This window comes from Zonotrichia leucophrys, chromosome 1 (genome assembly GCF_028769735.1).
Source record: "Zonotrichia leucophrys gambelii isolate GWCS_2022_RI chromosome 1, RI_Zleu_2.0, whole genome shotgun sequence".
NCBI lineage: Eukaryota > Metazoa > Chordata > Aves > Passeriformes > Passerellidae > Zonotrichia > Zonotrichia leucophrys.
The window spans coordinates 71,214,772-71,791,487 of NC_088169.1; the positions used below are offsets into that span (position 1 = coordinate 71,214,772).

The 576,716-nt window shown below is 38.6% G+C and overlaps 6 protein-coding genes and 1 long non-coding RNA gene across 27 annotated transcripts; 5 read left to right on the top strand and 2 right to left on the bottom strand.

Annotated features, from left to right (window-relative positions):
* Positions 1-2,483: 2,483 nt before the first annotated feature.
* SPATA13 (spermatogenesis associated 13) lies at positions 2,484-147,947 on the top strand. Of its 8 annotated transcripts, none has more exons than XM_064717156.1 (13): positions 2,484-2,975; positions 103,401-105,197; positions 118,053-118,415; positions 121,489-121,633; positions 130,242-130,378; positions 130,950-131,129; positions 132,202-132,387; positions 134,448-134,627; positions 135,263-135,495; positions 137,883-138,012; positions 138,545-138,917; positions 142,660-142,734; positions 143,963-147,947. In XM_064717156.1, exons 1-13 carry the CDS (start codon positions 2,898-2,900, stop codon positions 144,142-144,144), a joined length of 4,059 nt encoding a protein of 1,352 aa, XP_064573226.1. In that variant the 5' UTR covers positions 2,484-2,897; the 3' UTR covers positions 144,145-147,947. The 8 variants fall into 8 exon arrangements, with proteins under 8 accessions (XP_064573226.1, XP_064573273.1, XP_064573257.1 ...); XM_064717187.1 differs by lacking the exon at positions 2,484-2,975 and adding an exon at positions 76,360-76,505; XM_064717174.1 differs by lacking the exon at positions 2,484-2,975 and adding an exon at positions 90,100-90,168.
* A 5,356-nt stretch (positions 147,948-153,303) lies between these two features.
* On the top strand, positions 153,304-157,477 carry LOC135449860 (complement C1q and tumor necrosis factor-related protein 9A-like). The gene is made up of 3 exons (XM_064717250.1): positions 153,304-153,488; positions 155,434-155,496; positions 156,417-157,477. Exons 1-3 carry the CDS (start codon positions 153,323-153,325, stop codon positions 157,220-157,222), a joined length of 1,035 nt encoding a protein of 344 aa, XP_064573320.1. The 5' UTR covers positions 153,304-153,322; the 3' UTR covers positions 157,223-157,477.
* A 1,321-nt stretch (positions 157,478-158,798) lies between these two features.
* MIPEP (mitochondrial intermediate peptidase) lies at positions 158,799-224,757 on the top strand. Of its 3 annotated transcripts, XM_064717232.1 has the most exons (20): positions 158,799-159,020; positions 161,997-162,170; positions 163,961-164,049; positions 165,043-165,129; positions 166,093-166,156; positions 167,831-168,013; positions 170,606-170,762; positions 171,080-171,128; positions 171,777-171,837; positions 172,443-172,495; positions 186,398-186,551; positions 187,468-187,545; positions 188,527-188,731; positions 191,497-191,606; positions 196,643-196,717; positions 202,304-202,423; positions 216,262-216,383; positions 217,263-217,336; positions 224,139-224,265; positions 224,679-224,757. In XM_064717232.1, exons 1-19 carry the CDS (start codon positions 158,844-158,846, stop codon positions 224,231-224,233), a joined length of 2,127 nt encoding a protein of 708 aa, XP_064573302.1. In that variant the 5' UTR covers positions 158,799-158,843; the 3' UTR covers positions 224,234-224,265; positions 224,679-224,757. The 3 variants fall into 3 exon arrangements, with proteins under 3 accessions (XP_064573302.1, XP_064573293.1, XP_064573308.1); XM_064717223.1 differs by lacking the exon at positions 224,679-224,757 and having other exon boundaries at positions 224,139-224,380; XM_064717238.1 differs by lacking the exons at positions 158,799-159,020; positions 224,679-224,757 and adding an exon at positions 161,616-161,669 and having other exon boundaries at positions 224,139-224,380.
* Positions 224,758-237,260: 12,503 nt separating this feature from the next.
* LOC135449885 (uncharacterized) lies at positions 237,261-240,715 on the top strand. Its single transcript, XR_010440874.1, has 3 exons — positions 237,261-237,585; positions 239,711-239,843; positions 240,528-240,715. It is a non-coding gene; the product is annotated as an uncharacterized LOC135449885 (long non-coding RNA).
* On the bottom strand, positions 240,708-297,699 carry TNFRSF19 (TNF receptor superfamily member 19). Of its 4 annotated transcripts, none has more exons than XM_064717261.1 (11): positions 297,558-297,699; positions 297,155-297,241; positions 285,807-285,891; positions 285,131-285,241; positions 275,799-275,977; positions 273,083-273,168; positions 250,146-250,310; positions 248,762-248,887; positions 247,873-247,975; positions 245,430-245,830; positions 240,708-242,994 (listed from the first exon to the last, which is right to left on the bottom strand). In XM_064717261.1, exons 3-10 carry the CDS (start codon positions 285,870-285,872, stop codon positions 245,437-245,439), a joined length of 1,230 nt encoding a protein of 409 aa, XP_064573331.1. In that variant the 5' UTR covers positions 285,873-285,891; positions 297,155-297,241; positions 297,558-297,699; the 3' UTR covers positions 240,708-242,994; positions 245,430-245,436. The 4 variants fall into 4 exon arrangements, with proteins under 4 accessions (XP_064573331.1, XP_064573340.1, XP_064573347.1 ...); XM_064717270.1 differs by lacking the exon at positions 297,558-297,699 and adding an exon at positions 297,449-297,520; XM_064717277.1 differs by lacking the exons at positions 297,155-297,241; positions 297,558-297,699 and adding exons at positions 291,921-292,106; positions 292,440-292,474.
* Positions 297,700-345,323: 47,624 nt separating this feature from the next.
* On the top strand, positions 345,324-402,971 carry SACS (sacsin molecular chaperone). Of its 3 annotated transcripts, XM_064717307.1 has the most exons (10): positions 345,324-345,511; positions 361,141-361,679; positions 367,861-368,011; positions 370,702-370,789; positions 373,780-373,865; positions 376,165-376,276; positions 377,388-377,534; positions 378,797-380,279; positions 383,191-383,282; positions 387,225-402,971. In XM_064717307.1, the coding sequence occupies exons 2-10, from the start codon at positions 361,657-361,659 to the stop codon at positions 398,783-398,785; spliced, it is 13,743 nt and encodes a 4,580-aa protein (XP_064573377.1). In that variant the 5' UTR covers positions 345,324-345,511; positions 361,141-361,656; the 3' UTR covers positions 398,786-402,971. The 3 variants fall into 3 exon arrangements, with proteins under 3 accessions (XP_064573377.1, XP_064573374.1, XP_064573386.1); XM_064717304.1 differs by lacking the exon at positions 361,141-361,679; XM_064717316.1 differs by lacking the exons at positions 345,324-345,511; positions 361,141-361,679; positions 367,861-368,011; ... (4 more) ...; positions 378,797-380,279; positions 383,191-383,282 and adding an exon at positions 385,832-385,848.
* A 1,895-nt stretch (positions 402,972-404,866) lies between these two features.
* Positions 404,867-512,077, bottom strand: SGCG (sarcoglycan gamma). 7 transcript variants are annotated; one of them, XR_010440892.1, is made up of 10 exons: positions 511,835-512,075; positions 481,359-481,450; positions 459,928-460,125; positions 447,602-447,703; positions 443,909-443,996; positions 433,581-433,700; positions 428,151-428,223; positions 407,682-407,805; positions 405,716-406,189; positions 404,867-405,248 (listed from the first exon to the last, which is right to left on the bottom strand). XR_010440892.1 is itself a non-coding variant. In XM_064717363.1 (10 exons), the coding sequence occupies exons 4-10, from the start codon at positions 460,120-460,122 to the stop codon at positions 406,016-406,018; spliced, it is 876 nt and encodes a 291-aa protein (XP_064573433.1). In that variant the 5' UTR covers positions 479,412-479,540; positions 481,359-481,450; positions 511,835-512,077; the 3' UTR covers positions 404,867-406,015. The 7 variants fall into 7 exon arrangements, 6 of the variants coding, with proteins under 6 accessions (XP_064573433.1, XP_064573416.1, XP_064573450.1 ...); XM_064717363.1 differs by adding an exon at positions 479,412-479,540 and having other exon boundaries at positions 404,867-406,189; positions 459,928-460,122; positions 511,835-512,077; XM_064717346.1 differs by adding an exon at positions 479,412-479,540 and having other exon boundaries at positions 404,867-406,189; positions 511,835-512,077.
* Between the last annotated feature and the right edge of the window lie 64,639 nt (positions 512,078-576,716).

Below are 576,716 nucleotides of genomic sequence, written 5' to 3' on the forward strand. Positions count from 1 at the left end.
TACCATGACAATGTCCAGTGGCCCTTTTCAGAAGTGATGATCTGGGGCTAGATATTTTGCTGTCCTAAGGTGGAAATTGAAGGTGTCTGACATTTAATCTGTGTGATTGAGATCTAGGAAAAGATGGTTGGAAAATGATTACAAAAATAGGTCCAATAGGTAATGAGTTACATGTCAAAAACTCTTTATAAATTTATAAATACTTATGCTTTTCCTTTGTAACAGTATCTCACAAAGATTTCTTCTTCCAAAAACCAGTTCAACATGCCCTGTGTTCTTTTTCTTGGGAAGTTGGGAACTAGTTAGATGTGGCTATGCATCTGTAATGACCTTATACCCTGACTATTGACAATTTTCTGGAATTATGGGGCTGTTGCTTTGATTAAAATCGAAAACAGCCACCAATCTGTGCTCAGCAGCACAGTGGGCCCCAAGATCATGTCAGCCAAAAAAACACATGTAGTTATGCTATAGATTTTCATCCCCAGAGCTCTGTCATTGTGGCACAAACTACCAGAGGACCTGCCTCCATCTGAGCCTGACTTTCTGCAACAACTATATAACATAGGAACAGCAGCATCATTAGCACACAGAAAACAGTTTCCAGTCTTGGAAACTCTATCATTTCTCACAAAGAAAACTTTCTCCATTAGATTCTCCATAAACATGCATCTTAAAGAAAAGAAAAATAACTTATACTAAATTGGAAAGATAGAAAGAAGATACTTCATGTTATTTTGCCTCTCCTACATCAACTGGTGCTTGAATAGTCCTAAAAGAACCTAAATAGACAAGTAAATTAAAGCAGACAGTAAGAAATCAGTTGTGGAAAGAAACACCTTTCACTGTGCATGAGTCTCTTTAGAAACACACAAATATGTTACTATCAGGATATTATTTACAGGGAGATTGATCTTATTTTATCTAAATGAAAATAACAAAGCTTCCCTATGGCCTAACCACAGGAAACAGATGACCTCTGTCTGTCCAGTTAAACCTGGCTGAAGTGCAGCACATATTGTTCTGCCCTTTAAAAATGTGCATCAGATCTGTATGCCTTTGTACGCCCCTATGAAAATCTACTTTTCTATCCAATCAGGTTGAAGATAATTGGACACTGGCTGTTTGGTTTGTTGAACTTCTTGGAAAAGATCCTGGTACTGGGAGTTGAGCTATGGGGTTCCTTTGTTAGGATTTCTAATAATGGTTTTGTGCTGTGGCTTTTGTCCCCTGTAAACTCTGCAGGCTTAATTTTTGCCAGTGCAGGCACTAATGTACAGGAATCCAGCCATATGCTGTCATTTACAGGTTTGGAGCATGCCTTGCCTCTTGCATAGTGCTTGGCTTTTTCTGGCCACAGGACCTAGATTATTGGAATAAATGAATTTTTACCCAGTCAGATTGTGAATACACTTATGACTCCCCTTGGTGAGTCTAATCTGTCCAATGTCAGTGCAACTTTTGGATGAGTAGGTATTTGTTGGCAAGAAGAAAGGGTTTTAAGTCTGGCCTCTTTCCAATACTGCAAAATGGTGACTCACAGCCCAGTTACTGACTAGTAGAAGGAAGCACATTCAGGACATTTTGGTGGCCTCCTCATTCAGGAGTGAACATCTGTCCAGAGCCACAGACCAGACTCACAGAGCAAGCAGGAGAAAGTCAATGCATCTTTGAATTCAGTCTCAAAACCCAGTAGCAGTTTTCAATATTAATCTCAGGTTACATCAGCATTCTGAAATGTCAGTACATACACTCCCTCCTTCCAGTAACGCTGAGAAAAAGGTAGTTTCAGACAGTTGATCACGCCTGTGTTTCTCTCTTGGCAAGGGAGAAAATTAGGTGACTAATGAACTAGAGACCTATTTTTGAAAAGATGAATGTAAATAAGGGACAAGTTACCCAAACTAAGTCTCTTCTTTACATGTTGGTGCTACGAAGTGATGGTGTCAATGAGAGATGACTGCATCTGCTGTGCCCATGGGGGAAGTGTCTCCCTTGTGTAGCATCTCCCACATCCTGTAGCACAGTCTGTGCATGCAGTCAAACACTGTTAATTGTGGATATCATGCATGGTTTCTCTTTTTCCTTTCTTCTTTTGTATTTTCCTTTCCATGAGGGTAAATCTGTCTCAGTAAAAGACATGGAAAAAGTACTCTGAAGCAGGCTGAGGATCCTAAGGTCATACCTTTTCTGTCCTGTCCTGTCCCATCCCTTTCACCCTTTTGCCCTAGTCTTCAGATTAGACCATCTGTGAATCTTGTTATCTAGCTCTGTGCAGAACAGAGTGTTTGACTGATCCCCTGGCACAGCCAGTGTGTTGCCTTGGTGGTTGTGTGGGATGAAAAAAGCACAATACATGCCTTTTCTGTCTGAGACTTGTTTATCTGCACAACATCCAGGCTGCTCTGGGAGAGCTTTCCTCTTGGTGATTGCTGACAATCAAAAACGAATCAAATCAAGGCAAAGTTAGAGAAATTCTCCTATACAAAGAGCTACTCTGAAACAAAGCTGCATTTTTGTTGTGCATTGTCCTGGCTCTGTGTGAGTCCTGTAAAGAGACAAAGGCAAGCAGGAAGGAAATCTCAGCTGCTTAGTAAATGCCCTAATTTGATTTATTTTCTGCTCCCTTCCCCCACTCAAACTGTTCTGCTAACCTGTTAGTCCCAACTCAGACAAGTAAGACCTGCTAATCTGATTAGTCCTGACACACAGGAGCAGGGCTGCTGGGAAAAGCTGGACCCTTACAGCTGTTTCAGGCTTCAGCTTTGATCATAACGTTATGGGGTAGCTGAATGTATAGTGCAGTGTGACAGAAGCCTGCAGCATGCACACAAGTGAGCAGTGTGACCGTCACTGAAGATTTCTGCCCTGGGTCTGAGGCCACTGGAATATAAACCATGTTTCGTGTCACCTTCAATGTAGTGACAGAGAAAGTAACCTTCACCTTGGCAGCCTGCCCCTCCGCCACATGGAAGGTAAGCTCAGATATGCATAAAATAAAAAGGTTGATGGCATCAAAAAATGTGCTTCTGAACATTTTTCCCAACCTTAGGCCATGTTTGAGATGTTTTAAGGGGAACAATAATGTTTTAAGGGAATTGCACTGCAATGCAACATATGCACAACTGGTTGGAATTAGACTAAATGGGTCTGGTTCTAGAGAACAGCTTACTTGTAGCATTTTAAAGTTGTTCTCATTTGACTTTTACAATAGCCAAATTCATAGTCATTCTCCTTATTCTGGTCTGGAAATGCTACTTATTTATATTAACAGCAAATTTAGAGAGATATATAAACATAAGCTACTCATTTCTGTAAGGAAGGGATACTGTTTTAAGAGAGCTTTCAAGCTTCCTGGATAATTTAGGAGTTCTAAGCATTTGTGAAATGCATACCACTATATGATAAATTAGAGCACAATGCACCTCTGTAATAAGGGACTAAAAGAAAAAAATGCATGATAATACTTGGATTGGGGTTGTGATAGAATTTGGCAGAAGTCAGAAATGCTTTGCACATCAGCTCCTTCTCCCATCCATCAATTCAGTTCACATCTTCACCTCCTTGAGACACAGATTCCCACCTTGTCTTGAAGACAGGGGCATGGCTGGGATGAGATGGGAACAGGTTCATTGCCTTTCTCTTTGTGTGTACTTTCACTGTAATGCAGCTGAGAGAACAGGTACTATCTTCTGAAGGGTTGCTTTTAAAGCTTCCTTCTGTAATTTGTTACTTATGTAGCAGTTACTGTAAGAACCTCATCTCTGTTATTAAGCCTTTCCAATGTGAGACAATTATGAATATCTAGTTACAGTGCCAGAGTAATTCCTCTTGCTTTAGCTGTCCATGATTCATTATGTGGTGCAAGTAGTTGTCATATATCTTTGCTGTATAATTTTCTCAATCTTGGGCCTGTCTTTTCTCTTGACCTGTGAGGTAGACACTGCCCAGAAGCTGTTATTAGAAGGTCTTTAAAGGGGCTGGTACAGTGTGGCCCCGGCCAGACCTGTGCTATATGTAGCACCGTGCACTAAATAAAAACCTGTCAACCAGGGCAAAGTGTGTTTGGAGTAAAATTCATGTGAAATGAATTTAACCAGGTGCTTTCTCTCTGGGGGAGGGTTTATGGTAATATTGCTTCAGTTTTCCTCTTTATTAGTAAAACTTAGTTTCCCAAATGTGTATTTATTAGCTAGCAATGAAAAAATCATTTCAACACAACATAAAATGGCTTTACTTATGCTTGCTAATTGTGTGTTTAAGATTTCTCTTCCTTTATATCAGGACTTAGAACTGTCTGCCTTTAGATTGCAGGGCACTTAAAAGAGGGAATTAAAATTGAAAAGGATCGTGGATCTTACTTGGCTCATGGACTCTTCTAACAGCAAATAGGGGTGCAAATATAACCCAGCTGTGTGTTGCATTTCAGTGATCATTTATGTTAGACATGAGTACATTGTAGTAAATGCCTCTGGAAGAAACTGGCAAGTACTGAAAAGTGCACCCTAGCATGCCTTTTCTTTTCTCCAGCTCTTCTCTTATTTGGATAACTTAAATTATTTGATATGTGCAGACAGAAGTAAGTGCTTAAAAGTAAAAGCTAAAAAAACCCTGTAGTACAGTATAACTTTGTAAAATGTAGTACATTTTTTGATGAACTAAATAGAAAACAGGTAAGAAAGTAGGCACAATTATATGAACAAAACAAGATGGGATGCCAGGCCAGCAGAAGAGATGGCTTTGCAGTAGAGCTTACATAATGCAAAGTTAATTTAGGGAAAGTTTTGTGGAAGGAGAAAGTGTGTTTTATTGGCCAGCTATTACAGCTGGAAAATATCTGACATGGTTTCAGGTGCTCAAGCCTTCTATTTTGACAGTAGGAGGCTAATGAAAGACTGTTCCCCCACAACCTCACTTTGCTTATGTCCTTGTGTCAGCCAGAAGAGCACTGGTATTGCAAGTTGATTTAAATCCTTTAAAGCTGAAAGAGGTCACATCTCTACTGGAGGAGGGAGGACGGAGATGTCTCCTTTCAGATTGCTAAGTCTTTGTCTTCAAGAGTAAGTGCCCCAGTCCGCAGATAACGCAGACACGTTCTGCTTTTCCATACAGCACAGCAGGACCAGCAGATGAGTCTTGCACAGTGTGGTGGGACAAGGATGCTGGGGCAACTCTGTAGCACGTGTCTTGGGGGTGGGAGGAGCAGAGCAAGTTCTGTCCCAAATTGTTACTTTTCTACCCTATGCTATGCAGTGGTAGCGTTAGTTTCCCTTAGAAATTAATTTCTGATTAGAAGTATTGGTGAAAAGTATTTCACCCTATTTAAATTATCTGAAAAATATTAATTCAATGATATTTTAATGAAAAAAGCCACAGTATTCCTGCTCCAGACGTTTCAATCTTTGGGGCATAAACCCCACTGCTTTTGCAATACATTGTTTTGAAAAACCAGTTTAATTAGAAGTGGGAAGGGTATGGGCATGGGACAACTAGAGGGAAGTGACAGCTGAAAAGGGCTCAAGTTGTCAAGCGAAAAAGGCTCAGAGTTGAACGTGGCTGTTCACACAGGCACCAATGCCTGAAGGCCAAAGCAAGAAGAATCACTACTATAAACTGGGAGCATCTTTATTATAAAGCCTGAAGGAGGGGACTGGACTGCTCTTTCTCACCTTTCTGTGTCACCCTGCCTCCGTGCATTTCCCTGCGCCTTAGAGAACAGGCTGCTGGTACTTCTCTCTCTGTTGACAGGTGTGTAGCGGGCCAGCAGAGCAAAGGGCTGAGTAATCTGAGATGTGTGTGGGTTACAAAAATTAGGCTGCAGCCGCTATGAGCTTGGCTAGAATCCCTCTTTAAAAGGCTTTTCAGGTTTTGCTCACTTGAATTACTGTTGCATTTTCAATCAGTTACTGCTAATGTTTGGGGAGTCTTGTGTTGTGCCTCTTTGTGTCCTATATCTGACTTTAAGAGCAGATAACAAGATCATGCAACTATTGATATACCTACAAACTCCTACCACTCATTTCCTAACCTGTTGCTGCTTAGATAAATGCAATTCACTGGGTATCAGCAGATTTAGTTACAGAATGTATTTGCTCATGGAGGCTTAGTTATGCTTGAATCCTATTGATTTTCTCTTACTGTTGGTGATTCGGCTTTGTTGAATCCTATCTGAACTGTATGGGAGAAAGCAGCAAAAACTGCTGGTTTGTGGTTTTCTATTCAAGGCCAGGAAGTTCACTTGATGGGGATCAACCTAACTGGGGGCTTTCGTGCCAAATGATGCTGCACTATATCTCCCTGACATGGACAGATAAATGAGCAGGGGGTGGCTTTGTAGTCAGTTGGAGCCTGACCCGAACGCGCATTGTTGCCAACTTTGGAACGCTGCACAATGGCCCTGTCTCCCGGGCAGTTACAGCCGTTGGGACAGGGACCTGTCGCCTGGAAGGCTGTTAGGAAATAATGATGTAAACCCCTCCCTAAGGATGTGGGAACAGTGTTCAAATCTTACGAAGTGGGCAATATCTGTGATAGGGAAAGCAGAAAAATCGGGGGCTTAGTGCTCATTTTCTCTCTGCAGCAAGTTGAACACAGTGTGTCAACATGAAAAGGACTGGTGGGGAGGGGGAGTGGGAGGCGTGGGAAGTGGGCAGCAGCGCTCAGCTTTTCTGGCTCAGATTAACCTCCCCTGTTGCTGCTTTGGAAACCTCCGTCAGACTTGCATCGAACTACAGTTGTCTGCTCTCTTCAGCAAGAGCAAGTGCACATTACTGAACCATCTCTTACTACTTTGTTGTCATAGTTCCTAAATACACCCCCAGCATCGAAAACTACCACAGTAAATACAGTACAAACAGAAACAGGCTGATCTATGGATTTAGTGCATGAAAACAAAGGACCAGACTGTGAGCAGAAAGGACATAAAGTGGTGTCAAATATCATCGTCATGTGATGGCATCTGAAAAAGCAGTGCAACAGGACAGCATGAATGTGGCACATACTGTAATGGATTATTTGGTGTTGAATTCACTGTAAGGTCTTGAATTGGTGCAAGGAGCTGGTTTGCTCCCCACATCTCGTTAAAGCTGTGGAGGCAGTGGAGATGAGGAGGCTCAGAACTCTGAGGGAAAATTTCATCTTGTTCTTTACATGGTCCTGGTTTTCAGCTTGTAGAACAGTACATTTCTCCTTGAACAGTAACCACAGTTTCTAACTGTTAAATACAGAGCTGCTAAACAGTTACAAATCTAACTTCCTTGAAAAAAAATTAAGAAACTTGTATTGCTCTCAGTTTTCATTTTATAAGTTTTTTGGTTTTTACTTTGATTTTAAAGAGTATTCCATTATGTACTATTTTTTGCCTATACTGTTTTCAACTGTACCACCAGATACCTGCATATCAGCTTCTATGAACTTTGTTCAAGGTTCACAAGCATGTGTGATGTGTCTCTTTATTTTCCATGACTGTGAGTGCAGACTCACATTTTGTATATTTGTTACTTCTGGATGCACCTCCAAAGGAGTTTAATGAAGTCCCTTCCCTCTATACAATGTTCAGAGTCCAGTAACAATCTAGGGCCCCAAATACTTGTCTCAGTAATGCTGAACACCACAGTAACACAACCACCTCTGGGATTATGATGACTAATTTGGGAGCTACTGCTATAGAAGCAAGTACTTTTTGAAGTGATGACTTACTAATATTTCCAGTAACAGTCTCAGAGCTTTATTTCCTTGAGCCATGATGAGAGATCAAGATTTTCTTCCTGTCATTATATTTCTGGGATTTCTATAGCTCCACATCTCCTCAAAGTTCTTTCTAGCACAGATTTCCACATCTTTAGAGAGCTTTCTCCCACTCTCTCTATTTTTCATTATGTATAGCACATCGTCCTTCACTAGCTTTTGCTCCTCAACAAAAATATCAGTATTATTTTAACCCCCTACCAAACCCTTGTATGAATGGATCAGCAGGTTCTTGTTAAGGGTTCAAGTAATGCATAAAATCAAGTCTGTGATGCTCCTTTGGTCCCCAACTCTAATTCACCAGCAGATGGTAGCAAACATCGCCTTCCTTGCGAGCTTTGCCTGGGCATCAGTGAATGAAGAAGGGCCGGGGTGCCTCATCGGAGTAATTTGTTTCCAGCTAGAAGAAATAAGTTGTAAACAAAGTAGTTGTGCAACTCGGAACAAGGAGGATAACCACGGAAACCATGGAAATATTGCTGCATTCGGGACAGAAGAACTAAGTAGAGGTCAGAACAAACTCACTGCAGTGACTTGCACTGAATGGCATGAGAAGCATTTTAGTGTCACTGTTATTCTCGTAGTGACAAAAAGGAACCATTATTTGCAATGTAGCAAATGAACAACATTCAGGGAGTCAAGATAAAATTGAAACTGCGCTGGGTCAGCTCTGCCTGTGTATATTGACCCTTTGTACTGAAGACATGGAAAGTTAAGGAAGGCAACTGCCTTACTAAAGGCAGTTTCTAACCATTTATTTGGTTTTATTCTGAGATATACCACTCTAGTTCTTTTATATTTGGTATTGGCTGCTAATTACCACTTTCTCTCACTCTCCTCTGTACACTTCTCATTCAAATGGCTTGTTATGGCAGTAACATCTCAGCTTCTTTTTCCCAGCAATGGCTAGAATGACAACAACTGAAATGAGACATAGAATGGACAGGGGGACAGGATAAAGCACAAAGTGCTAAACTGTGGTGTAATTCCCATATGGAAATGTCTCTTCACTTATAAGACAGTACAGTATAGATCTGGGCAAACTATTTGTGACAAATCATTGGATATTTTTTGCCTATACTGTTTTCAATTATACCACCTCTACTTTCAACTATCTAAATAAAGATTTGAAATTCTTTGACTTCTTCATTCAAACACTGTTTAATTCCATAAGTAGTTTTTGGGAAGCATTTCCTTTGTTCTCATTTCTTCATCAATAAGTGTTTGATGACGAAAATCCTAAGAGTTGCCTGACTGCATACTGAAATTGATTTGTATGTTTATTTACTGGAAATGAAAAAAAATAAAATATCATTTAAAATAAGATAATGGCTTTTTATGGGTATAAAAATTATTCCTTCTCCAGTGCTTACCATATCCTGGGCCAGAAAACTTTTATTGGTTAAACTTTTAGCATAGAAAGAGAAAGGAAGGACATCAGTTACCGTGTTGTGCTGCTCCTTTCCCAGGAAGACTTGATCTGGAAAGACCACAGAACACAGATGGAACTGGCTATACCTCTGTCAGTGCTTATGCCCCATACCTGAGGATTTCAGCTGAAGCTGTCAGGATTCTCCTCTGGCCTTAAATCCTCCTGTTTTCTTGCAACAATCAGAAATACCTGCATACTTCTGTGCCTTTGGCTGATATAACTGGCCTGAGTCCTTTTAGTTCCATTGGCAGGAGTCAGTGGTGTAATAGTGTGTTGAACTGCATGTGCAGGGTACAAAGTCCTCCCAGTGTAACAACACTTGTTTCCCAGTGCTGTGCTCTTGACAGAGGTATGATCAATCAGTTCAGGATTTTTGCTTTGGAGTTTTTTGCCCATATCCCTTGCAAGCAGATTTGCTGGGAAAGGCATGGACATTAGTTGACTCACAACCTAATTTGACAGAGGTAGAACTGGAAGAGGTCACGCTACAGTATTTGAATGTCATGGTTTGGCAGTATGGTAAATCTGCCTTCAGGGACCCTCACATTTGATCAGAAATGCCATGGCCATCTGAAGCTAAGCTTTGATTTAACATAAACTTGCTGCTCATTCAAATTTGTTCAAAACCACTGATGGATCTATTTTGTACTGTCAGGTTTTATGCCCAATCAGGTATAATCTGTCTGTACATTTCTATTCTTATGCTTAGATCAAGGAACATCTGCCTCCCACAGCCATCATAAAGCCTCCATAGGAGGATGAAACCATTACAGAGCTTAAACTCTCTCCTGTGTAGTGCATTTAATCTGTCTGAACTGCAGTCACCTTCTCAACTCTGATCAAATCCATTTTATACTGTGGGTGGGTGCTTAGATACACCATCATGGAACCACAGCCTAAATGCAGCCATACAGAAAGCTGGTGTCAACACTGTGAAGTCACATCTCTGCTTGACCACATTTGCATTCCAAATCCACATAAAGATGGATGTGACCTTTTAAAAATTTTACACTCAAAATGTCTGTATTTGCCAGTTAACATCAGTGCTACCTTTGGTCATCCTTTACTGGCCTGATGACATATTAGTAAAGGAGGTCTTGTAAGATGAATCTGGATAAGAAGAAGGAGGGAAAGAACAAATGTGAACTGAAATTTGTCACTGGAGAGGATAACTAGAAGCCCAGTAAACTGCGAGTGGGAATTTCAAGGTTCTTGTTGAACACGAAGAAGGATTGCTTAGAGCTCTATGGAGACTGGAAAATATGATGGCGCAGCACCAAAACAAAGAGGCATGTGTCTGGGGGAAGTTTGGGATTTATCTTGTAGAAGTTTGGATTCTGACCAAAAAGAATAAACTTTATGTGAAATACTGATTTGATGAGAATGCATTATGAAATTATAGCACAGCTATGTGTTTTGCCCATGGGATTCCCTTTCTGTTCCAGTGCAGCTGTTTAGCTCTTGGTAATCATAGTATAGCAGGGGTGTTATAACTCACTTAGCCACTTTGTGTCTTATTTAACAATACGAGAAGGTCTTCTTGCTATTACTGTTACAAAATGAGCAGTAGCAAACTTATTGTAGCATGTAGAAATCTTCTTCCACAATGGTAATTCACTCCTCTTTATATAGTATCCATTGTCTTAGCACAATTAAAATCATCCTAAGCGCTTTACAAAATATAAAAAGACATGGTCCTGGCCTAAAGTGCTTTCTGCTTTAGTTCAGACATGACAGAAGACATGTGAGAAATGAGTGAGATGGAGCAGGGATGAGTGAGACCCAGAGTTCCTCTAAAGAGAGCACTCTGGTGTGATGTTTATATAATCCAAGCATTAAATTGTGTCCATCCCACCCTCTCCTTTTTGAAGTTAGCATAACTTTTTCCAGAAGCAATTGTTGTATGACATTAACTGGCACTGCAAGAGTTCTGACTGATGACAGCTTCATTTTTTACTTTTGATAAGAGCTCTTGTGAGTCGCATTACAACTTGGGGCATTAAAGAAATATGTATCAATTTATCTTAATATGTCATACTGTAAATCAGAGTGATTTACCTGCTGCTTTAGAAGAACTGCAGCAACCCCTGCAGCAGGGACAGGCACTTCCAAGTGCTTGGGGGTGGGCAGTTGAGAAAACACATATTGCATACATCATTTATCTCCCAATATGGCCATAAAATGCAGTAGAGATATTTCCTGAGCTGTACTCTGTTCAAGTTTCTTATAAGGCCATCAAATTCTAATCAGACTAGTAAAAACCCCAGTGATCTTTGCAAAACTGGTCTCAACAGCAGGGAATGTTTAGGGGCGTCTTACTGCTGCATTGACGATAACAGCACTTCTCATAAAAAGTATTTCCTGGCAACACCTCCTCTCTGAGAACCAGAGAGAAAAAGAAAACTGTAGCTTGAAAATCTTTATTTACAGCTGGGGAAAAGTAGTCCTTTGCCTTAGTGAGCTTCTGGCAGTTACTGAGGTTCTGCAGTGCAATATTCATCTGCTTCCCAAGGAAACTGGCCAGATTATCCATGTGATTGTGGATCATACTGTGCTGGTTCCACTCCTGTTACTGATCCTGAGGGTTAGGAAATGCAGGATACTGCATGGATTTCCTCATTCCCAAGACAGGAATGTGTCCTTCCTACTGGCCATGAGGTCTCTCCGTGATCAGAGAGGAGGGGTGGAACTTCCTTAGACAGGCACTTTGGGTTCAGGGACAAACACATCTAACTCTCTTGGAAGAATTATGCCATTTGCTTCCTATCATGCCTTTAAGCATCCCTCCCTCTGTCATCTTTGACCAGGCAGTCTTGTCTGTCTCTGATTTAGATGTGATCAAATAATCATCCTAAAACCTAGCACTTTCCAAGGGAGGATTTCAGAGGCTTGTATTGATGGTGGCAGTGGGTATTCACTTAAAGTTAATGAAGAGAGATTTACATTGTACAGTGATCAGCAAGCAGCTCTGTAAGGGTGGTAGATTGGATCACCCTGGTGGTCACTACATCTCCTTTGGCTCTGGTTTCCAGCACCCGAGGTGAATGCTAAGACAAACCAATGCAGGGTCCTACACATTTGTCAAAAAGCTCTCAAAGTCCCATTGTTTAACTCCATATGGAATTTAATTAATTAGTGGATCTGAACATTATCCAGCAGCACACTGGCCTCCACTGGCCAGCCTCAGGCTTGGCTTCTGCCAGCTTTGCAGGCTCTGTTTCTCACAACCAGGTGGTGGAAGGGAATCTGTTGTTTCATTTCCAGGTTGGACTAAACTAAGGAGAGCTATACACCTTTCACTAGGGCTGTCAGCCCTGTAGCAGGGAGGGATTCTGCTGGTCCTGCTCACATGACACATCGTTCAGTAAAATGGTTCTGGGAAGAAAAAAGCTGTGCTTGAAAGAGGGAATTCAAGTGAGCAGAAAGTTTTCCATTTAAAGTTGGCAAATTGCTCGAATGAAACAGTGAGCTGTGCATAACTCAAGGTGTAGAGTATGTGATGTGACAGACTTCTTGTGACCTCTTTTCTGTCTTGCTGCCCTTTGGGCAATAATATCACGAAGCTCTGCAAGAACACTGTAACTCCAGGTAAGCCCAAAGATAAGCTGAGAGGCTTTCGCCATTTAAACCTCTTTAGAGTCCTAATGCATTAACAGAAGATTTACATAGCGCAAAAGTTACATAAGCTGTCCTTTACAGAAAAGTTCTCTTTCATTTGAGTGTCAAAATTTTACTTCTCTCTGAAAGCAAAGGCATTGTATCAGAATTTAACACTGGCTGCTGCTTCCCTCTCCCAGGGCTCTGAAGATGTGTTTTGGAAGACTGATAATGTGTCTGTGTGTAGTCTGCAAGTTTGGCTTTGTTAAAGAGTATTAAGGTATATAGAGTTTGATTCTTTCTTTGGTTCAACATTAAACCAAGCATTTCTTCACTATTTAAAGCTGCCATTTTGACCTTTATCACTGTATTAGAAAGCAGCAGCCAGCTCAGCTGTTTGCAGGGGTTTGCAGGGGTTGTTTGCCTTCTACGAACTCAGATTATCTGTTCCAGTAACACTCTATTATTGTACACCATTATAACCATTAACTAGTAACTCTTCAACACAATGAATCTCTGTATTCTGAAGAAACTAGAGCACTCAGGGTGGGTGCAGTGCCCATTACTCAAAGGATTTTGGACCAGGGTTTGTCCCTGAATTAGAGAAAATATTAACCATCTGGAAACTCATAATGAAACATTCTCTTTAGTTACTGAGTGCTTGAAATATCCACTGATTTTTCATAAGAAATAAAAGGTGTTTGCAATTTTCTCTCAGTGTTTTTCAAGAAAGTGGGTAAGTGGGCACTAATTACAGGCTTTAATGGCTGAAGAGTCTCATTAAAGAAGATCCATAGGGACCAACTCTCTGAGTTAGGAGACACAGTATTTTCACTTCTGGAGGAAGGCTACAAAGGTCTGTGTTAGTGCTTAGCCTTCTCTTACTTGACAGAGTCCTTGGTGTTTCTAAACTATGGGCCTGGCATGCTCTGCAGGTGGCCCAAAGCCCCTGGTTCCTCCATCATCTTCATAGGGAGGCAGTGGATGCCACCTAATCATATTTTACCAGTGAAAGCGGTGTGATAGTTCAAGGCCTGGAGGGGCAATGATATGTGTACATTAGAGTCTTATCTCAACAAATATTCACTAGGCAGACAGAGAATGGACCTTGATGCAAGAGTGGGAGAGATTCCCAGATTCCAGGTTAGTTATTGTCAAATATCAGATTTATAAAGCAGAATGACATTTCTACCTGTAAGAAACGCACCATTCATTTGTCCAGAAGCTGAAGGACTGTCCGTCTCAAATGATGGATAATCTGAGCTACTGTGTTTCTGGACCTAAAAGTGCTACTAATGAACATTAGTCAGGAGGGTGACTAATGTTCTTGTTTGTGCCAATGTTTAGCCAGTCTGAAAAGATGCAGATTCAGTAAATGATCTCCAGACTTTGAGACTCTGCCCAGTTCTACATCCAAAGCTCACCAGCAAGAGGGAATCCTTTATGCCACTCTCAAGTAAGGAAATAATGGAGTGAAAGCATTAAAGTAATAGGACAAAAGCCTGCCTCTACACAGGGTACAGAAAAATATTCAGCTGATTTTGAAAGCTGGTCTCCTCTCAGTTGCATTGCATACACTGCAAGATAACTCTTGCCTTAAATGGAGGAGACCATTTATAATATCCATAATTTAGAAAAATTCAGACATCAAGTATCATGTGTAGTTCAGTAACATGACCTGAATCACTTGGAATTTCAGCTGTAAAACTCAGAATCCAAGACTGCAGACTGAACTTTTCTGATGAATTTATTTTCCCCAATTAGAGATCTCATAGCTTGTGTTGTGAGCAGTTCAGATTGTTCCACTCATTACACTTTGTAGTTTTGTCAGCAGAACAATTTACTGCAGCCTGTCCATGTGTAGTGAATCTATAATGAATTATGGAAATTTGCTGTGAAAGCCTGACCTTTTCCAACGTTTGTTTCATGGTTTCCCAGTACTGCTGTTCTCATACACTTCAATGGTCTAGGCAGAAAGAAATAGTTTCAAATATTGTTAAAGAAGTTCACTTAGAAGTCTATCAAGACACATGAAAACTCATCCTTACAAAGGTATTATTTCCTTCTGCCTAAAGCAATGCAAATATTACACTAAAAGAAAACTTTGGAGAATATAACAGACTACTTACTATGTTTTCACCAAGGCAATTAGAGTTCTTGCAAACACAAAAAGTGTTTAAGGTTGTCTGCTGGTCCGATATACACTGTAGTGCATGTGGACACCATTAATGTGGCTTTCAAAAAGCTCAGAAGTGTGGCTCTGTTTTCTCATATATCCTGAAAGATGGTTTTTATCTCAACAGTTGTATTAGTGAATGCATTGGCAAAGTATTGTAAATGGAAAGATTAATTCTGAAGCAGATAATTAGCTGGGAAGGGAATCCTCTGACATTAGCTTATATGGCCTCTGATGGGCACAGGGTTGACTATCTCAGCTGGTGAAAGGATACTGTGCTCTGGACATTTGTGATTTGATATAAAGCCTTATAAATCGAGGGAGAAGCTTTCCAAACTTTGGATCACTCTTCTGATATCTGATTCAATATCAAGTCAAGCTGGATCCATTTCCTAAACAAAACCACTGATATAGACAGATAACAAAGGAGCTTCTGTATTTTTTAAGGCAAGCAAAAAGGGAGAAGATTTATTTCAGAAGCCTTGAGATAATGTCTAATGTTCAAAGAATCAGAATGGGTATGCAGATACATCCTCTTGATATTATTATGACCACAGTATGTTAAAATTTTTGTGACAGTATTCCTTGATTTACTGACAGCATGGTCAAACAAGAAGCACAGATCCATCCTCTTAAGTTATGTAGTAACTGCAATGCAATTTAAAATCCTTTGCTCTGAAGCTGACTTTAGCATATATGTTTACAAGACTTCATAAGGGATTAGAAATTTATCTCTTGGCCATTCTCTTCTTCCAGATAAAGGGATGGTCTTCTGATTTAGGATGCCCAGGTTGGACCATTTGTGCTTCTAAATCTGTCATGGGACGATGAGAAATCTGTGAAATCAGACCTTAATAAAGAAGCAGAAGTTACAGAGCTAGTAATGGGACAGGAGATGTAGAAATCTACAGTGCCATCTGAACTGAAGACCTTTGCTTTTTATAATGTAGCTGTGTCAGTGCAAACCCTTGAGGTTAATGAACCATTCCCTGGTGCTGTTGTTAATCTACTAACCTACAAGAGCAGTTTGCAGCATTAGAAAGTCCTGTTTTGCTCCTAGATAAAATCCATGTATATGAGAGGTTTGCTAGCACCTCAAGTAGGCAAGAATGATGCTGTTTTGGTACAGCGGGCTGGGTCATTTTCTATCCTAAAACTTCCTGGGTTTAAAACACATTTTGTGTTTTAAACTTGCAACAATTGCCCATTGAATAATGAAGAAGAAAGCAAAAGTGAACTCACCTAGTTTACTTACAGCATTACTTGATTTGAAGGCTAAACAAGCTATTGCTTGAATGTTACAATATTGCAATGAAATAAACCTATCAATTTGGGCAAGATATGTATGCTTGTGCAGGGAGAGGGACAGATTCACTAATGTACTCACCTCTTGCTTCAGAGTTGCAGACTGAATTGTGATGAACCGCAGCAGAAACAGTATCGGGGGCAAAAACATGGGGGCAAAAATGATGACCTTTATAGCATTTGGTGCATTCTACCAAATCTATGCATAGGGGTGTTTTAATATTTACTTATCATGGTAGTGTTTTATGTTCACAAAATATGTTCGTAATGGAGCTGTATTCTGTTAGATGTTATCTATGTTGATGTGAAGAGTTTCTGCCCTAAAAGATTTGTAAACCAATAATTCTAGTTCAGTTTAAACAGAAGTTATTTAGGAAAAGCAAAGCCTTTGGAAGTCTGTTTCCTGCTTATATTTTGTAGTGACTTCTATATTTTCAGATATGCTGGGAAAGGAATTTCCTGAGCTCAAACAAACTACTGACCAGCTTGTCTGACAGCTGCTCAATATATTTATTTCCCAGTGACCAAGGTTCATTTCACCTGGGGCTGGAAGTTCAGGAGCTTGGCAGGCTGGTGCTTGTGCTCCTGTTAGCAGAGCTCCTCTAGATCACAAAGGGAACTCTTGTGGAAGCCAGACTGCATCATCATGTTTCACCCTTGCTGTCCAAGCCAGCAGCAAATTCATTTAGTTTAGAGACAAGAAAGATTTTGCCTATGGTGGGGAGTGGGAAATTGTTCTGTGAGAAATTTTAAATGGTCTTAGTGTCAGGGATTTTTTTTCCTTTTCTTTTAAATCCCACAGTCTTGGCTTTTAGAAAATTCTTTTTGCTATTTTATGTAGTTTTTCCTTTACTGAGCTTTATCATTATGTCCCTACAAAAACCTACCTGAATGTGAAACCCTAAAGTACTTTTTTCTGCAGTTTATTTTCAAAATACTTGAAAAAATAGATTTTTGAACAGATTTTATTATTGACCCCTGAAACTATTAAAATCAGTACCAACTGCTCATGAGTTGGTCCTTATCTTTGTAAAAGAGTATACTGCTAAGGTTTTTTTTTCCTTCTATAATCTTTAGAACTACCTGAATTATTCAATTGCAGCATAGATTGTGTAGAAAAGTGTGGAAAACATTAGCAATGATCAAGGGACAATTTACTTGACTTCCAGTAAGACATTTTGCTACCAGATGTGTTCATACTCTTTGCACATGCACTTTGAGGGCTTACTGAATATTGCTTGCTTTGTAATGACCTAACATTATGTTTTATGAACTCCTGAATAAGAGATTTCCTTTAACAAGACTTAGGGCCCATTACAGTAGAGGTACAGTTCTATGAATTTACAACATGCAAGTTTTCCACCAAACTGGGGATGGCTCAGCTCCTGTCACAGAAATACAATTTGGCATACAAGGCTAAGTCAACTCTGCTTTCATCTGTCCTTAATGTAGAGGAATTTTGATATGTTGGATCAGTATTGGTGAACTGGAACTATCACTGTACGGTGGGTGATTTGAACTCATTGGGTTGGGAGTTGCCACAGCCCATGGTGCAGCAGAATCCTTAAACATGTGACAGTGCTGTGTCTTTGGAATATTTCCCCTCAGGAAATATTTGGATGCTTTTTGTGAACAGGTGCTTTGCAGGAGTTTTGTTTCCAGTGTTACACCAAAGAATAAACACATATTTTCTTTTTGAGGTATTTTGATGCTTCTACATTTGTTCTTTAATAAAGCTAGAAAGGGCAGAGGAGACTGGAAACTAACCAGACTAAGTATATAAACCTTCCTCTTTTGCCACACCGTAAAAATACCAGTTCCAAATCAAGTTACAAATGGTCCTTTAAGACAGATTAATTCAACCCTCCTCTCTCAACCCTATTAAACTGTCATCCTCCCCGGAGTGGGGATAGGCACAAATCAAACGCGCAGATCACAATGACCCTGGTCACTGTGTGGGAGTTGAAAACTCATCTGACGAAGGGCTTGTGAATGACCTTTCGCTTTGTACCAGGCTGCATCGCGCTCTCCAGTCAAATACCCATTTAATCCTTAATCTAGTGCAGGTGAAGTTGTTTACTCGCCCCGCGCTGCACGTGGGAGCCCGGAATTCCCGGCAGGAGCGAGCTGAGCCCCGGGCGAGTCCCCCCGGCTGCAGGGAGCGGGAGCCCCGCTGGAGGGCGAGCGGGGGAAGCGGCCAGGGCGCTCCCCGGCTTCTCCCGCTGCCCTCGGCCCCCGATCGCGCCTGCGTGCCTTATGCGAGAAACCTGGGCTTGTTTCGCAACCGCTGAAGCAGGTGGTTTTTTTTTTTTTTTTTTTTTTTTTTTTTTTTTTTTTTGTTTTTTTTTTTGTCTTTCTGACATTAACAGTATGAATTCTTCTTGAAGTTCTTCTCTTGTTTAGCTTCTCAAAGAAGAGTCAATGAGTCACATTGAGTCACTGAAGCATTCCTGGAATTATGCTTCTTAGACATTAGAAAATGTCAGAACAATAACAACATTTCCCCTCGTGCTTTTGGGAAGAACATGAAATATGAAGCCCATTAGTTTAAATAATTCTGGTAATGGGTAATTGTACTGGTCACAGGTTTTACTTTTTCCTTGATGCCACATGTTGCAAAGCTAAGTTGAAACAGTAGGAAGACAAAATGAAAAAAGTAGCATGGTATCCTGTGAACACCAGCAGTATCATTATCTTCTCTTTGTTTTCAGAAATAACCTAGTGAAAGGCTCTTTCAAAAGCTTTGTTGAATCCTTTCTCTGAATCTATTTACCAGCACAAAAGTCTTCATCCTAAGAATCAACACAAAACCCTGAAGAACAAGGACAAATGGAACAAATTTCTGCTGATCCTGTGCTATAATGTAGAACAACTTTTAATTTGTACATTGCCAGGAGTTGAGGTTTTTGAATTTATAAAGGCCCGGATTTTGGTACTCTCTGAAGTCCTGAAGATCTGTTTCTGATCCCTTCATTTAGAACATATTAAGAAGTGATAAATCTGTATAATTTGCTTTAGAAGTAGTAGTACATTTTAAAAGCATTATGAAATTATTTAGCTTATCAGTAAATCAACTGAATGACATTTCTACTTCTCTTTTCAATTTTTTCCTGTGCAATTAAAGGACTTTATTTATTTTATGTGACTCCCCTTCAAAGTTTGTATTTCAGTTGCTTTTAGACAACCTCTTAAGGCAACAGCAGTCTGAGCCTTACATTTTTCATCAAAATTCCGATTACATTTGAAAAAACTAACTTCTACTAATGCTGACATTAGGATCCTTGTGTTTTTTTCAGTTGGATATACTACCAGTCCCTGTAGAGGTGATGTTTCAAATTCAAAGCCAGAGTAACTACACTGTCTGCATTATTTGTTCTTCTTTCACCCTAATCCAGAGCGATGGTGAACAGATGCAACATGTTTCTTTTGATCAATGATTTCCTGTCCTCAAAGGACCTTGAGAAATTGCCTCTCCTTCCCATTTCCAGATGGTCATTCAGAGGTTCAGTTGGATTAGATTTTGAAAACATTAAACGTTATCTCATTCCGTTCCCTGTGATTATGTTTTTATTACTTTTATGAGAAAGGCTTGCTGTACACTCCCTGATCTGAACACAGACAGTTTTTGTCTGGGACTTGGATGGCACCACTTCCAAGTTGTCCATGAAATCTACCTGATACTTTGCAGACAAATTAGTCATGAAAGGTCTAGAATTTATAAGAGTATTTTTTGCTCAGGGCAACTTTATCTTACTATATCTCAGGGTTTTCCATCCTTCCTGTCACAAACTAGTGGATACCTGTGTGCTGAAGCTTTGGTGTTATTAGCAGTAGATATAAGACATACATTTTGGTGGTCCAATGGTTTATTTTGCACACTGACTTGGAGAAAATGCTGGCAGCAATACTTAAAAAATTTTCATTGGTAAGAACTTCACCAGCTATCAGTTTTCTATTTCTTGTCCACACAGTTTCCGTAGAAAGTTTGAGATGTGGATCACAAGAATTGGTTTTGACAGGCCTCCTATTAAAGCTTTTGAAATGTGGAGAACTACAGAGGTCTCTGTTTCTCAAAATATTTCCATGGATCATGTTCTGATTAAAAATGTAAGTATCCTATTGTGTACGTGAGCTGTCTCCCCTGAGATGTGAAACTTGTGACCTACTTTTAAAACAGCCCTAGTGCAGTTTCCCAAGTTCTGCTGGACTCTCTTTCTCAGTATCTGCACCAATTTCCTGCCCTATGCTGGAGTCTGCTTTGGACATGACCTGCTGCCCACCGTAATTCTTGCTGTCATCCATCTTGATGTTGGCAAATTGCCACTTTGTGCCAACATTCCCGCAAGAACAACTGAAGAATGACACTGAATCATGTCAAATAACAATAATTCTTCCTCTTTTAAAGAGATTATTTTGATAACCTGGAGCTCTGGACTTCATGAAGTATCTGGATGGCTGGGCCCTTGCTCCTCAGCCTTTGGTAGCTGGATGATTTCATGAATCTGATGCAGAGTTGAGCTCATTTATCTCATTCTTCCTTGTGTTCAGGGTTTGAATTGCTTTTCACTCCCATTAAAATCTCTCAGTTATTTTGTCATCTGCTGCCACAATATCAGAAGGAATTAATATTTGATCAGAGTAAACTGATAAATCTGATATAAGCTATCAGAGCAGTTCTGGACACAGTGTGGTGCTGGCTTCTTCTGCCCTTGTTATAGAGCAATGTGTACTAAAAGGGTAGAGGCTGCTTGCCTACCTGCCTGCCTCAATGCTCAAGGGACTGGATAGGTATTTCTGTAGATGGAAATGGACCATATCAGCAGTACAGAAGAGTGGGAATGGGACAAGGGAAAGCCTGGGGAGAGATTTAATGGAATACAGGGAGACTGGGGAGAAAGGAGCAGTGAGGAGCTAGGAAGGGTCCAAGGATTAGTAAGCAGAGAGCTAGAGGTGTTATGTGAGAATATAATTGAAGAGAGAGAAGGATGAGGAGGTAATCTGAAATGGAGAGAGTTTTTTGGTGAAAAAAGGTGGCCAGAAGTAGGTGCAAATCATTACAAGAAGCATCTTTGTTTTTTTCCTCTCCCTGGACAGGAGATGGTACTGGAGGCCCTGTTAGCTCAGCCAGCAAGGGGAAGAAGAGTGTCCTTCTGTGCATGTGCAGACTTCAATCTTGGTTAAGAGATCTTACTGTGGGGAAAGGGGGGACCTTTCATTTTAAAAGTTTACTGTAAAAACGTGGTGTGATATGATGATTTTATGTTGATCAGAAATTGGCAGCCACAGTCTGGTTTATTTCATAGTGCTTGTAACTTCTTGAAGTGCATCTACAGGAAAACAACATTTTCTGCCTCTGTACCCTTTATGAGTTTATTTTAAATTAAATTCACTAGGCTCTCCAAAGATCATTAAAGAGATTCTGCCATGCTTAACGCAGCCCCAGGTGCATTATCACATTAGTTACGATCTTTTCATTAGACTTTGCCTTCAGTTCAACTACAAACTCCATTGAGAAAAATTCCTGTAATTGAGTATATATTGATACAGAGAATACATTCTGTCAGTTTTTTGATAAAAGTTCTATGTGTACCTTAAAATTTGCTATCCCAAATTTAATAGAATAATAACAAAACACAATGAACTTAGTTGATCACACCCACTCCAACACAAAATTATCATGTTCTTGTAGATAATTATTTCAAGTAAAATTTCCGTAGAGGAGATAATAATGTGTCTTCTCATGATTAGTGCAGGTTATTTAATATTTTAGCCACAGTAAAATATTGTTTGAATATCCTGCTAGAAAAAAATTAATGTATATGTGGAATAAGATGAAGATGGAGTGCTTGGAAATATTGTTTTTTCTTACATATGCTTATAAATTATATGTGTATGGAAAAATTAAGGAAATCTATTATGTCCAGCAGCCATGCCAAAAAATGTTTTCCATCCCATCACCTGTAAAACAGTTTAACACACTTTTTTTGAAAGTTTAACACACTTTTTTTGAAAGTTTTCATTTTTTGTTCAGAAAATTGATTATTTGCAATATAGCAATTATTAAATCCAGGTTGAATGCAACCCTTAACATACATAGTCAAGATGTATGTAAACTTCACCCTTTAAATTCAGGGTTCATATTTTTTTCAGGAAATAGAATGTTATACTACATTTTTAAAATTTCTTTCCTCAAATGTTTTAAGATATTTTTTTTGCTTTTAGTAGCTCAGAGAATTTCAGAAGAACTTACCAATAAGGATGCATTTGTTAATCTGAGAAAATAATATTATTCTGCTTAATAGAGAAGAAACACCTGCACAGAGTAGTTTCATTTTGAATTTGATGTGCAAAAGCATTTGTATGTGTGCAAATCTGTAGCTCTTTCTAGATGCACCAAATAAGGGTTAATGTTATCTCTAGGCTAGAAGCAGTTTATTAGCACTGCTATGCCATTAAGTTCTAGCTCTATGCCTGATGAGTGAAAAAGATATTAAAGCTCTAACCTAAGATATTGAAGTAGCAAAATCCATTTATGAAGATCATCATTGTGACACATACTTTTATTCCAAAATAACAGAAACAAAGTAGTTCTGTGTAGTGTTGCAGCATGAATGTGCTGCTCCTTCACTTGGGTAGCCAGTTCTCTCCTGCCATTATCTCCACTGTGTGTTTTCAGTCACATATTGCAGCTCTGATTCTGCTGGATTTCCACAGCTCCTTACCACAGGGTCCCTCCAAGCATGCTGCAGAGCTCCAGATCTCTGAACAAGGGCAAAACCCAGTGAATGGGCCAGCAAAAGGAATCTTGAGGAACGCTTGGTAAATTGATTCAAGAAAGCAAACATTTCTAGGATAAAGATTTCAGATCAATATGCAGATCTGTAAGCAGGGTCCATATATTTGCTTGAGCTGGAGGATGAGAAAACATGTTTTGTACATTGCTTAAGTTCTTGTTTTATTGCTTTCACAAAGTTTATTCATAGTCAGAACCTTAGAAGCTGACCAGAAATGTTTTGTATGTAAAGGTACACACAATTTTATAAAATCTGTGTTACCTAATAGTCCTATAAATGGTCTGAGATATTATATAGATGTCCTAGGCTACAGAGAAACTGATTTGGGCATTTCCTAGAAATCAGATGAAGGCATTTTGTTGTTGCTGGGAGCCACTAGAGAGTGTGTGCTCCACACAAGAAGGTGTTTCCTTGCATGTAGTGGAGGAACAGAAGTTTTACCAGTACTGCACACAGCAAACCCTCTGGTTCATCCAACTGACCCCATCCTTACCATGCCGCTGCCAGCATTGCTCCCTTCTGGGCCCCTGGTTTTGGAAGAGTGGGGGACAGGACTATTTGCCTGCTGTTGTTTCAACAAAACCTAATAAACCAGGCCCTGCCTCTCCAAGGTGAGAGTTAGCAAAGAATCTCTGCCTGTGGCACAAAGTTTACTAATTAAAGACTTTGCCCAAGTAGCCAAGCTGACAGACAAGGTATTACTAAAGTGCTGCTGTGTTGAGCCATTCAGACTGAGTGACCAAATTTCCCCAGGAGGTGCAGAACAGGTTTGTGAGGACACACTGTATCCGACCACATAGCAGTGCCAGAGTAGTATTCACTATTGGAAAGAAAAAGATGATGCATTTTTCCAGCACAGCACATGGTTAGATGGGACAGTGGCCTTTCACCCTGACATTCTCAGCAAAAGTTGCACTTTGTGTAAGTGACTCACAGGACATGCCAGCTTCGGTAGTTAGGAAACGTGTCTGTGCCCTCTGGCTTCATTAGAAACCAATAAGCAGAACAGTAAACAGACTACGAGTTTTTGGCATTTTGGGTAAGGCTGCTTTTAAAATGTTCTTCTGTATTTGAAAGGAGGACATGACTCACTTAGCAGAGTTACATTATAAATGCTGGCTTGGAAGTGCCCCATAATAGCCCTTTTCATTGCAGGCTCTCTGCTCACAGGGCTGGGAAGAGTACACCCTGCCACTCAGACCTGTTGTCCTTTTTTCCCTTGTTAAAGCAATGCTTTGATGCTGGCATGCAGACAGCTGCAAACTTAGTAGGGCTAAACACAAGTTTCCTCTGATCAGATTCTTTGCCAGGGTCTTTGCATATAAGCTCTCAAAACACCCACAGGAAAGATCTCAGGAACAAACAGGAGCTGTAAGTTACAGTCGCCTGTAATTAGTAACAGTGTTATTGTCACTTTAGAGCACAGCAATTAATTTGTCAAGGATGGAGAGAAGTTTTTTTGTTCAGTAATTGCATTAAATACAATTTAAAGATACAAAAAATCTGTAAGATCAAAGTGAAACTGTTTAATCAGACTCCTTTGTTAGGCAGTTTCTGACCCAGTACAGTTTTTAGTTCCTGTTTATGTTCTGTGATGCTGTAGACTGTTAACTCCTCTGTCTTTGCATGTGGAGGAGTGAGACTCATCTTCACTTTGCCCTACCAATACATTTAAGGCTTAGATTAAAATAGCCCCTAAATGACACTCAGTGGTCTTCACATTTGCAGTGGCATCTTCCTGCTCTGAAAACCTGTCCTTTCAAATGATCTTTGAATTGTCAGATGACTTCACTGAATTTGTCTCATTAGGTAAATGGTTCTGAAAATTACCTTCAGTGACATAACTAAAGATTGTGACAGAAAGCAATGGGCAAACCAACCACAAAGAAGGATCAACATTACCATGCATTTGAGGTGAAGATTGCTAAGATCTGGAATTGAAATATGTGCCATTTACTGAAAACCCATGGTTATACATCAGTTTTCCTTATCTAAGGTAAATCCAATACAATTAGCAAACTTAATTTGCATATTTCATTTACATAGCCAATTACTGACTAGAAGCAACAAATTATTTCAGAAAAAGCACATGAGTAAATGTGTATAATGTAACTGCAGAACCTAATGAGGTAAACAAAAAAGGACTAATCATAAATTATTGGCAATATGTCAACATTATAAATTAATTTTTAATAGCACAGGCAAGGTTTCCTGAGCAAAATTTCTTACATAAGATTTGTATTCCCAAAGCATGATAATTTGTAACCAGATGCTCAGTGTTATTGATGATGATATGAGCAACTAGTAAGCCCTTTGGGGGAATATGAGAATAATACATTGAAGAAGAAAGGAATGGTTTACAGTGTGCATGAAAAAGAAATTAGATTATTTCTCTTCTACTCTGCTCTTAAGAGGTTTTCTACTTAACTCAGCATGGGGTTTTGTCAAAGGTTCAGCTATCACCAAACTGCTGTAACCATTCCCATTGCGATTCAATACTGAAAGGAGAGAATTATTGTGATTTCTGATCTTCTGTGGTCTGTGTTCAGAACAGTTTTAATGATAAGCACAGAGCACTGCTGCATGGAATGTTGAAGCAGTGAGAGAATTAGGAAAATATTTGAGATGCAAATATATTTAACAAAGTGTATCGCATCTTGTTCTACCTTGGAGGTAGATATTATGGATATGTTTGGTTTAATTTGAAGAAAAATTCCAACAAGGGCTTGAAAAATTTCAATACCAGAGACCACACTAGTGAATTTTTTTTACTTGAACAATCATATTATTTTCAAGAGGCTATTATAGATGTATTGATGTCTTTCATTGTCTGTTTGGCTGCAGAATCAAATTCTCTCTGTGAGTCCTGATCAAAAATCAGAGGTGGTTTGGGTTGAAAGGGACCTTAGAGATCATCTAGTTCCAAACTCCGTGCATGGGCAGGCACATCATCCACTAAATCAGGTCTGCAGGTCTTCAAGGCATATTGCAAGGTAGCTTGAACAACTGTAGAGTATGGAACCTGGGTAAGGCCTGTACAAATGCAGGATGCTTGAGGAAGTGCCTGAAGGGACCATTGTGAGAGGGTTTGAATTAACCTAGAACTTGAAGAGTTATCTTCTCTTCAGTTCCTTTTCTGTGTGCTTGATCTTTAAATAGAGTCTTTTTAATTTTTATATTCCTCTCTTTCTCTTATTATATGTTAGTAAGTGCTACAATGAGTTCCATGGCCTCTGTAGTTTATTAAAAACCTAATAAAAGTGACACACCGGGCTTATGTAAAGATATCATCTTTAGTGATTGCCTCCATGAAACTGATTAAAAATCCAAGAATCCTCAAATGTGGTTTTGCATCCTGAATAAAACCCTGAAATGAGAACACAATAAGCAATTTCAAATTTAGGCACAAAAACATAATATATCTAGGATATGTACAGTTTTGTTAGCTCTTTCATTTACTGAATTATCTGTTTGTACTGTTGTATTTTGGTATTGTGGGTATGAACCTTCATAAAATATCTACAGCCCCATGTCCTTTTATATTACAAAAATTCCCACATTTAATATTTCAATTAGTTTAATTGTACTTTTGCTATCATTAAGGTGAAACAACATACATCTCTCTCTCTCTCTCTCTCCTAAATAAATACATTCAAGGAGCAAGTTGCAAATTATGACACATAAAATATATAAAATACCAAGGGGAGAAGTACTCTATAATGAAGAAGGTGTTAAAAAGTGTATAATTAATTCATACAATGTTGTTAAAAACTCAGGTCTCCAGCACTGGATTCTTTTTTGCCCTTGGTTTTCTAGTGATGTTTTAGTTGCAAGGATTGGAATGCAGCCTGGTGGAAATCAAAACCTGAATTTATTTGAGATTTCAATGAAAATTCTATTGGTACAGTTGAATGAGAACATGGCCTGAAATGTTGTTGAAAAAGAAATACTGGATAAAATGTCTCTTCTTTCTCTGCAGAAAGATTGCTCAATTAGGTTATGTGTTGAGTAATACCAAGTGTGTTGAGAAGCTCAGAAAAGAGTCATTGATTCCAGCTGAGATTAATTCTGAGCTTCTGGCTTGCTTTGAGTGGTGATCTCAAAGTGAAACTCAAAGGTCTCGTTCCATTGTGAAGCCAAAACTCAAAGGTCTCGTACCACTGTGAAGCCAAAACATGAAATCTGTTTATTCAGACCTAGAAGAACTGAAACTGCTGCTTCTTGTACAGCTGTTTCACCTATCTTTCTGGTTTAGTGCCTTTGCTCAACGGTAAACAAAAATGGAAACTGAATCTCCTTGGGCACTGTCTGTTTTCTCAACTGCCCCCTGTAATGTCTCCCTACTGATTTACTTAGTTTCCTTAGGTTTTGACCAAACACTATGTGCCGAGATCAGTCAGGGAACAGGACAAAGTGTGGGGCAGGGTACTGGGTCAGCTGGGGGCTGGCCTGTTGTTGCATGACCTGGGACAGCATGCTGCCTCCGGCACCATTCCCACCTGGAACTGGGGCTGCTAAGCAGATCGATGAAAGTCACTCCAGTTTGTCTTCAGCCAGGTTGAGGATTTTGACATTTAGTGTGTCACCTGCCAGAAGACTATCTGTTTTGCTGACAGCTGGTGAAAAGGAAACACAGGCCCTCTAAACCCATTTCTCAGTAAGCAAAGGAAAAGCTGGTTATGACTGATTTTATTATCAAGGGTAGTCAGCTAGGCACTCTCACACTGCTGTTTTGGACATTAAGAAGCTCCATGGAGTTCTACTGTTTCATTTAGTCTTACTATTAGCAAGTTCAAGTTTATTGTGCACTCTTGCTCAGTCCGTGTTTACCAGAGGCAGAAACTCTGCCTCGTGAACTTGTCCTTAAAGCCCTCCAGAAGGCAGCGTGGGCAGGGAGCACTGAAACCAGAGGTTTCTACATCACAGAGACTGACTGTAGCTAAGTACATATCAGCTCTGGTCTTGCTGGCTCTTTTTTGGGAAGTGGGAATCAGTCAGAAAAATGCTGCAGCTTTGGACAGGGATCAATAAAACAACAAACATTGTGCTGGAGGCACTGAGAGTAATGTAACAAACATGTTTGTTGGGAAAGTCTTCTGTTTCACATCTAGAAGAGTTACATATGAGGCAGCAAACTCTCTGTAGATTGAAAAATAATTTTATGATGAGGGAACTGCATGAAAATCAAGTGAATGGCAACTTGTGTTCATTAATGCACTTGCAGTACTTGGAATAACAGTAATTATTATTAGTGTTGACCGGGCAAAATGCCAGCATACATACCTGCTTAAATATATTGCTAAAAATTGTTCTCTAATGCTACTGCAAGTATGTCTTGTTTCACTCAAGAAAGTGTTGCATTACACTGAGTCAATAGTACTCTAATACATGTCTTTATTAATAGTTTTCATCTAAATAATGCACATAGCCCATTATAAAGGTAAACTGATATGAAAAATGTGAGGTTGATCCATTCCCAGAGAGATACAGATGTTTTTGAGGTAGACCCCAAAACAGCTTAGAAATTTGCAACATTTTAAGTAGGAAAATTGATCACATTAAGCTATCATAAAAAATGCCAAGACTCATGGCTGAATGGTGACAGTTTGCTAATTAGTATTCTCATGATTAAAAGAAAATCCTTTTCTTTCCAATTGATTCCTCTAACCGTGAAGGACGTATGAAGCAGAAACACTTATCACCAGCAAAATTAGACTCCCTGACGAAGTGCTTAGGTGGTCATAATTTCCCATGGCTTCACATTTCCACATTTCAAGGAAAGGTCAGAACAGCAAGACATCTTTGAGATGACATGTTGAATTGAGCTGTAAAAACATTTTGTTGTTGCTTAGGCATGAACTCTGTTCCATAAATAGAGATAAGTTGTCTCAACTCTTGGCAGCAAGGAAGGAGCTGGTGGCAGCCCTGTGCCCAGGAGATCTCTCAGTGCTGGCTGGGCAGGAGGCCTGGCTTAGGCCTCCTTCTTACTGCAGAGTAGCCCTACGTGTGTCATGGCAAGGCGATGCTCTTCCATAGCCTTGTGCGTTCATGTCGTGTAACATCCACCACACTTTGGTCACCTGCCAAATTTAGGAGAGTTTTCCTGGCACACAGGAAAAGGTGAACTGTAGAAGAAGAGAAATAAACCCAAAATCCCAAACACCCAAACACCCATTAAGCCTTAAACAAAACAAAACAAAATCCTTTGAAATTGTCTGCAAAGATTCTGTGGACAATGGCATTATTTGCACACATTTGTTTGTGCTGTTGGCCCAGATGAAAAGTAAACACCTGAGTTTGTGGTGATTTTAAATTATTTTTTTAAAATAATTTTTGGTGAATGAAAACATTTCTGGAGTTTCTTAATATTGGTCAAACTATCCATGTAACCGTCTTACTAAACCGTCAGTGATTGCGGGTTTGTACGGGTATTTTGACCATGCACAAAGATATTTTGCAAGCAGAATATAGATTGCTAATGAGTTTTAACTAATCTTTTATTGGCCAATCAATCATGAGTGCAGTGGAGAAGTAAGCCTGTGTTGCACTTTGGAACTGTCTCTTACTCAGTTGCCATCTGCAAGTGCTCTGCTTTCTTTCCTTAGGGTTTTGTGTTGGTTCACTATTTTTTCTCTCACATGCTTCAGTTGTTAACTCTTACCAATTATTATTCAGTTGTTAACTCTTACCAATTAATTAATATTTACATCTCTCTCTGTGTTTTCACCTTGGATTTTTTGGGTTTTGTTTTTAAACTTTAGCTCATGTATTTTGTAAAACCTTAACAACTATTTTACCAATAAAATTAAATTGAGGTCATACAGCCTGGCTCCCAAGCCATACTTCTGATAATAGATGACTGAACCCTGGGGCCACAGGTTTCAGCTGCAGCAAGCTCTTTGTCGGTTTTGCAGAGCTGCCTGCACAGCAATAGCTGATGATTAATTTTACAGTCTTCTCTATGATTTCATGCTTTTCCTGAACAAGATGACTATTGGGACCTCTCTATTTTTTGATCTGGTTAGATCTGTAGCACAGAGTTATCCTTTGAGTCTGGTATGCTCAGCAGTAGTTACACGCTTCCAGAATGAAGATGTTCTAAAGCTTTTAGCTTTACAATGAGCCATATAAAAAAACTACCATAAAGAAAGAAGAGTGTTGTTTGTTCTGCTGAAGATAATCTTCCTGTTCTGCTGAAGATGATCATCCTCAGTTAGAGTTGGCTTTAACCAGGACAGGACCCTGCTTGAGGGAAGGTATAGAGAAGACATAGATATTCTTCTCTTACAGATACACAATGAAGGGACAAGATGCCATGGCAGAAAGCTGTAGCAAGGCAAATTTAACCTAGATATGCAGGAAAAATATGTGTACACCATTTAAAGAGAGAGATAATTAAAGTATTGTTATAGGTTATGAAGAGAGACTAGAATTTTCCTCCTCAGAACTTTTCATGTGACTGTACAAGACCTCAAGGAAACCAGTTGAGTAGGGAGTTAGTTCAGCTTTGAGTAAGAAGCTGGAAGAGACCTCTCCATAGTTCCCTTCCAAGTTAAATTTTTCCTATAATTCTATACTGATATATTACATACCTTACCTCAGAGTCTTTTCCTTTTTTTTGTCCCTGATGAGCTGCTTAACAGGAACTTGAAAGATAGCACATAATTCATAATTCTTCACCAAATTGAGAAGGACAAATAATCCAAAATAAAACTAGTCCTTCAGACTGTCAGAGTTCAAAGTGGTGGACTGATTCCAGCTTTTGAATCCTGTAGTCTTATTCAAGCAACTCACATATCTGTGCATATTCAAATTCTCACAAATTAATACTGGGAATGTAGAACTTGATTATCTAATTAAAGATTCATTTCACTCTGATAAATTGCCTTATTTTTAAAAGTCATCTGTGCTACTGAAACACAGATGCTAAATGACCAAAAAACCCTCTTTTTGTCCTAACTTTGTTTTAAATCATTAAACTTCAAAATGCTTTCCTCAACCAGCACTTGACCACCCCAACCCTACCACTTCCTTTGTAAAGCTGGGCATGAGATGATTCTCGGTAGGTGATTTGAAAAATGTTCTCCATGCACATGTTCCCAGATGTGTTTTGCTACATCCATGTAGGTTAAATTTCTTTTTTTCAGTCTACCTAACAGACATTTTGTGGTACAGATTTGACTTGACAAGCCCATTTGACTGACAGGACATGTCTCAATCTGGAGTGAGGCAAGTGCACTGGGACTCCAGGAAAGACACTAACTGCTGTGGAGAGCCCCTGGATGTACATAAGCACCACGCTCCTGCCTGGCTTTTCACTGACTTTAGAGAAGACTGATATTCTCCTCTGATCCTTTTCTAATTGCTGCCTCAGCTATTGTTGATATTAATATTAATGTGTTCGCATTCCAAAGAGAGCATAAGTATAACAACATTATTTTTTCCTACTGTATGTGAGAAACTTGAATATAAGAATTATTACATTTTAATATAATCTTGATATTGTCACTGATATCAAGCTTATAGTCTTCATCACTTGTCACATCATCCTGTATTTCTTTTAGAATAATGAGCCTAATTTGCAGGTGTGATTTTAGTGGGTGTTTTGAGAAGGAACCACTCTGTGACCTGAATACAAGGGTGACACATTCCTGTAGACTATGTGTTTTGTACCAGTTACCAAGAATGTGTTGCTCTAAAATTTTTGTGCTGTTCTGATAATTGCACATTAATTCCCTGGAAGTCCATGCTTTAGATGTGACAATAAGATTTTAGCTGTTACAATGGTTTCTACTTGATGTTCTAAAGCCCAGGGAAAAGAAACATTAATTTAACTGGACTTTGTATTATATTCTGTGGAAGGGATCTCACCTGAATATCTGAAATTAATTAGACACTGAAATGAATTAACATAAGCTGATTTTCTGGGTTCTCCTTCTCATCAATATGAGGAGAAATGCATCTCCAGAAGCAGATTCAGACTCCTGAATCTATATCTGTGGGAAGAATTCATCACACTTGCTGAACATATTCTCCTTATGTAAAACAAACTGTACATTTTCTTATCTGAACAAGATCTACATTATCCTTTAATTTAAGCATCTGTTTTTGTTTTAATCTGTAACAGTATCACCTCGGAGAGAGGGAGATGAGTTTGCATCACTATAAACCAATGATTAAAACTTTCTTCAAAATCTGATTTATTAATCTGTGATAGTGCATGCCCCAACAGACTGCCTGCTCAATCCCTTCTCTGCACTGAATGGCAGATCCAGCCCAACATTAAGTATCTGCATACTTTACCTACTGATGAATGGTAAAGGTTCTTTAAAAGATCTTCTGTAAGTTTAAATCCGTATAAGCATATTTTCCATCCTTTTTGCAAATTTTCTAGGGGCACATGTATTGAACTCTGGTGTCTAGCTTCACTTCCTTCCTGAAAGTCCCTCATATATTTTTGTTCAATGTGGGCTGGTGTCTGTCCCCAGGAAGCAGTTCCATGTCTCCTCTTTACTGTGTACAGAAGGCTCTGATGTGCACAGTGATCCCAGGTGTACAAGGGCTCCCCAGCATCAGCCTGTGCTGAAATCTTATCCACAAGACTGTCTGGACCCAACTCTGGCACCACTGCAATGCTGCTGTGGTTGTGCATAGAGATATGAACAGTGCAATTCTTCCAGCAATTCTTCACTTCCCTTGTGCATTAAAGGCTCATTCTGAGCCCTGCAGTTTGCACCAGGGTCTAGGAGTACACTGGGTGGAAAAGAGCAACCAAGGCCACACAGGGACACAAACTAACAGAACCCAGAACCCTGAGGCAGTAACACTAAACTCAGAATCCAAGAAAGTCATCAGCAGAAAGCAAAACTCAGAGGAAGGAATTCATTATGATCAGCAGAGGAGCCCGTGGGTTGCTGATATGTTATCTTTGCCAGCCAACCTGGCTCACCAGCATGCTGAGTCTGTCTAAAAGGCTGCTGATACGCTCAACTTGCCTTGTGCCCACAATCAGTCCCTCCAAAAGTCTTCTCAGACAGCGTGAGAAAAGCGTGACCTGACTCACGCAGAGCAAGGCTACTCCCAGGAAACTTGAGTGCTCCAAAATCTTACTGTAGCTGGGAGCCCTGCTATTGTCTGGGAGCTGAGGGGTGCCAGGACAGCCCAGAGCAATCTAGTGAGGAGTTAATTAAAAGAAAACAAGTTACAGTTTCATCTCATTTGCTGAAGAAGGTGATTGACTCTTTGTTGCACTGGGCTGCCAATGATTTGCTGCGCTGGGATGAAAGCCCATCCTCTTCAATCATTCCCCAGCAGACCAAAATTACCAGTGTCAGGAAAACTCATTTGGTGGCATTAATCAGAATGGATTAAAAAGGAGCAATTTCTGAGCTGCCCTGCAAGAATAGCTGTGGGACATCAAAGAGGGCCTGTGATCCACAAAACCAGAAGACTGTGTCTTCTGCTTTGAAATATTGTAGTGAGCCAAACATTTATTGGAATGACATGCTTACTGCATTGTGTATAAAACCACTTCAGTGTTTGATAACTTTTGTCCTATCTCCTCCGTTGTAATATTATAATTAGATAAGTAATTATAATTTGGTGTATTCAGGTGCTTCTGTTGGAGGAGTTTAATGATCCATTAAAAATCTTAGACTGCTTCTTGATTTTAAGTGCTCAGTAATGACGGGTAATGGGCAACCAAAGAGGCTATTCAATCCATTAGGAATAAGTGCATTGCTATATATATTATAGCTGCATGCAGTTACTTTAAACATTAATGTTTCCCTGGCTACTTTGAAAAGAATTTTTCCTCTTCTAAGGAAAGAAAAAGAAGATTTTGTGTAGAATTTTGGTATTTTATGATCCAATAATTTTCTTACCTTAAAAATCTGTTTCAGATTTTTTAATTTGAATTTGCTACATAGCAACGTATTTGACAAGAGTAAAAACATTTTCTTCCAAATCCAGAAATCCGAACTGTCTGCAGAACTTGGAGAAAGTACAAAATGTCCCGCACTGGTTTTTTGCTTGAAGAAAAAGAGTGCATGTACAAGCTACATATATAGTAGACATATGTGACACGATTTTCAGATGCAAAGTGAGACAAATATGTGTCTTTTCAGATTCTTTTCTACTTTATGTAACATCTCATATCTACTATAGTCATTGCTGAGTGGAAACTACTAATTTGTACTTGAGAGACCAACAGAAACCCTAGACCCACAGCATCTCACTGTGGTCATTACCATATTGTCATTAAAACAGTCTCTTGTAGAAGTTCATAGGGCTTAGTAGTATACAGTTGTGTGAAAAGATCAGCTTGATGCTCAGTACTAATCAAAGAACCAACCAACCAACCAAGTAAACCCCCCCAAATAAAATGTTCATAATTGCTAGGAAAGGAGAAAAGAACAAATATTGTGATGCCATTGTATTAAAAAAATTCAATGCTTCTCATGTCAAATCATGACAGCTGTGTAGAAGTCTGCTCTTCCCAGCTCAAAAATACACAATGCCATTGGAAATGATCCAGAGGAAAGTCACAAGAATGTTCAAAATTATGCAGTGGCTTCCATGCAAGGAGCAAATAAATTAGGATTCTTCAGTCCACGAAAAACCCCAAGCAAATGAAGGAAAGATACAACAGAAATCTATAAACTAATAAATGCTAGGCTTTCCTAGCATTTAATATGATAAATTAATCTAATATGATAGGTTTAGAATAAAGGGGGTGATTTGTCACCCAACATGAGTTTAACCTCTGTAGTAGTTCTGTCATAGGATGTTCCAGATACTTCAAATTTCAAAAAAATAATTCAAAAAATTCAAGAGAAATCTATGAAGAACTGTTACATATGAAACACTGCTTCTGTGTGATGAAGCCCCTGAAGACTGGGAAATATTCTGATGAATTTCCACCATCTGTTTGCTGGAGTTTTGCAAATTTTGCTAAACATTCACTTTTGGCTAGAGCCAGTTGTTGAACTAAATAAAACATCTTCTTGTCCCAGCACAGCAATTCTTCCCTAACCTGAATTAACCTGCAGTCTACAAGCACTGAAGCCTCAGTGTGGAGCACACATGGGGAAGGAGGGAATGGGACAGCACAGTTAGGTGGGCATGGCATGAGACTTGAAGTGCTGTCCCAGGCAATGCTGTTGGGAAGGCTGGAGCATCATTAGGTCTTCTGGCAAAATCATATTCATGTAAAAGGCAGATTTTCACCAGGAGAATGAGATACTTATGCCAGTATGGCTAAGACTGTGTAAGGTCTTCTTTCATTTATATGAATGGCAGAAACTGACACAGCTTTTGATTGCTGAATTACTATTTTAATTTTTCTACTAAATAATGTCCACTTTAGAATTCATTGGAAAAGCTGCTTTCTTGTTTTGCCATGACTCCTTCAATTGCAGCATTGCATGCAAAGACAGAATTTGACTCACATATTCTGATCTGGGAGGAAGTGTGAAATCTATGTGGCACTCAAGAAACACAGGAGACAAGTTTTCAGTCTTTTACTCCAGAGGTACATACCTGCAGTGTCAGAGCAGCAGCTCTGTGACGATGCCTCACAAGGTTCAGGACAACACTGGAAAGATGTTTGTGAACTCAACAAGATTTCATGGTTTGTTTGCTTTTATTGTCTCCACCCACGTAGGATCTGCACATAGTGTGAAGGAATATATCATGTGGGAGGCAAGGAAAAGTTTTGTAAACAACCCTACACAGGGTGATTAAAAAGTTGTTTTCCTTTGAAGCAGGCCTGAAGTTCCAGCTACACAAGCTTTGGAGACCAATTCAAGCACCAGCTTTTGAGAATGCCAAACTACACATCTCTACTACTGGTTGTTGCATTTAGGGATAGTCTCTATGTAGCCCTTCAGAGTCCCTGAAGACTTTCATTAACATTGGAACATTTTAGTACATCCGAAGTGGTAACTTATGGCATGAATTTTTCACATTAAATCACCCCAATCTGCACCCTTCCCTGTGAGTGGGGAATGTGAGCAAGGTGGCTGGCAGACACATTGACCCTGAGATTTTTATTCAAACTGATCTAGCTTCAATGATAGAAGATTAATACCTTCATGTGAAGCAATGGACAATTTCCTATCAACTGGGCTGTGCTGCATCACTAAACCTAAAAGATATTTCCATAGTGCCAAACAGGGTGGGTGAATCAGACCATTTCTGGAATTGTTTCTCTGGAAAATTGTTCAGTACTTCAAGATTCCCTTGCCTGTGGTACCCCATATGCATAAGTTATCCCTTTCAAATCAGCCTGCAATATCAAGATGAACAATTGTCCTCTGTAACTGACACTTTACAAACCATATCTTTTTTCTGCATCTTTGCATCAGAATACAGAATCAGTGATCCAATGTCTGCTTGTAGGAATGGCAGGATTAAAACAGTAGAGGCGCTCCCAGCTTCATCTGGACCAGATTCTATGTCTAATCAGGTCCTATTTAGTTGCAAACTATCACTTGATTACTGAAATCCATTTTACTGTGATGCAGCAGCTCATTTTATGCAGAAGAAGAATTGCTTCAGTTTCCAGGGCATTCAGTCTGATCTTGCCTTTGAACTTCATGAATAGTTCAAGGAAAAAAACCAGTCTGTTTTTGTGAGATTGGAGTCTCCATTTTATCCTAAAAAAAAAAAAAAAAAAAAAATTTAAATGGATATATTTTATTTGCCCTGCTCTGAGTCTGAATCATCCAAGGAAGGGATGAGTCAGTGAGCCAAAGTGATTTTGAAGAGAAGGCTACCTCTTGAAAGGGATGACTTGTAGCCCTCCCCACAGAGGTGTATGGAAGGGAGGAATAGCACACACTGACTGGGCAGTGCTAACCCCAAAATGCACATTTACATTGCAGTGGCTGCTGTGACTATAACTATAAGTGGCTCTGACTCCAAAAAAAGATTGATCTCCATTGCTGCTGTTTGGGCTGCTGTGCTAGCAAAGTGCTCAGCAGGAAGCTGCCCTCTGGCAGCTTAGGGTGGGCTTTGTAGCCAGTCCTGAACTCTGAAACGGCACCAGTTACCTATGGCTAAGAGGATCCAAGGCACTCTGCCTTAGGTGTGCTCCTGCCAGCCCCGGTGAAACAGGCAGAGCTCTGTGCCGAGCCTGTCCGAAAGGCCTTTGCTCCAACAATGCTGGGCCAGGAGGCACTGAGTGCTGAGCAGACAAATGCCCTTTGGAGATAATGCTTTTCTCATGCTGTTGCATGCTGAGGGAACTGCATTCCTTCTCTATGTTTCATTTTTTGATCCCAGAGGAACCCGGGGGATTGTCCATTAAACAGAAAGTTCTCTCACTTCAAGAGAATTCTAAGTGTAGCAGGCATACATGAAATTTTAGAGGGGACCATTCACCAAAGCCTGAAACATAGTTCTGAGTGTGGAAGGATGTGCAAGTCTCTGGAGGTCTCTGGATCAAGGAAAGACTGGTTTACTTCTCTACTCTGCTGCAATGTTTGTGCATGGGCTGTGGAAATAATTTGGGCTGGAATTTGTGAAAGCACTTGGCTCCCTAAGGACACAGATTTAAGACTGCCATCCATGTCGTCTTGAAGAAAAAAAAAAAGAAATTGGTAGAAAGAAATTGGCACAGGCAGCTGTGTTGGTGAGAATGCGGAAAAGAGGCTGTAAGAGGCCACAGGAGAGCTCTGCTAGCTTCTGTCTCACTCTCCTGTGTGTGTGTTGTATGTTCACCATTTGTGAAGATTCACCTGGATTACCACTCTTCTTCTAGCACAGAGGAGTCTCAGGGAGAAGGAACAGAGAAAGATAGCATGGATACTTTCCAGAACAGTCTCCCAGATGTCCAAAAGTGTCACAGTTGAGAGCCTGTCAGAAAGCTCAGTGCTTGTTGAAAGTCAGCCATCCTGCTACAGCCTAAGGTTTGCAGGAGCCTTTGATGCTTACATGTAAATAAACATATATACATTACATATATATATACATATAAATATATAAATCTTCATTATTTCAGAGGACTGCCCACAATGTCTATGATACAAATTTTTCAGCATTTTTAGAAATACACAAAATAGTATTGCAGTATCTGCCAACCTGTGCCTGGGAAGCTGATCAAACAAGCATGTTCCAATTAGGGTTTATGAAAAGTGAGGACTTAACTGGGATGTTTTCTATGGACAAGTACAGCAAAAACATACTAAGGTCTATTACCAGTGCTGAAAGGATGAAGTGCAACTCAACAAAGGAGCTTGGTCAATGCATGAATTGGTAAATAAATGATTGGTGTAGCTGTGATGCCTTTTAATAAATAAACCACTTGAGCAGAAGAAAAATTACTCTGAAACACAACCACAGCACTTTCAGGAACACTGAATGCCTCCTTCAGAAGTGATTTATCAGCTTCTTGATTTTGGTATTTGTCCTCATAAAAGAGCAGTAAACACTTTGGGCTCTTTTGGAAAAATCCAAAAAGATATTTCTGTATTTGCCATGTGCTAGCCCAGACTTTTGCTGCATGTCTCTTACACCAGTTCCAACAAGCTGAGGTACTGAAGAGGGCATTTCTTGTTTACTTCCCTGGAGACAAAAACAGTGTTTAAAAAAGCTCTGGCACTTGAGTATATGGCTCCTAATTTTAACCCACAAACAAACCACTCCATAACTGCTTGGATGACAAACTGTGAGGAAACGCAGCATGTGACAGCCTGGTTATCTGCCTCAACAAGTCTTTTGTCCAGTTTTCTGAAAATGATGGCTCCAGTGACAGGGAATGGGCATCAGAGCTTGCCACAATTCTTGGGATCCAGACAAGCAAAGCTGAGGAGCTCTGTGAGTTCACTTACCTGGTGAGTGAGTTGTGATGTCTCCTCCAGCCTCGCTCAGTGTCAGGGATTTGGACTAGACTGGTCTGCCACAAAGCAACCTGGATTCTTTGCACCTGAGCTCCTGTCTGGGATTTGAAAATCCTCCTGTCTGGGGCTTTAACTGAAGCAAATATGAAGCTTTTCAGGTTTTTTGCACAATGCATTTTTCATGAGAAAAATCTTAATAATATTCCTGTGCTATTGCGGGAAGGATTTCAGGCTTCAATCAGAATGTGGCTGAAGGGAGAAGCAGCAGGGGCTCCTTTACACCGGGGCAGGGCACACTGATGCAGAGCACAGGGAGAGGGAGCCTGTGCTGCTGTAGCTCCTCTTGTTGGAAAATGAACAAAATTGAGACAGTGTGTGATTCTGCATGCACAGCTACACACCCATCCCTATCTAGGCTGGAAAACATCCCATTTCTTACTTTAGGGGGTTCAAAGTCCTACTTTAAAAGGACAAGAAAGTATAATTTAATGCAGAGATCCTCACTTTCTCTGTAACCTGAATTTTTAAGGAGAGATTTCAAAGGGCACACTCACATTTCTCATTTCTGCTGTCAAATGAAATGTAAAAATGACAGCAGGATGTGTAAATTTTTTTACTTAAATTATTCCTCTGATAGAAAGGATCAACCCTCATAGTCTAAAAAGTATAGTACAGGACCTTTGGCATGCATTAATAATAAAAAATTAAGACTTTTCAAATACTTGCAAATTAGAGGATTTTGCAGAACCAATCTTAGAAAAAGACGAAGGTTGTGTGATTTTTCTGACTGCCTAAAGATAATGCTATTTGCAGAAGTATCTGTATTGAACAAATCCAGAAAAATTATTTATGAGAAAAAAAACTTGACAAATGTTTTCCTCTTACTGTTGAATTTTCTGTGGATTTGTTATATTTATTCTCAATTTAAAATTTATTTACTTGGTGATTTCTAAAGATAATCTTTCTTCTTATGCTTTGTTGCTCAGAAGAATTCATTGCATCAGTGGCTCCCAGACTCTTCTGAGCGAGCCTCCCACCCACACTCTCATCTTCTTCCCTGCCCCCTCCATTCCCAGCAGCTCTGGAAGTCTGGGAGATGAAAGAGGGGGAGGTCTGTACCATAAACCATCTGGCAGCAGTTCGCTGCTGTCTTGTGTCACTCTGTGCCCCTTTGCTGTTACCTGAAGGGAGTCAGCCAGCAGCGCGGGGGCCTCTGTGCTCCCCAGCCTCGGGTGCAGGGGGAGGCGGCTCCGGCTCCGGCTCCCTCCTTCCCTTTGCCCTTCCCGAGCCCAGCTTTCACCCGGCGGTCCGTGCTGAGCATCCAGGGTGCCTGTGTATGGGGGGACCAAGGGAATAAGGGCTACATTCTGGTTTACAGTGCTTTAGAGTACCTACCTCTCCTGCGGCTGCTGTAAGAGCACTGTTAATATGCCAGAGCTGAAATGTGGGGAGAACACAGCGCAGGAATGATTTTGCTGCTCAGGTTTATTTTATTCTTTTCCTGAGTTTCTGATCATAACTCTTAAAATCTGGTTTCCTATAAAGCACAGTCTGAAATATGTTCTCTGCACAAATCCATTCTATTTATCAATATAATTGTTCGCACTAATTCCATGGCTGCATATGTACCTTGACATTTGAATTTATTTTGGTTTTGACTGGTAGGGATGTAATTTCTTCTTTTTGAAAGTTAGGCACTCATTTTAAAATTAGTATAGAGCTTCCTTGCTTCTTGCCTTTGCCTGGCAAATCTCCTTGGCTTATAAAGTTTTATGGTTTGGGGATTGTCTCTTGCCTTCTGTCTGCTTATGAATACCACTGAGCTGAATCTGAATAGAAAATTTTAAGGGCAACTATAGCACAAGTATTAGAGTAGTGGTCACAGCAATTGCTACAAAAGCTGTAGAAACAGAACATAACAAGAAAACACAGTTCTAGCCTGTTTATGTGTAAGTAAAAATTGCTGCATAGCTTTTTGCAGGGTTTGTGCAAGCTGAACTCGGGTATTACATTTCAACTAGATTACGGAGTGAATCAGTTAATAGATGGGGATGGTACTTAGACTGTATTAATGAATTATGCTGTTTGGTGGTTATATAGGAAAGGATTACCAACCTCATGAATTTTATCCAGTGTGATTGATTGCCTGACTGTTTAATGTGAGGTCCCTGATTAGTCAGCCTCCCAGATGGTTTTTCTCTCCGCTTACATTTCTATTAAGATATCCTTTATCTATTTATTTTTATATGATTTTTTCCACTTATATTTTCTTCAGCAAAGAATTCTTTCCTCCTCCCAACCCCTTTTAATTCATTCCAAAGTTTAAATGACAAATAAAAAAATGCTAGATTTGAAAACTCTGGTAAGCTGCAAGAAGACTGACAAAACCAAAGTGCACAATGTCTTCCCCACACTGTGAGACATTGGAAGATAACTGTAAATAATCTACCATCTGTTTATAAGATGCACATAGGTAATAATTCTAAAAACTTTTATGGCATGATATGAGTTTATTTGCCTGGGTAATTCCAGTAAAGTAAATGGAAATATATACAGCAGTAAAGTACCTCAGAGTAAACTTACACACAGGCTGTGTCAAGCAGGGAAAAGTCATGGGCTTACACGCAGGGTCCCAGTGGTGCCAGCCTGTTAGGGTGTTCCCCTGTGTGGGTCAGGGGCAGACCAGCCAGCACTTGCTGTGCACCCAGGCAGTGTGCATGGAGCACTTGTGGGAAGGCAGGAAAGCATAATGGCATGGATGTGGTCAAAGCATGCCACTTGACTTCATGGCAAGGTACCAAATTCTGCCACTTTGCTGTACTCAAAAAATGTATCCTTAGGGGCCACTGCTATATAAAAGAAAGCTGCAAAACCCATGAGATCCATGAAGTTCTGTGTTCACAGATAGGTTAGGTGTCTGTGTCAGTTTTCATAACTCTGCCTGTCCTGAGTAGTTGAAATTATGCTCCACTTTTCAAATGTGATTTTGGGTTTTTCTGAGCTTTCTGGAGCTTTTTGAAACTGTCCTGCCCTTTGTCCTCATTCCTTCCTGCACATGGGCTTTATGATTCCCAAAAGCCCCAGCTAGTTCCCTGAGTGTGGCTTCCCCTGTTGATTTTCCAGCTCCAATATTGAGAGAAATCAGGCAACTTGGACAGTGTGAAAATTTCAGCACAAAATTTGTGATGCAAGGTAGTTGGGCTGTGGGGTTTAGTTTACCAGTGATGATTCTGACCCACTTCTCAGGACAAGAATGGAAAAAACTGTTCTCTTGCTGAAACTACTAACGAACTAATGTCTTTTTACAGAGAATGGACCTTTTCTTGTTCTGTTCCACTTTCCTAAAAATATCATGTCAAGTCATAATCATTAATGTTTTTCAATAAATACAGAAAAATATAATTAAATGTTCTTATTACAGGAATAGGTATACTTGTAGAGCCACAGGTCTTATTAATTACCCTCCTGTAACATGATAATCAGCATTAATTAAATGCTGATTATAAATAAATAAATACATAAATTAAATACATAAAAACCTGTAACAGCAGCATCACATGCTGAAAAAATGCCATTGAGATTAGGGGGTTTATATAAAGTAAATGCAAAATAAACCTGTAAGAAAGACATTTGCAGAAGTAGAGCCTAGAAATACTTATCTGAATTAACAAAGAAGAAAATTAGATTCTTGGGAGCAGTGAAAGACCTGGCTCAATATTTTAGCATCTCAGTTGCATAGTGTTTGAAACACATTTATCTTCAATGCCAGTTATGTTTGTTGCCATACAGTCTCAAAAACCAAATTGATATGTGCTTTGGATTGAGCCTGTAGCCCCAGAGGAAGTAGGGTTATTTCCAGGTACTTTAGAAGATCTCTAATAGCTGCTCTGGCTGCATAAAATCAGGAAGAGTCTGAACATTTTTTAATTACTTCTCTGCAGAAAGAGTGAGCCATCAGCCTTGTTTTAATCCTCTTCCTGGGAGAATGAGCTTATTGCTCTGTTAAATGGCCAATACAGGGAGAAATATTGTGAGCAGGTCATATATTTTCTCAGAGCTATCAATGTGATGAGCTGGAAAACAAGCTCTGACACTAAGAAAGATGCTGTTCTGAGGAGATTTGGAATCCCAGCCCAATCCTAAGGTCTAAGGCAGTTTCTAATGATGTCGGTTGCCTTTATTATTTAGTACTTTCATACTGTTCATCACTATTGTATTTTACTTATTCCTTTTCCAAGAGTAATATCAGATCACTTGGATAAAGTGATGAAGAAGATTTGCTTGTGACGCAGAGTGGTGATAGTAGCCTGTCACTTTACCATGGTACATTTCCACACATGCATGTAAAAATAGACACCAAAAGATTATAATAAATTAAAACTATAGAGAGAACTTCTGAAAGAGCTAGAAAAACTTCATACTTCAGTGTTGTTTCCCTTTGGTATCAACAGGCAGGCATACAGGAGTCTTCTTAGTAAAAATGTTATGGGACTATGGTTGCATGAATATTTAAGAAGGGAATTAAAATAAGAGAGAAATGGATACTACAATTGACAAGATATTTCTAGGAACTGATAATCTTCCTCTGTATTACAGAGGAAGAGATGCCAATTTTGCATAGTCTATCATAGGATAAAAATAACAATGCTTTTAAATAAATTATTTGGTACTAAGAAGAATGTCTTAACTATGATTTTGTTCTATTATAAAATTTTCAGTGCTTCCTACAGAAAAGATAGAATTTGCATATCTCTTAGTCAGTCTTTGACATGACTGACATATTTCATATATGTTTTCTTTTTCTTTCATTCTTTCCCCTGATAATCAGTCAGTGGTGGCAAAAACACTGTCATTGCTATTCTTTTAATGGAATTATCACACAAAATATAGTAGAGGAACTTTAACTTGTTTCAGGAAACTCCATATTGTTTGAAAGCTCAGAACTTTGGTTTCATCTATTTTTTTTTTTAATTTGTAGAAGACAGCTCTTTAACACCCACAGTGTTAACACACACCCATTACACAAAGCATGAATTTACCAATACATATCATACATATCCCATGCTAGTTTTCTTTCACAGTTCAGACAGTCCTAAAGAACCAAACACATAAATTTCAGACTGAAGAACAGTGTTAAATTACTCTATATTTAAACCAGAATGAAAAAGTTCTTTTATAATGTACTGAAAACAACATAGAGAAACGAGAGGAGCATTTTCAAGAACAACATATGTTAATGTCTACCCCATGAAAACAGTTCCAGATTACCAAATTTGAATGACACCCAATTTACAAGATCTTCGTCCATCAAAGGTTGTCAATCACTCTCCCAAAGGCAGCCTTGCCTGAGGAGGTTCACAAGTTTTCAGAAGAAACATTCATTAGTGATGGGATTGGACTCCTCATCAAGGCACTATTTTTCTTCACTTAATTGCTAATGGACACATATAAATCCCATTTGAACCCATTGAATCTTTGAAATGCTGTGGAAAATAGTTTTGAGCATCAAGATCACAAAATGACCCAGTGTTACCAATTCCTGCCTGACACAGTGTAAGTCAGTGAACAAACTAATTGATTTTTTTTTGTTATGCTCCCCCTAAAGAAAATGAAACTTGTATCCTGAAGGTCCACCTTCCTTACTTTCCAGAGTATTACTGAAGAGTATTTGCTGTGGGCCTTGTGGGTCCTGCTGCCTCACACAACAGGAGGGGCAAGCACAGTGGATGGGCAGGATCCCTGGAGGAAAGCTGGCACGAGTGGAACCCGCTGTGAAGCAGCTCCTCAGTCTGTCTCAAAACTAAACCTAGACAGTCAAGGATCATTCATAATAGAACTACAAAATTTCTTCCCTTTTCCATGACAAAGTTTGACTCTTCATACAATTGATATGTTAGAATTGCACTCCTTATGAGTTTGAGGAGCAGGAGAAAACCTGTGTGTAAGTTTCCCACAGGGATACCTGGATTGTAAAGGAATGCTAAGCAGTGCTGCAGACAAAATAATATATTTAATTTTGACTCAAGAGTTGGAAAAATATGCCCTCCATCACTACAAAAAGAGCTCAAAATTTGGTAAGGTATCTTTTATCCATCTTGGACTGTTTTCTTATTAAATGTTGCAGGTATTACAAATGGTCCACTGGCAGTTTAATTACTGGTGTATACTAAGGCAGGTCAGGAAACACATTATTCATACAGACAATTGCTAAAAAGGTACATGGTCCACTTCAGCTTTTTCACTATTGCTGAGGCAGTTGGGGATATACTGGGAAACTGGTATCTTAGCAGTGCAGAAAAAGGTAGAGAAACTCACTGGTTTTGTTTCCCAGGCTACGAAAAATGGATAAAATTTCTATTTGCCCAAGTAAAATTGATAAACTCTGAGCACCTTTACCTGCACAATTGCTTTTGGTAGGAACTCTGGAAAGTTTTAATGGGAAAGGACTAGCATAGCTGCAGGATCAAGAGATGAATGTCTACCTGCTCTTTCTGCAGATAACTGAAAACATGTGCTCAAGATAATGGACTTGTATTGAGCATTGTTATTATAGCTTGTTTAAGTGGAAAAGTAAAATAATGTCCATTTACATACATTGGCTGTACATTGTAGGGAAATAAACTTCACATTTTGTGCTCCTGCCTCTTTCAAGTTAATCTTCCACAAATGTGAGATAGTAACTTTCATAAGGAAGTGAATTCAGATATAATCTTAGGATATAGTTAATATTTTTTTACTGAGTAAATTTCCATGGAAAAAAAGATATGGAAAATATTAAAAATTATGAGAAAAAAAGATTTTGGAAAGCAAAATATTTGAAATAAAATTAGTTTTAATGTAGTTAGCTAATTTAATCTGTTTAAATGACTCACAAAATCAGAAGGGTTTCTTCAATTTAGAAAAAGGGATGAAAGGCCATTTGGGGACTTGCAGGTGATTATCCATTCTCACATGTTATTATGCTTGTAAGAAACTTCCTCATAGTTATAGCTGGGGCACTAAAATATGATTATGGTACAGGTGAGAGTATCTTTCTGCATGCTATAGCATCAGTGCAGGAAAATACAAGTATCTCACTTCTACTCAAAAAATGCCAGACTATCAAACTCTGGGGGTATTGTTTTGAGCTTTGCTTTTCCCTCATGTATGATGAACACTTCATCAAGCAGCAAGCTATAGTTTAATCATTAATCATGTGCATTTTAATAATCCTAATTTTAAAAATTTGCATATCTGGATAGTAATCAACACTAGAAAAACATTGTGAGTGTAAATGGTACTTTAATATGTGTTGCAGAAGAATATTCAGCGATTGAGGTGTGCTTCTTTATGCAGTCATGTTTGGAGGGATGAGACAAACCCTCTGAGGCCTGCCTCTTGCTAAAAGACACCCTGGTAGAGTATTTTACTCTCAAAGCCCAGAACTTCTGTTTTTTTTCTAAGTGCTTTTATGCCATTAAAGTTCTTGCCCTTGACAGTTCTTGAGTGAACATAATCCAAGACACACCACACTTCCTGACAGCCTCTTTTAACAGGCATTCCAATGCATTTTTCATACTTCGTCTTTCATGCAGCCTTAATCATCTTCTCTTGAAAGAGAAATGATACTGCTCACCTACGGCATTTCTAAGTTTACAGTTCTTTGTTTAAGTTCTCACTTTTTTAGATTGACAGTCAATTTCTAAGGACATAATTGGGTTCTAGTTATGTAAGCTTTGTGTTACTTTTTAGGAGGTTTGATTGGGTTTTTTGGGAAATTTTGCAGTTACATAACTTTTTGATATTTTTAGGAGCTTTAGTTTTACTTTTGTGGGAATTTTTTAGGCTATCTGCCAGTTCTGCTTTGTAGTTAAAATGATATAGTAGTGTTACAAAAAGTACCCTAATGATGTATTTGAAAACTACATGGTGTCAGTCAGTTCTGTTTGCAAACTAAGTCAACATAAGATTCCATAAGGATTCGGCCTCCAAAGTGATATCATAAAGATTTACCTGGTGTCAGCTGAGCTTTAGTTTATTGTTGTATTGGATGAGGCAGTACTCAGATGTGCAGCATTTGTGTGCCACAGTGTTCTCACAGCACCACTCCCATAAAGGAGTTTAAATGTACAGATTCTATACAGTGCTGACTCTTTGGGCTTTGGGCAGTTGTCAAGGGAGCTACTGAAACCTGTCACTGTCAGATGAAAGAATTTGGCTCCTCCCACCTCCCTGGCTGCTCATTTCTGCTCCAGGGCTGTCCAACCACTGAGCTAGCACAAGTTTCTTTGGCCTTACATTGGAGTGGACTGATGAAACATTCCAGGTAAAATTATACTGTCCAAAAAGCTATTTGGGAACAGCTTTGGTGAACTGGGTGAATTAAACTGAACAATCTTATTTGACTCAGCCTATTAAGTGCAGTAGATAAAATTATTTCTACGGGACCTCTTGCAACTCTGATAATTGAATCTTGACATTAAAAAAGCACAGCCACTGGTCCCTCTTCCAGCTCTATGCAGCAGGGTCATGATGGGCGGGGAGGGGACATGGGGAACCATCCCCTGACTACCTACCCTGCAAACGCTGTTCATGGACACAGAGACACTCACAATGCTGATACCTGCAGTGTGCTCCATGATCAAGTGCTTGCCACACTGGTTAAACAAGGGTAACTTCCCTCACATTTATTCAAGTGCAATTAGGCTGCACAGGAGGAAGAAGGAGCCAGGCTTTGGCTTTCCTCCCTCACAGCGTAACCGCTGGGAGTCCTGCAGTGATCCTCAGAGGTGTGGTGAGCCTGCCGCCTTCCCCCTGCAGGGGCACAGGTGGCCATGTGCCAGCGGGGCTGGTTCTGGCAGGGCAGGGACGGGACTTGTTTCACACACACTCCCTCAGACACATCTCTTACGGTGGCCTAACGTATTCCTCCAGGGGTTTTGCCAAGACTAGTTTCTTCCTATAGACATGTGCTTGAGGGAATAGGCAATAAGTATAATTAAAACTGCTTCTACTTATTTCCTGAGAACTGAGCCTTTCTAGCTTCCAGCTGTGTTCTCCACTAGAAGATGTGCTGGATGAAATTGTAAATGTCTTCCCTACAGCTGAAAAGGTAGAAGAAATCATTGTGTCTCAGTTTTGTCTTTCTGCTCCTTACGAACCTGAGAATTTTCAGGGCTGCCAGACCACTAAGGTAAGCCTTATGGTATCCCAGCACAGCATGAGTATAAACTGAATTCCTCAGAGTTTTGTTTGGGTGTGCTTGAGTTTTTCCTGTAAACCTGCTTGCTCCTTCACTCTTTTGAGGAAAGCTTGCACTGGCTTTGGGTGAAGTGTTCTCCTGCTTGGTGATGGTCTGGACCCATGTCCCAGACAACTCTTGCAGGGCACCATCCTATGGACAACCATGGCTTTGTGGTGTGGGAGAGGATGATAGCCCTTCCTGTTATAGCCACATGAGGAGGCATGAGGATGCAGCTCTGAGCCCTCAGTGTCCCTTTCTCCCTTCATAGCTGTGTCCTGGCAAAGCAAGGCTTTGACAGGTCTATCACATCCACTGAGTTCAGAGGAAGTGTCTTGCTTCGTGCTCGATATGATTTCTTCCCAGCATGTTTGTAACTTGCTGCTGCTGTGAATTTCAGAAACCTTACGTTACTCCCCTGGAAAAAATAATAAAAACAATCAGTCTCTATTAACATACAGCAATTCAACATCCTGACTTTTATGAGCTCACTGTAGGAGTTTAATTAATTAAGGATGATTCTGCATTCTTCCCAAGGAAGATTGGCTTTTTTGTTTTCTTTGTCATAAATAGTCTCATATGTTGGAACATTTTGGAAAATGCCAAGGAAATATGCTTCCCTCCCACTTTGAGAATATTCTCCCTCAGCACATTTGTGTCTTGTTTTTATTATCTTGGCCTCCAGTAAAAATCTTAAGATAAGCATGATTTTCAAGGAGAAGGCTTCTGTACAAACAGCCTTCAGTGCATGTTAGCAGATTTAACAAAAGATTAAAGATAAGATTAATAGGAAATATGAAAATAAAAAGCTAAATCAATGCTGCCAATATTTTCAGGTCCAAATTCAGGTCCAGTATATCTGCCGAAGTGGTGCACCCTTCAATTTTAAAAATTATTTCAATGTAAAATAAAATATTCTATTCAATATAAAACATTACTGCTTATAAGATTCAATTCTAAAAAGAGGAAGTGACAATGGGAATTGTGTCACAGCTGAGATCAGCTCTATAGGAGTAAGAGCAGGACAATAATCTCTGGTGACAGGAGAGAAAGAACAGGATAATGTAGCAAGACTCCAGATTCCAAGATTGCAGATTTGAACCCTCTGATCCTGTTGGCACTGTAGCAGAGCAGAGCAGTAGCAAGGACTGTGGTGAGGTTCTTCCCAGAGCCCAAACAGCCTTTTCAGATCCATCCTGACAAGGAAATCCTCTACTCTTCCTGCTCAGTGTAGCAGAGAGAAACTCTCCAGCCAAACCCAGTGAAGCTGCAGAGCCCTGCTGGGTGGCGTTTTTCATCTACCTGCCTTGTTTGTAACATGTCTAACTCTTGCAGTGCCTGGTTAATCCAGCATTTGAGGGTAAGTACTAGGCAGTGAAGTGCACAGTACCAGTGCTTTTCAAGAAAAGTAGGAAAAAGAAGGACCGCTAAAAACTGGAAGCACAATTTCAATTTCTTTAACAGTCACAACTTCATCCATATTTGTGGGTGTACAGAAATCAGAGAAATGAGAAACACCATGTACTAGTGTAACAAGCCCACCTCCTGCCCACTGTGTCTCTGCCTGCTCTCCCAGCAGAGAATGCTGCTTGGAGGAATGCAAGGTTGGCACAGAAGGGTCTTGGAGGAATGCAAGAAACATCTACTGTGTGCAAGGAGCTGCCTCAGGAGCACAGCGCAGTGTGTCTCAGCAAGGCAAACGAGCACGCCCTGAGCACCGTGCTGGCAGCAGGGCTTTACCAGCACCCATGTGAGCACATCTTCAGATGGCTTGGACTTGTCTGAGCAGCTCTATAGGCAGTGCAACTGCACTGTTACCGGTGCTAAGCTGAGGCATGCAGCTCTTAAGTTTTAGAGGCCTGAAATTTCCTTCCGATAGGAAATCCTGATACCAAAGCCTCTGCATGTCCCCGAGACCTGAGGCAGAAAGAAAGCCAGCGTGAAGGAGCATGTCTTGGCAGTCCATAGCTACAGTGCTTACCTTGGGAAGGGGTTTGGGGTTCCCTCCTCTACCCTCAAGATTATTTGTGGTTTTATACTTCAAGCATCCAAAGTAAGTCCTAGCCCATCTCAAGTGAGAGAGCCAAGCTTCTGGCATCAGGCAATTAGACACCCTCAGGCCTGCTCCCCTCACATCCCACAGATTCTTAGATTCTGGAACAGCAGCCCAGCTGCATTAGAAGGATCCTCCTACCTCTCTCTTCTGCAGCCTTGTGGTAATGAGGATTGCACAGGAGATAAAAGATATGGGTGTGAGCTCTACTCGGCCAAGGGATACAATTAGCTGTCTTAAACAATTAAGGTGAGAATGGTTTCAGGAGACAGGTTACCTGGTCTAATACATGAGTATCACTGAGAGGCAGAAGATCACTTGCTTCCATTACTGACTTTATGCCAAACCCACCAGTTATTGGGCAGATTGTAGACCCATAAACTCATTAATCCATGAAATTGAGATGAGATGAGATGAGATGAGATGAGATGAGATGAGATGAGATGAGATGAGACACCCCAAATAACTTCTTGCTGTATAAATTAATTAAATTGTCTGGCAGAAAAGTCTGAGAAATTAAAGGGGTGGAAAGGACCACTTTAATCTGGAAAGTGGGTGAGACCTTTCCTTTCAACAACAGCAGGCCAATGTATTAGGTTTACAGCTAAATCCCACATTTCCATTTCTGTCGAATCCAGCAGCCACAGATGGGCCACCCTTGGCATCTGGAAAACTTTTAGGTTGAACAGGAAGCTGAGTGTGAAAATGCTAAAGAAGACGCAGAAACTCCTTTTTTTTTTTTTTCACCTTACATACTTAAATTTTGCTTACATCCTATTTTAGACATCAAAATGGGCTTTATTTTGCATTTGCCTAGTTTCAGCTTTGAGACATTGATTCTTATGCTTCTGCTGCCAAATTAAAGGCTCCCCTAGTTCTTGTGCAACTCCTTTCTGATAAACTAAATAATTTGATCCCTTTAAGTCACTTACTGCAGGGCATTTTCTCCAATGCTTTTGAGGCTTCCTTTGTGTGGCTTTTCCAATTCAGTATAATTTTCATCCTAAATCTTCTCAGATAATTTGTAAATTATTTTGTTGTTCATTAAAAATGCAACAAAACCCCAGTGCACCCCTGGAGCGACTTGTTACTCTGTGATTGACAAGGGCACTAATCTGAATCCAGAATGTTTTCCTGTTAAATATATGCAAAGTCTTTTTGTCCCCATACCTCAGTACATATGAGCAAACCAGAAGCAAAATAACAGTCTGAAAACATCTTTGCTTCACAGGGAGGATCTGACACCAGAAGACACAACTGCATATGCAGTTCAAATGCTTTGTGATTTTTCAGGTGTTGCCTGGAAGCTGTTTTTAAATGTATTTTTGGGAGACACTTTTGAGTATGGCAAATTCGTACAGTTAGTCAAAATGATACATATGCCCATAGGATTAAAGTTGTGTGGAACTTAGCATTTTCTATTTTGTTGCTTGTTCTTGGTAAAACCAAAGTATTTTTCACAGTCTTTTTTATTTAAAATGAAAAATGACATCATCATGACATCATATAGATATCTGTTCAATCTAGTGACCCATGTATTTACATGTAAATGTCTGCATTTGGATAAAAACTGAAAGCATAGCACAAAACCTTACAACACAGACAAGATTTCATTTATGAAAGATGCTGACAGTGTCCTGGAATTCCAGGTGCAAAACCCCTAAAGCTAAATTGTTGGTTCTCACCCTTATACATTTAGGAAATGCACAGGTGCTTTTACTCTATTCTTCACTGCTTCCTGGTATTTTCTTCCACTAAAGCTATTACACAAATTGGCCAAATCTTTCAGTCTCTCAGTCTTTCTCACTATCTAAGCAATGCTGATATTTTTATCATGCCCTCTTGGTCTTCTGTGTTTCAAGATGATACACTGGGGCTCCCTGAAGTCTTGAAATATATTGCTGTTAGTAGAGCTGGAGGTGGCTATTCAGCTGCAACAGAAATTTCCCTACTCCTGGGGTGGTGGGAGAGGCTTTGGGGGAGTATAGCTTCTGCAAAAATCCCCTCCAGGAGATTGGACTTGCAGGTGACTTGCTGATTGTGAGTGTGTATCTTCAATGAAAGGGAACTTCACTGGATCTGCTTATGCTTCCCCAGCTGCCAGCAGCACTTCTGTTCTTGTTCTGCTGAGCTTTAACTCGTTGAAAGTGTGACTTACATTGTGTACATGTAATCTATGTAACTTCCTTGCTGATAAATGCCAGAGATAAGGAAGTGCCTTCTGTGCAGCCTGCACATGATGTGCTGCAGCACTGCCTGCTATGGCACTTCCCTAATGCCACCACAACATGGTTTCATAATGACAGATTGTTTCCTGTGTATTATCCTGAAATCAGATGAAAGCCACACATGTCCGTATCCATGTCAGACCCTGATTTGTTGTCTCCATATTAAATCATAGGTATGGTTTTGCCAGGTGAAGAGAGCACATACTGGAATCTCTAACTTGGTTGGGTTTGGTGTGCTGTGAGACCTGATTTGGGTTTGTACTTCTTGGTGTCCCACTAAATCAAGGCACTTTAAACTGGCAGTGTTTCTGTGCTGAACATCCAAACCAGACACTTTTAGAGTTACTGACTGGTATAAATTATGCTAGGCTGATCTCAGCACCTGATTCTGTGTTCATATTGGTCTTGCCTAGACATAGCCATATTTCATTTGCCCACACACCTGACTACACACAGTGTGACCTTTATTTACGTTATTTATGGCTAGCCCCACAAATGATAAATTCTGGCTCTATCTCAGATATTCATCTGAGGAGTGAGCATCTAAAAACCAGCTCTGCAAGACAGCCAGCCATCTGGAACAAGAAAAATTCATTTCCAAGGTGTAGTGACAAAGCAACCTCCATACATCCTCTCTGGAGTGCTGGCTCACAGCCAACAATAACTTTTCTATGTAATGTATTGTGAAATGTTTGTGGTTCTGTTTGTGGTTCTGTCCTTTTACTATTTTTCTCCTGGTTAGCTATCTCCTTGGTTGATGAGGATTTAGCACACCTTTGTAGAACACAAATTGTATACAGTAAAAGGCTTATTTTGGTTGCTTATCCACTACTGTTTGTCTTTTTAAAAAGGGATTCCACTAATGATCAATATTGGCTGATTTACTGTCTGAAACCAAATATGCAGAGTTGAGTGATTAAAATAGTAAATTAATCTATTGTTCAGAGCTATCTGAAGAAGTAGAACTACATCCAAGATGAATTTTATTCAGTATTTCTCTTGGTACATTTGCTTTTCTTTTTTCTGTAGAGACTTGAAATACTAGCACCAAATTGTCTGAAGCATTTATCTCTTGCCAATAAGACTATTGGTTCAGACCTAGTAAAACATGTTCAAGCTTTTCCAACACAAGCACTATGTACTTTATGAAGTCTAAATTAGGTTCTTTGTGAAATCAGCACCGGTTATATAACCACTGTACAGTTTCATTAAATATGGATTATTATCAAGAACATTCTTTTTGGAGAATTTCCAGGCTCCGTTCCAAGGGGAGCAGACTAACTGGAAGGAAAGAAATAACTGTTGATTTTTCATATTTAAATGCAGAGCGTTTCTGCTTGGGTCATGTTTCATTTGAACCTGCCTGTCTTCTGAGGATGTTGAGGAGGTACTCTGAGATAAGTTCATCTGAATACCTCCTCGATAATTTCTGAGCAACTCTTTAGAAGACTGGAATTCTCCAATACATCTGATTATTTTATAGCTCTTCCTGTGCTTAAGGTTCTGGGTAACATTGGTACAGTCTGGTCTTGGGCATGTTCCTTGCAGTCCCAAAGCCTGCTGATCTTCAAGGTCACACACAAACCCTGTGCACAAAGCCAGTAACTGTTTCCAGGAAATAATGAAGCAACCTTTTTTTCACTCCAAATTACTCACCAAATTTTTGTAGCTGACAATTCACACTCAGTGTGTTTGGATTTTAGGTTTTTTTCTTTAAAACTGATTTTCTATGGCTAGATCAGTTGTGCCATTTTCCTGGGACAGCTGCTGCTATTTTTAAGATGTGTAGGAGCATCAAAGTATCTCTCCCATCCTATTCTCCACTATCTTTCTTCCCTCTTCTTACTGTGAAGCCAGGAAGTGTTGATCTCACTCCAGTACTTGGGGACTGTATGAATTTGACTACTAGGATACTATGTAGACTAATCTAGAAAATGTAGATAATGGAGGTGATGTAAAGCTGGAATCCATGGAATATTTTCTCCTCCCTTAACTCAAATTAATTTGGCATTTAGTGTTTTTTGTAGAAATTAAATTTTTAGAAGTGATTTATTTTAAAATGTATGTGATAAAATATTATCAGCAAACAATTTCTGGAGGTAAACAATATTATACTTTGATATCAAACTTCCTGACACTGTCTTTCAAGACATGAATTCAGTAAAGCAGTAGTCCTTGAATATTTATGGGGCATGAAGACTAACAGTGTCTATAAAAAGATGTTTATAGAGGGTGAAGGCGTACTGGACTCTTTGGTGTATAAGCTGTGCATTACTGAGGTGTTTTGCTTTTCCTTCTAAGAGAATTCCCAGGTGATGGGGAATGCCATTTTGGTTAGGACTTTCTCTTCTGCCAAGGTCCAGCATTACAGCAATAACCAATTTTTCATATTGACTTTCCTGCCTTTAAAAGTCATCTTCTGCACAAAAATGCAGTGACAGGAGTATCGCCATAGGCTGTTTGAATGATTCCCAGTTGACTTGGTTTTGTAGGCATCATAAATCTAAGTATGTCCCAACAAGGATGGGAGAGAACAAGGATAACAAGGGTTTACATCATTACGACATCACAATGTCACTGAAGTTCTCACCAACCTCAGCTCAAAATACATATGGGGAAAGGGGGAAGGGAGAGGGGAGACATCTAAGGGGAAAAAGGAGCTGCAACCTGTATTATAACAGCTCACAGAGTAGCCAAAGGCAAAAAATAGTTATATTTACCGTCTCAGAAATATTGGATTCAGTAGTTGTTCTCCATATAAACCTTCTGCTCAGAAGTAAATGAGTTTTTATGGATATAGTAATGATCAAGTAGAAACACTTAGTCTGAACACACTTCAGGTGCCATTTCACAGCAAACAGGTAAAACTATTTCTATTGTGTTGTATTAAACCTGTAACCCTCAAGGAATGGCAGCAGCAAGGTATCAGTTCCAGGAATATGTAAGGTTTTATCCATACAAGGAATTTTGTGCTTTTAGCACATACCAGCATGTCTGTGGTGTTTTTCAGAATGCAAGCTTTTGTTTTAGTATAAGTAGTTTATACTCCTTATGTTTCATGATGATATAGACCAGTCTTCTCCAGGAACTGAGTTTGCAAGAGATGTCATTTAGAATTGGATGGAGAATCGCAAGGAAACAGAAAACCTTATAATTATTCATAGAAAAGACTTTTTACATGACTTTGGCGATATAAGGGTCTTAAGGCTGCTCTAATGTCAATGAAAGGCAGTCTGGAAACTGGAATAAGCTATGGTGCAAAAAATTCTTCCTGTTAATGACAGCTAAAGCCCTGTGTGTTTTCAAGTGCACAAATGCCAGGACTTCCATGAGATATGACACTACCACAGGGTGTAAGAAGAATATAGTTTGAAGTGAAAGAACAAATGAAAACTTCAGAGAAGAGGGAACATGTCAAAGAGCAAGAAGTGGAGGGGTCAGTCAGTGCATGGAGAACAAAGTGAGAGATTTCTCATGTGTGGGAAGAAAAGAGAGGACACTGGCCTTCTCATCTGTGCATTTGCACTGCAACCCTGACTTTCCCACGTTTGATCCTTTCTCCCTGTGCAAATTTGAATCTGTGGCAAGATTATTAACAAACATGTCTCTTATTCAGTCATTCAGAACTTTTCTGTCATGTAGCATCACAGTGACACAAATTCGACATAAAAAGGAGGAATCAAAGCAAAGGATGACCAATTCCATTACAAACTTCTTTGACTATATGAATAACAGGATGCAGCTCAAACCCCCACAACTCATTCTAGCCTGGAGGTCACTTGAGCAGCAAACGAGACTTTTAGTTTCCACCCAAACTGGGGTTGTTTTCCTATGGGTACAAAAGGAAGTCCAAGAATCTGAAATTTTCTGGAAGGGAGAAGCTCTTATTGAATGAGAAACTACACCCTATCTAAAGGGATAATCTCCAAGAATTCTGTATGTAGGTGGGTGAACGTTTCCACCCGTCTCTCCAAAGCATATGAACAAATGTCCTAGGTTTAAGAGTTTGAATCTCAAACAGATGTTTGAAACTCCCATTGTTGTTTGAGACTCCATTGATGTTTAAGACTCCCACTTCAAGTATTCATAATTTGCTCTGTGTTAGGACAAGGGGGCTTTCACAAGTGTCATGATGAAATAATAATTTAACATTTTATCCAGTGTGTCACTGGATGCAGATTTCTAACACTTAAACTAAGGCCTTGCAAAGCCTTAGAACTTGTGTATTTGTCTTTTGGTCTATATTTCCTCTCTGACAGCTCACCATAAATTTTGTGAAGGGTGGAAAGGTTGTATTCAAGCCCATGATATCATTGTGTGTTCTTTGCTGGGTACACTGTGATATGTGCAGTTTGCTGACCTGGGATAGGGCTTATTTGGCAGAATGATTGCTCTTGTAGTCTGATGAATCTCTGTTGTGCTTTCAGTTTCTGCAGTGCTAGATTACTTTGGAGATATTGTTGCTCAGAACTGAGCATCTGATCTTGCAAAGCAGAGGTATACTTCCAAGGAGATGCTGAGACAAAACATATTTTTGTGGCAGTTAAAGGCACATTTTGCATTTTTGCAAAGTATTTTTGTAATAAAATTACTATAGTAATAACATAATAGTTATTCTAGTTCTTTTGATTTTCTGAAATTTTTTATTACTACAGACCTCCTGAGACAAGAGAAGGCTTGGCATAAAGCAGTTTGTAGCTATTTTGTCTTGGGGAATCTCAGTATTTTCCACAGAGCAGAGCAAAGTCTTCATTAGGGAATATATGCCTGTTGAGAGTAGCATGGGTACAATTTCACCTTAATTACATGTAACCTGCAGTAAGTACAGACTTTTTCCTAAGAGTCTAACCAAATCCCACTTTTCTTTAGCTCTATTTCCTACTGCTTGGGTGGTTTGGGGGATTTTTGTTTTTTGGTTTTGTGTTTTGTTTGTTTGTTTTTGTTGGTTGGTGGGTTTTTTGTTTGTTTGGTTGGGTTTTTTGGGAGGGGGAGGGGTTTGTTGGGTTTTTTGGGGTTTTGTTTTGTTTTTTGTAGTCATACATAGAAGTTGTTTCCATTTGAAAGTTATTTTTCTTTCCAGGTGGGAAAGGGAGCTGAGCTGACTTTCCATGCAGCTCCCCAGTTGCTTGTGTCCTCTGGCAGCTGAAAGGCAGCAGAGCTCATAGAGGGGACAGTCAGGAAGCTCATTGCAGTAATTGCTTTGGAATTGTATTGGTTTGGTGTAATATGAGATGCTCCCACAGCTGTGGCCTTTCCAAATTCTTTAGAAGTAGATCCTTGCTCCTCAGGGATCTGTGAACCACAGAGGAAAACCACTGCTTAACTAATCGGATTATCAGCTAGCTCACTTGCATGTAATACATATCTAAACACTGCTTAATTTGGGATATTAATTACAGCCTGCACTGAAAGAATATGCATAAGTCTTTAATTACATGGAAAGATCTTCAAATTGGTGGTTGGAACTCTCATTTCAAGGGTTTAAGAAGCTGATAATTGCTTGTGATAACCATTTCACACTGTAAATAGGTTTTGGCAATATATTGGCAAAGTACTGACTGATCTGAGTCATGTTGCCAAATGCCACCCAGATGGAACCCAAAACAGCCTGCAAACTTGTAAATAAAATATTTCCTCATAAAGCTTCAACATTGTCCCATTTGTTGTCTTACATATCTGACTGACTGTGACTGAGCTCAGGCTAACAGGTTTTTTTCATTCTTAACTGTCTTTATTATAATTTCTTGTTGTGCAATGTAAAATGTGAATCCCTTTATGCTCTGGGCTAAACCAATGAGGGGCTGTGCACGGCAGGGTTTAGTGCATAGAAAGTAAATACTGTATGTCCCGTGACTGACTTCTTATCAAAACAGCACTGATGTATTTACTGATCCTATTTGTAACCCCATTATGTGTGAAAGGATGCCAATGACATTCTGACACATGGAAGTGCATTGTTTTTAGAAAAAATGCTGACAGTTTTTAGAGAATCCATAAGGTTGAAAATGGTTCTTTTAATACTTCTTGAGCTAAATTGACATGTGGACAGCTTTCACATTTAGCAAGGATAAAGATGGGGATTGAGATACTTTTAGTAATTCAGTTTTCTGTGCAGAATTGATCCCACTTTAATAATCCATAGATAAGTCCTTAGAAATTCTTTGAAGAATACGAATTGTAGGGTAAGAAACAATGAAAATTTTCCTTGACATAAAATAGTTCAAACAAGATTAAATCTTTTATCTCAACCTTTCTGAAGACATTTTTCGGCAGTTATATTAATTTGGGGGGGGTAAAAATTAAATACCCTTAAATTACTTGAAACAAAATTCAGATACAGATCCAATAGAGAGCACAGAAATGCAGAGAGACAATCACAAGCTTTGCTAGAACTCTTAGCAGGATGCATATTCTAAAATGAATAGGCTGAAGCTCATGGTGAAGGGAGAGGACCTACATAATTGCATTTTTTACATAACTTTTTACAAAGGCTTTGCAGGAGGGACTTTTGTAGCAGGTTTCTTCACAAAAGAAGGTAATTCTGAACTATATCTGATGCACTGGTAATAGCTTCCCTGTGGAGATTATTCAATTCTGCAAGTTTGTTCATGGAATTAGTAGAGTATCTGTAATATATACAACGAAATTTATCTCTCAGTTGCTGGTTAAAAAATACCAAACTGTATTGTTTCCAGACTTGTGAATGTTCTCATTTCAATAGCATATTGGATGAATTCAGTACTAATTAGTGAAACTAATAAAAAATTAATTATGAATCTGGTAATCAGTAAAAGATTCAAACCTCCTGTCACAGTCTACAAGTGTAAGAAAAATTGCAATATTCACAAAATATAAACCTAGCGATTTTGTCTGCCTGCAGCTGTCCAACCTTCACCAAATTAATACAATCATCAAATTAGTCCGTCTAGAATATTTATAAATATTTCATTGTTTACTGTTGTACTTTCCTGTACTTCTCCAGGATGCAACAAACTTCTCTCAGCTGAGGAAAATCCAACAGTAAATAACACACAAGTGACGCGAAGATTTCTCTCTGATACCTAATATCTAGACAATGGGAAAGTCATAGCGAAAAGAAATAAATAATATCCAATTTAAGCTACATACATAATTTTCTGATATGAAAACCTTCCTAAATACAAAAATATAATTTAGTAAATCTAATTAGTAAAAATACATTTCTTGACATATCAGCCCAGCAACTATACACAGAAACCCTTCTCTCAGTTCTGCTCTGGCCCAGCCCCTCTGTTTTGAATTCAGTAATAAACTAACAAATCTGCTGTTTCTATTCTTGCTATAAGTGGGGTTTTCAGGGCTATTTAGTTTTACCTTCCATTGAAGGTAATGGCAATATTTCTCTTCTAATCAATTTAAATAAACCAGGCCAGCATGGATTATCCTCAGAAATCTGACTGTGTTGTTATTTGAAGAAGCCACACTTAACAATGAGAACTAGAAAGAACCCCATATAGACTAATTTGCTATTGCTTCCCTCTCTAATTTTTACTTTGACACTTGGCAGTAAAGAAATGCAAGCACTGCTAGAGCTGTAAAATAGTCCTAACTGGCTGTTTGACACCTGGCAGTGATAAACTCATAGAGAAATCTCTCTAATGGCTTCTTCAAAGCAGTGAGCTCTTGTGATTCTCAGGTAGCCTTGCTTGAGGCCAGGGGTGGCAAACTCAGCAGAGGAGGTGGAATGGAAAGGGCCTCTAACAATGATCATAGACATTTTTCAGCTAATTCAAAATCTACAAAGAACTGATGTTGTCTCTGAGGCAAGAAACAACTGATTTCACTCTTGTCATAAACACAGCACCTTTTCAGAAAGCAGGAGAGCTTAAATTCACTGGCCTACAAGTTCTACATTTACCTCTAAAGCTTTTATCAGTAATGCATGGTCATTTTAAAGTAGCTGACTTCACACTGTAAACCACTCTACTGGTATAGTTTGTACTTGCTGCCAGAAAGGAAAAAAAGAGGCCCCGGCTGAACTACAGCTTTGAAAAAAGAAGCAATGCAAATTAGCCTGTGTTGCAGTCTCACAATTAAATGGTTCCTGGTATCTGGTGTGGCTTCTGAGCACTTAATGTGAAGGCATCTGTCCTATGCTGTCTGCATAACATGGGTACACCCACAGCCTCTGGAACTCCTCGTTGAGAGTCTTCTGGGAAGCTTTCCTCTCCTGTAGGAGTGTATGAACAGGAATATTTCTAAATAATCAGGAAAGCTGGAAGTGACCTCTGGAACATGTGGAGGTCCATAACCCAGCCTCCTGCTTGAAGCACCTCCCATGAAAGCAGGTTATTCAGTGCCTTGTCCTGTCAGCTTTTGAAATCTTCAGACATGGAGGTTCTGCCACCTCTGTGCAACCCAAATCCTCAGGAAAAAAACCTTTTTTCTCTATACGAAGTCAGAATTTCTTCTGTTACACATTGTATCCATTTATTTTGCTTCTGCTGTGCACATTTGAGAGTAATCTGGCTCTGTCTTCTCTTCAGTCTCCCACAGGTAGTTAAGACAGTACTAGTTATCCTTTGTAGCTGTACCACACAAAATAGAAAGGGAACCTCTTCAAAACTTCTCTCCAGTTCTGACATTGTGTAGAAAAGACTGAAGACTTCAGAAACCCGGAGAAAAGGAAGAAAAAGTGGGGAACCTGGCTCTGGGATTCTTTTCCATTACAAATTTTGCATGGAAAAATCATTGAGTAAAAATGTATCAGTGGTACTGTGAGCAGAGGCTTGGAAGCTGTAGAGTCATTAAGATAAGCAGTCAGACTTCTCCCTTTTGCTCTCTCATGAATCTTTCCATCACTGCATCTCTCTGCAATGGCCCTGCTAGGGGGAGAGGTACCTACCCACCATAAGGACTCGTGGGTTGAAATGTTTGCAAAAGAGCTTTGAAAAAAAAGGAAGTCTAGTTAATGTTTCACAGAATGCTGTGTAACAGAAGTGTGTTATTAAGCATGTTTGTCATTAGACTGATGAAACAGTAAGCTTGAAGGATTCTTCTGCTCTAGGCATACAAACTGAGGATGGCAGACAGCCCTGCTTAGCCTCATGGGTTTAGAAAACCAAAGGCAGCTAGATGTCTGCTAGACATCATAAAAAATAATTTCTTCCTAGAAATGTCTTTTTCTCCCTAGTGACAGGGAATATCAGATGCTACTGAAATGAAGCTCATGCCATGAGCGAGGGGGGCATTACTAGAAGATGCAGATCACCATGAATTTGCAGCAGAAACCACCCATGTTGCCTTACTTAGGGGAAATGAAACAGCTAGAGACGTAAGTGAAGAAGGAATAACATGGAGGGGGCCCGTACAGAGGAGAGAGCAGCTCTAGGAGATGCAATGAGAAGGAGGCTATGATGGTGTGAAGAGAGAAGAGAGGCAGAAGGGGACTTGCTGGTCTGTGAAAGATGTACAGAGCTCCCTGGCCGTTCAGACATTTCTGCTTTGAGATCTTTGACAGCTGTCCCTCCTGTCTGAAGACAAATCTCCCCAGCAGGCTGTAAGCATATCTGGAGGGCATAACCCCAGCTTCCAGTGTCCCCCAGTGGGCCCCTCTCCCTGCAGACTTCTTGGCTGTGTGGTGGCACCTTTGCCTGTGTCCATTTCTTTTCCTTGCTATCTCCACAAGCTGCTACATTATGCTCCTGCTTAGCACCTGTGACTCCATCAGATATCTGGTATCAGGTTTTTTCCATCCACTGTGTTTTGATAACAGCCTGCCTTCTGTGTGAAAAGGACAAGGAGGTGTCTCTAGTTTTAGATGTTGCTCTCCACATATGGGTGCTGTAGTGCCGGCAGCAGGGGGAATTTCTCCCCTTACGACTATTGTATCTCCAGCCAGCTAGACTTCAGACAGGGATATCTGGTTCACCCAGAGATATCGTTAAATGACTCCTTGTTTAATGCACACATGACTTAAGGTGATAAGATGGTTTGCTTCAATATACAAAAATAACAATTGCTTTGAGCTGCCTGGAGGCACACACCTTTCCCAAACTACCATTTAAATCTTACCCAAGGAGGGAATTTAAAAACACCTGTCAGTGCACTGCATTTTAAATTAACGCCTGTGAAACAAACACTTGAAACACAGAGCTCAGTACTTAACTCCTGATACAGACTCAATGACTCAATAAACCAGAAAACTGTTCTGAAGGCACAAGGAAAGAAGCTGATGGTCAATCCTAAATAAATGTAGTGATAGGCAAAATTTAGGGTAGTAAAAGTCTGTGCCACAGGTGTAAATGGGTAGTGTAAGTCTGTGCTACTGTCCAGTCTTCCATCCCTGCAGAAGGTGAAGAACTGAGCTTCACCAGGGCTGCAGTAGCCCCTAATTAGCCCTGGAAAACAGCATGGTTGCTTTAGATTGGTCCTCTGAGTTCTTCAAATATCCCAGTGGTAAATCTCACACAGCTGTGTGTCATGCAGAGTCCATATCATTTGGATTCCTAGAATCCCAAAGAAAGATCTCAGCTGCCTATTCTGTACTGTCGAATGCCTAGGGCAACTCTCCAGGCAAATTGTAAGTGCACAAAGTCAGCCTGGAGAAATCAAACTTCATGAACTAAATATATATAGTGCCTTGAAAAAACCGACTTTTCCTGCAGACAAATGGGCACTTGATATGTTGGTTGGTTTTAGAATAGCTGATTTGACAATGCTGGATTAAATAATTTTTTCTTCTCCAAGCCTTTGACAGTTCACTGTAAGCTTTGAATTCTACCCCATAACCATAAGATGTCTCAATAAAAGTCAGGTAGTTTCAGAAATAAAGATGATTTAAAGATAAAGCCCATGGTTAATGGGCTGCAACTTGAAGACAAGCCACAGGTTCCAGGGTGCTCTGTGACCAGCCTCCCATGCTCCCATCTTCACAGCTGTGGCAGGGAGCTAATATTGCTGTGTTCTGAATTTCTTAGGCCATAATAATTTTTTTTCCACTCACTTGAGAAACATGGAAAGACAAACCGCATTGGTGAGGCTCAGCAAGAGTAAGATACAAATTTTACATTTTGTTTTGACTTGTAATATAGTAATTATGTAGTCCATGTCACACTGCAGTCTCAGAGGCAGTTCAGAAGACCTGAACTGCAGAGCTGTCTGTATTTGAAATATTCCTGCATGTGTAATAGACTATATCTCATGAAACAAACTGCCAACCATATTGCTACCCATGCCTGCTACAAAAAGGCAAGCTTTTTGCAGGATGCTAATGTCTCATCCTGCACAGCTTGTTCTGAGGAGGGTTAGGGCACAGGGGTGCAAAGCTCTCATTATTGTCTATTACCTAATGCTAAGCATGCAAGGGGGGAATCTGCTCCTCTGTAATCAAGACCAGATGAAAAGCTGTCTGACCTGCAGATGTCTGAACAGTTTGTTCTCATTCTACAACATACCTTGCAGGTAGTTGTAATGATTTGCCCAAAAGTCTGCTGCTGCACTGTGTATAATAAGGTAACTTCACTCAATTTGGAATTAGACATTTAGAATATCATCCTCCCTGAGCAGAGGCAAGAAGACCTTTGTTACTTTTGATATCTGAGCCACTATATCTAACCAAAATATCTTTAATTGATTACTTAATTTAAGTCATCTTCAATTCAGAGTAAGAAAGCCAGCTCTTCATATGTTAGATTTCTACAATCCCTGTAGGACTTTGATGTTGTATTTTTCTGTATCTGCATTCCCTCTGGAAATGTGGGATGTAATAAAAACTATTTTAAGGAGAAGAAGAAAAAGGTATATTTATGTTTCCTCGTATATCTTCACATCTAACAGATGCTGCAGTTCCATATTCAAGCAGTGTCTGAGAGCCACTGTGGTTTTGGAGTGTCACAAATAGCTGTGGTGCATTATCATTAGGCGTCAATATTAAGTTGGATCATGATTTGCCAGTAGATGTGAGGAATGGAAGTATGGAAGTATTTTTGACTCTTGGCTATTAGGAAGAGGACGTGGGTGGTTTGTATCTATTCTGGCCCTGGAAGGGCTGTTCCTCATATGAATATTTTCTGCCTGGTTTACTCAGCTGGGGCTCTTGGTCCCCTCTGGCAGCTCCCAGTTCACCTCTGGGACAGCTTGTTCTGCCTGAGATTTTGCAGGTGTTCCCCAAAATTTGTGGCTCCAGGGGCTGAGAATAAGACAGACTGTATTACAGACAGTGCCTTCACCCTTTCCTCAGAATTTCCTACATCAGTAGGAGTAATAAGACTGTAAAATATAAAACAATCCACAAAGAACTGGATAATTAAAATAACCCAGTGTTATGGGACTGGAAAAGAAAAGGAAATGTCTTTCAGTCTTTCCCTTTAATCTTTTTCCAATTGTTGCTGAATTTTGCCTGGGTTTCTTGGAGTGTTTGCTCAAGGTGACACAAGATGAGTGTCACATCCCTGGGATGTAGTTTGCAGTGTGCAATGGCTGGTTGCACTTCAGCAGAGGAGGTGGAAATGTGAGTAGTGGGTCACTGCAGAAAGATGTCCACAGGCCAATGACCATATCAGCATGTCCTCTCAGCGTCACTGGGCTTAGAAGGGGCCTTTCCAAGCCTGGCTGCCACTCTGAGGCAGCAGGGGTGGATTTGAGCTGCCACTACTGGCATTATCTTTGCTTTCTAAGATAAAGAACTTGATTTTGTGGCACAGTCAAGTCTGATACTTCTCACAAGTGCTACATTAAATCATTATTTATTGCTGTTGCTTATTATTTGTGAGAAGCTGGCTTTGTGCCCAACATTTTGATGAATTCTGACTCCTGTCGATATTGATTCTATAAGAAATATGACAAAATGGAAAGGAAGTTTGTTGTTAGTGATGATTAAAAGATACTGTGGAGCAAAGATGAAAGGACTGTTGTCACTCAACATTCCCATTTAAAACATGAACTATTTGTATTTATAATGGGATACCAAAGAACCATGCCATTAATAACTATTAGGCAGGAAGATGCTATAATGGCACATTTGCTTCTATTAACTTCTCTGTATTAGCTCTTTTGGAAGCTCTATTAACTTCTTTTGGATGAGAAAATCATACATAAATTGCCAGTGAAGCAATAAATAACTATCTACACTTATTTTACTAAAGCTAAAGTTAGTTTCTGCCTAACTCCAGACTCTGGAGAGGGCTGCAAGGCAACTGTGGATTTTGAGTCTGATCTCCCAGGTGATTTCCAGCTCAAAGCCCTCTCCTGAGTCAGTCATGGTCTTTCAGCATGTCACCATCTAGATGCAGGTTTTTCACCTTTAATCTCTTACAGCATAATTAGGCAGGCCTGGATTTATCAGAAATGCCAAAAAGTTGTTAATCCTTACTCACCCTGCCCTCTGCTCTCTTCTGACTGCCACCCCAGTCAGGACTGAGGACACAAGTGACACCCAGGCAGGAATGGATGTGATGCAAGAGTTCATGAGGAAGCTCAAAGCCTTCCCTCATGTCCAAGGCAGTTTTGAGCAGCTCTTCTACCTCCAGAACCATAGTACAAAACCAGAGACCCAAAGACAAGTGAGGTGTTTCTCCTGACCCTATGGCCAGAGTGGCTCACTGTGCTGTGGTTTGGAGTTCTGCTAAATTGCAAAGGAAAAGTGGGATTCAGCTAATGGAGTCCCTGTTATGTCCAGGTCTCCCTTCATCCCTTTCATAGCATCTACAGATTCAGGGCTGCATCTGACACTTCCTATTGACTTGGCTGCTTTTCCTTTGTCTTCTGTAGATTTTTAGGTTCTGCCTCATTACACATTAAAAGACCTATATCCTCCTTTCACTGACCCAGGCTTGACCTCATTTGTCCAGGGGCCCTCTCCCAGCATTTGGGAAGGAAACCTGTGTTTGGGAATTGATGTCTCCCTGTGGCTGAGGGTGGCACTGGTGTTTGTGCCTGTCTGAGGCAAACCTTGTTTTTCTCCCTATTACTTTCTCTCCAGCTTAGTTGACTGTGTGCTCCTGAAGACTTTGAGGATACTTTTTGCATAGAGGTGACTATAGGCATGCATAAGAGAGGGAAAGAGGGCAAACACAGCTGTCCTCTGAGCCCCAAACACTCCCAGCTCACTGTGCAAATGGTGCCTGCAGCACTCATGGAGACAGGGGGGGGAAGTGTGACTTCTGCTCCCAGCAAGTGTCCCTCCATCCACCTGCAACGCTGCAGAGGGAACACACTAAGGAAAACATGAAGCAGGTTAGGATAGGTAGTAGGAGCAAAGTTTCAGTGCTCTTTTTCTGTTACTTCCTAGGGAACTAACTGCTGCTGAAGTTCAGTTTCCAGAAATGTAGCTGCGATTGCCAAAGTGTATTCCAATGTACATCACTGTGTTTCTGTCTTTTGCTGGTGTACATAACCAGAACCAAAACACACATCTGTGCACTGACGTAAAATAGTGGGAAAGAGTCTTATATAAAATTATTTACAAAAGGCAATTACTCCATGACTGCCTTTTCTTTGAGCTGTTTGAGCTGTCTGCTTTGACCAACTACACTGCCCTGTGAGTAAGGGTAGGTGAGGAAAAAGCACATTTCAAGAATGGGTTACTCTGTGCCTGAAGAATAGTTGGCATGGGTCTGAAAGGTAGGCATTGTCAGAAATCCTTCATCCCACAGAAAAGCCTAAAGCTCCAGTACAGCTCAGAGGACTGGAGTTTGTACAAACAGGAAGGATGCTGGCTGGCAAACTCTGCATCTTTTTATTTTCTAGGTATAAGCAATGCTATGTTTTCTGAAATCAGCAAATATTAGCCAGAAATTTGGGCTATTTGTGTCCAAAGTAATAAAATATTATTTTGAAATGGGCCATTTGGCCTAGTTCAAAAGAGGCAGAAGTATTTTATTGTAAAAATAAATTATTTTTATTGTAGTTGTTAAATTAGAACCTATGGAGTTTCAGAGGGTGATAATTTGAACTGTCCTTTTTAAAGAATCAGAGGAATCTTAAGCATATTTAATGTTTGCTATATATAACAGATCTGTGTGATTTTATCTGAGTCATCCTCCTCCTACTGGGATGGCTAGTTGTTTACTTAAAACCAAAACACAAGTCTTTGGGGAAGTCATTGCCATAATCACTCTTTGGGTGGTTTGATTAGTGCAGTCACTTCTCTGAGGCATCTGAACAGTGTAAATTCTTGTCCCCACTGGTAAACACCCCAGGGTGTGCCAAGAAAGCTAAAGTAAATGGCACGAAGTTGAGGGTTTTAAGAATTTTTCTTTCAAAAAAAAAGATGATGTTGTCCCTCTGACAGTAACATACTTCTCTAGAAAACCACGGTTTTCTGTGTAGCTTCCTGTGACTTTATAAAAAGTACATGCTGAGCTCTTTGCCCTTCTACAAATAGAGAAAATCATGTTTGTAGGAGGCTGAAGTCTTGTGTCAACTGACATTTGGTTGTAGCACCAGTGTGATTATAATCCAACAGCCACTGTATTTGACTCACTGACAGCTAAACCGGTGGCCCAGTGTAGGAGCCATGACTGCTACTTAGCAAAACAGGGTGTGAATGCCACTGGGGCCCTTGCAGTTCAGAGAACTATTCCAGCAAAAGTCCGGAGTAAGCTTTGTGAAGGCTAGGCTGAGCCGTGTTTCTGTGAGCAGGGATTAGCAGGCAGTGTCAGCCCCTCACAGAGGGGCAGAAGATAAAACCCTGATGGGATATGCTCCACAGATCACAGTGGCTTTGCTGACCTTAAGGAGTTACAGAGGGTGAATTTCCAGAGGACCAGAAGGACAGCAACCTTGTCTTCACACGGGTGATGTTACCAAACTTTGCAGGGGTCAACCCCTCTACTAAACTTTTATGATCTGTAAGAGGTTCTGCTTAACTTTCCTTAATAGACTAACATTTCTACAGCACTTGTCAACAAGGTAATTAAGTACCTCCACATAGGAGTAAATATCTTCTAAATAACACAGTCCATTTAATTTGATTTTGACTTGCTGAATACACTCACACAGTGTGATGTCAGTACAGGTGCAAATGGTAAATACAACCCCCACAGTGTGTCACCCATGTCAAAGTAAACATATTTCTGTTCTGAATAAGGAACCACTTTGTTCCCCATACCTGCTCCTGTCCTGAAATGCCAGCACATGAGTTGTGGCCCTATTCTGGGCTATTTGGTCACAGATGTTGTCTCGCCTTGCCAGTCTCCAGGAGCAGACTGTTTGGGAAGCCAACTTCTCACCTCCAACTAAAAGCTGGGGCTGGAAAAGAAAACATGGCTATAACTCAATAATAGCCATCAGTGAACAAGATTATGTTCAGAATAATTTTGGTTGCCAGGCAACCAAAAAAAAAAAAACAAAACCAAAAACAAAAAAAAAAAAAAAAAAAAAAAAAAAAAAAAAAAAAAAACCCAAAAAACCCCAAAACCCAAAGAAACACCCTAAACCACAAAAACCAAAAATTCTCCTGACTTTCTTGGCATCCTGACAGTGTAGTGGCTGGATTGGATGGTGGCTGTACCCTGCTGATGTACTGAAGTCTTCCTGCGGTCCTGAGGTTCAAAGATTTCTCTGGGTAGTTCTAAACAACTCTTCTCCTTTGGTCCCAATAGGCTTGCAACCATCTGGGCTGCAGATCAGCTGTGCAAAAAGCTCTGTGTTTCTTGCCCTGGTGAACAGATAAGAGTAAAGGTCACCAAATTCAGATGAAGCAAGGAATAGTGAATTCCAAGGACTCTCCACTCTGTGCCATAGCTTCAGCTGCCAAACATTTAAACTCACAGGCTGTGAGCAAGAGATGGCATGTAAAATATGACAGGTGGCCAAGTTTATTTAATATGTTGGCTTTTCCACTGCTCTTAGCACTGTTATCAGAACACTTAATTTAGTTACATGGGGCAACATGGAAAAACACTGGCGAACATAAAAGAAAAAGCTGCTTCCAGGTAGCTTCCAAATTAACTATTAGTCCCTTTGCATTGCTGGAAATCTAATAAGGCACTGATTACATATAGGAGTAATGAGTTTTAAAATATGCTCAGCTTCAGCTTTTACATACATATTGCTCAAAAAGCCTTGGGGCAGGAAATATGAAGTCATCTTGTCAGGACCTAAGCACAGATACTATGAGGTCTTTTGAGTCGGCTCCTCAAAGGCTTTCTGTATATTCCCATATGGCATTCTTTTGGGATGGGGCCACTCTAGCAAGAATATGAGTTAATTAGCCCTCCAGTCCAGGACAGTCCAGCTAACTGGAGATTCCAAGTAAGTCAGCTCATGTGGCAAGTCCTGGGAAGCATGACAGCAGCCACCAGCTGAGGTCCAGCAGGTTCTGCGAGGGTTTGCTGTCCCGACTAGTATTCCCAGGGGCCTGAGAAGCCAGGCTTATCCATGCCAAAGAGTGAGATTTGCTTTGTAGAAGAGAAGACTTATTTAAAGGGACTTAAATGGACAAATTATATGTGCTTCCCACAGCCACACACCACCCTTTCCTCCTGTGGTTGCTTGAACACTCAGTGCAGCATGACTAGAAAGTGCTGGAGCTGCCTAGAGCATGAAGGTGGATGATGGTCAGCTCCTTGTTGTCATGTTGGCTTGAAGCTGCATTTAACCAGACGAGGAGCATCCGCTGCAGACACAGGCACAGCATGATTTGCTACCTTCACTGGAACTCCAGCTTTTAGGACCTTCGTGCCCTGCCCTGCCTTCTGGCTGTTGATTAGGTTGATTTCGGGCAAGATTTCACTCTTCATACCTTCTTCACCCATTCTTCCTCTCACTTCTCTTCACCGTGCATCTTTGCTGCTTGCCTTGTTGCCAGCTCTGGCACTGCTCCAATGACAGAATAAGAATAAGCCAATTCAACTCACAAGAATGGCAGAGAATTAAGTCAGGACAAGTAAATACGGAGAGGGAGGAATCTGGAAATGGGGATGGATGGAAAGGGAAATTGGTGAGGAGGACAGTAAAGGCCTTCTTTCCATGGCAGCCAGATTTTAACTTCATTCAATGGTCAGAGGTTACTGGTGGAGTTGGTATCATAGCTTGGGCTACATGCAGATACATTACCCATTTAAAAAACAGTATTCCAATATTGATTGATTGGTGATGTGTCGCAAGAAGGCTGTGCTTGGGAAAGCATACAGCTTCCAAGTCCTGCCTCTCTGAGCACTTCTCATCCAGAAGATTCATGGCTAGAAGAGGAAATTTAAAACTGTCAGTCAAGGCAGGATGCAGGTCTTTCAACTTGTTATGTCAGCTGAGCAAGAGATTTGAACACTAATGTTGGGAGACTTTTGAAAGGATTTTCGTTTTTAGAAGGCAAACTACCTCTTCAAAATGTCACCTTTCTGTAAGCAGACATTTAAAAAGTAATTTGAAATCACTCCCACAAGTGTTCAGCCCTGTCTGAAACATGACCAGCTACAGTAACCTGCACAGCACAAAAGCCAGCAGGGAGGAGGCAGAATGTCACCCTATAAGTATCTGCTACAAAATATAATACAAAAAGAAGTGACATTCCCCAAATCCTTCTGAAGAAAAGCCAGGGGTGATTGCACCAGCCTGCTATGGTATGCTGGCACTCGGGCTGGTATTTGACACTCCCTGAATTTCCTTCCTCCTCTGTGCAGTTGTATTTCATTAGCTGGCAAGTGCCAGCGGGAGGAGGAAGATGATGTCAGCATCTGTACCTGGGCTGGAGTGGAGCTGGTGTAGGCTTGCAAGCAAAGCAGTCAAGAATCACCAAGGTAACTTGGTAAACCAGAAGGCAGGAGCTCAAATGAATGTAACAAGGCCCGATGAAAAGAGAGTAATTAATCTTCCACTGGTTTTCCCGATTTTTCTCCTACTGTCCTCTGGCAGTGTATCCAGGTACAAGTATTGCATCATCTGAATGGATGCCTTGGTGATTCAAAGCTCTCAGGTCCCTGAAGGGCAAAGGAGCTGCACAGCAGCTTTAAACAAATTAACACTTTCCGGGGACTTGTTCCTGTCTATGTCAAGAAAGAGCTTTTCCTTGAGAGGAGATGAAAGGTCCCCAGCATTGTGCAAACCATCCATCTATCCTCACCACAGCTTGTAAAGTATGTGCTGGGACAGATCTCAGGCTCAGCTAGGAAATAGCAATAACAGCTATTGTTCAGGGGAGGCTGCAGATGACCCATGTAAAGATGTTATTGTACACTGAGCCCTTCTTTCCCATCACAATGCACTCCAGCCCAAGCATGGTCCGGGTTCCTGACTGCATGTTCTGAATGCTCCATCACACCTCTGTGACCTGGTTCATCTCACAGGCTATAAAAAACAGGAAAAATAAAAAAAGCATTTTCTGTCACTTAAGTGAGCTGAACTGGTTCATCCAATTGTTCAGAGGAACGGTGGAGTTGGCATGAGGTGGGGGCAAAGACAACTGTCCATGAGAGAGAGAGGAGACTCTGCCCTGTTTCAATGGTAATAAGGCATTAAGCAAGGCATGCACCTGGTGAAACCTTACCCTCTGATGCAGTGATATAATTGCTCATTTCGTCATTCCCTGGCACACTTCTGTGAAAATGATCTGTACTTGCCTCAGGGATTTTCACAGGAGATTTTTTGTTTTCCAGATCATTTTGAGACTGAGGGGATACAAAAGCTGCCACCCTGTTGGCAGGTCTGAGGAGGCAGTAATCTTCATGGAAGTGTGAGAGGGATAAAGAAATAACCTCTTAACCCTGTTAATCTGTGGCCTGGACAACATCTCTAGCTGTGTCCCAAGGGTACAGTCAGGCAGTATATCTGAGTCGGGCTTAAAGATAACTGCTGCCAAAAAGTGCCAGGCAGCCTCTCTTCCCTTTCCACTTGTGTGCACTCCTACTATTGCCCTTGGAGCATCACTGATGCTCATCTTGAATCTGTGGTGAGCTGGTAAAGGAGTTACTACAGGGCAAAACAATCCCACGGGAAGAAAATGAAGATTTTTCTACTCATTGAGAGGGAGAGATCAGGTAATGGTAAAGTCAGACCAACTCCAGCTCCAGCATAGAGGACAGCTGTGTCATCACCAGCTGCTGCTGTGAGTTGTCACAGCATCATCATCAAGAGCTGTGGGCAACAAACACATAGCACTTGCACTCCCATTTGAATATAGGATGCTTACCTCATCAGTCATGGTCTATTTGCTGTAGCTGATATATCCACTACTGTTGTATTTAGGGGCCACCATCAATAATGATCAAAAATAAGATAATGCTGAGATACTTTCCAGAACAGCATATTGAACAGAGGTATGTGCACAAAGTTTAGAAAGCTTGAGCAAGTGAAACAGCCACAAAATGAGCTCAGTTAATTGGCCTGCTTTGGGTAAGGGGCATCCCTTCAAAAACCAGGAATTTCAGCTTTAGCTTTTTAAAGAGTGGACCACAAACCTTGTTTGTTTCCTGTATGCTTTTATTCTAGGTTTTGCCTTTTCAGTTTGCCTCAGTATTTTGTGGGTTTTTGTGAGCTGTGTCTGGTGGACTGAGTAGGACCCCAAGGAAATAATTCTGTGAAACTCTATTTATGGCCGGAGCACCTGGGAGGTCAATCTTAAAATGGGAAAGAGTTCTCAGCCCCAGCTCTGACAATCTGCTAATCCCTCCAGTCACTGTTGAAAAGATATTTGAGACTTCCATTGCTGGACATAAATCAGTATCACATTCTATAGCAGAGTTCAAGAATGCCTATAGAAAGTTTATGATTTGCATTAAGGGCTTTGTGGGTTCCTGTGCTTTCCTTGTACTGTTTTGTTCCCTATGGCTAAGGCCGTACCCAAAACTCCCACCCCACCGTGCATCCCCCAGCAAATAGGTCTTAGGCACCCATTGCAATGTAAATAGATTCCGAATACGTGGCCAGAATAATTAAGCTTTAAAATTCTAGCTGAAAATCCATTGTCACACAAAACGGACCATACAGATAAGAAGGAGGTAATGAGAACAGCCTTTTACTGTCTGCACTTAACCATAAATGCTGGCCAGAATTCAGGAAGGATTAGGTGTTTCTACAGGAACCCAGAGCATTTGCAAACATAGCACTAAGCAGCTGCTAATGGTTCTGGGCCAGAGCCCATTTCTTGGGTTCATTCACTCCTTTCCTTTCTGGAACACCGTTACTAAAGGCCGTAGGAGTTTTCTGCCATCTCATCAGTGTAGAGGTTCATCTTCAATAGCAGGTCTAGTAAGTGTGTTTGTGCAACCTTCTGTTATCTTCTTAAATCCTGTTGATTATGTTGTCAAATTAATACAATTCTTAGTTATCTATGTGCGGTAAGACAATCTAATTATTATATAATTTTTAAGTAAGCACTGCAAGCAGGTTATTTTCACATTTTGGTTAAAAGTTTTCAGAAAAACAAAGCTAAACAGACTTAGCTCAAACGATATTGAAAAATAATATAGAACATATGCGATTTCACACCCCACCCTTACTCCCAACTGACAGCTTATTTCATGGATCTGGGCTCAATTTACAAAAAGAAGAGTGACTTTAGTACTTACAATTTTGCTAACGTTGGAATATTTGTTTGGTATGCACAATGTACAGTAATAAATCAGTTTAACTTCTTGTATATTTTATCATTTTTTGCTAGACGATGATACATTATTTGAAGTTGAGGTTTTGAGTTGGTGAAAACTCTGATTTTCTATAGCCAGAGGTTTACAATCTGTAGGACAAGGAAAGAGTGTTGTCCCACTTGACTGGGAGAGCTCAGGCACAAACAAGCTTAGATGGAAATTTAAAAATACAAATAACCTAGAGAACTTGGGGACTGCTGTTCTGCTGTCCCACTGCACAGCCCACCCATTTGCCTGGACTGCATCCAGCAATTGCACAACTGTAGCCAGGTCAGTTTAACAAGCCGATGAAATAGGAAATTATGGCTTTTGGGTCCATTGGTTTTCAACTGGATCAACCCACTGAACGGCTGCCTCAGTTGCCCCAGCACATTTGCAAACACAGACTGGGGGCAAGGGATGCATGGAAAAGATGAGGGTGATATTCACCTTGAGCCTCGCTGGTCAGGTGCAGTGTCAGACCGAGCTCAACAGCAAGTCCAAAGAAGATCTGGGCAAAGGTGTAGCTCCCTCCCACCACCTTGGAGCCACCAGAGCTACAAACGCTTTCAATAATTCCATGGGTTTCACTGAATGGAGCCAGAGTACAGGGTTAGTGGTCCACCCTTTTAGACCTGCTGTGAAATATATTAAAAACTGTACCAAACCTTATCTACTGAAAATATTTTGTCTTCATATGCACAGTGAAATATACAGCAGAGCCAGAGCTTTACAACAGAGCTTTACAAACTTCATAATACATATCACTTTCTTAAAACATATAAGCACCTATATGGTTGATATGGGGTCAGGATATCAGCTGGTGATAATTTGAGAAATATGTACTGATGCTGGGACTATATTTGAGTATCTATCATTAAAAAATCTAATGAAACGTCATCAAAGAGTGTGACTTCCAAAGCTGTGAATGCGCATTTAAGCTTCCCCTTTCTTTCCGCTTCTCTTTTCTCATTTAAATGACAGCTCTGGAAATGATTCTCAGCTATTGCCCGTAAAAAGATGTGGATTAAGAATTTACCTGATTTTTTTGTTTCATTTTGTTTATGTTTAGTTTGTTTTGCTTTGTTTTGTTTTCGGAGGGGAGGGGAGAAGAAGAGGATGGGCATGATGTGAAGAAAATTAAGCTGCCTGGGTTTTGAGGGGAAGGTTATGGTCAATTGTAATGAATTTCAAGGCTGGAGGAAAATCCTAGATCTCTCACTCTATGTGCTCTGCTGCTTCCGAGCTTAAGCACGCATTTAACCCGGATCAGAGAGAAAACTGTCCGTAGTAAATAATACACAATTAGACCCTGAAAGATACTTGTAAATCAAGTAGTTTTTAAGGCAACATTGAGTTAAAACATTGAAACGTTGCTTGTAAGACTCCTTTCAACTCGAAATACCAAGGTTCGGGTTTTGTTATTTTACCCCCCACCCCCATCCTTTTGCAACTGGGGTCAAAAAAGCCCTGCAGGGTAGCATGGTTTGCACAAGCCTGCCAGGCTGCTCCCATAGCCTAAATTACCAGTAAAAGGGCTGGAAATCTGCATGCAGGTCTGTGTAGGGTAGCAGCACTTTGGATGAGGGGATGCATTAAAACCCATTAAACCCCACGTGATCCCTGCAGCACAATTCTCTTTTATCTTTCTTCTCTCCACTGCCCGGAGACTAAAGAGCTCATCTCCATAGGGCTCATCTCCATAGAATTGGGAAAGCAAAGTCTTCCACAGGCTTTACTTGTTTCTGACCCTTTGCTCTTTCTCACAGAATCTGCTGTAGATTTACAAATTTAGTTCGGAACTTTTAAAATGTTCTAATCATCTTTGAAGAAATCAGATAAATATATCTGAATAAGTTAGGGGGAAAATACAAAACATTTTGTGACCTCCTGAAAAGTTCCTAAAATTTTGCTTCACTTAGGTATTAGAAATGGGCTGTTTATCTGAATAATTATTTCCCCCCCCTTTCACTTGGTATTACATTTCCTTCAAAGATTCGTGGAAGTCGTTAATGTTATCTGCTGTAATGAAGCAACCCCTTGGTCTTGGTGGGAAATCTAGAGTATAAACATCCAGTCTCTTTATTTCTTCCTTGGAAAAATAAAACCACACAAACCAGCACGCTACACTGGATAAATCTTTTACATAATGAATTGTTTTATGCAGAGGGCTTCTGAAAGGGGCAAAAACTTAAATGAGGTTACTATGTCAACAAACGACGGGATTTAGGCATTTTTCTCAAGGACTTAGGTCTGCAGAAGACCGGGGGAGAATTTATGGAGCGTGTTGTGCTGACACCCTCCCAGCTGTTCCTGCCCCCGAGCGGAGCAGGCAGGGAACGGCTCTGGGGGCGGCGGCGCCTTCGGGACCCGCGGGCGCTCGGCGGGCTGGGAATCCTCACGGAGGGAAAGCCTAAAGGGCTGCTCGCAGGCAGGGGCGGTTCGGGGAGAACGAGAGCGCCCCTGCTTTCCTCCCTGCTCAGCGGAGAGCCTGACGTGATTTCTGGGAAAGCTTTGTGCGTGCAAGCGACTGCTGCGCTTTCCGAGGAGCCGGCAGAGCGGCAAGGCAGGTATTTTCTCTCACGAGTTTCCTTTCGTGCTTTTTCCCCGCTCCCTCGCCAAGTTAGGAGCGCCCACCAACATCCCGCTCCTCCGAGCGTGCCCGCCGGTGCCGCGTCCCGGGAATGGCTCTGGGGACACCCGAGGGGAGCGGGGGCTCTGCGGGCTGCCAGGAGTGCCCCTCGGAGCTGCGTGTCCCGGGAATGGCTCTGGGGACACCCGGGGGGAGCGGGGGCTCTGCGGGCTGCCGGAGCGCCCCTCGCAGCCGAGCCTCGGCCCAGCCGCGGGGCTCTGCGGCTCTGGGCTGCCCTGGGACTGCGGCCCGAGCAGAGGCATGCGTCAGGTCTTGTATGTGCGTGTGGTCATTCCTGTTCATGTCTGATCTCTTAATATTAGAAATTAGTTAGGATGCCTGAGAATAGTATAAGTTGCTGAGGGGATTCAAGTGTTGTCTGGGACATGAGGAGATGTGCTGGAATCCGCACATGTGTAGCTGGAGTTGTTTTGTGCAGATGCTCTACATCCTTCTCCTGTAGAGCTGCCCATGGCTCATACCTCCTTTTCCAGCCCAGATCTCTGGCAATTCCCCCACCTTATCCTTATGTATCACAGCTAGTCTCATTTGGATAGTTAGCTCACGGGATTTTGAAATTCATCACACAAGCACATTTTTTACTGTGAAAGTGAAGCCAGTGTGTAGCATTTTCTTCTTTCTTTACACCCACAAACTCAGAGTCTTATAAAGCTTCTGCCTCCTCAACTCTGAAACAGAAAATGGGGCCTCATGTATCAGACCAAAGAATAACCATCACAGTGCTCCTGTAGGAAAAGAACAGCTGTGTGGAAAGATCAATAAACACCACCAGTTGCTTCAAAAGTTGTAAAATGGAAAGACTCCACAAAATAAAATGTGTGGCAGGAGACCCTGGCTCCAGACACTGCAGGAGAACTCCTGGGAAATGCAGTAATTAGTGGGAAGTCTCAGACTTGTTTTCTTTCGGTGGTTCCATGCATAAAAATATTTGGTTTAGGAGATGAAATCACAGTGGTAGGAAGAAATACCTGCGTGAAATGAAAGCCTGTTTATGCTTAATGCATTGGAGAAATGGTTAATGAATGGTTTATGTCAGTGAAAATAAAACACTCACAATGTTGCCAAGGCCACAGACCTCAGGTGAGCTGTGTATATGCTGACTGGTCCTGTGAGCTGAAAGTGTCTGGAGTTGCTTTGGTTTTTTTCACTTCTTAAACAAACAAACAAAAAAAAAGTGATAACCTGTTCCAGTGATATTTTCTTTTTTCTACGTGCCTTTTCACAATACTGTAGCTCTTTGTTACTGTAGCTCTTCACTCCTTTGCTTAATCTGCACATTTCCCTAAGTTTTCCTTCATTGCCAAGGGAGAAGAATCATTTGGGAAGGCCCAGCTTCTCCTTGATGGCTCTCTCTTGCCTCTCCAGTTCACCACTTGGCGGCCCCTCTGTCACCTTCGCAGATCTCTCCTCCCCACCCCTTGCTCTCCTCAGCTGGTCAGGATGTGAAGGTCCTTCCTCATTGCTTTCACATCTCCTCCAGCCCGGTCCACTCCTGCTCTTCTGCTTGGATCCTGCTGCTGCTTTCATGCTCACATTGGCCAGCCTGTGCCACCTCCTTCCAGCTCTGTCACCACCTGGGGGACTGTTGTTTTCCCCGAGAGAACCCTGTCACTACTACTTTCCTAAAGAATGCCACAGGTTCCACAATGATGTCCTGTAAAGGAGAAAGAGCTGCCTAGGATTCTAGATTTGCTTCCAGGCGCGGTGTGCAGAATTCATGCAGAACTCTGAGTCTATTTACTCCATGCAAGTGGCTGTAGAAGTACCCAGTGAAGGGTTGCTTTTCTTCCCTTTCCCTTCACCTTTCCTCTTGAAGATTTTTGACAGCTGTGTGCCCCTGAGCTTGGACCTTGAGGTGTGATTGAGAGACAAATTAAGTTTTCTAAATGTTAATAAAGCTAAATCCTAAAATGAGAATAACTTGTGTTGTGTAGGGGTTTGAATACATGTGAAAACTTTATAGTAGAATAATGGCAGTAACTTAAAGCTCTTCAACTCACGTTGTAGGGATTTCCAAGGGGATTGGAAGACGTGGGTGAGACCCAGATGCAGTGCTTGCTCCATGCTGTGTGCCAGGGCAGTCGGTCCCTCCTGCCTCTTCCTTCCCCAACTGTTTCCTGCCCCTAAATCATGATATGGAAGCCTGCAGTCCAGCAGAGATGTACACCAGTGTGTTCTGTCACTATTATAACAGTATTAGTAGTAGAGTGAGCCTGCCTGACTTTACTGTAATGGCCAGTGGTCTGCTTTGCGCCTCACTTCTGCAACCTTTTGCTCTTATGGGATCTCATCCAAAGCTCTCTGAATTCCCATTCACCTTGGTGGGCTTCCACTCTGCCTCACTGCAGCTAATATCACAGATAAGAGCTCCAGGACTGAGTTCTTTGATTCTGCCTGAAATTAGTATAAAGTTCTTCTAAGAGAAACCCTGAGTACCCCTTCATCCAGATAGCCAATAAGGATATTAAACAGGGCTGGCCCCAGTAGCGAGCTCTTGGAAACACCGCTGTTGGCCATCTGTCAGATGGATGCACATTCACCACCACGCTCTGGCCTCAGAGCCTTTACCCAGTAAACAGTGCACCTGTCCATGCCATGAACAGCCAGTTTCTCCTGGAGGATGATGTGGTAGACGTAAAATAGTGACTGCACTCTGTGGTGTGGGCACTTGTCACGCTCTGAAGTGAATGCATTGTTGGAGATACAGGAATCCTGAGAAGCTCTAGGAGAGACATGTGTTTCTGCCTATGGACAGGGACTTTGTCTCATGGACATGATGGGCTATGCCCCACATCCCGTGTGCAGGATGTGCACATGCATGGCCTGAGGGTCTCATTGGCTCACTGTGGCCTCTGGTAGGCTCAGTCATGGGTTATGTAGAAATCCTTGGCAAGTGGTCTAATTCCTCCTTTTCTAGTAAGACTACATTTTTCAATGGAAGAAGGTACTGTTTGAGCAGGTAAGGCTCATAAGGGAATGCAAAACCAAGTTAGTTTTTCCTTGCCTTCTTCTTTCATGCCCTTAGGTGAAACAAATTGATGGGCATAATTCCTGAAGACATGGGGCACCAAATATGCACTTCTCAGTGAAATGAGGATTTCCTTGTACACATCATAAATCCTTTCCAAAGACTTTTCCCTTTTTGTTTATTAGTGCGATCAGCAAGCAAATCTCAAATGAATAACAATCAAATATGCCCAAGTTGTGAGTGGCTAATTGGTACTTGTTGCCTTTCTTCCAATTTGCAGTGGCATTCCTGATAGTGGCATAACATGTCATCTGTTCTCAGAGGGGCTATAAATCTTCCCAGAGAATCACATATTTAATTACAAGTTTTTGTTTTTCCTCTCACTGAACACCCACATGTTGTCCCATGAGGTTTGAAAAGAACATAGTCTATTTACTGTATCTGTTTCAGTCCCTGTTTCTCCTGCAGTTTTTGTCTTCTAAATATAACTGTCCTTTAGATTCCAACACACAAGGAACAGAGTGGTTTGCCAGTCCTTGATGCCACTTTCTTTGCATATTCTGTTTTCAGAGTCCTAGAAGTGCGTAAGCAGAACTCATTTCTAAGAATTTATGAAGCTAGTCTGATAAACTAAGGCTGTTACTCAGAAAAAAGTTGGTGCCTCTTAATGAGTTGCATGAATGCTTTTTGCATGCAACATTTAAAGGGGAAGGGGTAAAGGGAAATTATTTATGATAAATTGAACCTTTTAATGTGAGTGTATCAGAAATATTTGTGGTTTTTAATGCTTGAAAAATTATTATGAGCAAATGAAGATGCAGTATTCTTGTCTATTCCAAGTGTAAAATACATAAGTGTTTATGGGAAAATCTAAGAGCTGGACACCATAATGCTTTTCCTGCCTGCTGTGATATAGCAGACTGCCATACCTATATGTGTTCCAGCTGAGGGGAAAAGGTCAAGGGCTGAGAGAAGGACTTGAATAAGGCCATGGAGGGTTTTAATGAGAGGATTTTAACAAGCTTCCCAACCAGATGAGAACTACATCTGTGGCTGAGCTCCTGCGGCAGTACAGAGCAGCAGCAGCAGCAGCAATGCTCATGTGCTTTGTGAAGCGTGGACAGCTTTTGAATGGCAGTTGTGTAATGAATTGATTTAGTAGGGGACAGGCTCAGGACTCTTTTCTGCACCTGTCAAAAGCAAACCCATCTTCAAGGAAATCAGTGGCTATTTTGTACTGCTGGGACAGCTGACAGATCATTTGCTCATGGAGAAACTTTTGGTTTTATGAGCCAATATATTCAAAGACTAGCTAAGACAATGTAAATCCCCACCATGTAAAACCAGCAAGTCAAATTGCACAGCCTAACCATTGAAAAGTCATTTTAAGCCTTTCTGGTCTGTTTTAGACTTAAGCAAATTATCTGGCACAACTGACCAATTAGTAAAGTGAAGCAAAAAGAAAAATCACACAAGTTGGAATCTGGTGATGAAGAGATTTTATTTCTAGTTGTGACAGGTTTACCACTCTATTTAGAGATTTAGTGGCTGGCACACCTTTTAAAAGAAAAGAATTTTTTTTTCCTGTATGAAATTGTTCTTCCCTAGCATATTGTAGAATTGTGAAATGCTGAGACAAGCATGTAGTCAGGGAGTGAACCTGGCCCATGTCATGTCTTACACTGTATTAATCTAAGAATGCTCTGATGGATTACTGTATACACACAAGGACAAACATGCACATATGATCTTCAGGACAAAACACTGGTACCAGATGTGGTAGGCAGGTAATGAGAACATGAAAGGTATTATGTTATATTGGTTGTAAGTCTTCCCTTTGACCTTCCTGGAAGAGTTTAAATAGCTCCTGCGTGTTAAACCCTATGTGCGTGAGGAGAGGTGTGACTTTGGATCTCAGGGCTTTAAGAGTGCCCATTTGAGCAGCTCTGTGCTGAGTGAGGCAGAGACTGGAAGAGCTTTGCAGCTTTATTTGTATGCTTTGCTTATGAATTTTGGGGAAAAAAGCAAGCCAAATTGATTCTCGGGGCCATCAGCTGAGCCATACTGACCTTGTGTAAAAGAATCCATGAAGGAAAAAACCCAAATACTTTTTGCTCTCCCCCTAAAAACAAAAATTATGCAGAATTCATTATTCCTCTATAAAACCAGGTTTATTCCTCTATAAAACATGTTACTCTGCAATAACTGTGTTTTCTGTCACTGATTCCTGGTCTGTAGCTCCATATAGAACAGACCTGTTAAACTTAAGACCGGAAGAAGGGGTCATTGTTGTTCAGGGAACGACAGCCCTGCATCCCTGTAGAGGCAAAGGCCTCTTTAATTACAGGCTCAGTGAGTGATCTCTTTGGGCCTCGGTGTTTGCCCTGACTGCCTCATTCATAAAGACCACCACATCACTTTTTCCTCTTCCTGATTCTTCCCTGATTGATCCCAGAAATTGCTCAACCTTCTTCTTTTCACTGTGCACAGCTACCACTCCTCTTTACTGTTATCAATTTCTTTATGGTACATTATTCCTCTTCTCTTGGAACAGAGCTCCCTACATTTCAGCCAATCCTGCCTTCAGATTTGACTGTAAAGACTTGTGAAGTTCAGATTCAGACTAAAGAGTCTGTAATTTCCCAGACAAACTTCCTCCTTTACAAATACAAGCATAACATTTTCTCTTCTGTAGTCACATGGTTATCAGTCTGTATTTAACTGTCCCTGCTAATGCACATGAAATGTCTTATTTTGGTTAGTGTTCTGTTCTGGGAGAGAGACAGTCCTTTGTATTATTTGGTCTTTTGAGAATTTGATTTTGCTGTTGTTCTGAAAGTATTAACATTGTATGTAGGTATGCAGTTCTGGAGAAGTTGTTTCACTTGTATTAGCTGGATTATTTTAAACAGAAGGAAAATTGTTTATGGGTCTGAAGCCTCCAATTCATATTAGTCAAATACAATGGTGATCCAATAGGAACACAAAACATGGCTTACTTTTGCTACTCAAAGTGTCATTACTTGAAGCCATGACAACAGATTATAATACACATTATTGTGATAAGAAGAGTTACTTGTCACACAGTTTTAATCAAGCTGCAAGTGCAGTGCAAATTTCAGCAGCCATCTGTTAAACAGACAGAGCCTCCTAAATCTCTATGTACTTATACTGCTGGCACAGAGTGCCCAGTTAACAAAGAAAGCACCTATATCATTAAGACGAATTATGTGTCTGAGGTATTACATCATTTAATATTCCACTGTCTCTTTCCCCTCTTTGTCTTCCTGGAGGCAAAATGGAAGAGAATAAGAATGTTATGCCTCTTGCTAATGAAAAGCACCAAAATTTTTTTCAAAATCCATCTTTGTTCTAAGATCTCTGTTCAGGACGTCTAATCCTTGAAACAGTCAATTTTCTCAGCACTGCTCTCACCACATGTTCCATAGCAACCTTTGAATTTGAATTTGACTAAATTTTGTGCATGTTTTATGAGAATATTTTGAGTCTGAAGTAGGTTGATCATAAATGGATACAACAGTAATGAAGAGCTTGTTTTGATTAGTTCTTTGATCTAACAGTTCCATTGAGCCTGAGGTTCAGCAGGAGAGCTGAGGAGTACTCAGCACACAAGAACTGCAGAGAAAGGCTGGTACCTACTTTGTCAGCAGCTCATTTAGCCTGGGTCCAACCAGGAGCAAATTCAATCCCTGCTAATAAACACAACTTCCTCCAAGCTGTGTGCTAGCTCTTGCAGGGAGAGGTGAGGGATTAACACTTGGACAGTATCACTTATGTCTGAGATGTTTGTCTCTGTGTCACATCTGCCCTCTCTACCTGACTCAGCTGGAAAGTACCTGACCTGCAGTTACAGCGCAGTCTGTGCGACCATTGCTTGGCTTCAAGGCAAGGCTCATTGATCTCTCCTGGCATTTGTGTTACATGATCAGAATGCCAAATTTGGCATTTCTGTATTTTTTTTCATATTTTTATTTTGTGTTATGGAAATACTTTGTGGTCTCTGAAAACACACTGGATTTGGTTAATTTTGTTAAACAAATTCGAGACCAGTTAAACCACGCTGTAACCTGGCTTTCCAACAGAGGGCTTCCCTTACATAAGCTCCTGGCTACCAGCACTGCTATTGGGAGGCCAACTTCCCACTGGACAGGTAGCATCAAGTAAGAGTTAATAGGTGTGGAAGAACCACCTGTCTTATTTAAAACCAACTCATGTCTTTCATTCACCCAAACCATCCTATCGGACTCGCCCATCGAACTCCAGCTAAAAGTAACTTTGACTTTAACTACTAGGCCCTATCAGCTGCACCCTATTAGCTTTAATAAGTAATTGATCATTTTTCTTGGTTACATTTATAATTTGTTTTCTGATTAAATTAAGGAGTAGAGATTTTCACAAATTAATCATCCCAGTAATTTCTATTTTATTTGTAATCTCTGGCTCTAGATTAAACTTGCCAGCACTGCTTACGTATTCTGAAGGTGTTCTCTTTCATATGGCTTCCGTTTCCTGGGATGAGAAAATAAAGGAGGCTTTCATGCACGTGTGGCAATAGAAAGTAAGAGTCTGTTGTAATGTTCAAAGTTCAGATGTTCAGCAACTCACCCAGGTACCCTCTTGAGGCAGCAGTGCAGAAGCTCCTCAGCTTAGCAGCATTTTGTCAGTTTTCTTCTTTCTAAGGAAGGAAACTTCTCTACAAAAGCTTCTGGATTCATTTTTACCATGCTTAACACTGCTATGATGAGAAGCGCACTTCCTTATTCTCTTGTATTTTCAACTAGGTCCTAAATATGGTAATTTCATGTTTTACTTCCACAGGGAAGAACTGCAGCTAAGAGTTTCAAATAAAGCCAGGATCTGTCCCTGCATTAATACAATTGCAGAGACTGAATTACAACCAGAATGCTTTTTCTAAGAAACAGATAATGCTGCCTCTGGGAAAAATGTGTGAGTAAAATGGTTCTGTCAGTTAACAGACTAAATAAACTGGATTTAAATAATAATGATAATGATAATAAGGAATAGGAGGAGAAAGAGGAGGAAGTCATGCTAGGTTGCATAATAAAAAAATCAATTCAAGATTTAAAAAGGAAAATCCTGTACAGAAACCTTGTTTAAAAATAAGTATCTGAATGATGCCATCAGTTTGAGATTTGGGCTACTAAGGGGAAGAGTTTGGCTGTTTATGGTACTACAATATTAATGTTTGAAAGCTGGCTTTTATAGATTACTGTGTTTCTGCAAAGTTCTGTCATGGAACTTGGAATTCACTCAGAGCCAAAACAGTTTTCTTTTGGTTTTGTCACTTGTCCTTGCTTATGACAAGGGTCAGCATTTTTAAGTACAATGATTTGGAACTGTTTGAAGTAAGTTATTGCCTTGTTCCAGTGTGTTAATCAGGACCTTGTAATTAAAAGTAACCTCCCAACAATGAACTTGGCACAGTGCAGGGTTTGTTGCTGTGTTGTTTAAACATTTTTATGTTGCTGATGGAACAGCTTAGCTATCCAGGAAGAAAATAGCCAAGTTTGCTAAATACCTCACTGTCACACACTTGTGGAACACACTGGAGAAAAGGTTAACATGGAATTTATACTTCCTGGTGCACTGGCTGCTGAGACAGAACAAGTGAATTTTGGGGAACTGGTGGCATTCAGCAGTAGGGCTTTGACTTTGCAGCTTGTAAGAAAACAGAGTTAAATATGTTACTTTAAAACATGAATGACAGCATAAAATACAAGAAGCATGTAGAGAAGCAAGAAAATAAAAGATTGAGAACATCATGCTTCTAAGGAATTAATTATTTGTTTATAATTTATGTATTACAGTCACTGAGATTTTAAAAAACAGGAATTCCCTCCTAAAGGTACAAGAAGCAAGTATGACCACCATTTAAATATTTAGGCAATAGTCCAGAAACCTAACTTGCATGTTTGCCTATATGTTTTCTTGCCAGCTGTGCTGTCTTTTCTCATTTTCTCCTGGCAATCTATCCTTCTTGTTTGTTCAATACCCATATTTGGGAGGCTGGAGGCACCCAGCTCTCAGCACTCTGGTGCAACTAGGTTTTCAAATAGACATGGCATCACCTGGGCAGGAGATTAAAATCAAACCAAAGGAATATATTTCACTTGGGGTACCAGTTAGCTGTGGGAAATAATTATTGGAAATTCAGTGAAATATGAGGATATAGAATCAAAAGAATTAATGCAAACAGAGAGGAAGCAGAAAAATTTGTGGAAAACTGCCCCAAGAGTATTGGAAAAAAGTGTATTCTGAATGCAGCCTGTGATTTAGGAGGAGTCTAAATTGTAGACTCCCAGAAAATGGGAGAGTAAAATAAAGGGAAATTTTTCTGTGTTCATCTTTTTTCTTGTTCCTCCTTAAGCCACTTTGATAGCTAGATGGCCTTTTGTCCAATTTAATTGGACAGCAGGTCCTTCCTAACAATTTTCTCTTGAGAACAAGATTCAGAACTAAGGCTAAAGACTTTGTCCTGGATATTTCACTATTTATTTCCAGTGTACTTTTTAATTTTAGTTTTAAATATTGACATCTTATCTGCTATGTTTCACAATAGATATATTTATTGTATTTTATTCTATTAGCTGCATTTTATCTTCAGTGTAAGAAACTGTCTCATTTATCCTGTTAATACTGCATTTGTATATAATGTACTTGTTGAAGGTTTTACAATCTTCCCTATGAAACAGGGTCTCACGATTGAAGAACATACATTAGCAGGTTTTGCTTTTATGGATGTAATCTACTGTGTCTTTTCTGCATGAGAGCATGAAAAAGATAATAAGGAAGAGAGAAAATTGTAGGAACCTTTTCATCCTGTTGCAAAGAAATCAAACTTTTAGGGTGGAGGAAAGTGGTGTTTTTTGTACACTGACATTAGCAGCATCAAAACAGTCACTCCCAAGTCCTAAAAAGAAAATTCCTGTGCTGAGAACTCAATTAGTACATCATTTTACCTTGGCAGCAGCAAGGGAATGCAGAGGCATGGGCTGAGGAATTAATCTTCTCAGAGGCTTTAAAATATTGTTAAAAATAAACCAGGATCACTTAAAACATCTTGGTGGTTGTTAATCTGCTCCCCTCTACATCTAGTGTCCAGGCCTGATTGCCTTGTATGACCTGGTGATGAATTGGCCTTATGAATAGTGCTGTGCCTGGATTACTTTGCAGTTGCTAACCTAAATATTTGCAGGGGGAATTGCCCTTCTTTCAGAGCCTGCTTTGTATTGTATTGTGTGGGGCTGTTAAGACTGAGAATCCTTAATGTAATTGATACAGCAACATGCAGACATGCTTACTTTTGTCTTGTTTTCTTTCTTTTTTTTTTTCCCAATTTATTTTATTGCTGTTTTGCTGTGTTCTGATCATAGTAGAAGATTCAGCATGAACTGTTGGTAGGTGAACTGTGTATTCCATGTTTCCACATTTCTCAACTGAGCTTTGAGATAGCAAAAGGTAGTGGGAGAAAGGCCTGAAAGACAACTCTTGTACTTGTGGAGCATATACAGCATGGGAAAGATATATTGTTTTGTTAACATGCCCAAACTCAGGTCACCAGTACGAAAATTATACTGTGTGTTTAGTGTCCAAGCCTTCTTAAGACTTCTTAGCTTTGGTTGAGACTGCTGGCAGTGGTTGCAAAATGCAACAGTAATTTCCAGAGAGGAAACAGTCTTCTGAAAATGTAAGAGATTTCCAACCAGGAGTAATCAAAGACAGAAATTCTGCAGCTGCATGACTATTACCAGATGTTAAACCACCTCATGATGGAAATCCTGGTTGTCAGGGGCAACTTAAACCATTCCCATATTCACCAGAAAGACAACACTGGAGGGCACAAGCAATCTGGGAGGTTTCTGGGGTGCATTGAGGATAGCTTCCTAACCCTGGCAACTGAGGGGCCAATGAGAAACAGCATTCTGCTGGACCTCCCTGAACTTACAAGCAAGAATACATGGCTGAGCATGTGAAGGCTGGGAGCAGCTTTGGCTGCAGTAACCCATAGTGATGGAGTACAAGATTCTTAGAGGAGGGAACAGGACAAATAGCAGGATCACAGCCATGGGATCGAGACAGCAGGCTTTGGCCTCTTCAGGGATGTCCTTGCAAGATTTCTATGGTATAATATCTTGGAGTCAAGATAGGTAGTCAAGATTCTTGACTGGCAAGAATCACCTCTGGAATGCTCCAGTCCTACAATCAGGAAATCAAGCAATGATGGCAGGAAGCCTGCATGGGTGAACAAGGAACTCCTGATAACTTAAACATAAAATGGAAGAATACAAGAGTGTAGTGGGTTTACATGGCAGGGTTTGGTCTGTGGAGGTTACAGGGTGGCCTTTGTGAATAGGAATGAAGAGCTGGGAAAGTGTAGGGTAATCTGGGGCTCAGCTGAGTCCCCAGGAAGGAGGTGGATCAAATCTTCATGGAAGCCATTTCCAAACATATGAAGGACAAGAAAGTGGTTTGGAGTAGTCAACGTGGATTTGCAAAAGGGAAATCATGTCTGGTCAAGCTGATAGCCTCCCAGAAACAAAATGACCAGCTCAAAAGACAAGGGGAGAGCACTGGGTCTTAGCAAAACTTTTGACACTGTTTCTGATAACATGCTTCCAGGCAAGCTGAAGAAGCCTGGATTAGGCAAGTGGACAGTCAGGGGATGTAAAACTGGGTGAACCACTGGGTTCTAAGATGTGTGATCGATGGTATGAAGTCCATCTGGAAGCCAGGCACTAATGCTGTGTCTGAGACACCAGTGCTGTGGCCAGTACTGGTCAACATTCTTGATGGGACTGCACCCTAAGCATGTTTGCAGGGGATATAAAACTAGGAGTAGTACCTGTTACAACAACTAGAGCATCTGACATATGATGAGAGGCTGAGACAGCTGGGATCATTCATTCTGGGGAAGAGGATGCTGAGGGGATCTTATTAATGTGCATAAATGCCTGATGGGACAGAAACAGTAAAGAGGATAATGAGAACAGAGCCAGACTCTTCTCACCGGTGTCCAGTAAAAGGGCAAGAGACAATCTGCACAAACTGAAATACAGGAAATTTCTGAAATTGCTGAAATACTGGAACAGGCTGCCCACACATGTTCTGGAATTTCCATCCTTGTAGACTTCAAAATATTATTTAAAACTTGACAGGACACAGCTCTGCTTGCCTGGTCTAACTGACTCTGCTTTGAGCAGGGGAGCTAGACCAGGTGATCTCCACAGATGTCTTCCAACCTCCACCCTCCAGTGAGGGGAGCTGGAGTGGATGGTATCCAGAGGTGTCTTCCAACCTCAGCTCAGCCTGCTATTCTGTGAGTTGCAGATTGACTGGAGATCAATTTGTGCAATGTAGTATTATTCACATTTCAGTTTCTCCTAAAATTTCAAACAAAAATGATATATTTAGTATTTTCTTCATTTTCTCCCCTCCCAGCACCATATAATCAAAATCAATATTTACATGTCAACACTCTAGATGTGCACCCTGATGAGTGACTTGAGACCAAGAAAATTGCTTGAACTTAGTTTTTTTAATAATCTTTACTTGCAGATTTATAGAAGCAGTGGAAAGTCCCCTCAACTTTTGTGGACCTTGTGTCTGACTCAGAAAGCTTAATCTTGTAAAAGCCCAGTCTTGCATGAGAAGAGCATGGCTCTGAGGAGTTTGCTTCCTCCTTTTTAGTGAAGGCCTTGAGCATAAGCCAGACATTGTGGAGCTGTAGTTCTGCCTTTATCCTCTTATACAGTTAACTTTCTTGGTACTGGGATCCCAGCAGAGCATTCAGCTAAAATGAATTTATCTAGAAATAGGGAGTTCCATAATGTATGAGTTTCAGATTATTGCATGAGACATAATATGAAGCCTTGTTCTTCATTATAAATTATTAATTGGGTTTTGAAAATTATATTGGATACGTAAACCCATTATTAAGGAAATCTGCTGGCATTTCCACTTTTAAGAAATTAATATAGTATTGCCATTAAAGATTCTCATTTTGATTATTTGTGGAATAACTATGAGAACTGCAAGACAGAAATTAATTTCTCTTTGAATTAATGTTCTCTTGCATTCACAATTGCAGTTATTCTTCACATCTTTCTAACTCAGAAAAAAATGCAATTGAAAGTCGATTATATCTTCTATGGAGAAAAAGGGAAGATTGAATGACATTCAGCAGATCTTCTGTAACACAGAACTGTGTCTTCTACACAGGGATGTACAGGAGAGAGCTGTACAGGTCCTTCTGACTGGAGAGCATAAAGCCAGGGGCACTCCATATTTCTGTGTGTGGTGCCCGGCTCTCGGGATTCACGTGGGTCTCTGGGAGAGTGGAGCTGCACCCCCACTGAAGGCCAGGCAGGAAAAGCAGGGAGGCGCATGTCCCTGGCGCATTTCTGGCAGGCGTCTATCTGCTGTTCCACGCTGTTCTGCCACTGGGATAGCTCCGCTCCCCGCCAGCAGTGCCTGCTGCCCGCCCCATTGCCTTCCTGTGCCACTTCGCAGCTCTCGGAGACATAAATGTACCTTTGAGTTCTGCCTCTTTCATCTGCTTCAGTGTCACCAGGTATGATTTTGGCATTTGGCTCTGCTGCTGACACCTGCCAGTATTAGAGCTGCGTGATAAAGTTTTGAGGTTCCTTGTTATTTTCACTTTCACGGATATGTATTCAGTGTGTACCATTCTGGGTCATCCATTTTGTCCTTGCTGTCAGGTGCAGCTTGCTCAGGGTAGATTCCAGCTGATAATAACCAGACCACAGTCTGCACCATATTTAACTAGAAGGCTTTGGTTGCAACTTTAGATTATTTCTGCCTTGGCTACTTAATTTTACTTTCATCAGCACACTCCCAAACCTTATCTTTTTATTGGAAAATATATAGGAATGCTGCATACAAGATTCTTCAAGACAAAGATTTTAATGAAATGGTCCTGTAAATATTCTTCCTTCTGTGTTACAGTTATTCCAAGTGCATGTTTAACTTGCTGATTTCACACACTGCTGTGCAGCCGTTTGTTAAACATTAACTTAAGGCTCAATCCCACAAGGTACTGACTGTGGATCATGCTGAGTCCTTTTTCCTCCCAGAGGCATTTAAAGGCTTACAGGGGGCTCAACAAACTGAGCCAGAATCCAGGCAACAACAGGCTCTTTCAAAAAACCAAGCAGGTTTCCTGGAACAAGGTTTGTACTATAACTGGACAATATTTTGTGCAATAGATTTTCATATATGCAGATTAAATATTATCCACAAGAGCCGACATTGTGGTTAGTGGCTGCTGGAAGGCATAACCATTTAGGTATATATGGTGGTAATTAATTTCATTTTATAATTATGGTTTTATTAGTTTTTTCCAGTTAAGTGCAAAACCATGACTGAGACTAATATCAAAATATCTAAAGTTTTGTGTGTTGGCTGCAGTGTGGTTTGTCCCCTGTTAATGTGTATATGGTTTTCAGAGTTGCAGATAATCTGTGCAGTTTATCTAGCAAAGCCATTTGGGCATTATTCTGTGGAGCTCACACACTGCGCAGCTGACTGCTTGTACTCTGACTTCAAGGAGATCCCACTGGCAGTGGCATTGGGGGGCAAATTCCCTGGCATTACTCCAGCTTCCTGGACCCACCTTCCTTGGGCAGAATCCCATCCAGCCATAGAGCTGAGCCACTGGTGGCTGTGTGTACTGGTGTGTCATCACTGATGGCACTGGGCTGGAGCGCTGTCCTCCACTGTCACTCAGAAATTTTGAAAGGCAGACTTTGCCAAAGGCTACTAAGCTGGTCTGTTGTGTACATTTTGGGAAGCCAGGAGAAATATGGAGTGACTAAATGTATCTTAATGTGATCACACTACAGTGTAGCCTGTGCAAATTACAGTATTAACTATTATCTTTCTACGAAACTTTTTTCAGAAGATGGCACCATTGGTCTGTGTTGTAACGTATTTGGCATTGAAAAAGTGTTGTAACATACTGTTTCTAAAAAGCTGTTCTCACTGCTTTGTACGCAGATAAAAACAATAATCTCCCGTTGTTTGCAAGGAAAAAGACAGGACCTGAAAGCTTTAAGTAATGTGTTTTAATTCCACAAACAAGGCAAATTACTTCCAAAATGGCAGCTCCTGCCTTTCCTGCTAGGCAGGGAAGGAGATACTCTTTGACTTCATCTGCAAACAGAAATTCAGAAATACAAATATAACCTGAATTTTACTTTCAGGCTTATGCTTAAGGCTGGCCAAAGCCAAAGGCACTGTTCTGCTCTAAGAACTGTTGGAGCAGTCTCACTTTAATTCAAGTACACTTGTGCGCTAATAAACGTATCTTTTTAAAATAAACAATCACGCTGTTGGCCTTTGCCCTTACTCCCCCAGTTTAACTATTAGGTGCACACACATTTATTGTAGATTATCTCTTGAGATCAGTGTGATTTTAAGCATGCAACAACAGAGAATCACCTACTTAAACCATTTGCAAGATCACAGCTCTAGCAATGCACTCTAACTGAACTTGCGGTCTGAAATCAGCAAGGAAACTGAGGATTAAGCAACTTGCTGACTGCCAGTTTTCTTGGAGTAATGGCTGTCAAGTTGGCTGTTGTGCTTTTCTAGGGAAATAAGCAAAAAACCCAAACAAAACTGAGCTTTTGGGAGTCTTTGGTAAATTAGAGAGGTTTCTCTGTAACTTTAAGCATAATTAGCCAAGCTAACAATTTAAAAGTTAAGAGTTGTTTACCCATTAAGGGAAATAGGTAGAAGTTTATGAGAACAAAAGTGGGTTGTTGATGCCAGTGAAGTATTTTCCAAAACTCAGCATAGGATGAAAGCATCACATGATTCCATGTAAGAATATTGCAGCAGAAAGTAGTCACAAGTACTCAATAGCCTCCCTGGGAAAACAGTTCCTGGTTTAAGTGAAATGAGCCTGGACTTGGTCGTATGCTAATTGCTACGTGTTAGCAAAGCTGTTTAATACTTGCTATAAAGCCTGGATTTCACTCTCTCTCATTTAATACCAGGTTAAATCTGAACTAATAAGCTCTCAAAAGCTTAGAGGTTCCAGTAAAATGAGATTTGGCTAAAAATTGCTTGTTGGTTTCTACTAGTAACAGTGCTGTGCTCCAGGCAATGAGAGGAGCAAGACTCAGAAGAGAGAAAAGAGAATATGCTTCATTGGGATGCTGAATGGTTTAGTCGTGGCGTCTTACTGTAAACCTTAGGAAGGGTTTCCTAGCCTTTGGAACAGTGAAAGATGTAACAGTCGATTTTGAATAATTTCCAAGTTTTTATTTGTATGATGTACTTTGATTAAGTGTTGGAAAATCAAGCCACAGAATATTGTGCATGGAGCAGCATGATTGTTATTTCAATGTTTCTCAGGCAGCAGTATCTGTGACTCTGAGGGCTGAACACTGAGCAAGAGCTGCTTATGAGCTGAACAACAGCAGGATTTCTCACAAACAAAGAATCTTTTGGCCTGGTACAGTGAAGAATAAAGATGATGCTGCAGCCTGCTGAAATTGGCTGGTTATAAGGGTGCACCTCTGGCTCTTTGGTTAAAACAATTATTCTGGAATGTACTGTCTGTGGCTCTTCAGGACTTTCAGAGTTAAAACTTTCATGTAAGTCTTGTTGCTGCTAGGAAAATTACCAGATGCTGACAGGGGGTGTCAGCAGTGCCTCAGCTGAACATATGCTGCATATGGTTTGGCTGCAGGCACAGACAGGGAGGCCCTGTTCCCTGCTGCTGCAGAGACTGGTGAAAACAGGCTTTAAACCGACTGATTCCAGCACAATACTAAATATTAGCCTCTATGCAGTGTTCATCCTACCAATAAGACTGAATAAACTACTCGAGTATAGATTGGCCTGCTAAGGTTTTTGCTGCATCAAAAAAAGAGTTAGGCAGCATCCTTACTGAGTTATTTTACAAATGATTGTTCTGAGGTACACAGCAATCCTGATTGCTGTGCATTGTGATTATATTTTTACTTTTTTGTGGTGAGGCTGGAATTTAAACTGAATCAGAGATTGAATACAAAGCAGTTTAAAATGTCTATTTACCATAATGATTGATCATAATCTCTGAGTCTGACACAACAATGCATCATAAAAAATTACATTAACTGTTTTCTGGAGAAAGTATTTCCCTGCTTTTCCAGAGAACACAGTGAAATATACTTACAGTTTGTGATGTTTCCCCAGAATTTGGAGATTATTTGTCTCTTGTATGAACCTGCTACATGCACCCACCCAGCACCACCACTCAGACACCCACCTCCCACCCACACATTCTGGCACCCTGTGGCAGAAACAACACATGGGGAATTGCTGAGGGCAACTGCATGTTTCCCCAGCCCCTTCCAATACACAGCACTCTTGAGAAGATCCTGAGAAAAATTTCAAGTCTGGACCCATTTCAGGAGTCCTGTTGCTTGTGGAAAGCATTTCCACCCTCATTCCCATGCTTCCCCCCTGCCCTTGGATGCTTACTTCCACCTCCTGCCCAGCAACAGCTCGGGTGCAGCCAGGGGAGCTGCTTCAGCTCACAGCCTGGCAGGAAAAAGCAGAAGGCATGGCCAGCATCTCTCCCTTTAGGTGGTAGCATGCTCTTGGATTGGCAGGAAGCACCAATTCTACCTTCCTACTCAGAGACCAGGTAGATCAAAGGAGATGATGTGAACAGGATCAGGTGATCTGTGGGGAGCAACAGCATCTCTGGGTCACTGTGTGGTAACGAGACAAAAAGGCAGCCACTCCTCTCCTGGCATAGAAATGAAGTTTCCTAAATTATGTAATGAAAGGCAAGAGGTGGGAAGAGATCTGGCTCAGCTATTCAGTATTGCTTAGATAAAAGACAGACCCTAGGACAGAATTTGTGCAAACTGACTCCCTTTCGTACTGGAACTGGAAACATGGCTCATATTTCCAGCTTAGTAGCTTAATTATGTACCCCAGAATGTTGAGGGAATGGCTGGTAAGGTTTTCCGCAATTGATTTTCTGAACCTGAATCATAGGGACTTTTTAAAAATGACAGTGTCACTGACAGGAACCAAAGCAAAGACAGTTCACCAACATAAATTAACTTTTTTAGTAAGCCTATATGTAATCTTTCAGGTTCAGGGCTATCCTGTGCTCTTAGAAGACATAAATTATTAGCCAAATCTGCAAACTCCAGTTTAGAAGATTAATGGACCATCATCAAAATAGTCAGTTGAAAATTGAAACAGCCACTTGAATCTGAACTCCTTTCAAAAAATGGAATTTAGGGTTTGTCCTCTGCACGGGTAGATAATGGATTATTTTCCCTATGTGTACACTTTTTATAGCTATCATCATTGTAAGCATCAAAGTGCCAGAGGAGCATTGATGGATTGGTCCTTGCAGACCCATAGGTTATAAGGCACTACTCCTATCATCACATATTTTACACATATGGCACTTAAGCTGAGAAAAGTATGCTGAACTGCCAAGGTCAGAAAGAAACAAAATCCAGAATCTGTCTTCTCCAGCCCCAGGGAAGATGTCATAAAGACATCTCTCCTGCCTGAAATGGGTGTTTCCCTTTTTCCAGATAATTTACCATTACTTTTGGTGGTAAAAGAATACAGAGTTGTTTTACCACTAGTTATAGGAATATGGGTGTCTGAACCAATGGCCATAAAACTTGGTGCACTGCTTCCAGTTCCCCCACTTCAGGCAGTTATGTAATTTGGTACTATAGATATACATAACTAGCTCCATCTCAGGCTACTAAAGCTAGAATTTCTTCCTTGCTGTTCTAATAGGAAGGAAGTTGCATAACTACAGAGTTCTGATTTTAAAAATAATCTGATTTCCTATCAAAATGTGACTAACTTGTGAAGCTGCCATGGCTTACAGAGGCAGTCAATATGTGTTATTTGTATTGATTCCTAGAAACAATTGAAATATTACAAAAAACATAAGACTGCAAGAGATTTAAGTATACTGCAGATAAAAAGTTCTAATTTAATATGTATGGATCTCTTTAAAACAACACTAGGTAAGCTAGTCCAAAATTTATAAATTTTTGTCTGATTCTCTGTCCAGACAAATTTTCAAGTGAGTGGCATTGTGTTTTTTCTGCATCTTTAAAATTAGGTAACTTCTTTTCTGGACAAAATGAACAGACAGTTTGCTTAATGTGATCATCCATGCTTTAAAAAATATTTTTGAGTTTAGTACTAATAATGAAGAAAATTTGTTACTACAACAGCAGAAAAACTGAATGATAACTATTAGATGGAGGTTTGTAATTGCTTTGAAGTTTTCTGGCTAAATTCAGAGAACAAATGTTAGTGAAAAGACCAACCACATAAATGTTGTTGTAGCCCTTGTCACCTGCTCTGCTCAGATTATTCTTTCCTTGCTTTTCAGATCCAAGGCATTCTTGATAGAGGAAATTCAAACAAAAAGTAGAAATTGACAAACTAAAGGTAGAATTTCAAGATGACTTTTTTTGTCTGAAAGAGAAACATGGTGGAGATGGTAATTAAATCATCTGGCAAAAGAAATACAGCCATGAATGTTAATTTTTCTTCAGACTGTAACAAAGATAGCAAGTTTGTAATTTTGGAGAGAGACTAAATAAAGAAAAGTATTGGTACTAATTGAGAAATAAATCCCAAGCAACTGTGTGGTTCTTGAAGGCCCTGAATCAATACTACCTAGGAACCTCCTAACAACAGGATGCCCCAATCATTCCCACCAAGAGCAACCTGTTTGTTTTTTCCTTAATCTTACTGAAATATTCACTGTTCTGCTCTCATGAGCTTATCAAAAGCTGTAATTGTAATTCAGGGGTTTTTGGTCTGGCCAGCACAAAAGTACCTAAGGTCTGCAGCCACAGTGTAACCAGGTGGGAATTTCTGTAGTGTCACACTGGCTAATTATTCTGTTGACCTGTTATTTTGTTATAATAAGCATGAGAAGCAAGATGATCTTATGTAGCTTTGCATAATTTCTACTACTGAGGCATCATTCCTAACACAGTCCACTACCTGCTTCACTTTTCTAGTATCTGATGGGCACTGCGCCTCTGCAGCATTGCTGTATCTGTCCTCCCTTCAGCACTGCTCAATGATTTAAGTGAGCACTGAGTGCCGCTTGTGATTCCTCCCTGAGCCCAGGGAGAAGCATCATCCTTCCAAAACCAAATAAATCCATGCACGGCCCCTTGCTATGGCTCACACACAAAAATGCTCCTCGCTTTCACTGCAGCCCCTGGTCTGAAACATTCATTCACTCACTGCAGGTGGTCCTCAGCCTTCAAACTCCGCAAGACCCTTTCTCTGTGTATTTATTTTTCCATTTTTTTCCCCCTCCTTGTTGCATAACAAAGTGCCTTCATATCCTCAGGTAATTTTGGAAGAACAGTTTTGAATAGGGAAGAGGGGATGGCAGGGTAATTAAGCGGGTGGGGAAGAAGGTTGATAAAGAGCTGCTAATAGTCACTTTTACATGCTATTATTTCGAGCAAGGAAAATAAATACAGAATGGCTGCAGAGCCATCAGATTCTGCAGTGAGTGTGACATAGGAAAGGACGGCAGCTAGAGCAGAACAGGAAGAGAAAGCAAAAGGCTGCAGAGTAGGACAACTCCAAGTCTGAAATCTTGCCCCTTCTTCCTGGCTGGTCCATATCACTTAAAAGTACATCCATCTAACAGAAAATCTAACATTTTTAAAGATAAGAAGAAAATGAAAAATATATAGTGAAAGGGAAAAAGAAAGACAAGAAAAGAAAGAAATTCTTGACTAATCTCTTTTCCTTCCTATTTCTGTCAACTTTTCATCTCCACAATCCTTTCTCTTCCTACTTCTTATACTTTGTGAGACTCAAAATAAAGGTGGAATTCAGCCTTCCTAATTGGTAACTGGGAGTCTTCTTTATGTTAAAACACAATGATCTGTTTATTGGAAACTGCTCTTCTGTAGTACCAGCCATCTCTCCATGTCATGCTGTCTGAATAATGCCTCTTGAGGATGGGGAAGAAGAATAGCATCACAGTCAGACCCCGTGGGGTTATAAATAGCATTCTAGCAGCCTGAAAGACTGAAGCCATCATTAAGTTGCATGCAGCTGGAGTGGTGTAGGTGGGTGAGTAAGAGCAACTCAGAGATGGGATAATGGTAACCTGGTACACAAGGGTCATTTTTCATTGATGGCGTCACTCCACTGGGTTGTTGTGCTCTCCCTAAATTAGCTCCCTGTGTTTAAGAGAGCTGAGCAAGCTCAGCCTTGCAAAGCACATTTAAAAGAAGATTAGAGGGGAAAACAGTTTGTTGTGTATTGTGATTTATACCAAACTGTGATAAACTTTTCTCACTTGGGTCAGTAATTGCTTTTATCAGCAGCAAAGTAAATGCAAGCGGGAGAGCCTTTAGGAAGCTGCACACCAGCCTCATGCATGTGGGCAGTGAGGACTTTCACTGGCCAAATCAGGAAGCTGATGCAGCAATTTAGCTCAGGCTGTCCTTTCAGTGTTTTTCTTAGCAATGTGATTAATTCTGTCATCTTGGACATTTTCAGTGCCAAGACGACAAAGGTCTTGGCTTTGGAAAATCCGTTTCCATTTATTACTATTAATTTGCTTGCAGATATACAAAAATGGAAAAATCCTACCCTAATTTCACATCCTTTATATTAAAAAAAAAAGAAACCCAGATGAAAGTAATTAGCTGCCTATGTTAGTTTGAGCTTACATACACAAACATACTACTCTTCATTCATTTCTAACTAAAAAAAATTGAGATCTTGTTTCTACTCCCAGTGAAGTTGTTGGGGGAGTTGCCTTTAACTTCAATAGATATATGACTCAGCTTAATTCCTCCTGTGGGACCTGTCAGTATGTAAAGATTCCTTGGGGGTTAATTGCTTGCAGAAGAGACTTTGCCTGGGATCTAAAAGGAAGGCGCAAATTGCACAACTGGAGCCTTAGTTATGTACTGCAGCCTGGAAAAGACACTGTCATTTAAAGCAAAGGGATCTCTTTTTTCAGCAATTCTGCATCTTAAATTTGGTCATTCATTAATTTAGCGTATATCTTAGAGAGCCACTTCCTTTGCCATCTTGCCCAGTAGCTGTGGAAGTAGGACAAGTGCTTTTATGTTTTACTGAAATTATTCCTTTTGGCTTTTTTTGTTTGTACTCTATTTCAAGAGTCCTTTGTATAAAAAATAAATTACTACTTTGAAGCAGACTTTTAGAAAGTATTTATAAAAGAAACATGAAAGAAATAACTGTTGCAGGAGTGGAAGAGAGGATTTCTAAACTAAGTAGATAGAAGCATTCTTATTCAGACTTTTCAGATTTATGTATGTGACTTCATTATATAAATGTGCCCTTTGCTATTCTGAAAAATCTAAGATATGTATCACTACCAATTAAAAGCCGGGAGAGGTTGCTCCTTCATCTTTAAAACTCTATATTCATTCTCCCATGTCACATTTTTTGTAATCCTTTCCCACCTGTATTACACTTGGAATAATCCTTCTCACTCCATGTCACATGTGCATTAAACCTCTTTTAAAGAACAGACTTAGAGCTTCTAAAACAAGCATTTCATTTTTGTTGTGCTAAGTGTGATGTCAAATCACTATTAGAAGTCTCATGCATATACCAATCTGGAATTTCTTCTGGAAGTTCCTTCCTTCATAAATTGCTGTACTTGGTCAACCATAACATGTACTGCTGGCACTGCCTCTCTGCTCACTGCAGCTTTTGTTGTTCATCTGGAGGCAAAACATTAGCCTGTAAATAACAGAGTATATAGCTCAGTCTTCCAGAAATACCCATGCAAGTGTTATGGATTTGTTTGCATTAGCAAGGATTCTCAATGGCAAATGGTAATAGTACTCTTATTTTGCTTTTTTAGGATTGTAGAAAAACCTTAATATAGGAAGGACTAATCTCCGGGAACTTTGGTTTGTAACTTTGAGGAAATACTATGGCTTGTATGAAACTGAAAGGGTTTAAGTTTATAGCTGGAAAAGGGATTTGCCTTTTTTCTAATGGCAGTTCAGTTGATAAATTCTGTTTTGAATCAGTTTACTAGATCTTGGTGTGATGGCACCTGAACACTATATACAATTTATCAGCCTTCAAAAAAAAATTCAGATTAAGAAAAGATTTTGTTAATGATTGGTCTCCAGTACAGGAAGTTAATCCTGTTCTCAGACACACTCTTTAGTGCACTGCATCCAAGCTTCTCTGAATAGTACGCACATGTGAAAGGGCTGACTGAATCAGTGAACCTGCAAGATTTGGAAGAGGGTTTTACTGCACTACCAGCAGAAAAGCTATGATGAACAAGTCTGGAAGATTAAAACTATTTACTTTCAGAAACTTGACAAATGTCTAATTGACTAGATACAGTTGTATCTGTAACTGCAATTTTCTAGGTATTTTCTTCCTTAAATGTAGTGACATTTAAAAAATACAACATGCAATATAAATTCTTATTATCTAAAGTGAGTTTTAGTGTGGCTTTCTAAAGAAATTAAGTTTTTGTGAGCACTTTGTTAATCTGTCAATACCTTCTTTGGTATCTTTCTAGCTCTTCAAGACTGTTTAATCTGTTGATGAACTTCAACTACATTTAAAAGATGGTTTCAGATCTCAGTTATCAGTTATTTTTTAAGTTTCCAAAAAACTGTTGGCTGGATAAAGGAAAGACCCAAATGAGTGGCTCAGTTCAGCTCAACATTTTTTTGTGCTTTGTCTTTTTGTCCAGCTGGTCGACAGAGGACACCTGAGGAACTGAAGGTTCCTTTCTCTGAGAAAGCAGAGGTTGTGGATTAAAAAGTATACTCAGAAGGAGTGTGATGCATATACCTTGGATATCTCTGGAAAGAAACTTAAAGGAACATAGGAACACAAACCCATTGAAACTCAAGGCTGAATAACACTATTAGAAGTTTTTAAGTGACCAGCACCAATCCTTACAGATACCAGGGAGGCTCTGCATTTATTTCTCCTTTGCTTCCCATGCCCAGCACTGTAAAGCAACCACCTTGCCCCCTCATTTGAGTCATTATTCCAAACATTCCATGGGATGTACCAGAAAGCTGTGGCTGCAAGAGCAGGGGCGGTGGCAGGCTGTGCCTGCTGCTACTGACTGCTGGAGACTTCTGTGGTCACTCCCAGTTATTTGCTACCTCATTTGACCTGCATCCCTTAAGCCCATTTGTTTGCCTCACCCCCTAACTACACCTTGCCTTTGAGAGTGTGTCTGTACTGCTCTCCAGAGAATTAATTACACTGCATGTGCAGTCACACCAGTGTCGGAGGAGAGGCAGTGGGGCTGATGGCCTTTGCTAGTTCTTTAGGGATCTGCTCTGCCATGCAATCTGTCTTGCCCCAATTTCTCTTGGTATCTTACCTGAGCTTCAATAAAACTGTTGAAATTATATTTACAATTCCAGTCCAAGTGTAGAAATATTTTTTGAACAATAAACTTTCTGAGCAAGGTCTACCAGTTTGTCCAGGTCTTTGCCAGGAGTCATGACACAGGGCTTTTAGACACTGTCTTACAAAATTTTTCATGTAATATACGAACTCTGTTCAGATTGTGCATAAAATGTTGTTTCTCCTGTTAAGTTTGACGAATAGCAGCAAGCCAAAAAGTTGTCCAGGTCTTGGACAGAAATGGAGCCTGGTAACCAAGCGTGAGTTTGATCAATGAGCCGTGCAAACTGCACTCGTGAGCGGGGCATACGGACCTAGGGACGGCGAGGCGGGGCGGGGCACCATGGAGGAAATGTTTAAGCTCCTAAACGTGACCATCGCCGCGCGGCCGCTTTGCTCCGCCGGTGGAAGGAAGGCAGGCTCCTTGCAGCCAGCGGCACCGGCGGGGGGTAGCGGCGCGGGCGGAGCGGACCCTGCCGGGCGCGGGGGCGGCGGGAGCAGCCCAGCCCAGCCCAGCCCAGCCCGGCCCGGCCCGGCCCGCCCCGGCCCGCCCCGCCGGGCGCCGCTGCCATAGCGATGCGGGAGCGGGCAGCGGCCGGGACGCGCGGCGGCGGCGGGGAGCCCCGGCTCTGCCTAGGTAAGGGCGCTGCTCCGGGGCTGCTGCCGCAGGCTCCGAGCTACGAGCTGGGTTTTTAATCTCATCTCGTTGTGTTTGTTCTCCCGCCTCCCCCACCCGCGCCCCTTCAGCCCGCTCAGGTGCAGTTTCTCCCAGAGCCGCTTTCTCTGGGAACTTCTCTGGCGAGAGCAGCGTCTTGTGCTCGCTTATCGTTGGGTGTTTTCTTTCCGCGTGGAAAGTTGCGAGCGGTTCCAGGGCTCAAGGGCCGGCCGAGGGTTGGGTGGCCGGCGGGCTTTTGTCCGGCCGAGGTGCCGCGGCGGCGGGGCTCGGCCCGGCTCTGCCCTGCCCTGCTGCCCGGCAGGCTCCGCCGCGACCCCGTCACTAGCGGGGATTAACAACTGCGGCGGGGATGTTCCGGGCGTCTTGCTGAAGCGCGAGCAAATCCTTTTATCCGCAGAGGAGCAGAGGCTCGCAAAACTTTGAAAGTGCGCTCAGGAGGAGGGAGCAGCCCGAAAGGCAGCGGGCAGGGCTCCGCAGCTGCCGCGTTTCACGTGCAGATGGGACTGGCTGTGCGGGTCCCGCCGGGCGCCCGGCCGTGTCCCCGCGATGGAACCCCCGGCTGGCTCCTGCACCTCCTGCCGCTGCCCCTCCGCCTCGCCCAAGCCCCCGCGGCCCTTGCGATGGGAAAGAGACAAAGAAGGGTCCGGGGTCTGCCGCCTTGCCCAAAGCACAGCTGTACACGTTCTCTCCTTGTTTCGGGTGAGGGGGAAATCTCCCCCGCCGCCCCCAGGACCCCGCAGACAGCGGCAAGTTTTCGAAGATCCCACTGTCCCTTGCTGAAAGAGCCGTGCATAAGCTTTGTTTTTAAGGTGGAGCCAGCTTCAGACTGGGCATCCCAGTGGTTTTCGGGGCATTGTTTATCATGGTGGGGAAAACGTCTGCCTGGCTAAGATCCCTGGCTGGGGCAGGGGACACATGGCCGGTGGTCCCCCCACAGCTTTCCCAGGCACTGGAGTGTGATCTGGTCTGCTGAGTCTCCCAGCTCAGCTGAGGAGGAGATCCTTTACAGCATGTCCCAAATGCTCTAGTCACTTTCAGGTTTAAGTTTTCATTTTGTTGTCACCATAGCATAGGGTGGCTTCTGGATGTACTGCTTTTAATTCTTGCTTTCTTTTTTAGGGAAAAAGACTTTGCTGTGCACTTGATGTAATTTCTTAGAATTTTATGTGCCAAGGGACAGACAAGTCAGTCAAGTGTCACACAGCCTTCCAACAGAAGCAAGTGTAGGAAAAATAATGTCTGTTTTCCTCTTCCTTGCCTCCTGTTTGAGAGTTAGGTGTCCCTTGATGAACGTGTTTTTGATGAAAACCTCCCATGTGTCTTGGGGCTCAGTGCTGAGCACATGAGAAGGAACACTGGATTGGTGTTACTGGGAGTTTCTTTCCCTTACGTGCATATGAGGATTGCATTTACTATTGTAAGGTAGCTGTGCTAGTCATAATGAATTTATTAGCTGATTAGCATTAGAGAAACAAGTACATATTGAAATTATTCTGGTCTCTTAAATTGCTGACAAATGCAATTATACTTTGAGGGAGTGACAAGTGCCTTCTCTGCACCCCTGCAACACACCTTTGTTCACCATGAAGAGCTCCTTCATTTTGTGTCTTTATTTCCTACAATATAGCTGAAACTTCTTTTTGTAGGAGACTTTGTAAGAAAACTTTTTAATGTTGGCTTTTGTTTTCTTGATGCAGGCAGCACCACCTGAGGAGCTCAGCTCACCCAGTCGATGTGAAGGCAAGGCAGACCAAGGTGCAGCAGATGAAGGGGAGGCAGAGAGGTCAGCTGGTGGGGACAGCAGTGTTGCTTTGAGCTACCCCAGCCTCCACCTCCATGCCTACAGCATCGAGAGCATGACAACATTTCCGAATGGCTGTGGAAATGGCACCACCGTTACTTGTATAGTTATGGATAATAAAGAGCCCCAAAACCAGACTACCTGTGCCAGTCATAATGGGGGACACAGCACCAGCAACAGTGTTGAGGAGGAATTTCAAGAGGACAAGCTCAGCCCTTCCAAAATCATGCGCTTTTTCACCACCCCTCGGAAACGGGCTAATTCCAGCTCTGACAGGCCTCGTTCTCTGGTTTTGATGGGCAACTCATCTACGTGGAATGCCTTTTCTTCTATCAGAAAGATGGGATCTTTCAAGAAGTTGAAATCTTCAGTTCAGCAAGGAACTCAAACAAGGGAATGCTCAGACGTTGTAAACGACAACAGCATAGGCAAACATGGTTCAAATGGAGCAGTGGTGCAAGTTCAGACTAACAGGTATTCCTATTCGGGGCCTCTGCATGATTTCCAGAATGCAGTGGATGGTTTGGCTTCTGACTGCTCTGATGTGGAGGAGAGCGATGAGTCCTTCCTGAGGAACACTCATCGCTCACGCAGCATCAGGCGGGCTTACGGTGCTGGCCGCATCAACTTGTTAGACACAGATAAAATTCAGAGTCGCCACAACTGTGTTAGGCCAACGTCACCTGTCATTGCAGAGCCAAAGATCTGTGAAATTCTGGTGAAAGACTCCGAAAACAACAGGATCATTTATTGGAGAAGCAAAAGTTCTGATAATTTGAACTTTCTGAAGAAAAGCTCATTCAAACGGAAGTCCACCTCAAACCTTGCTGATCTGAAGGTTGCAAATGAAAAACAGATACCAGCAAGGACCGCCAGTGTTCCTTCTGCTGACTCCGACAAAAGTGATGGAAACCCTGAGAGGCGATCCAAGCGGTGGAAGAGCCCTATCAGAGCAAAGGATTTTGATCGAGTTTTGAAACTCGTCAGTAACGTTACAGACGTTGCAAGGAAGAAGGATGGCCTCAAGAACGTGGCTCCTTCTCCCGGTGAGCTGTCCCAGAGAACAAGGTCAAACAGCAGGCTGCATGATGACTACTCCCGCAGGGTTTCCAGCAGCACGGACCATGACAGGAAGAGAGGCACCTCCTCAGTATCCAGTCCAGACTCTTCCTTGCCAGGAACACCTTGCCTGCAAAGCCCTGTGATTGCTCAGGATAAAAAGGCTGAAATGAATGTAGCTGTCACTGAGGATAAAAGCCCCAGGACGTCATCAGGTATCCCAGACTCTGATAGCTTTTCACCTACTCTGGATGACATTAGTCCATTTCCAAATGAAGTCTTTTATTCGGACTCAGATGAACCAAAAGCTACTCAGCACTGTGCAGATGAAGCCGAAAACCTTCATGTTCCAGTCAGGCCAACTACTCCAAAGCCTCAAAGTCCAACTGCAGGGAAGGTCAAGTGCAGTATGAATTTCCAGTGTCCAAACCATCACAGCACGTTGTCACTGAGCTCATCGGAGAGCGAGGAGAGAGTTGAGGTACCGGGGCTGAAGCTGGGCAGGAATCCTGTTTGCTTCCAGGACTCAGTGAAAACTGTGTATTATGATGATGGAAATGAAGACAGTGGCATAAGCAGCCACTCTCAGCTGAGCCTCAATTTAGCCTCTAGTACTGAAGAGAAAAAGGAAGAGGTAAGAAAGAAAGAAAAATCCTTCAAAAGTGATGTATATTCCCTGTTGGGTTTTGTCTTTATTAATGCAAAACAATGCAAAGTAATGGCTGCTGCAGCTTGTTATTGCTAAAATATGCTGACAGCAATTATTTCCTTTAAATATTCTCTTTGGATGCTAATATACAATTATTTTTTCTTTGCACATTAATATCAAAGGAAGTTTTGGCTGCAAAGGTATTCGTGTACGTTTTCAAGGGCAGTTCATTGCACCGTGAAGATACACCACCTTGTCATGTGGCCTTGTCAGACTTTACCAGCCTGAGCAGGGTCTGACTGTGTTTTCTTCACAACTGAAAGGTCTTTTTAATTTTAAAGCGTCCGTGTATTCTGAAGTAGTGTTGACTTACTGTAAAGCACTTTTTCTGTGGAAACCTTGCAGAACATGGTAATATTTGTAGAGCAGTGGGGTGTGAAAGACACAGTACGGAGGTTTAAGCATTCAGCTGTATCCAATGTTTTCCCTGTGTAGTGATGACCATACTGAGGGTAAACTGCTTGCTTATTCCTTTGCTTGCCAACTGCAGACAGCAGTGCTTCAGACACTGGGCTGAGTCTTTTGCTACTGTTGTTTTGGTGAAGACACGGTTGTTCTCACTGCACCTGATGAGTGATTTCATACTCTCAGTGAATGGGTAAATGGATATATTGCAGCACCTCTGAGATAAATTCACATGATTACACTGTGCCCCCACCTAAAATATGGTGTGAATTGGCACCAGAGAAGTTGCAATGATTTGGCAGCCTTGGTGAAAAGCTGTCAGACATACCCTGCACCTGTCTGAAGTAGTGAAGTTTAGCTCAGCCCCAGCTCACTGTGGCAAATATCCATCTGGATCTGTATAAATATGCAAGTCATTCACAGAATGAAGCTGACATATCTTTTAAGCCACTTCAGTTTGACTAAAGTATCTTAGACCTTAGGTATGAGATAGGCAAGGTGATGCTGCAGCTGCACAAGCTCCAGCCTTTCATGCTGTGAAGTTTTAAAATGTCTGTGAAGCTGTCCTACTTTTAAAGGCTTGGCACAGTTTTTGCAGACTAACTGCAAAAAAGTGGTTACAGAGCTTATCAGTATTGTCCTTCTGCTGGAGAAAAGCAATTTTGTTTACTGTTGTGTTTGCAGCGATGGTAAGATTGAAAAAATAAACTCAGTGTGTATAAATGTCTGGGATCAGAGTTTATTCCTCTTCTGGAATCATAGAATTACTCCAGCCATCCATATTTTCCAAAACTTCCACTTACATGCAAGGAGAAGCTTTCACACTGCCAGAAGAGGCAAGAGTCCTAGTGTGGATAGATGCCAGTTGTATTTCTCAGGAGTAAAATGGGAGGTGGAATTAATGCTACTCATCTACCATCTAGTGGTGAGCTGCTATCATGACCCAGAAGAAATTGATCTGGTCCTTCCCAACAAACCAGTACAGTTTTTACATGAATGTGTGTATGTTGGGTGGATAAAAGTTACTGCAGTTTTTAGTTTTAACACCACATTCTGTTATTATCTAACATGCAATTTAAGCTTTCTCTTTATATTATAACATTTTTAGGGTAATTGTGAGTGTCCTTTAGTGCTTGCTTCAGTTGTCTAAAATACAGAGTGTGCACTGGTGGCAGCTCTGGGTTTGTGTAATGGGCAGGCAGACAGTATGGGATAGATCCCAGCAAAAGATGGAGGAGGTGGTGGCCAGGGAACAGGCCCTTGGCTGTAAGCCCTCACTCTGCTGTGACACTGCCTGGAGCCCCTGTGCTTTGTAAAAACAGGTGTGGCATAGCTGCATCCAGGCAGAACTCTCTTCTAATGGAAAAAGCCAAAATTTTTGGAGGTGGTAGGTGTGGGTTGGAAGCAGGAGCTGTGCAGGAGAGAGTCTACTTTTATCTTGCTATACAAGGGGCATAAAGTCTGTTATTTCTTTTTTCCATGCCTGTTTCTCATCTCATACACAACCCTGAAGCTGTGGCACTCAGAGTGACTGCCAGACACGTAGAGTGGTATTGTTTTTTCCTACCATTTCTTTGGAGGATTCAATTTCCTGCTTTACAGCATGCTTCCCTCAGCATGGAACTAGCTTGGCACCAAAGATATTTATGCCAGGTTATTTTTTAATTGGAATTTATTCAGCCTGTAGGCACTTTTATGAATGCCACATACTCACACAATGAGGTCACTGGGGTTTGAACTTTTGACTACAATTCATTTTTACCTTACACCTCCGCATTGCAGAGCTGTGCCTGCCCAGCAAGTTGTTCTGTGATGGCTGAGTGCTTAGTTTACTCTCAACAATCATTTGAGATGTGGTGTGGAGCGATGGACATCACACATTTTCAATTTTTTGTCTGAATCTTAAATACACTGTGTTGATGGACACCTCTGCACTGTTTCCATGTTTCATGGATCTGCCTTTCTGTCCAGATTTCATGTATAAGCCAGTATGTATTCCAGTACAGCCACTAAAGCTTGAAGACATATTTTGATATAAAGCTTAGAAGGTCCTAACCAGTCAGGCTCAAATAAGTTCTCTTTTCGGGACTGGCTGCTGTAGCTGGAAGCAAGTATAGTTTATTTCCTTACTCACTGATCTGATAGATTAGTCAGCAAAAGAAATCTGTGGTAATTTGGACCATCTCTATATTTTCCCAAATATGGAAACTAAATATTTCTACCTTATGTTTCCCCACTACTGTAAAGCTGATTTTGCAGTATTCCTGCAAGGGCACCTATTTGTTCATCAGAATTGATATTTTGCATTGGTTTTTTTTCCTTACGTGATTGAGTCTTGCGATCCTGTCACTTCTCTTTGTTGGTTTCACTAAAATGCAGGATTTGGACTGAAGCAGGGGAAATTTATTGGTTTTTGGTCCTGACAGAGGTTGTTTCCCAGGGAAGAGCTAATTAAGTGCAGCATGGATCCGTGCCTCAGCACTTCTGAGGCTACAGAGGTGTGAGTCACCAAAGCTCACCTGTGACATCCCATGCTTTGCCACCGTCTGCTTCATGCTACTGTCATTTATATTCAATATGTTGCTTTTAAATGGCATGAGGAGATGATTAAATACAAGCTTGTACTTGTGTGGAGTGTTTCACATAGTCTTTGCTTTCATGAAGGAAGAGCCCCATGTCACTGGAGTAATGAAAACTTAGTCTGTTTCAGACTGGCATGTGTCAGCCACTAAAGCTGCCTGAACAAAATACTGTTCTGAATTTGTTACAAAAAAGTAAGAGTCAAGTTACTTGACATTTCACCTAGTCTTTCACAAACTCTTAGATCATGTGGTATTTAGGTTGCCTTGCTGGCATCTGGCTTCACAGTACACCAGACTTTTTATTACTTGAGTACCTTATCTGCATGATAAATTACAGTGAAGAGGTAACTCTGCTGTAATTACGATTGAGTCACAGTTTATTTGCAGACAATATTTTACATGTTCTAAGACCTGTCTGTCAACTCATTTATGTTCATGCCATATAAAAGTCACTGGTCCCAGCTAGTCCACATCATAAAGTGCCCAGTGCTCAGCTGTTGGCGGAGTTGAGCTGGTGTGTCCTGGACAGGTCTCTGGACTCTGAATATTGAGCACACAGGGTTTAACTTGGAGGATAGCTTGTAAAGATGAACAGGAAGAAGGCCTTTAGGGGTGGGGACTCAGATATGTTCTCACTGTTTGTCTTCACTATTTCTAGCTTCAAAAAGTGTCCTCACAGTGAAGGACCAAAGGGTGGTAGCTGGATGTGGTCGTGTTCAATGCCTGCAAGGAGCAAGCAGCAGCCAGGATCTGAGGGTGATCATCTGTAGTACATGCCTCAAGTTCCTGAGTGCTGTGGGGCTGGGCATGAGCACACCTGCTGGCTGCTAGCTGCTTTCAGCTCTCTGAACTCTTCTTTTTGGATTTATTCACCTCTGGTTCATCCATGTGCAATTTAGAGTGTAGCTTAATCAACCTAATGTGTATAACTGTAAATATGATAAACTGTGAGGGATAATTAGGTGAAGTAGTGGGAGAAATTTCTTAAAGTGGGTTTACTCCTAAGGGGCTCGTAATTTGGAGTGAGGGCTCACCACTCCAATGGCACTCTGGTCTCACTGGCTGCAGCGCCTGGGGACAGAGCAGCAGAACCCCGACACAGGGTCTGAACAGCTTCTTGCAGAAAACTGAGGTTTCAGTTAGACCAGACAACACTGGATTTGTACTAAACTCTGAGCTGCTCTGCGCAAGTCAGGGTGCATTCACACAATGTCCCCACAGTCACTCAGTGAGTGACTTCCAGATGCTTTTGCCCTGAGCTAGACTAGAAACCACTGCTCATCACTACAAACCTAGATTGCAGAATCCATTGCTGCAGTAATGCAGCAGGGAGCCCTCAAATGACAGGAATATCTTCCTATAGCAGCAAAAACTCTTTCAACTCCCAGCAGCAGAGCTGTCATCTCTTGGGTGCAGCCCATAATCATTTGTTGCTGTATCCGCTACTAGGAAAAAGAAAAAGCAGTAGTGACAATGATCTGAAATCTGGATTGGCCTGAATTTTAGACCAAGTAACTCTCCAGTTCTTAATAAAATTAGCCATTTCTGAAATCTGTAGGATAATATAGGAGTTACTGTCATTCTCTCAGAAATGGTTTGGATGGTGACAGGGAGAGCTCAGGGGCACTTCACTGCAGTTAGCCTGGGGCAAGCTGCACCCTTTCTTTATTGCATTTGTGCATCTTTGCCTTTCCAGAGCGTCCCATATTTGACTCTGCTGTAGCTGTCCAATGGCACCTCAGTAATACCCAGGTGTTGCTCACTCTGGGATCAGGAGTAATACCCAGAAAGTAGAGCAGCACTGTGCCCATGTGATTTGGTTTCTTACATCAAACACGGTGTTGAGTTATTGGCACTGAGAATCCATCTCAATGCTAGGTGGGTGAGATTTCCAAAGTGAGCAGAGGCAGCTGCAGAATCTCCCCCGAGCCACCTGCATTTTCCCTTTGTGATGTCTGGAGGCTGCCATGGTGCTGGTGCCAGGATGCTGTGGCAGGCTGGGAGAGCCCAGCAGCCTTGCCCCCACCCCAATCTCTGGGAAGTAATAGTTGGCAGAGCTGCCCAAGGCAGCTCCTCCCCTCCCAGGCTGGGGTTTGTGTCTGCTACTGGGACTTGCTGAGGGCAGGGCTTGGGCAGGGACAATGAAGCTTTGCTCTGAAAGGGTGGAGAGAGTGAGGAACCAGAGGACCTCATTTTGGAGAGACTCTGAAGAGAGGCAGAGGCTTATGGCTTTTTAAGTTTTGCTTTGTTAACATGAAGTTCTGCTTCCAACCTGTGGTTATCATCTGGCTTTTGAGATCTGCCAGTGGGTATTACAAAGATAGCCTGAAAGAAGAAAAAAAGTCCCTCATTTTGCCAAATAAAGGGATGTTTTTTAAACCTGTTACTTGTTCTGGGGTCTTCTGAGTCAATTCAGAAAATACTAGGGATTTATTTAGGATTTATTAATATCTATGCGTCTAAAAGAAGCAGAGAATATGAATACCCCTTCACTATACATCACAAGTTTGCAGTTCCAGTTCAGATACTGAAGGAAAGAATGGACAGTATGAGAGCATCATTCACCATCCTCAAGTATTGAGTCACCAAAAAACTAGAGGAAACAGTTTTCTGGTTTTAGCACATTTGCATTTTTATATGACTGATAAGACTATTTCTGCAAAGGAAGTACATTTCCCTGCAAACTCCTCCCCTGTGCCATTTGGAACTATGTTAGCTGATTTGGATTTGGAAATGAATTAGAGGAGAGGATGAAGGAAATCCTTGAGGCTGAGGAACAGATTTGAGAATCATGAGATCCTTGTCATTGTCATTGTCATATTGTCATTTCCAGTCCTGCCCTATGCTTCTACATGACTTAAGTGCTTTGTATCTGTTCCTTATCTGTGAAATGTGGACATTACCAAGGTGAACTTGCTAATCTTGGTGAAGCATATTGCTGAGAGGGAAAGCTTTATGCTTTATCATTGATTGTGATAAGCAGGCTTTCAAGGATCAGGTTAAATGAAGCAAACCTGCATTAAAAGGCCTTAGAAAATAGATGGCTAAATTTTCTTTGTATCTATATAGCCTGATCTCTTAATGTGGTTTTATAGGTGTATTTGTTAGTTAGAATACCACAATTGCTTTGGTGTTCACAGATCCCAAGTGGAAAATTATATAAATTTTTTTCCCAATTTTTAAAACTTCTAAAATGAGTGTTTCACCACAGCAGTTTGTGTTGCTAATGGGGGTTGCTTTTGCTATGTCACAGGGCACAGTAATATTGTTTTTCCTTACTAAAATGCATAGTATTTCCTGCATTTATTCTGTGAGCTTATACTGGTGTAGTACAGTGGTATTCCTTTAGGGAGTCCCCCTCAGAAGCAGCGCTTTGCAAATTTTTCAGCTGTGGCTCCACACAATTTTTGTTTGAGGGGAGGAGGGGGAAAAGAAAAGGGAGGTTATCGTCCAAGCAGCTAAAACTTATGTAGATGTTGGCCATGGTTGTATTGCATTGATTGCCTCTGCTTTGCTTGTGTATATAAGTGTAATTTAAGCAGGTTTTTTTTGCAGTTGTTTTACAGATTGTGTTTTGTTGTCTTGCAGACCACTGGTCGAATTGCCCTTGATGTTCCAGGGATAGATAATCAATGCATTTATGTGGGGTCTTCTCAAAGGCTAATTAAAAAGAAAAGACATTAGTGGCAGAGGAGGCAGAGGGATGTAAAGAAAAAGAATATAGTGCAGTTTCCATTTAATTACAAAGGAATAGATGGAAATTTTATTGAATTGGACTGGTTTAATAATTCTTGTTTGTTTGTGATTGAACATGTAATTACTGAAAGTGTGCTTTCTTCTGCAGTAAAAGCAGTCAATTCCATGGTAGCTCTTGCTGTGGTATCGCTGTTTGAAATTGTCTCTGTTGGATCAATAGGGGATCACTGGGCTCTCTTGAAACTTGAGAATCTTTTTATAAAACCTAGAAAGAAAGCAATGAATAAATTTTCTCTGGGATACTTTATTTATCCAGAGTCTCATAATCTGTGTCTGTCGCAACAGTTTGCAGAAAAACTAAAGTATTGATCGTGTCCATGAAACATAAAACAAGCTTTTAACCTCATTTGGTATTAGTGATAAATGAACTTCAACTAATGCTCTCACAACTGCCATTTATCAGCAAGAAAAAGTGCAGTGGTTTCTTTTAATCATGTACCTAGGTGGAGACATGTCCAGACTTTCACTCTGTTAGGTCAAGGTGGTGAAGTAATTTATATCTACTAGGTCACAATCCCTCGGCCCTTTTTGTGTTTGGTGGCTTGTATAAACTGAAAAGCCACTTCTAATATTACTGTTGAGTTCCTAAGATTTGGCAGTTACTGTCTTATACAGAAATAATAGCTGTTTAATAGTCACCAATTAAAATATCTTATATAGCTGTCATTGCTAGTGAAAGAAATTTGTACATTTTTATATAGATCCCTAAATATATGCAGAAATGTATCTTCTTGCTCAAAATAAAAAGATATCTACATGACTTAGCACAAGTATTGTGATAGTTTCAAGCCTTGTCATTTGCAGAAGAGCACGACTGATTACCCATCAAAACTTTTCACTGAGAAGATGTAGTAATTATGTTCTGAAACTTCTCAGCCTACTCAGGTTTTCCTCATAACTTATTCTCGGTCAGAATCATCATCCATTTAATTTATCACACCTTTCAATAAATTGCATTTGGAAATTAATGTGCGTTTTTGTAAAGACACTATTAGATTTTGATTTTCTGTTTTCTCTAGGTTAGAAAAAGGCAGTAGTAGTTAGCAAAATTACATTTCAGCCAGGCAGCTCAAATATACAGAGATAACAGAAGAAGTATTGCAATTTATTGCGTAGCTAATGAAAACAAACAAACCCTCCCCCCCCCAAAAAAAAAACAAAAGAAAAAAGAAAAAAGAAAAAATGCAGAAGCATAGTCAGGATGCTTTTTTTCCTGGGGAAGAGGAATGCTGGGGGTCTTTGTCCAAGATGTACCTACTTGTGACTTCCCAGAAGATTATCAGGTAGGGAAAACTTTTCAGGAGAAAAGTGTCCCCTTACACCTTTGAAGTTGTCTGTATGTACATGTTATGGAACATCGTTGCATTCGGAACTGAAAGGTTAAATTTTGAAAATCTGAATAGGTAACAGTAGGGGTTGAAATGCAGATTAATGGTCAAGGACTCTCAGCAATGTACACGTCATCAAGACCTTTATAAAGTGGGGATTTTAATTAGGGAGTTTATTGGCTAAACACATTGAGCAAAAAAAAACCCAAAAAAATCAGAGCTTGTTTTTCCTTTGCTATCATGGTGTCAGCCCTCAGAAGTGTCCCAGCAGCGGGAGGCTGACCAGCAGCATTTTCTGTTGGGTCAGACTTGTAGTTTGGGCTTTCTCTGCGGCAGAGAATGGGGTCAGGTATAGAGGATGAAGGGTTATTCATGGTTGGTGTAACTGCACCAGCAGAAGTCCTGCCATGCAGTTTCAAGTACTGGCAATTTCTTTGCCATATCACTGATAAAAGTTGCATCCGCATAAGCAACATTTTATCAGTACTGTGCAATTCAGGTCTTGTGCTCCTTGGGCAGCACTTCCTCTGAAATCAGTTCTGAGTGCTGAATATATCAAAAGTACACAGTGGCCTGAGTAATAGCTGGAGAACCGGGCTCTAAAGACTAAGCTAAGATTTCAGTGATTAAACACCTGATGCTGATGTTGCTTACCTTGGCTATTAATGAGTACAGGGAATGCCAATAGCAGTCATGTGCCATTAAATGGAACAGGGTTGTACCAGGGCCAAGTTGAGCTGAGTGAGATCATTATTGAGTCCTTGAAGTTGCTGTAGCTGGATTGGGAAATCAGTCTGGGCCCAGGCATGGGAGGGGTTTGGTCTGGCTGGGCACAGACTCTGTGGTGTCATTGTTTACCTGGGAGCAGCCTGGGAGAGCTCCCACTGCAGCCTGCCGGGCGTGGTCAGGGGGTCCTGGGGAACACAGCCTTAACAGCACACCTGAATGTGGCACCTGGAGTTGAGCCCAACTAAAAATAGCTGTCAAATGAAGTGAGGGGCAGCTATCAAAGACAGCTGGAAAAAACCTCGTGGTGAAGCTGCACATTTCTGGAGCAGGAGGTGGGGACCAAGCAGGGCTGTCCACAGCACTAGGGAGCATAGTTGTAGCTCCATCTAAACCTACCTGCAATCCAGTTGACACCTGGTTCTTGCCTGTAGTGCTGCCTGGCTGGTCACTCAGTAGGCTTGGCTGATGCTCTTGTTTAGGGGCTCAGCTTGATTCCTGGAACATAAAAGATCCTGCACTGCTGGAGATGTCATGACAGGCATCCCTTTGTCCCCAGGGTCTGCTTCTGGATGGCCCAAGCCTCCCATAGGTGCTGTGTCATACTTGCATGATGCATGGCACGTGGAGATGTCTTAGATTCCTTTGGACGTTTGAAATAGCCCTGGGTGTTTATGTTCAGGCAACAAAATTTCATTCTAGATTTCTCCTGGCTATGATGACAGCTTTATTATCTAGTTAATGTACAGACAGCTCCATTGCAGAATTGAAATTAAAATACAGGAATCTGCAGCTAAGAGTGACATATTGAAAGGGATCAATAGCAAATATAAGTGTAACCTGGATTGAAGTAGATATTAATTTTAAATGGTTGTATTTGTAGATACAGTGCTGTCAGGAATAAGGAAAGCAGTTGAAATACAATGATTTAACTAGTTTGCTGTTGTAGGAGTTTAGTTATCCAGATAAAATTAATTCATTTGCATCAGCACAAACAAGCAGAGCTGTTTGCATTTGCACTCTCAGAAGAAACCTAACTGAGGATACAGCCTGAAAGGCAAGATAAATAATCTTGATTTCTAGTATTGGTGTTGCTAGCAGGTATGAATTTCAGAAAATCCAATGTGGATTAATCTTAGACCTTAACTTCTCAGAAATCTCAAAATGCCTTGAAATTTTTGACCAGCACTTAAAATGCATGAGCCGGTGCATGAGATTTTGATTTTCATCCTATATGAAGTGCCATGTGTATCTCTGGACATCTGTAGATGTTCCCAGTAATGATTGCACAACATCAACCTGCTTTCCCTTATAAAAGATTCATTAGGAGAAGGTGATTTGAGGTCAGCAGTGGTGCACCATATAAAGCCAGTCACAGGTGGAGTACAATTGTTTTCTCAGAATTTTTAATTTGATGTCAAGAATCACACTTATGCTTAAGTTACTGCAGTACTGGAGCCTGTGAGTTGTGTACTGGATATTTTTATTCCTGCTAGTGAGTGGTCACTTGATAAGGTCCTGCTTGAGCGGGCCACTTAGAGGAATGTGAGATTATTGGTCTGGTTTCCCCTGTTTTTTGTAGTGACAGGGTTATGCTTTCTCTTTTAGTATTTTACAGTGCAGTTTATAGATCTAAGACTAAAAACACACATCCTTCAGCATTGTTTGTTGTACAGCAGAGATTAATGTGGCTGTCATTTGGATCACTACTTAAGGTGGAGTCCTGCAGAATGCAAGCAGTCTTCTGCAAATGTTATTGCTCAAGATAAGGGTGTAAGCAGCAGATTATGAGATGACGTGTGACGTGTCCTTCCTCAGTCTAAAAGTACAGGATCATGGCATGAACTTTGCCTGACTGGTTATGCAGAGAGAGAGTGTGCTCACATTTGTAGCTCTTATGGACGAGACTTTGCGAAACAAAAACAGAAAATGACTCTCATGAGCTCCTTTCTCAGTCACTGCATATGTGGAGACCCTTTACCTGTGTCTGATTCTGAGGTAAGAACCTTATTTAACCTGTGACTTTGCTGCTCAGTCTTGGAAGGGCTGTGCTTAAGGGACAGCTTTGCTGAAGCTGTGTTAATGCACCAGCCGGGGAGTGACTCTCTGCTTCATTAAATGTACTGTTAAAACTGATCCTGAACACAAATCTGTAGAGAACCTGAAGTTCTTGCTTGAATGACAGGTATAGAAACAAATTTTTTTTAAAGTACTCTATTTAGAATAAATGTCATGCTGTAAGTGAAATAATTGAATGTAGAACAATATACTTGGGAATATTTGAAAAGTACCATTTTCATAATTGCAGTAATCATGTTAAAATATTGACTGTTTAGTAACTCTGCTTACTGGCTGAAGTGCTTTCATACCATGGAATTAATCTTAAACCTGTCTTTCAAACAAAAAGCAACATCTGCCCACTGTATCACGAGACTTAAAAAGTGTCATTAGATTGGTAGTGGCCTGGCTGAAAATGACAGGTAGACAAAAAGGTGCCAGAAGATAAATCATCTGGCACAGACATCATTGCAAAAGGCTTCTTCTGGGCTGCATGTTTGCTTTGGTTATTCAGTATCTGAATGCCTTCATCTGATCTGGAACAGATGAACAAAATATAGTTAGAGAGAGACAAAATTATGCTTTTCTCTTTTGGAATACTTACTAGCTTTCTCTCTTTTCTGTTTTTATGAAGGAGCTGGGAAAAGCCAAGAAACACCAAGAAATCAGAAATTTGAGGGAAAAGTGAACATAAATTTTTGTCTGCAGATTTTTTTCTGAAAATTTGCAAGGGTTTTGCTAGAAAAAATTACAACAGTATTACTTAAAATGCTTAAAAATGCTCCCTCTACCAAGTGTTTTGCTGAGGTTATTTTATTTCCAAACTCATAATACCACTGCAGTTGTGATACTTGCAGACATTAACCTCTGTGAGCCAGGTGCGCTCTTAAATAGGAAAAACATGGTCATTTTCCAAGCCTCCTATCTAAGCCCATAGTTTTTTTCCTGTGTTTGTGCTATAATATATCTCTTGATATGATCAGCATGGCTTGAAACTCCCAGAGCATATGGGAAATGAGCTTCTCTCTTCCAAACTGGACGAGCTTGCTCACATAATTCACTCCTGGCTGCAGAATCTCTAGATCTGACCAAGTGGCATTGTGGGAGTGAGTGGTAGGAGGGAGTGTGACCGCCCAGTCTGGTATCAGATTACAGTTACATGGATCTGCAAGCGGTCAAAATGCAGCCTTGCTGTTTGTTTTCATCACTGAACAGAGGTGGAGCAGAGAAATACATAGGATGGGTTGGCTTGGAAGGGAACTTAAAGATCACCCAGTTCAAGCTCACCAGCCATGGACAGGGACACCTTTCACTAGACCAGGTCGCCCAGAGCCCCATCCAGCCTGGCCTTGGACAATACCAGGGTTGAAGCATGCACAGCTTCCCTGGGCACCCTGTTCTGGTGCCTCACCACCTCATGGTCAAGAATGTCTTCATAATATATAATCTAAACCCACCTTCTTTCAGTTTAAAATTGTTGCCCCTTGTCCTGTTGCTACAAGCCTTAGTAAAAAGTCCAATACCACAGCTGAGTTATATTTACTGGTGTTACCTGTGATATCCAACTTGTGCGTAGAAAAAAGTTCTGTGAGCGCAGAGCTGTCTTTCTAAGAAACTATTCCATGAGTTCAGTGTCTGTGATAGGACCTATCTGTACTGCTGAGGTAACAGGTTAGTTTTTAGTGTTATTAGTCTGGTTTGCCAAAGAGGTACTGATTGTTGGGTGCTTACCTTACTCAGCACAAGCATCATGATGTCTCTGCTTTGCAAAGTTATCTCTTCCTGAATTGTCAATTGCATTTATTATATTTGTGGTAACTCCTTCTGTTTTAGACACGTTAAGTTGATCTGACATATGACAAACTCACAAATTATTAACTGTCAGAAAATTCTGTGGCTTATTTGACTTGTTCACATTTAAAAAGGTTGTTTCTGATGACCACTGGAAGAGGTCCACATCCCAGGAGGAAGAAAAGGCAGACTCACAAAAAGTCACACCAAGGAAATGGGGTTCTGGAAAAAGATCCCGGCCCAGACCTCTCTCAGACTATGGCCAAATGGCGATCCGAAGTTTGTCTATACCAGAAGATGCAGTTGCAGTGGAGTCTCAGAACACAGACTGCACAGATGGAGAATATCAGCCGGGACTGGCATCCCTTGGGTCTGGGATCCAAAGCAATACTGTAGGCTACCACAGAGGGAGGAAGAGAAGACCCATCTCCGTAATAGGTGGGGTCAATTTCTATGGAGACGATCAAGCAGAAGAGAGAGAAAATCTGCTGACACAAGTAAGATAAACAGATGTGCTCTGCAAACTGCAAAAGACCCTTTCACTTCCTTGTCTCTGTCTTCAGCCTAGAAAATAGAATGGATGCTTCCTTCTCTTCCTTCCCTTTTGTCAAGCTGACATCGTGTACTTAGAATACTGTTTTCCTGGTCACTAATTACTTTGTCTTCTTGCTAAAAATACAGCATGGAACAAACCTGATACTGACTTTGGGATAATATTTTCTGTATTTTAAATTAATCTGATTTCTTTCTTGGCATGGTCATTATGTCTTATGTTGGTCTATACGGGCTTATTTTTGTGTAAAACAGATGTGTGTTTAGTCTCCTTATAGAGGGCCTGAGGAACAGAATAGTGCAATCAAAGAGAATGATAACACATTATTTATTGGTCATTTCAAATTATCCAAAAGCAGGCCTGTTCAAAAACTGTGGCTTTATAAGTGGTGTTTAAAATCTTGGTTGATTTGATCTAAATTCATTTGATCTACTAAACTGATCAGATGAAACAAAGGTAGAAAACCTATTAGCAAGCAGTGTATACTTGAACAGTACCTATATTTGCCATCTCTGTTGGTTTAAGTAAAAGAGTGAGAAATTAAAAACTTCTGAAGGGTAAAAAATTGCTCCTTTCTCCCTGGAGGTAGTGCTGAGCAAGTACAATGTGTAGAGGAACTTACTGTTGTGTTGGTGGTCGTGGCCCCATCTTGCATTTGGTTGCAGAGCTTCAGCTTTTGTAAGACTCCACTCATCAGGTATTTTCTGCTTTCCCTGGAAGCTGGAGGACTTCTGCCTAAAGCAATTGTCAAGCTGATAAAGCAACAGAAAAAAGAATTAGTATTTGCATCCTCAAAAAAATTGATTCTGGTGGTTATTAATGAAATTTGAGTCCTGTTAGTCTTTCTCAAGCCGCTTCATCTACTGCTGGGAAGTTTACTGATAGTAAAGTGCTGGAACAATGTCAGGATTTTCAGTTTCCTGTGAAAAACATTTTGTAACATGAACACTGTTATTGTGTATTACATACTTTTTCTTTATAAGTCCCTGATGAAAAAATGCATCTTAAAGCAAAACTCCAGCTGAAGCCAGTGAACCTTTTACCCAGGCAAAGGCCTGTGTTTCAAATCATATGTAATTAAGATATTTTAAAATTAATTCTATTTCTTAATTTGTAAGGTTAAAAAAAGAGGAAAATTATTATTGTTAATTCTATGCCATCTTACTCAAGAATAATAGATGGATTTCAAGAGATAGTAAGTATGGGCAACTTGCTGTACTGTGTAAGGGATTAAATACTCTCCAGGCCCTTCATGTAGTGCTGACACCGGAGTGATCTCTTTTGAAACCTTGTTCACATCAGTTTAGTAGTGAAGGAATGTGCATCCAGGCAGCTTTTTGAGTTGACTCTTTCCATGCTCCAGTGCTGCCATAACAGCTTGGCTGGGGTTAAGTTGGCCCATTGCTGGATCACTGTGGTCAAGACCAAAATGATGAAGCATTCCTAACGTTATTAAACCAAATTATGGCCTTCCCAGGCCAATTTCCCAGGGCTGCCACACATCCATGTCTGTCCAGGGAAAGGATTTGGACTGAAGCCTTAAAAGAAAATTTTAATTGCCCAGAAATAAATAGCTTTTTTTTACTTACTCAGCCAGTTATTTGCATACCGTAGTTGCCATGACTTTTATTAGCTATTTGATACAACAAATCAAACTTTCTGTGGTGAAGGATCCTGGTATACTGATAAAGCACTTAGGAAATGGGGTTTAAAGATGAGGTTGTAGATGAATCATATTCCATACACATTGAGGTTTTTGGCAGTCATAACAAAAAGGTAAACTTTTAGCTGGAATGTGAAAAAGGACTCAACAAACAGGCATATATGCCCTAGAAGTATTTTATGTGGGGCTGTCAAAGACTGCTCTTCACACTGGTGATTTTTTTTTAAAGCTTTGAAAACCCTTGGGAATATTTGAGAAGCACAAAGCGAATTCCTCTTCACTGTATTTTGTTCTGGTCTGACAGCTTAGGTGTGAGAAAACATTTTCAAACAATACTGTCATGGGTTTCGTAACAGAGTGTCAAGAGATAGTTCATTAAAAACCATCCCAGATGTTTCAGATTACCTGATAGAAGAACAGTAACAACTGAACAATAAGAGAAGATCTAGAGCTGAGTTTCTCTGAAGTTCATGTGCTGAAGCCTGGTTGTTTATTATGTTGAATGCTTATGCAAGATCATTCAGCCTGGCTAATGTGGCATTGTTCAGGGACAGCATAAAATCAGACTCAATTTGCAAATAAAACAGGGGCAGGTTTTCCAATCGTAATTTAAGAAATGAATGATTTATCCAAAGAAAATGGCTTTGAGATAATGTTAATAATAAACTTAGTATTACCTCTTTCTTACGAGGCTTCTGGGAACTCAAAACAGAGCATCATTTGGACAATTATTATTGTCTTGTTTATTTTACTGACAAGCAATACATTTTACTTATGAAAGCAGAAATCCACCACTTCTGCAGAAAACCTGTTCTAGTGTTTTACCATCCTCATCCTAGAAAACCTTTTCATTAATCTAAATTAGTCTTCCTTCAGCTGAAAGCTGTTCCCCCTTGTCCTATCTCTACATGCCATTGTAAAAAGTCCCGCTCCAGTTTTCTTGTAGACCTCCTTGGGTCCTGAAAAGCCATAGTGAGGTCTCCCTGGAGCCTGGTCTTCTCTAGGCTGAACAACCCCAGCTCTCTCAGCCCAGTCTTCATAGGGTAGGTGTTCCCACCTTCTGATTGTCTTCAAAAAAGCATATTACAAGATGAAAATTAAAGAGCATGTCTGACCACAACAGAAGGCTAAGGAGTTTTCAATGTAACAAAGAACAGTAATGTAATAAAACTTGTTCTGTGGTGCCGGTGGACGTGGTATGCAGTGTTTAAGCAATGTCCCTTCAACATAGGAGATTTTACTGCCTGTGTAATTACCTGGACTATCTGGAGAAACCTTACTTCATACCTGAGCTTTGCTCAGTTGGACTTGCCTGTAGCTTTACTAATACTGGATTTTCCTGTTTCCTCGGTAGCCTGTGGTGCGGCCACCCGTTCCAGCACACAAGGTGCCCCCGTACAAGGCTGTTTCAGCCAGGTTCCGGCCGCTCACCTTCTCACAAAGTACCCCCATCGGTCTGGACCGCGTGGGACGGCGGCGGCAGATGAGAACATCTAATGGTAAGATGAGTATTTTTAACTGTGTAGATCAGAAAGCCACACTCCAGGCTAAGCAAGAATTAGAATATAATGTGGAGGACAAAAGAGTGCACAGCAACTCAGTGACAAAGTTGTACCCAGCTAAGTTGCTTTGTTTTGTGAATTTCTTACTAGTAGCTGCTGTTCTCATGTAAAACATTTTTTTCACATTTGCTCTTTGACATTGCTATGGTTTATTGTTCTCTACCACTTACATGCCTGTATTCTCTGCTCTCTTAGTCATATACTTGCCTAAAGTCAAGAGATTATGAAGGAAGTAAGTTCTAATATGCTTGAGTTCATACCTGAACCCTAGCCACACCACACATGTATTTTTAATTTTTTGTTTGCCGTGCATTCAGCTTTACTTAAATAGGCAAGCCTTAAGTCAGTAAGTGGCTTGCTGATGAGTGTAATCCAACCAGAACTCTGGTACATGAGGGACAGGTTCTTGGTAAAAATTGCCTTTTTTGGAAGCACTGTGCTTTAACAGGCTCGCTGATATGTCCTGTGTAATTTTGCTGTAATTGTTTACTCTTAGCATGGAATGCTATCTGGAATTAATAGAAATAGTCTATTAACTAGTCTAGATGTAGTGGAACATTTCTTCACAGGTGGGTCCAGAACAACCTGGGTTAACACCGTTTGTTTTCCTTCTGGCAAGATTTGTAAATAAAAGCAAAATTCTCACTTTGTGTCTTTCACTGTTAATAGTGAACAAAACACTGTTGGGAACCTTCACCCTGAAGGTTCTTGATCAAGGCTTCCCATGACTGAAGTAGGAACCTTAACAAATAGCATTTTCAATGTTTATTAAAATTTATTAAAATTACTGACTTGTGTATGTTTACAAATCAGTACTTGGCTTCTATGGTTCTTAGCTAAGTTTTAGCTGCAGAGATGTCCAAATTGTACCAAAAATGCTTTAACTACAAATTAGTTTACATAAGAATGTGTTAAAACTGAATTCTCCTGTTTTAAATAGAACATGACAGTTTTTTTCAGGAGGTGCTCTTCAAGAAGCAGACTTGAGAATTTCTAACTATGGCAGTAAGAGGGACATACCCAATAAGATGAGCTCAGTTTGTTGGAACATGGTGTTGATAATGCCTAGGCTGTGGGTTTGATCCCCTTATGGGCCATTCACTTAAGGGTTGGACTTGATGATCTTAGCGGGTCCCTTCCAACTCAGAATAGTCTGTGATTCTGAGATACATTATTGTGCTGGTTTAGACAGCTGGTTTAGGGAACTAACCTCCAAATAAGCCACTCCCTTTCCCCCTGCCCCTTTGGAGAGAACAAGATGACAATTTACTAAAATTGCAATGACAACAGCATCATCAATAGTAAAAAGTATGCAAAAAGAGGGTGCCCTACCCACAAAAAATGGCATTTACCACTGTGAAAAAAACTCCAGATCTTCCAGAAGACATTGCCTGCTGTGGTCTCCACACAAAGGCAGTATAATTACTGTTCCTGCCTGTGGGGCATGTGGTATTTGGGATACAAAGGCAATATGTCAAAGAGAGCTTCCGCTACTTAATGTTCTCCCTCACTGCAGTCGGCCAACAGCGAAGGAATAGGGCAAGCAAACCCTTGGAAGCGCGATCATCGCATTGTGCCACAGCACTGCCTCAGACCTCTGCTTTGCTGGTTCCATTCTGCAAAGCTGCCTCTGGCACTGATGCCGCTCCAGTTGGGCTCTCCTGGAGCTTGGGCTCTGTGTAGCTCAGCTGGGCTCGGCTCTGTGCCGCTGCCTCTCTCTCTTACTTTTTGTTCCCTTGGAGTGGCGTCTCAGACCCATCGTTGCTGTCCTTCAGCACCATGTTTTAAAGCTGCGACCTGAAGGGATGGGGAGGGAGAGGGGCTGGATCCACTTGGCTGATTCCAGTACCTTCTTCCTGGAGAGATCCAGCAAAATGGCAAACTTTGGTTTCCAGTGCTCGGCTATTCCTGCCAAAACCACGCCCCCAGCAATGATGTGGGTGGTATGGAATAAACAGTGCTAAAAGCTCCACCCCCTCTTCTCTCAAACCAGGACAATTATATATTGGTGTTTTCCTTGAATTTATATTGTAGTAAAATATTGGGAACTACTTTAAAACCTATGTCTGGAGTGTGTTCTGCTGTATGCTTCTTAGTACACTTAATGATCAAGATCAGGCACTGAGGTAAATTGGATATCGAATGCTGTGACTCTTGCCGAGATTCTGTGGTGTCTCAGTCCCTGATTCCAGAAGGACCACTCACAGAATAACAGGTCTTCCATAATGTAGTTTGTGAAAAAAGAGGCTCTTTTATTATCACAGAGCAGGAATTATTTTTTCTATTTTGAGTTGTCCTTTCCAGTTGATGTTTGGAAACCACATAAAATAGTATTAGTTACCTAGACTACTGCCTGAGAGCAATATCTCCCCAGGTATTTAGGTTTTGAATAACCAGTCTCCTGAACTTAAGCATCAGGATGACAAATACACAAACTAAGATTGCTGCCACTTTTCAGGACAATTAAGCCAAAGCAACCCTGATTATGTTAGATGTGACTTTTATGAGACCTTACAATAAACATAGAAGTGGAGCAGGAAAAGTCTCTGAAATCAAAACTCTGAAGGCAAGTGTGGAATATCATGGACTTCACAGTTTGAAAGCAGTTGCAAAAAATCTGTTTGGTAGCTCCAGAAGAAAATACTAAAGTGACTAGTGTCACAAATTCTGATCCCTTTTCTTTTTTCTCTTAAATCACAAGGCACTTCCTTGTCTTTGAACATGTGAGAGTTTTTTGTTTGCTCATGCACAGTGAAATTTGATAGCACAAAAGCCCTTTATTATAGAAAGTAATTCTAAACTCAAGCACTGAAAACCAGTGGTATCTTATTTTAGTTACTTGCTAAAGCCTAATAAATTACTTGCTTTCTTCTTATAGTGATGGCAGATAAAAGTGGAGATATAAAATTTTAGAAAAATAGATGGTACAAGACAGTAAATCATCATCTGTAGGAAAGAGAGTAAGAATCAGACAACACACAGGAAACTGCCCTTGAGACTTGCATTGCTACTCTTGTGCTTGAAGGGTTACAGGTTTTAAATTACATTAAACAGGTTGTCTGTTTGTCACTACAGAGTAATTTTTATAAGCCTCTGAAAAACTAACCCCCTTTTTTTTGCATATTTTTGGGTGGGACTAGAGTTTGGGCTGTGTGGAGCACAGCTTGGGAATGACTCAGGAGAATGGTTGGTTTTCTTAAAGAGAGAGCTGATGAGTGGAATCAGATGTTCAGTGTCTGCACAAATGATGTGGCAAGGGAGGTATAAAATGAAATGGTAATTCTTGCTGGTGTGCTGAATTATTCACAGTAGTTGAAGTGAGACATGAGGCACTGCTCTGGCTTCAGGTGTTGGTAAAGCCAAGGTAATGCATGTGGAGGAGGAAAAGAGCCTGATGTGCTTACAGAAGGATAGACTTTGAGCTGGATATTGCCATTCAGGAAAAGATCTTGCAATCTTAACAGACATTTACAGAGTCAGTGCAGTGCATAGTAACAGTCAAAACAGTAAATAAAAGAGCAGGAGTTTGTAGGAAATGAATAGAGAACAAAACAGAAGGCCCAATTGTGCCACTGGTGTGTGTGGGGGCCATCTCCCCGTTCCTTTCCATCCCAAAAGGCATTTTTTACAGGGGACAATATAGAGAAAAGCAGAAGGACAAGAAAATCGACTCAGTGTGTGTCTCTGGGAGGAGTGATTAATGTGGCTTGGGCTCTGGAACATGGAAAAAAGGACAATAGGAGAATAAAGTCTGTTTGGCACAGGCAAAATGAACAGATAATAGTTATTGTTTCCAGTAATTTAAGATCTAAAGGGCACCAAATGAAATCACCAGAGAGCAAGCTCAAAATAAAAGATAGTTTTCGCAGTCTGTAAAATTAAACTATAAAAGTAATTGCTACACATTGCATTTCACATCCCAACAGTTTAAAAAAATCAGAAAGTGGTTTGAAAAATCCAGTTCATTAAACATAAGGATATAATTTCTGCCCCAGGAGGGATCTGACTGATCTGGAAGATAACTGGAATTTAGAAAAGTACATCAGAAAAATGCCATCACACGCCTCATCTATTTTTATGTTCCTCCCTGGCTGCTGTCAGAGAAGTGGTTGGGGGTGACCTGTGGTCTAGCTCAGGATGGAGGGTTCTATGATACCAGGGTGTTTCTAGAACTGAATTTTCTTGAGGTGGATAAACTAGCTTTTAGTATTTTAGTAAGTGCTACCCGCAGCCTTTTCAGAGTGCCCTGCCCAGTGGCTAAGCCAGCTCAGCATGCATTTGGGCAAGGTCACTGTGGACTGCCACTTCAAAGGACAGCCTGTGCCTCCTCCTGTCCCTGGCTGATCTACAAGGAAATGAAGCCACCACCACCTCGCCCCAAATGAGCACTTTTGTGGTGGTTCAGTTTGCCAGATGTGCCCATGCAGAGGAGGGAGGGCAGGCCCCCCTCCATCCAAGCAGCATCCCACAGTGGCATTGGGTTAGTCATTGGGCAAAAGCACACAGCCTGTTCCTTTCTGCAAAAATCAGACCAAAAGAGTTTTGAGTTGTTTTTCAGAGGTTGTTTTTTTAGTGTCTTGTAAAAGAGCTGTGTGGGGTTTGATCTGGTTTTCCTTTGGCAGCTGAACTGTTTTTCCCCGATGGGAAGGGGTCTGACATGGCAAAGATCTTGTGATGTGGCTGATTAAAGATGCGAAATTTTCACTTGCGAGTCCCGGGATCATCAGCACTTCAGTGACACTATTGTCCCTTTTGTTTGCCAGCTTGCTTTTTTTTTAAATGGTTTATGCCAAGAAAAATGCTGTGTGTGAAGATCTTATGTAGTAGCTTGTTTTTATTGAGCCATCCAAGTAGAGTCCTTGCAGCAAGAAATAATAGGGAAGTTTGAGAGATTCAGAAGATGATTTCTGTCAGTCTCCTGTGGAGTGCAGCAAAATAGGATTTTTGCAGAAAGACAGCATTAATATTTCAGGGTGATGTTTGGCCTTTCCTTCTATGTCTGAGGCAGCGCTGGGGAAAACCATGTGATTTTAGTGGGTGTTGAGAAGTTGCTGTATGCAGAAATGCCTCCAGGGTTTTGTGAACACATCCCTGGAGGAGGCAGTCCCCAGTTACAGGACAGGCTCAGCTGAGCAACAGTTTTCAGCTAAAAGAGAAGCCAATAAGTTTTTGGGGCTTTCCAAACTGTAGGTGTAGCGCTGTGTACAGACATAGGTTGCAGCAGGCTTTGCACTCTCCGGACGGGAACAGCTCCTGCCTTTGCTTCCAGTGCATGACCTGATCCAGCTTCAGTGAGGGAGGACACAGATGTGAGGTGAATGCTGGCCCATGGTGAATGAATGAGGTTGTGGTCTGGCTGGGTCAGACCCAGAGAAAGATGGATGGTTTCAGTTCCTTCCTGCTTCATTCCCTATTTCATAGAGCAGCTGAATTAAGTTTGTAGTTTCAGTGGGAAAATGTCTCCCTCCTCTCTGTTTTCCTGGGAGCAGTCTGCTGCAGCCTTAACACTTGTGTTGCTTGTGCCCTAAAAAATGTTACAGCATTTGCCTGTGAAGCAAGATAAATTGTGCAAAAAATACCTTAATTGTTTACTTCTTCTGGAATTTTAACTGGTATAGTATGACAAAGATAGACCGATACTCTGAACAGTGTTGTAATACAAGGAACTCCCAATTCCTATCCAAATAGTCTCTCCCTCTGGATTGCAGTCATTTGAATATAGATTGAAATCGCGTTTAGCTGCTTTAATGAAAAACAAACGCACTCCCTGGCTCGCCGTGTTCGGATGTTCAGGCTCTGTGGGAGCGGTCTGGGTGGCTGCAGGCGCAGCGCGGCCAGGGCCAGGCAGCGGGTTTTTGTTTCTTTTCTGGAACTTCCTCCCTAAGGGCACCCCATGATGTCAGAGAGCCGGGAGCTCGCGCAGCCAGGCTGAGCGCTGAGTGCGCTGCTGGCAGTTCCCAGCCGGGCTCGGCCTCGGAGGCACTGCCGGGAGCCGAAGGCAGCTGACAGCCTGTTCCTCTGAGCTGTGCGCAGCTCAGAGCCTCTTGTGATCCTCCAGCAGCCCTCCCTGTAGGAGTGAGCAGCATCACCTGTTAGAGGGCTGACGGCAGCATGGTAGCCAGGGGGGCAATGGCACGATTTTGGAGTCTGGAGAGCCTTCAGATGGGTACGTGTGAGTAGAGCATGCTCGCTCTTGCTTTTTTCATGGTGTTTTTTGATCTAACTGGTAAGCAGTGGCAGTCGGGGGGCCTGATTCTGATGACACTTACTCTGTGTCATCCATGGGAACTGCAGTACTGGTGAAAAGGTGCTAGAAGATCGGCGTCAATTCCAGGCTGTCTTAAGTTTTTTGCATCCCATTGGTGCAACTGGGAAAGCACACCCCTCCCTCTGTATTTCTGTCTGTATACAATAGAGGAAAAGATGCAGAATTCAAGATTTCACTTGATTCTACCCAACAAAGTTAATGTAAGCTTGTTGATTTGGTACAGAGTAACAAACAGCTTTCTGTCCCAAAATTGTAGTTCTTTTTTGTCTGGAGTCAAATGAATTAGGTTATTTTGTAGTTCTTTTTTGTCTGGAGTCAAATGAATTAGGTTATTTTGATGTGCCATTATTGCTGGAACAACCCCACAGGCAGTACGGATAGTGCAGTGGAAATGTGGAAAAGATCACTGGGATAAATTCTTTGGATGTTGCTTTGTAAGATAAAAATTGATTTAATGAAATGTTTATTTGCAGATCTTTTGATAAAGCATTCTCGGTAAATTTTGCAAGATGTGTTTTAAAAGTTCATCAGTGCTCAGATTAATGAGTTTGTATGGGAGAAAAAGTCTTGATTTTTCTAAATAGGGGTTCTGCATCCTTCTTGCTTAAGAAGATGATACTGTTAATGTGAATGTCTATTTAAAATGCTAGGGAGTAGAACAGAATAGCCATGTTCTCTTGTATCAAGACTATGCCATATTTTTCCATTTTTAATGGAAAAAAAATTTGTAAGTTTTTAATTGAATCTGTGTGGTGATCTGCTTTGATCTCTCTGGCAAATTAATGCTCAGATGAGTGAAGATGCTGGTGATGATATGTGTGCCCTGAGGAGGGGGTTGCAATATTTCTCCCGATAAGGTAAATAGCAGATGGCAGCAGGTTGCCTGGTGGTAGTAGGTGCATGGAGTAAAGCCAGGAGTTGCCTCCTTGCAGCTCTTACTCATCCAGAGCTCAGCAGACAGGCAGTGCCCAGGTCTGAAGCAGAGTAGAGAAGAGGCAGTGTCAGGATCCTGCTGCTTAGCCTTGCTGCTTGTTGTTATTGGCAGGTTCAATAATTCTGCTTAGATGTCCCTTCCCAGGCACTCAGAAGTAAGAGCTGCTCTGTTGACTGTGTGGCAACTTACCTGGGAGATGCTAACCTTTTACAAAGAAGTTCAGGGCTAGCAACCTATTTTGAGTTTGACTTTTTACTTTTAAATGCGTTTTTGAGCATTGTATGATCTTCAGACTCTAGTTCACAGCTTGGGCTTGCCATAAGAATAAATCTTTAGGACTAAATTAACAAGGACCAGAGAGTGCACTCAAGTATGGGGCCACTGGTCATGAATGCTTCTTGATCCCGGGTGCTTTGAACATTACAGGCAGCTTTCAGAGGCAAACCCACTTGGACAGGGTCCAGCACTGAGCAGTTGGGTGTCAGTCAGTCAGACTTGTTCCTGAGGTCAGCCCCCAGTTCTCTTCCTCTGCCAGTGGTGATCACCAAAAGAATCTGTCACCCAGTGGTGTACCCCAAAGGAGTTTTATAGTTTTATACAGTAAGAGTGTTTCTTATGTGGCTGTGTAATAAGAGGAAACCCATTTTAGTCCTGACCTCTCTTTCCATACAAAGCTGCCTCCTTGGTCAGAAAATGTACAATTGTCAAACCAAGAAACTGTTGTGAGTTGGAAAAATGGGAACAGGTTTTTTGTAGGGCCATTCCACCATGCCCTGTCTGGGCTCCATGTCCCCTTGAGCCTTGCTGCTGGCAGAGCCTCCCCAGTTCATGGGAGAGGTGGCAGCAGCCAGCACAGAGCTGGGGCTGCACACAGGCTGACCACCCCTCCCATGGGTGGGCACAGAACCATTGGGTCCTTGTGTCCCTGCAGGGGATGTGACAGGGTGAGGGCACCCAGCCTGAGGGTGACAGTGTCCTCCCCACCACTGCTGGGGACTGCTGGGGCTCTCACATCTGCTGCCTGGAAAATGGCATCGGAGGCTTTCCTTCTGATACTGGCCATTTAAGGTTTACTGATAACAAATAAGCAAGGAATTGTTGTAGTTATGTGTTTTTTGTGTACAAAAGTTTAATCAGCTGCTAAATGTGAAATTCTAAAAATGAGTAAAACATATTTAATGACGGAAAGGTGCTTTTCCTGAGAGCTCTGCTACCCTCCACTCCTGCTGTTACTGTTTCATTTGTGACAACAAAGGCGATTTCTCAGCAATTCCTCTTTCATTGTTGTCTTTCTTTGAATCATAAAATGATGAAGCAAACAGCTGTTGCACTTTTGTTTTTAGTTGCTGCAGATGGTGGGACTGAATCTTCAGCCTTAGTGGATGACAATGGCAGTGAGGAAGATTACAGCTATGAGGAGCTCTGCCAAGCTGCTCCCAGGTACCTGCAGCCCGGAGGGGAACAGCTAGCAATTAATGAGGTAATGTCGGGGGCTTTGCATTGCTGGAATGATGACACAGGGAGGGCAGGGACAGGGGTGGGGGATGTGGAGGGATGTTTTCCATAGTCTGAGATTTCATAGTCATAAAAAATCCAATGGCAGTAGCTAGTTTCTTTGGGAGGGACTTTTGTTTGCTCAGTGGTAAATACCATTTTGTGGGTAAAACTTTGTTTTGTACACTCTTTTACTAGCATTATTATGATTATTGCAGTTTTTCAGTAAATTGTGATTCCTTCTATAACTTCTCCTAGTGTTTCCAGGAAGGGAGTGGGGGAAAGGGGACAATTTGAGTGGGTTTAATTTTCCCTCTGGGTTTTAAACTGTCACAGACTGTAACTGTTACCCTATACAATCCTGCTCTGGAGCAGGATTCTAATTGTTTTCACGAATGAGAATATGCGGAGATTTCTGAAAATCTGAAATTTTAGTTTTATCCTGTAACAGGAGTAATAGTAAGCAATCTAGTGACCTATATTGATATCTTTGTAGTTTATAAACACTTCATAGTTTATCTCCTGTCCTTTGCAATCTCATTTTCTTCCTATCTTAGCTGATAAGCGATGGCACCATCGTCTATGCAGAGGCTCTCTGGGACCATGTCACTATGGATGATCAAGAGCTGGGCTTCAAAGCTGGAGACGTCATTAGAGTTCTAGAAGCTTCCAACAAAGACTGGTGGTGGGGAAGAAATGAGGACAAGGAGGCCTGGTTTCCAGCTAGCTTTGTCAGGGTGAGTAACTCTTTTGCTTCTTGCTTTTGCACCATTGCAAGATTCCTAGCAGAGTGCAACAGTTGTCATGGCATTACATTTCATACCTGATCCTCATCATGTTTACAGCTGAACCTCAGTGGCATAACCCCTAAGGAGTTCACAAGGAAAAAGGCAGTAGAGAATCACATCCCTTAGCTTCCCTGACAACTTTTACTCTGTCTTCTTCATTTGGTCTCTTTGTAACCAAACAGCTTTCTCAAACAGAGATTACAAGAGCAGAAAGCTCAACCAGAAAGTCATCAGTGTACACAGAAAGGACACAACAGTTCTCATAAGGGCAGGGGAGAGCTGTGCAGCAGGGATTTCGTGGTGAAATAGGGTTTAATTTATTATCAAGGGCTTAATTTATTATCAAGGACATTGTGTAGAAATCTGGTTCACAGTCTGAACTCCACAGTCAGAACTCACCCAGATTAATACCAGTGCAACTCTCAGATAGTAAAAAAATTGAAATATATTTTAGAAAATAATTTGAACTGCCTTTTGATAACCTGTAGTGAAACTTGGACTGCACTGCATGAAGTACTACATACACAAAGTGCAGCAGGTGGTTGCTCTCTTTCCCTCTCCTAGATCTCTAGGCAACCTGGGCAATCAGAGAGAAGTCAGAAAAGGAGGTGCTGCTGTGTACACCATACAGATGGTGCACAGGGAAACTATTTAAAAGTGGTTGAGTGTCTGCTTTTGTAATTTTTACCCTATGCTAACTTGGCCAAACACATTAACTATTGGGTATGGGTAAGGGTCAGAAATAAGTTTAACTCTGAAAACAACATGGACAGCACAATGGTCTCTCTCAAATACTGTGAGTAGAAGTCATGTATTTAACCAGACAGAAATCCCAACCCTTTATTTGAATATGCAGTGAGTACAATGAGATAAATCCTGTTGTGAAGCCCCCTCTGTAAGATAAGAATGAGAACATGTCTGTACCCACTCTTCTCTTAGGTATAAGAAGTTTATAACAGTTTTACCACACATTGTAAAACTTTCTGCTTCACTCTAATTGCTTTGTTTGTTCTGGCTGCAGCTGCGAGTTAATCAGGAAGAAGTGCCAGAAAATTGTAGTAATATCCAGGACGAAGAACAAGATTCAGATACTAGCAAGCATCGCCAGAAAATAGCTGAAAACAGGGATCAGATGAGAACCAACGTTATACAGGAAATTATGAAAACAGAACGAGTCTATATCAAGCATCTCAAGGACATCTGTGAGGTACATGCTTTAACCCGAGGACGTTCTACTGACCTAATGAGAACAAATCATTCCATATAAGTTGAGAACCGCAGTGGTTTCTTATTTCAAAATACTCCCAATTGCGCTTCTGACGCTGTCAGTCCAATTCTTCGTTTCCTCTTACGACTTTCCTCTCTGATGACTGCCATGAGCCATTGCTTCCTTTCTTTTAAAAAACTTCCATTTTTGACAGCAAAAAAGTGCCCCTCTGACTGCTATTTCTATAATAAATGAGAGAAGGAAGTCCAGTTTATTTAGAGCTTTTTGCCACTGTATAGAGAACTTTGGGTAACTGTAGTAAAATAATTTGCAATTCAGTGACAAAACTTCTTGGAAGTAACTTAGAAAGAGTATTTGCTAAATGGTTTATCCCTCCGTTTTCTCAAGTGAGGGGATTTTTACTGGATGCCTAGGAGTTATGAAGAAATCTAAATGTGTTTTAGATCTGCCTTACTTGTTTGAACCATAAAATGAGGGTGGTCTTCTGTTTTTTTTCTCAATATTTGTTGGAGGTTCACACTTGGGCAAGAAGCTTCTTAATACTTTTCACTGAAGTTTACCTCTTATGACATGAGTTATGATGCATTTGACCTGTATTTGACTTGTCTTTGAGGTTTGCATCTGGAATGGTGCTAAGCAACCTACAAAAATATTCTTAGTAGCCTTAGTTTGCTAGGTCTGTCCTTGTATTTGTCATGCTGTCATCCTTTAGTCCACCACTTACCATTAGATCATTTAATTCACAGCAAAGTAGACAAGGCATGGGTAGGTTTTTATTTGTTCTTTTTTTTTTTTTTTCTTTCCATTTTTAGATCAGGCCCTTTTCTTGAAGAGAGAAAAAAAAGAGAGAAAGGACAAAAATTGGTTACCAGCTGGCTAATTTTAAAACATTAAATGTAAATTTTGTTATTTATATTCATTATTTACTTAAGCTAGATTGTGTTCATGAAAGACCAGGGAAAAATTTGTACACTTGCTATGCTGCTGCCATGGCTAGCTGAGTCCTAGGACATGACTCTCATATTTTACTGACCTGTTAAGTCTTAGGCAAATATTAATTAATTAATTTTCTCTAATACGTATATCCTATACCTGGTTTTTAATATCTGGCAAGCCTCTGAGTTTAGTACAAGAGAGCAAGCATACATTTTCCAATAAGAGAAGCAATGGGCCATGCTTAACCTGTGGGGTAGAGATAGTCTGCTGTCCTCAGAGTGAATCTGTAGGGTAGTGCACGTAGCACATAAGGCTGAAAATACACTCAAGTAAGACTAAGCCAGAAAAGCTACACAGATAGTAACCCAAATTTGCAAGCTCAGCCCTTGTATGAATCACTCAAGCTGGTTGTAGCCAGGATCATGAAGCTAAAGTGTACCCATAAAACATGTCTTACATTCAAGAAGTGTCTGCAGTCCACATTACAGGAGCCGCACAGGAATTAGCTTTCCCTGTTGGTGCAATAGGAAATGCGGTATCTGGCTCGCAGCGTAGCCACTGCACAGCTCTCAGAGCAGATGGCTGTGGAGGAGACAGGAATATTGCTAACAGTGCCAGCAACAGTCAGTGTTACTTCCTGGTAAACCTCACCAGAGCAACTGCAAGGCTATTTCAGCTGTCTACTCCCAAGGCTGTTTGCGGGAGGCCTGCCTGCCAGCAGCCAAATGGAGGAGCCTGGCAGATAGCCCCTATCCCATCAGTTAACCTTTGCATTCCCTGAGCCCTGTAACTGCTGTGAGACTGTGAGCACAGCAGCTCTTCTGGGGGTTCAATCCCTGCAGTGCATTCTCAACAGGGAGATGCAGGTGGCTTTACACTTGGGAGGTTCCCTGCTTTGCTTGGGATACCCTGAGACGGGGGCTGGACGCCAGGAATCCACATGTGAACATCTCAGGTGCAAATCTGAACTTCTGGGTGTGTGTGTCTAGAAAACCACTCCCTTGCCTGGAGACCGTGGGGGCCTTGGCAGCTCAAATGATTTTGTTCAGGGTAGGACCTGTCTCACATCCTTGGACTAAGGAGTGTTTTTTATTTCATTTCAGGGTTACATTCGGCAGTGTCGCAAACATACAGGAATGTTCACCACAGCTCAGCTAAGCACCATTTTTGGAAATATTGAAGATATTTACAAGTTCCAAAGGAAGTTTCTGAAGGATCTTGAGAAACAGTACAACAAAGAAGAACCTCATCTAAGTGAAATAGGGTCATGTTTTCTTCAACATGTAGGTTAAAAAAATTGATTTTATTTATGAAATTACCAAAATATGATAATAAAAAGCCAAGTTACCGTACTAGGAGGGGATTTTACTAACAAGCGCTTCTTAAATAATAAATTGGCAGCCTTTTAAAAGGTAAACTAACTTGGAATTAATTATACATTTGTTTTAGATTTCTCCTCATCTTTAGCAATCATGTTATTTTGTAAACAGTTTTAAGTTTCTTTGTTGAAACTCTAATGATCACAGATGGGCTGGATTGTTTGCAGTGATCTCATATTCAGCAAGCAGAAACTTCATACAGACATTAAGAAAGGTAGGTAATGGGGAGATAGGCTGTGAGTTCTTGATAGAGACTTGTAAGCCTATAGCTGTCTTCCCCAAAGAGAAATACTTCTTAAAGTGAGTTTGATTATCCTGACTCAAGAAGAGACCTTTATTTCTGTGTTCTGACAAAGAAGGGTACATGGTTTTGACAGCTGCAAAGTAGATTTCTGCATACTTTCAAGGCTGATCAGCCTGGAAGCAATATAGAAAATGGATTACCTAATCTAATTATATATAACAGATATTACAAAAATTGCTTTTCTCCTTTATAGACAGATACTTTAGTAAAGTTGTACCTTTGTTTTCTTTAACAGCAAGAAGGCTTTGCTATTTATTCAGAGTATTGTAACAACCATCCCAGTGCCTGCATTGAACTCTCCAGACTGATGAAGCAGGGCAAATACCGCCACTTCTTCGAGGCCTGTCGCTTGCTTCAGCAGATGATTGACATTGCCATTGACGGTTTTCTTCTTACGCCTGTTCAGAAAATCTGCAAGTACCCTCTGCAGCTTGCAGAATTGCTCAAATACACCACTCAGGAGCACAGGTGAGAGAATGAACATAACAAATTCTGTAATAGTAGTGACACCTAATTACTCAGGTTTTCTGGGTGACACAACACTGAAGGTTTTGAGATCAGGAACAAAACTGCCATGGACCATGATAAATGGGGCTTTTTGGAACCATCACAGTCAGTCACCAAAACAGTATCTGAAAGTGCAGCACAGGGGACTGAGAGGATGCATGACATAATGAGGAATAAGTCAAAGAGGGAGAAGAAGAAGGAGAAGGAGATGGTGTGTAAACAGGATGCAGGGAGGAATGTGTTATTCAGAGTGAAAAAAAAAAGGCCAGAAATCAAGGAGAAAGAAATCTGAAGAGGGGAAGACTCATAAAAGTTGTGGATGTAAGAAAAAGTGAAGAGTGCCTTAGAAAATAACTACAACCTGAATAAGTTTGGAGGAAATTTGTTTTAGAAACTTAGTAGTAATAAACATTACCTTAGTTTGCAGTAAAGTCCAGACACTAGATTTTCAGCTGGCATAAAGAAAAATTGAAGTTGCAGATGGCCTTTCCAGTATACCCCTGCACTGATTCAATCTTTGACTAAATTAAGATTTTATCTCTAAGTGTCTTTTTATCTTGTATAATTGCAAGAAAGTATTCCATTGTGACCCCTGTGCTCAAAGTCCAAATGAAGCCTGAGGCAATGTTTCCTTGGCGAAAGTCAGTACTTTAACCTTGAGAAAACTCCCCTTGGAGACCACTGGATTTTTGCCAGAGGCAAAATATGAGGTCTGTGAAGCACTGACTGTTTAGATGTGAAATGCCTCTATTCAGTTCTGTGACTACCTGGGAAGTGCTGCAATAAGAATCACTAACTAGAGTTTCTCTTTCACTGCTACTAATTTTAGAAAAGTTATTCTGTGAGCTATTAAACCTGCAGATAAAGTGACAGCAAGGTCTCACCACCTTCCTCCCGCAGTACCTATTTTCCTCTTGTGTGACACAGCACCCAGAGATGCCTTCAAGCACAGAGAGACACCCACTGTGCAGAGATGCTCACAAACAGGCAGATCTGCACCCACATGGAGCCTTAGGAAAGCTCCAGCCAGCTGGGGGTTTTGGTAGCATTTTGTTTTCATAAAAAATTTGAAGTTCCAATATGCACAGCCTGCTGTGAAGGCCACAAGTTGTGTAGCAAGTGTGGAATAAATACCAACAAAGAAAAAAGGAACTGAGATAAGGAAGGGCAAGTGTAGCAGTATGGATATCATGTGGTCACCCTGTGGGACATCTCCCTGGCGTTAGTAGGATCCTGTTATTGTTAATCTCACTTTCTGTATTCAGTGTGGCAGAATAGAGTTCCCACAGATGTAAATAAAGAAAGGAGAGAATGCACACATTCAGAAGGGAAGCACATCCATCAGCAGCAGCCAATGAAAACTGGAACTGAGACAGAAGCAGATAAAAAGGACAGCAAGGCTAACGCCTTGGCAGGATTTATTTCTGGTTCGTGCTGTTTTCTGTCTCTGGCTCCCTTTTCTGCAAGAGGCATTCTGATAAAAGAGGAAAAGCAGCTGCTCTGCTGGGATTCCTTTAGCAAGAAATATGTCTCTTCCCTTCTCCCTCTTCTGAGAGACTCCATTTGATGAAGGTGAAGGAGAGATGGATGCTATTCAGAGGGAAAAAAGAAGCCTGCCTGCAAACTTGGGGAGATTCATACACATGTTGAGTTCTCAGGAAAGAAGGAGGGGAGCAGAGCATTGCAAGAAGGACAGGAGGATTGGCCTGGGTTAATTGCATTAGTCCTGAAGCAGGAAGAGGCAGGTGACCATCATGGCTTTCACACATTTGTCCTGTAGAAACAGGATGCTTTCTTCATATTGTCTCCTTTAATTCCTCTCTCTGGGGCCCTTGTACTTGGGTTCCTCTCATATGGGATTGATTTTGGTTTTTTTTCCTGTCCACCTAGCATTCCCCATTTGTGTTCATTGGGAACAAGAAGGAAAAAATACAGTTGTTAAACATGGTCAAAAGACTGCCCTTCCCAAAAAGTCCCACTAAAATCTTGCTAGAAGACACAGTCCTTAGGTGAAATACAGCCATCACTGAGCTCAGTGGGAGTTCTGCCATTGTTTTCAGTAGAGACAGTGTTGCAGTTCATTAATCGATCACTTCTGCCTCCTTGCACCAATCTAGTAATTTGCTCCTAGACAAGCCCAGCAGTACAGCAGCACTGAATTGTACAGGCTGCTGTGTGGGGTTTGGGATAGCAGGAATCAGGTTCCTCTTTTTTAAGTACCTGAGTAGATGGATAAGGGGGTAATGTGGGCTAATACCGCAGGCACTGTGGTTGCAAAATTTCCATGGTTTGTGATTGCATCATGTCCATTGTATAAGTGATCCTTGAAATGTGCTTACATTTCCCAGTGATTACAGCAACATAAAAGCTGCATATGAGGCCATGAAGAACGTGGCATGCCTGATCAACGAGCGAAAACGGAGACTAGAAAGCATAGACAAGATTGCCCGTTGGCAAGTCTCTATCGTAGACTGGGAGGTGAGTGACAGCCTGTGCCTTTCCTGGGCAAAGGTACTGTGTACAATACTGATGTCCCCTGCAGGAGTCTTTCTGCGTAGGTGCTTGTTTATGGTGCCTACTTTTCAAGTGGTCGTTGCTCAGTTAAAAGTCCAATTGCTTCATTTACAATGTTTCTGTTACTGATTAACCTTGTTTATAGTTCAGGAAGAGCAGTATGTAACATGGACACTTGCCTTTGAGATGAGGTGACAAAATGGAGCTTTTAAAAATGTTGAATCTCATTTGGAAGTCTGGTAGTTCTGTCAGAATGGGAACCTGTTTCACTGACTTAAATGCTTCCCTCTGTTTATGCAGGACCACATTGATTGAATTTACCTCTGTGATATTATTTACATTGTATGACATTTTCAAATCTAATAATAAAAATACAAGAAAAGCGAGTGAACTTAAGATTTGATTATATAGTGAGACTGGTTAGACACACACTGAGATCTTAAAATATTATTTACTTACTACATATCTCTATATGTCTATATACCTGTCTTCCTAGGGACCAGATGTGTTAGCCAGAAGCTCAGAACTGATCCACTCAGGAGAACTGACCAAAATATCAAAACAAGGCAAAAGCCAGCAGAGGACTTTCTTCCTTTTTGACCATCAGCTTGTGTTCTGTAAGAAGGACTTGCTGAGAAGGGACATTTTGTATTACAAGGATCGTATTGACATGGATGAGACAGAAATTGTGGACACCGAAGATGGCAGAGACAAAGATTTTAACATCAATGTCAAGAATGCTTTTAAGATAATAAACAGAACAACAGAGGAGGTTCATTTGTTCTGTGCAAAAAAACAGGAGGATAAAAAGAGATGGATGGAGGCTTGTGAAAATGAAAGGAGAAGAGTTCGAGAAGACAAGGAAATGGGTGAGTGAAACAATTTCTAAACAGTGGTTAAAACAAACTTGCTTTTGCAGTTCTTTGTTTTGTACAGGTGTGCACTCTGCCTTCTTGAGCTGACCTGATGTTTAGCTGTGTAAGTGAAGCCTATTCAGGTGTGTTTGACCTGTCACTGTGGGCCAAAGGTCCAGGACAGATAGCGTCGTCCATGTGATTCTGGTGCTTGGTGGAGCAGAATGAGAGATGAGATATGACAAGATGCAAGTCACAAAAACCAATCAATATTAAAATTCCATCTAAAATCCTAGCACTTTTGTATAAACGATTGGTCAAAAATATCTGTCCATAAAGGATGCTTTTTTAAAAAGCCAAGCAGCAATAATTGTAGATTTATACTGTCTGTGTGATGTAGTAGCACCTCCTGTGTCCAGGAGGCCCATGCAGTTTTATGGTGCCATTCACTACAGACCCACCAATAGCACCACTGGGCAGTGAGTTGCACTGGCACATTTCTCTGGCACTGGCCAGAGAAATGATGCCAAACCTTGAGTGAGCAGGAAAAAAGGTAATAAATCCTAGGAGCAGTTTTAGACCTGCAGACTATGGGACACTCCAAGGACAGTGTGTCTTCTGTGTCAGTGTATAGTTAGGATTGCTTTTTTGGTTTTGTGTCATTTCATGTGTCCTTTAAGATCAGTGACAAAAGCTCCAGCAAAATTTAATTTGCAAAACATATACAAAGAAAGCAGCAACAGTAATTTTAAAAAAAGAAAACTCTTTTTAGTGTTTCTAAAAAGTCATGTTACTGCATCTGTGAATGTTGGCTGCATGAGAACTTCTCCTTTTCAATGAAATTCTTGAGACTAAGGCTTTGGATTGACATCAGGTTAACACTGGAAGTGCAGTGAAGTGTATGATACAACTCAGATATTATTAAAACTTAAACAAGATGCCAAACCTTACATTCCGTGGTCATGTAAAACACATGGTCAGAATAATAGGAAGACAGGAATAACCCTTGCATTACAAAACTAGGATCAAACCCTTTTGATCCTAGTTGCTTTCTCTTGTTTGATACTGTTATAAGTATGACAAAAATAAGGCCTCTTCCATGTGTATTTTAGATAGTCCATAAGTAGAAGAAAATATTAAAAGTTTGCCCGTTGATTATCAATTTAAAACCAGTTTTAACCCTTGCACATTGCACCAACTGTTGCAATTAGTCCCAGTCATCTTGAATCTAGAGTAAACAATGAAGGAGCCACAGCTAAACTTTCCTCAGACTTTGGAAACCTGACCCTTCTCCAGTGCTGAATGTCACAGTGTGACATTGCAGTCAGCGTTGGTGGGCACAATGCTGATGGCTTTTGTGCCTTGCTCTGTGTGGAGCTTGCTCTGTCACCTTGTGCTCATGGGGATATGAGGTAGCTGCCTTTCCTAATTCACCTAAACAGAACTCTAAAACAGTGGGTATTGTAAAAGGGTGAAGGTGATCAGAGGGTAATAGAGCAATGCTGAGGATCTGATCGTAGTTGTCCACACAGTCCCTCTTACAACAAAATTACAGAACAACTCCACTCCAGTATACAATGAGCACCATAATTCAGTGACATGGAAGGATGCTACTGAGTAAAACACAGCTCCTGCACTTTTGTGAGCAAGACTGAGGTAAAGAAGATAAAAACTGAACAAGTGAATGCTTCCATTTTTTCCTTTCTAAGATGAAGCATTCTTGAACTCTGCACTGCTTCCTGGGTGGTTACTTTATGGAGCACTGGGAGAGTATGTTGAGCAAGTTAGATGCTGTCTGTCAGGAAGCTCCTGAGGCTCTGCCCTGGGCAACCACAGGTCTGTCTTGGTGTTACCATTCCTCCTAAGTGTCGCTGCTGCAGAAATCCCCAAGCATGAGGAAACTGCAAAGGTGTAGCAGCTGCAGCCCTAAACTATTTATTCTGCTGGGACCTCATGAAAATCAATATATGATATTTAGAAGAGTGACCATCCAACAGTGGTGGTAGCACTGGCAGTGAGATTTGTCATAAAAGCACTGAACCTTGTTTTGGGGCTGGCCACAAATTCCCGTGGTTGCTGAGTGCGAGAACTGCACAAGGAGGGTCCAGTGTGCTTGATGCTCTTCAGGCACAGTGCAATAGAGTGGGGGGAAAAAGCCCAGCTAAAAGAGAAACTGTGTGTTTGATAATGGCACATGCAGTCTTCTCTGCCCATGTAACATCCAGCTTTCTGTACAGTTGTTTTTCAAGTGTTGCAACTCACTATTCCAACATTCCTGTTTTGGGCCAGGTATGATGAACCAGAAGAAAGATAGTTGAGTTGTAATAGCTAATGTCCATCTGGTTTTGTGAGCCACAGTGGCTTGGATCTTTTCTCCATTAACCAGAAGACTGCTTCTTTTCTAAAATTTCTTCTTTCTTTGGCATAATTAAACATTTCCTTCAGCCAAAACCAGTGAAAAAATGCCACTATTCTCAACCTCAGGTTTAAATTTGTCTTGTTGATTTTGTAAGCTATCTTGCTGGGCTAAACATAAAGCCTCTAATCTGACCACTCAGAGAACAAATAATACTCTTTCAATTCAGAACTGCAAATGGCATTTTACTTCTATTTTCAAAGACACTTTGGTGTGAGTCATTGTCTCCCAAACCATATCTAGCTTTTCTTAGCTTTTGTGAATATATGAGAGAAAAGACCACAGCCAGAAAATCCTTCTCCAAACCACTAATAGTAACCCTAAGAAAGTGGTCTGATCTCTCTTGATGATATTGCTTTCATTTTTAAAAATCTGCTTCCTTCTTTCTATAAAGGAAAAAAAAAACCCTGCAGGATAAAATAAACTACTGCTACCCAAAAAATTATGGATGTTTTAAGTTAATAGGCTGATCTGTAATAGCTTGTTCATAAGTTCAGGATAAAAAAGGGAGTTTTAAAAGTATAGAGAAGTGAGGGAAGATGCAAAATGGAACTGAAGTAGACACTTCATTCAGCCTCTGTGCTCTTTCTGTGCATATGTGTGAAATGAGTGCAGCCTTATGCACAGCATGTTGTCACCTTGTGCAAATGTGACATTTGCATGTATCTCAACTGTGTTGTGCACAGGGGGAGGAAACTGGAGTGCCTCTACCTGGGCTCCAGGCAGCACCAGTCTGTGGTGCCACCTTCTAGCAGATGTCTGGCACCTCTGTACCCCAGCTCAGCCATACACCTGTCACACGGTAGTAAATAGCATAGGGTTACCCATGTGCTTCATGTGAGTTACACAAGTATGCATGAGAAACCCGAGTGAGGGATCCAGCCCCAGAATGATACAGCCAAAACCACATCACAGCTTGCTTCAGCATCTGCCAGATTTTATGATACTTTCCTCTGAGTGAAGGGAAAGACACCCAAATTTGTACTAGCAGTGACTCCAATCTGTTACCCAGGTTAGCTCAGAGTGAGTGAAGCACAAAAGGATTCTGCAATTGTGATCTATTACTTGGTGACTTATAGATTTCAAAAATTTTATTTTACACCCTTTTTTTTTTTTAAATCTCTTGTTATCTGGATTTATCTGTCATTATCCCAGTGGAAAACCCTCTTTAAGTTCATATGACAATATAAAACATACTTCTAAAAACTTCAGGTGTATTGGTACTAAGATTTACTAAAAATTACTTAAGATACAGTTTACTTATTTGTTTTAATTTAGTGCAATCAAGTATTAGATACAGTAATTATGTACTAGTGCCCTAATTTACACTTTGATGTGTAGGTATGGAAATCTCAGAAAACCAGAAGAAACAAGCCATGCAGAATGCCCGTAAGTCAAGGCAAGGAAAAATTAAAGGTGGGTGTTGAGAATTGCATTACCTTCTTGCTGTGTTCCATTGATCTTTTCATTAGGAAATAGCACAGTCTGGCTGTGGCTGACTTCTTCAATCTTTTAAAAACATTTTTTGTGGCTTACATGGAGTCAAATAATTGCCATCAACCTGTATTTTAATATTAAATTCCAATTTCTCTCTAAACTGTCTACTAAATCAGCTCCCTGAGCTTTTTCAAACAGACAAGTCAGTATTCTGTATGTTAGAGAAGAAACTCAAGAGGTAAGGCAAGGTGTTTATTTTTAAGGTTGTGATGAATTGGATGCACAGGTTAAATTATAAATTAGTGCTACAATTCCTTCCTTTGCTTTTACTCAAAGACCTTGTTCTTCTTTACCAATTCTGTGTCTTGTTTAAAATATCCTAAAGTTCTTTTTGCAAATGACATTGTTATATTATTTACAATAACAGTCAAAATGGCTTCTTCTGGCATCCCTCTAGAAGGAAGGATGGACCAGAAGCTTGTTTGCCATGAAATGGCTTTTTTATTCATTTCCTCTCTCAGAAAATAATCACAACACAAACAAATCACAATGGATTTTGTCCTTTTATATCTTAAAATCAAACTCAGCTAAATCTCTACTGTGCTGAGAGAAAAGTGGAATACGATTTAAGTCTGAGTTTAGGAGTGAAGGAGTTGATGTTAGGTTGTCTTCTGTTCACTGGGATTAATGTTCTTAAAGCATTTTCTCTTAATCAATCAATAGGTACCCCTGGAACCTGTCTGGATTTTCAGGGGAGTGGCTAAAGTTTGTAATAAGGAGATTCTGTTCAGAATCCACAAAGCTCAGTCTTAGGAACATTAAGCCAGAAAAATATATTTCGAATGGAAGAAACAACAGTCTTGTTGGTAGCAGTATTTTACCCAGCCTTGCTCTGAGAGTGGACTGAAGTACCAGGATCTTCTGTTTGAAGTCATTCCTTTGAAATACAAGGATTTATTTGTGCAAACAGTATAGTCCAGCTGTGTGAAACTGCTGCTTGTTTTTGGTTAATCTGTTATATTATTTTTACTGGCACTGTTGTCTTCTTAAGCCAAATCAATGCATCAATTAAAAAGTCAAACATCAGAAAACATGACCTTTAGTAGCTGTGCCATTCAAGATCATGGCAAAATTCATCTTGTCCCCTGGCTCTGTGCTTAAATTTCCCTGGCTGATTCAGGTGCTTTCTCCAACTGTTCTTCTGCAGGTGTGAGCTATAATGGGTGTCCTCTGCCTCCTCTACACCAAACCCTTCATCCCCTTCACCAGCGACACATCACCGTGCCTACCAGCGTCCCGCAGCAGCAGGTCTTTGCCCTGGCAGAGCCCAAGCGGAAGCCATCCCTCTTCTGGCATACCTTCAACAAACTCACTCCCTTTAAAAAGTGAGAGGCCAAAGGACCTGGAAGGGCATCAGCACAGAGGGAGACTCACTCCAGAGAAGGACCTTGGAGACATGGTCAAGCTTGAGCTCAGTGAATCTCCCATTTCAGAGGCAGAACCTTGGGTTCCCTTGGGCCAGGAATGCAGCCTTTGTCTTGGATAAGAAGTTTGTCAGGGCTGCTCTGAAGTCCATGCTGCCAAGTGTCAGCATTGCTGATGAAGAGCAGTCTCTCTTCTGACAAAGTCAACTTGCTGTTACTCAGAAACAGCAGTATTTGATCTCTGTTTCTTAGTTATGTTGAGGTAGTGATGGAATTGTGCAGGTCATTGTAACATTTCATTTTTCTTAACCTTATATTGATGGCCAAATTTTGGATAGGGAGGAATTTTTCTATAGGGATGTATCAGCAAGGAGTCTTAGGAGAGTTTTCTCCTTCCTTCTGGAGCACTGAGCACAGATCACCCATTAAAATCAGGTGGAGCTATCCCATGTGATTTACCAGCTGGTGCAGAATTTAGTGGACCCTAATCCTTCCTGTCTTTTTTTTATTACATTGCCAAATGGCAGGAGAACATCCCGCAAGGCCTTACCATATTCCAGATTGGAACAGGGAAATTTTATTCTGTCCTATAGAAACAGGAACAGAGTGTGAAATGGACTGTAAAGATGTGTGCATTTATTGCACACAGGTGGAAACAAGAGGAACCCAGGGCATCTCAGATTGATTCATTTCAGTCAGAGCAGATGCATGCGTGTATGCTCTTCAGTGTAGAGCTTTCACATCGCTTTTTCACTCATTTCTTCACCTGGGAGACTCTTCTTTGTATTTCCAATATGTTTATTTCTCTGTGTAAAAAATACATTTTTATTTTCTCACGGAGATAAATGTGAATGTACAAAATCAGAGTTGAGACAGTACGTTGTGACTGCTGGCTATGTTACATAGATCTCATGATTTTTATTCATATAGCTGGACTTAGAAAATGAATAAATTGTAATGTAAATATATTGAAGCAGTCTGGATCCATACTTCTTGTACACATTCAATAGACAATGGGTTTTGACCAGTAACTTCTTCAAAAAGAAAGAGAAATCCTTACTGGAAGGGACAGAGAAATCATGTGGACCAGAGATGGATTTTTGTCTTGGTGTCATCAATCCCCATTGGAAGAGGAAGAACCTGACTTGATTAAGGTCAGTTCTGCCAGCATATGCAATCCATGATTTGCATTGCTTCAATTCCTCTGTGGCATGAAATGGATCTGGGAGAATAACTTTTAAAAAGCCACCAGGAAGAGGATCTGATATTTGTAGCACTGATAGTTTCTGCTTGCTTGCTCTCATCAAGGATGACAAGACTGCTGGGAATATGGAAGGAAGTAAAGACTCAATATGATTCAGAACTGACTTGTTATGAATGTCTTTACAATACTTTATCCTATGCTGCTGATTAGGGGCATTACCTGATGATTAGGATAGATCTAAGGGTATTCTTTGACAGTGGGCACAATCAGCTTTGTCATGGATCTGTAATATATGAAAAATAAACAAGGGGCTAAACGCCAGGCATTTTAACAACAATGTAAAAAAGCCTTATTTTAAAGATGCATTTGTTCCTACTACTATTGTTACCTCCATATTTTTATTTACCATCAGTGTTGTGAAGCCCACTATTAACTAGGTTTTGTGATTTCATAACTTTGTGGCTACTTCTGCAAGGCACAGGTTTATGGTTTTGATTTTAAATTACATCTTTTTGACAACTTAACATTTCAAATGCCTTGTGTATATAGCTCAGCAATAAGGCAAAGTCTGGTATGCTCAGCCAAATTGTGCCCTGCATAGTGAATTTCATTGCTTGTGCTTTCCCATAGCAATGGGAGATGATGTAAACTAGTTAAGAACTGGAAGTGCACACTGACATTTGCAGTGATCCAGCTGAAAGAAAATGCACAGGGAAGTCAGTGAAAAAAGCTGCTTGTATATTTCTCTTGATGTTTAAGCCAGCCATTGCTGCTCAGATTTTTAAAAATAGATAATTCTAAATGCTCAGTTTAAACACAAGGAGCAGACTTCCAAATGCAGGCATGGATGCACACCCTTCCCCTCAAATGAGTAAGCCTTTTGCATTTCTTACATACCCATTCTTGTGGGTACTTGCCACGTTCAGGCCTGTAAACCAATGAGATGCATGTACGGTGCAAGTGAAGATGATGTTTTTCATAATCACATTTTGAAAGACTTCTTCTAAGTGCAAAAAAAAAAAAGCTGAAGTTGGATTGCAGTGCTCACCCAGAAACTTTGCTAGCTGGACCTGAAGATGTTATGAGATCCACACTTATATGTGTCTTTGCTGAAACCTACTTCCTTCCAGCGCTCAGTTCTGCGGGGTGCTGGAAAAAAAAGGTTTGGGGATCTTTCTTCTGACATGTCAGTGTCCATGAAGGCTCTTCCCATGTATTAGTGCTGGTGCCTTAGCCCTAAAAATGAACAGAAATGTTTGCATATGGTTTTGGATGCAGTAGATTTTTTCTCAAGAAGTGAATTTCAAAGAAATAAAGAGAAAATATTTCATGGTGCAGATTACTCAGGACAGTTTTACATATAGTACCCTTCATGTAGACATGGTTGTTTTGTAATGCTCTCTCTGTCTTTCTTTGCAATATGACCTTGCAACAGATTGAAGATCAAATATAGTAAGACAGGCCAAATTTACACTACGCCATAGTCTTTTAAACAAGTTATAGTGAAATGAAAACATGTATTATTCAACAATTAAGACAAATATTTACTTGGGAGTTAGCCTCACTTCAGAGTCTCTGGGAAGGAGTTGCAACTAAAATGTAGAAGTTTGAATTGTAGCAACTCTTGCCCTGATTCTCCTTCTGGTGACAAAACTTACATATAGATCATCAGAAAGCTGTGATAGCAACATCTGTTCTTTTCCACTTGCATGCTTTAAGTTACTATAAAAAATTCTAGGGCAACAACTAAGAACATTTGTGCCTCATTTTGATAAAGCCCAGCCAGAGCCTTCCTGATGGCCTGCTGAGCAGATAACCTCAGACTTTTTGCATGAGATGCAGTAAAATATAATTGTCCTCAAATGTGTTCCCACTGAGTTAGGAAATGCCAAACCATAATTGCATCCAACTCAGAGCATTTGATGTATAAAATAATAAGATTGTTTTACAAGTGGCTCTTGCCATGCTAAATTTCACATTGAATTTTAGTGGTCAGCGTAAGAACTGAGTTCAAAGACAGACTTCTAAAATGTTCCATATTTTAGTTGTCTTTTGGAAATAATTATATCACAATTTTGGAGCCAAAGGTCTTTAGCCATAACTAACACAGTACCTTTCTCTGACTGCCTTTCTGCTTTCTTTTCTATATGTGTGGCATTTGTATGTAGCAGATGCCATCTAAATGATCTCTAATTTAAAACTCTTTGTTGTAAATACTAGGGATAACTTGCATATATATTTTATTTTGATAAGTGTTTTGTAACATTATACCTTCCATACATTGCTTTGTGCACCTCACCCTGTGTGTGTGCTGTTACACATGTTCTAAATGAAGTGTCCTGGCTGCAGAGCAGAGGAATTGGCTGTTGACAGCTGAAGTACAATGTATAGGACAGCAGTAGCTTGATGTGCATTTCTTCTGGAGTAACTGCATTGCAAGGTTTATTTACTCTTTGAATGTTGTTTGTCAAATGAATCTATTTTCTGGAAATAAGTACAAACTTACATTCCTATTATTTTTCTCTTACTGTACATGGTTGAATTAAATAATATACAAAACTGAATTCCTCATCTGTGTCCTATAAAACTTTATGTGCAGTTTTAAAATTGTTGTGGTTTTTTTTTATTGTCTACAAAATTTCCTTCATGATGCAAAAATGTCAGGTTTCTTCTAGTATTTTAAAGAAAAAAGTCACACCATGCTCTCTTGTTTTCCCAGTAACAGCTTCAGTACTTCCCAGCACAAGTTCATGTTAACAATGCCTAAGCCTGGTTCTGGTATTGAACTCTTCATTGTTCAGGCAAAGCCCGTGCCCGTTGCTGTCTCAGCCTGTGATTACTGTGCTTTACCTTGTCCTGGCAGAGGCTTCACACAGTACCTTTGCAATGCGTGCAGGTGCAGCTTCTGTGCTCATAAAGCTCCTGCTAACAGGGGATGGTGACTTAGGTATTGCAGGGCAGGTAAGGAGGATTTAATTTCATTTTCTTTGGAACCAAAGCAAACCCATTTTAAGGGGTTCGCCCAAAAGGCATGTTCTGCACATGTGTGAACAGACTTACCTGTCTGCTTGATAGAGCAATGGGCAACACAGCTGGGGATTTCACTTCTCTGATTCAGAGAAATTTTGTGTCTTACTATTCTGATAGGGAAGAGGGCCACGTCTCAAAGGTGTGCCTGTGTTCTTCCTGCTCCAGGCTGTGTCAAAAATTGTGTTTTGCTGAGACACACCAGCTTTAACAAGATAACATACTTTGCTGAAATCTTTTCATCAGAAATGTTTTGATGAGCGCAACTGCTGGCACAATAGTTGGTTTGCTAATTCTTTATCCCTCTTTCCAACATCTGGACTCTTATATTTCTTGGTTAATCTCACAGCTGAGAGTTTCTGCCTCCCAAGATTGCTGCTGTGGTGGGATGTGTGCTGAGTGCCCCAACATTAAAGTGTAAGGCACAATTTGAGCACTTAGTGAGATAGATTGGATGACATAAAAACATACCCTAAGCAAACATTGGAGTAGGATGTAGCAATCAATAGGCTTTCTAAGGACCCTGTGGTTCAACTGGCCAGGGTGAGCTCATTTGTGCCTTTTATTTCATGCTTGGGCAGTCAGGCTAAATCCTCTAAATTGTTCTTACTTTCGGCTTTTAAGTTCCTTGAGAGCAGATCTATCAGATGGAGCTTTTAGTTTGCACAGAAATAGCACTGCTTGTCTTATATTTTTTTTGTTGTTTAGGTTTTTCCAAAGGCTGCAAATCATCTGTGCTTGGTAACAGAGACAAGGACTCAGGCTGTTTCATGTTCCAGAATCAAAGAAGAAATTAAAAACTCAGCAGTGAAAAACAGCACACCACATAGTTTGTAAGGAAGGCACACAAATACTCCTTTTACAAAAAAATGTGTTTCTAAATGCTTTACAAAATCTAGTTACTCTAACTAGAGGATATGTAATTGTGAGAATATGATAAAGCTGTATAAACTGTTAGCACACTTTTTTTGTTAATCTTAAGTCCCTGTTTAGTTCACTGCAATCAGAACTTGTCCAGTGCTTGGAGCTGAGAACTCACCTATTGCCACTATTAGGTATTTAGGCTCTGATTTCAAAAAACAGACATCTGTGTGTCTGTGTGTCTGTGTGTCTGTGTGTCTGTGTGTCTGTGTGTGTGTGTGTGTGTGTTCACACCTGCACCTCCTTTGTAGACTCCTTGGGGCATCCCCAAATGTCTCTGCTGGCACCTACAGCAGGTTGCACCAGACAAGTGACCCAGTGATCCATCACACCTTCCCTCTGTTTGCATTACATCATTGTCTGTTTACAGCTCATCATTACATCCTACATTTCTGTTGTGCATCTTGGGGGGGATTGGGGGTGTGTACGTGTGATTGACACCGGGACAGCATTTATTTGAGTAATTTTAATGTTTTAAACATTCTGAGTGGGACACCTGCATTGGCAGCCAAACCACTCTGTGGACAGGCAGAGATTGGAAAGTGTCCATCTGCATTACTGGAGCTGTGAAGTTCAGAAGAGAAGTTGAGAAGAAGGAGTACCACTGCTCTTCACGGGCTGAGTTTCTGTCCAACCACAAGGTGATGTAGGATTTATCCACTGTTTTTCCCAGGGATTTTTTTTCAGGAAAGCTGAAACTGCATAAGAGGAAAGGAGGAGCTGCAGGTGCACCATGGCCTCTTCCTATAAGCACACCCCAGACTTTAGAGATACTGACTTACCGAAGAAGTGTCTGGAAACAGCTCTGCTAATAAGGTCAGGTATATCTAATTAATCATCATGGTCGTTGCTGTCATATTCATCTCCTAACAAAGGTAATTAGCACAGCAGTCAATCTAAAATCCTCTGCATCTCCTGCCTTTCAATGTTTTTTAAGAGCAAATTATGAACTCTTGCTCCCTTGTAATTATTTTCAAATAATTATTCTGTAATGAGACAAGGCACTAAAAAGCAGCTGAAGGAAACATTTGTCTTTAAGGGGCTTTCTACAGCAGTTTTCTTGGTTGTCTGCTAAAAATGCATCAAACCAGACCAACTGCAGAGTCCATCAAGGTATAGGTAACTAATGAATGACGTTATTCTTAACTGGCAGGATGGGCTGTTTTTTAATGACTCAAACTTTTAAGTGAGAAAGGAGGCTGAGGCTAAGCAGGCTTAGAAAATTTCAGATGGTGCTTAATGGGTAAAGAGAAAAGGATTGTTCATTGTGGGTCTTGTTTCTTCTTCTCAATTAGCACAGCAGCAAAATTAATTTGGCTACAGAAGTTCATTCAAGTAGAGCAGCGAATTGCTGCCCGGGGACCCTCCTTTCCCCAGAGCGCGGTGGACACCATGCCCCGGGTTCAAGCCAGGGCAACTCAACTCTTGCAATATTTTGACGTCACCACAGGGTGGTGGTGAAGATCTTACAGAAAACTTCGTTTCTCTGCGGGGCTGAGATGATTACAAACATTCTTTGATGTTTGAAGAGCACACGTGTCACATCTTTGCAGTGTGGTGACACCCTCAGACGCTGTTTGCAGTCACTTGAACCAACAAGGGTGAATTAAGGCCACTTCCTCTAACACATTAACTCACGTTACTTTTGGTTTTGTCCTTCGCTGTTGATGATCAGCATTTAGGGAGTTGATGATAAGCTCAGTTGACTTCCACTAGTCCTTAGACAACAGCAGTTCCAGTAGTTTCAAAAAGACACAGTTAAGAATTGAGTTATGGCTTTTTTCAAATGAGTTACCACTAATACATAATTTAGTAGCCCAATAGCTTTGACTGATGCTTGAATAGGTAGATAGGGAGCCTGCTTATTACACATTAAAAACTTTGTAATTCTGTTTATTCTATTTTTAATTTAACCTTGTTACTGCTTTTCCATAATCACCTACTAATTGTAATGCCACATTCTTAGAATATTTTGGTTTAATTTCTATAGTCTATGTCCCTAAATCCATTGTAAATTACCTGATTCAGAAATTACCTTCATTACATATTTTAGCAGCACAATAATGGTGTGAGACATGCCTTCCATCCCACAAATCATCCTGTCAGAGCTAACATTTGTGTGATATATTTGTACAAAGGAACAGGAAAACAAAGCCTTATTAATCCATTTTAATAACTTCCTTTTATGTAACAGTGGTAAAAGCCAAAGTACAGAGCACTTCAGCTTAATATTGGAATAAATAGAAAGATTCCACTTTAAACCTCTGTTTTAATTATTGAACAGCTCTCAAAATTAAATCACTGACCTTTGAGAATTTAGTGACCAAACAAGGGCTTGTCCTCAAGGCACACATCGGAGTGTGCTTTCCTTTACATGAAGTTTCTACACTCAGTTAAAAGATGCCCAAGAACACTGCAAGTACCAAGTGAACAAGGTAAGAACAAAGGTCCTATATAGATGATGATGATGTCAGGTTGTAGAGAGGAGTGTATGTATGGGGACCAACCACACTGTCTATTCTTTAGGCAGGAAATGCTTCCCTACGCAGCTGGGAATGGGGTTCTCTGTAAGGGGACAAGGACTGTCAGACTTCTCCATCATAACCTAACAGTGTCATACAGAGCCCTTCTTCCTTTTGAACTCTTATGGTGCCCTTTGACTAAGGCAGCAAATATTTATATACCTCAGAAGGGGCAAATGTTTTATCTGTTTTCACCTGTCTTCAGTGCCAACCAGCAGCAGCAAAGTGGGATTTTTCTGGTTGGTGATCAAACATGTCCAAGTAAATCCATTGGCAAAGACACCATAAATCATTTCTGATAATGATTCCAAAATGGGGAACTTTTCTAAACACAGAATAAAAAGATTAAGGAGGATGTCCCAAAGCTAAAGACTGACTCTATAAATTAGATTAAGGGTGTAATTATTCTTATTGTGGACATACTGGTGTCTCTCTAGATGGTACTTGTGTGCATTTTTTCATGAGAGTGAGAAATTGTGGTGAAGGGATTAAAGAGAAGACATAATTTTTTAGTTAATGCCAGTTAATATTGCAAAAGAAATACTGATCTTACTCCTCATTAATAAAAGAACTAATTCCAAAGCCAGTTGTGTAACATTTACTCATACTAACAATCACTTCTACCTGTTTAAGTACTTAACCTATATAGCTTCTGTGCATTACATATTTCTGGATATTAATTACAAATAAAATAGGCATTAATTTTGTTGCTATTTGCTTTTTATTCCTCAGTCTAATCTCTTCCAAGCAATTGCTCTTACACTCAATTAAACCATCTGTGTCCAGGATTAAGCCTTAATGTATTTCAGTGGGCCTATATTAAAAAACATTATATAGGAGGGACTCTCTAGTGAAAAGATAAATATAAGATGGAATTTTAGTAGCAAAGTTACATGAATTGGGAGCACCCAGCTAAAGACTTGTTTTTGCCAAAAAACTCTCTTGATCTCTCACACCTTTGCCCTCATCTCACTCTGCACCAGCTCTAACCCATCTGAGGTCATTCACTTATTAACCTAGTAGGGGACTAATTTGAGTGAATAATAATAATTTTTAAAAATTTAAAATTTTAAAAGTGATTGCTTTTGCTGAATGAGGGGTTGAATTGCCTTAGGTCACCTCCCATAAGACTATATCTTGGAAGATGAAAGGTACAACCATGCAGTCACAAGTAGGTGCAGGGAGAAATGTGGATGGAGAATTGTGTAAAGCTAATATTTTAAATGTAGAATGATGCCAGGACTGATATGTCCATTAAATAATTATTTAAAATAGCACTCAGTAGTCTCCAGGACTGTAATTAATGCTATAGAAAAATTTATAAATAAAACTAAAAAACAGACATGGTGAAACCCCATTTCCTTATTTTCCTCCCTGCACCACCCTGCATTCCTTTCTAAGGTAGGCATAGGCAGATGTACTTTTTCTTCTTAAACATTTCAGCCAAAGTCATATAACCTATCTAAGGAATGAAAAGCTGGATTGTACTGCTGGCTATTGTGGTCAGCACAGCAGAAACCCAGAGCCAGGACGTCTGCACCCAAGGGTATCCTGGCATCCCTGGCAATCCCGGGCACAATGGCATACCTGGTCGGGATGGACGTGACGGGGCAAAAGGAGACAAGGGAGATAAAGGTACTGTGTTCAGAATGAAAGATTTAATATATCAAATGCAAGGGCATTCACTCTCAAATTTGTCTGTAGTAACTCTGCATGAATGGGATTATTCTGCCTAGCTGAAATGAAAACATTTCAGACATTTGTCATTTACCTGTTTGAAGAAGGAAATATAAAAAAGGGCATAATGAAAGCAAGACAGCAAATACTATGGAGATGTCAGGCTCATCGGATAAAAACTAAAGTAAAAAAGGCTTTACTTTCTATCATGGGAGTATTTTCAAGTGTATTTGAAAATTTTAAGGCCTGCAGACCTACTCCTACTCCTCTAAGATAGAAATTATATTTCTGCAAAGAGCTTCAAGCCCACTAAACAAAAAGGCAACAACTGATACCTTGTTTGGTGTAGTAGGAAGTATGCAGTGGTAAGAAGACTTCTCTTTCTTATCTAAATTATACATTAGTAGGACTTGATTCTGAGTGTGCCTACTTGCTGTAACTCAAGAGTCACTAGAGTAAGTTCAGAAATGGAGACTATTGAACAACAATGTTATCAGGCTATAGCTCTATTATAGCAGGCTATAATAGAGATTTGTGTGAGATATCAAAGCCAGTGATAATCTCAGCATCCTAAAGCTAATCACCCCCTTAACACCTTAAGCCTTAGTTTAATGATGGCCCTTGTGTCCATGCTGGAATATCAGGCCAGGGTTGCACAAGGTGATAAATCTGCAGGCATATTGACATATAACACTTCATCACCTTTTAAAATATAGAAAGAAATAAAGATTTCCATTAGCATCTTAATAGGCACATACATTTAACTGCCCTCTTTTTCTGTATGCAGGGTTCCAGAAAGGTGGGAAAACCAGAAAACCTAAAGCTTTCATATTTTCATTTATTTTATAAAGGCCCTTCCTGCACTCCAGTGAGTTATCATGATACCATTAGATTCTGATAAAATCTCCAACATTTTTCCTAAATTCGTCTGTTATGATGACTGTACTGACTGTTCTTTGTTTGAACAAAGTGTGGTGAATGTACCATTTTTACACTCTATATAGATACGTCTTTGTGGTTTAATACATGAGAATTAATTTTGGTCCTTACCAAGTCAATGAAGTTTCAGCAGATGCTGGGATGCACCCAATGCACAGGAAACTCCTAAAGAACTGTTCTCTGGTCCACATGACTCGAAAGCTACTCTTGGAATATGATTACAACCAAACAGCCAACTCTGTTTTTCTTCTGTTGCTGCACTCAGGATGTATCCAGTTATTTGATCATGGACTTCTTGGGCATCTGTACTACAAAAATCATTTCTATAATTGCTTTCTGTAGAGCACTGGAAAGTCCATATCATGCTAGGTACAGGGATCAAGAGTGTGAATGCCTTCTTCAGCTTTCTAGGCAATATTATTCCACTGTAATGACCCATTGCCATCAGTTAAACTCCTGCATGTCTCTTCTTGAGGTGGGAGTTCACCATTCTTAGAATCACAGAATCATTACAGCTGGAAAAGGCCTCTAAGATAATCCAGTCGAATCATTAAACCAGCACTGCCAGGCCCACCACAAAACCACATTTTTGTCAAACTGCAAGGCTTGCTGCCCCAGCAATGCTTCTTGCTGAATTTCCATGGATGGAGGCTACAAGAGAAGTTTTTACACTGGTGATCCTTGCCAAATTATAACAACAGGATATGTCTCAATAACTCATCTCATTATGCCAAGGATTTCATCTGCACCCCAAAAGCACCATCCTCAAGCAGAGTTTCTCTGCTCTTTGTCAATCTCTCTGTAAGATAAAACTACTAGCAGTGGCAGACACTAAAAGTCAGGAGTAAGCTATGCTTTACATTACTGTTTGGCCAGGATTGAGGAGGAAAGATTAAAGAAGAACTCTTCCCAAACTTTCTGGTAATTTGTTTAATGAATATCTGTGTTTTTATTTCTGTACTAGGTGAATCAGGAATTCCTGGAAGTCCAGGAAAAGATGGTGTCAATGGAGAGAAAGGTGAACGAGGTCAGAGAAGTACTTAAACTTAATATTTGTCTATGAACTGCTGCCCTTGTGTTTGTGAACTCATCATACAATCTCATCTAATTTAGATTCTCTAATTTCTAAATTGAGAACAACAAACTGTACAAACAGCATTATTCCCAACAGAAGAAGCCAAAGGCTGTTGAGCAGAATTGACCAGCTTCTTTTCTTGATGTATTGAGCATAGTTCTTTATGGTGTCTTTTGTCTATCAACTGCTAAAGTGCCTTTCACATCATGAGATCTTCACTTTCAAAACCTTGTGCAGCAATCAGAGCAGTTTTGAAGGCTTTGATCTTCTGATCAGTGATGGGTGAAGGATAAATAAAGCATAGGGTGGCAAGTAACCAGGACAAAACACCTTTAGTTGTGCTGCAGTAGCAACCTATGTGACCCAGGAGAAGTAGAAATTATATGTAGAAATTATAGAAACATGTGACAATTCAAGTAATGTCAGGGTGTTGTAAAAAAACCCCCTTCCTCTTCCTCTGATTAAATTGTGAACCCTCTCATCCATTCTATACACCTAAGGCTCTAAAAAAGTGTGGACAGATGTTGCTTTTGTATGAGATGATGTGAACTGTCCGTGTTATCATCAGCCCATAGATAACCTTCCTTTCTTTGAGCTTATTCTTGCTGATGCCAGCCAGAGCACCTGTTTTCTTACAAAACAGCAGGCTCTTCAGATATTATGCTTATCCTGCACTTAAATGTATGAGAGAAACTGTGTGTACAGTGAGCACAGTGGAGTATGCACAGTGGAGCTGCACACTTGCCCATGTGTCTCCTCATGATGAACCTCAATTTATGCCTTCCAATGGAGGATCACAAGAAAGTTGTGGAGTTGTTTTGTTTTGTTTTAATTATTATTAGGTTTTGATTTTGTTTTTTTTTCCCCTTTAGGAACCAATGGGACTGTTGAAGAGAAGGGGAACAAAGGAGATAAAGGAGAAAGAGGACCACCTGGGAAACTGGGACCAAAAGGATTTATAGGATCAGTGGGTTACAAAGGTCAGAAGGGAGAGCTGGGGCTGCAAGGACAAAAGGGTTTAAAAGGAGACATTGGACCCATAGGTCCAAAAGGGACAAAGGGTGAAATTGGCCATCCTGGAAGAGTTGGTTTCCCAGGGCCGATTGGCCCGATTGGTAATCCCGGTCCTAAAGGCAATACTGGAGGTATAGGGCCACAGGGTAACCCAGGAGTTCAGGGGGAAAGAGGCTTGAAAGGAGACCGAGGAGACAAGGGGGAGGTAGGAGCCCCGGGAGTCCTGCCAAGGAGCGCTTTCAGTGTCGGCCTTACAGCCAACACCAAGTTTCCCCCTCCGAATCGCCCGATCAAGTTTGACAAGGTGCTGTATAACAGTCTGAATGACTTCAGCTCGGCTACTGGCAAGTTCACCTGCAAACACCCCGGCGTTTACTATTTCACCTACCACATCACTGTCTACTCGAGGAACGTGCGAGTAGCTCTTGTGAAGAACGGCATCAAGATGCTGCACACGGTGGACAGGTACCAGAGCGGGGAGGACCAGGCCTCGGGAGCCGCCATCCTCGAGCTGCAGGGAGGAGACGAGGTGTGGCTGCAGGCCCACCAAGGAGAGGCTTTCAATGGACTCTATGCAGATGGTGATGATGATACCACCTTCTCTGGGTTCCTCCTGTTCAGCACCGCTGACCCACTGGAGCCACTGCTGCTGCACAGCCCATAGCTCTGTGTTATCCCCGAATGCTGCGTGCCTGAGCCCTCCAGCCCTCCCTGAGAAAGCTGTTACCTGCTGGGAAATTTCTGCTGGATTCAAGAGAAAACACTTGATTTCAGGAACAGCTTCTGCACAAGAGAGGACAAGAGACTACAGTGCTGGGCTTAACATTAGTGGTTTGGTGACTTACTGTAGGCATTCACAGGGGTGTGTACCCCAGTACTGAAGAACAAATTTCAGAGCAAAGTGAAATAAAAGACAAAAGTTCCGGAATTATGTTGTGTGGGATATCTTGTATAAACAAGAAGCAACAGTTCCAAGCCACTTTCATATCTTCCAAGGTGGCATGTGTAGATGGACTTGAAACTTGGTTAGTTTCCATCCAACCACTTTAAAATAAATTTTAAACTTGAAATTAGTGCTGTTTGATACCTCTGCAGAAGCTGCTTGCCGTGTGGTGCAAGCAAGTTTCATTGTTTCATTTACAGCTTTTAAATATGGTTATTTTCTCTCTGTGCAGTCACAGGTCTGAAATTGAACAAAATGGAGTGATAGGAGGAAGGGCCATGTGGATTCTCTGATGTGGTCAGATATTCAAGGCCAGTGCAAAAATAGAGCATAAATCTGCTGTACTTCAGAATTAGTTGGTGCAAAACAAATTCTCCCAGATTAAAGATAACATTTAATCAATACTGAAGCAGCCATGCCAGAGAACTGGTCAAGAGTTATTTCCTGTGCCATGAACCAGGAAATAAAATATACATAAAAATTCTGTCATTTTTTCCCCCCAAATTTTCTTTTTTCTTCTTCTTCCCCCCTCCCCCCACTCCTTTTCTTCTAAAATTAAAAAAAAAAAAAAAAAAGGAAGTCTTATTCACTTCTCTTAGAAGAGAATGAAGTGGAGATGCCGATGGAGATGGATCAGCATCATGAAATTCAGGAGAAATACAGTGTTAAGAGCTTAAGGCCTGGTAACCCATCATCACCTCAGGGTACCAGGGGAATGTGGGCACGTTCCCACAGTAGTTGAACCCGAGTGTGGATCACGGAGCCCAAACGGAAAGGGCACGGTGGGTTAATTCAGGAGGAACAGCTGCACTTCTCAAATGACAGCGAGGGAGATACAAGGACACTCAGGCTGAGGAAAGGGCTTTGTGAAATTTTCAGCAAGACGAAGCTTCCTCCCGTAAGCCACACGCCGCAAGTTTGTATCACAGAAATATGTAGACCGAAAACCCATTTTAAAAGGGCCTTAGGTATTACTGGAGAACGTGTAGGACAGGTATCAGCCGGCAGAGGCCCCGGTGCGGCCGGGTCGTGCGCTGGTGACCCGGGAAGCGGGGCAGGCCGGGGGAGCGCTCAGAGCCCGGAGCAGAGGCGCCCGGCGGGAAGCGGGGCAGGCCCGGGGAGCGCTCCGAGCTCGGGGCAGAGGCGCCCGGCGGGAAGCGAGGCAGGCCCAGGGAGCGCTCAGAACTCGGGGCAGAGGCGCCCCGCGGGATGAGGGCCCGTGGGGACCCGGAGCTCCGCCTCGCTCCGCCTCCTGCTGCCGCTCCTCCCCTCGGCGCGGACGCGCGAAGGCCGCGGCCGTGCCGGGCCCGGTCCGCTCCCCGGCGCTGTGCTCCGCTCCGCCATGCTGGGCGGCTGCCGGCGGGCGCTGCCCGCGGCGCTGGGCCGGGCGCTGCGGGGCCGGGCGGCGGGGCAGGGCGGCCGGGCCGTCAGCACCAGCTGGTGCCCCGTGGGCACTGCCTTCGATGTGAAGCAGCAGCAGCAGCAGCCGCTGCGCGGCGGTGCGGCGGGCAGGGACACGGTGAGCGGCGGGAGGGGAGGGCCGAGCCTGCTGCGGCAGGAGCCCTGGCAGCCTCGTGCTTTCCTCTGCTTGTCTCAACTGTTTTAAGGGAATTTTTGGGGGTAGTTTTTCTCTTGTGTGTAATATTCTTTTTATAAGCGTTTATATTGGTTCTAGCAAACCCAAACGTTGTTGGTTTTGGACACAGAAGCGTTTGACAGTGACGGCCTTGTGCGTGGGAACGCTTTTTCAGTGGTGCCCATGTCCATAAAGTGAGACTGCCCCTTCCGTTCCCCCTTCATGCCAGCTCTCTCCCGGCTGTGTCGTCCTTCCCGTGCCAGTGCCGTGCCCCTGAGGTCGGACAGTGCCTCGAGAGCGGCCACGCTGCTCTCATCCCCTTGCCTGGGCTTATTCTTGATGTCTTGCCTGTGGCGAGAAAAGGATTTCTTTGCTGATTTGGTGACAGCTGAGTTTTCTGATGCGTATCTTTGTAGGGTCAGGAACGTTTGTTAATGTGTCTTACCCGGAGAGGGTAAGGTGGCGCAGTGCATACAGAAGAGGTGCAGCTGTAAAATCCAGGTGTTTGCCTGCTGACTCAGCTATTCCTGCCATGGTGCCCAGCCTGGTGGAGCTGGTGAACTTTGGGTTTTAGAAAGGACAAATCTGACCTCTGTTTATAATCTGGCACCTGCTTGGGAAACCTTGCTTCAGGTTCTCATGCCTCTGCAAGCACACTGGTGGAAGTCTTGCTTCGGGAAATAATCCAGTTAAATATTGTCCATTTGGCTGGTCTAGGGAATGTGTTCCAGGTGATTCACTTGGCCCACAGTTCTTTTGGAATAGAGGTGCATATTTCAGCCTCCCCAAGAGGCTGTGCGAGGTAGGATGTAAATGCTGAGACCAAGCAAAGACAAAAATGTTTCAGCCATGCAGCCAATAACATTAAAGAACAGAGAGAACTACACCAAGCTTCATTTTTTGTAATTTTTATTTTTTTGCGTCAAACTTGATATCATATATAATAGGAGTTCTACAGTTAATTTATCTCCAAGAGAAGATATATCTTGGTCACAGAGCACTACATGTGCTGGATGAGCTTGCTTGGGGGGTGGGTGATGATGTCAGGAAGACCTGGAGCTCCCAGGATATTGCAGGACACTGCATCCTCTGGCTAAGGATCCGAGTGAAAGAGCAGTCTTGAGTGTCTTACACAGCAAACATTATTTAAGAGTGCTGTGACACAAGTATATTTATGTTTTAGGGACATGTGTAAAAATATAAAAATACCTATTTCAATGTTCACTTTAGTCCAGTTTCTCTTCCTGAATAATACATTAAAATATGGGAAGTGTGAGGAAAGGTTTTCTTTCATTAGCAAATAAAGAAGGTGCTTCTAGCAACAGTGACAGAAAGAAAATATGAAAAAGCAACCCAAAATGTTCTGGATGCGTACTTCAAGGGTTGCTTTTGCTTCAGAATGTATACTTGTACAGAAAGCTGTCAGTTTGTAGCTTTTTGATTTATTTGGTTAAATCTTTGCAAGCTGCGAACCTGCAGCTGACTGCTATAATAGAAAGAGTTTTCAGAGTGTGGATTATAAACTGACTGGACTGCAGATTTGAAAATCCAGATTGTGGTTCTTAGATACTGAAGTTGAATTTGGAAGGGATGGATTTTGTTTGAAATCACGTACCTTTCACTGTTTGATGCTGTAGTCAGGAAGTGAGGAGATGCTCATGTTGTAGTTGGGCAGTTGCAAAGGGATGTATTGCTTGAAGAGATGTTGCTTTAATTTAAATGAAATTGAGGAATTACTAGGATAAGATTTTTCACCCAGGGTGTGGTTGGGCACTGGAACAGGCTCCCCAGGGAGTGGTCGCAGCACTAAGCCTAACAGAGTTCAAGAAGTATTTGGACAGTGCTCTCAGGCACATGGTGTGACTCTCGGGGAGGGTGCTGTGCAGGGCCAGGAATTTGAATTCAGTGATCCTTGTGGGTCCTTTCTTCATGTGGAATAAAACTCAAAGCTTTTTCAAACAGGGTTAAAATGATAATACAAAAGCAAATCTTTAACTGAAAGCCTTCAAGGTGCACAACATGGTGATATGTACACATATGTACACATATGTACACATGATACTGTAGTTCTTAATTTTTATAAGGTCAGTTGATTAGTATACCTATCAAATATTGTCCAATCAGAAGAGCAGCTGGGTTAGATAATTTACCCCCTGGGTTCAGCCTCATTGGAGCTCCCCCAAGCCTCCCCCAGTTTTCTAACTCTCATTTTATTATGTCTATGATACATGGTGCAAAATAAAGTGTCCTTGCTAAATTAACAGGCAAGACTAAACAGAATTTCCAGAATGCATCAATAGGAGTTTGTTAGCTGTGAGAAAGAGAGCTGGGAAATTACTAGAAGTTATAACTATGTATTAACAGTCTACAAAGCTACAAATACATGAAGAATACATAAAACCCAAAAGTCTTTAGCCATCACTTCCAACTCAGGAGTTCTGTGAGTCTTTGAAATCTTTTTCCTGTTGTATGTCTGCACTGTGGAGCTTCTCTTTCTGTTAGGATTAGTAATTTTGTTTGATCAGTGGTAACCTCTCTAAGTCTCTTCCACAAATGCAGAACATAAGTGCCATCTGCATTGACCCTGCACAAGTAAGTGTATTTACCTTGCCCTGTGGGACAAGTTCCTTGATAGGAACTTCAGGAATAAAACTGTTCATTCCACAAACATTTTCACTTGTTGTTGATTATTCCTTTGAGGTCTGCTTCCAGTACAGGGGGCTCATTTAGTGAGCCTGAGACAGCTGTCCTGTTACCTGCAATCTCTTGATATCTGGTGCTGCTGTCCAGTGAAATGTTACAGTGTGCTAGCTGGGGTCATTTGGGTAAAATTCTGTAGTGATAATTCAGTCTTGAAAAAAAGGTGCAGAAATTAAGGAGGGCAATAGTGATGTGTTTTCCCTGTGTTTTGCACTGCAGGGTCTGTTTGGTGTTCCAGAGCTGAACTGTCCAGAAGGATTTCAAGAAGCACAGGACAAAGCATTGCAAGAATCAGAGCAGCTTGTTCAGAAGGCATGTTCAACACCACCTGGGCCAGAGACTGTAAAGATCTTTGATCAGCTTTCAGATAGCCTGTGCAGAGTAGCAGACTTGGTATGTTACTTTTTTAAAATTTTTACATAAATTTTTTTTAACTGGCTGAGCTTACACTATGTTCCATTTTATGGTTTTCTACACTGCAGTAATAGTGCAGATAGCAGATCAGCTCCATGAAGTTTTGTGTCAAGACAGAAAATTAAATTGATTGAAAGTGAGTTACAAAGGCTTTTACTAAATGATAGTGAAGTACAATCCTGTCAAACTGTCAAGCTATTTTTAAGACAGATGCAAAAATAGTATAGAAGCCACAACAAGAAAAACAACAGTGAAATTGTACTTGTGCTTCTGCTGCAATATTAACACATAAACTCTCCAGCGTTACTTATATTGTAGAAAAGAGGGTTTTGATTTCAGAGTTAAAGTTGGAGTGGCAATGCACATGTTTTAAGTTACGATCATTTTTAGATGAAGGTCCATAAAGAACTTCCAGAGTAAAGGCAGCAGTATCTTATTAACACAAGAAAAAGGCAGCAATTTCTTAGATTGTAGATTTTGTCGTCCACAGATTTAGAGTACTTGGTCTGATATTCTGCATCACAAAATTTTATATTAGAACATTTCATATTGCTCTCTAAAAGATATAAAAGAAGTATATCTTTTATCAAAGCATCATTCTTTGGTTGGAGGAAGCAGAACCAACCTTCATACTGAAATCAGTTCTTAGTGAATAGGTCACTGAGTTTTTTGAGGTCACTTGGGTTTTCATGTTTGAATGTCTCAGTGTGTTTTCAGTTCTCCAATCTTGTTTCTTATTCTTTTATAGATTTAAGACATCTTTTGTGCCAGGCACTTTTTCCTTCTGAAAGTACTTACAAGCTCTGTCAAGTCAGTAGTTCTTATGTTTTGTATAGACTGTGCCTAATTCTGATTAATCAATCAATACCTAAGTAAAACTTTAATGTCAGAATTTAATGGCCATAGTTTTTTTATAAGTTTGCTGAGCTAAAATTATCTCCTTTGTATTATATTCAGGCTTTTTATGTTCACAGCTGCACAGCTTGCAGAACTGTCTGGAAGTTATTTGGTCATTGTTGTCTGTTGTTAGAAATTTTGATACCTGGCATTCAGCACCTTTTCTGTCAGTATTGTACAGGATTTTAAAAACGAATTCTAAGAAATAAAGATGTTAAGTTCTAAGGCTGCCTTTTCAATCAAAAGGCAATGTTTTACACTATCAGCTTGTTGCATGTATTTTCTGTAAAATCATGCTTAATATCTTCAGTATAGTCCTAGACTTTAAATATGTTCCTAATATTTTAAGTCTATCATTTCAGTGCTAAAACCACCCTGACTTGGTGTCAGCAGTCATGGAAGCCCCTAGCTCCCCAGCCCCTTTTAGCATCCTTCTAGCCTTGTGAACCCCCAAAGCATTTGGAGATTTATAAAAAATCAGTATTTCTTCCTATTAGGAAATGTGCACATTTAGTGGTGGGCTTTCATCTTAACTAGAAAATTTAGTTTTAAAAATCTTTTTTGATATGTTGGAGTAGGTCTGTATAATGAGGATTCTAAGATACACACTGCTTAAAATGTTTTAAGAAGGGTGTGAATTAATAATGTTTATTGGAAGGATACAAGGCACTGTGTGGTTTAATAATTGTCAGCAAAGTTTTCTAGTCAACTTTATATTTTAGCCGAAAAAAGGCAAATTCTACAAAATGATTGCATAGAACTAAAAATAAATGTTAATATAAATGGAACTGCTTGAATGCAGTTTATTTATAAACTGGGAGGTTGTTTTATTTGTCTTTTTGCCTCACTGTTTTCTTCTTCTACTGTGTCAGGCTGATTTTGTAAAAGTTGCCCATCCTGACTTTGCATTCAGAGAGGCTGCTGAAGAAGCTTGCAGGAACATTGGTACTGTGGTAGAGAAGTATGTTTTCTTCTTGTTTTCTCTTTTTTGTTTTCTGTTTCCATATGAAGCTTTAAAAATTACAGTATGATCATCTATGAAAACAGCAATCAACAAAAAATATTTGTGCATGGGAACAAAGTGTCAGTCTTCTGTTACAGATATTTAAGGATTTAGTTTTGTTACAGTATCTCATGAAAGGCTTTTCTATTTTAGTTGCGGTTTATGACTCCGTGTCCCTGAAGCCCATCAAAGTCTCAAGTGGCATTTTTCTAGGGCTTGTGACAATTCTCTAGTGGTTGTAAAGTTTATGGACAAAATGCTTGAAAGTGGATTTCTCAGGACTTTGATTAAGCGTACTATATATAACAATATGACTTTAATATCTGAATACCACTTCAGATACAAAATTTGTAGAAATTAGAAATTACTCAGGCTCATAAACTGTTGTGTGCATGTGTTTCATTGCCCGCTGTATCCCACCTGGGAGTGCAGGATAACATGCCAGCAAATCTGATGGGCGCAGTGTTACCTGCATGGGGACAGTGCTTGGTGTGTGGAAGTGTTCTGGGGATAGTAAGCTCTTAGTCTAGCCCAGTGGCAGTCAGCAGCACATTTATCTGATGGCAGACTTGAGCGCAAGGTTTTCCTTTAATGGAGTCCTTTCAAAGTAAGGATTAGAAAACATTCTCCCACTCTTATGCTCTCACCATGATTATCTTTGTTTATAAAAAAATAGGCCGTGTTAGCCTTGCTCATATTGCCACAAAATACCATCCAAAAGTATTTTTCTGTCAGATGCATAATGCCTGTTTCCATGCTGGTTTGTCCACACATGCTCTGTATAGAAATTTTCTACTTTTTAACTGTGATTGTGATCCAGAAAGCATTTTAAAATAAAGTCCTTGGCTTTTAATGTTGTTTCACTAAATACTGCCTTGAATGAGTAATAACAAGAAACTGAAATATTAGTCTGTTGTTAATGCATAATTCTTTTACCCTGTATCTCTTCAGATTAAATACAGATGTTGAACTATGTCAGAGTCTGAGACGTCTGCTAGCTGATGAAACTGTATTGAGTTCCTTAGATCCAGAAACCAGGTACTTATTCATACTTATAGATCTTCATAGATTATAAATAGAACCTTGCAGATTTAGTTTCTTAGATGCTATATGTTGTTCCTTATTGTACTTATATTTTGTGTTTTCTTAAATTAATAAATGACACTTTTGGAAAGCAAACCACATTTCCATTATTCATTTATTAGGCTCTACCAAACTACCTGCACAGGAGTTAGGAAGTTTGTAGTTGTGTAATCTTGGAGAATGTGACTGTAGAGCACAAGATATATTTATGCTGAATAACTGAGATCTTGCAAGAACAAAATAAAAGAAAATTTAAGATTTTCTTCAATAATATTATTTTGATTAAAATTATATGCTGTACAGTGGTGTACATATCAATGTGCTTAGGAATAAAATAAGAACAGTCTATATAACTTGATTTCACTTTATAGAAATTTATTTATATTTTTCAAAATTAGATTAGCAGTATATTTATTGAAAGCGTACTTTATGGTTGCTGTAATAGGTTTAATTAGCTGCTTATGCAGTTACAGTTTTGAATTATTTATTCACTGATATGGTTAGATAAGCTTAATGAGTAAGTTATTTCCTTCTTCCTTCTTTCACCACAATCAAGGATATTAGATTTAGAAAGATATATTTCTGATGTTAAAATAAATGAAGTGTGAAAGGAAATTAAAATGGTAATTTGCACAAATTGTTTGAACATCTAGATTCAGGTACTGGAATTATTTTGAAGGATATTTTCAAAGCAGATGACTAAACTAAAAACAAAGGACAAATTGTTTCTCACTGAGTGAATTATTAAGGACCTCAAATGTAGGAAATCTTTGTCTGTAATAAAGACATTCATATAACTGTGGTGTTACTCTCTGTGAAAGACATGAAACATAAATAACCACTAAAGGCAAGATCTGTTAAAAAATGCTGCTTAGTATTAAATGAGGCTGTTTTAACAGGGATTTACTGTATTTTTAGGCGAGTGGCAGAACTTTTTATGTTTGATTTTGAGATCAGTGGCATTCATTTGGATGAAGAAAAGGTAATTTTTGGCTACAATGTATGAACAAAAGACCAGATAATGAAACATGTGGGACATGAAATTTCATGCTTCTGGGTCAGTTTGTCCTATGTGGAATTGTGTTGCCTTAGAAGTGATTAATTTTGACTATTTTAAATCACTTCTAAAGGTAGTTTTTAAATAGTTGGTTGTTCTTCGTAGTTTGGTCCTCATCATTCCTTTCTGTTCTGAGGAGTTAAAGCAAGTCCTGGGATCCTATTTTCTTTCTTTGATGTCTGCATCAGATATTTAAAATAGCTACTCAGCTGTCAGAACCAGATATTTACAGAGATGGAAAAGCAGCACTCCATGCACCTTGATGACCTTGAGGTTAATCAAGTGGAGTGTGTTAGAAGGGTTCAGGTGTGTGTCCAGGCACTCCTGGGGAGCTCACATAACCAGAAGTTGTAAATCTTGTTCAAAATTGAGTATCTGGGCATGGTCTGATTACTTTGGGCTGTCTTGGAGCTTTTATATACTTTTACAGTAGTTAGTGATGGATTTTTCAAACCCAGCAGCTTACACCATGCTTTGTGGTATGGATGATCTGTCTGTTCAGAGTTCATGTCACTGTATGAAGTTAATTCCTTGTTTATTTGAGTTATGCCCTCCAAAAAGATCCATACAAAAGCTCTTCTACCAGACTGATGCTTAAGAGTTATTCTGAAGATAATGGTTTTAATGGTGTTTTGTGACCTAGAAAATGGTTCTAGAATATATTTTTACAATTACATTGTCCAAAGAACAGCCCTGAAACTTCAGCTCTGGAGTTTGTCTGATTTGGCTATTGGTTCTATGATGCTTCATCTCCTTTCAGTTATAATTTCACTTATTTTTGCATGTTTTCCTCTTCCTCCCCTGCCTATCCCACTTTTCTTGCTTGCTGCTCAGTATTTCTTTTCATTTCTCATTTAAGATTTTAGTAATCCTTCCCTGTTTTAAGCTGAGGTTTACTTCTGCTACAAAGACTTCCTGCTTTTTAAAATAAAACTCAAAGATATATTTTCAAGAGAAAGGGTGGGAATGGGAGGACAGGGATCATGTTATGTCATTCTTTGGATTTTACAAGATATGTTGTGTCTGTACCCTCAGCCTTTGTTTTCTTGAGCTATGAACCCACAGACAATAGAGACCACAGTGTACTAATGTGAGCAAGTTCACTGAAGCACATCTTGCATGATTAAGTGTATGAAGTATTGTGATGATGATAAAACTCTAAATCACAAACTCCTAAAAGAAGGATTGAAATACTGTAAATAGTTTACAGTTTCCAGAAAACAGCACAATACAAACAGGAAAAAGAGAATTTTATTCTATGTCTGTTTTAGGGTATCTCTCTTAAAAATGCTTCTTTTTTTATTCAATGTTTTACATAGCAATCAGTTACAAGTTAGCAAAGCTTGTGTAATTTCTACTTGAACTCCACTGTATATTTTCGTGCTGCAGAAACGTGGGCCTTTTCTTTGGAATTTCAATGCTTTATGAGCATCTGGTCTTGTTGACTTGCCCTGCATTATGACTTTATTGATTCTGTAGGTATAATCTCAAGTGTTGTACTTTCTGCTTAATTTTTGAAAGAATCCTTTAAGGTTTAAAAACTGAGTTCTGCTTGTACTCTGTCTGAAGATATTGTTTTGTACTTTATTTTTCTTACAGCGTAAAAAGGCAGTCGAGCTCAATGTCAGAATATTGGATTTATGTAATGAATTTCTGATAGGAACTCACATTCCCAACAAGATTGACAAACACGTGTTGCCAGAGCACATTCGGTATAATTTTACAGCTGAAGGCAATTACCTACGAATTGCTGGTCTGCATGCTGATTGTCCTGATGATCTGGTTTGTATTCCCTGACTTTACTTTGGCATCCTTTATACCAGAAGTGCATATCAGTTATTTGACTTGTTAGTGGGTCAAATCTATGTGGTTTGTGATTATGCTGTAATTGCTAACAAGGAAAAACTCTGTTAGAATGTAATAATCAATGGCATACTTGATAGTAGCAGGTATGAAATAATGGCTGTGCAGATCCTGAATGGCTGTAGGAAGAAAGGGGGCAGAATACAGACTGGATTTTAGGCAAGCACACTTCAGTTTATTCAGAGGTGGGATCCCATGAATTGCAATTCTGAAGGGCAAAGGAGCTCGAGAAAGCAGGCAGTTCTCTAATGGCAGCATCCTCCCAGTGTGTGAGAGGATTGAGATACTCAGTGCATCCTGATCCTTAGAAAGCCCAAGCAAATGTGTGAGGAACCAGGCTTGACAAGCAAACAACTCTTAACAAAGCTTCATCTCCAAAAGATATCATACATGGAGTGGAAGGTACAAGATCCAGAGGAGGAATGTGGAAACATTGCCTGTATGTGTAGGTATGATGTTGGGAAAGTCAAGGCTCAACTGCAGTTGTGACTTGGAAGGGACATCAAAAGCAATGAGAGCAGTTACTGTTGCATTGGTACTAAAAGCCTGAGCAAGGAAAACTTAGGCTTGGTGTTGTGTAAGGTGGGTGACAGTGGCAGCAGACAGATAAGGCTGAGATGCTCATCACTTGCTTTTGCCTCAGTGTTCATCAGTGACTTTAGTCCAAGGCAGGAGATTACAGTCTGGATTGGTGGACAACCAGATAGGTAAAAAAACAAATTTCATGATCAGAGAGTGGTGGTTGAAATGCACCCTACAGGAGGACTGGTAATGGAAGAATTCTTGCAGTAGTCTATCCTGGGTCCCCTGTTTAACAGCTTTATCAGTGACATAGAGGAAGTGACAAAAAGCTTGCCTACCAGATGTGCAGGGGAGAGCAAATAGGGAGGAATAATCAATACACTTGATGGTGAAGGCTGACATTCAGAGTGGCCTAAAAGCTGAGATAATGGTTCAGTGGCAGTCTTACATAATTCAAAAAGGACAAGAGCAAAATCATACACCTGGAAATGGAGAACTCCTGGTTATAGGTCAGGCTGGGACTACCTGGCTGGGTGTGATGTGTGGCAAAGGCCCACAGTGCTGGTGAGCAGCAAGCTGAGCATGAGCCAGCAGTGACCCTGGCAGCAGAAAGCCAACAGCATCTGGGCTTCCCTTGGACACTGAGCAGTGAGATTGTGGCCCCACTCTTCAGGAGTGTCTTCAGCAGAGGCCACCAAGATGGGCAGTAACTGGAGTGCTTCCACTGTGAGGAAGGGCAGAGGGATTTGGGCTTGTTCCCCCTGTTGCAGGGGTGGTTTGGGGGGACCCTGCCAGCACCCTCTCCTACCTACAAGGAGGTCATGGAGAAAATAGAGCCAGGCTCTTCAGCATGGGGCATGACAGGAGAACAAGCGTCAGAAGGCAAAAGTTGAGAAATGCCAGTTGGAGAAGTTTTTCCTGCTGATGATAACCAAGCAGTGAAATAGTAAGATCATCCTGTCTCTCCCATATGTGCAGGTTTCAGGACTAGACTGGAAAAAGCTTTGTGTGACTTGGTCTTAGCTCATAGCTGTCTCTGCTTTGTGCAGGAGGTTGGATTAGAGACCTCATGAAGTCCCATCCAACCTCAATTATCCTGAAAAAAAACTTAGTTTAGTTTTTGTTAATGTTGTTTTTCTGAAAAAGAATTAATTTAGAGTTACAAATTTAAAATTAATTTAGACTCATTGAAATATGGCAGTGGCACCCTAGACTTTTAGTTACAATTCTAGGATCAGGAGCATATTGAAACATTTCAGGGTTCTTTCTTCACTTATGCTATGTAGAGAGCGGCTTAGTTCAGATGAAGGCAAATATAAGTTGTTGCTGGATTTCTTGAGCTTATTCCAAATGTAGAAATAAAATTATTGGTGATTGGTTTGTGAAACATAAAAACATTTTATTAAATTTTGAGTCTTCAGGTAGTTTTTTTTCATTTATGAAAAGACCCAAACTAAAGACTCTAACTAAAAATATGAGAAAAGGAAAAAGTTTGTGGGCAGATGGGCAGACTAATAGTTTCCTACTACAAAAGAAATAAGGCTTTTCTCTTCCTCTCTTTTCTCTCCCCTTACCCTGTCTCTTTTTCTTGTCAGATTCTACCATTAGCAAACTTAACTGATATGCAGAGAACAGCTTGGGTTTATTTTCAAAAGTTTTAATGAGTTAAAGCAGCCCACAGAGTGGTCTGAAAAGCACAGATGTTTGCAGAAAGAGAGAGGTGATGAGAGACTGTTGACAGGAGTAGAGAACAGGACCCTTTTTGGCATTCTTGATGTGTTAGGTTGTCTCATTGCATTTCCTCATTCCACTTTTAATGGGTAAGAGCTGTAATTGTCAGGCAATTGTAATTAGTATTGTTAAAAGACTTCAGGCCTTTTCCCACCAATATCAGTGGAATACAGCTGTTATGCCAATCTTCAGTTGCATCACTTGTTTCTGTTAGGAATCACTCTGTAGCAATGTGACTTTTTTTTTTCCATGTATTAGGTGCGGGAAGCTGCTTACAAGATTTTTCTGCACTCAAACTCTCAGCAGCTGGCTCGATTGGAGGAGCTGCTTGCGAGCAGGAACAGCCTGGCACAGCTGGTTGGCTATGACACCTTTGCCCACAGGGCTCTTCAGGGAACAATGGCCAAAAATCCAGGTAGTAAGGCATGTATGGAAGGACATGTTGAGAAGTCAAATGTGTAACATATGAGATGAAAGGTTGTCCGTTTCTTTAGCTAAGTTTGCACATAATTCTTCCAGTGAAGTGTTGTATTGCAGTTACATTTTGGTGTATGCCATACTCAGTGATCACTGTAAATAACAGTACTCACTGAGGAGGATCTGGTGTTTTGGTTCAGAATTGATGCTCACTCCTTTAAATTTAACATCCTTTAAATTTAACATCCATCTCATGTAAATTTAACATCCTTTGGGAAGGGAAGAATAATTTTAATATTTTTTCTTTCCTTCTAGAAACAGTAAGACAATTTCTGGAGAAGCTTTCTGAGCAGTTGTCTAAAAGGTATGCCTTTTTTACTACATTTTTTTTAAACCATACTCTTTATTTCAAGAATAGAGGGACTTGTGCAATAATAAGCTAGTCAGTGCTGCTTATTATGTGCTTTGATTAAATAAAAACCAAGACTTCCCCAGAATTTTGAGAGGAAGAAAAATCTGTGTGCTTAGAATACTTTCTGTGTCTGTGATCAGAGAACACCGAGGACTGAATGCAAGAAGTGCAGTTAACAGCAAACAGGAAGACCAAGTTGAAGTGTGGAACACCTCTCCTGGTCTTACCATATGCACAACTCCATATGTTTTGCACCTATAAACAAATTTCCATCTTTGTCCCTCTTGCCACCCTGAGCTCCACACAGCACAAAACAATTTCATCACTGGGTATAAATGGGGTGTATTGTAAGAATGAAAATGCTTTTGAGCTGTACAACCACAGGAAGAGGGACTGAATTTGAAAGTACCTGAATGGCAGAAGCAGAATGAAAATATTTTTCTACTGTTGTATGTGGACCAACGATTTTATCTCGTCATTTTATATAGTACTATAAATCTCTGATGATGGACATTTTATTAGGATGCAATATTATCATGTACTGTATTTCACTGCTCAAAAATCTTTCATTAATGTTTTCATCATAAAAATATTTTTCAGAACTCAAAAAGACTTTGAAATGATGACAAAGATGAAAATGAAGCTCAATCCCCACAATTCAGTAAGTTACATTTAAAAAATATGTACAAGGTAATCATGTTCTACAATTACTTCTACTTCAGTGTATAAGATTAAGTAGAATTAGAAACATTCTTTCTACTGGCTTCAAATGCTTTCTGACCACTTAGTTGCTGTATTAAAACTAAATACTGAGTATTTGCTGTTGGTTTATACAAAGTGATACTGAGATAACCAAAACATAAAGCTGTGAAAGGGACTATCACTTTGCTTTGAATTAATTGACTCATTTGATAAAGGTTCTACTTTAGGTTAGATTCAAGCCCAGTTTGTGTACTACATTGAGTGTATCTTAATGCTGTACATATCTAGATTTATCTTTTTATTTGAACTGAGTGTATTTCTTGAAATCTGGTATGAAATCCTATCATATAGTTGAATAAGAAGACCCGTCTTCAAGAAGTGTTATAAAAGTTTTCAGGTTATGATTTTTGATGCTGTTTTTGGTTTGAGCCCTTATTGTTTCAGATTACTTTTCAAAATTCTGTGACTTACTGAAACTGCAAAAATACTCAAGTGAAACAAAACTTTTACTCTGGGTTCACTTGTTGTCTGTTATTGTAATTATAAGCTGGAATTCTCTTTCAGATGCTGATGCCATGGGATCACCCCTATTACAGTGGAGTCCTTCGTGCTGAGAGGTAAGCTCCTTATGTTCCTGATTGTAATGTAAATGAGTGTCTTTGCAATAAAGACAAAGAAAGTCCTCAACATAAACAGGCTTTCTTTCTTTGAAGATGTACCTCAAGATGAAAAAATAAATATTTTATCTGATGGGAGAGTTGTTTGTAATATTTTTTAGTTACTGCTCAAATGCCTGTACAAGTTTTTGGCTCCTGTGTTGTTTTGCAAGGAAATATTTGCCCTCTGAAGATAAAAGAGGACGAAGCAGTTCTAGAACTGATAGAAAATCCTTATTCTTGTTTTGCTTTTAGTTCTTAGCTGGGCTGTACTAATGTTTAAAAATAAATTTTGAACCCTGAATACAATTCAGCTTCATATTTTATCTTCATTGTGCTTCTTACTGAATGTGCAACTTCATCCTCTTTTGCAGACTTGAAATAGGAACTTCTTCCGTAAATCTTTACTGTTTATGGATAGAATTCATTCTTATCTCTCTTGCAAAGACTGGGAAATAAATCCTTTACACAGACTTAAATAGTGCTCAGGGCCTTTGCACATAATGAGATGTCAGCCCTGAAAGATGTAAGCCCTGCATGTTGCCTTTTTTAGATCAGCAGCAGTGACCTTTGAGGTTTCTGTTGGAAAAGATAATTGAAAGATGTGATGCTCTCACAAGGGGGTTTAGAAAAAAATTCTTCCTTCACTGCAGATTTACAGTTTTTTGGTTTTTAAACAAACACAGACTGGTTGTATCTGATTAAAATAGTAGTTTACTCTGGATCAGAAAGCTGTGGTAGTATAGACAGCATGAAAGGATTGCTAGAAGCTGGCCTCGTGATTTTCAGAATTGGTGTGTACCATAAGGGTTAGAGCATTAGGTGTAGAAGGCACTGTGTTTTTTACTTGTCCTGGAAGAGTCTTCTGGTGCTGATTGTCCTTAATCTTACTGGTCTTACTGTCCTTCTTAGATCTCCTCATGAAGCTAACCATCTCATGGTAGAGTTGCTGATGATCACAAGTAGATTATTCTGCTCTTTTTGGCATTAGAAAGAAAAATATTTCCTTTCCTTGGAGGGCTTTGTAAGAGACCCAATTAAGTTACTTTAAGAATTGCATGGTGTCTTTGTGAAGGGAGAGCTGCAGGTAAAACAGACCTAGACATTGGCAGTATATCTTTGCTATTTTTTTGTATTCAGGCACCAAGTCTGAAAGTTGGGTCGGTGTGAAGAGTCTCCTGAATCTGTGTAGGGCCTCCCTGATTATAATCCAGGATTGGGGCCCAATGTTTTTCTCCCTCCATTTTGGGTAGGACTATTTGTTTCTGGCCGATATGCAAGCGTCTGCAAGACAGGGGGAGGGAAAAAAGTAGTTTTCCTTTCCATTGTGTGCAAAGCTACTTTGCTTTAACACAAGAGTGTAGATCTTTCATGGGCCTGTTTTCTGGATGCCTGTCTTTGGAAACAAAGTGTTTGATCTAACTGCCTGAACAAGGCCTTACATTTATTCTGCTCATATTGTGGGTGGTTAACAGGATACTGGACACTGGGTAATCAGCTCTGAAAAGTAAAACTCACTACTCCCCTGCACAGTCTCAAAGACTGTGCTCTATGAGTGAAACTAGGCAGGATGGGAATATACCTTGTCGTGTCTCTGCCCTAAATGCCCTGTTGCCCAAATGGGAATCTCCTATTCTTTATCTTCTGTTTGTACTTTCCTTGTTTGACCACATCCCTTCCTGAATGCCCTGTGGATACTATGGTATGTTCAGTTCAGCACTTTTGTAACTGGAAGATGAGAACTGTATCTGTCACACAAACCTTGATGCTTGGCTGGAGTTTGACTTTTGGCTATTTGTTGTTACTCCTTTTTTAACTGAGCCAGTTATCTCATAGTATTAAATTATTCATCTAAGGAAAAGTGATGTTATTTTCCTTAGTTGGTTGGTTGGTTGGTTTTTTCCATAGGAAAATTATGGAATGCTTTTAAAAAAATTGTTTTTCTTTGTTTTATTTATAAGCTCAAGAAATAATTTATTTTTACTTATGTTCTATTATATTTTGCACATTTTCATCTTGGAATCACAAAATATATTTTAAAACAAGATGCACTTAACTGTCATGCATTTCTCCTGTTCTTTATTTAGTCTGTTAGATTTTTTATTTTGTCTGTTAGATTTTTTTATTTTGTTCTCCAAGGGTTTCTTTCTTTTGGAAGAAATTTACTTTTAGCTTTAGGTCTTTAACAGAAATGCCATGGTTGTATTTGTAGTAGTACAGTGCACATAGCATGGCTTATGTATTTGTCTCTCATGTTTTGGGACTCAGTAGTAGTTTGCATGGCAGGTTTTTGTATTAGGAAATTCTCTTCTTCTGCTTAGTAAAACATTTTTGTTGATGAGGAAGCAAATGTATGCTTTTGAGTATTCCCTTTGGACTACTGATGTCACCGTGGCTCCAGCTGAAGTACAGACTCATCATCTTCTAGGTATCGTCAGGTACAGGAGATGCAGATTATCTCTACAAATGTAGGTATAAAGAAAGAGACTATGGGGATTCAGTTCTTAGTTAAGTAACTCAGCACTAGGGGGTGCAAGAAATATTCGATGGGACCGTGTGTCTGCTGGAAAATGTTGGCCTATTCAGCCATTCCTCTTTAGTCCTTCAGATTTTGACCAGCTACATCTCACATGACTCTAAAACTCGTGACATGTTTTTAATGTGTCTATTTTATATTTGCAGCATGTTGTGTATTTTAAATTTATGTATATATTTTGTCTAGTAAATATACATTTAGTCTTTACTGTAGCAGTACTAAAGAAACAAATCCTTCACCAGATTTCTAATAACTAGTTCTAAAAGGTAGATGTTTACTTCTGAAGGATGCAGAATGCCCTCATGCGTTTGGACTGTAGAGTTTTGATGCTGTTTGCTGTCGCATCGGGTTGTTTTTTGTCACTTCTTTCCTCGGCGTTCCCGACCGTCGCTGCTGTTCTGTCCCTGGAACAGCAGGAGGCGCTCCAGATTCAAGCCGCAGCGTTGCGGTTGTTCTGTCTAAACCCGGCCACAACAATTTTGTTTCTGTCAGCTTTCACCAAGTCTTTTCCCTGGAAACTTGATCCTACTTCAAAAGTGTAAGCCTGCTGTTGATGGGAACAGGATATGTTAATTTTTTTTTTTTTCCCAGCCTATGTTAAGTAGCCTCTCTGGCTTTAAACCTACACTTAAGACAGTGTAATGTTTTTGTAGCTATAGTTTAAGAGGCAGGGAAAATACATGTCGGTATAAATGTACTTTTAAGAGAAACAGGAGACAAAAGTCTGAAATTCATGATAGTAGTGTCTTAAAAGAAGATAGAGTAATTAGGAGAACCTCAAGAATTTTGGCAGGCTAAGGGTAATAAACCAGTGAATGCTAGGACATGCTTCGGCGTCTAACAAGTAAGAAGCTGTCTAATATGTATATTATAAAAATAATAATGTTGCATTTTAGTGCAGACAAGTACCCAAGTATTAATTAAATTGCATTACTTCTCAGTAAGTGCAGCTGTAATTCTCAAGGCCCTGGTCTTGCAAAGATGTGGTAGTCCTGCTGACTTCCTCCAGGTCAGATTAAAAAACACAACAGAAAATCACCACAACATGCTGTGAGAGACTTTTTGAGATCAGCCATTTGCCTTGAAGGTAGGATTGGCTGTGCTTAGTCACTTCTGACAGAGGTGCAGAAGTGTTCTTCAGAACCATCAGCAGTGAGCTTTGTGTATTTGGTATTGACTTCTGTTTCCTTAATCTGTGGTTCTTGCCAGGCTGAGTTGACTTCACTGGCTATAATTCACTGTTAGGATTTTTGCCAAAATGTCCCAGATCTTATTCCACTTAAAGCTGTGATGTGCTTGCAGAGTACTTACAGATCAATGCAAAAATAAGCTTGTTTCCTGATGTGTAGGAAAGAGAAGCCACCATGACAGCTGCAGGCATTTTGGATCCGGGGGTGCCAGTTTAGCAGAGATTAGGAATAAATCACTTCCTTTCTTGTTGGGACTATACATGGTTTACTGGCTTCAGGGGAGGGTGGGCACCATTTCTGGGTTTTTTCAGAGGCTTACCAAGTACCAAGGTATGAAAATGTGACTGGATGTTTCACAAGTTCCTAAAAGCTGCAATTAATATTGAGATTTGCAAGTTACTAGTAAAGAAACTTGTTCATGGCTGCTTTTTGTAAAATTATTTTTAGTTTTATGAAAGACTGTTCTCTCTTGGGAATGCCATGTGGAAGTATAGCCCAGACTTTTTGCAGAACTTGTGAGAAAACTGTCACTGTTCAGTTTTAAAGCTGAAGTGGAAACGTAATGCAAAATGTAACTAGGAAATCTTTCAACCAAAGTGCTCAGAGAGGAGAACTTCATTTAACAAACTGTAAGAAAGCTAAGGCATCCCTTCTGTTAAATCAACTAATGAAGGTATAGAAAGTCTACTTTAACTCACCAGTCACTAAAGCTGGTGGATTAAGATTTTTGGAGGAAAATCTGAAAGTTACTGAAAAGCATTGCTGTAAAGCAGAATTCAACTTTCAAGAATTATTTCTTTATTCAAAACATTGTGGAAGAACAAAGAAATTGTTGATTTGAGAACTAAATCAAATCTAAAAGCTGTGTGCAGTGTTGATACCAATATTCCAACGTACCCTTGACCTCCTCCAGAATATTCTAGGAAGTACAGTTAACAGAAAGAAAAAAGGAATGTGAAATACAGGTGCTACTTTATAGTTGATGAGAGTACAAAGGCATATTATTATTATTATTGTTATTATTTTTAAGAAATCCAGAGTCTTCTATAAATTATGGTTCAGAGCCTCCCTTTAGGTAAAGAATTAAGTTTCATAGTCTGGCATGTAATGAAAATTGGAAGGGGTTTTCCTTGTCTTGATCTCTTCAAGTTAACCTGAGGGGTTCATCTTACTTTTATCTTTACTAGCAAGATCTTTTCAGGTTTCTTTGAAAGTTTTGACAGGATCTGTTTTATTAGAGATAGTTAACTTTGTCGTCTGTATTTTTGTGGATATCAACAGGATAATAATTTTTCTCACAAAACCCCCCAAAGAGGTCAGGATATATCAGGGACTACATATAATAGCCACTGATAAGAATTTTTGCCTGGCAGCTAATTTGCAGTTGTTGAGTCTGAATGCTTGTGTTCTGAAGAACAGTGATCCTGATTCAAATATCCCTAATGTTCAATTTTATAAAAAGCATTCTTAATAGAATAGATGAAAGTCATGTTGCACAAAACAGTCTTAGCCTCATTCCATAGACACAGTTTAAATGAAAGTGATTTTAGGAGTCTGCATTTTATTTAGACTCAGTGAAGTCACAGAAGCTTAGAAATAATTATTTATAATCACATACTACATCTTTGTTTCTCACAGAGGCACAGCCTTTTTGTTTGAAGCCTGCTGTTCTTGAAGAATAACCAAACCTCATTGTGTCAGTTAACTTCTTTTTATAATCGTTTTTTTAATTGGTTTGGCTACTTTGCTTCTCTTAAAAATACTGCTGGGCTGCAGACTGTGAAAGTAAAGTGTCTGGATTTCTTCAATGTAGTTTATCCTTTAATAAGAAGTAGGAATTTACATTAAAGAAACTACAGCTTTCTTTGATATTTCTACTTTTGTTAGGAGGCTACTGAGATTACTCTTTGTAAAGTTACTTAGCTCACATTCTGACATAGAGTATAAGAGAATTTTCATTATTTCTTGGGCTTTGTTATAAATACAAATGCTTTGGCATTTGAAATCAGATGTTCAGAGTGAATTAAGTTACTGGAATATGCAAAATGAATACAGAGCAAACCTATTATGTTCAAGTTTGTGTCTCAGTTTTCGACATGTAAGCATGAGAGTTATGCAATTCTACAAGAGAAACAATTAATTTAAGGTTCATTATTACAATAAAAGGGACCTCTGAGTCTTGATTTTTATCTTTCTTAAGTCAAAGCAGCTTAACTGAAAGATTGGCACAGAGGAAAATATTCTTTTCCATTGTAGAGGAGTTCATGTCTATATTTGTTGATGCTGTTACTGATTTATGCAGGGTGAATGTGTGTTGCTGTCCCCTTTTTTTTACATAAATGCTATATTTCCCACATCAAAACTAAAAGCAACCTTTTAAAAATAATTATTAATATCTAGGCATGTACAAAATCCTTGATTTCAGGAAGTCTTCTTTTAGATTAATCATTGTGTTTTCTAATGGGTGTGTGTATGTCTGTAACGGATAGAAGTTTTGATATTTCCTTTTCCTGTTCTTCCAGAATTACATTCAGATCCTTTAAGTTTCACATAATGGCTTAAAAAAATTTATGTGCTCAAGTTCAGGAGTAGTTGGGAAAGTCTTTTTGTAGCAGAGCAAATTGCAAATATCAAAAATCAATCCATACCCTGTGGATTTTTTTACCCAGGATATGCTGGAGGAAATGTTACATGGTAAGAAATCTTTTTGACTGGAGTATATAGTTCTGTGCAAAGTTAACACCATCTGAGATCCATCTCTTTTGCCTGCATTTTCAAAGGCAAATTCCCATAGAAAGTACTGTGCTTTTCATCCTTTTGGGATTCAACTATACAACATGCAGTCCAGTCTGGGAAGCCTAAGTTCCAGCAAGAAGCAAGAGCTCATAGCTGAGCTCTAGACTTGTGCTAGTCTCTGACTGGTACCTTATGAAGCTTTGAAAGTGTCATAATGTTTGTGTCTGCCCTTCTCTGGTGACATGGGCATCCTAAGGCCCACAACTCACATTTTAAGCAAAAGGGTATCCAGACAGGGTGTTTAGCTGCCCTGAATCCTTTTTCTTCCTTAGGAAATACTGTAGCCATGTTTCCATGTGTTTGCCAGCTTTGGAGACAGCAGTACAGTGTCTTTCTGGTGATCTTACTCTGCCATGTGCAGAAGAGTCTGTCTGCTCTCCTGGGGCTGCAAATTACAGCAAACAAGAGAACCTGTCTTCCAGGTCTCCTTTGCAGTAGTTATTGTCACTAAATGCTATCTGTCTCCTGAACATTAACCTTTCCTCCTAGTAGCAGTAACCCTTAGCAGAAGTTTTACTGGTAACAGAGTGCCTGTTACTGTAGTTCAGTGTGGGTCATGATAATTTCCTTTCTGATTTCTTTTCCCAAAAATACTTGAGTGCACTTCCTGTTGGAGATAAAATCATAACTTGTCTGAATAAATGTGTAGGCTGCTTGCCAAAGAGTGTGCTCGTAATAAAGCAGCTGCTTCTTGCAGTTTTATTTCAATTTTTTACTATTTGTTTTAAATAGAAGTCACAAAGCTGTACAACTGTTCAAGCTTACAGTTAGATAACAGCTTGAAAATTGTGCATAAAGTGTGTCTTAGATTGGTTGCTGCTTTAACATGTAGTATAATAAAAATAATTATATGCACAGTAGGGTCATCAACATTTATTAACATGTAGATTATGAAGATAGCTTTACTCAGGCTAGTGAGCATCTCAAGGACAGGCTAAGCTAAAGCACTTTGGAAATTCTGCTCCTTTCTATGTAGAGTCAGTCAATATCAGTTAATTCATTGACTGAAGTTGTACTTTCATTCTCTCGATTGAAAAGTAATATATGGTGGAATCCCAGATTTGTTAGAGTTGAAAGAGACCTCTGGAGATAATCTAGTCCAACCTCTTGCCAAGGCAGGTATGCCTTGATTTTGGTAGGGTTTTGTTGGGAAGCTTTAGTCTGCATTTACAAATACACTTGGTTTCATGTTTGTAAGAATAGGGATCAAAGAAGCACCATACACCTGGGATAGAAGATGGGGAACTTTGAGTTTTCCTTTTAGCTTCAGGAGAAATTACTTTTACAGTCTTGGATCAGCCCTCAAAAAGGCTCTGCATCGTACACAGACAAGTTCTGTCTTTGTTACTGGGCAATTTAAAATGCTGAAAGAGTGTATTGAGAGAAGTCTTCATCTTAAAGTTTTACGTGGTCTTTTACAAAATCTAGCCCAGGTCAGAGTGTGTTTTGAAGATACAACCTGAGACCCTTTAACAGCATGAGAATTTTCTTTGAAAGGACTGAGGGAAGAGATGTTTCGATTGCTGTCACAGTCACAGTCCCCATTGCTGCCCAAAGTTGAGCTACCATGTTTTTAGATTGGTAGGAATTTGAATGCCAAAATACTGTGCCTGGGAAATGTGTTCTTGCAGTCCCACTATGAGATGAAGCTGTCAGTAACTGAGATTGGGTAATCATTTGCCAGCTAACAGATGCTTTTTTCTTGTCATCTGGAAACAATGAAGTTGTTAATGACTGCTACCATTTGAGTGTCTGAAATCAACCAAGAATCTTCAACAAGGGAGCATCTACTTGGTAAACTCTTCCAAATAGTTTCCTACCCACACCCATATGCCAGATTTAAGTTTTAGAGATCTAGTAGAGATTGCAGCATTTCCTGTTCTTTTATTTTTGGGGAAGGTGCAAATCTTTTCAGTTTTCGCCTCTTCCCCATTGTCTTCTAATCTTACCTAGTGTTACACATTTTATGTTTCAGTGAGTAGCATTAAATCTTGAAGGTGGGGGCTCAGAAAAGAGTTGGTCATATGCTTGCTCTTGCCACTGAAAGGCAAGATCATCTATCAGTAATAATTCCAGGAGCTGAGGTTTTGGTTATAGAACATCAATTTCAGATAGCTGAGGTTTCAGCTAATTGCTGTTCCTAAGTAAGCCCAAAAAGAAAGTTTTCCTGGAATCAGTGCAAGTTTGGAGTTAGGTTTTCTTCACTTAGAGTTGGTTGTACTTAATTTGTGAAAATAGAGTTCATGTATGAGGTAGGACCAAATTCAAAACTTAGATTAGATCTGTGTTTTGGTGTCTGGAATTAGATCTGTGTTTTGGTGTCTGGAATGATTACTGCTTAGTGGGTATATACTGGATTTAGACAAAGATTTTTGAAGATGTATTACACACTTTTTGGTGGAGTAGCTTTTTTTTTTTCACTACCCAGTACTCATTTTGAAGTATTATTGGTTATTATAATCTGATTGTGATAATTGCACTGTATTATGGGTTTTAATTCCTTTCTGCATAACTGCTAGGACATTGCATTGGCTAGCAAACAGTGGATGCGAGATAACTCAAGGTATAATAATCTCTGCTGACTGCTGCCAGGTGTGTCCAGATGTAAGTTAAATATTGAGTCTGTGGCATAAGACACTAGTGGTATTTGAGGGTTTTTCAATATCTTCTGCTTTGATTTTTTTTGCCCACTGGTGTAATAGGCAAGGCAGAAATGGACAATTGAGATCAGAAGTAGAAACATTTTTGTTTTGGCATTCTTTATAAAAAAATGTTGTTTTTCAAAACTTTTTTCAATTTTCCATTGGCAAGAAGAACATTAACACGCATCTTTCATTAAATGTGGGAGAGGTTTGATCCTGGCAATGTTGTAGCAGAAGGGACCGACATTAACTTTGTGTAGTTTCTATTAAAGTGGTTTTTTAGTCAGGACCTCATTGTACTCAAAATGTCAAGATTGTGACATCTTCAAACATTAGCCAGAGTAGGGGGCTAGTTCCTCTGAGGAGTCTGCCTTAAGGCATTGTAGTCTATTGCTACTATTTTTCTGAGGGGGTGGATAAGTATCATGCTTTTTTCAAAGGACAAAACTATTCCAGGCTGCCTTCCTGCCACCACCCCACCCCCGCTCCCACTTTGGACAGTGACAGTGTATTACAAAGTATTTATCAGAAGGCCTTCTTCACATACTTTCATCCTGGGGTGGGGTCATGGGGACATTGTGCATGTTCAAGGAGTGCTGAGAATGAGAAGTAGGCATTGATCTTCTCCCTGCAATATATTAGTGTCAGCTGTTCTATCAATGAAGAAATATCATTGCTTTGTCCTACTAGTACATATCTTTGTATTTGACTGACATGAAATCAAACTTTGTTTCAGAGGTTGTTTTGTTCCACCCCTCCAGCAAACACATTATTCCAGTATTTCAACTGAATGTGGTAATCCTTTGTGATTAGTATGAAACATTGTCTTCCTCTGATTAAGCTGGCATCTATCTCATGCTGCAGCTGTGTGCTCTTAGTCCTAGGTTCCATATGACATCTTCACAAAGTAGTTGGAGTTGGAAATTTTCTCTGGAGGTCATGTGGTCCAGCCCCCTGCTAAAGCAGGGTCTCCTAGAGCTGAGTGTCCGTGATTATGTCCAGGCAGCTTTTTCAGTATCTCCAAGTTGCAAGACTTTGTAGCCTCTAAGGATAACCTGTGCCAGTGCTTGCTAATCCTCACTGGGGGAAAAATGTTTGCTGATATTAAGATGCAACATCCTGTGTTCCATTCTGTGCCCATTGCCTTGGTCCTGTCACTGGGCAGCACTGAGAAGAGCCTGGCTCTCTCCTTTTTGCACCCTTCCTTCAGGAATTTGTACTCCTTATTAAGATCCCTCTGAGCCTTCTCTTTCCCAGGCACAACAGTGTGGCTGTGCCTCTCTTCCTGATGAACTGGGCACAGCACTTCAACACTGGACACAGTGCTGAGTAGAGCAGAAGTGTCACCTCCCCCAGCCTGCTGGCTGTGCTCTTTCTAATGCACCCAAGGTGCTGGTCACCTTCTTTGTGGCAAGGGTCCCTCACTAGCTGGTGCTTAACTTGGTGTCCACCAGGACCCCCTGGTCGCTGTCTGCAAAATGCCTCTCTTGCTGGGTCTGGCTGTCCCCCAGCACATACTGGTGCCTGGAGTTGTTCTCCCCAGGTGCAGTGGAGAAGTTCTTGAAATTCCTGTCTGCTCATTTATCCTGTAAGCCTGTAAAGGTCCCAGTGGATGGAAACAAGACCCTGTGACATACTGGCCACTGCTCCCAGTTTGGATGACAGTTTGGTGTTATCTGCCAATGACAGGACAGGACTGGACCAGGCACTGACCCCTGGAGCACAGTGCTGGTCCTTGGCCTCCAAGCAGCCTTTGTGGCACTGATCACCCTCTGAGCCCTGCCATTCAGCCAGTTTTCTGTCTGCTCATCCAGCCCATACACTGACAGCTTCTCTGTGAGGATCTTATGGGAGACAGTGTCAAAGGGCTCACTGAAGTCCAAGGAGGTGATGTGCACTGCTCTCCCCTTTTCTGCCAGGCCAGTTAGTTCATTGTATAAGGTTATCAAGTCTTTTTAAGCATGACTTGTCTTTGCTGAATCTATACTGACTGCTCCTGGTGACTTTCTTGTCTTTCATGTACTTGGAAATGGTTTCCAGGGTTAGCTGGTCCATCAAAAAAAAGTTCTGCTCTTAGAAAATTTTGAGCAGTCTCTACACATCTTTTGATTTTTCTTATTTCTTGTGTAAAAGTTGTCTAATTTCATGAAATGTTTTCAAGGGGCTGTTCTTTAATTTCTTATTATTTTCATGTTCTCTTATCCTGCAGCTGAACTCACTGTTGGGAGTAACACATTTTAGTTTCCTGCAGCTGTGAAAATCTGATGTTTTGTTATGAATGTGAGCTGTTGGTAGTGTTCAATTTTGATTTACTGGAAGTCTGTGTTTGTAGTACTGTATCATATGTTTCTTTCCTGAAATACCTTGTACGCTTGTCTCTCTTCTCCCACTGGGCAGGGAGGACATAGCACAGGAATCCTGGATGATACTGGATGTCTGGGGGGAGGAGGGTGTGCAGACTTTGCAAATAAGCATAGATTTGGCAGGACTGATTGAAATGCACTCAGCAAAAAAGCCCTGCAAAGAGCCCTTGTGCAATGAAGCCCCTTGAGCTTGTCTGTGGTGTGTATTGAGACAGTACTTTTGTAGCCAGATATTAGTTAAAGAAGCAATTCTTTGAATTACGGCTTACTATTCATAGTGGCATGTAGAATGATAGTAGAATGATAGTACAAGATTTTAAAGTGATATGACAAAAACCAGTTTTAAACTATTATGGATGTTGTTGTGATTTGCTGCCAAAGATGGGGTGTTTTAACTGGTCTTGTAGTCTGTATGCAGGGAGAGCTTCAGAGCAGAATCAGGAGGTCTGAAGCACTTAGTGGTGTGTTTCAGTTTTAATGGTAACAGTCTGGCAAGAAGGCAATCACTGGGTGATTCTATAAAAGTATGGAGACATCTGAGATTTACCTGCTAAAGCTTTCCAAAAAGGGCCACTGTTGAAAGCATTAGGGCCGCTGTAATTCTGTATGTTGCAGTGGAAGGGACAGTTCTCTGTGTCAATCAATGTCCTTTGTACTCCAAATTTCTGTGATTTATATGAAAATTAACTAATCTCTTCTGCTTTCTTTTAAAGACTTGCTTTCAGTCTTTCTCTCTAACTTGATCTAAAGTGATTTATATTATGCTTATTCCTTGGGTGTAATGACTTTTTGAGTAAGAGGGAAAACATGTCCATAAAAGTATGCAGTGAGTGGATTTAAGTGTGGAGTTCTTGAAAAACTGTGTTTGTATGGTAGAAGCAAAATCTGCTTTATTTTCTATGTTCTAGTATAGTTTAAAATAGAATGGAATACATGACTTTAGCTTCTTGCATTTGTGGTGTGAAAATAAGCAAAATCTTGTACCTCACTATATCATGGCTTAGAAGAGTAACCCTACCCTGTTGTGCCTCACAGCTCAGTGATGCCCATCAGTGAATCAGAGCTGCAGTTGTAAGCAGCACTTCAGCAAATGAAGTATCCCCAGTGGGTCTCTTTTTCAAGTCTCTATGGGAGTGGGAAGGAAGGAAGGGTAGGTGTGTGGGTCGGGACTATCTGGTGCTTTCACAGCTTGTCTGTAACTAAGCCTTTTGATCCCAGGCCTTAAACCAGCATGGTTCTCATATTTGGTGTCCAGCTATTGTAGTCTAGCTGATGCATGTTTAAATTTCAGTGACTGTGATTGTCTAGAGTTAAACAGTCTTTACTCTCAGACCCTAGAAAATAGCATAAAATAACGCTTGGGCTTTGTATGTGAAATGAGACGAGTATTTTTTGCCATTTGGGGTGCACACACAGCTACAAGCAGATTCCAGTTCTGATTTTGCTATTGTCTCAAAAGAGTTGCGTGGTGCTGATCAGCTGCTGAAAGGTGTAATTTTGCAAAGCATTTATTTGCTTGATACACTTGTAGTGTGTTTACTTTTTAGGGTCAGAGTCTCAGGGAGTGTAAACCCTTCTGCAGACTGCATACATCTCTGAACTCCTTTTTGAATTTTTTATTCATTCTGTGTATGCATGCAGATGTATGATGTCTTCCTCCCTATGAGTGTCTTCTGTACTACATCTTGAACCTGGTTGGTTGAGGTTAGGCTCGGGAAGCTGTGTTGGCCATGTTTGAAATCCATGTCACATACTGAAATTTCCAGGTGGCTTGCAGCTGTAAGATATTTTCTACATGGTTCAAGAGAGTCCCCAGAGCTTGAGGTGTGATTTTTGTGTGGGAGGTGATTGTGTCTACTTGGTGTTTCTGTTGCTGCAGTGAAAGGCAAGACTGCAGAGTCAGCAGTGCTTACCAGTTGGTTTCCTGCCCTAGCTGGGGATTTGGCTTACACCACAGCCAAAGCCAGCTTGTTTTTCTGATCAGTCACACGATGCAGCCTTGGCATGGGAAAGGCACTTAAGTGCCAATGGCCTCTTGAGTATCAAAAGCCACTGCTTGGCCACCCATGGTCTATTTGGGCTGCATGTTCACCACATTTCTCAAAATCATAGTCAACATCTGTTGAATTTGGTATCTCTATTTGAAATAATTGAGGTACTACAAAGCACTGTGCCTGTAACTTGGTTTCACTATTTGAAAAATAAAGCCAAACATGCTCGCTGAGGGTCTTTGGGCTGAGCTGGTGTATTTTGTGACATCCTGTGGCTTGAAGGTGAGTACTGTAGTTTATGTAGCTCTGCTGACTGACTGTTATGGGATTCTTGTATTCACTTAGGTACAACATTGATCCTGGCTTGTATTGTCCATTTTTCTCTCTTGGGGCATGCATGGAAGGTTTGAACTCTCTGTTCAGTCAGCTCCTAGGGATCTCTCTCTATGCTGAACAGACAAAGAGAGGAGAGATTTGGTCTGAAGATGTTAGAAAGTTGGTAAGTATTCTTGTTCCCAGCACCTGAAACCAAAGGAAAATAATCAAGATAGTGTGTTCCTGTGAGCTATGAATCAAACTTTTTAAAAATAATTATTTGGATACCTATCAAAAACACAAACTAGTTGTCTAATTTGAGTTGAAGTTAGACCTCAAGAGCTTTATCATCTCTTTAAGTGCCTTTTGGATGTTTGGTATTTTATGGCCTTTTAATAGATCTGTGTCAACGATGCCTGAATCAGAAACATTTTCTTTTTGGAGATTATTGTTGCACCTTTCTGAATGGGCCCTGTTAGTTTTAGTTTCAGTTTGTAGATGACCTTAGATGACTAGAGTGCTGGAGGTGTGTCTTTGCCTCATTTTTTTTTGCTCTTTAAGTCATCTTGACTTTGAGATTGATTTTTGTCTTTCTGCCCTCTTTTTAGGGGAGGGTAGAAATCAAAACTTGGGCAGTAACTTACTCATCAGGTTCCCAAGTTCCTCTGTTGTCTTCCTACATTTATTCATTGCCAGATCTTCTCCACTGCTCTTCTATCCTCAGCCTCCAGCAAGAGATGCTGTTCTTTATATACTGTGGGTCAATTTATAATTACTCCTTACTCTTTCTGTTTTTATTTCTGTGGTAAATCACTTCTGTTTGTCATTTGTGGGCTTTTTTAACACAGAAAGTACTTTTAATACTAATCTGTGACTAGCTAGTTTTCAGTGAAATGCAGAAATGTCTGTAGTTTGAGATACAAGATGTGAATTTTGTCCATATATTTATTTTCAAGTAAAATTAAGAACAGATTTTATATTAATTATTCCCAGTTCGTTTGTTATTTCTTCATTATAAGTCTTGGGATTTGAATATTACATCTTCAGTTTGCACATTATCAGTGCTTTCACTGTGGAAATGATACCCTTTTTTTCTTCAGGCTGTTGTTCACGAAACTGAAGGTTTGCTAGGTTACATCTATTGTGACTTCTTCCAGCGACCTGATAAACCACATCAGGTAACATTTATGATCTGACTTCAGCTTGGGTTTTATATAAGTAATAACTGTAGCATTAGTGCTATTTGCATTCAATATAAATTTAGTAAAATTTTCCTCATGTTAAAATAAATTTAAACAGAGAATGTCTGTAACTTCATGTGTGGGTTTAGGTAAAATATTTTTTAGAGCAAGCTTTCATTTAAAAAAAAACCCAATAGGCTGAGCTTAGACTCTGTGGTGCAAAATAACAGGTGCTACAAAATGTTTAGAGAACTCTGTTTAGAGAAATGGTAGAGATTTAAACACTTGTTTTCTGGCCTACTGTTTACAAGTAGAAACAATCTGACATTTATACTTTCTAATCTTTACACTCAACTAATTTTATTCTAAATTGTCTTTAAAACTGTTGCTGGTTCTAAGTGTTGTGGCTCAGTCACTACCTAGTGCCAGTATATTTGCAATAGGATGCAGAACAGTAGACACTTCACTCAGTAGAAGCATCTGCAAATTGCCACCTTTAGTGAGGTGATGAGTGGGCAAACTTTAAATCTACATTAGTTAAAAATATAACTCTTTTGCTAGCAATTCACAATATACTAGTAGTGCTGTGTGGTATATTTTATAAAGAAGTTACTGCTGAAGGTTGAGGAGAGAATGTAATCTGTACATTATGGATTTGACACATCAGTAAATTTCTTGGCACTAGTGATACCTATTGGAAAGTTTCAACAGTTTGGATAATTCTAAAACATAAAGAAATAATTTTATTTTCTAGAAGCGACACAGACTTTCCTTTATGGAATAAAGTAATTTCTTTATGAGTTTGAGGTATATGGTAAGGATGGAGGAACAGTGTTATTCAGTAGCAGCACTGAATTCTACTTGTGTAGCTGAGTATATGTTCTGATTTGATTGAATAGTTTAGTTTAATTTAATCATTGTTTTAATATCACTGATATAATGACATTGGCTGTCCATGTTTGTTTTTACCTTGAAAAGGACTGTCACTTTACAGTTCGAGGAGGCAGGCTAAAGGAAAATGGAGAGTACCAGCTACCTGTAGTTGTTCTTATGCTGAGCCTTCCCAACTCAGCAAGAGGTGCACCAACGCTACTGAGTCCTGGCATGATGGAGAATCTGTTCCATGAAATGGGTCATGCCATGCATTCTATGCTGGGGAGAACTCGCTACCAACATGTCACTGGTAAGAAAGTTATAGTCGAGATTTTTTTTGTTTTAGTGAAATGTTTACTTTCCAGAAGAAAGGTGTAGATTAAAAAAAAAAATAGAACAGAACAAAAGAATAAAAAGAGTATGAACCAAAAATCGTTGTCATGTTAATAGCTCTGTACCCTTGATGATTTGAGAATACAGTATCGAATCTGCAGATATTATGTAAAACTCAACCAAACAACATTTGAATATTCTTGTTCTAATAAGAATTAGGTGTTTGTATCTCTTTTCTATGTACTGTTGATCTTTATTCTGTTGGTGATATCCACTCTTTCAAGTTTATCTTATGTGGATTTCATAATCATTGGAGTAGTTGGAGGTTGGGAAATAGGTTGTACCTAATGTAAAACCACATTGAATCCTGAGTTGGAAATGACTTAGAAAAATGAACGAAGGAAAATCAGTGAATTAAGTCTTGCAAAGAGTAGTGAGGGCATTGGCTGGCAGGTCTCTGGCTTCTATAGCCTTCTGCAGTTGTGGCAAACAGGTCAAACACCCATGCCAGCCAAGGCTGCTTGGCATGCTACGTTTTTTACCTGTGGACAGCTTGGTATATTTTTTCCATAATAGTATGCTGGAAATCTCAAGTGCAGTAGACATTTACTTATTAAAAAATAAAACCAAACTACAAAACAGGTGAGATTGTGAATCCCTTGTCTGAAGAATTAGTTTTTTAATATCTTTTACCATTTTATGCTAATGATACAAAGGGGTCTTAATGTTGAGTTAATGTTTTGTCGATAGATACCTTTGCACCCAGTGGCAAAATACTCTTTTTTTAAGTTGTCCATTTAAAATTAAAGTTGACTGAACTATTTTATAAGTATGTCACTACTAGACATTGTTAAAACAGATGAACACTGCATAATTCCTTGAGTATAAGCTCTGTATAGTCTTTGGGACAGCTAAGGGCACTCCTTCCACTCATACAGCCTTGCTCATCTTGAGCTACAGGAATACTTCTATGCCCAAAGTAGCCACTTTGGTGTGAGTTCTCCTCTTGTGCTGAATCGTGTTTCTGCATGTCAGACCCTTGAAGGGGCAGGAAGTGCCTAATTGTGAGGCTCAGATTTTCCAGGAGTCCCTGTGTATGGTTTCTGTGTTGCCTTAGCTCCAGGCAGTCCTGCATCCCAGAGGATTTCACTCCAGATCTAGCATTGCAAAAGCAGCATTGGAGGTTGGAGGTCAGTGCTGTTGTTTCTGCAGAGAATCCTTTTTTAATGGATTTGGAATGTGTAAAAATCAAAGGGCTTGTCTCAGGGATGTCTGTTAGGGACTGTCTGCTCTCATGGAACATGAGGGTGGTAAAGTATGGAAACAATATGACTACAAGCTATTGTGAGCACAAAAAAAATTGACATTCTAGTTGAGATGAGCTGAATAATTTGACATCTTTCCTGCTCTCTCTTGCCTTACTTTTCTTTAATTCAAAACTACACAGTGCAGATCATGCATTTTCAGACTGTAAGGAGAACTTTTGCTATCAAATGGATTTTTCAGCAGTGGTGCACAAACAGAATCACAGATTTATGTGTCAGTGCAGAAGTGCATATAGCTAATGTGTCTGTGAAAAGGTCCAGTGTGATTTGAAATTACATCAGAGCTGTATCTAACAGCAGTAGGTATTAGAATGGTAAAGGTACTGGTGAAACCTCATGCAGTGTTTGGGCATGTTCATTTTGTGTGTCTAGTCTGAAGGTGAATTCAAACTGCAGCAAGTACAGAGAATGTTTCTTAGATTTTATCTTGCCTTTGGATAATGATGCTCAGAGAGAATATAGTTTCTCTCTATTTAGTAGGTAAAAACCAGTGTGATAAATGCTGTTTGTAATAAAGAGCAGTATCTGTCTGAATCACTGAGTGTAAACAGATTATAAATTAAGATTACCAATTAGAGAATGGTTTCTAAAATCACTCCTTTGACCTCTACAAACCTATCTTCAAATTATAGTAAAAGCAGACTGGGATTTAAGACTGATTCTGAATGTTGACATTGTTTCTGGCAGACCAGGATGGAGGTGGTGACCCAGTGGGTCCGCCATGAAAGCAACTTTTCCACTGCTAACTTTAATATAGAAATTAGAAATTCAGCTTTGATTTGGCAATGTGTTGCGCTTTTTAGTCACTTCCATTGGGTAAGATGCTGATAAGGATTAGAGTAAATAAGGTTTTTGGGAAAGGGCTTTTTGAAAATAGTAACAGCTGAGATATTACCTCATTGCGCGTACATAGAACACGTCTTCAATCTGCAAGAGTGTTCTCTGAGTCAATGACTCGGTGTCATAAAGCAAGGTTAATGTAAAGCATAAGAAAGCTCAGCAAACAGATGGAAGCTAAAACTTGTAACTGTGAATGGGATTAAGGCAGAGTTTTATTTACATTGTAGTTTAATTTAGGTTTAGGACACTTAAATAGATTTGGTATTTCATGTAGGGCCAGTTTGGCTACAGTCTGGTTTAGTTTAAAAAGGGTGTGATCCAGAGCTTTATAAGGTGCCTCGCCCAGCTGTTCAAATATTTTGTTTTACTTTGTGATTTATAGTAAAATGTGTAGGATTATAATGAAGCTTTTCTGGCAGTATGTACAATAATGGAAATAAAATATTGACTTAATAAATGAAAGAACATTAAAGTTCACCAAAAGTCCAAATTGAAAGTTGCAAAACCTTTTGGGAAGAGTTAACTATTTGTTAGTGAAAATAGCAGATGCTAATGTGTACAATTATTCTACCTCTAGGAACCAGATGTGCTACTGATTTTGCTGAAGTTCCCTCAATTCTGATGGAGTACTTTGCAAATGACTATCGAGTGGTTAACCAGTTTGCAAGGCATTATAAAACAGGACAGGTAGGGGAAAAAATGTAAAATTTTGAAAATAGGAAAAAATGTCTGTAGGAAAAGAATCATCTTTACATGTGTTATTAATTAATAATGTTTAAAATAGAAATAAACAATGGATAAAGTTATTTTAGTACTACAATTTCAGTTATTCAGGAAAAAAATTAATATTGTCATTGCAAAAAAGATAAATGTAAATCTGTGTAAGAATACTAAGTTCCTATATCCTAGATTTCAATTACATGTTTAAAACTTTCAGCCTTTTTTTTTCTACAAGGTATAGTAGGTAAACAACTTCTGTGTGAATCACATTGTTTGGAATGATTTAATATCATTACAGGTAAGTTATGACAAAAATAGCATTTGTCATTGAACTCTCTAAAGTCTGTCTTAAAATAAAGCTCAGATAACCAATCATGGATATAAATGGAAATTATCTGCAGTGTTTCAAAATTTCCATTTTTAGCACAGTGTAGGGCAGTGAGTGAAATATTTTGTGATGAAAAATATACTGCTCTATTTAGGATTATATTAGGATTAGTTAGATTCTGTTAGTCATGAATTTCTGCTTTAAAACCTTACATGAAGTTCTTCTTTATCAGTGTGTTACAAGGATCTGCTTTCTGTGGGGTGTTTGGAAAGCAGTGCTCTTTGGAGCAAGGTGACTTTTGGTGGTCACTTTAAGACATGTTAATACAGAATGATTTATATTTATACAGACATTTCAAAAATTCCTCCTAAGTTGTGTAGTGTTATACTTCATTGGAGCTTCTTATCCAGTACTAAGCATTCAGTGCATTTCAGTATTATGGAAGTTGAAATATGTTTGCCTCCCTTGAACAGTTAGGAAAATATGCTATCCAACTTCTGCTTAATAGACACTGTCTGAGAAATTTGCTCTGTAATTTTTCTTTTTTTTTTTTTCTTTTCAAAAGAGCAATTGTTTCTGCAGAATTGATTGCACTAAGAAAGGTCTCTTTGCAACCTGGGAATTAAACTCAGTTCAGGAGTGTTGATCATTTATCTACTTGAATCTACATACAGAAATAGGACTTTGTAATGTTCTCTTGTTCTCTATAAAGTTCATGAAGTGTTTAAGCAGCATGGAGTTAATCTGATTGCATACGAGTTCAGAGAATGAGCCTCACTAAAACATCTGAAAGAGATTTGTAGAACATTATTTATGGCTTTGTATTTTCAAAATGACTTGACAAATCTAAACCATGTTTAGTTTCAGTGCAAAAGCTAAGGACCAGACATTGTGTCCCATTTGGCATTTCCATAAACTACTTCTGTTTATTGGTGGTGAAATCTTCCCTTTTCAGACAGCAATTGAGAGAGGCTTGATGTAAAAGTCCAGTCTTGAAGAATGGATTATGCTGGATGATGAGAAGAGCCTGAAACTGCTCTGTGGCTCTTGAGAGTGTTAGATTCCTTCCTTTTAATTGCTTTTTAAAAATTTTAGAATGCATTTTTAAGCCATTATCCAACATATATAAATCTGCTTTTGCTTATGTTGGTTCATCTAAGCTGACTTTAAGAATCTGATATCAGATTTCTGTGTTTGTCATTTAAATACAAATAGATTGAAGCAATGTTTTCTGTTGTGTATATGTTATGAAGTAGTTTGACTTTAAAATCCCATCTCTCTTACATTTTCAACTACACAAAGATCTTTTTGGGGCTTAATTTCTCTGTTTGTTCCCTGATTAATTCTTTTGTGGTGCAAAAAGGAAATTCAGGGTTTTATTTTGTTTCTCCAGTTTTTGATTTATTTGAAAAAAAAACGAGTCCACTTTATCTCCTTTTCAAGGGGAAGTAAGGAAAATGGACAAAAAAGGTAGAATGTGAAAATTGTGAAACCATTTAATCAATATGTTGTTCTCTGTGAGAACATGCATTAATTTTCTTCTTATGAATTAAGAGACTGAGCTTTTCTTTGCTAGAAGGCTGCTAGAAAGCTGTGTTCTGCACCAGCTACACCACACAGCTCTGCTGGATGTTTGCAGAAGGTGGACTTGCTACTGACCCAGTTTGTGTTGGAGGCAATGCAGATAATTTTACAAAGCATCCTTCTTTTGGCATTGCTGCATCTGCACTCTAGTTTTTGCATGGAAACTTAAGGTGGTGTGGTTTCTAATATTCCTACTGAACATAACTGCATCAGAAAAACTTGCTAGTGTAATCTCCTCTTATATTAGCCATTGCTATTAAAGGCAGTTGTAGAAGGACTCATCTTTGAGGATCTGCACTTGTAATCAGTGCTTATGCTTGTGGGAAGAGAAAGAAGTGTTTTGATTATTAAAACATCTGAACTGATGAAAATTGTATTTTAGTAGCATTGCAGGAAAAGAAATTGATGGGCAGACCTTCAAAGATGAGAGCTCATTTAGATGTAGATCATGAGGTTCTGGTCCAAAATATCTTGAAGTTTATAGAAAGCTTGTCTCTGCTTTCTGTGTCTTTTGAAAGGTTGTGCTGTTGAATGTTGAGGAGTGAGAAAGCTTGCAAGCTGTCCTGTCAAAAGGAGCAGGTCTTTTGAACTTAGTTGAAAAAGCTGGCCAGAACAAATCTATTTGTTTCAAGAAAAAAGCAAGCCTAGTTTTCCTTTCATCCAAAAGATCACTCAAACCAGAAAATCCCTGAGATAAAATGAATAAATAGAAAGGACTGTAATTATTAGTTACTAAAGTTGGATTAATCAGGTAAGCTCATGAAGTCAAGCCTTACCAAAATGGGGACATTGCAGCACTTAAGCAGTCAGGGGCATGGGTGCCATTCTGTATCACTGTGATTTTGTTTAATTTCATTTGTAAAGTGCAGAGATACATGGTAGGTCTGAGCTAAATAATTTTAAGCTTTTGTGTTTTTGGAGGCTCTCTTGAACACTGGCCAGTGTTTCAGCTGTTCAAATTTGAACTGAGTTCATTTTTCACAGAGATGGAATTACAAAGACAGTATTGTATTAACATGATTGAACGAATAAGCCCACAGATAGTACAGTTACAATGTGTTGCAATTACTACACAACAGTAAGGAGTTAAGCATGCTTTGGGACACAGGGAATTCTTTTCTTTTAGCTACCATGAAAACTGAAAAATTCATTCCAAGATCTTAAGTTACTTAATGGAGAAGAATAGAAGAGTGGACTCAAAGTAAAGCATGTAGTATTTAAATTTTAAAAATTGAATGGTTATTCAATGACATAGTTTTAGGCAAAGCTCTGTGAAGTCTTTCTTTTAGAAGGAAGATGACAGTCTCATTCTGGTGTTATCAGAGAGTTCATCTTTCAGGAGAAGTGAAGTAAGAATGCTGATACCTTTTTTAAAATTAATTCAGCTACTTATTAAGCAACTGTGTGAGATTGTAATGGAGCAAGGAGGAATAGTTTCTGCTGCCTGAAACAGTACATGCTCCAGTTCAAGACCTGAATGTATCTGTGTGCATGACATTCACAGAAACATACTTTGGAGTGGAGTTGTGATCTTTGAAAAACCCTCTGGAGTCAAATTCTGCTTCCCTGAAATCTTAAGATCCCAAAGGTGTTTTGGGAAAAATAAGTGACTTCTTTATCAACTTAAATGCTTTCAATTTAATCTAATTTTGGCAGTGTTTTTCTGGTGCCAAATTCTACTTGGCTTGTGAATTATGATCACAACACAATCTTTGAGCCAGGTTAGTAACACAGATAGATTTAAGAAAGACATAAATATTTTTTCTCCTTTGCCTTTTTGTCAACAGGTGGTTATAAGAGTGACCTGTACTTTCTTCTTGATTTCACTTTTACTTTCTTCTTGATTCTTTTGATTTTCTGCCTTATTAAATTGTCTGGCTCTATACCATGCTTGACCTAGCTAACTTTTGACTTGGAGAGGAGGTTGCAAGCCTTAGAAAGTACTGCATAAAGCAGCTGCACAGGCAGAGAATTTTTCTTACCTGCTTCAACTTTGAGATTCTAGAGTCAATTGATAAAGTTTCTTCACTTAGGTGTACCTTCTCTAGAGCTGGGTTTTATTCTGTGAGCATTGCTTGTCTGGAATTCATATAATTTGCATAGAATCTAAACATATGACTCTGCCATATCTTGTAGACTTTCTTGGTTTATTTCTTGAATGCTTCAACACACTATAAAAGCATAGGTGTGATTTTAGAGTCAAGTTTACTACCTAGCATCTCTATAACATAGAGATGCTACGTATTAAACATAACTCTATACATGTTGTACAACTTTCAGTACCTTTTTAATTTTTTAGCAAAAATGCAGTTACTTTAACTATGTTCCATTTGTTTGGTTAAGGAAGCTGCTAGGGAAAAAAAAAGAAAATATTTGTTAGGAAAACAGCTCTTGAAAAACTTCAGCAAGTGGTGGAAGAAGTGTGAGGTCACACATTCATAGACAGATGTTCTTAAAAATGTGGCATTAAAAAATCTGGATGTTTTTGCAGACATCTGGATGGAAAGTCAAAAGGTTTTTTTATAATTACTTGAAAAGTGTTTCTGACTTTTCAGTATGTGGTGGCATGGATAATTTTATTGCCATAGATGTGGAATAAATTTAACTTTGTTAAAAATTTCAAAGGGTAGATATTTACTGTTCAGTACAACTAAATATTTTTATGTGGGTTAGGGCAGAAGGTCTCATGCTGTCTCAGTTGAAGTTATGAAAACCCAGTATTATTAAGCTCAGTATTATGAGTTATATTATGTGGGAGGGTTTTAACTGCCCCAGTCTGTTCTTTATGTCTAAAAATAGTAATAAGATCTTTTACAGGCATATAAGGGAATATGGAATTAGTTTATAGAAAAACAAACAGATTTTGCTTAGTGATTTCTCTCTTGCTATGTGGATTAATGCTGATATCTTAATTGGCCATTTAATGCTTTGTTCGAAAAATATTTCCTTCCTCAATGCAAAGCATTTCAAATGTGTTTTAGTACTATAAGGGGTTTTTTTGTATCTTCAGCCTCTTTTAGTAATTAGCTATTTAAACACAATTTACAAATAAACAATAAGTCTAAATGTGACCTGTTTGGTTTTTTTCAAGCCACTACCAAAAAACATGGTGTCAAGACTGTGTGAATCCAAAAAGGTGTGTGCTGCAGCTGATATGCAACTCCAGGTATGTGTTTTGCCTTCTGATTTCAACTCTCTATTCAGCACTTGCAAAACATATTTTTGTTTTTATAATTTTGACCAAATTTTTTATTTTAATGTAGATGTGTTATCTAAGTATATGATAATTTAAGTTAATTCTTACATTAATTTTATGTTTGTTTTTCTGCACATATTCTGTGTTGCCTCTTAAACCTAAATGCTTCTATCTATAGGAAAATATCATGAAAACCACAGCTTTTGAAAATCATTGGATTATCAGAATCCCCAAATGTAGTTTAAGATTGAATTCTTGAGTTGATGGAATCATTTAAGGAGAACTTGAAGTAGAGGAAGTATTGTGTACCTTGGATCATTAAAATATAGTAGGAGTGGGAGATACAGGCTATCACAGTAAAATCAAACCAGCACATCTGTTTACTAGAATGTGATTTGAGTTCCTTGTCTTCTGCAGCTCCAGATGAAAATGGCCACTTGTCACATCAAAATTGCTGGCTGAGCTGTGAGAATGTAAGACTTCTCTCTCATAGTGTTAGGAAAAGTAACTAAATTCATAAACCTTTATTTTCTGTGGGTAGCTGTGATTGATCAGTAATTTCTGTAAACAACCAGTGATGCTGTTCTTCAAAGGAAGTAAAGGAAATCAGATTTCTGTCTAAAATGGTATTTGGCCTTTTTCAGTCCTGCAATAGCAGTTCTCAGATGTGTACAGTAGCTTTAGCATCCAGTAAGCATTTGGTTGTGCTTAGTGTGCTACAAGGTTTTGCTGTTTGATTTTGTTTTCTTCTTTGTTTTTCTTTAAGCGCAAAGCATATAGTTTTTCCTTCTACAGTTAACCTGGTGTTTAGGTGAAATAACTCTGCTAGTACCTTAGTGAAGGTTAGTTGCTGAGATGGGAAAGAAACAAATTTACAGATCTTTGGTATGTCTTCCTTTGCGAAGTGGCCAAATGATCACAGCCCTGTCTACAAACAGGAGTTGGGCTGGTTAATTGAAGTTGATCTGAAAGAGAAACTTCAATATTTGCAGTTTTCTCTGTGCAGTTACATAGATTTTAAACTAATCAGAAGCCTCAAGTGTGGACCTGTAAGCTGTATACATGTCATTGACACTAGTCTAAACACTGCCAGACTGAACACTGTTTTCAGTGTATACATGTATTTTTCCTTGGTTAAATGTAATGGGCTTTTGAATTGGACTTTTGCATTGTGCTTTCAGTGCAGTGCTGGCTGTCAGCAGCCAATGCTGGCTGGGCAGGTGCTGCCTGTGCCTATACCTCTGTGACATGAAAATATAACTGCACTCTCTCTACAGGTCTAATTTTAAAATGCACCCTGCTGGCTCTGAAAGATTCTCATAGACAGGTCTGATAATCCAGAAAGAATGTGGGACAGAATATAAATAATTAGTACAGGAGGTTTTTATAGGGGAAAAAATTTCTGGATTGAAATAAAATTTATACTGTGAATGCTTAATTGTGGACTTTTACTCATGGGGGCACAGCACATGTACAGATTAGTAACCACCAAAATGTTGAGGAGCTCCTTTGACCTGCACCCTTTCTTTTCTGGCGTCTCTGTCCATAACAGCTATGTATCAGTCTGACAGATTTCTTTCAACTTTTTGTATGTATTTGCTATGATTTTGTCAAGATTTGAGACCAAGTTGGCATTGTGGAGGCTGAATGGGCTCAGATATCGAGCAGTATAAGTCACAAATATATTCACAAGTGCCGTGGCCTCCCTGTTCTGTGGTGCAGGAGTGAGTATTCCAAAAGGAGAAGTGATTGCATCAGTTGCTTGTGGTGGGGCTGTGCAATGTCCCTGCCGTTGTTGGCCCTCAGCTCTTCCCTGGGCCTCTTTAGAGTCTGTCTTGGAGTCATTCCACAGCCTGTGGCTCAAGAACACCCACTTCTGGTGGGCTCAAGTTCCTGTGGGTGCCTAATGATTGACTGCTGCTGGCAGTGATTTAGCAGGCTGCTTGCCATCAAATTTTTCTTGTGTAAATTAAGTTAAACTAGTTTCAACACATGGCAAATGACCACAATGCCATTCTGAATAATATTATTAATTTCCTACTTTCAGGCCTATGTTTTTGGAGATGCCAGGTGTAAAACCTGCAGAAGTGTGCACTCATTTCAAAGAGACAAATTGGCAGAGCTATTCTGTTGAATAATTCAAAAATGTCCCAGAGAAGTTGACTACATGGCAAATACAAAGTTAATATTCCATTTTAGAAATGCATATTGTAAGTCATGCAAATTAAAAAGTATAATAATTAATTGAAGCAACATATATTTTAATTTCCAGATGCCAAAATATATACATGCTGCTAGCTGTATACCTGACAATACTGTGAATGATGATTCTAATACTGTTCCTTCAGACTTTGCAAAGACTATATTCTGTATTGATGGCTAGATGCTATGTTAGCTATATTTGACCTTTAAAAGTAGAAAAAATGCTGACAAATATTCCAGCAGTGTGGAATACACCTGGAAGTTGTTCTTCTGTGGTCTGTTCAGGAAATGAATCTATTGGCACATGAAAGTAAGAAATATTGCTGCTTTTTCATAACTGTAATACCTCTGAATTTTCTTTTAGGTGGTGTAATCAGTTACTCATAAGGAAAGATAGGAGAGTCCATACATCTCCTAAGGCTTTTGCCAGGCAGATTGAGTCCCAGAGTCTTTCAGTCAGTAGTAACTTCACTGGAAAATGCCTGAGTGTGTGCATATTAATGCTATTAAGCAGACAAGGAGCTAGAAAGAACTGGAATGAAGTGAAACTAATAAATACCAATGTAAGTGCAAAATAGAGACAATATGAAAATTAATGAGCATTTGATGGCATTTTTATTTTTTTTTACATCTTTTGAGAAATGTGTTTTACTAAAATTAGAAATCATCTTCTGTCTACTGCTTGATATTAAGTATTAGCTTGCTCCTCAGCAGTATCATCTAAAATCCTGTGGTCCTCGGATGTGTTTCCCATTCCTATTTCAAAGGCCTCTGTAAACACACAGAACTGTGGTTTGTAGATGGAAATGCATTGTGGGTATAAAGTTCATCCAAGTTTATTTTCAGGGATGTTTTTTTTAACCGTGCTGTCCAGGTGGCCTGGCTCACAGCTTTCTTCCCACACTGTACATGTGCCAGGATCAAGGGAGAACTTATAGCTGACTTCAGTGACTCATTTCCCTGTCACCACATTGTTCTTTAGACAGAACATTTCACTGGCCTTTCTTTGACATTTCCCCACTTCCTAGCTGTGAGTTGGGCTTTTGCTCCTTGACCACAAACTACTTCACTCCAAATTTTACTTTAGAGAAGGTCCCCTGCAGTGCAGATGCAGTTCCCCCATCTTGTGAAGAACACTGAAGAGCAACTGCAGACTGGTCCAGACAAAGATGGGAGATAGAAAAAAGAGATCAAGGCTGTGCTGAAGCTTGAAGCTAAAGTCTGTTGTCAGATGCTGAAGTTCCTCATGTTTGATTTGGGTTTTGTAGAGAGGAGAGGGGAAGTTAGTGTGAAATGACTACTGCAGAGTTTAAAAGGTCTAAGGTGACAGGAGAAAGTGACCTTTTTAGGACTATTACATGAGGTAATTTTCAGGTCTATTCATGGTACTTACTGTGGGTCATACTCTTAGTTGCCCTTGCTGTCATAAACCTGTAGCTTTTGTTAAAAAAAAAAAAAAGAATGGGATTCTAGTGACTGGGAATGCAAAGCCATTGTAAAGTCTCTTTCTCTTCTCAGATAAATAAGAGTAAAGTATTTTTGCAGTCTAGTGTAGATTTCTCTGTATATTTTTAGTCTGAACAGATGCTTTCTGGCTACTCTGCATTAGTAGGTGGACAATGTTGAGTGCTTCCATGTCTTGTTCAGTGTTGCTACCTGAGACATAAAACTTGCAGTGTCATTAATGGGTGATTGTGTGACTTGAGTCTTACTGACATCTCTTCTGCTCCTTAGCCATGGCTAATGAGGAGCAAGCAGGAAATCTATGAGTAGCTCCTGCAAGTCACAGTTTATTCACCCCCCTGTTTATAACATTCAGTTTTTCTTGGAAAAAAAACCCCAGTGTCTTGTTATTTGCCAAGAGAGATTGTCAAAGGGTTTATCAGAATTCTGTATGTTAGAAGACAGCTTATTCAAACAGAAGGATTATGCTCTTCTAGAAACGGTCACATTTTTGGTGAAACTAGATGTTGTATCCAGAACAAATAAAAATATTCTGAATTCTGATAAATTGTTAAGGAATTCAGAATTATTTGTACTAACATTTCATAATAAAGAATCTTTTCTGAGGTTCAAGGAGTTTTGGTAATTAGGTAACATAAAACATCCAAACAACTTTTTTTTTCATAAAATTTCATGGTTATAGTTCCTGGAACAGTGTGTTTATGTCATTGGGGATGGTCTTGCACATTATAGGAGTGTGACTGGGCCTGAATCTGTAGCCAGATTATTTGCTTAATTCCTTGCAAAAAAGCTTTTTGAGGCTCCTTATTGTCAACTTTCTTATGAAGTGTGCTGACTGCAGGATGACCTGACCTCTTCCCTTGAGCATCTGGATCGATCAAACTACTTAAAAATATTTTATGTTGTAAAGCAGTGGGTGTCCTCTGTCTTCCTTGCACTTCCACAAAATACAAAATCTTCATACTAAAAAAAAGGCTGCAATAATTTCCTCTGTCCATGCCTCTTTCATGTTTTTTCTTACCGTTCCAGAGACTCTGCCTTGCTGTCTTTGCTTGGAAAGTCTTTTTAATGGTGCTGCTTTCCCACTCTCTGAACACCTCAGTTATATGGTCATGCACCTGCATTCTGCTGTAGTTCACATGCATAAAAATTGCTTATGGATCAGCTCTTACCTCTGGCACAGTACCCTCCTGGTGCAGTGTGCTCTCAGCTAAGCTTACACTTAAGCAATTTATTGCTCTGATGGTGAGAGCTAAAATAAAGGAAAGATTGGCCTTGGTACTACACTGATGCAGGGCTCTGACAGAAACTCAGTAGTGTTTACAGCTCTGTGTAGTGGGCATGGTGCTTTTAGGTCAAAGGTTGGACTTGATAATCTTGGAGGCTTTTTCCAACCTCATTGATTCTGTCATATTCTTAACATAATTCTCATGTTCGCTGCCTAAGCCATAAGTTGCCCCTGCAGGGGTGAGGTGTTCTCATGGCTGCATGTACACATCTTGAAATAGCTTATTTTGCAGTGTCCACTTAAATAACTTCAAAATAGAAATTTAAAAATACTTTTCTTGAAAAGGGGAATTGCTGGAGGACCTTAGGGACAGATCTTAACTTTTTTAAAAGGTGCAGACAGTTTAGTGCTCCCAGTGTTATAAATGACATAAACATGGATTTATGAAAGGTCATGATGGTGGTGGTTGATGAACTCCAAAAATCTGTTTCTCTCCTCATATAACATTAGTATGTTATGCTAATTATAGAAGATTTCCAAACCATATATATTTAAACTATTCCCTCTCCCTAGTCCATCTCTCATGTTCTTTTCTTTGTGTCTTTTTTGGTTTTCATATGCCAATAACATGTGCCAAAGACAAATGTGTTTTCTCTCTTCAGGTTTTTTATGCTGTCTTGGACCAAATCTACCATGGTAAACACCCTCTAAAAAAGTCAACCACAGAAATTTTAAAGGAAACACAGGAGAAAGTTTATGGATTGCCATATGTACCCAATACAGTGAGTAGCAACAGAATAACTGTATAAACTGCATCTTCTCTTTGATAGCATAATAATGCCCCTTCCTCTCTATGACCCTTGCCCTGCACACTCATGTGTTTACTGCTGTATTGTTATGTACTCACTATATTGTTATATACTCACTTTATGCAGAGAGTAGGGATGTTTTTGTATAAATGTAGTCTTTTAATGGTGAACTTCATTACCTTGCCTTTATTTTCTTAATAAAGAAGGCACTGGAAACAATATATTGGAAAGAGGGTTTATTTGAGCTTTTCAAAGGCTGCTTATAAAAGGCAAGCAAAACACTGTGGTGCAATTGGTGTGTGTATGCTGTCAGCATGAGAGAAGGTGTGAAGCAGGAAACAGAAGTGTGTTCTTCTTCTCACTGTATTCCTGTGACCTTTATCATGTCATTTATACTTTCATGTGTGATGTGAAAGTGAAGAAGTCTGGAGTTCTACTGAGCTATCTAATTTTGATCTTCATCACGACATGCATTTGTTCTGTACATCATGTGACAGCCAAAGATGTAGTTTGTATACGGCAGTTACGGGGTTTCCTGGTCTGTGTGAAGCTGAATTCCTGCCTGGAGCATGGCCCCCTCAGTCACTGTTTGACACTGTGGTCAGAATACCTAAATGCTTTTGCTGCTTCTCAGGAAATGTACTTTCCTCCTTGGCAAAATGTCTTTCCTTCTCTGAATACAGTGTTGGGAGATCTGTTCCCTCATCATAACTGTACTGCCCCTGCTCACACCTCCAAAAGAGTGTAACATCTTGTCGTGAGGCTGTGATCATTTTGAAGTGGGACAGCAGGTTTTGGCCTGGAACTTAATCCCAGCAAAATATACTGTGAACTTCTGAATAATCAGAAAGTCTATATTTATATTTATATTTATTGAATGTAAAATTAGTGTCAAGAACTGTAACACAGTTTAAATTTTCAGTAAAATAGTGTGGAACAATGCATTAGAATAACATTACTACTCTGTAGAGTATTTAATGTCTGTAGTTTTTCTTGCTGTCCTTCGCTGTTCCTCCCTCCAAACCTGAGACACGTTCGCATGTTTAATTTGTAGTCCAGTTTAAAAAAAAAAAGCCTTGAAGTAAGGGTTGGGGTTTTTAAGTGAAGAGCATATTTCTTCCTTACATTTGATTTCAGAGCTAGACATTGAAATACAGTAGTAGGGACCAGGTTTTTTTTTTTTTTTTTTTGTCTGTTATTTGGCTAGGTGCTTACAGAGCTGGTAGAGAAAACAAAGTGTTTTGATTATTTGAATTTATCTGTTCTCTATACTTTTAGATTCCATTATGTATTGTTAAGTCAGGCTTCTATGTCTTAAGTTAGTGGTGTTGGATAAGAGAATTTCTTCCTTAGTGAAGATCATCTTCCCTGCATTAATGTGGTTTTTCTGTAGCAGCATTGTCTGTCAGGGCTGCAAGCATCCATTATTATCTCTTCCTGATGAACCATAATTCTCTTTTACTGCTCTTGACAGGCATGTAAACGGAGTATATATCCTCTGAATGTACTTGGTTGGGCTTCAGTCTTATTGTGCAGACTTATTTTCTGGAGTAGAGGCACAGCATGTGTCTTCTGTCATTCTCAGGCACAGCTCAGATAATAGGACAATTTGCACGTGTCTTTTTGTTACAATGCTTTTAAAATGAGGCATACAGACTACACCTAGTAAGTAAAAGCTACTGCTGCACCTATGGGCTGTACTTGTTTAAGGTAAACCTAAGCATTGTGTGTTACATGCTAACAGTAGAAGGGATAGTGCAAAAGAAGCTCTGTTGGGGGACAGCAGAAAATAAGTCCCGTTAAAGTCTGTATTTGCCATTCAAACAGATTTTGCAGGCACTGGGGCAGCTGGCATTGCACACAGCCATGTTTGCTTTGGCTGCTTTGATGCAGACGGGCACGGAGCTGGTGCCACATGCAAGGCAGACAGGAAGTCAGATGGAAGCACGGAGAAACAGCACCCCACTAGACTTTGTTTGTCTGAATAATGCAAATCTCAATATCTGGCTGGCCACTGCTTATCTGTTCAAAAGTATACAGGGTTTACTGCTGGCTCCTGGAAGATGAAATTCCACTGGGATTTCATTGCTCTGTTACTGAATCCAGAAGCTGATGATTGCCAGGCAGGGAGCAAGGAAATGTATCTGCCTGTTTTTGTAGAGTCCGGCAGTTTTTGTTGCCAGAGGAGATTAGTGTTACTGAGTTTGGAAAGCGAATAGCAATTTTGCTATTCACTGGATTCTTGAGTCCTTGTGATCCCTCTAAAAAGCAGCCAGTCTTCTTTTTGATTCTTAGGTAAGCAAGATAAACATGCTAGTAATGACCATATATTTTCCAGCCATTCCTTCCTGAATGTACATTTTGTCAAAATCTGTGCACTGTGGGGAATTCAGTACTCTGCTTTTGCTCCAAACTTTTGTTCAAATCATAGCTTATTTCTTATCTCTTGTGAAGTCAGTTTTCATTAATTATGGCCTGCCTTGCAGTTGATGATACTGTCTGCTTTTAGAGTGTCTCCCATGGTCTCTTCTACATTTGTCCCCAGGATGCCCAGAGAGGCTTTTGAAAATGTATCGGGTGACCCTTTGATCAATCTGAGACATGATCAAAGTTTCTCCCCATAATCTGTTGCTTAGTGCACTCATGTCCCCCAAGTTCTGACTTGAAAAGTACTTTCCTTTGAGACAGTTATCAAAACTTAATGATATGCCATTGCTAGTCCTTCGCCAAGCATAATAATTCCTATCTCCTGCTGGGGGCTTGGTTCAGTATTGTAACAGAAAATGACACACAGGGTAAACAGACTCTGCAATGATAGTGGAGTTTGCAGCCTCCTGCAGTTACAGAAAGAGCTCTCAATAATGAAGTAGTAGTACAATAAACACCACCTGCCCAGATCATCATACCTGTATTTTCTATGTGAAGTAGTTTGAGTTATTAATTCTTATTTTCAGAAAATTATGGACTCAGTATATTAATTGTCTTTCCCTTGTAGTAACCTTTCCTAATCTGGAATTTTGGTGGGAGATGGTTTGACTGTGGCTGTGAGGAAAAATTATTTTGAAGAGTGAGGCACAAGGAATCTGGGTTCCTTTTCAGATGACTGCCAAACAGTCCCTTTTGCATTTTTCAAAATTACATGGTCTTCTGGTAGGCTTTTTTTCCAGAAACAGCTGAATTTCTTGTGTGGTACTTGAATACAAAGTGAGATGCTGGAATTTAACCACACACATCATTATAATTACTTTTGATAGGAGGCAACATGTTGGTATGCAGGGCGCCTTTGATATTTTTTGGAACACTGAATAATTTGCTATATGCCTTTTTGTTTTAACATATTAAAAATACATATTGCTGCAGAAGAACCACCTTTACTGGTACCTTAAGGTGTGCATCAGGTTACAGGTTTAATTATGGCTATATAGTTTTGTCCAGAGTGTAAGTTTCTTTGGCAGCATGGCCTATGGTTACTAGTGTTTGGAAAGACCAAAACACCTGTGAGACCAAAAATGTTAGCCAGCCAAGTTTGCCCACAGAAGACAAGGCAGGTATTGTGAGAGATACCCTAGAGCAAAGATGTGTTTGAAAATGGTGTATCACCAGTGTGGTTGTTAGTCTGTCTTCTTCCTGCAGCTGGGAGGACTCTGCCCAGACAGGGATCCTGACCTTGGAAGGCTCCACCTAGGTCCTTGTCTTAACTTGCTGTGGTTGTGTCTGTCATGTTCCTGACAAAGGAAATCAATGGATGAGATGCAACCTAACATTTGGAGTGCTTGCTCAGGGAGGCTCAGGAACTATGGGAAGATGTGGCTTGCCATGGGAGCTGAAAGCACACGTTTTTCATTAACAGGGAACATGCAGAGGCATGGGTGTTTGGTCAGCTGAGGAGGAGTTGATGTCAATAGGCAGAACTGGCTTCTCTACAGAGAGAAAATAGTTTTTGCATCACACATGGTTGCCATGAGCCAAAGCCTCCTGTTCTGTTGTTGTTGAAGAAAATCTGTGTGCAAGAGAGTGTAGTTTTAACAGGCTTATTCCTCAGCCTACTGAGGGCTGGCTGGCAGTTTGAGTGAAGTATCTTATTACAGAATTTGCCATCTGTGTTCTTGTGGCATCTGTTGTCTTAGGATTTCTTGTTAGGTTTTTGGAGTGACTACTAATGTGCAGTTGTATATAACTCTGTTTTTTGTATAAAATTTCATGTGAATATCAGTAACGCATATAAAAAGAATAAATAGTCAGACTGAGCAAGCAATGAGGCAGCTGGCTTAAAGTAAATAAGAGATAACCTTTAACCTCTGATGGTAAAAGTGGTTTTGAATTCTGAAAACTTAACTCAAGTGGTGAACATAAATCTTAAAATTATTGGTAAGGAAGGCTAAGTAGTGGCCACCTATTAAATTTTAAACTGCAATTTCACTTCATATTTATTCTGTCTAGAACCTTCCAAAATTCGTTTTAGATTTATTAGGCTAAACTATGATGTAACCTGAGAACCTAAGGAAAACTGAAAGCCAGATTAAAGAAAACATCAAAAACCAGTTACAAGGTAGAGTGGGTACTATTAGCAAAGAGCTTTAAAAGAAAAAATTCTGGGTGGCAGATGAGAGAGTAAAATTTATGGTGCTAATCAATAAGATGCTAAAAAGAACTCAGTGGAAGAAAAAGCCTGTATATCTGACTATCTGAGAAAGGGAGGTTATTGGAAAAGTAAAAGCCAATAAAAGTGTGAAAAACAGAATACAGGATAAGTTCTAACAAACCAGAAGTAAAACTGTGGAAGTTTCAAGCAGCTTAGAAACCAAACTCAGCAATAATAATTAAAAACAATGCATCAAAAAGAGGAAGGCTGCCAGATATTTGCTGGAACTGGAACATAGCTAAGTATGATGATTCAAAAGACATTATGTAGTTATCCAAGAGACTGAACAAACCATACAAACCATCCTGATGCAAAAAAGATTTGGCAGTAAAGGACCAAGCCCTGTAAAACTTTATTAAGATAATAAAAAGTAGAAATCATTGTACGACTAGAGATAATTAATAAAAGAATGCAAGAATTCAGAACAAAAAAGGCTAGAAATGCTGAGTTGAGATTTGCAAGTAGAGAAGGTAATAGAATTCCATAATTACTCAAGAAACAAGAGGAGAGTGGGAGAAAGAGCAACAGTAAATGTCAGAGAAAGCAGTGATATTCTGTTCTGCCTCAACATTTTTTGAACAATAAGTGAATTTTGATTAGGTAAGTAATACATGCAGGTTTTGAGATGGATTAAAACAGTAGTGAGATTACAGAATAAAACAGAATAACTAGATTAGATGTAGTCAGATTTTCAGAATATTTAAGCTTGTCAGAACTGTCAGTGACTTGGAGTAATTATCACTCTCAAACTCATGAAAAAGTAGTAGTGTTATGATAACTGCTCTTATGAAGGGAGAAGAACTTGGGAACTGTAGACTAATTGTTCAGATTTTGTCACTCAAGTAATTGCAGCAATTATTAAGCAGCTCGTAAGTACCTTGAGAACAGTCAAGTGAGCAAAATAACTCCAGTTTTGTTAAGAACTGCCTCAGATGGAAAAATCCACTTTCTCCCTAAGACATTGATTGATCTTGGAAACAGGATGTAAGTAATTGATAGCATAACTCTATGCTTAACAAGCTTTCTAACACTTGCAAGTCATAATGGCACTACCAAGCTGTAGATTTGTTGCTGAGTCAACACACAGAAAACATGCTGACAAAGCAGGTGGAAGCTTAGTTTCAGACAGGGACATTTTAAGTGGACATCACCAGGAATCTGTCCAGATTGGAAACAGGAACTACGAGGAAAGTTAAGGAAATCCAGTATTGGGCTAGCAAAGAGAAATTTATATGGGCATACGTGAATGGTATTGAAAATCTTTACGAGAAAAGTATTTGGAATTGAGTTGGTGATTATTTGTTTCTTATTAATGAGAAAATAGTAGGAGAGGAAAACTTGTGTAATTTATAGCAAGTGTGATTATGGGTAGTATCTAATCTTTTAAAGTATTGTTAATTTTTTTGCTCATTTGTTGAAGAGGGAAGCAGACACCCAGTATGTCTCACATCTCTTGTAAGCAGTTTTAGAGAAACCACTGTTGCAGATCACAGAGACATAAGTTTCATAGTAAAGCCAGAGAGCCTTTATAGAGGATGGCTTTTCCACTTCTCCCTCTGCAGTTACTTGAAAGGTAGTGATGTTGCTCATATTGCACTTTTTTGAGTTTTGAAGAGGGATGAAGTCATATGTTATTACTCAACCCCTTGAAGTTTGTGTAACCCCTTCAAGGTAATTTTTTACCTTGCCATGTTGGAAACTAAAGTTGTTTATACAGAGTGCAAGTCCCTGGATTAGTTTTCATATGAGCCTTTTTAAAAGTATACTGTAAAATCAAATTGAAGGGTCTGGGTCTGAGGAAAAGATTAATAAAGGAGTGCACAGTGAACTCTGGGGAAGTGATAGTTCTATAAATAATTAATAGCTAAAAGCCATTTCAAGAAGATTGGTGCCCTGCTGAGGTCAGTATTAAAGTAGATGCTGGGACTTTCAAAAGCTCTTAAAGTCACCTTTCAAGGTTTGTTTAGGTTTCTGTCTTTGTGGAGTTGAGTTCATTTTATGATAAAGAAAATGCTGATAGCAAATACTCTGAAGATTTGTTTTCCGGGGGTTATATGACACTATTCACTGGGCAACTATCTACAGCAGTAGAGTGTTTACAGATATCATAAGATATGAAGCACTTTTAAGGAAATTCTTTTTCCAGGTGTTAGCCCCATGAAACTCAAACATACTTTAGTGATAGCATTTGCCATATTTACCATGTGGGAGACCATTTTAAGAAGCAGTGCAAGAAGCAGTTGCATACATCTCCTGTTAAAATTCTGAATATATTTAGGTGTATTGTGCATATATATGAAAGCACAGATAGCTTCATCTAGTTTGATATAGTTCTGTTTTCATGGCTCACATGTTCTTTTTCCCCCCTGAGATTGCATTACTGGAGCTATATTTGACAGTGATATATACAGCTGAATACGTCATTGCCATAAACACAGCCTAGAGAGTCTGAAATGAAATTCTCTTCAAGTGCTGTGGGGGACTATCTTTTCTGTGAAAAGTCAAACCAGAAAAGAACAAAACAGAGGAACTGTTAGCACCCTTGCTTCACAGGAGGTGGCTGAGATGAGATGAACGTAATTTCTTTAAATTCACACTGCACTTGTGGCAGATTAAGGATTAGAGTTGTGATCCCTTCAATCCATTTCTAAAATTACTCTAGTAAAAGATAGTAAATAAACAGTAAACAGGTAGTGATTTCATCTTCCAGTGTTGGTTCAGATACTTTACTTGATTAAGTTGTACTTGCAAATACATTTTGCAGTTACCATGTTGCTTAAGGTATTTCTTGGTTTTGTAAGGGCTTATTTTAAGCAGTGTTCATGATGTTTATTTTAAAATAATAGGTCAATACTTAAAAATAGGTTTAATTGGAAAAGTAGTGTAAAAAATTTGTGCTTCAGTGCAGGTCTGTATGCAAAGGAAACAGTGACCTGATTCTGTGTATCTCAGGCTTATGAATTTAAAGCTTAGGCAATTAGAGAAATTACTAATTATAATTGAAGAGGGAGTTATTGCATGTGTTTGTATATCTGTGTAGAATTGCATGGTAAGACATGAAAGATTTGTTTGAAAATCATATGTTTGCAAATTTCTTATATTTTACTTCAAAGACTAGCTCTAATTTTTACAAGTAACACTGTCTCTTAACTTGTCCAAATAGGATCGGTTAAAGGATACAATAAAGAAACAATTTTCATATCTCTGTGTCTTGAAGATTTGAAGCAATGCAAATCAGATGTACAGATTTTTGATGTCAATATTCTTTATTATGATCTCCTTCCCTCAGTCCATTTCTGGGGAGAAGAGGGTATAGAGTAAATAGTTCTAAATGATTTTGCTGTAAGCAGCTCAAATTCATGAATAGTTTATAAGTAAAAATGAAATATTTTTCTTTAAGCAATTCAAAGACCATATGGTACATATCTAGAATCACCTAAGTGGTTAATTGAATGTTAAATTCCTTTCCTCTTCCTTAGTGTAAACAACTGCAAAAATATTTACATTTCCTCCCTTGCTAGATTTATTTATCATTTTATAATAAAAACACGGAAGTGTTATAAATTGAAGACTTAATCTCTTGCTTGACTCACTTTCTGAAATGTCAGCCCTGTCTCTGGTTTGGTTTACTTTGTGTTCTCTCCATTCCTAACACAGAAATGCAGAGCACTGGAAAACTGAAGAGTAATGATATTAGGCGAGTTAGAGATGCAGCATGAGATGAGGTTTCTTGAAATTAGTTTTCTGTTATTCTAAGCAAGATTAGAAACTACAGGAAAGAAAGTGGTTCTTTATTGCATTTAATTATTATTGTGAAACTCCAGAAGAATGATGAAATAATTCTATAAAACTTAGAGGGCTTGAGGTCAAAAATCCAAATGTAAGTTGACCATGCAAGCTGCTGCTTACCTATGGAGAAAGTTGTTTCTGCAGTCAGGGAGTGTTACAGCTTTTCTCCAAAGGTGGCACAAACAGTTTGCAAACTGTGCACTCTGATACTCATCAACCATTTCAAAGCACTGGCCAAAGTCTGCTTGTCTGCATGGCAGAGCAGCATTGTCCTGGATTTCTGCTGGTACTGACAAAGCTCGGCCTCAGCAGAGGGAAATGGCCTGTGCTGATTCCCATGCTATCTACCCTTCTCTCCTGGCTCCAAGGAACCAGAGCCTGCAGCTTCCCCTTGACCTCCCAGAGTTATCCACCCCTGCTGATAGCTGAATTCAAGGGCGTTAGGAGCAACAGTGTCACCTGAGTGCCAGACACAAAGGCTTCTCCACCCAGTAGCCCCTGAAGGAGATAAGTTGGCTGCTCCTTTGTTGGATTTCTTGCCAGAATAAAATTTTAATTAAGAAGGGAGAGAGCACCAGATATCATCTCCATCAAATACTGTTCTTCACGGAAACAATTCAACAGCTTTCTCATTGATGTAATTACTGTAGCACACTTTTTGTAATTAGAAGTCTTAAATGACACGAGTACTTCCCTTAATTTAGTATTGAGTCTTTTCAGGTTCTCACTTGTGTTTTTTGTCTTAAGATGCAAAGCAAAGTGGACATAAATGTACTTTAAAGTATCTGAAGCAGAAACTGTTGGAAGAATGTTTTGAAAAGTCCAAGCAATAGTCAAGAATTTCTGTAGGATTTCTTTTCAGAAGGTGTAGTAGGATTTTGTAGAACTGATTTATGATGAAATTAGTGGAACCCTCCAGAACCATGTTTAGCCAGTCAAGCAAAAGCTAGCTTAGTATATATTAAGATGCCTACAGATTTTCTTTCAATTTTGTCTTTTTACCATCACATATAAATTTTTGTATCAGATTATTTTTGTGACAATATTAACAGTTCTAAATTTAAAATTCAAATAATTGAATCCTAAAGTAATGTAACCTTTAAAATAGTTTGGTTTAACTGATCCTACCATATTGTTAAAATGAACAAAGAGGCTTAACTTTTGAAGATGGAAGGTGTAGTAAATTATTCAGATTCCTCCTAAAGCAGTAATCCTATCTTCTCAAAAGATAACAGGATAAATATTTCTGTCCTCTACTACAAGGGAGGCCTATGTGACTAGTTTGGGCAAGACACATATAGTTGAGGTAGCTAGAGTAAAATGAACTGAATCTTACCCTAAGAATGTATTCTACAAGGACTTTAAAAAAAACTCCTGATAAGGTGTGAGAATACAAAGTATCAGTGAGGTATTTTTGTATTCACATGATGGGGTAGAAAGCCATTGCACATGGAATTTTGGAAATGCTTCAGACATGGTTATAAGAAAAGATTGATAATGTTGGTGGCAAGAAAGTCTGTTTAATAACAGCAGTGGATCAGTCACACACCTTTATTGCAGTCTGTTGTGCTGAATAAAAAGCAGGCATGAACATGACCTGTGGATGGCATATTATCATAACCCATGGGCTATGCTGTAAAATGCACTGTTTTATAAACTCCTGGAATGGGTTCATGGAACTTTTTGAAGTAAGCAATTACCCAGAGTCTTCATTAACTTTCTAGCTGCTTACCAAAAATATACCATTTAATAAGGAGACTGCCCTAATTCTGCATGTCTAGCCTTTACCCTGTCCAAAAGAGAATTTGATATGTCTTTTTTTTTTTTTTAATGAAGAAATATCTCCTTGTTGGAAATAACATAAGAAATCAAGACATCTTATAGCTGAATTTATTACCATGGAGAAATGGAGTTTTTTGCTACAAGATCAATCATTTCGTTTTAAATATTTGTGATAATCTTTTAAAATGTCTCTCTTTTTTGAGAGAAATATTTTTCATGTTATTTGTGATAATCACCCCAGTAATGGGGGGTGTATTTTTATTAATCATAGAACTTTTTAATGGAGCAGTAGCCTATATACTCTTGTGGATTTTGAACATGTTATTGCCTAGGTTATAATCTCTCCTCTGTATGAAGTAGGAGGAGAGGAAGAAGTTTTTTTATGTGGGCAGGTCACGTCTTGTGAATTAGGGTAGAGGATGGGGTTTTAATGTTTAAATATATTTTTATAGGTAGCTAAGTCCAGTCTTGAAAAGTTAATTGTTAGGACAGAATAGAATCAGAAAATGTACTTGAATAATGTAATGGTTTGTGGGTAATATTGAACATTGGGAGTTCCTGATCAGGAACTTAGTGTGAGGACTTGGACAAAAGTAGTGACAGGAAATGATGACATGCTAGAGTTATTCATGCTCTAGAGTGGGGAGAATCTGTACTGATTAAAAAAAAATTAATTACAGGCTTCAAATTTCAGTAGGGAATAGCACTGTTTGTTATTGGTTTTCCTTTACTGCTGTTTGCAGTGGGAAAACAATCTTAGTTTCAGTTTGACTCACCCTCCATTTCTGTTTCTTGTTTTAGATACTGTTCCGTTCCGAAATAAATTTTTGAAATTTCCACTTCACCATATTTGTAAGTCTCCGCAGATGCAGAGAGGGAGATGAGCATTGTCATTCCTTGGTCTTTCTGTAGTTTCCTTTTCTCTTATGAAAGGAAACAATGTGACATTTGTTAGTAAATCCTAGCAAAGACAAAGTGAAAAAAAAATTGAGCAGAGTGTACTGAGGCCATTTTAGGTGCAGACTTCAAAATCAAGCTTTTGGTCTTGGACAGATTGCTGAGAAGTTGTTGTTTTCTCCTTGCTTAATTGTGATACAGAGTTTCAACAAACCCAATAAATTGAGTAGTTGATCAACCTGGAAGCGCATATGAGCTGGTTCAGGTGCATACCATTAAATGCCAAGAGATTTGAGGAAACAGTATAATCTGAGGTTTCAAGTAAGATATACTGTCTTAGTTACAGCTTATATGATCATCAAAGTAATTCCTTTCTGATGGGAGAGGTAGAAATATCCTTCAGTATGCCAAACACCTGGAAATTATTTTTGTTTGTAGCCTAAAAACCATTTCTGAGTATGTGAAACCAATTCATCAGTAAAGTTTTCCACATTCCAGAGAGAGAGAGAGTAGAAACTTCTAATCATAACTTTTAAAACTTATTATAAAAGAAACTGACATGTTTTCCTGCTCAGTCTTCTAAAAATGTAGTCTCTCTGCTCTGTTTCAAAATGTGCTTTTAGTTTAATGATTATGGTTGTAATTAAGGGACTAGTTAGAAAAACTCTAGCTATAAAGTATAAACATATACCAAACTAAATACCTTTCAAAGGCAACCAAAATACCTTTCAAAGCAAAGTGGAGACTCTGTGTCTGAGCTAGATGTTGTAACACACTTGCATTACAGTGAGATTCAGTACAGTGCTTTACCTTAAAGAGAAAAAAGTCAATAATTTTAAAGAATTTGCACCATGCATCAAGACCCATAGGAAAATTGAAGACTTTTTTCATCTCATTTAACCTTGCTACTCCTACTTTGGTTGTGTAGGTCACCAGTACAGGATCAATTGCTCACTCATGGCAAATTCCATTTGTTTTGGGCACCTGTCTTAGGGTGGAGTAACCATCTTGTAAAAAGTAGCTTTTGAATGGCTGAGTTACAGCTGACTTGGAGAACTTTATTTGTAGCTCTTGCTCAGAGAAGGTCGCATAGCTAGCAACTTGTTTCTCATCAGCTGTTGGAAGTAATTTAGATTATGAAGCACTGTTTGTTCTCTTTTCTTTTAAGGAAAAAAGACTAAATAAAAGCCAAATACTTACTTTTTTCCACCCTTTCAGTTGATCTTTTATTTTTAGAATAGACATACATCTTTTTGGGTAATAGAGAGTAAGATAATAATCAGGAATTTCTTGAATAAAGAAGTATAGTTTATTTCAGCTGTAAAAAAGAAGGAATTTATTAATTACAGTGTGCTAAAGAATCACAAAGACAAATAGTTTTGGAAAATTACATATGTCCTTTCACTTTTTTATTTGGCTTCATCAGAATTTCAGCCATTGACTGTACATAAGAACAAGTATCTGAGAACCCATGGACTTAAATTTAAAACATCTGTTATGCTACATTATTGTTTATCTTTTAGTTCCTCTTTGAAATTCTGTTTTTTATAGTACCTGCAGAAATTTTGACAACAGACATATCACAAAAATGGTAAGAGTTTTGACTTTGGATAGGAAGGCAAAGAAGATAGGGCACTTGTTTTCTCTTTGGAGTTTCCTCAGAACCAAAGGGCAGAGGAAGTTTCATATTCCTTCCTTTCTACAGTCATCTATTTTCATTTCAATCTGTTGGGAAACAGCATTTCAGTTTGGAACTACTTGCTTGACACATCACACTGGAGAGGTGATGAAATCTTCATCCCTGGAGACTTTAGACAGGGCCCTGAGAAATCTCTCCAAAGCTGGCTTTGCTTTGAGTGAGGGTTGGACCAGATGACTTTTGGAGGTCTGTCACAATTTAAATTATTCTGTTGCAGTCAGGGAAATAAAAAGAAAAAAGTATTTTGATTTCTGTGAAGATAAGGCTGATAGTTCTGATTTTCTTTGCAAAGAAAACATAAGGAAACAGTCAACACTAAAAAGCATTAAAAAAAGTCTATCATCACTTGAATGAGTCACTATGTGAAGTAACAATCCATAAATGAATAGCAATATAATTGTGGATTATAATCTGCTGTATATGCACACATTTAAAAATGTGCAGACAAGTCTGTGAATTATGGCATTGCATGTGGATGGAATTTGTATACTTCTAAGATGTCTGCCACATGGAAAGCTGTATTTTTTTATAGCATTAAACACAAATCACTATTACCATTTTGTTTCTGACAAAAATTATAAGTTGAACTTTTCTGAATGTGATACTGCACATACCCACATGGAAAATTAAAAAATACTGTGTTACTTGTAACAAGGTAATTGTGGGCTTTGTTCAAGACCAGTAGAACTACACAGCTATTATCAGATATGAGTAATTTATTTTACTGCTTTATTTTCTCCCCTTCTGATCCTGTTTATATATAGTTTCAATCCTGATGATCAGCCTATTGCATGCACACCATTTAGATTGAAAAATGCTTCTTCTGATAAAGTATTGTTCATTCTGGGATTTATTTCTGGTGACTTTTTTTTTTCTTTCTTTTTTTCCTTTTTTGTTTGTCATTAATAGGATCAGATTTCTTCCATCATACATAAGGAAATGTTGAACAACGTAAAGAATTTAAAAGATAACATGGGGTTTGGGCTCTTTTTCATTTTACAGGCCTGGCAGCTGAGATTCAGTCACCTTGTGGGCTACGGTGCCAAATACTACTCCTACCTCATGTCCAGGGCTGTTGCCTCTATGGTGTGGAAACAGTGCTTTGCTCAGAACCCATTTGACAGGTAAAAACACAGAAATGTTAAATAGAATGAAATGCTAGTTGCTTCTGGAAAACATGAAACGAATTAGGTGGTGGGCTTTTTTGACGCAAATTAGTTTTTAGTGTTTTTCTTGATTTTAAGATACTACAAAGCTGAAAATAACCATAGAATGTATATGTAACATATGCAATAATAACCATATGTGTATATATATATATATATATATATATATATATATATATATATACACACACATACACACACAAATATACGTGTGTGTGTGTGTGTGTATATATATGTACTTTGGGACATGTTCATTGGTGCAAAAAAATGTGTCAATGTTTTAAAATACAGGTGTGTCAGTTGGGAGACACTGAAATCCTTATTTAGATCTAATTAGAGAGCTTGAAATTCATAGATGCCTAATAACTTGTAATTTTCTATTGAAATCAAAGCAACTGTGGGTATTAAACAAGCTTCATGTCACCAACATCAAAGCTTAGTGGAGCTTTCCTACTCATTTTGCTTTGTGAAATTAAGAAAGCAAATTGTGAGGTCACAAATTGTAAGCATTCTTGTACCTTTGCTGAATGTTCAGGACATAGTAACAGAGCAACTTTTCCCTTGGGCACAATGAAGCCTGAAATGCTCTTCACAAATTAACTTCTATAGACACCAACACACACTCCTATGAATAAAATTTTTCTAGTTCAGTTCCTCATAATGGGATTTTACATGTAATTTGAATTTGAGGAGCTAATGTGGCACTAGCCATTGTTTCAAGGTGGAAAATTTCATTTGGTCTCTGTCTGTGAGGTCTGTAGAGATCCTAGAAGCAAACCTGAGTGAAGGCTGGACAGGTTGTGTTTGCAGATGGCTCTGACACCTGTGTTTCTCCAGGGCAATGGGGGAGCGCTATCGTAGGGAGATGCTGGCACACGGCGGTGGAAAGGAGCCCATGCTGATGGTGCAAGGTAGGAAATCGGTTATAACTCTCTTATTCCCCTGCAAAAGGAAGAAACTTCAACTTAACTGCATTTCCCAACTTGGTCTTTTTACTTTAGTTATGATGTTCACTGGATTTATGAAGGAAAAATTTAAGTGGACTGGTCATCACCTTTGTATCATGGTCAATAGAACTCCGTGTGGTATGTGGAGTACACACAGATAGCTGGGCTGAAGTGTTGGAAAGGTTTGTGTTATGAGGCTGTCTAAAGAATTCAGAATAAACTTGAAGGAAGATAGATTACATTATTTCTTGGATACAATAAAGTAGTAACTTTTCCATACATGAAATTCATAAAATCTGTGGCTATTTTGTATAGGAGAAGTTGAACTTGTTTTGGCCACATCATTTCAGTGTCATGAAAATATCTTTGGCTGTATCAGTATTTCGAGTGTACATTTTCATGAAATGCAACTCTGACAACTGTAATAAAGAAACACAATTCATTATTCATCTCACTACAATATTTGCCTCTTGAATCTGGAAAATAGCTCCTAAAAATCATTCATACCCATAGCAAAAATACTCTGTGTGTTCATACCTTAAAAAATAGTGCCAGGAGAATGAAACAAGTTTGAGAAACTGCTGACTTTGTCCCAAATCTCTGAAATCAAGGTAAAGACTTTCCTGTGTAATGTTGCAGAATTCAAACCAAACATTACTTTTGCTGTTCCTAAGGTGAGCACTTGCTAAGTCCTGGCACAGCTTTCAACTTTCTCTGAAATCCTTAGTATTAAGAATGAATATGAAAATATGAATTCAGTGGCCTCTGTAAACTCCGTTTTAGCAGACTGGAACTTCTGGGACTTTTTTCTACAGATAAGGAAGACAGTGGTAACGTGTCTGTATTTCATCATGAGATTGGCACAGTTTCATGACTAGAACATTTCAGTTCTTTGACCCATCTGTTTATATTTGAGGCCATGACCTCTGCTCTCCTTAGACTCATCATATATTAAGCAACTATATATATATTCTTTAGGTTGTCTACTTATGTTTCTGATCTACAGGGTTACTTTTAATTCAATATGACTTCCCAAACTTACTTCTCTTTACTGTTCTTGAAGAGTTTGTGTTTGTAACTTTGAAAAACTGTAGCCCAGAACTGTGTATTAGAATTTGCAAGACAGGAATGTGCATCTTTACAAGCATATCCAGTTTTTACATTGAAAGTCATATGGTAGAGAAAGAAAAAATGTTTTTAAATACCAGATATGCTTATGATCTCTTTCTGGGATATATTCTTTATTTTACTGAACATGGAATTTTCCTGGAATGTCCTCGAAATTATGTTGAAGTTGCTGGCAGTGTATTTCTGTGAATCAAGTACTATTTGAATGAAGTTTCAAAATTCATCTGTTGATGCTCTTACAGAAAATCTATGGAAATAAAACTGGCTTTCTCCCTTGCACGTGGTAGGATCCTATGGGAGACCATGTCAAAGGGCTCACTGAGGTCCAAAGGAGGTGACATACACTCCTCTCCTCTTTTTTGCCAGAGCAGTTATTTCATCATATCAAGTTACTTAAGCATGACTTGCCTTTGGTGAATCCATGACTGTTCCTGATTTTTTTGCCATTTGTGAGTCTGAAAACAGTTTCCAGGATTAGTTGGTCCAGACCCTTCCTAGGGACTGAGGTGAGACTGACCAGCCTCAGTTCCTTAGGTTCTGCTGCTTGCTCTTCCTGAAGATAGACATGAGTTTTGCTTTCTTGCAGTCTTATAGCACCTCTCCTGTTTGAATAGATTACTGAGAGTTGCCTAGCAATGCCATCTGCCAGCTCCCTTAGCACTCAGGGTGCATCCTGCCCGGGCCTGTGGGCTTGTTTATGCCCAGTTTTCTTAAGTGTACCATGATCTGATCCTCTTCCATCAAAGATACACCTTCCTTGCTTCAGATTATCTCCCTTTTGTATTCTGAATTTCACTTTTACACTCTTTATTCAGAAATCCTTACTGATACTCAAGATCATAAAAATAACAAGTGTTCATCCGCAGATTCTTTGTGCCTATCATGATGTTCATTTGTAGACAGTAAAAGTAGTTAAGTAAAAAACTTAACAAACGTGCTTGAGTGACTTCCTGAAGAATAAAATCAGGGTGACTCAGGTGTTCTGACAAGACAATAACTTGGTTGCTGATTTGGGATTATTGGAAGCTAAATAATAGAGCACACCTGATGAAAAAAGTTATTTTTGTACTTGATTGGTCTGTATTTCTTACAAAAAAAGAGAATTTATGGAGAAAAGTAGGAACAATTCAATTTTTTTAGGTTCAATGAGATTCTGATTTCTCTTGCTGTTTTTTTTTCATTATTGATACTCCAGACTACTTGACTTCCATCTCCTGTTGCCTTCCATCAGTTGCAAAACTGTGCTCCCATAGCAGATAACAAAACATATCTGATTAAAGACAGATTCCACTTTAAAGCTTGTTGATTTTATTCCTCTTCAGAGAAACAGTCAAGAATCTGTGCTCATTGGTACCTTATTTTAAAAAGTTCTTTAGGTTGTTATTTCAGGTGGTTTTTATATGGGCTTGCACATGTCTGGCTTTTGGATGCACATCTGCAGCCTCACCCTTGAAGTGTTTCCATACTTCATTAGGAAGTTAGCCATGTTCATTGGCTGTTTGATAGCAGGTTACTTCACGAGCACATTTCATTAATGCAGCTTCTTTGTTATGGTTTTCTTCTCAGAAGCTATCTATTGTTTTTCTTTTGTGTTTGGATATGACCCTAGCTTTTCATCTTTCTCCAACATGATTCCATAGATGTACTGATTAGGAAAGATAAAGGATCTGACCTTTGGAGTTGCTGACAAGATTCCTGTTTGAACTAGTCTTTAATTAGGAAACACAATATACTTTTTTGTTGTTGTTTGCATTTGATTCTCTTGGTATTTGTTTCCTTTTAAAAAGCCAAAATCATAGAGGTTTTTTGAGAACTTTTAAAACATTTTCTGAAGAGATCCCTTTTATCTTACCCCCTTGATAGTCAATGAAATACAGAAACAGCCACAAATATGGATATCAGGAGCAATTGAAAATGGGTAGACAATGTTTTGTCCAGGAGGCTTATTTTCTTTTAATTTTTCCTTAGAGAAAAAATATGTTTTAAGAAGAACTTGATTCCTCTGTGATTTTGTGTTGATTATGTGGCTCTTGCAGATTTTCTCCTTCCTAGGATTACATGGCATTAGGGAATCCAAATTCCTTTGAAGTTATATAACCCAGGTGTCCCTTCCAGGTCCAGTTGTGTGCTGGTTGCAGGTCTGAACAAGATTCAGGTGTGCACCATTCCTCCCTCTCTCCCTTGGCAGTCTCTGGCTGGAAAGAAACCCAGGTGCATAGGCAGAAAGTGAATTGCAGTGTGAAAACTACTGGGTTGGATGTTTTGGGAACTAAGCACATGGAACATATCCTGGAGTACACTTCTCCTGCAGCTTTGGTGCAGCCACGTTGTCCTTGGGGCTTTTGAAGAAGTCCTTGTGTGAAATGTGTGTGAGATTGCGCTCCTGCTTTGTTGATGCCGTATTACGTTGCAGACAGTCATACTCAGCTCTGAGCCTACATGGTAACCAAACCAACTGACTGTACAAATAAACGCCCGTTTCCTCCAATGCTGTTTGAAAATTTGCTTTTCCATGCCTCAGACTGTACTTCATGGAGTAATTATAATTTGAAGAGGCTGCAAAAATCTTCAGATAATGATTGTATGTCTCTTTGAAAGTGTAAGAAATACGCATAAATCCTAGAAGTTGATGTGAATGGCAACATATGTTAGCTCAAACTACATGGACCCAGAATAATTAGTGTTCCAGGGGGGCAGAGGCCAAATTTTGCCACAGGCTTTATTCTTCTCTCAATTTTCAGTGATTGTAGGTTATAGCTAACCATCTCTCAAAAGGGTGTGGTTAACCACAGTGCTGTAATGTGAAAGAAACTTCAAAGCGGTGAAGATAAGCTATGCAGTTGCCTTAGGCTTGGGAGAGACTGAGCTGAAATAGGAGTTGGGCTGAACGTATTAAAATACACTCCTAAATTTGAAAACTGCAACCATCAGACCTTGTGGACATCTTACTAAATCATTTAGACTGAAGTGCTGAGTACTAACAATATATCACAGCTGATCTTGCTTTGATATATTTTAATGGGGTTGGAAGAGAGACGACCACTCTTTAGCACATCAGAGTAGAGTAAGAGGTTAAAACACAGAAATGCCATCATTGCCTGTTTCTTTTGGAACTGTCTTACTCTAAAATCTGTAGTTATTTATTTAATGAGAGCATGATCATTTCATTACAGTAGGAGTTCTTTAGCAATGACCTCGGTTACTCTCTGTCTCTTCTTTGCAAAAGTGAAGTCTATTGGTGTCTGCTTTTGATGTCAGTGTTGGGAAAATAGGAGTGCAACAAACCACTAATGCAAGAAATCTGAAATCTGTGTTTGTTATCAAAAGCTGGATCGGAGGTCATTAGACATCACCATTGCCAGAATGATTTTGGAATCTCCTACATATTTAAAGCAAACTTGGTTTTAATAAATAAATACAATTTGTAACAAGTTTTGAGTGATATTTGGTAAGACTGCATTCAGCTGCCCTAAAGTATATCCAAGTATACTGTAATTAATTATATTTCTCTTATTAATTTTGTAATATCGAGGGTTGGAATGTTTTTGTTATGATTTGCCATTTTTATGTAAGAGGGAAAATTGAATCTCCTTGAAGATAATCCCAGCTTTCAGTTTTAATGCCTATCATTATACTGTTGGCTCTTGGTTTTTTCCAATGTATTGATAATTGGCAGAGTAGTTATTAGTGTGTCAAAGAATTGGCTGAACATCATCCAGACTGGCTGTTTTTTATTAAGTCGGTAATGGCAGGAGAGTTTTGTGTAATGGGGCTCGAGGAATGGTGGTTATGTCTGTTATGGCCATCTTTATGTAACATCTCTGCAGTATTTTAGTAATCTCTCAATCATGGTATCTGGTGAAAAAGGAGTGATTGTACATGTTCCAGTGGGTTGCCATCCCTGTCACCTTCTTAAGGCACTCTCCTCTTCTGTGAAAACGGCAGGAAAATATGAGTCTAACTGGAATTTTTCCAAGGCTGCTAGGGAGCAAATATGCATATTCCCCAGCCAGGAACCCGAGAGAGGGAGTCTGCAAGAGGCCACGGCTCTCTGGGGAGCTCAGATCAGAAGCTGGCTATCTGCACACATCTGTTTCTCAGCCCAGCACATAGCAAGCCATTTTTCATTGTGAACTACAAATAATTCCACTGTGATTTTTCTAACATTAGAGTAGATGACAAGTTTACTAAGTACGTGGAAATGTTAATTCTGTTCTCTTTCATTTTGAAAATAGCTTGATGCAAACTTCATTTAACAGCATTTCAGTCAATCTATATATAGTGTGAGATTTGTTTTCCTTTTAGTGCTTGCTATTAATCTACTGGGCCATGGCAGTTTGTGTTGACACTTGTAACATGTTTTTAAATCAGATTGAAATGGAATTCTGTAAGGTCTTAGCAACAAAATTCTTTTTGGTTGCTCACACCAATTTACTTTGAGCTGATCTGTTTCCTGATGGGTTTTGAATCATTGTGTTATAGTAAAAGATTATAGTCTTTTAGCAGCATGCAATAATGATTTCCACCAAAAGCAAATATTGTTGAGGATGTGAAGGAATATAAATTTATGCTCAGTAGGTACACCGATCAGAAAGGGTAGAACAAGGTTATATTTACATTGGCAGATGCCAGAAAGATAAATTCAAAGAAATACAAAGATTAAATTTTACATTTTTGCCAGTTGTACTGTTGGTTTTGGGTTTTTTTTTTGTTTTGTTTTTTTGGTTGGGGCTTTTTTTCTGGTACAAGTTATGCAGTAAATTTTCATGTGTTATCTTGAAAATGTTAATAATAGTGAAAAGACCAACTGTAGGTGATGTTAAGTACAAAGAAACATCTGAAAATAATTTAAAGGATATATTCTCATGCCATCTAAAAATTGGGATTCTGGAGAGGAAGGGGTGAAATTTTTAGTTTCTCTGTTTCTAAAATTACCTGACGAAGTACTTGGGCATGATTCTAATTCATGATGCCAATTTTCTTGTGTGTTATCATGTAGCCAAGTGCTATAGCTAACAGATATAGTAATTTAAATTCTTGAAAAAAGGTAAGTCCTAGTACTGCAAAAAAGCAAACCCAAAACTGCAGTATATTAAAAATGCTTTTGTTTATGTTTTGTGCCTTGTCAAAATTTTCAGATATAGCTGTATTTTAAATGGCTAAATTAAATGGTTCTAAGGTGTGTGTAATGCTTTGAGAAAATACATTTTTTTCTGGCTTGGTCAGAACTGAGACTTAGCAGATAAGGATTTATGTACCTTATCTGCTCAATCACTATTTTATTTCAGTCATTCACCTGCTCAATCACTATTTTATTTCAGTCATTTAGGAATGGCTGAGTCTACAGTTACATTGCTTTAAAACAGATATAATTCCCTGCTTAAACAAGGTCTTAATGACAAAAATCAGTTAAAAGCCTTGAAATCTGTCAATTCTGTGCAAATGTGTAACAGGTATCTTGAAGAAATTAAATAATCCCTCTACACTGTAATTGCACTTTTTTCTTGACGAAGAAATCCGATAGCTGTTTCTGCTGTATAGCGACATTAAAAGATAGTTAGCAGTAAGTGCTGCCACTGACGAAGCTGTCAAGGTCACAGCATCCTGATGAAGAGTGTCTTGTCTTGTTTTTTTGTAGGTATGCTGCAGAAATCCCCTTCAGTTGAAGATTTTGTGGATGCCCTTGTTTCAGACTTAGACCATGACTTTGAAACATTTATCATGGACTCATAACAACACAACCGAATTCTTTTGTGGAAGATTGTGTATGTCTTTATAATTGTGGATAAAATATTGTTGTGACTGGTTTTGCTTTTTGGTGAACAATTTTAGAGTTTGACTGTTCATGTTGGTGGAACGGTAATAAATACTTTCATTGGATCACTTGGTTTCATTTATGAAGATGACTGTTTTCCATTGCATAGGAGTTTAAGCATGGAATTTGGGAGAACAAATCCTCTAGCATGGTCTGTTAGAAAATTTGATCTTGTTGGAAGAGAGTAAATGGGAATTGAACTCATGTTCAGGGTGACTGGAGGGGTTTGAAAGGTCTTTTGGTGCACACATTGATTCACTATTAGGGTTTACCTCTTGATGTTATGGCCCAGAACTGCTCACACAGGTCTTTCTCACATGCTCATGGATTTTCTTTAACTTTGTTTAACCATATTTTTTGTAGGAGTTCTGCATTGGGAAGAGCAAACTGTGTTTGAAACAAAGGGAAAATTGGAAAGAAAGAAACTAGAAGCTGTATTTGAGATAAGGAAGAGAAGGATGGGAGAAGTAAATCTGTGGTCCTACTGGTCTGTAATGGAAAATTTTAGGTGAGGAGGAAAGAGATATGTTGCAACACATAAGAAAGACAAAGGAGTAAAATAGGTACCCTACAGATTATCTGGTCCTTTTAAGTTTGTTCACATGCAGTTTCCTTTTAACGATGAGTGGACAAGTTTGGGGAATTGTTTAAAGTACAAGAGGGTGGGTTTTGGAGGGGAAACAAAATAATTTAGAACAAAAATGTTTTTCCAGGATAGGCTGGAGCAGTTTGGTAAGGTTGCGTATTGTATAGTGAGTGATGAACAAAGGGAATGTTATCAGTGGGTTTTTCTTTTTCCCTCTAACAAAATTATGAAATGGTATTTGAGGATGTTTTGGGGAAAACAAACAAACAAACAAAAAAACCCAACAAAACCCCCCCCCCAAAATAAAAAAAATCACAAAAAAAAAAAAAAAAAAAAAAAAAAAAAACAAAAAAAAAAAAAAAAAAAAAAAAGAAAAAAAAAACAAAACCAAACTGCCTAAAAAACCCCTGGTGATTTTTGCGGTAGGAATGGCCTTGTTTAGAGGTCCTCCTTAGGTTGTTATAAAACATATTTTAAGTGTCCTGCTCAGCGGAAATGCAGTGAGAGAAGCAAGACAGGACGAAACCAAAGGTGAGACGTGAGAGCAAATAACAGAGAGAAGCAAGTAAAGGTAAAAGATCCCAGCCAGAAAAAGTGGGTGTTTGGGAAGGGATAAATAAGAGTGAGAGCTGATTGGATGATTTGCCCTCTTTTTAGCAGAATCTGTGCAAAAGGTATTTGATATTTTACCCAGTTTTTTCACTGCCTGTTTTTGCAAGGTGGAAGTTGCCTTGTGTGAGTAGCGCTGTCATTCTGGTAGAGCTGGGTTTAGACATTCTTAGATGCATTGGTTAAGCCATAGTGGGTGCCTTTTCAGATTTGTACCACAACTAGGCTTATTTCTTGTACCACTGACTCACTCCACTGTGGGTCTGCGGTTGGTTCCTGAGAGGAAAGAATGAATGGTTTGGCTTAGCAAACTAGGTGGGCATTTTGCTGTAAGTAAAGTCATTAAAAAACCTACAAAGTAAGTGTCCATTTAGGTGTGAGAAGAACCACATTGTGAAGATGGGAAGGCCTGTAAAGTATACAATAGCTGATGAATGTAAATTTAACAGCCCATAGTGGGGTATTTAGTGGAAGTGTATTTCAAAGGGAATTCAAGGGTGTTGCTAAGGGAGCCTCTCATTGTTTGTTGCCTGGGTTTTGTACTGGAACAAACTAGCGATTATGTTTATCTGGAGCTGGCACACGTTGAAAGATTCATTGTGACAAAAAGAACTGAGTAAACGGAAATCCTCGTGCTGACACGGCTCTGGAAGTGCTGTGGTAAAGAAAATAAAGCATCATAATTGGCGGAATAAGCAGAGCATTGACAATTAAGAGATTGCTCCTACATTTTAATTTGAAAGAAAATTCAAGTAGTATTGGATTTAGTGTACAGATACCTCTTCAAACTATATGTAGTAGTCACATTGCTTTATGCTCATGGCTGCCATTACTTCAGTAATTCACCATCTCATTTGATCCTTCTGCAAACAACAGTCTTTTCAAGGTTTTATCAAAGTGGCATCAAACAATATCTTCCTAATATGAAATCAGATGTCAACAAAGAAAGGAAGAAAATCTTGCCTTTAGCCTGAGCACGCTGGATTGCAGCTTATTGCTCAGATTTATAACTCGTGAGATATCTGACAAAGATGAGAGCTGGTAGAAAAATAAATACATCTCAGAATGACAGCTTCAGGTTCTTTTGTGAAGAAACTGTTGACTCCATTGATTTTTTTTTAAATGAAATAACCTTTGAGGATTGAACAGTAGACATGATTAAGCCTCTAGGGAACATATTATATACCACCATAATGAGGCTAACTACAGAAGGAGAAATATTATTCTAAATTTTTTCTCTTTTTTTGATAGTTTCTAAAAATGCTTCCAGCTGTTCAAATGTCTGATGCTTTTTCTTTTTTTTTTCTTTTTTTGCTTTTCAAGAGACTTTTATTTTCCAGCAAATAATGTGTACTCTCAGTAACATGAGAGCTCTCTTGTGACCAGCAGTGTAACTCTTCATAAATGTAAAAACCACTGTAATCCTTTTCCAGCATTCCATGCTTTCCCACTGGGGCTGCTGAACCAGCTATCCAAAAGTTTGGTTTATTATACTGTAACTCAGCATCATGCTTTTAATCTGAAATTTTACAATGTTTTGGATTTTGGCTGCTATGGAAAATAAGTAGTGAACATCTTCAGAAGAAATTATACCCTTATGCAATCCTGAAATAATAACACATAATTATAACACATCAGAAAAGCACAGGTGGATTACATTTGAAAGTCTGAGGTGTGAACTTTGCTGCTTTCATTTTTTTAAATGTTTGATGTGATTATTTTTCTGATTCACTTAAGATAGACTGAAATATTGTGTAATAATTACTACCAGGTGACATAAATACAGCTGGTGCTGGATGAAGTTCTCTAAACCTCAAAGATGATAACAGGAGGAAAAGGCAGCATTCAAGAAGGCAGGGAAGAGAAGGGAAGAATTTAATATAGATTAGAAACCAGGCATGGGAATGAGTTGATACAGAAGCAAAAAAACCTCTGAGTTAAAAGCTTGGGCAGAGAAAAAGAGGGCTTTCTTTGCAGAGCAGTAAGTCTGAAATGGAAATTACAGGACTGCCAGTAACAGAAAAGGCAGAGGTGTTCAAAAATGTTTCTGCTTTTTGTTCAGTGGAATGCCAGATGGAAGAATTCATATCATATGCTGATAAAAGCTTTTCTGCAGATGTTAAATAGCTGCTTGTACAGCAAGTCAGAATCTAAATCATTGTGCAAAAAGAAAAAATGAATTTATATCAAAGTAAGAGACTTTACTAATATAGATGACACTAAGATGGAAATGTAGAGAAGAGATTATTGTAGCAGCAATATTGATGGCTTAGAAAATACACATCTTAGTCTATCAGAAGATTGATGTAATGATGATGCAGAAGCATAAATTTGAAAGACTGAGCATTGATCTGAAAACAAGTGTTTAACAAGAGCTGGTAGCTGAATTTAGACAAAGTTGCACCTGATTTCTAGTTTATATTGACAGCAGGGACAACGTATGAGAAGAGCTGGGGTTGACTGATCAGCACCAGAAATGTACATCAGAACTGGACTGTTTTCTGAAAAACCAAATTCAGATTAATTCAGAGAAGCCTTGTAGCCTCAGTTCCACCAGGGAAGAGCCACCTTTTGTGGTCTAACAAGCTGTGGGTGAGGAGAGTGTCTTTAGATGGAGGTTTTTCCACAAGGGTAGCAAGTCTGTGCTTGCTGGATAACTGTCCTGCTGGCAGCTTCCCCTTGTCTTCTGTGGAGAGCTGGAAAAGCAGTGCCAGCCAAAGCATCTCCTCTGCTTGCTGTGAAGTGGGAGGCACTGTGTGTCTGCTATTTCAGATTGCTTCTGGGCAAAGTATTGGAGATTTTGTGTTCCCAGAGCCAGGGATTTATTTGTGTGCTCTTGGGAACAAGTTCAAATTGGCTCTTTGCCCCAGCAGGTTTGCAGTGTACCAAAAGGGGAGTATTTCATTAAAGTTAGAAAGAATTTAAGAGTTAAGGAACTTGAGAATTGAAGATGCATGATAGCAAGAGGCAAGCACATGGATTTCCCTGGGAGAAGGACCGTGGGAGAGCAGCTAGTGTGCGCGGGGAGGAGAGGGAAGGAGATAAAAGATAAGGAAGTATAAATCAGCACCAGTAGGGCGGTCTGTCGGCCCTTCTGATCTTCCCCGGTCTGAGATTTGTTTATTTTCAAGTCCGCTGCGGCTGCTCCTCAACAGCTGGCATGTGGAGCTGCACGGGTGTAGGAAATCATTACAACTTCTTGTTTGGAGGAAGTATCCAAAAAATCTCTTGGAGACAAACTGCTTAAACCAGAAGCAAAGTGGAGATACAGATCTGACAGGATGACTGGCTGGTGCTCTGCTGCTGTGGAGATTTAAAAGCACACTGGGAAGGGAGTGGGATGCCTCTTGCCAGCAGTTGCCAAAGAGCCAGTAGCTTCTAAGGCAGTTTGTAAGTGGCCAAAACTTGCCATTCTGGCTGCATTCACTCTTCATGAGAAGAAACAGATATCTTCAAAATGGAATGTATCCTACCAGTCTGAGGATGGGGTTGAACCAGTTCTTTTATGTGCCATTTCTTGCTCCAGTAACTAGAGAGAGAGCACAGATGACTGGAATAGAAGTGTCAGGAACTCTGGTTTCTGTCCAGAACACCTCGAAATACTGGACTTTTTTTAACGTTACAATTTTTCAATTTTCAAATGCCATCATCGTTTGCTTTTGCTGTCTGCCATACATGACTGAGTTCATGCATCATTGACAGCACCACGTAGTACAATACTAAAATAGACACAGAAGATGCTCTGAATTAATCTTCAGGACATTGTGGGTTTTATGAAGTGCCTTCTGGATGTTGTCCCTCTGACTCCTTATGACCTTTTCACTTCAGTCCTTAGGCACCTCTAAGTGGCCCCATCTCCACCTGCTCTTACAGCTGCACTAGGACATGACCTAGAGGGTGGGAGGAGATGATGGATGCTTTGGGCTGTGACTGACCTGGGGGTTGTGATCATGTCAGAGGAAAAGCAAAATGGCACCATGGCGGGTGCTTCCCACCCTGTCCACAGCTGCAGCTGGTGCCCATTCAGCCTGGGGTTTGTATTGTGCTCTAACAGCATTTCTCATCCACCTTCCCCATGCTGTGGGAAAGATGGGCCTTGGGGAAATGCCCTGAATATGACCCACTAAGAAGCTGAAGCATTGCCAAGCTGGGCCAGTTTGGGGTGGATAAGCCCCTTTAGGTTACAGGCCACAGGACAGCAGCTCTCAATACACTGCAGGCAGCTGCTCCTCATGAATAATTTATCAGGTAGGTGTTTGAAGGTGTTTGGCTGATGTTTGCAGCAGCCCTTAACCTCATCAAGCATACTCACAGCAGATTACCAGGGCAGTTGTTAAAAATAGTCTGTTTATTAATGGTGCTCTTCTGAAGTAGCCACAAGGCTCAATCATAACCTACATTCAGTATTTCAAATACATATGAAATAAAAAAAGCATGTATGAGATCAGAAGGGCTTGCTGGTTTCACTTAGTGCACTCTCCTACCAGCCCCACTTTTCTTCCTCACAAAGATGGAATCCAGTTAACTCACCTTGCATCTCCCTGCACAGAGACAAATCATCTTCCAACATACCTTTCTGTAGTTCAAATGAAGTTATTAAAGACTTGTGTTATTTATGCTGAGTGTTTTCCCCCAAGGTCATTTGACAGCATCCCAGCTCCTGGGTTGCTGATCTGCAGCATCTGCTGTGGGCAGCCAGAGGCTGTGTGGAGGTGGCTGAGCCACAGCCTGGAAGCAGAGGCTGTCTTTGGCTTTGGGCAGCTGATAGGGCTGCAGCCCACAAGTGCCTGCATTTCTTCACATGGGTGTTAGAAATGAAAAAGGCATTAAAATTGCTTTGGATGCCTTGGCTTACAATGCCTCTGACATACAGATGTGCTCAGTTGTCTGCAATTCACTTCCAAGGAGAATACAGTTGTAACAAAATCATTTTATAAGAGAACCCTGGGGGAACACAAGTGATAGAGCAGCTTTTATAACATCCTAAAACTTCTATAAAACTAATTATATATGTTATCAAAATGATTCATGCTAGCCACAGTAAATCCTACTCATTATAAATGAGAGTGGAAGTGACAGTTCATTGTCTCTTAACATTTGCACAAATATATTGCCTTTTCTCCCTGTGCTGTCACAGAGAGGTTGGGGAAGGAATTCCCCAAGAACTGGAGGTGCCATTCCAAGGAAGAGTCAGTGCCATTGGGGTCTCTAACCTCAGCTGATGGTGACAAGGTAATTTCTCATCACTCCTGGTTCCTCACCATCATGGCAAATTTTCTTCTTATCTCTTGTAAGTTTAATTTGTTGTCTTGCCCTGAAGCCTGCCCAGCAAACGTGTCCCTCATGCATGGAGAAGTGCCATGTGTGTGTAGGTTTTGCTCTCCTTGAAACTGTTTAATGTTGGAGGTCTTTTGCAAAACAGTGCTGAATTGCTGGCGGTGTTTTCCCTAAGTAGGGATTTAGATAACTTGTTCTGCTTAATCAAATTAGCTATCTTTGATTTCATCTGGTGTTTAAGCCAAATTCCCAAGACAAAGTGGTTTTAATAGTCTGTTCAGTTTGTAATCTCTGTTTTCCAAGAAAATCAGCTTTTTTTTTTTTTGTTTCTTTGTTTCTGACAGTCTCAAATGTACGTGAAAAACTGATGTAGGCTGGCTGACTACAGGGAAGTAGCTAATTTCACATTCAGTGTTTTTCTTTGTGAGCTATCCCATTTCCCATGCCTTTCCCTCATCTGTCAGAAGTGTCTGTCAGCTGGTCTGGCACCTCTGCCTCTCTGGCTATAGCCTGTTTTTTTTTCTTCTTCTCTGCTTCAGGTTTGTTTCTCATCCCATCTTGCAACTCCAGCTTTTTCTCCTTATTTGGAAAAAAAAAGTTTTGCAAATTTAAGTGGGTCAGTAAAAGCTACGAACCCCTTTTTAGAACTTGTCCTCTGTCTGTCAGGAGCCTGTCAAAAGCTCCACACACTATGGAAAAGGTCACTTCAGGAGTGCAGGACTTGCTGGAGCAAACAGGAGCCTTGAGCTTTGCTCTTCTTTTTCCATTATTCACTTGGGCTTTTAGCCTGGAGCAGAGAGGCTGTGCACATCTTATCAACATCAGCACTGGGGAAGGTGACCCTCAGCTCACACTGTGCTCACCCAGAGGTCCCTCTGGTGCTCCAGCTCCAGTAGAAAATCCATCAGTGCCCTCAGTCAACTAAAGGACATATATGTGAATGCTGCATTAGCTTTGGACCTCTGAAACAGAGTTTAAAGGCCAAAGTCAGCATGGGGCTTCTGTGGTTGTTGAGAGGCTTTGTTGAAAGTGAGCTCCTGGATAATTTATTTATCAAGACCTGGAACCTCAGTCACAGTATGAACATGGAAATAGGAGAAATAGGAAGTTTGATCTGGTGCTTTGGCTGATATCCTGTAATTCTATTTTATTTCCCCCTGAATGTTGGGGAAAATTATGGGGTAGGTGAAAAGCTTTGTCTTCTGCAAAATGGAGAAAATTCCTTGTTATGCCAGATTATCAACGCCAGTTTTGGTTCTTTCCATTTGTACTGCTACTGCTCCTTACCATCCTCCACTGAACTGAAATAAACCTGAGTAAATCCGCCAGATAAATTTACCCTGTTTATACTAACTTACCCTACAGAGAAAGTCCATCTGGACTGATGGTGTTGCTCTCCAGCCCTGCAAAGCTGGTCCTGAGAAAGACAAATTCTGTCTCTGCAGCCAACTCATTCTCCTACCTCTTGTTTGCCTTTTCCCTATTACTATATCATAAATACTACAGCCTCCTGGACACTGCTATTTGTACCAAAAAAAAAATACAAACAGAACACTAACAGAAAGGCAGGCAAGTGTCTGGCAGGGGTGTCTTTAATTTCTCTCTTCATTATTACTGCTCTAAGCAATTTAAATGTGAATAAACCAGCTCAAAGTGGAAGGAAGCACTGGTTTCAGCATGACATGGTTAGAAAAGAGTAGGTGTTGATATCCCCAGAGGTCATCTGGGGCTCATAACGTCCCTTGTCAGGGCCCATGGAAGCCAAACTGGTATTTTCTTACTCTTCAGGAGCGCTGGGGTGTTTGCCAGCAGCCTCCACATCTCACTCCACTTTCAGGATCACTATCAGTGAGGCTGCTGAATTGCCATCTCTGCTGCAGGGACTGGAAGATGTCCACAGAAACGTGGGCACTGGTGACACTGAGGGGATGGAGTTGTTGGTAATTGGTGGATTTTCTATGAGAGGGCTGCACCAATGGAGACTGGGCCTGCTCTTGCTGCTCAGCAGCACAGCCACAGTGTCAATGTCCCAAGAGTGTTGATGCCTTCAGTGGCTTTTCCTGTTGGCCTGAGTCTAGCATGCCTCTTCTCTCTCTCCCAGAAAAGGGATGCTGAAGTGACAATAGTTGTTGGCTGGCTCAGCTGGGAGTTTACAGTATTTAATTTACAGTTCCAGGTCTGAATTTCACACTCAGACCACTGAGGTGGGATCAGCTAACAATGAGGAGGTAATTAAAGGGCCATTACAGCAAGCTGGTCCCAAGAGAGCCACAATGGTCCTGGTTAAGCTGCTGCAGGCACACTCAAGTCACATCCTCAGCTGTCGTGCTGAACTCAGGGCTCGGGAAGCATGTTCTTATGGGCTGGTTTGAACTGAAATGTGTACAGCACAGCTGTGCTCATTCAAATAGGAATTCACAAAGCTCTAAAGAGGGAATTAAACCTTGCTGAGGCCCGCCAAGAAAATGTTGAATTTTTTATTTTGACTGGAAACATGTAAATCACCTGAATACCTTACTCAGACTTAGTTAAAAACTGCTTTGAGAAGCGTTCATAGAGTCCACTGTCACTGTCTTCATACAATCCCAGATGGCATGATACAAATGTTACTCTTTTCTAGGATCTGTTTTGTACAGCCTGCTTTCCATCTTGATTTTCTTCTCTTTTGGTGCTGCTGATGAATATGTTTCATTTTCCCATGGCTTCTACTCCTCAGTGCTGCACCGAGTTGGCTGCCAGCTCTGCCGGCTCTCTGTGGTGTTTGGAGTCCCCCTCCTTGTCCAGGTCAGCCTGAGACTTCACTTTTTCTTAATTAAAGCGAAAGAGGAGCAAAAAAAATCCCAACCCAGAAGACCACTGGAAGAGCTTGCACATGGCAGTGGCACCATTTTCAGACAGTCCTGTATCTGGGCTCCCACACACCACAAACTGATGGATTAATTGCAGACAGAAGTATTCTTCAGCTGCTGGAGGTCCATGGGCAGTGCTAAGAAAAAGACTCACTCATTGACCCAGTTTGCAGTTTCCCACTCCATCACCTAATAAAGAGTTTGAGACAAGCAGGCCAAGTGAAAATGCTCCTTTGTGGCCACATGTCACAGCACAGCAGGACACTGCAATGGTGTACATATTTCCTGTGTAAAAGCCACTCACCCACTGCAAGACTTTGAGCAAACAAAACACTTTGCAAAAGCCAAGGGAGGGGCAGATGCCATGATAACCCAGGATTGCTCCTGCTGCAGGGACAGAGAGAGGAGCTGCTGTGAGCCGTGGCCACGGCATCGCTGCTGCCTGCACTGGGGGCAGGTGAGGAGCTGCAGAGGGACTGGAACAGCCAGAGCCCAGCCCTGATCAGCAGCTGAATGAAGGGGCTCTTGGAAGCCCTGTTTTAGGGCTCTGTAGTTGTCTTTCCTGTAGAAGTGTAAAGATTGTAACAGCATAATAGAAAAATATATAATTCTATCATTTACAGTGGACCTGTTCAGCATCAGTATCTGGGGAGGGTGAAGGGATGAGGGTGTGAGGTGGGAGTGGAGCGCTGCCAGCAAGCCTGCAGGCAGCGGGTGCTTCCCTGCCCAGTCCCCTCCCAGTGTCCCTGAGGACTTTTGCCTGGTTTGGCCAAAATTAGATTCTGTCTTCCACTTCTTCCATCTGGCTGTTCTTAAGTTTTTGAAGAGTTTTAAAACATTATTGTTAAAATAATTTCTGTTTAATTGAGTGTAGCCAAATAACTTACAACCATTATAACTTTGGGCTGATTTATAATTAGCAGTTCTAAGCAGGAGACCAATTTAACGGTGTCCTCCTTTCTGCTGTAACTTCTTTGCTCTTTGGTGCTGTTTTCCACCAGCCTAAGAGCACAGGAGGAAATGCCCTGCTATGTCTCAGCTAACAGGTCAGCCCTACCTGCTTTGACTCACCCATTTAGGAAATTGAGTTGAATACCAGGTGTGCAAAGTAGATCTGATATGAAGGATTATTTGTTTTGCTGCAGTATTTTGTGGTAAGATTATCTCAGGGAAGAGAAAGTGAATGTTCCACACCAAAAAAAGAGGACAGCTTTGTGTTTCCAGTCAGTTTAAACCATTACACTTCCCTACTGACCTGTCTAATCTTTTCCACAGATAATTATTTTGCAGCACCTGAGGGTAAGTCCTGTTATCAGCAATTTTTACATACTGTCTTGGATAGCTCTGTCTCCTGCTGTGACCAGCTCTTGTCCCTAGTTTTCATGGAGGGTTCTTGCAGAAAAATCCCAATCAGGGCATGTACTTAAAAAAATTTTCCATTTTAAGCACTTTACTTTTTCTTCCATTTCAGAAGCAGCTGTCCACAGATAAGAATCCAACCAAATGAATCCCTGGGTAGATTGCCTTTGAATTGAGCTCTCTGCCTGTCTAAAAGCAAGCTTTACCTTGCATGTGTTACATCTTCCCAAATAATGAATTTAAACCCCCAGTTCTGTTTTCCAGTGGCGAGGGGAGATCAGACCAGGCAGTTGGGGAGAATGGGAAATGCAGACCTGGAGGAAAGCAGGCAAACAAGTACCTGACAATTGCAGCGGTGATAAATAAGGCAGAAGGGTAGGAGGGAGCCATAAAACAGGAGGAGAGGGGATAAGAAAGAGAGACATTCCTTTCCTGAGTGGAAAGAGTCTTCACTGTGTTACTTATTTCTGACACGGGGCAGGGGATGGGGAGGACAAATCCTCCTGTGTCAAGAAAAAGGGGTAAATGCAGCATCTCTTCTTCACAAAATGGATATTTTATGAAGACTGAGAAGATAAAATGCTTGGTATGCTTGAGGGGCAGGGTAATTCTAGAGAATAGAAGAGTTTTCTTTCCTACTTGTTTTCCCATGCAGCCCAGAGTTATTTAGTTGAGCTTTTAATACACAAGTGGGAATTTTGCTGAATGATTCTCCAGTACAACTTTTATGCAATTTTTTCTCCTGTTTCTTTCCCCTCCACCCCTTTTTGTTTTCTTTTGTTTGAACTACCCATAGGCAGTGGTTCAATAGCAGACTTTTAAAGAATGGGTTGTTGGTGTGGGTTGAGGTTGATCTGGTCAAAGATGTGGGTATTTTTGTATTTTTTCCTGGCCTGGTTACCAGGCCAGAGGACAGAGCAGCAGTAAGAGAAGCAGTAGCTGATTCCAGGGCCATTAGGATTCTGGGTGGCATTAGGTTTGCCTTTCTTTTTTTTTTTTCCCCATGAGAAAAAGTAATGCAAGTTAAGCAGAATCTGAATACAGTCTTTTTATTGTTTTGTCCAAAACCTGAGGCAATTAGGAAAAGAACAGAGATTGTCAGGCATTTAAACCCTCCAGCTCTCACAGCATGGAGTGTGACAAGGCCGAACTGGAAGCCAACTTCTCTTCCCTAAGATCAGGTAAGAACCACAGGGGTATCCTCAGAGGAACAGCAGCAGCTGTAGACCTTGGACTGGATGAAAAGCAAACATCAGAAAGCAGATCCAAGGAAGCCTTGAGTCCAAAACTTTTAGTTGTTTTAGGTTCACCCCCCCAGCTAACAGATGATAATAATCGCTTTTTACTAACCTCTCTCAGCTGCTGCACTTACAACACTGATACATCTGCAGAAGGTGCAATATTGCATCTTTGGGGATTTTTGGGCTTTTACAGCTTATGTCTGCACCCCTAGACTTGCAGAGGGAAACCAGCTGCAAGAGGCTGCCCTGTGCTGGAAACGCCAGCACTGCTCCCTGTTCTCCCCTGCCTCCTGCGGCTGCTCCTGCTGCCCCCAGAGTCCCCTCGCTGCAGAAAGGCAACCAGAAGGTTTCTTCTCTAGGAAAGGAAAGCATCTGGGCCATAAATGCCACAAGCCCTCCTCAGTGACACTCTGTCTATTAGGAAACATCATCTGGCACTCAGGTATTTTTCAGGAATTGCTCCTACAGCACTTGCCAACACCTTGAGTCAACTCCAGCCCCTGTCTGTTTGTTGTTGAAAGCCACAGGAGATGTAATTTATGGCATTCTTCAGCTCTTCCCTGAAGATCCCACAGCTTCTTCCATTGTATTAATGAGAAGGCTGAACCCACAGGGCTTGCTTCTATTAACCCATCAATACAGCAGGCATTTTATCACCTAAAGGATTTCGAGTCTCTTCTGCCTGAGTCCGTCTGTTCTGCCAGTTAAAAAACTGTGTATGAAGATAACTTTGAGGTAGTTCTTGCCCATAAAAAATTGATTGGTCCTTCTTGAGTAAGCAACAGATCCTCCAAGGTTTAAAGTACATTTAAAGGTATATTTAAATTGAGAATTTTATTAGACTGAGGGTTTAACATGGAGAGTAGCTGCACAAACCTTCCCAAAGAAAGCTTCCTCATGTAAATTTTCATAGCATTTTGTCAAAGTGTGTAATTTTTCTGATCAAGGATTTTTGTCTTTTTGTCATCCCAAAATATAAAAAAAAGTGTGATAAATTTTGACAAAATGCAAGTGTTATTTGCATTTAATAATATTATGAGTCGGTTTTAGCGTTACAGTCAGAAAGATATTCTCACTCTTGCACTGGTGCTGTGTCCCCTTAGCTTTAGTTGTTGAGCATTCTTAGGGAAAAGGTTTAATAAAGCTGAAATTCTGATAAAGGGACAAAATTACTGTTGTATCTAACAACATAAACCAACACCATGTTGGTCAAAAACTTTCTTTTTTCTCTTGCAACAGAGAGACAACAAATGGCCCAGCTGATACTTGCTGCTGAATTTCTTCAGGTTAAACTCAGCTACCAGATGGTGCTGGAATCAAGATCAAAATGAAAAAAGCACATTTGCAAGGTATGGACAAAACTGGCATGGTAAATGCTGTTACTCTGCTGATTCCAGATCTGCCTCATTTTGCTTTGGGCTGCTGCAGAGTTTATGTGTGTTTAGGTGAACATGAAATTAGAGAAGTAAGGTGGCTGTAGACTAGTGCTTTACTTTGGCTTTTAAAGTATGTTTTGCAACGTAATGGCCCCTTTTCGCTCTTTTTTTTTTTTTTTGGTGCACTAAAAGCTAGATATCCTTTTCTTATTCTTGTTTTAATGACAAATAACCTCTGCTGCTGCAATTTTGTTCAATATTGGTCTGTAGAACACCCTTTCGCTCTTTTTTTTTTTTTTTTGGTGCACTAAAAGCTAGATATCCTTTTCTTATTCTTGTTTTAATGACAAATAACCTCTGCTGCTGCAATTTTGTTCAATATTGGTCTGTAGAACACCCATTGTGTGCAACTTTTCCCCCTAAGGCTCCCATATTGGCCTGTGAAATGTCTACTGTGCTTGGATGCCTGGACTGAAAGGCATTTTAAAAAACTGAAACACAACCTTTAGTATTTTTTTTTAATGTTCTCAGTTCATTTTGTAATCTCTGCCACATGCAGAATAAGTGCTTGCATGGTGGATGTACAGGCCTCCCCTGAATTGGTCCACAGTGTTCTGTAGTTTCCTCAAATTTAAAGACTTAGGAATAAAATTACTAACTGACCTGGACAATGCCCTGCCTCAGGTCATGTGCAAGGTGACAAGTTCATTATTTGGTACACATTCTGTATTTATATTTGTTTATTGTTATGTTCCAATTAACTGTGTGATACAGATCTGGGGCAAATCAAAATGATCTCTGGAATTCCAATAGTTGAATATTTTTTCTAAGCTGTAAATTGGTGCTCTCCCTGAAACTGTTGGTTACAACCAGATTTTGATATATTAGCTGCTATATTTAAGGGAATTTTTGCATGCTAAGTAGCATGTGAATTAGCCATCCATAAACTGAGACTGAAACCTGGGCAAAAGAAAAGGAAAACTCCACAAAGACTGAGGCTCAGGGGAAGCAGTTTCTAAAACCTGCTTTCTCTTTTTGTCTGCTTTTCCACCAATGCTTTAGAAAAATGTCATTTATAACCTTTTAAGCAAGCCAAATCTCCTTTTGTCAGATCAACCAAAAGGAAAAAAAAAAATCCAACTGTGATAAGGATTTAGAAAATCAAATGATGGGAAAACCCCCTCAGTCCTCCTCGGCTGACCCTGCTGTTGAAGTTGTGGCACTGTGTAGAAGCCTCAGTGTGCCCCCAATCTGCCACCCTCTCTGTCAGCTGCTATTAGAAAACATTTCCTCTAATCCCATCATTCAGTGCTGTGTGGAGAGCAGCAGGATCCCCAGCAAATCCCCCCACGATGATTTTTATCCTATTGAAAGCGCCACCTTATCGGACATAATCGAAATGGCTCATGTGCTGCTATGGGAAGAGCAAGTGGGTTTTACCATCGCTCAGGCCAAAACTAAATATGGATTAAATTGCACCCTGCCAGCACAAAGTGTGCATTGTGTGGCTCTGCCTGCAGTGCCCAGCCTCAGCTTGCTCCATGCCTGATAAAACACTGCACCCTCCTTCAATCCCCATTTCTTAAAAGGGCAAAACAAAGCAGCAGTGTCTGTGCTGGAATGTGCTGCAGGTAGTGATCTAAACCTCCCATCACCAAAGACAGTGAGAGGATTAATTTAATGCATGGAGGTTGTTGCTTGGAGGGACTTCATAGGAATGCAAACCAAAGGCCCTCAAAGAGCCCACAACAAAGGGAAAAGCCATGTGATCTCAAACTCCTGGTAGGATGGGGAGGACTGGATTAAGGGCTTGGTCTACCTTTTAGAAAAGGCAGGAAATACTGTTATATGAATAGGAATCCAAGCAGGGAAAAGATTTTGGGGTGGGTGGCTTTTTTCCTAGACCTTCTGAAAAGCTTGGATGGGAAATTGCAGCCTGGTTAATGACATTTAAATAGTAATTGGTGTGAGCAAACGTCTGTGCAAATTTTGTGGTCATGTATGTCATGTGTTCTGAGTTGTGCTTTGTTTCCAGATAGAGTAAATATCTGTTTTTCAATTCCTGTTTATTGATTATATTTTTAAAAATTGTTGTCAGGGGCACTCCATTGCAACCCTGGCAGTGCTGAGGGTTATGAAGATCCCTGTGTTGGCACAAGGTGACCTCCCAAACAGGCCACGTGCTGCTGTGCAGCCTTGCAGATCTCCACGTGAACTCCAAGGACACTCAGGTGGGCTGGGCATGTGGCAGTCAGAGCAGAAAACAAGTAGAAAGCTGCTCAGGAGTGCAGCACATGGACACAGGAGGATGAGGAGTCCTTGCTATTCTGAGCAGGGGATCCCCAGTTAAGCTCTGAATTATGTACTTCAAAGAATGTAGAAATAACAGCATTACACCGAAAAGAATCAATGTGGAATTTGTTCAACTAAACCAGAGACAGGGACAGAGCAGCTTTTGAGTCTCCCCCCAACTTTCCCCCCAAAAATCACTCCAGACAAGCGCCCTGGCTTTGTTATCTGCAATCCCTATCTGGATTCAGTTTCCAGTCACCACTTATGGCTTTATCATAAGGACCAATTTTATGCAATTATCAAAATACTCTTTCTCCTCAGTCTTCTACTCTTCTACTCAGTCAGTCAGACTGTGCCATTCCTTTCTTATTAATTTTAATTGGGCCCATGACTGCAATCCTGCTCCAAAAATACAGCTCCTCTCATTATTTGCTTATCTGTCTTGTCTGAAACAACCTGGTGGTGTGGAGCACCAGGTTGTCTTTTCTAAGACATTGTAAAGAAAGCAATTTGACTTTTTCCCCTCACCTCTTTTCCCTCTCCCTTTCTTGAGAAGCAGAATTTTTAAACAGTTTTGAAGCACTATGATTTTAAGCATTGATACTAATTTTCTGCTTCTTCAGGATCCTCCTGCTTGAAGAATGATGTTACTGCTAGACTGCAAGCATCTCAAGACAAAGACACACCAAATTCTACCATAACCTTAATGTAATTACCCCTTCATGAAATTCTAAAAGAATTAGAAGAATTCATCACTAAATTTGTACAGAAAGCTATTATTAATTTGAGGTCAACAAACCAAGACTGGTTCACATAACATTTTATTCACAAGTAGAAAAAGTATTACAAAACAATTTATACAAGGTTGTAATTTACATTTGTTAAAGGAGTATTTAAAACAGCACTGTAAGTCCCTAGACATGACATGTGGGCAGTCTAAATGCAGTGATAGTGGATGTTTTCTATTGGCATGTACAACATTGCTTGCCACAGGCAATATACAAAAGACCAATTTGGTTAAATAAAGGAAAAAAGTATATACAAAATATACACATATATCTAAAAAACACTCTCTTAATTTTTTCTCCCAATTTTCTCTCAAGCTTTCACTCATTAAAAAAAAAAAGAGTATCTTTTTCTAGGGTTGCTGGATAAAAGCAATTATACAAATTTTAAATTCCAATGGGAAAACACACTGTGGCAGATGCTGGCAAAATTTTTGAACATTGCTTTTTCAAGAACTGTTATTAGTGAAAAGTTAAATCTCTGTATATTCTGGAAATATTTTGCCATATACTGAAATGCACATTGGATTTTTTTCTATTTACAAAGTATATACAAAGAAGCACACATCTCTTCATGCACATGTAGTGAAAAATAATGTTTTGTAACTTCTTAAACGTATGAAAGTATACAAGGAAATTATTGAAAACTACTCATATATAACTATATATGTCAAAGTATTTATCTGAGTAATTGTACTGTAGAACTGCTTATTATTCCATCAGTGACCAAAAGGTGGTACCTACTACTTCAAACACCAAACCCAACAACAGCCAGAAAATCACTTGGGTAACTTGTTCACATTGGTCTGAATTTGGGAAGTGTTATTCCTGGCTTTTGCACTAAGGAATAATCTCAGTGGTGAAGAGCTGGAGCATCTCTCTGCCATGGCTGCCTGTGCTGTTTTTAGATATTTTTGTGCAGGTCCAACCTTCTCTGTGTGCTTCAAAGCAGAAGTCTTTTTCCATAATGGATTCTGAATGCTGTCTCAACATTTCCATTGCCACACAAACCATGTGTGGAAAGATGAGTAATATTTATTGCCAATTTGTTGGCATCTGTTTTGCTGATTGCTTTGCTTTAGTCAAGGCACATTGGGTACTTTAAGGAATAATTGCTAGAGTTCATCAGAGACAAGTGTGAGCCTGTTGAGTGTCATAAATCAGTGGAGGTTACTGACATTATCCACAGAAGCAAAAACTATTTTAGGGTTAAAAATGTCTGAAAAAAATGATATTAAGGGATGTGATAAAGCAAACCACTTTGCTTTTTATGCTTCTTATGTTTTGTGTGCAAAATTTGAATTTGATGCAGTACTACAGTGAGAAGGACAGAGAGTCTTGAATGAAAGTGACTTCTAAATGAATCAATGAGTTCACCAGAGAGATTGACCCTTAAAAATAATGCACGAATAAAAAAATCTTTGTAACAGTCTCACTGTATAAATACTTTCATGGCACACCTGCTATAGTCTGACATTTTGATCTGACAGTTGATTACAATTATTTCGACATTCAAAATTATATTCTATAACAAGAAGTGCTGTATTCCAATACTGAGACTACTAATTAAACACAATGTCCTTATCTATATGTCTGACCTTCATTAAACTAAATCTAATTTAAAGCTAATCTCCTGCTACACTTAACAGAACAATGCCACCTCCCAAAAATGTAATAATTGGATGGAGGGGACTTCAACCACACATACTGTAACATGCTAATTCTCTAACTCCCCAAAGTAGCTTATTGACTATAGTGTAATACATAATAAAAGCTTCAGTTTATTAATACGTGATCCTTTTATAAACAGAAATGGAGTTATTTTTACAGATTTTACGTCCTTCAATAGCAGGAATACTATTTAAAATTAAAACCAGCAGAAAAAAAATCCCAAAGCATGCACAAATCTGCAGGCAGAGTAACTGGCACCATATTATCCCACATCTTCTGACACCTGTAGCCATATCTGAGACCCCCCCTAAACACTGAAGTATTTTTATTTCTTGCTTTATTAACATATACTATTAAGCTTACTCCATTAGACCTTTTGAGACTCTGAGAAAACAGAAATAGATTGGAAAGGTCATAAATCCACTTTCAGGGTCCTCACAGGATGCTCCTTGAAGTTTAACTTCACAGCTGTTACAGCTCAGACACAACTGCTCAGAAGGTGTGAAATGATGCCATTTTTTTCCAGCTGGGTTGGAAACCATGCAACACTGAAGACCTGACTATGTCTGATGAGAATCAGCAGGGGAGTGTAAGGGAAGCATTCGGCTTTAGTGCTGAGAAACAGCTCCAGTCCCTAAAACAAAGTGAAAGAAGAGTGGTTACATAAACCCATAAGAAACCTGTATGCACTTCTGTGTTTGACTAAACACTAAAAGAGCAGAGGTATACTTACTGCTTGCTGTAAAATTCACCTAAACCTGAAGATTAAACCTGTATTAAAACCCACATTAAAAAGCTTAGAATTTTGTGTACATATATAAGATATGCAATATTCTGATTTAGCGTTACTCTTTTGAAATATAATAATAAAACATTGACCTATGAAAGACTGTAATACATCCTCAGGCAGTACAAAGACCATCCTTGACTCAAAATATTTCAAAAAGACATGAACGATGAAGAGCAGATAAGGAAAAATGCTATAGACTGAGATGAACTAATTGTCTTGGAGTTGTACAGCTGGCCAGTGTTCATCCTGAAAGTACATCTCAAGTAAGCCTAGTCCTGGTCTTGTCCTGTGAACACTACTGAAATTCCTCTGCCAAAAATGCACACATAATGATGCACTGTAGAGTCTGAATGGGGAGAAATTTAAAAAATTAATCAGTAGGGTCTATTATAGGAAAAAGAATGAAGAAAAAATTAACCCTCCTGAAGACCTTGATTATTCAAAAGGATACACAAATCTCAGTAGTAATAGAGGACAGCAGAAAACTATCAAAGCATACAGGATTTTGAGATGCTAGAAAAGCTGTCTCCATACACATAGAAATCAGTAAGAAAATTTACAGTTCATACACCGTAACAAGTATAGTGAAATAAAAGCTAATTTTTGTAATCATATTTTGAAATCCTGTGGTTCTTTTGATCTAAGAAAATTCTTAAATAATATTAATTGCATACCTCTGAAGTTGATGCATGGTTTGGTGGGAAAACACCCACAAATTTCTGATTTTAAAAATCTTGTTAATATGGAAATGTATTCCCTTAAAACTGCTAGGATCTGGCAGTGCTGAGATCTCAGGTTGTATCCATGTCACTGTCCCTTCCTACACACAGCTACAGAGTACAACTGTCACCAAACAATATTGGGCACACACCATAATAAAACAGTCAGTGCTGCTATCTGACACAAGGGCAGGCAGTGCCCAGCATTGTTACAGACGAAACTTTACACTGTAAATAATACATTGAGAGAAAGATGTGCCACCTGGATAAGGCTGATGTTGTCAGTGACACAGCAGATTTTCAGGTTACAAGTTCCACTGAAGTCAATCGCAAAGCCATTCTAGATTTAGCAGTTCCCTTCCCTTTTGTCCTCTTGACAATGTCACCTAAACAATTAAGGAGTTACAAAGAAACTACTGCACTTATATGCTTTCAGAATATGTGTGGTTCTTGCTAAATACTAATTACTTCCTACTTCAAATTTAGGAATAACATAAAAGTGTTAGTGCAAACCAAATGGAAGAGGATCAAAGGAATGCAGTTTTACTTCTGTAGATGGCCCAAAATGCTGGTAATTACAGATAGCATAATTTTCTTAATTAAATTTGGTGCATTATTAATATTAGTGGCAACTTCTTGTGTTCCTGCCTCTGAGTTCATGCACAGGAGACTTTCTCCTTTTCAGCCACAACCTGCATAGGCCTGGAGTAACAACACCATTTGCCATCAGAAGACAGGCTATAATTTGGGATTATGTTTTATTTTTGTGTATGCCCAATATTAATGTCACAGATTAGTTACTTGAGGCCCCAGATTACTTCCAAAAGTAGAAAATTCCATTTTAAAAGTACGGAACACAGGTAATATTAAAAAAGATATAAGGATGAAGCAGCAGCAATGTGACTTTTTGCAACAGTTCCATTGTTACATAGTTGAGACAATTGTTTATCACCTCTTTGCATTTTGACCTCAGACCTGTATTTTCTCTGAGCTTTTATACATGAAGTTGCAATTTATGGACTAACTTACATTTTATCTGATGACATGGGAATATAAATGGCATTATAAGGCATTTGAGATTCCCTTGTGTTTCTAGCACTACTGCAGTAACTCCACAGAAAGGCTTTGTAAATATTTTTAAATGAACACTTGTATGTCTTTTATGCTTTGTTTGCAATAAGCAAAGCCAATTCCTCAGTTCTCACTCATAAACAAAGGCTAGCCTCACACAATGGTTTGGTCACAAGGCTATTAAACTGAATTTTTCTCTTAAAATTTAATGAAAAAAATCCTTGATAAAAGCTGACTGATGTACAGACTTACCCCTGTATTCTGAATAATATTTCAACACCACAGTTTGCGTAATTACACCTTTCAAATTTAGTTAATGATTTAAAAATGTGAAACTGCTGGATCTCTTGTAGAGGTTTAATTTATTTCAGCAATAGCTAGGTGTAACCTATGGAGAAATATAACCCTAGAACTTCTACAATTTTATATTTATCTAGCTCTACATGCCTGGAGCACTTATTCTCATTCCTTTGTAGTTATGTTTTTTACCTCTTTATCAGTCCGTAGAGTCATTTGTTGTTCCATTACACTTTGTCTTTGGCTGGCTTTCAGCAGTCACCGAGTTCTGAAGTGATGAAACTTCTGTGCATGTTCTATGTTCGGAGATTTCAAAGGACTTTGCGACATTTCCATCAAGAGACTTAGCTGAAAGAAGTACTTCACTTGGTTCCTGGTTATTTTCCAATTCAACAGCGGCTGCATTTTCAGTCTCAGGGCTGCAGGATTTTGCAGATCTTCCAGCCAGTTCTGAATATGATTCACAGATAGAAATGCTGTCACAACAAGCTGAGTTTTGCATAAGAGGCCAAGCATCTGGAATGTCTCCACAGGCAGAGTGTGAAAGAGAACCAAGGAAAGCAGGAATCATTTCTCCAACAGAATCAGCAGCTCTGCAGAAGGATAAAAGGCACATGACTTACAAACCATTCCAGAAAATATTATCAGTATTTTAATTACTGATCATTTGTAATAGGTATTTCAAGAAGGTTTAACAGGGTTATACTAATACTCTAAAGACATCCTGTACAAAGTAATTCTATGGAGAAGGAATACAGTCTGTTCTTTGGCAGGAAATGACAAAAGCTCTGGTGACCAATACTCTGGCCGGTGAATCCAGGATTCCACAAAACATGAACTACAGTTGGAGCTGTTTAGGGTCAGAAATATGACAAAAAATAATATAGTAGTGTTCAGGCATAAACACTGTCACAAAGAAGAACTTTTTTTTCTCAGTGCATAGATAGGGGAGTACTAAGACAAGATGTAACAGGCTTAAAATGCAGCAACAAAGATGGTTTGGAATCTTCAACACTTAGAATCTTCAACACTGAGGGGGTTTGGTTGGTTTGGTTTTTTAATTCCCCTAATTGTAGACAGACAAATATCTAATGGAAGTAAAAGAAGTAAAGTTGCTTCAGACTGAGAGAATGGAATAGGCAACAAGGCTTCTTGAAACTGTATTTGCTTTAAACCTGAAAACGTATACACTTTAGATTTTTCAGTTTGATATGTCTAGCCTTCAAAATGTGAAAAGTTTTTCTTCTATTCTCTTTTACATGTAAAGGACATAATGTTAAAGAAGAGCAAGCATTATTTTCTTTTTATGGAAAATGGAAGAAAGTATAAGTGGAAACTCAGTATTATCTACCTCAAGTGTATTTAAAGTGCATGATAATAGTGACATGTGCCAAACACCGTTGAAAATCCAGTAGTGTTTTTCACTATATATACACCAAAAAAAGTATTAACAAAGCCAGGAAGTTACAACAATGTTTTATTTCCTAAAACTGTCTGCAGATTTTTAAAAATGCAAGGGCTATGTTAAGTCTGATATGCAGTATGACAAAACTCGTCCCATATTAACACACCTAGAACGGTTTTTAAATAGCTTTACTCATTTCCAAAACATGACACTTTAATAGCTTTGATACACAGACAAAGCATTTTCAGAGATGAGGCCAAAAGTCAGGACATTGCACCACAATTGAAGGAAATACATTATTCTGGCAAAGGAAATTGGCACAATCTCCATTTCTACTGGAAGGAACCACAGGATCTTTGATGTCCACATAGCATGGATATTACAGTTATTTTTAAAGCCTTAACCAAAAGATTCCTCAAAAAGTACACAACTCTCAATTTGTCAGCTTTGGTGGTATACAAGGATGACTCAAGCTTGTTGGTATTTAAACAAGTTGTTATAGAGAATTTAGATATTTGCACTTATGTCGCTAAGTCACCTTGCACAAACAATACTTATGAAGAAGCCGCCTCTACATTTTTAGTAACATGTGGCCATAAGGACAAAACAGCTGAAGACCAATTTAAACCTTATATGGAAAATCATTCTAGCTAAAAGAAATAAATACATCCTGTATTAAAATCTGTAACCAGGAAACTCTGAAGGACACCATAAATTTTATGTATTTAGCTCGTGGCTCTGCTGTAAAAATAACTACTACTATACTTATACTCAGCTGATTGGGAGAAAATAAAAGCTAAAATCTGCTAGAAATTCAGAAATAATAGATACTTCAAATCTTGCAGTCCTAATGAGTTCCTTAAAAATAATCTTCATGCCACTTGTGAACTGTACCTTAATCCCCTCAGATTTATGAGTTTAGGCAGCAACTTGCTAACCATTAGCAGAAGAGGGGACTTCTAGTCCCCTCTAGTTCCACAGACTAGAAGGAACATTATCTGCTCGTGAGAGAAGCCACTTCTTCAGAGAAACCAAGGATCAAGTCAGCATTTACTAAGTAATACTTAATTTTTTCACCATAAACCTATTCTTGCACAACATGGGATGATGATGGGTACAGCTCATCAAAATTCCTCATTCCACTTCAAGCAGCTGTTGTCTCTGTATAAATATTAATTTGACTGCATAAAAATACTCCATGTTTAATACATATTTGCAAAACTAAGTTACCTTTCATTGAGTGTGGTCTGTGAGTGGAAAGCACAACTGTGACTGCTGTGCTCCATGCTACAGGTTTCATCACAGCACAGTGAGGGAATCAAGTGAACTGGTCCTGAGGAATGAAAATTAATTTTAATAGTGTTAAAAATCTGTATAAACTTAGTCTTCGATCTTTTTCAAACTTGAGTATAAGTTTGCCAGTTACATTATAATACATTAATTGAGGAAATTCAGCAAGAGATTTCTTTCTGCAAAAACATTTTAAAAAAATCTTTATTCCTTTAATTGAAATATTTATAAAAGCCAAGTCCTTCCTCTTGTAGTAACATAGAAGCCAGTCATGAGTACCTATTTTTTAAATTAATTTTCTTCTTCTCAGTTGAATATACATAAGTGGAAGCTTTCTGAGTAAAGCTATCAGGATGATATTTAATCCTGTGCTTTTGTGTTAAATTATGTATTTCTTAATTATTCTTATTATTTCTTCTTATTATTATTTCCTAATGTCATAACTGCATCTGTTCTGATAGGACTTTACAAAATGGCAAGGATTTGAACTGTCCAGGTTGTTAATGTCCTTTAGCATTCATACCACATTCTTAGATACTCTCTGGTAAATCCTTCACACTAATTTAAGTCTCAAAGCCATATGCAGTGCTATTTTTATCAGGAATAAATGAGATAGACATTTTAATTTCTTTCACGTGAAGTCACGGAAATGAATACAGGAAGAAACAAAAAAAAAAAAAAACCCCAAATAGCTACTTAAAAATTCTTTCTGTTTATTAAGAAATTAGCCTAGGACAAAGGTCAGTTTGACAGTGTTAGCTCTGCAGTTGAATTGCCACAACTCAAGTGTTAGATAAAATAAAGTCACCTTTCAGCAGACATAACATACCACATGTCTGTGATGCACTTCTTTGGCACTGGCAGCATGTTCTGTGGTCATACTCACTTAGCCGTGGTCTATCAAAACATGATAATTCAGAGCCATTGTAGTGAATGTCTTGTGATCTCAGAGACCCTTTGAACAAAGTGAATAAAAGTCCATGTCAGTAAGTGCTACTCTTTTTCCTGCTCAGAGCCCTCTATCTTTACAAAATGTGTAATGTCATGCTATAAAGTATGTCCATACATTTTCCAGCTGAAAGACCCACAGTGACCATGTGGCTTCCAATAATGTAAACCACAGATTTTGCAACAAAGCCTAGAACAGCTGGTTCAACTACAGCCTCTTCTAGGAAGACATCTGCTCTCATTTGGATGACTTGAGAGTATATCTTATTCACTGTTACATTTCTGCAGTGTTTAATGATTCTCAGTGATTCCCATCTGAAATTTTCCAGAGTCAGCTTTCAGCCACTGGGATTTTGTATATATTATCTTAAAGAGCTTTATATTAACAGCAGACTACCTTTAATCTCTATAATTGCAGGCCAAGGCAAACAAGTTACTGCACTTCACTAAATGATGTCTGAGTTCACTATGTCAGAATTTCTCAAAACTCATGTGTAAAGCAAATTCTAGGTTAGGAATAATTCTTACAATGCCTGTGAAAACCTCTGTACATTTCTGCTTGTGCTGAGAGCAGCAGCAACATCAACGTATCCAAGATAGTATTCTTGTTTGGCATCCAGGGTTCATTAGATGCTATAAACATATTTTAATAAAAGTTTTATAAAACTATAAATGGGAACTAGAGTGCTTTTCACTTTTTTCTGACTTAATTTAAATTAAGAGGCAGAAAAATATTTATTATAAACAAATTACATTGATGAGCTGTTAGGGATTTAAAAGAAATTTACAGATCTGTCTCAGGCATTTAATTCATCTTGAATATGCCCATAAAACCAAAACTGTTAAGGACAAATCTCTCATCTACACTGGCCACATTCATTATCTTGATGACCTAATCTGTGTTTCACAATAGCATTTGATGCACAGATCTTCCAAACTGGTATTTCCACATTGACATTGCAACTGTAATGCCCCATCTTGGATCATGAATAGTCCAAATGTATCTGTGCAGCCTCTAGCAGAGTATGGCATGGGGCTGATGTAATTGGAGTATTTCTGGGCATTTACACAGCATTTTCTCAGTAGCAGCTGGAACTTTTGAGTTGGCAAACTTGGATGGAGTCCTGGGCTCTGCTGTATTGACCATCTCAATCTAAACTTGCTTAAATGATGTAGACATTTCATTTCGTTACCTACAGAGGGATCTGCCAAACTAATACCACTCCATAAGTATTACCATGAAAGAGTAAAAACTGGAAACTCACAGCTTGGTTTCTTCTCCATGAACTGCCTCTTGCAATAGATAACACAAAGGATGAGAAGAGCCAAGAGCACTGTTGCAAGTGCACTGCAGATAACAGCTGCCAGAGCAGTGTCTCGAGGGCTGGAAGCAGTTGAAGGAATCTTCACAAGATTTACCTTGGTAGTACCTGAAATATAATTAAATAATTATTAAACCAAACTGCAGACATTTCCAGAACATAGTCATGTAAATGAAAGTCTGGGAAACAGAAGAAATTTCTGGCATAGAAAAAAAGAGAATGTTTTTCAAAAAAAGAAAATGTATTTCTATGTGCAACATTAGTTGCACATGTAGATAGATATGATCATCAGCACCTTCAGTATGAAAAGGAGTCTTAGAAAAGATATATTACAAAATGTGCCATAATGAGTGGAGATGCACACCAACACATTCAGAATGTCCATGAGAATGGGAATCAGATCTTCACTATGAAAACAAGGACATTTGAATGTTTAATGCCACATGAATTTCATATGGAGAACATTTCCTAGGGCAGAGCTGAGACAGTGATCCACTAGAGGGAGGCACAAATACATGAACTTCCCTTAATAATGAAACTTTCTGGGCACTGAGACACCCACAGAAGTTCAAATGTCGTCAAAATTATCATCCTACTTTGTTACATATGTCATGACACCATGGTAATTTCCAAGATCAAACCCAAGATTTTAACTCCGCAAACTCTTTTTCTTCAGTGATTTTTTTAATACTAGATAATACCTCTAGTCAACATTCAACAGATTAACTTTATACTCAAATTAGTGAAGACTTAAGCAATGTTTCCAGCTACAAATGTTTTCACCTTTAGGTGTAAGGTGAAAAATATTTTAAAGGATCAAAACTTTAACTACAACTGTTGAAACTGTCTTTTGTACTTTAATATTAAATTATTTTTTAAACAATCTATGAATTTTGACAGCCCAACTATTTCAATCTACTGTGAAGTCTTCCTAAATTCAATAAGAAAAAAGGAATAAAACATAAAGAACTTCTATGACAGCAAAATTTTAAGAAACCCCAAACCATATTTTACTAACTTTCAAAAATAGATTACCATGCCTATTTACCCCAGAAGATATTTGGTAAAAACCTAGAGACTATAATATCCTAAGAAATGGTCCATGCAGTCATAAGTTTAAATTGTGAGATAAACGTCTGCCAGAGTATATTAAAACCTCTAATCAAATTGTACATAAATACAATTGTTCAATATCATTACTGCAATTTCATGATGGCAGGAAAGAACTTCCTAGCTTAGCTAGTGCAATCAGTGGAACTGTATTACTAAGGAATAATTTTCTGGAATAGTTATGGTATTTCCTCTACACACATCAAACATGGGTACCAAAGTGTTTGTGATACTTTATTGCTTTGTTATATAGGGATTGACAAAACCTAGGCATTTTGAAAAATTGACTTAATTCTATGACTTTAAAGCACTTAATGCCAAAGGAAAACACTATTCTATGAAATAAAGAATCCAGAAAATTAAAGAAATAATCCAACAAATGAATTAAATAAAAACAGTTTCTGCAGCTTATAGTATCATGTAGTTGCTAGTAAATAGGGTAATATAAAAAAGTGGAGAGATCAGATCATGGCCATTATACAGAAGAAAGTTAGTTTAATTGCTTATTTACTGATTTCAGCATGAAGATAAACAAGTATCACTGCATTTTCATCTGCTTAAATATTTTCATTTGTACTATTATGTTCCACTGTCACATCAAAATGTGAAGAGTAAATTCATAGCAGATAATTTTTACACGCTTTCAACTTGCCTAATTGCACACAGTGAAGCAACTGGGGCAAGTACAACAGAGAGCCACAAAAATGACTGAGGAATGGAAGAGTCTCTCTCTTATCATCAGTTTGAGAGAGCTGGGATGGCTCAAGCTCAAGAAGGCTCAGGGGAACCTCCTCAGTTTGTATAAATCCTTGGAGGGAGCATGCAGACAGGACAGAGCCATGCTCCTTTCTCAGTCAGAGCTAAGTGCTATGGCCTCTTTTCCAAATCTCCAATATTACTTTTAAAGAAAATGCAATAAGTGTCATAATAATTTGTCATTACTTGAATGCTCTTGGCAGGAGCACCTCAATCTTCCACAGAAAAAACTTTTCACTCAGTTTCTAGGATTCTTGCAGCTGTAGTTTACAGTTTATAGTTTAAGCAGACTGAAAAAAAATTCTGCATGAAGTTCCAGGATTTTTGTGAGAAGCAGTAAATATATGTAAAATCCTGTCTATATAGCTGGGTGTGCTGGTTTTGGTGTGAAGATCAGACTGTGCTTTGGTATCAGATTTTCAGTTTTAGTTAACTGCCTGACTAGTCTTTAGAAGGTTAAAGACAGACTGGAAAAGTATTTAAAAACAAGACAATAAAAAAAGTGATCTGAACATCTTCAAATATTTTTCATATCAATACATCTATTTGTATTAATGTACATAAGAACACTAAACATTTCTTAGCAACTAGGCCTTCATAATTTGCAGAAAAAAGAATTATGAATTTTGAAGGGCAAAAAAGAAAAAGAGCACAGGAGATGAAGCTTCTATGTTTTTGTCTCTGTTCATTTGCTTACAAAATACATCTATTTTCAAGTATGGTTACATATTACATATTCTAGGCAAATATAAATTATGTATTTCTTTAACGTCCACCAGCAATATTCAAACTGGAAATGCAGTGATTTCATTTTAAATAGGGATAGGAAAACTGATTTTTTTTTTAGCCATCTAGCTATTTAATATAATTTTGTTGATTTTTTTTTCACTTGAGAAAGCAATTTTCTATTCCTGAGAATGTCTACCACTCATCTTCACCTTCAAAGAACTTTTTGGAATAGCTACTCTGAGCAGTCCATTGTAGTCTAGCTCTAATTATAATGATAGTGATCTTCCCTGCAGAGACCAACATTTCAAAAGTGGATTGCTATTGTAGAAGTGGCCCGTTGGGCATTGCTGAACTCTGCTTTCAGTGTTACTCAGACATGTATGCATTTTCATAAACTCTTTCTTTTCACAGACTTAATGGTCCCACTTCAGTAAAGCAAGGAGTTGCATTTTAAATTTAAACTTGTACTTACTTACATCTATTAGATGATTACATGATTCAATTTAAATATTCAATTAAACACTTTGTGAACTGGATGGGATACATTCAGAAAGGAGGGAGGAGGTGCACACGTTTTCTGATTGTGGAAAGCATGTGCATATTATCTGTATTTATTTAAGAAGTTGATTTCCTTTTTTAAGTCTTAGTTCTAGAATATTCTGAAAATGTGCTAATGTTGAAGGAGAACTGCCCAAAATATCAAACTGTCTGCTGCATAATTTTGAGCAGTAAGCCTAAATACGCATTCTTCCCTTAATTAATCAATATTACATTATAATGGCAGTATATGCAAAGGTGTGGTCCTTAAAAACAAGTAAAGTTTCTGTTAATCCAAGGCAGTTAAACAGCAGTAACTCAGCTAATATGGAACATACGAATCCCAGCTGTATCACTAAAATCTCTGCCAATAAACAGAATAGCTGAATTTTCGGCCTATTATACCAAACAACAAGAGACAGGGAAAAATATAAAAATACTTCCTTTGTCACTGATTTCATGTTTTCTCCACTTTTATTTATTTATTTTTTCAGAACAGTAATTAATTACAGTTGCTACTGGAATCAGCAAGCCTAAAAGAAAGCTTTTTGTCCTAGATCAACCATGTGAAAACAGAACTTGCAATGCTGTATGTTTCTTCCATGGATACAGGAAACATATAGTTTCCTATAAACTAGTAAAGCTGAGGAGGATTAAATGTGGAATATTATGCTTGGGTTTCTTTCTCAACGTGTCCAGTCAATGCTAACCTAAAGAGAGTTTACTCAAAATAACAAAGCTGATCTTTCACTTAAAAAGCAGTAAAATGGTAACATTGTACAGACTGCCATCTGTTACTACCAGGATTGGAAGTAAGATGCAAAGCTTAAAATGCTGTTAATTCCTGGAATATGGGTATTCCTGGTTGACAGGGGAAAGGAATATTTGCCTATTACAAAAGCTGTTTTCCCATTACCTTTATGTTGAATGGCCCAACTCAGTTGTATCAACCTTAATTTGACAAGAATTAAGGGCTCAGACATACCCTCAAGTTATGTAATTTAACAAGTTACTGCTTGTCAGCTGCACTGCCGTGGCTATCTGTGTGTGTGCCCTTGATCCACGGAAAAGGCAAGGCAGCATAAAGCAATGTGCCTCACTTTGAAATTCCTCCATTTTGAAAAAGAAAAAAAAAAGTTTATATTAATTTAAAAGTAAGAAGGCAATATGCTTACCTTGCCCCAAACAAGCAGAAGGATGTTTTATATATCCTTATATATTATATAGACAATTCAGACACTACATGTACAAGATCTGTATACATAGATTAAATACATATGTTTAATGTACTACTGAGCATCAACATAAATGGAAAGCAAGTTTCCCCAAAAATATCTTTGAGTCTTTACAAAGCAGCAGATTGCCTCCCTTCTCCTGGTCTTTCAAGCAGGAGGTAAGAAACTTTATTAAATTACTGTTGGAGACTGTGGTAAACAGTGGGGACAGAGTCTCCCAACATCTGTAAAAAGACAGCCTTTTGCGTGCACAGCCTACACCCAAAGTTCATCATGTCAAACCACATTTTTCAAATGTGCTCCAAGTGCTGACTAGAATTTTTTTCTTTTTGTTAGTTTTATTTTGCTGGTTTTGTTACTTTTTTAATAAATGTACCAAAAATCCCTGGGGGAGAAAATGACTATTCAAGTATTTATCCATTGTTTGGAAATCCTGAGAAATATGCTTATAAATTAAAATCTTTGAAATTTGATTTATTCATTTCCAAGACCATTTCTCTTGCACTGTGTATTTTCACAAACTCCAGCTGCTGACAGGCTTTTATGTTTAAAATAGTAGAACAATTGCACTGTGTATGTGAATTTAAAATACATATTAACTCCACAGTACTGGATATACACTACAATGTCTGTAAGGCATAGTCAACCTCTGCTACACATTTTTCTTTTAGCAATTCAGAGATGTGAAATCTTGGTATTACCATGGTGATCTAAATTGAGCCACTGTAGGGGCACAAAAGTAACATTGTTTCATACACACAACTTCCAACTTCAAGAATTGTCTAGCATGTGAATATAAAAGTCCATGAGAATAACAGCTCAGACCACTGCTACCCTCAAATAACAAAAACCCAAGAGAAAGAAAAAACAATCAGAGGAAGTGGGAGGAAATCTGTGTCACCACTGAACTACACATTCTACCCCCCAACATAAGAGGCTGATAATAAGAAAAGACAGATCTCTCCTGCATAAACTGGAAACACCCAGCATGATCTGATGGCACCAAGTCTGTGTTGCTGTTAACGACTGTGGTGTTGTCAGCAATTTCCTTTCTGACTTTTGCTTCTAGAAGCCAACTTTACATTGCTGACAGTTGAGGGTGGGCAACACCTATTTTCTTGAAAATGCAACTTCTTTTTTAGGTGTTTTCATATGTTTATGTCCCATAAAACCTATGTCAGAACATATGAGATTGCTTGATACAGCAGAAAATCTATTTTCTTACATCACTTCTAACTTGTAATTTTAAACACATTCTTTGCCAGATATGTTCTGTGAAATAGAACACACTATTTTAGGCTTTGTATTTTTTCTTGTTCAAATCCAACTCTAGAATTTATCCACCTCACACAGGCTATGAAAGGTGTTTCATCTTTTCAACAGAAAACGAAAGCAGGAAGTATTTTTTGTATTTTTGTACTCTGTATTCTGTATGTGCAGTCTTATTTAATCTTTAGGACTATCCAGTTAGATAATAAAATGTCCCTGTGCAGAATTTGAGTCAATTCGGTCTGTTTATGACACTTTCTGCTCTATTCAGTCTCTGTACACACTCCGTTGCTCTCAGTCCCAAAACACTTCCACAAGACATGGCCCATATAAACAGAGGAGTTTGCACTGCTGAAAAGCAAATCATGTTCATGGGGGCAAGTACTGCCATCACCCTTTTGCTAAGGGAGGAGAGGGGAGCCATGAACCCTCAGAATCAACCTGCATATTCACCAGTTATATGACAATGGCACGCATGTAAACAGAAGAGTCAGCACATCTGAAGGTTGTCTCCTTAGTCCACAGAGAATAACCCACTTCATTAATCAAAACTGTAACAGAACATTGTGAATCCCATGCATACAGGTCACAGATCTGTTCCAAATGGTTCGAACAAGCTCTTAAAGCTGCTGGGTGATGAGGTTGGATTGGTGCATATATTGGTTTTCAGTAGGTTGAAATATGAGAGAGCACAAAACTCAGTCCTGGGTCCGTGGGTAGTCCAGGGCTGGGAGAGCAGCCAAGCCTTCCCCTAGGCAGGGAACATACATGCTCTTCCATACACACCTATGTATTTATTTGTCCAAATCCCAGTAAAGCAAGAAATTATATGTAAATCAGTCATAAAAGGGCTTTTGTCCCTCACTGATTCAACAAGAAGTAATTTCTAACACCATCCCAAAAACTTCCCTCCTTATCCTGGTTCAGCTGTGGTAACACCCAGGGAGTAAAGCTAAAAGTTTCATAATGATTGCAAGACTGTGCCCTAAGTTTGTTGACACAAATTTCCATAAACATCACTATGCAATAAGTATTGCATATGTCTATGCAATACATTTTCAAGAACTATGGCTTTTGTCCTTGCTTAAAAAAGTCTTTGTAAAGGTAACAATACTCAGCTATGCCACTTCACAGAGCAAGCTGCTCTGTCATCACAATAGCAGAGTATACTGTGTTATAACTAATTCATAGTTTCTAAAGCTTTAGAAAATAGTGATTATATATTCAAAAACAAATATATCAATAAGTGATACATTAAGAAAAACTACTCTATTTGGATATCAAATTAGGTGCAGGAATAATTTCCTTATTATGGTCAAAAAGCAGCTTCTTGAATTGGCCAAATAACTTATCGAGTCCAGACATCTAGATGTTCCAGCAGCTACCAGAAAATTCAATAAAGTTTTAGTAACTTTACATTGTTGCCTCTTGGCCTAAAATTAAAATCTGAAATAACTGGGAAAGGAAAACAAAATCCTGATAGTTAGAAACAACTTCACTCTTCCAACTCTCTGTAATGTACTTACATTTTTTGCTACAAATATGAAAAATATAAATGCCAAGGAAATTCTTTGAAGTATTAGAAATCCCATGCAGAAAGAGCCTAGTTATTAGATATGAATAATAAAAATCATTTCTCAAAGAGATCTGGAAATACATAAGTATGTGCATGTGTGTTCAACACTGGACTATTTATTACATTAAAATTTTAAAAGCTTATTTCCAAATTGAGAAAATATATGAGAAATAAAAAAAAGAAAACCCACAACTTTCAGACTGCAGATAATTCAGGGTAACCTAAAAGTCAATACACATAAAATATTGATGCCATTGTATTTTGGTATCCATTTTGAAAAGTGACAAAGGAACAACGCTTAAGTTAAGCTGTAAAATCTGTAATTTTAAAATACAAATCTATCTGGGAAGCTAAAGGCCTGTATTAGGTCACATACTTCCTATACCATGTGAAGAAAAGGTTAAATACAGAATAGAATCTGAAATATCTGTCACATGAGTAACACAGTTCCTTATGTCACCATGCTCAGCCTATAGATACAGAAACCTGGAGAAGGATAATGTACTTTGCTCCTCCCATAAATTACTCAGAGGCAGAGAGGAGTCTCCACTTCTCTTAAAACTCTATGGAGAACAAAAATCTATGATCTTATTTTGAAATTAAATTAAGAGACAAATCACATGCATGGCTTATAATGCCTTTCAGATGCAGCTCTTGAAAGAGGAGGTAATGATGGCGTTTCTGCCTTCTGAGAAAGCTTAAGAGTTCTTTGCCAAGACATATCAAATGAAGACTCTTCTACCATCTTCATGGAGGTTGTTTTAGCCACTAGGCTAGAAGCTGAGCTGGGTAAAAGCTTATTTCTCCACCCCAGCTGAATTTGTCCAGTTGTAAAGCTTTGGCAGAAGGAGTAAGGGCCCTTCTTTGCACAGCCGACAGTCACGTGATATGCAGACGGAACAAAATTAAATAAACTAGACTTAGGCTTGCTCAGCAATTACATTTTTCCTGCTTACCATTATGTTTAAATACCACTAAGTTACCTTAAATTCTCCACACAAGGCACATGTTGGGGAGAAAAATAAGGGAAAACTAGGAAAACAAAAAGTATGCTTATGCACTAGGGAAAACAAAAAGTATGTTTATGTAATTGAGACAGTTTCATAATGCACTCCACTGAGATGAATTACAATTCTGAATTAAGGTTAAGAGTTGCATAACCAATGCTACTTGTATTTTTAAAGGTTTTAACATTGCAATCCCAAGATCTTTTAAAACCACTTTTTTGGGAGGAGTAAGTAACACAAAATACATGGGATTAAATATAAATTTTCAAAATTTTCTAATATAGAGGATAACACCTTTAGAAGTTGGGCATGCATCCGCAGCTTGTTCTGTTAGTGCAGAAATCATAAATGCTGTAATTTACTGCAAAGAAATTACCTAAATGCATCAGTGTGCATGCACATGCAAACTGCATTACAAATGAAAAAGCTGTAGCTTTGACATCAGAAATAACAATAGCTTATGAAAAGCAGTTATTAATTCACCACTTAGAACTGTGGGGATCAGAAAATCAAGTTATACAGAACAAAAGGCTGCTATATACCAGATCCTTGCTTTATTACATTACTTAATCTGAAACATCACACCTCCCCTCTTTAACAGAAGTCAGTAGGAATTAGCCATACAATACAGAAGATATTCTGAAAGGTTATCTTTGAAAAATCAAGCTTTAAAAATGAGATTAATCTGACCAAAGCAAATATCTGCTTTGGAGGGAATCACCTGAACTTTCTCTACAGGGGATGGGGAGGGCTGGGGGGGTGTGTGGGTAGGAGAAATTAGGGTGTAATTAGTCTGATTTGTTTAAACACCACACTTGAACTCTCCATATAGAGAGAACTTCAGACCACCAGCTCACAGATGTAGCCACTACACATATTCACAGTCAAGAAGGTGGCATCCTACCCTGGTTTTGTCAAGAAACAATGAAGGGTTGTGAGGGTCTTTGACTTCCTCTGTTTCAGTTTGCTAACAGACGTTAAACGTTTTACGCCACTTCCATTGAAAGGATAAAAGTCACTCACAACAGCAAAATCTGTAACAACTTCTTTATAGTGGCAAAACCCCAGAAAAGTCCAGCAATATTTAATACCTCACATTCTGCACAGAATATAAAATAGCGGGTAGCAAATCAAGTGAGACTTACAGAATTCCAGGTTTTGCCTATCCTGTGCTTTACGAACAAAGGCCCAGTGGGAAATAATATGCAACAATGTAAATACAACCTGTATTAGAGTAACTATATATGAGAGAATCTCATGGTTGCAGGCCTCAGTTCTGGCATATTCTAACTTTAGCAAGTTCTCTTAGAATATGGGCTTTGGTTTGTAAGAGACATTTTATCAAAAAGTAAGAAAAATATTTTTCTAAATTCTTATTTGTGTTTTTACTTATATAGCAGGAGTAAAAAAAAATCTACACTATGAAAAGTAATTTTCCTCCTTAAAATTAATTTAAAAGAAAAAAGAGCAAGATAGGTTTTAGGGAGTCAGACACAATCATTCAATGTTGAATTGCAGTTTTCATCTCACCAGATATTGGCATCTAGGTGAAATTCATTACTATAGAAATCTGAAGGTCTGAACACAAAGCCAGAGCTAGACACCTTAGACTCTCTTTCTAAAACAAAGCCAGAAACAGAATCTCCTGAGAAGTAATTATTCTGAAAAGGCTTGAAAGACTGCTTAGTGTTAGTCACTGAAGCTTACCTTACCTTATCTGGCTTGCCTGAACTCTTGTGGTACCTAATTCTCACCCCTGATTGGGAGTTTGGGCAGGCAACTCCAGTGCTAAGCATTAACTTTTAGATGCCCAAATTAGGGTGCACTAATTCCATCTTAAATTTCCACATGCAGACAGGGTAACTATAAATCCCATTCAGTAATATGCACATAGAATCATACCACTGGACTGAAATGAAACTTCACCAAAACTGGTGGACACCACCCTTTAGTTAAAAAAGCTCTAACAAAGAGCTCATGCTTTTAGGAAACAGTCACAGACTATACCTCAAAGGCACATGTCACTGCCCAAAATAACATGTGAGATTATTCTATGATCTTTGTAAAAGAGGAGTTTGGCAGTACACTGCTTTAGCACAAGTGAACCAGTAAGAGTGAGAATGTGTGAGGTCTATCACCCAAAAAATTAAAGGTGAGCAAAGCAGAGGACAATAACTTGAAGGATACAAGTGATCTGTAAGAACATTAGGCCCTTCTTCTATAAGGCTGCTCCCAGCTCATGAGGTGCAGGTTTATAATGAATCTTTACTGCCAAGGTGCTCAGCACACAATTCCTGTTATAAGGCTATTGTATTTTATCCTACTTCCAATACATTCCAGTCCTCCAGGTAATTCCAGTGCTCTGGTGTGATATTTCAGTACCCTTTTGCTTGACAATGATTTTCTTAACAGGGTTGGCAGTATGGAAAGTTTGAGCCTAGATGGATTCTGTATTTTCTTAAGAACAAGAAATTTAAGTGGAACACAGCCAAAGAATTTTGTAGCTGAGCAACTTAGAGTCATTGAATCCTTAGAAGTTGAGACAGAGCTTTAAGATCATTGAGTCAAATAGTACCTATCAACACCAAGCAGAATAAAAACCCCAACACACTACTGTGCACTTGTTTGGCAACATTTTATATTCACGTGGCCAGTCACAGCTTGGACTCTGTACCCAAAGTCAGAGCAGTCATGGATTTATACCAGAGGGACCAAAACTCATTGCTTCTGAAGTGGTGCTAATGCAACCATTCCTTGTATGATTAAGAGAGATACATTTGAACCAGTATTTTCAGTCTGAATGCAGCTTAAAAGCATGTTATTAAATTAATATATTTGAAACAGTCTAATGCTTCTGTAATTAGAAATTGTCAAAAAAATACTGAAAAGCTGTAACCAGCACTTATTCTTTTCAGATTGCCCCTAAAAACAATAACGCAAAAGTTTACTGAAAAAAAAACCAAAAAATGTTCTTCAGCTTTACTGCAATGCATGCAGTCCTGGAATAATTTTGAATAATCTAATGGCCAAGTTAAATAAGAGCCTTGCAAATCCACTCCATACAGAAAATTGATAATTGCTTATAGCTACTGCAAACATGGGCTGAAGGGCTACCCAGACTAGTAAGTGCACATAAGGCAAAAACCATAGGAAACAGTACTTATTCACTACAGGTCACAGATTAGCCCCTTCTCTGTAACTCAGGAATTTCAAGCTCACTTTAATCTAGTGTAATTGAGCTAACCAGCTCTTACATTAAAAAGTAATGATTAAGTTAAATTTCTTGCAGACTTTCTGTACCTAAAACAAACATGCAGTATGCCTCTGGCAAAGAAGGATACTAATTATAGGATTGACTCATAAGATGAAAGGTTGCACAAGTTACTACTAGAAACTGAAGTATGGTAAGCTGCTTTGAAAAAACACATGGAAATTCTCATAGTCTGCAGTTGAGAATTTAATGTTCTAACTGTACTTAACAGTGTCAAGAAACAAAACTAAATATGCTTGCAAACTGCTTGTTCACATTTTAAATGAACAAGCTAGAAGTGAACACAGTGATTACTTCATCATTGTGTAATAAGGATTTTTAAAATGCAATAAAGAAGTGAGCTCTACAGTGAGTTTTTATTACATGAAAACATGCAAAATTCTGTATTTTTGGTCATTCTTAACTTTCTTTTGTTATATAAAACATGGTCTTACAATGGGTATTCGAGGATTCATTGCTTGACTTCATTCTTAATACAATAATTAATTCCCTAATTTAATAGGAATCACAAAAGAAACACATCTCCAAGGCTTCAGACATCTCTGGGAAAGGATATGCAAGTTCAAAAGTAGTTTTGCATTTCCAGCTGCAGCTTTCACTGGGATTAGCAGATAGAGTTGCCAGTTGAGAGCTAGAACAAAGATAGAAAACATGCCCTATGTGTTGTCATGAACTGACCAGATACAACCTTCTGAAGGCCAGACGGGTACTGCTTATGTGAACTCCTACTATCAGCTGCACGAGCTTGGGATGTGAATTCATGAAATAAATGAAATTTGATTCAATTTATTTTAAAAATCACATGTTGACATTTCTACTTTGATTTTAAGATATATACTTTCCATCATATTCTAGCATGAAACAAGGAATGTATTTTCCAAGAACACTGTGGAATACAGTGTTCTCTTCAAAATACATTAATACATGCTTTAGTAGATAAAAATGGATTACATATAATTAGTGCAATTGTCATGCTTAAACTAGACAGCCAAGGCCACTCTGAGCACTTCAGCTTGGTCAAACTTCACATCAACTTCATCTATTTAAAATTTTACTGGATTATGACCATATATATTTTATATATTACACTTCCAGAGATTATGAACAAGTAGTGTTAAAAAAGACATTTCTATTCCTAATTTATTCTATGATTTCCATGTGTATTATGGAGCCATTTACATTATATTTACTCACTCTGAAATGATTTTATATTTATATTGCTAACACCTTACTAAGTAGAGACTGCTAATACTAATCTAGATTTTATATTAGATAGACGGTTTTCTTAAAGTTTCAAACTTTAGTATTCAAATTTTTCTGTTCTTTCCCCCAGTCATAATAAATGCATGGTTTCAAGAGGTTCAGAAATTATAATTTTGTTGTCCATTATTTTCTTTTCTGTACATTTTCTGCCATCAACAAATGTGGTAGGAGTTTATGCCACAACCTTCTCATCTCAGTAAGTGCACTAATGTGGCTCCCTCTTCACTATTCATTCATTTGTTTTTGTAAAATCTGAAAATTCTTTGTCCAAGATCTGTTACTCTGTCAGCACAGACATATTAGTCACCATGGTCAAAAGGATTAAAAAGGGATAAACGACAACAATATAGATACACTGTGTTCACCTAGGAAAGCAAACTGAAAAAAGCCACAATTCTGTTCTTAACACATATCTTAAAAAGTTTACAATAACACTTAAATTTACAATTCTGAAATTATTTTTAGCAGACAAAAATGACAACTGTCACACCTATGAGCCACTGCCAATATTGACCATGCTTAAATACATAATAGTTAAAAGCAATGGAAGGCAAATTCCCCCTTCTCAGAAATCTGGCCTTACACAGCAAGGGAGGAAAAAGCAGTTTTCCCCAAAGAATACAAAACTGGCAGGAAGGAAAATTCTTCTACGGACCCAGAGATTAGAGTGATGCAGGCATTAAAGAAATGATCCATGTCCTCAATAATAACCACCAAGTGCTCTGATAGGTGTTCAGTCAACAAAGCCAACCCAGTTCACTCAGAACTTAGAGTAATGTAGAATGACAGGAGATGTTTGGCTGTGAGCAACAAAGCCTTTTGAAACTGCAGCAGTGTCTGTGAGAGACAACCTGCACAAGTGTGGGACACAAGCTCATCCAGTTCTGGAAGAGAAAACCTTATGGCTGCATCCCACTTGTGCTACATCACAAACCTGCACAAAGTGACAGCAGGAAAAGACTAGGAAAGAACAAGGCTTCTCCACTTTGGCAGTTTTCCTCTGTTGCACAAACTACAGCATTCCTTCATATATAAAAATTCTTCAATATGGAAACTTTTATCTATATTTTGATCCAGAAGAACATGTCACAATCCATCTCACACAGCTCTAATTATGGAAACCTGCGTGAAATCAATCTAACAAACCATGTTCTGTGTAAAGAAAAACCACATATTATAATTACCACATGTAGTTAAAGGAAAGGTTCAACCATTTGCTGGGAAATTAACATGCAGAAAAGGGGGATTCAAAGCAAGTTCTCTAAAGCTTCCAGACATACTACCAAGACATATGCATTAAAATACAAATTTTGTTTGGCTTTGTGTTTCTACTGCAAATTCTGTTACTGAACCATATCCTGGTCTTGCATACTCCACAGAAATATTTATTTTTACCTCAAGGATATTTTATCTTTTTACACAGAAAATATTTGCATTTCAGAAGTGTAAATGCAATTATAATGAGGGAAAGACAAGAAGACAATACATTTCTGAATTAAAAGGGGCTAAACCCACACCAGTTAACACAGCAGAATGTCATCTAGTGATTCTTTTGTGTAGATTCAATCCCTTATGTAGAGGATTACTCACTATAGTGCATGAAGCAATGCATTAAACCTTTGCAAAGCCTTTACAGTGTCATATTCAGCTTTTTAAGTTTCCATTGGATATTATCAACAGACCTCCTTTATGACTTGCTGGTCAGTCTCAATGCATCTAGTAATACAAAAGTAGTAACAACCAAAACAGAGGACTGCCCATTATTTGAGATTAAAGAGGAGAATAACTGAAAGAGAAAGTCTGACCCAATCATCCGTACTTTACACACATAAAGCAGGAAGTATGGAATGGAGCAGAGTTGATTAGTCAGATAATAATTTAAATGGAAATTCACTATTTTATAGCCTGAATTGTACTTCAAAAACCAACTCAAATTCTTAACTTTTCTAGTCCAAAAAAGAACAGTCTTACTGGTATACTTTCATCAGGATATCCAAACAGGAAACAGAGCAGATATGTTTTTCCCCTCATTTTGAAAAGCTGTGAGTAGTAAATTAGATTCTATTATTTAACCATGACTGGGTTGCAGTCAGAACGTGAAAATGATAAACACTGTAATTATCTCAACAAGCAATCTTAGAGCCTGTTGAACTGTATTGAACTGTATTGCAACTTGCTATTTTCAGAAGGCATGAAACCAGGATCTCAAACAGGCCCAGTGCCTGCAGTGCCAAGCAGGCATCACCTGGGCTGCATCCTCAGTGCTGGGAACACACCTGGGACAGGAACACACTGGTGATGTAAGAACCAAAGAGTAATGGCACAGCCAACACACAGCCAGTGCTCATGGTAAGGGAAGAATTCTGCATTCAAAGAAGGCACCCAGAAAAGGACACCCAGACATTATCCCAGCCTGCTCTGCTGAGTTTGCCATCAGAAGGCACCACAGAACAGATTGTTCAGAGATGAGCAACAGAGCAATTAGCTCGTAGATCCTGATGGCTTCAGTGGCAGCACATGTCACTGGTCGGTGCTGCAAAAGCCTTTGGATGACCATGGAAGGGTACAGAGAAATTTGGAGGGGCCTCATTAAATTCCAATTCCATTACCTCTTGGATCAGCTGTGACAGAGAAAGGGGTCTGTATTGTCCAGTTATACACCTGTTTAGAGCATCCTGCTCACTCCATGCATATGTACTTCCTTGCAGAGCAGTGAGGGCAAAGCAGGTAAATCAAAGCTTTTGGCCTAAACTAAAGCTGCAATGTGTCCAAGCCTCCTGGACCCAGAATTTGTGGAATACTCCTGGAGACCAAATGAATTGTTGTAGGTCCCTTGGGCTTTTAAATGTTTGCAGAGTTAGGGAGCTCTCAAGCAGGGCAGTTGGTGATGGAATTTTGGAGTCAGAATCCTGGGTCTATTTGAATATTTACACCTTACATACCTTTTAGATGCTTGACAGGGCTAATGTTACATATACTGAGATACCCCTAAAGCATTTGCTACTAGCCTAGTTCGTTAAGTTTGTAGCTTGAACTGGGCTACTTGAAACAAACTTAATGAAATGAAATTTCACTGTACAAAGAAATCTAAGTTAGACTTCAGGTAGTAGGCACAAAATAAGGACCCTGCTTATTGTCATTGTAAGTGCTTCAAAGAAGATAAAAAGATAAAGACATTTCAAACACTCATTACTTGAAGTTACTGTATATTTTCATAAGAGAGCAGACATGCTATACTGAATACTTCTGTCCCACAGAAGTTACTAGTAAGTGAATCAATTCCTTGGAAGAGCCTTCACACCTACACTTTTGCAGAATTAAGCTGTAATAGATGTGATTAGAAATCTTTCTGTACAAACAAATTTTCAACTGTAAAAAAAATTAACTGAATGGTAGAAAACATTTAAGGATAGTGCAAAAAAGTGGGCAGAAGTTCAACACTAAACTGATTGGATGCCCTGAGAGCTTCAGCTTCCAAATCTTGATTCCTTGGTAAATCCCTGGTAAATTCCTTCCTCCTTGCAATGTCACTTCAATTCATAAGCTAAATTTTCTTCGATGGAAAACTTGTGGTGTTTTTTGGTTTGTTTAGGCTTGGTTTCATTTTTTAATTTCCTTTTCTTTTTAAGAGGCATATACTGGATAGCAGATAGAAACAAGGGAAATACTTCTGACCATTTCTGTCTACTAACTGTAATACATATGTAGTGTTAACAAGCTACATAATGAAGTGTTTCCATACATATAGGCACAGAAATGAGAGGTACATGCAAGGAAAGTTGATGAGAGTAAGCTGGGAAAGTTTTAAAACATGATTAAACTGCAATGTATTTGAATTTCCTCTCCATTAAGTAATGCTTCAGAACTATTTAAACTCATTTTAGTGGTAATACCTCTGTTATTAAAATAAATAAAAATCTCCCCTCTTTTTTTACAACTTTTTTTAGAGGAGGAGCCAAACATGTAAATTCAGAACAGCAAGAAAAGGAGCTGTTTTACTCTAAGTTATACATGAACCCTAAAGGGTCAGAACCAACTCAATACCAAGGACAATGAATTAAAAACATTTAGGTTTCCTAAGTTAACTCTCTTTATGATGAGTGAAAGAAATGAAATTGTAATAAAACTTTTTAAGACATGAATAGCAATTCTCATCTCTCCTAAACACCTCATGGAGTTTGTTTCAGACTTCCTGAAGATAAGTTACTCTATCATCAGGTCACATATGGAAAATATCAGACTGACTTACTACATTTTTACAGAAGTCTATATTTCAGTTTTGAAATAATGGGAAGGCAATGTCTCTGCAATAAAAAAGTAATGATATTTATAAGCTAATGATGCTATTATCTGTACTTAAATTAGCTGTCACTGCTTATGAATGTTGTGAAAGGTTTATGCAATACTCCAGCTGCTTTCTACCACAGTGTTCAAAATGGCAAAGACGACTATGGGAGATGCTGTTAGGTAATCTCAAATCAGAACAAATACTGAAATAAAAAGGGATATATGTTGGAACAGAACCAAAAAATTAGGAATAATTTCACTTGCTATGTACTTTCAGTTGCCATTTGCTTCATGCACATAAGCAGCCTTCCCTGAAAGGCTGCTTGGCATTAGTAATACAAAGTTTACTGTACAAAGCAACCAAACAAAATTACAGAAAAACTCAATTGATGGAAAAATATTATCTGGAGCCTGACAGCTTTGAAATCACAAAATTCTGTAAACAGAAAGCAGAAAGTGACACAAATAAATTAACAATCCACTATATAAACAGTGGAACTAATGTGGAATTGAACGTCATCCAAAAGTTACTCACAAGTTGAAAAGCTGTATTTATGTTTAATGAAATAATATAGAAAGTTTCAGCAAAGCTGAGACAATGGGATTTTTTCTGTTTTACCACTAGTGAAATTATTTTACAGAATACACATGTAGCCAGCAAGCTTCCAGCTCCCCCCTTACAAAACAAGATAAGTTCTAACCCTGCAGACTGCAATTTCTAGCTTTTCAGCTTTGTTCTGATGTTTAGTCCTTGCATACCCCCAATACCCATTACACTCACAGGAAAGTTTACAAAGTCACAGATCCTAATCTTGGTAATGTAAATAAGTAGATCTATGTGAAATCTGACTTTTCCTACACCATCCTACACTTTTCCTACCCATCCTACACCTTTAACACCAGGAAGAAGGAAAAACCAGCAAATTTTGTCCCCTAAATAGTACTTTTCATTAGTGAAACAACATACCTTGTGGATTTGAAGAGTGACACAGCTCCAGAACACTTACATTTAGTTCCCAGATAAAACAATACTGTAAACCTTCAGAAAGTAACTAATAAAAATTCTACACAAGAAAACGGTAAAGGGAACTTTGTGATCAGCCTTAGTTAAGGCAGTCAAAATGTCATAGGAGTTCCTTAAAGGAACAAAATTTAAAGCAGGTAAGATATGGATGCCTCAAGAAAATGTGATGTTTTCACATTTAATGATCTTTTTTATGTATTTTGGCTCAACAAGCCATAGTCTCTACTTTTATTCCACACCTTAGTAAAAAACTGTTTCTTTTCTAGTTTGAGACCTACTTTATAATTGAAATCAATCTGGTTCATGGCAAAGTAGCAATTTTAGACCTGATTGCCAGTTTATTTCAAATGCACATGATGTTACATTCAAACTGGAGATATGTCCACTGCTGGGACTTACCCAACAAAACATTTCTGCTTCATTGAAGCAAAGAATGTGTTTATTTCCTGGAACATGTAGAGGCTAGTTTCCCAAGCTCCACATGGAATGGTATCCCTCCCCCATCCTGTCCCCCCCAGATTCCCATGCTCCTTGACCTATGCCATGAAGACAAGCAGAAAACCTGAGAAATTTTTTGGCTGGAAAAGCTGTGCAATTTTTCATGATGTAAAAAAATTTGTATTGTAATAAATGTAACCGTATGGTTGCTAGAGGGAAAAAAAGCACAAGACTATTCTTTTGATGGCCGATTGGCTGTAAAATACTCTCTTGTGCCTAGGTGTTCATTTTCTCATTTCCTTGACTCTCTAAATTTATTCCAAATTAACTGTTGGTACAGCCAAATTCTACACTGAATTTGCACATAAAAGAGGAACATCACTGATTTTAGATTGATACAGAAAAGAACATTAATGTGGAAGTTCTAGGAACTATTTTTGTAATACATCTCAAAAAGGTTTCATGCCACAGGCTCTTCTGCTTAGCAGAAAGCCTGTCCAGAAACAAAAGGATTCTTGTGACTCTGGGGCTTCTCTGCATTTTGAGTTGAACAATACAAAAGGAACCACTTGTAAGAATATCTGACATATATCTCTTGATTCAATTTTAATCTGCCATCTTCTTATGACTGAAAGAAGGTAATTATGATTTCTAATTGTGTTTTTTTGTTTTGCTTATTTGCTAAGACGGACTAGCTGAAAACATAATGGTTGTTCCAAGAAAGCAATGGTATCTTCACAAAATCTGCTCATTACCTGAACCATTCCCACATCTCTCCTTAACTTGTGCCACCACAAGTGTTTTGAGGTCAATGAGCTAATTAGATTTAAAAATAACCTTTAGAAGGGAATTATTTTAATTCTGTTCTATCACAGATAGATTCACAGTCCAGCTTACTGAGCAGTTTCAGCAACAGTTTAAGCATAACTGTGGGGAAAGCACAACAGTGGCCTGAGCAGGAGAGTGAACTCTGCAAATCTAAACTGGTACTGAGAAAAAAGTGTCATTGAACCCTATCACACTTACTGTTTCAACACTTTTGGACAGTCTACATTAGCTTCTATTTCAGAATTTGCATCTATGATAAATTCTAATTCCACTCTAATTCCGAGTTCAAAGAATTCATATTCTGTCATTCAGATGAGAAAAAAAAAAGTCTTCAGGTGACAAAAATGTCTCCAGTTTACAAAGTGAGCATAAATCACAATTTTAAAAACATGCTTTCATTTCTAATGTTTAGATGCTGACCAAATACATAAGATTGGTCTGTATAGTTTATTTACCTGAACTAAGTAAATTAAAATATAACTATATAATTGTGTATTTAATTGTCTGACATTTTAAAAACACACATAAGTCATTGTGTCCCCCTTTAAAGTTTGCACAAAGGTGATAGCGATTCTCCTGGCCTCTAATACTCTCTTTACTTGTTCATTATAGAATCCTTTCAACTTTGCCTCCAGCAATTCGCAAACTCATTTTTTCATGAGTAAATATTTAAACCAGATCTGTTTTAAAATGTCTACAGAAAAGAGATAAAAGCAAGTATTTAGATTTATAGCTAGCTGGGTAATAATCAACTGCTACTAGAAAGAATTTGATCCATGTCTCTGCTTTAACATGAGCCTGTAGTCCAGGTAGGGGGCTGTGAGCCTTTGTGCCCTTCTGGTAATGTTCTTAAGCAAACAAAAGATTGCCACACACCTTGGAGGACAATTAATTCATTGAAACAGGACATTTAAACTTTTCCTTTTCATCTGTAACATAAGAGCTAGCTGCACTAATATTTGACTTTCAGTTTCACAGTGGAAAGAGAGAAGGATAAGAAAAGCAGAGAATTAGAACTTAGTTCTCTGATCATTGAGAGCTTGTCCCACACACTTAATGGTCCGCCTCCACTTGGCTTCAAGTAATGCAGTCTTAACTATCAAAATACATCCATTATTGGAATAGACCACTAACACTTTTAGCATTACATTATTTATGTACACTTACAGAATCATGGTTTTTACTCGGACCTAAATTTCCCCCTATTTGATGGTAAAACTCAAAAGTACTTCAGTTCATTTAGCAACTGTTGTAGGAAAAACTTCCTAGGCTGCTTGAGAAAGGCATATACACTTTCCAAAACTGAGGCAGCTGCTGTTAGTACCTGAAGAATCAACACACAAATTCTGAACGAAAGCCTCATGAAAACCACAGCAACATATGGCAACTGTACTTCATGTAGGATTTCTGTTATTTAGGATTTTAATGGGCGGTTACTACGCAAATAACAAACATTTTAATGATTTCAAACTTTTTATTATTGCTTCTGTAAAAGCTAGAAATACTTGCCAATTCTCACAACTTTGCTGTTACCACTTCTGTCATTTAGCCAAAGGTGGTGTGCCAGCCATGAGAGTAGGGAATGAAAATGTCTCTAATCTGGATTTACCACTTCAGCTTGTGCCAGAGAAAATGCTCTTTTCCATGGGGTTGCCTGTTGTCCACTTAAAATGAGTAATAGCTTCCTAATGGTTCAATTTAGGATCCAAGCTCAGGCTCAATTACAAAAGCCAAATCACTATAAACTAAACAATCTGAGTTATTTCAGAAGACTTGGCAACTGTTCCTTCATCACCTTTTCAAAATAATAACTTGTGACTTTGAAAAATATGAAATACACAAGTCGCTAACTACAGTCAAAGCTGAATGATAAGGGAGATAATTTCCTCTTCCCTGTCTTTGATTGTGCTAGAGAACAGAATTCATGTTTGAAGAGCACACTTTCTTAGAAGGGAACAAACAAGAGAAGAGAAAAAATCCCCATAAAATGAATTTATGAATTAGAGATCCTCCGTTAGAATAACATTGTTCCACTTTACATTTCACTTTTTTTTTCAGATAAAAAAAGATTAAAAAGATATGAAGGGGATAATACTGAATTATCCCAGTTGAAGGAATTAAAATACATACACAGATGAAATGGCCTGGCTATAATCTGTCTAGAATAACTTCTGCAACTCATTGAATTTGAGTGATTTACATCAGTAAGTTGAGATCAGCTTTTCATTCTTGGCATGAAACCCAACAGTGTTTGATATGAAGAACATTCTTTCTAAACACACTAAGATACTGTCTAGACTGCAAAAATAGTTGAACATTTTTGAATTTACTTTCTAGGCTTATGTTATACATGGGCATGAGTTACTGCTGCGAACATTAGAACTTATTTGACTTATTCTCTGATTTACAGGCTTTGAGTGTTGCAGTCCTCAAATGTTTTCATAGATGTGGAACATGTTTGAAAATCTGGTTTTACAAGTTTATTACCCAAAAGGCACTAAAACTAGGATGGAAAAAACAGAAGAAAGTTCAGTTCATTTGTAAAAAGACTATTAAAGCAATATATTAAATGTTGAAGAAGATGAATTATTTCATTGAAGTTAATGCAATATAAAACTATTGAAAAGTATGGGTTTAATGCACAATAGTATACTCTTGGTTCTATTTTAATTTTACACAATTAAAAAAAAAAAGAAAGGATATTTATAAGAGACTGTGTGTATTTATTAAAGTAGCATAAAGTATTTCAGGACCCTGACAATTTATTCTTTCTATAAACAAATGTTCCAATTTGAACTAGGGGGAAAAAACCTCCTAAAACGTAACTTCACCGTTACAGAAACAAACAAGTAACCCCAAGATTTTCCACATAATTATTTTGAATCACATGTATTTTTTTATTTTAGAAAAGTAGACAGCAATAAACACAAAAAAGAATAGTTCACTCTTTTAAATTAATTAAAAACATGATGCAATGTAGACCACCAACAGTCTTGGAAGAAGTGGTAACAAGGATTCTGCTACAGAATAAAGAGGTTCTCTCATTTTGAAGAGACTCTAATTCTCTCATTGGCAAAAAACAAATAGACAAACGAATTACTTACTTCCTTTTAACAGTATACAAGAATATAAAGTTGTTGTCTATATTGTTCTCTCTCACTGTAATCATAGTATAAAAGTTATTTTTAAACGTATCAACAAATACCTTTTTGGGTGTCAGGAAAGGATACTATCCTACCTGACAATTATCAGAGGGTCTAGGAAGATTGCTTTTCTTTTGGCATTGACACAGAAATTAAAAAATTATAAGACAAGATCAGAAGTGGAATCAAGACTCCCTGACCATGTGGTGTGACAGGAATGTTGATCAGCATTGGACTGGCTATTTGTGGGAGCTTCTCAATGATAGTACTGGACCTTCTGAAATGTATGAACAAAATAATTTACTAACAAGAAAATGAATTTTAAAAAGAGTTTGTGACTGTGACTATTTTTTTTTTTTTGGCCAGGCATTAAAGTTAAAAGAGAAAACAGCAAAACCAGCACTTACAGTGAGGCTCATATGGAGGAGGAGGATCACCACAAGGAACACATTCCATGTCTTGAAAGCCTCCAAGTTTAGTCTTCCTATAAAATCTAGAAGATAGCAGAATGTGAAAAAATAGTTAACCGAAACAAGCTATTATTCCTCACAAAATAATTCAGGTGTTTTAACAAAATCTTCTATAATTGCAAGTTTTGTTGATCTGTGTCTCAATGCAAACAATCAGGAAACAGAAGAAAATAAAAGTAAACAAAAGTACAGTACCTATTAATTAATAGGACAAGACAGATTGAAAATAAATAGGAGGAAAACATCTAGATCTGTTAGTCCAAATCTTATATTCACAGAAGAAAAACAGTTCTGGAGATTTTGGACAGAAATCAATATCCCATTTTCCACACAGATCACAACATACATTAATGACATGCATTAAGAACTTACCTTATGCAGGCTTAGTTACATGTCTAAAAACTAAAAGTGAAGTGATTGATCTATATATTACAAGGTAATTATCACCTCTAAAAATATATAACAGGCTGGATATCAGTGACATTTTATTTAAAGACCCTTCAAGAACTTTAATACTGAGCTAATGTTTGAAGATCATATTGACTACAGTGACTGGCAAAACCCTACATTCCCAATCAGGGAACAAGAGTAGCACCAAAGAAAAAACAGAAATTTATAATGCTGTATTTCACATTTTTATGTATGACATCCTCTAAAGAACTTACCTACAGCCACTAATCAAATAGGTCTGTCTGTCTTTCAACCATTCATTAGTAGTAAGGTATTAGTAAGACAGAATCAGCAGTAGTGGCCTGTTCAAGATGAGTACATGTAGTGGTAGTGGCACATTAAATAAAAGGTGCCAACTCTACTGATGTTACATTCCTAACACTGCAAATGCCATTAAAGTATGAAGCTTTTATCAGATAATGCAAACAGCTTTCCAACTGCTCAAGAAACTCCCACTTTATCAATGTGAACTGAAACAGATCCACAGGCTGCAAGACTGAAGGGGTCACTATGATCACTCTGAACAAAATATGTTAATATTTGTTTCTAGCTGACATGCTCACTGCAGTATTTTGAAGCTGAACAATAGAGAATGGCACGTTGGAAACCCATGCAAAACAGAAATAAATAAGACTGCTGAGAGGTGAAACATCAGTTAAACCATTTGGTTAACCTAGCTGTATCCTCCATTTGTTTGGGCAGCATCTAAACTGAAGGACAGGTATGAGTGGTGGTATGTTTTAAAGTTCTGTTACTCAAAATATTCAGACCAGGGGTCCCATGACTACCCTTGCCATGGCCATGACTCCCTCCCTCCTTCCTCCTGTTTCCAGCTATGCTGTCAGAAAACTCAGGTTGTGGAAGCAGTTCTCATTTTAAAACATACTCAACACACCTATCTAGGAGGCATTCTTGACTGGAATACTGAAAAGCATTCCCATGTCCTCCAGCTTAGCTTTACCTTTAATTCATGTTCTAATGTGGCTTCTCTTTTAATCCTTTCTCATCTTCCAAAATTCAGCTTATATTGTTAACAGAAGAAGAAAATCTTCTCCTTGCTGACAACCAAGTAGGCCCTGCAATAATTATGTATTAATATGCTATAAGAGCATTAATCAATGTACCATGTGGCTGCAAGTAGTATTAAAAGTGGTTGTGAGTAACATCTATAATACCTGGGGCTGCACCCTCTTGTACAGTGACTTAAGCTAAGATTAGACCTGTACTAAGTGCTTTTAAATGAAGAGGATTCACCACTAGCTTGGGAAGGAGTAATGGCAAAAGCTTCAACAGTGTTCAGGTATTTGATAGTTGGCATTAAAAAAAAAAAATATATACAAATAAAATAGAACAGCTGAAATATAGATACTAATAAATGTATGAAATTTTTAGCATGTCTGAAATATATACTCTGAAAATACAAAGACTTACAATTTCAAAACGATTCTCATACACTACTACTGTCAGTTAAATTACTAGTTCAAAAAAGCAACAAAAGTGTCTTTTTACAAATTCATGGCAGGTGTTTATAATATCAGAACTTGGCAACAATGGAAAGAATAGCCTTTTAGAGATCTTAAGATTTAATAGTACAAACAGAGAAAATTAGTAACAGAATTTTGGGATGACTGGACAACAAATGAAGCACAGGTCTTGATTTATAACAGCAGTTTCAGCACACAATTCTTTCAGATTAATTTATGATTTTCAGCTAGGATCATGCTTTATGAATTTTAAAGAAAAGAAAGGTGAAAGAAATACCAGAAAGTAAACCACAGCCACTGCTTTTGACCTAAGAATCTATGTGCATGAGAATTATTAGGCATTGACCTAAGGAGGGAAAAAATGCAAGCAAATAATGTGATAATTTTTGAAGAAGGTTGCGGTGTATGTTTTCAAATGTTTAAATGTTTATAACAGTGAACTATATCACCAGTAACACTGTTTGAGGTATTTTGCTCAGGCGCTGTACAGACAATACTCTCACAGACCAAGTAGGTAATTATCAAACTGTTTTTGTAGTTAATCACTCCTGCAATTCAGAAATTATGTGCTCAGATAACATAGTAAAGCCAAGATTAGAACACAGAACCTTCATACATACACAAAGGGTACCAACATTTTTCCAGAAAACATGAACAAGCAATTTTAATGTAGATCAGGTTAGAATTGGTTCAATTCTCATCGTCAGAAATGGTCTTACCCTGGTAAACAGTCCCCACATAGTGCATTGCTGGTGGCAGAACAGTTGGCCTTCTGAAACCTGTTAACCAAGGCACAATCCAGACAAGGCTTGCACTTCTGAAAGCCCCAGTCTTCCTTGAATCTGTTTGGCCTGCATGTCATGCACTGTGCATCCTCCCCGTATCCAAAGCCGCATTCCTGCAGGGATTAACAAGCAACAGCAAGCTATTCAGTCACTGAAAGCGTGAACAAGAGGAGAATGCTGGGATAAAATGAAGACCTGGTGTAATTATTACTGAGAGTAGGTCTTTCTCTAGACAAAAGCCAGCCTTTCAGCAAGTTCAAATGTGTCTTCCACTGCTAATAATCTCCCTTACTTCTATAAGTAATACTTAGTCATCCACTTTATTCATGAAACCACTGTGTATTTGAATGATAAAGGGCTTCAAGGACTCCCACAGTTTTATTATTACTAGCTTATGGTAGAATTATTGAGCTGTCTGTTTTTTAATTAGGTCAGTCATGTGAAAGGGAAGAAACTGGGACAAGTGAAGTATGAAGGCACTTACTCAGTTACAAAAACAGCAAAGAAGCACTTTGATATTAAGGTTCATAGCTAAGGCGAACAAAGTTAATTGCCAAAGAGAGTGCACTGATCTTCAAAAGCTTAGGACTTCTGTTACCAAATAAGCCAGAGCTGGCTAATGACCATCAGCTAGGCATAAAATGTTGCTTAGCCAATAAGAATGTCAAAAACTCAATCCACTACAGCTCTCACAGTTCTCAAACTGTCAGAAAAGTTTAATAGATCTGCAGATCACAGGGGGCACAATATTTTACTATACAAGTAACGTTGTTATAGTTGGTTATTTCTGCCAAATTTAGCAGTTTAAAGGCATTATTTCCATTAATTTGCAGAAGGGCATCTAATACAATGGACAAGCTGCAAAGATAAACACCAAGCCATATGTAAAATTTTGGGGACTGAATCCTATGAATTCATTACCAAGAACTATCAATCAACTTCTTAAGAGTTATCAAGTTACTGGGAGCTGCTATTCCCTCTTATCCTCCAAATATCCTATCAGTTTTGCTTGGTACTTTGAAGTTTGGTTTGATGTATTAGTGATACACCACAAAACTGCAAGGGGAACACAACAAATTGCCAGAAAGAATTAATTAGGAAAGGCACAATATGGGGACCTTGCTCTTCCATTTTCAGTGGAAGAACAGGGCATCTTCCCAGTGGGAAGCTGCAGGAAATCTTCAACTAGGGCAACTTCAGAGGAGGTTTCCACCAATGTGATGCATATAAACATGCATGTGTGTGATGCATATAAAAAACTTTTTTCAAAGTCACCAACCTAACCAAATCTGCTGTAAAAAAGAAAAGCTTTTAAACTTTAGAAACACTCTCAGATTCTCCAAGATCCAACACACTTGGATCTTCCAAGGCTTTGTGCTGAGAAAGCATCTATGGGAGGAGCTTTGTGATCAAGCTGGCCAATAGGCCTCTAACCTGAAATGACAAAGTAACAATAAAAACTTCATTTTATAGGACATTCTAAGAATTTCTAATTTTCCTTTATGTTAAGAATAAACTTTAATCTCCTCTGAAGAACAGCCCTGAAGTATGCAAAAATGAACAATTTATGAAAGCAACTACTAAAAGATAGTAAAAATAGATCCACAAACTTAGTCAATAATTTTTAGTTTTTGTTTTGCTTTCTTTTAGCTAAAATGTAGCTTATTACTACTGAATATTTTTCAGACCAAGGAGCAGACAGGCAAATCATTGCAGTTAGTAACAAAACCAAAGACCCTATAGTTTCATGCACTGTACAGCATGGTCCTCCTGTGATATTCTGGGACCATATTAAAGCTGGTAGGCAAAAAGTTTTAAAACTATATATAAACATTTATTTTCTTTTTTTTTACTTACTTCAGATATAGAACATTTTACACAATTTTATTTCAAACTGACAAGTTTCTACTAGGAATCAATGCCAAAGCAATGTCAGTTTTAGCTTATCTTCCTGTGTTAATTTTTACACTCGATTTCGTGTATGTACTTGTAAAACTGTACACAAAGCTACATGATTACCACCAGAGACTGGAACCAGACAAACTTGTGTTAGATTTTGCACTCCCTAAGTCTAAATAAACTTTTTCATTGAATATCATTAATGTTTAACACACTCTTTCTAAATACCTACTCCTTCTAGTTAGCTTATCCAAACAGTAGCATTATGGAATATATTATACCCCTCAGTTAAACCATTTACATTTGGATTTTTTGATAAATCACTTGGAATCACGTCCTCCCAAGTCCTATCAAACTTTCAAATATAAGGCTTGAATTAACTTAATTATTTTCCTCTCCAGACTACCTTTGAGGCTTTGGATCAAAAAACAAGCAAGAAGCAAAAGTTAGAATTAAATGCTTTCACTCACTGGCCCAAACAGAGTAACCAAACCTGAGTAAATTGTTTCTAGATCAGATCTGCTTTGCTACGGCTGGATGTATGGACACATCCTAGTGGTCCTTTGCATCATTGAATGGTTTACTTTAAAGCTATAAAACAGTGGACGCAACATAAAGAAATCTTCTGCCCAAGGAATTTACAGTCTCCCATCTTTTCAAAGACGGTTTCTAAGTCCTTGCCAGGAATTCCACAGATACCAATTCATAACAACTAAAACTTTTAAGTATGTACTTTTTCTGTTCACATAATATTTGAGGTAGTTAACTGCCTGGCAGGTGCAAACAAACATTTAAGCTTGTAAACCAGGCAGAACTTCAAAAAGATCTGTACTCATAATTAACCACATTCCCCAAACTGAAGGATATGATTTAGATGATGGATTCAAACTCTTTGAAATCTTGGACTTTATAATTTAGCAGTCCAGCAAAGATGCAAACAATAGACTGTTCATTTTTTATCAGTGCATGTGCAAAAGTGTTGTGCACCAGTTTTTTCTGTGTTCTATTTAAAAAACTGTCAAGTTATATGGCTGATGAGATCTGAATAGTTCCCAACTCCCCCTCACCCTCTCCATCCTTCCACTCTTAACTTTAAAAAGAGTTCATCTCCTGTGGCATTTGAACTTAGGACTGCAGAAAAGAAAAATAAAATTTATAATAGCAATCAGCTAGATTTCAAAAAAAAAAAAATTATTTTTGTGCCAGAAAAAAAAAGCACAAATAATTGCTACCTTTATTTTTGCTGTTGCAAAGCTTTCTGTGAAGAACACTTAGTACATTCCTCCCTTTCTACTTTCCCTTTACAATGAATGAAAATTTTCTCTCTCAAAAGACACACAGTACAAGCCATTAAACTCAAACACTCCTTTAGAAAACTGAATTTAAGTTAATTTAAAAAAAAATCTTCAAAATTCAAACGCACCTCAATTTTCTTGATATCCATACAGCTTTCACTACCTCGGTAATGTGCCATCTCTTGACCTTTAACTTAGGTATCTCCAGAACAACTCTGTTCAGAAGTGTTTCACTGAGGTATCAAGTGGGGTGACTGGTCAAGGCTGCCTAGGAATCTGCAGCAAACCAGTTAACCAAACTCATAATTCTGTTTCTAGATAAAAATATTAAAAGCACACAATAATGCAGACACCTCTTCAAGAACTACCAGGCCACTGTTAAAGTTTTCTTTCACTATGTACTACCCAAACATTGATCCAGACAGAATGACTGTAAAGGGTACTGGAGTTAAGTGGTATGGTTTTTCCCTAAAAGTTGAATCCAACACAGACAGTAAATGAAGAGTAAATTAGATTTTAAACATTATTTCAATTAAAATAACTTCAAATTTCATTTAAAAAATGCTTTCAGGCATCATTAAGATCATAATCTGCAAGTATATTTTAGAATTGTTTCTAGTCCCACTGATTATCCACAAACTATGCAAATCCCTAGACAACACAGCCAAAGCAGTTCCACTTATGCCATGATGATGACAAGAATACTTGGTATTCTCAAGTAAAAGTCTACCAGGCATTAAGACACTTAATTGGTGTTGGTTCATGTAACAGGTTGCGGCACTACGCTGGTGCTGGGAAATGAAGCTTTTCCTAATACCTTTGAGTACATGGCCTTTTTAAATAGCACACAGTTTTAGCTTCCTAAAGTACCTCAGGCAGTGGGTCAGCCTCATCTAGAATCCAATAATGAGCTGGATCTATCAGCAGAAGTCTCTGAGCAGGACAGGCTGTAACAGCATGCTGCAAACATCAGGCTTAGCTACTGTGTCAAAGTGCACAGCTAGGGTCAGAAAAGTTTCATTCTCAGTGAAGATGATTTGACATGCCTACATGCAGCTGCTCCAGTTTCCAGAAACACATGCTGGTCTCTCCTGAGCTGAGATCTGGCAGGCTTCCTCACAAGCAGCTCTTTGCTTTGAAAATTTAAGAGTGACTGCAAACATGGCAGCAGCTGCTCTCGGTGCCCTCACTGTGACAGCTCGTCAGTGGCAGCACAGCACGCTGATGTTCTTGTGTCAGGACTGTCACATCCAGGAGAAGCTTTAAACAGTACCTGCCTGTTTCATTCACAATTCCTTTTTCTCAGACAACCTGCAAGTCTTCTCTTTCCTCATCATACACCTGGTACAAGGAAGCAAGCTGTGACACACAGCCCCACCTCAGCAACCACCAAGCTGTCTCTGTCCCACCAGCTGTCTCTCAGTGACACTATTTATCATGGCTCACTTGATGGCACTGCTGGCTTCAGGCACTCTCCCTTTTACCTCTTGGTTTCTATTCCTTCCTTGACATATGTTGTCCTCAGTGCACTGGCTCAGCTGATAACTTTAAAAAAATGGTGGTGAAAGGACTGGAAGGACTTCAATTCTGTACTTGAATATCTTTAAGAAAATGGCTGAAACATGAACTGTCATTTTTTTTTCTGCATTAATTGTGATTGGTATAAATGTCAATAGTATATAAGGCTTGATTTATTTCAGAAACATATATAAGATAGGATGAAATGCTGTTACTATCAATCCAAACCAATGACTATTCAGGCACTGGTAAACTGAAGCCACTTAAAGAATAAAATGTATTACATTATTTCTGCTTAACTATGGGAAGCTTTGCTGTCTACTAAATGAATGAGAAATGCAATAATGCTGAGCCACATGAAGCAAATTCTTTCTTCTGAATCAACACAACCATTTCAGTCTCCCACCCCAGAAGAAAGCACTGCTTAACAAAAAAAGGAAAAAAAACCTGAAAAACCTAACAAAAATCCCCAAACAAAAAAACAACATGAAACAAAGACTGCTCACACTGAAAACTTAAGCTAATTCAGTGATTCAATGGCTTCACAAACATTACCAAAGACATGTTTATGAGAAGAGAAGGCTATACAGAGATTTTTTTTTTAAATTAACAAATAGAAGCAAAAAAACATGGGAAGCAGCTTTCACTCTCTTCCCCATCAATTCTATTGATACAAGAATAAAGCTTCCTTTCTTCTGATGGCAATATGTTAAAAGTACTTAATAAAGATACAATTAACATAAGTGATCAATGGATTTTAGTTCTAAGCTAATGTAACATTGCAGCATTGTTATTAGAACAGCATATAGGCAATCAGAAAGGAAAAGCTGTGGGTGGTACTATTGCTTTCTTACTTGAAGGAAGAAAAATTAGTTTAAAAACATTTTTGAAAAAGAGCTCCATTAAACTGTGAGAGCAAAAGCTGAAAAGGATGGTCTAGATTCAGAATTAGTTACATGAAATAAGGCTGTTTTTTTGCTGGTTTTGTTTTGTTTCATGCTATCAAGAGTGTCTGAAGTTGCTTACCTATACAGGAAGGTCAATCCAATAGACTGAGCATTGGTTTGCAACCAAAATTAAAAGACTCACCATTGAATCACAGAACAGACAGGTCAGAAGGAGCCTTGAAAGAACATCTGAAGCAAATGCTCATGGGTCAGGGACCTGAGCTGATCTGAGATGATCTAGCACCCTGTCCAGTTGATCCCAGAAGCTCCCAGTGATGGGGACTCTAGGGAGATTGTTTCAGTGAATGAATGCTCTCACTATAAAAAAGAAATTCCCCTGGTACAATTTGTGCCCATCACCCTTTGCCTTGTCTATATGGTGCCTTGTGAAGAGAAAGCTTCTGTTACACACTATGGCCTCTGTCTACTCTACCAAAATATTCCTGCATTACCACAGGCAAGTTGATTTATGTTAGTGTCTCATGTATAAATTGAGAAAGGGCAACAGAATTCCCCTCATTTAGAAAGGTGAAATGCTCATAGAGTATAGCAACAAAGATAGATATATCTAACTGAAGTTGTAAAAATAAGTATACACACACATATGCAGTCTGTACAGCTGGGTTTTTGCCCTGTATTTCTGTAAAGTTATGACAAGAAAGAAAACTACATATTTTGATTGTAACTGAGGTAATTTCTCATACACAAGGTGATAAAAGCTGGGCTTTTGCATTCAACCATACAGGCTGATGTGTTTTTTTACAAATATAAAAATGAAACCTGTCTGTCAATTGCTTAAAACACTCAGGGAGAACTGAACCAAAAACCCCACCACTAACATTGCATTTTACAATACACTTAGACACACAATCATGCTGACACATCCAGCAGTATATCTAGTTTTATGCAGGAGCACTAAATATTCAACAGGAAAACTGGCATATTATTAAGTGTTAAGAAATTGTTATTAAACTGTAGCATTATTATATCATTGTTTTCTCATATGTAAAAAAACCAAGCAAACAAAACTTCTCCTGGGCTGCAAGTTACTTCAAGTGTATCATTAAAGGCCTCTTCCCTTTGCATTTTGACCTTTGACTTTACATATTTGTTGCTTCAAGCTGTAGTTCTGCATGACTACTTTCAACCACATTTCAGTTACAGCCACAGCATCACATCCTTCACTATGATTCACAGAAAATTGTACCTCTATTTATACAGGAAATTATAATTCCAATCATTTAGGTTTGAACAAAATCTGTTATTTCATTCCTAGTATAAAAGAAAAATATTTTTGAAAGCCTATTATTGTCTGTGACAAGTAATTGCTTACATAGTGAAATTAACCATCATTCCTATTTTCAAAAACACCAAACTAGTCCTAGAAGAATCAGGACTGTAAACAAAAAACCTATCAGTTTTGTAAACAATCTGTAAACTAACAGACTGTAAACAAAAATAGGTGAAGCAAAACCATAGCTTCAATAGTGTACTACTGCAAACTATAATCTTGTTTAGTTTAGCAGTTCTCTTTAAATTGAGTGTAATTACTGAGGGTCTGAGTTTTTATGCTTTTGGGTTTTGTTTGCCAACTAGATAAGTATATTATCTAACTATATAAATGCACATAGTACTGGCCCACTGTTACAAAGTGACATATTTACAAGTGCCTTTATAAATTAAAACACCCCCTAGAACATCTCAAATTTAAAGCCAATCTGAAAAACTCCAAACTGAACCACATCCATGTCATAAGTCATGTCTAAATCTCTGCTTAAAGAGCATTGCTTGTATGACTAAACCTTAACTAATGCTGCCCAACATACAAAGGGATTCCCACTAAAGTGTGAAACTAAGTATTTCTGTTAATGCACTGAACAATCACCACAGGGGGTCAAGAGATAGAGAAAAGGTGTCACTCAATTTCAGTAAATCCCTTCAAATCTCACACAAGCCACAATACTTAACTTGTGCTTTTTTTCAGAGCTGAACATAATAGGAACTACAGAGCCATAAACTGAAACTGAACTTTTCTTTTTCCCCCTGCAGTTTGAACACACATACACACCAAACTTAGTAACGGTTCATGTTAAAAAATTTTCAAAATAAACATTTCAAATTCCCTTAAACACCCTAAATTCCCCCTTCAGCATCCTTTTCACACTCTCAGTAGAAGTACAAGACAGAGTCTGCCCTTCTGCATGCAAATGGATGCTCTTTGTGGCCGCACCTCCCAGGTGTGGATCTGACTGCACAGTTATGTCAGGGTCACAGCTTCACACTCCGGCAATGGGCAAGATGTGGGTTCAGAGCTGGGCACTGCAGAAAGGGTTTTACACATGCATGGGTCTTGGTAGGTCTCCTCACCCTCCTGACACCACCCCGCACTGTTCTTTGCCTTACCATCCTCAGGTTTCTGGCAGGACACTCCTGCTCCCTCAAGACATCCAATCTCCCAAGACACATAATCCATTTTGTTGCCTCCTTCACCTCCAGCAGCTGAGTTAATGAATACCAACATATTCCTCCCTTTCAGCTATGTTTTCCTTCATTGTTCTCTATCCCTGCTCATGCACAGCACCTACTTTCTCTGAACTGAAAACAACTAAGATCCCCCTCGTGACTTGCATTCAGACTTGGAATTTTGTTGAAAATTTTGCCAAGTGAACTTTCTATTCTACTGAATCCCAGCCTGTAATCACAACCAGCATTCATCTCTGTTGATTCATTTCCATTGTCCTCAAATCCTAGTAATTCAAAAACTTTTATGGGGATTTGCTTTTGGAAGAACTGCAATTGTTATAAAAGCAAAATGCAATTGCCTAAGATTCACTGTTGTAGTGTGTTGTATTTCCTTCTCCATGAAATAAAAAAAACTTCCTATGTGCTTTCTAAATATTATCTTGTATTTTTCTGGCCTCAACTTTTTCAATTATTTCACATGGCATAAAGATTAGAATTAAGTTTATAGCATTTTTAATGAATTGTAAAACAAAGAAATTGCTCAAGCCTGACTTGAATCTGGCTTCCTAAAGTGCTACAACCATAGACCTAGTGAAAACAGAACAATCACCTATTTCTTCCTGTTCTAAGGAAATATATTAGCTCTCATTTGAATCTTAATCTGTATTTATTTGTGTATGACCCATTCTGTTAAGACAAAAAAATAATATATAAAATATTTAAACTTTGTCACTCAAAATCCAGAACCAATTGTGAATGCCAGCACTGTAAAAATTAAACCCCTCCATGTCAGCACTCGGTACCAATCACTGGTTTGAAATTAATTTTTCGCATTCTCTTCTACAGAGTAAGGTTATGCAGTCTTAACTCCCTGTAGTTTTTTCCCCTCCTTTGCTGTTACCTTTAAAACAATCATTTGAGAGCCCATCCAGATGGTACTGCCTACTTTATTAGTGGCATAATGATTTTCTGAACTGAGCATTTCATAAAAAATGAAACAGATAACATGGTTCTTGAACAACTGCAGAAGGCTCAAATGCCAAAAGCATACATATTTTCATGTAAGTACAGACACCCATAATTTTAGATCAAATGCATAAATGCACTCATCAGAAATAAATTCAAGAAAGTATGATTTCCTTACCTTTGAGAGCTCCATTCCAGGACCACATTGTTTGCAGAGGATACAGTTTCCAGTCTGGTCCCTAAATTCTTGCTCTCTGCAGTCTCCAGTCTCGCAAATTACCTTACTTAGCTAAAATACCCAAAACAACAACAAAACAAACAAACAAACAAAAGTAAATTCATCAAAATATACTAAATCTGAGAAATAAATCCATGTTTTGATCTTAAAAATAACTTTCTGAATTATTAATTACCCTTAGTTCTACAGCAAGCCAGAGTTAAGTACACTGAGCAGGCAAGGTAATTGTGTGCTGTGCTACAATCTATCCATAAACTGAATACTCCAAGCACCTAAACTATGTACAGCACACTGGAGTAAGAGATGGCCACCTCTGAAGTGGAGCAGCATCACCTCCACAGCACTATATTCACTTATATTTTCTGTTCTAGTCCACTCCTTCATCCATGAAGAGGCTCACAAGGTAAAATTTTGTAATTGTGTATGAGGAGCAGCCAGAAATTATATGAATCAGTGGACCAAGCTTAAGCTCACATCAATAAAATGTGTAAGCATTGTCTGCATGCAGCATTTGAAGACTTTTAGTGTTAGCAGTAATGTGTAAAACAAAAGACACAGTTTCTGTGTCCAGTACAATTTTTTCAACATGGGGGAAAAATATTAATCTTTAACTTACCAAATACACTAGCAAAATGACAAGCACCTTCAGTTTATCATCTCTTTGTAATCCTTTAGCATCCATTTCTTGTGATGCTTTCTCCCTAGAAAAATATAAAAAGGAAAAAAAATATTATATTTACATTGTTTAAATTGCGGAAGTCATGTGTCCATTGTACTTCATGACACTTGGCATGTAGAAATACAATCTGTCAATGCCATTAACATTTTCAAATGGATTTCTGGAAACTGCTAAACAACAAATATATGCTTTAAAAATCATATGCCTTTTGAAGACAAGACAATAAACACAAAGTTTCTCTAGTTTTAAATCTCAAAAGAAAAGAGTCTTAACTGGCTATCAATCCAGATTACAGAATCTAAAATCCCTAACATATGTTTCTTGCTTGTAAAACACTCAACTAAGTATGTGATCAACAGAGAAAAATTAATTTCTTCAAATACACCATGTTGTTTTTATCATTTAAGAGTAGAGACTGACAAATGAAACAATGGAACCCAATACAAAAGGAAAATACCAGAGAAAAATATTAAGAATAATCTCAAAATGCTTTCCAACATGGAACTACTGCAAGCATAATATGCTTTCAAAAATATACAACCAGAATGAACAAAAACTATAATAAACACACAATTCCACACTTTACTGCATGAATACCCTAGTTAACAAATTCTAATCAATAAGAAGAAAGCATACTTCAATTACTATTGATATTTTTTAAGAGAAGCTGTATCTTGAAGTGCAAAAAGAGCAAAAGTCTACTAGAAAGAACAGAGCAGGTAGAGAAGTGTCAGACAGCACTTCACAGGAAAGGCAAGATGACATTTTTATGATTATTTCTCACTTAAGTGATGGCAATGGTCTATGGGCCAATGACAATTACCAGATTAAATGCATGTCAGCATAGGTAAAAAAGGAGACGTGGTTTCAAGGAATACGAATACATACAGATATAGTACTTGATATAGGTTTCTTTTTTAAGTCTGAGGGAAAAAAATTATGCAAGAAACACTAAATGGAAAAATCTCAGAAAAAAATCTGGATGACCAAAATACAATTTCATGTAAAAAGCACTGTAGGACAAATAGAAAAATGAAAAAGGAAAGTCAACAAATTTTAAAAGTTCTGAAGTCATGAGAAGCTGACAATTCTAATGCTGAAAAAATATCAGGTACGCATGAACAAAACAATTTCTAGTAATAGCAAAGAGCAAACGGTAGACAGAGACAGTAAAAATACCGTTAAGAGAACTCAGAAATTTCAAGAAACGTTTCTCATCTGTTTTTAGAAACATAGAAAATGGGTAAATACATACACCATACATTATATCATGTACTGGCCAACAAGTAACCAAATCTTTTAAGTAAAACCAGATTAGATAAGAGACAAATTGTGACACTTTGCATCTCAGTAGCCTTGAAATAATTATCAAGTCTTAATTTTGATCCTGTTCAATTTTGCTGTTCATTCTCTTTGGAATGCTACAGAAATCCAAGAGTAATATATGAAGAAATGAAAAAATAACTTAGACTCATCATACAATAAATAAGGCTACACTGCATTACAGAAAAGCAGTCCTGTAAAACAAGCTTGACTTCACGTGATTCAGAGAAGACATGACAGAAAAACTAAAAGTCTAAGCGTTAAATTAAATAAACTGGTTAAATACTGATCCAAAGAATCATGCTGAAATTAATGGGACTTGGCAGGAAAATCCCCATTAACTTTTTTATTTCACATAATTCTGTTTAGTGGAAAAAATAAATACTTCATGTTCTTTCTTAGTTGCTATAGGACTTAAAACTTTACAGAAGTGTGAAAGGGAAATAAAGTTGTAAACATAATTGAATTTCTTAGATTTGAATGACAAGTGATTATTCCAAGTCATATGATTCCTTAATAACTAAAAAATAGCTAAACCATAATATAGTTCTAATGTAATTATGACCATCTATAGAATACTACCAAAACTTCAAAACCAGGATTCTTCCTAAGATTAAAAGTAAGTTTCATTTAAAGTTTCGATATTTACTTTCGCTTCTGAAAGTAGATGTGTAACATATCAGAAAGAAACTGACAATTGTAAAAATTGTATATTTTTGTGTCAAGTTTCACATTGAATTTTCAATACAAAAAATACTGCTGAGCTGTAATAAGCCTAATGATCTAAAATGTGGAGCTGTAACATAATCTAAGAGGCCTATTTTTTCTGTGCAAGCTGCCTGAAGCACAGAAAAAATAAAGCAAATTAAGGACAGCCCAATTAACTGCCCTGCAGACTAATTATCTACAATAAAACTACATTAGCTTAATGTAATCCAGGTATAGTATACCTTTTCTCTAATACACTTGAAGATTTAATATTGTTAAAAAACAGTATACATACAACTTATCAAAATCAATACTGAAACAAAGCTAATTACATATTTTCATCTTTTAGTATTCTGGAGTCACAATGGAATAAAAATGAAATGCCAGCACAGAACAAAAAGGAATATAAAAAATCTTGTATTTCAGTTTTGGAATTGCCCTATCTGTTATAAGATGATCTTCTTATAGCAAGTATCTCAAGGACTTTTAGAACATAAAAAGCACATGGCAAACCATCCTGTACCACAATACATTTTGTACACTTAGGTGTAAAATTTGATCACAGCTGTGAAATATTCTTTATTTAAAAGAAAAACTACTGCCTTTATAAGTCTTGGCAAGTCCAATCACCAGGAGTTCCACAACCCAGAGTAAATTTTTAAAATCAAGTGTTTTATTACTGGCATCAAACTAGCAAGGACTTCTCCAACTTGCCCTATGCTTGACTAAGGTTCAGTTTAATGACTGATCATTACAAGCCTCATGAGATTTTACAGCTTTAGGCCTATAATATATCTTCTATATAATGAGTCTTCTATGATCAATATGATTCCAAAAGAGGCTTGCAGGTCTATGGACCTTAAACTTCAGAGCACTTCAGCAGCACCAAAACACATTTAAATAATTTCAGCAGACATGTATGAATGCCTGTGGTACTCTATCATGCCATCATTGCATCCACTGTCACTACTCCTGCCAAAACAACACCAAAGACTATACTGACTAACGTGAGAGAGAAATGAGACAGTGTACAAGAAATAACAGCTGTTAAGAGGACAAATAAAATGTTTCTTTCATGACAACATTTTGATAAAAAAAATGGAAAGGCACCTTAATAACTCAATGTATTGAATGCAAGTCCCAGAGGATAGATAACTGCATCAGCTGCATGTTTTCTGCTTTAATCTCCAGTTCGGTAAAAAGCCCTGCTTGAAAAGCAGAGACTGCAGCACTTAATAATAGGCTGTCATTGGGCAAATTTCTTCTCTTATGATATCAAGTGGCATTATACTGATGTCTGTTGGATACTAGCCATTCACTTCATGCTTTCAAGTAAGAGGTTATTAGAAGTTTTTTGCCTCTAAAACACATGTGAGCAAACAGAGGTTCCATACCTTTAAAGACTATTTGCTCTTGTCCAGATACTGATATTAAACTGAGTTCAGTTATACTCAGTTTTATTAGAAGAATGAAATCTGTGGACAGAGTTTTTTGAGGTCACTAAATCATTCCAAATACATCTTATTAGGTTAACAGTAATGTGCTTGCCTAAAATACTCAGGGAAAAGCAATCATTACTGGTAATGTACTGAACTCAGGATAGGAAACTTGCATTAGGAAATGTAGTTGCATAATTTCAAGGTCATTTGGGGCCTACTATGCATATGTATAAAGAGGGCAATATCAAACATGTAATAAATGTATTGTGGAAGTAAGAACTTCCAGCCTTTGAAGGTTATAGAATCCATGGCCCTCTAAAATTTACTCCTACATTTACCAGCTTGCTTGAATAGTACTCATCACTTTATTTCAAAGTCCATGTCAGAAAAATATGTCATTTTTCTCTCCAAAATACTTCAAATTCTCCCATGAAAGACACGCCACCTCAAGAACCAAAGCAGGATGATTAAATGATGGCTGACTAGCAGGTTTCTCAGACACAGAAGCATCAAAACTTTGAAGTCAACACCATTCATCTTCTAAGGTAAACTTTAGAAATGGTAAAGACTCTCAACTTCACATTGACTTAACTTGAAGTTGTGAATTCTCAGTTAATGCACAACCAGGTCTTTGAAATTTCCCATACTTGATTTGATATTTTTACTTGATGACCACTTTTCACACACTCTATAACACTGGCAGAGTACTCTGACAAGTTCTGGGTGAGAAAGAGGGCTGAAAATATAATCATTTTATCTTGCCAACAGAGGTCTCTGGTATCCAACAAACAGGGTCTCAGCTCCTTTCTAACCACCTACTTCCCACCCGCAGCTGTCAACTGGCGCAATAAAACAAGGAGTGGCAGATGGCTTCAGCAGTCAGTGCCCCAGGGGCAAGAAACAAGAGAAGGGAAAGTACTCATGCTGCTGCAATGACAAAGACAAAGCAAGGGAGCAAGTTAGGGACAAGAACTTCCACTACAGAGCTGCACATTGTTATTTCTGTCTCACAGGTCCAGGACACCTTCCCCTTAAACCCTGCCCACAACCCTTGTAGTCTTCCCCTTTATGAAGTAAATGAGGTCTTGTCTGACCACATTTGCTCCAACTTTTCCAAGAAATGTGGGGGAAAAAACTCCATACTGTCAGTTATGGCACATTCGTCACACTATCACGTTGAAAAGATCTGTAATTTACAATCCTGTCATACATGAAATGTACGACATTAGGCCGCTATAGATTTATTTCTAATTTTGTAAAGACAGAGGTAGCAGATTAAAGTTAGAACCTTGTTGGTGATCAAAACCACTTAGATGTATTTTTGGGGCTGAGGGAGATGAGAAGAAAGGGCCATAAGACACAGCCAGGAAATATTTGTGCTGCTTCTGAGTACCACACACTTCAAGTCATGTTAATTGAAGTACTTGTCTTTACAGGAATAATGGTGATAAAGCAGTTTATCATTTGTGTTCTTCAACATATCCAGCTTATCATTAATTAGATATTAGAGTGAAATAGTGTTACAAAGGTGCAATGTGGCAACAATTTTCCTACACATAAACAAAGCATTTTAAAGGATCAGAGCCTGTGATTCACACAAGAACTCCCACTCTCACCAAAGCTGATGAGCCTACTCACACAACATCAAAACTGTTGTGAAAAAAATGTTGCTTCTTCTGTTTAATATGTCTCACCCATCTCAAGTTCTAGGAGACACTGGTTTGCTAGATGAAAGCTCAGTGTCAAGATGCATTTGTACTTTTGTACTCAGATATGTGAATAAATAATACATTGAGAATGCCAGTATTATATTCATACTTCACTTACACCAAAATATACTAATAGTTCTTTTTCAAAGTAATTTTTAGGGATCATGAATTATAAAGCACTGGGCTGGTTAATATACCTTGCAATGGTGCAATGCCAACATGCTACATTTATTCAGCCTTGAGCAGTTTTGGATGGCATGCAATGTCTCAAAAACCACAGACATGAGTTACTTTCATTCACACCATTCTCTTTTACTAGGATTGCAAGTTGTTCAAAGTGAGAAAAAGTAAGTTATTACCTCCTTAACTGACATTTTAAGCATCTTACTGGAAAACTAATAAAGAAGCTTACTTCTAGGTCTAAAAGAAACAAACAAAAAAACCCAAAAAAAACAAAAAAACAAACCAACCAAAAACAACAACAGAAAAACCCACTCCAAAAACCCAACCCTCTTCTCTTACAGTAACAAGCTTCCAGGTAACACGCCTAAGTACCTCAGTAACTCGCTTTACACCTGATGGTGAAGGTGTGCTTGAAAGAGATTATGCAGTAGTTAAGAAACCTACCTACAGACTGAGTCAATTTGCCATTACTCATATTAAATGCTACTGGACCACTTTATAAACTTGATAAAAGCATCCTTCTAAAGTAGTTGTAAATATAAAGGTGGTAAATAAGTATTTAGACTTTTCACAAATATCAGGTAAAGCTTTCGGTCCAAGATCAGATTAAACAAGGACAGGAAAGGAAGTCAAACAATCAAAACCTTTTCAATAAGCCGAACTGTAATTGGAGCTTTTAAACCTCTTACCAGCCAAAAGAAAAAGTGGGGAGCTCCTACTCCTTCAACTCCAGCTCTAACATTGTTTGAAGCAAACAGCAGCTTATTAATGCAGCAGACACGAGAAGCCCTTGCGAACATGAAAGCCCGGCTCTCAAGGGCTTTTTGTTCGCCGCACTCCGGGGCGTGGAGCAGCCACTCCAGGGCTGTCGAGACCTGCAGAACCCACCACCACCATGAGCAGCAGCTCCGTGGCTGCGCCGTGCCCCGCGTACCCACCGCGCACCCACCGCGGGGGCGGCTCGGAGCGCCGGAGCGGCCGCGGGGATGCAGGGCCCGGCCGAGCCCTGCCCGCGGCCCCGCCGCCCCTCAGCCGGCGCTCTCCGCGGGGCTCGCTGCCATCACCGAGCCCGCCGCGGGCCCCAGGGGCGGGCGGGCGGGCGGCTCGGTGCCAGGCGGGGCGGCCTCGGGGCGGCGGTGCCCGGCCAGCCCGCGGTGCCCCGGCGGAGCCGTCGCTTCCCCCGCGGCCCGGCTGCCGCACGCACCCACCTGCCACGGCCGGCCCGCAGCGCCCGGCCCGCAGCGCCCCCGCCGCCGCCTGCCCGCGACGGGCGCCCCGTCACCCCGGCAACGCCGCCCCGCCCCGGCCCGGCCCGGCCCGTCAGCTGAGCGCGGGCAGCCAATGGGTGGATGGATGGATGGATGGATGGATGGATGGATGGATGGATGGATGGATGGATGGATGGATGGATGGATGGATGGATGGATGGATGGATGGATGGATGGATGGATGGATGGATGGAGCCGTGTGTCCGCACTGGGAGGGCGTGAGTGGGGAAGTGTGCCCCCTACCACTGGTGCAAAGCCAGGGGGAATTGCAAGTGAGGGGCTGGTGTCCCTTTTATCCCACCAGGAGGACAGGATAGCAGGGCACTCCTGTGCCCACCTCTGGTTCCAGATGCTGCCCAGTGTTGGGACAGTGGCCTTGGCGTTGCTGGTCCCCCGCGGAGGGAGCTCAGGCTTGTGGCTGCTGGGCTGTTCTAAAAGTACTGGCCCTTGGCCACTGTTCAGGTGAGTGTACGATGAATCCTTGTAATTCAGCAAAGCCCTTTCCACCTCTCCTGCCCAAAAAGCATGACAGAGGCTTTCTGATAACACACTGCAAATTCTCCTTTCTTGAGTAGCTTTTTCTTCCTGCTAGCTCAGAGCCTGAAATATTCTATCCATTCTGCAGGTAATAAGTTACCCAGCTGTAAGCACAGGCCCAATACCAAATGCAAGTATCCATGGAGAAATGGAGAAATCCAGCCCTTCACGGATCGTAAATTGATAGTATGTTTTACTATGATAGTAAAACACTATTCATAGTCACTAGGTTGGGTGTTTCTGCCACTTACTGTGACACAAATTAGGAGCTTTTCTGAAGGTAGTGATACTCCAACCACTAGTTGGTGAAACTAGTCTTGGAGACCTTGGTAAAAGTACTGCTGCTGCAAGGATTTCATGTTATTAGTTTTACTTCTAATGAAAAAGTTAATGATCCGCTTACAGTCTAGACAACTGTATGGACACACAAGGAACAGGGTTAGGCTCTGAAAAAATGAACAAACTATTATATTGGGAGGTAAAGCATTTTCAAATAAACAGAAATTTTGGATCTCCTCACCAAAAAAGTTTGAAGATCACCAGCCAAAGTGCTTCTCTAAAAACAAGGAGTGCTTATTGAAATCCAGCAAGTTGTATGCAAAGAGAGAAATGACTGCTGCAAAACTAGTTGTTTCCAATTATAAAACCCAAACAACTCTGAGTGTACAGGGGTTTTCATGTAATTCTCTTCTGAAGGGCCTTCAAAGAAGAGCTTTGCTTCAGGACCCTTGCCAGGAGGAGCTCTGCAAGGGGCTGGAATTTCAGCCAGGAATGGCATGCTGCGGCGCAACAGCAGCGCATCTGTTGTGAATAGCAGCTGCTGCACAGCACTGAGCACTGCACACTGTCGCACTATTTACAGACAATCTTTTGTGTGTTATCTGTTTTCTGGAGCCACCAGTGAAACTGTTGCATGAGTTCTTCTTAGTAGAATCATCATGTGTGTTTCAGACACTTGTTTTAAAGCAGTATAGTTAGACAATGGTATTAAAATATCTCAGAGTTCTTGAAGTGTTGACTAAACACTCAGGATTACCATATAAAGAAACATTAAGACTTTCATCAGACAGTGGGTTACTATGCTAATGAACTCAGAGCAACGTGTTGTCTGTAACACTGGAACTTAAACATTTAAGTTCTTGTTGTAGCATGTAAAATCTTTCCTCTGAATGTAAAATGGATGAGTTAGTTCCATTCATCATTGAAAGGTATTGAAAATTGTAGAGTTTGCATTGTTTTAAATCATGATGCTTCTCAGGAAACTGAAGAAGTGAATTGTTAGAACTAGTACAGAGATTCTCACTACAACAGAGAAAGCAAAAAAGAAATACTTGGAAAGAAGTTTCAGCTGACCCCTTTGATAAGACTAAGTTGCGTGACATATCTGATGTGGAAGCAGAAATTGTACAGCAATAGGAAGTTGTTATCTCCATATCTCAAATGCTAACACAGTTCCCCCAGTCAACTGTGAGATAGATCTACTCTTGTTATGACAGCTGTTGGAAACTGATGTCAGTATAACTGTGCAATGTCTTTTGATAATCTTAACTATTACAAACCTTAAAATATGTTTATGATGTTATCTAAGGCACACTGTTTGAAAATGGCTCTATTTATAATCAGAAATTGCTCAAGCTATTTTAATAAATAAATCATACACTTGGGAGTTTCCTAGTCAGATCTGCTTGAAAAAGCATTGTGAATTTTTTGTTTCTGAAGGCTTAAGCCTGAGGATTAATTAATGTTTATACAGCTCTTAGTAAAAGCAAAGTTACTAGTGCCAAGAATTATTACTATTTAATCTTTAAAAGTCAGATCAATGACAGGCTAAACTGTCAGAGAACTGCTATTTAAAACAACAAAATTTGCTGAAAATCCTCTTCCCACCATGCTTGAATGTGTTCAAGTGTGCTTTCATTTCAGCCTCACTTACATACAGATGAGCAAAGATATTTTTCAGCTTAATTGGGTTGACGCCTATCTTGGTTTAAATATCTGGTGGATTACCTAAAATCCTAGGGGCTTTTTACAAAATTTAAAAAAACTTTGTTTCTTAAATGCATTTTCAGAGCCTAAATGTTGCAAATAATTATCTATACAAATCCTACTCAACAGTGTAATCTATCTGATTAACCAGTGTTTCTCCTGTGTGCAACTTCACCCATTTGTGTGATAGGTCAGACCCTTGTAGTGATAGTTTAATTGCATTAGACTTGCACAGCTATTTTGACTTCTGAGGAAAAAGACTCCTTGTGTTATTTTTTAAAATTTGCTTCCCTTTCTACTTTACACCAAGGAGAGGTAAAGTTTAGAAACAATTTTCCTCAGAAAATATATGTACATATTGGAAAGCAAGCAACAAGCAAGAGGGGACTGGAAAGGCAGAGAAGCTCAACAGCAAAGCATAGAATTAATAAATAAAGCCATCTTTCCAGGGTTACAGGAACATATTTTAGCACATCATTGTTACTTAGGGAGAAATACTATATTTTGCTTTGGCTATGCCTTAAATTATATTCTTTCTTGACAGCTATACACATATTATTCATACAGTGCTAATTACTTTCCTTATAATATAATTGACTTGTTAAGTAAGAATGTGAATTAATTGGTGGCATGGAAAACTAAGTGATTCCAAGTCAGGCCTAGTTAATCTGTGTCTGGCATATTATCTCTTGATATTCAGTAAATTGAAGTTTTATATATACAAATACTGTTTTAATTAGAAGAAACAAACTTTGCAGACTGACTAATGAAAGGTATCTACATTTATCTGGAAGTGTTGATAACTTGGTCTTCCTCAAATGCAAGCAGCCTGTTAAAATTGGGGTTTGCATGTTGCAATAGTGCATACTGAAATATGAATATCTTCAAGGTCCTGTGGACTGGTAGACATCTTAAAGAATAGTGTTCAAGTGATGCTTGACTGACTTTTAGTTGCAATTTCTTAATAAATGTATTTAAAATTTATATACGCCTAAATTTTATATACACCTAAGACCTAAGACTATATAAGTCAGTATTACTAGCCACCATTAAGACTAGATTTTCAAAGACCTCAGTGTCTGGAATGTTTGCAAGTCTGGTCCCAATTATGGGTTCTAAGTTCTTCTGAAAATCTAAATTATATTTAAATACTACAGAAGGAGTTTGAGTCTTATTTTAACAGTCTGACTCCAGCTGCAGGCACAGAACACTCATGGATTTGGCCCAAACCCGCACAAAGATCTGGCCCTTTAAAACTGCAAATGTGTGAATAATCCTAAACCTTCAAAAGATTGTTCCCTTAGAATGAATTTATGGAGTAGATGTCTCAAAATTTCTTCAGCACAATACTTTTCATAAATAAGAGTTTGAGGAACAGAATACAAAACACTGTGAGTGGAAATTGCATCACTGAAATGCAGCAAAACTTCTATGAAATTCAGCAAAACTAGCTGTTGGCTCTAGACAAACCTAAGATTTCTTTAATATATTTATTAAAATGCCTTAGAGGAAATTTCTATCATCAGGTCAGAAGATTACTTTTATTTTCAATATTTCATATGGTACAGCTGAACTATAATCCCTTCAACCTTAAAATAAAACCATTTCCTTTTGTGGATAGGGATGTTATGCTTATAAATTTAGTTCTAAAAACTTGTGGAAGTGGAGACTTTTTTCATCTCAAGTATGGAACTGTTAGGCTTAAAAGTGTTGTCTGAAGAAGGCACAGTTTAATAAATGCACTGAGAGCAAACAAAGTATTACAGTGTGTAGGAGATATGGTTGGTCTTTCCTCAGAAAATAAGTACTCCCCTGAGTCTTGTAATACATGTAGTCAAATACAAATTTACAAAACTATAGATGGTATGAATGAGCAGTGCAACCCCAAATCTTATGTGCCCCAAAAGCATTGAAAAATACTGGGTTTGCTTCTGTTTTTCAATCTATTATTCTAGATAATCTGTTCTCTATATAATTCTGCCCAAGAGCTGCGAACAAAATGCTGCATAAATTACAAACAATCTTTTGAACTTTGTACACACAATGATGTGCAGTATTATTGGTTATGTGAACTTTATAATTCCTTAAATTCTTGCAACACAAAACTGAAAAACAACCCCAAAATTCAGTACCTGTTATCTGATGAAGTTTTCCAGTGCCAGAGTTTCTGCAGCTTAATTTCACACCGCCGGAGCTTCTGTATTAAATGCTTTTACCTCCTTAAAAAAAAAAAAAAAAAAAAAAAAAAAAAAAAAAAAAAAAAAAAGAAAGAAAGAAAGAAAAGAAAAAGAAAAAAAAAAAAAGTATGTCAGCACAAGCCCAGACGAAACTCCAAATCCGGGAAAATAAAATTAACCATGCAGATCAAAGGCAGACGAGCACTGAGACCAAATGCCTGTAATCTGATCAGTGATCAGTTGCCGTACATCAAAGGCAGTGCTTTGGCGAGGAAAAAGAGCTCCTTTTCCAGCAGGTAGCTGCGCTCAAATTCTGCCTTTCAGTGCTCTGCACTGGCTCTTTTCCCCCTCTCCTTACTTGTGCTGGGAGAATGCGCACGATTCTGAAATGCTTGGGGTTGAGTGGCTGGATCTGTAGCTTTTGAGTTCCCAAGCTGTGTTGTGGATTGTGTGTTGGAAGCTTTCCCCAGTGCCAGCGGGTTCCGCTTTATCCCTTTCATCTCGCTGAGCTGCAGATCCCATGACATCATTCAATGCTGTGGGACTGGTTAGAGAGCTGTAATACAGCCTGTGGGGGAATGCAGCTAAAGAGCAGCAAGAGTTTGCATGATTTCTAATCAGGTTAGTCCATTGTAGCAAACCCAAGGCTCACTTCAAAGTCTTCACTACATTTAAGTTTCCTCCCAAGAAGAGAGAAGAGTGTAGCTAGAAAGTTTTCTTTAAAAGATCCTTTATAATTTTGACTGCAAAAGGAAGTTACAGTCTTTCATAAAGTTCTGAAGTAAGACATGAAGGTCGGTTTGCTAGGCAGCTGTATCACATGAGAGAAACTACTTTTGTTTATCTCTTTGTCGAGATTTGGAGCAGAGAAAATGGTGCATTTTGCACGCTGGCATTGGATTTTTGCACTGGCAGAACCAAGCACAATAGAGCATGCTCTTAGTCCCTGGCTCACGTCCTCCCTGCTGCTTACTGTGTGGCCTTTTGCAAATCATTTTATTTGAGCCTGATTCATCCGCGGCTCATGATTCCTTTACGTAAATGAGCTGTGAAGCTGCCATAAGTAACTCACTGAAGTGTTTTGCAGTGTAAAGGCATTTTTTAGCTAGAGCAGATTTGAAGTGGTCACCACTGCGCTTCCGCAGAGAGAGGGGGAGGCTTGTGGGTCATGGCAGTGTACGCACAGACATTCTCTGTGCTGCTGCAGGTCACAGCTCTGAGGATTGCTGGAGGGTCCTGTGTAGCCCTGGCGAGCAGGGAAATCCTCAAGGCTGCTGTGACTTTCTCTCTTGCAGTGCAGAGGAAAGGCAGAAGAAATGTACGACTGAATTTCATATTCAGTGATCTGAGGCTAAGTTAGCTTTTGGCACAGAGATTGATTCAGCCCTCTGTACTTCAGCTGTTAATAGAACATACACATATCAAGCAGGATGGATTTTAGGATAATCAGCCGTATTGAAGATGTCACTGAAGCTCCCATCCACGCATACCCCGTACTTTGGGCATACCACATGCGCAGATGAAAGTGATACGAGCCTGTCAGCCGGGAGGTACGCATGCAAATATCTGCACACCGAGTAACCGAGAATTCATTTAAAAGGCTAAAGTAGAAGGAGGCAATATGCTGGTCCCGTTTGCCTTAAGCGTTAAAACAAAAGCAAACAATCAGCGGATAATGGCACTGCATAGCCGAGCGGGAGCGATGGAGGGTCCGGCGGGGATCCCTCGTTCCGCTGCCCGTGGGTGGGCTGCAGCTACTCCTTGTCCCGCCTCGTCCCCGCTCCCTGCCCTGCGCCGCTCGGGAATGATGCTCCCGCCGCACTCTCTGGGATAGGGAGCCTTCTGCTGGTGGCACGGCGCACTGTGCGCCGGCAAGGAGTGCTCTGCTCCTGAAGATGGCAAGAAATATTTCCAGAAATGCTCGAGAAACCTACAAAAGGTGATCCAGAATGTAATTCTGTTGCTGGCAGGATGGAGTTTAATTATTGGTTTGTGTCACCTGTCCAGGCAGGCCTTTGATGTTCTGGCAACTGAGATGGAGAAGAACTGATGCACGTATAAAGAAGTTTGGGGCAGGTAATGAACTGACTTTCAGGTATACACTGCTGGAAAAAAAACATGAAAAAACCATGAATTTCTCTCTTTCTCTAATTTCCACTTCCAACTATTATAAATAAAAGAAAATTATCCAGGCTGGTTACTTCTCTTTCAACATTCATTTGCATTCTTCTAACATACAACCTTCTATCACCAGAAAGCTTTTTGATAAGACTCCATTTGTAGCTTTTGTGGTAAAACTGGAAATGCTTATATTGAAATAAAATGTATGGGTGGGCTGTGCTGAACTAAAATAACCCCTTCAATTTCAATGGTGCTTTAAGAACAAAGCTCTTCAGAGAAAGCGCCTCTTATTTCTCTGGATTTTAAGCAAAAGCAAGTCCTGATGGTTTATTAGAGGTCTTTGATCTTTATTTCATACATATGAACAAGAGAAGTAAGGTTAATTATTGTCAATCTAACCTTCTAAAGCTTAGGCATTGCATTTTGCATATACGACACTACTTTTCACTGTGGACTCTGTCAGTCTGAACTATCTGCTACTTCCTATTTTATGGCTCCTCAAAATTTGGCCAGATGTGTGTAATAATAGCAACAGCTGTTGTTTCCACTGTTCAATATTTTTCCAAAAACTGATAATGATTTTTACTCCTTACATAAAATGACGATAATATTGTGATTTGTATAAAGCACACAACAGACCAGAGTCAGAAACAGAACTTACCTAAGGTGACACTTCACTTTTACGCTTTTTGATCATCAGCTCACTCTTTCTCCTGTAGTCACTAAGCTAGCAAGGCATTCAAGCACAAGTGGTCTGAAATCCATTAAGTTCCTCTCTAGAGGCTTTATTCTAATCACTGAAATTACTGAGATAGGAAATTACTGAAACTGGGGACCCAACTTTTACTCACTCTCTAGTATCTAAAAAGCTTTTCTGGAAGAAGCACTTGTGATTTCTGTGAGAAACCAGAGAGGTGTCTCTGGAGAGGAAGTCCTGCAGAGGGAGATGCTCTCTTCCCAATTAATTGCTTTAGTTTTTCTAAATGTAGACAGAATCTTCCTTGAGAAACATTTAGTGGGTTTATCCTTCTCTTTTTACCACATGAGGATCTCAGGCTCTTAGATTCCTCTTTAAAAATTTTTCAGGAAACAGAACAAAGTCCAGGGCTGCTATTCATAGCCAGTGCTTAACTGGGTCAAAGCCATAAAAGATTCTCAGTTGATAGAAGTAATACATTTCTGGAGAAGTTTCTTAAATATAACCAAATCTTGGGAAAAATTTTTTGTGGAAGAAACAATCTAGCCAAATAAAGGGGTTTGTAGCCCTGCTCTATTCTTAATACATCTAATATTCATAATATTCAAGCTATGCCTTATATACTTGTATCATATACATCAGATGATTTACCACGTTGCTTTGTACATGAGCTGTCTGCACCTTTTCACTGCACCTCTTGCCTTTGCTTTCCCTCAGTACACAGGAGCTCCAGCAGATGTTCAGAGAGGAGGTCAGGAACCATCAGAGGACAAGCAGTGCCATGGTCACAGCCCACTCACTGGCCATGCAGCCGCTGCTTGTGCTGCCTGCAGCCTTTCTAAGGGTGGCATAATGCTGGATATCCTCTTATAAACACCACACAAGCAGCATTGGTGCTGTTACAAGTTTTCATCCTGCACATCTACTGTGGCTGCTATCTCCTGATGATAAGTGATAACAATTTACAGAGGTGGAAGACCATTTTCAGAACCTTTTATGGCAGATCAGCACTATCTCTGAAGCAATGCTTATCTATCCTGGTCCCAGCTGATGTCAGAAGTGCTGATCATTGCTCTCCTAAAGCATTAGGGGGATATTGTTCCATGAGGCAAGGCAGCCCTGTGGTGAGGAGAGATGCTTTAGAATACCCAAATCCAAGCACCTGCATTATCTGCGTTGCCATCCCGACAGAAGCTGGCATCCTGTTCCTGCTGGATCACAGGGCTGCTGCTAGGCCAGGTGTTGCTGATACCTACTCCCACTTCCTGCTCCAGCACTTGCAAGCTCCTTGAGAGTCATAATGTGTAAGAACTTCAGATACAGCACCTTTAGGCAGAAAAATCAAGACCCTTTGGCATATCCTGAAAAACCGGCTCGCTGTTAACACCTAGTGTGTCATCAGACTCACCCTGATCTGCAACACTCTGCACTGTCAGTTGCAGTGTTCTAGTTAATAATAGCTTTGGATGTCGTTCCATTAAATTTTGATTTTTCAAGGAGAAAAATTCTGTCTGCCTTTAATGTGTTCTGAAATAGCAGGTCTCTGACCTCATGATTTGGGTGGAGAAAACAGCTTTTTTTGCCTGTCTTTGGTCTTGAATTTTTATTACAGTTTGCCTGTGGGTTTTTTTCCCCCATGGGTCTTTATAGGAGACAGCTTTGACTTGTTCCCTTATGAGTACCTTGAGATCTAAGCAAAATGGAGATTTTTAGTTCTTGGCACACCAGGTGGATCGCTCTGAGGGAAGCCTCACGGGCATTGCCACATCTAGATAACATAGAGAGTTTTGAATTTGGCTTTGAGGTTGTCCTCAAGGATAATGTAGATGCATGCTGTAGGAAGTAATAGCTAATTTACCTGTGATTGGGAGTCAGAAATTGTGGTTTTATTCCTGGTTCTATTACATGGCTATGACTGGAGGCAAGTTACTTTTTCTCACTGTGTTAGATCTTCAGTTGCGTAAGTTTCTGCTAAAATTAAATCAAAGGAACAGTGTTGGTTTATGCTGTATGGCCATCCAGTTTCCCTCAGTATGTTTTCCTATCCCTTTAGAATAATGTAAAAATAGTTCTTTGTAATACTATACCTGAAATAATGCAAAGCAATTCTGCATGAATTCCAACCCAAAATAATCTGGTTCTGAAACTTCAAAAGTTTCTCTATTGAAAGTGTTCTTGAAGATTAATAAGAACAAGCATCCCTAGGGCAATATTGTGCTTTTCACCTTGCTATGAAATGAAGTTTCACAGCCCTTACCTGTCCTCACACACATCCAAGAAGTGAAGAAAGAAGCTTCTGCCGTGTCTTCATTCTTTATTGTTTCACTAAATGAAAACACAAAGTTTCTTCCCTCTTTTCACTTGTACTGAAATGGTCCACTGTGATTTTCTGCCTCTTAGGGTGGGTGAAGTTCTGCACCAACCTGCAAACTTTAATAACGTAGGACTCTTTCCAGAGGTGCTGGTGGAGTTGTGTCAGTCAATTGACTCCCCCAAGGCTGCTGAAGCTTGATTAGAAGTATTGCTCATGTAGCTGCAATGGGAGATTCAATGATTTTGTAATTTGTATTTCAGAAGTCAGCAGATATTTTTGAAGCACTGTATTCTCATCCTACTTTAAAGAAAAATTACATACCTTGTAGCACACCCTTTTCTTCAAAGCACTTAATTACCAAACCTTTACTCTTAAAACATTCTGAGGTTTCACCCATGAGATGTCATGTTTTGCAGAAAACAATAAAATCCCCCCAAAATCCAAATCCAATTCCAACTCCTCTGTAGAAGATGCAATGTGGAAAGAAAGGGATTGGAGAAACAAATCTGAGATGTGCAATTCAGTGATCCAGAGTAGAGATCCTAGTTGGCCATCTGCCTAGTTGTTATCAAAACACAGAGTTTCACGAGCATACCCTTAAGGAAACTCCAGCAAAATGATTTCTAAAAGATCATGAAGTTAGTTGCAGCTAGAAAGAATATTCTTATTTTAGACAAGATGTTGTTTATAAATACTTATGTCTGATCACAGAGACACTGCAAACATCACCGTGCTTCTATCTTCAAGCATTTGTTCAGTTTTGCCCTTTATTCTCACTTCATACTTCAGAATTTTCCCCATTTAAATAAAACACCCACAGTCTACTTCACAGATCTCATACTTCTTTTCCCTTCCTCTTCCCTTTTTTATGCCAATCTTAAGCAGAATTGGCCTTCTGTCCCAATCTTTATTTTCCCCACAGATACTAAAGAGCAAACTAAGAACGAGTTTACTGACTTCTTTTTTGGTCAGTGTTTTATTTGAAATTGGTTTTTTATGGGTGCCTTATTTGAAATTGTTTTCTAAAATGCTCTTTTATACCAGGGCTTTGATTCAGTACCCATTTAGTTGAAGCATGAACCTATAGGAATGCAGTAGTCAAGATGCTCAAATACTTATAGTTTTATGTGAATTATATTAGTACAGACCTTAACAAGACAATTCTAGCTTCCCTTGCTTGTCATTGCTCTGATATCTGGGAGTTCACTTCAGTAGCTCAAATGAAAAATCCTGTACTGCCTAAATGTTATATTCCTAAATACACATACTGCAAACAAAAATTGAAGTTTCTCTGCTGAGCAATTCAAGTTCCTTATGGAACGACTGCAAATTCTGGGCACTCACTCCCTCTGCAGTCAAGAGCCTAATCTTAGTCAGTCAAAAACTTATAATCATATTCAAAAGTCAAAAGGGGGAGAGACTTGAGATTTCTTTAATTCTATCTATATATCCATACAGCAAAGCACTTATATGTCCATATCTTTAAGAAGGAGACAGTCAATAATACATAAATAAATGCATATTTCTGAACTGAGGCCTTGCCTGTGTGTTATTTTTGGATATTCAGACATAAAGAACCTGTCCTCAGATGATGATATATAGTAACTGACTCATAGAGCAACATTAGTGTAATTTTTGGCCGAGTTTCACCTCTCAGAGAAGAGTAGGCTTATTTGAAGAAATTAAAGACAAGAAGATATACAGATTGTCACCACTCTTAAATAGCCAGCTTTGATAAATAGCACTATCATTAAGAAGACATCTGAACAGAATCAATGTCTCAGAAGAAATAGTAACTAGATCTAATCCCTAAGCAATTGTCTGCAGTCCCAGTTGCAATACATCATTTGTTTCACATATTCTACTTTGAAGGAGTTGATAGATTTGCTAATTTTTTTCCCCTGTTTCCTGGTTATAGATGATAAACTATACTTTTCTTGTGTGAAGTATTCACAGCTTTATCCTACTGTCCTTAGGAAATCTTCCATATTAGCTACAGCCATAAAAATACCAAATGAATAAGGAAAAATATAAACAAAAGAGCAGAGGTTATAAAAGACATCAGGCTCAGCTGATCTGCTGCCAACTTTTTTCAAAGCAGATGTTCTTCTTCTGACATTCATCTGTTTTCAGTCTGGAGTTCTGTATCTACTTTAACGCATTTCCTAGCTCATGATTTGCAAAGTTTCAGTTTATTTTCCCTAGACATATTTTTACACTCTTCCTCACCTTAAAGCTCTGTGCGCTCTTCTAAAAAACAATGAGTTATGAAAAGATAGTTGAAAATAATGGAAAAAACAAGAGACTCTAAACTTGAAGTGAAGATGACTCAGGAAAAGTAATCATAAGTTCTAATAGTATCTTCAAAGTCATCCTATAAGTGATGAGAGGGAAAGTTTTTAAAATTCCTTACTGAATTTTCACAGAAAAGTAACTTCTTAGAAGCCTGTTTATTCTGTGGACCATGCCCGTACATGACAAAGTGTTTTATTCCTTGATTTATTTTTGAGTGATGTACTTGTTTGCTCTCAAAACATTAGAAACATGGATCCATTATTTATGTGATATATCCCAGCTTCTGACCTATTCTATGCACTTGTTTATTAAACATACATTTTCATCAAGGAATGAACTTCATAGCATAGCCAAAGCCATCAGTAAAATGAAAATGCCTCTATTGTTCTGCAACTTCACATCATGCTGGATGAAGCAATTTCTTTTTTTGTTTATTCTGGACCTCGTGACTTGTTTTATTTGATACCCAAAAATTCTCATACTGAAATAAACAGGGAAAATTTGTTCCATGCCAACACTTGGGATTTTGTTTTTAGTAGTTATAAATAGCAATTGAAGGGTGCCATGATCTATGAGATATTGTATTCCTATATGTTCCACAAGATCAAAGCAAATGTCCAGACTAAGCCCTCTGTCTCATTGGATTCCTTTTGTAAGCAGGAACTGTGTGAAGATGCAGTCTACAAGAAGCTGCAGAATGGGAGTAGATCTACAGGGTAATTCTGGGGTATATACTCACCATCATGAGCAGCAAGTGTTTTCAGAAATTTTAGGTGCTGCAGCTATGTCAGTGTAACAGTTTACAGTGATTTTTTATTCTGTTCCTCCTGAACCTGCAGCGTCTGGCCCTACAATTCCCCTGCCTTTCTCCTGCAAGCCAGAACAGATGTTACTTGCAGAAGCTCCTTTTTTTAGGAAAAGAAGAAGAGCCTTGAAGCTCCCTGTGTTTTCACATCCTTTTCTCTGTCTTTTGAAACACCTGCCTCAGAGCAGATTGCAGATTTCAGTAGAGAATCCTTATGTCCTAAAAGAAGAAGAGGATGACAAAGTGGGTCCTGTGAGACAGGAGAGGTGAACACAGAGGAGACCTCAGGCCTCTGAGAACCAGTCTGCTTTGTGGCACCCACTGTCAGAAGTCATTCTCAATCATAGAGTCAATCATAAAATACCAGGTTAGAAGGGACCTGAAGGATCATCTGGTCAAACCTTTCCTGGCAAAAGCATGGCCTAGAAAAGACGGCCCAGCACCTTGTTCAGCCAAATCATAAAATTGTCCAATGTTGGGTAATCCACCATTTCCCTGGAGATTTAATTCCAGTGATTAATTTTTCTCATTGAGAAAAATGTTCCTCTTGTGTCTAATTGGAATCTCCCCAGGAGAAACTTGTACCCATTACCTCCTATCTTTTCCATGTGACTCCTTGTAAAAGGGCAGTCTCCATTTTCTTTGTAGCCACGTTTTAAATTCTGGAACATGATGATAATGTCTCTCCTAAGCCTTCTTTTCTCAAGTCTGAACAAGGCCTGTTCTCTCAGTCTTTCCTCAAACAGCAGGTTTCCTTCATCAGTGTGGCCTTTCTCCAACCTGTCTCCAACATCTTTTGTCATGTAGTGGGGATCAAAACTGAGCGCAGTATTTTAGATGAAGACATCCTGTATCCTCCATGGTACAAAAGTGACAGCTCTGGAATGGTGCCGACTGTTTCTGCAAAAGATTGTAGTATGACTAAAACACTTATGACTTCATGATACTTATTGATACTTCATGATACTTCATGATACTGGTCCTTGTAGATGTGAAAGGTTTACAAAGTATCACTCATCACTACTACAGAAAAAAACATGTATGAAGGGATTTCTGAGAATGGTTTGCTCTTATTTCCTGATCTTTGATGATCTTTGCTGTATTTGCCTAAAGTGAATAAAACTTGTTATTTCATCAGCTTCTGTATGTCTGTCCCCAGTATTTTATTCGTTCAGATAAGGAAAAATAAATAATTCAAAGCAGCTGTAAGTAGCTGTTCTGTACAGCTATGCTGTGGTCCCGTTCTAGTAAACTGCAGCTGCACTGACTTCTCTAGCCTTGGTTAGGCACTGGGCTTCCTACAGAGATATCTTTTGTGCCAAACAAAAGTGTGCCAGTATTCAAATTTCTTTACTGAGAGTCTAATGGAAGAACCTGTCTGGCCTTCCCTTTCACATGCTGAAAAGTGTCTGTAGCATGCCATCAACTTAAGTTCAATAAAACACATAAGGCAATGCCCAGTCTTACTTCACTCTATGACCTGAGTTACAGCCACAGCCAAAGAGCAGTGCCTTATTGCAGGGTCTCCTTCTGTAGGTAGCAGAAAGGCCATCAATTTCAAGAGCTTTAGTAACTTTTAGTAACTAATTTCAAGAGCAGAAGTAACTTGTAAGAGCTTTGGCTTTCCCTCTGGAGGATTCAGTGAGGGGCTGGTAGTACAAAGTGCAGATTTGCCTATGAACTTGGCATTATATCGACACCAGGTGCTGATTTTAATTAGCAGTGTCATCTTCTGAGATAAACAGTGGTTGGCTGATACTACATGTTGTCAGGCTACATGCAGGCTGCCATCGGTTCTATCATGCTGAGCAGCAAGCGCTTCTGTCAAGTGCTACCTGGAGATATTCTGGTTGGAGAAAAAAAAATTGTGTTGCTGGCCATTTGTGAGACAATTATTTGTGTGATTTATCCAACCTGAGTGAGCAGGGTTGATGAACAAGCACCTTACTGGGATAAGAGAACAGCTAGAACAATCCATTTTATATGCGTGCTCTTTATTTCACTTCGTATTCCACTGGGTAAATATACATAATTAAAAATTAAAGAATAAGTATTATTTCATTTTGTACCTCTTCATCAGCCACGGAAAAAAGAATGAACAAACACTGATAATGAGGCAGTAATGGGACATTTGATATCTCTGAGACTCATATATCTAAGGGAAGAGGGGGGATCTTGCTACCTGCCAATAAATGTACAGGACAACTGTTCATTGTTCACTCAAAGAGCCCAACTTGTTTCCAGTGCCCTGCATCACAAAGCTGTACGTGTACCTGGTGGAAGATCTCATTACTCAAAGTCTTGGTGCCTGGTGCCTGGTAGAATTCTGGCTGATTGAAAACAAGAGGCTTTTGTTCTGTAAACCTGTCCGAATAGTGACGTGCTCAGTACTGTTCATGCTATTTATGAATAGGAAAAAACTTCATCCAGCAGTGGGTTCAGGAATACTTGATGACAGGTGTGGTTTCAGGAACCCTCTGAACACCACTGCTATCCGGATGTATCAAATACCAGCCATTTGAGGCATTGTGGTGTGATTTCAGATACACTTATTTCCTACACTCATTGTGTTGATAGGAGTGTGCAGGCACAGGCCAAATCCCATTACATAGAGTTTAACTTCATGAAAGCTGTCTTCTCCTGATGATGGCCCATACATCACTTAAGGAATGAAAGGCAGTGGAAGATGCTAAATCACTGGAAAACATCTCTAGCACAGAGTAAGTCAGTGGGCAGAGTGGCAGGTGAACACAGAGGAAGATGTGTTGAAATTTGCATTAGGATGATAATCTGCAATTAAGAGGTTTGCTGTGGTATTTGTGAAAACGCACAGAGATTTACAGATTAGTGCTACATTTTCAGGCAAGACTTACAGCACAGCAACCTTGAAAGGCATGGGACCTTGCATAATGTTACAGTAACTCAAAGACAGAATTACAAATAGCAAGTGCTATAATAAAGACCCTATCTTTAGCAACATAAAATGAAAGGTTCTGATGTAAGAACGTTTTAGGATCCTCAGTGCTGTAAATATGTTTGTGTATGCTATTGGCACTATGATGTACTACAAATTTTCCTACTGTTAGAAGCTTATCTTTCAGCCAGCTATGGGAGAGTGACTGAATTGCCAGCAGTTTGGGGCAGTACCAACACCCTGCGTAGGTCAGCTCTGCACATCTGCTCTTCCTTCAGCCCTGCTGGTTCAGCCTGGCCAAAGCTCACTTGTTGTCACACAAAGGTTCTGTGGGGGTGTTGACTCCTTTGCTGAAAAGCAGCTTGCCTGCGTATCCTGCTCAGCAAAAAGCCCTTCACCCTCCTGTCCCCAGCCACAGCCTGTGCAGGCTCCCTGGGGCCCTGCCTGCAGGGACAGATGCTGCCCTGGGTGGATGGTCAGCGAGCGTGGGCTGTCTGGTGGGGCAGGGATCCCCTCTGAGCCAGGGAGCAGATGCTGCCTGCCCTCCTTTGGGAAAGGCAGTGTGCAGTACATTATGTGCTCCTTGATTCCTTCTGCCTGGCAGCATTTCACACCACTCTGAAATGGACAGAATCAGTATAAATAATTGTATTACTTACTGGATCTTTAATCCTTTGAAAATCATGTTAATATGTGTCTTGCCATTTTGATATCCACAGTTTTCATGTGCCTCTTCCTCAGCATACACACTTTGAAAAGAGACATGTGTGTTGGAAGACTGTATAGAAGGAGGAGAGTATAAGCTTTACATTTTGGGAACTGGTAATCTCTCTGGTTTAAAAGGCTTTGATAGCTACCTTTTAATTAAGGATGTGCCAACAGTAATTTTCATCCCTATTTCACAAGAAACGTAGTTCTGTTCAAAGCTGTATTTTAGTGTCACGGTATAGCTGCCCCAACTACTTTTTAGAGTTAGGCTCTTTCTCTTTGTGCTGAAAACATACAGAAACTTATGTTGAAATAGAAGGTACTGTGGATATGATTCAATTTGTCTGTCATTATGTCCATTTCACCTTCATCTTTTGTGAATAGTATTTTGTATTTCCAATAAGTGATTTAACTTAACCACTGCCTTCCACAGAAGCTCACAGTTAAACTCTAAATGTTATTTACTTCCCTTTAATTATAAAAATACATCAGGTTAGTTTGTAATTAAAGATAATGATAATGTTGTTTGATACCTTGTGGGGAAAAGTTTAAATATTTCATGACCAAGGAGTTCTAGAAAGGAGGGCAGCAAAAATAGCCAAAGGTTCTTTTTTCCTCTCTCTCTCTTCTGGCACGGAGAACAAAGGCAACAACCCCCAGGGAATTTGATATGTAAACAAAATGCAGCAAGTTGGTGAAAGATGAAGATTCACTGGATGCAAGAGAAGAGAGGTAATACTGAAAACCACACAGATGAGCTCACACAGATCTTGAGCCCCACCTCCAAGTGGTCACCACACCATTCCCAGCTAACAGCTTGTGCTCTCCCAGCAGAGACAGCAGGAACAGCACATCAGGGGCTTCTGGCCAGACCTACCTCTTAGAAGCACAGAATCACAGAATATCCTGAGTTGGACGGGACACACAGGGATCACTCAGTCCAACTCCTGGCCCTGCACAGAACAGCCCCAGAACTACACCATGTGCTTGAGCACACTGTGCAAGCACTTTTTGAGCTCTGTCAGGCTGCTGCTGTGACCCCTTCCCTGGGGAGCCTGTGCCGGTTCCCAACCACCCTCTGGGTGAAGAACCTTGTTTTAATATCCAGCCTAAATGTCTCTGTGAAAGACACAGTTCCTTTCACTTGATTTAAGCTGTGTGTAAAAAGAGGTTATCAAAATGCTAGACTTGTCACAAAAGTGGCAGAGACTTTTAGATCCCCCCTGAAGGAATCTTCTTCCAAAGAAGTAGAACAGACAGTTGAAGCTCCTAGTTTTGCTAAGCCACCACAGCAATGTGCACTGGAAATGCTCTGTCAGCACTCTTGAGCAGAATGGAGCACTGGTCAATGACATCTTTGCATCCTCATAATCAGAATTATATCTACTATAGATAGAATTATCTACTATAGATATAGAATTATATCTACTATATACTATATCTACTTTCACATGTATATGTGAAATTATTTTGTGCCTTGTCAAGTCTGAATATTTCTTGAAAATATTGTTTTATATCTGATATTCAGGCATAATGATATTTTCCTGCATCTGTGCTAATTGTGTCTCTTTAAAAGGGAAGAAATAGTGAGTCAATGCCATACTTTCACAGCTATCACTATTTGAAAATTCAATATATCTTCCTACCATACAAATGAAAAAATTGCCTTGGCCATTCCTATTGTTTCAAACTATGACTGCTCAGCAATATACTTACTTTATGTACCTCTGAAGGTTTTAAATTCCAGCCCATAAAACAGTTTATGGGGGATGACTTTCCTTCCTTATCTAGTTAGAAGAGGATAAATCTGAACTGGTATTTTTTAGTTTGCTGCTATTTCATCTCTTTCATATGAGTATATATTACTAATAATCTCATGTGGGAGTTAATCCATCTCAAAGGAGTTCATTTTTTACATGTGAAGTATGCTGATATATGTGGGACACAACGGAAGAATGAAAGAAAATAAGGTCCCTAACTCAGCTGTAAAGAATGGACCTAAATCAGTCTGTTCTGACTGTGTGGGTTAAATGTCATTTGCTGAACCTGTGGGATGGACTGAAGACTGGATAACTTTCACTGAGTTTGGAAAACTTGATAATTTATTTTGTAAAAAATTTTTAAAATATGCTTTGTGAGACATTGAGAATCTTTAAAAACTGTTACAGTAATGTTTTGTCTACTGCTATTTTAGAAGGTAATAATGTTTACAGCTGAGATCACATTTAAACTAATATTTGTAATATTGTCTGGCTTGTTTTTTTAAGTGGTTGGTCCTTTGTGAATGCTCTCAGGCAGGGGAAGTGGGGCCATTAGTCCTAATTCCCTACATTCTTGAGTTTTATTGAATATAAGGAATGAGAAAAATACAATTGTATGCTGACTCTGGAGGGATTGGAGAGGACAAAGAAATTTAAATAACACTTTCTGTGAAAAGACCAGAGCCTCTCCCTTGATGTGGGTTTGCCAAAGCAGAATCAGCTAAAAAGGTTTTGGGTATTCCTGTGAGGATACACCATTGCTCTGCCATCCTCAGTACAGGTAGACTACACCCTAAGTAACAAGTTACTACTGTAAGCAGGAACAATCCCCTTTGCAAAAGTCCTTTTACAACATAAAATGGTCTTTAATAACATAACACGTGAGGTTATCCACACGTTGCCATTGGCAGGTGTGGTTGCAGTATGTGTGGGCATGGTGAGATGCTAACAGACTTCTTGGGGTCTGCGCTGGCCTTGGATGCTGCTGTTAGTCAGTGCTACCTCACAGGGGTCTGAGGCAAAAGCCCATCTCTTCCCTTTCTGGCAGTTGCAAAGATCCTTTTGTGTATCCCAAAGAACTGCTGCAGTGGACAGAAGTGCCCTGAAACACCTGAGAATACAGCTCACAAGGGCTCCCCACACCTGTCCAGCTGTGTGATCTCAGCCCACAGAGAGGAGACTGCTCTGAGCAGATGTGCTGAGGGTGGCACTGGCTGCAATTGTCACGTCTCCTGTGTAAAGGGCCAGCATTTCTATTTAATGCTTGTGGCATTTCCTCCAAATAATTACAAATATACTGGTAACTGGTACTGGTAACTGCTACAAATGCTTGGCAATGGTTAATCACATTTAATGGTGTTGCTGCTACACTTCACATAACAGTGGCAGCTGTAGTATCTGTAATGGGTTAAATCCATTTGAAACCAGTAGTTGAACTTTTCATCTTGTTATGTTAACAGTTGAAACAGAATAATTTCCCCTGTGTATGCTGCTGGATTATAGCATTACTGCATACTTGGACGTAGATTATTTTGTTCTGTTGAAGTTTGCATTTAGAACAGGCATAAGCAGCTACCACAGCTTAGTTGAGACACAGCAACTTCACTCCTTTCTCAGCTCCTAGTGCAATGACATCCTTCTTTTAAGGTAAATAGAAAAGAAAAATAAACTTATTTGAGTTGGCTGTCTGAAAGAATTGGAAGCATCTTACAAATGTTTTTCAGCATGAAGAGCACTGGGGATGTACAGGAGGATGTATTTTTTGATGACTACTACAATAGAAATACTGAAGAAACTCTAAAATAACCAATAAAAGGCAGAACAGAATAAAGGCTACTGTGGTCCAGCACTGCAGAAAAAGATGGGGTGAAAAAGCTTTCAGGTTAAGGGCTAACTGGTGCAGAATTTCTGCTCTAGTTCCATTGATTGAATTATGCTGTGCCAGGGTTCTGAGACCCTGCCCAATTTTTCTATCAAAGAAATTCTCAGTTCTACTTAATAAATTCTTTAGCCCCCAAAAATGGATAGCTGTCAAAACTAGCTAGTAGGTATGGAAATATGTAAGAATTTTATGTTGATACTAATATGAAGTATATTTCTTTTTTGATATCTGGAAATCATTCTCAGTACACTAGGGAGAAAGGGAACAAAGGAGTCTCCTTGCATGAAAATGATTTTGCTATTTTTACAAATAACATAGAAAGTGGAGGCATAAAGGATAACTAATTTCAAAAAATAGTTCTTATATTTGCCCTACTATAATTTTTGACCTTTTTACTTGGGAAAAAATCTCATATTTGAAAACTCCATTGCTTGCAAAAATAAATACAAGTTTTGACAAATCTGTACTTATTTGGTTTTGCTGGAGGACTTATTTTCTACATCTTTCATAAATCACACTGTGAAGTCTCCCACTGTCCTCACGGGGATATGACTGCTAAGTTTTCTTCAAAGAAAACTTTTCTTCTTTCTCTGACTTTTTACTACTCTGGGAGTGTAAATGGATGATAACTACAGCAAGCCCAAATTTTTAGTAATCTGACATTTCCTTTCTCATTGAATTGCTCTTCACATGCCCTGATGGTATACAAATCCTACACAGCCCAAAGCCTCAAAAGAAGCTTCAAAAGGAAACACAAATTCCTGTAACAGATCAGAGGGAAAAAATCCCAGCACATAAAATCCTCACAAATATTCCTGAAAGCCACAAACTGACTTGTGCTTGACATCCTAACAGTTTCATAGTCCATAGATAAAGAAGTGGGTTCTGTCTAAGGTAGACTCTCTACATATTTTTATTAAATGTAGGGATTATGTCTGGGGCTTCTTTTGTAGAAATGTTCTTGCTCAAACAAAAGATACGGTATGCTGTAAAGTTTGAGTTAATTTTGATCCCTCAGTTTAATTTAGTTTTTCCTTTTCCTTTCTTCAGAAAACATATTAAAATTATTATAAATGCCTTAAATTCTTATTTGGCTTATAAGCTTCTCTTTATGCATAAGGGACACAGACTGACAGTAAAACAAAATGCAGATTCTTATGTTTATGATGGGGGACAAAATGTTATCACTGAACAAAGAACACAGATGCTGGAAAATAAAATACATAAGTGTTTTAAATTTAATTACTTAGGACATTTGAAAGTATTTAAGTTGCAAAAGAAAAACACAGGGAATTTTTTGTTTTATTTTTTTCCTTGCCGTATCTGCTGGTTGAACTAAATAGACCTATTCACTTTACTAGAAAGAAAGTTTTTATTTATCTACTTTAAATTGAAGACTTCCTAATATAAACTTTAACTTCAAAGTATCATGTGTATAGGGTGCTGAACCACTTTTTCACATGTTTCCCAGTAAGTAGCTGCTCCTTTCAGTAGGAGGGCAAGATAGGAGATACCCTGAGCAGAATTAGAGGCCCTTCAATTAGTATGAAAAATCAGCCCTGTTCCCATATTTTAAGTCTTGTACTTCCTGATGGATTTCAAAGTCTTTTTCATTCTGCCCACCCATAGAGTAACTTGAGCTCTTACTAGTTAGAATTTCTGAATATTACAATTGGTTAGCGTGATTTATGTTCTCTAAGTGCTGCTGTCTTAGCTGTCATTTGTCTGGCAGGAATCTGTAACCACCTGCTATGGCATAAAAACAGCTTTCTACAGTTTTATGCTGTGTAGCCTTATCTAAACTGAAGGTGTGTCATGGTTCCATGCTTTATCATTATATTTCAATTTAGTATTCCAAGTCTCGTGCCAAAGTAATTTCCTGAATCTTGTGTCTATCTTGATGCAGACAATTGTAGTTCTCTCTTTTAAATGTAGCCTCCCTCTTTTGCATGTGTAATTTTGTAGGAGGTGGAAGTGTGTATAATCTGATGTAGTTGTTCCATGCATACACCCACCTCTTAAGAATATTTTATATGCAGATGCCCTAAGCTCAGAAGTTTTAAACAGGTTTTTCTGGGTTATCAGAATTCCCCAGGTTTCCCCTTCCCATGGTAAAATTTATGTGATATCCTCTTGGTGAGGAAATGTGTGTGAAAATCTCCTGTAAAGGTCTTTTAAGGGAAATAATACTTTTTATGCCATTCTGTAAGCCCAGAGACTCCCTCTCAAGCTGGGCAGATATCCCATATCCTCCCTGGTTCATTGGGAATTCTGTCAGTCCCTACCACTTCTGTTTATTCCAGGGTCCAGCCAAGTGCTCATCCTAAGGTAGCTGCAGAAATGTGTGACTAAGCCAAGGGTGAGAAGCAGTTTGCATGAACAGCATGGTGAAGAACAAATTATCCTGGACTAAGCACTGTGCTAAGTTGCTGTTGGGGGTCCAAAGAAGTTCTCTGTAAGCAAGAGAGGTTATCTCCTTTTAACATGTTGGTCTGCAGTCTGGTGGTGCACTGCTGTCTGAGGACATTCCGACTCTGTGCAAAGGACAACCTGTAGCTGTACCACTTCTTTTTTGGGGAATGCTTCATGGCCTGTGGAGGAAGCCCTGTGTGATTCTTAGTCCTGACTTTGCTGTGCAAGCACTGCCTTCTGCCACCTGTCACAGGTTCTCTTGGGGTGCCCTGAGAGAGGGGCTAGTGGCAGACAAACCCTCAGATGTCTCTTTTTCCAGAGCAGGCAGATTTGGGGGTGGAGTGACAGGAGCTACATGTGAGGAGCTCCCTGGAGGCACTGGGGTGGGCCAGCAGTTTAAGCATGGTGGAAGATCATGTTCACTTAATGAGATCTTGGCTAGTTTGATATTCATGGTGGTTTCATTCCTCTTGCCCTTTCCCACCCTACCAAGGAGTAGTGATTACGAACTACTTTTTGGTTGATTGCTTTTTAATTCTACTACTTCAAGTGGTAAAACTGGATAAGATAAACAAAATGCATTATGCTGCTTGTGCTTTATGACTACTCAGCTCTCTGGAATTGCACTAAGGCCAAAAGGATCAGGACCAAAAATTACTCTGGCCTTTGAAATCAGCTTTGTTTAAACACTTCCATACATCTCATAGCCTGGGGTGAGGAAGCTTGTAGCCTTTCAGCTGTGCCTTGCATGTGCTTCAGATGCAGTTCTCATGATAAGACCTCAGCACAAGGCTGCCAGCAGTGCTGTGGCTTCTGGCTGCAGGAGGAGGCGAGCAAGCAGGAGGTGGGGGGACCCAGCATCAGCAGGAAATGTAACACCAAGCTCTGTGCTCTGCACTTCCCCAAATTACTGCAGGATAGATGAATTCCCACTGCAGTAATACCACTCTCAGCCTCTGAAATATGCCTGGAGTTTCCTGTGTCCTTCAGATCTCAGGGTATACAGTATGTGAGATTTGGCCTTTGCTCCTGAGAAGATTCTGAGTGCTTGCAGGAGAGCAATGGGCACCCTAATAGCAAGTCTCTAAAGCACTTTTAGGTAAAGAAATTAAAAGCTATCTCACCTTGTTTTTAAATGCACAACCAACATTTCTCACTTTTGATCATATTTTAATAACAACACCTTGCACTTTTTTCCACTGCTCTAAGTCATCCCTTGTGTAAATGATTTTCATTTGGTTCAATGGTTGACTGAAATATCAACTTTGATCAAAGGAAAATGTTCTTGAGACATTCTGTGTGCAATTGCCTTTAAACTAACATTTGGGATGATAAAATGTCATAATTACCTGTGTTTACATTGGCAAATACACGTGCACTTACAGATATGTGCATGCTCGTGGACAAATACCATGTGGCAAAATTTTGCTATCATTTATTTCACTGCATACTTGTCACATTGTTATGTTTAAATATGCTTATGAAAATTTCAGGAAGAAAAAAAAGGTATATATTTTTAATATTATTTATCTGCTAAAAAGCTTAGAAAACCATCAAAAAGGAGTCCAGAAATGAATGCTATGATAGGTGAGCGTACTGGGCATGGAATGCAACCAGTTACACAAAAGACAGCTAAACTACTTCCAAAGTAATAAAAGTGTTGAAAAACAAAATAATTACTGTAGAACAAGGGCACACTATTGATGTAAAAATAGCAAAGAGAGCCAGTTTGTTCTTACTGTCATGAAAACAACAAATAAAATTTCCAGTTAATACAAGAGTAACTATGATAGTAATGTCTTGAATTGGGGAACCCTTCAAAGTGATGATTCTCAAATAGTTTTAAAAAGGAATAGGTCAGAATTATTACCAGAACAACAACAAAAGAGGAAAAAATCAGCTCATATCAAAAATATCCATTTGAAATATTTTGGCAGATATTAAAAACAAGACCAGATGTGTAGATGTAGAGGAATTGTTATGTCCTTGCTGAGGCAGTAATTTATGGAGAGGATTTGTTGTGGAATTTGCCCCTTACTGCAGAATTGTTGTCTCCATTCCGAGGGTGTGCCCACACTTGTGAAGCTACTGGAATTTATTGAAGTAATTATTCCAGAATAAGTTGGTAGATTTCCAGAGAAACTCCCAGACCTAGTTTTAAAATATTTCTGGCCCTGAAGTTTGAGAAACTATGTGAATTTATTTGTATGGTTGTAAGGAAATAGAATTGCCTTTCTGAGGTCACAGAGGAAACCAGAAATAATACAGTGGAGAGATGGGATCTGCCTTGTACCAGGCTTGTTTAAACTTAAAAAGGCAAGTCCACAGAATAGTAAAGATGAAATGTAGACAGAAAGATCAAATAAAAACAACTTACCATCAGATAGCACAGAGGTAGGATTATAGAATGGATGCTTCATCATCAGACTAAAACTTCAAAATTCTTGAAAATTTAAAAAAATTGAAGGCTCCTTGAAGTCACGGATTTCTGGCAATTTTCCCTCATGTGCTGCAAAATTTGGGATTTTTCCTGAAAAAAGAAATAATACCCAGCTTTCTGCAGAGCACACTAAGACTCCAAAAGAAGCTGCATGTCATGCTTGAGGCCTTGCTAGGGAGATTGTCTGACTGGGTAAAACTACACACCCTCTCAAACCCAAAATGCTACAGCTCTGTATAAGAACCTTATGCCCTCCAAACACTGCCAGGTAAACATCTCTTGATAAAGGTGACTCAGTCCTACAGGGGCAACCAGAAAAAGATTGTTCAATTTGAGTGCCTCAGGATGTAGAATTTATATTATATTGGCATCACTAAACTCCAGAGATATTATTAAATTCTCTTCCACCTCAGTGAAGCAAGTAGTTTGATTTCAAACATGTGCACATATGGGAGAAGTTATATAAGAAAAGTTTGGTGTATTAAGGTGGGCAGTAGAGGTTTACTGGTAGAGTCAATTCTGATCTGTGGGTTGGGGAGTCTGCGCTCTCTAAGAAAAGTATCCATAATCTTTATTTCCCAAGCTCAGCTGTTCTCTTTGGGTGTTGTTTTGGTTTACTTATTTATTTTTTAAAACTAACTACTTTTGATCATCGGAAAATAGCTATATTGTACAACAGTGAATTATTTTTTCAATTTTTTTTTTCAAAACCTGTGAGTGAAGTATTCCAATCCTAGTGTTAAGGGACTGGCTCACAGACACTGAATTGGGGGTAGTTCTATTGCTGATTTCAGCAGATTTTGAGGATCTGCAACTGGTTTGTCTTAACTTGTTCCTGTCTAAAATGTTTACAAGTCATGGAAGGAGCAGAACTTTACTGCTGGGGATATTTATGTTCTTGTTTCTAAATTCAATTTTGCTTTGATGCACAGCTATGGAAGAATAAAATTGAAAATATTCTACAGAGCACATTATGAGTGAGTGATATTTTTCAGTTCAGAAACCCATGATATACCGTTTAAAGACACTTTTGATATATTTCAAATGTCAAAGTTTCTAGAAGTTTCTAGGAGCTGTATAAAAATGTGATTTATTTTCCACCCATGATTATCATAGTAGATGAAGATATATGGTGATTAAATACCTGTAATGGACTCAGAATATGTAAGGCTCACTTCAAGTTCTTTTCGGGGGAGGGAGAACATGTAAAATCAAGAAATTCGCTTTAAATACTGACATGTATGTACATAATTTAATAAGCCTGTTGGGATGATCTGTGTGAAAGATAATGCAAAATGATTCTCAGCGCTCCTATATGAAACTTTGTTCTGATATTGAGATGCTTGGGGAAGAAGTAAATTATGAAAAAGGCAGATTGTAAATGCAGGATCATCTGTGTCTCAGTACTTGAGTGTACCATTACCTGCCATTAGTAAGAACAGCTTGATGCTACCAGTAGTAACACTTCAATTCATAAATGGTGTCCTGATAGGTGTTGGCTGTGTCTCAGTCTCCTGTGCAGGAAATTTTCAAGACAATTGTCATCAGAACATGGTGCTTTGTTGAAAATGAAACTTTCTATCCTTGGATGTGCAAGCAGTGGAGTATAGACCGAAAACTCAACCTGAAATACTGTTTGTGGCTTTAGATAGTCACAGAACTTAGAGAAAAAATACCTTACTTAGAGAAAAAGAGTCCTAGGGTTTCATGTCTACATGTCAAGAAGGTGAAGGGCTGTAGTAATGACCAGAGTCCTCAAAAGCTTGCCTCGGGGTGAGACTCAATGAATGCTTAAGTACCTATATCAAAACCAGAAACTCACTATGAAAAGGCTTTTTGAACTCTAAAATGAACTAGGCTTTAATAGCCTCCAGTTGGTGCAAGATAAAGCAGATAAATGCAAACTGCAAATAAAGCACACATTTTTAATAGAGATGTTAATTAAACCCTGGAAGAGTTTATCATGGGCTGTGGCGGATTTACCATCACTGGAATAATTTAAATCAAGTACATATGTGTTTCTAGAGGTCTCTTCTAGTTGAGAGGGAAGTTAATTCAAGGCAGTCCTGTGGCCAGTATTATTCAGAGACTTAGCTTAGATGATCCCAGTCATTACTGGCCTGGTTAAATATTAATCTAACAAACTCCACTTTGTCTACATAGAATGAGGAGAATTAGCTATAATCTGAAACAAATAGAGCATCACAAACTATTTCAGAAAAAAGGTAGTCTCAGAGATGGAGCACAAGCTGGGGGGGTGGATAGGGATCTTGGAAGACAAACACCTAAAGATGTAAAAGGAAACAGGGCAGTAAAAAAAGCCAAATGAAAATGGAAAACAATAAAAAGCATTTATCTTCTGGAAAAAAGAAAACAAAAACAACAAAACAAAAATAAACAAACAAACAAAAACCAAAACCCAACCGACCAACAAACAAAAAACCCCCAACACCCCCCCCTCCAGCAAACAAAAAACCCAAGATCCCCCCTAGCAGACAAACAATATCCCCCAAAACACCCAACATGTTTTCCCACAGGCTTACATGAAATGAGTGGAAGGAAGAGGATAAGTAGAAGACACAGAAAGATAGCATGGTCAGAGATTGTTTGCGTTATGTGGCAATGGGGAAGAAATCAGCATAATAATCTGAGTCACAGTTCCTGTCAGAATAAAGTGAAAATTAGTTGCACTGGTGTTGAAACACATTAAGTATTAAATGATAAATATTGGAGCAGCAGTGATCTTTTGGTTGGCACAAGTTGCTGATGTGTATAAAGTGTTGCAAATGTTGTTTACTGAGGACTAACAGATAACAGTAACATGCTTTAAAAAGCTGCTAAAATTTCCTGAATGTTTCCTTAGATGATCAGCAAATTTTTTTTGGTGGATATTTACTTGGCTAGATTGTAAGGTTATGCAACCCTTGAATTATCTTGTGTGCCATCTATTTAATGATGTGTTTTCCTGGGAATGTATTTTAATACATTTTCTTTTTTATTGGGTGTAAATTGTAATGGCCTTATTCTAATTTGGCAGGTTGCTTCCCAGTAATTGCCATTAAAGTAACAGTTTTCAGCCAACCAGGATGTACAGTGCTAGCACAGCAATGAAATCAGGCAGCCTAACCTGTTTTTAGTGTCTTTAACCGAACAGACTGCCAAAACCAGCCAAAAAATAGTACTACAAAGTAGTGCAAAGGATCAAATTTCTTATAAAACTGGCTAATTCCTTGTTCTATAAAAGAGCTGAGTAGAACCCTGGGCAGTATTTGATGCTCATGGAGAAGTGAGATTAGCCCATCTCACTGGCATTAGGCTTGTGTGCTGGAACTCACGGATGCCATCCACATTTGCATCTGATCCCACTTCTTCTGAAGGGAGTGGATTAACTTGGGGAGATAACTTTCAGCTTATATCTTGGGGCCTACCTGAGGTTCCCAAGGAAAAATGTGGATTGGGGATGCTATATTTGGAAAGGATCTCCTACTCCAACCCAAGCTTCTGTGGAAGAAGGTCGCAGCAACACAGTGGTGTAGCTTGTAAGTGCTTTCTCTAAGATAATTGTTGGGTCTTGAAATTAATCTAGAGGAAAGTTTTAAATGTAGCACCACTTAGAAAACCTTCAAAGTTGAATTTTAATCCAGGCTGTGGATCAAAGGCACTTCTGCTTTGCAAAGAAGAGCAAATTATGTCTCACATGACAGGCAGCCCTGCAGGTTGCACTGCACTGCAGCAGGAAGCATAGCCCCAGGAGATGACCAGGATTCCTCTTAACCAAGGGTGGGCAGCTTTCTTTTGTGCCATGAGAGTCCCATGCAGCAGCAGTGGCTGGAGCTCTGAGAGCAGCCTGTGGCTCCTGCAGCTGGGGCATCTCTGCAAGGAGGTGGCACCTGGGGAGGCCTGTGGCTGCTTGTCACTGCCACTTTCTTCTTGGTGCCCCAGCCCTGCTCTGCCACAAGGCACCTGCAGTTTCCTTCTCCTAAAGAAGTCAGGTGGGAGCCTGAGTGATGTTCACCCAACGCAGGTCAATTCCTTTGGTCTTTACCTCAGCCTTTGTGTGCTAGCAGGCTGCATGAGGTGCTCAAAAAAAAAAAACAAAAACAAAAACAAAACTGTCTGGGGGCATCCATAGCGTGAAGAAATATGTGTCCATTGGGACAGGGATCCCAAGGACATGGGACAGCCTGAGTGGTACCTCCCATTGTGGTTTTGCTCTAATTCTGTAGAATTAGACTTACTCATATGTGGTACTGGGGGTTAATTTGGCCATCAAGAAGCCTGGGACAAAGGAACTGGAAAAGTGGTGGATACTCATTTTCTATACCCGTATCTCCTCTCCACCAAATGTGATCATTGTACACACTTACAGATACACATCCTCTCAAGGTTAGACTTCAGGAATGCTACAGACACAACCCACAAAACCTTGGGATTTTTTTAGTTTGTTTCTTTGTCATTTTTTCTTTATTTATTTCTCATAGTGCCCGCAGGTAGTATCTCGGCAATTTATTTTCTCACAGAGATTGCATTTTTGGGCACAGGAATGACAGTGACCCAGTGGTATTAACTTCTCTCAGTTATTATTCTGGGACAGCAATGTAGCTAGTAGCAAAACACATGTAAAGGTGGAGCATGGAGCTCTCATTTTGGTGGTCAGCTGAGGAGAGGAGAATGCACTTATCTCAAAAGCTTAACTTGGGAGGTAAGTAGGACAAGCATACAAAACATGTTGACTCCTTTTAAAAATGTAGATCAAAGTTGGCATCCAAAGAGTTAAATATCATACAGTTAACTAACTATTTCACTCTTGCAGCTGCTTCTGTTAAAGCATGTCAGGGAAAGAGAAAATATTCATTTAAAACCTGTTTTCTTAGTTCTTTGCTCTTTTGCTAGTTTTCATGGCATAATGAAGATAAAATTTAAAATCTGAGGTTTTAAAATTAAGTAATTTTTAAAATTGTAAACAAAAAAGTCATATACTTTAAAAGATGTGAAAACAGATGGCATTTTTATTTGCATCTCACTTAGTTTGATGTTTTTCCTCAGATGGAGCTGGGAAAAATGCTTAAAGTACTTTTCTGTGTTCTGGCAACAAACAGGGAAAAAAGAGGCTGTGTGGTGGTGGGTGCAGGGGAAAGGAGGGCTGAAATAAACAAAGAAAACTGAACATTTGAAAGAAGGAAACCTCATTTCAATGTGAACTTTGATTCAGCAGATGCTGGCACAGATGCAAAGTTTCTTCTAATTCAGGGCTTCGGGACTTAGTCTGTTACAGATGCATTGTTAAGCTCTTAAGGAGGATTTTATTTTCATACTGCAGAGATTTTATTTTCATGGACTGCAGAGATGAAGTTAACAGTCATTTTATTTTTCATTAAATCTTGTATTTTTCTCACTTTATTTCACAGGTTTTTATTAATTACATCTTTCTTAAGTTTCTACACATGGTGACAGGACTTAGATCTGCATTAATTCACCAAGACATACCAAATTTACCTTCTTCACTCATTCACATTATATATATCTAATAATTGAATACATAATTTGGGACAGTTGTCCAAAAGCATGATGAAAAGATGTCAGTATTGTAAAAATCATAAATTGATTTCCCTTCAGAATTTAAGCAATGAATGTTTCTCAGAGAAATGTACATCAAGGCCACAGTAGTTTATTCTTTCCCAGCCTGAGTTTTCTCTAGGTTTCACAGAGTTTTTCCTACAATATTATTTCTTTTATATTAATAATTGCTACAAAATTATCAAGAAATCTGTGGCATGTGTTTTGTTCCTGTCAATGGTCAGACTAATTTTCATTAAAGTCATTTCTGTGTGAAATTCTAGCACCTTCTAGCAAATGATCTTGTTCCCAGTTGTCAAAGAAGGCTGTTTTTCTGCACTATTTTATGTGGCCTTAAAATGATCAAGATATTTATCTTTATTAAAATGTGTAAATATCATTCTGGGAAAATATTCAGCTCCCCTTCGCCACCTTGTTAACAAGTTATAAATGGTTTTGAATGATAGCAGAACATGACAGGTTGGAGAGTGTCATATAACATAGAGAAATATCCATGTATCCAAGACAGAGATTAAGCTTACAGGAATTTTTTTTTCTGCAGTTTCTGTTCCAGTTCAAGACAGTGAAATAAGAGACTAAGGGCTAAAATTAGTCCTCACAGTGTTTGCACTTGGTCCTGTTTATTTTCTGTGTCCTAAACCCTGTGAGATACTTTGTAATCAGAGTACAACATCTCATGTTGAAGTGGCACCTAGGTCCTCAAATGCACAAACTGCAGTTTTATTTTTGTATTCTTTCATCCCACTCTTGACTAGCACCTGGTGGTGTAGCCATAAAGTGAATAATTTAGGAAAAAAGAAAAGCACAGAGAAAACAAACAAATAAATATTTTGGTGTGTTTTCTAGGTTTGGCTCCCATTGCTTTCTTATGAAGCATGCATCACCCCCATTTTCAATCAGTATTAAGGCACAATTTTAAGGTCAGCAACATATAACTCATGCAAAAATTCCTGAACTAGCTGTTTGTAGATGTTACATTCAGTTTATAATTTATGATTTTCCTGCCCTAAAAGCAGGAGAGACATCCATTCACCACTTCACCTCTGCTGACCTGTGATATTGAAATTACGGCTACTGGTGCCAGCATTGGCCAAGTGAGCCCTGGGGGGATTCACCTGACTGCCCCAACTGCCTTCACAACTTCTGGATGAGTGGAGCAGCTGTATTTGGTGAAAGCTCCTTAATATTCCTTCATTGCATAAAGACTGATGAAAGGGCTAAGCTTCTTGATTTCCAGCCTTGCTTTCCAGCCACTCCACTTCTGCTCTTGTCATAGCCAGTCCTGGCATTGTAGAGGATCTCATGAGCAATGGTTGTTCTCTGGCGTGGGCAAGTCTAAGCAGGCTAAATTTAGGTAGGCAATTCAAAATCTGCAAGTAGTTTCCCTAAGTGTTCTGCTCTGCTATACTGATGGCACATGAAACAGTGAATCTGGCTGAATACAACTAATTCACCTTTCAATCCCTTTGCTTGAAAGATGGGATAATCTAATCCAAAATTCTTATGCCTTTTGAACAACCATTTTTTAAACAAAAGGCATCCATACATGTTTTTGGTTGGAGCTGGCTGCAAGCAGATCTGGCAGCAGGGTGCTGACACTGGGGCTTACCCTTCTCTCCCCGTTTTGTACTGATTCATGTATTTGGCTACACAGTCAGCATGCTCTCCTGTAAATATCCTATTTGTAGATGCTTCATACTCCAGCATGTAGTGTTAACACTTCAATATCTAATTTTGGTTATGAATTTGATTTTTACCCCATCACCTAGAGGTTCATGTGGCCTCACTCCACAGCAGGGCTCCAAGCATTTAACTCGTCTGTGCAGTTTGACATTGCTGGACATTAAAATGACATAGTCATGGCAGAAGTGCTAAAGATCCTAAACATTATCTTGTAAATTCTGTTATAAACATTGCTGCACAGCTGAGTTAGTTTTTTTGACAATATGTTTCAGTGAAGTCAATTATTAATATTGGTTTGGGCAATACACTGGGCAAAAGTTCTCACAATTCTGGGCTCCTTTTACATCAAGCACAGGGGATGTATCTTAATCACTATATTAAAAAAATAAACTGAGAAATCTAACACTGTCATTAGAGATAAAATTTTTGATTTTACATTTCATTTTTCACAGTAACTGTATCTACAAATTTTAAGGCCTGAGGGCTGAATCACAATATAAAGTATCTAGTTTCATATATCAGATAAGTGCTTAGGAAATATTAAAATCAATTATGCTATTGTAAAGTTTTAAAGTTCAGAGGGATTGAGATCTGTAAAAAAATGTTCAGATATAATCTCAAGGTAAAGAATTAGGCACTTATGGCTTCATTTGAAAGTCTGCTCCATAATCAAAAGCTATCTCATTCCATCAGTCTTAGCTTGGGACTCGTACTATAGTGTATTAACAGAGGATTTGATAAACCTCCTTTATGCTGAATTGCAGGAACCTCATAGCTGAACTGGCATTGCAGCAAAAAAACTTTTTACTTCCATTTAGTTAGCTTAATCCATGAAGAGATTGAAATATCAGATCATGAAAGATCTGATCATGAAAGATATGATCATGAAAGATCTTTTGTTTTGTTTTGTGGGCTCACAGGCTCTTGTGAGTCCTGTTTCTGAAGTCTAAGGATCAATGTGCCAGCAGCAGATGGATCATAATATTCCTGCAGCAGTACTAGAGGTACAGCACAGAGAGTTTAGGAGAGAGCAGCCTGCAGTTTAGCATTTGCAGACTTAGACCTTCATGTCCTGTTGCCAGGCACACTGCATGGCTCTGGGGATCCCTGACTTCACAGCAACACACTCCCAAAACTGCAGGCTGTAGCACTATGCAGCAACCAAGCAGTGGAACGGAGAGTTTTCTCCTAAGAGTTTGAGCTACTTTGGATAATCCTGCAGTCCCTTTTTCTGCAATCTTTTAATCTAGAACAAGATGATATATACAGCCATCTGTACCAGAGCTGAATTTCTTCTGCGAAGACTAGAAAAGGAAATAATGGTTTGCAGGTTTATATCCAAATTCATCATGAGAGAATTTGGTTTAATGAAAAAGAAAAAAGTGAAGGCTTTATCTTACAGCTAGTGATGGTAAATTAATTGGAAAAATAATTCTGAGGGACTAGGAAGGAATGCATCTGCATATATATGTACATATGGAGAGCAGAAAAAAAAAATATGGGAAGCAGAAAAATACAGACCTTTGTGCTGTGTCTGTATGGGCAGGCATGGCCACTCGCATTTTGAACCGGCCAGACAAGGGCCAGCTGAGGACTGTCATCCATGCAAACATGCTAGTGTAGCATGAGATACTTGATACTTAATTCTTCTCAGAAAAATTTTTTTCCCTTAAACTCAGGACTCTGCTTATACAGATGCCTTGAAGGTCTGCCAGGCTTGGGAGACGGGTTTGGCAGATGTGCAACCACTGGTAGCAAAGCACAGAAACATGCCCACAAGCCTCTGTGCAGCTGTAGAATGAGTGGCAAACTTGGCTTTCTTTTGATTTTTTACCTAGCTACTTTTATTTTAAATTTTATTCCACCCCTTTTATTATTACAGCTGTATTCCTAGACCAGGATGCTCCCAGCCCTGTGGGAGGCAGAGAGTGCCTTAAGCTTCTCCACAGCTGGGTTGCCTGCATGGTTTGAGGGAGCTCAGAGAGGCGCCTTTGGCTGAGCAGAGCATGTGCAGCAGAGCCCAGCACCCTTTTATCTTTCCTTCCCCAGAACCAGCTGGAGTGAAGTCATAAGGAAAAGAGGTTTTGCTGGGAATAAAGGCAAAACTTGTCAGGGCATACTCACACGTTGCTCATTTTATGTGAATACACTTTGCTTCTTCTGTGTTTGCAAAGTAGCACTTAAGAGAGTTTATAATTAATAACAGTAAATTATTCTACATTTTCTTATCAGATAATATGAGATGAAATAGCTGTCAAGACATGTTGGGCAGACATATACAAAACTAATGATATCTAAAGATCCACAACAAAAAGGAAAAATTTGGAAGGTCTTCAGTCAGCACGTAACAGCTGCAAATTTTGCTTAGGATGAAATAATGAACCCATCTAAGGGTCTCTCTCTGAGAACAGTCTTGCTGAATTATTCTTGTCAGAAGCTGTACTTGGCTTCTGACCTTGACCTATTCCCAAAAAAGGAATTGGAACAAACACCTCAAAATGGGTATGTCCATGTAACATCAGGGTATAACGAATAAAGAAAGAAAGAATAAAACTGGCCTTATATGCAGCTGTTTTGCAAAACCAACACAGTGCTGCAGTTGCTTTGGTATTGCTTATCTAAATGCCTACACTCATATTTATATTCAAATTTTAGACTAGATGATATGATGTGCAAGATAAAACTCCAATCTAAAATCAGCCAATGGCCTTAAGGCCATAATACAAATGCTTCTATTTGTATAGTATTTGATTAACTATTATATTGCACTTGTTTCACAGTTTAGATTTCTGTAATGAAAATGAGTTGCTGTACTGGCAGCTAACAATGCAGGAACTAGTGAGGAGAAAAAGGACTAGTTTAGGTGCAAACACAGTGAAACAGAGACTGTCCTGATTTTGGCTGAGATAGAGTTAATTTCAGATTCAATCCTTTTTTTGTATATTTGAGGTTGTTATGTCCACAAACAGAAGTAATGTCTTCTTCACAAGCGCAACTGTTTAAGGAAATAAATATTTAATTGCATAAAGAAGGATTTGCCTTAATTTTTTTTTGAGACAATTGTGTCATCTTTAACAATGACTTTTTACTTGAGAGTTGTAACCCTTTGTTGAAAAAATCATTTGAGTGATGTAGAAAATGTGATATGTTATTTTTTCACTGTATAAGAATGTAATTTATTAACTTCTGGGCAAAATACTGATACTAATTTGGAACTATTTATATGTGTATTTACTTATTTTGCCAAACTTACTGGTTGAAAGCACATTAATCATACGGACATCTGCATAATAGATGCATGCTAGCTGAAGGCAATAGCTATGGCTTGTTCATACAGAGAAGGATGAAAAATTGTCACACAGCTTTGTGTGTGACAGTTTTGAGTGTGTGACGCACAGGTGAGTGTGGCAGCCTGGCCCCTGCACTAGCATCTTGTTTTATATGTGTATCATTGATTCAGAGTAATAAATCCCTTCTGAATGGGGAGCCAAAGGAGTTTGGTTCGAAAATTTGCTGGTAGAAAAGACTTTAGATAGTCACAGAGTTCCCCTGTTTACAGAACTAAAACTCAACATATTTTGTTCTTTCTCCTTCTGGCCCAGAAAGGGCTGATCTTTAAAAACAATATTCATATATTAACTGGGAGGTAACTACCTGTTCAAATGGTCAGGGCTCCTTTATTAAAATGTGTGCTGATATGTGTTGTCTAAATGTATAAACATCAGTTAGCATTGTGGGATGGGTGTCAGGCCAAGTTAATCAATAATTTAATTACCAGTGACCCATTTTGTTTACTTCTAGTTGAAAGGGAATTTCTGCATTCTTGCATAAACTATCACTTAGTCAGTTTTTCTCAGATGGATTCCAATGATGCTTTTCCTGCCTTCAGGATGAGAGGAACTTAATCCAATGTTATAAATGAAAAACAGGTGTCCAGACACACACTTTTCCTGACAGCTTGAATTGAATTTATTTACCTAGCATAATTCCTGACAAAATTTGCTGCCAAAAGTTGAAGTTACATTCACTTAAACAAAAGTTTAAGTTACCTTCACTTAATGTCACTTAAGTTACCTTCACTTATGGATGCAATATCTGCAATGACTGTCAGCAATGTTTTTTTAAAAGTTGCAAGCCCTTGTGAGAAGGCCAGTGTTCACATGTTGTAGTGATTATTATTACTCATTTTTATTGAGAAGGCAGCTGCTGGACCTCCAGAAATAGAACAGTTTTAAAGTGAAGCAGAACTTTTCATTTGTCTGTAAAAATAGGTCATCTTCCAGAATGGAATTTGAAACTACCAGGTTTTGTCTTTTTGAATTCCCAGCGTTATTCCTGTTGGATTTCTCTTCATACAATTTTAATATGAACCCTTTGAAATTGGATGCTGGCTGAAGTGTTTCTTTGGCTTGAAAGTCTGCGCTTCACTCGCAGTTGCTTTAGTTAAAAAAAGAAAAGCTGGATGAGAACAGGTGGTATGACATACTTTTTTTTTTATAAGCATTCTGCATTTATGTGATATGTGGCATCACCACAGTCATCACCACAGTCAGGTTGTAGCAGAGAAGCACACATTACATATCCTTGAGAGATCAAACTTCAGTTTAATTGGCCCTTTTGGTTTCTCATAGTATGCAGTATGATATGCTCTTTTTAGATGCCCTAACACTTTGCAGTAAATTATTGTGCATGCGGTAATTATAATACTGGCTAAAGATCTAGACAGAAATTAGGGTGTGCATGTCTCAACTCTCAGCAAGAACTCAGGAGACCATTCTTACCCCCAACAGCAAGCAACATGGACAGCACCATTTTACCTCCACTATGGAGATGAGAAACCTATGCGCAGGAAAACGTAAATTATTGTCCCAGAAGCACTAAGCCTATGTCTAGACACCATAACCTGGCAAACAGCTGAGTTTCTGACTCAGAACATGCACAAAGGCCATGTCTGGAGCACATTTTGGGGTGAACCCATGTGCATACTAGTCACCTCGCCTCGGATACCTGGATTTCGTAGGAAGGACAACTGGGGATGTCAGCCAGGCTAAATCTACAGTGAACACCAAGAGATGCCTGGCCAGTCAGGGAGATGGATGCAGATAATGAAGTACCCTCGCAACGAGTTGTGCTTCAGGCAGAGCCACAAAAAATAAAAATAAAACCCTCTAAACTTTACAAAGGTAACTCTAGTGCTTGGGCATAAATTTGTCCTCTATGGGTCCAAACATTTAACAGGATTAAAATGTTTAAATGTTCCTCAGTGTATGGATACAGTTTTAAATAGTGTGATGGGGTAATGGTTGGAATATTTCCACTATTGTTGGGAACCGTTTGCTGGATTCTGGGAACAACACTTCTGGGCAGCACCACTTTTCAATAAGCAGAGGCATAGAGCAGATTGATTAGGCATTTCAAATGTGTGATGATTTTTAAAAAATAAAATGTCTGCTATGTCACAGGTGGTTTACTGGTGAACTCCTAGATGTGTCAAAACTTCTTGAATGTATTAAAGGAAAAAACGAAGAGGCATTTCAAACTGAGACTCCTGCCTTTGGGCAGTGTCTAGTGCTACAGTAGCAGTCACCATTTAAGGGCATATGCAAGATGAAGTATATGAATAGAGGTAATATGGTCTGTATTATCCAGATATGGTCTTTATTACCTCTTCCTAAAAACACTGTCTTTATGTATTTCTTTCTGATCTACCCTATTCTCAGCACAATGGTCCGCAGGCATTTGTGAAAGTTTTTATGATAAAATATTTTATGTAGAATATTTTATGAAAAACCTTGTGAGCATCTGAAGACAGAGCTTTACTGTTATTTGCACCTCAGACTTCAATATAGCAGAAGGATTTATTCCTGCTCAACGAATAAGATCTTCAGAGAGCACATTTGTTTAATTTAAAAATGCGCCTCAAAATGTGCAAATTCGCAGGTGTTAATGATTACACACATGTTTTCCCTTACTGCTTCAAAGCCTGCAAAGGCCAAATTCAGCTGTAATTTGTACTGCAGTGATGGGATTTGAATTAATATCAATGACATGAAAAAAACATTCAGGGGCCTGGGGGTTTTTTGCAGATAATGGGGCATTTCTAGAAACGTCTGTTTTGGAGAAGTCAGTCCTACACTTCATAAAGCAGCAGGAGGGTCTCTCCCTAATATGAAGTCAAAGTTGTGCAGAAGGTCAAGAGAAAGGACAGAAGGCACCTTCTGCACCCCATGGCAGCAACGGCATCTTGGAACCACTGTTTCCATGTCATGGAAGAGAAGACAAGAAAAAAAGAGGAAAGGAAGTGATGGGGGGAAAACATAACACCCAAGAGCAGTGCAGTGTAGCACACACTCTGCTACATGAGACTTTACTCATTCCCTCTATATCTATTTACATATTCCATGTGCTTCCATGCATAAATTTTTGCTGATATATACACTTTATATGATATATAGTAATTATGATGCCAACCATTGTAAAGTAATACACTGCAATATGAAAAAAAATTTAAAAGCCCTTCTATACAAATATGTAGGATCATAAATAGTTTAATAACACACAGAAATGTGTGCCCTAAGAAGAAGCTTCTCATATGTTTTCTTTCTTCAAAGCTGATGCAATCATATGGGTTTATTCAAGTTCTTTCTACCCAACTGCTAAGACTTCTAGAAGACACTTGGCTTCAAAACTCCAATCTGTGTTTATATGTTTGTATATAAATTGATGCCTTGAGAAGGCTGACCTAGAACAGAGTCTAGACAGATTTAAGGAATAAAGTAGGTATTTCTTAAAAGGCCTTAATGGATACACCTTGGGCAGTAAAAGAGTCTGGCCAGGGCAACACCAAGATGAACCCAAAATGGTCACAAAATGGACGACCAGTCAAAAGGCTTCACTTTTATAAGTTTTGGTCCATTTGCATATTGGAGTTAATTAATTGTCCAATTACAGATTTAGGTTATGAAGTTCCATCCTCTTTGTTTTTGTCTCTTCAATTCAGCATTTGTACTTTTTTGGCCTGGAGCTTGTAATATTTGTCCTTGGTCTCAAGTTGGAAAGGACTGTTTTTTCTACCTTCCCTGTGAAGAGAACTTGCTAACAATTAATATGAAGCTCAGAGTTACACACTGCAGCACAGAATCTGAAAAATACAAAAGTTAAACTTAAGGGATCATAAGCCCTCTCTTGCACTTTCCATTAATGTCAGGAATATCCACTAAACACAAATTTTAGAACTTTAAATTGTTTAAGTACAAAGCTGGCAGACTGAGGGCAGCTGCTTCTGAAACTTGTGCTCTAATCTCTGCAGCAGCCTCTTTTAAGGGTCAGATTCTATTTTCTCTGAATGGAATATAATGCCTGTAGGAATACACATGCACACAAACATTTTTTCTGTCTCTTTGGTATATCCAAATAGAAAGCTGGTGCCGTGGCTGAAGGCACTACAGTAAGGCATCAGCCTGGCACTTCGTAAAGCTTCTAACTCACTGCGTGACTGAGCTCCAACACAAGTTCGTGCCACCAGTGTGCCAGTGCATTTTGGGAAGGACAATCCTCACCCACTCCTCCCTGGTGGCAATTCTGTGGTGAACTTGACTCCTGGCTCACCACAGGAGCTTTGCAGCAATGGCCACTGTCCATATGCCTGATATACTTAGCATCAGAAAGGAATTCAAATTCTTTCAGCTCGTGTCTTCAAACTGGAAATTTATTCCTCTCTTCAGTCATTCTTTAATGACAGGATAACATTTTCCCCTTCTAATCAGTCACTTCCCAGGTTATTTCATTCCCCCCTGGGTCATCCAGTGCTAAAGCTGAAGCGTTTATGACCAGTGCATGCAAACACACACCCTGTGCTTTGTGTGTTGCAGAGTGTCTCTGAGGTTTGCTCCTGAGGCACCTGAGGTGTTCTGTGCATTCCAGCACAGCATCACTCCCCAGTTTCGCTTGCTAACAGTGCTCTGCACTTACTGAACATTTTTTATCTGGGAGGATAGGTAAACAAACATTTATGTCTACTGGACTGTATTCTTAATAGTGTCCTAATCACAAGTCACAGAATTTTGAGGCTGTAAGTGAACAGGGCATTTTGTCAAGAGGCACTGCCTAATTTTTACACAATTTTAAAGTTGTTCCCCTGATGCAGTGATGATCTTGAATTACCTGAAGTAGTTTTGCCATATTTCCAAACTCAGTTTGATGGGGAAAGAGTGCAACAGGCACACGGATTCATCACTGCAGTTAGGGCAAACAGACTAAGATATCTGGGCCACCGAAACTCTTCATGGCTCTGACATCTGCCTAAGGGGAGCTCATGGCAGGACTGGGCCCAAAATGACCTGTTTCTCATATGAGGCTGTATCACTGCAGGCAAAGGAAGCTGAAGAACCAGATTTTCTGAAGCTACAAAGAACATGATTGTGTGAACACTCTCAGGGTATTGAAGGGAGAGGTCCAATCCTGTATAGCATTTTTACAGGTGCATAGTTTCAAACATGAGAATAATCATACTGATGTCAATGAATTGCTTAAAAACTTAAAATTAAATGTATGCTTTGTTGGATTAAAGCTAGGGTACAATCTCACCCAATTTAGCCCCTGGTTCTTTCTAGCTGTACAACTAGGCCAATCTGTCCCTCTCCCATCACCTTTTGCAATAGCAACTAATTTGCAATGAGTTGGTCTCTCACATTATTTTAAATTAATTTTTTAAAAATGAGTGACAATCATTGAGATGCAGCATTGACCAAACCTAACAGGATGGCTAATTTGCTGCTGCCTGCACCTGCCTTTCATGTTGATGAATATTGCAGATGTGTCACTTTCACTACCACAGACCTTTATTCATATTCACAATTCAGCTGGACCACACCCCTGCCCGAAGTCATCTCAATGCCTACCAAAATGCAGCTCGAAATATGATTCAGTGGCAGGTGCTGTGTGAAAAAGTTTAACACACATCATTTTGCCAGGGGCCCGCACTTGGCAGCAAAATGTTTGCACACCCATTATAATTTTAAAAGTAGCTTTGGAGAGAAGAGACAATAATTGGGTTTATTTGAGGACTTACCAGAGACAGAATATTTTTCTAAATTATTCTGAATATTTAGTCAATGTCTTTTTCCCCCTCCTAGTTTTAGTTTTATTATTTTGTTTTTTTCTTTTTTCCTAACTTACTCTGTTAAAATACCAACACATGTAACTCCAGTCTTTCAAACACAGGCACATATAAATGCAAAGATGAGACTACGAGGCAGGAGTTTGTGAATATCATTATTTTAAACACCTTCTTAGGTAAAAGAACCATAAATCTACCATTACACACTTGGCTGGATAAGCTATGAGCAGACTCTGCTCTCTGCTGGATCTTAGTAGTCCTGTTCTTATTCCCAATACAGATGCATCCATTGTGTGGGGAAAAAAATAAAAATAAATTTCGTGGCCAGGTGGTTCATTTTATGGGGGCAAGATGACGAAGAGGCTTTGTCAAAGCTGCTGTGAGCGATGCGCGCCCGGCTCCAGCGCAGCCCGGCCGGCATTCCAGGCTGGCGGGGCTGGGGGGACCTCTGGTGGTGCCAAAGGAGGGAGCAGCCCTCGGCTCCCGCGCTCCCGGACACCCACAGCAAAGCTGCGCTCGCCAGGGAAGCCGACTGGAAGTGAATAAGGGAATGCAAGCGGAAATTAATGAGAAGAAATTAACGCTGTGACCGCAAGACGTCGAGGTGCTGGAGCGTGTCCAAAGCAAAGCAGCAAAACTGGCGCGGTGTCCGGGACATAGTTCCCATGAGAAGCACCTGAGGGAACTGGGTACCTTAGCCTGCAGAAAGGAAGGCTCGAGGAGGATCCTTGTCCCTCTCTACAGCTGCCTGAAAGGAGGTTCTAGCCAGGTGGGAGTTGATCTCCGAAGTAACAAGTGACGGTGAGAGGAAATGGCCTCAAGTTGCATCAGGGAGGTTTAGTCTGGATATTAGGAAAAATTTCGTCACTGGAAGAGTGGTTGTGCATTGTAAGAGGCTGGCCAGAGATGTGGTGAAATCACCTTCTCTAGAAGTATTCAAATTTGTGAATGTGGCACTTAGGCACACCTTGCTTTGGTGGACTTGGCAGTGCTTGGCCAGAGCTTGGATATGATGATCTTTTCCAATATAACAATTTCATGATTCTATGATTGTCATAGAACCATAGAATGGTTTGCGTTGAAGGTACCTTAATGCTCATGTCATTCCAAATCCTCCGTCATGAGGAGAGACAAGCTGGTAAAAGCCTCATCCAGCCTGGCCTTGAACATATCCAGGGATGGGCAACAGCTTCTCTGTGAAACCTGTTCCACTGCCTCACCAGTGGAAGAATTTCTCCCTAACTAATGTAGAACAACTCTGTTTCGGTTTAAAAACCATTTGCTCTTGTTCTATCACTACACTCCTTGATAAACAGTCCCTCCCTCTCTTTCCTGTAGATTCCCTTTAGGTACTTGAAGGTTGCTCTAAGGTCTGCCCAGAGGGTTCTCTTCTCTAGAACAACCCCAGCTCTCTCTGCCTGTCTTCACAGGAGAGGTGCTCCAGCCCTTTAATCATCTCCATGGCCCTCCTCTGGACTTGCTCCAACAGGTCCACATCCTTCTCATGTTGGGAGCCACAGACCTGGACATAGCTCCAAAAGTGGGATCTTATGAGAGAGGAGCAGAGGGGCAGAATCATCTCCCTTGAACTGCTGGCCACACTTCTGCTGTGCAGCCCAGGCAATGACTGGCTTTCTTTGATTATGAGTCTTGTATCTATGATTCTATGACTGTTACTCAATGCCAGTGCTGGTGCAAACATGCATTCAGCAGATGCTGGCACAGATGCAAAGTTTCTTCTAATTCAGGGCATCAGGAGCATGAGCACCTGCCTAAATTTTAAAAACATATAGCATGAAAGTTCATAGTTTTATGAATAGTGCCTATATTAATTGCACAGATCTAATTTTCAGTCCTTTCAGTGACACACAGTCCCAACATGACAGTTTTATCATCCCAGTTCAGGGACATGCTTTCATCCTTCCTTCAGCAGTAATGTTACAAGTTTTTATGTATTCCTGTAGCATTAGTTTTGTGGAATAAAAGAAATATCAGTGTACACTTATATAAGTCAATATTTCTTCTTTTTTTCATGCATTCTGGATTTTTTCAATCAATAATTCCTAAATTATAAGTTTGAATAAAATTGAAGATTCTAGTTTCATAAAAAAATTATGAACACTGCATTTGGTCAGGGAATAAAACTCTTTAGCCGTGACATGAACTATGCATGAGATAAACTGAGAACAGAACCAGATACAAAGGTAAACTTACATACTGCTCACCAGTGGGATTTTTATTACCTTCTGGAGTATCTAATGGAAATGCACCTACATGTGTGTCTTCAAGGCAGATAGCCCAGATTCCCATTCAAGCTTCTTAATGGAGTGATAAAGGGGCTCGCATCAATCATTTTTTACCTGTTTGCATGCATGAAACTAAGATAAAGGTGCAGTGTTTTGTTTATTTCTTTATTTGTTCATGATTTTTTTAACCAAGAGCTACCATGAGGAGGGATGAATAAGCTTTTCCCACTCAGCAGCCCAAGAAATCTGTTTCAGCCAACTTGGTGAGGGGCAGCTGCAGTGCTGAGACTGGACCTCAGGTAAGTACAAGGTAAGGTACGGCAAGAGGTGGCTCTGCACGTGCTTCCAGGATAGAAGTGGAGCTGGTGCTCTGATGTCTGCCCAGAATTTTTAATGGACTGGAAGGATGCATTTTCAAGAGGATGGATGTGAAGGATCATGGAATCACAGGACTTTAATATAAACAGGGAGGACAACAGGAGGTCTCTGGTCCGACTTTCTCTTCTAGCAGAGTCAGCTGTAAGGTCAGATGAGGCTGAAATGGGCTTCATTCAGTCAAGGCTTGAAAACCCTCAAAGATGGAGAGTGCATCACCTTTTTGGACACCAAACATCAAAGAGAGAGCAAAATAAAACCCATAAACAAAAAAATTATGTATGAAGATGAAGAGTTGCTTATCAACCACCGATCAATGCACAGTCAAGCCCCTGAGCAGCTGCCTCCCTGCCAGCCTCCATTCACCTTTTTATTGCTGAGCATGACACCATACGGTCTGGAATATTCCTTCAGCTAGTTGAAGTCAGTTAGCCTGGCTGTGTCCCTTCCTAACTCCTTGTGTGCCCTCAGCCTCCTTGATGGTGGTGTGGGATGAGGGGAAGAAAAGGCCTTGACCCTGGGCAAGCCCTGCTCAGCAGTAAGGAAACATCTCTGTGGTATCAACACTGTTTCCAGCACAAGTCCAAAACACAGCTCCTACCAGCTACTGTGAAGAAAATTAACTCTATTCCAGCCCAAAGCAGCCCTCCATTTTAAACTTTTATTTTTTCAAAATATGGCTGCTCATTCCCATCTTCCTGTTCTTCATTGCTGTGAAGAACCTGGCTCCCCCTCAGTGACCTCCCTGTTGGCACCAGGAGCTGATAGGTGTGCTCAAGCCGTCTTGGCTCAGGTGAGCAACCCCACTCCTACAGCATTTCCTTATAGGGCCAGTGCTCCATCCCTCACCAAAGGGGTGCCTCTGCTGAACTTGATCCAGTTACAGTCAATGCTTCTCCTGTATTCGGGGCCTGGCAGTAAGTGCAGAGTAGAGGGGAATAATCTCATCCTTTGGTCTCTGGCTCTGCCCCAGCACAATATCTGTTGGCCTTCTTTGATGCCAGAGCACTGATGGCTCATACTCATCTTGCTTCTCCACAGAGCTGCCACTGGCCAGGCAGGATCAGCCTGCAGAGGTGCCGGAGGCTCTTCCTTTCCAGGAGCAAGGCTTTGCATTTGTCTTTGAATTTCACAAGGCTGGACCATTCTTCCATCCTGTCTACATCCTTTTGAATGGCTTGAACTCGGGTGTATTCGCCAATTTCCCCCCAAATTGGTGTCATCTGCAAAATTTGATTAAAGTAGATCCATGCATGTAGGCAAATGATATGGCTTCATGATTTTTTGTAGACCAGCATCTGCTCATTCCTTTCCTGCTCCAAGTGTTTATGTGGCATCCTGCCTAACCTAATATACATTGCCTCTAAGGAGAGTTTAAATGATTGAGATCAAGATTATTCTAATCACAGCTGAATAGTCAGTATTTGCTCTGTTTTAGTGTCCTGGATTCTCAGAGGCTATAACTCTACTGTGAAAGCTCTGAATTGATGGATGCAGTGATGTGGTTCATTTGCTATAATCTCCAGTTTTGCCCCCTAAGATTCTACACACCATTTAAAGTCTTGCTAGCCAGCTGCTATTGCCAAACAATTCCCACAGAGTGCACAAAAAAGCAAACAAAATTTGTTTTGACAAAGGTACCAGGAAAAAATATGTGAACTCTTGTGTTACCACTGCAGACAGGTTTCCTGAGTTCACAGACTCAAGGTGGCTCAGAGAGGGGCCCCATTCCTCTTGCAGGTGACTAAAAGCCTTGCGAGTATCAGCACTGTTAAAGCAGTTCAGTTTCTTTTGCCAGCAGACCATTGGTGCCACTACCTCTGAATGGTGAGGAGGATCTGTTTTCTCCAGGCTCATCACAGAAGTGCCAAGGCCTTCAGAAACTGCACCTGAGAGAGCCAGGTGTGTAACCTGGAGCTCTGACCAAAAGTCCCTGCACTGACAGTGCTGATCTTGTGCCTTATGAGCTTGGCATGACTCACTGGGACAATTCTCACAGAATCACAGAATGGTTTGGGTTGGAAGGGGCCTTAAAGATCATTCAGTTCTGACTCCTGTTGTGGGCAGGGACACCTTCCACTAGACCAGCTTGCTCACAAGCCCTATCCAACCCGGTCTTGAAGAGCACTTCTGAGCACAGGGCATCTACAACTTCTCTGGACAATCTGTTCCAGTGTCTCACCACTGCCATAGCAGAGATTCTCCCCAATATCTAACCTAAACCTGCCCTCTTTCAGTCACTGGCCCTTGTTCTGTCACAGCATGCCCCTGGAAGGTAAAAGGCAGAGCCAGTTATCAACAAGTTTGTGAAAACTGATTTAGGAAGGTTGTTTGGGAGAGAAATACTTAACTTTGCACTCAAGGATAAGTTTTGCTTAAAAATTTGTGAAATGTGGAACAGAAACAAAAAAAAAAGGAAAAAAGTGCATGAAAAAATGAGAAGAGTGTTTGTGAATAAGAAATTAGTGCTGTCCAGTAGGTTAAAAATACATTCTGCTTCCCGACTAGTCATATTTTTTCACCTTCTTTTGATAAACAAATTAAGCAGGTTTAATCTCTTAATCTCTTTTAGGGTGAATCTTGTTTCTCTAACTGTATTGCTAGGGCTTCTCTGAATCTGTTCTCTATGTCTTTTTGGCAACCTGCTTAACTGGGACTAAATCAGAATTGGACAGAATCTTGTAATTAGCTCTCACTCATTAGTAACTAACCATTTTCTGTCCCCTGTAGACCACACTTGCCTTCTTCATGGGTGCACTATGCCAGAAGATAATGGTTATGACAAGTTTTATAATAATTATTAAGATTATCAAATTGGTTTGTAGTTTTTGGAAACAAACATATTTATAAATAATCACATAAAAATCCTTTGTATTTATTTACCTACTGAATAAACACATAAAATATAACATATCTGTATTTTGTATAGTATTTTTACTATTACTTATCACAATAATTAATAATATTTTCTCTGACTGTTGGATGTAGTCAGAGTGCAGAGTGTTGACACTGCAGTCTGACTCATGCTACCCCTCATTTCACACAGCCTGCTCTTCGGTCCTGTCATGATGTCCAGTGAGCAGTACAAGAGAGAAAGATGAGAGATCCCTAAAATGTTTTCCAAAAGCTTTACTGATATCCATTGGGGTCTGCAAATGGGTTTTATGTATGGATCTTCATTTTTCCCTCCTGAGTAAATTTCTTTAGTATTTAAATTGTAGAAAATAATGTGTTAAGCATGGCTGAACACAGTGGCTCATGCTAGCTCAGGCCTACCTTACATTCCCTGTGATATCATGTTGAGGAAGGTATTAGCTACCAGTGCTTATGTGAAACATCATCTCATTTAGGAGAGGTTAATTAATAAATAAAGAGAGATTGGGAGTGACATATCTCTGAGCTGATTGCTGATGAACAACCTGCAAAAGTGCAAAACTAATTCTACCTAGTTTTTCAAACTCTTCCATGGTAAACAAAACACATAAGCCCATCACAGGAAAAGCTGATTCAGTTATTTGTATTTTTGTTCACCACAATAAAGCGCAGGAAAATCTCCATGCTGGCATCCTTCCAGACGGAAACTGCACAGAATTGCTGCCTTGGAGTGAAATATACATAGAACAGTAGAGAAAATGAAGAATAACAAATTGCCATGGTCTAGACATTTTAAAAAATCAGTTAATTTAACAACTTGTAAAGGAAATACCTGAATGGCTGTCCATGCTTGCAACTTTTCCTGCAAAACCCTTTGCTTCTCACAGTGTCGGAAAGCAGCTGATGGGACCATTTATCAAAAAGGGTTCCAATAGGGATCTGAGGAACTACAGACTGGTATGTTCATTATCTCAACAGGACACTTCCACACGATTTATAATAAAGAATAAAATTAAAGAACACTTGAACAACTATGACACTATGAGGAGGCATGACTTTTGTCAGGGCAAATCACACCTCACATACCTGCTTCAACTGAGAGGAGCAGCATAAAGGGATACAGGAAATCCTGTCTACCTAGAATTCCAAAGACATTTCAGTCCACTGCTGAAGGTTTTTTAGGAATTCAAAGTGGCCACAGAATAAGACTACATGGCTATCTGGGGAGTTGATTAAATAATAGAAAATTCAGAGTTGCAGTAAATAGTCAGTATGCATGTATGATTATAGAGAGTACAGAGAGTGTATATAGATATAGATATAGATATAGATATAGATATAGATATAGATATAGATATAGATAGATATAGATCTATGCAAATGCTGTCCCAAGACGCACTGCAGATGCAATTCTAGGTTGAACTCTGATGGCCTGAGTGCTACAGCCCAACAATCTTCTGGGACATGGCTTGAGCCTTCTGTAGGTATCTGCTTCTACAAAGGTGATTCTTCATGGCTCCACTTTTCCTGGACAAGGTCATTGCCATGACATTTTTGCCCCTAATGTTGAATTTTGCCCCTCATTGGTGTTCCTTGTATTTATCATAGAAGAAGCCCATCTCTTGAATTTGAACATTTGTTGTCAAAGACAACTTTCTCCATGAACCCATTCATGTGTTCTGCACCCACCTTGGGAGGCAGAGAGGGCTGCACTGCACTGCAGTGGTTAATGCACCCACTGCCCTGGGCAAATGGGGTCAGTCAGGCTGCACGTCTCTGGCTGCATGCCATGGACTGACTGAGTGAGCTGGCATTTAAGTTTTAGTCAGAGGGTGAACAAATTTCATCATTGTTTTAATTTCCCTGCTTGGAATTCCTACTTCATAATCCAGTCTTTTCATGACTCCTTCTACACAGACAATACGTTAAATGTTCCATTATCACGGTGGTATAAACAAACAAAAATAGTTTTTTCCTTATGTTACGTAAATATTTGAAATATGTACATGTATATTTCAATGAGGTAAAGTCCAGGTAAAGCTAATATGAGCCTAAATTAATTCTCAAAGGACTATAAAATTCCTCACCATTGGTGGTGCTAACACTAATAGCAAGGACTGGCAATGTACTAATCACTTTGGCTCTAGAAGACCAGGCTGGTATTTTAATCACACAAACGCTAATTGCCTGGCCTTGCTGGCATTAAAATTGCTATGGCACTAATAGCCTGGGCAAGACGGTATTTTAATCATCCTGGATCACAGCCTAGAAATGTTAATTTATAACATTTTTGTCTTTTTATCTAGGTTAACAAGAGGTCTACCGCAGATATGATCAGTTACAAAACGCAGAAATCACAATTTCAACCTCAAACAGAAGAAAATCAGGTGTCTCGGCACTACCATACTACAGAATTTTCAGTTAGGTTATCTCTTCCTCGTATTTTGTCTTTTTTTAAAACTTTTTCCTCGCAGCAGCTTTAAACCACATGCGAGTCAAAACAGCTGAAGCATGTTGTGCTGAAGAGTTGCTGTTCCAAATATTACAGTGATCTTACAAGATCCATCTAATGCAGTTCCATATATTTAACTTTAGATGATTAAAACCCTGTCACTATTTTTGACATTTAAAAAAATTATTTCAGATTGTCAACAATTCAGATTATCTTCAAATGTCACTGATTAGATATTTGTTATGCATTCACCAGCTTCAGACTCCACTTAATCTTTGCTGTTGCATTGTGCAGGTCTCTTATACATGGATTTTGTAGGAAGGTTTTATGGCTAAATTTCCCTTTCATTCCCTTTAATTGGAGGCTGGCTATGCTGGGGGCTGGGGAGAAGAATTAAACAGCAAATTGCCAGTCCTTCTCCTACAGGTGAGGAGTGTGATCTTGCAATGCCTGGGAAAATTCAATAAAATTGTGGAGGAAATAGAGCTCACTATAAAAATTAATCTTGGTTAAGATTTTTCATTTTGTTTTTTATTTCTCAGAGTGGTTGGGTCAGCTCTTATGAGATTTTCCACAGTTAAAGCAATCAGAGCACACTTGTACCTTCTGAACTGGGTCTGTCACCTAGATGCCACTTGAGGAAGATTTCAGCTCCTCTCATTACAGGGGTGGCTGTGGGATGCATCTGGATGATGAAACCATTTGCTTGTATTGGAATGTGACAGTGGCCCTGAATGTGGCAGGGTGAGTCAGGTGGCCTTGGCTGCCTCCAGCCCAGTGCTGCCCAGTAGGAACCCAGCTCTCCCCATTCTGCCACTGCCACAGTGGATGCCAAGAGGCATCAGGGGATGTGACTTTGTGCCTCTCCCTTCATGGACAACATAGAGAAGCTGCTGATGCTGAGGGTGCTGCATGAGAGGAGGTGTCCCATTTGAGGAGCAGGGAAGTAAAATTAAAGAGGAAGAGAAATAAGAAAAATGTTTCTGACTAAAAGAGGAGTCAAGTGAACTTTACAAGGTATCAGCTTCGCAGGTCACCAATTTGAGTAGCTGGCTGGCTGCACTTCACCCATGTCAGCACCAATCAAAGTCATACCAAACTCAGCAGCAGCAGAAATGAACCTTCTAATTTTGCTTGATTTTCACAGCTGGGATGTTGAATGCATCAATCAAATACTTATTTTTGCCTTTGTTTTAAATTGTCCCTGGAGGGAAAATTTGCCCTTCACCTGCTTCCCATGTGGGAAGCCCAGATGCTTTTTCAGGCTCAGTTTTCAGACACAGGGCTGGCCTCAGCTGACATTCTTCTGTAAGAAGATTGCTAATAATGCAAGTAGTTCATAATCTATTTTCACTCTAGGAATGGAATTTCAAAGGAGTGCTCTTTATGCCTGCTGCTTAAAAAGGATTTGAGCACTTTGGAAGAGAATGCTTTTAAAGCATTTTTATTTTGACGTCTTCTCCCCCATTGCCTCCTATCCTTGCAATGCTTCCTGTGTCATCTGTGGCTTCATTCCCACCCCGCTATATGGATTTTTTCCTGCATTCAGAATGTGACATTGATAATTAGGGCTGGTGCCTTGCTACTGGCCCCTGTGGCCAGCATGGCCATGGGCAGTTGCAGCTGACACATGTGCCCTGCTCAGGAAGGTCGTTCTGAGTGCCACTGCTTTGGGGCCGGTCCTTCTGGCAGTGAAACTTAAGAGCAACACGACAGCTGTGTGAGATCATTGTGCTGCAGGAGCTTATCCAGTGGGGCAATGTTTTGGAGACTGGCACTACATGTTTTCCTGGCTAAACAGTCTGCTCTGCCTGGTTACAATGTCCTTTTGTTTACTTGAACTCAGACAGGATTTCTTACTGTTTCTGTGGTTAAAGCTGAGATGTGATGACCAGAAAAATGTGTTTTCCTTGATCTCTATGCAACAAAAAGCAATATTGTAGGGACAGTGTTTTTGCTTACTTATGCTCAGTTCCTCTTGACCTTTCATGATCCAATCCTTTCAGGATTCCAAATATAAAGATGTTGTCCTCTTCTGGTAAATTGCTTCTGATAACACAACTTCATTTACTATCAGGTGTACTTTAATACGGAATAGACTTCTTTTCCTTGGAGGAGTAATATTTTCTTTTATACAACGCAGCAGTAGCCTCTTAGTATTTGCAATGTTATTTTAACCTTCAACATGACAGAAGCCAGCCTCAGCTCCTTGGCAGGAAAACAGACTTTTTCTAACCAAAAGCAGCAGAGGTGTAGTAAAGTCCAGGAGTTGTCTAAGAAAGAGTCCTCTGTCTGTACAAAGCTGAATTAGCACTTTGTGTTTGTTTTTTCTGCCTCTGATGACATTATCCTGTAGAGCAGCTATTTCTAGACCATCACCTGTGAAGCTCAGGACTACAGAAGGAAAAGAGAGCTCCAGACTCAGGAAAAATCCCTCATCTCATCCTTTCAGCCACTCCTGAAGCTCTTGTGAAGTGCTGTGTTAGTCCAGCATTTTAAATGAAGACTGACAGGTTGGAATGATGTGTTTCTGGCAGTAGGCTACTGGATCAAGGGGAGTGCATTCTACACTTGCATGTGGAATTCAAAGAAACACAACTGGTGAGATTAGAAGGGCTCTAAAAGGGAAGGTTTCTTGGTTTTCCTGGACGACAACCTGATAAGTTAACACGAGTGACCAAGGGGAGAGAATGAAAAATCTTAGAAATGTCTCAAATGCTGAGATCTGTTTTATGCAGTTGATAACATGAATAGAATTATGAATGTAGCATTAATGAGGAGATGAGTTTAAAAATGTGGAAGTGATAACAGCTACCTGTGCCAGCTTAAAAAATGAAACCAAGCTTGGGATGCTACTGGTAGCCTACAGACTTCTGACTTTTGATGTAATCAGCACTGACAAAATTAATTTAAGGAAGTCGTAAAGAGTGTGAGCTTACCATGTTAGCAAAACAGAGGCAAAACAGTAAAGATATTTGCTAAAACTGCTATACATACAGAAGTTTTAACAGAGGACTTCTTCAAATTGTGAACATTTAAATGTAAACATTCTTTGACACAGAAGGAGAGTTAAGAAGGAAATAAATAAGCAGAAAACCTATTGCATAACTTGCAAAAAATGAAAAAAGTGAAAAAATACAGAACCAAAATGTCAAGAAAAATTTGAATTAAACAGAACCAATCACAAAATTTCAAATAGTTTAAATACATGTTACACCTTGAGTAACATCTCTTAAAATTGTACTATTTTGGCCTTCTGTCTTGGTATCCTTCCACATCTGTTTGACTGCCTTGTGCCTGGAGCTTGTATTGTGCTCCAGAAACCTGAGGTTAGTCAGGGCCATATCTCTTTAAAAAAAGCCCCACAGAGACTAAGAAAGAAAAAACCCAGGCTGGGAAGGGGGAGCTAAAGCCGCTGCTGCATTGGGCTGTTTGGATACATCGGCTGCAGCAGCGGTCACGCATCCCTCCGCAGCCTGCTGATTTTGCAAAAGAGGGGAAAAGGATCATTTTGCAGCCCAGATGCTGCCAAACACAAGCAATCAATGGAAGGAACGGCACGATGAGCAGACAAGCATGTGGAAGCAGCTTACGAAGAAATAGTTAAATGCCGAGCTTTGTCCCGGCTGATGCCGCGATGTAAGTACGAGCTCGACAGCGGATCCCGTGGTTACTGCAGTTGTTTGTGGGAGATGTTTTATGGGTATCCTGATGCTTTTAGCACTTGCAGCTGGAGAAAGCATTAACTGTGACTCGGTTCATAGTGTATTTAAGCAAATAACTGTATTATCTCTGTCTCTACAGGATTTTTCAGTGACTCACAGGCTGCAGTGTGTTGGTAGGGTGGTGAAGAGCAGGACTGTGACATGAGCTTATTCTCCTTTCCTGGTGGCTTATCTGGGCTCAGCTCTATAGATGCGCTGGCAGATTGCTGCAGCACCACCCTTCCTGTGCAGAGGCCTCTTGCTGAATTTCAGCTCTGCCTTCAAGAACAGGGATGCACAATGCATTTTTTCACACTCCCTAGAATTATTTGCTATACAAACTTACTTCATGCCAAGTGCTTTATTTTAATTTTTTTCTCATGTATGCAGTTGTTAGAAAGCTTATGAAATTTCAATGGCTCTGTGTGTTACTATCAGGAGACTAGTTCTTAACATAGCTCTCCCAAAGAGACTGCCAAGTATGATTTATTACTTGAAGGAATGCACACTTTCCTATCTTTGGACTGTTGCTGGCTGAAGTAGGTGTATATATTTTTAAATATAAGCCTTTTTCTTGCAGAAATCTAATGTCTTTCTCTTTGCCAAATGATTTGCTGCTTTTTATTTTGCATATGCCCTAATGATCTAGTAATGGTCCTGCTTTAAAAACAAGAGAAAAAGCAGAGCTAGGGTAAGTTTACAGCGCTGCATTTCTCAGCAATTTTTTTTGGTAATCAGACAAAATTTTTTATTGTAGCTAAAACTACACATATCAGCAGAGTGAAAGAAATGCAAGTAGTGAGTATTTCCTTGTTATTTCATGAGAATATGAATTTTGCTTTCATCCAAGTACTGCATCAAGCTGTGGTGATTTGCTCTAAGCCAGAGAATATCATCCATCTGTTTGATGTCCTCTGTGGCTGCGCCTTGGTGCTTAATGCAGCTCCTGCAGGAACGCCGGGAGCTCTCCCTCCGCTGTCGGGGAGGTGACAGCGGGGTGATGGTGACGAGCAGCCTGTGTGGGCTGCTGAGGAGGGTGGGCAGATGTTGCAAGGAGGAGCCTTCTTTTGTGCATCTCTTGTGGGACCTGGCAGAGCTGCAGCTCCTGACGCTGAGGGCTGCAAGGTAATGCACTTCTGCCCCACCACACTGATCAGCTCGGTGGGGATGGAAGGCAGAGCTTCCCCCACACCAAGGAACCCACAGGGAAGTTTTGCCATCCTTGCTTTGGAAGTTGCCCTCACCTTGTATTCCCAGAGGTATAAGAGCTCCATCAGCTGTCTATTTGCAAAACAACTTCTTATTGCTTGCTATCAGAAACTGAATCATAAGAAGCCAAATTCATCCCTTAATGAGCTTATAGTAAATTACTGTTACCTAGGGAGTGCTCTGGCAGTGATTGTGAATGCTGAGGCTTGGTATTGTCAGTGTTCATCCTTGTCCCCTCCTCCTCTGTGTCAGGATGGTCACCCTCTCAACACCAAGCAGAATTTCTAGTTGGAAACAGGATTTCCAAAGATTGAGAAAGTAATCATTTTCAAGAATACAAAAATATTAAAAAAACCCTCAGTTCTACATAGAAAAGTTCTGTTCACCTACTGAAAATGTGCAGGACTATTGGATAAAATAGTTTTACAGGCTGCCTACTGTTATGTAAAGACAGTGGGAAAAATTCAGCTCCTGTGTACTTCCATTGTTTCCAGCAGAATTACACTGGGGTGAATTTGGTGCTTCTGGGGCCAACTCAAAAATCTTTTGTTTCTCTGTCCTTCTTTCTTGCTTGTTTTCCTGTTTCAGATGTAATTTTTTATGACCTCCAAGGCAACAGACACAGATTGATAAAGTATAATACAGAGGATTTAGACGCTCAGGTTTGGACTGTATTTTCTTTCCATTAATCGAAGCAAAGAACCCTTCCAGACAAAACTGACATATCACATATCTAAAACTAGTCCATGGTCACTGACTTCAAATTTTGAGGGGCCCTTGGATCCTACTCTCAAAAGCAGAGTTTCTAAAATACCATATCACTTTTTATGTTAAAATTTACAAAAGTGTAGGCTTTGTAAGGCAAAAGAGCATTTTATTGAAGAGTTTAAATGGTGTCTAGTTGCTCAGTACATATCAACCCTTGGAATAACACACAGAATTGAAAACATGCATGACAGATTTTTACATATTTGATCTTTTGGACTACTTAGTCTTTTTTGAAGAAAGTGTTAGTTCACTCAGCAATATTTTTTGTTATGCACACAATTATTCAGCAATTATTTCTGCCTTAGCTAAGAAATATAAGAACTCATACAATTATTTGGTACAGTCGGCTGGCATTTTTCTTCTAAATGTGTATTTAATGGATATATTTGCACTTTAGCAGTCTTGAGCTAAATCTTTAAATGGGATGATCTAGTTCATTAGCATTTTTTTCTTCTTTTTGATCAGCTTATCAGAAGATGATCATTATTTGAAACTTTCAGCAAATTGTTGGTTGACATGGAGGTACAGAGCTGTGAGAAAGGAAGGTTTCACATTGTCTATGAAGACCTTCATGTGTTCATGTGCAACAAAATGTGCAGCCATAAAGTTCAGATTAGAAATAAATGAGGTTTAATTGTCTTCCATAAAATTACCTGTAGAAGCTTTCTCCACCCAGGTGAAACAAAATAAAGCATTGTTTCTGATGGGTGATGATAACGCTCATGAGAGGATGGGGCAGCTGTTTTGGTGCTGGTGACCTCACAGGAGGGCATGAATGTGCCTCAGGCCCCTCTCAGTGGTGAGGTTTGGTTTCCCTTTTCTTATAGGAGAATGTTACAGCTGGCTGCATATACCAATCACCACCTATTTCAGATATGACAGCTGGTGGAAAATAGCAAAGGTCAGAGCTTTAGCACTCTGGTGTCCCATGAGGAAGGAAAAAACAATGTTAGTGTTTAAATTGCTGTTTTGTCCTGGATAGAGTTAATTTTCTTCCTGGTAGCTGGCACAGCGTTGTGTTTTGGATTTAGTATGAGAATGGTGTTGATAACACACTGAAGCAGTTGTTGCTAAGTAGTGCCTGCTCTGAATCAGAGCAGTTTCCCTTGCTCTGCCAACAAGGAGGTACACTGGAAGCTGGGAGGCAGCACAAAGCAAGGACAGCTGAGCCAAACTAGCCAAAAAGATATTCCATACCATAGAATGTCAGGTGCAGTATTTAAGCTGGTGGGAGGGGCTGGTTGCTGCTGCCCAGGGATGGGTTGGGCAATTGTCAGCAACTGTGTTGTACATCACTTGTTTCACTTGGGTTTTGTTTCTGTCTCTCTTTTTGTTGTATTCCTTAGCATGAAAATTATTATTATTGTTATTGCTGTTGTTATTGTTGTTTAATTACATTTTTTAACCTATTTGCATCTCAACCAATGGGTTTCATCTTTCTGATTCTCCTCCTCATCCCACTGGGGAAGATGGATGAGCAAAGCATTTGTGAGCTACTCATTTGCCAGCTGGGATTAAACCACCACACAATTTTAGTTAAAGTGTCAGTGAAGTAAAAGGAGCAGCCTGTACTTTTTCTCATTTTAGGAGAAGATAATTTACCTATCTCTTTGTTAGTCATACATGACATAATGTGGAGCTCTGCAGAGGTAACGGGAAAATTACTATCAGTTTTTAAATGATGTAAACTGAGATCCTGGGGAATGTGATAGTTGCTTCAGAGTGGTCTGATGCACTTTTACAAGAAGACACCAGCTGTTGCCAAATCCTGTCCCATAAAATCATTCACACTATGAAAGAAATTGCTAATGCCAGATGCCTGGAGACCTGCTGGGAGAGAAAGGGAATTTCAGGATTTGCCCTCAATCCTTGTGTGTGCTACCTGCGCTTTCCCCGTGAAATGCTTCCTGTCAACCTTCCCCTTCCTTCTCAAATTTCTCCCTCCATATTATTGTTTGTCTTCATACCAGGACAATTCCTACACAAACCACCACTTCTGACCAACTCCCATGAGGTTTTTTGTAACAGCAGTGTCCCCAGCCTGCCCCAATCCTACAGCAGCACCTTACATTTCTCCAATACTCCAGGCCACAGATGCACTGCTAAATAAGAGGCAGGAAACTAAATACTGCTCAAGTCCTTAGCTCTCTGTGCTCAGAGGTGCAGCCAAGCTCCTGCCTGCGTGTTCTGAGCCAGGCTCTCTGTCTGGTCTCTCTGTCTCTCCATGGGTAAGAGAGAGAGCAAGATGTGCGCTGGAGGAGATTTCTGCACTATACAGTGATGTAGAGCCTCATTCCAGGTGCCAGCACTTTTCAGCTCACTACCTTCATACTCATATTGGACTGGAGCTGGAAATGCTTCCCTGGATCTTGGCTTTGGCTTGTGTTTCCCCACCCTGTGCCAGTCAGGATCTCAGCCTAATGCTGTTGATCCACCACAGTGAAGTAGATTTAAGAGCTGAAGAACTTAGATTGTTTAAATTGAATTCTGGTTTGTTTTGGTTACTCCTGTCAATGGTAAAAACATCTCTTTGACTCGTGCTTGTTGTTTGATGTGTATGCAGTGTATGTACATGGACACAGAGACATCCCTCAAACAGCAGTAGTGGTGTGGAAAGCTCATCCCTTTGGGACATACACATATATGTATGTCATATACAATAATCTTGTGTAGGTTAGCAAGCCCTTCCCTACCACAGAAAAATGGATTCCAGATTTTTGGTATCTTGTGTAAGAAATCCATACAGATGGATTTATTGCAGTTTCTCATTAGCTGTGACAAGGATGATGTCAGATAAGTTGTGCATGCCCTGTTTTATAAATAATAAATGAGAAGGAGCCTGTCTCCTCTTCAGCTAATGGATTAATGTCATAGCTGGATGGAAAAGCCACCAGCCTAATTTGTGGAACATAATGGAGCAACAAAATTGCTTAGACTCCCTTAAGTGTATTTATCCCAGGGATTCCTGCTTGACCCTTGATCTTTGGCATCTCTCTCATAATGTTGTAAAATCCAAGTAACAATGAAGTCTTACTGTTTTCTTAAAACATGCTAAAAATAATAGAACAAATTGCACTGTTTTTTTGGTCAACCTAAACTCTATATTACAAAAATCTTCCACATACCCCTTCAGCATGGCTTCATTTATTAATTATTAGCATAGCAGCTGCAGTCTAAAGTGTGCTTCTCATTTATCTTTTTATTGTAGCGCTTGCAAAGAGAGCTTTGTTGTTATAAGCTCATCATTAATCATAATTTTCACTAATAAGGTGCAGTTTAATCAAGTAGTTCAAAACACTCTGTGTACACTTATGAATGCAGCTTTATTTATTTATGTAGAACCTGATGCTTAATTTAGCTCTCTATGAATAATATTATGGCTGTTTGATGTGTTTTAAAGTCCATGTTCAGACTCTCAGTCATTTTCTTTCAGTATTAGGCCACCTTTTTTACATTTTTGATTGTGGGGGGGAAGAAAAAAGGGCATTAAAATGTTCCTCTAGAAAGTTCTATGTAGAATTGGCTATGATGTGAAGCAATGGAACAGAAGGATGTGGTGTCAAATCATGGGCACAACAAATCTTGGCAGAAAAGATGTTTTTCAACAACAGTTGCGGTCATGAGTGGCACCTGCTACATAAACAGGTGACATTTCAGTGCTTTCCACACTTGGTAGCATCTGTAAATGACTTGGGTAGTCTTAGCTCTTAAAATATTTCCTCTGCACTGTCTTGGTATGCTGTATCAGCCCAGATCTGTGTTCATCTCCTTGCTTCTGCAACATTTGGCATTCCTAGCTGAAAGCTTTCACCATAATGTGTCCAGTTTAGAGACAAGCTCTCCCTACTTATCAAGTAAAAATTAATACAGATGGATTCACTGCTTAAAAGCATACTAGTCATAGACAGAAAATGCCATGCCATTTGTCACCAATTGTGGCTGACAAGTGACATAAAGAAAAAAACATTCCTGGTCATGTCTGTCAAACCCTGTTCATACTTGTACAAGTAGAGAGTGATGATAAAAATATTTTCCTGATTTTTTTATTAAGAAATTGGAGGAAATGAAGAGAAAAAGTTGTGTTTTTTTTTTTTTAATTAACATCAGTAACTAAAAAAAAAAAAAATATTAGCCATGCAACAAACGCCTCAGAAGTATTTCTGTTGGTCTGAATACCCTTTGCCAGGTATATGAACAGAACTCATCAGAGCTGATCTCATTCTTGTGTCTGTTTCTGACACAGCTCCCTGTGCTTTGCAGGGAAATTTGGCTGGTTACCATGTGGAATTGTTTTGGAGAAAGACTATAGCCTGCAAAATATTCCCCACTTCTTACTCATGGACCTGGCTCTCTCCTTAACACCAGTCATGGAGACATGCAGGGTTAAGTCTGTGCTAGGAGCTTTGTGCTAAAGCAGTACTATTTTTACACAATGTAACCATCATTATTTCAGGTCTTTTGACCTAAAACAAACTCTGTTTCTTCAAAGTTCCTGCAAATCTCTCAAGATTGCTCGTATGTCATAGGGGCACAGAGACCGGGAGCAGGGCTACTCCCTGGATGCATGACGCAGATCTAGCCTGGTTCTGACCTTGGGCATGGTGTGTATCTGATATGCCAGTTTCTACACCCAGGACCAGGTGATGACAGGCACACATACAAACCACAAGAGATGTACATGTACAGACCTGGGCTGGAGAGCAGCCCAGCAGAGAGGGATCTGGGGTTTGTGGTGGGCAGCAGCTCAGTGGGGTCAGCCGTGAGCCCTGGCAGACAGGAGGGCAAAGCCCATCCCAGGGTGCATCAAACAGCATCACCAGCTGGGCAAAAAGGGAGTATTGATACACTTTTTCCATAGGTCAGGATCAGGCTGATCCAAAGCAATGTTTTGTTTTCCGTCCTCTCTGCACAGGTCTGGTCTATTTGTTCAGGTGGCTGTGATGTATTTGTAGGTTCCGAATTATGTGATTCTTTCTAATAGTTGCAGATTTGGGGCCTTTATGCTAGATATGGTGCTACAGTGCTACTGTATCAAGCAAACAGTTGTTACAAAATATTTTGCTCCCTGGCCTAAGTCAGAGTCCTGTGGTAAGTCTGGGTGCAAGGCAAAACTGATGTGATTTGCTCTGCTACCTTTAGCTGAACTGTCTTGTGGTATGCTCGGGTGCAAGCAAACAGAACAAAACCACCAACATCAACACTGAAATTCTCTGCCAGCTGACTGAACAAGTGAGTTTCTGTTTCAGGAGAGCACATTAAGGTGTTTTGTCCTTAATGTATCTATTAATTTTTGGTTTATAGCCTACATTTAGCAGATCTGGGATGCATGAGTGCACCATTCACAATGCACAGAGGATCTGTAACTGCCCAGAACTCTTTTTCCCAGTACAAAGTACTAATCTCTGATTCATTAAAAATATTTCCTACAAAAATGGCAATTTTAGAAATGATCTAATTACTTCCAATTAGAGTAAATTAACTTTAATTCCTACCTCAGTTAGGGAATTTCAGTTTCTGCACCTATTTTTCCTACTAGCAATATCATCTTGGTTCCCATGTTGAATGTTAAAAACATCAGGGAATGTTACTTGCCTTTGCTACCTTGCTCTATAACATTTTGTGAATGAGGCTTTCTAAGTAAAAAGGCCATATCTCAAATTGTACCCAGAAATCATTTGGAAGCTATTGCAGGGTAGGAGATGCATCATTCAGTGAACAAGTGCACTGCACAGTCCAAAACTGCAGTCCTGATAAGATGAATCAGAGCTCAGTTTTGTCAGAGGTATTTCTGTAGCAATACACATCTCACCTGGAGATCCCTCAAACTGGGGCTGTCTGCATATCTCATCCCTCCCAAAGGACAGACTGACTTGGCAGGCTCATGATGTCATCAAGATTACCTCATCACAAGCTTTCCAGTAACCCAATGTGAAGAAAGGTTCTTCACAAGGATAATTGAGGCCAGGAGAAGTATTAGGAGAAGATTTGCCTTCATAAATGCTCCCTTGAGAATTGTTAATATTTTCCCCTCCATGAAAGTATTGGGAATATAATGTAACTGTAGACTTGAAATTCTTTCGTCAGGCTTTTGTCTGACAAATGCAGATTTTTGAGTTGTAGTCTAAGAATTTCCATCTAACTCAAACTTTAACAAATGAGATACTGCAAAACACATTCATGCAATCTATCAATTAATCAGTCAATCAATCAATCACATTTATGAATATCTGATATAGGTTAGTGGTTTTGTGGCTTTTTAGTAGCTTTGTGGCTATCAATCTTTCCTGAGTTCAAATAACTGTAAACAAAAGGAGGAACTTCCATATAATAATAGATATTCATTTGGTGAAAACAAAAAGAAAAAAAACCCACCAAAACCCCAACAAAAAATCCTCCTCAAAACCCAGACACCGAACTGTCCTTAGAAGACAGAATATCCAACTAAAACCACAACTACTCTCATCATCAGGCATATTTACTTCCTGGCCATCTGTGCTGTAAAGTGACCAAAGGGGAAGATGCTAGGCCAGAGAAAGCAGTGAGGCCACCTATCATATTGATAGCATTCAGGGAACAGTAATGCCTAAGTCAAACTTCAATTCATTTTCTTCATTGAAGATAATTTTTTTCAAGATGTGAACCCATCTATCTTTCATTGAAATGTTGAAATTAGATCAGTTACAATGTTTGGACATAGCCAAACCCTTCACTTAAGGGTAAAAACAAAAATAATTTTAGACACAATGTGTGAAAAGATAACTTTCCATATATGTGGATTATTTGTTATAATTACTTGGAGTTTGATTTATTTAGTAAGTAATAACATTTCCCAAGTATTTTTTTCTGCTTTAAACACTTGAATGTAAACAAAGAGTTATTTGTGTACATCTAAACCAAGTAAATCAAGTATTCTTATTTGGTATAGTTCAGTACACCCAAGACTGAACTGCCTGTTAGCTTACAGTGCAGGAGGCAATGCACAAGGAATTTGGATACCAAGATTAGGTACTCAGCATTTAGGGCATAACTGACCTTATAGTATATAACTATTCTAAGTTCATCTTTGGAATGTTCAGTTATTGTTTAAATTTAAGTGCTTATCTGCAAAGTATACTTCAGATGCACTCTGAGACTTCATGTACCTGTTATAATGGTTTTCTGTGTACAGCACAGTATAGTGCCCTTAAGCAACCAAGAAGGGTGTTTGGTTTTCCTGATATTTCAGCCACTAGTAATGTTGCAAAATAATAATTAAGGTGCGATTTTTCCAAGTTACTCTTGAAGATAAGTGCTTGGAGGAGATTTGTTTTAGCTAAAGCCAACAAAATCTAAATGAAAGAAAAAAAAGAGAGTGAGAAGGAAATCTGCAAAAGTACTCAGTTCTCTTTCTTCCTGTGGAATTGTATCTTCAGAGCACTTGACCAACTACTTTTCCTTCCAGCTCTGTATCAGTTACAAAGACTGAGTTCAACAAAAACTATGTAATTATTCTGAAATTTTAGTATTTTCTGTAGAGGGGCTCAGTTCTTATCTTGTCCTTCATCTCATTTCTCATCAGGGATTTGTGAGACTGACACCCTGCTGTTGGAAAATTCATAAACTCTTACACTGGCCAATCTGGAGAGAACAGTGTGTTGCTATGGTGGTAGGTTCAGACACTAGAAATTAGTGTTCAGCTCAAACTTAGTGTCTTTAGAGCAAGAAAAGCTTATCTATTAAGCTGTGTATCTCTAAAGGGATCATATTCTGCAGTCAAGTCATAATTCATATGCTATTTTTTCCTCAGCTTAATAGCCCATTGTTTATATCTTTGTGACTGCAGTGCTCTTTAGGCTTCTGTATTATGGTTCATGGGCAGTGTCAGTTTCCCATTTCATTGGAAAGCCCATTAAAAGATTCAGAACCAAAATAAGCAGAAATAGTTCTCCTTCTGCTTGTCCTTTTTTATGGCAATCATTTCAGAGAAAAGGTCTTAAAATTCCCACAGTTCTGGAGAACAGCAGTGAGGTCTTAACCATGTGGCTCTTTCTCCTAGTTTTGTGGTTTTTTAAAAAACTTTTCCTTCAGCTGCTATGCATTGTTGAGAAATCACTTTGAGATATTGTCATTTGGTATCTGAGTTTACTTCATTGGGATTTGATGAAAGCATTCTTTATGCCTAATTAAACCACATAGTCCCAGATGGGTACTGTGAGGTCATTTGATACCATGCAATCAAACTTATTCATACTATTCCAAGTCAGTTTTAGAATTTTTCTGATGCTGCATGTAATCATACTTCTTGAGTCACCCTTTCCATAGGTGAAGTATGGTAGGTCTTGTGTTAAGCACATTTACATTTTAATAATTGTGTTGTTTTTGTTCCTCTAAGAAACAAACAGATAAAGCTGGAATGAGACCTATTTTTTGTTTCAGTTAACTTGTTCTTTTATGTCTGAGACAAATTTCCTCAACTCCATAGCTTAAGATAATGGTCAGCTGATGTATTCATGCAGCACTGAGCTGTGAAGAGATACTGGATTAATCTTGAGAACAACAGGGCTATCAGCTCTGCTTGCTGCAGTACTGGATTGCTAGCACCAGGCTGCTTCTGGTTTTGGAGCTAGTGGCTGCTCTGTTTGCTCAGGCAATTCTGAAATCTTTTCCAGTATGTTCTACAAATGCATCCACACCAGAACTACTACTTTCCTTTGTGCCTTCATTGATTGCTGCTGGAGGCTGTCTTCTTTCCTTTAATACTAGAGAAGTTTTCACAAAGAATACATTTCAGTGATGGTCAGATGACTGCCATGCTGGCAAAGAGCAGGACAGGGCCTTCACTCATCTTGAGGGAGCTACAAAACCTTGGTGTAGGTCATGGAAACACAGAATGTTCTGGGTTGGAAGAGACCTTTAAGATCATCCAGTTCCAACCTCTGGCCATGGACAGGGACACCTTCCACTAGACTAGGTTGCTCAGAGCCCCATCCAATTTTGCCTTGAAGGCATCCAGAGATGGAGCATCCACATTTTCTGTGCCTCACCACCCTCACAGTAAAGAAATCTCTTCAGAAGTTCTTATCTAAAGCTACTCTTCAGTTTGAATCTATTCCCTCTTGTCCTGACCCTACAGGCTCTTATAAAAGCCCCTCTCCACCTTTCTTGTGGGCTTCCTTCAGGCCATGATTAGGGCACCATGAAGCCTTCCCTCTTCCAGGCTGAACAATCCCAATTCTCTCAGCCTTTCCTTGTAGGGAGGTGCACCATCCCTCTAATTAGCTTGATGGTCTCCTCTGTACTCGCTCCAGCAGGTCCCTGTCCTCCCTGTGCTGGTGCCCAGAGCTGGTGCAGCCCTGCAGGTGGGCTCTGAGCAGAGCAGAGGGGCAGAATCCCCTCCCTGGCCCTGCTGCCCACCACTGGATGCAGCCCAGGGCATGTTTGGCTCTCTGGGCTGTGGGAGCACACTGAGAGCTCATGGCCATCCTAAGAGGAATAACTGGTGTTGGTCCTCAGAGGAAAAACTGCCTCCTCTTCCTGGCCTTGGAAAGGGTAGGTACAAGTAATACTTGCTTCAAAAACTGACTGCAGCATCTGTCCTGATTTTCATCTGTTAAATATTTTTATCCTTCTATGTATGTTTGTGGTACCTCATCAAAAAGCAACAATGCCTACTGTGCAAACGCATCAAATTCATCACACTCTAGAAAAAGAATCACTGTTACAGCTGCAAGCACTCTCCTCTCTATATAAAAATCAACAAGGGCATAGTATTTTTATTGATTTTAATATGAATAGCATTAATGATATAGAATTTGTAGCATTAATATTATCAACTCTATAATTATTATTAAAGTATTGGCATTTTGGAACGCTTTCAGTATATTTTTAATCTTAAAATTCTATGTGATAAAGCATGAAAGCTGCTGTAATTCACAACAATATAAATGCAGAGCCATACATTTTGCTGATGGCATAGATTCCTATCTGCAGATGGTGTGGGCTACTCATTGCAGTAGAAGTTGCTACACCAAAATGTCAGGACAATTAATATACTAAGGGCATATCTACTTTATTTCCAGCTTTTATAGCTTGCTGTCACATTATTGTTTTTCACTGTATCAGGTTTGTCTCAAATTTCTGCTGAACAGGTATCTCTGAGAAGCAAGTCTTTACATTTGTGTGATACCTGCAGCTGTGTGATGAATTTAATTTGATAGAAATTCATTTTGAACTCAGCTAGTAAAAGTTGTGTGCTGACAGGAACAATTTGTGCTTTTAGACTGTCTAAAACATAAATTAAGGATTAGCTGCTGCAGTACTTTGTCCACAAATTTCCTACTCAAAACTTTGGATGGTGTTCAGTAATTCTGATGGTTCTGTATTTTTTCCTATGCTGTTGGATGGACTTAACAATTTTGATTTAGGCATTATCAATGTGGAAAGAAACTCAGTGTATTTCATTTAGACTGACCCTAATATTGATTAGGGTGGAGGAGGAGTGAATAAAAAGATAATCAGACAACCACGAATGTTTTTTAAAACAAAAATTTCTGTAGCAGTATATATACTGACATATATATATATATGTGTGTGTATATATATATATATATATATATATATATATATATATATATATACACACACACACACACACACATATGCACCATGCACCTACCTGATTTGGAGGCAAAATTCGGTATTTGTGTAGCTCTACCTGTGGTTCCTACCTACAACTAATAACAGCCATCCACAAAGTTGAAGATTGTTTTTGCACTTTGACTGCTAAATCTCCTCCCCCAAAATTCAATTAAAGACAAGCATAAAATCCTCCAGCAAGGGTGTTTAAACCTAAAAGGTAATAAATTTCACAGCAGAAAATTGGCATAGGCATTGATTGTAACTGACTTTTTCTCCTCCAGGAGAGATTTATGGCTAGCTATAGCAATAAATTCAATCAGAGAATGTTCTCAGATGCTGAAGCTCAGTATCATATAAAAGTATAAGGTAACCTGTATGACCAGCTCAGGCAGTGGGGAAGTGTAAGGTCAGTAGGTTTAGTGTGCCAGGATAAATCTGTATCTGGTGTCTGGCAGCCAAGTTGGCTCTCTTTCTTTCCATGGGAGACAACACAGACATGACTGTGTTGAAATCTTTCTAGGATTGTAATGTGATCTGGTACCAAACTTTTGGTCACATCTATGCTGGCAAGACCAAGCACCTTCGAGGACTATTGGAATTATTTGCTGGTGTAGAGATGTCAGCTCACACTGTGCTAGAACATGCTTTTCTGCTAAGTATTTATTGTATCAATAATTTTAGGCTGTTTTTAGGTAATTTGGACCTCTCAATTTTCTGAACAAGTTGTCATTGTCAAAAATCCTAGAAGATATTTTTGTTTTCCTAGCATGTGTCAGTACCAAGAAAAGTAACATATTAAGGGAGCGGCATAATAAAGGACAACCTTTGAGAGACCAAGTCCAGAAATAGAATGGAGTCTGAGAAAGTGTGTCACTCACTAATTATGGAGAGGCTGTCTCCTAAAGTCATAATTAGCTTTCTATTATAACGTATTTTTCCTTTATCGTTCCTCAAGGCAATTGAAGCTGCTCAAATAACTTGAAATACTTTTCATGTGTGATTTTTTTCTGATGAGATTTTAGAGGAACTGGTATAAGCTACCCTTATCTCCCAGCCATAGGTGCACACACAGTGCCTGGGTCTCTTGAGCCTGGCTTTCCACTGCAGCCAAAAAGCTTCCCTTAGTGCTCCCCTCCAACTGCAACCCATTATGCAGCTGGGCTGCAATGGTTTTGCTCTCTTTGAAATCATTCACATCTGGGAAAATGGAGCTGGATTTGCAAGGCTCTTTGCTTCTGTCTTTATTATTTAAGTATAACTTAAGGGTGGACTTTTCTTTCATTTTTAAGGTAGATAAACATCTCAGCATCGACAGAAAGAAAAATTTATATTGAGGCCACTTAAAAACATGTTAACTTAAATTCTTCATAATGCTTACCACAGTAAATATGCATTCAGGAGTCATACTTTTCAACATTTTTTTTACTGAGTAGGTAAAATCCTTAAGTATTTAAAAACCCCCAGTACTTAAGCCACAGATTCTACTTCCCTTTCTTTCACACCATTTCTATTTCAGTATCATGCTTACATCTAATTAATATTTTGCAATTTAGCCACAGTTGTTTTTCTTTCTGGGTCAGGAAGGAATGTCTGTGCATTGCTGTTTGAAGGGGGACATAGGCAACTGCACATGATGAAAAGACTTGCCAACACTGTCAGAGGCTCAGAGAAGGATTTACATTTGCACAGATGCAGAACAATAATTGAACACCATTTTCAGGACTCCCAGCTCTCTAAAACTCATCTTCCTTGGGTAATAACTTAATAGTGAAGTATGTTGTTTTCTGCAGCTTGACAGAGCACACCTTGCCTCACTTGTATACTGTTCTGGTGCTACAGAAATTCAGTGGAAATAGTTCCCAAAGGTAGCATAGGGTAGAAGTTGACTTATATAGATTGAGACTGGGGATTAGCTGGGAAGAATTTGAATCCTCCCAGTGGAAAGTCAGTGCAAGCTAGTTAACCTCTTCCCCCAGCTGCAAGCCATTTGAATAGAAGGGCAAAATCTTTCTCCATGGAAGTTCTGCCCAGCCTGTTACTTTCCTTGATGGCATAGTTTTACATCCAGAATGTAATATCTAGTGTAGAGGAATATACATGTTAGAACAGTTGCCAGTTGTACTGGTTTTGGCTTGGATAGAGTTAATTTTCTTCCTAGTAGCTGGTACAGCACTGTGGTTTGAATTTAGTATGAGAATAATGTTGATAACTTGCTGATGTTGCTTGTTGCTGCTTACTCTAAATCAAGGTTTTTCAGTTTTCTGTGCTTTGACAGCAAGGACCTGCACAAGATACTGGGAGGGAACAGAGCTGGGACAGCTAAGCCCAAAGGGGCTGAAGGGATGTTCCAGACCTTAGAATGTCAGGCTGACTATATAAACTGGGATGTACTGGCCACGAGGGATGGATGTCTGCTCAGGGATGGGCTGGGCATTGATCAGTGGGCACTAAGCAATTGTTTTGTGCATCACTTTTCTTTCTTGGATATTATTTCTGGCTCTCTTTTTGTTTTATTTCTTTGCATTGCATTACTTCACTCTTATTAATATTAATGATAGTATTTTCAATTATGAAGCTGTTCTTATCTCAAACCACAGATTTTACCTTTTTTCCTGGTTCTGCTCCCCATCCCGTGGGGAGAGAGTGAGCAGCTGCTGGGTGCTTAGTTGCCAACTGGCATTAAGCCATGGCACCCATTCAGTCAGCATGCTTGCAGCTCTGCATGTTTGTCACCGAGCTGACTGTGTGGTATTAAACTGGAGGAGAAGCAGGAAACCTCACTGCTCTGTGTCAGCTCTCCCTTCGTGTGCCTACAAGCAATGCACAAGGCAGTTTATAATTAGTATCATGACTCACTCCATACTGGTAACTGCAACTATGCCCTCAAAGGAAATGGCTTTTTCATACCCTTCAGCTCAACTCTTTCTGCATGAATGACCCTCCCCTTTTCCCTTATGCTCCTTCTTCCAGAACTCCTGAGCTGATGTTAAGAAGTATCTTCTAGCAGGTGTGACGAAGAAGACATGTCACGCTTTGGGCTTCACTAATACCCTTCCAACTGTGTCTGCTTCCAGAAAAAGAAGAAGACAGCAGAAACATCAGCTTCCAGAATTCCATGCCTTTTCTAGAAGATAAATAGAAATCGATTGCATGAGAATATAGTCTGAATTCAGGCTATATTAAAGAAACTGAACAAGACCTCCTTGCTTTCTGAGATCTGTTCTTGATTATAAGAGAACGAACTTCTGTGAACAAATAAGAAGGTGGCTTTAAAAGAAAACTGGAGAAGTAGCAAATGGTGATGCACAGAGACATCTTGGGCAGAAAAGGGATGGAGTGCATACTGAATTGACTTTCATATGCTTGGGCTTTCTGGTGTCCACTGAAGAGCTGATAAGCAAAAAGGATTAAAAAATAACTTTCTAGTTTATAAATCCAATATCTGCTTCATGTTCCTATCAAGAAGATATCAAAGAAAAAGAGACAATGGAGATCAAGGATAAAAACAGGTAAAAAAACACCAACCAAGCAAAAAAATCTGGTGAAAAAATGTACTGTCAGGCTGGCATGTTCTTGGTCAAATATCCATGGTCAGTAATTTAAAGAAGTCTGAAACTTGGCTAGTGCTTGTATAAAATTGCTATTTTTAAAGGTGAAATTATTTTCTTAAATGACAAAATATTCTACAGGTGCTAGGTTCTGCTGTGTTTACTTATGAATTGTCTCCATGAAATTAATGAGAACTGCTTGAAAGAACTCCTGTGTTTAAAGGGTTCATAGTCCAACTTTCAATTTACAGACTCCATTCACTATAGCACTTTTTGTAAACAAGGGAAAGTTTCCTTCCTGTGCTTGCCTAACTCAGAATTCAACAGATTGTTTCACTGGGATGAATGTATATTCTTGCCAACAGCTAAAATGCAAAGCAAGTTCTTTGTGTCAACAGTGTCTAAACAAAGTTAATGAGATAAGTGTTTACTTGTTGTAAGTTGCAAAACATAAAGTTGTAATTAGAAATGTTCTTATTTGCTGTCAGTGGGCCTGCAGGAAGAAGACAGCTTCCACCCCCAGCCTTGCAATCTGCAGAATCCCCCTTGATTGCAGTTCTTTAATGTACAGCCTCTGCTTTTTCCTGTGTATTAAGAAGGTGGGCTTTGCGTTGTTTTAGACAGGTTGTTAGCAACAGCTGACTTCTCTTTCAGGGTCTGTTCCATTGGCTCCCTGAGTAATTCTGTGAAAACTCACGGAAGTTAAGTATTTCCATTGCCAGGTGACTGTGGGATAGAAAATCTGGGGCTTTGAATCTCTCTTTTTTTTTGTAGGTTAGTTAACTAGACCCTTCTAATGCAAATCTTATACATCTGGGCATCTCTGAGGACTTTTTCTCTTCTCTGTGTTTACCCAGAAGAGGATGACCTGTGTGCTTTCTTCCCCTTTTCCTCCCTTCCTCTTACTGGCTTTACATGTGACTCATGTTTCTTCTCCTGTGCCACCTGTCCTGTTTTCTGAAGCATAAATTGTAGCTTGTATTTCTCTATGGAATTGTGTTATGAGTGAGACAGAACTGATACAGAGGTGGAAAAGAGCTAGGATTATCTGGAAGGATATTGCTGGATATCATCCACTATCTGATGAAGAGACATTTGTAGAAGTGCTCAAAGTTGTGGTTTTTCACAATTATTAAAACTACTTGTCTTATATTTCCTTCTATTTTGTGTTCTAGTTTTCTCTAAATACAAAGGACTCTGTTCACTGATGCCTAGAAAATGGTATGAAATTTTGAAGCATTATTAGATGTAATATTCAGCAAAAATAGAGATCAATAAATACTACTTAAAATGTTTAATGCATGTGTAATCTAGACCATTTTAGTTAATGAGTTGATTTTCCTTAGTGGAAAGATAGTAGCTTCATTAACTCTGAAATTAAAATAGGAAAAATGTTTTAAGATAGTATGGAAAAACCCCAGCTTTGATAACCTGATGAATCTGTGTCCTAAACGGAGGAAAAAGCCCTAGGCCTGCATTAATGAAGGTGTTTAGGAGCCTACATTAGGTCCTGAAATCAATTTGCAAATTTAGGCTCTGCTCTTTTGATGTTTCAAGGTTAAAGTGGATGTTCTAAATCTGGCCCTTTTATTGGCACCAAAGGCCAAAAGAAAATACCACCAGTAATTTAACATATTGCTTATTAAAAATTGTATGCCAATAGAAGCTCTTGCAATACTGTATTCCCTCCTATTGCAATCCCTGAAGAGTAATTGAGGAGTCTATTTTTATAATTTGGTATAATCTTTTGCGTAATTTGAAATGTCAAACATTTTGTACTGGTATTTTGTTATTTGTACCATCTGGAATTGAAAACTCTGCGATTCTCAGCAAATCAAATTTGTGGAGTAATGGTTACTGCTCTATAGTTGAGTTGTCTCCTCAAGGACTTAGCTTAAAGTAGTATTTTCTTAAAGGTGGATCAAAGAGGAAATTTTACTTCAGCATTTAAGATTTTTTCATCTTGTAATTTATTTTTGCCTTCTTGCTTTGCTCCTTATTTGCAAAGAAAAAACTGAAGCAACTTTTATATATGGGTTTTTAAACTATTTTCCATTAGAATTTGCTTAGTGCCATCAAGGAACTCACTTGTACAGTAAAGCAAATCCCAGAGAGATCAAAATCATTAGATGAAAATAAGTATCTGTTCTTGGTCTGTGTGCCCTTAAAGGTTTTGCTCATTTCTAGTACTATTCAAAAGTATCCTGTTGTGTTGATATTAGACTTTTATAAACATGTCAGCTTGTAGAAGGAATAATACTTCAGTTCTTCAGTGTTTGACTAAGCTATGATCATGTAGACATTTTGCTTAGAAACTGCTAATAACGGTTTCACATGAGGGGTGCAAAGTAGGAGTATTTCTGTAAACTCACTGCACCAATCTAAAAGAAATAATTTCATCAAAATATCCAATTTGTGTAACAGATCTGAGGAAAAATGAGACATTTGTTTGAATCAAACACTTCACATGCCATAGGTTGGGGGGGGTTTGGCCATTTGTACTAGATAGAACTCTAGCTAGAGAAAGATCAGATGTTTTCTCTTAGTGGAGCTATTCAAATGAAACAGAAACTGTACAGTAAAGGGTGGCTTGCCAATGACTAGCACATGTGTCATCAACAAATGCTAGGCTTATTTTCAAACTTCTTGAAAAGGCATTAGTAAAGCAAGGGCATAGCAAGCTCCTGGCAGTGACTATGGACCAATGCAATCCGTAATCTCTGACTGCTGGGAAATACATACAGTGCAATGTTTAAAACATCTGTTGGTAACACTTAAAGCATTGATTTAAGAATGAAGGTCAGTGCTAGCTGTGTCACAGAAAGCTTTGCTGTAAGTTTGGTGTGCACTGTCTCAAACCCAGATGAAGTTGTTGAGTCACTGCTCCTTGCCTGCCAGCACTGCAGAATGTTACTTGCTCTGCTGGAAGCTGCTGTGCTGCAGTGGTTTTCCTCTGGCAGGAGTGACCTAGTCATGTCTGTTTCTTATCACACCATACATCCCTTTGTAGACTCCATTCCATCTTTCTAATCACAGTGACAGGATGGAAGGGACTTGGCATCCATCTTTTTTCTGCTCCTGCAGTCTTATTTTAAATAATTGGAAATATAAGGTGGTTCTGCAATGCAGAATTTCCTACCTTCAAGGAAATGTTACTGTGAAAATAGCTTTCATGTTATAAAAATAATTTAATGTTGCAGAGACTGTTAAATTTTTTTTTAAATTATTTTTTATTGCATGCCCCTTCTTGTATGGCTTATATGACTTCATTCTGAACCAAATAGAATTTATTTATAGCCACAGAAGAATTTTCCATATGTGTTTATAAATCTAGTGCTGTTCTGCTTGGAAAAGTGGTTTTAAAATTGTTAGCATAGGAAATTCTCTATATAATATTTTAAAACTCTCAAATCAGACCAAAGTCTTATATATATATATATATATATATATATATGGGATTTTTTTTAATTACCATGGGTAGTCAAAAAATTCCATGTTGTTAAAGTCATATTTTTTTTAACATTGTCATGTAAAATAATTTTTAATAGTTCTGCATAACAAATTTGTACATGATACCTTGAAATTTTCTAGGATTACCCAGCTTCCAAGTTCTCTTTTCAAATGGATGAGATTTTAAAATTTATTTTTGTTGTTGTTGCAAAAATCTGCAAGTAGGAACATGTACTCTTTTTTTTTTTTAGTCAGTCACTGTGATTTCTGTCTCATCATTTTCTAGGATATTTTTATTTAGACATGAAGTAAAAGTAAGGGGGTCAGATTTTTGAGAACAGGAATGGCTAAATTCCAATAGCTCATGAGACCAACTCCTTTGTCCAGAACCTTGAAAGGTTCCATTTCTGTATTACCAGTTGTTCCCAATTCTTTCCTTCTACTAAGGGGTTACATAGAGTTACTAAGAGTCTGTGGTATTAAAAGTGTTTTTCCTCTAATATTGATGTTAAATCATCACAGGACCTAATTTGTGAGTATTGTCATGTGATGTGGCATAGGGTGGGGAACTTCAGCCTGGCACTGATAGCAGGATGGTCCATGGTCCTGCCTGTGTCCCACCACTTGAGAAGTTTCACAAGGAGACATGGCTGTTAATTGAGATAGCTTTGTTCCTCTCCAGGGTCCCATTCAAACACTTGTGCACGCTTTATAAGATGCTAAATCACTCCTGTGATCCCTAGAAAAGAAGAATTAGATTTTGCCAATGCGACTTGGTGGTTCACCAAGGTCTGGAGGATATTTTAGTAGCTAATATGGATGGAACTGCTTTGGGTTTCAACTTTTTTTTTTTTTTTAAATAGTTTTTGTATTATTTCGGGTGAAAGCATGATCAGATCCACATTATTTCCAACAGTTTCTCATAATCCTGTAGAATTCACTATACAAATATTGCTGATGAATAAAATCAGTTGTTGTAGCACTGGTAATCTGATTGTAGCACTGGTAATCTGGTACCTTCCTACTTGGATACCAGGTTGGATCCTGATCAACCTGATTTTTATGGGTTATTTAGCCTTCTATAAATTTTAGTGGGCTTATTTTTTTTTTTTTTTAGCTTGATACACTTTCTGCAAAGGTTCATTGTGTCCTTTTCCCCTTCCACAGAAACTCTGTTGCCTTTGTCTGTCAAGCATCAGTTTTAGCTACCTGTCACTGAGTAAGGTCTTAAATGTTTTTAGTTTAGTTATAAATTGTAATTGAGGACCTGTTGGAATGAAGTGGAACTGTGGGCTGGAGGTCTGTGGTCCGTATTTTTGCTCAAAGCAGGAGGATCAGTATTGGTTCAGGTCAATCATGTACCTCTAGACAGCTCCTTTCCTAGTGACAGGATTTTTCCTGTTGTTTCGCACGAACCTCCCGAGCTAGTTTGTTGCCATTGCCCCTTGTTAGTCTTGCGCTACTAAGAAGAGCTCAGCTCCATGGCCTTTGAAACTGCCCTTCAGGGTAAGATGTTACCATGCTGCACCCTATAGTCTCCTCATCCTCAGACAAAGCAGTCCAACTTCCCTCATGTATTCCTTGTAGGTCATGTGCTTTGGGCCCCTTCATCGGCAGTATGCCTTCATCGGCACTGAGTAGACTTCCCTTTATATGGAAAGCCTGGTATCCCCCCAGCTGATTTGGAGCAGGGCTGCTGTCCAGCCCCTCACTGATGCACAGCCCATGGTCCCAGGTGCAGAACTTTGTACACGATGAACAGTGGCCTTTCTGCAGGCCCCCTCCATAAGGTTCTCCAAGTTCCCCCTCAATTCATCGGGATCACAGGCAGGCTAAAGCTCAACCTTTCAGGAGTGAGAGCACTTTCCTAAAGTCTTGAATGGTATGAAGAGTTACCATACACCCTTTTGAGATAGGGCAGGATGTCTGACCTTTGGCAGGCTCTCCGACAGAGAGCAGAAAAGGTATGTTTCCTTCTGTGTTTTGCCTCCTTGAGAAAGAATGAAGTTTATCGGCAGTAACTATGTGTGCTCCATGCGGTGTTGCCTGAATGCTGTGAATTACGTGAAACACCAGCGTGCCTCCCTGCCGAGGGAGGGCTGCGCCTGCGGTACCATCTCTAGATCTCACCCTCAGGCACGGCTCACGCTGTACATGCGAACCTGCAGCCTCTGCCTCGCCCCGGGCGACCGGGCCCTCCGTCCCGAGGGCCCTGGGGACAGCGGGACGCGGGGACCGGGGAAACGCCTCCGTGAGCCGAGGCTGAGGCGCCGCCCGGGCCCCGCCGCACCTCCGCAGCCTCGGCGGGCGCTCTGAGGGCGGCACTTGCCCCGCTCCCGCCTCCGCCTCCGCCTCCTCCGCGGCGCGGGCCTCCGGGCGGCGCGGCCCCACCCCTTCCCCGTGCGGGAGCGCCGCCGGCGGGGCGGATAGCGGTCCTTTGTGTGCGCCGGCATCGGCGGCGGGATGTGAGTGCGGGCCGGGCCGGGCCGGGCCGGGCCGGGCGGGGCGGGGAGGCTGCAGGATCGGCCGCGCCGCTTTCCCTCGGAGAGCGGGACAAGCGCCTGCCCTCCCATCGCTGCTCCCTGCGGGCTCCGGCGCCCGTCTCGGGCCTCCGCGGTGCCCCAGGGGGAAGCGGGCGGCGGCGGCGGCGCGGCAAGTCTTTTCTCATCTGGTGTCTGTCGTGTCGCCGCAGGCTGGCCCGGGTGACCGTCCTCCATGACTGCCTGGGCTGCAGGACCTTCGAGCTGCCGCCGTCCGCGGCCGTGCGGGACGTGAAGAGGCGGATCGAGGCGGAGGCCGGGCTGCCCCTCGCCCAGCAGCGCCTGTGGCACCGCGGCAGAGAGGTGAGGGCCGGGCGGGGCCGCGGAAGCTCCGCGGGGGCGAGGGAAGTGCGCACCCGGATGCTCCTGTGCCGTGCGTGGGCAGCGCGGTGTGTGCCTGTCCTTAGGGGGTCCTCCTGTGGGAAGCACGGAGGTCGTTTGGATGACCCTCATACCGCTCTTGATAGTGCCAGCTTTTATCATCCGAGTTCTTGTGTATTTTTTTTTCTTTCTTTCTCTGAAGTTCTCCGTGTGTTTTACCCTAATTTCTTTGCGGGGTTGTTGGGGAGAGCAGAAATTCACGGGAGAGTGCTGATCTGTTTGTTCTGCCCTCCTGCCTTTCTCGTCACTTTCAAGAGCAGAGTTGACATCACCGTGAGATGAAAGTGACAAGCTGAAAACTGAGGTCTGGGCACAGGAGAGAGTCGAATGAATGAATGAATGACCTTGTTCTGTTGCAGGCATCAGCTTGGTGTCAGTCTTTCAGTACTGCTTCCTGTGCTTCTAGCTGTGCTCTTGGGAACTGTGAACCTGGAGACCTGGTGGGATGGGATGAGTAGAGACAAGAAGGGGAGCAAGAGTAGGCTGGAAATTAGTGTTAAATGGGACAAGGGGATTTGCAAAGGGGTAGAGAAGTGAGGACTCTAGGAAAACCTTATTGTGGCCTTTCTAAATATAATGGGGGCTTATAAGAAAGATGGAAGGTTACTTTCTGCCAAGGCCTGAAGTGATAGGACAAGGGACAATGGCTTTAAACCAAAAAAAAGCTAAGTTTAGACTGGGTACAAGGAAGAAATTTTTTAGGATGAGGATGATAAAATACCAAAACAAGTTGCTGAGAGAAGTTGTGGATTCCCCATGACTGGAAATGTTGATAATCAGGTAGGATGGAGCTTTGAGAGACCTGATCTAGTTCCTGTTCATGACGATGGTAGGAGGGGGAGTTGAACTCAATGGTCTTCAAATGTCCCATTCCAACCCAAACCATTCAGTGAGACAAGGAAAGATACACGTGTCGGTTGTATTGCATGGGAGGCTTTTAAGAACCTGGGCAGCACAAGCTGGCTTTGAGGGCTCAGGTTTGAAGCAAACTGCCTGTGTAGTTTTTTTTTTTTTTGTGTGTCCTTGATTTTGTTCTCATCAGGCCTTCCCTTTTTGGAGGACAAACTCTGTATCACTTTCTAAAATTTGCCTGGAAGCAAAGATCTGACTGCCACAGAAAACTTATCTTTTGCAGGGAACAGCCAGTAAGCAGACTGTAATTGCTGTTCTGTTTGTTTGGGGTTTTAAAAATATAATACACTAGAATATATTTGAGAATATTTATTCTGTACTGTAGCAAATTTGAAAATCCTTTATAAACTTTTGAACTCCTGTTTATTGGGATCAAATGATTTTAATTTTTTTTGAATAGTAGAATATTAATCTGTGAATAATTTTTTCTATTAAAACTGTTATGTCCAATTGATTGTCCAATTGAGTTGAGTAAACTCCAGCATCTTTTTCTCTCATAGTTCCTTACTGTATTAAACTATTCATTTGGATCTATTCAATGTCTAAGTTTCTAGTGGGGTCTTGATACAAAAATCCTACCTTAGAATATTTGGTTACTCTATCCCTTTAATGCTTGCTGATGGCTTTCAGCACTCTGTGGATTGCTTTATATCTTAGTGGTTTCAGAATACTTATAACCCAATTTTACGTCTTGAGAAAGTTCAACTCAAGTACAATATTTTTGCGGTTTTACGATAAACCTGCTGTTGTTTTAATCACTATTTAAAACTGATAAAAGTAAAAAAGAACGTTTTTTTCTTACTAATGATGTTAAATAATGATTATGTACTCTGGACTAGGGCTGTCTTTTATTAAGTGTAGTTAGATTGTAAGCATCTATGTCTGTGTAAACACCAACTGCTTTCTAGTGATTTTTCACCCATCAAAGTGAGGAAGTAGTCCCAAAATCTACTACAAACTGAGACTAATATAAAAATATAATTTAACATAATATTATTTTAATTTGGTTTCTAATTTGTACAGTGGCCTTCTAAATCTGCATGCATTGTTGTGTGCAGGATAACATGGGTGATATATGAATCTTCTAGCAGCACTTGGTATATGAATGAGACATACATCACATGAAACTAGAATTGCAACAAAACCTTTATGTACTATGAATACATAATAGTTTTCCCAATGGCTGCTAAGGAATGTGTTGCTTAGTTTGCCTCAGTTTCTCTATGATGTTCCTGGTGAGGCACTGGAGGCAGGATTAGGTGACTTTCAGTGGTCCCTTCAACCTTGATCATGCTGTGATGGGTTTGCATGTAGAGGTAATGGGGGTTGTCAAATTCTTCAAAGGTGTTTCTCTGACAGACTTTTGTCTCTACACAGTGTCCTGCCAGCTGCTTTGAGCTACTGTTACTTAGTTTAAGCTCCCTAGGAAATTGCATACCCAGATGTATTTGTGGAGTATACAGACTATGTACTTCCTGTATATGTTAATTTTTTTTGTGGGCATGCACCTTAAAACAATAACTGTTTTAGTTTTATGCTTCCAGAACTTCCCTGAATACAAAACTTTTTCAATTGTAGAAACAAGAGGCCATGGCTTGCTCTTAGTATGCTTCTATAGGCATTTTTCCACCTGATTTGTTTTGTCCAGTTATTATAAAACTGAAACTTCTGACAAAGATCTGTCTTATTTTTTCCTTCAGTTGTCTGATGGTATCAAGATTGTGGATCTCCAGAAGTCTCAAAATCAAGTTTTTCTGGAGCTTCAGTCAAAAGGGTTGAAAGGAGGAGGTATGGAAAGTATTTGTCTCCGTTTATAAACTGGAAATTCAAAGCATTTTCTGATGTAATATGGAGTTGAAATTTTTATCTTCCTTAAATGGGAAGCGATTATTTTTCATATAAGTCCTAGGTTTGTCACTTGTTCTTTTCATTCTGCTCTAGAAAAATTAAGCTTCTCTTTTTAAGTGCCTTGGTCCTTAATTTTTTTTCCTGTGATACAATGTGTAGAATTTAGGTTGTTGCTATCCTTTGGAATTAATAAGACTTGCCTTTCAGTAGTGTTGTAGCTGCCTTGTCTCATATAAAATAAGCTGGATACTTGAAAACAATTCTGATACTGAAAGGATATCTTTTCAGTAACCACCATGTAAAAAATTATAACACTGGTAAAGATTTCTGGATTTCTTCTTTTGTTTTTAGAGTTTTTTCTTTGATAACTTGGTTTTCTTTTGATTCTGTCTGTTATTTACATTTTTATTAAAAAAGTGGAAGGTCTGTCTTTTCATATAGTATCTTGATAACTGAATATCTTCAGAAATGCTCTTAAAATCTGTCATAATTATTTTATTTGGCTGCTAACATTAATATTCTTCTCACAATAACTTTCCTGTAAGGCAATGAAATATATGCTAATCAGATGGCATGATGAAGAAGAAAACGCTTATTTTCATGTAGATATTTTATTTGGTCTCATAAAATATTGTATTTCTTAGCCTGTTCAAGGCATGTATGTACTGGATTATGGATTTTTAGTGACAGAGAGAAGTTTGTATATTAGCCAGAAGTTCATGTTCACATTCTCTGGAACCTGAGGTGATTAGAAAACACCTATGAAAATGGACCTCATTTCTATGACCTCATGGTTCTGATATCAAACATTTTTCTTTCTGTCTTTCTTGACTGTTTGCTCTAATATTTTGCTGTGTGTAGGCTGTGGTAGATTAAATGAAAAGAGTCTTATTTTCTACCATGGAACTATATAGAGAATAAAGTGTAGTGACCCTAAGAAATTTTCCATGGGAAAGAGACACTGTTGCTGTATTTTTGTGCCCAGGATTGGAGATTTTCTTAGAGATGTCACTGTAAGTAATCTATGTCTAGATAAAGCGCTTAACTTTTTCTGGCCCACAGTTCTGAGGTAAGTAAATTTAAAACATCTGAATTCTTCAGTATTAGCCTTATGTGTTCATTCTGGAGTCTTCCAGTTCACAGATTTTTCCTTACAGCAGGTGAATCAAGAAATGCCCTGAATTTCTGACTTGGAAGTGCATGGTCAGTAGGACCAAGCACATGGATTGCTGAAGTACTCTGAGGATTATCCATGTCCCCTTTGTGTTCATTCATTGCTGCTATCAAATAATGCATGATTTCTTCATATGATCACAAAATAATTCATGTTGGAAGGGACATGAGAATGTTTTTACTCTAGCCTGCTGCTCAGAGTGTGGGCAGCTCTGAAGTCAGTCTGGGTCACTTGAGGGTTGATCTGATTGAGCTTGGAAAGAGGAGGGAGACTGCACAGATTTCTGGGCTCCTAAGTGCTTGACTGCTCTTATAGTAGAATGAGTTTCTCCTTTAAATTTGTGGTACCAGTTTTGTATCTTAATACTGAAGAAAAACTCTTAATACTGAAGAAAAATCAGTTTAGCCTTTCATAGGATGTAGTAAATAATAACCTGTAGCCAGAGTAATTGTTGTAACATACACAGAGCTCTGCTCTTAAAGAGAACAAAGTCTGTCTTCATTCCTATCACTTAAATGTTATTTGTCTGTTTTTGTGGTGGTTCCCATGGTGAATGAAATGTGTCTTTAAACACTTCCACCTGTCTGTCCAACTTAGAGAAGATCAGTTTCTTCATTTTAGGTAATGTCGGTTGATCAGTTTGCCTTATTTTGGAGGTATGCATATGGCATACTGACTTTCATGTACTTCTCTATACTGCAAATATAATAGAATTATGAAATACTTCACATATTCAGTTGTCAGTTACAATGTCTTGCTTATTTTTTCATTGATGCTATTAAGTTACCTTAAATAAAGTAACCTAAGAAAATTTTAAAGACAAAATACTTGATTTTTTTCTTGATGCTTTCTCAGCAAATAAAACTCTTATTTGTCCCCTTTTTTCTGCTTTGCTTTTTTATCCTAGTTTTTTATTCTAGAATACACATAATATGCGTGTTTGAATCTGTGTGCTTCATAAACAGGTATATGCAGAAGAGAGGGAGAGAGTAATTACTTCTTAACAATTAAAAAAAAAAGCTTTAAATGGGGCATCATTAGGGTCTTTGTATGTTTTAGAGGTTTGGTTTAGGGAGCTGCCCTTTAGTCTCAGACTGGAGTTTGAAATGAAGAGTATTGAAACTTTCATTTTGTGATAGACTTTTTCTCTTGGAGCAGATGTTCATGATGCTGGGACTCTTTTCCCTCCAGCACTAGGCCCTGGCAACACCAAGGCTGGCACCAGGTCCATGGCCAGAGTATGTCAGAACAGGAAGTGTACTCTAGAGCCAAAACCTTCTGTGCCTGTGTGTGTAGCTGTCAGTAGGGATCATGACTGGCTGTAAAAGAGTTACAGGCACTGCTGCCCTGGAATATTGTCCTGCTTCTTAAAAAGCAGTAGTCCTTGAGAAATTGCTACTTTTGAGCATCAAGTAATTGGAATTGGGGCATAATTGTTGCAAAGACTTAGCCCCCAAGTTTATTTCATCTAGATATGAAACAGCTCATTGACGTCAACATCAAAACTGCTATTTCACCTTTTTCAATTTAAAGATTTGGAATGTAGGATTTTCACGGATGATTCTGGAAATACGAGATTTTACAATAATAGGCCTTGAGTTAATTTTAAGAAATTATTGTTTCCAGTAATTATTTAGTATTTTTTTTTAATCTGAAATTAAGTGCATAATACACAGCATAATTATAATAATATACGGCAGCATAATACACAGCATAATTATAATAATAATCTTTTTATTTACTTGTTTGCTTTTAGGTCGTTTTGGACAAACAACTCCACCACTTGTTGATTTTCTAAAGGATATATTAAGAAGATATCCAGAGGGAGGACAGATTCTTAAGGTAGACAATAAATAGTATTTTTAACAGTTATTTAATGTGCATGACATAATGCTGAAGTTTAACGCTTCCCAGCAAATCTTGTGGTTGTTTTATCTTAGATTCACTGTACTACAGAAGATATAAGTGTCCATTTCTGTGGACAAGGCAAAATGAGTTGTGTGCTTTGTGTGGTTTTCAGTCGTTTTTTTTTTCTTTGAGGATGGCAGTTTGCTTTTTTTTTTTTTAAGAGCATCTGAGGTGATTAGTTGGATGTTAAACTTCTAATAGAGCATACTTCATCACATGGGTGGTAGTAACTTAATTTTATTTGTGTATGGGAATACTAGGTTCTAATGAATGGGGTTTGATGCAGATATATCTTATCTATTTCTACATGCCTACGTCCAAAACACCTGAATACAAATGTTGACAGATGATGACAGTTCCTTATGTCTGTTGTCTTGTTTGCAACCATGGAACTAGAAGCTGATTATGCTTAGTGGGAATGCCCAAGATAAGCATATCTTCAACTGTTTTGGCAAATTGCCTCCTGGGTATGTTCTCAGCAGTGTCTGTATGTAGGAGAGATGCTTACGTTTTTATTATTTTTCAGTACTAGTTGCATCTGTAAAATGCATTTGAATTAAGAAGGGTTCAGATTTCCTCAATATTTTAAACCCAAATTTTTATTCCAATATGAAGAAATAAGGAAATGTCCTTAGAAATCAGATAGGTAAATCTAAAAGTAGAAATGATGCTGTTTTTGTAGTTTACAATTTAGGGTTAACAGATTGTTAGAGAGAGATTGCTACCAGGACTTTTGCTGATACCTTAAAATTTCTTTCAGTGTTTTGAATCTTCAGATACAATGGTGTTACTGCTGAATGTAGTAGTTACCTTCTTGTGCCACAGTATGAATGCAAGTCTGACTTCATGGTGATTGCCCTACTTAGTATTTAATATTTCTGGAAACTTTGGGCTATCTTACTATGTCTTCATGAAAGACTGTCATGATTGTTCTTTTAGAAGAAGAACTGCATATAAATATCTTGTAAAGATTCTTTAAACATCTGTTATTTATGCTTAACTGTAGGTGTACTTCTTGCTATCTCATAATACTTCAAAATTAAGTAGAAGTGACAATATAATATGCATTATAGACTGAACATATTGTCAAAAACTGCAAAATAAAAGGGTTATAATTTTGGAACCAGATATTAGGTAACAGTGAGCTTATTTTAGTCTCAACAGTATACTTCAATGCAACCTAATCTGAAATACTGATTGCTAGTTGATGCATTTTTTAAGTAGAAACTCATCTTGTTATGAAGTCTTTTATGTATAACTGAATGAAATTAAAGTATGTGAATGCACTGCATGTGATGTATCTACAAGCTGAAATACTTGCTTATGCCAAGCTTGCGCACACCCACATAAGCATACACACGTGTTTATGTGTCTGGAGCCCTGATACACTGTGATGATTCAGTGTAAATAGACCATTGTGTGAGGCTGTAATCCCCTAGGTATTTATAATCACGCTTACGTGTCTACTGTTGATGAAAACAGGACTGGATAGGCATATTTTATTAATGGTCATGTTTACAGAACTGCTTTACTGACATTTGAGTTTTCTGTAGCTCTCACCACTGATACTACTGTTTAGCAAATACTCAGTCTTAATATAAGCCTCTTTCCAGTCTGTGGGTTTCATTCAGCAGGGCTGCTGCTCTGTTGGTTCATGACTTAGGGAGCCACTGGTCAGACTGTTTTGTAGCCCTTTTTCTGCAGGGGTGTTAGAAGCATGAGCACCACGGCCCAGGAATGGTTGGTTCATACTGTGAAATGTAAACTTCAGCCTAATTCAGTTGATGTAAAGAAGAGTGCTGTGCATTACCCGTTTGTGCCTCACTGTTGTTGGACACCTGTTTGTGAGGACTTACCTAACACACTTTGATAAATACAAAATTCTTTTTTCTTCCTCTCACATTTGCCTTGTTTTGAGACTTTTAGAGCTCTGATTCTTAGGATAATATAGTAGTAATAGTTTGGTAGCTTCTTTCTCAACTTTGTATGACTGCTTTCTTATGATATTTGATCTCCATATTCAAATCATTTTTATATTCTTTGTCTGAATATTTGTTTATAAGAAAACCTATTCTCAGGTGTAAACTGGATAAAACCATTTTGGTTGAATCGTACGAAAACAGTTATACTTGAGAAATTTACTTGTTATTTTCTACTGTGTAAGTTCAAAAGCCATTGCTAGAATATGTATTACTGCATTATACTTTGTTTTGTTTAATTTTTTCTGCCTCAGGAGCTGATACAGAATGCAGAAGATGCTGGTGCCACAGAGGTTAGGTTTCTATATGATGAAACTCAGTATGGAACAGAAACGTTATGGTCAAAGGACATGGCACAATATCAGGGTAAGTAAGTTTTATTAAATTTGGCCATTATTTTTCAGTATGCATGTTGTTTGGGGTTAGCTGTCCTGGCTATGCCCCCTCTGAGATCCTTAGCAGCCCCAGCCCACTCACTGTTTGGGCCACATGAGAAGCAGAAAAGGCCTTGGCTGTGCATAAGCCCTGCTCAGTGATAACTAAAACAGCCCTGTGTTATTGTCACTGTGTCCAGCACAAATCCAAAACACAGCCCCCAGCTACCATGAAGCACAAGCCAGCACACCAGTTTTTAAAGTAAAAATTACCTGTGCCCTTTACATTTCAGCACTCTCCAGGAAGTTCAGTTTTCTTCCCCATCCCATTTTTCCCTTGACTGTACACCCAGCTTTGCTCCATGTTGTCTGTATATTGCAAATCCAGCTTCTTGAAACTTTAGTTTTTTACATCATTTAGTATGGCTTTGTGAGATAAAGGACAATTATGTATTAATTAATTATTATTAATATTACATTTAAAATTAGTTTGCATAGTCATCCCGAAAGGCATTCAGTTGTGATTTGAAGTTTCACTGATGGATGATCCACTGCTTCTTCCTTCTGTTTTTTTTTTCAGTTGTTAATCAGCCTTAGTATATCTTCTAACATGAATTTGTCTTACTTTCTAGACACAGGTTATTGTTTTATCTTGCCTTATATTCCCTTCCAGTAGAGCTATCTTCAGACTGTGACTAGTACATTTTTCAAACATCTTTTTGATATTCTGAATAGATTGAGTTTAAGCCTTGTGCCACATGACACTTCTTTCAGAAGTTTTGTTGTTTTCTGCTTTTTGTCCAGTTTTTCATAATCATTCTTTTAAAATGAGGATGTAAGAATTAAATAACACATCAGAATATAAATCTAAGTACCATTTACAGAGGTAAATTAATCTCATTGCTTTTGCATTTTGCGTTTTTTTTTCATTACTGGGCATAATTTGATGTCAGCTTAGAGTTATAGCTTTCCCCTTAAGTTTGCACATGCATATACTTCAAAGAAATGCTTTCTCAGGTCTGTGAGTTCCTTTCCTAGAAATTTTAAACATTAAATAGTTTTCTTCTTCTGTCATCTTTTTAACTCTTGCCTGTTTATTATAGGGCCAGCGTTTTATGCATATAATGATGCAATTTTCACCCCTGAGGACTGGCATGGTATACAGGAAATAGCAAGAAGCAGAAAGAAGGATGATCCCCTGAAAGTTGGAAGATTTGGAATTGGCTTTAATTCAGTTTATCATATAACAGGTAATCTTAGTAGTTATTTTAAAAAGAAAATGTTGAAGTTTTAAATAGTGAAATTACTTTAGATATTCATAAATATTTAATATTTTCTCTATAATGTGTTTTAAAATTACTTCATGGCTAGATTTTCTTATGAAACATTCCTGTTTTTCTCTAATCCTATAACGTGTCTGTTTGATTTTGAAGGTTTTTGAAGATATTTCTATTAACATAATAATGTACTTAGTCCTTTACATTGAAATGAACATTTCTTTACATTGGTGTTTCAATTATACACTGCTGTTCATTTTATAGAGGCTCATAAAACAGGATAGGTATCCAAGTAGAAGTGTGAAAGTTCTACTCACTAGACCAAAAGAATTCTGCAAGTTCTGTGGATAGTAGTGATTTTTATTTATTGCTTGAAAAGATACGTAATAGAGGTATATGCACATTTACACTTGAAAGAGATAGTACATACTGTTTTGCAAACTCTTAATATTCAGTCTTGAAATCTGTTATTCTCCCAGGATGTTTTATTGTTGTACAGAAGAAGCATAAATAATGCTTACAGTCTCCACACTAATAACAATGCAGGGAAAAAAAAAGTAAAAATTTTTACCTTGTGAAGTGAATTTGAAGACACATTATATTTTCCAAAAATATTTTACCTAGCTGAGCGTGAATAAAATTAATACATTCTGTTGTTTGATAATTCTGTGAATTTCTGCTTTTAAATGTATAGAATTACTGTGTGCCAGCCTTCAAGATATGCAAAGTATGAATCTAGTAGAACAAACATGTAGTAAATTAATTAGTTGGGTTTTTTTCTTGAAAATAGTGGAAACATAAAAGTATGTAGTTGAAGGAAGTTGAAAGCAACTTCCTGTTGTTCACTGTCGGTTAGAATTCAAATGGTTGAATGAGTATTTATATATTCAGCTGCAGAATAGATGCATGCTTGTTTCTTCCCTGTTAGTAAGCACTGAATTATGTTATCAGAATCACAGAATCATGTAGGTTGTAAAAGACCTTTAAAAGCATTGAATCCAACCATAAGCCTAATGGTACCAAGTCCACTAAGCCATGTCCCTAAGGGTCACATCTTCATGTCTTGTCAGTACCTCCAGGGATGGTGACTTAGCCATTTCCCTGCGGATTGTACTCAATTCATCACAGTTTTAGAATATTTTAGTCTTACCTTTTAAAAATTTGTCCCTCAACACTGTATTTTTAAAGTATGTTGTTTTAGGTTTATTAGTAATTGTTGGTTTTTATGGCTACAGATGTCCCTAGCATCTTCAGTGGTGACCAGATTGGAATGCTTGATCCCCATCAAACCCTCTTTGGACCTCATGAGTCAGGCCAGTGTTGGAATCTGAAAGAAGATAGCAAGGAAATAAATGAACTTACGGACCAGTTTGCACCTTTCATTGGTGTATTTGGCAGCACTAAGGAAACCTTTAAGAATGGAAACTTTCCTGGTACATTTTTTCGTTTCCCACTTCGTCTGCAGCCTTCCCAACTGAGCAGCAATGTTTATGACAAACAGAAGGTCTTGGAGCTGTTTGAATCCTTCAGAGCAGATGCAGACACAGTATTGCTTTTCCTGAAGAGTGTTCAGGATGTTTCATTGCACGTGCGGGAAGCTGATGGAACAGAGAGGCTGGTTTTTAGAGTAACTGCCAGTGAGAACAAGGCCTTGAAACATGAAAGACCCAATTCTATCAAAATCCTGGGAACTGCAATAAATCAGTATTGTAAGGGAGTTCCAAGCAATAGCATAACATGTGTGACATACCATGTAAATATAGTTGTAGAAGATGAGAGTGTTAAGGATGCACAGAAAACATCTTGGTTAGTGTGTAATTGTGTGGGTGGTCGAGGAATGTGCACAGAACTGGATTCTTTAGCTGATGACTTGAAATTTGTTCCTACTATTGGAATAGCCATGTCTTTAGCAACTAACGAGGAGGAAAATGGAGCTGTAGCAGACTTTTCAGGAAGAGCATTTTGTTTTCTGCCTTTGCCTCCCGGTGAAGAAAGCAAAACTGGACTTCCAGTTCATGTTAGTGGTTTCTTTGGTCTCACAGACAACAGGAGGAGTATCAAATGGCGAGAGTTGGATCAGTGGAGAGATCCAGCAGCTTTGTGGAATGACCTTCTTGTGGTAAATATAGTGCCTAAGGCATATACCACCCTTATTTTGGAAGCTATCAAACGAATGGAGACTGAGAAGAATTCAGATTTTCCATTGTCACCTGAAAGAATTTATAGGTTATGGCCTGATGAGAATAAAATCAGGGTACCTTGGAAACCAATAGTATTACCTCTCTTTAAAGACCTGCTCCAGCATACAGTTATTTACTCAGTGAGTAATCAATGGATAAAGGTGGAACAGGTGCACTTTTCTGAAATGGATGAGAGTTTGGAGTACACGCAGTCTGTTCTCAACTACCTCCAGAATTCAGGGAAGCAGATTGCTAAGGTACCAGCAAATATTGCTAGTGCAGTGCATCTTACTCTTTCTGCTGCTAAAGCTGTGAAAAAAGTGACTCCTGCTGTAGTGCGGCAAGTGCTAAGGAAATCTGGGCACAGTGGACCTGCTGAAGAAAAGCTTCATCTTTTGGAATTTGTGCTTTCTGACGGAGTCTACAGTGAACTGATTGGATTGGAGCTTTTGCCTTTACAGAATGGGAATTTTATTCCTTTTTCCTCATCCGTGTCAGATCAGGATATAGTTTACATAACCTCAGAAGAATATCCCAGGTATGCTTAATATTTATAATACTGTGGGGAGGATTTTTGCCAGGTTTTTTATTTTTTAAAATTTTTTATGTTAAAACAGAGCTTCAGACTCCTTTGCTTACAAACAAGATATGCTGCAGCCTGTATTGCGATGAAATAAGGCAGAGATAAAACTCAGTTTTCTGTATATATGTATATATCTGTGTGCATATCCCTCATTTGAAAAGTTTGACACCCTTTTGCCATTAACCCTTTATAAAAGAATTGTGTGATCTACGCTTTAAGAGACTACCTCAGGGTACAATTCCAGTTCATTTTCTTTTTAGAATTACAAATATGAGGAGATTAGCAACATGCATACCAGGAAGTTCATTAAATTAGATAATGCTAAGGGCTTTTATTAAACTTAAGCCTTGAGTTTATATCTGGCTTTTATTTTTTATCACAACACTTAATTTCAGTGAGGAAGTACTAAAAACTGGTTTCAGGAAATAAGCAGATACTATGATGAGCTGTCTTTTGCATCTGCTCTCCCTTTGCTCTCTCCAGTCCCTCTCCAATTATTTTTTTTTCCTTGCTTATTTCCCAGCTGCATTCCAGTTTATTTCTCATTTCATCAGCCAACAGAGCTTGCAGTGACACTGGGGAGGGGATAGCAAAGGGCAGGCTAGCTGGAATGAATGAGCTTGGGGTCACTGGGGAGAAAGCATGACTACTGCTTTTAATGTCTGTACTGGATTATGCATGTATTAAATACTTATTAAATCTGGACCATTCTGCACACAATGTCTAAAGACATAAGCCTTGAAGTCACTCAGACACACCAGATGTTTCCTCTAACAAAGTGCTACCCCTATGAATGATTACAATGAGCCCTCCTTCTCTTTTGCCTCAGAATTCCATTTATGTCCAGACCCTCAGCTTGAGAGAATGTGACATTTGGCATATGTTTTGTTGCTTTTACTGCTCTATGGACTGTTTAAAAGGGAAGAGGAGGTGGGTTGGAGTGTGGCCATATAGGTATTATTAAGGTAAAAAGTGCTTCAAGTGAAGTCCTTATGTAAATTGTGTTTTGACTATACATATAGACGGCCAATCTTAAAGAAAAGCAGTTGGATACAAGTAACTTTTCTTGTCATCTTTCTTGAAAACAATTTGCATATTTTCAAGCCTGCTGCTGTTCTATTTTTGCTATATTCTAAACAGAATCACAGAATGAGTCAGGCTGGAAGGGACCTCAGGGGGTCATCTGGTCCAAACTCCCAGCTCAAGCAGGGCCATCCCGGAGCACATGGCACAGGGTTATGTCCAGATGGTTCCTGAGTATCTCCAGTGAGGAAGGCTCCACAGCCTTTCTGGGCAATCAGTACTCATTCCAGTCCTAGGTTGCTGCACAGTGCAAAGTTCTTCCTCATACTCAGTTGGAACTTCCTGTGCATCAGTTTCTGCCCATTGCCTCTTCTCCTATTGCCTGAATCCTTGCACCGCAAAAAAGAGCCTGGCTCCACCCTCATGACACTCTCCCTTCAGATACATACAGACATGGGTGAGGTCCTCTCTCAGCTGTCTCCTCTTGAGGCTCATGAGGCCCAGCTCACTCAGCCTTTCCTCATAAGAGAGAGACTCCAATGCCTTGATCATCTTTGTAGCCCTATGCTGGACCCACTCCAGGAGCCCCATAAATTTAAACCCATATACAAAGACCCATAATCTTTTCTTGTTCTAAATGATTCAGGTTATTTATCAAGGGATTAAAGCTACTTGGGGCCTATGATTCTAGTGTCTTTTTCTTAAAAAAAAAGTTTTTTAGCATCTACTGTGAGATTATTTATCTTTTGTTGTTCTTTCATTTTGTTAATCCTTCCAGAAGCTCAGCCAGTATATTAATACAGAAAACATTTCCATGATGAGAATAACAAATTAGAGCCCTGCTTCAGACTAGTCATAAGATAATTTTTTTGAAACTTAAGGATACCAGTATTTCTTATTCAGTTCATGCTCCGTTGTAAATGGACCTGGTTTGATTAGCCTTGTGAAACTGATACAAAAGCATATTATAACAGGCATAAAGCTCCTTGCTAGTGGTGATGAAACAGAAATTTCAAATAGTAATGCTTTCTTTGCCTCTATTCTTGCCTACATCAAGTATCTTTAATTCTAATATTTTAAGTATGATAAATTATGTATGTTAGATGTTTCAAAACCCTTTCAGTTCAGGAGACTGGTTCTTACTCAAATTTGGAGCCTGCTAAGAAGGTAAAATGAGCTCTTTGAAATTTTCTTTCTGCTACCTGTGGAAGAACAAGATTCTGTGTTGGTTTATGTCCAATGAACATACCTGCACTCAGAATTAAACTGGATATTTATTTTTGATTTCACAAAGACCAAAGCCCTGAAAGCTGATTGAGTTTTAAGTGCCAAAGTAAGAGATGGGGAAGATGGGACTGACTCTTGGCACAATAATGTTAAGTATTGACTGCAGATCTTCTGAAATCTGCAGATCTTTTCAAATCCACAGGTCTGTGTGACATTCTAGAATTATATGTTGTAGTTTATGTAAACTTTTCAAGCAGAATTCTAAGAGACATAGAATGGTCGGTGCTGTTTTGGTTAGAGTACAAATAGGTGAAAGTAGTTTTTTAATCCCAGTTTTTCTATCAAAGAAAACTTCCTTAGACTTGCTTTGAAAAGTAGTTGGAAAAAGTACTTTCTTACTAGTCTCTGCATCTAAATGTATAAATTTTTTATTTGTCAGAAAATACCCATTGAAAGCCCTAGTCTGCATATGCACGATTGCTTTGCATGCTACTCTGTTCTACCATGATGGTTACCAAGCTGATGATGTCTATACAGTAACACAAATAAATGAGGCTTTGCTTAAGGGTGGGGGGCCTTTTCTTTATTCTTTTTCTCTTTTTTCATGGTGTGCTAGATCACTCTTTCCTGGCCTGGAGGGAAGGTTACTCTCTGATGACCTGAAGCCTGAGGTCCTTGCTGCTTTGAAAGAAGCCGCCAAAAGCCGAGGTAATGTGTCTTTTGTATTTTCTTACAGAACTTTTAATGGCTCAAACAGACTAGCTCTAACCCCAAGTTTAAAGTAATGTCTCTGGAAGTTGAGTTCCCATAAATAAGACAGTAATCTAAAAAAAAAACCCATTAAGATGTGATAGACTTCTTGGAATTGAAATGACACAAATGAAAATTACAAATGAACAAAAAGGCAAAGGAAGAAAATTTGTGATAAAATTTAGTAAAATATATTCAAGGATGAAGATTTTTATTCAAATAGTATTCTTCCACCTAAGACAGTCTTAATTCTGTTTTATATTTATAGTATTTGCATATGCAATAGCTGTGTCATGGTTATAATACTGTGGATCATCTTTTAACTCACAATTGCAGGTGATCACTTCAGTACATTTGTTTTTAGCCAGGTTAAATCAGTTTAAGCATCTAGCCTCATGAATGCTGTAGATCAAATAATTTCATCATGTATTCCCTGATTCTTAATTCATGGTTTATGGTTATGTCAGTGTGGACCTACTGAAATACTCTCAGTCATGATCAAAATACATGGTGAAGGAGTTGGTTTTATCTATGGATAAGATATGTCTATGTTTAACTGTCTTCACAATTAATTTTTTTTCTGGTATCTATTCTTCTCAAAGTTTGTCTGCACTTACCTTTCCACCCTTGTGTTTACCATTTGATTGATAAATTTGAAGCCTAAATCTCAGAAATATTTTCATGTAAACAGAATTCACAAATCAAGCCACTTGTTAGTTCACCATATATTAATGCTATGTAAAAGTAAGTGGTTCTTCAATGTCTAGAAAATGTGCTTTTCAGGAAAAGATTCTTGTATCTTTTTTTTGATTACTTGATTCATCAGAATTCTTTCTTAGTCTGAAGATGTTAGAACTAGATGTACAATATTGTTATTCACAGTCTTGATTTGTTTTTCTTTATATCCTTTATTATGATCTTTAGTAATTTAGTCCCTGTTTCTTCTATGTTTTGACCTTTTTTCCTCTTCAATCCTTTAAATCTTTCCTCTTTATTATTCTTTTGTTGAGTTCTAAAGCTCCTCCTTTCTCCATGTTTTGATCATTCCTTCATTATCAAACACAAAAGAAAAATAAGGTAATCCTGAGGCAAGATGATAATTTCTTAAACATAGCAAAGCACCTATGAAAAAAATAAAATAATCTAGTAACTTTTTGCATAGAGTAAAACATGTAAATATTTAATGTAAAATGTATTGAATATATTAAATCCATGACTTTAATTGAATATGAAGGACATCAAGTTTGAAATTATTACAAAGAAAACCCTTTTTTACAAAGCAGAATTTTCAAAGTCCTATCAGCATATTACATGACGAATGCTGTGTCTGTTAATGCACAAGAATATGCTTAATTTTTTTTCTCTACTGTTAATTTCCCTTTGTGCTATTTTTAAACAGGATGTAAAGTACAGGGAATGTTTGTGATCTAGTATAGAACCAAAAGGAGCTACTGTTTATAGTACCTTTTAAGGAATGGATATATATATAGGTATCCAGACAACCACAGTGAGTTAAATGGATGAAGGTTTCATGTAAGACAGCAATGTTAGTATTGAAAAATACCTGTTCTGTGTGATGAAACCTTGAGCTGATTTTTGAAATGTACTTTCCTAGACAATTTCCTCTGAGTGAATGTCACAAAGGAGTCTAAAAGCAGGCTTAAATTAAAAAAATGGAGCAAAACAACCAAAACAAAATACAGTGTGTGTTTGAATACATCCTAAACAGAAAACACAGAGGTGACAGAAACAGAAAAAACCCTGTATGTTATTAAACTAGTCCCTTGCTGAGTTCTAGGACATTCTTTCCCTTGCAGACTTGGTCTCAGAACTGCAATGAAGTATTTCTACTCCTTTTAGTTACTGGGGGAAATTCTGGGTCACATTTAAGTCTTGCTTTTTATTGCATTTAAGTCTCTCTTTTATTCTGTCAATTTGGATGATCTTTTTCTAGGGATGTTTTTCCTTGTTCTTGGTAGTATGCCTTCCATTCATTAGAAAATATATTTTTGTAAATAAATATGGCAAATATTCTTCTAAATGTTCTCAGAATTATTAAATACTATTAGATAATCCTTTACAATATTCAGGTGTCCTACTTTTCATTCTCCCTTCTCCTAAATTATTATTCACTCAATGGTTCTGCATAATTGTACAACTGCACTACCATAAAATTTGTATGTAACTATAAATAATAAGTATTAGAGGGGGTTTTGACAGGTTTAGAAATCTTGATCTGTCAAAAATTTTATTTATATGGCTGTAGAAATTACATCAGAGAGATTCCTGCTACAATTGTAGAAATAGAAACTTTTTATAATATTTCTTTGAGATGGGATGCAGTTGTTTTTATGGTGTTGTTCAAAGGCAAACAGATCTGACTTTTACTCTCCTAAAATGTGAACTGTATTGTTTAGTTAGTAACTGTTTCTATACTTAGTGTCTTAATATGTAGTTCACAGGATGTTTTCTAAAAATGGATTTGATTATATTCTAGCCCAACAGCTTCTCTGGGGATTTTCAGGTATGGTTATGAATTGCAGATGTACTGGTTTGGACTGAAGCTTGATATTTGTGTGAATTTGGTGATTAGCTTTTCTCATTGCCCCAGCTTTCTTGTAAAAAACTTGCCGAATAGTGCTGCCAAGACGTAACAACCTAACATAATTAGAAAAATATTTCAAAATACAGTTGAGGGGAAAATGCATATTGATGAAGAAAACCTTGTGATTATGTTACATGAAAGTTATCAATACCTTTGTTGGTTTGTTTATATATATTTCATAATTTTACATGCAGGAAGATTTCTAGTCTTCCTAGAAAGAGGAGGATTACCTGTATAGTTTTAAACCCCGTATTTTTAACTTCTCAGATTAAAACAATGGGGTTTGAGTTGAGCTTTTAAGTAGATTCTTATCTTCCATGGGCCCTTTCTGCAAGTTTTCCTCACTTTTACAGAGCTGATGTGTTTACCAATTTTTGTGTTCAATAGAGCTATCATTCTGTAGCTCTGTGGGCATTAAGTGAAAGAAAAAAGATTTTTTTCTGAAGGAGGTCTATAACTGCTCTCAATCTTTATTTGGACTGTTGCCTTCAAGAAGATAGTAATGTTAACTAGATGTGTGATGAAAAATCTGAAATTCAGATAGATGTCTTGCTTTCACTTCTGTCATTATTTCACTTCTGTCATCATTTCACTTCTGTCATCATTTCTGATGTGTTGGGAGGTAGTGGTATTTTTTTATTTTGTGCTGTTTTACTCCCAGAAGTTCTGTAGTTTTTAAGTATAAACTTTCCTAATGACAATTAAGACATGAGTGTAAAGTCATATTTATTTTAGTCAGAACGTCAGTAATAAGAATAAAAACATATAGACTAAGTTTCAGCAATTCCTACCTGAGTCTAATTTATAGTCAGTTTTAGTTGTAAGAGTAGCTGCACCTGAACCACTTTTCTATATCTAATAAATAATCTTTCAAATCTATTTAACATTTCCAGTTATAGACAAAAAAAGGATTAGATTTTTATTTACCACTAGGCAAATAAGTTGGGTAAAGAATTAACTAAAAAAAAAAGTTTGTAGTTCAGTTCTAAATCTCTAGTTGCTACATATGCCTGAGAATGTTTGTGTTAAACTAACAAATATAATAACATACTGATAATTTTCAAATTGTTTATATTTTCATACTAATATGGAATGTATTTTCTTTTAATTAACTCCTGAAAGTAAAGGAAGCTGGTATCTGCAGTCCTAATTAACAAACCTTTTTTTTCTACAAAATACAGGGTACAGATTAGACTTTTTTTTCCTTGTTTTCTTTTTTCTCTGTTCCTGAAGCCATTTGCTAAGTAACTCTGCTCCGTAATTTTCACAGCTTTTCCCTTTTGCTGTAATTTCAGGGAGGCCATGCACTCAGCTGCAGCTCCTGAACCCAGAAAGGTTTGCCCGGCTCATTAAAGAAATTATGAACAGTGTGTGGCCTGGGAGAGATGTGGTTGTACAGTGGTATCCAGGCTTGGAAGAAAAAAAGCACCCATCAGTTTCCTGGCTGAAGATGGTCTGGAAGAATCTATACATACATTTTTCTGATGACTTGAGTGTGTTTGATGAAATGCCACTTATCCCCAAGACACTGCTGGAGGAAAGTCAAACATCAGTGGAACTGGTTAGACTTAGGAATCCATCACCCATCATTCTGGAAGACGAATCTGACACTCAGCTCCCAGAATATTTAGCTGATATTATTCAGAAAATTGGTGGAGTTGTACTTAAGAAACTGGATATTTCTATCCAACATCCGCTTATAAAAAAGTATGTGCATCCACCATTGCCAAGTGCTGTTTTACAAATAATGGAAAAAATGTCCTTACAGAAACTATGCAATCAGGTTGCGTCATTCCCACCGACACATAAAGATGCTCTTAGGGCATTCTTAGCTAGTTTAACAGATGCAAATGAAAAAGAGAAGAGAATTATTCAGGAATTGCTAATATTTAAAAAAATTGAAAAACCATCTGATGAAAGTGTCCCTGTTTTTACTGGGCTAAAAGGTAGTAAGGTTTTACACCACACTGCCAAAATTCCTCCTGGTCTAAGGTTTTCTGTTCCAATAATTGACAGCAGTGATGAAGCAACTATTCGCTTAGCTAATTTGCTGAAAACAGAACAGCTAAAGAGCACAGACTGCTTGAAGTTTATTATAGAAGACATAAGAAGTGATTTTTATTCATATGATGAAACAGCACAGATCATGCAATGGGTTCTTGAAAATTTGACTTTTCTGAAAAATGAGAATACAGATGTGATAGATTGGCTGACACCACTTAAGTTTATTCGGATCTCACCGGAAAAGATAATGTCAGCAAACGAACTCTTTGATCCTGAGGTAGAACTTCTGCAACATTTGTTTTATGCTGAGGAGGAAAGTTGCTTTCCCCCTGTTATTTTTACATCCTCAGATATTCTTCATTCACTGAGACAAATAGGCTTAAAAAATGAAGGCAATCTTGATGAAAATGATATCTTAAGAGTGGCAAAAAAAATTGAAAGTTTGCATGCTGACTCTAACACCAACCATGATTTGCTGTTAAGAAAAGCTAGAACTCTCTTAACCATTTTGAACAAAAACCATATGCTGCTTCAATCATCTGAAACAAAAGCTGCAATGAAAAAGATAAAATGGATTCCTGCAAGTAAGGAAAGGCCTCCAAATTATCCAGGGTCCTTGGTTTGGAAAGGAGATCACTGTAATCTGTGCTCACCACCAGAAATGTGTGATATATCACATGCAATTTTAGTTGGTTCCTCAGTTCCTCTTGTGGAAAATGTACTGTTGGATATAGAGAAAGCACTTGGCATCCCCACCAAGCCCAGCATAAAAGCAGTCTTGAAACATTTCAAGGTGGTAGTTGATTGGCATAGTTCTAAAACCTTCAGTGATGAGGACTACTATCAATTTCAGCATATCTTGCTTGAGATTTATGGATTTATGCATGATCATCTAGAAGAAGGAAAAGAAGCTTTTAAAGCCCTGAAATTTCCCTGGGTTTGGACAGGTAAAACATTTTGTTCCCTCACACAAGCAGTTATAAAATCAGTTCCTGATCTTGATCTCCAGCCTTATCTACATTATGTTCCAAAAACTATGGCGAAGTTTCACCAGTTGTTTAAATGTTGTGGTTCAATTGAGGAGTTAACGCCAGACCATGTTTCTATGGTCATTCAGAAAATATATCTGAAGAGTGAGCAGTCTCTCTCGGAACAAGAGAGTAAGCAAAGCCTTCACATTATGTTGAGCATCATAAGATGGCTGTACAGCAACCAGATCCCCGCGAGTCTGCATACGCCCATGCCCCTGTACAGTGGCAAACTTCCTTACAAACTTGCAATGAAGCCAATTCATGAGTGCTGTTACTGTGACATCAAAGTTGATGACTTAAACGATCTTCTTGAGGATTCTGTTGAACCCATAATTTTGGTGCACGAAGACATACCAATGAAAACCGCTGAGTGGTTAAATGTCCCATGCCTTAGCACAAGATTGATTAATCCAGAAAATATGGGGTTTGAGCAATCTGGACAAAGAGAACCTCTGACTGTGAGAATTAAAAACATATTGGAAGAATACCCTTCCATTTCAGATATCTTTAAGGAGCTTCTTCAAAATGCTGACGATGCTAATGCAACGGAATGTAATTTCCTGATTGACATGAGAAGAAATATGGATATAAGAGAGAACCTTTTGGATCCAGGAATGGCAGCATGTCATGGTCCAGCTTTGTGGTCATTTAATAACTCTGAGTTTTCTGACTCTGATTTCCTAAATATAACTCGATTAGGAGAGTCTCTAAAAAGGAGTGAAGTTGACAAAGTAGGAAAATTTGGACTGGGATTCAATTCTGTTTATCATATCACTGATGTTCCTATTATTTTGAGCCGGGAATTCATGATTATGTTTGATCCAAATGTCAACCACATAAGTAAGCATATCAGAGATAAATCTAACCCTGGCATCAAAATCAACTGGAGTAAGCAACAGAAGAGACTGCGAAAATTTCCAAATCAATTTAAGCCATTTATAGGAGTTTTTGGTTGCCAGCTACCACTGACAGTAGAATCTCCCTATAGCTACAAAGGAACACTGTTCAGGCTGTCCTTTAGGACTCAACAGGAAGCTAAAGTGAGTGAAGTCAGCAGTGCATCCTACAATACAGCAGACATTTACTCTCTTGTGGATGAATTTAGCGTTTGCGGTCACAGACTGATAATATTTGCTCAGAGTGTAAATTCAATGGTTTTGAAATACTTGAAAATTGAAGCAGATGATCCCGGCGTGGCACAAGATGTTGTTACTATCAGAAAAAATCTGTGTGCTTCCAAAGCCTTGAGTGCACCAAATGTAAGTGTTTTAAAGGAAGCAGCTAAACTCATGAAGGTGTGCAGCAGCAGTACTAAAAAGCTTCCCACTGAAACACCAAAGTCATCATGTATCCTGCAGATAGTGGTAGAGGAATTTCACCATGTGTTCAGGCGGATTGCTGATTTACAGTCTCCACTTTTCAGAGGTACTGAAGAAGATCCAGCTACTTTCTTTGAAATGGCTAAATCAGGACAGACAAAAAGATCAGGTGATGAATTGCCACAGAAAACAGTAGATTCAACAACATGGCTTATATGTTCTTGCATGGATGTTGGAGATGCTTTGAAATTTTCTTTGCATGAAAGTGGACGAAGACTAGGCCTAGTTCCCTGTGGTGGTGTAGGAGTGTTGCTGTCTGAAACCAAGGATCAAAAATGGATTGTGAAACCTAATTGCAACAACATAGGTGAAGTATTCTGCTATTTACCTCTGCGAATAAAAACAGGCTTACCTCTCCACATAAATGGCTGCTTTGCAGTTACTTCAAATCGGAAAGAGATCTGGAAAACAGACACAAAAGGAAGATGGAATACGGTATTCATGAGGCATGTTATTGTAAAAGCCTACATAGAAGCTCTTTGTGTTTTACGTGACATGGCAATCAATGGTGAGCTAGTTGACTACAGTTACTGTGCAGTGTGGCCAGATCCTGATTCAGTTCACGACGATTTTTCTGTTATTTGTCAAGGGTTCTATGAGGACATAGCTCATATGAAAAGCAAAGAAGGGATCAAAGTGTTTTCTGATGGTTCGTCTTGGGTTTCCATGAAGAATGTAAGGTTTTTAGATGACTCCATACTGAAACGGCCAGACGTTGGGCCATCAGCCTTCAAGATCTTTCTGAAGTACCTTAAAAAAACTGGCTCCAAAAATCTGTGTGCTGTAGATCTTCCATCCTGGGTAAAGACAGGATTTGAAGAAGCGGGATGCAAATACATATTATTGGAGAATACTTTCTCTGAGAAACAGTTCTTTTCTGAGGTATTTTTCCCTAACATTCAGGAGATTGATCCAGAGCTACGTGATCCTCTGATGCGTTATGTTCTCAATGAAAAACTTGAGGAGTTCTCAGGAATTCTTCGTGCTACTCCATGTATTCCCTGTTCATTGGAGGGACATTCATTAGTTACACCATCAAGACTGATCCATCCTGAAGGAAGAGTTGCAAAGTTGTATGATGCTGAGGATGGAAGATTTCCTTATGGTACCACTCAGGATTATTTTAACCCTGTTATTTTGGTTAAACTTGTGCAGTTGGGAATGGCTAAAGATGATATCTTATGGGAAGATCTGATAGAACGTGCAGAGTCAGTAGCTGAAATTAACAAGACTGATCATGCCTCAGCTTGTCTCAGGAGCAGCATTATATTGAGTCTTATTGATGAAAAATTAAAATCTAGAGATCCTCGAGCTAAAGAATTTGCTGCAAAATGTCAAAACATTCCTTTCCTTCCTTTCCTTAGCAAACCAGCAGGCTTCTCACTGCACTGGAAAGGCAGTGATTTTCAGCCTGAAGAGATGTTTTCAGCAAATGATCTTTTTACTGCTGATCATCAAGATATAGTTTGCCTCATACAACCAATTCTTAATGAAAATTCTCACTCTTTTAAAGGTTGTGGTACTTTGTCATTAGCTGTCAAAGAATTTTTGGGTTTACTTAAGAAACCAGCTGTTAATTTAGTCATAAATCAGTTGGAAGAAGTTGCAAAGTCATTTGATGGAATCACATTGTATCAAGAAAACATCACTAATGCTTGTTACAAATACCTGCATGAAGCGATGTTAGAGAGTGAATCAACAAAAGCCACGATAATTGAGCAGCTAACAAACTGTAGTTTTATTTTGGTTGAGAATGTGTATGCTGATCCATCAAAAGTGTCTTTTCATTTGAATTTTGAGGCAGCACCCTATCTCTATCAATTGCCTAACAAATACAAAAATAGTTTCCGTGAGCTGTTTGAAAGTGTGGGTGTAAGACAGGCTTTCACAGTTGAAGACTTTGCTGCAGTTCTGGAATCAATAAATCAGGAGAGAGGGACCAAACAACTAACAGAAGACAGCTTTCAGCTCTGCAGGAGAATAATTAGTGAAGGAATATGGGGCCTCATTAGGGAGAAGAAGCAGGAATTTTGTGAGAAAAAGTATGGTGAGATATTGTTGCCAGATACTCGTCTTGCACTTCTGCCTGCAAAATCTTTGTGTTACAATGACTGTCCGTGGATAAAAGTTAAAGACACAACTGTTAAATATTGTCATGGCGATATTCCAAGAGAAGTTGCAGTGAAGCTTGGAGCAATACCAAAACGCCATAAAGCTTTAGAAAGATATGCATCAAATATCTGCTTTACTACCCTTGGAACAGAATTTGGCCAGAAAGAAAAATTGACTAGTAGAATTAAAAGCATTCTGAATGCTTACCCTTCAGAAAAAGAAATGCTGAAAGAGCTTCTTCAGAATGCAGATGATGCAAAAGCCACAGAGATCTGTTTTGTGTTTGATCCTAGACAGCATCCAGCCGATAGAATATTTGATGAGAAATGGGCACCACTTCAAGGACCAGCACTGTGTGTTTACAACAATCAGCCTTTTACAGAAGATGATATTCGGGGAATCCAGAACCTTGGAAAAGGTACAAAAGTAGGGAATCCCTGTAAAACTGGACAATATGGCATAGGTTTCAATTCTGTTTATCACATTACGGATTGCCCTTCTTTCCTGTCTGGCAATGATATACTTTGCATCTTTGACCCTCATGCGAGATATGCACCAGGTTCAACATCAACAAGTCCTGGCCGCATGTTTAGAGATCTAGATGCAGATTTCAGAACACAGTTCTCAGATGTACTGGATCTGTACTTAGGAAATCACTTTAAACTGGACAATTGTACGATGTTTAGGTTTCCTCTTCGAAATGGAGAAATGGCGAAAGTGTCAGAAATTTCATCAGTTCCATGCTCAGATAGAATGGTCCAAAATCTTTTGGATAAGCTGCGTACAGATGGAGCAGAACTCCTAATGTTTTTGAACCATATGGAAAAAATTTCTATTTGTGAGATAGAAAAAACAACAGGAGCACTGAATGTCCTGTATTCTGTACAAGGCAAAATCACTGATGGAGACAGACTGAAACGAAAGCAATTCCATGCATCTGTGATCGACAGTGTAACTAAAAAGAAGCAGCTAAGTGAAATACCTGTACAGCAGATTACTTACACAATGGATACTGAAGACTCTGAAGGAAATCTCACCACTTGGTTAATTTGTAACAGGTCAGGCTTTTCTGCCATGGAAAAGGTATCCAAAAGTGTGGTCTCAGCCCACAAGAATGAGGACATTACTCTTTTCCCTCGTGGTGGAGTAGCAGCTTGCATTACTCACAATTACAAAAAACCCCACAGAGCATTCTGTTTCTTACCTTTATCATTAGAAACTGGATTACCTTTCCATGTGAATGGACACTTTGCTCTAGACTCTGCCAGAAGAAATCTGTGGCGTGATGATAACGGTGTTGGAGTAAGAAGTGACTGGAATAGTAGTCTAATGACAGCGCTGATAGCACCAGCCTATGTTGAACTGCTGATTCAGCTGAAGAAGAGGTATTTTCCAGGCACTGATCCTACAGTATCAGTGCTGCAAAACACACCTATTCATGCTGTGAAAGACACTTTAAAAAAGTTTTTATCCTTTTTTCCAGTTAATAGACTTGATATTCAACCAGACTGGTATTGCTTAGTGAAAGCAGTTTACAGTTGCATTTATGAAGATTTGAAGCGTCTTTTACCTGTTATGAGAGCTCCAAATGTTGATGGTTCTGATTTGCATTCTGCTGTTATCATCACATGGGTTAACATGTCTACTGTGAACAAAGGCAGACCATTCTTTGACAATTTGCTACAAGATGAATTGCAGCACCTCAAAAACACAGAATACAACATCACAACACGGAAGACAGTGGCTGAAAATGTTTACAGACTAAAGCATTTACTCTTAGAAATTGGATTTAATTTGGTATACAACTGTGATGAGACTGCAAATCTCTACCACTGTTTGGTAGATGCAGATATTCCTGTCACCTATGTGACACCTGCTGATGTCCGATTGTTTTTGATGACATTTTCTTTTCCAGACTCTAACTGCCACATTGGAAAGTTACCCTGTCGTCTTCAGCAGACAAATTTGAAGCTGTTCCATAGCCTCAAACTCCTGGTTGACTACTGTTTCAAAGATGCAGAAGAAAATGAAATCCAAATTGAGGGTTTGCCACTCCTCATTACTCTTGACAATGTTTTGCAAGTTTTTGATTCAAAGCGACCAAAGTTCTTGACAACATACCATGAATTGATTCCATCACGGAAGGATCTCTTTATGAACACATTGTATTTGAGATACAACAATATTCTGCTCAGCAGTGAAGTAGCAAAAGTCTTTGATATCAAAAGTTTTGCTGAATTGTTATCATCTGTGCTGCCTAGAGAGTATAAAACTAAAAATTGTATGAAATGGAAGGAAAACTTTGCAAGTGAATCTTGGCTTAAAAGTGCTTGGCATTTTATCAGTGAATCTCTAAATATTAAGGAAGAGCAAGAAGATACACAAGCAAAATTTGATGGTGTTGTTGACACTTTGAAGGACTGGACGTTGCTCCCAGGTGTAAAGTTTACTGTCTCAGCCAATCATCTGGTTGTGCCAGAGTGTGATGTCTTGCTGCCACTCAGCATCATGCACATAGCTGTCTTTCCAAATGCTCAGAGTGATAAAGTCTTCCATGCTTTAATGAAAACGGGCTGCATTCAGCTGGCATTGAACAAAATCTGCTCCAAAGACAGTGCTTTAGTGCCTTTGTTGTCGGGGCGTACAGCAAACATAGATAATCCCTCCAGCGTTCTGAAAGCCATACAATATATGGTACAAACATCAACATTTAAGACTGAAAAGTTAGCAGAAAGTGACTTTGAGGCTCTCCTAATGTACTTCAATTGCAACCTATGTCATTTGACATCTCAGGATGACATTAAAATTTTAAAGTCTCTTCCGTGTTACAAATCAATCAGTGGCCGATACATCAGCATTGCAAAATATGGCACGTGCTATGTCCTCACAAAAAGCATCCCATCAGTGGAAGTAGACAGATGGACACAGTCAACTTCATCAGCTTTTCTTGAGGAGAAGGTTCATTTGAAAGATTTGTATACTATGCTTGGCTGTGTCTCTGTGGATGATCTTGAAGTGTACTTGAAACATCTTTTGCCAAAAATTGAAAGTCTGTCTTACGATGCAAAATTAGAACATTTGATCTACTTAAAGAATAGGCTAACTAGCATTGAAGAAACTTCAGAAATGAAAGAACAGCTGTTTGAAAAGCTTGAAAGCATTTTGATCATTCATGATGCAAGCAATAGGTTAAAACCTGCCAAGTTCTTTTATGACAGGACTGTAAAAGTCTTTGAAGTTATGCTGCCTGAAAAATTCTTTATACCTCAAGATTTTTTTAAGAAGCTAGAGCAACTTACAAAACCAAAAAATCAAGTGGCGTTCCTTCCATCATGGGTAACTTTTCTGCGACATATCGGATTGAAATTCATCATTTCACAGCAGCAGTTACTGCAGTTTGCTAAGGAAATCAGCATGCGAGCAAATACAGAAAACTGGTCTAAAGAAACACTACAGAATACTGTTGACGTTCTCCTCCATCATATATTTCAAGAAAGAGCTGACCTTTTTTCAGGAAATTTTCTTAAAGAATTGTCTTTAATTCCTTTTCTGTGCCCTGAGCGAGCTCCAGCAGAATTTGTGAGATTTCATCCTCAGTATCAAGAAGTTAATGGAACTCTTCCTCTTATACGATTCAATGGGGCACAGGTGAACCCTAAATTCAAGCAGACGGATGTGTTGCAGTTGCTGTGGACATCATGTCCTATTCTTCCTGAGAAAGCAACACCTTTAAGCATCAAAGAGCAAGAGGGGAGTAGTCTTGGTGCGCAAGAACAGCTTGAGCAAGTTTTAGCCATGCTGAATGTTAATTTGGACCCTCCTCTGGACAAAGTTATCAATAACTGCAGGAACATATGCAATATAACAACTTTGGATGAGGACATGGTGAAAACTAGGGCCAAGGTCCTAAGGAGCATTTATGAGTTTCTCAGCACAGAGAAGAGGGAATTCCGCTTTCAGCTTCGAGGAGTTTCTTTTGTAATGGTGGAAGAAGGTTGGAAGCTCCTTAAGCCTGAGGAAGTGGTGATAAACCTTGAGTATGAATCTGATTTTAAACCTTATCTTTACAAACTTCCTTTAGAACTTGGTACTTTCCATCAGTTATTTAAACATTTGGGCACTGAAGACATTATTTCAACAAAGCAGTATGTTGAAGTTTTAGGTCGCATATATAAGAGCTCGGAAGGAAAGCAATTGGATCCCAATGAAATGCGCACAGTTAAAAGAGTAGTTTCAGGCCTGTTCAAAAGTCTTCAGAATGATTCTGTAAAGGTGAGAAATGACCTTGAGAATATGAGAGATTTTGCCCTTTACCTTCCCAGTCAAGATGGTAGGTTGGTAAAATCTAGTATCTTAGTTTTTGATGATGCACCCCACTACAAAAGCAGAATCCAAGGTAACATTGGTGTGCAGATGCTTGTTGATCTCAGCCAGTGTTACTTAGGCAAAGACCATGGCTTTCACACTAAATTGATAATGTTATTCCCTCAGAAGCTGAGGCCTCGCTTACTTAGCAGTATACTTGAAGAACAGTTAGATGAGGAGTCTCCCAAAATTTGTCAGTTTGGAGCGTTATGTTCTTTGCAGGGAAGGTTACAGTTACTGTTGTCTTCAGAGCAGTTCATCACAGGACTCATTAGGATTATGAAGCATGAAAATGACAATGCTTTCCTGGCTAATGAAGAAAAAGCAATAAGACTTTGCAAAGCTTTGCGAGAAGGTTTGAAAGTTTCCTGTTTCGAGAAGTTGCAAACAACATTAAGAGTTAAAGGGTTTGCTCCTATTCCTCACAGCAAAAGTGAAACATTTGCTTTCTTGAAGAGATATGGGAATGCAGTAATATTGCTTTACATACAGCATTCTGACAGCAAGGACATAAATTTCCTCTTAGCATTAGCCATGACCTTAAAATCTGCAACTGACAACCTGATTTCTGATACCTCATATTTAATTGCCATGCTGGGTTGTAACGATATTTATCGGATCAGTGAGAAGCTTGACAGCTTAGGAGTGAAGTATGACTCTTCTGAGCCATCAAAACTTGAACTACCAACACCTGGCACTCCTATACCAGCTGAAATTCACTATACACTTCTAATGGATCCAATGAATGTATTTTATCCTGGTGAATATGTTGGTTACCTTGTTGATTCTGAAGGTGGTGATATATATGGATCATATCAGCCTACTTACACCTATGCAATCATCGTGCAAGAAGTAGAAAGAGAAGATGATGAAAGCCCCAGTTTTCTAGGGAAGATTTACCAGATTGATATTGGATATAGTGAATATAAAATAGTGAGCTCTCTTGACTTGTACAAATTTTCCAGACCAGAGGAAAGCTCTCAAGGCAGGGATAGCACACCTTCTACCCCAACCAGTCCTACAGAATTTCCAGCACATGGACCAAGGGCAATTCCACCTATCTTCACTGGTAGAGAGGGCCACAAAACAATGTCCTCAAAACACCACTCTCCAAAAAAGATAAAGTCAAACTCGTTGCCAGAAATATTAAGAGAAGTGACATCTGTGATTGAACAGGCTTGGAAGCTTCCAGAATCAGAAAGAAAAAAGATTATTAGGAGGCTGTATCTTAAATGGCACCCAGATAAAAATGCAGAGAATCTTGATATAGCTAATGAGGTTTTCAAACATTTGCAGAATGAGATTAACAGGATGGAAAAACAGGCCTTTATGGATCAAAATATGGACAGAGCCTCAAGGAGACCATTTTCATCTTCTGCTTCTCGATTTCAGTCAGATAAATTTTCATTTCAGAGATTTTACACTTCATGGAATCAGGAAGCAACAAGCCACAAATCTGAAAGGCAGCAGTACAAAGAAAAGTGTCCCTCCTCCACAGGGCCCTCCTACTCCCAGCGCTTTTTTGTTCCCCCTACGTTCAGGTCCGTTGGCAATCCTGTGGAGGCGCGTCGATGGCTTAGGCAGGCCCGAGCCAACTTCTCAGCCGCACGAAACGACCTTCATAAAAATGCCAATGAATGGGTGTGCTTCAAGTGCTACCTTTCTACTAAACTGGCCTTGATTGCAGCTGACTACGCTGTGAAGGGCAAGTCAGACAAAGACATAAAACCAGCAGCCCTCGCACAAAAAATAGAGGAGTACAGTCAGCAACTTGAAGGACTTTCAAATGACGTTCAGACATTGGAGGCTTATGGAGTAGATAGCTTAAAAACGAGGTATCCTGACTTACTTCCTTTTCCACAGATTCCCAATGATAGGTTTACTTCAGAAGTTGCTATGAGAGTGATGGAATGTACTGCTTGCATCATAATAAAACTTGAAAACTTCATACAACAAAAAATATAAATTATTTGAAGAGGTTAGGGAACTGTTTTATCAAGAATTAGGTGTTTCAAGTGGTGGTATACAAATGCAATTGTGCAGATTATGGAACATCCAAGAGGTTGCATGGTGCCAAGCAGTTTAGAAGTGTCATGCACAAAGGTGGATTGTACCGAGGTACCTAGAACTGAAATTTACTTAAATGGGATTTTTTTTCCTAACTGAGCCTGCTGTTAAGCAAACTGTAAAACCTGAATATTTTTTAGAATTTGCAAGGAAATTGAGCTGCAAAAATTAGATGTATGCACAACATTGTGATTAATTGGCATATTATTGAACTGCACTTTATATAACCAAAGCTTAGCTTTCTGTTAGATAAAGCCTGTAATTATAACTCCTTATTAGATTTATTTCATTTAATGTAATGTTTCTGAAAGGATAATGTCAGTTTTCAATGTACTAATCTTAAGACTGGACATACAATGAAATGGGAAAGGGGGTGGAAGTTAAAATAACTTTGGAGATATTACTCCAAAGCATATCTGTATTCTTTTGCGTTCTGTGGACATTCATGTCACTCATAGTAATACTCTTATCAGCTGGATCTGATTATAAATTTGCTGCAGCATCACACTGTAAACATTTAAAGGATAGTTTAGTACATGTAAATTGGTACAGTTTATTTTAATGTTGAATAATGATACTTGATTTAACATGCCACATCATGTCATGCATTGATTGCATTTACTTTATTATAAAATAATTAAGTATTTAATTTACTTTTTTTAGAGCCTGTCATCTTTTGTTTAATGAATAAGCATGTAGATGATATAAAATCTGTGAACATTATTATACGGTGTTTTATGGGTTTTTTTTGGAACACCAAAACTCAGTTTTCAGATGCCTAAATGCTTGAGTTCCTTTTTTTTCCCCTCTGTGTGTGCCTTTGTGTGTGTACATATATATATATATTTTTCCACAAACATTGATAATAGTACAATTCAGAAACTCATTTTTTGGTGTACACAGAGCACTGTTTTTTGTTACATGTTTAAAGGTGCTGCAATGTAATGCTGGTTTTATTTTGTTATTCACTACAGCCCTTGAGAAATCTGATTATTAGTTCACACTTTTTCTTTTACAGTTTGTAATACTTTTGGTAATGTCATGCAGTATGTTCAACATTAGCTTTTTGTAAAAAAAGTTTTAAAAATAAAAAATGGAAGGATAATGCTAAATGAAAGGATTTTTTTTTGCTGGATCAGCCACATTAAACATAAATGTCAAACATTTTCCAGTGGCGTGCTGTTACACTTGTCTAATTGACAGCACAGTGAAACTGCAATTTAACCTACAGAATACAAAGGAAAATAAACAACAGTAAGCTTGCTGATACAGCTGATATAGCTGTGATAGTGTTGTAATACAAAAACAAAAAATCACAATAACGTCTGCCTCAGTTTTGAGTAAATTAGAAAGGCTTTGTTCTTGAAGAAATGTGACAGTTGGAAGACAATACTGCTTCTGATTGTGGAGCCCTATTATTATTATTTCTGCTATTAAATTAAGTGCCATAAATTTAATAAAGAAAAATGCAAACATATATTTCAGTCCGACGTGTTTTGATTTTATAATGTAAGCTAACTTTACCTATTATTTGAAGCTTTTATATAGGTAAATACACAATCTTTTTTTGATTAATTCTAAATAATTGTACAAATATTGAAATACTACTGAAAAGGAAACTTGCCTTTTTTTTTTTTTTTCAATGACAAATGTTTGCAGTTTTCTCAAACAAATTGTACATTTGCTGGGGTTTTTTTTTTGCAATAAATAGTCTGTGAGTGAAACACAAATCCTGGTGTGCCATGAAATAAATCAGTTTAGTTAATTCCCTGTGTTTTTTAAATAGATTCCTTTGTGGTTCTTGCTTTGTGCATTAAGTCAGATGAATAGTCTTCAGGGTAAGATTGAAGACTAAAATACTTGAAAAGGAAACCGTTCTCATGCTTTTCATTTTAAATGGAGCTAAAACATAAGGTCTCATAGAAGCATGCAAAACAGTGACAGGAGCACCATGAACACCCCTGTTTTTACGTAAGCTCTTGAAGAAGAAAATCCTCTAAGTGTATAACTGTGTTTTATAAGCAACTTATGTTGCCTTACCAGTATTAGTATTACGAACTGTTAAAATGGCTGTGCAGAATCACTAAACTATTCTAACTTTAATTTTGGTTATTTTGTATATTCTGTTGAGTGCTGACACTGAGAAAGAAAATGGTCCTAGTTCTTAGGAAGCTAATAGTCTGAAATAATTTTAAACTCTGAGCCAAGTTGAGAAAGAAAACTGGAATGACACAGAAAAATGAATTAATTCTCTTATTCCTGAATTGAAACTAACAATAAAATTTACAGATGTCTGCAAAGGGACAAGCGAGTTGTCTCAGTAGGAAGTCTTTTAGTTTCTTATTTGCTTAACTCACTGTAACAGCTAACATAAATAAAGAGGCTTTGCAAGACCATGAAACCATATTTTGACAGAACATGATTTTGTAAATGCCATTTAATTCCTGATTAAAAAGAAAAACGAATGCTTAAATGATTCTTCCTTTTGGCTCAGCTGGGAGACTTGACAATGTGTCTAAGTCGGGTATGGAGGCTTAGAACAGTTAGGATGTGATGATTCTGTAGTAAAGGTCTGTAGAAGTAAATGTTAGCATGTAGGTTCCACAAAAATACATTTAGCAAGTAATTCTGCACATTAAATGAGTTCTCACTGGAGAAAATACCTTTTCATTCAGATCTCCTGCCTTCCACAGATACCAGCAGTTTATCTAGGAAAAGCAGCTTCAGTTTTTGTCTCCCAAAATTACAGTTGAGGAGTTTAACAAAAAGTCAGTGGTCTAGGAAGCTGATTCAACTACATACAGAGCAGCTTAAATCTAAGGAACTGCAGTTGGAATAAGCCTTGATAGGCTTGTTACTATCTTGTGCTTTAAAAGCTTTCCTCTCAAACAGTGAAGTGTTACACAGCTATTCTAAAAAGCACAGGACACTTGCCTCAACAATTAGTGACAAGAAAAAATACCTCTTGTTTTTTTGTGTTTTTTTTCTGTTTTGTTTTTGTTGTTGTTTTTTGTTAAGGACACAGATTTTTGTGTAGCTGACTACCAGAAGAATAAATGAATGAATAAAAAGAATAAATTTTGTAAAAAATGTAGTTTTACAGTATTTGTACTCTAATCATTATCAGTAAAGTTACTGTAATGATTTGTGAAATAGGGTTTAAAAATTACTATAAGGATTGCATTCACTTGGAACTGGTATACTTGGGTTGCTTTCAACAAGGCTATAATTAAATGTATTGTAATTTCTCCAATTGAAGTAGGGGAATGTAGTACCACCTTTGAGATTTTCTGTTGCTGGATCTAAACTCTTTGAGAAAGGCTGGATTGGTCCTGGGGAACAAAGGCAGAACGAACAGCTCAAAAATAACTAAACCTGGCAGCCAAAATAAATGTTTTCATTTGAAGAAGACACACTTTTTTTTTTGTCACATGAAGAGTTTTGTCAATGAATTTTCATCAAAACTGTTTATCTTTGGTTTGTTTTCTGGATGATTAATTCAGTAGCACTGCAGTAATTTCTTTGTTTACTTTCACCCACTACTGATTAAGACAAATGAATTCTAGATGTCCAATGAAACCTAATTGTAAAGCATTTCCTAAATTCTGCTAAGTACATTTTTAGCTGGGACCAAGAATTGTGTTCATATTTTTAAATAAAGTGCATTTCACATTCTTAGTCTTGTAAAAACAGTTTTGTTTTAAAAATGAAAACATTCATTTAAGCTATGTTTCATTTGAATACAAAAGCAGAAGCAGATTGTTCAAAATGTATAAAGTTTATTTAAGAACTTGGTTTCCAATTCTCGCAATTTCCTTTTGCATAAAGCTATATAAAGATAGACAACTGCAAATACTAAAGGACTGTGAAATGGAAAAAAAAAAAGCTCGTGTTTGCGCAATCACCACTGAAGTTTTTCTATCATTTTTCCACTGTGTAACAATTGCAACCAGTTGCAAGAACAGCTGTAAATTATTCTTTTTGAGGGAGTAAATATGCAAACAAATCAGTTCACTATGCTAGAAGTGATTTTTTTCTCTTCTGCATTTGGATAATGCTTTTGGAAATAAACTAGAGAACTGCATACTCTCACTTCCCTGTGCCATAATTTTCTGTTACTCTAACTAATTACGGTAGTTTGATTCAAATAGAAACAGTAATTTTGAAGTATTAAAGAAGGGGAAATAGACATCCACATAGAATTATCAGAAATAGTGATGTATGACCTATGTTGAGATTAACAGCAATTCAGATTGTAGCATCAGCTGATAATACTCTGGTAATGTTAGCATAAATTTTGTTTCTCTACTAACCACACCTAAAAGAAAAAAAATAGTCTGTGACAAGATGTTGCCACCTATGCTTTATGTGCACAACTTACTGGAACAATACTTCTGATGTCAGTGTTGTAGCATAATGAAAAGAAGAATCAAATTTAAGCAATGAAAAGGATCACACTGGTGATTTGTGTGATGGTAGGGCTAAGGGTACAGCAGACCTCTTTAGGTTTTGGTACTACTTAGACTCCACCTGTGAAATGAAGCAAGTCCAGAAGATTTATCTCCACATGAAAGGTGGTAGTTATTGCAGTGTCTAAATGAAGTGCCATCCTGCTTAATAGTGTTACCAGCCAGGGGACTGCACCCTGATTTTCCTAGCTCTTTAGGGATCAGGTTATTCTTGCCTGGAAAGCCTCAGTTCAGTCCCTTGCTGTGAATTAATTGGCAAATCACATTTGAAAATGTGCCTCCATAACAAAAGCTTAAAATGTATAACTTGAAGTGCTGCGCTTCTACTGCCAGCAGAACAAGGAGATTTTAACTATTTTGCAGTATCTGGCTAACATTTAGGTGTTATATTAGTGAATTATTTGTTTGATACTCCATGGAAACGGGCATATGTTCCTTGATGTCAGAACAATGGCTGAAATTTCTAAGGACTCAAGTCCCAGTTTTGCTGTTAATACTACACCTGTAAGAGACTGGTGACATTACAGTTCTCCAATTTACTCGTAGCAGCAGTTTTTAGGTATCCGGCACATGCAAGAGCATTTGCTGACCTTTATTTTAGTACTCAAACTTTCTATCCAATGAAGTCTGCTTGTGTTTTGGTTTGTAAAAGCTTGTGCATGGAGCTGGAACCATCTAAATTGACTTTAAAGGAATACTGAAGACAGGTTTCTGTTAAAGTGTACCTCAGCTGAGGGCTTAGCCTTAAAGACAGATATAGTCAAGAGATACAGTTATGAAGATAAACATTTCTCTCCTTACGGCAAACAGCCTTGGACTCACTCCTGAAGACAGGAGTAAGTGAATGAGTCTAAGTCCAAGAAAAGGCAATTTCAGATATGGAAGATGTGTGGCTTCCTACTTCTCCTTTAGGCAGTGTAAGAGCAGTTGGAGCACTCTCCAGATAACATGTGAACCATTGCTTCACTCGCCCAAGCTCACCTTAAGGGTTTCCTACTTGCTCTACTGAAGTTCTTGGAGTTTGCATCAATTGCTGAGGGCTCCACCCTGCTGCTGAAGGGCAGTTTCAGTTCTGTACATCAGACTCTTGGAGAAATTGCAAAGGCAGCCCTTGAAGCGGGAACTGCCCTGGGCTTTACCACAATAATAGAGGAAGATATTAATGTAGGATTCTCTTTCTCAGCTCAGGCTTTTGTGTGTACCTGGGGATCTCATCCAAGTGCTGGTTTTCTTCCCTTGTTCACCAGAGCTGAAGTAGCAAGTTTGTTAGTAGTTATTTTGTCCTGACTCTTTTGTTTTAAGTATGGTGATTATTTTTTTTCCAAAAGGTGGAGATTCATGGTTTACTAACACTATGGGTTAAAATCCTTCTGTAAATAGACACCAAGGCACTATGTGATAGCTCCTTCCTGGATAATAAGATCATATAGTATATACAAAACAGCATCAAAGGAATTAAAAACCCATGAGGTTTAAACAACAGACTATTAAATACAAATCTTGCTACCCAGAGGTGTGCAAACAATTTATTTGTGTTCAGTGCAACACTGTACAGGGGAATGGGTCTGCAGTTGTGTTTCTTTACAAGGACAATAAATGGTTTGTCAGCTCTGGTGAGCATTTATTTTGTATCCAAAATCCTAATGTAAAAAATAATAACAGTTTTACTCTCTCTGTTTGTGATGGAGTCCCAGTCTGACAGGATCAGAAATACCAGTAAACAGGTGCAGATGGGAATGAAATATTCCTCTTAGTTGAAATCTGTGGGCTGCATAAAAGGATTTTTTCCCACTGCCCAAAGAGTTCCTTATGTCAGACAATCTGAAGACACAATTTTTTTTTGTTTACTAGTCCAGCTGGCCCAACAGATTGCCTTGTTGAATTAGCATGTCCTAAAATAGAAAAGGATTTGATTGAATATGATGGTACAGGCAGTAGAACAAACAATGCTATTATAAAATATACTAACATACTTCTCTGTTTTATAGTGAATGGATCTGAGACACAGAGAGGCCTTCATGACTTCTGGAGCTTTTTGCATTAGATATTTTTATATCAATCTCAGTAAGAAGCAAATCAGCATATGTGTTGCCAAATTAAAACAGAAAGCTATCAACAAATTAACATCTTTTACACAGAACTCACACAAACACCACATTTTTCTATCTTGTGTTATTGCAAGAACAAAATTGCATAGACCATTTGCTGGCACTTTCTGAATTTTCCAAATAATGCTTTGTCTTACAAATAATTCAAGTACTTCCCTCAATTTCATTTCACCCACTAATACAGTAAGTGTTTACATGTAGTGAGAGGAAAAACCCATGGATCTCAAAAATACGAACAACGACATAATCACCTGACTGAACCACAGTTCAGCAAGGAAACATATTTGTTTTATTTTTTATACTCTCTGTAAGGCTGTTTTCCAAGTGTTACTGACAAAACATGTAAGTTGATTCAAGTCGTTCTTCTGAAGTGGAAATGTCATTTGTGCTCTTCTTCCCCTTACACCCTGTATTCCAGAACTGTAGCAGATTTGTTTCCTAAATTGTAAGTACTTTGTTTCTAAAATGCTGAAAAATATGCCTTCAGTAATGCTCTTTAGGAGTAATACAAAACCCAGATGCCCAAGGGGGTGTGTGGCCTTTTGGGTGCCTCACTGGCAGACTCGGCTGTATTCCTGGCAAGTGGAGCCCACGCCGGCCACTGACAAGTAGAGCTTTCCATCTGGACACACACAGATTTCATAGAGCCCCTGAGAAATCCCAGATCCACCCCTTGTACCCTCAGGCAGCTTGGGCAGTCGCACGGTTTCAGCATCCAGCAAAAGCTGTGTGGGAAAAAGCAGGAGAAATGAGGTTATTAGAGATGGTAAAGCAATCATGTGCCATGAGATAAGTTGAATTTGGCTAGACAGAGGCTTAAGAACGGCCTTTTACACAGGACTTGTTATACACAAAGTTTCTCTGAGCCCTAGGCTCTTGGCAGACATAAACAAAGGACAGGAATAAGTTGGTGCCCATCCTCTTCTTAGCAGAGAACTTGTGAAGTTCAACAAGGCCAAGTGCAATGTCCTGCACCTGTGTTGGGGCAATCCCCAAAATGGACACAAGCAGGGTGATGAATGGATTGAGAGAAGCCCTGAGAAGAAAGATGTAGGGGTATTGGCAAATGAAAACCTATGTATGAGCCAGCAATGTGTACTTGCAGCCCAGAAAATCAATCACGTCTGGGCTGCAACAGGAGCAGCATGGGCAGGGGCAAGGGAGGGAATTCTGCTCCTCTGCTCTGCTCTGGTGAGAGCTCACCTGCAGTGCTCCATTAGCTCTGAGGCCCCCAAAATAAGAAAGACATGGGTCTCTTGAAGTGAGTTAAGAGGAGGGACACAAAGATGCCCAGAGGGATGGAGCACCTCTCCTGTGAGGAAAGGCTGAGAGAATTGGAGTTGTTCAGCATGGAGAAGAGAAGGCTCTGGGGAGACCTCATTGCAGCCTTCCAGTACTTAAAGAGGGCCTACAAGAAAGCTGGGGAGGGACCCTTTATGAGGCACACTGGTTTTAAACTGGAAGAAGATAGATTTAGATTGAGGCACAGAACAGGTTGCCTAGAGAAATTGTGGATAACCCATGCCTGGAAGTGTTCAAGGCCAGATTGGATTGAGCTCTGAGCAGCCTGGTCTATTTGAAGGTGTCCCTGGCCATGGCAGGGGAGATTGGACCTGGATGATGTTTAAGGTCCCTTCCAGCACAATTCACTCTATGATTCTAAGGTAAGTAACAGGGTCCCTGCCTGTGCACAGAAGAGCAGGACACAAGCACTGCTGCTGGACCCAGGCCTGTCCTGGCCTGAGTGCTGAGGCCTCACCATGGAGCCAGCTGGTTAAGGATGGACGTGGGTTGGTCTGTAGTTCCTCTGTGGAAGAACTGGCACAGTACAGCCTTGCAGAGGGGATAAATAGGCTGCTGCATGTTGCCTGCTGTTAATGATGTCTGCAGAGCTTCACTCCTTAATTTTGCCACTCTGGGGCTGCATCTGCTTCTGAGCCAAGATTCCCCACTGGGGTGCCTGGGAATCACTGCGCTAGGAGGGAGCTAAGCAGTATCCAAGTTTTATTAGAAAGCATCTCTCTAAGATAATACAATATTATGTCTGTTGGTCATATTATTTGCATAAATAAAAGTTTTATTATTGGCACTATTAATTTTAATATCTTGCCACCTAAAACCTGAGGAATTAAATTAACAGAACTTGAAAAAAAGGCTAGAAGTTACAGTCACACAGAAGATCAACCACAGTTATGGAAAAGAAGGGCTTGCACTCACCACGCCATCACTGCTGTGTAGTTTGATATCCATCTGGGAAAGCGCTTCAATATTCCCAGCTTGTGCTTTAATATTAATTCCTCGTGGTGCATCCATGCTCAGAGATCGAGTTGGTGATTCCAGCCTAAAAGTAGGAGCAGAAAATTGGACAGTACCACAATCTCATACATTCTTTTATTTTAGAAAAATAAGTAAACATTGAACAAGCTCTTGCAGGCTCTGAAGTCATACAAAAGATGCATTTTTCCTTTCCTTCAGGCAGACTTGAAAAAGGAGGCAGCTATTTTGCAAACCAACAAAGCATCCCAAATGAAAAATACAGATCAATTCCTAATACAAATGCAAGATATTATTTCATACATAACTGCAGATTATTTCAGTATAACAGTAACCTAATTTATTAACCTGAAACCCAGTTTTACATTAGTTTCAATTTGTTTTCATTTTTGATATAATAAGACATTGAAATAAATACAATTAATACAGTCTGGAACTTTTTAAAATCAACGAGATTTCTGACACTGCAATTAGCTAGAGCAAGAGTTTACTTTGTGTGTGTGTGTTGTTTAACTAGATGACATCTGAAACTTAAAAACTGTTAATTTGAAATAAAAATTATACAGTACAACAAACAGGGAGTTGCAAACCCTGCAGTGCCCACAAGATGGCAGGAAGGCACTGTATTATCTGAGTAATCACCTCGTCGGATCAGCTGTGCAGGAATAATAATTTTTATTTTTCAAAGAGATAAGGCTTTGTTCCTTCACAATTTTGGTATCATTTCCATGTTAAGTAGAAGGGATAGAAATACTAACTAAAAATCATGAGAAGGAAAGAAAAAACCCAATCCTAGCAAAAAGCTAGTGATTATGTTGCTTCTTTTGACCATTACCTAGAACTGCTTCATCTGGAGGCACTGCAGGATCAGAATTGATACCTATTTGATTTTACTTATGAATATTCACTCACCCTTCCTGAAGACACCAGCCAATACTAAACAAGTGAATATGAAGGCTAGAGAGACAACTGTGATCCCTGTTTACATGTGCTGGCTTTCCTATTCTCTGGACACATACCAAAGAGTGTGGGCTGCATCCCCACTACAGAACACAGACACACTTGTTCCCTAGCCACTGTGTTTTCTAGAAATGCAGAGGGTTGTGTGTGTGTGTGCTTGCACTCCTAGCAGATGTTGTGCTGGCTCCACAGGTAATCCACAGCTGCCAGACCAGGCGAGTGGAAGCTGTGCCCAAAAAGGTCCTTTTCTGGGAATGCATTGTGTAGTGATTCCAGACTCTGACTGCCAATTATTGGCAGGAATTAGCTGTCTAATTTACTGAGACTCAAGTCTTCATTTTCTTTTTGTTTTCCTGTTACTTCATTAAAATCAGAATGTAAAAGAAGACAGTTCGTGTTTGTGTGAAAGTTCAGTTGTATTTTTGAGTTCTGAAGAAGCTAAATCCAGCTGATAACTTAAAACCTAAATCCATGGTATCTAAGCATAGTCACTGAAACTTCATTTTTTATCCTCAAATCTGAAAATAGCTCAAGCAATATTGCCTTATCACTGCTGGCCAGAGTTAGCAGAAGATTCTATCTTCTCTGATCTTGAAAGGTCCCTTCCAACCCAAACCATTCCACGACTTTACATTTCTATGATCTGCCTCTCCCTGACACCTCCTGGCTTCATCACCTTCAATTAGTTTAATCTCCAGACTGATAAATAAATAAAATACTAACAATGGGTAAATGCATCATGGCCCCATATTGAGACCATATCCACAAGACAATTTAATGCCTCACCCCATGAACCTGAGACAGCACAAACTTCAATCCTGATTATGCTGTGTACCAGGTCATGAGAATAAGTTCTGAATCAGACAACCAATATTGTATTAGTAATCTTTATTATGCAGAGTTTGGAATTTAACAACTTTTGTATGAATTTTTGCTTTAGATCTCTAAATTTATATCTCTTTGAAATAGAAAATCAGCTCTTCCTTGAGTGATTAATGTGGGTGGTCTGTTTCATGAGAATATTTTTCAGGGCACATTTGTATGCATTATATACTGAAAAATTAAAAAAGTTTCTGTTTTCAATCTTTAAAATTTAATGTATTTTCATAAATTAGTGTCAAAGTAGTTAAATATAACTTTGTCATAGTTTGTATTAACAAAAAGCTTTAAAGTCTGAAATACCTGATGTTCTTTTGTAATGCATTTCACCTACATAAGCAAATTATATGTAGGCATAAATTTTTATTTTTAAACTCCATTAAATATCACAAGACAGCAGACTGGGACAAACTTTTGAGAGTATATCAGACCTGGACTTTAAAAAGCAATCAAACACAAGAGAAATATTTCTTACTTTCTACAAAAATTAATGCTGGCACGAAGCCCACAGACTTCGGAAGCACTTAGATTTATGATATGACATACACATAATTTGAATTACATGGCAGAATTACATTTGCTATATTAATCACAAACCTTAATTTCTGCTGTTTATACAGGTCCTATTTCTAGATTAACTCAGCCTGGATTTGACTAATTAAGCACGTCATTGAAGCTTCCTGGCAATGCAAACTGTTGTGAATCAGTGATGTGAACTGTAATATGTGAGATCCTAGCAGAGGCAAGAGTCAATAACACGAATGACGCATTTCTTTGTACAGTATTCTAAGGTTTGGTGTCTAGAGTCCAGATGCACTCAAAGGGCAATGGGCACCTAGTGCAGAAACAGCCTAAGTCGAACCTTGACTTTGAATGTCCCTTCTCAGTCCCCACCCTGATGTGCGTGTCTCAGGTGTCCTGACAAAACAAGAATCCAGTTTGTTTGCAAATGAATGAGGGTGCTCGGAGAGTAAGAGGGAAAAAATTAATTGTCTTAAGAGTTTTGGTCACTTTATAATGTTTGAATTTGTGCATTAGAATGATGAGGGAATATATTGGTACCAGTCACTTTATGTTTTTTTTAAACTTACAGACACATGAATTACATTTAAGAGGATGAAGTGAATGATCTTTTCCATCTAGGGGAATTAATCTATGTAATGTGCTGTCCTAAATGTGACATCTGTCACAGCCTCTATCTCACTTGGGAAGATGGATTCTGTACTTATGAGTAGCTTCTAGGTACTGCAGTAGCTGCCAGGGTCAATTAGCAAGGGTGTGGTGCAAGAGAAATTGATCTGGGCAGCACAATATTTGATGCCAAGGACCTGACAGCCCATTATGTGTGTCCTGAGGAGAACTCTGGACTAGGTATTGCCAAATGGATGCCCAGAAAGGTTGGAGCACATCAGGTGTTCTCCACGAGACCACCTGATGTGTTCAGAATAGTTTAACACAAATGTCACCCTGTCCATGTCTCCCAAACAGTTCCACAATGAAAATCAAGATGTGGAGAACTCACAGGCCATTGGGAGATTTCTCTCCCAAGCATGTTTCTAATTTGAATTTAGACACTCAAGTACACATACCCACAGATTGTAAGGCAAAGCAAGCCACACCTGGGCCCACTTGCAGAATAGTTACTTTGCCTTCACCCTGACCCCTGTAGCCTGAGAAACTGCACCATGTCATCTTCTGAAAGCCTTCTGAAAGGGAAGGGTGAGGGAATAGGTGGTCCCTGGTAATATTTTACAGCTGTCATTTGCTGAATATTGGTTCTCCAAAGTCCATTGCAATTGATTACAGCAAAAATGATATTTACTTGTTGGTAAGAGTTCCAGCAGTCAACTATACTGTCTTGTCTGGCAGCCAAAGAAATTTGGTGCTGAGCTGTGCTAAATAATTCATGAAGGCCTGTGTGAAAAAATATTCTGAGGGAACCTCGACAGCATCCAGGCTCTGGATCTGAAACCATCCCAACAACCAAAAGCCTTGGAGATTTCCTTTTTCCTATAAGCATGTTGCTAACTTGTGGAGATATAAGATCACCTGAAATTGCTCAGTTGGCTGTTAGGGAGGATGTGAGGGCAGGGACAGCCTGCAGCAGTTCTGGTAAAGAAGCAGGTGACACTGCCTGTGCATGCTGCAGGAATATTGATCCTTTTTTCATCCTGGTCTGGCAGGAGTCAGAAGGATGCCTTACAGATCTTTTAAGTACCACAAGGTATTAGAAAGCTAGTTCTAGCACTGAAGAAAGAGTACCACAAGTTTCCTACACTTTGGGGTTGCTTGACCCTCAGAGCAGGACTGAGGAACCAGCTTGCTCTTGGGTAATTGTTTATCCTTTCCTTCTGACCCTTTTTTCACCTTTCCAGCTCAGGAGTCATCATCTCTCCTGAATTCAATGGGAAGAGAATTCAGTGGTATGACCTTAGACAGGAGTTGCCCATCTGTAGGCATTCTTCCCAGCACCTGTCTAAGGAAGATCAGAATTACTGTAACTGGACTGAACAGGTCCAGGATCAACACTAGCTCTAATTTGGTAGTGAACCCAACAATTGTGCATCTCTGGAAGTGTCCAAGGTCAGGTTACACAGGGCCTTGAGCAACCTGGTCTAGTGGAAGGTGTACCTGCTCATGACAGGGGGCTGGAAATAGATGACTTTTAGGGACCCTTGTAACTCAAACCATTCTATGATTCTATAATCAAAACATCTTTCTCACATCATCAGGTAAGCAAGAGACCCTCATATACCTTTGGTGTGCAAAAAGAAATCCTGCCATGAACACCTGCCCCAGAATTCATTTGACTTTGTAAAGGTTTAAGGGAAACAGAAATTAAATTATGATGATTAAACAATAAATAACTATAGTAATTTTTAATTAAAAAATGACTAGAGGTCATGGAGCAAAGGATGAATAGAAAAGGCAAGAAATGAAGAGGAAAAAAATAAACCCATGAGGTAAAGAGGGGAAAAAGGAAAATCTTTAACCTGTCAAGGAACTACTGTTTTGAAAGGCAAAAAAGCAACCTAGAGGATTCTGTGGGCTTAATTTGCCTTGGTTCTCTGTAGATGTCTGCTTTGATCCCTGCTTTTTGAATGTACGTTAACCTTTAAAAGGCAATAGGAGTATATTGACTTTTTGATTAGTCTGAAAGCAGTCTAATTCCCCAGCCATGCAGCTAGACATTGTAAGAGAGTAAACCACAGGCAGAGCATGCACTAGTCACACAGCAAAAAGAGATTGTCAGCATTTATTTATGGTGTAGTACACGCAATTTCAAACCATATCCTTTCTTTATGAGGAATCTGGATTCCTGTTGACACGAGCTGAGCAAAACTGGGCTGCAGTTCTAGAGGTGGAGAGTGAGCAGCAGGCATGGAGTAATGCCCACTGCCAATCCCCACCCATATTCACTTATCTCCCAGCAGCTTGCTGTTTTGAGGTCAAGTGAGTGGGGATGGAAATCAGGATGCTGCAAGAACATGATTACCCAAACTTGAGCATCTTGGTGTTCTGCCTTGTGGTTTTGGCTGCTTGCCAGATGGTCCAAAGGCAAAGAAGGACAAAACAACAGGACTGAGATCTCAGTCTCATTACAAGCCTCATTTCTGTATTTTGTAAAAGCATTTTCTTTGGAACAGCTCCTAAAATTACATCTCCTTGCAAAGAGGAAAAATGAGTTTCACAGCATATTCCATCAACTGTGTCTATCTTGAGGACACGGAAGTATCAGTATTCAACAGTAAGATGTGATAGCTCTTACTGAATGTCAAAGAATAGAAAATACTAATGACTCATTAAATCTTCTTCCCTGGTAAGTTTCTGCGTAATGAAAATATAGCAGTTACTTAGTCAAGCTTTAGCACAAAATTCTGATTTGACATAACTTCTATAAATCTTTCAAATGCTGACTGATTTTTCTTTCTAAAATGTCCCATTTTGCATCACACCTATTGAATTCCTTCATTAAGAGGTGGAATAATCACTTCCCACCTGGATGATATTGTCCTCCATATTGCCTTCATTCACTTTGGTATTCTAAGTCTGAACTTCACTGACTTAAACTAAATGAAACATAATGAGAAAAATTGACTGAAAAACTGCATCCATTTTTCCTTGTCAAGCCCATTAGTTGGTCAATGGTTATAATCTATCTCCCAATTTTTGTAGCTTAGTTCAAAAAAATTATTTTCCAAGGACTATTGCCTCTGGGACTTGCCTGAACTAGGACGCATATTCTGTTTTAGTAAGACCAATGTCAATATCTACATCTCCTATATACTGAACACTAAGTTAATTTATTATTTATGCCACAATAAAATGTAACAGTCAAACCAGTATATTTTTAATGAATCAAAATTTACCAGCATTATCTCAAAATTTAAAGTAAAGAACATTTAATAATTTTCTATCAAGTGAATCTGGCTCTTGCATTGCAGGAAAACCTACAGAAAAACTTAAGAGTAGCATGAGATACAGCTTAATATTAAAACTGTGCTTTCAACTTTACCATGCCAAAACTATTAACTCAAATAAAGGTTTTGTGCCCGTAATAAAAAAAAATCACCAGTCTCTTGTGAAAATAGAGAGAAGATGTCTGATAACACTGTAAGAAAACACATAGGGTACAAGTGAATTCAGAGAAACATACTATGAAAATATTTGTTTAGAGGCAAGTGTATGTACACAGAAACTCCATTAGAGAAAAAATATTTGGCTAGAATATAAGCAGCTGTTCATAAAGCACCTAATTTTTCCAGGTATTCCGAAGCTTTAAAAAGAAAATCTTCAGTGATCCTATGTTGTAACTTAAAGACTATAAAATGATAGAGCAATCTGTTATAATTTGATTTTAAAAGTAACCTCTTCTTTTTTTGGTTTTTCTGTTTATTGCTTAAATGCACTAATGAAAATGTCATTTTGGAAGGTCCATCATTTTGCCTCCAATCACTTGGGGATGGCTCAAAATGTGCTGTGCTTTACTGGCAGCTTGTAACACCTCTGACCTCTGAAAATAGACAGAAATGTCTATATTCCGAAACATCCCAAATACTTTCATAACAGCAGAACTACCCTGAAATAACTACAAAATGCTGTAGTAGGCTCTGCTTTTCTTGGTAATCTTCTTTCTCCGGACAATCACATTCATGCACAAAGACAGTCATGAACCACAAGCAAGTCATTACTAATTGCAGTTCAGGCCTTCTGTATGACATGTATAATACTGCTGCAGGATCCTTTCTTTCATGTTTATTGGACTCCCCTCCCAGAGGCCTCTGCTGGTAAAGCCTAGGAGCACTTCATTACTCAACCATTTCAGGGCTGAGTTCCCATATCTGGAGGGTAAAAAAACCTCACTGAACCACTTTCATATTTCCCTTTCTTCTAACTCTTGGGAAGGAGTTTTCATCATACACAACACAGCTGGGCTTACTGAGCTTGGCGGGGGTAAAGGGGAGTCATTGTGAAATTACAAAATCATGTAATGGAGAAACAAAGAAATCAGATCACAAATACTCATTAAGCTCAAATAAGCAACCTATAGGGAATGCTAAAACAATCTAAAGCTAAAACAATCTTGTAATGACCTTTCGGAATATTGAGCAATGCCAGTAATGGATCTTAGACTCTTTATGCTTTTTATGTTAAGACAATCATTGTGAGAAAATAAAATCATAATTGATCAGATTCTATTGTAAGTTTAATTTTCTGTAGATAAATTAATACATTTATCCTTATTTATGCCTATATTTAAATAATTTTATCCATGGACTTAATATAAGCTTATAGCTCCAAGATCTTGGATTTGGAGGCAAGTCTGTTATGTGCCCCAGTGCTGCATCAGGGTGTCTAACTTTTACATATTCCAACATCAGAGATGCAGGACCCAGGAAATCAACCTGGACTGTGTTCCTCTTATGATGTCTGTGCTAAGGACTCCATGACAGAAAAGCACTAACAATATAAGGCTGTCTTATTCTGTTGTGTTTCAGACTGTGGGCAATCTGATGACTTCAGATTAAAAGAAAAGAGAGATTGTGTTATTTTTCTGATACATATTTGAATAATCATAAGCTTTAAGAAATAAGTCAGTTAAAGGAGGACATTGGAGATGAATGTGCAGTGTAGGATAGAAAACCAGAAAAATGTTCAAAACAAGAATTACAGGAGCCAAGGGAAGAACTGTAGGAGATAATAAATATAAATGTACATGGGATGCACAGTTATCAAGACTGGTATAAAAAGAAATCTGACTTTGATGTAGAAGATATAGAGAAGGTTTTGAAGGAAGAAGATATTCAGAAACTTGATAGCAAGGAAAACACTTAGACTATTTGAAATTCTCAAACTTTTTACTAAGTACAAGACAACCATGGATTTTTACCAACTAAGAAGGGATACTTCTTTTAGGTAAATATGATGTTGTCATGACTTTCCTGAAAAGAAAAAGTCACAGCATTCCAAGCTAATGATTAGCTTGGAAGGACTCATTACCTCATGCCTGATATCAAACAAGACCCAGTAACTGGCAGCCATTTCTAATCCTAGTCACGTGGTTATATAAACCATGATTAGCAATTTAGATGAATTTATGAAATGCTAGGTTCCAAGTGGAAAGCTCTATTCTGCAACTTGAACATTTCCTGTCAGATCTCAAGATCTCAGTCCTGAGATGCTGAGCCACCGAGACCCTGGGGGGGCTCGGGACTCCTGGAATGTTGCCAGAAGTGTCTGGTAGCTGGACTTTAACCCTACACAGGAGACGACAAGGATGAGGGCTTCACCGGGTGAATGGTGAAGGGATTAGTTAATTAGAGAGTGAGACACAAGGTTTAAGATTTATGTACAGGGGGGTTTAGAGGAGTAAGATGGAGGAATTGGGGTGTGTCCTGTCCTTCTTCTTCTTCCTCTTCTCCTCCATCTTCTTTGGCCACGGTGGCACCTTTGGATTGGTTATTACTAAGAGTACACCGAGTTATAACAATAGATGGTATTGGGGAAAAATGATAAATATTGTATACGTAGCAAGGGGTATAAAGATACGTGGCGGTCAGGGGGACGGCACAGTGTGCCCATGGCTGACTGCTGAGCAGATCTCTGCTGGCTGAAAGAACATCTTTTAGATAAACAATTAATAAACATAAAACCAGAAAGAAGAACTGAAGCCTCTTCTCGTCCTTCAACACGCGGGCTGCCCCAAGGCCACCACGGGCCTTCCAGGCCCCTCAAACAGCCGAGATAAACCGGACACTTGGCGTTCCCTGGGCGGACCAGAACCACCACAACCTTTCGGGGGAAGATAAACCGGACATTTGGCTTCCACTGGGTGAGCTCTGACCACCACAAAACCTTTCGGGGGGGGGCACCACCACCACCTTCAAAGCCCTGAAGACCAGAAAGAAGAAGAAAAAAAAAAAAGCCAACAGAGACTGCAAAGAAAAACAGCAGTCACTGAGAATTCCACCTCTCAGTTTCTGCCGAAGATAATTCGTAGCAGAACAGCCCGGACTGGAACCAGAAGGCGCCCTGGGACCACCTCTCGTAATCTGCTGGACAGATCGAGACGTCCAGACTGCTCTGAACAACAGATTTGGTAAGAAAGCCTGAAAAATAAGAACATGAGGGGCACACCTTCCCAGGAACAACGGGAAATTTTGTCCGCCTTATAAGGTGTGACACAAACATACATAAAAAAAAAAAAATTAAAAAATTAGCTCTGGCCTTAAAAGGCCAGGAAGGAAGACCCCGAGACGCAGCAGACGTCCGGGGGGGGGCCCTCAAAAGAGGGGGGAGCAAGACTCCGGAAAAAATTAGCTCTGGCCTTAAAAGGCCAGGAAGAAATAACCCAACAGACGCAGCAGACGTCCGGGGGGGAGGCCTCTCTGAAAGAGGGGGGGGGCAAGGCCCCAGGAAAGAAAAAATTAGCTCTGGCCTTAAAAGGCCGAGAGGAAAATGCTCTTGGAGAAAAAGAGCAAGAAATATTATTAAAATACCCGGTCCCAAAACCCAGAAACCCTGGGAAACTCCCAAAAGCGTCCAGAAAGCCCAGAGAGCATGGAGGACTCAGGACCGAGGGGGGAGAGCAGGGGGAGGAGAAAAAGGGATCGGAGGAGGCGCTTTCTCGCGGCAGCCAGGCAGCGGCGGAGCAGGCGGGGAGCGCGGCTGAAGAAAAAACAAGAGACGCGTGTTCAGATACGGCTTTGCTAAGCTCAGGGCCGGGGGGTGCAGCGGCCCCGGGGGCCGGCAAGGTAGCAGAAACGCGCGCAGCGGGCAAAACTCGCAAGAACCCGGGGCAGAAGCCACAAACCAAAGCCGGGGCGTCTGACCCATGCAGCGAAATTAGGGAAATTGCGCAATCCCAGAAAGCTGCGGTGAGACGCAGGGGGCGCGCGGTTGTGACGCAAAAAACCCGGGACGCAGATCGATGCGAACGCGGCGGGCGCGGGTGCCGGCGGGGGCAGCCAGCACACACTGACGAAAGGCCACACACACACAGCGTCGGAGGAGGAGGAGACAGAGTCGGGGCAGACCGAGGGGGAAAATTCAGAGGCGGAACAAAAAGGGAGAGGGAAAAATTACCTCGGGAGAGACAGGGAGCGGCTCGGAAAGCACGCATGCACAGAGCGCGGGCGGGGGCGGGCCAGACCCCCGGTGACGTCTCAGGCGAGGAGGGGCCCTCTCCAGACTTGGTGCCTTTGGTAAAAAACCCTCGTGGAGTCCAAGCCTCTCCCCTCCTGGGGAGGCTTGTGTGTTTTCTAACCCTATTGTCAGTTGAATCAAAAACTAGGTAACCCCTGAGTGAGCTTGCAAACAGCAACAATCGCGGAACAAAGAGGCAGTTGTGAGCAGAGCTACAGCATCATTTCGTAACAAGTCTGCAACTATGCAGCAATTTTCCTCAACAAGATATAAGAAGAAACGAATACTCAGACAAAAGTCGGGACTCAGACTGCAAAGGACAACTCAAAAGAGAAACAAGAGGAACGAAAGACTCTGGGGGGGTTTTTCTCTTTGGGGTCTTGAATATTTCTGTATAAGAACGAAAGACTGGGAGGTTTTCTCCTTGGGGTCTTGAATTGCAATAGGCAATGGAGTAAATTTACCTATTATAGGGAAAACTGACAAAGGATCATATATTGATCAGCTGGTAGATTTCTTTGACATTTCTCCCATTTGGAGAGGAATTTTAAGGGCAGATTTCTTTGACATTTCTCCCATTTGGAGAAGAATTTTAAGGGTAGGATTTTATGTTTTAATAGTTTAGGATTTTATATTGTAATAATTTTCCTAGTCCTCATCCATGTCGTCCCAGATGCCATGAATCGGATTGTAAAAGAGGTTTTCTTGGGGCAAACAGAAGGGGGAGATGTCGGATCTCAAGATCTCAGTCCTGAGATGCTGAGCCACCGAGACCCTGGGGGGGCTCGGGACTCCTGGAATGTTGCCAGAAGTGTCTGGTAGCTGGACTTTAACCCTACACAGGAGACGACAAGGATGAGGGCTTCACCGGGTGAATGGTGAAGGGATTAGTTAATTAGAGAGTGAGACACAAGGTTTAAGATTTATGTACAGGGGGGTTTAGAGGAGTAAGATGGAGGAATTGGGGTGTGTCCTGTCCTTCTTCTTCTTCCTCTTCTCCTCCATCTTCTTTGGCCACGGTGGCACCTTTGGATTGGTTATTACTAAGAGTACACCGAGTTATAACAATAGATGGTATTGGGGAAAAATGATAAATATTGTATACGTAGCAAGGGGTATAAAGATACGTGGCGGTCAGGGGGACGGCACAGTGTGCCCATGGCTGACTGCTGAGCAGATCTCTGCTGGCTGAAAGAACATCTTTTAGATAAACAATTAATAAACATAAAACCAGAAAGAAGAACTGAAGCCTCTTCTCGTCCTTCGACACGCGGGCTGCCCCAAGGCCACCCAGGGCCTTTCCAGGCCCCTCAAACAGCCGAGATAAACCGGACAATTTCCCAGCGCAGTGCCTGATTTCTTATGATAAACTTTCATTTCCTCAGACATTAACCAAACATGGTGTAGTTGGCAAGTGCACAATTCCTAAAGAAATGCCATTGATCCTCCAATCCTTCAAAATTAACAGAAAGAAAGAAGTAGTGCTAGAGCATAAATAATCTGCTCTGTTTTAGATATCTCTGTAAAATGCCCTCACAATACCTGTTGCCTTCCACCAAAAGTGATGAGATGCAGTACAGGTATCTGCACCTAGATGTCCAAATAAATTTAATCGACTCCACGTGGACATCTACCCAAACAGTTGTAAACCCCTGGGGCCATGCTCCAGGAATGTTAGTTTCTGTGTGGGTGGCTTGTGGGAGGATCCCTTTCCACTTCAGTGAACGAATGAATGAATGATTTTGCTTGCAGAGAGAGGAGTATTCTAAACCTGGATGGACATCTGAGATGCATCTGCTTATTCTGGGAACACAGAGGTCCTCTAGCTTTGGACATGAATGCAGCCTAAATATGTAAGAGATGAATGGTAACCAAGAGTGTGTGCTGAACCATCAGCTAAATCACATGCATGAACAATGAAGAAACAATTTAGAATCAGCAAAAATATTAGCCAAATGCAGATGAAGGGGTTTTTGCATGTGCTCACTTTTTAGTGCTACTACATATACATAGGAAGCACTGTTGATTTTTAAATAGATAAATCTTCTGGGCTTTTTTAAGCTCATTTTGACTTATGCTAAAAATGATCGAGGATAATGATCAAGGGCAGAACCCCAAAGCCCTGCATTCTTTTGGGGTGCCATTCTTAAACATGGGGAGTATCTGCTGCTGTTGAAGGTGTCAGCTGGCGTTTTCTTTAGCATGTTTTTCTTTAACTTATATAAAAAATTCTTAGCACAGTTTTATTTCGTGAAATAAAACACATTCCAAGTTAGTTGTGTATTTATGTTGTAAATCTGAAATGCGTGGCAGCAGATGATTCCAGTAAAGCTCAGTTATGAGATTCTGGATTCAAGGGAATTGTTCAGCATAAGCACAGCAGGCACTAACGCTGTGTACGGCTTAGGGGGGATCTCTGTGCACAAGCACAATTACAAAGCCAGATTTGAATAACAGATGTTTCCAGCTCCCAAGGTTTTGGTTAACAGAATTTTTTTTTTAATGTAAGCCACATATAAGAAGTGCTCAAAGTTATAGGACAAATGCATTTACATGTTCTCTTAAAAAAAATAACAAAACAGTTCCCAGTTTTAATGGCACTTTGAAAAGGCTCTAAAAGCAATTTAAAATAACATTTATAATGTATTCCAAAACACAGCAGATATGATTATCGCAGCGTACTTATTTGTTTATTAGTTCTCCATCCATTTTAAATATTGAGGTGTTTTTTCCTGTTTGCCTACTGTCACTCAGTGCAGAGTCGCTGAAGGAATGAAGACTAAAGATAAGACTAAGACACGATTAAAATAGAAGCCTCTTTCAAGACTGACAGTTGTGATGAAGAGTGGTAAGAGCTAATTCAAAAGAGGTCTCTGTGATGACCTCAATTTTATGATATGCTGACTCTCCAGGTAATTAAAAATGACCAAGGCCCCAGTGAATGTGATTAAATCTGGCACATAACAGATGTTTCCAGCACAGCTATCTTTTTCAAATTACTTTAATAATATTATAAAATAATCTCTTGTATTATAAAATTTTAATCTCATATAATAACAGCACTTGCATCATTGTTGCAAAAAATGGGGTTGGTATTTTCCTTATGAGTAGTTTCATAAAATTACCTTCCAGGCTGAAATTTGCCATGCCTTTCTTTTATATGATTCTCAAGCAATTTTTTATTAATATGCTGAAACATAGCAAGATTTCAAGTAACTGGAGTTCTTCAGTAAATGCTGTTTATAATGTCCACATGTTCTTCATGAGAACAAACACTCAAGTGAAGAGGCTTTGCTGAAAAGCAGGTCATACCCTTTCCTTCTTGTGATTGTTAGTACAGTGGCTGAATGTGCCACACTGTCATCAGATTCCTCACAACTGAAGTACACAACTCTGCACACAGTCCAAGGGAGAGGGGAAAGAGTGAGTAGCGATGGTGTACATGTGCAATTCATCTTGGAAAAGCTACTCTTAGCAGGAAATGCTCCCTCTTCTTCTCCCAGTGTTTCCCACACCCACCTCCTTATGGTGGGTGTCTCCTGCTTCCTGCCTCCTCCTCAGTTCTCTTGATATATGTGCAGAAATGTATGCAGGTGAAAGATAATGTAAGGCATGATCTGCTCAACTCAGTATCACAGCTTGGATCAGCGACAGCACAATCAGGCTTACAAACAGGGCTCCAGGTGGTCACCTGCAAGGTGGTGTCTAAAACTGTGACAATCACTATCAAAGTTTTCACAGTGGCTTGTGCTCTGGTGGAATATGCTGTAATCACTGGTGACAAGTTCACTGTGGCAAACTCACTGAGCAGTCTGGCATTGTCAGGGACCCAGTTCAACAGGTGCATTAATCATCACAGCTTTGCTCTTTGTGCTACTGACACAGGCAGCCATGGAAAATACTTAAATGACTGCCCCATGTTTCTGTTTCTACAGCAGAAACAACTTTTATTGGTTTTAATGTGTTGAGTGACATCTCTGAGAAACTGAGGCTTTAGGAAAGACATCAGCCATGGGACTGGAGGAAGTGAAAGTCATTTATGACAGTGCTTGCAAAATTCTTTTCACTAACATTTCCAGGAAAAATCACTGCTTACAAGACAACCAGATGTGATGTAATACACAAGACTTTGCTAAAAGAGTTTTTTTAAAATATCCAAGTCAGAAATGCTTCTGAAAAGATGATCAACATGATGCCCTGTACTATCCAACCCTTCTAAACGACACCTTTTTACACATTTGAGTCCATCAGATGAATGGAAATACATTCTTTAACGCTTCCAAAATACATATTTTATGGTGTTTTTAGTTAACCTGGTTACAAAAAGTACATGAATGCAAATTTATATCCTCAAATTAAGGCCAGGGCTCATAAAATCACACTGCAGTAGAAATATCTCACTAGTCATGGAGCGGAGGTGCCTTGCAAACACTGAATCATAATCTTATTCCTACTTTCTATTATGTAATTCATTCTCTTCTGACTGACTGGGCTTTTGATTTTCATAATGAATGCAAATCAAAATGACTTTACATCAATTGGTTAGAATGTATTTTTAAGCAATTAGCATGCAAGCATTAGTATTACAAATATGATTAAACAATTATTTGGCAAATGCTTTTCCCCTGGTTGCCTTCTATACATTTCTCTACATTTCCTTCATAATTCTTACTCATACAGCCATAAACTCGACAAATTCAGTTTCCAGCTTTCCCTCTTATTACATAGTTTAACCATAGCAAATACTTCAAGCATAAAAGGAAAAAATAATATCAATGGGGACTGGAAAGGTTGAAAATAAAACTTCAGAAAGAATCTGAGAGAAGTAGAAACTGTAACTACATCAGTAGTTATTGGATGCCACAGAACAGATGCAAAATTAAAGGGTGTATGTCAATTATTAATATATAGACAGGGAAAAGTCTACCATTAGTACAGTAATCTAGCCTAACCAGATACCTAGAAACCATACAATTGGCACTTGAATTATCAATATTCTGTAACATGTCAGTCACATACCTGTATATATACATTTTTATGCTTTTAACTGTTGGACAGATATTTCAGTTAAATATAAAATAATGCTTTCTTAGTTACACATTTGAAGTTTTATTTAATACCAATATGAAACATTTGTTTAGAATACATCAGTTTCCCTGGGGAATATTGAAATATTTTCAGTATATACCCATAAACCATTAAATATACCCATATTCTGGTAACATATTTCTCTCTCTATAAATTTATAATCATACTCTGCAAAAGTTGGCTGTCTGGAACAGTGATATCATTCCTGCTATAGAGCTTCCCAAAATCAAGAATAGTGGAATGATGTGGATCATTCTGAACTTGGATGTAAACCCTCAGTTAAAAGACAGTTTGAATACCACAAGCTGAGTGTACTAAAAGTGATTTCCCACAAGATTTGTGCTCAGAAGGCACAGTTGTTGGCAGTCAGACAGCCATACACAGCAAATACGAGAACAAAGATAGTACTAATTTGTAAGCATTATATTCATTATTCATAGTATACAGTTAGTTTATAAATGGAAAAATGCCACATTTGTAAGCACATTTTTTTTAGTTTGGGAAATGCAAATGCTCAGCTCAGAAACATTGTTTTGAGATTTAAAGAGTTTTGCTGATCCACTGTTTTCCCTTAGAAAACCACAAGCTATGTAGACCACAAGAAGAAACAGTAAAAAAATGACAAAACTATGTATGAACTCCATGTTATTCAAGGATACAAAAATTTAGGAGGAATACAGGAATAGGCTAAATAATATTCTAAGCTGTTTTAAGTTATCAGAAAAATAAGTTAGCATCAGACTGGAAAAATGTCTAAAATCAGACACCAGTTTTCACAGAGAATATTATTTGATAACAAAGGATATAAGAGGGTATGTGTGCTGGCATGAAACTTGGGATAATATCAGAGGAGTATATTTCCAGTGCTTAACATGGAACCTAGGGAAAAGATGACTTTTAGGGAACTGTTATAAATGTCTCTGTCTACAGCATCTAGCTCTAGTAGTTGCTGTTACAGATTTTTGACCTACATTTTAGGTCACAAGGTATGTGTCTGAACATGAGCTTTCTTAATTCTATTTAAATTCAGGTTTTTCTGGGAAGGAAGATGTTAAATCTCTGTTTTCCATTAAATCTTTGCTGTGATCCAGTTCTAGGTATCAGCTAAATAAATTCTTAGGAAGCACCAGGAGACCTGACTGAGGCAAGTTCTCAAGGTGCCAAATACATACCAAAGTCCAAGCCCTCACAGAGAGCCATGGAAAAGGCTACAAAACAGCTTGGCAGGAATAAAGAGCTGGATCATAGCAATCACTGACATATTTCTGTTCTCCCTATGACAATTGGCTGTTTTCAACCAGGTGCCTCCTCAATGGTATTTGTCAGGGAAGGACATTTCCTGGATGTATCCAAATCTCCCTGGTGACTCTCAACACGTCTTTGAGATGTCTATTGGATGCTTCCTACATGCAAGGCCCTGTTTTTAGGTGTCCACCTGGCCCTAAAGTCTTAACAAATTTTCTAAATGAAAACTATGGATCTTACTTAGATATAGGAAGTCCATTAAAGGAATTAAAAAGTAGGCAATGCTTTTGTATTTTAAACTTAGGAAAGCTACAATCTTGAAATGTAGGTTTTGTTGTTTTAATTCTTCCTACCAGTTGGAAGTAAGTGCGAGCACATCTCTTTTTCTTTACGAGTGAGTCAAAAATTGTATCTTTTAGACTGAAAAGGACTCTATAATTTTCCTTCAAATTGCAAATGAAAAGACAGTCACTGACCACAGTACAATTGCACTGCTCTATCTCAATAAGTTAGCTATAAAAAGTCATGTTTGTTCTAACACACACATCTCTTTGTTTCCAAAAAAGCAGTCTATCTTGAAATTCCACATTTGGACAAGAAAGCCAGCAGAATGTGTAATTCAGAGGCCATTTGTATCAGCTTTGTTTGAAATCCTACTCTAAATCTGAATGACAGAGAAAGAATGTGGCCCCCATTCATATGACATGAGCTGAAAAATTACGAGCATTAACAGCTTTCCAGGCATCTCCTTGAAACCTGCAACTCCATTTGTAGTGGATAGGGTTTCTCAAAACACTGTTCCCCACATTTAATGCTGCAGACCATGGCACCTTATAACACATTCATCCAGCATATCACATTCACATGGCATAGCACAACCACTGACAGAAAAATAAAGGAAAAATAGCAGAAGATTAATAGATGGTGAAAGGGTGGAGATAAGGCTGAAGGTAAGCAAATATATTATATTAACTATAACTCTGTGCTCACTACACTAATCTGGAAAGGAAGCATCATCAAATCTGAAATGGAAAAGTCATACTCAAAACTGCATTTTAAATTTTCATATTGAAGTACTTTTCAGTGGGTAGGTACCTGTATTTAACCGTGTGGAATGAAACAGATTATTTGTGAAGCATTATATAAATTTTCTTGGCAAATTTGTCTGAACTCCTTCACAACAGAATGCATGAATTTTGCTTATGCTGACGTTTAAGGTTACCCTTGAAAGTAACCTTTCTGCAGCTTGACAAAATGGCCTTCTCTGCTTACATCTTCATTTACCATCTGCACTGCAGACCAGTACATTTCCTTCTTAAGCCTTCCCAGAATCCCTTAGTGAAAAAATGAAATTATTGCCATCTCTGCTTTCAAACTTGACACTGATTGTGACAGAAAAAGAAAATAAATTAAAGGACTGAGGCATCCTGAACTTCTCTGGGTAAAGGCCTACCAGGAGAGGAGAGAAAAGAGGGATATTTTACAAGGGCATGAAGTGATAGAGCAAAGAGCAAAGATTTAGATTAGATACTGGGAAAAAATTCTTTGCTGTGAGGATAGTAGGGCACTGGAACAGGATGCCCAGAGAAGCTGTGGATGGTGGAGGTGTCCAAGGCCAGGCTGGGTGGGACTCTGAGCAGCTTGGTCTGGTGGGAGGTGCCCACGGCAGGACGGGTTGGACCTTGATGATCTTTGAGGTCCCTTCCAGCCCAAGCTATTCTGTGTTGGCACAAGTGAGTGGTGCATGCATTGCACAGCCTCATGCCCACAAAATCAGTTTTCTTAGGGTTAAGCTAACTCAGTTTCTAGCACAGGTGTTTAGCAGCTCTGATTCATGTCAAATACAGTCACAAGTGTGTCAGTGGCCATGTCGCTAGTTCCCAGACATCACAATAATTACTAGCAAACTTCTGTCAATTCTGGAGAAGTCTGTACTTCCCCCTATTTTAAGTTAATCAAAGACAGAACTGAGTGGGATTTTATGTATTACATTTGAGCTCTGCTAACAAATAGCAACATTCCAGATCAAAATAGTTGTTTATAGTTGACAAACACTAAAGAGTTAAATTCATTCATGGAGGAGAACTTTAGGAACACTTTGAATTAAGCTCAGTGTTTTCCTTCCTACTGTTATCCTATTTGAAAAAGAGGCAGAAAAATTATACTAACAATAGTTGTATATAGTCACGAACATTGCAATTGTTGTTAAACAACAGTGCAAATAGAACTTATAATGTAACAGTTTATAACAGATGTAGAATAAAACTATATTAACCCTATTAAAATATTAATTGACTATGAATTTGAAGCAACATAACAACCATGGAAAATAATAGATACATATCCAACCAAAATTTGCAGGGAGCTTCTTGATTTTGCAATTAGGAAATTTGATTTCCTACTTCACTGAAGTCGAGATAATCACAGAAAATGTCAAATTTACAACATAATGAGTCCACTTCCTACAAAACCAGACAATGTATGCTTAAAATGCAGAATATTGGTCAAAGTCTCTCACATCCAAATTCTACCATAACAGAAGAAACACATTTTTGAAAGTGGACATCAATATGTTAAAAATTATGCCTTGAAATCATACTGTCTTCAAATGCATGCACAAGGTAAAGTAAATCTTAAATATAAATGAGATAATCAAAATAATTATCTTAAAAGTCTCTCTCTCATTTGTCATTCTCAATTTGAAAATTCAATCAACAAGATACAGACAGTGTTTTTGAAAGCTTTCATCAGCCTCCACTACTCTCTAGTAGTTATCCCTATTGGAGAGGAAAACTAAAAAGAGAAATTATGACAAAAAAGAAGCAAACTGCCAAGGTATGAAAGGACAGAAATCCAATTGCTAAGACATCCTCTTTCATTTCAAACCCTTCTTTGAACTGGCATATAAATGAAAGATAACATGTTCATGAAGAGAATATAATTTGACTTTATTACCTCATCATAACCAGCATATTATAAACTAATTTGGGATACTCAAAACTAAATAGATTAATGCACAAAAAAGCCTATCCTTGAATTAAGGAGCTCTGAAACATACAAAGTACTTAATTATGATTTTCTCAGCCCAAACTGCTTTTTAGTAATTTTTGATGGTTTTTTCTTGATTTCACTTCTTTTCACCATCGTCTCTGAAGTTGCCCCAACCAATTTTTAATTCCCTTCATACGTTAGAGCTTCATGCATTTCCAAACTTTTCTTCTTAGTCTGCTTCCTCAGATACTAGTTTTCAAAAACCTTGACTAATTACAGGTTGATGACCTACTACAGACAAGCAACTTATACTGTAACTAAGTAGAAAAAGTCATATTTCAAAGTCTTTCAAAACTGCAAAATAGAAGTTTACAGAAAATCTTTCCACAGGGTTTTAAAATATATTCACCATCAGCAACAAACAATTCATAGTATAATTCAAAATTGCAGAACAATATGTATAATTTTCCTTCAAAATATTAACTTGTCCCATTACCCAGAAAAAAGTTATTAGCAATTCTGTGTTGAAAATCATGTGTTCAAAAAATGTGAATATTTATAGAAAATAACATTTACTTATTAGAGTTATGTCTAAATTCTTACCTAAGCTGTTTAAAAGCTTCTGCTTTCACAAGTGGTGTTTCTACAGAATGTTCAAAAAGTGCCCCTTCAGGCCCTGCAAAAAAAAGCAAAAGATGAAAAAACATTTTAATGTAATACCTCAAATATAACACAAAAATAGCAAGAGTGGTTTTTTTAATATGGCCATTTTGATGTTGGACATCAAGAGAACACATGTTAAGAATTAAAAGACAATTAAAATACAGCTATGTTATTACCATTGCAGTATTGGTTGGACAAATACAATATAGAAGTAATGTAAATGTACAGCTTTAAATTATTAAAATGGTCTGAAGACAGATAAATTTTAAACTACTTACAGAAATAAAATAAATAAATAAGATTTATACAATGTAACTTTCAATATAGTCAATAGAGATAATTAAACCCATACAAAATCTTTGCAAATGCTACAGTCCTAAATAATCATATTTATTTCAAACTGCTCCATGCATATCACAATTTCTGTCACATAGCTTTATCAAAGATTCTCTCCTATTTACATGCAGACTTGCTGAATATGAAATGGTGTTTCTGCAAGCAAGATGTTAATGACTACGGGATCAGATAGTTTACACCTTGATATATGTGTAGTTTCATTCCAAAGAGGAAGAAGCAGTGGGCACCCAGCCTCACCAGGAGCCTGCTCAGGTCTCTGTTGGACCTAAAAATCTTCCAAGGACCTAGATTTCTGCTCTCCTGAGTATTAGCATTATTTCACATTATTTCAGTGTCACCAACCCAGTGACCACCTTCCACCTAAGCTCCACTAGGATCAGGCAATCAGCTGACGTAGGGCAAAAGCCCCTCAGCAACAGAGGCAGTTCAAAAAAAGCAGCTGAACACCACCAACTACAGCAAGGGTGGAGCCTCTCAACTTCTGTGCCTTGGCTTTTTGAATGTACTCATCAAAAACTGGAGAGGTCTTAGGTTGAGAGATCTTCTCTGGCTTTGAGGATTCATATACCTGAGCACTTTCCAGGTGAATATGTAGCAAGGCAATATATTTTAATAGTTAGGGTATTAGTCAAGGTGGCTTGTCTGGCTGCTCTTTATGCCATTACCCTCTGGAAAGAATTCTGAGCTGTAGAAATCCCTAGGTTAGGGATTTGGGCTCTGTGTAGACAGAGAATGGCAATGGAGGATTAAAAGGTATGGTTTAGGTTGTATAAATGTGGTATTAGATTGTATTAAATGTGGTATAAAGGGAAAAAGAGAATTAAAAATTGGTTGGGGCAACCTCAGAGACCATGGTAAAAAGAAAAGAAGTGAAATCAAGAAAAAACATTAAAATTATTACATTGCTGAGACAACTGATAGGAAGACTGTCTCTTCACGATGATTGCTGGAAAATTCTCAGGATATACTGAGAAGGCATAAAATGTGCTGCTTTTTGAAAAGAGTTTTAGCTGAAATCCTGATTTCCAAGAATGAAATCTCCTTGATGGAAGAGAAGAACCCAAGATACAAGAATTACCATATTAAATCACTTCACCACTTTGAGCAATCATTGATTTACTAAGCTTGAATTTAAATTTTATTTAGCTGTTGATACTCTTATAAATTTAAATAGATTAATTTTTCTGTAAATTACAAACTGGCATGAATATAATACTGGAAAATATAAAATTTATTAAAAATTTATTAATTCAGACAGAGCATTAACCCTGCTTCATTAACATTTCAGTTCATGTTCATTAACATTAAGAATATTCTGCAGCTTAAGGAATTAAAAATATTTATCAGAAAATGCTAATTTGATACAACTAAGATATTTTGCAGGGATATGCTGATACGACAGAAGTGCAGATGTGGCACCTGGGGACAAGATTTAGTAGTAGACTTAGCAGTGTTGGGCTAATGGTTCAGCTTGGTGATCTCAGGAGTTCTTTTCCAATGTAAGTGATTCTGTGATCCCATGATTCTATAAAGCAAGGAAGTGGTTACAGAGATAGTAGCAGTTTCATGGAAATAGAGGCTAATGGAAGAAAGAGAACAGGAAACATCAGTTTTAATGTTCTGGGCAGTGGCCAGATGGTGTAAAATGGAATGAAAAGGCTTATTTCCATATTCTAGAGCTCACCTCTAAGCATGAATAAAACCTTGACTTTAATGTAAGTAAAGCTTCTTCATCAAACAGCATTAAGTTTTAACAGTATGCCACTAAAACAAAAAAATCTCAGGGCAACCTTTTTTGGAAAATGGTCCTAAATTGATTTTCTGTCTTTATTTCCTAGTTTAACTGTGATATGACTATTACTATATTTACTATTTTTTAGGCTACTGTTTATTAAGATATTGTAATTTATTCCTAAAATACACAAGAACAAGATTCTAATTTTCTCAATGACACGTTTGAAGCCAGCAAGATTCATTAACACCCCACGCACCCTATCAAGCGAGGACCATTTGCCTTCTCAAAGCCTAACAGAATGTTTACTCATACCCTCAAATTGCCTCCTACTTAACTTACCTTCTGAGCAGAAGTGTTTAAATTAAACACACACTGTCACATTGCACTTCAGCATTAGCTACGCAAACTGAAATCCTTTGCACAGAACAGAGCAAATACTCCAGGGGATTTTTATAAAAGACAAACAAGCAGAAGGGCAAGTAGTAAACTGGAGAAAGGGTGATAGAAATATGCTTCTCCATAAAAAAAACTGATCCTCTCTGCCCTGCCAGCTTTCCTTTAAGGAAAAAAGCATAGGTGTGGCACCTGGGGATGTGATTTAGAGGTGAACATAGCAGTGTTAGGTTTATGGCAGGATGTTAGAGATCTTCTCTAACCTTTAAAATTCCATGTTTCTATGAGCCTGCCATGACGACATTATAGAACTAGTCAATACAGTTACAAGGTAGTTTCACTGTCACCAGTGCCAGCTGAATGTACAAAACCTTCCCAGAACAAAACATGGATGTTCAGTACTGCCACAGCAACATAATAAATACCTGCAAAACACAGGTCCTTACTGAAATAATATTGAAGAGGATGCAGTTTTTGTCCATGCTCCTTCAGGAGCAGTTATTTTCACAAAGGGCTAAACCCAGCTTCAGTTTCATATACACTGAGATGTGTCTGTGATGTAGATGTCACAGATGAGCCAAAGGCAGTGCTTCTTTGCCTCCTCCTATGTCCTCACTGTCATCTGGGACACCCTTGTGTGTCCTGCCTGGCCTCCAGCTGCCACAATCACAAGAAGCATTTCCTGGAGATAAAGTGATACCATGTGGTGTCTCACACAGCCCAGGGTGTTTCACACGCAGCTGGATGTTAATGTTTGAGCATGTGAGCTCAGCCTCTATCTGCTCTCCTCCAAGGGAGAAGACAAGCCCTGGAGCACTCCCCAAAGCAGAGAAGAGGATTTGGTGGGCACAAGAGCTCTGTCTGGGGCCGGTGCCGGCATCTCTCTGTGCTCCAGGGAAGTGTGACCACCCAGACCTGCCAGTGACCCTGTGGAGTATCGGAGGCACGTTCCTGGTTGAGGCTTTTCCCAGGCATTTGCTCTTCTTTGATTTGCACTGCTCTATTCTACAAACGGGCCACAGAATGTCTGACTGAAATAGTATGAGTTGAAACATACTAATTGTAGGAAAATGACAGGTGTTGGGTTGGATTATATTACTCTTAGACATTTACCTTTGTCTTGAAATATCACAAATCATACACATTTGCTCTCTGCTATATTATATTTTAGCTGAAAACTGTCAGGTTTTCTAAAAATCATTGCTGAGCTTTTCATCATTCACATAAATAAGGAGAAGTAACATCAAATAGTTCACTACACTGTACATAAAAAACTGCAAAAATGTTCTTTGTGTATTTTATGCCAAGGATTATCTATTTTTTATGGCATGAACTTTTCAAAATTTATTTCACATTGATCTTATTCTCTATCTAAGATGTTTAAAAATAGTCTCAGTATATATTAGTGTTACTAATTTATCCTTCATGCTAATAGTATCATTAAAATCACAATAATTTCTCCTTCATGCTAATAGTATCATTTAAATCACAATTTTAATAAATTAATTTGAAGCAAAGTAGGCATGAATCTCCTCTCACTTACATTAATTTTACACTGAAATAACCTCACTGACTTTAATGTATTTGCTTTTGAATTTTACTACAGTATTAAAAAAAACAGGCAATGTGTCTTAGTGCAATATCTGCTGAAGTAAATAATTATCAATGCACTGTAAAGATTAATATTGGATGAGTGAGTCATTAATATTAGCATAGCAATTTCAACTCATGTATGAATGATTTTTACTTACTTTGAGCAGAGACAGACCTTTTCCAAATCAGTTAACAATTATGCAGTTTTTCATATCTTTGTTAAACACGCTTTTCTATTAAAGTTTAGCATCCCTTGGGCAAACAATAATTATTTGATATGGTTTCCTGGTTAAACAAAGTTGTAATTTCAATTAGGTTAAAAAGTAAGAAACCTTAAGATAAGACCCTCAGGCGTAAACAAAATTTATTAACACAATTATTATAACTTAACTTTGACTTTGAATCACTAATTGTATAGTTACTACCATATTTATACTTTTGACAGTGAAATAATATGAATATATTAATTGAAATGAAGACCTCAAGATTCCAGAGGATCAGTAATTAGGGAAGGCCAAATATGGCAGTTGCAATCAGGTAAAAAATATTAAAAAATTAATTGAAAAGAAATTACAGAATAATTTCAATATTTCCTTTGATGGATTCTTCTGCTCAAAAAGAGAAATCACACCTTGATGTATCTATTTTAATGCCACCTAGAAAATGAAGGTTGACTTTATCAGGATGTATGAAAGGAAGTAGCTTTTCATGTGATAACTTTGACATATTACTTTGCAAATGAGTACTTCAGTGATTTGAAGAAACAGCCTAAGACAAACTTTTCTCTTGACAGGTGACATTTAAGATATACTACAAATATCTTCCTGTGACATATGTGCTACTCACAGAACAGAAATACAGTAGCTTTCACTTCGAAAGATAAAATCGTATAAAAATATCAGAGAGATATTTCTCTCTCTAAAGTTTTCACAGATCAGACTCATTACTACTCAGAATGGAATACATAGAATTTTTTCAGCTTCAGACAGTGTGCACTGAAAACATTAAATAATTCTTAAAAAGATGGACCATTACAGTTCCAGCTATGAATGGCTTTAAAATAAAAAACACACATATTTACACATTTTATGGGATATTTACACATATATATACACACACACACATATATAAATGTCTTAGATTAGAAAAAGGTCAGATTATCTTCATATTTCTGTTTCCTAATGAGGTAAAACAAGAACTTGCATTCACACATAATAACATATTTAAAAATGCCATTCTTATTGAGCCTTTCATATGAGTGTTATCTGAGCATTTTTTAAACCGTTACAAACCTGTGACTCGAAGCTTATCTGTGCCAATTACAACTTCATTTTCATCCACTGTAAAAAGTGGTTTTCCATCCTTTGAGTTGATCTGAAATTGCTGACTGTGGAATTCTACCATTTTAGGACCTGCAAAAGACAGTAGAATAATGGAATAATTTCATCATTTTTCTTCAATTTTATATATAAATTAATAATTTTAATTGGTGTGTTAACAATTTAGTGACTCATTTAAGTACACTGAAGGACATGAAGCACCCAGATATTCTAAGGATAGTGAACTTATAAGTTCTGAAATTGGTTAAGTCTATTTACATGATATAATTTGTTGTTCAAAACCATGTCCTGGAGTCTTCCTTTGTAGTTGGGTTTCCAGGGAATCTAGGAAATCCCACACAAATTGATCCAGACTAACATTCATGTCCTTGGTGTTGAAACTGCTTTGATCAAATGAATCTATCTTTTCTTTTTCTTTTTTCTTTCTTTTTTTTTTTTTTTTTGAAACAGAAACTAATTATCAAAGTCTTTGCAGCATCATCCCTTTTCATTAGGGAAGCTCAAATGCTTTAAAATAACAAACATCCCATGTAAGAGCAGGACCTCAGCTCTTCCTAACAGATGCCAGTTTGGCTCCACTTATCTAACAAATGCTACTGATCATGTTCTTAAGGGTTTCAAGAAACTAAGAGAATATTTGCAATTGATTCTGGTACTCCAAAAATGAAAATAGTATGAGCAAGAGAGTCTGTGCATACTTCCAGATCCAAAATTCACTAAAACATCCTGTTCTACAATATTGGCTTGGTAAGCAGATAAAAATCAAACCCTTAATATTCCCTGTTCTAACAACCTGATCAATTAAAATTCACACCACATCGAGCCTGAATATCTATTACATAGAGTTGTCATCATAAATCTATGTTCAGAATTAAAATTACAGAGAATGGTCAATGCAGTTAAGACTCCTTTTCGGCAATTCTTAATAAATGTATTTCACAGACTATCCACAGGACCGAGAGGCACTGAACTGCTTCCTTCCCATTAAGAACCTGTTTTCCCATGTCTGCTCCCATAAATGTTAAATATATTTCAGGTAGTAATTCTCAAAAGAAATGGGATTTTTTTTTTAGCTCTTATGTGAAAGGGGCATTAAATACATGCAGGCATTTGACAAAATCTGGTTGGTAGCTGGTATGACAGAAACACACCATGAGGCTCCATACCTATTGCTTATTGCTTCACTCAGCAGATGTAAAACATTGATTTTAACTGTCCACCAAACACAAAGAAAGAGTTAGAGATGCCATAATGTCCTAAACAAGGGCAACAATTTTAAGTCATAAAACCCAATACTGATTCTGAGCTCTGCATTACGTTATGCTCTGCAGCACATGGTGCACCCAAGCACAATCTTATGGACCCCAATATGGCTCTCCTTTAAGCTGTTCTGAAGCCCAAGGCTTTATTTCTGAGAAGTATGTTGCAAAAAGTGAGATCAGAAAATATCTTTGTCAAGAGAAAAGGCCTTAAACAGTATTTTAAAAAAAATTTTTACAGCAAAAGAAACAGTTCTGGGTAAGTGAGGCAGGGATGGATCCCTGTCAATGGTTTCCTAGAGAATCTTGGTTAAGGTTTTATTAAGGTCCCTTCTAACCTGAGTCATTTTATGGGTTAGTGATTGATTGTTCCTGTTTGTGCTCAGCAACAATAATGAAACTGGCCTTTTATGTAGTGTAGCTAGATCCTTGTGTTTTCAAACAAATCAAAGGCCTGAGTAAAATGGATATTATCAACTTTACCAGTGCTGCAGGGGCTGGTCCCTCATCCTTCCCATTCATCCAATCCCATGATTTTAAAAGCTAGCTTAATTAAGGAAAAACTCTGCAGGCAGTGTGAGAGCACTTACTGAACATTTTGTACGTTCCAAAGCTACTTCAACTTGTCTCTCTTTGGAACTCCAACTCATGGCCCTTGCCCACGCTGGATTTGCATTCAGACTGTTTGATCCTGGACCTTGCACACTTGAATAAATCCTTAACAAGAATCTTTAAGTTCACAGTTTTCTTAACACAAGTGCCCCACTAATGTGAGACAAGGACTGTCCTATAGATAATCTTCAATATCAGAGAATGGTATGAATAATAACTGATGTATTTTGAATCTTAAGAAGGAATGATAGGGTAAACAAAATTCAAGCATATGTTTTATTCATGCTAGAGATGAGATATCTCAGGGTTTCAAAAAGAAATAATAGACTTTTACATAAATGGGAAAAAGTTTATGTAATGAAAAGGAGCAACTAATTTCTCTTAATGGTATTCCACAATACACATAAACTAGCTATATTGCAATAATACTAACTGTATCATAATCCCAGTGAGATTAATTTTCAACTCACAAACAGCAGCCAAACTCAGTATCTGAAAGTGTAATCTCCTAATACCTAAATGTGTTTTGTTTACCACTCTAGCATATTAACTACATATAAGTCAACTAATACGATATAATCATATTTGCTGATAAAATCCTATGATTAAAAATGCAACCTGACTGAATGCAGGTTATAGACAATATTTGTCTTCTGCTTGCTGTGAGATGTGTCACACGAATTTCCAGGTCAATGGGTTATTCTTGTATATCAGGCTGATTATTGCCTATTGTTCCTGTGTGTTTCCTCCTTTAATGTGCAGTCCTGAAGCAGACCTTGTAAGTGATCTTCACATCACATACCTCTAGACACTGAGGATGCTGCTTTAAATGGTCAACTTTTTTTTTTTTTTTTTACCAAAAAGAAACTGACATGCTGCTAAACAGTCTTCATTTTCATTTGTCCTCACTCTTTACACCCCTAGAGATTTTCCGAGGAAGGAAGCTCTTGTTTAGTGACTCCGTTTCAGTTGAAAAGCATTTTAATAAACTGTCTTCTACTGCTACACAACCTTTGAATTCCAGGCCAATACAAATATAGATGTACCAGACAGCAAAGGATCTTCTGTCAAAAACAGGGCCAGCCATAAAATAAATACCTGCAAATGCTTAATGTCAATGAAACCTGAGGAGTCTGAAATTTGAAGAGTCTGCCTACATGTTACCAGTAGGCAGACTCTTCAAATAGTTCTGCCAAATACTAAGCGTTTTTACTGTGTCTTTAGATCTTTCAGAAGAAAAGGCTTTCCAACATTGGATTTACTTCTATCACTAAGTAATTTAATATCTTTTATTTTCTTATTCTCTTTTTTCATCTGCCATTTCTAATTAACCTATGGCTGTCAGCTACTCTGTATGTTTTGCTCTTCTCCTACCACCTAGAATCATTGAAGTATTGGGTATAAACTAAAGTCCAGACTGCTCTTTGATATTCCTATGCAATCTCCTTTTCCAGTTAATTTTTATTAAACTAAAGCACCTTACTTAAAATAAGATCTCATTAAAAGGGTATTAAAAACTTAATACTCCTACAGATTTAGTTCTCATTCCATGTATGATAGAATACAATACCAATAAATGTAAAGTCCTTACTTTCAGAACCATAAAGTTAGGTATATTTTCATATGAAAAGGTATGGTATTTCAATAGAATAAAGGTATTACCATAGGGAATGTGCACGTTGCACATACACATTTTATGTCTGTAACATACATCTCTCATAGGTTTGAACAACAACTCTAATACATGAATAGAACACTTGCTGATCCTATTTCCCCTTTTTCTCTCAGTTCTCCTTTTATGCAATGGATGAAACAATTATGTCCTCTCAGATCAAAGTCAAAGTGCCTTACTGTGACCACTGCTTATATTTTGTTGTGATCTGTGATTGAACACAGGTCTAGTGATCTTAAAAAATTGGTCACCTTTTCTCACAGGCTTAATGAATCCAAATTTTGTTGCATGAAGAACTTCAACAGGAAAAGCTGAAACATACATAAGATAAGGTGAAAAGGAAAATACTAAAGGAGATAAGGCATGATAATATGAAATCCTCTATGCAAAGAGGATAGTTGATCTCTCATCCCTAAGTGAGTACTTTATCGTCAGTATAATGGATATTCTTCTTCCCCTTTTCCTTTTTTTTGATAAAAAAAGAAATCCATGAGTGTATTTGCATAAGGTCAACTCATGCACTGTGTTTCAGCGGTATTTTAAGCCTACCTACTGGATCTGGGCAGAGGACAGTGTGAGAGGATCAGCTGAACAGATGGAGCACGATTCATTTCACAACATTCATTTCACAACTGCTGTCTAGTACCATTATACATTCTTTTGTGTTCTCTGCCTGGCCTTCAGGTTATTTCAGATGTCCTAGAGTGTCCAGGATTTCTATATCAGACCAGAAAGTCTGACATGGGGTCTGTAAGCAACGTGAGCCCTTCCAGCGTGTCAGGTGAAGACTGGGCAAGACTGAATCACAGAAGAATGCAAGCCAGAGGTCACCTCTCTATGTCCCATCTCCTAACTACAGCAGGGTCAGCTCGGCTGGAAGTTAGATAAAGGTGCTCAGGGTCTTGTCCAGATGAAGTTTTAACACCTCTGAGGAAGGGGATTTATTAGACTCCCTGGGCAATCTGTTCCCATGGTTAACCATGGAAGAGTGGTGAGTCTCACGCACCCCTTCTATGCAGTTGCATTTTGCCTCTCTGCAAACCATGACCATTGCCTTTTGCCCATTTGCTGTGCACCTCAAGTCTGGATTCACGCTAGTGATTGGACAGCAGGAAATGGCCTCAACCAAGAGAGCTTCAGGTTTGATATTAGGAAAAAGTTTCTCCACTAAAAGAGTGGTTAAACCTTGGAATAAGCTACCCAGGGAAGTGGGTTCAGAAGCATTGAAAAAATGAGTAGATGTGGCACTTGGTGATATGCTTTAGTTGGCATGGTGGTATTTGGTCAAAGGTTGGACTTGACCTTGGAGGTCTTTTTCAGCTTTAATGATTCTATGATTTATTTTGTCTCTAGCCCTCCTAGTACCCGGTGCCCATTAGAAGCTCTCCTTAAACCTTCTCTTCTTGCAGGTTAAACAAACACAACCTCTTCAGACTCTTACACTTCATTGCTTCCACTCCCTGGCCATCTGAGCAGCTCCCTGGGTGGCTCGCAGCTCCATCCCACTGGAGAGGGTCTACAGTATTCCAGCTGCAGCCTCCACCTCCCAGATGAGGGATGGTGCAGCCCAGCATGCTCCTAGTGCTCACTGCCACAAGGCTACACTGCAGGAACATGTTCAAGCTGCCCATCAGGATTGGGGGTGTGTTCTGCACGCCTGCTGCACAAAGATAGGGGTGTGGCTCCACCTTTGGGCAGTAGCTGCCATCAGGGTTCAAAACTGCTGTTGCATTTGAAGCGACTAGGATTTTAGATGTACTTAATTATCCAAATTCTATCTTAGATTATAATCTCAGTAAATTTCAGCCACTTTAAGCTAACTTTACGAATTCATCTAGCATTAACCACTGCCAAAAATTCAATTAGTTTTGGTGCAGAAACTATCCTCATCTTTAGCAGTAACTATTACCTTCCAATTACCACCCAATTACTTATGTTAATGATTATTGTACCACTGAAACCAAAATATATTTGGGATTGCAAATTTATTGAAACTTTTAAAATTGGGAAGGTTGTAACATCTTTAATATTTCCCCTTTTTTCACTTATTTTTAATTATTTCTTCCAATTGGAATAAAGAGACAATGAAGCTACTCAGAAGAGTGATTGCTCTCTGATGACAGACAAGTATCCCCCAAATGGTTATTTTCCGAAGAAAAAGTGGCTTCCCAAATATTAGTGGTTTTTTTTCAGAACAAAGCTTTGTAGAATTATGTTCTCTTCTAGACTGAGAAGAAAAGTGACAGCACAGGATTCAAGTCGCCTGGGCCAGGTTTAATTTTCTCTTAATGTGATGCTGTCCTGTTTAACAAGTCGGCAATGCACGTTATCATAGAATCAGAGAATGGTCTGGGTTGGAAGGGACTTTAATGAATGTGTAGTTTCAAACCCCTGAAATGGGAAGGGGCACCTCCCAATACATCAGGTTTCTCAAAGCTCCATCCAAGCCTGGCCTTGAACACTTCCAGGGATGGGTCCGCTACAGTTTCTCTGGGCATGCTGTTCCAGTGCCCCTCCACCCTCACATTAACTATCTGATTAACTGCTAGAGGATGTTTTAATTCTGGCTTAAGTCAGTCTGTCTGACTGTGAACATCATTGTGAACTTCTTCAGAAAGATTATCATATTTGGGGACAGGGTGTGCATATCTTGCTACCATAAGCATCTTACTCTACATGGTGCTTAGACCATCAATGGTGGTTTTTTTTCAGAAGAGGATACTTTTTCTTTGAGTCTAAGTATTAAACTGCAGTTTGATTTGCTTAACTAGGTCTCATTTAAACATATCTTGAATATTTCTTACTGTTTTCTGCTATTTGTTTTAATTCTTTTGAACATGATATACATTCAAATACTCAATGGTCTCACCAAAGACTAAAAGCATTTGCATTTAATGCATATTAAAAAGCATGTGCATTTAATGCATATTCTCTTAAAAAGGAGAATTGGTCAAAAAGTATGTAGAATGTTTTAGCAGCCGCCTGTCAACTCTCTAAATCTTATCCATCTAACCAAATTTTACTTTTACATAAACTAGCATGTATGTCTTTATATGATCAGATTCACTGCTAGCTAAAATTTTTATACTTTAGGAAGCAAACACTCCTACTTTAATCCCCTTCGAATAAATACTCCAAACTCTTGATCATAGAAATTCTTAATCACCTCAAAAATACTTCAATGAATTTTCAGATTTATCCTTCTATTAACTGCTTCTATGTTGTATCTTCCTTTCTTATAGCCCAGCTGGACACCAATTAAAGTTGTGCAAATAATCATCTTGCAGACAAAGATCTTCAAGGAATACGTTCTGCCTTTTATCTTAGAGATAAGAAAGAATTTATTTGGACAAAAATGGGATTTTTAATGAAAGACTTCTGGGAAAAATAAAGAAGGAAAAGCTAAATGATTTTACAATGTCATTAAGTTTATGAAACTGGCTTTGGGATTTTCCCTGTGAAAACAAGATCAAACTCTTCTTAGAGTCATCATGCTTCCTTAGCACTGTTTTCTTCCTCCTATGGCTCCTATGGAAAACTACCATAACTTGAAAAGAAATATTAAAATGCTGATAAACCCCTACATGATTTGACTTTGGAAAGCAGTAGTTTTCTAAATGGCAATTATCAGTGCTAAAGCAATGTATGAGGTACTGACACTGATCTGTTTCCTCAGAACATTGTTCCAGTCTGAAGAAAGAGATAGCACAAATACTCTCATTGTAACAGCTGTTCAGGTTAATGTTAGAGACATAGTCTCAAAGCAGAATTTTGACTGGAATTCTGTTTTCACACTGCATAAGCCATTTTGACTTTCACCATATTCCCATGCTTTCTGAGTGAAGCTGATTTCATGCTTAACAATGCAGAACAGCTTCATAATCCAACTATCTAAATAAATTCCTACAAGCTTTAGACACTTTAAACTGAACCCCTGACCTAAGCTACTGATGTTACTATTCCTTGGTGTAAAAAAATTGAAATAGGACAAGGATCAGCAACCCATTCTACTGGAATCTGCTCTCACAAAACTTTCATGACTTTGGAAACCTTTTTTCTTTTTTTAAACAAGTTTAATTTTTTTTTCTTAAATTTTCTCCTGAAAAAGACATATTACAAGGAGAATTTAGGATCTTCTGTAAGTTGAAACCTCCTTACAAAATCATTTAAAGACAGATATCTTAAAAATCTGGTCCTACTTTTCAGCAGAGACAGTTGCAAATATGCGGCTCCTATTGACTTACTATCCATGACTGAACCAGAACTGCAAAAGCTGACTGTATTATTTTCATCTGCTGATAAGCTGTACATAGACGCTTATGCTTACTTAGGTAAAACATAATTTACTATTTGATACCAATGTTGCTCTTAAAGATTTCATAATTCACTATATAGTCTAAATGTTTCTTTTGTACATAATATATTTATCATCAATCAATATTGAAAAAGTTTGACAAGTTTTTTGTACTAAGTTGATTTATTATTGCTCTGGATTTAAAATCAAAAGTGCTGCATTGCTCTTCTATTCTAGGATTGAATAAGGCTTTGAAGTGGTTAAGAACAGTAATCTTGGAAATCATAATTAGCACCTTTGTGGATTACCAAAGAAAGTTCTAGATATTTCAGTTTTGAAAGTTGATAAGCAAGCTGTAACAGTGATACTTGAATCGTATTAATGATTCTAAGGAGAGGAGCTATTCTAATGAAAATATTCACTATCTGTTTTGTACACATTGTTGGCTTGCATATAAGCAACTCTCTCCACAACTTTCTTAATTCCCTATGACTATTAGGCCTGTACATTCCCAGAACTATGCTTTGCTTAGATTCCTTCCTTGCTGTCTGTGGGCCAACATCCTTCGGAGTCCCATTTCTCCTAGAAATATTAACAAAGCCATCATTTCCCTTAAATAAAATCTTATTTCTTTTTATGCCTTGTTTTGTTCCTGTTTGTTTATTTGTAAAAAGGAATTAAAATAAAATGGGTGTTTTTGTCATCCAGGGAGCCACTGCAGAAAAAAAAAAAGAATGAAGAATGTAATTGTGCTTTTTTTTCTTTAATTATGGTCCCTATTATTTTGAAATTATCATTTCCCTGGCAAGCACTTTTTGAAGTATTTGCATTTAGTGAGACTTCTGAAAGCAGTGTAATTATGGGTTGCAGTACAAAACTCAACATCTACAGCATTTTGATTTAAAAAACAATGTTCAGACAACTCCTCCAAGAGGTATTGCATGCAGACAAACTGAGAGGCATGTAGAAGCTTTAAAGCCAGAGTAATCATGTTGGAATTTGCTCACATTTTATGTCTTTTTTGTATATCTGTGATTAATGAAGGAATGCATAATATGTGCTTATTATCTTCATAGGGGGTATTTCACAGAAACTCAAGTAAAGATTTGTTTCACATCTCTTGTGTGAATTACTTGTGTTGAAGACTGGGTATATAAATCATTCTTAGTAACTTATTAAATTCTTTTAAAAGATCATTTGAATCACAATTTCCATGAGTTAAAAGGTATTTTTGTTATAATCTTGCGAGAGATGCTATATTATATTGTCATCTCTGGAACAATTCCAAGCTTATCTATACGACTTCTTCACAATTGCAAATAGTCCTATTTATAAGAGGACTAGAGTTTTAAGACATAATTGCAGCACATTGGCAATTGTGGAAGATATTAACTCTTTAGCAAAGGCTTGTGCATATAAAATGAGTATGCCACACACCTATTTATCACACTCCTTTTGATAAATATTTAGCAGTATTTTCTTAAGACAAGTCATGCAGATCTTTATGATTGACAGAATTAAAAAAAGGGAATCTGAAAGCATTTAAAGAATGAAGTGAGATAAATTGTATAATTATACATTTTTAAGTGGAATAACAGGCTCCTTTATATATTTTTTTCCTTTTGTTTGAAAACAGTGAGGCTTGAAAAACATTACATGAATTGAAATGGTAATTCTTCAAACAGGAGTTGTCACAGAAGTTACACAGTCTCAACAGCACTGAAAAGTTGCTCATCAATGCTCTGCTGGATCCCAATTTAGTAAACTACTTAAACATATCAAGTTAGGCTACAGTTAAATGAACAGGAATTTATGCTTTGCTGCCTGAGGACTTTGTAAAAAATGTGTGAAAAACTTGCTAGATTTTTCTCCAATGTCAAATAAAGGTTGAAAAATAGTAACAAAGCTAAGAAAAATTTTGTCATGGCTTACACATATTGTTGCCATTATTGCCTTAAAAATATGATTTAAAGAGTAAGGTCAGGTTATTTTTTCTGCCAAGATCTCTCACTTATATCTGCCAAGATCTATTGATTTCACCGACTAAACTGATGTATTTTACTGCTACCATAGATAGTAAAAGATAAATGTCTGAGTTTTGAACTTGAATTTTTTTAGGATGTCTGCTTAAATGTATTTTCTCAGAAATTGATTTGCAACTATCAATAGATATTTACACAAGGAAAAAGGGTAACTTTTGCAGAGACCTTTCTTGCATAACTCTGCAATAAAGAAGTGCTTCAAATATTTGAAGAATTATTGCTTAACTGAGAAACTGAAAATATAGTGCTGCTTTTTACTAAGTGGCAGATGGACTATTCAAATATGACCATAATAGTAATAAATAATAATGTGTTTAGTGCTTTATACTCTCAAATCTCTATACAAATATTCATTACAATGTTTCCAAAGCAATGGACAAGGAATAACCACTCAGACTTACCCACATTTAATCTGCCTGTGACCTCCCCATTTGAATTGCGAGCATTCACAGTCACATTGTGAGTAGACTGGAGAAGCAGTGATGAGTCCTGAAGTATGGAGAAAGAAAATAAAGTATGTTAGATAGTACAATTAGAATTGTGAACCATTTTCAAAATTTAGTCTAGTGTTGGTATCAACTCAGTCACTGAAAGGTCTTTGCAGCTACAAAACTATCCACAGATCTCATCAAATAATGTGGGCAGATATTTCTGATTACTAATACTACGTCAGATTTAAAGTAAGAAAAATAATTAAAGGAAATAGGCCAGGTGAACAAAACCTGTGTTACTGGACCAATGAACATGGCTGCTAACATTTTATCTTTTGGAAAAAAATGCTTTAGTACTAGATTCAGTACCTGTCAGTACATAACTCAAGCCATTTAATTGAGTGTGAGCACTCTAAATAGTATGAATTTGAGAATTCATACTATTGTATTAACTTGGTGAGAAACATGCTGTGCATTCTGCTTCCTCAATGGTCCATGCAGTCTGTGGCCTAATTTTGGCATCTGGCACTGGCTCTCCAGGCAAGGAAGCTCTAACAGTCAGTGATGGAGAGTGGCAGGCTGACTAGATCAGTGCTGACTTTAACAGATGACAGTACAGGTGATTTTCAGAGTAATCACAGTGGCCACTGTCTTTACTTGACATTAAGTATCAGAAAACTATTTGGGTACACAAATCTTATCACTCATTTGGATCACCAAACTGTAACTTCAAACTGGTAGACTTCAAAAAAAGGGGAAGAAGTTTTCTGCAGTACAGGTGTTTTCATACTAAAGCACACTTTGTCTCTGGAGGACAAGCACTCAGTAAGTGATAAGAAGTGCCTATGCAGATCTCAGTTGCCAAAGCATCAGGGAATACATATGAAGAGAATATCAGCAAGCTGCCTGCTTGTAACCTCAGTGGAGATACCCAGTTTTAAATAAATGTGTTTCTAACTACTGGAATATTATTGAGAGATCAGCCTCTTTCACAGATATGGCTTCTAGTTATTTTTCTGGACTCACCAGAGACCACATAGTAACTTGAAGGGCTAACCCCTGAAAATAACCCCAAGGCATATTTTCATCTCAACTTAATGCTTAGAGTATGAGACAACTTGAGAGTTTTAAACACTTTTTACATGATGAATTTTACTAAAAACACTTCTTTAGTAACAAAACCACAAACCTGATTAAAAAGTAATGAAATAGAAGCAACACACAATTTGGACTCATAAAAGTTACACAGTTTTTAAAAGAAAACAAACAGTATCTTACAAGGAGGTAGAAAGGCTCTTTCAAAATAACTCATTAAGTGAGCAAAAGAAATGAATCACACTATATAAATTATATTGGGAAAACATAAAAGCTCACAGAATTAACATGAATAATGAAAATAATGAAAAGTCTTAGGAAAAAAGTAAGCCATGTGTTAGAACGAATGGTAGTAAGTTAGTATCAAGTGGAAAAGGAAGGCCAACAAAGATTGGGGATTGGGTAAATATAGCACATTTAAGTAAATCTGCTAAATGACCCACGGAGCTGGGCATCTTTATTACATTTATTTGACTGTCACTGGTTGATTTAAAAAATATTTTAGTAATTTGTGGTATCAAATGAAAGTGTGCATAAAATGTACTCTAGACCTGCTGCTGCACACATGTGGTTTTAATTAAAATCTAGTAACATATTTAAAAATGCTCATCTTTTATCTTTCCATGAAGATGTTTCAGCAAAGGTGCAATGATCTTGCCCACAGCTCTGCGTTGGACTCATAATAAAGGCATAAACTTGTAATAGGCTCCAGAGACAATGCACAGCAAGTAGATTTTCTGCTACATATTTTCTTAGCACTTTGGAGACCTCATTAGGCGAGAAAATCTGTTAGGAGACTGCAAGGAGAGAACTATTAAGGCAAGGGAGAAAGCTGCTTTGAAAGCTGAGAGGGGCTCAGTTCTCCAAGACAAACTTAGAAAAAGAAAGCTCAACAAATAAGTAATGTTATGAGAATAAACACATAAATGGCAACTCAGGAGACCAAGCTTCAGGCAGTTAAGCCTTTAGAGAGTTCACATATTTAAAAGAAGCAAGGATACAAACAAAAACCTCTGATGAATTATCAGTAGGCAGAGAGAAGCAGTAGCCTGAAGGATCTAATTAATCCACGCTACTAATGATCATGACGGATCATTGGACAGCTAAGCCTATATTAGATGCTGCCACGCCTCTTTTTCCTATATTGTACTAAATGCATTAAGAGCTGAAAGGAATATTAAGAGAGCACAAATGGTAGCTTAACACTGCATAACGATCTTTGGGACTAGAGGGAGTTCTTAAACATTAGCTGTGGTGGTCTGAAAAAGTTACAAGTCTTACTAGATAAAAAACCTCAAGGGAAATTCACCAAAGCGCATAAATAGTTTTCTCACTGTCTGTGAGGCAGAAAAGAATACAGCATAAGAAGGTAAATGGAAATACAGATACAGTAATGGAATTTCACTGTCTTAATTAAGAGCTGCTCCTGAAACTAGAAATATTTAGAGAAAAGTAAAAGCTCAGTATAAGTAAAATATGTTGGCATTGCTTAAATTTTAGTAGTCAAGCATGTTAACAACCTCATTCTGATAAATTTATTTACATTTTCTCTTGGTATAGCAATATATATACACACTAACTTTTTTCCTAGGTTCAGAAAACTCACATGGCTGCCGATTTCTTCTCAATTACATGTTTGAAGATATGAAAGAGGCATATTTGGCTTTTATTGTCACTGAATAGTACATTATTCAATGAAATGACCCAGTGGTTGATGGTAATATTTACAAAACATAAAAATTTATTTAATGAGATGTTGGTCTATGGACAATAGTTCTGGAAACTATTTTATTAGCCAGAAGCAGCCATCTCCCTACAAAAAATTCACTGGAATAAGTTTCAGAGTCCCCCTGGATAGTTTAAATCCAAATCAGATGCTCTCTTCCTTTTTCTAAACCCACAACTTTCGCACCTTTCCCTTTCTCCGTGGCATTTTTAAGTTAATAATTTTGATAAATATTTGACCAATCTTGGTATTCTTAGTTTACTTCACTAGTAATAACAACAACAAACTTGTATGTCTAGGTGAACTAGATAAAATACTAAGTCTTTCCATTTAGACTTGTAAATTTTATATACATGTATATATAAACATGCCAGACATCTCATGACTTTGTCCTTGAAGTGAAAAAAGCTATATATTAGAGAAATCGTAACTTTTCCATTGGGATCCACTAATTTTAGAGATATTGAAACTATTCTGTAGTGGATGAATAAACAGAACAAGCAGCTTCCTAGGGAAGTCAGTATTAAAAAATAATCTCAGTAAAAATAATGAAAACCTTTTCATACACTCCTCAAGTTTTAGCATTACTTACATATGATAACAATTATAATTCCTGTTTGAGCTGCTTATTACATGCCTAAGAGATAAATGTTAATTCTGACAAAGCATCATAACCCTGACCTTGTAAAGTGTGCAGAAATACGTGTATATACAGATATACATGAACATACATAAATATATATATGTTTGTTGTTTTTCTTACATGACAGAAATCATGGAAAGTTCAATTATTCAGAAGTGCATTCATTTTATTTAGCATTTTTGCAAGATTACCCACTTACCACTCTTGAATGGATTTCTTTGGCATAAAGAGGGAATAAGAATTCAGATTCCCCTTCCAGTCGAAGGCCTTCTTTTGTAACACGCAGGTGTCCCATTCCAGTCTGAGGAGAAGATGTGAGAATTATGCACAATTTACTATTGTTGCTGTATCTATTTTGTGTTCTTTTCATGAATTAAACATTTTCAGAACTGCCTGCCTCAAGTCTACTGATAAATATACAAATAGTAATGCATTTAAAATTTTGAGAGTAGCTTATTTTTTCCCAGGAGTAATTTTCTGTGTGAAATTGCAGGTTTCATGAAGTTATTAAACTTGGTTTGTTGTTTTGTTTTGGATTTTTTTTTTTTTTTTTTTTTTTTTTGTGGGGGGAGGGTGTGGAGTGGAAATACAGTTTTATAGTTTTATAGTCATTAAATTTAAAAAAAAGTGCATTTGTATTGGCTGTGCTGAAACAGCTTTTGCACTTGCCTTCTAAAAATGTAATGAGCAACAAACTTTTACAAATGAGTACTCACATAAAAAAACTTATATTAACATCTCAGGGTTCATTCTATCCATAATATAAGCCTACAGTACAGACAAAGAGGAATTTTTATTTGCTTTCATTTTCATCAATAACTTCTTTTTAATTAAGTTTTAATTCATTGGCTTAGTTTTTTCTCCTTCAATTGTAGGTTAAGGCTCTGTATCTCATTATCATATACCTTTTTCTGTATCACCTGCTTCTCAGTTTTTTCATCCTTACTTCCTCAGTTCCTCCTGCTTTCAGCCCAATTATTCTTTCCAGCTGATATCTCCGTTCTTTCTTTTTACTTCCTTTCATCATTATCATAGAATTGATAATGTGAAAAATGAGTGAGGAATTACTTCAGTAAGTACATCTGAGGGTTTGCAGGCTTCAGCTGCAAGGTATTTCACAGGTATTTAGGTAATTTGTAAAGGATTTGCGTATTTCTCTGACATAAAGAGTGACAGAAAACTTGCCAAAAAACCCCAAGAAACCCAAATAAAACACACTAGCCTTCCAGCTAGGCAACATAAAAATATTTCAAGACAACAGCTGCAAGCTACAAGGAACCGATGGAAGAGCTAAATAAAAAAAACAATAAATCCAAAAAATTATTTTCACTCTAAACAGCTTTCAGGTAGTTCTTGATGTAAGCAGAGAGATAAGAGGCCACTAATTACACATCAATAAATTGTTCATTGAATGAATTATGCTTGCCACTGAGAAAAGCTATAATTGAAGAGATGGTAATTGCTTTCAAATATATGTTCTGACTAATCAGATTATATATGTATATATGTAATGCTAACTAACATATCAAACCAGCCTTCAATAAAAAATCATAGCTATTTTTTAGCAGACCTGAAAGGAGACAGAGAGAAACAAGTTTTGCTTAAATTCCATAGGGTAAGAAATGTTCATTCACTCCACTGGAGAGTACAACCACAATTCTTCCTCAGCAAGATTTGCTTCAGGAAAGAGGCTTTTAGAAAAGCTATTTATGGAATCTGTTTTTCAGGGTTAAATATTTTACTGTTTTGAAATATTTAATGTACTGACTTTTCTTAGTGAAAACAGATTCAGTTTCCAAACTCTACACCACTGCCAAGCTTTTAAAAAGTACCCAGTATATAGTGATACATCCCATAAGGCAAAACTAAAATACCTATGATGAGCTTTTATAATGACAATTCCTAGCCAGCACTGGCTGATTTAAAAATATGTTTCTCTAGCAAAGACTATGGACAGTTTCTTCTAAGTTGCAATACTCCAACATTATAAAGACATTTAGGTTTTAAGGAAAACACTTGAAAAATCTGATGTGAAATATCAGGATATTCTAAAGAAGTACCATTAACAAGTATCTCCTCTTTTATTAACCAAATTTAGGGTCTGATGATTTGCTCTGAGCTCATACCTTTTCCCATCAGGTGAAAGTAGTTTATGTCAGCTATCAGGTTTAAACGGAGTTTTTATATTTTTATGGAATAAAATAAAAAGAACAAAATAAGTAGCATATTTTAGAATAAGTACAAAAAAAATGACATTGACAAATCTGAAATTTAAGAAGGCAGAGGAAGAACTAGCGATTAATTCTTGCTCTGAAGCAGACTGGAGAAAATTAAACTCCTAGGTGGCAATCTCTGTGCTGCCTTTGGCAGGAAGAAATTTTTAGTAGAAAAAGAATAAAAAAATTATGTGGACAAAAATGATGCAATTTACTCAGCACATTCTTTCTGATGGATTCAGGTTTCCCAGCAATGATTACTGTGCAAATGCTATATAGACAAAGAAATGTCTCTGACAAAAATAGTAAGTCACATGACAAAACTCAGCACTTTCAACTTATCTAGAAGTTCTTATTTTTTCAGTAAATCCAGTCATATCCCTCAGGATTACTTTGTATAAGTATGTTCTCCAGTATGCTGTATTTTCTTATATCAGATATTTAATTTAAGCATTGACACAAAGCTCACATTCTCACATATTTGCCTAACAGCTTCATTATCCATTCTCATTGACCACTTGGGAAGTGCAAACCCAGGAAATTTAGATTTGGGTTATGTGCATAAATGACTGTCTGTGAGGACTAACATAAACTCTGCAGCATGCATGCAAACAATAAAACTGTGGATTTTATATAATGATCCTCATTTCTATTACCTTTGTGACTGCAAACAATTATTATGTTCTTAGTACTACAATATTTGAGCACCTTAAGATTGTAAAAGTACTGAGTTATGCAGTACAGCGAGATAGGAGAATTCTATTATGTCCCTTTTATAACTACCAAATTGAAGTTACATAGAATATAAAATAGAGGGATTTAGAATAAACAACCACCCCAATGCATTGAGATCCAATGCTAAGCTCCATGAAAAGGCAGAGCATAATATTTACACATAATGTTCTCTCAACAACCACTCTGCTTCTTACATTACCAATTGCTTTTTACTGAGTATTGCGGCTTCCTCAGTAGTGAACAAATGTGATGCTTTCTGTTTCAAGGATTTGATTCTGTTCCTATTCAAATAACTGAATATTTGAATATATTTCTACTGATCTGAGGAAAAGGACCCAATATCTATTAGTTAGATGTGGACTTTGATGCAGTTGTACAACAAGCTATTGCTTAGGGTGGGGGGTAAAAAAAGTGCTCCATAAAGACAGGAAATGCATGGCAAGTCTGAATTCTGGTTATCCTGATGTTGGTGACTGCCACTGCTTGAGTTTGCTGGCCCTGAGCTGTAACAAAATGTTGTACATGCAGATATAGCTGAGACTCACATTTTGTAATTACTGAAAGCCCTCAGCGAGGCAGGACGCAGCTGTACAGCAGGGAAGGATGAAATGGCATCTTGCAGACAGCAATCAGGTTTTACTGCTGCAAGGAGCTGACTAGCGTGGAAACCGCTGGCAGCTGCCAAACTCTTGTGTACCAAAGATGCAACTTAGCATTAGTGTTCACACAGGTGTGACCAGTTTTCATTTCAGAACTGCTTGACTTATTCTAACTGCAGCAACAGGATGCCTTCAACTATAGCAGAAATATTTTCTCATACTTTGAAAATGCTCCCAAGCAGGTAAGTGCTTGGAGAAAAAGAGACAAAGCCTTCTACCACAAACATTCAATCTCCGAATCCTCATAAAAGCTCATCAAGACTACTTGACTGAGAAGTCCTGGTCTAAAAGACATTTGACATCTAGCTTTTCAGTGAATTATCTATATAGATACTCCAAACCCAGTTGAAATGAGTAGCCACCACTGCAGAATTCTAGGTAAGATGCACTGTGCTGTGGAACATCTGGATGGGAGGACCATCTTGGATGTCTTATTCTCTTAGACTCTAAACAGACTCCAGACTATTAGGAGTGGAAAACAAGCAGATGCAGCTCCAGGGCTCTTGCACTCAGTGAGTTGCTGTCAGGTAGCTGAGTCTCATGCTGCTGATGGCATATGGAAGCAAAAGAGCATCAGGTGATTTATCTGGGATTTATCTCCTAGGATTATGACAATGTAGGTCTGCTGCTGTAGGCATGTGGCCATTAGAAATGAGCATGAGGCATGGGGAACATTAATTCAGTTTAAAAACGAGTATTTCTAGTCACCTAAATTTGATGAATAACAGTTTTTATTTTCCTACCAACACTGAAACTGGCTCACTGATACACACTGGCTCACTGAATTTGGTCAGCCACTCTCAGTATCGTATGTCACACCATATCTCATCATATCATCATTGTTTCTCTATCTTCTTAGCATTAGACTCAAATGCAGTCCTCAGGCTCCTCTGAGGAAGTGAAATTGAACTTCTGCTCTGTGTATCAGCTAATAGCTGCAAGGGAAGATGTGTATTTTCTCCTTTTGGGGAGAGATCAAATACTGGAAAGAGGCTGACCCATATGCTAGCATAGTTAAACCAAAAAAATTCTCAAAGTTGATTCCAACATAAGTTTGAACACATATTCAATTCAAATCAAGTAGCTTCCGTCTCAGGAGTTAAAAACATGTTTGATTTGCAGTATCTGCTCCCTCAATATTCAACTTTTCCATATATTAAAAGTAAGTCCACACACACTGTAGTGGCTGAATGAAACCAGTAATGATATTAACTTCAGATATTAACTTTCCACTCAGTTAAATCCTTTTCTTTCTTGTAGGATCCTTACATCCTCCTTCCAGGCCAGATCAGGGAAAGACCTTGGCAAGTTCAGACCAAGACACCACTTGTTGTGCCCCAAAGCTAGTTAAATTAATGGCTTTATGGATCCAGCTTGCACTGCAGCACTTCTTGCAGCAATTGCTATTTAGAGAACTTGCTTTGCAAACAAGAGTGTACTGTTTCATTGAGATAATAGGACTGCGGGTAGAGATTGTTAAAGAGCAATCAGCAAAACAGGATTGGTAATGAATCTGATGAAACTCTCTGTTTGACTTACAATATCAATTTTGGAGCTAAGTACGTGCTTGGTATAATAACATGAGATGCCTCATCTCATTTTCAGTTGCAAGGACTCTATTTGCTGGGCTCAGACAGAGGTTATCTGACTCATCTGCTTAGATGACAGTGGAGTAATTTCAGTCAAAGACATTGGTCAAATCAGAGCCCTTGGCAACAGCAAGCACTCCTGGTATAGAAGTTAGTCTCACCTGGCTTAGGGCTGGATACAAACCAAAACAGCATTTATGGACAAGAGTGAAAAGTGGGTAGATAATATTTCGAGATTTAGAAAAGTAGATGACCACTTTGAATTCAACAGATTTGTAAGAAAACAGCTATGAATTATGCAAATTATCAAACCACTGATGTTTGCTTATTTTTACAACATTTCTTTCATAAAATAGGATTCATACTTAAGATGCATATTTTCAAGATATTTTCAGGTCCTCTTTTATCTTTGTCTTGATATACAGAATAACAGATTTCCTTACTTAAACTATTAATTAAAACAGGTGTTACTCAAGAGGAAAGAATATATTCTCAAAACAGATTCAGTTTTAGCTTAATTTCCTTGTTCAGCAAGGACCATACTCTGCCTTTGGTTCTGTACCGCAAAGATATTAAAAAATGCTATTACATCTGGCATTACATCTACTTTGTTAGAAAAACTGACTATGAAGAAATAGACTTCTACTCCCACTGCTACATGTCTTTATTCATGAATTAGGTTTTTATAAGTTGGGTAATTAATTTTATTATATTAACATTTGTAATTATGCAACTTAGCTTAAGAAATGGAATAAAATATTTTCCTTTGGTTTGCAAAGGCTCTCCAAAAGGGTTTTCTTAATCCAATTTTTAACTTGCATGTACACTCTAATCTGTCTGTAGTCAGATTTTTATAACTCTTTATTAATATTATAAATTATTCCAAATGTACACTTAAATGTTCCTCAACACCCTTTTACATACACATTATTTGATTCGTAATATAATTCAGAATAATCAAATGCTTTAAGAAAAAATATTCAAATGAAAATATGTATCACTACTGAAAAGTCTTTGGCAACAGCTTTCTGCAGTAAGTATCTCAGTATCTTTCTACTCCATTATTACTCTCTACATAAAATATTTAGAAAGGTTGCAAAATACAGCTGTTTAGGATTATTCAGAATAGAAACTATGGCATGTTCATATTCTGACATGAAAATTTGGATGAAAATTTATGAAATGCTCAATAATTTATTCTATTTAAGTATTAAGGTAATGCAACATTCTCAAAATGACAACTAATTCCATGGAGGACCCACTGTTAATCACAAAATGCATGGGAAGGCTGTACAAGTACATTAATGTATGTCTGTGGTGAAGGAGATCTCTTGCTCTAAGTGTTCTTTATTGTACCTTTTCATTGCTGTCTGCTCTGGTTTTAGGTGCTCGAAATGGTTGAGCATCTCCAATTTAATAAGGTATGCTATTACACAGTCTATTAAGTCTCACTGTCAGAAAGTGTTAACTGATTTTCAGTTAAAATTTTGCTTTCTTAATTCATTACATTCTTAGTTTCACATTTCTGTATTTCCTTAAGTAATTCCCTCCATCCTCAGTGCCTGAGTTTATCAAGTGCTTGAATAGTTGTTTACACAAGTATTTTATTAAATACATACTTTTTTATTTCAAAGTACATATTCTATTTATAAATTTAGAGCAGTACCATTAACCACCAACTAAGATATATATATATAGTAAGATTATATATAGCTTGCTTTTCAACGTGTCTTATTAAAAGAACTATCAACAAATTATGATTGCCTTACAGAAAACTTTTAAAAATAAGGGGAAAAAGAGAATTTTTAATGCTTTGCCTATATTAATTTTTAATGGGAACCCCAGAAATTTAGAAGCGTTCTATGTCTGTGATAAAAGTTTCTGAGAATGGCTACATGGATAGAGTACTCCCTAACTAAAAGTAGGCCAAAAGAAGAAAACACCTGCCAATATCTAGAAAACCCTGTATGTTTTTGTGCAACTGTTGCAATTTCCCTATTTATTCCAGTGCCAGAAATTTAAGTGCGTAATGGAGAAAGTAAAAGCCTGCAATCTATCTTAAATGTGCAGAAACCCTCCCAGTTCTCATTTCCTTTGTCTCTATGTCCACCTGAGGTGCAGGTACAAGAGCAGGCCAAACATTTATCCTGTTCTTAGGAAGAACCATGCTTAGGATATGCATTGTTGGACTGGATATTGGACACTGATTGCCTTTTCCCTCCACAGACCAAGTCACTCCCTGTCATGATAAGGTGACCTGGGAGTTATTCTAAGCCTTACTATTAGGACTTGACTCTTCTTGTTAGCCTTAAACCCAAGTAAGGTTTGATATGGATGGCAGGAAAACTTGAGATTGAGCACAGATTTGAACTATGTTTGATTAGCAGTGCATCTAAAGCAATAAAGACCTGTCTACTTCTCTTACCCTGTGCTTAAAATTTTTGTCAGAGGAAAAAAAAACTCCACACTGAAGAAAGGCAACTAGTTATCCTGGTAAACACTGTAGTCACATTACTATCTGTCCTTATCAAAATGAAATACAATGCAATTTCCTTTCTTATTCCAGGAGACCATGATAGCTGGGGTATCCACTAAAATCCATGAAAAACATGGGTGTCTCCATCAGAGGCCAAAAATTTCAGAAATAATCTTTGGCATACAACTGTTCCTGGTGTTATGAAAATGTGGCAAAACCTAAACAATACAATAACTGAATTAATGAGGGGTATCTGAAAAAGATTTGCTAGAGCATCAGGAATGGTAATCACCTGATCAGGTGCATTTTTCACACCTGAGTTCAAGAGACCTAGCATGACAATCCTGGCCTGGAGCTAGTGTGACCTCCAGCCTGAGCCTTGGAAGTTTTGAATGGTACCCCCACACTGATATATAACCTGCTAATTCAGTGAGCAAGCATTCTGTCATCTCCTCCAAGTCATTGGTTAAGTTTTTGCAAAGGAGAAGAGCCAGGACAAGACAATTACAGTTCTTATTGCTGTCCTCCATACAGACCACAACGCATTAGCATCTACCTTCAGAACCCAACTACCCAGGCAGTTTACTTTTTATACTTATCTGTTTGTCCACTCCTCATGGCTGTAATACCCAAACTAGGGTAAGGAATATTGTGGGAAAAAGTCAGAAGCCTTGCTGAAGTCAAGGTAAATGATATTTTGTGTCCTCCCATCATCTATAATTCCAGACATTTTATCATAAAATGGCAATCAGATTGGTTAGGCATCATTCACTCTTGGTAAACCCATAGTCCCCTTTTTCTAAAGACCAGTGCAACAACTTGCATTCCTCCAGCCACCCAGGATCTCCCCAGTCTCCAATATCTTTCAAATGCTGTAGAGGGTGACTCTGCAAGAGAATCAGTTCTCTCTGCACCAATGGATGCACATCATCTTGTTGCCATTTGCCCTTTGTAATTCTTAACTGAAGCTGAACTTTGGCATTTGTGACACAGAAAGCCTGACACATTTCCTGGCCCAGACATTGTTTAGAAATTTCTTCTTTGTAGCCTTTATCTACTTCCAACTCTTCTATACTACTTTTTCACTGAAGCTCCATCACAAGTAACCTGCCCAGCTAAGCCAGGAAATTGATCTAACTATCAGGACTGATCCATCCTACATTTGGAGGATACAGTCCTTAAACTTGATCAAGCTTTTCTGGGTAACTTTACCCTTCAGATCTGGCTCCCATGGGATCCTGTGAGTAGCAGATCCAGCTGTGTGCCACCTTTAATTGTCCTCTTCAGAAGTTGTTGCTGACACCCTCTAGAAATCTTCACTACTTCCATCCTGCCACATTTGTCTTACAGCAGATATCAGAGAGAGACATGGAAGGTCCTCTCTTTCAGACCTAATGGATCCTTCAGAATTGTCTACAGGACTTCTGACATCCTTGCAGCCTTAAACCCCTTAAGATTCTTCATTTTCTAAACTCTTAAAACTAGTAGTCCCTTTTAGCGCTCAGAAATCCTCATTATGTTAAAAACAGAATCTGAAATTTCCATTACATGAAAAATGTGATACATTGTCCAGGGGAAAAAACCCAACCCTTTTTCAAACTGATTTTCATGCAAAAATAATGGTATTTTTTAAATTACTCTATTTCACCATATTCACCAAACTCAAGGCATAATTATTTGAATGTCTTCTCTGAAACAGCCGAATATAATGAATTCACAGGTTTCTTTGCTTATTCCCACAAAAAAAACTTGAGACACTGTCCCTCTGAACTGCAAGAGAGAAAAGGAAAAAAAAAGAATGAGGCACAGCTGATACCTTTGAATCAATGTGCACAATTTGGAGATGCCCATATGTTTTTTAATTGGGCAGCATGAGAAAAGGAATATATTCTCTGTTCAGGTTGTTCTCTTTTAGTCTAGCTTTTATAAAATGCAATGAAGTGAAATGAAATGAAACAATGAAATTCTGTTCCATTTAGTCATCTACATTTGATGCCAAAGGCCTCTCAAACAATAGAGCTTAGAAAAGTTTCTGCCTTTCATCATTCCAAATTTGTAAAAGGAGATCAAACTCTATTCATCTTGCAGCATATCTGTGTCTGGTTCATGTTCTCCTTTATCAGCTTAGCTTCTTTGCTGGTATTTATCACACTGTCTGGTTTTATGGGGGTTAAGGCAGGACATGTGTGCATGGATTAATTCATTGCTTCAAGCTCTGTTCATAATTTCATTATTATCTTAATCTGGATCTCTGAATAGACATACCATGTGATTTTTGTATACTGCAAGTTATTACTTAATGAAAGAGTCAAGGATGCTTTATAGAAAAAGAGAACACTTTTTATACAACTAAAGAAACTTTGATGTCTAAATAGCCAGTTTGTCAGCTCTGAGTGGGCTTATGAAAGGGCTGTGCTATAGAATCACGTCAATCAGTCACTAAAGCACCAACACCTCTATTATTGAAAATCTGTTTTCCTTATAAAATTATATACTGCAGTCATATTATGCTTGAATTTTTCCTTCAGCATACACTCTCTTCAGGACTCTACTATAAAAATATATTTTAAAATGTTGGGGACATTTTTTCTAAGTACGTTTATCAGCCTTAGTGACAATACAAATTGTTTCTTGAATAAATACAATATCTATTATGAATATTAAACATATTCCTATAATCTCTAAATGTATTCTAGGTATACTACACAGTATACCTAGAAAACATTTAATAAATGTGTTATCACAGTTGACAGATTAATATTTGCTAAATAACTGATGATTGCATATAGGATAATATTTCGCAATTATTTTTAAACTCTTCCCAGTCATGGGAATTCTTAATTGGGTAAGATACATCAATCAACTCATTTCCTAAACAGCAAATACTTGTCAAGCTTGGAACTCACGAATCATAAAAATCTAATTCTGACACTATACTGATACTTCTCTTTTCAAACAGCAACAAAATACTTGGAGAAATAAATGCTTAATTCCATCATGAAAAGGGTTTTATGATAGTATTGGTAATTTCTTATAACTATTACACTAATTCTTCATAATTGGTGTTTCCTTCGACACAGGAAAGAACTGTGATGCTTCAATTACATGCTTCCAGACTTTGAACGTGCACTAAACAGCCTTCTGAGACTCAGTGGCTAGCAGTGCATCTCTGTGATTCTCTGGGTGAGATTTGTGGTATCCTCAGAGGTACTTCTTGTCTTGAGAGATGTAGTCTATTAATACAACACCCAGTAAAATAAGTTCTCTCTTCTTAACAACATCACATTCACTTTTGCTGAGGATTGTGACATACCTGTGCACTTTGCACGAATTTATTTACAGTTGATATTTATCTGAATTTCAGTATTTCCATAAAATTATCCCAAATTAATGAAGGCATTACAGTTAAGTCACTATCCAATTGGGCACGTCAGGCATACAGATTCTTTAACACAGAATTAGGAAATTCCTTGTAATTGTGGCATTCACAGCCCTTTCACTCTGTGGAAGGATGTAAACCTGCACTGCTAGAGCTGTTACTCCACTGCTCTTGTTGCAAAAGCATAAGGACACTGTCCCTCAGCAGACCAAGGCATTTGGTATCTTCCACACAGGAACTACAAGGAGATGGGCATTCCTATAAGTAGACTTTCTATTTTTTTTAAATCCTCACTGGTATCAGAGAAGAAATACCCAAGCTCATATGTAGAAATCAAATCAACAAGAAGTATTTTTTAAAACTCTGTAAAAATAGAACCCTGAGCCACACAGAAAACAAAAGTTTTTCATGTTCTCTGTGATTTATGACAGGCAGGCACTAAAAGCATGTCTTCCATGTGAGCTGCGTAAGAGAAAAATTATCTGTGATCTAAGATGTTTTGCACTCTAATCTGTATGGCAGTAACAGTGCTGTAAAGAATTCATGTAGGGGAAGACCCTTCACAGGAATTCAAGCACTAAAAACCGTAAGTAGGACTGAAAACTAAAATACTTTCCTTTTAGTGAGCATAAAAATATTTATGTTAAGATAAAGCGGTCTTTCCTTAGTGACAGAGGTGCAGTAACAATAGATAACAGAAACTTTCTTCAGTAGCACGGGCAGAGCTGTAGAAATTTATTATTATGGTTTTTCTTGTAACAAGTCTATTCAAATCATCTGTGTATCACAACTGCATGTTAGGAGCAAATTAGCTTAGCTTCAATATTCACTGATGCATTTTATTACATCCTGACTAAAGTTGTATCTTGCAGACTTCTGAAACATACCCTTTAATCTACTACATGCAAAATTCCATTATAAATATTAAAATATATATATGACAGTGGAAAGTTATTAAATTTATTTCTGAATTATGTAGCTGCTGGGCCTCAAGCATGAAGTACTGATAATTGCCTCCAAGCTGTAATTAATTGGGCAAATAAAATGTTAAATTTTAGATGCTGATAAATTGGAGAAATAAGCTAAAAAACCACAGCAGCTGTCAGCAATATTTTAACTAAGGAATTGTGTATGAGATAAAATTACAGCAAACACATTTATAAACTATTAACTAAACAGAGATTATGAGACAACAGCAAAATACATTCTCATAGAATGGTTAGAATTCACTGCAATCTAAAGCATCAACAACCTCAGTATTTCAAAAATTATTACCAATACAGAAATTATATCTGAGGAAGTATATACATAGATTTTTCTAACATACTTTCAGCCAAAGTACAAATCACAATTGAGAAGAAAGAAAAAAGAACCATCCATTACCTACAGAGAAGCTGGTTTACATACAAAATAAGTGAAGGGTGAGGCAGGGAAGAGAAGTCAAGAATGGAAAATTAAAGAGGACACTTACTGGGGAAAACCACATCACTTTAAGAATCCAAATTGTCAAAGAAAAATTCACAACTAGGATGATAAGCAGGAGGAGAACAAACAGGTAGAGACAACGCTTTCTCCAGCCATAAATTCCAATTTTGTAGACATATTCATTCTTCGGCCTCTCTAGGCTTGTGCCTGGCGTCGTTGTCATGTACTGTTCACGTACCATCTGCTATGTAAAGGAAAAAAAAAAAAAGAAAGGGAACTTCTTAGTTGCTTAATTTAAGTGACAATATTTATATAAAACTCCAAGGAAAATAAAAAGATATAATTATAATAGCTACGAACTAGAAACTTTATGAAGTTTTACCTGGAAAGCATTGTTATTCTGCTCTTTTCAACTTACATCTTAGTTTTTGATACACTCAACGTGATGTTTTAATATAAGAACTGCATTAACTGCTGTTTGCAGGAGTCCTAAATTTATTTCATCCTATAAAGAATGGCAAAACTTTCCTCCCATTTGTCATAATATTCAAATTCTCCCATCATAAAATATTTCATGGCATCATATCATAATCTACAGCTCACAAGCATGTATCAGTTGGAATGCTAATACATATTAGGCTTCAGAATATGTATGTAAAGAAATTAAATTATTCTTTATGATGTACAGGAAATAATGATTTCTCAATTAATCAGATATTCATATTTAAAGATATATCAACATTAAAAACACTGCCTACTGGGTTTAAACAACTTGACTTTATACTATAATTCTTAAAGAAGCATTGTTTCACTTTATACTATAGTTCTTAAAGAAGCATTTTTTGAATTTAAAGGAATCTTACAAGGTTGCATTTCCTTAAAAGATGAGAATATTCACTAACTTCCACATTTTACAGCACAGAGACCAGCAACAATTTGAATCATTCATTAAAGCTTACAATTTTGGCCAAAAGAATGAAAACTCAGCAGCTGAAGCTGCTTATCAAGAACAACAGTAGGCAATATGTGTCTCATTTACACTGAGCAAAAAAAGCAAAAAACTCCAACCCTATCATGGAAGTCAGAAACAAAATAGGTATTGCAAAGTCAAGCCCTTCCCATGAGCCAGGTATGTCCACAGGCATCTTACATCCAAAAACTGCTCCACTTTCCTATAACATAATGCTCACAAATGAGAGTGCCTTCAGAAAGGTTTCACACAAGGTCTACTCTCAATTTTGAATTTCCTCCTATCAATGAGATCACCATGCTCTGCTCACACAGCTTTCAAATCATGATCAAAAGACACCCCTGCCTCTGTTGAAGTTTCCTGCAGAGCCACCCTGTGTCTGTAACGTGCTTGTGGCTCTCAGTTCTAACCCTTATCTTTAGAAAGATGTAATCTTTTGTTCCTTTAGCTTCCCAGCAAGACAGAGAATGCCATATAAGTTTACAATTGAACAGAAGCCTATGCATTAGCCCCCAGCATATATGCAGCAGTCATCTTATTTCTGCACTTCCACGAAAAAAAATTAATTTCTTGTTTATTTATATTCAAAAATGAGACCAAATAACTGGCAATGTAATTTTGCTTACAGACATTATGGTAAAATATTTTTTTTCTGCTATCAGTGTCAGTTGCTCATAGACTGTATATATAAATATTTTCATTGCTGAAAATAGTATAGCAATTTATTACTGAGGAAATATAGGTTCTGAAATAAATTGGCTAATCTTAGTGCAAAACATTTACAAGATTTACAAGATGTTTCTTAATATTTAACAGATGAACTATGTTTAAAAAATCAGATTGTACATTTTAGTTCTGTGTATTACTCAAGCACACAGTACTCATTATAGAATGCTGTTTAAATGTAAGTTAATACTATGTCTTTTCTGTTTTCTACCTAATTATTGTATAGTAAATCATACAGAGGTTGCCCCTTATCTGAAATCTCTGTTACCATGTGCTGCCATAAGATATTGGGACATTTATACATACAACAGGTTCCATAAGATGATTAGACAACACTTCACCCTTACTTCCACACAAATTTCTTCTCAACACATAACTTACAGAATAGGATGCAGTAACTCTTATCTGGTAGCAACCAGAGACAAACTTTGAGAAATAAGCTGTGCAGTTCTTGCCCATGAGGAGTACACCTATGTCCTTGTTCTGGCTGAGACATGGTTAACATTTGCAGTAGGCAGGATAGGCATGGCTAGGACTCTGAGGTTATCCTGTAGAGCTTCCTGCCATGTGCAGGGGGTGGTGGGGAAGAAGAAAAAGGGAGAAGGGATCCCTCCCGGTCCTGCTGGACACGGGTGACTGGTTGGGGGGCTGCTGGTTTCTGTGTGGTGAGTACTCACACATGAATTGTTTGCATCTCTTCTATGCCCCCTTCACTAGGCAGACTGCTTTGCCTGCTCCTTGTGCTGCTGTTCCTACGCCTGCAAGGTAAATTCTGCACTAGAGATGATTTGCTAAAGAGTTAATTAACTGTAACATTTTCACAGTCTTATGCAGCGTCATTACAGTGGTCTCTGAGGCTGGAATTCATCTCACAATGTTAGATATGAACAATTTAGTCCTGAATATCTGAGCCAGTCAATCTGGACTCCCCTTAATGGTCAATGGAGATAGGTCTCCCTGCTGGGAATTAGTTATCTGACTCATGTTAGATGTGAATTTTAGATATTGAATGGACTGCTTAACTTCTCTCCATCAAAAGAGAAAGAAAGAGAGCCTGTGAAGACTTTCTCATACATGTATGCCTATATGTTGTAGACATTTCTACCAGAATGATTTCCAAAGCATGCAATTTCACAACAAGATAGGATTTTTCTGATTCCTGTTCTTCTCTCTTCCATTTTTACTCTGTTGTAAAATGTTTACTTAGTGAGTTTAGTTTTTATACATAATGTATTATGTACTGCTGTTTAATGAGGTGAGGTCAAAATCCATTATGTATTTCAGCAAAAAGCCTATGAGTTTTGTGATTGTTTTCAGCCCTTCAGAAATTCCACAGGGGACATCTCCCAGCACAGCATTGTTCCCTGCATGGATTAGATTTTCCTGACAGAAAACAGTTCTGTTGTTTCTGAGCATTATTAATACTGCCAAAAATTGCTTTGGTTATAGTAAATAGGCAGTGCTTGCCTAGACAACTGAATGCTTTGAGAAGGATTAAGTTTTTCTCCCTTACATAATTTTTCATGATTTTTAAGAGATTTAGTGTCCTACTATTACATAATTACAGTGGAAATTCTTTCAGAACTGATCCTGTTGGACTGTTTCTTTTGGGAGAATCAACTTTCCATATTACTGACTTGTATGTTCACGAGCTAAATGCACATAGGAAAATAATCTCCGACCTGTCTGGAGAAGTCAGAAAGAAATCTTTTTCTAAGTCTGGGATGTTTTAGAAAAATGGGCTGAAAGGAAAGCCTTAGATAGGCAGACCTGATAGTTGTGTTGTGAAGTCAGCCAAGATCCAAGATAGATTCATAGAACAAGAACAACAGGTATTTAGTTCTATGATGAGATATGTGATTTGTAAGTGGAATAACCATGAAACTGGTTGTATAGGAGCACTCTAAACAGGCAGCAAGAAGAAAATGGTGACTTAGACACGTGGATGTACACAAGTTAGTTGTGCAGGGAGAAGCAAGAAACCTGCAGAATGCACAATGACTTTGGTAAATATTATCTTTTCTCTGTTAACTATTTTACAAGGAAGCAGCACACAATGACTGAGAGTAAGAAATACTGGCAAGCCATAGTGCAGATAAAATGGCAATTGAGTTTCAGAATGAAAATTCTTACATCTTTCAAATGGGCCATGAAAATGTCTTATTTGCATCGGGTCAGCAGTACCACAATAAAAAAGCTTCTACAAATAAACTACTTAATTGGAAGTGGAATTTCTTGATGTTTCTATTCAACGACCAACACAATCAGCACATTCCCTATGGATTTTTGTAGATTTGGCCATAATTCATGGGATTGAGTTCTATCACGATAGTTTGTTATTTAGAAGTATTTTCTAATTGTCAACATCTATTTTACAGGGATCCATTTAAATCCAATTACTTCTTGGCTATTCGCTGATTTAAACCAGATACTGAATGCTAATTAGCTGCCAAAAGATTTTTCACTGATTTTAAATGATAGGTCAAACTTGTAAACAACCAGTAACACTGCAGATTTTTGACCTCATGAGATTTCCCATGTGTTCAGACATGGTATGTGTTGCATGTAAGGCATGAAATTCACACCTGCAATAATACATATGAGATGCCCATGAAAGACCTGTATGTTCTTCACACTTTTAAGTGCCCCCTAAAAATACATAATAATGATAGAACATTTCCCTGGCTATAATGCACTTTCTTTGATATAAAACTTAGAATCATTATAAAACTTAGAATTATTTGAGTGATTCTGAAGTTCAAGAGATTTTTATATTAATATTAATTATGAAAGACGTTGAAAAACTGTCTATCACAAATGTTACTGTTGGACTGAGGTTAGTTTGGGCATCAAGTTCAAAACCTATTCTGACAGCTCTGAAATATTCACTTAAGACACCTATGTTTTTAAAAAGTAATTTGAAAGCTTATCCTTTAGCCTTCTTAGGAAAGCAAGCCTGAATAAAAGCATGATATTTTTACTATTTTCAGAAATGACCCATCTGTAGGAAATACTGTAGACAGTATTGAAAAAATTCAATTAAAATAAGTAATCTCAGTATATTTCAACTGTAAAAACATATTTTCATTGTTTTTGTTCAAAAATGGCTGTTATTTTCGTTTAAATAAAACTCCCCTTTACACATAGCTCTGGACTGTGTTACTCAAGTACTTTGTCATGTTGTCATAAAGCAACTGATAATAACATGCAATTAGAAAATAATTTAAATTCAGAACTACTTAGTTGGTTAATACTCATAACCAGTGGTTATTCCATTAACCATTATGTAATTATTAGCATTTATATTTTCAGCAAAAAGCTTAACATTCAATAAAATCTTTTCAAATTGGAGTTCAGAAGAACTGGCGAGGTTTCATCATGAAATTTGCACCACTGGTGCTTGTACTATGCACGTTCTTCTTCACAAACAGTCATCAGTACATCTACTCTTTCCTCTTGTTCTGGTTTGAGCCAGCACAAGGTTAATTTTTTGCAGCAGCTGGAAGAAGATATTATTGAAGTGGTGTGTCAAGGACCCTGATGTTTTTCTATACCCCAGCAGGCCATTGCCAGGGGTGGGGGAGAAGGGACTGGCTTCTGAGGAAAAGGGCATTCCTTTCAGTGGAAAAATACATGTTTGGGAAGAACTGATTGGTAATTTTTTATGGTTGCAGACTTTCCATGCAAGGAATTTCTTTGTGCTATACCTTCTCTTGTTAATGTTGCTTTTACTGTTCCTTTTCTTATCCTATTGCTGTTTCCACCAAACAGTTCTTATCTCAGCCTATGATCCTTGCCTTTTGTCCTTCCAGTAGGAGGGAAGGGGGAGCAAGTGGCGGCATGGTTTTAATAGGAATACTGAATTGGAGGACACCCATCATGCCTAAACCATGACACCACTTTACATAAAGTATATTCATTCACATGCAAGAAAATTCACAATGGGTGTGGGCATGAAAAAGGTGATAGTGCTAAACATAAACAGTACAGTGAAAAGACCATTTTAATATCTTTAAATTCTTGTGCCATTATATACAAATTGAAAACTGAAATTAAACAACCTGCCAGCAAAGGCAAGTGAAAACTACTTTTACGATCTGCATATGGTATCTTCATGGAATATTACGCTCATTTTTTGTGTGTGTTGTATTGGTCTAGGTGGGTATTATTATAGTATGAACATCAGAAGTACACCAAGGCTTCACACTTTAATGCATTCAGGCATGCATATTTTGTCTTTGTGAACAAGAAGCAGACCAATGATTAACCAACAGCAAAGAGATGCTGTTGGAGTATCTTCCTGAAAGATGAAAGACAGTTTAGGCAATCCTGTTGTTCAGAGAAAAAAATGAGAAACCTTTGGAGTCTATGCAGAAAAGCTTTCCGAAAAAAATCAGAAATACAGGGAAAAATCAAACTCTCATGATTAGGTGAAAATTTTATAATTACTTTCTGCCCTTCCATCACATTGTATTTAATCTTGCCCAATCTTGCTTTGTTGAAATTTTTGTGTTATCTAGCATATTTCAATTTGAATTGTAAACTAGTGTCATCAGCTGAAAAGAGCTGGATCCCTGCAGTGTAATTCGTGGAAACCAGTGATGAAATTTACATGGCCTAGTTAACTATTGCATACCCTGCAATGCACATTGGCATAATAACTGTGACATGGTCACAATTAACGGCTTTGCACATTTTTAAGTAGAGCTGAAAGGCAGTCCCTGACAGCACAAGATTATATAAATATTAATGACATGATCATTAATATTATATAAATATATGCATATTGCCATTAGAAGATATTAATATTAATATAATATGCTATATAAAATATTTTGTTTAATATGTGTACAGTTGAATCTCATTTACAGTAATTTTTTTAAAACCTTGTTTTCTATCTTTCAATTATATTTATTTTCCTCCTTTAAAAATTCAAAAAATATTATTCAAATAAGAAAAAAAATAAAATCATGTTACTCCCACCAGAAATAAAAGCCCACACAGAAGAAGAGAGAAAAGAGCAGTCTGTACAACCATTGTTTTCACTTAACAATTAAAGACTGAGAATCATTAATGGTGTTGAGATCATTTGTTTCCTTACTTACTATTCTTTGTGAAATGAACTTTCATAGTTTCAGTGTGTAAAACCCTGTTTTGTCCTTTGAACGTCATTCTGTGTTTTTCAATAGAGTTTATTACCACAAAGACATTTTAAAAGATCAAACTTGCAACAGGTAACTAATCTGTTCTTACTAGTACAGTTTTTATTGTCCAACCCCTTTGAGAAGACGGGCCTTGAGTAGTGGATAAAAAAGCGATAGTGAACAATTTGCTTTAATTAACTTAACTGTGAAATAAATTTTGCCCTCTACAGTCCAATACACTTTTCCCCTGTAGCAGCTGCTCTTCAACGGGATTTATTTTTTCCTTGAAGGACTGCAAGTACACCAGATATATAATGTACTGCCATGAATATCAGAACAGAAATCATTGTAGCCTTCTGGCTGTGAGGTTTCTCTTTCTGAAGCACAAGCCAGAGTTGATTAATTTCCCTAGATCCCTCTTTTTCTTTAATTGTGCATTTAAGAAAGTGTTTCTAACTAGGCTAGGTATGAACTTTACCTGCCTGTGTTTGTATGGGCCAGTCTTTAAACAAGTACCATGAGCTCTGTAGCACCAGCTCAGGTAGAAGAAAGGAAAATATTAATGTGCAAGGAATGCTGAGAGCCATTTTGTTCTCATGGAAAAGCTAGGAGAATCACGTTTCTTTGTCTCCTTATGGTTTAATACAAATCCCGTCTTTATGAAAAATAAGAACCATGTGCATTTAATCTCCTTATAAAGGGCTTTCTCACTAAGAAGGACAAAATAAACACACAGGGACTTCTTGGGGATTTAATAAACTTTCCTACTCTAATTTATAAAATGATAGTTTCAAAGAATTATAAAATTACTTAACACTGCATCCTCTCTTATTCTGATTTGATCCTTCCAGGTGTCAAAGGGCTTTTCTTCAGGTGAAAGTGGAAGGTTTCCCTTACAGTTGTCATTCCTTGCAAGTAATAAAGGTTTACAAAGCAATCCACGTATAATATGACACTTCAAGGAGAGAAATGAAGAGAAGGTGGCTGTCAAATTTACAGAACTTTTGCTATAATCTATCACAGGTAGTTTTTGTTCACTAGCATTTTAGTTCTTTCATTCAGTGACAGCTAAATTATTTTCTTATTCAGAAGAGATGTGCACATTACATTGTATGCAGGTAATACTTTTCCATTCAGTCCTCATTATAGCTAATTACTGTAAAAGTCTGGCATTGAATTCATTAAGGTCATTAGCAAGTAACTTGGTGACCAACATTTTGAATAAAACATCAAATTATAGAATTTTTTAAAATTTCAAATACAAAAAATCTAATACCAAACAAGGACATGATGGCTACAGACTACAGTATATGTTGAGTTATCTTACGTGATCTATCCCAGATTTCCAATACTTTACTATAACTAAAAAAATGAAGTCAGGCAAGACAAAAATCAGTTGACATAAGAAGTTAAAACATCACAATTAAAACCACATATTCACTCAGACCAAGACTTAGCAACATCTTGCTTTATATCTGCCTACCCAAGGAAGTCAATCATATTTAAGGAAATTACTATGATTATAAAATCCCTCTGTGGATAACAAGAATGCCATGTGTTATACAATTTCAAATCATCTTCTTAGAGAAATCTTATTGCTTTTATAAAAGGGGATAATTCCTCATTTCAAATATAAAATATTTTATCAGCTTGTGCAGAGGAAGTGAACTGTTTTACATCATGAAGTTGCTCTACACGGCTATATAAAAAAAAATGTATGTTTTAACTTAGATTTGCATGTAGGGCACAAAAGATGTCATTATAACTGAACCCCCCCCCCCAGATTGTGCACTGATAGTTACAGATTATTTTTTCTTAATTCCCTGATATAGCCTTTTCATCAACAACTACAAATGGTAAATTATTTGAAATTTCTAGCAAAGATAAAATCTATTGTGCTTGTAAGAAATATATTACTGTTTTGCATTAGAAATTTGAAGACTGGCAAATGAAGACACTTAATGAAATCTATATTTTTATTCTTGATACAATATTTTTATACCACAAGCTCTTGTGCTTGCAAAAGCAATACATCCAGACCTGCAAAAAATGCTGGACAGAAAATAACATGTGAATCTGCTGTTCATTTCCAAGACTGCTCTGTTAATATACAATTGAGAATGCAATTGTATTCTCAATTGTATATTAAACTCTCTACTGTCCTCCAGAGAAAAACTCTTTCACTTAGATTTACAATATTATCGGAAAGTCCAGGAAATCACAGCACTTGAGAGACAGTTACAGAAAATACGTGGTTTTAAGACATTGCCTTTGTTCTTTAAGAAAAACTCTTTTTCACATTGCATTACAATGGGCTATGGAGATGTCCACAATACCTTTGGAAATTCTAAGCTTATTAGAAATGATTCTGTTCAATGGCTACACGTTAAAACATTCTTCCCCAACTGATTGCAAACATCTGATAGTTTCTGTTTGCTTACTCTACATTTACTTATTCATAAGTGACTCTTCCTTTACAATCCCTTTATAATCATTTCTAAACACAACAAAGGTTACATTTTGGCTTAAAATGACATTATTGCTCTTTTGTTTATTCAAAAGATGAAGATAGGGATAATCTGCCTGGGAGTATTCTCTGACAATGACAAAATTCTTACTGTATGAATATAAAAATTAATAGGAACTGCATAATATTTGAAGATTTATGTGTGTTTCTCATCACAATTCCACTCTGTACTCAAGCTCTTGGAAGAATGGACAGTGGCGATATATTGTAGTAGTAAAGCTAAAACCATGCAGTTAGCAATACCTAAATATATCAGAAGTTATTTGGGCTGAAAATTAAGATGAAGCCACGTCTGGTGCTATCTTGCTTCTTTTACCAGACAGGTAAAACTTTTTGCCTTCTGAATATGAATAATATCCAGACCTGATGACAGAAAACTCATTATTATCAATTGTATTGATCTGTCCCAAAATATCTCCTAATGATTTTTTTATCATCTGGGACATTTCTTCAGAGCCATCTTCCCCTCCAGAATGAAAAGGTGTACAGAGAAATTTCTCCTCAGTGGGGAACATTGATGTTAACTCCTTTAGGATTTTCTTTTTGATATCTTTGTTCAGCCACTCAAAATACAAATCTTCAGTGTATATCCAGTACTCAAATACATAGTATTGATATTCAAAAACAAATACAAGTCAATTAAAAAAAAACCCTGGCCCACAAAGGAACTGAATGAAGACTTCTGACTGCACAAACACAGTCTTTGCAAAGTATCAGGTTATACAGTTCCAGCATCAATCACCAAAAATTTTATTTACTGTATTAATAATTTTTAATACCAATGGTAAATGATTGTTAGAAGTTATCCAACTCCGCATATCTTCTGTGTGGGAAGGTATTAAAATCTGCCTTCTCTGGCTGTTTTGCTAAAATCCATGGAGGAAAAAAAAATCACTATCAGTACAGTGATTCACGTATGTCTAGGTACATACGCAGTCATTCAGGAAGTACCACAGAGCAGAGTTTCTGTCTATACAGTCTAAATACTAATTTAACACCTACCAAAGTTGACTTGTGATACCTCAGAGGATCCCAACACAGGAATTCTTAGATGTTACAAAAAGACACAAGACATGAGGGACTGGTCCTCACTATCTCTGATCATGAAGCAGGTCACACATGGTACTTGAACATATAGGACATATTTATGAACACAGCAATAATACTCTGAAACAAATTCAGGATTTGTGTTGGGAGGCAACTGTTTCATCTGGGAGAGTGCTGAGAAAGGGCAAACTCACAGCCCAGTTTGTGCTCATCACTTAAATCAGCAACAAAGATGAAACTAAAGTTAGTAGCAAAGTACAGAGGGAATAAAAAGAGACTAGGGTACAGGACCTGTGTGTGTTTGCTATTGCTTTCAATTGTGTCAAAAAATCCTTTAAAAGCTGCAAAGAAACAGTGAAAGCTTAATTAACAATTTGTACTGTAACCAGAAGGAGTGATGAGGCCTAATTTTGTACAGATATGTATGTTTGGTCAAGCACCCACATCAACACAGTAATCTTGTTACTCTTGCTCTGTCCATGTGCTTTATAAAAATTTCCTGAGCCAAATATAACACACATCAGTACTAGGTAGCTTCAATTGTGTATTCTGACCCAGTAGATATTATCCACATGCCAACAGAATGTACCACGGCAGAGTTTTCCTCTAATGAGGCTATTATCTCACAAAACACTTTCAATAAACTTGAAAAAATACTTAATTACCTTGAAAAACTCTATGCTTTTATTTTATCATACTCAAATTTGACTGCACAGTCAAAGAAGATAGCGGGGGGAGTGGGGTGAGCAGCATCTTTGAGGTAAACAACAGCCAACAGTAAATTGAATTCTGTCTGTTTAATTAAAACAACAGCAACAACAACAAACCAAAAAAAACATAGAAGAAAATTCAACCAGAATGAAATATCAATAGACAGCAACCATTTATAGACTAACACTTTACACAGCTTTTACAAACAGATTACATTTAAAAATAAAATTTCTTTTCTTGCAAGGGTGAAACATTTGATAAATAGGAGTACTTATTTGGCATATTACTTATTTGGAAATAACATCTAAGAACTCCTCTTAAGTCATCAATTCAAACTTGTATTATAACGGGTCAACAGTACTACTCTTAACCTAGGTGATTAAACAGAGTTCCAGCTACTTTAGATTGGTTTTCATGCTTCTGGGTGTAATGGACATCAAGAGAAGTTTATTTGAGCATCTGACAAAATGGATACATCCCATGCTGTTTGTATTGCCATTTAAATTGTTACTCTAAATCATGTTTGTTTGCTCTGTATTGTTACCGTAAGACTTGGATCCTCTAAATTACATTTAATTCCTCCTTTATCATCAGTGTACAGTCTCATAAGAAAAGACAGAACTACAAAGTTTTACTTTCACACACACTGAAGTTAAACTTTGCAGACAGGATCTGGCAGCTATTCAGTTTGAGTTGCAGCAAAAACCAGGAAAATCTGTGTACAAAATTTCATTTCTTAAGCGCCATTAAATGCAAATAAGAATTATTTTGTGGCCTTCAATTTTTCCTTCACTGGAGACAACACCAGAAATCTCAAAACACTTGTAGGCATAATTTTTTTTTTAAAAATTGTTGTCATTTGTCATGCTTTTTGTTGCATTTAGAAGTGTGACACAGTGACCAGAATTGCAAAACTAACTGGGGAAGTAATGGGAAAATAATCTTCATTGGGGTCATTGAAAACACATCAAAAGCCCTGAAATTCCAAATAAATGTGAAGAAAATTAAAGTAATCCCTGTGATGGAGGCAAATAGTGAAAGAATTTCTGGTGCCATAATCTTGTATGCATATTTACCAGACAAAGAATAAATTTAGATACTTTTTAAAAAAGCAGTTGCGTATTTTTCTGTTTAAAAACAGTTTAAATTTTTTTTTTTATTTTCAATGTGTGTGATAGAAGAGCTTTCCTATCATACCACAATGATTGCCAGCAGCAAGGCCAAAATGTATCTTCTAGAAATAATGTTCCTAAAGCAAGTCCTGTTTTACAGAGCTTTTAGCAAAATCTCTTTAACACTATTCTCAATGTTGTTTACAGGAAAAGTATTTCATGTTGTCAGAGCTGGGAAAGGGTGAGAGTGAAAGCAAATAGCTCTATTTAAGTACATAAAGACATCCATATTGACATAACTTTTTCCTTTTTCATTGTCTTGCTGCTGCTTTTATGAAAGCACTACTGTAGTAGAATGCTGTTACCTCTTGAGAAGTATACTTCCAGTTCATTTAGTAGACTTCAACACAATTACAAAATAACTCCCTTTTGTGATGCTTTCCCGTGTTGGCTGTGGAGCTCGAAAAGCAGTTTATTTAGCTTTGGTAAATCTTGGTAAATGATTTCAGGTAGCAAATAGAGTCTGTGAAGCTTTTTTTTTTTTAATTGGAAAATTGAAATAAAAATAGACAAAAGGAGGAATAGAACTAGATGTAAACTAGATGTAGAGGCTAGAGATGAAAATTAATCCTCAAGTCTTCCCTCCCAAGAATCAAGTGATTCATCACAGACATACTTCAAAAAATACAATAGAATAATTTGACCTTGCATCTGGAAAATAACAACTGTACCTTTTTTGATAAGTCACATGTAGCTAAACTAAAGATTCAAAATTCATTTTTCAGTAGCAAGGAAAGCAAAAAGCTTTCCTATGTATACTGTGTCTCATTACATACTTTAAACCTCTGCCCTTTTCTGAGGAATTTTAAATGTCAATGACTACAAAATGATGTGTTCCCGTTGCTTTGCAGTCCTGCTCATAACAACTTTATTACTTCTTTTTACTTACACAGGGGAAAACCCATTAAATGTGTACTAGACACATAAGGACATCATCAGACTTGTATTGCAGAAGCCTTTTTTGGTGATGTTGACTCCAACTGTTTAGGCAGCAACCATCTCTAAGTTACTTTCTAAGCAACTGTGACAAAGCAACAATGCAATGCAAGAAACAGAAAATGAAGAACATGGAGAAGTGTATAAATACTGGTTTTGATCAGTATATCAGTTCTTGGATTAAAACCTATAAGAAAAACATAGCTGATCTTTCAGTTAACTGTAAAAACAAATGAAGCATCAGCAAAACCACAATTGCCTAAGTATGTAGGCATTCCAAGATAAACTAAAAGATCTCTTATTTGACATAACATATACACTCCTTATATTTCAAAGCAGAATTTTCCATACAAAGTATTTACTCCAAAATAGAAATCAGCAGGCATTACTAAAATCCTTTAGTTGAGAGAATATTTACTGATGTAAATAAAGTAGTATAATCTGAAATGTAGGATTTGTTTTTCTTAATTTTGAAGATTTCTTCATTTTAAAGATTCTAATTTGAGTAATTGGAAAACAATTCCTATTTGGATCAAATAACAAGCACATTACCTTCTCCAGAAAGTATGTCTGAAGTTTCTGAAGTTACTCTTTAGGCATACATAGGAAAAGACATCCATGGAGCACAAGTATACCTTGTCTTTTTAAACTTCAGTTAGGCATTGTTTGTTCCTCAGATTTGGACACCCATCAGTTTTTGTAGCCTGAGATATTATCAGAGAACCAAGAGCTGCCGATAAGGCTTCCCTAAACTCAAATTCTGGAAAAATATGCAAGATTCTGATGGCAAGATAAAGATAAACTATGCTATATCTTAGTGCCTCAGGTTGACCTAGTCCAGGTTTGCAGTGATTTGGACTGTTCTCTACCAACTGGGTAACTGAACTCTGCCTAGGATAGATCTTGATTTCCTACCTGGCAGCTGGAGAACAATGTCACATACATTTCTGGAAGGTAATCACTTTTCAGAAAAGCTTTAGTTCAACATAAGGACAACTGAGAGATTTTTGTCAGGCCCTGGTGTACATAAGCAGAGTGCCCTCAAAGCTTTAGAATCTATTATTTCAATTTAAAGAAAATGCTGGATAAATTCAGCTGATATTTAAAATAATCTACCACAAGGTGGAGATCTCTTTTAGTAGGGGAAAATTGTCTTAATTTTTTTTTTCCTGTGAATTAAGAAAATATGTGATCAGATATGTAAAAAAGTCTCCACATTTGAATTACAGTAAAATAAACACTGTGAGTAGATACTTGAAGATAAGAGAAAAAGGTTAAGTAGTGAGTACAGTCAGGAAACGAACATGAGATGTATAAGTGGAGACTGTAAAATATGGGGAGAACAAGGAAGTACCTAGGATGCTGAAAAAGTAAAAAAAAAGAAAAGAAGAAAAAGGTACCAAAAGATGGAATCTTTTGGCAATGTAAAAGAATAGAGATTAATTTTGCTTTCTGCTGCCTTTACCTTATTTTGCATTCTAGCCATTTATACGCTTTGCTTACCAAACAATCCTAAATCAAAGCTTGTTTCTACATAATTTTTTGAATGCTAGCTTGGAATTTTTCTTGAGTTAAAGCCATTTGTTATTAGGTGCTTTAGGATTTCTGATACAGTAAGACAGTCATATTAATGTTCTCAATTTAAATACTATTTTAGATGTTTTCAATATGACTAAAGGGATACAGCTTTTTCTTCCATAAATGTGACTAAAATCAGTTAAAACAAATCACCAATGTGTGAATCACAATACTATCAGTTCAACAGATGCTTAACTAAAAGCAAAATCAATAAGATTAGAATATGTATTTAAAAAGTACTCTCACAGATTGTGAAAGTTGTTACTAACAGAATTTCAACAAAATATTCAATTCAGAAAGAATGGATGGTACTGAAATAAATACAGTGGTTTTATTAAATATAGCTTAGAAATGCCTTTTTCCCTGTTATGACAATACATTAATAGCCTTACACAACTTTGTCAATATAAGAACTGCATTTCTGTTTTTGGAAGCAGTATCTTCACACATGCATTGAACACAATTATCAAATGACTCATGAAATCATTCAAAATGAAATAAACTATTTTGTAATGCAGTTCCATGTTTAAGCAAGACAACAGTTTTCAGCAGACGTCATCAGAATTCTCATTAAGTGAGAAATACCTACCATAACAGAACGAAACTAGAAGTAGAATGTTATAGGGAAGAAAAGTTTTGGGGCTAGAAAAAAAAAAATCTTTTCTTATACTGAACAGAAGGGCTGAAAATAAGGCAAGTTTTTTGGTGTACAAGCTACATCAGGTCTGTTTGAGCATTTGAGACTAGAAAAATAGCCTGAAAAGTAGCATGGGCATCACAGGACTATCAGGTCTTTTCTTGGTCATGCTGCCCACCCTACAAAGGGTTTGGCTCCACTCCATAAAATTCTATGCCACACCCATCCATACTACATAAAATTGGTTCTGAGTATCCTCTGGGTAAACTTGGACCACTTCAGCCCTCAAATATGACTTTTTGTAGCACCAGAATATATGCTGGAAATCTTGGGGTATACTGCAAAGGCACAATGTGTATCAGGACACTGTCAGGTGAATGTGGAGGGAACAAACCTGACCCTGCCTTCTCAGCCTCAACTGTACTAGCTTTTGGGATTGTTCACCATGTTCACTTTCTTGTTTAGCACTCAGGCCAAACTCAAATCAACCTCTTCTTCCTGCACATACTGAAATCTGTCTTATCATTTTATTATCCCTACAGTGAAAACTTTCACTCAGGAAATCAATAACAGCAACCTTTTCTTCCAGGCGTACAAATATCCTCCCATGGCTTTTCATCTCATAGGGAATGCTTATAATGAAGTAATACTCACTGTTAGTTTTTTGGCTTTAAGTTCTGAATCCATCTATTTCCTTTCTTGTATTTCCAAGTACAAGTCAAATACTACAGTTAATTCTCATTGACATACAGCAACTTTATGTGGCTTGAGAATTCTGCTAGCTGCCAATCTCACATATTTATTAAATTGTTTAAGTTAAAATTAAATGCCCTCTTCCATGAACTCTGAAGCACTGTCGATTGGACCACCTAGCAATACAGCCAGGTGACTAAACAAAACCAGTAGGTAATTAATAATAACAATAAAGTGAATAGTCATGAAAATCTGAACAAATTCTGAGAATCCTAGAAAAAACTGGGCTGCAATGGACCTCTGGAGATTATTTATTTCAGTTCAAAGCTGGACTGGAAGAGGCCTTTGGAAGGAGCTTGATATCTAAAGCATTGCTAATATGGCCTGATCTGTGGTTAGGGTTCATTACCACAGCTTTGCTCTACTGACTCAGCTTCACTTCAGAGCATTTATTTTTTAAGAAACTCTTCCATTTTATTCTGTTTTCAGCAGTCTGGAGTCAACAGAACATGGTTTTTATTTAATTATTACTGCCTCTCACTTAAAATCCTTTTCCTCAAAACTCAGGAAATTGGGTGCAGTGGAACTTTGCAGAGACGTCTACTTCCATCAGGAGCCTGCATGCTTCTCTCAGAAAGGTCTAACAGCTTGGAAATTCAAGGTAGGACCTATGTGAAACTTTAACATGAAACAGGCTGTTGTACTCTACACAGTCAGCCTTTTCTGAAAGCCACTAGTATCCACAACTAATAAGGCAAGGATGCAGAAAGTCTGTATAAAATTTAGTATCTGGCACTTGGAATACTGGGAAAAGGTAATGTGAAGCAAAGGTTCTAAAATTTCTGTTCCTCAGAGCACTGACAGCAAGCAAATAAATGGGGAGGAACTGAAGAGTTTTAACAGTCATTACTACAAGATGATTCCATCCCTACATCCCTTTATTGAAAATACATATATACCTGATTCTTACAGGCAACCTTCAGGATATACATACCCACAAAGGAACATATACCTTATTGAAAAGCATGTGTTTTATGGCTGCCACCAGGATTATCTAACACTTCAGGTATCTAAAACTTCAGTTACCATACTCCATTAAAAAAAATATTTATGTATTTTAGTTTATATTTCTCTTCACAGTCTTATACAGACTTCATCCACTATAGAAACATAACCAACCATGGCATGAAATGCAGCAACTGTTTAACAGCTTTTGGCAGATATACAGAAAGGTTTAATGAGAAGACTGGCCCAGGTAGCCAAAGCTAAGATGAATTAAATAGTGAGAATACTATTACCCAAGCTGCAAATTTGACCAGGATATTGAATTAACCTGTTATCCAAACTGTCATGATTCCTTTAGCCTGGTTTAAAAAATAAAAAAGCAACCAAACCCTATGTCAATGTCTAAACCATCCGTCTCCCATTCATTTTCCCTACCTCCTTCAATAGCTTTTGAGTTTCTTGGCCAATTTCAACGTAATTCAACAAACAAGCAGATGCTTCAAATACTACATACCTGTAAACTGTCTGAAAATGAGATAACAGAGAAAATAAGAACCCCCATTTATGTCTTTACCGAGGGATTGCAATGGGCATGAAGACCTTATAAAATATCAGAAAACTGATGTGAGAAAAAGACCTTGTAAATGTCTCTGTTACAAAAAACCTTCCATCACTGCTTGTTAAACATGCAAGACAATCAACTCTGAGAAATAAGTCCACAGGAAATCCAGCTTACTTAATTCCGAGTCATGAAAATAATTAAAAACAGTAAGAGGTTAGGACCTGGGATTTGTATTTCATGTACAGGGCATTACTTTCCACAGGAAGGAAAAAAAATCTCATGAGGCTATTCAAGCAAGGACATCTTTGTACACATAACTTTATCTGCCTTATGATCATGAATAAAACTCAAAATATAACATGCTTTAAACCACCGAGTTTTCAACCAGGAAAGAGCTGCATGCTGTTAGCAAAAGCATGAAGGTTTGGAAAAGAGATTTTAAGTGGTTCCCTCTAAGGCTGGGCTTAATTTAGACTCTTTTATTTTTAATTTAACCCCATGCACTTGTTGTTATCCTTTGGTGGTATTCTAGGAGCATTTCTTCTTCATTACATAGTAGAAGGGAGGGGTGTATCTAACAGAACATTTGTTCAGAAGATAAACAGAAATCCATCTCAGCCAAAGTGGCATCATTTGTGACTATCACAAACATAACTTCCAAAATCTTAACTCATGGCAAAGTTCCAGAACTTTATGGTACAAAGTTCCTATAGTTCACTTAAATGGACTACTCACTTGGAAGTGGCTAGCAGACCAAAATTAATCTCCCCAAACACAGACAAGATCAGCCACACTTACATAGGCCCCCACCACAGAAAATGGAGATAAGACAGACACTTCTAGGACATGAGTCACGTCCTCCTCAAGTAAGAGGAGATTTTAGACAGATTCAGTAAAAACACCCATATCTCAGTAAAAGAAGCCTAGCTGACTGGTGTTGATGGACTAAAATCACATTCCTATACTTGGGCAATATCCTGTTTTAGGAACTTCTGTGCTCAATCAGATTCGAGATTAAGTAAGCAGTGCAAGCGGGTGTTGATGGCAAGACACCAAGTATCATCCAATAAATCATTTGATAATGAGTCAGTAATCCACTGATAACTAGTTGGTAATTTTCTTTCAGTAAGAGAAATCATCCACAAGAAAATGTATTTGAATTCAAAGAGATTACAAACTTGCAAAACAAGTTCTGTACACAGATAATTATATGCCCTATATTAATTTAAGTATGTTTCACAGAAGTTAGAAATCATTTTGGTAACAATTCCTCAGGTGGAAGGTTTTTATCACACAATCGAGCCAAGAAGAAGTGTTCAGCAGAACCATGGATCCATTCTTGACCAAATTTAACTTTTGGTATTTGATAAATAAACTGAGAGAAATCTACAGCTACAAGCGTCAGAGGTTTACTACTGCAAATCAGATATTTATGTAAGTACAGTAACATGATACTGTAAAAGATTTAGAAGTTACTAAACTCAAAATTTCTAATTAAGCTTCTTAGTATTACAGAAGTGCAGGTTTAAACTATGTAACTTTTAATTGCAAAAACAAGTATAAATAAACTATCTGAATCAAAAATAATAACTGTAGTTAAAAATTAACACATAATTTAGGCCCTAAAATAAATCACATAAGCATCAAAATGATCCTTAAATAAGGACAAAATCAGTCTAAAATGTTGCACAGAAACGTAGAAAGGGGAGAAGCTCACTTGTTACAACCACGTAACAAGTAAAGAACCAAAAAAAACCCTCCTTTTTAACATTCTAATGTTGCAATACAGATATAAAAATAATTTTTAAAAATTGTTACTTACCTTGGAGATTTGAAACAATGTGGGCTTGTGAAAAAACTACAACCGGTCTCTTTCCAAGAGAGAATTGTCTAACTTTTCCACTACTTTCAGATCTGGAGTGGAAGATATTTTAGGTCTGGCCAAATATCACTGGAAGAAAATTCGTTCACATGTTTGGCTACGTTTTGCATTCCATCCTGTTGCTCTGGCACACAGACACAGCTAATTATAATCTGTGACATAAGCGGTTAATTCTCCTGCTAAAACAGTTGTGTACTGACTCCAGAAATGAACTTATGGTAAGACATAACCAATCCATAACGTGCAGTGAAATCTCTCAACCTGTAACATAATGCCAACTTTATTAAAATCTGAGAATGCGAGCACTCCATAGAACCTGCACGTAAAAACCATTATCAGTGCCGGCTGCTAACAGCACTCAATGCAAAATTAGAAACAAAAAAGACTTTTGCTTTCTTTTATGAAACTGTATGTAACATCCCAACTGAATTTCAAGAGTTCATTTTCTGAAAACTTTTTATTTTAAGGTTGACATTATTCTAGCAATAATATATACTGTCTGGCATATAAAAAGTCTCTTTAAAAAAGGAAATACAGGTACTGTAATATAGCTATAATAGCACATATAAATTTTATACAAGAACCATGCTAACAATTACCAATCTTTCCAAGAAGTTAAGCCTATCTTGGTATCTAAAACACAGATGAATATATATATGCATAGACACACACATAAATACTAGGAGCTATATAAAAAAAAGTTGCTTATATTACATATTTTCAGATTTCAGACATTATAGGAGTTATAAGACATCCTTTTTTTCTTTTTTCTTTTTTTTTTTTCCCAGTATCATTAAAGCTTTGAGCTCTCAAATGCAGAAAAAGAATTCCAGTCTGGCACTGCTTACATTACACTAGCTACAAAAACACTGACCAGCAGACTTCTTGTTCAACATCAGATATGTTAGAATCGGTGCCAGTAGCTTTCTACAATTTAAAAAGCATTAAAATATACATATGTAAGATTTTCAGAATAAAATGTTTGTGCTACGAGAAGCATTGCAATCCTCACCCACGTTCAGACAGTCTCACTTCTCAAAGCACTATGTTTTCTTTTTCTCAGCCTTGTGCTCACACTGTCAACATGCTTTAGAAGACAAAGCTCCTATCACACATTTAACAGCTGCAGATCATAAATTTAGGACTGACACAAATCCAGCTGATCACAGGCTTACAAGAAACTTTTTTTCCCTTCATGAGTTCTGAGGCCATATATCCTTTATCAGACTGTTTACATATACAAATGGTGTTCTTTTCTCTGCAAAGAAATTATTCATTGGTATCTGCCAAAAATGACAAATATTTCCAATAAAAATATTTATCAATATTTTTAAAACAGATTTTGTATTTAATCTCAGATTTTGTATTTAATCTCAGGTAAGAAAGAAAGTGTGAGGAAAGCATTTGTATGTTGTGTTAATACCAAAGATTTTCTTTAATTGAAATTCCTTTTAAATAGTAGAGGTAGAAACCTATAAATGATGCGAGAGTTTTGAAAGGTTCATTATTTAGGTAATTGGGTATTCATGTCTAGGGATTTTCTGCAAAATCTTTTGCCCATTCTTGGAGAAAATCAGGGGATCAGATAAAAGTGAGTACATGACCATCAAAACCCCAATGCTTTTAACTGCATTTATACCATGTTTTCTTTTGACATATTTGTAATTACTTGATTTCTAAACATATAAAAAAGACTGACTAACATAGTGTCTAGCTATGGAAAGATTAGATCCTATTGCCCAGTAGCTCTCTTTATGACAGAACTTTGTGCTATTTTCCATATGCGATTTCTCTTCATTAGTCTAGATGTCTCCCTTGTCCTGCTCTTCCACGTAACTAACTTCTGCAAAGTTAAAACTTGAAAAAATGAAAAGAACAAATAAATACCTCAGTTAATAACTTCTGAAGTTCTCATGAAGTAGGACTGAAGCAAGAGCAACTGTCAGTGAGTTCTGTACCATCTGAAGGCAGCTGTCCTCCTATTTAAATGCACAGAAGGGAAAGAAAAAGCAAAATTTTGCTTGAGTATAGAGAAAAAATAAGATATATTCATGAGCTGCCCTCCTCACTAGTTCAACTGACAACATGTTACAAGTGATAGGCCAAAATTCACTCAGCTTACAATGTGACACAAACAAATGAAACACTGCACACCCAAGAGCTGTTTGGACTACAAATGTTCATGACAGCAGAGTAAATGCAAAATAAACATTATTCAAAAATCTATGTGCAAAATAATAAAAACTATTTTTGTTGCAATTATAAGATTGGAATCCATTAGTATAATGAACAACAAATTCATTTCTGGGGTTACATTGTGTCTGTACAACTGCAAACCTTTCTCCTCCTCCACCCTAATTTTCTGCACAGCTCAAGAATGCTGATATCCCATTCCTCACCCCAAAACTGAAAACTTCCTTTTCAATTTGAAAGTCAATGGCTGATGACTTAGTCCTGGAAAGGTAACTAACATATTTATCTTCCACATTGTCAGAGTCCACCCATACCAGCACCTGACTAACTAGAAGTACTTGCAAACTCATCTCAGAAAAACAACCAAACAGAAATGATGGTCTCAATATTCTGCTACTTTAACCATTTCTATGTTTTTCCCTCTTTTTTTTTTTTTTTTTTTTTTTTTAACCAAATGTTTGATGTATGCTTGTAAAATTTCAAGAACATCTGCTTATTTCTCAAAGTACAAAACAACACAGTGGTGGAGAAGACACTATCAGGTATTAGTTTAAGTAATTCATCCAACTAGAAAGGACACAGAAGACATTTGGTCCTGTCAGGTATTTTTTTAGTCTGTGAGATGTTTAAAGACTGTGATAAGCAGTGGAAAGCAAAGGGTATTTAAGTGGTGATAAGGATGTGGTAAGCAAAGGGTATTCAAGAAACAAGGCTATTCCAGCCTGTATAGGAAATGGAATTTATCTGAAATACTGTGATTATGTGGAAAACACAAAAAATGACTAAAATTAGGTTGTACAGATGTGTAACTCTAGATGATAGCAGAGACCTTTTTAAACCTAAAAGATTCTATGAAACAGGAGCTTTGAGATGTGAAATATTAAAAGATACTTTGGTAAAGGTTCAGAGAGGTCAAGTAGTACAGCAAAAGCAAATTCAAAGATAAAATGGCAGAAACCTTGGTGAAAAAAGTATGAATGCAAAACCAAAAATTAACCAAATTCTAAAACAACTAAAGTGGGGGATAACTAATAATGGCCAGAAAATATTAAAAAGTAATTACTTTCCAGAAATCTCTGGACGACCATAACAGAGGAGAAATGCCCAAGTATTGTCTATTCTTGTTCTTGGGCATTTTAGTTATTGATGAGCTTGAATACTGATGGCACAGAAAAAGCACCTTTTCAAAAAAGATGTTTTCCTGTTCTCCTGACTTCCCATTACGTTAGAGACTCCACTGTAATACCAAGTAAGAAGTGTTGGAAAGAATTTTTCTAGTGTTTCCCTCCAAAGCATTTTGAATTGGCTATGTTTAATGTGCTTTTTAAAATTTTAAGGGATAAAACAGCTGTTCATTTACTGATAGATTGAGACCTTGCCTTCTCTTAAGGACAGGGCTATGGTGAATGTTTAAAATGGGATGCAATCTTCTAAACCTGAGCAAAAGAGTAAGTTAAAAGAGCCTTATATTTTTCCCATATAAACAAAGAGAAACACTTGAAAGTTACTCTTACATCAATTAGATCTACAAAAATGCAATTGTTTTAAGGAGTTCTAAAGTGGAAAACAGTCCAAAAGGAACCTTTTAGAATATAAATATACAACCCAAAAATACAAGGCTTTAAGGGAGATTTGCTTAGACTATTCCATTACATGATATCTATAAGAAGGCTCAAAACAGCTTTGAAACGTGGAATTTCTATGTTTCATTAGAGAATGAACAACAATAAACTAAAAGAGAAAAATCTGAAAAATAGTATGCAACACGATACAAAAATTAAAGAACTTGTAAGTATCCAACTGCCTCGTGTGTCAGGGTGCGGCAGGTCTGGTTTCTAGGAAGTTTTTTTCATCTGTGAGCACGGACAGCTGGCTGTGGGTCTATTGCCTGATCACCCCAACAGGGCTTCAATCGCTGCTTCAGCTGCTAGGTTTCTGTTCCTTGCTGCCACACAGCTTTTCTCTATCCCATTTTTTTATGTGTTCTGCCACCTTTCCTCCCCAGTACACTCAGTGGGTCCAGAAGAAGAATCTTTTTTGATTATTGTTCACCAGCTCTAGTCCATTTCTTTTCAAATTCACATAGACACAAAATTAATTTATACAGAACTCTTTCAAACTGTCACAGAGGGCTAGATAATGTTTTTTGGGGGAAGGATGTGTTAAGTGGTATCTTCTACTTGGATTGCATCTTCACACACTCGGATTAAAAAAGATTTCATTTCTGTGAGTATAATTCTGCACGAACCTTTAAAGAGCTTACTTAGTGAAGCAACAGGTGAAAAGCTGCATGTGTACTCTGTGCTCACCGCTGTAATATGTGCAAAGATGAGCCTGACAGCTGCCCTGGAATATAGGTAAGTAGGGATAAATTTATCTTTTAAGAGCAAACAAGAAAGCACACATTTGTAGATCCTTCCAAAGAGCCAGCTGAAAAGATTAATTTGGAGTCTACAGCTTATGCAGACTGGAGGACACAATGGAGTGACCTTGCTATAGCACTACCTTAAAAGCAGAAAAAGTTGCCTAAGTATCAAGGAGGAAAAACCCCACCAAACACTAAATGTCCAAGCAGATTTGTAGTGATTTTGTCCTGGTGAGTTTTTGGTATAATTCAAGTACTCTCCTAAGCATGAAGTGCAAATACTGGTAGCTTGAGGAAGTTAATTGTTAGCTTTTTCTCAGGAAGGAAACCAGAAATGTTTTTTCTTTGGTATACTTACCAAAGCATACAGAAACATATACTTTGGTTCATATGAAACTCACAAATATTCTGCACAGGAGGGTGGAGCAAAGAACTTTTTAATAGGTGTGGTATTTTGTGCACTGGAGTTTTTATTTTAGGGTATGATTCATTGTGCACCTACTCACAGCACCATCAGCAAGCACTCTGTGACAGACAGAATAGTGTATTTACAATTCTGTTCCATACAGTATGTCAAATCACTTCTACAACAGATGTCAACAGCACTGACATCTCCCATTTCATGTTCTCTGGTCATAACATTTCCTCTTACATCACCTGGTCTTTACTAAAAACCAAAACCCCAAATGCTCTAAATGTCCAGAGCAGGATGGTCTAGTCTGCCCTAGGATATCTGAATTCTGAGGCAATCAAGTGAAGCACATGGCTGTCACTCAGTACAGTTGGCTGTATGAAACAGAAAACGGAATGACTGTCCCTCCATGGCAGAACAAGTTTTTTAGGCCTTTGAAGCCCTGCCTCTGTACCCATATTCTCATATCACATAATGGCTTGTACAGATACAAACCCTAGAGAACAGAATGATTTTAACACTCTCTTTTGCTTTCTTCCTATTTCTTTTATCTGTAATTTTTCTTGCTTCCTTCCCTACTCACAGACAGAGCAGAAGTACTGGTAATCGAGAGATATAAAGTCTGCCATTTTATTATTAAATGTTATATTTCAGTAACATAGCATATATTTAACTCTGAGAAAGCAAGCTTTTATCTATTTTGCATTTGAAACAAAAGCATATAAAGGACATAAAACTTTGTTTAAATACAGTTATTCAGTGTCTACTTATTAGTTAGAATAGTGTTCCCATTCAATATCACCATGCATCCTCCCAGAAAGAAAAAAAAAGAAAGTTAAGGTACATAAGAAAAATTACTCCAGCTTCAAAAGTTTCAAAAGATTTAGAAGAAGAGAAGTGAAACCATGGAAATTACAGTTCTCTGGCCAGAACCCTATAACAGGAACCATTGTACCAGAACTCGTGCCCTGACAGACTCAATGCTCAGAATTTAGTGGATACTAATTTTATATTTGGAGCAATTGACTATTAAATTATGGAAGGAATTTGCATTAGTTCAATTTTCTTAAAACTTCAGTCTTCAATAAAAGTGATAAAAAGATTGAAATCTATTTAATATTGTAAAAATACAGCATCAAAACGGCACTTCTGCCTTGTTAAACAAGAGGGAAAAGTTATTTTAGGATGGTCACACTACAGACCAGTGTGTATGCTCAAAGAAAGAGAATAAGTAGGACTGGCTGTTTAGTATAAATAAATGAACACATTCTTAACAATTTGTTATGAGACCTGAAAAGAACGTCTTTAAATTCTATTGTTGCACTAGTTCAGCTCACAAAATATCAAAAGTACTTGCAAAAAAAAAAAAAAAAACAAACCAGAATTAATGTCTTGCAGTCAATGCAGGAAAAGCTTTTATCCAATACTGATTATCTCCTGTGGTGTTTTTTTTTTGGTAGCCAAGAAAAAGCAATGTTCCCAAAGCATCTTACTTTTCCTTTAAAACTATGCTATAAAATTCTGAATGATTAATGATTTTTCCTTTACAAGTTCCCATTGTAAAGCTGCCCTGAAGTAGATTACTATTAATTTTGCAATCAAAATCATGCTACACCCTATGACTCACTATAAGAATGCCAAGGAAAAAAAGCCCTAGCATTCTAAAATCCCAAAAATGGGGTGGAGGGTGAGAAAAGGCACCATAAAAGGCATTTTTTGTGCTACAGAGTAAAATATCCTAACCCCAGATATATTAGGGCTATTATTCTGGAAACTAGAAGTTAATCTATTAATCTAAAGAAATAGTTAACACCTGCACTGTGGAGATACAGTGTCAACCCAGCAAAACAGGTCACACCCTGAAGGCCTGGGCAATCTTTGTTTAACAAACAATCTTTGTTCATTGCATCTGCATGAACAGCTTTACATGGCACAGGGGCTACAGGGGTGGCTTCTGTGAGAAGCTTCCAGAAGCTCCTCCCATGCCCGACAGAGCCAATGCCAGCTGGCTCCAAAACAGATGTGCTGCTGGCCAAGGCTGGGCCAATCAGGAATGACAGTAATGCCTCTGGCACAACATATTTAAGAAGGAAAAACCAATTATTGGGCAGATGTAACTGTGGCCAAAGAGTAGCGTAGAGAGAATATGGGAGAGGAACAGCCCTGCCCACACCAAGGTCAGGGCAGAAGGAGGGGCAGGAGGGGCTCCAGGCATTGAGCTGAGATTCCCCTGCAGCCCTTGGTGCAGAGTGTGGTGTGGCAGCTGCCCCTGCAGCCCATGGAGATCCCCAGGGATGCAGAGATCCACCTGGAGCCCATGGAGGAGCCCACACTGGAATAGGTGGATGCCTGAGAGGAGGCTGTGTGACCCCATGGGAAGCCCATGTTGGAGCAGGCTCCTGGCAGGGAGCTGCAGACCCATGTAGAGAGGCGTCCATGCTGGAGCAGTCTTCGTGGTAGGACTTGTGACCCTGTGGGAGACTCGTGTTGGAGCAGGCTGGACTGGAAGGACTGCACCCCATAGAAGAGTGACCCACACTGCAACAGTCTGTGAAGAACTGTTGCCCATGGGATAGACTCCTGTTGGAGAAGTTCAGGGAGAACTGTCGTCTGTGGTGGGAGGGACCCCACACTGGAGCAAGGGAGACTCTTCTCCCTGAGCAGTGGCAGGAACATGTGATGAACTAACTGTAACCTCCATTCCCTATCTCCCTGTACTGCTAGGGAGAAGGAGGTAGAGATGAAACGGAGGGAGAGAGGTAGGGGAAGGTGTTTTTAAAATTTGTTTTTACTTCTCATTATCCTGCTCTGATTTTATTAGTAATTAATTCAGTAATATCCCCAAATCAAGTCTGTTTTCCCCATGACAGTATTTGGTGAGTGATCTTTCCTGGTCCTTATCTCCCATGAAACCTTCATTATATTTTCTCCCCCCCATCCAGCTGGGAAGAGAAGAGTTAGAGGAGCTTTGTTGGGCACAGGGCATCTAGCCAGAGTGAACCCATTACAAATTATAAAATAAAACTTAATTGATGATTTCCCAAGATCACTCCATGAAGAATCTGTACTGAATCACATTTAAGAATGCAAGACCAAAGTACTTAATTCAGAGTCACTTTTCTGGATCAAGATAATTGTCCTCATCAGGCAGACAAAGGAAGTTTAGCACTTAGCTCCGGAGTTTTTACCTCTTCTAATGTTTCTGATAAGACAAAAAGAAAGCCTATGCAAAAGAAGCAGAAAATGGACAAGCAATTCTTCTTATCAACCACCACAGCAAAATAACAATTTCTGCTCCTGCTTTCTGTGGAAAAAAAAAAAAATTGAACAACCCTTAAAGAGCAACAGGAGAAGGGAAGACAAAATAATTTTTAAGACTCTGGTTTGACATTCTGAAGTTGTATTGAAGCAGAGCCTTACTACCAAAGGTTAAGTTGCAGCTCTTGATCCATAATATCTTTTTTGATCTACCATTCATAAGAAAGACCATAAAAATAACAATAATAATGTTGTTAGTATACCCCAACTATCTGTTTGCCCTACTGAGATTTCAGCTTTGCCAAAATGCAAGCAGAAAAATTAGGCACATGAGAAGTGAATTTAATTAGGAACTTGCCATCTGGCATAAGCAAGCAAATGTTAAGTGGCGCCCTTTTAATATGAAGAAACTATAATCAACCAGGGAACAGACTATAAGCTATTTCCTGTTTGATTGAAATGCTTAAATTAACTATGGGAATAGTGTAATTATCTGGTATTTTGAAGGGTTATCCTTGAGGCTGAGCTGTAGGCAACCACAGCAATGAGAGTAACCATAGTGGAAGTGTTGACTTAAAACTGACAGATTTAAAGTGATAAATTTTGGCAGTCTTTAAGAATACGACACCCCAACTTATTGAGCAGAGTTTCAATATACTTGCAAAATAAAGTGTTGCATCAGTTTAAATAAGAAATATAGTAGTACTATCTGGAGCAATGTTTATTACAATATGGCATTCCATTCTAACAGGCTATTTTGAAAAATAATAAAGAACAAACTAGTATGGAAATAGACAACAAAATGAAGTAGGCTCTACTCGGCTGCTCTAGTTGTGCAAAATAAGAGACAATTTGTATGATTTTAGTAAGAAACATTATTACCAAATGCCCAAGTTTCTCCTCTAGTGAACCTGTGATTCACAACAGTTTCACAATTACTAGTCAATGTAATTGAATAGTAGAGAATACATTCATTTTAACCATAATCAGAATGGATGGTTAAAAGTCCTTTCCCCTGTTTACTCAAAACATTTAATGTCACATCTTTACTTCTCACACTTCACTGGCTTTGCATCAGCTGCAGTGACAACAGCTGCATCCTAGTTGGTATGATCATCTCATTTGCTGTCTGGATAACCACACAAACAGCCTGCTTCATTTTCAGCTGTGCAGTCAAATACCCAATCCATCGACTGTTAGAGAATGGTTGCACGGCTAAACACAAAGCCAAGGCACAAATCAGCCCTCCACCAGAAAACAACTTCTAGAAATTCCCTGTCCATTTCCTAAGATAAAGGTGTCTGACCATCTCCAACCTACTATGATGACTGACAATTCCCCTTAAGGGTGGGCTGTCACACCTACTGTTATGGTGTATTAATCCAGCAGATAAGCACCAAGACCAGTCTGAAAGTGCATTGTTCTAGTCAGCTCTTGTACAACCCCTTTATGCACAGTATAACTAGCTGCATACCCAGTTTAACTATGGCTTAGAACCATCTCTACTTTTTCTAGCACTTTCTAAGAAAGTAACCTTGATATTTCTTAGAATATTGATAGGAAGAGGTCTTAGAGGATAACCAGCAACATACAAGTAGTCAGTGCAAAGCCTTTCAGATTTTCAGAATGTGTACATATATTTGGGCTCTTTCTCTTTAATTGCCATTGTTAGACTTTATAGTTAACTGATTTTACTTGCCTCATAGGAATCTTAGAATCTGATTCTGGGCTTGGCAAAGCCATCCAATACCAGAGCACCTCATTTTTATACTCTCAAGGAAGTTCTAGTAGACACTTGATGTACTTCTCTTTCCTCATTAACTTGGCTTGACGTGCTTAGATTTTAAGCTTGTCCTCAAGTCAAGGGCATCCTGCTTTACTAACAATACCTAGCAGTTCTTATTTCTTATATAATTTGCTGCTCCTTGTCTGTCTTCTATATAATATTCCCAAAAGAATGAAAAAATTAATGAAGATGCATTTTAAAAACAGATATATACCCTAATACATTGACGAGTGCATGTGAAAATACTTTCAAGTAACTCTCAAAACTTCCCCACAATTCTCTACTGCTTGCCACAGGACTGAGCAAATGGAAAGGATAGCAGTTTTGTTTGCTACTGAAATAGTTTGGGGAAAAAAGGTCTGGTCAACTATATTCAGATTTTCTCCTGAGAATGGCACAAGAAGAGAAGCAATATTTTTGGATATTTGTGTTCTCCTTGCATTTTTAAGACTGAATCAAGAAGGGATTGGCACTCTGACACCTGAGGCTAGAAGAGAAGTTGCCTCCAGCCATACTGATTTTCATGACAGCTTTCCTGGGCATGTTGTTAGCTGAAGACTGGAAAGCCAGGGAAGACAAACACTGAGTGCTGCATTTGTGTTATTTAGCATCCAACAGCACACAGGAATAATCTTCCTGCAGTGATATGGATACCCAAGTGACTGAGAAAAAGTGAAGACAATGACTCACATTCAGGTTACACATTCAGGAACTGGAAGGAGTTGAATGAAAATGTGTTTGCACTGTTGCTAGGGAAGTTGTTTAATCCTTGGAGCAGATTGTAACAATGCTTCATGTAAAGGCCATGCATTGAGAGATCAGGATGAGCAGTTAGTAAAGTACTATAAGAAAGTTTGACCTTACTCTGAGAGAAACTAATGGAGGAAATCCCACATAAGACAGAACCTGAACAAAGAAGGAGCACTTTGAGGGTGCTGGTTTAGCAAGAGATCTGCAACAGAAAGATACCACCTCTTGATGCTTAATGTGCAAGTTACAGGTTAAGGAGAACAGCCTTTAAGACGTGAAAGACTACCTCTGTGAGCAAAAACACTGCACACGCCGAACATTCTCCAGCAGCAGACAAAGGAAATTAGTATACTCTTTGAATCATACAATGTAACCTCTACAGAAGGAGGTCAAAAGACAAAGAGTTTCTTCTACATTAAATTGCATCTCTTTGCTCAAGTAGCATTTTATATCCTCATATATTGCAAGGATCTTGTCTTCACTGCAAGCGAAGTCTTCACTTGTCTTTCACTGCAAAAGAATAGATTGGGCTTTATTTTATACCATTATTTCTACATGCAGCATATTCTTATGGTAAATCTATACCTTAGGTAGCTTGCTTTCTTTTCAGGCAATCAACATTTGAAACAATGATTTGTACATGGTCTATACACTGTCAAATAGCTCCACTTAAAATCTTTTTCTTATAGCAGTACAGATAATCAGATAATTTGCATTTGTTAATGGTGGTATGATTAAAAAATGGAGAAAATATATCAATCTAATTCATATTTATATGAGTGCTATACACTCATTTATAATTAAAAAAAACCCAACATAAATAACAGAAAATATTTTGGGCTATATAAAATTTTAAATGGCACATTCAGAAACTGCGGAGTTAAATATGACAAGAAAAGAGATTCATAGTCCAACTTCTGTGCTTAATAAACAGTAAAATTTACATGCTTACTTATACTCCTCTGTGAAAAATATAACTACCTTAAAATACTTTTTTTCAAATTTTTACTGGAAATGCCACATAAAATCAACGACTTGTTCTGTGTAAGCTCAGGGAACAGATCCAGTGGAGGGCAAAGACCCTGATTAGCAAGATGAGGTAAAAAATAGCAAGACAAACAGATGGACACATGGTAACTAATAGTGTGTCAAGCTCTTGTGAACTAAAGCGACCTTATACTTATTTTGCATTCCCAAAAGGTAACTAAGGATAAATGAGTTTTGGGGTTTTATTATTTTTTTTTCCTATTGAAAGAGTAATTATAATTAGCAATGCAGAGGAGGTTCTGTGTCACTTTTTCAGAAACACCAACAATTTTAAACTTTGAGATACATATTTAATGTGCTTGGTTCAGAAAGAGCACTACTGATAACTGGCTATCTCTGAAGGATGCTTCCCAATTTCCTGTAGATTGCAATGCAGCATCTGTAAAAATGTCAAGCACTAACAACTCTCACTCCTCATTTCTAAGCCAATCCATGCAATTCATTACAGTTCTTGGTTTCACCTGCTTTAGGAAGGAACCATAAATAGCATCCTTGTGAGAGAACATACAATTCCACAAATTAACACTTTCCTGAGTATGGATAGTGTAACTTTTTTGGGGAGTTGAGTCCACTTCAGCTAGACCCAGTGATGTGCCTTTGGAGGTATCTGTAACTTTTATTAAAGATGGATGCTTTTGTCATCTTTCTTTTGTCATCTTTTTAGGCACTGTGAAACAAAGATTCAATCTTAAGAGGAAAGTCAGAATTTAAGGAACAATGCTTGCAGTCATTAGAAAATACTGACTTCTACAGAACTGTTGAGATACTTCTTATCAAGAATAGTAATGAAAATGTAAAGTATAATTTTAAGAATGAACTTAACAAATGTCTGCCTGGTGCATTTATGTTAATCTGGGCTAATGATCAGGAACAATAGCCTTTTTATGAATAAAGTATGTGAAAATCTCACCCAATAAAATAAATTGTTAAAAGGAGGCTATTGATTTTATAAAGAGGGATGTTAATGGAGGCACTGAAAATGTACACTAGAATAATCTCCAAAAGAAAGTTTTACAAATTAGATGCTTTGAAATATTTTCACAAACTAAAATTTTTTGTAAATTACTCAAACTGTAACAATGCAGAGAATTCAGCAGCTATAGAACATTTGCTGCATTTCCCATTTTTTCTATTAGCAATATGAAATCAAGGTGAAAGCAGAAAAGGATTTTATGGCTGCAAGACAATCATAGAATCTCACACCAACAGACTTAAAGAGGGCCCAAAGAGAGAAAACTGTGAATGTGCGTGGACAAAGAAACTGCAGCCAGCCTATAAAGCAGAAAAAGGTATCTACAGACAAGCTTACAGGGGAAAAAATGGCATCCTGATGTACCACATCAATCTCCCTGCCAGTTCTCTTACTGACTTAATAGCCACTCAGCATGAGGCTAGAATCCAAGTCCCAATACAAGAACAATTAAAGAAACAGCAGGACCATACATAGTTACAATATAACATTAATTTTTTAACAACAGGAAAACAAACAGTCCCTTTGGAAAGGTATTTAACTTCCTAAAAAAGCTTTTTTTAAAAAGTGAGTTTATTGAAATTTCCCGAATTGTAAATAAGAAATTTTCTTCCACTGTCTATAAATACTTTACTTTCCATGTTAGAATTTGATTTTATGAATAGCTATTGAACTCCATTTGAGATAAAATTTTCTCATATCATATTTACTTTCCAGCTGCTTCAATTAATTTAGGAAAAAAAATGGAAAAGCTGTAGCATAAAACCAAAATATTCACTATCTACCCTGCACCTGTCACTAAAGTGGATGACTGTACAGCTTTTTACCACAGGACTTAATTCAAGCCACAAAAATAAACTCTCTTTTCATCAAGCTCCTGTCTGTGAAACTCTAATTCAGCATTACATAGGGGAATTCTCCTATCAGCATTCATAAACACCACACATAGCTAGGAAGAGAAACAAAGCCTCTGATGCTTTTGTTAATGCCATCCAACACCTCCCAAAGCTTCTCAACTGAAAGGGCTGTTATATCTCCAATCCCCTTTTTATCCTGATATTCTTGGTTATACTTGCATTTTGAAGCCCCTTCTCATGAACGCAGCTTTCAAAACCAAGGGGGGAAATTATCCTGACCAGTAACAGTGCCCCTTCCTTGGATAATTATCAAGTGCATTTTAACAAAGGGCAAATTTATCCTAATCATAAAAAAATGAAGTTTCCCCTTGCAGTGTCCATGGGAGGAATGCTCTAATCCCTGCTCCACTAACATTGCACAAAACAGAACATCCCCACTGCCATTTTTGTACCACTTCTATCAGTTCCTTGAGATGCAGAGAATACACAGAAAAACTTGCCTTTTCTACCCCACTTTCTTTGATGGGCTCACACAAGTTTTGTAACAACAGCTGATGGTATGGCACTACCCAACCTCCAATTAAACAGTGGTGAATTGAAAACACAACTGTAGACTTTGAAAATGGTGCTGAGCTTGGTAAGTGGATTTACAGTAAAATGCCTGTGGTGAGATGTTAAAGAACACAGGTACTGAGGTCACTAAGTACCATTAAAACCCTACAACGGGTTGGTTTGGGTTGGAAAGACCTTAAAGATCATCTAGATCCCACCATGGGCTGGTACCACATGCCGGTTCCAAAGACATCACCACACATGTGAGGACAAATTGCTACACTGAAACAACAGAACCCACTTCCCACTTCAAGAATGAAGAGCAAGGGTCACTTTCTGTAAGGCTTTCACATGCAAAAGTAAAGAAAGAACATCCTTTTTTTATATCTTGAACATGTAATACAGAGCTAGCTTCAGAAGCTTAAGCCCAACGAAGAACACCAAGGGGCGGCTCTCCCCAGACTAACAGTATTTTGATGCTTTCAGCAAGGAGAGCATCAAGGAAACATACTGAGGGATTTTCTGTCTTTTCAAAGGACAACCTGCCAGTTGGAATAAATGACCAATGGAAGGTCCCATCTGACTGAAGTATTCTGTTCTAGTCTATTCTAGCATACCTTACATTTCCATCACCTGGATGTGCCATTCTCCTGTCTCATCACTCAGAATCAGAAGGTTCTTCTGGAGCTTTTCAATTGATCCTATTTCTAACTTCTTTCCAAACATCACAGCTCCAAACCCCAACAACAGCCCTTCTGATATGTACTATCATAGCGAAGACATGCGATGTGCATTTTGCAAGATCTGTGTTAGGTGGACAAGTCTCAGCACAAACTGTTGCATATCTACAAAGACAATGTTTCTCTGCCACAAAAATTCAGCATGCGCTTTTACTCCCTGTTTCCCAAGATCTAACCATCTGTTTATCCTTCCATAACCCTACTACTTGTGCCACAGCTGCTTAGCTTCTTAAATTTCTGGTTAGGGAATATCTTGAAAGTTTCCTGAGGAAATTTGAGAAATCAATAAGAGAATTTTTACTGATGTTATTCTACATGTGCAGGGACACATGATGTCATACAGCCAGAATGAAATTTAATAATGGAATTATTCAAAAGGCTGATCTAAAATTTGAAAGCAAAAATATCCCACATATCCCACATCCCAAGTCAAAGTAATCTGCTTTACCAGGTTCTTTTCATAGCTGCTTTGCCTTCATGACACATACTTCAGAAGCTTAAAAATTCATCTAATTTTTTTAACTTCTCAGGATACAAGAACAACAAAATCAATGTCAAAAAACTGCATCTAAAGCTTTCAGATGCATCAAAGAACCAAAATTACAAGCGACAATGCTGAAGACTGACAGAATGGAAAGAAGCTTTTAGTTAGGATTCAATTTCCTGAAAATTAAAGTGCAACTATCAAAGGGGTAGCAGTATTAAAATGAAGGTTGAAAACTGTCAATTTTTGATAGAAAGATTACTTTTAAAGTGTTAGAAACTAGTCAGATATTTTTAAATCAAATAAGAGCACATTAACAGCTTAAATGTTCAGGTTTACATGGGTAGATGCACACTAAATTACAAAGAGAAAAGTTCTTAAGAAAAAGCAGCTTGCATCTTACAGAGAGGAAGAGCCTGTCATCACAAACAAAATTCCATAAATTAAAAAGCCATGTAATTAGAATTATAATGTAAAGAAACATTCTACTTAAGTCAGGTAGGGTTAATTTACCTACTTAATGAACTAGTGCAAGGATTCGGAAATCTGCTCTCGCAACCAATCCATAGTGATCTAGGCACCATAAAAAAAGGCGGGGGGAAGGGGCAGTGATTTTCATTGTATTCTCAATTCCTTCTAAACCCATATCTTCTATATGAAGAAATTCTTCAGGAGAGGTAAAGTCTAGTGAATACATGCATATAGAGGAACTCTTTCCATTTCTTTCTTCTAGGTACCTTCTAGATCCACAGCAACACAACTTTTTGATTTACTCAAAGTCAACTAAAAAAGCACAGACAGCTGTTAGACCAGTACCTCTTGGGCAGAAGACAGAAATCAGTTCTTTGTGTCTCATTTCCTCCTTCACATGCAGAGTTTCAGAAAAAAAACCAACAAAAAACCCTAATGAAAACAAAAGCCCTCTCCTCATAACCACCAAAATACGGCTCCTGCCATCAGTATCAGGAATATAGACTTTCATTTACCACCAGCTGGTATGCAGGTTATCTTATTGACATGTGTGATCTAAGATGGAATTACTCCAGCCTAAATATCCACAAGGAAGACTGCAGCATTTTTCTTTCACTATGGGAGTTTCAAGATGTCAAGCCTGGGAAAGAGAGTCCAGATACCAAAATGTTTTATATTATTGCCTCAACTGACTCCAATCACATTTCAGACAATGGCTGGCCAGTGTTCAATGTCCACAGGCTAGTCCATCTAATGGGAAGATACTTGGCCAATGACTTCAGACTGAGTCACACTTTGACTTCCAGGGGATGGTAGGAAATTTACTGGGCCTAAGAAGGATTCTTTGACTGAACACCAGGTCCAGAGCAAGGAGGGAGAAAAGGACTGGGCATGACTTCCTTCCCAGTTTTCCTAAGAACTTCCTAGAATACGAAACTACTGAAAACATGTTACAGTACAGAATTATTTCAGGGCAAAGTGTAAACAGATCAAATGCAATGATGCCTGTAGACAGCCCACATGCTAAGAACTTTGCCAGATTGAAAAGGTAAGGTAGATACATTCCTAGAAATCTGTCTAAAACTCATATACAAAGGCATGACAGCAGGCTCTGATAAATCTTGAAATACTCAAAGAAAGTAGGAGAATATTTTGGGAAATATCACTAAAAAATGATGTTTCCTGTCCTTATATTCTTTCCGAGGCATTTATTGTGAGCTACTGTCAAAGACAGACTTTTGGGTAAGATGGAGCTGAGGTATTTCCAAAATTTAACATAAATATAGCACTGGAGATACCAGCACCTCAAACACCTCTCAAGTTCTTCTTTTTTATGTTAAGGGGAGCAAAGGCATGATTCATTTCTACTTGCAAAAGCTCAAGACTGAGCTGTTGTCTCTGTACTGGCTTCCATTATCAAAGAATAGTTGTCACTCACAGTAGGGAGCAGGGCTTGAGTGGCACCACCACAATGTAGACCAATACCCTGAGATTGATGTAGACGACATCTTGGGAGAATTTAAGAATGCTATGCACATTATTAGAATAATGATGTGTTATCTGACCTACACAATGTACATTTAGCTGTTAGAACAAGTCAAGGAATCCACAAATCTTCCCTGGTTATCTACAAATCTCTGCAGACACCCATATGAGGCAATTGCTAGTTATAAACATTATGTAGACAAAGTCACATAAACAGACCCCATCGACTACTCCAAGATAAATGGGAACTCCTCTTGAACATACCCCCTGTAAACCTGGTTGTTCTCAATATGGATGATTTGCAGTTATATTTTCTACAACTGACTATTAAAAGACTCAGATTTTACTTAGGCTGAAGTCATTCCTCAGGTATGAGCTGGGGATTGGCTCACTTTAAAGAAAAGTATCATTCTCCTACTCAATAAGGACAAGTGCCCAGAAAACAAAAGAGCAGATGTCAGATATTCCAGGCTCTAGACAGCAAAATTTGAGACCTAATCCTGATCTCAGCTCAAGACAACTGAGTTCAATTTTCTCAACTAACATTCTGTATAGTGAGGACTAACCCTTGATAATAGCAAACACACAAAGAATCATCCTTCACAAGACAGCAGTTTCTTTCAAACTTCGTAGTATAATAGGATCACAGATGCCAAATTACAACATTTCACGTTACCTCATAAGGATGTATTTCATAAACCAGGATAACCCTATATAACCTGGGATCACAGCTTCACCAATGGTACAGCGACACCACATCTAGGCAATTACCACAAACCAATGGCTTGTATAAATAGCACAACACATTCAAGAGATAAAGCAGCTCAAGAACAAGGAACCCTATGCTGTGAAAATCCCAAGCCTTCTGAAGTAGCTGCTTACACCCTCTACACTCCTGCTTACGTGCAGCAGGGATGCAACTTATCTTTCTGAAGAATCTCAGGCTTGGGGAGAATGGACATGAGCAAGTACCCACTAATCATCTCAAGGTACAGATGTAGTCAGTGGACACATTTTTCTCTGAAGTCTTTTTCTGATTATACTACAACATTCCCTGTTATTATTCTTTCTTACATCTAAATCTTTTATTCTTTGCTTCACAATGATCCAACATGAAACAGGCTGGCTTGATACTGAACCTATATAATATTAATCTACAGTCTGGCTGTTAAGGCATTCTCTTGTAAAGTGAAGTAGTATGCTTCCATAGCTAGTAACTTTCTGAATTTGGTTTCCCACTTCCCTGTCCCTTTTTTTAGTCTATAATCAAAAATGTGGCTAGGTCATCTATAGCTTTTTCTAAGTTACATTAAATAAAATTCAGGACTCTCCTGTGTAAAACAACTCCTTTGTTTCTGCTCCAGAGATAGAATTTTGGACTTGTAAAATTTATAGCCACTGCACTATTTTACATTAACTGTATGGGCACTATACACCAAATCATAAATTATTTTAAAGACTTATTGCATAGTAGGTCATATTTAGTATATGCAAATGCCTCCCAAAATATTCCCAATAAGAAGTACCCTTGCTAGTTGTTATGAAAAGGTAAGCCCTCTTTATGAGACTATATTTGGTCTTGTGCATTTTATAAGTTTGTATACAAAAAGCTCAGTATTACAAACAGTATTTCCTTTTTTATAATCTAAGAAGAATTGGATTATATTTAGCTTGTTTTTACTCAGCATGCAGCAGGTAAATTGCAATTCTTTTTAAATCTTTCAAGAACTTTAAGAAACACAGCCCACATATACAATGTAAATTCTTTACATAAAGTCCTGAACACAATCTGTCAAAATACATCAGTATGAAGAAACTTACATTCATTTGGTTGTGACCTATAATTTTTCAGGATGACAGCCTGGGCGTGTGAGGTATTTAAAAAGATCACAAATTCCCCTCTTCGGATTTAGCATTTAACTTGTGCTTGACATCTGCTAATATTTATGATCTTCATTATTACCTATGTATGTATCCTGTACTCATACTTTAAACAGGTGGGATACATTTAAGAATAGCAATGTTCCAAACATCCAATACTTACAAATTCATAGGACTTATAGTAAGACTGACTTTCAATGAACCCCAAAACAAAATATGTCTTTCTGCCTATGCAACATATGTTATGTATCGGCTTTTACAATTTCTTGTAAAAGCAGCACACGACAACAATTCACTTCAGATTTATCCTTCTCTCAGCTACCCTCTTTTACAGAGAACTTTCAGCACCAGGCTATTGGATTAACTAACTTTATCAGCAATAGCAGGGTAATCCACTACTGGTACTTTATTTTTCAGGATCCTTGGGACAAAAACCGAGGAACGAGGACTATACTGGAGAAGCCCTTCTGATGGTGGCACATTTCCAGTGAGCAGATATCCAAAGGACCAAACAGCCTACTTCCTGTCACAGTGGCAAATGTAATCTCATGCCAAGGCAGAATTTATTAATCTTCAGAAAAAAATACTGACTGGCACTGGACAGCCTTGACAGAATGATCGACAGCCTTTTCCTACTGGCCCACAAAGAACTTTAGGAAGAGCTCAGGAGTAGGGCTAATGACTTATTTTTGAGAGCAGCAGCACACTCCAAACTACCTGGAGTAGCACACAGAAAGTCTACAGTGAATATAGAGTAAGCCTAATATTTCCAGCCTGGGGAAAAAATAATTTTTAAATATTACTTTTAAGATTTTATTTTCAGCAATATAAGGGGGAAATTAAGGCCCAAGAAGTTTGGTAAATGCTCTCCTCTTGTCCAGTTACTGTGACCTTGTTTGTTACTTACAAAGGAAAACAAAGATATGGTATTTTGGTTTGAACTGCCTGCTAGGATTGCTTTTGATTAGTAAATTAAATGCAAGGTCAAGCTGCTTTAGCAACAAGGAAATTTGATAAGGTGCTCCCATGATTGTGTTACAAAAACACGATGACCTCAATGTTACTATGAACTCAGGATTAATGAAAATGTGAAAAAGTGATTTTTGTAGCCAGGAAATATTACATAATCAGAATGTAACAACAAGTCTAGCTGAGAAGTAAATATGCAGATGTAATACTGAAAAAGTGTATGTGTACAGATTTTTATGTATACACATAACAAAGTTGGGGTGTTCCTTAAAGTTTCTTCTGAGGTAATGTTTACTTATCTTACAAAATGGAAACAAGACAATAGGAGCGCCTCATGATAAAACAGAAAGGCTTTTATTTGAGTTATAAAAATGTTCATTCTGCCATCTATCTGCTAAGGTAAGCCTGAGAATTCTCATTAAAATTTCAGCATGGCTGGTCATAAAAAAAAAAGTAGGAATAGTTAAAAAAAAGATAATTGGATTCTTACGTGATTGCATTATAGTCTGACACCTCTAAGTAAGGCTATACCTTCTGCCACTGAACAAAAGGTTACCTGGATGGGATGTGTTGCCTGTCACTAAGTAAGCGATGAGATTTATTCATTTGGAAAGTTGGGCCCTATTTAGTCTGTTATTTACAGAAGTTAGAACATTATGATTTTATTATAAAATTAGACAAATAAGTGGAGTACCACTTCTCACTTACACATTACTCTAGCTACATAAAATGTGTATTAAATTTGCTTTTAAAATGTAAGGCAAATATCCTGAGGCACTCCTAATGGCACAAAATGGTGTTGTTACTTCCAGAGACAAAACTGAGCTATTCAAGAACAGTAAGTCACCAGTACCATAGCTTTAATTATATTTGTTTAATGCTGTGACGAAGCACAAGTGAGTAAAATGTTCTCTTTGTCTGTTCAGACACTTCTGTACTGGCAAAAGTCCAAAGATGTCTTAGAAGGACAGATAATCATTCAAAAATGATGATGGAGATCACATACAACTAGAACTATCAAACTCGTGAAAACAAATCTAGTTTCTTCTGACAAAAGTGATGAGAAAGACGATGTGCACTAACAACACTAGTGACTTCTCAGGAAGCTGAAGCTCAAGAAAACTCATATTGATAATGTTTCCCCTGTATTTCACTTTAAACTAATCTGTCATGATCTCCTGGAACTGCTTATAGACAAATCTTCCACTAGGTTAATCAAAACTTTCTCTTTTCTTTTTCCTTCCATTTCCCAGAGCTCACTCTGGAATTTTGCTGTGCAATGAGGCCAGACAGCTTTTCACTGGACTTTCAAAATTCAGTTGGTTTATGCTCAGGAAGAAAGGAAGAGTCATCTATACTAAAGAGAAGTGATAAAATGGCTTTATAGGAGGTAAGAGACATAAAGACATAGGGACGACATGCAAAAAAGAAATCAAGAAATACGACAAGAGAAGCAAACAAAATAAAAGTGACTGAGAAAGGGTGGAGACAACAAAAAACAATCTGCAGCAGTAAAGAATAGAACAGAGAGCAACAGGAGTGTCCCATCAAAAAATAGCCTGATGTTCACTATTTCATTGGATAGATGGAATGTACCAATTGTTGTAAGCTTAGAGAAATTTTCCAGTTTCGTTAAGAGCTGAAGGAGTTTGGAACAGAAGCTAGTTCATTTACACAATTCTATAATGAGTAGAAACAATTGCTGAAATTTCAACACAGCTTACCAAAACTCAATAGAGCCACCTCAAAACTGGAAAGTAATGACTTTGTAAGTCATTATTGTAAGTGAAAAACTGTCTTGCTTATAACAAATCAGACTTAGCACTTAAGTATTAACCAGAAGTATCACCAAAACTATTTAATTTCTCAACCAAACAGTGCATATTATAAGACTCAACTACTGTGAAACAAAAGTTATTATTTTGTTAAGTTTGTAGCAGTAAACTACAAACTCACTTGTGTCCACCTACAGGAAATGAAATCCTGTTATTCCCTGGACACAAAAGCATTTCAACATTTTCTGCTGGATAAGCATCTGAAAACTTTGTAATGTTCATAAGTATTGTACATGCAATTTTCATACAGAACCATAATAACTCAATTAAACACTTGATCCTCATAGATGATTTTTAAACATTATTTCTAATGAAATACTAAATAGTGCAGGAAAAGGAAAGTTGAACTTTTCCATTTTTAGCTGCTCTACTAACAATTTAAAATCTAGTTTTAGACCCTCTTACTAAACTTCTCACAACAATCCATGCATTTCTCAGCCCAAGGAAGTTCTTAAATATAAATTATCAGAACAGAGAACATATCAGATGAAAGTTTGAACTATATTGGCAAATACATATGCTTAGTTGTTTAATTAGTTCTTGTGATTTCATAAACTCTTTGAAGATTTCTCTTCAAATAAAGTCATGTGTATTAGTGCCCTGGTGTCATCCACTAAAACTTTCAGTAACAATAAGTAAAGAGGGTGCACACATCTTTCCACAGTGCTGTGCTTGCTGCATCTAACAATCATTGGCAGCACAGTCACAGCCATTTCCACTTTAGATGCCGGAACTCAGATTCCTGCATATATCTGCATGTTCCTAGGCAGACAGCAATCCCTACTTACCAATATGATCATCTCCAACTGGCTACTGCATGATCTAACTCTTTTTGGCATGTACTGGTGTCCAAAGCCAGGCTGGATGGGACTTGGAGAAGTATAGTGCAGTGGAAGGTGTCCCTGCCTGTGGCAGGGGGTTGGAACTGGGTGATCTTTAAGATCTCTTCCAACTCAAACAATTTTATGATTCCGTTCTGTGATATACAGACCTCCTCCCATCTTGCAGGAGACTTACTTCACATACTGTAAGAGTATGCCATTTCCCAGAACTGTCACCAGAAAATTGTTATGATTTTAATACCCATTATAAGTAGAGAAATGAACTTGCTTTGAGTACCTTTCAGACACCTTTTCATTGGTTTTCATGCTATCATTAACATATAGTTTCAGTTAAAGATTCTCATTTGTTCCTGTCAACTGATCCTAAAGAATAATGATCTGGTGTAAGGTTTTTTTACAGGGGGAAAAAAAAAGAGATAATATTTCCTTCCCATTCAAATCACTCTGCTTCAAGAGTCTTTTATGACAATTGAAGATAGCACCAGTTGTCCCTGTTCCTGCAGGAGCAACTGGTTTCTTGTGACAAAGCCTGGAGCATGACAGTTTTATCTCATGACTTTTTTTCCATCAAAGACCTAGATTGTGAAAAAGTGTAATTCATGTACTTGATACCAAATGAGTTTACATCTAAAATTAACAAGAAGAAAAGAAATACCAGCATCTCCTTTAGAATAATGTCTGTAATTATAAGCTATTCAAAAGGATGAACAGAAAGACGGAATTAATTTTCCAGACTTTTCCAAAGTCAACTATCAGAAGATTTATATCAGCATTGGGCTACTTCTAGGTGATGTCTGTTGCAGCTGACTGAAGAGACAGTTTGTTGCTACAACCAACTTCAGTCAAGCTATTTATTGTCAGGTATGCATTTGCTTCTCTCTTCACAATTCACAATAAAGTAGAAAAAGTATGATTGTGGATGGTTTTAAACTTACTGCTTTCATGAAGGCATTGTATTTGCAGAATGCTGCCACAACTCAGTAAGAGATGGAAAAAAATCACATAGTAGTTCAACCTGCCAAGACAAATTCAAGTGCCAAGAAGTAATCTTGTGCTAACTAGTAAATCTATACTAACTTCTTAAGAATATTTTGCCACATGAATAAGGAAAAAATTGCCTGGAAAAATAAGCGAATTGTAGACATTGCTGTTAGGTAAGTGTGCAGTGAACTCAACCAAAAGTGTATTCCCATAGCTCAACTAAATGTTCCAAAACCTTATGGAGCTGAAATTAAAATAAAAACAGGATTTTTTTACGTGCAGCCATAAAAATTATTTTAGTCTAGTCACTTCTGCTGCTAATTATGATTTTCTGCACAGTCTGCAAAAAGACTCCTTGAGTCCATGCTCATCATTTACACAGTGGGCTGACAGTTGCAGTAGTCATGGGAAAGAGACTGACCCTGATCAGAGATTATACCTGAAAATGACAGTACAATCAATAAACCCTAATGATACGTAGATGAGAAGCAGATTTTACAGATGGCCTCAACTCTTGGATATTTGCATGAGGGGCTGATTTCTGGATAGGCATGGACCTTGAGGTAAGCCTGTCAGCCAAGAGCGGATGCAGCAAACATCGGCAGGAAAAATGGCAAAAGTTTTTGCACTTGCTCACCAGCTTGATGATAGGACTAAAGAAACTATATGAATCAGCATGAATGTCCAACATTTATTATCTGCCAGTGTACTGTCTTCAATCAGTGTTGCATTCACCACAGATAAAGGTCTGCCATGCTCAAAGACATATGTGCAGACACGGGTGCCAACTGTACGAGCAACCTGAGACAAGAATTCACTGGCATGCCTTGGTGCACTTGCATTTTTTGTTGGAATGGAAGACTGAATGTATTTGTTATTAGCATATTTTTGGACTCAGCTGAGCAAACAAAAACAATGGATGCTTAATTTGGGTTACTGATTCAACTGGCTTCAAGTTAACCTACCATTTAAACACAAAACAAACAAACAAACAAAAAAATCAAAACAAAAAACCAACCAAATAAACAAAAATAAACAAAAAATAAAACAAACCAAAAAACCCCCAAAAATATCTGAATATAGCTCCTGACAAAAATTCCCATAATTAACACATAATTTCTAAATATTCCAAGAAATTCAGTATGTGTAGTGTATGAGACATTGTATAACAGCAAAAATCCCAAGAAAAAGTATTAAGACATGTCAGAGAGATTACCACAAAACACTACCCAAACTGAGAAGAGTTTGGCAATCATTAAGTTTAACTAGTAGATAAGAGACACCCAGCACCATACTTAAAAAGGGAGGGATGCTTCCTTTTAGCACAGATATTTGTCTCAGATTTAAGATTAACCTTCACTTATGGGAATAAGAAAGCAATGACAGTGAAAATTTCCTTACAATCTTCCTTACTTCCTTTATTACTCAAACCCTAGTGCTTAAAAAAAATACAAGCAATTCCTATTCTTGGCAAATCTCTAAATAGGATTAGGAAGGCAAGCAACAAGCTGGACAAGGAGCAGAATCATACATATATCCTAATTATACAGTATTAAGAACCCAATAACCCATGTTGATGGGTTACTGCACACACTTCAGAAGTAGCATAATGAGTTCCCCTAAAAAGGCAGGCCTGATGAGACTGCTATATTGTTCCAAGCTATCAATCAAATGTGCTGTTAAGAAGACAGCATATGCTAACAAAAGGGTTTTATTAAAGAAGATAAAAAATACCTTTTCCCATAAATGCATATAGTTTCCTTGAAGCCCTGTTAATTTGGTTGGAGGAGAGGCACACATTTTCTCTGCTGATCTAAGTAAAGCTGACTTTGCCTTTCCACTGAGAAGCTAGAATTCAAAGTTTCAGTCTCTTCAGGTCTAGTGAATCCTAAAAATGCAATGCTCAAATGTAACATGAAACCAACTGTACTCCTTAAAATGCAGTATTTTTAGTTGCATTTGCAATTTCTTAATGTATTCCCTTGCAATAGAATTGATAAAGACCTGTGCAACACTGTAATATTGCTGTAGCTTTCAAAGCTATGTCGAGGTGCATCAAGAATTGCAACTTGTCTGCAATGCTTAACCTGAAATAATCCTTTGGAACAGAGAAAGTCCTTAGTTATACCTTGGGTCCATTGTTGCAAAACTTGACTAAAAATTCATGGTAATTTCACCCTTGAAAAAGCCATGTTGAGTGAGTGTACTTATCCTCCAAAGCACAATTATTTTTTTTTCCCTTTTTAAAGTGGTATTTAGACCAAGTACTATCAGAACTTAACATGGCTTAAGTTCAAAGGTGTAATAAGTGATTCAGGCCATACTGTTACTTTCTCTACAAGATTGAACAAGAAGAAAGCATTAAACATTCTGGAAATAAAACACCACAATTGACAAGATGATTTAATTAGACTACAGTAAAAGGCTCTCTGAAGACTCTGTCCTGGTGTCACTCACTAAAACTATGTCAGTAACAATAAGTAGATAGAGTGCACACATCTTCCCACAGCACTGTGCTTGCTGCATCTTGTAATTATATTGGCAGCACAGTCACAGCCATTTCCACATTAGTTGCTGGAACTCAGATTCCTGCATAAATCTGCACATTTCTCTACGCAGATCCCAATCCCTAACTATGAGTATAATTACCACTAATAACAGAGATTCCTATATGATCCCTAACTTTTTCTGGGACGTTCTAGCACCCACTTGGATGGGGCTTTTTACAATCTGGTATAGTAAGAGATGTTCCTGCACATGGCAGGGGGTTTGGAACTGGATTATCTTTAAGGTCCCTTCCAACCCAAGCCATTAGACAATTCTATTACTTCTGGGGGATCTTGTATTAGCCAGCGAGTAAACTAAGGGAAGAAGAAGAAGATCCCATTGCCTAAAGGCTTGGTAGCTCATCACATTCCTTACAAGACGCTGAGAAGACCTCTTGACTTCCTTCTAGACCCATGAAGAACACAGCTCATGCAACAACTAAAAGTCCTGAGAGAAGTGATTTGACCTTGCACTTCAGACATAAAAGTAACTCTGACCATTGCCAGGACACAGTAAACCGTTTACTAAAAGCTGAACCTTCTTCCTAAATAACAGAAGGCTTCAGGACCCAGTGTTGGTTTCGATAACAAGGAGGAGGCAGGATGTCTCTGGACTTCCACAATGGCTGCTATTGCAGTCTTTTTAAGACAGGTCACAATTTTTTTTCTCAAATTATCTGGGGAAGTTTGTTTTTGAGAATGGATGGAGAGATTCCAGTGAAATTTATTTAATCAGCCAGACCTTTTCATTTTTTTTCTCCTTCCTTGGTCGTTTAAGTGCTTCCAAGTTTTGAAGTCAGCACCAGAAAAAATCTGAGTCCTTTTTATTTATGTGAATATGCACCTCTATATGTAAAAAATATTGCTGTCTTCAAATTTCTGAGCAAAAATCTTCACAGCCTGAGAAAGTGCTACATCCAAGAAAATCAAGTCAGGGAACCAGTATCACGTAACCATTTTTCACATACAATATTTTTCTCAAATAATGTTGTACATTAGTTTACAATTCCTCATTAGCAAATAAATAATTGGTGAAAACTGACAGATAGTTACAGACAAAAATTCCTTATTTCAGAAATCAAATAAATTGCTGGCTTAGAATCAATATATATATGTTATTATGTCATTTTTAGATTAATGAACAGGGTTTTCAGTATACATTGTGCAATTTCTTCAATCTTGAGTTTCCCTCAAAACTCAAAAAGCAATCTACTTTTTCTGCAACATAGAAAAACATGTTTTTACAGTATCTTTGACAACAGCAAGGGTGTTCAATATACCAAATCCAGATTCCAGAGTGCTACTCTTAGAAAACAAATAGAAGTTATCTCTCCAGGTTTATACAGACAGGATATTATGAAGTTTTCAGAATTATTTATAGTAAATACATTCTCAGAATTATAGAATGCTTAATGCACAACCACAAGCAAGGAATTTATTTAGGTACTTCTGTATGACTCACATATATTGAAGTTTCCAAAAGTAATTCTTCAATTTCAGAGGGTGATACATGTAATGTGACTTGACAGCAATATTGACAAATATATTAATTTGGAACATCACAGTGAGTCAATTCAGTGAAGTGGAAAAAAAATAATTAGATGTTCAGAATCACTCTGTTAAACCTAAGACTCTACATATTTGTAGAAAACAGGAAAATATAACAACAAATTTCATATTATGGCAATTTCATTAAAGACTGTTAAGGTTTTCAATGCCATATGCCTCTAAAAGAAAATCAGTTTTCATAACACTATTTTAGTTTTTCTCTAATGTTTTCACAAATATGTACAAATGTGAAACTTGAATGACCCTTAGAAATTATTTAAAGCATAGTAGTCAATGAAACAGCTCAATAATTTGACATATTATTGCCCATTTCTTGGTAACTAAAGTTATTTACTACATATAATTGTCAAAAACTAAAAAGTAAAACTAGCACTTATGTTACCTTGTTAATTTTCATGAGGTTTGTGTATGGCATTTTAATTACAAATAGGACACATGATACAACTGCAAGGGACACTGCCCAGGAGTATTCTGAGCTGACATTCAGGATAAGGTATTTGGTCGCTCAGTAAAACAATTGTATTAAAAAGAATTTCTAAATTAAAAGGCACTTCCTTTCCTTTAAAGCTGTGATGTTTTGCAACAAAACCTTTCTTAAACAAATACACACTACTCCTGCTTTGGACTTCATAATAGTTTCTAAAAGACAATAATACCCATATTTACACACTGTTATAATACCTGTGGACTGAAACCCATTATATTAGTTAATTAAGAAACAGTTTACATTACCATATTAAGAGAAGGCTCCCCTATCTTTCCTGATACATATTAATCACTTTATTAATAAGAGAAGCAACAAAGTATAGTTTTTACATCTAAGCACGACATTAGGCCAAGGAGATCTAGAAGCCAGGACTAGAAATCTTGGTATATGGACTAAAACTCAGAATAATGATGTTAAACTGCAAACATGATCTAGGAGAAAATTAAGATGCAATTAAAGAATGTAAATAGTTAACTAAAAATAACCAAGTGGGAAAATACCGGATGAGGACCCACAGTGTGTAGTTACTCTGGTATTTTGATGGTTAGAGTTACCATGAGTAAAAATGATCAGAAATACCATATTCCTGCAGAAAAGACAACATGCTACCTTGAACTGAAGCTAATCTTTACAGTTTATTTGTTGGTAAGGCCACAGCTGTAATTTCCGCACAGAACATTCTCTACCTTTTGAATAAAGGAAGAAATTAGAGGAATTCAGCAGAAAATACAGAAAATATTAACTACCAGAGGTCTAAAAAAGGTGACAAAGAAAGCCAAAATTAAATAATCAGGAGTCTTTCAGTTGAGAGGAAACCAACACCCAGAATGTGCATGCAAAGTGAAAGCTCATTCTGCAGGAATATTACTTATTTGTAGTGACCAGAAAAAATCCTTTCCCTAAATCTAGTCCTGTCTTTTTACAGGTTTATCATATGTACTTCTCAGCACCTGCGAATTCAACTTGTAACTAAGACACAATTTTCTTTAGCCAGTATTTTCCACTTTTTATCAGTTTCTTGCTTCTGCAAAAACACTAAACACAGTTAACTTGTTTTACAATGGTATTATCTACTCCAAGCATACCAGATGGGTTTAACAACCAAGAAAAAAATTTTCTATTATGGCTCAAGAGATGCCTTTATATATAGCAGTACAAGGTCTGCAAACAGAACTATAATGAAAAAAGCTGTATATGCAACCACAGTTTTCAGGTAAAAGCAAATACCTCACCTGTTTCTTCATGTACACCTTTACCCAAAATCCTCGAGGTGTGTATTACCTTCAAAAGAGGTAACTTTGTTTTTAGAGCAAATGTTAGTACTAAAAAACCAAACAGACAAGCCCCCTACCAAACAAACAAAAAACCATCACAGCAAATAAAACCGCAAACCCTCAATTCCTTCTTTTTTTTCCTCTTTACCTAGCTTTCTACACTTCCATATCTTAATGGCATTTTTTATGCCTCCCCTTTGCCTCACCTGGCCATTTTCACTGCTTAAGATTTTGCACGCTGTAAAAGAACATTTGTTGGACACCCAGCCACATTTAAGCTTCTGACTTCTAACATGAGCTCAGGTTTTGATAGCAATTCCTACATACAATTTGGACATGTTATCAGAACAGATATCTTATTAGCAAACAAAGCATTTTGCTTCAGTATATTCTACGCATATTCTACCTCTGCACAGCTTAACTACCAGTACTTCTGAGTGAATTTAACTAAGATGCTGATATGAATAGAATTAATTCAAATATTTGGTTACAGAACTGAGCACTAAATCCATAGGCTTCTAAATATTAAAAGTATGCTAAAAATCCTAAGTTTGACCCAACGTCACTACATCAATTCATCCTTACAGCTTAGTTACATCCTAGCAGTGATTTTACAAGCAATATATTCACCTCCATATAAAAAAAAGACACGTTGAAAAGTTTGTCAGACAGTTCAGAATGACATCTCCTTTAATGCACTACACATGCTCACTCCAATGCAAACCAAGTTTTAACTGTCATGCTGTCAAGAAAAATGATAATTCCCTAGTCATATCTTATCTTTCCAAGGAAGTAAGAACTACAGAACATTCTACAATAGAAAATTGTATCATAGGTTTAATAAAACCTGCCGCTTGCATGAAAGCCCAGAGTTGTTGTATCTGAAGCTGCCAAATGAAAAAGAAAAAATAAAAAAAAACAACCAGTGAACAAAATGCAGAAGAGTGGGAAGTATTTCAAGTTTTCACATGTCTATTCTTCTATTTCGTCAGCCCTCTCTTAGCTTAATGCTATATAAAAGTCCATTAATAAAAGCCTGAGCACATGTAAAGAAGTCTTAGAGCTGCGTTGGGTCATTAACTGTGATAGACCTTCTTAACAGATATATCCATGAGCCCATTAGGAAAAGTCCTAACCTGAAAATCACCTTAAGTATGGTGCCGTATCAGTGTTCAAGCATTACCTGCAGCAACAGCTGTACACTGTGAAATCTAGGCTACTTTTGAATGCTCCCTAAATCTGGCTTCAAATTTGTTCTATTAAAAACCAACCAACCAACAAAACCCTCAAAACCAAGAAAATAAACCTCCAAACCAAAAAGCTACTTGTACTTTGATCTAATGAAGTTAGGTTCATTGCACTAAAGTTTTTCTTTTAGATTTTGCAACAAATATTGTGGAATTACCTCAGTATTTGACAATGTGTAAGTGAAACACGGAACTGCAGCTGATAGTTAAGGCAGACTGTCTCTGATTAACCAAGTGAGTTAGTGCAGAAAATTCTCTGTAAGGGGAAACTGCCTCATTTGAAATAGCTTGAATCCTTCCACTCCCAGTGCAGGTTGCAATGCACACATCTTTGTTCAGGTTGGGAGGAAAGGAGGCTTCCCAAGGTACAGGTTTTTTGATTAGTTATTTTTCCTTAAAGTGGTTCAATGTTGTTTTTTTTAGCTTTGTAGCAAAGGTACCTACAACCTCTGTGTGGAACGCTGCTCACTTTTGATTCCTTAAGCTACTTCAGAGGAACCAAGCAAACTACTTTAGTCTGTCCTTTATCTGAATTATGAGCAAAGGGGGAAGAAAATAATTGCAAAACATTTAAATTGGGATTTGATCTCCAACAGCGTTATGATGATTCACACATTTTACTCAAAGTTTCTGCTTAATCCACAAATGTTCAGTTAAAAAGCCCCAATGAAATGTAAATCAAAAGGATCAGCAGTTGCATTTACTCTTACGTCACACAACATAACAAACCTACTGAAGTCTCAGGCGTACTGCTGTGCGTCCCTTTCTGGTAAGACTTTGCAGTTTGTTTCTCCTAAACATACCTAAACTGACACAAGCGAGTAGGTAAATTTCATAGAAGAGTAAGATGCAGCCATCAAAGATGTCGACATTACACTTGCAGGAATACTTGATCCTACTCCTCTGCAACAAACCAGAGTGAAGAACAAGTTGAGCGAACTGCTGGCAGCACGGCTCCTGCCACCCGGGGAAAGCTGCGGCACCCACTGCCCGCGGCAAGCAGACAAGCTGCTTCCCCCTCGCCTCGCTCCCGTCCCGCGGTGATGCTCTCCCGCTTCTCCCTGCCCTCACTCCGCAGGAAACTTTCCGCGGGGCGCGGCACGGACGCTGACACGGGTGCCGAGCCGCCGGGGCCGCACTCGCAGCGCTGCGCGCCTCGCCCCGGCGGGGCGGCACAGCCTCGGGCACCGCGCCGGGTACCGGAGCACCCAGCGGGTCCTGCTGGACACCCCGATGTGCCACCCTATCCCGCCTCCCTGTCCTCCGCCCCCGGCCGGCGCCGGCAGAACAACTTTCCAGGGGACGCTTGCCCTTTCCCAGCACTGGAAGTGTCTCGGCTCGGGCCGGGCCGGCAGGGCTTACCTGATGTCCCCGCTCGGCTGCAGGGCAGGGCAGCGTCCCCGCGGTCCCCTTCATGCCCGAGGGGCTGCCTTGCCCTCGCACACGTCCTCATCCAGCTTCCTGCCCGCGGGCTGCGCCTCCTTCCCTCGCCCTGGCGGGGCGGGCGCCGCTCTCGCGGTCTCGCCGGCGCTGCAGGGAGGGAAGGAGGAACAGAGGGCGGGCGCCAGGAGGAGGAGGAGGAGAAGGAGAAGGCGAGCAGGGGCGGGAGACGAGCTGTGCCCTCCCTCTCTCCGCCCCGGCTGCCAACGAGCGGACGTAGAGCAGCCGCGGACGGACCGCGCTTCCCGGCTGCGGGAAGCATCCGGGCACCCCTCGCCCTCACTGCGCCGCGTCCCTGCCGGGCGTCCCCGGCTCTGGCGGGCAGGGCAGGGTTCGGTGGTGCCTCTGGAGGGCGCCCGGACCCCAAAGCTCTGCGCTTAATCGGAGCGGGCCGGCTCCAGGGCCGGTGGCTGGGTCGGGCCGGGCTGGGCCTGGCATCGTCGCGCCTCACCCGCTCTCGGCGATGGAGTTCGGGGCCGGCCTCAGGGTGGGACGGACGGACGGGCTGGGGAGGCTTCGGGATGCGTGGTAGGAGCCGTGGCAGGACAGATGTGGTGGAGAGCGCAAAAAGAGCTGGGAGGCCAATGCCGGAGGGGATCGTGAGAATAAGGTCTGCACAGTTCAGGAGAAGAAAAAGGAATCGGGGAAGAAAGGAGGGAAACTGAACGAGGCAGAGAAGGGTGGCGTGCGGATTGGGAACACGAATGATAAATGCATCTTTTCCTGATAAATTTTGCAGGATGGGAGGAGTGAATATCAATAGAAGAGTAGAAAGCAGTAGCAAAGGATTGTCGGGCAACTAAAGAGAAAACGTGTAATGTAAGTCGTCAAAGGCAGGTTTTGGGAAGGCGAAGAAACTAAGGAGATAAGGATTCAGAGGAAGCCAAAATTTTACTTGGCTTGGCAGGAAATACATGTGAAACTTAGATGATGGGTACAGAGAAGTTAGTGACCTTTTCCTAGAGGTTAAAAAATGAGTCACTGAGGTCACTGAGGAAGTGATTTTACCTTAGAAGGGATTTTAATTAGGGGAAATATTCTCAAGTGGAAGCATTGGAAAAGTAGGAAATAAGTACTGCAAGAATTGCAGGGTAAGAAGGAACTCTGAGATCAAAAGAACAATTCCCAGTCTGAAATATCTTGTGCGTCTGAGCAGAAGGCACAAAGTTCTTGTTTGAAATGAGTGGTAGTACTGCTTCTATATGGGATAGAAATCACCCTGTCCAGAAACTTCTTCTGTGAGAATTGTGCAGTATATCTCACCATTTTCTGGCAAATCGTGCCATCCCACATGGGTAGTGGAGCGTACTAAACTCACCTAAACTAAACTCACCTTTACAACCAGTGTAGCAAAGCAGACCCTGACCATACAGGAACTAGCAGTAAAAGCAGTATTCCCTACAGACTTGATATCATCCTAGTCCTTGGAGAGCTGAATTGAGCTTTAGCTTTTAGCCAGCCCAGTCTGAAGAATGTATGGGCATGCCGGTTCATTGCTTTTATTGTCTGGAATGTCTACTGCCTCTTGTGTTGAAAATTACTTGAGATATGATGGGATACAAACTAGGATACATGAAACTGGAGTAAAAATTACTGGGTGTGCACTGAAATGTGTTATTGAAGTATTTACTTTGGAAATGAGAGGAAAAAATGTTAAATATCAAATTTATATCTTCATTCAGAGGGTAATTTATTGTTGGAATAATGCCTTCTTTCATTGACCTCCTTCCTTTTTGGCCTACAACACTCTGAAGTAGTTCTTTGGGGTTTTTTAAAACCAGAATTTTATTCTGGTCTATTTTAACACCTTGAATCTCAGCTATTGTGAGATAACTGTAGTGAACTGCAGTAAATTTATGTCTGGCACAAGGCTTGCATTGTATGATGATTATAAGCAGAATATTGTAAGCACAGGCTAGTCAGGGTATAGATTTGATTTTTAAAAAAAAAGTATCCTAGCCTGCTTTGGGTAGGACTATGTAATCTGTATCTTTCCCTTTGGTTTTCTCTATTCATTTTGCTTCCTGCCCTTTATTGTGCAGAATCTTCATTCTTCTTGTGGCTTATCAATCCAACCACTGTAGTAATGTCTAAAACTAATTGTACATGTTGTGTGTATGTAGAAATTTTTATGGGAGTTGTTAACAGAGATCTAGCAAATGATCCTTTGACAGCCATCTCTTGCATAAAAATGGTATGCCAGTCTGGACTTCCAGGTACTGTTGTAGTATTGGAGAAAATAACAACGGTTAAAAATAAATGTTTAGCTGATTTTTCATAGGAGTTGAAAGTCCTCTGGAAGTTACCTGTGGAGCTGCTGCTCAGGACTGGTAGAAATCTAGTATATATGAAACAAGGTGAGATCAGCATTTTCATGTTATTTCTGAGCTTATTCATTTCTTTTTTTTTTTTTTTTTTTGGGTAGTCATTATGAAAATCTGTAGCTAATCAGGAAATCTTTTGTGAAAGACCACTGGTAGCTGTTTGCTACCAGCTTGTATTGTGTGTAACAAATTTCTTCTAGTTCCTTGAACTAGAAGTTGTGTCTCAATTTGAGATAATGTACTGCAAATTATTGTCCTGGATACACTAGCAAGTTTAATCAAAATCAGTGGAAAATTCAGTCATTTTTGTAAAAGTGTGTACTTGTTAACAAATTCTATACTTGCTAACATAATCCATAATGTACATGGATTTGTAAATCCAAAGTATTGTTTAAAAATTATTGGTATGGGTAACATTCTAACAGTGATTCTTTAATCACTGGGACAGAATTAGAATTGGATATGTTGATCACCTAGATTAAATGGTATTAATAACTTCTGCATAAAAATCTGTTCCATAGAAAAGGAAATATTGTATTATGGATACCAGCTATAAACTCCCTGAAGAAAACATTTATTTTGAGTGACTGTCTATTTTCTTTTTGAAGGCAGATTGCTTGTACAGAATAAGCAGTGAGTGAGATATAAATGTAAAGATATTTGGGTTTGTAACAAACTGGCAAACATGTTGATAAGTTCAGGTTTGTGGCATCTATACCATCATGTAAACAGTTGAGTTCACCTTCTGCTCCCTCACCTGTACCCACCCCCATCCACCCTTCACTGGCCATGTTGCTTATGTCTTTTTTTGGATTCCTTCTCAGCTGTGACAGAAGCTAAATAGCTTTCCCAATAAGGAAACTCAAGGTCGGAGTTGGGAATAGCTCATACTGACGGCATGGATCCATCTGTACTCAGCTGGCTCATAGTAGCTTAGCCATTGTTCTCCAAAGATGCAGCCTTTGGGTTACACTGTGACTTCTCACTGTGCAGTCATGTGCCATGTCAATGTTAACCCACCAGCATAGCCCTACCCTTCAAAAATTGTGTACTGGGCTGTGAAATAGCCCAGTTGTCTCTAGGAAATCTCTGTGGCTCGTGCTGCAAGTCTGATACCATTGTTTAAGCACTTAAAAAAAAAGCAATGACATCCCCGTCCACCCAAAAAAGATCACAAACCAAACAAAAAGAAACCCTAACAACAAAACAAAAAAATACCCCTAGAGTTCCTAATATTTTCAGGGACTATGCCTGAGTGATCACCTTCCTTCTGAGAAGAAAAATCTTAAGTTGTTTTATGAGGCCATCTCCCTGGACACCATCCAACTGTGTAAATTCAAGTCTGAAAAATAGAAGGTGGTCTATCTCATGGCTAAAGGATCCAACAGCTTTTGTGTGGATATGTGTTGTGTGACCTGCTTTTTCTGTGAGCACCTGTAAAAAACATAAAGCAAGCCCTTGATAGCATATTAGCCCTTTCAAGAAATCCAGGGCTTTTTCTGAGTTCCATGGTCAGGTATTGGCAACAGCTTTCCTTGAAATCCAAGGATAGAATGACAAGGCATTTCTTCACATTCAGGCTCAGTGTCCATGAAAAGAGCCCAGCCTGGGTATAAGCTCCAGAGGACTGGAGCCCATGGGAAACCTTCATTTTTGAAGGCTGTGCCTCTTATAACCCTGAGCTCCTGAGAAATTCATACCTGTTCCTCTTCAGTTTTTCTGTTGCCCATTTTATTCCTTATACTGCATCTGGAATCCATGATTGTGTCTCAGAGTTGTTGGTGCTCTTTATGTAGTCAACAAAAAGCATCCTGAACATTCTGAAAACTGTTTTTGAAGATTTCTGGCTACTCCTAATTACCCAACAGCCACTTAGGCAATAATACCAGGATTCATTTGTAAACTGGGATCTGAAGCCTTTTCTGGCACCTTCTCCATTGAGGGGCCCCAGAGTGTTGGTATTGGCTCCTTTCAATGCAAACCTTCTAGATCCAACCAAGAGGAAACACAGACAGGATAGCTTCCTTGGTCATTCCAGGCAGACAGTTTTTTGCATGCCTTCTGTGCCTCCTTTTTTCCCCCTTATCCCTGTTACGATTTTTTTCCTCTTATATTAGAATGTACACTTCCAAAGATTTCTTGCTTCAATGCAATTTTACTGTAATTAGTTCAGACTACACATTTTGCTTGTCTTTTTGTACCCTTTAGATATGACCAATATGAATGCACTGTTAGCAGAATGAACACAGTTCTCATTTCTACCAGTTTTGTACCAATTTATATTGTATTATTTTCTTCTCAGTTGCTAGTTTATCTCATTTTTTCCCTCTGTCTGTGGAGAAAGGGATAAACTAATTACATTTTAAATGCCATATTGCAGTTCTAAATAAGGTGTTACTCATTAAAAATAACCTTTTATTAGGACCCATTTTGTCACAAAATGTCTTGTAGACCATGCATTGTCCCTAAGTAAATCTTTTAACAATTTTTTAAAATTTATTTTTTAATTCTACCAGCTTAAACCAAATCAGTCCGTGATACAATGTAACTGGATAAGTGTTTTGGTAGTGTCAAGATAAAGGTGGCTCATAAGCATGAAGCTTTGTTTCATAAGCATAGTTGTCTCACAATGATGTATGGTAAAATAGTGTATTATATTTTAGCTGGTCAAATATGACTACTAAGGCTTTTTATTTTTTTTTTTTTAATATTTCATGAAATTGTTAGAATCTCTTTCTGTAGTCATACAAAGAAGATGGATCTCTGTTGTAGATATTCTAGTAGTGGTTATAAACAAGCTCTTTAATATCCTCCTGAAAAGCAGGGTTTAGAATATTGTTAACAGGGGTTTTCTGTTTTGCTTTGGTTCTGGTTTTATTTCTTCTATCTAAATTATACTATATCTCTTGCCAAATTGCTATCAACATGCATGCGGCATAACAATTTTATTTTCAAATCTTTACTGTTAGCTGAATAATGTCCTTTCATGACACTATGGAAATGTGAATTCCTTGGAGGCTTTGTAATAGTAATCAGTACTTTTGAAATTTCTTTTGTGCTGTTATTCAGACTTTAGCAGGAATGTCATACGGCCCTGAAGAGGAAAAAATTTGTTGAGCCACTAGTTCTTGTCTCATCTAGATGAATTCATGCTCACTGTACGTCTTTTAAGCATACCAAGTAATGGTAGTAATAAATCTGGTGCTTCAGCTGTGTTACTACACTGAAATGTTATTTTACATCACTCTTTTACTGTGCAGTAGTTGTGCTGGAATTACCTCAGCCATCATGTCTTATATCTATCATAAAATTTTAAGTTTAGTTTATATTAGTATGTGTAACTTTATTTCACTTTTTGCTTTAAAACATATGGATAACACATGTCCCAATAGGGAGCACAAGGAAAGTAAATAACAATAAAGAAATAAAATATTGCTAATTACAACCATCCATATAGAGACAAATGAATACATAATAGTGCTATCATGAACAGGCCATGAATTCTATCCTATTTGTAGGCTGTTAGAAATGTATACTACTCTCTTCAGCTGCTGTACTGGATATATTTCGTTTTATATGTGGCTAAATATTTACAACGTGCACAGTTACTTTGTGCACAGTAATGCATAGGGAAGTCCTTTAAAAGTACCTATAGATAAAACTGTTTAGAATAGTTCATGAGAATCAGTGCTCAGGTCCTATTCCACAATCCTATACATGGAATAGTAATGTTCCCTCTTTGCTGTGCCACTGCTTCTGTCCCAACTCAAAAAAGAAAAATTTGGACTGTTATGAAATCCCCAAACAATTTAGAACCTTTCAAAATTGCTTGTTCCCATTTAAAGTAACTTTCACCCTTCAGTCTTGAGGCTATAATGATGTTTGGAACTCTATTCTTCTATGAGATGTTAGTGACAGAGTGCACCCTAAATTGTCCCCTATCTACTTATAGAAGAATTGCTAATCTATGTTCTTACAGAAGTTCAGAAAGATTCTGAAGTTAGATTCCAGTGTGGCAGGTCACGTAGGACTTCTGAAGGAATAAAGGATTTTCTGAGAGCCCTCAGTCCTCTGTTTCTGTCATTCTGAAACATGATGAAGAGGCACAGATAATTTCCCATTGAAAAGGAAGGAATTATAGTAAATGGCAACCAGAATAAAATAGCTACTTTAGAGTTGTGGCTACCTTTGCAAAATTGAAGCCCAGTTCCATGAAAATACAAAAATTTTCAGGAACAGTAATTGAGATGAAATAGCCATGAAGAAAGGCACTATGAAATCATAGAATTCTCAAGTGTATTTTCTCAGTTAAAAAAAAAAAAGAAAAAAAAAATTATCACACGCTTTATTTTAGTATTAAACATATTTTTTTTTCTCAAACAAAATACAGTTATGGCTTTGAAAAAGATGACCTAATAGATCCTGATTCTGTGTAACTAGTGCAGGATATAAATTTTCTTTGCAAAATATAAATTCATTTAGGATAAATGTAATAGAGGTGAGAGTTGCTTATACAGACATAATGTAGGAAAAGTGTTTTAAAATCTCCTATAAACTCTCACTACTCCCAATTCTGGTTCAGTTTTTCAGTCCTCAGTGTTATTATAGGCATAAATGTAGTTCCTGAATAACTTCTTATTTCTAGGATCAGTATTCCTACTGCTGAGTTTGTGAGCATGGTGGTTTAATTCTTTAGAAGTTCTGAAGAGTGAAGGAATGAAAGGCTAGATATGCTTCTGTGGGCAGTGTTTTTTAGCTCTCTGCTTAACCTCTGTGTAATTTTGGATTTCATTATGAGAATCCTATCTTTCATTGCACATTGCTTGTGCCTTGTGGAACCTAAAGCAAGTTCCTGTATTTCAGACCAAGATATGGTCTCTTTTAGCTATGAAATCTGATGCATTCTAGTGCCAATGAAGTATGTGTATATCTGAAGCCATATTCTTAAAATTACCTTCACAGAATAATTACTTCATTCATTATTTTTTAATGAAGCAATTAAATTAATTAATTATTACTTCATAGAGTAGTTCTGTTCTAACAGGAGTTCTGAATGTCATCTTCATTAATTCCTTGCTCAAAGCAGGTCTAATTAGGTCAGGTCGGTGTGGGTCACGTCAAGCTGAGCCTTAAACATCTCAGAGTCTGTAGACAACTTCTCTGTTCAAAATTTGGGTAACTCTCAAGGTAATTTTATCCCCTTAATATCTGCTCAGAATTTTCTGTGTTCCAGTCTGTGTCTGTTTCCTCTCCTCCCACCCCAGTTCACCTCCAAGAAAAGCATGTCTCCCTCTTTATGGTATCTATTGGTGAATTCAACTTGGCTTGTATAAACACTAGAATATATCTACATTAATGGATATATTCCAAAGTGATGAGGGAGACAGAAGTCCATTTATTTCTACAGGCTACCGGGAGAAGCAGAGCTGCCACTTTTGCTGTGTGTCTCTAATAGAAGCACTTGTAGTTCTCTGTGCAGAACTTGCATGTTGGGTCCTTTGGGCGGTTTGATCTGTCTCACTCCAGGTCAGGTGGGATCATGGCACTGAGCTGTGGAAGCCAAGTTGTTCTGAGTACGTGTAGGTGCAGGACTACTTGTGAATAGAGGGCTTTACATCAAAACAGGAACCCTGTAAGATTAGGTGCACCACTAGGCTACAGTTTTGTCTTACAGCAATGTAAATGTTATAAAACATGTCAATTGGTCATCTGTGCAGTCCAGTGCTCTTTAATATGCCCTGGGGTATCCTACTCGGCATCCTGCAGTGTGCACCTTCCCTCCTTGTCCTTTGTCCCATACGAGTTTCCTGGACAATGTAAAACAATTCAAATGACATTAGACACTTGTATGTGTATATATGCTTATCTCCACTGCATGTTTTTTGGCTCCTGCTCTAAGGATAGGACTCAGTTTGAGATTTAGAAACCTTCACACAACTGCCCATCTATATCTAACTGTAAACTAAAAGTTTACACTCCCATTATTGTCAGGGGAGACCTGGGCCTTGACTCACCTGCTTACACAACCAAGTGGGCATGCTGTGCTCTGGCATATCCTAGGCAGCCATGGGATCAAAACAGTGTGAGATGGGATTTGTAGGAGGCAGCTGTCCTTCTGGGGCAGCAGCTGGAAGCCAGTTAAAACACCCTACTGGAACCAAAATTGCAGTGAACCTTTTCTAGCTAGCCGAGAACTTGTTATGTGCTTATTTCTTTCGTCCCATTAGGATGTAGGTGGAAAATTTTTTACCCTTTCTGCTGCTTCTGCTCCACCGTGCAGTAGCATGTCACCCTGCTGTCACTGTTCAATTATCACTTAATTGAAAATTGGCTTGATTATGAATTGCATGCTTATTAAAATCAATTTAAACATAAATTGCTATTTTATTAAAAAGTAATGAAAAGTACTTCTTCCTTATACACAGTTTCTTTAGCATATGAAATGTACTTTGCAGACCTTTTTCTCTAGCTTTGTTAGGTGCAGTTGCTTCTAGTTATCTTTCTTAGGAGTTACAAATATGAATGTATAATGCATCTACTTTTATATATAACCATAATTTTCTCATTCACACTGTGTACAACAATAAATCATCTCATTAAGTAATTTGAGGAATACATAATGAGCAACTTTGGGATATAAACTTTATTGTATACATGAGCTGAAGTCTTCATAACTATCCTTGAAAGAATTTTTTGACTGGTGGGATTAATTATATATCACACAGATGCCTGTCATACACTCTGTTTACACTATAGGGAAATGAAATAGGATAGCTAATTTTCTTTTATTCTGTTAAAATGCCAAGGTTTAATTAAACTGCTTCAGCTTAAGGGTTGCACAGCTACTTTCAGCTGTCACAAAGCATACTAGAAATTGATTTGTCATTGCCTACATGCCCAAGAAGACATTCAGCAGGCATCGTAATTTCATTCAAAATTGTTTTTATTAATCATAGCTGTTTTTCAATTTCTAAAATTTGTATGAGAAACAGAGTATATCAAAATAAGTTTTGGCCATATGCTTAGGGAGAAAAACAATGCAAATGTCTGAAATCTACACCGAGTTTTGAATTAACATCTGGGTTTTGCTTTTTATGTGAGATTTTTATTACACTGAAATTTCATGCATGTTGGAACATTTTACATAATCATTCCAGTTATACAAAAACAATTAGACAGCATCATGAATTAGCAAGACAATTATGAACAATAAAAACATAGTAAGAGACAATGAAAACTAACTACTTGCTTGCTTGCTTGCATACTTGCATGTAGTGTGTAATAACCACAATATAGAGGATTTTAAAAAATGTTGGCAGAAGGGACACCCAGCCTTCAGTGATGTGAGAAAAACAGCCATCATTCTGAACAAGAGAATGCAGCCATTACTGAATCTGCATTTCCAGTGTAAAAACCACAAAGGCAAAAGCTATGTATATAAGAAGGTCCTTAGTTCTGTCTTTAAGCACTTGGGGAAAAGTGGTGTTAACAGAATCCTTTTTCTTCCACCACTGTCTGAGTTTGCAGCGAAAGCCCCAGCTGAAGTCTGAACACAGCGTGCTTCCAGCATGCACACAACTGCCTGGAGTTTGGTGGTGTTCCCTGTCAGCTTCTGAGCTAATGAGTATGTGAGGTTTCACACAAAATGTAGTAATTTGCAAGGGAATAATTGCAGAAGAGAAATACAAGTAAAACAAGTACTGTCTGCACGGGGTTCACTCCCTAGTTTGGGATCTTGTATTAAGCTCATTATTAGGATTTCATTTTTGATTAACCTTTCTGTTTTCCATTTCCCAAGGGAAGCTGAAATTTTTGTAGTTTCTGTGGCTGTTATCAACACAGTGTTATTGAAAAGTTCTGTATCTCATATGGCAGGAGAACATAAAAATTCTGGCATTTTTAATCAAAGAACTAATGGCTCTTGATCCTAACCTGTAATTTAATTATGAATAAGGCGTTGTCTTTAGTGGTAGAACGAGGATAAAATATGTGACTTAAATCAGAGAGGAGCTGATCTGAAGCTGTTTCCCATCCAGTCTTCTTCAGCTGACTTAGAGGCACCTAATTCTTTCTGAAAGGTTGAGCTCGGATTCTCTTACCTACTTGTAGTTTATGCTGCCTAACTTAATTTGTCTCTTGCTTGTCCTGCAAGCAGGCCTCTCTTGTTGACCCTTCCCTGATCTGAGAATGTGGTTTACAACTAGCAACAACTTATTAATTGAGCGTTAAGATTTTATGCAGCTCTCATTGGGGTCTGTATGTGGGGGGGAGAGTGCAAACCTCTGAGAGTGATGTGAACAACAGCAAGTATAGTAAAAAATTACATTCTGACAGTCTTATGAAAGCCTGGTGACAGAAACAATTAATTTTAGCAAACTGAACATAGAGTTCTAGGATATAGTTACTTATGTTAACTATTAAAGGAAGGTAAGCTGAATCTTCTGGCAGTACAGTAATAGATAAATTTATAGTATTTCAATGAGGTAAGGGGGTGTAACCTAGTACATTCCTTGTCTGACCTCCACCAATTTTTTTTTTAAATATATACATAGAGATATTTAAAACCATTACAATTGCATAGAAATTGTTGTGCAAAGCATTTCTTTTGAGAAGCAAATGGAGTGAGTGTTTCTGAATATCCAATACCATTTTGGGAGGAGGACCAGAAAGTGGATCATCACTTGGCCTAAACTGGCATGGATCTTTTCCTCTTATTGAAGGTGACACTGCTCAGAATGTGAGCCATAGACTTTAGACATAGAACCTTAAACTAGAAGGGAAAACCTTTCCTGTCATGTATGCCTATCAAGCACTTTAATGATTCTTCATTTGAAATAAAAAATCTTCAGCTGGCATTACACACTTTAAGGTCTCCAAGTGAAATTCATATCATTGTTGCATGATTTGTGGAAAAGTAAAGAACCTTGTGTTTTAATTCACCAAGGTTTGTCTACCACACTTGGTTTCTTTTAAAAGCACGCACTGTGAAGCTGAAAATACCTTTTTTGGGAAATTGTCTTCACTTTTTTCCCCTTGCTTCAACTGTCATCTGCTTCAGATACAGTATTATTCATACTCATTCATGCAGGGATGCACTTAATAGGCTCACAGGAAAAGTGTTCATTAGTTGATTGACTGTAACTTGATTGCATGTGGATAACATTTACAGGTTTATTTCCTCATTTCAGCAAGGAGTTGAATCTGCCACACCTCAGTCTGGTGTGGCAGTCTGCATAATTATGAATCCAGTTTTTACTGTCATGAGGAAACATGCATACAATTATAAAACATTCAGTGCAAAACATTCAGCTGGTGATGTGTTCAATTAGACTAGGGTATTCAAGAATCAAACCATACTTAAAGATGTCCTAAAAGAGTGAAAAAGGTTCTTTAATTTTGCTTTATAATCAATATTTTAGGAGAATAATCAAATAGAAGATGCAAACTTTCTTGTAGGAAGGGTCTGTTCAGGGTGTCTGGTTTGGTGGAGAAGTAAAACATACAACTGGTACCTCAAGGTGTTCACAAGATAAAAAGCATAACAAACTTAATAAAACATCTTTGCAAAACAAAACAGCTAGATTTATTAATAATTTTGGGGGAGGCTGTTTTTGGAAGATACATAAGACAGGATTCAGTATCATTTTAGAACTTTGTTTTCAAAATTCCTTGGGAAATTTCTAATATTTGGAAAAGAAATGCTCATTTTCAAGAAACGTTCAGCAAAAAAATTTTTAAAAGCCTTTATCCAAATATAGATGATTACAAAAAAATGGTTAGAAGAACACACTTCTGAGTGTTCAGACAGGCAAAGACACCTTGCTTTCAATGCTTGCACCTTGCTTCCCATCTCCTTTCAATGGTGGCAGCAGCCCTGTATCACACACACACACACACACACACACAAAGCTATTCTTGATCTGTCTCCCAGCTTACCTGTATGTTCATGATGCTCCTCCGCAATACAGGATTCGTGAATATCGTTATAAAGAATAAAAAAATGAATTTAGTTTCACATAATAGATGTTAAGAGTGAGGCAGTCCCTCCATCAATTGCTTATGAATCAGCCCTGGAGGCTTCCATGTGCATATTTCAGTTTATCTTTAAATTTTGAATAGATTTATTATTTCTTCCTGCTTTGCATAGGTTTTTTTTCACAAGTTAAAGGAGTGTTTTTATCGGGTTGCTGATAGAATAATGGGAATGGAAATTAATTTGAGTGGAGAAGAAAGACAATGTTTGTGTTTCCTTTATGACTTAGATGAAAGGAAATAACAATAAAAAGGGTGAAAGCAGCATACAAGAGAATCTTTAGATGTGTGTAATGTAGTCAGTAATTTCAGAGTGAGTAGCAAGCAGCCATCATTCAGAAATAACAGGTTTTTACTGTAGTTTCAGTTTGAAATTTTACTATGACAACACAAGTAGAATTATACAAAATATTTCATTTTCCTAAACTGGCAGAATTAGTTGCTGCTTTGTAAATTAATATCTCTCTCCATTGATTAGAAAGAGGACCTGGATTATGTAAAGGTTTCTAGTAAGGATAGATTAATAAATGGGAATAAAACAAGGAAATGTGGATTTTAAGCAACATGTCAAGCTTTCTTAGAAAATGTTTATACTGGTAATATTTGAAAAAGCAAGACCTTTTTATGCTGGCTGAAGTTTGCATGTATGTTACATATGGCTCCATAAGACATCCATGACAAATCCTCAGTATTTTTACTTGCAGCACTGCTGCCAGTGAAACACTGATGTTGTGAGGCCTCCATAATGTCATAAAAATGTAAACAAAATTACAGTATTTTGTGCTGTTCTGTCATGCCACTTTGTTCCACCAAGGCAAAGTTTGTGGGGATTAGGATTGCTAGCATTATCATGTTAGTAGTGATAGCAGTATTAGCTCAAGGGACCAACTGCAACCCCACTAATTTTATTTTCCCATGATTGAACAGGTAAGCTCTCAGTCAGATGATTTTTTCCTCATGTGCATTGTCATTAATTTGGGCATTCTGAGTAATGGTTAAAAAGAACAGGGAGAGTACTCTTTTTCAGCTTCATACAGTTATCCAGAAGAAGGTTTGTCATGAGGATTATGCTGACAGATGCTGCATGCCATTAATTGTAACAATCTAATTAAACACATGCGCTAAAAGCATAGTCACAGTCAAATGGTCTCAAAGTAACTCTCTCATCTCCATAGTTTCTTTTTGGAGTTGGCTCAGCTTAATTATGAGAACTGTGGTGCAGTGGCGCTCAGTGCAGTTGCCTCCTGTTTACCCAGACCATCTTGTCTTTCTCTTAGTGTTAGTTTCAGTCTGGTGGTATCACTGATGCGTCTCACTAAAGGTCATCAAAGAAGCATGCTGCCACCTGGCTGTTGATATGAGACTAGATTAATTTAAAAATTAACTTTGATTTATTATGAAAACTAGTACCTGACTGATTACTGAGCTTCATGGCCTCAGGGAACATTTTTAATGCACAGCTCTTCTTTTGTAAGACTCCTAATGGAATCCTGAACACATTTCTGCTTCACAGTGCCTTCAGAGATTTTAAATTTTGCCAATTGCTGCTGACATCTTTATTCCATTTCAGTTTTTTTCTGATAAATGCATGTGCAATAATTATCTTATGGCAAAGATCTCCATGTAACAGACTTTATCTTCTTCCCTAGACTTAAGGAACATCACATGCATGGTATGTTTTTCTGATAGCTTCTCCTTCATCCATGGTGTTTATACAGGTAATGGTTTATACAGGCATAATATAGCAGAACAGACTGCCATATGGATCACAAAAGAGTAGCAGCCTGTTTCCTGCGGAATATAGAGGTCATCTGGTCCTCCCATTAATACTTCACATAAAAGTGAAGATAGATTAGCCTATATTGAGAATTTAGTATGTAGGGAATGGAAAATACAAGATGAGGTTAGCAGGTCATCCAAATTGAATGCAACATGTTTGCTTGATAAAGAGTAACATGTCTTCATGCTTTCCTTGTACTCTTCTGCTTCTGGCCTATAGAATTTGTGGTTTCAATCTTGGATTGCACTGGGGAAGGGCCAGTTAGGAGTAAAAATTCAGAACAGATATAGAGTTTTTGAAATTTAGAAATTTTTTTTAGATGTCAGTGGGAGGACTAAAACCTCATACTATTGGAAAGGGGGATATTACCTAATTGTGATGCATAGATTGTCCTAGTTTAAGACTGTCCTCAGTTAATATGGGGTAACTGAGTAAGGATTCCATAGATCACAGGCTGCAGCCATAAGAGAGGCAGGTTGCTATTTGGCAGAGGCACCTGTAGTGTCTGCCTCCTGAATGACAGACACAGTGATTAGGTAAAAGGAGCAGGATAAATCTTGTAGGCAAGGAGGCAATGTAAGTTATGCAAAGAGCAGCTGATTAATGTAAACATGTTGTAAGTAAATGATTGATTAATAGACGTGACTAATACATGAATTGTCATCTTTTTCAGCAACACACACTGTCGTTTCACATTTTAAATCTGTGTCTAATTACAGTGATTATGCATGCAAATCAGATAATGACATATACAAGTAGCCACTTAGATGCACAACTGGCCATTTGCATATAAATTTGCATGCAATCATGTTATAGACTCATTAAGTACAGAACTTTGATTAGTTTTGTGGGCACTGTCATTCCCTGAATGAAGTAGATCCTCAGAGAAAAGTATTTTATGACCATACAGTTAAATAAGGCACCCAAGCACCTGAAAGCAAATGTAAAGTTACACAGCAAAATCTTAAATCTAACATTTTCTAATATCTGAATGGTTAATTTTGCAGACTTAATGTTTTAATTTTTTTTAGCAATGCTTTTAATTTGCATAATTGAGTTCAGATTCAGCCCCACATATAATCAATAATTTTTATATCTAAATAGATTTTTAAGATAAGATCCTACTATCCTTGTGGTTCTGAAATCTAATGTTCTTCAGGCTATTGTGACCAGGCTGGGTAAATGTTAACTCATTTTCTAAAAGGGTGGCCTTTTCAAAAGCATGTAAGTAACTTTGAAGCCTGTCCCATTTTTACAAGGTGACTTAGTGATTTAAAATCATAGTCCTGGTGACTGCTGTTGGAGTTAAGGCTCTTGAATCCCTTGCATGTGTCTGGATATTATACCAAATCTCTGTTTCAAAATGTCTGAGGAGCGTGTTTTAATAGTTGTATAATTACCTAAAATATTTATGAGTGGTATATGAGGATTTAATACTACTTTATTATTTGATATATGAATCTGTTATGGCTGCCTCTGTCTTCATCTAAATGTATTTGCAAATCTGGCCTTAAATGGCTTTTGAGAAAATTGTGGCTTAGTATTCCAATTAACATGGGTACTTTACAATGTTGACTCAATATGTTAACTCTCCAGATTTTACTGTTTTCCATCAATCATCTGTAAAAAGAAACCCAAACCAAATTAGTTTGAAATCTTGATCTTTAATCCTCATAGTAACCATTGTAGCATGAAGACCTTGGGAGGAAAGCTGGGGAACCAAGCACTGAGTTTCTAATTGATTTTTCTTTAATCCATAAATATCCCCATTGTCTATGATTGTAAAATATTATGGAAAAGTGTAAAGTGTTATTGAAGAAGAGCACTCTCTGGGTTCTCAAAGGCACCTGCAGATCCCACAAATAATAATATGCATGTTAATCAAGTGCCACTTTCTGTTTTTAAATACTTTTATGACAGATTTGATTTGCTCCCATGCTTGTGATAAAATTTTTGAGTGTACAGTTAAAGTGGAAATCTCTGAGGTTTCTACAGGTGCCTGGAGCTATTAGTTTTAGTGTCATGTCAGTTAGGGTATCCATACCTCCATTAACAATTAGAAGAGGCTACTGAATCAATAGTCTTCCAGGGTTCACAGCTGTGATATATATTGCCTGATGTCCACTGAGCCCTAAACCATCCTTACCAGCTGCTGCTCTTGAATAGCCTTCGAAAGGAACATCACATTTTAAATCTGAACAGGCAGCTTTGTTGCCTTTTAATGGTAGAACAAGGCTAAGTAGAATAGAACAAATTGTGAACTTTTGTCTGCAAGTTTACTTCAGATGAACTTCATTCCTTTTCACAAAGGAGAATACTCACTCCCCTTTGTTTTAGTCTGTGAAATATTCAGATAGACTATGTAGTTTGGCTTTCTTTTACTTATGATTGATTTTGAAAGGAGGCTCAGTGTTTGTAAATTAACATTTAACCAAGTCACAGAACAGCTGAGGTTGCAAGGGAACTCTGGAGAATATCTAGTCCAACAGGGGTCAGCAAGAACAAGGCCATCTTCAGTCAGGTTTTTGGTATCTCCAAGGATGTAGACTCCAAAACCTTTCTGGGCAACCTGTGCCAGTACTTGACCACTTTCATAATTAAAAAGCTTCTTCATAAATGCAAATGGACTTTGTTGAATTTCATTTACACCCATTGAATCTTGTTCTATCATTGAGTAGAATCTGGCTCTGCTTTTTTTTACTACTCTCCATCAAGTCCTTATAAACATGGATAAGATTCTCAATGAACATCCTCTTCTAGAAGCTGAGCATCCTTTCTCAGTCACTTGTGTGTTAGATGCTTCAATCTCTAAAACTCCCTTCAGCTGTCTTCATGGTGAATCAAGGGACTCACTCCAGTATGGCCATGCCTTCCTCGTGCTGGAGACCCCAGAGGTGGACACAGCACTCCAGAGGTGGCCTCATCAGTGGTCACCTTGCTGGCAGCATTCTCCCTAATGGCAGCCAGGACACTTCTTATCTGCTTTGATGGAAGGAAGCGTCAATGGCCCGTTTCTCCTGCCTGTTGAGGTCCCTCTGAATAGCAGCACAGCTATCTGGTGTATTGACATTTTCTTCCAGTTTCATACCTGAGGGTGCACTCTGTCCGGTTCTCCAGCTCATTAATGAAATTGTTAAACAACATTGGCTCAGCACTGACCCCTGCGGTACTCTGTAAGTGGCTGGCACCCAGATGGATTTTCTGTCACTGATCACAAGACTTTTAGAGTGGCAGTTGAGCCAGGTTTCAGTCCACCTCAGGTCTAGTTCCCTATCCTGTACTTCATTTTCCATGAGGATGTTATAACATACAGCAACAAAATGCTTGCTACAGCCAAGGTAAAAAACATTCAATATGTTTTATGATAGAATTTTATGATAGAATACTCTTACATTGGTTAGCCAGGTTTTTCCTTCACAAATTCATCTGACTACTCCCAGTTGTGATCTTGCCTCTCATATGTCAGGAACTGGCTGCCAGGAGTATTTGATTATATCAATTTTCCAGGGATTTGAGAAGAGGAATGGCAGGAAAGACTTTTCCTTTCTGCATACCTCATGAGCCTCCTCTAAGCACCATTCAAAGCTCACTAGTGGCTTTGCAATCAAAGAACTATAGAACCATAGAACCATAGAATTGTTTGGATTGGAAGGAACCTTTCAAGGTCATGTAGCCCAATACCCCTGCTGTGAGCAGGAACTTCTTCAAAGAGATCAAGTTGCTCCTGCCACTGTTGTGTGAGTTTTTGTGCATGTGGATAGACCACTTCTGAGCATGGAAGAGATGATTCCTGAAATTCAATCAGCTCTTCAGGACCCCTCATGTCTCCAGGATGGTCTCACATGGGAATCTTTCCAAGCAAATTCCTGAACAGATTAAAATCTGCTCTTCTGAAGTCCAGGACTATGGTCTTTTAATTGTCTATTTTCCTCTTCTCAGGAGGAATCCTCTCTCTTAAAGCAATAATAAAAAAGTTCTGTTGCCTATTTGTCTGTTTTTACAGAACGGTATTATATGGCTCCTAAAGTTCAATTATGCTGTAATTATTTTTGAAGTACTGGAAAATGTTAACTGTATTAGAAGATGTCTATTCTTGCAGACAGAAAATACGGTGTACTTAGTACTTATATTGTAGTTTGACAATTCATTAAAGACTTGAGATTTTATCATATAGCAGGAATACTGAAAAAAGGTAATAAACTAGGGGAATAGATATGGTGTTGGAATTAAGCATTATAATTGCAGTGGCTTTAAGCTATTCCGATTATCCCCATGTGCAATACAAGAAGAAAATTCCTGAGGGGTTCAAGGAAGACATAGAAGGTTATTTTGTTTCTTATGGATATCAGTCCTTAACAGAAGACAAATGAGAGCCCCTTGGAACAAAAATCAACATTTCAAATGCATTTCATTTAGGGGTAAAAGGCATGTGTGACAAACAAGACCTCTTCTATAGCAAGCTCTTCAGAACAGGGCTGTACATATATTTAAGGTTACACCGGACCTTGAATATTTTAATGGTCAAATAGAAATTAAAAATTAGACTGGCAATTAATATTAAACATCCATGTTAAAGCATGAGCTGAGAAAAATCTCAGAAGCTCCACAGCATTGCCCTGTTATCTGCATTGATACCTGCACACAACCTACATTCAAAATTTAAACTACATTTATGTATGTATTTTTGCTCAGTTCCAATGATTTATGAAGCTCATTTTTCCTTTCCTGTGTGTAGGGTACTCTTACATTCCTGAAGTGTTCTGATAGTTCCTGAATTTATTCAAATGACAAGGATTTATTTAAAGGTATCCATTGTATGGTAAAAACTAATTTGCATTAATATAATGAGGTATTTAGTCTAAATTATTCTAGTGAGAGTAGCTATAAAAATTGTTTTGAAGGATTTATTTTCCACTTATGAGTTTCTTTCAAATGAGGATTACATACTCAGAGGAGAAGAAGTAATTGATAAAAATAGCTTTTTGCCTTTCAGTGTTTTCTCTCCCATTATCTTGCTCTAGAATAAGATGTTAAGTCTTTACAATTTGAGACAATGAAATAATAACCATCCCTAAGTCCTTACTGTAGTCAAAGAGTTTTAAATTGTTTGCTACCTGCATTATAAAAATCACCTAACATAGTTGTTCAAGGTCTCAGAATTTTCTTGTCTGCTTTGTTAACTGTATGCAAGCAGTTCTCATTTGATTACAGCATACAATGAAAACAAACCTCTGTATTTGCCACATGCTAGTGCCTTTGTTAATATTGTAATAAAGTAATTTACAATCCAGTGATGAAGCTTGACTACTGCTGAAGAGTCATAAAAGCAAAGCAAATACAAAAAGCAGCAGTTTTCTGAATATGTGTGATACTCCTTGTATACCTACATGGTCAGTTTTGCCCACACCAGAGTTAGAGTGCATTGTCTAGTTATCCTCCTGTCCACCCTGCAGGTACCTGACAGGAGGGCTAAGAAACACAGTTCTGGGTGAGATCAGTGGTGCAGGCTAAGGAAGAGAAAATAAATTATTTTTATATTTTTCTTTTTTTCTTTAACCATAAATTATAATAATCTCTTGTCTTACTGTAAGAGAAAGTGAAATATAATTTGTTCAAATCTGAAATTCAGAATAAAGGTCTCTGATGGATTTTGCTTAGTCTCCAATCGAAACACTTTTTCCTTCATCAATTTTTATCTAGTTAAAGGAGAAAATTAATTAAAGCCAATCACTGGTAAGAAGGTATGAACTTGGAGAACCCTTTCTTTTATTATTATAATGGTGTTTTCCATGTAGTTTCTGAGCTACCTGTGGCTGTTTGGCCTTGGCCTATGCTTTTGACAGATGGACTCACACTTGACTGGTACACAAGCTAGGAATGTATGTATCTGTCATGGAAAACTTTGTTTCCAAATAGGATGATGTTTATGGCCTATAGACAGTGCCCTTTTGTCTGAAATCAAAGTGTTAGAAATCAGTGTGATGACCTGGTTTTCAACCTTCTGATTAGTTCAGACATAGAAGACCACCCCTGGGTGAAAAATGCAGTTTCATATTATTCTTGCAAGAGGTCAGATCTGAACAGGGTAGAAAAATATAAAATAGCTTATAATATTTTCCTAAACTTTGCATTCATACCTTGACTGTTTAGAATATTGTTCTTTTGATTTTTTTTTTAAGGAAGGCTTCAAATTTTAATTTTTTTAGCAAGAAGAAAACAAAGGTGCCTCATACTTCAAAATACATGCTTATAGAGTGTACAGTTTTCCATTTAAAACTCAGAAAGTTCAGAAAAAAACCCTTCAAAAATTCATGGCCTTTTTAGATAATATATGTATGTATATAGACATATATAAAATAGTTGCTTAATATTTTTCAGGAAAGCTATTTGCAAATAAGTTTTTATTTTATTAATGTGCTTCTAAGTAGGATTAAATAGACTATTTAAGTATTGTAGTACAGAAGTTTCTTGGATAATTCAAATTTAATCTTATTGCTAAGAATTTTCTTTTTGATATCCTTGGAAAACCAGCAAGACTTTCTATGAAACTTAGGTTTTATGTCATCTGGATTTTGAAAGAGAACAAAAGGTGTGGTTCTGGGAAGAGGCAAATAGAGTGAAAAGGTAAATGAATATTTTAAAAACATATACAATGTCCATTTTGGAGGAAGGGATTTTCAAACTTTGGAAGAAGTCCAAACACAAGCAATTTCATAAGTGTCCTAGGAATATGTAACAGGAAATTATAAACTACTGCAGTGGCTTGATCATGGCTGACCCCCAAAGCCTTTCTAACGTTCCTGTCCACAGCTGGACAGTGGGGAGAAGATATAACAAAGGGTTCATGAACTAAGAATCAGGAGAAGTAACTCACCAAATTCTGTCATGGGCAAAACTGGCTTGAATTAGAGATATTAATTTAATTTATTGCCAACAAAAGCAGAGCAGTATAACGAGATGAAAAATAAAGCCTTCACAACATCTTCCCCCAAAACCTTCATCCTTCCTGAGCCCTCCCTCTTCCCCCAGTGGCTCAGTGAATGGGGTTATTGCCAGTTCATCACATGTTGTTTCTGCCATTGCTCAGGGAGAGGAGTTGTTCCCCTGCTGCTCCATGGGGTCCCTCCCATGGGAGACAGTTCTCCATGAACTTGTCCAATGTGAGTCCATCTCACAAGCAACAGTTCCCCTCAAACTGCTGCAGGGTGGGTCACTCTTCCCCAGGGTGCAGCCCATTCCAGGCCAGGCTGCTGCTCCAGCATGGGCTCCTCTCCCCAGGGGCCTCCCACAGGGACACAGCCTCCTCTCAGGCATCGCCTGCTCCAGCATGGGCTCCTCCAGGGGCTCCAGGCGGATCTCTGCATCCCTGGGGATCTCCATGGGCTGCAGGGGCAGCTGCCTCCCCACACTCTGCACCAAGGGCTGCAGGGGAATCTCAGCTCAATGCCTGGAGCCCCTCCTGCCCCTCCTTCTGCCCTGACCTTGGTGTGGGCAGGGCTGCTGCTCTCACGTGTTCTCACCCTGCTCCTCTCTGGCCGCAATTACATCTGTGCAGAAACTTTTATTCTTCTTCTTCCTAAATATGTTATCTCAGAGGCATTGCCACGATTTCTAATCAGCCCAGCCTTGACCAGCAATGGATCTGCCTTTGGAGCTAACAGGGATTGGCTCTTCTGGACATGGGGGAAGATTTGGGCAGCTTCTCACAGAAACTTCCCTTGAAGCCCACCCTCATTATTAAAGCTTGGCCATGCAAACCCAATACAACTGTGTAGTTTGTCATCAGTTTTAAGAAAGTGTTGAAACTGACTTTAGATATGACTCTTTTATCTAACAGATAAAAAGGCTAAGGTAGATCTTGTTTAAAACTTAGTTCACTGCCATTAAATGGCCAACATTCCACAAGGAAAGCAGTCACAGCTTTTTCATTTATAATAAGATTTTCTGTAGAGTCCAAACCATAAAAGTTGGTAAGAAAAAAAATCCTTTTTCCCTTCAGAAATGATTGTGTAATCATAATATTATGTAAATATTTGAGTACAAAGTGCTAATTTGGCAATGGAAAAGAAATACATAGAAATAGAGGCTCCTGTAGTTCCTGAGTGTCATGGGAGCAGAAGTGTAGTGGGAATTCAGGGGATGATTTCTGCCTTTGTTGATGATACCCACCAGAATCATGGTTCTACTGCCAGGAGGTCAGATAGGGCAGTCATCCAAATCTCTTTAGCACTATTGGTAAGCAATTCTCTTTCTCTCAGAGAAGCAGTTCCCAAGTCTGTACAAAGAACTGAATGAGGAAAAAATACTGCTTTTTTCTTGTTGACCTTGTCTACATGTGCTGGTCAGGTTCTTCAGGCCCCAAATATTTCCAAAGAACAAGATAATCCTGTAAATATGCTAATCAGTAACTTTCCTAAAATACTCCAATTAGTTTTTGTGTTTTATTATTATTTTATTCAATCATTTTCCAACTATTTGACTGTAGCTTTATACAAAGGCTTTATTCAAATAAAGCCTTCATTCAAATAAATTCTGCAATATTCAAAATCATCAAAACAATGTCGTGGCTTTTCTTCTTTCCTGAAAAAGACTATTTTTCTTAGTGCAGTGCACTGAAATTGTACATAATGACTTCACTGTAGTCTGTATAATTTAAAATGAAAAAGAAGATCTTTGTGTGAAAATACTCTCTGAAGAGAAAATCAACTCAATTATGCAGCTTTGGTTCCATTTTGAGTCCAATTTTAAGAACAAATTCTATGTTATGTCTACATATGTGTGCTAGCTACACATGAAAAAGAAACTGATTCATTCTAACAGGTCTATTGCTTGGAGGCTTTAGATACAATGGTCTAAGGGGGAGAAAAGGTAATTGTGATGTCACTGTGTAACTAAACAGATGTAAAAATCGTGCATTTTCCTCTGGGCATGTCAGAAAAGGTGGTTTGAGTGCCTGAGCAGTAGTCTCAAGCAGCAAAGGAGAAGTATTTCACAGTATCATTATAAAAAAACTGCTGTGCTGCCAGTAGGAATACTCTGAGGACCTGACAGAAAAAATGGGAGGAATCTTTGTTAGTACATTGCTGAGTGGGAGAGACCCAATGAACTGAGTCAGTGGGTCACTGAACCAGTCCAGTCTTATTCCAGACAATCATCCTTGACACGTCTACTTAAAAAACTTATTTAGAGGAGCCTATTCAGCAGCTTAAGTGTTGATTTTTGTTCTAGCTAATGAAAATTTCATCCCCTAAAAAAGCTACCTCTAGCATAATCCAAGTGAAGTTGCTTTTACTCCCTTTTATGGTCTAATTTATCAAATTACCAACACATTTCTGACAGAACTGGCCTTTTGCTTTCATGCTGTATGTCTGTAGACCGCCTAATGTATGTGACTGTAGAGAAATAATAGATTATAATTGGGATTTTTTCCTTTTTGATTAGCCCTACTGCATTTTTGTATGCTGCTTGCATTAATTTTATATCCTAACAAATAAATGTTAAAATATTTCTGGGTCAAAGTCATACTTTTACCAAAGCAATCCTAATTTGAGTTTTTTAACATGGTGCATAGGTCTTAGCTGGCCTGCAACAGAAAACACCTTTGCATTTTGAAAGGGTATCTAACCCAACAATAAATTACCAAAATACCTTATACATGAATAAATCTGTGGTCACCAAAAACCAGCTGGGTTTTTCAATTTCTATTGAAATAAATATGAGGAATTCAAACTAAGTATCTCTAATTTAGTAGCATAAGAGCTATAAATATTCTCTGGGATTTAAACTTGAAAGTTACAAATGTGCTTGAAAAATTTGCTAAAAGTTCTCTGAAATATGTTGTCACTAAATATGATAAATAATTATCAAGTGTAGTTTTTTTTCTGAAATATGAAGCATTATATAATAAACTGCTAATCCAAATGGAAACTGTAATTACTGAAGACTGCTTTCAAATTTCAAATGTCATCAGAGCTCATCTTTGACCTCATATGTTGATGCCTGACATTATTTTTGCTACAGAATGATGGTAAAGGCTTATGAAAAGATGACTCATTGAACAAAAGGAAAATTAAATTAAAAAGCAGGACTTCACACAGTCTTGCTTCCTTAGACTTCAAAGATGAAGTGAAACTGTTTCAAAGCTTTCAAATAGCTAAATTATTCTCACTGCAGCTCTTACTGATTCTTTATCATTTCATCTGTGAGGTTTATATTAATCATAGCTAGAGAGTTGCGTTCAGAGATGTTGCTGTGCTTAGAAGCAGGGAGTTCTGAGACCAGTTCTTTAGCCCCTCAATTCTACCCTAAAATAGTTGTCCTGGCTCTTTCTGTAGAGTTGAAAGGCAGTTGTTGTGGCTAGAATATAAGCCATGACAGCTGCCTGTATCTTGTACTGCCTGTATCTTCTATGTACCAAGAGCGAGACCGGGAATCTTGCTCAGAATAGGACAGAACAGAAACTGCAGGTTTAGCATGAGAAAGTTATATGAAGCTATTTGAATCCCTCAAAATTTAAATTGTCTTCTGTGTAGCATCTCCCAAGGGTCTCTGGCTCTGCTTCTGCAGATGAAATGTGTTTTCTCACCTAAACTTATCTCCTGCTCTGTTTGCTGTTAGAAGTACAGCATTTATTGATGCCAGCTGTACTGTCTCAAGTCCACAAAAAGAGATGTGGTATTGTTGTCTGCTGATGGATCAGTAGAATACAAATACAAGAGAACAACATATTTCCCTGAACCTGGCCTGTCACCTCTCTTTCTCCCTGGTTTTCTTGAGCTGAAGCCACACTTGAATCATCATGATGGTTAGAAGAATAAATAGCTTTTGCTACTCCTTAAGAAATAGAGCGTGAATAAAAACAGGAGAAATCAAACACTGCATGTCCTTGTTCTCAAGGAGAAAGTGATAATTCTTTTTGCAGGAAGTTGTGATTTAAATTTCTTGATGTTGTATGAAATAACTTGAGTCAGAACTGACTTCCACAGAACCAGTTCTGAAAATAATGCTAATTCTGTACCCTTGCAAAACAAAGCAGTGTGTCTAAGTTTGTCATTCAGACAAAACATTCTCGTATTGATAATACCACATACTGAAAGCAGAGCAACTTATATATTATTAAGAGATGTGTAAATAGTAAGAAATCTAATAATAGTTTAATAGAGAATTTTCAAATATTTTAAATTGTCTGATTTAGTAAACTAAGTAGATAGTATACAACTCTGAATGTTTTTTAATAACATCTGGGGATTCCCCCACAGATTCCAATGGCACATGAGACAATGTTTTTCACTGATCTGACTGCCCAACCCACATCATGCAGTTCTAAGGCTGTACCTGAAATCCTGTTTGAAACTGATAACTTATCATGGAAGTTGGAAACAGATTCCTTCCAGAGAAATCACCAGCCTCAATCTCCAAAATTCAAGTAACAGAGATTCACCCCTGAAAACACTTGTTCAGACTTGCTAATTATCTTCAGGTTTGAAAACATAGGAAGCAAGTCTGCAGTCAGTATTTGAGACTTTGGTCATGTGTGATGAGCAAAACCCAAAGGAAGTCAAATTGATATTTTTTTTTCTGCACTTCAGGTAATTTTGACTTTCTGTAGGATTACAGATATTGGAAATGTGTTCTAAAGTTCAAGATATGGGAAAACGGTCTCTAGAGAATAATGCCAGCTTGTAATATTATAGCTAGATATAATGTGAATTTATATTTACAGTTAGCAAATGAGAGTTTCATAAAGTGAGAAAGTGTTTTTTTTAAAGAGCTGGTGAGTTGCCCAGTAATAAAGAGAAAAATGCCAGTTGGACAAGGAAAATACTGCTAGCAATATAAAATATTTGTAAACAGAATAGGACTAATTAATTATAAAAGATACACTAATAGAAAGTGCTAGCTTCATCTTCCTTTCCTTCACATTTCTTTAATCATAAATTTTAAATTTTCTTCCTTTACTAAAGAAAATCTGTCATCTTCTGTTCTAACTTTTGCAACAGACATGAGAACAAACTTACTGTCTTAATTAAACAGAAGAAAACTGAAAGTTTTAACAGCTCTTTACAATAATCAAGTAAGTTTCCAGATCTGTACCATAGACAAATCAAAGATAAATCAATTTTGCTAGCAAAAAAAACTAGTTTGCTGCTGATTTCAAATGCAGTAATGACTAATAACTTCAGTGAAACAATAAAATCTGTTCCTTTTTTCCTACAGTTTTGCTTTTCCCACCACTTCAAAACCCAGGGAATCTTGGCAACCTTGAAGGGTCTGTTATCCTTACCTCTTGCAGTACTGTAAGGCTCTGGTAGCAGCCTTTCCATTTTTGGAAGCTTCTTGTGAATGTATGAACATTTAGCATTCTATATTCCTAGTTTAGTCTTTTTCATATTCAAGGTGTTATTCATACTACGCTTCTTCCCCCCTTCTAATGTTTAAAGTAAAAACAAAAAACAAGAACAGCCCCTCCACCAAACCAAACCAAATTAAACTAAACCAAACGAAACCAAACCCCCAAGAAATCAAAAATGATATGCTATCCCTTTCAAATGACAATTAAATATAGCAGCTGACCCAAACTCAGCCTTTTTCAGGTTTTCAACACAGTTTTTAAAGTAGTCCATGTTATCAAAATAACATGGGTTGGGCTCCAGCTTAACCTTTCAAGGTCTTGATCTAACAGCATGCTGCAGAATGATAAAGCATCAAGAAGTCCTGCAGACATCTGTGGAGCTCTGTAAGAGTGCACCAGTCTGTTCACACATTATTAATTGCAGGATGGGTCTCTAAATTAGTTTATCAGGCAGTTTAACTGGCAATGGGAACCACCACAAAACCTCAATTATAAACGCCTACTCTCACTTAGAGATTAAGAAAAGCTGAAGACCTGAAAATTATTGTGCATTACAAGTGGACAAATTGGCAAGTAAAGAAAAATTTATAGGTATCAGAAATAAAATTACAAACTGCATTTTTTAATGGCAAAAAAATAGATACTTTATCTATTTTATCATCACAATCATTCTTCTATGAATGAAATTTTTACAATGAACTATTTTAAGGTATCAATGCCTCTGTATTAATCTCCTTCCTCTAGAAAGAAGAAAGAAAGTTTGGAATTGTCATCAATTGTTCCCAATTATAATTCCACACTATGCTGCTTTGATATCATTGCTATTTTCAAAGACTCTGATGTTGAAGTGAATGAACAATATCTTATTTTATTACCATGTCACAAAGTTTTTCATGTCTTCTGTAGTCTTACAATGGGGTCCAAAAGTGAAGCAGATTTCCATTTTAATGGAAAATCAAAGGAAAAAGTATCAATACAATTGTCAAAGATGAGTATAGAGGGGCTAAAATGAATCAGAGAAGTTGACCAAAAAAGAAGAACCACCTGTGTAAGCTGGACTGATTATATTCAGCATGGATTGCTCATCTCTGCTAAATATTATTCTCACACTGATAGGGAAGAGATTTAAGCAAAATGTCTAGTAAACACAGCATTATTTCTACCTCTACAAGGGGAGATTTTTCCCTACTGCTCCTGTATTGCTTGGTTTCTTTCTGGTCTCACTGAGATGAAGAACCTGCACCAGCCAGTGTAAATTTTCTTGAGAGGAGGAAAGTGACCTGAGTGTCAGAGTCCTCTGCCCTGTGACTCAGGGCTCTTTCTGTGACACTGACTGGAATTTAAAACAGATAATTAGGATCTTTCTACAGTTTAAAATTTTTATAAACATATGAGAGTGTGTTCACATGATAACCTGCTGCAGTGTGTGTTTGCCATCCTTTATTTATAGTAGGGAAATAAGATAGTGAGGTGTTAAATGTGAATAGCCCTAGGCAATATTTTAATTTCCTGGTCTATTCTGTGAAAGTGCCTCTGCAGCTTCAAAGGACGTTACATTACAGTCAGGAGCAGAGGGACTCTGCCAGGCTTGCTGTTTCTTCTGTGGCAGAGGATAGTTTTATGTATTGAGATCTATTTGGTGGACAAGATGCTTCTTCTAAAGGATGCTTCTTTGTGGGTTTTCCCTCTGATATTCAGTTTTCCAGGGACAGCATAGGGTGGGGGAATGGTCTGTGGAGTGATCTCTGCATTAATTTGCTTTGATGATTAGTCTGGTTGCTCAAGAGTTGTGAGCAGGCTGCTGCCTGCTCCTGGAAATTGGATCAGTGACAAATCAACTCCTTTATTTACTGGACTGTTTAGTATTTCTGTCCAAAAATAACAAAAGCAACTGAAATCTAGAAACAAATTTTCAGAGGATAACAATGTGTCATGCTACTCATAAGACGATAATGTACATGATAAAAAAGCAAAACAACGATAATAAATATTAAATGGGTACAGAGACATAGGCATGGATTAACCCATCTGGGGCAGCCTCAGAGTTCTAAATAAGGAATTCTGACTTCATGCCACAATTTGGTGCTCGTTTTCACATCTCTGCTTGAAAGTTATGCAGTTGCTGTCTGTACCAGCAGCTAAACTGTTAATTCATCCCAGTGGCTCTGCTTGTCTCACTGGACATTTAGGAGGAAGGCAGAAATTTTGTTAGCAAGGAAACTCATACGCCAGGAGATATCTGTGCCATCTTTTCCTGCTGCATAGGTCAGCTTTTCTCCTAACAGGGAGTTGCCTTCTCCAGATTCTTTCTAGCCCTTGAGTGGACCCCTTTCAGTTGATGCAGAAATCCATAAATCCATCTGACCTGACAATACCTTTGGGCTCTTCTTCTTGGTTGTAGACCTAGCAATCTTAACACCAGCATCTGCATGGATTTCCTGGGAACTATGGAGCACTACACTGAATTCTCAAAACCGAAGAAAGTTTACTTGCCAAAGGATGTGACTCGAACTTTTAGATGTGACTCAGAGTTTTAAATGGATTTAACACAAAGTAAAAGAGACACAGAGCAGGACAGATTCCTGTGATAAAATGCAGATGGCTCTAGCTGAGCTGGCCACAGAGGTCCTTCTTCACTGTCAAAGAAGAAACACGGACCTGGCTGATCTGGGGTGATTTAAATGCCCTTAGTTCTTCCTCATGCCTTTAAATGATCTGAAAGCAAGTAGTTCAGAAGTAAGTGTGTATGTTTTAGTAGTTTAAAGTTGAGCAATGTGAATGCCATTCATTCTGTCCCACCTACAGTAAATTCCAGCCTGCTCACCACAAACTTGGACATCTGAGGCTTTCTGAGCTGATGGTTATTGCTGTGACAGCACAGTCCCTCAGAATCCTTCCCTTTTTGTAGTTGTCATATGGGAATTGACAGCCTTCTCAATTGAAACAACTTAGTCATCAAAATAGTCTATGTTCATCGGGATAGATTAAGCATTTTCTAATTAACAGATTCTCCATATTTTTCTCCAAGAACTTCTATATACAATACAGTTTTGTCTCTTTCTTAGTCACTTCTACAAATCCTCTAGATGCAGCTTCATTGTGAATTTGATAGTTTTCTAATATAGAAATCATATAGATATGTAATATTTCAAGAAACAATTGAGATTTCCCCCTTGATTATCTGCAAGCCAGAAGAAGTTTTGTACCTCTTAGCAAATTTATTTTCTATTTATGAGTGAATAGTCTATGGCATAGTTAATTCTGAGCAATTTAAATTTCAAATATACCATTGTACATAACATATTTCCCTTTCTTGTTGCCTTTCCAATTATCTTTTTATATCTTATTAGTAAAGAAAATTGTTAGTGTCCCTACCATCATAAAATTTCAACCACTGGGAAAAATTACTGATATTAAAATTATTAGGGAGCAACAGCAAAATGTGTTATAATTATTGACGCATTTTTACTGTTTTTAAAATCAAAGAGCCAACATAATAAACCTGTTAAATTTGTTTTTTTTTAATATCCATTTGCAAACTATTACATTTATTTGTTTTAAGATCGCTTTAGTACTTTATTTTTTTTGCCTACTTATAATCGACTGTTTTTAATATTGTGTCAGTTTATGTAACATGATTTATCTCCATTTATGCGATTACTCTGGCAGCAATAAATTATTGGTAACTAGGAAAATCTTATAAACTAGAACACAGGGGTTACTTTCTTAAAGTCTCTACTTGGATAAGAAAAGGAGAAGAGCCTTAATTTGTTTTCCCCAGTGTCCATTTGCTTGGAAGTTTTCTTTTTAAGTACTCCCATAAGCAGCAGTGATGTCTCAGTGCACGTAGGTCTTGTCATCATCTTTCCTTTTTACAAGCTTTATTTGGAGAGGCTCGTTCCAGCTGGTGCTAGTGAAACCTGATAGAATGCCTCTTCTTGGGGTTATTTATATGTGTATAAATATATATATACATATGAGCCCTATCCTTGGAGACACTGTGACTCAAGCCCTGCTTCATTTCAGCAGTTACCACTGTGTTTGCTCCCAACCAGGGCAGTGCAGAAAGCACCAGAAAACCTGTGCCTCTGAAGATAATACCTTTAGATTATGTAGTAGAGAACAGAGGATCAACTTTCCTCACAGCAGAGGTCCCTTTTTACCTTGTGAAACTGGCAATTATGGATAGAAATTTTTCAGTAATGATAAAAATTGGTTTGATATCAAGCATTGTTTTTAATGCCATAAATTACTTCAATTTCTGTACCACTTAGTATCTGCATCCATAAGCAGACACCTGCATATATTAGGCCCTCCACAAACACAAATTTTAAAAAAAAGCAACTTTTCTCCACCCCTAGATTTCTATGAGAATAGAAGGAAATGCAGCAGTTGAGTGCAAGGAAAAGGGTAGTACAGAAACATTGAGGCTCTCTTGCTTCATCATAGACCTTAGTCATCCCTTAGCAGGGATCAAATGCATTGGCAGTCTAACTCATGTCTGGCATTTTCAATGTGTAAACATTGCACTGAAGGGAGGATTGGTTGGAGAACAAGAAGGTGATTTTGTGGCTTTTCACATGGAGCTCCTTCCAGGCAGGAGAAAGAAAGATGTTCAATTTGTAAAAGTCTGCAGCCAGTTTAAAACACATTGATCAGCAAAAGACTAATCTGCTGGTACTATGAAATATTTAAAGTAAGGTCTAAGATACATAGATACATAAATAGTGGCAGAGTTTGCAAAAACATATGTAGATCAGATGGCTCAGGATAAAAGCACATTGAGAGTTTAACAGGATTTTTTCTTTTCTTGATCAGAAGGCTAAACCTTTTTGAAGGGAAGTGTTGAACTGACCTGTCATTATTCAAGTTACCATAGGGACTAAGATCCCATTTATTCTGGTCCACCTGCTGACATGAGCAACAGAGACCAAATTCTGCATTGTTAATTGAGAAAAGGCATATGTATTTAACTGGACAATTTAAAAGAAGAGATGAAAGGCTTCTATCACATTATGTTGAGCTGACCTAGTGTTTCTGCTGGGCTTGGTGCACTCTGGTGCAGTGGTGCTGCTCTGTGCCATTTGCATCTGGTGCTTCACACCCAGTCCCAGAGCAGCACAAAGCTGCTGGGAGGCAGCAGCTTCTCCTCTCTGTGTGACAGGCTAAAGTAGAAGCCTTCTCCATGATGTCTCTGTTCTTCTTGTCAAGTCCCTGCTGGTGTGCCATGTTTCTTTCAGCACAAAAAAAAAAACGCTCTGGAAAATGAGATGAACTTGAGGGAAATTAATTATTTTGATTGTGTTCTTATGCTGTGCTTGTTCCTCCATTCATTTGTACTGGTTAATTTAAAATAAGATACCTGCAAAAGGGAGAAAAATGCTGAATTTCCAAGCTGAGCAAAACAAAGACAGTTTGCAGCTAAACGGTGCTTTCTATGCCACGAAGTTATATTTATGATCTTCTTTGTTGTATTTTCTAACCAGCACAGAATTTTGAGAAATTCAGTCATGTCCCTGGACTATCTGAAGCTACTGATGAGGAAAGATAAAATGAATGCATTTGTATATTTCAAAATGTCTTCATTAAATCAACCCTGCAAAGGTTTTACTTCACAAGAACACAACACTCCAACCGAACAATGGTTCCAGGGAGAAAAAAAAGTAGTTTTTCACATTTTGTCCTTGCTGATGTTTCAATTCTATTACAGTGGCAGTTGCTAATTGCTAAATAATACAAGTCACTTGTCAGGAGTTTCTATTAGCGTGTTATTATCTCTGCAGAAAAAGGGAGATTAGCTTAGCACTTCAGCTACCAGACCTAGGCAGGATTTCATGCAGAAAAACATCAACATGCAGAACACAAAGTTTTCTTATAAGGCCAGATAAGTACAGGAGCTTTTGTTTTGATGCTAATATGAAATAGCAACATAATATAAATGCAAAGTCTTCAATGCCAAAACTTTAGCTATAAAGTTATCAAATTTAGAAATTACAGATATTTATTTTCTTTTATTTCAAAGAAATCTCAGGACATTATTTTGTTTACTCTTTTTAAATTGTTCACTCATGCAAAAAAGGCTCTCAATTGTCTGATGCTGTAGTTACTAGATGAAATCAATGTTGGAATAAAATTTGTTGTCAAACTCATAGAACACAAAGTTATGTTAGAAGAAACATGTTATTAGTGTATATCCCCCAATAGTGTTGAGAGATCTCATACATCATGAAGTCATAATAAAAGAACTGTTGTCTGTGCTATTTATTTGACAAGTATGAAGTTTCCTGCTATTTTTCCCCATTTTGTATACATTCAATTACTCTGATTGAAAAAATCTGACTGCAGCGCTAGAAAGACAAAGTCCTGCCCTGAAGAGTTTATGGTCTGAAAGGCAGAACACTACAAAGAGGATTAAAGCACGCAGATTTCTGTGTGATTAACACTGTGACTCATTCCCAGTTTTTTCTGGCTTTTTATGACTGCACCTCTCTACTTCTAGCACAAACTTATTCCCCAAGATGTATCCCCAGCTTTACAACTCCCTTAAATTCTATCTTCCCTAAATTGTCCTGGCTTTCGAATAAAAAAAAAAGCAAAACCAGAAAATGCCATCAGAGAGAGACCATATCACCAATTTTTATTCTGAACATGGAAAATATTTTATCATCTAATAATTCAAATTAATCTCATTTCTTCACGTAGTAGCCATATGCCATGAAGGACACATGTATTTTTGGGAGGGCAATAGGTATGGGAAGCAGAGAGGGGCTGCCTATAATGATGGAGATTTTTGTTATGCCTAGATGATATGATTCATTTCCCAGAGACCTAAGAATTGGAAGTTTTCTCCTGATATGCATTTCTGCAAAAGCAGATCACAGGTTAGCCATCTGATAGTGACATTGCAGCAATGACATGATAAACTGTTTCTGTTCCCAAGTTTGAATGAGAAGCAATTTTTAGAATGGCAAATCCAGACAGAAATCCTGAGCCTCGTGCACAGGAGGTTTTATGCTTTTTACTGTCATTTTTGTCTGATCTTAGTTCAGTATCAAAGGACATACAGGCTTTCATTTTTAAATTGCAGGCTGACTTTTAAAATCAGCTCAGTAACTTAGCTGGAATAGATTTCCTAGATATTTCAGCAACCAGCAACCCGCTTTCCCATGTTCACTGACATTCAGAAGAGCTTAGCACCAAAGGTATGATCTCCTTAGTCACTGTAGAAAGTTCTCTGTCCTTGCAGGCAAACAAGATGCACAAATTCCCTTCATAAAGTTCTTTAATTCAATTCTAAACATGAAAAAATGTTTTGTCCATGTTACCATTTCTGGAAAGTTATTCCAGACAGGTCAGTGGGTAGGTTTATTTCTGTAGGGCCAGAGTTAAAATATACTTGTGTTCAGTTTTTTATGTCCCAGTGGTTCTTGTTCAAGTGTTATTCTTTAACATAAGCAGTTTTATTTTCTCTTAGCGTTTAACCCAACATGTATCATTCGCAGCCATATATTTTATTAGCCTGTATTTTGTCAAACCAAGCAAGCAAAGGCTTTCATGCTATGGATGATGCTACTCTTTACTTTTTTCAAGTAAAAGTCACTCTTATTGAGAATTGGTGATAAGTTTTGTGTTGTATTAAAGACGAAGTGTCATGAGCACTTTCTACAATAGGAATGATGCTTCACTACCTGTACTAGGAAGCTAATGCTTCCTAGAGTTGTATTTTGTTGTTTCACAAATAAAAAATAACTATTTTTACCTCCCCTCATGATAATTTGCATTAATTACCTTCTAACTAATAGCATAAGTTCCTCTTGAGAGAGTTTCTCCAAACTATTTATCCTGGAAAAAAGGAGGCTCAGGAAGGACTTCACTGCTCTCTCCAGCTGCCTAAAAGGAGAGAGTAGCCAGGTGGGGGTTGGCCTCTTCTGCCAGGTAAAAAGTGACAGGATGAGAGGACACAGTCTCATGCTGCACCAGGGGAGGTTTAGGTTTGACATCAGGAAGAATTTCTTCACACAAAGGGTCATTAGACACTGGAATGACTTCCCAGGGAGGTGGTGAAGTCATCATCCCTGGAGGTGTTTAAGGGAGGGCTGGATGTAGCATTCAGTGCCATGATCTGGTTGACAGGGCAGTGTTCACCCACATGTTGGATTCAATGACCTCAGAGATCTTTTCCAACCTGATTGATTCTGTGATACTCTGATAAGGATCACAGGGAATGAACTGAGTGCCATGTACACAGATCTGTATTTATCACTTTCAGCTCAGGCACCTCTCTTCAGTTACCGAGGAAGTCTGTTGCCCAGAGACAATAAAAGGAGACAGGGAGGAGCATGTTTAGAAAGCAATTCTCTCTTAGGTATGGGTAGTACTATTGGAATATGATCCCATTGCATCACACTGCAACATAGTACCTTTACTGCCCTCCAGACATCTGGGACATGTTGCTCTCCAGACAATGGATATGAAACACTGGGCTACATGGTTAACACTACCAGTACTTCTAATTTTGGTTAGTAGCATGGGACACATTTCAGAAGGACGTGAAGAACAGTTGGTCCATTTGTGACCATGCCATCTGTACCACCCTTCCTCAGAATGATTCTCTATAACAATGTTAAGATCTGCAGTAAAGGCAAAAAGTTAGTGTTTTTCAAGTGCAACAAAACAAATCAGATGAAACTATGAATTTTCTGGGTTTTCCTTTTTTTTTAAACATAGTAAACATTTGTTAAACAAGGTGAGCAATACAATGTTAGAAAAACCTGACTGCAGAATCTACAAGTTGATATGGCAGCTCTAACAAATCTTTGGACAAAATTCACTTGTATCTTGGAGTTTTGTTTCCACTTAGATTCAGATAATTTCCATTCCCATTATGGTCCTACTTTGCCCCCAAATTCAACATAATTAATTGCGTTGACGAGTGAAGCAAGTGTTCATTTAGTTTTGCGGACCTTTCAAGATTATCTTTAATCTTGACCTTCTCAACAAATTTCTTTTTCCTTGCTTTATTTTAATTAAAATGTTTGAGAAATATTTGCCACTGTTTCAAATAACCTTTGAAAGCTCTAGTAGAGCTTGACTTGCTGTCCTCTTGAACTCTTGATATATGGTTGTTTATTCTAGCATTTCAGTGGGAGTTGAATGTTGACCTCTTATGAAAATCTAGCTCCAGGAATGAGTTCTAAGCTCATAAAAATTCTAGCCTGAATCCTTAAGTATTTTCAAAAGCATGCAAGAAATGATGAAGGTTAATTACCAGTGACTTCATGTAAGTCATTTAGATATTTTTGAAATTCTTTTCAAGGGTATAAAAAGTGTCAGTCACGTAATACAAATCTTTTGTAGTTGGCTCATTTTGTATACAATGAAGAACTACTAATTTATACCTTCTGCATTTTCAAGTGTAGAAAAGTCAATTTTTTTCAGAAGCAGCATTCCATATGTACTTATGATCAGTGTAAGTTCACTGCACATGTTCCTTATTTACCATTTTCACACTTTTGTTTTGTGTTAATACAAAAATTACAATGTATCAGCTTGTAACCTTTTCACATGCTGGTTTGTCTAAAATAAGTTAATTTTTTATTACAAATTAGTAAAAATAGTCATATTTTAGGATCAAGAAATGAAAAGATCAAGGCTGTCTACCCAATGTTTTGGGGGTTTGTACTAACAATTATAAGACTATTCCATCAAACTATTTTGAGGCATCTTGTAAAATGAGATACTGCTTCATGATTCTGCATTCTGGATTTTTCCTGGGGAAGCAGTTGCAAATGTCCTGTTCTTTTAATACTGGCAATATTTTTTACTTCTTTTTCATATATAAGCACTGCCAGTAAACTGAATATTTAAAATGCTTTTTAAGAAGTTTCTCAGTATTTCTCATGGAGGATATATACCTTGATGGTTCTGACAGCTGGATAAACACTAAATAGATTTTTCCCACAATGCAATAACTGTATAGAAATTAGAAAGTGAGAATCTGACATACTCTCAAGGTTATATAAGACAAAGTGATTAACTACGAAGACTGTATACATAAAGGGAAGACTTGCTGTCCCTGCGTACACTGGGATGAAGAGCACGGATTACTATTCTGCCAGTACCAACACGCATGTAGGAGATGCTAAAGTATTGCCCTTATGGCAGGAGCAAATCTCTGCAGTTTGTGTTACTGATCCGCCATCCACTGGCATAGAATAAGAGTAACACAGAAAAGAAGACATTAGCTCAACAACTTCCATCTTGTCTGGGATTCAAACTCAGGACTGAAATGGTTATTTTATTAAAAGCAAATAATTTATGCATAAGCAGAGATATAAGTTTCATGTGTAGTTTTGGGTTTTTTTGGCATTATGTAAATGCGACATATGGGAAAACTGCCCTGTGCTGCCTTTGGGAGATGCCCTGTCATTCACAAGCCATTGGATGTGTTCTCTGTGTACACTTCTGACACCCTCAGTCTGCTTGGTGAAGGTACAGCATGCCTCTGTGACACATGACAGGAGTGGGTGTCTCTGCTTTGTCTGTCCTGTAGTGCCTGTGCCATCACAACTCTGGTTCCTTTCAAAAGACCCTCCTCTGAGAGGCTGTGTCACACTCTGTGGTGGCACTGGCATGCTCCATCCATGGCTGAGTGAGCCTGGCACAATCAGTCCCTCATCCCTCACTGATGTCCTTCTGCCTCCAGCTGCACCTGAAGGTGCAGACCTGGGGTCTGGCTTTGCTTGGACCAGGGCTGTTTAGAGCTTCTGCTTCTCACAGCAAGTGGGAGAGCTGGGCACTGTGCTTCTGCCCCAAGCCAGAGTCAGGGATCTCATCCTGCTCCCAGAGGTGAGATGTGGGGCTCCCACCTGTGTGCTCCTCTTCACCCTCCCCAAAGTCCCAGATGTCAGTCAAGGCCATGGCTGTGTTCTTACTCCATTTTACCCACAGAGAGGTGAAGCTTTGGCAGGGAGCTGCAAGGGACTGTTCCATAGGTATAGGGCAACTGGACATTTCCTCTTATTAAAATTTACCTTCTTCACTGTAAGGAAGCCACATTCCTAGATCCCTGCAAATATTCAGCAACTGCCCAACAGCACCAAAACAACTTCTGAGGCCCCACTTCCTTCGTCAGGAAGGCCACTATGGTGCAGCACTGCACGGCCATTCTCATTGGTTCACTTCCTCATATTAAGATGAGGAAACTCTCATTTGCTTGAATATAACCAAAGTACAAACCCAAAACTATCTCTTAAAACTAATTGTAGTGTTATGTTGAGTGTAGTAGTCTGTAGCAACTATTGCAGGGAAGGGGGGATGGCAAGAAAAATACAGCACTGAGCTATATATCTTCTGTACTGGGAGAGGTCAGCTCTGGGTGGCTCATCTGACCTTCAAATGCCCAGACATGCCAAGCCACCAATGTCTGACAGTCAGGGTAAGTTTGGTAACTTGTCATCTGCACAAATAAGCACAATTCTAGACTCAGCAGTTCTAAATGACACAACATACCTTGACAGGGAAACTTGATAGCAAAGCAGTTTTAAATGGAAAGTTATTTCTGTGGCCTGATCCTTTGCCTTAGGCACGTGGGGTGTGATGTTGTGTGTCTCAGTGGCCTTGTAGCTGGGATGCTCAACAAACCTGGGCAAGTATTACTGTCCAGTCACTGAATCACATTTGGCTACTGACAGTACAGAAAGATGGTACAAGTTCATTGGGCAACTTCAGGATTGAATACAAAATCTCCTCAGAGGTAACTGATCTTTTGCCAACAAAACAGTACTTAATGGTAATTAATACCTCTGTTTTTAAGTGCAAGAGAAAGCTCTGTACAAAAGATACTCAAACACTTAGAGGGACAAATTTGAGATTATCTCTAAATAAGATTACTAAATAAGTAAGATCTGATGATTTATCCTGGTTGAAAATTTAAATTCTGACACCTAGAAGTAGCCTCATGTACACCATTAAATTCAAGTAGCGTCCCTCTCTTTCCTATGTCTGCACAGGAACAAGAAGTTTGGTACCAGTTTAACTTGGTCTTATTCTTTATTTTGTGATTTAAAATTCTAGACTAATTTTTTTGCTCTGTAAGAATCACTTATTTTTTTAGTGAAATAACCATGGAAAGACAGAAGCCCAGCAATAGAGTAAGTATTTAATTCCTTCAGCTATTTTTCTCTGAAAAACTACTATGAAGCACTGGAAAATGCTATACTGTCTCACCTCACTGAATAGTAATTTAGAATGCAAATATATGTAATTTTCCTTAAGCATAGTAGACTTGGGGGAAAAAAATAAGGTAAGAATTCAATCCTGCTCTGTAAACACATGAAGAAAACTGCCCCTGAAGCTTCAACTCCAATCTCCTTTTCCTTTGGCAACTCTATTTTCGTTAAGATTATATCATACTGTTTGTTATAATGACTGTCCTGGCAGTCTTATGTGGGAACTGTAACAGTGGTAAACATGAATATAACTCTTAAAATCAATCTTAAAAAGCAGAATTCCTTTTTCCAAACCTTTCAGTCTCAGTTCAAAAGGAATAGTGTTAAATATTGTCTCTCATGTTTTAAGCCATGGGTGAGGAATAGCTATGGTGGTAATTGAAGGTCTCAATATCTCTCCCAGCAGAAAGTCAGCCTTAGGCTCCTTCATGTGTTTGCTGAGAAGAGGTGGAAGAAAGGATGGAGGACCAGAGGATGGGTGGAAGGGTCCATGTATCTGCTTGTCTGCTGTCACAAGAAAGAAACAGGACTGTAGGAGTTAACTGTGAAACGTTTTCTTACCAAACTTCCTTCCCTGCCTATGGAGCCCAGCTTTCCTCCTCTGTAGCTGTCTGAAAGAAATTGGAAAGTATGCAAGAAATTGAAAAACATTTCAGCAAAAATACTGCATTCTGTGAAATATTTCTTGGTGGTTGGATTAACTCTTCCCTTTCACCTTTGATTCACTGATAATGCTAGCATATTTATTGACTGTGGCATCTTTCACACTTTCAAGATTTACAGTTATGGAAAACATAGTATTGTCACACTGAGTAATGACCCAATAAAGTGTCTAAGGGAGATACTTCCCGTGGCCTTCATCCCACTCAGATGATGCGGCTTCATTAGGGCTTCAGGTTGGAACTACAGTGTGAGCTTGTAGGGAAGTCCTGAATATCCTCATTTCCCACAGCTCAGAACTCACAAAGAAGTTCTGGGAGTGAGAACTGGATGTCTTTTGGTGGAATCTCCTCAGTAGGAATCTCCTATCCAGGGCACATCACATGCACTGCAATCACAAATGCATGCAGGCATATGAAACCAAGAAGTTTTAAACTCTTCAAACAGCTTCAAGCTGCATGTTTCATAACCATATTCAATCCAGGAGACTAGACTATACCTAACCAGATAAAATCCATGAGCCATGAGTTGTGTGGGATTAGGGGGCTCAGCACTACCTCTTTTGGTAGTGCAAAATTAGGTACTTGCATAGACATACCCGGGGTATTAGAGCTAAATTCCTCTCTTCTTGGAGGAGCCATCACTTATATATATTTATATATGTACAAAAATAAAATACTGATTGTACACAGGGACAATCAACAAAATTGAAATTACATATTCTTCTACTTCCTAAAAATACTGTAATTTCATCCATGAAAATTCAGTGCTTACAGAATGTGATTTTCCCTGAGACTGTTCAATCAATTTTCCAAGGGGACTGATTGATGCTGAGTGGGTGGCAATTGAGTAACCCTCCAAGGTCACACATTGAAACATTGCTTTTCCTGAGACTGCAGCCCAGCATCTTGCTGACTACAGTCCTGCTTAATAAAGGCAGCTTCTACGTGTAAGAAATTACTAGAAATGGCCATATAACTACCAACCACTGAAGGGAAATGTAACAACATTGAATGATCGCCACATTAATGGGTCTAGTTCTCAGGTGAATACTACAGAAAAGCAAACACAATTCTTTCAGGTGGATTACTGGATAGTGTTTTCTTCTGTGGTGATCACAGACACGTTATTCTGCTGGCCAGTTGAACATGTCTAATGCATTTTAGGATGCACTCTGAAATACTCTTTAAAAATACTAGTAAGCATTTATGATTAAAAACACAGTCCTGTGCTCTTCTTAGTCCTGACCTACTTTGGTAAAGATGAATGTCAAAGTTACCCTGTCTACATTACAATGTTTAAAAAAGCAACTGTCTTGTCTATGCTTCTTGTAGTGAAATTATTTCCTAATGATGCCTCATCTTCCACTGCCCAGGTATGTTGTTTTGCTCCATATGAAGTCGATATGTGGAGAAAATTACACTTTTTGCTATTCAGACCAGAATACCTGAAGTGTTGTTCTTTTTAGCCAGCCTGAATTTCTGGAAATATTTCATGCCACTTGAGTCTTCTTTGTGCTAAGAAACATCAGCTAAAAGGATAAAAAAGGGGTAGTGAATCCTGTAAACATATTAAGAGAAAATAATTATGGAATGCTTGATTATGTCACTCAGTGGCAGCATCAGCATACTTTGAAGGTAAGTATCAGCCTAAGGTTCCAAAATTGGGGGTGATGTAGAGAAAACAAAAGGATCTCTCAAAAGTAGAAGAACAATACAAAAATAAAAAGAACTTAATATGGTTTATAATAATGAAATAGATTAAAATAAATGTTGACAGAAAAAGCTTTCTCCTTGTTAAAAAAAACTTGGCTCAAGTACAATATAAATGGAATAAAGTGTCCACTTAAAGGGTTTAAATATTAATATTACTTTTACCTACATGATCTAATTTTTATTTCCCTTATTAAAAACAATACTTTACCAAACGCAAATATGCAAGAAACAAGTATATCTTTAAAATTACGAAAATAGTGTTAGGACCCCAAATTCAGTTAAAGATCTTTCACAATGCTGGCTATAAAACATCTGTTTTGTTCAAATCACTGCACTGTGAAGTCACAGTGTGGTGGATTGACCCTGACTGGATGCCTGGTGCCAACCAAAGCCGCTCTGTGGCTGCCCTCCTCAGATGGACAGGAGAGGGAAAATAAAAGACAAATCTCATGGATTGAGATAAGGGCAGGAAGAAATCACTCACCAATTACCATGATGGACAGAACTGGGGAAAATTAATTTGATTTATTACCAATCAGTTCAGAGTAGGATAATGAGAAACAAAACCAAATCTTACAATATCTTTCCATCTTCCCTTCCTTATTCACAGACTTCACTCCTGACTTCTCTACCTCCTCCCAGCAGCAGTGCAGGGGGAATGGGAGTGCAGGGAGTAGTGGCTGCAGTCAGCTCATCACATGTTGTCTCTGCTGCTCCTTCCTCTTCAGGGAAGAACTCCTCACACTACTTTGCTCCGGCCTGGGGTCCTTCCCATAGGAAACTGCCAACTCCATAAACTTCTCCCACTTGAGTCCTTCCCGTAGGCTCCAGATCTTCACTAACTGCTCCAATGTGGGTTCTTCAGGAACAGGCTGCCCAGCGTGGGTCTAGGCTAGCAAGTCCTAGGCTAACAAATCCTACCAGGAGCCTGCTCCACTGTGGGCATTCCGTGGGGACACAGCTTCTTCAGACATCCACTTGCTCCAGCATGGGATCATCCATGGGCTGCAGTGGGTCTCTTCTCCACCATGGTCTTCCATGGGCTGCAGGGGCAGCTGCCTCACCATGGCTCTGCACCAGGGGCTGCAGGGGAATCTCAGCCCTGGTGCCTAGAGCACCTCCTGCCCCTCTCTATTCATGATCTTGTTGTCAGCAGGGCTGTTTCTCTCACGTATTCTCACTCCCCTCTTCAGCTTCTGCTGCTACTACTCCCCTGTTTCTTAAGTCTGTTATCCCAGAGGTGCTACCACCATCACTGATGGCTTTGGCCTTGGTCTGTGACTGTTCTGTCTTGGAGCCAGCTGGCATTGTCTCTGTAGGATATGGGGGAAGCTTCTGGCAGCTTCTCACAGAAGCCACCCCTGTAACCACCTACTACCAAAACCTTGCCATGCAAACCCAACAGAGACATAAAAAGCATTCACAAAGGAACAGGTTGTGCCTGACTGGTTCTGAAAATCTGCCTGGTAAGTAATTCCTTCCTAATACTGAGCATCTCTTTTCTCAGTGTTCTTGTTTTAAATCCAGCTCACCAAGAAATAATTCCTCAGAACAAGTGTTTTAAGTAACATCTCTTATGTTCCAAACCAAGAAATAAGTATTTTTGTTGCTGCAAATGATCTCTAGCAATTGCTGTAAATTAAAACACACCTCATCTTTGAAATAGATTATTCAATGTATGCTATTATATAAAGACTTGTTTTCAATCATTCCTGAATTTTGCATTACATGTTCTTAAGAATTCTTCTGCATAGAACAATTTTCACAATTCAAGACACAGATTGGAAGTGACATTGTCTTCTATAGACCAACCAAAATTTAGAAGAATCTGATAATGCAGGCTGGAAAACCTATATAAGTTTCAGACCAGCCTTATCTAAGGAATCTCTCAGACTCCACAGTGGAGTGTTCCTAAACAACTGTGAATGTATGCAGCTTTATCAGATTCAGCTAAAGCTACTTAATCATTTGGAAAAAACCTAAAAAATTACCTATATTCCCCCTCACAATCCTCTCCCTATTGGGCTGCCTATCAGCATAGGAACTGCAGAGTTCTCCCTAGCTCCACAATCAAGTGCAGGATTGGTACAGCTGCTTTACCAGGAAATCTTTGCACCTGGTGTGAAGAGGCACACACTCCCCTTGTCATTCCCATCAGCACTTCAGCTGCTGAAGGTCTGGGGTGCTTTTAACTCATAGCAAGTGTATTGCTGTATTCAGAACTGCTTTGTGTGGACAAAGAACAGACTCAGATGTCTCAGAGAAAAGCAAAAAGTGAGGAGACCAAGGATTTTGATGCTGTTTGGGAATATTTTGCTAGTCATCTGCAGTGTAACCGATCCAAAAAACATCCTGCATAGTGCATTGCGTGCTTTGCTGCAGCCAGGAATCCAAATCTCTAACAGGATGCTTTCCTGTGTTATTAGAGCCTTTGTTTCCTCCCATTACACAGATAAATGAAAAACTGATCCTATTAAGGAAGTAGAGTTAATTTATTAATTACTACATCTAATACATAAGAACAAGTCCATGCAGAGAACTAGCAATAAGAACCTCACCTCCTAAAAATATTCTAGTGGAGCAAAAGTGGCTTGTTGTGTGTGGATGTAATAATTTCCCCTAACCAAGCAGATTAAAACAGCCAATGAGAGGAAGAAGAAGTCTTTTTTAAATTACTTCTTTTACTGGGGAGCTGTGATATAGGTCTTGCATCATGCTTAAAGGACTAGTAGACTTATGAATATGGGAAAAATTAGATCATTTACCAAGCACCTAGTTATTAGGTACAGCCTAATGAGATGCTCAGAAGAGTATCTGAAAGTGCATTATTGTTAATGCAATACATAATGTTCAGAGAGAGTTTAAATACACAAAGTTGTTTGGAAAAGATCTATTTAGGTTCTGAAACCTTTCCAGAGTTTTGTTCATTCAAAGACAATAGATGGCAGGCTGCCTAAGAAAGGGAATGTGATAAAGAGAAAACTATTATATCTGGCACTTCTTTTGCAGGAAACTGTAACTCCTATGTCTCATTTTTCTGCTCTGCTTGATAATGTAATAATTCTCATGAAAGGAATGCACAGAAATATAATGAGAAATGATACGATTGTGCAGTGAAAGATAAAGCAATTTGAAACTTCATGGTTACAAAGTACAGCACGGTGCTTTAGCTGTGGGCCTGTCCATTGAAGTCAACACAGCTCATTTAACTCCAAGTGTTCACACTGCCTTGAAAATTGAGTTGAGTTCAGCTGAGTCTTAGTCTCTGTCTACCTGGACATATCTCTAGGTAGCTAGTTCAGGCTCTGTGCATGCATGGAGAAAGTATCACAGAACTGCATGTAAATTTTACTTCTAATCACAGACAAAGCCAATTCGAAGGGGGAGGGTGTGTGTTTCTGTGTACATTTGAAACTCCAGTGTTAAGAGTTCAAGTCCTCTTTACCACAATAAATTTCTGCTAGACTTGTTTCTCATTTAAAAATATGAAATGTGAATATGTACATAATATTTCTAAATGATAAAAAATACAATCTGCAACTGCCATTGGACTATAATAATTCATGCTGTTCTTATCAATAAATCCATCAATCAATCAATCAATCAATCACTCAATCAACTACAGACAAACTGCCAGTTTGCTTGTAGGTATTCCTGGAAAGTAATTAATTCAAAAATTAATGCAAATTGCATCAAGTTCACCAGCAGAGTTGTTTTCTCTGTTTATTTTCATTCACTACAGTAACCACCTTTAAACAAACTCTGGACATCTCCCATCAGATGAGTACATTGAGAATTTGATCTATGTGATTCATTAAAAGAAGCACAGACCAATTTTTTTCTTATGTGGTATCAGCAAGTAGCATTCACTTGTGAAAAATATCATCAAGTGTCAGGATATCTCTATCTCAAATCACAGAAGCATTTGGAAACACTTGAAAGCCTTTGTACTAATGAGGACAGAGTGCTCTTTGCAGGCAGTGTGATCACTCCTGGGGTACTCAGCCTCCTCCCTGCTCCACAGTGGGATGTGCTGCCCAGGCTCCTCCTGTGGATAAATAAAATTCTCCCACTGGGTTGCGGGGCTGTGCAATGAGCAATGTACTGCAGAGCCAGAGAGAAACAGAAGGAGATCTGAGTGCTACAGAGCACTCCTGCCATAATGGAGCACAAGACCTAAGTTCAAGTGTCAAAGATTGATTTCATTTAGACACATCCTCTTAGCACTCAGGATACAGAGCAGCCTCAGGGCAAGGCCCTTCAAAACAAGTGCTATCTGCCACTGCACCCAAACATTGCTCTTCAGAGATAATCTCAGTCTCTGTATTTTTGTGACATTTTAGCTACCAGATTAATTTTAAGCTAATCTCGAAAGTTCTGAAAGCAATACTGAGAGGAAAAGATCAAAGTCATTTAAAGGTGTTCATGAACCCATAAATTACAGTTTCTTGTACAGATAGATGACACTTGGGACCCGAGTTAAAAAAGACCAAATCAGCATCACTAATATATGACCCCAAGGAGCAACAATTCAAGAATTCATCCTTGAGGGACTGATTCAAGGCTAGGAGCAACTTCAGATCACTGGTCTTTAAAAACACTTATTTTATGTGGGCCTGATTAATAACACTTCAGCCAGGCTAAGGCCAGTTCTTGTACATGCTTATCCTAGTACCATTGAATATGTTGGCAAAAATGATACTTACTAAAGCAATCAAATAAAGAAATATATTTCTCTATGAACATCTGTTATCTTAGGATCAAAAAATATCAGTCATGAGGAGAGGCAAGGATAATGCAATGTGGTGCCATAAATCAAAATCTTGGAACATTAAAGTTACATTAGTAATTGTATTAGCAGTATAGTAAGTTATAATATGGAAGCATTTTACAACTCTCAGTAGAAAAGACAGAAGAGAGATCATTGCAACAGAAACAAGAGCCTGACCAAGACAGCACATCCATCAGCATGAACTGGACAAGTAAACAGGACAACTGGGAAATGGACAGTTATACAAAACTTTTAAGGCTGAAGGGTAAAGAAATTTTCTCTTTTGTAGAGTTAGAGGTTTAAAAATGAAACCTTAGTTCAAAGAAAATGTAAATACACTGCATGTTAATGACTAGGAGCTAAAAAAAAAAATTCTCATTGAATAAGTAGCTTTTAGTCATAAAATGAGAAAGAGTTGTGGAATCCATCTTCCTGTAAAACAGTGGAATCATTTTAAAAAATTATAATTCACAGTTTCATTATAAGTATAATGAAATGTAAGCTTGCAGATCAAATAAACTCATCATTAAAAGACAAAAATCAAAGAAACATTAAAGCAAAGATATATTTGATAGTCAGATGCAGATATTGAAATTGGTATTGGGCTAATAAAGTGTTCTCTCTAATACAGAATATTTTTAGATATAAAGATGTTATCATAAGCTGCCAAAAAAGAAGTTTTAAAATCTGATAAACAAATTCCCTAAATTTCTTAAATCTCCCACGCTTTTCTTTTATGGTTTTAGGGTTTACTTCAAAACCTGCACAGTGTTTAGAACAGAATAAGGAGAAGCCGCCTTGGAGAAGAGGTTTATTCCAAAGATTGTTTTCAAAAAAACACCAAGTGGGAGAGATTGGAAGAAACCTCCTGAGATTGTCCAGTCCATCCCCACCTGCTCAAACAGAGCCAGCTAAATTAAGGTGCCAGGGCTGTCCCTTGTTGGGTTTTGAATACAGAGGGAAATGGCACTGGGCACCACTGAGCAGATTCCAGCTCCCTTATCTTAATTCCTTCCCAACAGGTACCAGTACACATTGATAAGATCACCCCTAGGCTTCCTTTCTCCAGATTTCCTTTTAAACTCAGCAGAATAAAATATTTTTTTTTAAATTCAGGAGGATATTGAGTAAATCTCACAAAATTTTTCAGAGTTAAAATACTTGGAAATTATGCTCCCACTGCTCTAGATATTTAATCCAAGTGGAATTGCCAGAGTTTGTCCCATCTCAAATTTTGCTGGGCATTTTGAGAAATCTTTGAGAGACTCTCTGCTCTTGGCTCTTTAATTGTAATAAATTGCCAATGAAAAGCTGCTAGCATAGTTAGCTTTAAAAGGGTTGGTTTCATTTGCTGAAGGGAGGATTCCAAATAGTGTCTCTTTTTAGTGCTGTCTCTACCAGCAGAGAAACATTTTTCCCTGAAATCTTTACACAGATCTAAATACATAAATGAATTTATAAGCTAATATACCAGAGGGGCCTTAGCTTGGCCTGAAATTATATTCCCATCAGTAATATTAAATATTAATTGTTGGCAGGAAAAAATAGATCCTGTACCCTATAACTTGAAGGTGCAATTTACCTTTTGTTCTGTGATCACAGACTGAGAGTCGTACGGCATCTAAAGTCCAACATTTATGTCTTTCAAATAACTGCGTGGAAAGCGACATGTGTAACTAATTTCAAGATGTCTTGGATCCCTGTGGCCATTTCCCGAGCGGAGGCCTGAGCTAAGGCAGCTCCTAGTTCGCAGGAGAACTGAAGGAGGTGAGGCTGTCACAGGCACACAGCCACTCTCCAGAGGGTCCTGTGTCTCTAGGGTCCCCCCTGCAGCTGACCCCACTCATAATCCAAGTACAGTCAAGTGTACTCTATTTCAAAATGTTGTGTGGGGATCATGTCCAAAAAGGTGACACAAAACCCCTGAACCTTATATAATTTTGGAGGTGCCTTGGACACCAACAAAAGACACCCAGTTGGGGCCCTTTTAAAAAGCTTTAATAAGTTCAGTATCTCTTGAAATTAGTCTTGATTTGAAAATTGAGAAACTCCAGGAAAAAAAGAAGTAGAGTAGCCTTCTTCTGTAATCAGGAAGCAACTAATATTCTGCAGATCTCAGTGTTGAACATTCTGTGTTGAAGAACACCAACACAGAATGTGAACATCCTGATGAAAATATGAAGCAGTATGTCATACATTGCCAGACATGCTGGAAATACCCCTTGGTTGGGGAGCTTACCTGGCAGTTTATTCAGCTGCTTTCCTGGCAGGAAGAAGGGAATGGTGATATTTCAAATTGGCTGAAAAAGATTCAGAACACTTTCTCCTGAAGAAAGTGTTTTCTCACCTGAGCGCCCATAACGAGATAATAGAAATTTTGGGTTTTAAATCTGTGAGCATATTGCTTGGTTTTATTTTTTACTGCATTATTAGGTGTTCATTATAATTTTAAAATCAATGTTTTACTTCCATTAAGAAAATAGTGGCAATAAGATCTTTACAAATAAATACTTAATAGTTGTTTGATTTCTTTGAAATCAAACTTCATATTCTCCACCTAATTGGATTCATAGTTCAAAATAGCTATCAGAGCTTTTGAGTAAAGATGTTCTTGACTGAGCTAAAAGTGACAACTATAATGAAGATAAAACAGCCAAAGCTAATAATTCTCAGAAGCAAAGAAGAAGACATGTTTTGGGCAGTATTAAGGAATTGGGAACACTGAATATATTCTTCTGTATACCCATGTTTGTGTAGGCAGCAAACAGTGTGATAATTATTAGTACTATTATTAAAATAGTATATGATCACTTAGTATATTGACAATAATGTCTACTCAATGTGAATATAGTTAGCATCAACTGCAGATATGCCAGGGAAGCTTATTCAGAGAACAGAAATTTCATTAATTAAATGTGAAGATGATACCAATCTCAGAGCTTTTTTACTTCTAGAGAAGAAAGTAAAAATGACATGTGAATACAGAGGTACTAATATATACAGTAAATGAAAATCTAGAATTCTTCTTAGAGAAATGTGAGCTAACAGATCTACTTGAAAATTGCCTGTGATAGTTAATATGAGAGAAACATGAAAAGCAGAGGAAGTATAGGGCATCAAATGATATGTTAATTTGTAACACAATACAGCAAGAAAATAGATGAAGATTTTCTGTGCAGCTGCATTAAGCCTGCAGTAAGCTTGCAATAGCCTTATGTGACACAGCCCTATCAGGGCAGTTCCTCAAGTTCTACCTTTATTTTAGAGGCTTTCTTTAAACAAATAAAGTTAAAAATAAAGAATTAATTCAGAACGAACTGTGAGGAAAGACTGTTAGAACAGGAGCTGCTGGAAAAGCTCACTATGCTCTTTCTGGCCAGGTGGTTACTGAGGCAGGGTCTGCAGTGCTGTGTTAGGTCCTGGCTCAGTGGAGTAAAGCCACACATGGTCACTCTAACACATGTGAATCTGTGCATGTGGCATTTTAAGGGCTCCAGACAGCTGCATATGGAAAATATGCCTTTGTGTTCCTGCATGATATTAATTCCTTTTCCAGTTCCCCGCACCTGACACAGCTAGTAGCTTCCTCAAGCTGGACAGCTGAATGTGGCACATGTTGTTGCAGAGGGCAGGGCCCAGCACCTCTCCCACTAGGGAGAGTTAAAGAAGGTGTCAAAGACACTGTGATTTAATTGGTTGGCCCAGAGGTCTGGGATGCCTTGCTACAAACTGCTTAATCTAGTGAGACCAGCTCTCATCTGGTGGGGGGGTCTACTCCTGCTCTGATTTGTAAGAACTCGGATGGGGCTGAGGAAAAATCTGAGGTTTTTTGTGCCGGTAACCCCTCAACACCCCTCTGAACATTGGGAAGCACTCTGAGCTCTCCAAGGATGGTGAAGGTTTTTTCAAATGGGCATCTGAGAAAGAAGAAAAGTAATACATATGAAAAGGAAAATATATGTTGGGAAGTCAAAACTGGGACTTACCCAGTCTGAGATTTCCAAACAATCTGGAGAGATTAGATGCAATAATGAAGATGTTGCCACTTTGAAATTATATATTTGAATGCTGTTGGTAATCTTTGATGCCAACATTTAATGTCAATACCTGATATTTGTAAAACGAACATCCTGCATCATCACTGTTACCATTAGTGTTGGTATTGGTATAGTAAGATTCTGTTTCAACATGATTGTTAAACAGACATGGGATAGTGAGCCCAAAGTTTTGGGACTCAAAGCACATGATGATGATGCAGTGATGAGGCAGTTGCACAATTTTTTTTTTCCAAATGATATCATAGCAAGCAGGGATACTATTTTGAATAACAATTTTTGTCCAGTGTCATTTGGAAAAAATCCATCAAAAAGATCTGTTCAAAGTGTATGTCACACCACTTGCGGCATTTGCCCAGCAATAAAAACCAAAAACCAAGAAAAAAGGTAGCGGAGTGCACTTGTAATTACTTTTATCTTCCTGATGAAGACGGATCCTAGTGGAGAGGAATATTTCTAAAACTATAGTTTTGATTTATTTAAATAATGTAAAAATAATGTGAAATAACCAACAGTAATTTTTTCAAAGTTCTAAAAGGAATGACATAGTAAACTATGTAAATAAAGACTATACATATTATAAGACATGCTGGTTTTCAATAAGGAATATTCAATGTTGTCCTTTCTAATATGTTTCAAATTGTACAATTGATTTTTGCATAAATTTCTAAATAAACAACAAATTCAAGAGATGTGGAGATGTGTTACAATCTATTTATTCTGTACAAATTTTCAAAAGGATAGTCCCAAAAATATCTGTTGAAAGAAGATGCGGATTGTTTCTCTACTAGACTGGCCTTTGGTAACCATGGAAACTGCGGTCTTGCCCAGGACATAAAAGAGAACTTTATTGCATTGGACACATTTATTTGCTTAGATTTGAAGTTTTACAGCAGTGAGAGTCGTATAACATCGTGTGCTGGCTCTCTGTCAGGCCCGTGACCTCCACACTGCACCAATACTCCTTGGAAATAAGGAACTCTGTAAATCTCTGGTGATCTGCTACAACAACAGCTGTTATTGCTGTCAGCTCCGTGTTCCTGTGAAGCAGGAAATCATTACAGATCAATAAATCAGACTTATAAGGAAATACTGGAAGATGATGGCTTCATCTCTCTTCCATGCTTGCGGTGAGGAGCGATGCAGTGACCGCAAGGGCTGCCCCAGCAGCATCTCATCCCTGCAGGGATGCACACGAGAAGAAGCCCTCGAGCCCTCACCTCCTCTTTTTGGAAATAGTATGTCTTACTCAAAAATTATCATCTCATAAAGGTGTCCCTCATCCCTGATGTCTGGAGACCAAGTCACATCAGTGCCACAGGTACTGCCACCGTACACGATGGCTCTGCTTTGCTCCAAAGTAAAGGTGACAGGAACTGCACGGGAGTGAGGAACTGGCCAGCTGAAGCTCAACATGCTGAGAAGGCTGTTACTAAAGAAGGGGAGAAAAGTTTAAAAGGAATTTTAATTCTAATCTGTCTGAGGATTTTTCATTGCAGTGTTCAGTGATGAGGCAGTTGCACAATTCTTTTTTTCCAAATGACATCATAGCAAGAAGGAATACTATTTTGATTACTAATTTTTTGTCCAGTATCATTTGGAAAGAATACTTTAAAGATGATCTATTCAAAATTTTTTGTTAACCGTTTATGCATGTACACCCCACAATTAAATTACATAGCTAATTGTTAACATTCACCCAAACCCAAACAATGAATCCATTAAGGATTATTGAAATTGATTGAGGGTTAAGTCATGGAACAAAAATGTAGTATTTCATTTTCACTTAACTTCTACAGATTTTGGAAACTCTCTGAAGAGAATAGTGTATATTCCCTGGTGATTGAATCTTACTAACTGCTGCCATGAAGGTTTTTAATCAAAGATGTGCCCTATCCATTACAGATCAAACCAAAAATTTTCTGAATTGGAGACACTGCTGACTTTCCTTGAAGCTTCCCTACTGCTTTAGGCAACATGTGACCAGTGGAGCTGTGCAGACCACAGAATTTGCAGCTCTGTGAAAAACAAAACAACAAAAAACAACAAAAGAACAATGTCCCCCCAAGAAACAAAGAAATGAACAGACAAAAAAATAAGATAAAAAAATGTTTTGTGTTAGGAGTTGAAGTAAAAATTCTTTAGCCTGAAATTTTTGTCTTTAAAGAATTTCTTAGGTTGATGTCAAAATTACAAACATTTTACAAAAAAAAAATAGCTAAGATTTTTTAAGTATCTGTTTCTTTTTTTTAATCTGAAAATAATTAATAAACACGATTTGTAGCATTAGCAGTTTTGGTTATTCTTTGTGTAATTGTACACAATTATTAGTTGTGTACTTCAAACTAATATCTTGCTGAGATCTTTTGAATACTTTGTAAAATCATAAAAATCTTTACACAGAGCACAGGATTGTAAGGAAGGAGTTCCAAAGCAGTTTTTTTTACTTGGTATGACCCTACAATGAAAGCTATTTTGGTGGTTTTGTTTGTTTTTTGTGTGCTTTCGTTAAATATCACAAGCATTAATTTAGAAATAAAATGCTATACTTTTTCATCAGCAAAATTACTTTTTTTATTTTAAATTCTGGTTTTTCAGAAGAAAATGTTCCAAAACAGTGCAGGCAACACCTTTTCATGTAGTGCTGTGGCTTCATTTTCCCTTTTAGCCATTTAAACCGTTTCTCCTATGTCTCATATTTTATGTGAAAAGATATTTCATAGCATTATTTTTGAAATAAATGTGTAAACAGAGAAGCAATATTGGTGCAGGCAGCTTATTCATACCTTGAAGAGTTTTGACTTTATCTTTAAAATCATATTCCAGCAATTCTTTCTTAGCTTTAATGTGAGTTTTGTTTGAATATAAATTTGGGCAAGGGTCCAAGGAGAAGGGAAGAAAAGGTAAACTCTCTGCTATCATGGGGTGTAAGAATGAAAATTAATAAAATTATCTGGAAAGCTGCCAATACTGTGAGAGATATATTTATTAATCTTGTAAAAATTTGAAAGAAAATAAAATAAATACAAAATAAATAGCAAGATTGTCAAAGAGCAAACTTGTATGGAATCTCAACATGTAAAATAAATTAAAACTGTATTTAAATTTCAGATATGACAGACAAATAAAATCTTTCATCACACTGGACAAAAAATTCTTTTGTTATTTAGGGTCATTCAGGTAATTTGAGGAAAAGAGTAACTGCATATTCTAAAAAGCTAGGACAAAAGAGAAATATTGTGTGAAGATTGTAGAAAGTAATTAAATGCCAACTCCCTTGGCAATTAGCAATATGAAAACTCTGTAAACATGCTCTTAGGATTATGGGATTATTATAATTTACTAGCTCAATGCATTCCTTTGTCTTTACATGCAGGAAAAGCATTTGACAAGCTTGAGTGGTCAGTTTTTAATCAAGTAAACATTTTTAAAGTGTTTCAAGGATACAGAAGTGGAAAATGAGTTTTAAAAAGCAGTGGCCTTGACAAGTTTTCCGAAGAAGTTTATTTCCAATTGAAGGTAAGAGATTTCAGAAGTCCACCGCTTTTTTGAGAGCTGTGTTTCATTCCATTTCCCATATCCACTGGTGTCCTCCAAAGCAATCATATCAAAACTAGGGAGCAAAGAAACATTGAATGAAATCCTTTGCTGCTTCTCGTGAGAGTGAGAGAACAGGAGGTACAGCTTGGGGGGTGGAGGTGTTTAAGGAAAGGGATGTTTGAGGAAATCCCCTAGAGCAGAATGAGTGAATCATGTGGGAACAAGGACTCCACAGGTGGCAAGCCTTATACTCTGACAGGATTGTATAAAGGGTTGGAATAAAAGATAGTATCTGGCCTATTTATTTTCACTATGGGCTTTACTCCTCTTTATTTTTTAGTTTTTTCAAGGAAATTTATGGTAGTAAGTATTTAGTATTGTTTTATTTTAAACACCTCATTGAGTTGTATCATAACTGAAAATCTTGGCAGAGAAAAAGAATAATTAGTCCTAATATTATGTATTTATGGTTCACTTATTTAAATTTTTGTAACACTTTTTACAGATTAAAATGATTTATTTTCACCAAACTGGAAGCTGAAGTACTGTGATTCTCCTGAGGTTTGGGATTGCTGTTGGCTTGTGTATGTCATTCTCTTTGTGAGCAAATGAGAGCATCACATTGTGTTACTCATAAATATGCCATTGTGATATACAGTAGACTTTAGGTCTCTCATTGCAGCAACATATCCAAGTATTTTCTTTAATCATAAAGGGAAATTAAACTTGTCTAGCTCATCTCTAAGCATAATAGGGACATCCTCCCCTCTAATTGCAGAAAAGGTTTCAAAGCTTCTCCTTTGCTTAAAAGACTTTATTAGGTCCTTCAAGGTGTATTAAAATGAATAAGGCAAGCAACTTGTCACTCTCAGCAAGCCAGAATAGCAGGAAAAGTAGATTTATTCAGGATATTTTTCCAGTCAATGTATTTACAGCCTCCACATATCCTTGAGATAAAGCTAAGCCAATTCCTAAACCCAGGGGTTTTTTTTGGCATGATTCTCAGCAAAGTCCCTCTGCATATCTCTGTATTTTCTCCTTTGATTTCTATGTCTCCATCCCTTCTTAATATTGAAAAATCATTCCCAGGTGGGTGGCACTGCTTCCTCTGACAACATCTCCGGGGTTTTATTTGTGTCACTTTGGAGGATACAGGTGCTATTTTGGGGCATCACATTAAACTTGTTTTGTCTTGCATTTCCCTTTTATCCCTTACTTCAGTACAGACTGTAGAAAGCAAAGGGAGACGACCCATCCTTTGATCAGCATCGAACTCCAATTTATTGATCCAACATGCACATTTTATAACCGTGTTAATTAAGTTCATACATATTGCAAAACCCGAGCTCATCATTGGTCACAGATTACACACCAACCCCTCCTTTTGTTTTCAATACCTGTGGTTTGTTATGGAGACCAAGACTTGTTTTTCTCATGCTGTTATGAACGGTTCTCAAGGCCTCCATGTTTGTCACTCTGCTTTCCCATAACCATCCAAGGACAAGGTATTTACTTGTTATCAAAAAACAAGTCTGAGAACTCTTGCTGTTTACAGAAACGTGCCTGAGAATTTTGTTGTTTACAGGATCAGGCTTGAGAATTTGCTGCTTACAGCTGCCTTCCACTTTTCCATCAGCTGTATATTTTCATGGCCCTTTTTTCCTTCAAGCCATGTCTGAGCAAAATTCTCCAACAACAGACTTATTACCAGGACAGTAGCTATATGTTTTGTCTTCATAGGAGGAGTGGCTTGGTGCCTTTTCTCCTAGTGCCAGGTCTGTGCCTGTGTTTCTGTGCACTTGTGTGTGTTCAGTGGTGGGAGGTACTGTGAAAGTCTGTGAATGCACAGTGTAGTGGCTTGAGTGCAAACCAGGGACAAATGCCACCCTGGGCTCTGATGCCAGGGGCTGTAGGCAGATCTGACTTGGACTCATCTGCCGAGCTCTGGAGAGGCAGTGGAGGGGATTCAGGCATGTTGGCCACAAAAGCCAAAAGACAGGGGGTAAGGAGAGAGAGAAGTACACCTGATGCTGCTGCTACTTCCTTGCTCCAAGGCCTTGCTAATTTTCTCTCAGCACTAAATGGGAGTATTTGGTTGTTAGGGACTTCCAAAAGACAACAGAACAAAAATGGGTATTACCTTGTAAATAGCCTTGTAGTGCTTGTAGCTCTGCTTTTTGCCTGTCAGAGTGCTGGAAGAACTTTAAATCAAGATTATTCTACTTGCACAAATGGATACAGAGGTAATTTAAACATCATTCCTCAAAGGTTTGCTTTATAGTATAAACACTGATGCAATATACAGTAGAAATTAAATACTGAGTATATTTATGGCAAACCAATAACACAGCTAAGATGACTCAAAGAAATGGCTGGTTTTAAGTATTTCCCAGTATTTCCCTTTCTCAGTAGAACAGGCTGGCATTACTCTATAATTTCATTGTAAACCTAAGGAGCAGCCTTGCTAGCTGGTGGCTGAAGGTCTAGAAAATTTAAGGCTTTGGGTGATGTGTGTATTTATTTCCATATTCACATTCACATATTCAAGTTCACATTCATACCAAGATAAATGAACAGCCAAAGTTGTCAGGTTTTGTGCAGCAGAAAGATGTAAAACTGGGGGTGACTGCAGTTAAATATGGAAGATCACTAAGTGATGTGGTCTTAGTACAGCACTGGTACTTACATCTGTAGATCGGGTGGCTAAGAAAGAATAGAAAGGTGGTCTGGCCTTTAGAAAAGTCCTTCTCCAGGATTTTCTTTGGTAATTCCAAATCCACGGCACTCACATGACCAGAAAAAGTCACCTGTGTCCGTGGCTGTAAGCCTTAAGGACAAGAACACTCTTAGATGTTCAGCTGGATTGGGACTGAATTAGATGTAACACTTTCAGTCTGATCTCACTGGAATTCTATCAGAATTTGTTCTAACAAGCCCACATGGCTATACCAGGGAATAAAGCACATTATGCTCAATAAACTGAAAACCAGCAAGAAAGTTCTTCTTCATCTCAGAGCTTGAAATGTCAGGTCCACTGAAGCTCACAAGAACAGTAGACTTTAATTTTGTGAACACTTTATGTTCTGAATTACATTAACCATAAAAAACATGTCTGAAATCTATCTTAATTCCAAAGTATTATTTATAGGTTTTCTTCTTGTCTGGAAACGTTGTAGTAATATTGAGTGAAAAGGCTGGGCATTACAGCCTCACAATGCATGTGAGGAATAGCAACATCACTCTGTTACAAGACAAGCATTACCCATTGCCCTGCCTGTAATCCTACTGAAACGCTTTGGAAACTTGATATGAGAAGATTGTGTTCCTCCAGCTCTCTTCTGGGAAACAAAATGGTTAATAGAATTTTTTAATCTTATATTGGCTCAAAGAAAGAAAAAAAGAAGGTATTTGCATACACATATGTATCTGATAAGAATTATACCTCTATTAATAAGTGCTCCCACTCATTGCACTTCCAAATCAAAGATTAAACCCCTTACAGTTTAATTTATATTTAATATACTCACATATTACCAATTTGCATACCAGTCACATTATCACAATCCTGGTTTTGTGAGCTGTGAATGTGCTACAAGATTCTTATTAAAGTGAATAGTAATTGAGAACCCCAGCATAATAAAGGATCAGACTGAATAGAGGGTGCAGTATAATGTAACTCGTCTATACTAATTTCTTGGTTGTTCTGGTAATAGATAGCTTTTTTTCTTCATTTCTTATCAGCTATTTGCTGGATCCACTTTTGTCTTCCTAGATTGAGAGGAAAATTCTTTGCTGACACAGATGGTAACATCTCCTTTCATTGAAGATGTGCTTATCTGCCCCAGCAAATTGTTGACCTCAACCTCAAGGACAGCAGTGATTCAATTGTATGAATAGGCTTTATTATTTTGCCCCATAACAGGTGAGTAACACCTGCATTATTTCTTCGACTTGTTTCTCTTCCTGCTGAACTAGTTGTTTTGGTGTTACACAAAAAGAGGCTTCTGAAGGACCAAGTAGGCAGTGAAATGATGACCTTGGTGTGGGACAGGCCACCAAGAGCAGCCAGGTGCAGACTTGGCGCAGTCGAACCCCAAGCCCCAAGCTGGGTGACAGTGACGCACTGAAAAGAAGCAGATGTAAACTGAAAGGCCAGAGTTTCCCCATGGCCTTGGCAAACGCTGCTGGGCCTCTGTCATCCCAGGAGAAAGTGTTGTGGCCAGGCACAGACCCAGTTCTACCAGGTACAGCTGCGTTAATTGCAGCTGAAGGGGATTTGCCTGGGTGTCCTGCATCAGTTGAGGGGCAAGAAAATGATTATCTTTTCCTTATTTTGGCCATGCCAAGAGAAGTTTGACTACTGAGACTGACCTCAAAAACTCAGGCAAGGATAGGGAATAGCAAAAAAAGTCTAATGATAGCAAAATGACTCCTCTCTATCACAAGAGAATTAATTGTTTTGCTCCCAATATTCCTCCTGGAACTTCTCACAAACCCATGCTATTCAATGTCCTACTCTCATTTTTAAATACTGGGATTATAGTTTGAGGTAAACCACTTGGAATAATACCTCTTTTCTCTATTTCTTACTGACATTGAAGAGATAACTTTTGTCTAATAGTGTGTTGATACATTTGACGAATACATTTTTAAAAAATAAAATTCATATTGCAAGTTTTACATAGCCTTTCTCTTCTTGTAAATTTAAGAGATGGATTAAAGTACTTTCAATTCACTTTTGCTTTAAAGTGGTTGATTTGATAATGTCAGATAGTATTTAAATCCTCTTCTCTATTCAGTCACTGTCAGTCTTCCTTTAAGTAGCCCAATGGCATCCTTTGCCTTATCTGGAATAATTTTGAAGGGACTGTAAAAGCAAAAAATGTCCTTGAGAAAACTTTCTTTTTTAAATGGCTTCTTCATTTATTAAACAAAATATTATTTCTGTTTTGTCTGTCATTCTGCAAGTTTCTAATAATCATTCAATGTGATCTTTGCTTTTCTGATCCTCATGATTTTGATTCAGTCATGTTTTCTGCACTCTGAGAATATGATATAAATCAGATTAGAGAAATTCTAGACTAACCAATTGGTTTACAGGAACTTTTCTTTTGCAATGAAACCACAGTAGGTTCAGATGAGATGGCTTGGTGTACTTGGTATGATTGATTATACCAAAATCTCTTATCCCAAATTATGTCATCTTGTCTTTGAACAGAGAGATTAATTCAAGGACCTTTTCAAGTAGTGTTTCAGGCTTTTCCCAGTGGCATAAGGGGTCCAAAACTGGAATTGTTTTTCACTAGCATAATAATACCATTAAACCCATTTATGGACTAAGTTTTACTTAGAAAACTTTAAAATGTACTTGGAAAACAAACAGGTTTCTGGGGTTTTTCCAGGCTTTGTGTCTCCCTCAAGGATTCCTTGGTTAGCTCATTGCTCAGCAATAGTGAAGACGTCTTTGATTCAAGTTAATTGTTACTATTAGTGAAAGCATGGAGGAGGAAACAAAGGGGATTAAAGTTATAGAGAAGCTTCTACAGAGTGAACACACCAAGACTTACACCTTGTAAAAGGTTTGGCCAAGTTAAAATACAATTAGGTTCTTTCAAATAATGAGTGGCAAAGATGAAAAAACAGACAAAAAATATTTGGTGCATTTTTGAAGAAAAGTGAAGTGAAATCAGAAAGTGACTATTGCAAGAAAGAAGTGTTTGTTCACACAGCAGTGGTATAGCCATAAAATTCCTCTCTTTGAAGAAAGAGTGGGACACAACTTGCAGAGGCTTACACTGACTAAAGACAAAAAGTGAGACAAATGCAAGGAAGAAAAAGTTACACAGGACTATTAAATAAAAACAGCAATAAAATACATCAAACATTTGGCTCAGGAAACCTCTAATCCATTATTTTTGGATGTGAGAAGAATATATACAGGAGATATCACTATTTGCTTGTCCTCTTTTTTGCTCTTTCCTAGGCATTCACCATTAGTCATTGCCAGGGACAAGAAACTGGGCTAGAGGAAAACTTAGTCTTACTCAGGAGAGCTTCTTTTGTGTTACTCCTTTCCAAGTTTCACATTGCTTTAGCAAGTTTGTTATTTCTAGAATTTTCTTCTCATTTCTTAGAGTAATGATATATAGAATTTTCTCCATAAGAAGTTACAAAAGTAGCATATACTCTGTTAGAGATTGTAAATAACCCTTAGCAGTTGGTTTTGTATATAAAATCAGAGATAGCTCCTGAGTAGTTTTAGGCTTTAACATCAATAACTTGCAAATTTAATTTTCTTTTTCAGAAAGTGTTTTATATGCCTAAGGGGTTTTCTAATGGTTTCTGTCATCATATGCTGTTTCCTTCCAGTTTTAGTGACTTCTCAATATATTGTTTTGCATCAGTATTCCTGTGAACCCCTTGCACATTTTATCTTTTGTCCTAGTTTTCGCTTGTCTTCAGCTCTGTTTATCAGCTGACTGTCAAAGCCTGTTTTACGACATCCTTTAGAAGATCTTCTCTTCTTTCTCTTCTTCTTATGATTTATTTGGAAGCAATGTCCTCTAGTTTTTTGCAAGTGAATCTCAATCCTGGAGAAGATGGAGCTTCTTAAATATGAGATCTCACTTCCAATGTGATCCAAGCATGCTAAAATAGAGGGATCTTTACCACTTCACTAACAAATTCAGAAGCTAGTATGGAATAAATGTATAGTGTGAATAAATTAAGCATTATTTTTTCTCTAGTAGGAATGATTGATCAAGATATGAAAATAAAAATGTTAAATGCTTCATTATCTATATATTTTTACTTCCTGTCTTTTCATAATCAAAAGATTCACAACTGAAATCCTATAGACATGATTGCAGTATTGCAGTAATTCAATGAAACACCTGATATGGACTTTCTTTTTAATGTGGAGTGTACTTTTGTCGTGGTTTGACCAGGAAGGAGTGGGAATTCTGGGAAGATGTGGTCAAACCAATGAAGGTTTTGGGTTTCATACTGACACCTGGTGTAGCCAGTGGGGTTTGGACACACCTCCGAGAATACACAGGGGTTAAAAGCAAGGCACTGCCCTTGGCACTTCCTTCTTGGGACATCGGCGGCGAGGAGGTCAGATCTCCCCCCCCCGTCCAGCCTTGCTGCTGGGCGGGGGAGGGACGGCCATGCGGTAGGCCCGGGGCCTGGACAGAGATGGGGGTGAGGGGCTTTCAAGGATGGAAGGGTGGAGGAGCCCCAAGAGACATCGAGACATCGGGCGGCCAGCCCCCCCCCCCCCCCCCCCCCCCCCCCCCGGGAGGGAGAGCGGCCGGCCGCAGCAGCAGCACGTGTGGGAGTATCATCTCGTCCCAGGACAGACAGAGACTGAAAACTTTTAACCCTTTCTTGCATGATTGGGGCCTTGCAAAAATGCTAATCCTCCTCGAAGCTGAATAAGAAGGGAGATAGGAGATGAGATGAAACAAGGACCTGGCCCGAAGAATGGGGAGATGATTGGATGGGGAGAGATGATTTGGAGTGGCCTTTTGGCTGGACTTTTCTCGTGGCTATGGACTCAGTTGTTCCTGTGACACAGACTGCATTTAGGGGGAGGCAGTGCCTCAAAACCAGGAAGGTTCTTCGTGAGGACCCCCCGGCCCCAGGGGGTTGGAAAAATATGGGGGGGACAGATGTCCCAAAAGCAGAGACTGTGCCTTTTTGGAGTGAGACAAGGCATCCTTGAAAGACAACCCTAAAAGCAGCTCTGGCCATGTCTCAGTGGTGAGAGCACTGGGCATGGAAGGAAAATGTCACAAGCGGCAAAAGGACTTTTTTTTTTTTCCGGGCGGTGCCGAAGTGACAGGGAAGCACACGAGGTTTTCAGTGTGTTTCCAGGAGAAGCCTATGGAACGAGAAGGACTCCTTTCCTCTTCATGAACTGAAGTTTGAGTATACTAAAGTGTGGGGCCAAGGCTGAGTGTTTTGGGAGAATGTATTGGATTGGGAAAGTCAGGTGGTGGGGAGGAGGAAAATGGTTTTTTGTAAGGTTTTCAATTTTTTTTTTTTCCTTTTCCTTATAGTCTCTCCCTATTTTCCTGTAGTTTAGGTAATAAAGTGTTCTTTATGTTTAAATTGGAGCCTGTTTTGCTTATTCCTGGTCACATCTCACAGCAGACACCAGGGTGAGGCATTTTCATGGGGGGCACTGGCTCTGTGCCAAGCTCAAACCATGACAACTTTATTGTTGCTAATAACTGACAAAAGTCCCTATTAATAAGACCAATTATATCTTTTTCTTAAACATATTGCTTTTTAAAATATACATTTGACAAGTGTGTCTTTTTCTCCCCCCTAAAGCAATAAATGTCCACGGAAAAGTCTCTTCCACATCCCTTGAAAAATAGTGAAATAATTTAAGTAAGGATATTTTAGTGTTTCCAGTGTTTTCTTCCCTTTAATATTGCTAATTAGAAGCCATTCCTTTAAAAGAAGGAGACACATTCAATTTATCAAAAAGCCTGGAAAACCTTTGGATGTTTAATACATTAGCCATTATTAGCAAAGAGATTGTGGATTTTTGTGTGGACATACATACAGAGTACACATGAATATGGCTTGACTGTAACCTTAGAATACTGATTTCTCACTTTGTTCCAATCTCTGCCTCTTCTGCAGCCTCCTGAAGTAGAAAAAAAAAAAAAAAAAGAAAAAATAGTAAAAAAGAAAATGCCTAAATGAACTCAAAAAGGCTGAAGAGCTATAACTTTCTAGTCATTATGCCTGGATGTGTGAACTATTTCTTTTGCATTACAGAAGAGGTAAATTTCCTACCTATGGTGTTATCTGTGTTAGGGACAAAATACCTCCAAGTTGTGCTGGGTGGTTTTCCTCTTTTTATTTCTCTACTCTCATACTGGAAGTCATGCTGGTTGTTTCTTTTTAGCCTATCTTTTCTCTGTTTTAGCACACAGAGGCCTGTTTAAATGGCTGTAAGGATGTATGAAGTCACAGTTAGCATGCAATTGGTAGTGTTTGACAATCACTCAAAACGCGCAAGAGCAAACAGCGTTATTGCAGCTCTGCCATGCCATCATTAAATCAAAATTTCTACAGGTTTTTCCACAGCTTTACTCTAATTTTAGTTCAAGTGTTTGACACGTGCCATGACATTCACCATGCCTATCTCTCTCTGTCTAGACACGGGGTGTTTCATATAAGCTGGTTGTCTCTGTTCTGTTTGCAGGAGATATCTCCTTAGTGTGATTCATCCCAACTGTGCTACACCTTATCTTAAAAGAGTGTGAATTTCTTCTATCATTTCTCTGCCCTTTGAAATAGAGAAACATCTGCGGAAACTGCAGGTAAGTGACAGAACAAGGCTTTGTGCTGCCCCATTGCAGTGGCCCTGACCAGAAGACCATCACGTCTGGGGCAGTTTGAGGTGCACAGAGCAGACACCCCGAGCACACCCTCAGCTTTCAGCCCTGTGCTGGGCTGCCAAATCCCTGGGCTCACGGAGGAACTCCTCCAGTTTATCGTGACACAGCATTCTGCAGGTAGATCCCAGCTTTTACCAGCAATTATGGCTTTGCTTTGATCTAAATGTCAACAAGGAGTTCTCAAGTGAACCTCTTCTGACTCTAGAAGCGATAGAGTTGTTTACTCTTGGATGACAATACCAATACAAGAAGGTAATAGCTGCTTCTACTGCAGCATAATGAACATAGAACACTTGGATCCAATTAACAAATGTTATTTTTCATGTGTATATATGTACATATGTAGTTGCATATGCACACCAAATTCTTCAGAATTTTGACACTTATACTTTTATTCTTCTTTTTAGTAACAAACAGTAATCGAATGTAACAAGTTTAAGTCCACAGTTACAGAGAATTGTATATGTGCTTTTGCAGATACTAGCTTTCAATTATCAACATATAAGTATAGCATTGAAAAGTTCTTAAAACATGAGATTTTTTTTTAATTTCTCCATCTCAAGCAGTCAAATGGAATTGACTAATATTTCTAAACCTGTTATTTGAGCCAACTGAAAACATGAGAAACTTTAGCCTAAAGATACTTTGATTGAGGAAGGAATTTTTAGTTTGAAATAGTGGCACTACAAGAAAGGCATTTCTAGAAGCTTGAGGCCACCCTGTAGTTAATGGGACCAGGGAATTAACTCAAAAATGAAAAGTTGTAGCACAGACTGAACAAAGACATTTACTCAAATTGGCCACATTGGTTTTTTTTTTGAACCACTGAAGATATACTCTTGCATTTAAAAGTAGTGAAAAAATGCTGATATGGTGGGAAACAGAGGACCTAATTTTCTGGTAGTGAAGTCTTTCCATAGTAATTTAAGAGCTGTAGTTTCTAGAATAACTGAAGAGGTTGGCCTGCTAGTGCCTCAGTTAGATCTTCTGTAGTCTAGTATGAATTAGATTTAGCAGGGTCTGTGCTCAGAGCCAGCCATTTCTCTAGAATGAAAGCTGAGGAAGATACAGATGGCCAGGTGAGTCCTGTTGAAATTAGCAAAAATTTCAAAATTCAAAAATGTCATCTCTTGCCAAACTGAAATGGGAAGTAATTACTTTTATATTTCTAAACTCATTTTAGACAGTGCAGAATAAAATCAGATTAGGTCCCAACTCTGCTGAATGCTGCAGCAACAAGATCACGTTCCCTACCAGGCAGGTTTTTCCTAGACGTTCCATGACACTTCCAAGCGGTGTGATGTCTGTGGGCATCCCACCCCCAGGACACCACAAAGGCAATGGTTGTGCTGCCCAGTGTTCCTGTGCCACTGGGGGCCTCTGAGGAGCACGTTTATTTAGGCAATCTTGTGAAGTTTAGAAAGCTGCCTGGAACAGGTGCTCGCCTTAGAAAGACAGATGGCTTCACTCCAGCATGCCTTTGAAGTGAGTTTTGGCTTTGAACCAAGCTCATAACACCTCAATCTGGAAACATCTGTGATAACTGCTAACCAAGCTGAGCTGCTCAGTTTTACTACATTAAGTAAAAATGAGTATGAAATAAATACAGACATGCTAGGACTAATATGAAATGTGGGCCTTACCTACCTTGATCTATGTTAAGACTTTTTTCACAATTTAAATTTGCTTTACCTTCAATCCATCAGGAATTTTCAGGTGAGACTCTGCGGTCAGAAAATAATTATCTGTCAAAAGCAAAACTCAGTAGGAGAGTGGAGTGGGCTTTGAAGCCTTCTGATGCTGCACTGGCATGGTTGAAAGCCCTTTCAACTTTTAAAATAAAAATTTCAATACATTTCCAAATTTTATATAATACTTTCCTGAAGATTTGAAGGATTTTTTTAAGTAGAGCGAAAATGAGAA

What these genes read in the sequence shown, in the direction of transcription:
- SPATA13 (XM_064717156.1), top strand. Translation starts at nt 2,898, where the DNA reads ATGTTTCGTGTCACCTTCAATGTAGTGACAGAGAAAGTAACCTTCACC. An exon ending in ATCTCAAGGACATCTGTGAG is followed by an intron (nt 132,388 to 134,447) that starts GTACATGCTTTA and finishes ATTTCATTTCAG; the next exon opens with GGTTACATTCGGCAGTGTCG. An exon ending in TCTCTATCGTAGACTGGGAG is followed by an intron (nt 138,013 to 138,544) that starts GTGAGTGACAGC and finishes CTGTCTTCCTAG; the next exon opens with GGACCAGATGTGTTAGCCAG.
- SACS (XM_064717304.1), top strand. Translation starts at nt 345,480, where the DNA reads ATGCCGAGCTTTGTCCCGGCTGATGCCGCGAT. An exon ending in AGGGAGGACAGATTCTTAAG is followed by an intron (nt 373,866 to 376,164) that starts GTAGACAATAAA and finishes TTTCTGCCTCAG; the next exon opens with GAGCTGATACAGAATGCAGA. An exon ending in AGAAGCCGCCAAAAGCCGAG is followed by an intron (nt 383,283 to 387,224) that starts GTAATGTGTCTT and finishes CTGTAATTTCAG; the next exon opens with GGAGGCCATGCACTCAGCTG.
- SGCG (XM_064717363.1), bottom strand. Translation starts at nt 460,122, where the DNA reads ATGGTACGTGAACAGTACATGACAACGACGCCAGGCACAAGCCTAGAG. An exon ending in AAGTGATGTGGTTTTCCCCA is followed by an intron (nt 447,704 to 459,927) that starts GTAAGTGTCCTC and finishes TCTTCTCCTCAG; the next exon opens with ACTGGAATGGGACACCTGCG. An exon ending in CACAGGCAGATTAAATGTGG is followed by an intron (nt 433,701 to 443,908) that starts GTAAGTCTGAGT and finishes TGTCTTTTGCAG; the next exon opens with GTCCTAAAATGGTAGAATTC.
- LOC135449860 (XM_064717250.1), top strand. Translation starts at nt 153,323, where the DNA reads ATGAAAAGCTGGATTGTACTGCTGGCTATTGTGGTCAGCACAGCAGAA. An exon ending in AGGAGACAAGGGAGATAAAG is followed by an intron (nt 153,489 to 155,433) that starts GTACTGTGTTCA and finishes TTTCTGTACTAG; the next exon opens with GTGAATCAGGAATTCCTGGA. An exon ending in TGGAGAGAAAGGTGAACGAG is followed by an intron (nt 155,497 to 156,416) that starts GTCAGAGAAGTA and finishes TTTCCCCTTTAG; the next exon opens with GAACCAATGGGACTGTTGAA.
- TNFRSF19 (XM_064717261.1), bottom strand. Translation starts at nt 285,872, where the DNA reads ATGGATGCTAAAGGATTACAAAGAGATGATAAACTGAAGGTGCTTGTC. An exon ending in CTGGAATGGAGCTCTCAAAG is followed by an intron (nt 275,978 to 285,130) that starts GTAAGGAAATCA and finishes TAATCCCTGCAG; the next exon opens with GAATGCGGCTTTGGATACGG. An exon ending in TCCTCCATATGAGCCTCACT is followed by an intron (nt 250,311 to 273,082) that starts GTAAGTGCTGGT and finishes ATTATATTTCAG; the next exon opens with GTACTACCAAGGTAAATCTT.
- MIPEP (XM_064717232.1), top strand. Translation starts at nt 158,844, where the DNA reads ATGCTGGGCGGCTGCCGGCGGGCGCTGCCCGCGGCGCTGGGCCGGGCG. An exon ending in ATTGGTACTGTGGTAGAGAA is followed by an intron (nt 164,050 to 165,042) that starts GTATGTTTTCTT and finishes GTATCTCTTCAG; the next exon opens with ATTAAATACAGATGTTGAAC. An exon ending in TCTGAGCAGTTGTCTAAAAG is followed by an intron (nt 171,129 to 171,776) that starts GTATGCCTTTTT and finishes AATATTTTTCAG; the next exon opens with AACTCAAAAAGACTTTGAAA.